The sequence below is a fragment of the Equus asinus genome, chromosome 29, assembly GCF_041296235.1.
Source record: "Equus asinus isolate D_3611 breed Donkey chromosome 29, EquAss-T2T_v2, whole genome shotgun sequence".
Classification (NCBI taxonomy): Eukaryota; Metazoa; Chordata; class Mammalia; order Perissodactyla; family Equidae; genus Equus; species Equus asinus.
In genome coordinates, this window is record NC_091818.1 from 22,376,348 (window position 1) to 22,953,063 (window position 576,716).

General features: G+C 38.8%; 7 protein-coding genes, 1 long non-coding RNA gene and 1 pseudogene across 53 annotated transcripts; 4 read left to right on the forward strand and 5 right to left on the reverse strand.

The window, feature by feature from the left end:
* Nucleotides 1–268: 268 nt before the first annotated feature.
* YME1L1 (YME1 like 1 ATPase) lies at nucleotides 269–46,495 on the reverse strand. The gene is made up of 19 exons (XM_014868241.3): nucleotides 45,480–46,495; nucleotides 36,438–36,569; nucleotides 31,027–31,189; nucleotides 26,174–26,272; nucleotides 21,647–21,756; nucleotides 19,916–20,066; nucleotides 19,427–19,510; nucleotides 17,084–17,166; nucleotides 13,407–13,497; nucleotides 10,173–10,325; nucleotides 9,483–9,615; nucleotides 8,616–8,678; nucleotides 7,298–7,410; nucleotides 5,983–6,138; nucleotides 5,251–5,402; nucleotides 4,464–4,590; nucleotides 4,090–4,163; nucleotides 3,359–3,445; nucleotides 269–1,393 (listed from the first exon to the last, which is right to left on the reverse strand). Exons 1-19 carry the CDS (start codon nucleotides 45,510–45,512, stop codon nucleotides 1,250–1,252), a joined length of 2,148 nt encoding a protein of 715 aa, XP_014723727.2. The 5' UTR covers nucleotides 45,513–46,495; the 3' UTR covers nucleotides 269–1,249.
* LOC123282172 (U2 spliceosomal RNA) lies at nucleotides 43,368–43,536 on the reverse strand (annotated as a pseudogene).
* On the forward strand, nucleotides 46,294–88,999 carry MASTL (microtubule associated serine/threonine kinase like). 5 transcript variants are annotated; one of them, XM_070501063.1, is made up of 13 exons: nucleotides 46,294–46,821; nucleotides 49,710–49,847; nucleotides 58,011–58,150; nucleotides 58,844–58,932; nucleotides 62,682–62,788; nucleotides 63,018–63,168; nucleotides 65,827–65,999; nucleotides 67,967–69,115; nucleotides 70,164–70,305; nucleotides 73,707–73,721; nucleotides 75,523–75,636; nucleotides 75,726–75,827; nucleotides 88,805–88,999. In XM_070501063.1, exons 1-13 carry the CDS (start codon nucleotides 46,294–46,296, stop codon nucleotides 88,864–88,866), a joined length of 2,910 nt encoding a protein of 969 aa, XP_070357164.1. In that variant the 3' UTR covers nucleotides 88,867–88,999. The 5 variants fall into 5 exon arrangements, with proteins under 5 accessions (XP_070357164.1, XP_070357161.1, XP_070357162.1 ...); XM_070501060.1 differs by lacking the exon at nucleotides 88,805–88,999 and adding an exon at nucleotides 78,940–79,407; XM_070501061.1 differs by lacking the exon at nucleotides 88,805–88,999 and adding an exon at nucleotides 78,940–79,393 and having other exon boundaries at nucleotides 70,167–70,305.
* Nucleotides 86,403–127,020, reverse strand: ACBD5 (acyl-CoA binding domain containing 5). Of its 8 annotated transcripts, none has more exons than XM_070501064.1 (14): nucleotides 126,882–126,958; nucleotides 125,410–125,575; nucleotides 121,416–121,536; nucleotides 119,859–119,931; nucleotides 114,006–114,120; nucleotides 113,876–113,908; nucleotides 108,918–109,052; nucleotides 107,804–108,007; nucleotides 106,934–107,040; nucleotides 102,057–102,324; nucleotides 98,684–98,883; nucleotides 93,451–93,495; nucleotides 93,013–93,122; nucleotides 86,403–88,358 (listed from the first exon to the last, which is right to left on the reverse strand). In XM_070501064.1, the coding sequence occupies exons 2-14, from the start codon at nucleotides 125,483–125,485 to the stop codon at nucleotides 88,346–88,348; spliced, it is 1,500 nt and encodes a 499-aa protein (XP_070357165.1). In that variant the 5' UTR covers nucleotides 125,486–125,575; nucleotides 126,882–126,958; the 3' UTR covers nucleotides 86,403–88,345. The 8 variants fall into 8 exon arrangements, with proteins under 8 accessions (XP_070357165.1, XP_070357167.1, XP_070357169.1 ...); XM_070501066.1 differs by having other exon boundaries at nucleotides 125,410–125,565; nucleotides 126,882–126,936; XM_070501068.1 differs by lacking the exon at nucleotides 126,882–126,958 and adding an exon at nucleotides 125,762–126,146.
* Nucleotides 127,021–167,335: 40,315 nt separating this feature from the next.
* On the forward strand, nucleotides 167,336–285,292 carry ABI1 (abl interactor 1). 19 transcript variants are annotated; one of them, XM_070501347.1, is made up of 12 exons: nucleotides 167,428–167,680; nucleotides 217,509–217,676; nucleotides 256,041–256,217; nucleotides 261,599–261,613; nucleotides 262,341–262,441; nucleotides 264,122–264,262; nucleotides 266,853–266,953; nucleotides 267,866–267,946; nucleotides 271,526–271,702; nucleotides 275,036–275,122; nucleotides 278,822–279,007; nucleotides 283,481–285,292. In XM_070501347.1, the coding sequence occupies exons 1-12, from the start codon at nucleotides 167,564–167,566 to the stop codon at nucleotides 283,654–283,656; spliced, it is 1,527 nt and encodes a 508-aa protein (XP_070357448.1). In that variant the 5' UTR covers nucleotides 167,428–167,563; the 3' UTR covers nucleotides 283,657–285,292. The 19 variants fall into 19 exon arrangements, with proteins under 19 accessions (XP_014723723.1, XP_014723715.1, XP_070357449.1 ...); XM_014868222.3 differs by having other exon boundaries at nucleotides 271,529–271,702; XM_070501348.1 differs by lacking the exon at nucleotides 261,599–261,613 and having other exon boundaries at nucleotides 167,376–167,680.
* Nucleotides 285,293–285,332: 40 nt separating this feature from the next.
* PDSS1 (decaprenyl diphosphate synthase subunit 1) lies at nucleotides 285,333–323,124 on the reverse strand. 3 transcript variants are annotated; one of them, XM_044761909.2, is made up of 11 exons: nucleotides 322,826–323,124; nucleotides 318,759–318,823; nucleotides 318,148–318,268; nucleotides 315,035–315,165; nucleotides 305,664–305,805; nucleotides 302,843–302,954; nucleotides 302,640–302,749; nucleotides 295,153–295,233; nucleotides 294,937–295,050; nucleotides 289,401–289,481; nucleotides 285,333–285,841 (listed from the first exon to the last, which is right to left on the reverse strand). In XM_044761909.2, the coding sequence occupies exons 1-11, from the start codon at nucleotides 322,952–322,954 to the stop codon at nucleotides 285,701–285,703; spliced, it is 1,227 nt and encodes a 408-aa protein (XP_044617844.2). In that variant the 5' UTR covers nucleotides 322,955–323,124; the 3' UTR covers nucleotides 285,333–285,700. The 3 variants fall into 3 exon arrangements, with proteins under 3 accessions (XP_044617844.2, XP_044617845.2, XP_044617846.1); XM_044761910.2 differs by lacking the exon at nucleotides 322,826–323,124 and adding an exon at nucleotides 321,313–321,527; XM_044761911.2 differs by lacking the exons at nucleotides 318,759–318,823; nucleotides 322,826–323,124 and having other exon boundaries at nucleotides 305,664–305,890.
* Nucleotides 323,125–323,273: 149 nt separating this feature from the next.
* Nucleotides 323,274–388,874, forward strand: LOC106848393 (protein adenylyltransferase SelO-like). 12 transcript variants are annotated; one of them, XR_011499330.1, is made up of 22 exons: nucleotides 323,274–323,633; nucleotides 327,238–327,356; nucleotides 328,193–328,321; nucleotides 331,463–331,527; nucleotides 331,607–331,663; nucleotides 331,755–331,853; nucleotides 332,045–332,112; nucleotides 334,718–334,805; nucleotides 336,793–336,861; nucleotides 337,128–337,197; nucleotides 337,961–338,033; nucleotides 339,490–339,573; nucleotides 340,314–340,443; nucleotides 345,571–345,615; nucleotides 345,724–345,805; nucleotides 345,908–346,000; nucleotides 350,682–350,761; nucleotides 351,567–351,610; nucleotides 352,711–352,790; nucleotides 377,970–378,131; nucleotides 388,232–388,452; nucleotides 388,555–388,874. XR_011499330.1 is itself a non-coding variant. In XM_070501339.1 (20 exons), the coding sequence occupies exons 1-20, from the start codon at nucleotides 323,387–323,389 to the stop codon at nucleotides 377,982–377,984; spliced, it is 1,737 nt and encodes a 578-aa protein (XP_070357440.1). In that variant the 5' UTR covers nucleotides 323,274–323,386; the 3' UTR covers nucleotides 377,985–378,459. The 12 variants fall into 12 exon arrangements, 10 of the variants coding, with proteins under 10 accessions (XP_070357440.1, XP_070357442.1, XP_070357439.1 ...); XR_011499329.1 differs by lacking the exons at nucleotides 388,232–388,452; nucleotides 388,555–388,874 and adding an exon at nucleotides 356,559–356,742 and having other exon boundaries at nucleotides 377,970–378,459; XM_070501339.1 differs by lacking the exons at nucleotides 388,232–388,452; nucleotides 388,555–388,874 and having other exon boundaries at nucleotides 377,970–378,459.
* APBB1IP (amyloid beta precursor protein binding family B member 1 interacting protein) lies at nucleotides 372,699–474,973 on the reverse strand. Of its 4 annotated transcripts, XM_070501336.1 has the most exons (16): nucleotides 474,639–474,973; nucleotides 474,218–474,450; nucleotides 438,317–438,388; nucleotides 435,314–435,401; nucleotides 431,955–432,247; nucleotides 429,384–429,461; nucleotides 423,032–423,191; nucleotides 421,548–421,669; nucleotides 402,744–402,830; nucleotides 399,771–399,914; nucleotides 395,909–396,019; nucleotides 384,285–384,383; nucleotides 383,584–383,698; nucleotides 376,656–376,759; nucleotides 373,669–373,829; nucleotides 372,699–373,399 (listed from the first exon to the last, which is right to left on the reverse strand). In XM_070501336.1, the coding sequence occupies exons 3-16, from the start codon at nucleotides 438,386–438,388 to the stop codon at nucleotides 373,306–373,308; spliced, it is 1,728 nt and encodes a 575-aa protein (XP_070357437.1). In that variant the 5' UTR covers nucleotides 474,218–474,450; nucleotides 474,639–474,973; the 3' UTR covers nucleotides 372,699–373,305. The 4 variants fall into 4 exon arrangements, with proteins under 4 accessions (XP_070357437.1, XP_070357435.1, XP_070357438.1 ...); XM_070501334.1 differs by having other exon boundaries at nucleotides 372,699–373,829; XM_070501337.1 differs by lacking the exon at nucleotides 474,639–474,973 and having other exon boundaries at nucleotides 474,218–474,489.
* On the forward strand, nucleotides 474,829–480,841 carry LOC106848396 (uncharacterized). Its single transcript, XR_006521761.2, has 4 exons — nucleotides 474,829–474,961; nucleotides 479,496–479,574; nucleotides 479,815–480,050; nucleotides 480,334–480,841. It is a non-coding gene; the product is annotated as an uncharacterized lncRNA (long non-coding RNA).
* Nucleotides 480,842–576,716: the final 95,875 nt, after the last annotated feature.

The following is a 576,716-nucleotide window of genomic DNA, read 5'->3' on the forward strand; positions in this document are numbered from 1 at the left end:
CATATGCATACATATACACAGAAAGAGGGAGAGGGAAGGAGGGAGCAGAAGAGAAAGGAAGGGCCACAATTTAAAAGAATGGGGCAAATGAAAATAATTCGTGGATCTGGATCAAAGGTATAGGGGAGTGCCTTGTATTATTCTGGTAACGCTTCTCTAAGTTTCAAAGTACATAAGAAATTTAAATTACCAAAAAAGGGGGCAAGAATATTGCATAGCAAGCTCCCTCTAGCAACTTCTTCAATGAAGACCATATCAGGCATAAAAATTATTAGAAAACTGTAGGTAATTTTAATAAAATCACTTCAAGAATAAATTTGGTTGTAAAGCCAATACAATGTGCTCTAAAATAATTATTTTACTGAGTTAAATAAATTCACCTGTAAATCCTGCAACAACACATTCATATTCACAAAATCTGAACGAAAAGCACACACAACTTTCCATTTCTAACACAGGGTAATTTAAAAGTTCACTTTGAAGTGGACTGACTTTTTGGTTTTATTTTGCTTTCAATACCAAGCATAATTATATAATTCAGAATTTGAAGTGTGTCACTCATTTATTTAACATAATACTACTACTATAAAATAAATGTCATTAGTCAGAGTGATAGTGATGTTTAAAAGAAATACTGTGAAAATACAAGCTGCATTTTTAAAAGGTTATAATCATTTAAATCCTGATTGTATCTGTACGTTTACAATTTTCTACTCTTAGATTTTTAAAAACCATTTTATATATGGTCAATGTGGAGCATGAGTAACTGCATTTTAATGAAGTTTCCACTGATGTATGTAGAAATACGGTTTACCAACAGCCACATAGCATGACTTTGTTATCAAAGATGAATGGTACGATCTGGAAATAAGGACAATCCTTCAACAATTTTACTCTGCTAACTAAAAATACTTCCCAGGAGCTAAAGGCACAATTTTTATTCACATCCAGTACAATAACCAAGCACAAAGTCATTACTTATTTTCAAGTTAATAACTGATTGACATTTCTCAAACAAGTTGTTCTCAATCCTCATAGCTCTTTATTTTCTTTATTTGCTCTTTGCAGTAGGTGTCCATCATGAGAATAACCAAAATTAGATAAGTGTGACAAAAGACTGACAAAGTATTTCACACCCTTGAGTGATGTCAAGTCAAGAATGGAGGGAAAGCATTGCAAAAGGAGATTCCTGCAATGCTACTTATCTTCTTGCAATAAACCCAGGAATGCCTCCATTTCAAGAGAGCTATCATCTCACTTCCAATTTCTTCCCCTCAAGAACAATCTGAATCTCCTTGGCATCCAAAGTCTCATAGGTCAACAAAGCTTCTGCTAGATTCTTATGCTCTTTTGCATGAGTCTTCAAGATATGTTTCGCTCGTTCATATGAGTCCTGAAATAGTAGATATGTAAGAGGCAGAAAATTTAGGAGAAGCAAAAACCATAAATGAGAAAAGAACTTTTACATATCCTAAAAAATGTGAAATCTACTGATTCCTATTTACAAAAGATAAAAACATTTAAAAGCTTGGTTCCCAAAGAAGATACTTTCATACTTTCAGATGCTCTGTTTTTTTTTTTTGAGGAAGATTAGCCCTGAGCTAACATCCGCCACCAATCCTCCTCTTTTTGTTGAGGAAGACTGGCCCTGAGCTAATATCCATCTTCCTCTACTTTATATATGCCCATCTTCCTCTACTTTATATGTGGGACACCTGCCACAGTGTGGCTTGAAGAATGGTGTGTAGGTCTGCACTCAGGATCCGAACCAGCGAACCCCAGGCCACTGAAGCGGAACGTGTGAACTTAACCACTGTGCCACCAGGCAGGCCCCCCAAATGCTCTATTTTTAACCTCACAATCTGTCAGCTAGATAACTGAAGACTATTTAGACAAAAAGGTACTCACAAAAATAGAAATATACACTGCTTTTTAAATAAGGTCTGTGATCACAGAAATCTATTTTTCTATTCAACATACATGTTAAAAAGGAAAGAAAGTTGGCTACTTTTGCCTCTCGAGATTTTACCTATTTACTGAATCTAAAATGGCCAGAAAGGATATATTTTTACACTCTTTTACTTCCTAACACTCACTTGTCAATTTGTGACAAGTATAACACAGTATTATTAGATGATCCTTCATTTTCATACATTTGATTTTTTTTTTTAATTCTTCAATTGTCTTTCCAAAGGTGAGTTTGGATTATCAGCTCATGAATAATGGCACTGATAACAGTTCACTTTCAGCACTGTCACAACATTTGCCTGTACAATGTCTATGCCAATATTTTAATATTTAATCACATTTTTGCCCTTATAAAACTGAGTGGAAAATGTAAAAATTAATTGATCAACACCAAGAATCATAGGTCATATAAACACAACATAATCATTAGACATTCTAAACATAATCTTTATGTTCTAGTGAAATAAATTAAAGAAAATATATAAAACATTAGAAATATATTACGGAAATCTGTAGCTAAAAATCAAGGATAAATTAGTAATAAATTTTAAAACTCTCCTGGAATGAAGCCCGAACTTTCTAACACGTAAGACTACTTGGCTGTTATGCTACTAGTAATCATTTCCCCTTAATAACAATGTAAGTTTGCCATCTAGTGGAAAGAGTACCTACTGTCTTTCCAAAATCTATCTTGTTTCAGAAGGAAAGAATTCAATTTTGCTCTTCTGTTTTCTCAGAAATTTTGCATGAGGCAGAAATCTACCAACTTTATATTAGCTGCTCCCTCAGCCAAAACATCACAAAAGCATGTTGATTTCATTACATCAGTACTTCTTGAACCAACCCACATTTTTCAATTTCTACTTTCACCACCTTAATCCAAGTGTCCATTATACCACAACTAGATTACCACAGTACTAACTGACCTCACTGATTTTACTCTATCACGTTCCTTTACCCTCATCTCTCCTGGACACTGAAGTCAAAAAGACCTGTGTTTGGCTTATTCTGCATTCTCAGCACTTGGACACCGCTAGGCACAAAGCAATACTATTTTTTGAATAAATATGTCAGAGTGGGAAAGCAATAGAGAGTCAATAATCAATATCCCCCATTCTAATACTTACTACAGTTCTACAGCTAAAGTAGAATGGAATATTTATAATCACAGATATAAACTGTTCTTAGACTACAGCCAGAATAAAATAAAGATCCAGTCTATGACCAGAGGTTCCCTAACAACATATTTAAATCATGGCTGCAGTGGTGCGCCTGTTATCTTTATTACATATAGTGACATTTGGACCTTTCAGTTATTTTCTAAGTACCTAACAGTTTAAGCATATTATGACTAAAGAGATAAATAAGCATAGAAAAATATGTTCATTACCCTTAGAAGGATTCTGATTTCTTGTTCAATAGCAGATTGAGTTTCTGGACTCAGTTTCCCTGTATCACTGTAGGTCATAACTCCAAGCTAAAACCAATGGGAAGAAAGAAATTGAGCAGAAAAACCCCAACTAATAAATGTAACAGAGGAAGTACTATCCCATAGACAAGGAAATAAATATTATGGGAGGCAAAGAAGCAATCATGTAAAAACGCCTTTGAGGGCAAAGAAATTTCATCATTCTTCTCAAAGTATAGTACTGAAATTAAAAGTGTGAGCAAGAGAGAAAATTTTACATCCTTAAGTATGGTTATGAGTACCTTCCTAAAAATGTCGGCAGCTTTCCAAATTCAGAAATCTACAATTCAGTGTTAGAACTGCTTCATGGAGCCACAGTCACAACGTAGCAAGGTGAGATACTTAGAGAGGGCAAAGTAAGCATGCTCAACAAGGAAGCCTTTTATGTCATAGGAACAGAAAAGGTTCAAGAATTTATCTTATCATTTGGTTAATTGACAGAGTAATAACTGTTACTGTTCAAGCAGCTAGAATGCAAAGAGAATACTACATTTATTTCAGAAGATAACATTCAGTTTAGAATAAGCTGTGTCAAATCTATTTGGAATGAGAGAGGGATAATAATGTTATTAATTTATAAAGAGACCCCTCTCTCACAGACACTTGGCACATCATCATGTGATATATAAAGAAGGATTAAAATTAGCTATTACCTTTTCACTCATTCCAAATCTGGTAACCATTCGCTTTGCTATTTTGGTTGCATTATCAAAATCACTGGAAGCACCTAAGATTTTCAAATACACGCAGAATGTAATGTACAGCACAGGGAATAGAGTCAACAATATTGCAATAACTGTAGAACAACAGATGATAACTAGTATTATCAGGGTGATCATTTTGTAATGTAAATAAACGTCCAATCACTATGTCATATACCTGAAACTAACACAGTACTGTATGCCAACTACACTTCAATCATAAAAATAATAATAAATAAAATAAAAATATACATAGAACTCAATTTTTAAAAATATCTTTAAACCAGCCAATGCAATTTGAATGAAAGCCATGCTTTACAGCCAACCTGTTGTAATATGATCAGTTCCAAATATAAGCTCCTCGGCCACTCTTCCTCCCATACTAACATCCATTTGTGCAAGCAGCTGAGCTCTAGTCTCATTCCACCTGTCATTCTCAGGCAGCAGGGACACCTAGACAATTGAAAAACAGAGAAAAACCTCAGACACAGGTTTGAAACATGTATATTAATAACCAGAATGATCACTGTTCTCTCACAACCTTACTTAACACCATGACGCTGAAAGCTCAAGGACATTTAGTAGAGACGGTCATCAGTGACTGATGACAAAACCAGCAACTGATAAAATAAGAAAAATTTTTTATACAGAAAAAGTGCATTTTATAAACAAGAGGTAGATAATATTACGATAGGACTGCTTTATCTTTAGTTGCACAAAAATGTTTAAAATGTTTATAAGTAGAAAGATACGAGAATGAAACTTGTACTCATTGAGAAAAATCTTAGAACTACTGAACCAGTCACTGTAAAACATAATTTCTTTTTAGCAGGAAAAGAACAATTACATATTTAAGAAATAGACTGCTGTCATTCCTGAATTAAATTTCATAATATAAATATACAATATCTGAAATATTAAGAAAATATTCTTTATTAGCAGACAAATTTCACAAGTATCTCTGATTTCAAGATGGTTCAGGAAGTTAAAGAAAGTATTAATATACTTAGGAAGTAGCCGAATTTTCTTTTTCTAATGTTTCAATGGCCATTTCCTACTTAAGCTTCTGGGGAGTGCTGTCTAAGGGAAAAGAAAAAACTACAAGACGCTTACATGTCCAAGTGTTGGCCCTCGTGGCATGATTGTAGCCTTGTTGATAGGCATCGCGTCTTTAGTGTAATATGCAATAATAGCATGACCAGACTCGTGATACGCTGTGATGGTTTTGTTTTTGTTATCAATTTCCACACTTCTACGTTCAGGCCCTAAGGACACAAGTTTAATTAAGTAAAAGTCCCCAACAGGAAGGTACATTTAAATGAATGAAACATATTTGCCTTAAAGTCATTCTTAGAGTAACATATATCATGATTTAATATTTTAAACAGAGTAAAAGTTTAAAAAGTTAGAATTCACCCTATGACACGTAAACCATGATGATTTGTCAACTGAAAACCAAAACTGTAAGAACTATCATCTGAATTCTTATAAAGAGGGAAAGCTTAATTCTATTTCTAGAAAATAAACTTCCAATCTAACAAGAACGTCATAACTAACCTGTTTTTAGAAGTCAATTCAAGATTTCAAATCAAAATTAAATACAGAGACTAAGTAAAATTAACTATTCTTTTATCAGCAATATCAGACAAAAGGAAACGTGGGCTGCCTTGCCTCCAAATGATGTAATCATATGAGCTACATATATTTGTTCTGGAAGAGGCCAAACTGTGTTGCTCATTTCGAGTATATATTTTCATGTTCCTATACCTTTCTTGTTCATAACCTTTCTCTTAAAAAGAAGTACTCTCTAACATAACGAATAGCATAAGATAGAAAAAAACCTACCCATGAGAATTTTATCTTTGGAAAACTCTAGCTCCTTCATGGTAACCATTTCTTTTCCATCAACGGCTGCTTTTAACGCAGCTTGGTTCACAAGATTCTCCAACTCTGCCCCGGAAAAGCCAACAGTGCCTCGAGCTATGATTTCAGGATCAACAGCTGTGTAGACAGAACACGATACTGAAATTCTAAAACCAGCTCTTCACAAAGAAATCACATTCCCCCCCCCCCAAAAAAAAGAAAAAAGAAAACTGAGGTCCTAAACTATAATTTAAAATATTTATCTTAATGAAACTATAAATTAAACTTACATTAGTAAATTGTAAGGGAAAAACGCCAAAACTGCCATTAATATTGCCAGTGGGACAAATCACAAAAGTCCTTAAACCTAGGCAACTATGAAAAACAAAGAAATGCAGCATTGCCAGACAAGATTTATAAACTTTCAATTATGACCTCTATCGTTATGAGCCTAAGCACGAATTTAAAAAGCAGACTCAGAGATAACAATAGATACTTTGTTTTCTGAATCTCACCTTGAAATACTTTGGACACAAAAGCTCCCCTTACTATAGGAATTATATTTGGTTTTATAAACTGATTCAGCCATCTTTGAAAATATGGCAGCTTAAACAGCTGCTTTTATTACTCATGTGGGTCCATAATATTTCCATGTGTTTTGTTTTACAGTTTGCTTTCTCCTCTTTTGGCCCCAAAGTGACTATATCATGAAGTACAGTGCTCACGATATACAGATGCTTTTTCTATTATTTTCTATTTTACGTTCATCTCAAAAAACATTTATACATATATTCATCTTCAAATAGCATCTATCTGAATACTCTAAAGAAAACTTTGTTTAGAATCACAACTCAAAATGACAGAATCTCCTGGATACATAGTAATTAAGGAATAGACTTTTTAAAAAGTATAAATGAAGATTAAAAAAGACACATAAAGGAACTGGTCTTGGGGCCAGCCCAGTGTCACAGCAGTTAAGTTCGCATGTTCTGCTTCAGCAGCCAGGGGTTCGCCAGTTTGGATGCCAGGTGGGGACCTACGCACCCCTTGTCAAGCCATGCTATGGCAGGTGTCCCACATATAAAGTAGAGGAAGATGGGATAGATGTTAGCTCAGGGCCAGTCTTCCTCAGCAAAAAGAGGAGGATTGGTGGCGGATGTTAGCACAGGGCTAATATTCCTCAAAAAAAAAAAAGGAACTGGTCTTTTACAACATTTATCAAGTAAGGACCACAAACAACATAGATTGATATAATTTTATAAAGATAATGATGTTTGTTTTATGGAATTAGACTTACACTGATCAAACTTTATTTTATTGAGATACCATTTTAAAATTTCTGTTCGACCTTTTACATCCGGCCTTGGAACTGTAACTTGCATGTCAAAACGACCAGGACGTATTAAGGCGCTGAAAGGAGAACACAAAAAGAACATATAAATGAACAAGCTGACTATGCTGAACATCAAGTTAAATAGGACTGACACACTAAGGAGGGGACGGAAAGACAATGGGAACCAGAGGTTAGATGGAGTGTTGATCATACATGATCAGATAGGTGCTTGTAAAATATGGCTCAAATGACAGTTTCAGTACCCAGAAGGCAGGACAAAGGTTCATATAGATACACATGTGCACCTAGAGGGCACACATCCCTCAGCAACAAACGCACCAGTAAGTCCAGAACAAATAATCCTACAGCAGTCTATTACAAGAGCTACACACCCATCTTAACTGCTGAAATACAGAATGTGACAGTCTCAGGCAAAGAAAAACTATTAGACCAAATGAAAATATGAATAACTTCTATAATAAAATGAACAAACTTTAGTACTACAGTAAATTTTACTTTAAAATGCTCTCCACAGCAACCCAAGTGCCCATCAACTGATGACTGGATAAAGATGATGTGGTGTATATATACACAATGGAATACTACTCAGCCACAAAAAACCAAAATCGTCCCACTCACAACAACACAGATGGACCCTGAGAGTATTATGTTAAGTGAAATAAGCCAGACAGAAAAGACAAACACCATATGATTTCACTCATATGTGGAAGACAAATTAACACATGGACAAAGAGAACAGATTAATAGTTACCAGAGGGGAAAGAGGCTGGAGGTGTGGGTATAATGGGTAAAGGGGCAAATAATGTACAAGTGAAATGTCACAATGTTATAAACTAGTATAGCCTCAATAAAATTAAAAAAAAAAACATTCTCCATCACCCAAAATTTTATAAGCAAAGATTCTTTTAAGAACTTTATTGAGACAGAATTCACAGATCACAGAATTTAAACTGAATAATTCAGGGATTTTTAATATTCAAAGTTATACAACCATCACCACAATCTAATTTTAGAATATGTTCATCCCCCAAAAAAGGAACCTCATATCCACTAGCAGTCATTCTCCATTCTCCCCAGCCTTCGGCAATCACTAATTACTTTCCACTGTTATGGATTTGCTTATTCTGCACATTCCAGATAAATGGAGTAACATAATATGTGATGTTTTGTGATGGACTTTTCTTTCAGCATAATGTTTTTAAAGTTCATCCATGTTCTAACATGTATCAGTACTTCACAAAAATTTTCTTTTAATACTTACTTGTCTAATGCCTCTGGGAAGTTTGTGGCCCCTATGATGATAACTCCTTCATTGGGTTTAAACCTATTTTTTTAAAAAAGCAGTTTTTCACTGAAAATTAAAACAGCACATATATACAAACATTCTACACAAAACTGTTTATATCATTAATCTTAACAATAGCAAAGAAAAGGGATCTTTTTCATGCCCAAAATGATAATGAAAATGATAAAACAATCCCTAATTGTTTTTTAAAAGGAACAGATGTTCAGCCAGTACACTTTAATAAAACTGCTAATAATAAATCCCCAAATCATCTGTGATTACACACCTTCACAATATTTGCTCTACTTAGGAAGAGATGACTTGACACAGAAAGCTTGGTTACCTGACTAATTTTTGAAAAATTATTTTCAAATTTACCAATTCAAATTATTTGCTTCTAGACTTCCTATTTGTTTCCAGAATGTCTTGTATGACTTTGAGACATTTTTACTTCTCTTAAAGCAAAGCCACCTCTTGCTTTTTATATTATGAAAATTGATGCAAGTTTTTTAATCTCCCACAACGCTTCAAGCTATCATGGATTCTGTGGGAACCAGCATGCTCTCCCCTTTCCATCTCCAACAGACCACTAGTCACAGCTGGAGTCACTGCTTTCCTGTAGGAAGCAGGATACATTAAATGAGAAAAGGCGTAAGCATCACAACGAAGAGGAGCTGATACATGAATGATCCCATTAGTAACGGAAACAACACAACACTTAGAAAAGCTTGTCTTAACTTCTTGCACAAGGGACCATTCTGTTGCTTTAAATATGCTTTTCCTATCTCTAGAATGTTACCAAAAACATCACCATATCCCACAGACAGAGGAGGATTCCATTACCCATCCATTTCAGCAAGAAGTTGATTTATGGTCTGCCTTGAATATGGATGCATTGGAGATTCAATTCGCTTGCCACCAACAGAATCTAATTCATCAATGAATATAACACAAGGAGCATTTGCTTTTGCTTCCCCTACAAAAACAGAAAAGATTCACGTAAGTTTAAAGATATCAACAGTTTTTGAACAAAGTCAAACATATTAAAACCTTGTAAGATTGTCAAAAGTCAACAAAAGACACTCATTTTGTGTACTCAAAATACACAAAAGCCCTTTTTTTAAACCTATTTTTAAGAACAACAGCCTCAGAACAAAAACAACTATACAACATAGAATGATCTAAAATAAAAAATAATTGAGTATTCATTCTTCCTAGCTGTACAGATATCATATACAATCAAGTTTGAGGCTAAATACTCTTTAATTACATACTGCAGCATTGATGAATAAAATGAAAACACAGCTTTTCAGCAGCCCTAAACCTCATCTACACTTCCGCTAACTCTTCGGACTATTTAAGAAAGAAGTCAAGTTCCGTTTTAGCTCACACGTTAAAGTTACCTGAACCCAGAACCCGACAAGGGCTATTTCAGCTATCAATCATATTCAAGAAGCAAAGAAAGGGTAAGAAACCCTCTTTCCCTAAAATTAAGACAATTTCATATTGTATGAAAGATACATTAAAACGTACTAAAAAGATTTCTTATACGGCTGGCTCCCACACCCACAAACATCTCATCAAATTCTGATCCAGAAGCATAATAAAAAGGAACATCGGCTTCTCCCGCCACAGCTCGGGCAAGAAGTGTCTTTCCTGTCCCTGGTGGTCCAACCAAAAGAATTCCTAAGAGAAAATGTAAAGAATGATTCAAATTAAAAAAACTCTGATATGAACCTATAAAACAAATAATTATTAATTTACATAGCTTTGAGGTTGAAGACACATCAATGGCCAATATTGTGAAAGAGCATAACGTATCTGTCTTTGCTAGTGACTGACTTCAGGATCTTCTCCATAATTGGCTTTCCCATATCATCTAAATACTCTTTACACATCAGCCACAGACAAGAGAGAATCTTGGGGGAAAGGAATATGAACATTTATCACTAAACAGATAAAAAAAATTCACATAAAAACAAATTGAGAGAGTAAACAACCAAATGACTTGATGTTCTTCCATTAAAAAAAGTTGAAAAAAAATCTAGGGACATTTGGTGAAAAATTGAAAACAGACGGGAGAGCACTGATATTAAGGAAACAGTGTTTAATTATTATTTGGTAGGATAAATTATTGTGTTTATTTAAGACAATGTCCTTATCCTTAGGTGATGCATAACAAAATATTCAGATGTAAAGTAGTTAATATCTACAGCTCTCTTCCTAACTTTTCCATACATTTCAAAAATGTCAAAATAACAGTAAGTTTTTCATAAAACCCCTCCTAAATATCCTTAATATTCTCCTAGTATTGCCACATTATTGATTCCGAACTGCTTTAAATCAGAACCCTAAATTAACAAAGGTTCTTGCAAACATTTTTATATATTGCTGAACACTGTAAGCAGAGATACTGGGCAGTATAAAAACAAGCGTTAAATAGGAGTGCCCCTTTAACTCAGCAATTCCATTTCTAGAATTAGAACGTAGAATAATATATAAATACACCTAAAATTTATTCTAAGGAAATAAGTAGGCATGTAGGCAAAGCTTTGAGATATTAAGGTGATCATCACAGAGCTAATTTTAGTAGCAAAACTTCAGAAACAATTTAAAAGTTCAATATAAATGGTTAAAGTACAGTAAAACATATAGTGGCAGGACACCATAACATCATTAACCAGCTGAGTGTCCTACAATTCCACTCAATTCTGACACTATCTGCCTGGAGATAGCATCAGATCTCACAGCTTAAAGGCTGGGTCCCACAAGACTGCCCCAGCCCCCCACCTCAGCCACCAGGTGCAAGTCCAGGTTATTACCTGTCCATCTGACCAACAGGCTATAGATCAGAGGACAATTAATTTGCTAGAGCAGCTAACAGAATTCAGAGAAACATTTTACTTACTAGATTAGCAGTTTATTATAAAAGAATGTTTCTGGCACAGCCAGATGTAAGAGATACACAGAGCAAGGCAGGGAAAAGGGACGAGCAGCTTCCATGCCCTCTCCAGGGGCACCACTCCATCTACATCTCCACGTGTTTACCAACCCTGAAGCTCTCTGAATCCCATCCTTCTGGGGTTTAATGGAGGCTTCACTACTTAGGAATGATTAATCAAAACACTGGCCATTTGGCGATTAAGCTCAATCTCCAGCCCCTCTCCCCTAGGCAGGGCTGAAAGTTCCAACCCTCCTATCACACGGTTGGTTCTCCTGTCAACCAGCCCCCACCCTTAGGTGTGTTCCAAAAGTCACCTCATTAACATAAAAAGACATCTTCAGCACTCTCATCATTTATGAAATTCCAAGAGTTTTAGGAGTTCTGTGCCAGAAAATGGGAAAAAAGACCAAATACATATTTCTTACTATAAAGCACAATATCACAGTCATTAAAAATCACATTGAGTAACTGAGAAAACATTAGACAAAGCCAAACTGAGAAACATTCTACAAGTAGTGCATACTCTACACAACTATTAAGATCATAAAAGATCCCCTAAAAAAGGCTGAGGAATTTTTTTCATACCAAAGAAAAAACTAAATATTGTGTGTGAACCTAGACTGGGTCCTGAACCTGGGGTGGGTGGGGGAGATGGAAAGACCTCACTACAAAGGATTTTATTGGGACAATTGCTGATACAGTAGCCCTCCCTTATTCGATGGGAAAATGTTCCAAGACCCCAGTGGGTGTCTGAAACCATGGATACTACCGAACCCTATATATACTATGTTTTTCCCATACCAAACACTTGTCATGCTGTATGGCCATAACTTTTGTAGTCTGAGCTGCGACAGCAAAACTAGCATGAATTTCCTTTTCCTTCTTCACATTTTCAAAGATAGAAAATTCATTCTCATCACAGATCTTAGAAACCTCAGCATACGAATTTTTTTCTTTCCTTAAGTCAATAACTTTAACCGTTTCACTTAAAGGAAGCACTTTACGTCTTCCCTTCGGCATATCTGAACCGCCAGGATCACTACTCTTGCGCTTTGGGGCCACAATTAAGTAAAACAAGGGTTACTTGAATACAAGCACTACGATACTAACAGCCGATCTGAGATGGTTATTAAGTGACTAACTGGCAGGTGGCATGTACAGCGTGGGTATGCCAGGCAACGGGATGATTCACATCTCAGCCAGATGGAGCGAGATGGCGCAGGATTTCATCACACTACTCAGAACACCATTCAATTTGAAACTTATAAACTGTTTATTTCTGAAATGTTGCATTTAATGTTTTCAGACCGTCGGTAACAGAAACTGCAGATAAGGGGTCACTAGTGTATTTGAATATGACTGTGAATTTGATAATAGTTCTGGATCCATGTTAAATCTACTGATTTTAATAATTGTACTGGAGTTATTTAAAGAGACTATCCTTATTTTTAGGAAATACACAATGAGGTATTTTGGGGTGAGGGAGCAAAATATCTACAATTTATTCTCAGTTAAAAAATTAGATGCATGTAAAGAAAGTGAAATAATAAATGAGAGAAAATGTTAAAAAAACTGTCGAGTCTGAGTTAACAGCACAGTGACATGTCACTGTACTATTCTTGCAACTTAAAGTTTGAAATTATAGCAAAGCTTTAAGCTATCAAAAAGAAAAAGGTTATAGAATGCTATGTTCAAAATGAGAACTTACTTGTAAAACAGCAATTAAGAACTAAACTTTAATCATTAAATCTGACAAACATTAAATTAGTAATATATTACAGTACTTTTTGATGTCAAGTCATGGTAAAAGGAAGATATCTTACCTTTTGGAAGTTTACCTCCAAGCACAGTAAATTTTTGTGGATTTTTCAAGAATTCAACAACTTCCTGTAATTCTTGTTTAGCTTCCTCCACCTAAAGTGACACAATTTACAAAATAATTTAAAATAATGATGAGATTATCATGGCACCCTCTTTGAAAATCGTAAATTTAATTGGAAATTAACTTGGCTTTCTCTTTGTTTCAGTAAACGAAGAAGAGAAAAATGCACACACAAAGGGCTTTCTCCTAACCCTTATTTTCAATTAGGCAAAATCTTCTTACAAATGCCAACAAAAGCCATTTTTAACTCCTTATATTTTCAAGAAATAGTGCTTCCTCCAATTAACATGGGCTATTACATTTAAAATTCTAGTTAATTTATGTCAGTGGTATTTGATACAAACACAGAGTTGAAACTAAGTTTCAAATCCCTAACTTTTTGGACCTGGTAATAAGTTTCAAGGGCAAATTATGTGGACTTAGCATATATTAATAATAAGGGAGTCTGTGTTTAACTTATAACTTTAATTTGTGATTAATTATGGTAATTATGAGGTTGTTTTCATTATAAGGAATTACTAGTAGGTTATAAATGATTCAGTTCCTAACAGATGCCAAAGGATAATGACTAAAATTAAGCTATGGTATACTGATACTGTTTTGTAAATGATTGTGGTAAAAAAAAGTTCATAAGATTTAATTCCCAAAATATAAAATTTTGCAGAATTGCAATCCTTAGCAAGAATAAAGCCCAATCTGGCCAACAAAGATGGCAAGCAGAACACTAGCTAAAAACTCTGATACTTATATATATAGCAAGCTGCCTATGAGAAATGGTGAGCAATTTTCCTAGTTTGATTACAACTAGAAGTCACAAATGAAACCAAAAATTGAGTGCAGAAGGCCAGATGTAAAACAACAGTGGTGTCAATAAGCTGAACGGAAAAGCCATAGCCCCTTCAAGAGGGCAACACCACAACTTGGCTCTACCAAGGAACAGAGACTTAGTGTGCCAGAGTTTAATTTTCCAAGGAAAAAAACAGAAATCTTTATGTGCGTGAAATCTTCCCAATTTAAAAATGTTGGCTACCAATTTAAAGTGTCTGCGTATGTACTTATTTACATTCATTTATCTTAAATTACTCTGGCCAACAAATACATTTGTTAACCCAATTTAGCTCACTGGCAGTCAATTTGCAACCTCACATTACACAACTTTAAATAGCTCTCAGTGACAAAAAAGAACTGAAGTACATTGGGCAGCGTTAAAAAAACTACCTGGGAAGGAGTGCAGTAAAACATGAAACAGATCTCTGGGCCAAAGGGCATTCTGATAATCTAAAATTAAACTCATGACTATCTTAGATTTCCCAGGACTATTTCTAGGAAATGTACAATTGGTAAAGAGTAAACAAGTTTTTTTAGGCTTGAAACGGTTTTCAGAGTTATTCTGATTATTAAAATTTACTAAAATGTTTACAAAGTCAATGGTTAAAAGCAAAGCTTTGTCCACTCCCAGGCACAAGAGAAGTGTGTTCATATGCTCACCAAGAGATCTGTACAACAACATTCACAGCAGGACTATCTGAGCCAAACCTAGACACAACCACACGTCCACCTAACGTGGAATAAACACACAGTATCGTGGTTTTCGTGGAATAGAACACTATGCAATGAGGATGAATGAACTACCGCTCCGTGTAACACCACGGACGGAGCTCACAAACATCATGTTGACGAAACAAGTCATACATACTACATGCGTCACATTTATATAAAATTCAAAAACCGCCCAAACTAACCTACGGTATTAGACAGGGCAGTGCTCACCCTCGGGGTGGGGAGAGACGGTGACTGGAAAGAGGCACTAGGCAGGCCCTGGCGTTCTGTTTCCTGAGCTGGGTGCTGACAACATAGATGTGTTCAAAGCCGTGTGCGAAAATTTATTGAGGTGTACATTTACGATTTGTGCGTTTTTGTGTGAGTTTGTGCATAAAATTTATGTTTAAAAAAGATCTGGCTAAATTATCAAAAGAATTTCTTGAAATATTCAAAGAGATTTATATACTACAAGAAGACCAACATATATTTAGTCAAGGTAATGGCTAACTTTAAATTGTAGGAAAAATGGAAAACAGTAAACATCATCTACTATTCAAAATACACTTTCTCTCCCCAACCTCTGTGGTAACAGAAATCCTTGAGGAAGATGAGATCTATGGAGGAAAATAGGGTTGGGGGATCAAGGCAGCGAATGAAGGTACGAAAGCCCTTATGAGTGTTTTCCCTTTATGTTCAGGAATTCTGGGCAAGGAAATGACATTCCTATACAAGCTCTTTAAGACCTGGTGAAATTGATCACAGCTACTTCTAGTGGCATACTATTATGGTAAATGCTACTGAAATACTCTGCTCTACATAAACTTAGATTTTACAGCAATTATAACATTTATTCATATTATCACGGGAAACTGTGAGGATCCACCTTGTGATGTCCCCCTTGCCTAACGTTTGGGTGTCAACACATCTTCTCACATTTTGCACTCCAAATGGCCTCATCCGAAAAGAAATGTGGTGTACTGAGTAATGAAGTACATACACCGCAGGGAGAGAGTAGGACGCCTCGCTGACCACGGCCTTAGTGCAAGCTCAACGTAAGCAGGCTCCCTGACTGCAGCCCTCACACAGAACGAGAAGGGCCCTCTGCACTGACGCGTCTAGCTTTCAAATAGTCACTGCACCAGCCTCTTCCTCTACTGCTCACTTTTCACAATCCCAGCAGGGTTCACAGCTACTTCAACTGCAAAGGAACAAAAGGACCGCTTGGTGTAAAAACTACCGTAATGACTCCCAACGCCGTATTCCCCAACAGCCAAGGCTGAAAACAAATGTTCCCTCATCAACAGAAAACAGAGTGTGCAAAGAGGAGGGGCAGAAACAACCTAAGCAGCCTCTTCGGAGTTGGAAGAGTCCTCAAAGTCATGGCTTTCAAGCCTCTCCTGCAGGAAGAATTTCTTCCAAAACCTTCCTCAAAGACGATGCCCAGCCTCTGCTCGAACACGTTCATTAGCGACACGTCTTTAAGTTACAAGACAATCTGTTCAAACGGTAAAACACTATCATTACGCTTTCCTTCCTGCTCAGTCAGAGGAAAACGCTCCTGTTGATACAACTCAGGAACAGCCCGATAGAACAGATGCACAAGGCAAGGTATACGGGAAGGGGTGTAGGGCTCCCAGGCCTTCTCTGGGGGCGCCACTCTCCCAGCACCTCCACACGTGCACCACCCCGGAAGCACCCTGAACCCCCACTATTGGGATTTTTATGAGGCTTCCTCGCATAGTCATGACCAGTTATTAACTCCATTTCCAGTCCCTCTGCCCTCTCTGGAGAATGGGAAATGGAGATGAAAGTTCTAAGCTTTTAACCTTGCCTTGGCCTTTCTGGTGAGCAGCCCTCATCCTGAAGCCATCCAGGAGCCCACTCAGAGTCCCCTCATTAGAACAAAAGACACTCTAAACACCCAGGAAACTCCAAGGGATTTAGAAGCTCTGTGTCAGGAACCAGAGGCAGAGACCAATGTACCTATTTTCTATTATTTCACACCTTTACAATCAAATATTGATCTTATACAAGTATACAATGTTTGAAGAGGGGAATGTAAACTTTTTAACTTACTCCTTTAACATGTTCAAAGGTGACATTTTTCATCTGGACAGGATCAACTGCAGAATCAAGCCCTGTTGTTGTCCGGAAGCGAACTAACAGGAAGAAAAGAAATGTTTATATGTTTCATAGAATCAGAAAATTCTAACCACCTGATTTTTCAGACACAAGAAAGGAAAACTCAGAAAAATTAAATATCTGAGTTCACATACATTCAATCAGGGTAAGGAGTAGAAACTAGGTCTTCTGGATTGCTAGCCAATGTCCAAGGGAGAGATGATTCACATTAGAACAGCATCTTTGTACTTGCCTGTTAAAACTAAGAATTATTTTCCTCTGCTCCTTCTAATATTTAACGACAGAAATCTTAATCCAATGGTTTTCAAACTCCAGTATGCAGAAAAATCACTTGAGAAATGTATTAATGCAGGTTTCCAAGCCACATGGCCCAGACCTTCTGGTTTGTAAATTTAGGAAAAGAGCCCAGGAGAGTTTGCATTTTTGATAATCATCCTTAATTATCCTGATTCAACTAATCGTGGATCTACACTTTGAAATACATCCCCTTGAACCTAGCATAAAAAAGTGGTTCTGGCATTAAAAAAAAGAAAGAGTGAAGCTTAACAGACTATTTCACTGCTCATGTAGGCTTCTCCCTTTGACAACTGATAATACTTGCCCTTAGATGATACAGCAGTAATGACATCATTCAGTACAAGACAGGCAGTAAGAGTTTGGTAGGATAATAAAATATTTGAGATCAACTGTGGGGAAACTATTAGAAAGCTTTCTTAAACCTCTCCCCCCTCAGTAAACTTCCACAGTAGAAGGAGCTATAAATGAGTAAACTGTGCAATTTCTAATTTCCTCAGAAGAAGCCAAAAATATTGTCTTTAAGATAAACTGAAATTTAGGGCTGGCCCGGTGGTGCAGTGGTTAGGTTCACATGGTCTGCTTTAGCAGCCTGGGGCTTTGAGGGTTCAGATCCTGGGTACGGACCTATACCATGCTTGTCAGGGCATGCTGTGGCAGGTGTCCCAGATAAAATACAGGGAGATGGGCATGGATGTTAGCTCAGCGTCAGTCTTCCTCAGCAAAAAGAGGAGGATTGGCAGCAAGTGTTAGCTCAGGGCTAATCTTCCTCCAAAAAAGAAAAAAAAAAGATACACTGAAATTTAGAATGATGTAGGAAAAAGTACAGGGTTAACAAGAAATGCTTAACATAGTAAGAACATACAAGTTAGGCGACCAAATTTAAAACAGTAATTTTAGAATGGAAACTAACAGTTTTAGCCTACTAAATTATTTAAATACCTACATAGTTATTGGAATGTGAATAAATTTGCAGGAGAACCAGTTGGACGTAACAAACACAGTAATTACCCAAAGGTATATTTTGCTTAATATAGCAATTAAGAAACATAAAAGAATAATCAGAACTCATCCCACCCTCCTACTACCCCACCAATCTCACCCTATTGTCCTGATACTGGTTCTTTTTGGGAAAAAAGGAGACAAGAGAAGGTGAATCTAGGTATAAAAAGGCTATTCCTGGATGTCAAAACCTAATCTCAGGTTTGATGCCACAAAAAACTTTAAAAACATATGGGGCTACATGCAAGTTCTGGGATGAAGTCCCGATCCAGGTCAATCGATGTTCTTAACTGGACATTAGTTTTTGCTCTCAAGGTAATCAATCACAAAGAGTAGGGAACACAGGGCGAAAACTGAGTAGCAGTTGAAAAGGCAAGTGGAACCACTTACACCTGACATGAGTACTTTATATTAAACTGGCAAACTAAAAAATAATGGGACTCATTTAAAGTCTTATTCTTAATATATTTTTAAAACAAATTCAACTTATTAATTTGTCTTTGAAACAGATGACTATTTCATCTTATATTGCTATTATAAAATTCTTCAACATTTTAAAAAATTTTCTAATTGGACAGGGATCATTTTCTAAAAATCTGGGACACTAACCATTACTCGAAGTTGACATAACATTTTCACTCTAACATAATCCTGGGAACTTTAACAAAATATTAATCATCTATCTCGAAAACTTGAACTTGTACAGTGTCTGAAGGAACTTTGTCATCCACAAAGCGATGTGAATAAGCCCTCAGACAATGCAGACAATATACAATCACAACAGATTAAAACTTTTCTACTTCCAAGTGAAAAACAATCTCAGTGACCCAATCTGAGAAATCCTGACTCAGGAATTGAAGGCCTAGACCTATAAACATTAATGTTTTCTTTCTCTAAGTCTTAGGTAGACTAACTATGAAAAATAGATGAGTATTTAAAAGATTTTTTTAAATAAGTCAGATAAATAAAAAGAGCCTTTACCAGATAAAAATGGGTTTTTTAGGAGTCCATAAATGCCAAATAGCAGCAGAACAAAGAGAATCAGACGGGTTCGTCTTAGAGAATCTGGAGGAGAAAGAAAAAGCCTTAAATCAAATGACATCAACGAGAAATGACAGCTCAATGAGACGCAAACATCAGGTTAAACTGATGATGATCCCATTTCATCACATGCAATCTTGGAACATGGCATCCTTCTGCAGAAGTGCCAGGATTTCCTTTCAGCACCCTCTTACCATAAACTTCATGGAGTCACTCATGCTTCTGTCCTTGACTTTGGTTTCTCACTTGATAAAGTGAAAGTGCCAGTAGGTATTTCCATTTTTACACAGCTTCAGTTACAAACATGGTAGAATATAACCAACAGAAAGTTGGATGATTGTTAGAAAAGTTATTTACAATCACTTGAAGGTAGGGCTACAACTTCCTTTCCAACATTCTTCTCAAACACATGGTGTCAAATCAACGTACCATTGGTTTTTTGTGTTAGTGCTTGAGCTTTCAGAAAACCCTCTGCAAAACCAGTTTTAAAAGCATCTTGATGAGCTTCAGGTATGTTTTTGGTTTTCATGAGTTTGTCCAAACTCTCAACATCTGTTCCTCTGTCCCGCAAAAGAAATCCCTAAATACACAAACAACACATCAGTATTGGCTGACTATATAGATAACGACACTCCCCAGAAATATTGTGACTTGTGACCACTCACAAAATAATTCATTAAAATTCTAGTATTTCCCATTTTTATTATCAATGTGAGGAATTAGATTAAAATTCAGCAATAAATCTCTTAATCAATGGCTAGGAAACTAACACTGGACCCTAGACCTCCATCGATCATTTAATATAAAGAAACTCTCTGAAAGAACACTACTGAAACAGTTGACGTCACACTCCTTTATCTCTGCCAGAAGAAAATCCTCATTCCTATATTAAATGTTTATTGAACACATTTCATCTATTTGGCCCTTTGTAAGTTCTGAAGACACAAGTAAATAACTAATGATCTGAATGTTTTCAGTCTATAGGGGAGAGATGCACAAATAACTAAAAAATCATTTTGATATTTTGTTAGAAATGCTAGGTATGGTGGTAAAATAAATGCTACTTAAGGAAGTCAGGAAAAGCCTTAAAGAGATTGGATATCTAAACCACAGGGAACAAACAACGTGAACAATGTGACAGAGGCATGAAACAGCAGCCTTTAGTGCTCAAGAACTGCAAGCAATCTTCTGTGACAGGACTTCAAAATGCCAAGTGAGGAGGAGGGTAGGGGTACAAAGGGGGTGGCACACTGAAAGATGGGAACAGAAAAATGGTAGGCAGGGGCCAAATGATGAAATGGCCTGTGCACCACAGCAGGAGTCTGACAATAAAGCAGAGGAGTATAATTATTACATTAATACATGTTAGACAGACTGGTGGTAGCAGTCTGGAAGCTAGACTGAGGGTAGCAAAACGAAAGGCAAGGAGACTAAATGAATGTTTATTAGAGTAATCCAGGCAAGAAATGGTTATAGTCTAGCTATGCAGTGGAACTGGAGATGATGAGACAGAGACTTAAGAAATACTGGGGCTGGCCCGGTGGTGTAGTGGGTTTGCTCTCTGCTTCAGCGGCCCAGGGTTCATGGGTTTGGATCCCAAGTGCAGACGTATATACTGTTCATCAAGCCATGCTGTCGTGGCATCCCATATACAAAATAGAGGAAGATTGGCACAGATACTAGCTCAGCAACAATCTTCCTCAAGCAAAAAGAGAAAGATTGGCAACAGATGTTAGCTCAGGGCCAATCTTCTTCAAAAAAGAAAAGAAAGAAAGATATATTTAAGAGGCTGAATCAACAGGGCTTTAGCAATTAATTAATTAACGGATGTGGGAGGTGGGAGAAGATGGACAAATCAAGGTTGGTCCCCATGTTTCTAGCTAAAGTGGATGCTACTCATTAACACAGAGAACACACATGCAGGTATAGGCTGGCAGGGAAAAAAAATCAGGAGGGAGACATCTAATACGCAAGTGGAGAGAAAAGCCTGGCACCCAGAAGAGCTGTAGGTGTAAAGATCACACAGGTTATTCGTCCTTTTTCGTAAGTGGAAAGATGGGAGAAAACCAATCAGCCAACAAAAGAAATCAGATATTGAAGGTTCTCATTTTAATAACTCGAAAATTACTGCTTTTTCGAACCAAAAAAAGGTCTAATTACCTTCACAAATGATGGTGCTATATGCTGTGTTTCTGCTAATCTTTCAGAGGTAGACTGCAGACGTCGTGTCCTTGATTTCAAAGTTTTAAAACTCCGAGCCTGTATGAAAACTGAATAAAACAGGAGCACATTTACCTCTCATTCTAAGTTTCTATAAGAAAAGAAAATTGCCTAAGATTCAACACTCTGCCACCATACTTGTACTTCCTACTTTATCATCTTATTTTTTAACACTTCGTTGCCTGACACATCAACACACTTATCATTAAAGTCATCAAAATGGATTGAATCTATACAAATAACTTTACATTTTCTTGGTAATTTAAAACGTTAAAAAAAAAAAAAAGAGTAAATGAGTATCAAATAAAAGTCAGCATCTCCTAATTCCTCCAACCCTCATCCTGCTCCCCAGAAGTAACCCTGTTAACCATTCTGTGACTAAACTTCTATGCACTGAAACACATGCTCTTTCTATAAAAATAGCACGTTAACTTTTTGCAATTGTCTTCCTTTACTTAACAACACATCATGGACATTTTCCAGAACAGGTCAGATAGTGCATTCGGTTTAACGGCTGTTCATAGTTTTCCAATTTATCAGAGTACGGCAATTTATTCAACTTCTTCTCTACTATGGACATTAGTTGCTTCCTGTGTTTAAATGCTAAAAATAATACTGCAGTAAACATTCCTGTACATATTATCTTTCGGCACATGTGAACTAATTCTTAAAAGTGAAACTGTGAGGTTCAAATTATTAGACACTGAGAAATTGCCGTCTAAAAGGCTATTATCGATTTTTACAAACACCAATGAATATGAATGTCCTTTTCTCCATACTGTTGCAAACACCGGATGTTACAAATACAAATTTGTACAAATCTGATAGGTAAAACTGAGGCCTTGTTTTAACACGCATTTCAGATTAGAAGGAAAAATTTTGAAAAAATTTTTTATTTTTATTGACTTTTTATTCTTTAGTGAAGTGACTACTCATGACCCTTGCCCATTTTTCCATTCTCATTTGTAGAAGAATATGGATGTCGTACATACTAACCTTTAGTTACGTACATTTCAAACATTTATTTTGATGTTTATAATACTTAATATGGCTTTTTAATTACATGATACAGTAATTTACAAGGTTAACATAGCCCTATCTTTTAATCTTTAGTGTTTTCTGCGTTGTGTTTTGATTACAGAGTCTCATCCCTAAATTAAGATTTTAAACACAATCTACTCACTTCATCTAATACTTTTAACTTTTTTTTTCAGACCTTCATCTTTATCTATTTTTTTTTCTTAACAAGCCTTTAGGGTTTCTATTGGAACTGCAGTGAATTAATAAATTTGGGCATAAATTGACACTATTAGAATGCTGAGTCCTTCTAAAGAGCAGTACAGCATTCCCTCATTTTATTTCAGTCAGGTCTTCTTTTATTTCCTTCAGTAAAGTTTCACGCACGTACACACGTGTGTCTGGGTATATATCCTGTTATAGATTTCTTGTCAGGATAAAAGATTTAATGGGTTTTGAAGAAATTCTAAATAAAATCTATTGCTACAATCTAAGAAAACTATTGATTTTTATGCATTTATCTTATATGGTACCAATGTAATGAATTCTTACTACCTGAGCAATCTTTCTATTGATTTTCTTGAATTTTCTGGTAAATAATCATACCCCTGCTAATTATAATTCTGCCCCTTCCACTAATTTATAGATAAATTTTTAAAAATTCATATTAATTTATATATAAATTTTTTTAAAGAACAAGAAAAATTAATGTGGATAAAACAGACATTAAGTGAATTTAAGAACAAAAAATAGTTTTATTTAATTAAACCAAGAATAAGTTTAATTTGAAAAAAACAATAAAGGAAGAACCTATTTTAGAAAATTCATTTAATCACATTGTTCAAATTACTGAACAAAAAGGATACTAGACATCTTACTTTTCGTATTAATGAGATCATAATAGATGTTCTTAAGAAATTCTATTCTACTCTATTCCAGCTTTCTAAGAGTTTTTAGGAAGCATACCAATTAAAATATATCACATGCTTTTTAATCACATATTGCAACAATACTGTTTTTCTTGTCATCAATTAATACGATAAATTAATATACTACCTAATGTTAAATCACTCCTATATTCCTTAATCATATTTTTTAGCACATTTCTACACTTTTCAGACTTTATTTACAATTTCTGTATCTGTATCATAAAGTGAAATTGATGTATTGCACTTTTTTTTAAAGACTGTTTGTTTTTTTTAAAGATTGGCACCTGAGCTAACATCTGTTGCCAATCTTCTTTTTCTTCTTCTTCTCCCCAAAGCCCCCTTAGTACATAGTTGTATATTCTAGTTGTGAGTGCTTCTGGTTGTGCCATGTGGGACGCCGCCTCAGCATGGCCTGATGAGCAGTGCCATGTCCACGTCTGGGATCTGAACCAGCAAAACTCTGGGCCGCCAAAGCCAAGCTCGTGAACTTAACCACTCAGCCATGAGGCCAGCCCCCTGCATTCTTTTTTTGTGTTAATATTTTATTATCAGTAATCTCATGGAATAAACAGGGAAGCCTATTCTATCTTTTTCTTTATGAAAAATGTTTGAAATAGCAGGAAACTTCTGCTCTTTGGAAACAGAACACAACGATGAAACCATCTGAGCCTAGCGCCTCTGGGGCAAAGGGATTACACTGGGAAAATATTATCTTTCAAATTTTATGATTGTCTTATCTCTTCTTGGGTCAAGTTTGCAAATTTATAGCTTGGATCACTGTCTGTTTTCAATACATTTTTACTCACAATATAAAATTATACACACTATTTTATAATTTCAAAATTTTCATCATCTGTGGCAGTTCCCACTTTTCACTTGTAACATCATATTGTCTTACTGTTTCTTAATCAGACTTGTTTGTATTTTCTCATTGTTTCTTAATCAGACTTGTTCTATTTTATTGGTTTTTTCCAAATTAAACTTATTCTTGGTTTAATTAAGTAAAACTGTTTCTTGCTTTTATATTCATTTAATGTCTATTCTATCCATATTACTTTCTCCCATTCTTTAAAAAAAATTCTCAAAGCTAACGTCTAATCAATTTATTTCCCCTTTTTCTTGTTTTCTAATTATACAATGCCCTCAGCATCACTTTGTCCTAAAACCAAAGATTTTGATATGCAGATTTTCATTGTGGTTCGTGACTGTAATTTCAGTTTTGATCTCCCTTCAGCCACAGGACACTTAGAAAAGTACCTCAAATTTCCAAATTTTAAGCTATCTTTTCTGTTAATGTGATTTTAGTTTTATTGTGTGATCACAGAACCTAACCTCTTAGTTATTATTACATTTTGAATATTAAGATATTCTTCATACCCTAATACATGCTCAATTTTTACAAATCTTCCATGAACATTTAAAAATAGATCACCCTTCTTAAGCATTCTTATGTCTTCTGCATTAACCATTTCTTCAGAGGATTACGATTTCTTTGCTCAACTTCGTGCTTCTCTTTCACACTACAAGTTTTCCTCAAATACGTGGAGATTCTTGCTAATCTATTCATATTTGTAAAGAACACCACAGTGATCAGTACTAACTGAAGATAGGTTTCCTCTAAACTACTAAGGCAGTAAATGTGTTTGGACTACAAACATGGGCTTACGGTGAAGGAGCAGGAGACCTTTGGTGTATGAGTCAAGTCCAAAGGAAGCTGGGGTACTGTCTTGCTCTCTTTGTCATCAGTGCTCAAACCAGGAGCCTTCAAAGACAGAACCCTCTCATCACACACACACCTTATTACAAAGGTGTTTTCTGCCCATCGTATCCTAAGAGTTACAAGCCGTAACTGTTCTGTGATTGGCCCACTTTTGGCAATCTTTCAACTGTTTACTATGAGCCCACTATTACTGACTTGGTACTCGGGGTTTTTCTGACGTTCTACTGGAAACAGCAGTACTCATCTCCTTCATGTCACACTACTATAAGTCCTATAAGGACACCTGTCTTTTTCATTTATAATATCAGTATCACCTAACACCTATCATTAGTGCCTGGTATTAAATAAATATGAATGAATGCATATTTGATTTTGCTGTCAATTTGATGTCACTGACTCTATGGAATTTATGGAAAGTCCTCAAATTTCTAGTCCATTGATAAAGCACCTCTGCTACTGCTCTGCCTTCTTTATCATTTTTATGTCATTGCAATGAGATTCTGAAAATGAGAAGTAAGCAAATGTGCTTAGTTAACTATTTTGAAGCACGTGTAGATACGCTCCCTAGAGTCTGATTTACTGTGGCACTTATCACTCACACTCAAAATTCAGCTCCTATTTTATAGTTTCCCGATTAAAAATTACACAATACCCAAACTAATGGGTTCCTAATATTCTATAAGTCCTACTATAAGCTACAAATGAATATTTATAATCATTAATATCAGTAAGAAAGACAAACCAGAACATATTAAATAAATCTATTATTTTTTTTGAAAATAAACAGTTTTTGTTTCTTACCTGGCCAGTACTGAAGATCTGAACAAATGCTTTTAAGAGTTCTTGAATGTTGTCTATACAAGCAAGAGGAACGTAAAGTACCAAACATATCTAAGTAACCTGGAGAGAAATTGCACAAAGTGAATTTCGCAATGGCCAAACCAAATGTGGGGTGGGTGAAGTCATATGGAATATAACAATTTTACCAAATATTAAAAAGACACAAAATACAAGTTTTGCCTCTTATTTGTCCATATATGACTCTGCTTTTAGAAATATCTAAAAACACTGCTAATCTAATTACAGTTCTTCATCACTTTACTGTCTATCACTTGTTTGTGAGATTCTCTCTTTTATCTGATATACGAATATAGCTGACAAGGAAATGAAATTCAAATTAAGAGGTAAAAGATATATATGTTTAGCTAAAGTTACTTTTAGTTAAGAGCATAAAGAGACAAAAGAATTGCTATTTCCTAGAAACAATTTCAAAAACTCTAATGAACAATGTGATAAAACACTGCAAACCAGAGGTCTTCCATAGTCATTGGGTACAAAGAAAGTTCCTTCCGTAGCTAGAGGCCATGAATAGTTCAGTAATCCTTCCTAATTCCCACTCTTGACTAATAGGCCCCATTTTAGGTTACATCCGTGACCCCAGGGAAAAGGTAGGCAACAAAAATAGACACTGGTTCTCATCTATCCTTATATTACAGTTAGGATTCAGGGATTTTTCTAAGAACCCTTACGGTCAAGTCAAGAAGCTCCTTCTTAATATCTCTGTCTGCCTAAGCCAAGAAAACGGCTGGCAGTAAGAGGAACAACCTTAAAAGAAAATGTAATGTGCAGCCCAGAAGAGCAATAGTAATAATAACACTATAATAATAATGATAGTAACAAAAATTTTACTCTCCTGAATACTTACTATGCACCACGTACTTTACTTAGACTATTTCATTTGATCCTCCAACGTGAGATAAGGAGTTACTCCCCACACTTCACATGAGAAAACAACCATTTAGAGAAAGAAAGTGAATCCCATAGTCACTGGGGGCAGGACTGAGTTTGATCCTAGTCTCCTCCTCACTCTAAACCACTAACGGCTCCCCTCAGGAAGGAGGGAGCATAGCATAAAAAATAATAAAATGAAAGCAGGTTTTAAAATTAGAAATGAGAGAGGAGAAATCACAACAGATACTGAAGAAATACAAAGGATCATAAAAGAATACTATGAAAAACTATATGCCAACAAATCGAACAACCTAGAAGAAATGGATAAATTCCTAGACTCATACAACCTCCCAAAACTGAATCAGAAGAAATAGAGAATCTGAATAGACCAATCACAAGTAAAGAAATAGAAACAGTAATCAAAAACCTCTCCCAAAATAAGAGTCCAGGACCAGACGGCTTCTCTAGAGAATTCTACCAAACATTCAAAGAAGATTTAATACCTATCCTTCTCAAACTATTCCAGAAAATAGAGGAAGATGGGCACTCCCTAATACATTCTATGAAGCCAACATCACCCTGATCCCCAAACCTGACAAGGACAGCACAAAGAAGGAAAACTACAGGCCAATATCACTGATGAACATAGATGCAAAAATCCTCAACAAAATTTTGGCAAACCGAATACAGCAATACATCAAAAAGAGTATACACCATGATCAAGTTGGATTTATACCAGGGACACAGGGATGGTTCAACATCCGCAAGTCAATCAACGTGATACACTACATTAACAAAATGAGAAACAAAAACCACATGATCATCTCAATAGATGCAGAGAAAGCATTCGACAAGATCCAACATCCATTTATGATAAAAACCCTCAATAAAATAGGTATAGAAGGAAAGTACCTCAACATAATAAAGGCCATATATGGCAAACCCACAGCCAACATCATACTCAACGGACAAAAACTGAAACCCATCCCTCTCAGAACAGGAACAAGACAAGGGTGCCCACTTTCACCACTCTTATGCAACATAGTACTGGAGGTTTTGGCCAGAGCAATTCGGCAGGAAAAAGAAGTAAAAGGAATCCAAATAGGCAACGAAGAAGTAAAACTCTCGCTGTTTGCAGACGACATGATCTTATATATAGAAAACCCCAAAGAATCCTTAGGAAAACTATTAGAAACAATCAACAGCTACAGCAAAGTTGCAGGGTACAAAATCAACATACATAAATCAGTAGCATTTCTATACGCTAACAATGAACTAACAGAAAAAGATCTCAAGAACTCAATCCCATTCACAATTGCAACGAAAAGGATAAAATACCTTGGGATAAATTTAACCAAGGAAGTGAAAGATCTATATGATGAAAACTACAAGACTTTCTTGAAACACATCGATGACGACATAAAGAGATGGAAAGACATTCCATGCACATGGATTGGAAGAATAAACATAGTTAAAATGTCCACACTACCTAAAGCAATCTACAGATTCAACGCTATCCCAATCAGAATTCCAACGTCATTCTTTACAGAAATGGAACAAAGAATCCTAAAATTCATATGGGGCAACAAAAGACCCCAAATTGCTAAAGCAATCCTGAGAAAGAAGAACAAAGCTGGAGGCATCACAATCCCTGACTTCAAAACATACTACAAAGCTACAGTAATCAAAACAGCATGGTACTGGTACAAAAACAGATGCACAGATCAATGGAACAGAACTGAAAGCCCAGAAATAAAACCACACATCTATGCACAGCTAATCTTCGAGAAAGGAGCTGAGGGCCTACAATGGAGAAAAGAAAGTCTCTTCAACAAGTGGTGCTGGGAAAACTGGACAGCCACATGTAAAAGAATGAAAATCAACCATTCTTTTTCACCATTCAGTAAAATAAACTCAAAATGGATCAAAGACCTAAAGATTAGGCCTGAAACAATAAGTCTTTCTAGAAGAGAATACAGGCAGTACACTCTTTGACATCAGCTTCAAAAGAATCTTTTCAGACACCATAACCCCTCAGATGAGGGAAACAATAGAAAGAATAAACAAATGGGACTTCATCAGACTAAAGAGCTTCTTCAAGGCAAGAGAAAACAGGATTCAAACAAAAATTGGGAAAAAATATTTACAAGTTATTTATCTGACAAAGGGTTAATCTCCATAATATATAAAGAACTCACACAGCTCAACAACAAAAAAATCAAACCAAACAAAAAAATCAAACAAAATGGGCAGGGGACATGAACAGATATTTCTCCAAAGAAGATATACGATGGCCAATAGACACATGAAAAGATGCTCATCATCACTAATCATGAGGGAAATGCAAATCAAAAACTACACTAAGATATCACCTTACACCTGTTAGAATGGCAAAAATATCCAAAACCAAGAGTGACAAACGTTGGAGAGGCTGTGCAGAAAAAGGAACCCTCATACACTGTTGGTGGGAATGCAAACTGGTGCAGCCACTATGGAAAACAGTATGGAGATTTCTCAAAAAGTTAAAAATAGAAATACCTTATGACCCAGCCATCCCACTACTGGGTATCTACTCTAAGAACCTGAAATCAGCAATTCCAAAAGTCCCATGCACCCCTATGTTCATTGCAGCATTATTCACAATAGCCAAGTCATGGAACAAACCTAAGTGCCCAGCAACTGATGATTGGATAAAGAAGATAGGGTACATATATACAATGGAATACTACTCAGCCATAAAAAAGGACAAAGTCGTCCCATTCACAACAACATGGATAGACCTTGAGGGTATTATGTTGAGTGAAATAAGCCAGACCGAGAAAGACGAACTCTGTATGACTCCACTCATAGGTGGTAGTTAACATATAGACAAAGAGAACTGATCAGTGGTTACCAGGGTTGGGGGAGGGCACTAGGGGTGAAGTGGTGTACCTACAACATGACTAATAATGATGTACAACTGTAATTTCACAAGGTTGTTAACTATCATAATCTTAATAAAAAAAAAATGAAAGCAGACTTTTAATCCAAGCTCAAAAACTTTTTTCTCACTCTTGAATTCTTTATTTATCCTACAGCCCTTATATGAAATGAAGGCAAAAGAAGAATGAAGAATTAGTAAATGAATTAAGTTTATACAAAGTACAGCTTCAAATCAAACCTTTGTCACAAAACTATTCAAACTTGCTCTATTATTCCCGGGCTTCTACAGCTTACATTGATTTAAAAAATCTCTCCTTTCATCAGCATAAAACAAGTATTTTGATAAGCCTCTAAAATTCCTTAAGTACCACCCAAAAAGAAACTCACGCAGCTGACGTTCCTTTCAAACAAACTGCCTACTTATTATAATACTAGATCATTATAAGATTCAAATAAGAAAATTCAAATAAGAAAAGACATTCTATAAAATAAGGGACTATGACTGTTTCTTCAATGTATTCCTAGAGATTAGTATGTTACCTGGAATCCAATAAATGTTTGTCAAAACAACCCATAACACTCCCTATTCTAAACACTATGTAGTATCCTGTACTAGATCCTGGAACAGAAAATGGACCCTAGCGGAAAAACTAGTGATTTGGAGAAATTAACTTTTATTTTGTAAAATCTAGATAAAGTCTATAGTTTAGTTAAAAGTACTATACCGATGTTAATTTCTTAGTTTTGACAAATGTACCACGGTTCTGTAAGTAGTTAACATTAGGGGAGGCCAGACGAAGAGTATACAGGAACTCTCTGTACTACCTTTGCAACTTCTCTGTAAATCTACAATTCTTCCAATATGAACAGTGACCCCAAAAACAAAAAGAACTCAGAAAAGAACCCGGCACATAGTAGATGTTAATAAACGGTATTATTAGAATTATTAATAGCATTAAAATGGCTTATTTTTAATTGGAAGAAGAAATATATTGACTTACCATATTTATTTTCAAAGAAGGACTGTGCAGAGACATGAGACGTATGCCAATGGGAAGAAACGTTTTTGCCTTTGCAAAATCCAGGAAGTAGACTGTCTACCAGTTGATCAATCTGTCCAACTTTTAACTCAGATAATCCAAGGTCTCTCAAGTTCACTACAGCCTGTAAAAGAATCCGCCCAAGTAAGCAGTTTTATCAAGGTATTTAACTTAAAGAGTTATCATCAGTTGAAACAATATGGATTTTTAAAAATCCAACAAATGTACTGATTTCCGTTTTCTTTCTAATATTTAAAAAATAAGTTGGTACAAATATTTTTATAATTCTAGTTTTTCTGAGGTTGGTAATATGAGGTTTGACAAAGGTGAAAAAATCCTATTCCCAATGGTATCACCAGTCCACGGAGCTTTAAAGCTTCCTCCAGTCCCTACTGCCCATAGGCAGAAGCCCATTTGATAGAGAAAGGGTATGCTCTGTCACCACAGGACATCTCACTCTTCGGGCCTCAGTGCTGAGATCCTTCTTTGAACTGAGAGGCTCGATAGTTACCTATCTCTAACTTCAACTAAGGAGGGAAACTGAACAAGGTCAAAATGTGTGCAAACCAGGCAAGAAAATGCGCTCACCTTGAAACAGTTCTAAAGTAACTAAAATTGGATTGAGGTGAGTTATTTTCTTGTCCACATGAGCTGATAGGAAAACACTAAAGACCAGTAACAATTACAAGCCCCAAACAGCTAGAACTTGAAGCAAGGAGAACAAAAACAGAGTAAGTAATGTAACAACTTCTTACGATGGATGTAAAGTTACATCCACAGATTTTATAGCTGTGGATTGACATTCAGGGGTTTTGTCACTTCCTAGCTTTGTGAGAAGTCATTCATATTCTTAGAATCCATTTCCTCACCAGTAAAATGAGGACGAAATACACCCTGCCTATTTCACAATGAGATAGTATGGGTCAACGGAAGACATCATGCCTTCCTCACCCGTGTATCCTAACATATGTAGTGAGACAGTTAGAGGCATGATGAAAGCAAATACTTAAAAGTGCTTTGTAAACTTCTAAAAATTATTCAGTGTAAAGGATATTATTATAATGGAAACAGAAGGACTGAAATATTCAAGAGCAACTTTTCAACAGTTATCTTTTAAAATGGGAAACCTAAAAGTCTGTTTACAATACACAGACTTCAAAAGGGAAATACAGAGTCTTAACTAAGAAAGAGAATGACTCCCCTTACTGATTGGGTGTCAGGTCCTCGGACCATAAAAACATGGTAAATACACTACATGGTAACCACCATTACAGAGACATAAAAACAAGTGGTGAGAGAACACGGAACACAGAGCAACTAATTTCCTAAATAGGATGAGGCTTCACTGAGGTAACAACCAATTAGCAAAATGCTGGGGGAGGAAGCCTTGTGGAAGGGGGCAAAGAAGAAGTCATCAAAGGGCCGGGAATGTTTGAGATGTAGTAAAAAGTTTAGTGACGGAAGAAGGGACTAGGAAGACAGGCTATGGCCAAATTGTGAAGAGTACTGTTTGAATTTAATTCTAGAGCTAATAAGATTAGTTTTGTTTGATAGAAAATAGAAGATAAAGAAGACACACTGGATGGAAGAAGAGAAAAATGGTCTGAGGCTGAACTAAACCCTAACTAAGAAGGATGGAAATAACAAATCACAGACAGCAGACATTTGAAGAAACGGGCAGAGTAAGAGAGATGGGAGGGAGAAGGGTGCTGGATGGATGTGCTGGTTTTCGATTGTTGTCTCTCAGCTCCTATTCATCCCTCTTGTTGCCATGAACACGGATGTGGGCCCTTTAAGTATTTTTCCTTTGCCAGATGGCACGATGTCAAGCTGTGTCAGTAGAGGGCACTTGAGAGACACTGCAGGAGGAAAGAGGGTTTGTTCCTGGTTCTAGAGTGCTCACTCAGCGAGCTCCTGTCTGCAGCACCCAGGGTTTCTCCAGCATCTGGCTCCTGCAGCTTGTGCAGCTTCTCCAAAGCCTGGCTCCTGCAGCGCAGTGGCTGGCAGTACCCAGCAGCTTCCCATGGCACCACTCCTTCACCGGGCAGTTTTGGAGCAGTTTTTCCAGTAAGACACATGCCCGTGAACAGCTTTCCCTGGTACCCGAGGGGGCAGATCTCCATCAAGTTCAGCTGGCGTGGCACCAGTGACTTCCCTGCCATTCAGTGAGCCAAGGCCCTGCCCTCCCCCACAAGGTCAGGACCTCAGCTCGAGGGAGGAGAACTCTTCCTGGGATGCTCCATCTCAGTCTGAGGAGGATTAGCTGTTTCTGGAATCTGCTCGTCTTATATGAATTTTAGAGTTTTCTTTACTTATTACTAGCCAATCTATACTTATTCCAATCCTCTGTAAAAATATAGTTTTTTAAATAATAAACTAAAAAGTTATACTAGTTTTTTACATTAAATTTTCACTGTTCAAATAACCATGCGGTTTCTTTCTCCCAGTTAGACCCAGACCAATAAAAAGGGGCTGAAACCGCTTTAAGATTAAATATACTGGAATCTGGGGGAGTAGCTCAGTTTCAGACATCTTAATTTTGAGGTCCCCGGAGCCTGTCTAGAGGGACATTTTAACAAGCCACTAGATAAATTACTTTAAAACTTTAGAGAGACTTTAGGTTTGAGATATATTTGGGAGTTAGCAGAACAAAGATATATAAACGTTATGTGAAGATATGAAAATGGGATATAACCTGGGAGACTGTGCATAACGAATATTAGATTAAGGATAAATGCACAGTACACTCAATATTTAAGGGGTTGGCCACAAAAAAGGCCAGCAAAACAGAAAGAGAAAAAAATCAGCAATATAACTTCACTCAACTTAAGAGTAATTTGAAAGTAGTGGATGTTCAGCAAGATCAAATGCTAAGGAAAAGTTGAAAAAGATGTGAATTTTTTAAAAGGCCTATAATTAGTATTAAGGAAATCAACAAAAATATAGCAAAATAAGTCTGTAAAATGGTAAAAGTAGTAGCCAAACTACAATGGGATGTAGTGTGAATGAAAGTTTTGCAGGTACAGTTCTAAGTTCAGAGTATCTTTTTCAAGCACTCTGAAAGCAAAGGGAAAAGAAGCCTGAAGGAAGTTGAAAGGAAGATTTTTTACTTGCACTGTGGAGCGGATGTTTGAATGAGCAAGACCTGATGAGAGCAAAGTCGCCACACAGCAAAGGGAGTGAGAGGAGAGATGAGGTAGGATGCTTAAGGAGAGTGAAATGTTTGTGAAGCAATAACGAGCAGTCAGTGAAGACAAAAGTAAGGCTAATGAGGGTACATCAGAGGTAAAGAACACCACTTCTGTCTTTGAGACCATTACTCTTATGCTCCACACAGGCTTCTAGAATTTAGCTACTTTTCAAGCCCCAAAATGTACTTCACTACTGACCCAGCAATTTTAAAGATTTAGCAACACAAACGGTAAAAGTGGTGCTCTCTATAGCAACAAAAAATTGAAACAATATCCAAGAAAGGGACATCATACCCAACACTTTGAAGTCATTAAAAACATAGAAAACGACATAAGTTCACAAGACTTTTAAATGAACAAAGCAGAATCTAAATCAGCTTATAGAGCATGATCCAATTATTATAAAATATAAAACTACAAGAGAAAAAAGAGAAATGAAATATAAATACAAAGGTTAATAGCATTATCCCTGAGAAACAGGATCACAGGTGAATTTCTTCTACCTACATAATACTTGCCAAAATTTCTAACATGTACATAGTTTTGCTGCATGTAGCAATCTTGATACATGTAGCATTTTCATGAGGAAAGCTCTCTTCATGAGGAAAGCTCTCTTAGATCGTAACTTGTAACTTCGGAGAAAGGTGTCACGACAGCAGAAAGACAATGGCTACAGAAAGAGGCAACAGGAACTGGGCAGAAAGTATAAATAGGAAGCATAAAAATGACAAAGACAAACCTTTCAGCTAGTTAAAATTTTATCCTAAGACAGCCCCCACAAACCCGCCCCCAAAGTGAACTTTTATCCAACTCCTCCACTCTCCTTTGCTATAGCCCCTGATGTCAGGACTAACAATATAAACTACTTATGGGCTAAAGAGGCTTGGGGAAACTTAACTATAGATTATAATGTTTTCTATGAAAAATGTCTTCTGAGCTACAAGCAACTATCTTATTAAGGAACTGTATAAACACAAAGGCTCCTAGGCTGGGAATTCCCTATTATCCTAGGCAACACTGATTTTAGAATTCTCTGAGTACTGAAAGTATATTTTCATAGCTTAGACATTTCACTTTCCGGTTCCTATGTGCTAATTGTTCAGCTACAGTGAAAGCTCCTATAAGGTGGTAGATGACAACTTCTTACTTTTCTATCTTCCCTGAGACTGGAAAGGCAATCTTGGTCATTAACTGCGGGTTCACTGCTACTGTGAGATGAACACGAAAGAGTATCTAAGTGGTATCATTCGAGTAGTAATCTAGGAAGTGAATACCAAATATACCACCACATGAAAATTTTTATAGATTAAAAGTTAAAGAATAAAACCAACTTTTATCACCTTACCCCCATCAGAATGGCTATAATCAACAAGACAAAAAAAGTAACAAATGTTGGAGAGGATGTGGAGAAAAGGGAACCCTCATACACTACTGGTGGGAATGAAACTGGTGGAGCCACTACTGGAAACAGTATGGAGATGTCTCAAAAAATTAAACATAGAAATACCATACAACCAAGCTATCTTATTACTGGGTATTTATCCAAAGAACTTGAAATCAACAATTCAAAGAGACTTATGCACTCCTACGCCCATTGCAGCATTATTCACAACAGCCAAGACGTGGAAGCAACCCAAGTGCCCACTGACTGATGAATGGATAAAGAAGATGTGGTATATATATACAACGGAATACTATCCAGCCATAAAAAAAAGATGAAATGGTCCCATTCACAACCACATGGCTGGACTCTGAGGGGACTGTGTTAAGCAACATAACCCAGACAGAGAAAGACAAACACTGTATGATTTCATTCATACGTAGAAGATAAACTAACACATGCACAAAGAGAATAGTCTCGTGGTTACCAGAGGGGAAGGGGGTTAGGGGGTGGGCATAAGGGGTAAAGGGACACATTTATATGATGACTGGCAAATAATAATGTACAACTGAAATTTCACAATGTTATAAACCAGTATGACCTCAATAAAAATTTTTTTTAAAAACTTTTCTATATGTAAAATAAAGCCAGAATTAGACATCTTTAATAATGTAACAAACTAAGCTAAAGACCGAAATCACCTTGTTCCAAATAGCTAAACACAGAAAGATCTTTCAAACATGTCTATAATGTACTAAATCAAAAAGGCTTTGTCACACAACCAGGGGAAAAGCTATTACCTCACTGCTGGGAGCCTCACGCTCAGGAACTGCATCTCGATGATGGTTTTGTGAAACGGATGCACTGAGAGAAATAAACGTGGTTTTAGGTGACTGAAAGGCATTGATGAGATGACTCAGAGGAACTGTAACCTAGAAGAAGATCAAAGTCGAAATTAAGAGTGTATTTAAAAAAAAACAACAGAAAAAAATTTTTTTGTCAGGATTTGGGATGTTTAAAAAGTTACATACACTGTATATCAAAACTATATATTAAAAATTGTAAATACTCAGATTTATTGCTGGCAGGAAGACAACCGGGTATATTCTTTCAGGATAGTATTCTGGCTATATGAATCAAAAGTATTAAGAATACAGTCATGCGCTGAATGATGACGTTTCGTGGAGGATGGACCACATATACCATGGTAGTCCCAGAAGATTAGTACCATAGAGCCTAGGTGTGTAGCAGGCTGTACCATCTAGGTTTGTGTAAGTCACTCTATGATGTTTGCACAATGACGAAATCACCTAACAATGCATTTCTCAGACAGTATCCTTGTTAAGTGACACATGACTGTATACACATTTCGTTGTCCCAGCAATCTAATTTCTAGGAATTTATTCTAAGGAAGTAATCTGATTAAGTGCTTGCCTACACGTAGATGACAATTTTTATCAAAACATTTTACAATTAGTGGAAAGCTAGAAATGTCCACCGTTAGAGGAGTGGCTAAATAAATGATACCACCACAAAATGAAATATCTCACAGACTTTTTAAACAAGTAAGCATATATCCAGAACCTTAGACTTAGCCTCCCCACTGCACCATCCTGTTCTAAGTCACCGCCATCTAATCTATATGTGGATTTTTGCAACAGCCTCCTGACTATTCTCCCTGCGCCTGCGCCATTAAAACCAAAGTCCGATGACATCACTCCTCTGCTCAAAACCCTTCAACGGCTTCTCTTCCCACTCACAGTAAAAGCCGAAGTCCTAACAACCAGGACAGAGAAAGCCCTCCGTGGCTCTTTACTCCACCTCCTAATCTATCCACCACTACACTCCCCTTCATTCTCTCCGCTCTGGCCCCACTGATCTCCTTGCTGCTCCTGGAACACACCTGGCAGGCCCTCACCTCAAGGCCTTGGGACTGCCGTTGATTCCCTCTCGCCCAGTTAGTAACACAGCCTGCTTTCAAACTCCCTTCAGTTCTTAACTTAAAAGTCATCTTTTCATGAGTCTTTTCCCTAGCCACCCTATTTCATTTTTCAACAACCCTCCTCTAAAAAATATTCCTTATCCCCCTTTTCTGCTCTATTTTCTTAAAGATTGGCACGTAAGCTAACAACTGTTGCCAATTTTTTTTAATTATTATTATTCCCAAATCCCCCCAGTACATAGTTGTATATTCCAGTTGGGGCATGTGGGACGCCACCCCAGCATGGCCCGACAAGCGGTGCCACGTCCATGCCCAGGATCCAAACCCGTGAAACCCTGGGCAGCCAAAGTGGAGCATGCAAACTCAACCACTTGGCCACCGGGCTGGCCCCTCTGCTCTATTTTTTTTCTTGACACTTTGACTATCTAACACACTTTATATATTTACTTATTTATCTATATATTGTCATCTGTCTCTCTCATCCCATTTTCTGACGCCAACTGGGTGTCCAAAAGTTCAATTCAATTGACACCAAGTACCCAGAGGCTAAAAGCTCAGTCTCACAAGCCTGATCCCATTTCAGATGCCATACAAAAGTCCCAGGCCACCCATACTTCTAATCTACCAGACAGATATAAATCAGGGTTTCCTACAACCTCCTCCTAAGGTTCAATAATTTGCTATAACAGCTAAAAGAATTAAGGAAAATACTTTACTTAAGGGAACATATGCCTCAGCATAATAAGGCCATATACGACACAGCAAACATCATACTCAGTGGTGAAAAGCTAAAAAGCCAAAAGCTTTTCCTCTAAGATCAGGAACAAGGCAATCTTGACACTTTCATTCAACACAGTATTTGAAGTCCTAACCAGAGCAATTAGGTAAGAAAAAAAATAAAACGCATCCATATTGGAAAGGAAAAAGTAAAACTGTCACTATTTGTAGATGACATGATATTATATATAGAACACCCTGAAGAAGCCATCAAAAACTGTAAGAACTAACAAACAAATTCAGTAAAGCTGTAGATACAAAATCAATACACAAAAATCTGTTGTGTTTCTATATGCTAATGACAAAATATCAGAAAGAGAAATAAAAGAAAACCCCATTTACAATTGCATCAAAAAGAATAAAATACCTAGGAGTCAATTTAAGACAGGAGATGAAAGACCTGTGTACTAAAAACTACAAGACATTAATGAAAGAAATTGAAGACACAAATAATTGGAAAGATATTCCGTGCTCATAGATTAGAAGAATCACTATTGTTCAAATATCCATACTACTCAAAGCCATTATCGCTTCAATGCAATCCCTATCTAAATTCCAACAGCATTTTTCAAAGAAATAGAACAAATAATCCTAAAATTTGTGTGGAATCACAAAAGACCGCAAATAGCCAAAGCAACCTTGAGAAAGAAGAACAAAACTGAAAGCATCACACTCCCTGATTTCAAACTCTACTACAAAGCTACAGTAATTAAAACATATGGCAATGGAACAGAATAGAGAGCCCAGAAATAAACCCACACATATATGGTCAATTCATTTACAACAAAAGAGCCAAGAATATACACCGGGGAAAGGACAGTCTCTGTCCTTAAATGACATTGAGAAAACTGGACAGCCACATGCAAAAGAATGAAACTCAACCACTATTCTAGACCATACACAAAAATTAACTCAAAATGGATTAAAGATGAGGCCGGCCCCATGGCCTAGTGGTTAAGTTCAGCATGATCCACTTCCCTAGCCCAGGTTCAGTTCCTGGGCCGGACCTATACTACTAGTAGCAGCCATGCTGTGGCGGCAACCCACATACAAAAGAGAGGAAGAGTGGCACAGATGTTACTGCAGGGACAATCTTCCTCAAGTAAAAAGAGGAAGATTGGCAGCTCACGGCAAAATCTTCCTCAGCAAAAAAAACAACAACAAAAAAGGATTAAAGACTTGAACATAAGACCTAAAACCATAAAACTCCTAGAAGAAAACAGAGGCAGTAAGCTCCTTGACATAGGTCTCGGCAAGATTTTTTGAATCTTGACACCAAAAGCAAAAGCAACAAAAGTAAAAATAAAGACGTGGGATTATACAATACTAAAAAGCTTCTGCACAGCAAAGGCCACCACCAACAAAACGAAAAGGCAACTTACTAAATGGGAGAAAATATTTGTAGATCATATATCTGATAACAGGCTCACATCCAGAATATATAAAGAACTCATACAACTCAATGACAAAAAAAAAAAAGTCTCATTAAAAAATAGGCAGAAAATCTGAACAGATAATTTTCCAAAGACATACAAAATGGCCAAAATGTTCATGAAAAGATGCTCAACATCATTAATTATCAGGGAAATGTGAATCAAAACCCAAAATGAGCTATCATCTTACATGTGTTAGACTGGCTATTACCAAAAAGATGAGAAATAATAAGTGTTAGCAAGGATGTTAAGAAAACGGAACCCTAGTGTACTGTTGGTGGGAAGGTAAACTGGTGTAGTCACTATGGAAAACAGTATGGAGATTCCTCAAAAAATTAAAAATAGAACTGTCATATGATTCAGGAATTCCACTTCTAGGTCTTTACCCAAAAAAAACCCCAAAAACATTAACTTGAAAAGATATATGCATCCCCATGTTCGTTGCAGCATTATTTACAATAGCCAAGATATGGAAACAACCTAAGCATCAATCGATGGATGAATGGATAAAGAAAATCTGGTATACACACACAATGGAATATTGTCCAGCCATAAAAAAGTATGAAACCTTGCCATGTGCAACAACATGGATGGACCTCAAGAACATTATGCTAAGTGAAATATATCAGACAGAGAAACACTAATACCATATGTTCTCTCTTATACATGAAATCTCAAAAAACAATAACAAAAAAGCTCATAGACACAGCAAACAGATTAGTGGTTGCCAGAGGCAGGGGGCAGGGGAGAGTGGGAGAAATAAGGGGGTCAAAAGGTAAAAAATAAATAAAATTTTAAAAAATAAATAAAACACTTCAACTTGTGCATTAAAGTTTAGTCCCCTCTTAAAAAAAAAGATGCCACACAGTAGGTGCTAAAAAATAAATATGCTATATAAGATGATTATTTTGGCATCGAGCACTGGATGAGACACTGTGTTAACTAGTTTCTACTCATCTATTATTCCCTACAGTACTTTGAAGTAGTTTATTATTATTATTATTATTTTATTACAGATGAGAAGACTAAGAAGGCTCTGAGAGGTTTAGTGACTTGCCATGGTCACACAACTAATAATCAGTGGAGTCAGGATGCAAAATCAGGGATGCCTGATTCTCAAATTCGTAATCTCAACCAGTCTTCTAAACCGACTCAATAACATGAATTGGGAGTAGAAAAAAACAAAAACAAACAAACAAAAAGTAGTATATCCTTTCTAAAGGGCAATATGGTAACACCTATCAAAATTACAAATGTATTTCCCCTTTGACCCAGGAGTCTCACTCACAAGAATTCATCCTACAGAAATTCATGTAAACATAAAAAATGACACACTATTAAAATCAATAAAAATAAAATTATAGTAACTAGTAGTAAGCACTGAACACATTAAATGCCAAGCATGTGCTGAGCAATGCAAGTGGGGGGAAAAAAAACTTGATCTACATTTACCAGTCTATCATAAAAGAAAGAAATGAACAGCGAGATGAAGAGAGAGGTAGGGCAAGGCCCAGAAGGGTCCCAAGCACAGGAGCTCATATTCCCCCTGGATGTGGAGTGTACCATCCTCCTGCACTGTGAATGTCTGCACTGAATCTCACCGTTTAGGAGTTTTTACAGAGCTCCATCTCCAGGCAGCTCCCCAGCCCACGAGGCTGGGGGGGTCGGTGCTGAGAATTCCCACGTTCTAACCACCAGGTCTTTCTGGTGACCAGCTCAATCCTGAGACCCTACTTAAGTCATCCCATTCACATAAATTTAGGCGTAATCCAAAGGGATGCCTTGTAAATAACAAGACTCTCATCACTCAGGAAATTCCAAGGGTTTTAGAAGCTCTGTGCCAAGAACTGGAAACACAGACCAAATACTTATTTTTTATTATACCTCACTCTCCCACTCAAATATAAGTTCCATGTGGCAAGGGATTTTTTTCTTTATTTATTTTATTTTTCTCTATTTTATTTTATATTACTTATATAATTAATACAAAATGTTTTTACATAATGCTTACGTAATTTACATATTTTGTATTATTTTATTTTTTCTCCTTTTCTCTATTTTATTCAATACTGTATCCCAGTGCAACAACAATGCACACAGTAGATACTAAATAAACATCTGTTCAGTAAATGAACAAATTAATGGCTTCCTCCTATATGCTGGATTTTGTACTATGTGCCTTACTTATATTATCTCATTTAATACTCATAACAGTTATAAAAATGAGTTACTATAATCCTCCTATTTAACTGATGAGGACAACAAAGATTTAGATAGGTTTAGTGGCATGTTCAAAGTCACACAGCTAGTAAGAATAGGAGCAAGGATTCCAACCCAGATAACTTAAGATTCCAGTTGAAGACTTTTCATCCTATAGTTATTGATACAGAAGTAAATTCATGATATGTTGTTAAATGAAAAAAAGCAGTCTATAAAATTATCTATAACATCTTTTTTTAAAGTATGCATACACATATTTGTGTAGAGATAAAATGTATGAAAGAATTTATTCTAAAATGTGATCTCTCTAGGTAATGAGATTATAGGTAACTTAATTATTTATATTTTCCTTTTCAGCATTTTTGGCAATGAGTATGTATTACTTTTAGAGTCAGAAACAATAAGCTCTTTTAAAACTATAGGAGTGAATTTTTTTTATTGAGATCCAACTAATATAACATATAAGTTTCAGGTGTACAACATAATGATTGGATATTTGCTTATTGGGAAATGATCACAATCAGTCTACTTAACATCCATCACCACAGTTACATAATTTCTTTTTCCTGTGATGAGAATTTTTAGATCTACTCTCTTGGCAAATTTCAAATATACAATACAGTCAAGCACCGCATAATGTTTTAGTCAACAATGGACTCCATCTAGGAAGGTGGTTCTATAAGATTAGCACCATATAGCCTAGGTGTGCAGTGGACTATACCATCTAGGTTGTGTAAATAACACTCTGTGATGTTCACAGAACGACCAAATTGCCTAACAATGCATTTCTCAGAAGTGTCCCCGTCGTTAAGCAATGAGTGACGGTTACTAATTATAGTCACCATGCTGTACATTACATCCCCATGACCTATTTATTTATTTAATTTTTATTTATTTATTTTTTTAAAGATTTTATTTTTTCCTTTTTCTCCCCAAAGCCCCCTGGTACATAGTTGTATATTCTTCATTGTGAGTCCTTCTAGTTGTGGCATGTGGGACACTGCCTCAGGGTGGTTTGATGAGCAGTGCCACGTCTGCGCCCAGGATTCGAACCAAGGAAACACTGGGCCACCTGCAGCGGAGCGCGCGAACTTAACCACTCGGCCACGGGGCCAGTCCCCCCATGACCTATTTATTTTATAACTAGAAGTTTGTACCTTTTGACCCTCTTCACCTATTTCACCAACCCCTCACAGTAACCTCTGGCAATCACCAATCTGTTCTCTGTATCTATGAGCTCAGTTTTTAAATTTAATATATTGTCCTGGGGGTTGAGGGGCAGCCAATGGTGTAGTGGCTATGTTCGCCGGTTCGATCCCGGGCTGGGACCTACAAACTGCTCAACAAGCCATGCTGTGGTGGTGTCCTCCATACAAAATAAAAGGAAGACTGGCACAGATGTTAGCTCAGGGCCAATCTTCCTCACCAAAAAAAAATAAATTGTCCTAGGATAGGCGACATATCAGATATTAAACTGATAAGAACAGATACTATCCTTGATCTTAAGCCGAAAGGTGGAGAAGTAATTCAAATTTATTTTAAGATACATATTTTCTGTCTATTCCTTTGAAAAGTTTTATTCTAATCAGTTATCTCTTTTCATTCAAAAAAGTATTTAAATGCTAAAAGATAGTTTAATCTCCTCTCAATGAAAATATTCAACTTTTGTCTTTCCTAATTTTACAATTTAAACACCTGTATTCAACCAATTAAGCAACCAGGAATAACAAATGTGTTTACCATGTTTCACAGCATAAAATGCATAAGGATCCTATATGAGCCCAGTTAAGACTGCCTGTACTACACGAAACCCCTTCACCATCTCTACCAAAATCATCTACCACTAACTCTCCACCCAGTTGATAATACAGTCTCCTAAAATGAGGTTTTCTTGATGTGAACTTCCAGAAGTTCAGTTTCAAAAGGTTTGATACTATACTCAACAGGCCAAGTCAGACTTCTTTTCAAACACTTGCTAGGACTCCTCCAGACACTCATTTTGGTAACGCCTTCATGCAACCAGCTGGTCAAACCAGAAACATCTCTTTCCATCATCCTTCATATCCAATCTCTTATGAAATTCCAAATCTTTCTTCAAAATAAATCTCATCCTCTTCTTTCCATAACCATTGCCACCACTTTAGCGGTGCATTACCTCTCTCCTGAACGTGCAATAGCAACCTTAACTGAAAACACTTCCACTCTTACTTACCCTTCCACATTCTCTACACAGCAAGAAGCCAGAGTGATCTTTAAAAAATGTAAATCTGGTCATGTTACTCCATGCTTAAAAGGAATTCAGCGGTTCCCAACATACTTAAAATTAAGACCAAAATCCCTTACGATAACTCCCTATAAGATCCGTGTCAAGGCTTCTCCCCAACCTCATTTCTGTCATTGCGCCCTGTAATCACTACCCTCTCGCCACACTGGCCTTATTTTTGTTCCTCCAATCGGCTAACCTCTTCCCTATGCTGGAACTCCAGATATCCTTCCGTCTGCCTAGGATACTTGTTCACTTCCCTTCACTCCTCACTTGGCTCTTACTCATCTTTGTCTTCATGTCACCATTAAGATTTCACCAAATCACCAAAGATTTGCTTTATTCACCTGGCATATTACTGATGTCCAATAAATGACTAACCTTTTTATTTTCTACTATCTAGCCAGTACTAGAAGGGGAAAAAAACCAAGTGAGAGGGGATTACACAAAGGAACATAATTATATGTTTAAACTACAAAACTGTGTCAAAACACTTTTAAGTCTGAATGTTTTCAAAAACCTTTTACATGCAAAACTGAGAACTCTCCCTCCAAAAAACTATCAAAAGGTTACCATGAAAAAAGATTTTTTGTCACAGCGATTACTCCTGAAACATAATTAAAAACCCTTGGAAACATTTTTCTCCGCCCTCTTTTTGCTTTATAAACAGATGGGGAGGAAGCCGACTCAAAATTTTAACTACAAGTACTCAATAACTTGAAATATATATATGTATCAGTCACTTATGGTCAATAAAAAGAAAAGATTCGTGGTAGATTATTGAAATTATTATAGCAAGTTTGGGTTAAATGCCCTTTAAAGGCAAAGAGATTAGGGCATCGGCGTTATGAATACTAAAGTCTTTGAAGAGGCAAAAAGGAGGAAAGGGAACATTACCCGCTGCCTTTACATCTACAGCAACGATCTCCCCGCGCCCACCCCAGAATGTCCGGCGTTGAACAATGCCTGGTGGACTCTCTAGCAAAAAATTGCACGCAATCAACTCGAAAAGCCAAGGTCTCCATCACGCTCACATCATGCCTCTGCTTCATCGTCGGCGCTTTAATAAGTCTCAGGCCCGACCCTCAGCGTTGCCCCTGATCCACTAAACCTGCGGACGCACGTCGGGTTAACCGCTTCCACCCAACGCAAACGGCAAACAGCCGCGGGCCGCGGGGGAGAAAAATGGACTGGACGGCGGACTCACCTGGGGCTGCACCGTGCTCGACAGGGAAAACATCTCCTCCGGGCCCTCAGCCACCTCACCCGCCTGCCGAAACTGCCCCACTGTCCACGGCCCGGCGGGGAGGCGCTGAGCCCTTTCTTCCTTTTCTTTCTCTTCTTCCCCTTACCCCCTACTCTTGCTAGAAACAGAAAATGGCCTCCCTTTCCTACAGCTGCTGCGACAGACAACCTGCCCCGGAAGGCAAGCCTCTAAAGCAACAGTACTTCCGGGGCAAGTGAGTGCCACCTTCCGGGGACAGACGTCAGGGCTCCGCCCTTTTGGGGCCACTGCCCGCCCCCCACCCCCCCGAAGTATTTGATGTTCACGTGAAATAATACACGCCCTGGCTCCCCAAAGCTCTCTGGCTGTAGGTTTCCTTTTCTTAAGGGGGACCGGCGTCCCCACTGTGAAACCTGACTTTCTACAGCTTCCTTGTCAAATCGTCCAACGCATTCGGTTCCGACTGGGCCTCGAGTTGTAAGGCCTTTCGCTATGGTTTAGTGCCATCGCCCCCACAATCAACCAGAAAATTCTTCCTGTTGGTTCTAATCTGTTTCAGTCAGGTACGTTACATCGTGTTAAAATGTCAGATTACAGGGCCAGCCAGCGCTTCCTGCTCATCCAGATTCTCCACATTCTGTGGCTTCACTGGCCATCGCTTTCCTGAACAGACCAAACTGGTTTACATTCCTCCCGGGGGTGAGAGGTCGCGAAGGAGTAATTTAAAAACAAAAAATAGTGGAAGCAGGGTGCCAGCAGCCACGATAGGAGGTCGGGAGAAAACTCAAATCCCGCCATGCAGATTCAAGTCCCGTCGTTCCTTTTCCCGTCAGGCATGAACTGTTTGCACCTCCCCGGTCGTGACAAACGAAGCAAGCGGGCCGCGGGCACTGCCCCCGAAGAGCCTGTCGCCGGCTCGACGATTGCCCAGCGCCCCGCCTCCACGCCCCATGCTTCTTTCCGCGTCGACGACAGGGGGTGGCGGGGCGGGGCTGCGCGGGGCTCCGCGCGGCGACGGCGTGACGTCACGGCCGGCGTGCGGCGTGGGCGGAGCCTTACTTTGAACCCGGTTGGCGGGACTGGCGGCTCGGAAAGGGACCTTGGCGCCGGCCGCGGGTTCGGTCCGGGCTGGCCTGCGATGGAGGCCGCTGCGGGCAGCGAGGAGGATGGTGGAGCAGGCGCGGCGACGGTGGAGTGCGTGTATAGGATCCCGCTGCCGAGACCTCCCTCCATTGAGGAATTCACGATAGTGAAGCCCATTAGCCGGGGCGCCTTCGGGAAGGTGTATCTGGGGCAGAAAGGCGACAAGTTGTATGCGGTGAAGGTAAGAGGTCAAGGAGTAAAGAAAGGCAAAGAGCCCGGCCCTTCGGCCCCCCTTCCTGCCCGCTGAATTGGGCAGGCCGCTGGAGCACCTAGGCGGTGGCCCGGCTTACTAAGGCCCCAGAGCCCCGCGAGCTGACTTCCCCTTGGGGTGACATCAGCCGGGCTCTCCGGAGTCCCGCCGCTGCCCCGCCCTTCTGCTCGCACCGCGAGTGCTTGAGAGACACCAGAACTTCTGAATCCTTTCTACTGACTTGGCCTTTACCACGATTAAGTTTGAAACTTTAAATTTGAAATAGCTATTTCCAAATTATATTTTAATTCTGTCAGTTTGATAATAGATTAGTTTCCTCTTTTATTGGGATAGAATGGACAATAACATGAGTTTCAGGTGTACGACATAATGATCACAGTAAGTCCAGTCAACATCCATCAGGACACAGTTAGAAATATTTTTTGTTGTGGTGAGAACTTTTAAGATCTACTCTCTTAGCAACTTCCAAATATACAATGTGGTATTATTAACTGTAGTCACCACGCAATGATATAGATTAATTCCGGACCTACTATATAACCGAAAGATCTCATTAAACAAACCCCATTTTTTTCTCTTCAAACCTTTCATTATAAATCTAGAATGTACTTTTATTTAAAGACTAAGCTGAAAGATGTCCTAAATCACTCCTTTAGCCCTGGAGCAGTATATATCATTCCACAAGCATTCAAGAGCTTCCAATGTATTTGAAGCTGTTCTGGCCTCTCTTGCTTCTCATCCACTCGCATAGTTTCAGGTGACTCACATTCCAGCCCTGAGCGAACTTGATGAAGAAAAGAAACCAGTCTGAGTGCCGATGCAGTTTCACTTTCCTGAGGGACATTACTATGTGAATCTCTAGCAGGCACCTCAAAGTTGTACTTGCCTAACTTTAAACGGTCCTTTCCACCTAACTGCCTAAACTCCGAACCTCCCGTGTTCCCTCTCTCCATTTAATGACACCACCTTTGTCCTGGCCATTCAGGCTAGACACTTGAGTCATTTTAACTTTCCTCTGCTTCCTCTGTATATCCTCTCAACTAATCCTGTCAATTCTGTCTCATATTCATTCTTATTACCTCCTCCATTCTATTCCAAAATCTGCCCAAGTATGGGACTTTGTTTTTTCTCCCTTCCTTCCTTCTTTCCTTCCTTGCCTCCTTCCCTCCTTCCCCCTTCCCTCCCTCCCTTCCTTCCTTCTTTCTTTTACAGTTCAGTTTTTAGTAAATTAAAGATTGAGTAACCATCACCACAAGCCAGCCTTTCCATCACCCTGAGAAGACCTCTCCTGCCCATCTGCAGTGCCTCATCCCTTAACACCTCTAGCCCCGAGTAACCACCAATCTACTTTTTATCTCTAGGTTTTCCTTTTCTGGACATTGCATATAGATAGAATCATGCAATATGTGGTCTTTTGCATCTGGCTTTTTTCACTTGACATGATGTTTTTGACATTCATTATGCCTTCATTTCCATACCTAGTCTATTGGAATAGGCCCCTAAATGGAATCGCTACATATTTTTCCATCCATTCCTTAGACTGTGATATGCAAACTAAAGTCCAGACTCCTTGGAAAAGCGGTCATTCTCCAAGGTCTGGTTCTAAACTTCCACTCTCTCTTCCACATGTCCTATGTTCTAGCCACTCCAGACAATTGGCTAATCCAATGCCACGTATTGTCTTGCTTCTGAGCTTATGTTTATGCTGGTTCCTCCTTAAGTGCTTTTCTTCTGCCCTTCTCTGCTCTTCTCCACCTATGCTGTTTATGTATTAAGGTTCATCTTAGCTCGCCTTCACACCTTCCCTGACATTTCAGACCTACCCCACTGAAATTAATTCTGCCTTGCTTCATATGTTCCCAAGATTTTTTGCTTTTTCTTCTACTGTACTTACTAATGTCATTATCAGTTGTTGAAATGAAAACACCAATTCATTTTTTCGATAAATATTTGTTGAGCATCCCCTTTGTGTGTAGGATCTCAAGTACAGTGGTGAACAAAACAAACATGGCCTCATAAAGCTTTCAGTCTGGTGGAATACGGGTGACATCAGGCTCCAGACTGGCTTTGTCAATTTCCCTCGGTTTTCTTATGGAAAGGATGTAAGGCTAGAATTTACAGTGCATTAACGATTCTATTAAATACTCTAATGAATCTTTGGAAAAAATATGACTTTTTTTTTCTTGTAATCATCCTGAGAATTGATCTCAGTGTTACTGGCTATTCGGTTTAGTGCTCCAGTTTTGCTGTAGATTGTAGTTCTGCTTCCATACCGATTACCTTGAACCTTGAAAAGAGTGATTAGTTATTATTTTCTATAGGACAGCATTTGAGACTGTTAAGTTTCAGTAGTTCTAACCATTCTTAAGATTTTTTTTTCTAGGCAAACTTCCTACAGCCTTCTCTTTCTGAATCTATTCCCATGCATCAAAGAATCAGAAGTGAAAAAAATTTACCAGCTGCTATTTCCCTGGGCTGACGTTGCTGATGATCTGGGGGCTGATTAGGAACATTGCTATCTTTTGTCTTGGTTATAAGGACAGCAGAACAGAATTTTTTTTATACGAATATGTAGGGCAGTCAGGGAGCATTTGTTTACTTCTTTTTCCTTCTCAAAAGGGATGTGATACTTTTGCTGCTTGATACCAAGATAAGTAGTTCTATGTTGAAGAAAGTTTGTTTTTGTCTTCACCATATTAGCTGTTTTTCTGGCAGTTTCCTGATGGCAATGTGAAATCCAAATGACCTTTATCTTTTCTCTCTCTGGTTGTCTTCATGATGGCAACTTTGAAACCTGAGAACCTTTAGTAATAAAAAATGAATGTGTCATGTTATCACGTTCTGTGTTTCTACTACAGGTTGTCAAGAAAGCAGACATGATCAACAAAAATATGACTCATCAGGTGCAGGCGGAGAGGGATGCCCTGGCACTAAGCAAAAGTCCTTTCATTGTCCATTTGTACTATTCACTGCAGTCAACAAACAATGTCTACTTGGTGAGTAAATAATTTCACATGTTTTTCTTCATTCAGCCATCGCTGAACCCAGTGGCTTAAGAATACAGTCTCTGGGTTCAGAGTACATGGGTTTGAATTCCAGCTCTTGCACTTACTTGCTGTATGACCTTGGCCAAATTACCTTGCCTGTTTTATTAGTCAGGGTTCTCCAGAGAAAAATAACTAATAGGGTGTGTGTGTGTAGAGAGAGTGGGATTTATTTTTAAGGAGTTGCCCTATATGATTGTGGGGGCTGGCAAGTCTGGACTTTGCAGGGTAGGCCAGTTGGCTGTCGACCCAGGAAAGAGTTGATGTTGCAGCTCAAGTCCAAAGGCAGAGTAGAGGCAGAAATCCCTCTTCTTGGTGGGGGAGGTGGTGGGGGCACAGAGGGCAACACCTCAATCTTTTTTCTATTAAGGCCTTCAACTGATTGGATAAGACCCACCTACATTATGGAGGATAATCAGCTTTTAGCCAAAGTCTACTAATTTAAATGTTAATCTCATCTGAAAAATAGCTTCGTGCAACATTTAGATTGATGTTTCACCAAATATCTAGGTACCATTGCTTAGCCAAGTTGAGACAAAATTAACCATCACACCTCAGTTTCTTCATCTGCAAAATGGAGATAATATTACCTATCTCAAAGGTTGTTACAAAATTTCAGTAGGTTAATATAAAGCATGTACAACAGTGTCTGGCACATAGTGCTAAAAATATTTGGTAAGTAAAGGACATATGATAGAAATATTATGTAAAGTTTGGTGTATAATAAGGAAAGATATTAGAAAGTGGTGGATTTGGGGTGTGTGGACTTTGAGAGTTGCTTGATTTTCATTTAAAGCAGCAGCTTACACTCTTAATTCTAATGAGCAATTTGAGGGGGCCAGGAATAGGTGAGGATATTTTACCTGTAAATTCTAGAGAGTCTTCTGATTTCAGAGATGGTCTGTGGGTTAAATGTTTGTAACTCCAATAGCTTCTGTTTAGTATGTACAAAGGGTTTTCTGTGAATGAATCGGTCTTTAGGATGTTGATTTTAGATGTGAGATTTGTGTGTTTATCAGCAGGAGCCTCACTCCTTTCATAATTTGACTACCTTCAGGAGTGCAACCTTTTATTCTCCATATGCTAAAGCTATCTTGCAACTCTGGAACATAACTGTGCCACACTTCAACTTTTTGCTACACCAAAAGCTTGAAACTGAATAGACTTCTAATATGGAAGAATATGATATCCAGCTTCAAGCTAAAGACCTAAAAATTCAGGATAGTTTATAAAAATAGAGTCTAGTCTAAGAGTCTTTTGGCACCTGATGGTGAAATCCATTTCTAGTCTTTCAGTAAATCTGTGAGTATTCTTAGACTGATGTTAAAAGTGGTTGCAAAGATTTAATGGGAAGGCCAGAAAACTTTGGAGAGTAAAAAGTTTCTTTAGGACAATGGTGACTACCTTTTTTGCATTAGGACTAATTTAGGATAAATAGTTTCTTACAAACCACAGTTGTTTAAAGGAATGCATGAAATGTGATCATATTGTAAATATTATTCTTCTATCTATTTTTTCCCACTTAGTGGTGACTTCATCCTTTTTAATGACTGCAGAGAATTACGTAGATTTATTTGTGAATTTTATAATTTCTCTAACATGAACTCTTTTGATGAGTTGGTTTGGGGTGTTTTTAACTGCTTAGTTTTGTTACTGTTCTAAACTACACTCCAATGAAGACCTTAGCATGAATTGCAGTACCTTGTTGTAATGACCTTCTCTATGGGAGATAAGACCTGGTAATGCTAGGAGGAAAGATGTTGGAGTAAAGATAGAAATTTGTATCAGAGCGGATTTAAAGACAGCCCCTCAGGAGACCCCTAGGTTCTGAGCAAGCACAAGATAGGGTTCTACTTTTTAGGATGATTCGCTGTCTGAGTGAGTCAAAAAAATATATATAGTATCAGTAAGAAGATAAAAACCAAATACTATAAGAATAACTGACTTTCCATCTCTTAAGCCAGTGATTGGCAAACTGGCCCATGAGCCACATCTGGCCCACTGTTTCTGTACAGCCTGTGAGCTCAGAATAGTTTTTGCAGTTTGAAAACATTGGACAAACCAAAAGAAGAATAATATTTTGCGATACATGAAAATTGTATGAAATTTGAATTTCAGTGAATAAATAAAGTTCTAGTGGAACACAGCCACATCCTTTTGTTTATATATTATCTATGGCTGCTCTTGAGCTACAACAGAAGAGTGAAGTCATTGCAACACAGATCATATGGCTCACGAAGCCTAGAATGTTTACTGTCTGGCTCTTTACAGAAAAAGAAGGAAACATTCTTTTATCTCATTTCCAAAGAAGTGGGGGGACTGTTTAATCCTTCACTTCTGCCTGGCATCTCTAATGCCTTTACCACATACTGTTTCGTATGCAGGGTGTTGCCTTCCCCAATGCCATGACTGGCTCTGGCATCAACCCTGACTTAGCCTTGTGGCAGCAGGAGTTTCCCCAACCCTGGTCTAACAGTGGTGGTTGAAGGGCTGAGTCAAAATGCTCAACTTGGTAGTTTTTTTCAGTGCTTCTGTCCCAGAATTAGTGGAATAAGTAAACAGCTATAGTATTTTTGATTTCCTTTTCCTGAAATTGGGTAGGGGACCATATCTTATCTTCCAACTTCATCACTGGTCTACATCCTTGACACTCAAAGTGTAGTCCACAGCTAGGTAGTGTCAGCATCATCTGCAAGCTTATTAGAAATGCAGAATCTCAGACCCCACACCAAATCTGCTGAACCGGAATCAGAATTTTCATGAGATCCCAGGCACGTTAAAGTGTTAGAAGCACTGCTTTAGACAAAACAAATATTTCCTAGAAATAGGAAGCTAGTTTGAGGCAGAGAGAGAAGGTATGACTGAACGCAGCCACAATAACAACAAATAATTGGCTACTATGTGCCAGGTACCATGCTAGGTACAAGGAGCATAAAGATGAAAATGTTTATTATGGAAACGTTCAAACATACACGAAAATTGAAAGATTAATGTAATGAACCCACATGTGTCTATCACCTAAGTTCAACAGTTACCAATATTTTGCCAAATTTGTTTCATCTATTTCCTACCCCCCATCAACCTTTCATGTAATGGTTTTGGCATCCTTTAATTCATTGCCTGGATTCTTTTATTAAAGTTTGCAAAATGATGAGTTTTCAAATCCTGTTATTCCTTTAGCTTTTATTAACTAGAATTCTTCTGTAAAGAACTTTCCCTTATCGTGTAATTCATCACTCTGAAATACAGCTTGGATGAGGAAGGCAGAATAAATAATGGTTGATTCTTTTCCTTTCGTCACCAGTTTTCAGAAGAGCAACCTCCAAATAAGTGTGTTTTTTTAGTGTCTTTATGAATCCATGGAATTTTATAGGTTTGATGTGTTTTAATCCACTGCAGTCATTATTTTCTGTGTTTAAATTGTCCCATCTTTAGTGATTGGGAGCCCCTTCAGTTCATATCTTTGTCTTTTTCTACTATCCTAGTATTCTGATAGCTTTCTTGCTTTCTGGAATGACCAGATATTTAAGGCTCATTTTGTAAATGTACTAGGCCTGGGCAAGGAGGTGTAGCTTCTCATTTTATTGGGAAATAGTGTTTAGAGACCACAATCTAGGTGGTAGTGATTAGTAAAGTTCATTGCTTTTAGCAGTGAACTTTAGGTTCATTGGGTTGTCATTCCTTTTAGTGGACAGACTAGGAAATACATATTTTTATAGAAAGTACATGATTTATCATGAGTTCACGCTGATGATAGAATTTTTACTTAATATCTTTGAAAAATGTATAAAATATAAAAATATTTTGAAAAAAACATTTGTATTTTTTTTAATGCGGGTGATTGGCCCTGAGCTAACATCTGTTGCCAATCTTCCTCTTTTTGCTTGAGGAAGATTGTCGCTGAGCTAACATCTGTACCAGTTTTCTATTTTTTGTGCGATGCCATGGCTTGACGAGCTGTGCTGGGTCCATGCCTGGCATCCGAACCTGTGAACCCCAGGCCGCTGAAGTGGAGCACACAAACTTAACCACTACGCCAGCGGGCTGGCCCCCATTTGTATTCTTTTACCCTGAGAATCTGGGTTCCTAAAAACATTGACATAACTACTTATTTGCTTTAACTTACAGCATATGTATATCTAATATTTTCAAAATAACAATACCAATATTGTTTTACTAACACTAAAATAACTGGATTCAATTTAGGATTTTTTTGCAGTTCTTTTTGTCCTTGGGATGTACTGTCAGGATTCTGTTTTTTGAAGTCACTTGAAATAATTCTCTGTGTGGTTATGAAACTTGATCTAGTGCTAGGTTTATTTGTTCCCCTTTAATATCAGAAATTTCTACATGAAAAAGGGAATTCATGCTAGTACCAGAAGAAAACTTATGTGAATATTTTTATAATCATAGAATGGTGCGGGTCTTACTAAGTAGAAAATAAAGCCTATGTTGACACAAAATACTATATACATAGTCACATGACAAGTTTGGGGAAATATTGTCCAGAAGACAGACAAAGGGCTAATTTTACTACTGTGTAAATAGATTTTACCAATCAGTAAGAAAGGATAAACACCCCAGTAGAAAAATGGGCAAAAAATAGAATAAGTTGTTCACAGAAGAAATATAAAAAACAGAAACAGTGTAAAGATGCTAAATCTCCGTAAATGTAAGTAACGTAAGTATTTGAACAACTCCATTTTTTCTTCTTTAGTTTGGCAAAGATAAAAAAGATTGATAATCGTTGATGAGGATGTAAAGAAAATAAGTATTCTCATAAGCTCAAATACAGTATCTGTTTACTTATTTCCCTGCACTGGATTATAAACTCTTTAAGTACAGTGACTACATTTTATTCATGCTTGTTTTCCCAGTGCTAGCACAGTATGAAGCACAGATTTTCTGTTTAGTAAATATTTAATGATTGACCTCATCAACAAATATTAACTAATCTCTATGTACCAGGGAAACTACTGACCTAAACAGGAAAGAAATGACTTTGTTAAGTTCTTAGGCTGTATTTCACTAAATGGTATTAAGACTATAGAAAATTTTGAGAATAATGTCTAGCTTTGCAACCACATAGCAATAATGGATTCGGGCAAGAATCGTCTATAGTCACGTGATGCTAAAGTCATTGCTTGAAAGTTTGTGGGACAGGTCATTTACATAGTTCCTTTTTTGTTTGTTTGTTTTTGTTTTTTATTTTTATTTATTATTTATTTATTTTTACGTTATAACACATTTTTAATTAAAAATAGCTATATTGTCCAAAAAATAGTGAGAATAATGTCATATTTTGTATTTTTGTAAATATCTTGAATGTTCTGACTTAAGAGAAGACAGATTTTTTTTTTTTTTGAGGAAGTTGAGCCCTGAGCTAACATCTGCTGCCAAACCTTTTTTTGCTGAGGAAGACTGGCCCTGAGCTAATATCCGTGCCCATCTTCCTCTACTTTTGTTTTATTTAATTAATTTTTTAATTGAAGTAGCATTGGGTTATAACATTATTTAGCTTTCAGATGTACATCATAATATATTTCGAATTCTGTGTAGATTACATCATGTTCACCACCCAAAAACTAATTATAGTCCATCCCCTCACATGTGAGCCCAATCACCCCTTTTGCCCTCCCCCCCTTTCCCCTATGGTAACCACCAATCCAATCTCCATTGCTATGTGTTTGTTGTTGTTTTTATCTTTTACTTATGAGTGAGATCATACGTATTTGACTTTCTCCCTCTGACTAATTTCACTCAGCATAATACCCTCTAGGACCATCCATGTCACAAATGGCTGGATTTCCTCATTTCTTATGGCTGAGTAGTATTACACTGTGTATAAATACCACATCTTCTTTTTTTTTTTTTTTTTTTTTTTTTTTACAATTTATGCTTTTTTTTTTTTTTATTAATGTTATGATGGATTACAGGCTTGTGAAATTTCAGTTGTACATTTTTGTTAGTCATGTTGTGGGTACACCACTACCCCCTCCGTGCCCTCCCCCCACCCCCCCTTTTCCCTGGTAACCACCGATCAGATCTCCTTCTCAATATACTAATTTCCACCTATGAGTGGAGTCATATAGAGTTCGTCTTTCTCTGACTGACTTATTTCGCTTAACATAATGCCCTCGAGGTCCATCCACATTGTTGTGAATGGGCCAATTTCGTCTTTTTTTATGGCTGAGTAGTATTCCATTGTGTATATATACCACATCTTCTTTATCCAATCATCAGTTTCTGGGCATGTAGGCTGGTTCCACGTCTTGGCTATTGTAAATAATGCTGCGATGAACATAGGGGTGCAACGGACTCTTGAGATATCTGATATCAGGTTCTTAGGATAGATACCCAGTAATGGGATGGCTGGGTCATAGGGTATTTCTATTTTTAACTTTTTGAGAAATCTCCATACTGTTTTCCATAGTGGCTGTACCAGTTTGCATTCCCACCAACAGTGTATGAGGGTTCCTCTTTCTCCACAACCTCTCCAACATTTGTCGTTCTTGGTTTTGGATGTTTTTGCCAATACCACATCTTCTTTATCCATTCGTCCCTTGATGGGCACCTAGGTTGCTTCCAAGTCTTGTCTATTGTGTATACTGCTGCAATGAACATAGGAGTGCGTGTATCTTTATGCCTTTGTGTTTTCAAATTCTTTGGATAAATACCCGGCAGTAGAATAGCTGGATCATATGGTAGATCTATTCTTAATTTTCTGAGGATACTCCATACTGCTTTCCATAGTAGCTGCACCAGTTTGCACTCCCACCAGCAGTGAACAAGGGTTCCCTTCTCTCCACACCCTCTCCAACACTTGTTGTTTCCTGTCTTTTAATTATAGCCATTCTGACCGGAGTGAGGTGATACCTCATTGTAGTTTTGATTTGCATTTCCCTGATAGCTAATGATGTTGAGCATTTTTTCATATGCCTGTTGGCCATCTGTATATCTTCTTTGGAGAAATCTCTGTTCAGATCTCTTTCCCATTTTTTAATTGGGTTGTTGGTTTTTTTGTTGTTGTTCACATAGTTTCAAGGTATCTTCCCCCAGATTACTTATTAATTACAAATGGGGAAAAAAAGCACTTCTTCAATGAAGAGATCTGAAAGTCACCACCTTAACTAAGTGATCAAAGTTAACATCACCAGTAATGGAACACACTGATGTTAGGTGTCTCATCTGGGGGAATCACTAAGAAGGACTCAACATCACGTATGTAGTGTCCTGCCAAAAATTCATAACCTGAATTGAACCCTGAGGAAACAATCAGATGTCAAGACTGGGTCATGAAAGACTGCTCCCACTGCACCCCCCCCAAAAAAGGCAAAATACTATTCCAGGTTGAAGAAGACTTAAGAGACGTGACAGCTAAATGCCGTGTGTGATCCATGCGTGGGGAATGAGTAGGGATGCTATCAGGGACAATATTGAGATTTTCAGAGAAATTGGAATGTGGACTGTACTTTAGATGGTAATGTGATATTTGCTTTAAAATCCTTGAGTTTTATTATGCTGTAGTTATGTAAGAATGTCCTTGTTAGGCGACACATGATGAAGAATTTAGTGATGATAGGTCGTGATCTCTCCAACTTTATTCTCAAATTACTCAGCAAAAATTTGAAAGTTATACAATACCAGTTACTAATGTTGGCCTATTTTTTAAATTACACTGTGTAGTCTGAACAGAAATGCATGTGTATAAGATATTTATATTAATGATTTTAATAACTGTGTTACGTTATTATGTAACAATTATGCTAACGATTAACAAATATTATTTATTTTTTATTCATATTTGTGGAGAGGAAAGCAAATGTGGCAAAATGCTAACAATCGGTGAATCTACTGAAGATTATATGGGAAATCATTCCATTATTCTTACACTGTTTCTGTAAGTCTGGATTTTTGTTCAGACTAAACAGTTTAATTTAAATTTAAAAAACTATATGGCAACATGAGCAAACCTGGTATTAATGTGTACTGAATGATACCAAGAAAACGTACCTGTTACAGAACCATGCTAAAAATGTATAACTGTAACGCTCAAATAGTGTATTTTTAAAGTAATCATATTAGTTTATTTTGCACCATTTGTATTTTTGATAGGTAATGGAATATCTCATTGGTGGGGATGTCAAGTCTCTCCTACATATGTATGGTTATTTTGATGAAGAGATGGCTGTGAAATATATTTCTGAAGTAGCATTGGCTCTAGACTATCTTCACAGACATAGAATCATCCACAGGTAAAGACTGACTTTTCTCCAAACTATTACTTAAAAGTATAAATAATCAAATTATGTATTAAATATTTGAGTCTTAAATATTTCCATAACCACTTGCCCATATATCCAGGTTATCCAAAATTTAGTAGTAACCTGTGTGAGTTTAGAAATTCCATCAACTCTTCTTTTGTCTCCCTGTGTGTTTTGAATATGTTGCTTTGACCGTGGGTATACCATTTTATTGTGAAGAATATTAATCTTTTTTCTACTCTTTTACCATCATACAAAAGTGCTGAATTGTATAATCCCAGCTGATTTCTAACATTTTGCTCTGTGCAAAGAAAGTCAGGTTAAGGGGATCTTCTCTATTAAAGGCTTAATCTTACCCTCCTTGTAAAAGAGAAATATGATTTGACCTGGTTTGAGGTTTATTTTATGTAATAAGATTTGTTTATTTTAGTGGAATATCTAATAAATAATGTCAAAGATAATCTAGCGTTAAACCAATTAACTTTCTTGTAAATTCTATATATAAAAGATGGTTTTCTCTTAAAAGTTGTTTTCTGCACTTTCAAAGCCAGCAATGAGTGCCTTATTTTACAGAAAATAAATAGGATTTGATTCTTCTGTAACTTTCTGGTTTTTGCCCCTGGTAATTCTAACATCAACACTAGCTCCTTTTTGGTTATCAGCTATTTGTCTTTGTATATGCAGGGATTTGAAACCAGACAATATGCTTATTTCCAATGAAGGTCATATTAAACTAACAGATTTTGGCCTTTCCAAAGTTACTTTGAATAGAGGTAAGAAAAATAGCGGGTAAGTACCTTTTTAAATATCCAACAAATTTTAGAGACTACATTTCATTAACTTATACCGGTTTTTTTGTTAGTTTATAATGAAGAAAATTTGATGATCCTGTGTTCCAAAATAGACTAGAAAGGTATAATGGTATTTTCTTTCCATTAAAGATGAAAAATGGGAATAATTATTCTTAAATCCTCAAAGATCCTTGAAGATCTTTGGATCTTCAAAGAACTCACAGTTTCCATTCTTCTGGCTTTTTTTCCCTACTGAAACTTGTTCTGACCAATTAAACTCAGTAAAATAACTAAAATAACTATAATTTGATAAACAATTAATACCTAAAGCACTTATTCAAATGTACGTGACCGCCACCAAGACCTTGATAAATAAGGGGCAAAGAAAATGAACACATACTTCACACATACATATATATGGAAGTATGTTATTTCACTAGTAGTAATGAAAGAAATGCTAATTTAAAAATAATATATGAATCATTTTTACACTACTAAGCTAGCCAAAAAGAGAGAGAGAGAACAAAGATCCAGTATTGATAAGACTGCAAAAAGCATGGTCAGTTTTTCTGGGGACTCTGTACATTAGCACAGTGCTTTCCAAACAAAATCTACCGATGTATTTAAGAAACAAAAGGTTTTAATTCTCTTTGACTTAGTGACTTGTGTCTTGGAATTTATTCTAAAGGAATGGTTCAAAAGAACAAAATATATGAATAAAATTATTTGTAGCAGCATTGTTTCTAATAGGGAGAAATTAGAAATTAGTTGTGTTTGTCATAGAAACATGGGTAAATGATATCTTAGTGACTTGGTAGCATATTGTATTATCTATTAAAATGGTAGAGGATGGAAATAAATGAACAGTAGAACCCAAAATTTGGCTTATAAGTTATAAACCATGGGATTATAATTATTTGAAAATGAATACAAGTTTCAGAAAGTTTTGAATACTTAAAGGTTTTTCATATGTTTGGTAAAATCTGACCTGAGCTGATGTGTGCTGTTTATAGTTTTTATTAATCCTACTTCACATAACTACTCATACTTTTCACAGCTGTAATAATATTTGAGTACAGGTTGCTGGATGAGATGCTACTAGAGATGTTCCATGCTATTTATCACATAACCTTTCTAAAATCTAAACTGGTTTTTTGTTTTTGTGGGTTTTTTTTTTTTTGGTGAGGAAGATTGGCCCTGAGCTAACATCTGTTGCCACTCCTCTTCTTTTTGCTTGAAGAAGATTATCGCTGAGTTAACATCTGTGCCAATCTTCCTCTATTTTATGTGAGATGCTGCCACAGCATGGCTTGATGAGTGGTGCTAGGTCTGTGCCTGTGATCCGAACCTACGAACCCAGGGCCACTAAAGCAGAGCATGCAAATTTAACCACTATGCCACCAGGCCAGACCCTAAAATCGAAACATTTTTTTAATTGTGAGGCAAATCTATCTCCAGATAAGATATTGGAAAAAATCACAAATGAGAAACATTTTGTATTAGGGTGATATTATTGATGAATTTAAATTATTTTTATAACAGTTTAATAGTTTTTATTTTTTTCATATCTCATGATTAAGTTTAGAGATGACTCCCAAAAATTGTACACTTAGGTTAATATAAATAATATTATGATAAACATCTTTGAGCATACAGCTCTTTCTGAATTTGGTTTCTTTCTTTCTTCTTTGATTCTGGTAAAAACATAACTTTCTATGAGTCATAAAAAACTCATAAAATTTACCTTCTTAACCGTTTTTAAGTGTACAGTGCAGTAGTGTTACCCACATTCACATTGTTGTGCAACAGATGTCTAGAACTTTTTCACCATGTGCAACTGAATCTCTGTATCCCATCTTTCCCTCCCCCTAGCCCTGGCATTGACAATGCTACTTTCTGTGTCTGTGAGTTTGATTACTTTAGATACTTCATATAAGTAGAATCATACAATATTTGTCTTTCTGTGACTGACATATCCTTAGCATAATGTCCTCAAGATTCATCCATATTGTAGCATATGACAAGATTTCCTACTTTTTTAAGGCCAAATAATATTCTATTATGTATACATGCAACATTTCCTTTATCCATTCACCTGTCAATAGACATTTGGGTTGCTTATACTTCTTGGCTATTGTGAATGATGCTGCAATGAACATGAGTGTGTAAATCTCTCTAAGAAACCCTGCTTTCAATTCCACCTCGCAGTGGAATTGCTAGATCATACAGTAATTCTGTTTTTAATTTTTTGAGGAAACTTCCTTGTTTTTTCCGTAGTGGCTACACTATCTCACATTCCTACCAGCAATGCACGAGGGTTCCAATTTCTCTACATCCTTGCCAACACTTCTTATTTTCTGTTTTTTGATAGTGGCCATCCTAATGGATGTAAGGTAATATTTCATTGTAGTTTTGATTTGTATTTTTCTATTGATTACTAATATTGAGCATCTTTTCATAAGCATGTTGATCATTTGTATATCTTCTTTGGAGAAATGTCTATCCAAGTCCTTTTTAATTAGATTATCTGGTTTTTGTTGTTGTTGAATTGTGGTTCTTTATATAGTCTGTATATTAATACCTTATCAGATAAACCACTTGCCAACATTTTCTCCCGTTCTGTAGGTCGTCTTTTCATTCTGTTGATTGTTTCTTTTGGTGTGCAGAAGTTTTTAAGTTTGATATAGTCCCATTTGTCTATTTTTGCTTTTGCCTGTGCTTTTGGAGTCAAATCCAAGGAATCATTGCCATAGTATTTTTTAACATTTAAATTGTAAAATATTCTTTAAGATGTTTACTGTATCCTATTGGTCCTTATTGCTTCATCAATGTGAGGTAGGTATAAATGAAATTTGTTACATTCAAACTTTCAGTCTGCCTTTAAAAGGTACTCTTATAAGGGTGAAAGTCTTATACCATGTACAAAGTACTCCACTTCTCTTACCATTTTTGATATCTGACGACAATAGTATGATATTACTATTGTTGAATTATTTGACAATGTTATGCACTGAAACCTGGTAAAAATCTGTGTCAGTTTCTATCTTGACCTACACTTGCACAAGTTAATTAACATGAGGGGCCTATAATTTGTATTAATTTCTTAAATAGATTCAGATATTGAAGTTTAATTTCTGTGCCCAATATCTTGATTCCTTTCTTAGTTTTTCTTACCACCTCCTTTTCTGATATTTGATTTGCCAAGAATTATCTCGTTGCCAGTCAGATAACAGTCTTGTTTAGTGACTGAGTACTCCATAAAAAGCTAAGACTTTGGGTCATTATACTGTGTTCTATTCATTCCAGAGCAAGACTCAGTTCTATCAAGCTTTAATGATTTCAATCATTGCTTTTTTTTTTATAGGGAAATTTTTTTTTAATTTTAACTTTTTTACTTTTTGACCCTTTTCACCCATTTCCCACCGTCCACCCTCACCTCTGGCATCCACCAATCTGTTCTTTGTATCTATGAGCTTGGCTTTGTTTTGCTTTGTTTTGTTTTTTAGAGTCCATATATGAGAGAGATCATACAGTATTTGTCATTCTCTGTCTACTTGGTTGTATTTGTTTACTCTGTGGCATGGTGGCTTCCCTCAGTTTATTCGTCTTACACAAGCTAATTTTGTAGATAATGTGGAAAGAGGGGCCAAGTTCAGAACAGATCATTATTGACTTAGTCAATGACTGTTGGAGTTTTTAAAGGATTTCATCTACTTTTCTTTCATACATAGATATCAATATGATGGATATCCTTACAACACCATCAATGGCTAAACCTAGACAAGATTATTCAAGAACCCCAGGACAAGTATTATCTCTCATCAGCTCTTTGGGATTTGTAAGTACTTGATAAGGAAAGACTCACATAACATGCCCTTTCCTGATTGCCATTTAAAACTTAAAATTCTTTTCTTTTTCAATAAATGAACAAAATAAATTTACGTGTCAAGCATGTTGAGTTACTTTAACAGTTTATCTACTCAGGTGGTATAGCACTCTGTGCACTTAGGTGGTATTTTTGTGAAGGTAAATCTTAGCGTTTGTGTTTGTCTTTCTCTTTTTAATAGTACACACCAGTTGCAGAAAAAAATCAAGACTCTGCAAATATTTTTTCAACCCATGTATCTGAAACATTGCAGCTTTCTCAAGGACTGACTTGTCCTATGTCGATAGATCAAGAGGACACTACTCCTTATTCTAGCAAACTATTAAAATCATGTGAGTATAAAAGAAAAGGTAGCTTATTCCATTAAGTGTGTCTTTTGAGGAACAAAATGTTTTTGAATTTTTAAATCTCTAATATCAAGTTAATAATTTTGAAATGCAGCTATTTGAACGGTCTATGGCGTTCCTATATTTCATCACGTGAGTGCCATTCTGACTGGAGTTGTTGCAGATCTTGAAGTCAACAGAAAAAAATGCCTAACTAAGGAGACATTCTCCAATTAGCTATAATATTGGAATGATCATTGGGTAAATTTCACTATACTGGTAGTGTATGTCAAAATACACTATATTTTTCTATGGAATTCTTATATAGAGAAGATGTAGTACCCATAATATTGTGTACCTTTATAAAATTACTTCCGAAAGATTTTCAAAGAAAATAGTTGAAGTAAAGATACGGTTTTTTAAATTAGCACACAATAAAAGACAGAAACGAAGTAGAGGAGGAGAGTGGAAGATTCGTGCAGCGCTTCACTTCACCCTTTATCAGTTAACAGCAGCGGACAAATTCGTTCTCTGCACTCAGGTTCTTCCTCTTGGGAATGTGAATAATGATGCTGTAAAGAATAATTGGTGTTAGTTTTCAGAGATGTTACCTCATTTTGAATTTGGTCCTCAAATCTATACATATTTAGGAGATATCTATCTATAGATAGATAGATAGATCCCTTTTACAAATGAGAAAACCAATATTTGAAAATGTTTAGTTAAACTATTAGTGGGTAAGTCAAGTAGAGATTGCAGATACAATGTCTATCCACTGACCCTTTCCTCCTAATTCAATGAGTCTTGTTTCTTCTGCCAAAATCACTTCTGTGAAAATCAAAATGACTGAAAAAATATATATAGCTGTGATAAAGAGAAAACTGTTAAAATATGGAATATGCAGATGTTATGTATAGCCTTATTGTATCACCTCAGTCATTTTTTAGTCTAGTCAGAACTAGATGGGTGCAGGGCACAGTGCTGGTCGCTTGAGTGAATATGAAAATGATTAAGAGAGGTTCTTGCCTCAGAAGAGCTTGTAATTTTGTGCTGATTACAGGTATGAAGGGAGAAGAACAAGAATCCTATAAAATACATGCCACAAAAGGGATATTATGATACAAAGTGATAAATGCTAAATGGGAAAATCAGGAATGGTTCTAAATAAAGATATGGCAACAGCCAAGCTGGGCCTAGAAAGAGAAGGAGGAATTTAACAGCTCCAAGTATATTGGAAAAGGGCGTTTCAGATAGAGGCATAAGCAAAGGCGTGGACACATGAAGTATATTCCATCTTCAGACGTAGGGACTAAACGTGTTATGTGAGGCTGGGAAGCACGTGCAATAGAAGAGGCAGCCTAGCAGGTAGATGGAGAAAGATCAAGTGTCATGACAGGGAGCTTGAATTTAAGTGTAGAGAAAGGGGAGCCATCAAAAGTCCAAAGTAGGGCATGGTCTGATCATATCAGTGATCCAGAAAGAACTCATTAGCAAATATACAGCATCACATGGTGTTAGATTAGACACAAGTGCCCATATTACTGGGAAAAGGCAGCTGAGCAATTTAGTCAAGTGGCCAGTGAGTTTCAGGAATTCCATTGAGAGGATTTGTGTACCAAAAAGAAAGTTGATTTAGGGCCAGCCCTAGTGGTCTAGTGATTAAGTTTGGCACACTCTGCTTTGGCTGCCCAGGTTCAGTTCCTGGGTACAGACCTACATCGCTCGTCTGCTAGTGGCCATACTGTGACGGCAGCTCACGTACAAAAAAAGGAAGATTGGCAGTGGATGTTAGCTCAGGGCAAATCTTCCTCAGCAAAAAAGAAAGAAAGAAAGTTGTTTTAGATGGACTTTGAAATTCCCCTTCCAGTTTTAAAGTTCTAAGATTTATTAAATTAAAAAACTGTAAGACTAAGAATTTACTTGGGATTAAAGTTATCTTCACCCTTTTTGGGAAAGAGAAAAAAATATACATATCTTTTTATATATGTACAAACTCTTTCTATGCACATATTATGATCTTTAGTAAAAGTATGATTGTTGTGTTTTAAGTTCAGGAGAAACAATATTTAGCATCATTTATTTTTATGATAAAGGAAAATGTATCATGTCGATGATGCTGCTTTCTTGTACTGACTGGCTCTTAGCCAGTTCACTCATTTGCTTTACTCAATAGTATTAAAAAAATCCCTTATGGGTGTGTATAATTCACACTTGTACGCATGTAAACCTCAATATTAAAATAAAGCTGTAGTTTTGATTAAATACAAATTGAACTCAGTAAATTTAGTCACATTCCAACCTTACATCACATCTGGATATAGCACATCAATAATGCTCCTTTATCAAGAAGAGTTTCAAATTGAATAAAAGATATTCAAAATGGATTTCCTCCTAATTATTAATTAGTTCCCTTGTCCTGGTTTTTGCTTTACAAATGTTGAGAGTTGTGGGTTTTTTTTTAACTTTCACAGCAGTACTTGTATGCCAAAACAGCTGACGCCCTCCTTGTGGATTGGATAATGTTTACATAGGGAAAAAAACATACACAGAAATAGTTCTCAGATGCAATACTTAATACTTCGCCTAACTATCTGTAAAGATTCAGGTTCAGTGAGGAACTAAGAAAGATGTGACATAAGCCTCGATATTTTCTGCTGCCTACAGGCCTTGAAACAGTTGCCTCCAACCCCGGGATGCCCGTGAAGTGTCTGACTTCGAATCTCCTCCAGTCTAGGAAGAGGCTGGCCACGTCCAGTGCCAGCAGTCAGTCCCACACCTTCGCGTCCAGTGTGGAGTCTGAATGCCACAGCAGTCCCAGGTGGGAAAAGGATTGCCAGGTGAGAGTGAAAGTTTTCTTCATTAAAACCAATTACTATGTCAAATTAATGACAGAAACACTTTATACCTTTTCATATATATTCTGTAAGGAAATGAAACTGTTACACGAATGGCAGTCAAGATGTTCTTCATTTTCCTGTATATTCTGTCAAATTCTTTTGAAATATTTTATTTCTCATTCAAGAGTGAAATTATTCTTGCTTGATATATAATGAGATTCCAAATTTTTTAATTTTTGCAGTAAATTGATGGTAAACATTTGGCTTGTAGGCATCTAGATGGACATTTTTTTCTAATTCCCTACCATGACACAGACATTAGCTTGTTGAGTGTTTTTTACCTATATCTTATTTTAAAATTTATACTACCTCCTTCTATACTGTTTTCTGCCAGTTTCTCATTTAATGAAATGGTAACTCTTCTGGGTCAGAAATAACTTTTAGACCTCAAAGGTAATGTAAGTGTACCTTTAAAAGTATCTAGTCTAGGAAGATTGCTTGCTAAGTGAATGGGTTTACCTAAAATTATTTAATGTATATATTCTGTTTTTGCCTTTTAAAAAAGCTACAGAAGCGAATAAATATTAAAACTGAGAGGAACTAAAATTTTACATTATAATAAACTTTCAGAGAATGCTGATAAAATAATGTTAGATTAGAATATGGTAATGCACAAAGAATAAACTTTCATTTTGATAAAATAGTTTGGATTGTATTTGCTCTTATTGTTAGTAATATGATTTTCTTCGCTGTTGTTGGATATTTGTATTTTAGGAGTAAGGTCACATTATTGTTCAGTTCAGGCAGGGTTTCTCAGTCTTTTTTCCTCTTCTCCTTGTAGGCTGCTCTATGGGCAATATATACTGCAGGATAAACCGGCATTGCACTCCTAGTCCTATTATTTCACTTTCATTTTCATCAAGAAAGCATATTGTATAACATTTCAAACTATGCACAGCTTTACCGTCTCCCTCCCACTCTGTACCCCTGACGAATGCAATGATTGGACTGTAGTAGTGCTTCTCAAGTATGATGAGAGGAGTGACAGTGGACCACAAGGGACCCCTGATAAACCTTATGCTAACTCCCAAAGGCACAGTTTTCTGTGCTTGCAGATCAGTGAGTTGTGACTTAGGAATTTTCTTTTTGTTCATGACTAAGCACCCCTTTCTATTACTAAGTAAGTTGATAAAGTTTTATTTTTTCACATATCAAAAATAGTCACTATTAGCATTTACTGAAGATTCACTCTAATTGACTCATCTTGTAAAATTCCTGATTACCATGCACCAAGTTGTGATGTTATGTACGATGCTCTGATCACATGAGCACCTGCAGATAGTTAGCATTCAAACAGTTTTCAAGAAAAGCATTTTGTTATCAATGCATCATCAGTTCATCTTGTGGACAATGGATTTTAATTCTTGTTATTTTTGGTTTTTAATTATAAATTACCATTAGTTTAGCTTCATTCCTCATCAGTTTGGTTTTATTATACTTGTGTGAAGTGATAGACAATTACTTCAACAATATTTTTGTTGTCTATAACTTTCCATTAACTATATTTCAAGCCTTGTGCATTTTGCAATTCAAAATAGAATTGTCCATACCCCTGTTGCATAGCAGATATCTACATATGTAGCATTACCCCCAGTTTTCCCTGAATATGTTGAATGTTATTTGTCTTATTTAAATAACATGTAATACACTATCAAATACGTATTATAGAATAGTTGATTTACATTTTAGACCAGTGTTTCACTCAATGTATATAAACATATACTATAATTGTTTATATTGCTTTTTGATTCTCTGTCATCGTTGTTCTTTTGTTCCATTGGAAAGTGGGAATAGGGAGCATAGTAGTTTCTGGGCTCATTTATCCTACCTAAGTGGACAGAGGTTTAAAAGGTTAAAGGGTCTCAGCTTTGTATAACTAAAAAAAAAGGTTTTTTCCCCCCTCTTAGGAAAGTGACGAAGCACTGGGCTCTGCAATGATGAGCTGGAATACAATTGAAAAGCCCTTATGTACAAAGTCTACAAATGCCATCGAGACCAAAAGTTGCAATAACAAGGATCTTGAGTTAGCCCTTTCTCCCATTCATAACAGCGGGGCCGTTCCTGCCACTGGAAGCTCTTGTGTAAACCTTGGTAAAAAATGCTTCTCTGGGGAAGTTTCTTGGGAAGCAAGAGAACTGGATATAAATAATATTAATACGGCCACTGACACCAGACGGTCTGGTTTACATCAGTCAAATCAGTGCGCTGTGGATTCTGGTGGTAAGACTGAAGAGCACCTTGGGAAAAGAAGTTTTAAAAGAAATTTTGAGTTGGTTGACTCCAGTCCTTGTCAGGAAATTATACAGAATAAAAAAAGTTGTATAGAGTATAGGCATAGTAATGAAACGAGAGATTGTTGTACAAATCAAAGTACAGGCTTAACAGCTGAAGTCCAGGACCTTAAGCTGTCAGTAGATAGAAGTCAGCAAAATGACGGTGCTAATAAGGAGAACGTGGTCAGTTCTCTTATTGATAAACAACAAACACCAGAAACATCACCTATCCCGATGATAGCAAAAAACCTCATGTGTGAACTGGATGAAGATTGTGACAAGAATAACAAGAAAGACTACTTAAGTTCTAGTTTTCTATGTTCTGATGATGATAGAGCTTCTAAAAGTATTTGTATGGACTCTGATTCATCTTTTCCTGGACTTTCTATAATGGAAAGTCCATTAGAAAGGCAGTCCTTAGATCCAGATAAAAGCATCAAAAAATCCTTTTTGGAAGGATCAAATATTGAAGACCTGCTTACTGTATCACCCAGCTGCCAAGAAAATACCTTGCCCAAAGGCGATGAGAATCCTGCTGTCCAAGACCGTAACCAGAACATGTTAGCTCCCTCTTTGGAGGTGTTGAAAACATCAACCTTCTCCAAAAGAAACGCTGTAGCTTTTCGAAGCTTTAACAGTCATATTAATGCATCCAATAACTCAGAACCATCCAAAATGAGCATTACTTCTTTAGATGCAATGGATATTTCGTGCACTTATAGTGGTTCATATCCCATGGCTGTCACTCCCACTCAAAAAAGAAGATCCCATATGCCGTATGAGGTATGTGATAATTTCTAACACTTTGTTCTTTAGATTTTGGAAAAATAAACTGTTAAGGCCAGAACTACTTGGTCTCTCAGCTAGACGATATGATATAAATCATATAGTTTTGTTCTGCTTGTCGGGAACCTGTGCATCGTTGGAGGTTTTAATGCAGGAAGGCAAAGCTGGTAGTAATGTTGATTATTCTGAACTCCAATACCTCCTTCATTGGTGTTGCTCTATATACTTCCACACATTTTCAATCATGTTTACATATTTACAGTCACATATTTTCACTTGATCATGGCAACCCTGTGAGATACAAAATTAAAGTCTACGCCACCTTCCTGCCTTCTAAGGACATATTTAGATGATCTCTTTTCTTTACCGAAAAAAGTTGAAAAATATATATTTCAAATCTTATTTTGTTTTTATTTTCCAAACCTTTCTGAACTCAAAGTTTCATTTTTTTCTTTCTTTGGAGAGACACCCTAATATAGAAAGTGTAAACCCTTGATTTAGGGTTATACAAGACCTGGGTTCTCTCTGCAGACCTCACTAAGTGACTCAGAAGGTGCTGAGCCTCCGAGCCTCTGTCCCGTCAGTCTGAAAAACATAAAGATACCCGTCCTGCTGGTCTCGCGGAGTCGTGTGAGACGAGAATATCTTAAACACTCGAATGCCAGTCGGCACAAGAGGTTATTTATATTTAGTTCTGTCTTAGGTATTGTCCCAATAGTTCAATCATTTGTCAGTGACAGCCTCCCTCAGTGACGGTTCTTGAGCTTGTATTAATCTATGCCATCAAGAAGTTTTCCTTGTGGATTTTTTCATTGTTTCTGGTATATCCAGATCTTACTGAAATAATTGTTGTTATCTAAGCTATTGAATTTCACTAAATATCAGGACTTCTCATAGTTATCATTAGTTATGAGGCCATTTTCAAAACTGATCAAGAACTTGTGTATGTCTTTTATGCCCAGCAGCCTAGCTTTTGTTTTAGCATTTCTGTTCACTGTAAAAGGAATTAAGATATTTATTGTCTCTTAAACTCTTTGTAAATCAGCAGACCCCAAATCACATCAAGTCAGGAACTCCATTCCGAACTCCAAAGAGTGTGAGAAGAGGGGCAGCCCCAGTGGATGATGGGCGAATTCTTGGAACCCCAGACTACCTCGCACCTGAGCTGTTGTTAGGCAGGGCCCACGGTAAGGCATACATGTCTGGAGTTTTTGAAGTGTTATCTATCACTACATTTTCTTCCGTGGTAAATTGTTTTAAATTTCTTTGGTTCTTAGATTACTTAAAGTAAAAGAAATGAACTCATCCAATCCTGTTTTCTCATCTATATGCATTTATTGTAGGCAAAGAAGACATGCAGCCATCTGTTCTTTGCCTTCTGGTTCATTCTCAGTGATCCAGACAAGCCCCACCTCCACCCCCTCTGTTATCTTTGTTCTGCCTCCTCAGGTCTGTTCTAGTTTGGGCTCAGGAATACAAAGCTGGGCCTACACTTCTGTTCAGTCTGCAGAAGCCTATTTCGGTTCAGAGCTTACCGTCACTTATTTCCTCACCAGAAGGGTCAGGCCAGAAACAAGCCTTCACAGTGCAACGAGGAATAAAAGGATGGCGTTTTCACCCGTCTCGTTTTTTTTTCCCTTTTGCTCTCTGAAGTGTTTTCCCTTCCTACATTCTGAAGTGAACTGCATCAATTTGCTAGGGCTGCTGTAACAACGTACCACAAACTGGGTGGTTGAAAACCACGGAAATGTATTGCTGAGGTCTGGAAGCTGGACGTCTGAAATCAAGGTGTGGACAGGACCGTGCTCCCTCTGAAACCTGTAGGGGCACCATTCCTTGCCTCTTCGCAGCTTCCAGTGGGATGCTGGCAGTCTGGTCTTGGCTTGCAGACACCTCACTCCGATCCTTCCTCTTCGTATAGTGTTCTCCCTGTGTCTCTGTGGTCACATGGCTGTGTGCTTATGAGGATACCAGTCATATTGGACTAGGGGTCCTACCCTACTCCAGTATAACCTCATCTTAACCTAACTAATTCCAACTGCAAGGACCCGACTTCCAAATGTCACATTCGAGAGACCTCAAGGGTTAGGACCTCACCGTATCTTTGTTCAGGGGGACATAATTCAGCCCATAACGTGAACCCCTTCTACATGTTGCTGTTAATGATTTCCCTTTTCTTTGGGCTCCTTTGATGATCATCTGTCTCCTCTTCCCCACCCTGCCACCCCCCACCCCCCCACACACCACACACACCTCCTTCTATTTTTATGTCTTTGCTGACTTTTCTCCTTGGCCTGAAAATAAGTTTCCACCCTTGTCTTCGCCTCACCACGTATTCTCAAAGGTTGCCTCTTTTCTTTGCCTGATTGTTTCTGCTCTGGCAATTGGATTGTTATCCCTACCATTTAACTGAAACTTTTTTATTAAATAACCAGTTATGTCATTATTGTCAAATCTACCAGCCCTCAGTTCTTTCCTTCTCTCTTTCAAAGATATGGAAGTTCTTCAAGATTCTGCCCTTTCCCCTTTTTTCCCTAGACCTGCTCCCTGTTATTCTTATCACTCCCATCCATGACTTCAGCCATCACATCTATGTTGATGTTCCCCAAATACCCATCTCTAATCCTGACTTTCTCTAGGCAGCAGACACATGGCCAGAGTACCTGTTCAGTATTCTACTGGTCATTCAAATGCTGTGTGTTGTCCAGCTTGCTCTTCCTCTCCTCCCCATCTCAATTTCACCATCTTTGTAGTGACACAGACATTGTCCCTGCATTTAGGCATTTCACCGGTTAATTCTGTCTCTGCAGTATTCTCCTCACCTTTTCACCTCTGCCACTATTCTGTGTAAGAACCTCATCTTTCCCTTTCATTAATAGCTTTCTTTCTGGTCTCCTCGACTTCATTCTGTTGTCTGTGATCATTGCCACCGGATTTTCCCTCTTAAAACATAACGTGGCTCACACTGCAAGAATTTCTTTGTAGGCTTTATGTTCTTATTCCACTTCTTAGACACATTTAGTTTCAAGTTTTCCTTATTTTGCATAAGTATTTTGCCTTTGTTTAGAAAAGCCAGTTCCAGTCATCCTCCTGTCAAATTGCTTCTCATGTCATCACCACTTGAAATGTCATCTCTTCCATAAAGCATCCTGGGTCAGTTAAGGGGATTAGTTATTAACTCCAATATCACTTTATTAGAAACTGTTTAAAGCTTATGTCATTCTACCTATGTTATCATTAGTTATTATGTTTGTCTCCACTACAGAAGCTTAAGAAAATTTCTTAAGGCTAGAGTCTGAGTTTCCCTTCTCCGTCGCACTCCGGGATAATTCCTTGGCAGCACTCACTAACCGTTGTCAATAATGTCTACAGTGTTGAAAGTGGACACACTTAATGTTCCCCTTCCTTATGAGCCGAAGCGGCTGACTTCCTCTGGGCACGTCACAGATTTGTGTACAGTGCCTATCTCGCTAAGTCACAGATTTGCTAGCTTATTTCCTAAGTTATAGTTTACCATTTTACGAACTTAGGATACAGGGTGAAAGCTTCCAATTTAAAGACTGACTTTATGAGCTCCTGCCACTGTTGTAGCGGGGCATCTCGTTACTGCAGCCGTCTAGTGATATATCTTTAAATTTGTGTTTTCTATAAAAGTAATTGGATACATAGTTTTTTTTTTTTTTTTTTAAAGATTTTATTTTTTCCTTTTTCTCACCAAAGCCCCCCGGTACATAGTTGTGTATTCTTCGTTGTGGGTTCCTCTAGTTGTGGCATGTGGGACGCCACCCCAGCGTGGTCCGACGAGCAGTGCCATGTCCACGCCCAGGATTCGAACCGATGAAACACTGGGCCGCCTGCAGCAGAGCGCGCGAACCCAACCACTCGGCCACGGGGCCAGCCCCGGATACATAGTTTTTAAAACAACAAATAGTACAAAGCAATTTATAATTTTTAAAAAGCCCCAACAATTCCCTGCTTTCTACCTCTTCCCCTGAATCCCAGGACCCAGGGGCAGTGACTTCAGCTCTTTGTTTCTTCCTGCATTGACCTCTCTGTTTCTAAACATCACGCTGTGGCACAGCTAAGACTCCTGGGGCCCCCTCCATGGTCTTCCCCCTCAGCAGAGGGACTTAGAAACTCTGGCCTGAGTTTCCCATAGCTTCTTGTGCATATTTTTGTTTCAGTTCTCTTGACATTGTGTTAAAATTATCTGTATTGTCTCTCCCAGCTAGGCTGTTTTCTCCTTAGACAAAGCTCTTTTTTTTTTTTTTTGAGGAAGATTGGCCCTGAGCTAACATCTGTGCCCATCTTCCTCTATTTTCTCTGTGGGACTCCTGCCACAGCATGGCTTGACAAGCGGTGGGTAGGTCCACACCCGGGATCTGAACTGGCAAACCCCATGCCACCGAAGCCGAGCACGCAAACTTAACCGCTGTGCCACCGGGCTGGCCCCGCAAAGCCCTTTTTCTTATTCGTCTTTGTATCCCATATATCTGGCACAATACCTGGTATCTAGTTCCATGGATGAGATGAGGATGAACTCATAATCTTAATACAATGTACCTAACTACTGTTTTCTTACATGCAGGATTTCTGACTTCGGGTGAGTGAGTTTCTCTGTAAAGTAATATAGCAAAGCACATTAAACTGAACAGTCAAAGTATAATTAGATCACATCGCATTAAAAAATCTTTTTTCCTTTCAGCTCACTTAAGAAATACACGAATGAGTTGTCTCTGTCTTCTGAGCAGGAAGACATCCAGAGAAGTTGCTCTTCTCTGTGAAAACGAATGTACGCTGGTGGCATTTTTAATAACTTTTAAAAGTAGCAGAGTGTGAAGATACAGCCATTTTTATTGCAACTGAGGAAAGAGGCTTGATAAAAATATTAAAAGCAGCAGCCACAGAAAGCTTGAATTTTCTAAACCATTTAATTCTATTATTATTAGAAACTAGAAAGGTATAACAGGACCAATTTATCTCTATAAATTACAGAAGGATGTTTTGAATTAGAAAGCCGGTGGTAGAAAACAAATTTGTCCTATTTCTCTGGCTAATAATATATGTTATAATTGCTGAGATTTATCACAATATGTGATCTTATTAGACTTTGACTCAACTATATGGATATGTGTAACATATCCATGGGGAAATCCTGTACGTTGTTGACATGAGTTCATTTTGGCTGAGCTGGGAAAAGGGTCCTAATTTCTAACCTAAGTAAAATAAGTAAAAATGTATGTTTTTTTCCTGATTTCCCCCTACTTTTCTGTTACTTGGTTATATTGTCTAATTTGTTGGAATAAGTCTTTCTCAGTGCTGCTTGAAAGTTCTACTAACTGAGGTGGTTTTACCTTTTTACAGTGATTACTGTAGAAATAGAAGCTTCTCAACTGTCTGCATCCTGTGCTCCTGGGGAGATGGGATTGCGGGGCTCGCGGATGAGAAGGCCCTCTAATGCATGCGATTATTCCTCATGGCACATTCCACAGTGCTTTCCTACTTGTTTTAAAATGGAATGGTGGCAGTTGCTTAACCACAGTAATGAATTTTGTGAAATTGATTTTAATGAGTAATTTTCAGGCAAATTTAGTACAGACTAGAATTCCTCTTCTAAACGTATATCGCAGTTAACCATTTTTAGACTGAAATTAACCTTTGCTTAGGAAACACTTTATTCATAGACAGAACTAAACAAAACTATAAACCAGATTATAGGGTCATGTTTAAGATAATCGCGTAAAACATTTTTGTATATAAATGATGCTTCCAATAGAGATTTTATTTAGAAATCAGTTTGACCTATTTATTAAGACTTATCTCCTAATTACCTCCTCAAGCCATAGTTTAAGTGAATATTTTTTGTTCATCTAATTTGTCCCTCTGTGTTCCTAAAAGGAATAAAGCCACATTAAAACCCTCTGTCAGGTTTCCCCCACTTACCAGGCTATCCTCGGTTAGTTTAAATGTTGCCACCTCATCTCTTATCTTTATGAGACGAGTGGGATACAGAATCATCTGAATGTTATTGTTGCCAGATTTGAAATTGAGAATATTCTATTTTAGAGAATAATCTTTAGATTAAATGCATTCCTTGATTGTCTTTTAGGATTTAGAACAAATAAGAATCCAGAATATCAGAGGTTATCAGTAAGAGACAAAAGATAGCTTTAACTTTTCTTTAACTAGCTGTGTTAATTGCTAAACTAAACTTCTTGGAAAACAGAGAAGAAAAGTAATTGCCACATTGCGTAAATGAAGGTAATTTGGGTTTTTACACCTCACGACTAGAAGGAAGCCTTGAATGCCTCGATTGTGCCCAAACACCCATGTACTAATGTTTCAGTTGATCAAGCATTTGCACAAAATGCCTGCAAGTTCAGCTACTTCCTCTTAAATTCCAGGTCCTGCAGTAGACTGGTGGGCCCTTGGAGTTTGCTTGTTTGAGTTTCTAACAGGAATTCCCCCCTTCAATGATGAAACACCGCAACAAGTATTTCAGAATATTCTGAAAAGAGGTGACTCTTTTTCTGCTATTAAGATAGTTCATTTATCTCTGCATATTATTATCTTGAGCAACGATTAACAAGCTTATCTGTATATGTAGATATCCCTTGGCCTGAAGGTGAAGAAAAGTTATCTGATAATGCTCAAAGTGCAGTAGAAATACTTTTAACCATTGATGATACAAAGAGAGCTGGAATGAAAGGTAAGGTTTTGTGCTAATAAATTCTTTACTCTTGGTTTGTTTCAGGTGGTGCATGTTAATAATGATATCAAGTTCTTGTACAATACTACAGATGATCTGACTGCTAAATTGGTTTAAAAAAATTTATTTCTGCTCTCTGGTTTTGCATTGATGTATTTGTCCTTATTCCACATTAAAATTTAATGTGGTCAGTTTGCTATATTCACTTACTGAATTTTATTATTCACTCACTGAATTCTATTAATCTCAAGACGATACCTGAAACAATCTTATCTTGTCAGTGTCTTACATTTTTCAAAGCCTAATAAAGTTAACCATCAATGTACCGGAAGTTTTTTATCAAAATTTTCTATTCTGTAATTTCTTCTGCTTCATTTCTGAAACCATTATTGAGAAATGTATCAGGTGCTGGGTTGCCTCAAATAAGACAAATTTGGTACCTTGTGACCCATTCGGTGATTTTTTTTTCCAGTGCAAGGGATATGTTAATCTCCAGTTTTGAGTCTAGTAAATCTCATTAGCAGCTGCCTTAAAATCTTTTTCGTAACAAGGTATATAAAGAGACAAATGGAGCAGACCCCACGGCCTAGTGGTTAAGTTCAGAATGCTCTGCTTCGGTGGCGCAGGTTCAGTTCCCCAGGCACAGACCTGTACCACTCATCAGTGGCCATGCTGTGGCAGCGACCAACATATAAAATAGAGGAAGATTCGCATAGATGTTAGCTCAGGGTGAATCTTCCTCAGCAAAAAAAAAGGAGAGAGAGGGAGAGAAATAAGCATTATGTCCTAAAATGCATTTCCATGTGAAGTAGGGTATAGTTAGAAAAATGAGCTTTAGTAATGTGTCATTTGCATCAGCTTCTAGGTATTCTCTCTAGTAAGATCAACAGTTTATGTATTTATTTAACAGATCCTATAGAGTGACTTCTAGGTGCCAGGCAGTGTTGCTGCGGGCACTGGAGGAATGTGCAGGACGAACCAGGCTGAAATCCCTATGCTGGTAGAACTTAGGTTCTAGTGGAAAGACAGAAAGTAAATGAATACAGCCCTAACACAGTGCCCTCTAGCGGTGAGCACTATGAAACAACGATACAGCAGGGTGAGCCATACAAGTGATGGCAGGAGATTTTCTTTTCATAGAGCAGGAAGGACTCTGTGAATAGTGGAATTTGAGCAAAGACCTGTGTAAAGCGAGTGCACAGACATTTGAAAACTCAGCTCTAAAATTTACTTGGGGGCCGGCCCAGTGGCATAGCAGTTAAGTTTGTGCACTCTGCTTTGGCAGCCTGGGCTTCACCAGTTTGGATCCCAGGCGTGGACCTAGCCACGCTCGTCAGGCCAAGCTGTGGAGGCATCCCATATAAAATAGAGGAAAACTGGCACAGATGTTAGCTCAGTGACAATCTTCCTCAAACCAAAAGAGGAAGATTGGCAATGGATGTTAGCTCAGGGCCAATCTTCCTCACAAAAATAAAATAAAATAAAATAATTACTTAGGGCAGCAGATCTCAACAAGGATAATTTTGCTCCCCAAAGGACATTTGGCCTTGTCTAGAGACATCTCTGGTTGTCACAGCTGTGAGGGCATCTAGTAGAGGCCAGGGATTCTGCTCAACATCCTACACTGCACAGGACAGTCCCCACAACAAAGTATTATCCAGTCCCAAATGTCAGTTGTGCTCAAGTTGAGAAACTGTTGTTTAGAAAATGGCTATAATGTACTGTAATTTGCTCAAAATAAGTGGAGACAGAAGAAAAGCATTCTTACCAGTGACTTCACACTTCTGTTCTTTTGTTTAATGAACAGTTTACATAGTGAACTAGATGATCGGGGTATTCTTCAGTTAAAAAACAGTTGCTTCAACAGCTGTTTGTTTAGTTAATCTTAACCTAGGTCAGAATTCCTTTGTGGATTCAGTGTAAATAAATAGTTATGATGAGAGGGTCATAAAGCACCACATCACATCCAGATATCCCAGTTTAAGAGTTACTGCTACAGGTAACTAAAGCAATCCATGCTCAGCTAATTATTTTGAACAATTGAGAGACAAATTCTCTAAATGTGAATTATTTTTGCTATTTTATCCCTCTTCCTCCCAGTCTTTTAGTTTAGGGAAAGCTACTTGTAGACACATTAATTTCCCAACACATCACTCCCAATACAGACACATGATTCTTTCCTGTCTGTGTCCTCTTCTCCCAATATTTTCCTTAAATTTGAATGGGCTTTTTTAACTGTTTACTACCTTAATTGTCACTTCATTTTTGCCAACATCTTTATTGTTGCCTTATGAAGTAAATAGTTGAGAGGGGAGGTTATGCCTAGCAACCAAATAGCAGAGTGTGGTCAAAAGAGCATATTTTCATTTTAGTAGGTAGAAGAAATAGGAAAGATGACAGGTACTGAAAATGTAGTTAAAAAGCTAAGCAAAGTTGAGATTTTGTGGAAGCAGTAAGTGGAGGTGGAAGCAGTCAAGATTCAGGATGTGGCTGTAGTGCTAGATGGTTGCGTGTGGAGATGCAAGTCAGTGAAACTAAAGAAGTCAAAGAACCAGGAAGAGAATGTGTCATCCATGTATATTTTGAAATCACCATGAAGCGTAAGGATGAAGCACAGGGAAGGAAGCACAGGAGCAGAGGATGAGCTTCTTGCCAAAGATATCCAGGGCAATAGACAGTGCTAAGGACTGCAGAGACACAAACAGGTGGCAAGGACTTGGAATGAGAAATGGGGCAGAAGATCAGTGGTGCAGAAGCTGCACAGGGTAGCAGCACGTAGGCCAGCCTCTCATCTCTCACTGAGTCAGGGATTATGTGATAAGATGCAGGCAGTAAGAAAGACAGGCTTCTGTTAAGGCAAATCATTCACTCATTTGACAAATACAGACCAGGCATCTGTCATATGTCAAGTGATAAACAGATTGACACAGGGTGTGGCGTCGTGAAGTACGTGGTTGAATAGAGAGACAAACATTAAACAAAAGTCCATGAAATTGGCATAATAAAGTAGGGCAAGATGTATGTGACACATTCTCTTCATAATTCCTGTAAAACAGTGCTTTACTTAGGTAATGGTGTCGTAATATTCTGTCTGTGTGATATTTTTCCTAAGAGCTGAAACATCATCCTCTCTTCAGCGATGTGGACTGGGAAAATCTCCAGCATCAAACGATGCCTTTCATACCTCAACCAGATGATGAAACAGATACATCTTATTTTGAAGCCAGAAATAATGCTCAGCACCTGACGGTCTCTGGATTTAGTCTATAGCACATACATTTTCTCTTTAACCTTGTCTTATGGAATAAGGTAGCGTAATTATGTACTCCTAAATGCCAGATTGATCTAAGGGGAAAAAAAATCATTATTTTACCTGGATCAATGAGCTTTTAATGTATGTTACAGCTTCCACAGAGTTAAAAGGCTGACAAGAATATACTCAGTAACTTTTCTTAATCTCAGAGTTGTATATAGATCCTCAACGCTTTTTTCATCCTATTTATTTTGTTACTGCACTTTATGAAAATTAATGCATCAATAAAACTAAAAGACACTAACACTCTAGAGAAAGAGTGAGCCTCGAGCTTGATTTTCTTTCTCATCTCTTATTTCCGTCCACCATTCAGTTTGGTATTAAAATATCACAAACATCATACAGTTTTATTTTAATGTAATGTTTTATACATGATTGCCTGCAAAAGCTGTGGTCTCAAGGGCAATCATTCAAGCCTGCAATTGTGACTCCAAAAATGCAGCTGGAAAATTCCTTGACTCAGTAGTGTGACTCCTTTGGACAATGAGGAATAAACAAAAGGACTGAGGTTTAGCTTACTTCAATGTGAATACAGTTTTGCTGCCTTGACTGCTTTGGTGCTTTCTCTACAATATATGTTTGTTTAAAATAGGACTGGAAAGCTTAGGGGTGCTTGATACCCTGCAGCAATTTTAACAACTTGTTCAACCTTAATAAAACACGTGATGGTTTACGTCTTAAAATAATTTAAAACGTATGCAGCATTATCAGCAACAGCCTGATCCTTAAAAAAGAACAAAAAATAATTTGCTTAATAAATGTAATTGTAACATACTTCAATACATCAATATCATTCTTTTAAATATATATATATATATGCGCTAAGATTCAGCTTCACAAGTCATATCTTAAATTCATTGAGGCTTTCAGCATACTTACCCCCCAAAAGAGCAAAGTTCAAATTTAAACATACCATATGTAAATTTTCTGCTAATCTATTAAACACTGTTGTTCCTTTTGCACACTGGCTTTAGTGTTTTTACTTTGCATTACTATCCCAGTAAGAGCCCTGTTATTAATGTAGTTGATAAAGATAATATGAGTTTAAAACTGTTACCATGAAAGACCATTATAACCAGAGCTCTATAATTGAATCCATGGTTTAATGGTTTTCCTGAGTTTGTCTTAGTATTGACTACTTAGATTTAATGCTCCTAATAGTCACCTCTTCTAGTAAAATGTTCGAAATACAGTTGTTCGAACTTTTTCAATATAAATTACATCCTTCCCTTAAATTAGGGAAAAGCACAGGAATATTGATCACCCTTTTATGGTTTTTTCAAGTAATGGAAAAGAACAGTGGGCTTTGGAATCGAGTACAAATGGTTAAAGCCATTGTTCTGCCACATTAAAAGACCCTGGGCAGCTTAACCTCTGCGCTGCTGACTGTCCACCTGTACAGTGCAGGTTAATAATAAGGAACAAGCCAGTTCCTTAATGGGACTGCCAGTATAGAATAAAGAAAAGAATACTCAAAAAAATTTCAAGAGTTCTCAAGAATATGATAGTAGAAATGAAAACTAAATAGAAAGATTCAAAGTTGAAGAAATTTCCCACAAAGCAGAATAAAAAGACAAAGATGGAAAACAGGAGAGAAAAGATCAATTTCAAGGATATGTTCGGGTGGTTCAATATCCAAATAACAGGAGCTCCAGACAGAAGGAAAGGAGAAATGGAAAAGAAATTATGAGTAAAATCAATCAAGAACATGTTCAGCACTGAAGGACATACATTTGCAGACTGCAAGAGCCAAATGCTCAGCATGAAAAGAACAATACTGGGGTAGATTGGATTCTTGTTCCCAATCCACTCCACACCCTTGTCATGGAACAGTGCAGCATTTCCAACAGACTAGTAGTTGGAATGTTTCCCCATCCCATTGATCTTGAACTTGGTCACATGACTAGCTTTGGTCAATGGAAGGTTAGTAGACACTAAGCATGCTGGTCCAAGGAGGAAGAGGAGGCATGTGGAGCAGAACTGAACTTAAACTACAGCCTACCTTTGCCAAACGTAGCTGAGTCCAGCATAAGCACAGCTTACCCAGAGACCCAGGAGCAAGGGACAAATGCTTCTGAACTATTGCATTTTGAGGTCATTTGTTACATAGCATCCATCATTGCAGCAAATATCTTTTCTATACATACCAAGTTATAACACAGTGAAATTTTAGACATTGGGGCGAAGAGAAGATCCTTCCTACAAGCATTCAAAGAGGAAGAAAAAAGACTGGTGTGCGATAATAGAAAATATATATATATATTGCCTCCCTGGTTCGTGGCACAGAGTTCCTAAAACCCTTATAATTTTCTAAGTGGTAAGAGCATCGTTTGTTCTAATATTTGCTCTTTGACCCCACTTCTTGCTCCTAAATCCCTTGGAATTTCCTGGGTGACAGAAGTGTCTTTTGTTCTAATGGGGCGACTCTTGGTGGGCTCCTGGATGGAGGCTGGGCACCAGAGAGACCAAGCCATGATTAGACGTTTGGAATTTCCAGTCCCACGCCCCATTCTCCAGAGAGGGGAGAGGGGCTGGAAATGGAGTTAATGATCGATCATGCCTATGTGATGAAGCTTCCATAAAAATCCCACAAGTACTGGGTTTGAAGAGCTTCTGGGCTGGTGCACCTGTGGAGGTACTGGGAGAGCAGCTGTGCCCAGAGGGCGTGGAAGCCCTGCGCCCCTTCCCACGTACCTTGTGCTGCGCATGTCTTCCATCTCAACGCTCATCTGTATCCGTTACCATGTCCTTTATAATAAACTGGTAAACAGTAAGTAAACTGTTTTCCTGAGTTCTGTGAGCCATTCTAGTAAACTAATTGACCCCAAGGAGGGGGCTATGGGAACCTCTGACTTACAGCTGAATGGTCAGAAGCACAGGTAACAAACTGGGCTCGTGACTGAAGTCTGAAGTGGGGACGGGGCACAGTCTTGTGGGACTGAACCCTTAACCTCTGGGATCTGACACCATCTCCAGGTAGCTAGTGTCAGAATTAAGATAAATTGTAGGACACCCACCTGGTGTTGCAGAATTGCTTGGTGTGGGGGAAAAACCCACATCTGGTGTCTGAAGTGTGAATGTGAACAGTGTGAGAGTAAAGGAAAAACAAGCGAGTTTTTTCTATACAACCAAGCATCTGACATGTCTTCAAACCTCTTAACAGTTATAACTACAAAAAAATAAGCAACAGGGTGACGTCTTCAAACTTACGAGAGGAAGAATAAAGACATTTTCACACATGCCAAGTCCCAAAATATTTACTTCCTACACACTCTCTCTCTGAAAGACCCTGGAAATCATCTTCCTTCAAAATAAGAGAGTAAACCAAAGGAAGAAGAATACATTGAATAAACGAAGCAGACTACTTAACAGGAGGGAGGTAAAAAGAACCCCAAGGCTGATGGTCAAGTTGGAACTTAGGATAAGGACTATGTGCCAGGCATCAAGGGCAGCAAGTTCAGAGCAGGTCAAAAACCTCCAGGACACCTCATCAGATATCTGAAATTGACAGAGAATCTGGCGTATCTGAATGTCTTGATAGGTTATTTAGACAACTGAGGGAGAATTAAGGATTGAATTATTGATAAGTATAAAGAAAGCTAAGCAAATGAAAAATAAGACAGTTAACTCCAGCAATAATAAAAAGCTGTGTGGGAAAGAGAAAACAATCATAGGTTAGGAATTGCTCAGTTGTGAACAGTGTTTTCATGGTCCTAATAATGTGAACCCTGAATACTGATCTAACCATAATTATAATACGGATGTGTTGGGAGAAAATTCTCGAAGGCTCTCTTGCATTTCTGCATGTCCTGCAAGTGAGGCACTGACTGCCCTTCATCCTGGACCATCTTTTCAAAGATGTGTGTACAGTGAACAGCCATGGAAGATAGAGATTGCAGTAAATGGTAGGATACTTACCAAGAGAATAAAGATTAAGGTCTCTCTCTGGAGTAGAGTTCAGGCCTGCTTCCTACCCACTATAAAAGATTCAGGTTCCCTAAGGTCAGAGTCCCTGTCCTGTAATGCACCCCGCTGCATGTGCGGGGGTCATCTGGCCTCTCTGCACCATCCTTGGGAACTGGAGCTTGGAGCATGAGTATAAAAATGCTGATCCTCTGGCTCCTAATATTGCTATGTGTAACAAACTCTTCACAGTTCTTGACAAACTGTATTTCAAAGTGGGGAAATGAAAGGGATACACATGAGCAGCAAACGTAAAGGAAGGAAAAACAATGAAACCTTCCATTCCAGTAAGAGGAAGTAAACAGATAATTCCTAAAACAGAAATACCAAAAAGTAGCAGTTCAAACATATTATTTAGGACCTTGGAGGTAAAGTACCAAAATAATCAGCCAAAAGTGATAAAAGTATTTGAATCTGGGGAAGAAAATTGCAGCAAAATCCTTGAGAAAAGAGATAATATCCAGAAGATATGTGAAAGAGACTGGCTCTTGTTTAAAAAAAAAAAGATATCTGTACCGTTGCACCAGTTCCCAGTATCTGTCTCTTCATAGCACTTTCAAAACCTGCAAAAGGGAGCTGGATTTTATGTCTTCTTGTCCTGCTTCTGTAAAAGTACTGAGTGTGAAATAATAAAATGATTATTACCATCACAAAGAGCTATCAGTTACTAAGTACTTACTGTATCCTGAGCACTGTTGTATGCATTTTACAAGTATTAACCCTATGAGATATTTCTATCCAAATTTTATAGATGAGGAAACTGAAACACAAGTTAAGTGGCTTTCCCATGATTGCACAGAATTCGAACCTAGACAGTCTGGCTCCAGAACCCGCAGTCGGTCCTGAGAATCAAGAGCTACCTCTACTAGTCAGGACACCAGTGGCAAGTGTCAGAAACCTAATTTAAACTAAGTAAGAACGGAAACTTATTAACTCATGTAAATAAGTTGTATGAAGAGAGGGGTAGTGTTTTCAGAGATAACAGGATTAAGGGACTTGAATTCACTGTTTCTGACTCTTGTCTAAGTTCCCAGGTCTAGATGTTGGCCTTATTATCAAAGCTCCTCCAAGTGGCAAGATATACGGCCCCAGAAACGCTAGGGTAAAAACCCTACATGCTATAATTCAAAGAGAAGGAGCGTGTAACAACAACGAGATACCACTAAACACCTATGAGAATGGCTAAGAGCCACAACATTGACAACCATCAAATGCTGGCACAGATGTGGAACAAGAACTCTCATTCACTACTGGTGGGAATGCAAAATAGTACAGCCATTTGGGAAGACCGTTTGGCAGTTTCTTATAAAACTAAACATACCTTTACCATATGACCCAGCAATCACATCCCTTGGTATTTACTCAAATGAGTTGAAAACATGACCACACAAAAACCTGCACACACGTTTATAGCAGCTGTATTCATAATTGCTAAAATTTGGAAGCAACCAAGATGTCCTTCAATAGGTGAATGGATAAATAAACTGTGGTATATCCATACAATTAAATACTATTCAGTGCTAAAAAGAAATGAGCTATCTAAATCAACAGTCAGCAAACTACAGCCCACGGGCCAAATCTGGCCCCCTGCTTGTTTTGCAAATAAAGTTTTATTGAAACAGAGCCATAAAAAATATAAAAAGAAATGAGCTATGAAACCAGAAATTATATGGAGGAAACTTAAATGCATACTGCTAAGTGAAAGAAGCCAATCTGAAATGGCTGCATTCTGTATGATTCCAACTACGTAACGTTCTGGAAAAGGCAAAATGCTCTCTCTCCTAGCTTCGTGAAATAAATCCAGAGAATAACTCTGACTGCCTCACTGATGGTCATATGCCCACCCCTGGGACTGGGACTGTGTTCAGGAGAATGGGATATACACTGGCCAGGTTTGAGTCACATGTCCATTACTGTGGCTTGCGGTGGTGCAAGAATGGGCAGAGTTGGGTGTTCCATTTAGCAGTGTCACCGGAATCACCTGATTTAGAGTGGAGGAAGAAGCACTCTCCAAAGGGAGGGACAGAGAGTGGTGCCGTTATCAAAAGGAGGAGGAAAGGGTGCTAGGCAGAATAAAAATGTAACAATGGCTACATCCTCACCTGTATTATGTATGTATTTAAGAGTTCTAAGGGGCACATATGTATGGTGATGTGTAAAAACTAGACTGTTGGCAGTGAACACGATGCAGTCTATACTGTAACGGAAATAGAGTGATGTACACCTGAAATTTACACAACGTTGTAATCTAAAATGACCTCAACAAAATAATTTTTTTAAAGTTCTCTTTTGTTTTAAAAAGAAAAAGGACATTTATCACTTTCCAGCTTATAAAGTGTGGTACCACTGGGAAAGAAGATTGATGGAGAGAAAGTCAGCAGGAAAATAAAGGTTGAGAACAGAAAGGAAAAAGAAATAGAGAAAGGAGAACTGAAGAGGGGGCATTACAGGCCAAAAGACATGGCCTTTACTATCATGTATGGGCAAAATTAAATATATAAATTAAATCTCTATAAACCGGAATAATTTTATTCTTTAAACAATATTTTTTATAGACAAAGACATAACTCTGAGACCCAGTTTTAGCCAATGAGATGGAGAGGGAATGACCTGTGTGAGACTTCCAAGAAAGTGACTGATGCCTGATCAGCTAAATCTTGCCTGCCTGCAAGGGAGACATTAGACCTAGATGCACAGCAGCCATCTGGCAAGCGTGAAGACAAAACCCACACACTAAAGATGGCAGAACAGAAAGACGGAAGGAAGCTGTGTCCCTAATGGCATCGTAGAAGCAAGCTTACCCGCCCTGGACTTCCTACCTCCGGACTTCTCGTATGAGAAAAAAGCCCAAAACCTATTTGGCCAAGCCACTGTAGTTAGGTTTCTATTACACTGACATCTTAAATGATCCAAACAGCTAACGTCACTTTGTCACTATCTGTAGAAGTACAAGGTGTAGATTTGTATTAAAAACACAAAACCCTCTTACCGTTTTCCACCTAAGACCAACTGTATGTATTTAAGATGGCTGATTAAGGGGGCACTGAGTGGCTGTGGGAAGCTATCTATTTGGTATAAGAACTGAAACTAAGATTTTGACTAAATCAAAAACATTCTCAACCAAATGACTAAATGAGTTAAACTTTATCCCAGCTTCTGATTTTTATAAAATTATATGTAATAGCACAGCTTTATTTCGAAAGAGGCATGACTGCTTTCCATGAATTCCTATTTATTCTCATTTAATCCTTAATATATAGTCAGTGAACTTTTAGCAGTAACAAGTAATACATACCATATCTTTCTCATTAACCTTTTATTTTTAACTTAGTTTTACAACAAAGAAACAGAAAAGAAGTAGATCATTAAAAAAATACCATTGCTGTCAATTTAAAATTTTAAATGAGGTTCTTATTAAACAAAGCATTAACACTATATCTTATAATTACATCTTTACTTCTATATACAAGAACGGTGTGCAAAGTGCTTTTCAAACTATAAAATAAGACTTTGGAACAGGATACAAATGGTTATTCCCAGGAATTAGTTAACCCCGACTGCTTGTAATGAATCATAAATGCTTACATTCTTAATTTGCATTTTATTTACATCCTAAGAGAAAAGCCACCATTTCCTGATACCAGAGTGATATCTAATTTTTGAAAATAATCCCTGATCCACAGGTCTAAACTTTACTTTTATGAATAATTCAGTTACTTGCTTCATTTTTTTCCTAAATAAATAGAGGACAGTTTTTTAAAAGCAAATATTAGTAGACCCCTTTAGACAGATTTTAATCAAGATGGGATTAAAAAATAAAAAACATCACGTTACATGAAAGGAAAAAAATACAGAAAAAAGAGTCTTGGGAAAAGCCAATTGTATTCTTACACTTTGTTCTTCAGCCAAAGAAAGATCCATGCTCTATACTAGGAATAGATTACCTTCTCTCTTCTTGAAAACTCTGAACACATGATGCTAAAACCCAACATCATACATACCAAGAATGCTTAAAAATTATTTGCTACTAAGCCTTTGAATCAGAAAAATCTTTAAAGTACAAGGTACATCTAAATAAGCAGGGAGTTTTGGAAGATATACAGGAAGAATAATCCCAAACGAAGCCTTCAAGGATCTAAATTACAGTCGTCGTCTTCATCTAAACACAGGAGGTGGGGCAGAGAGACACACACTGACATTAGCTGGGGATGCCCTCTTCATACAGAAGCATATGGCCTGCTGGCTTGCAAACCCTTCCAATCCCCCTGTGAAACAGCTTCATCTCAGATATTATACACCGAAGGAGAAACTGAGGCACTAAGAGGTTAAGAGTCCAGGCTGTGTAGTTTACCAGTTGCAGAAAAGTGATTTTCATGTGTTTCCTTTTTGCCGTTTGTAAAAACAGTATAAATAAGTTTTCATTTTATATTTCAAAGCACCCTATGAAGCAGAAACAAGATATCCTCAGTTAAAGAGAAATGATTACAAAGGAATAAATGGATATGACTGAATAAAAATCTTATTAATGATCTGCAGGCTCAGAATACATTTCAAACCTACTCTAAGCCCATGTGTCATCATTTCCATCAGCAGGTTACGTCTATTCTGTGAATCACCTGTAAAAACTAAGCCTAGTACACAGGACTCTGCTTTGTAACGAAGATGCCTGAACAGTACATCTGCGCTGTGCGTGTCCAAGATCACGGACCGCCCACCAAGAGCACGTGGAGACTTTTCTTCCCGCAGTCTTCTACTCCTTGGCATGGCAATGCAGTGACTAAGATATAAAGTCCATTTAACCTCATTTGAAATTCACTCCTGGTTTGCATTCTTGCTCATATTTAATTTAGAAAATTAAAAATACCCGGTTATAAATCTGATCTCATTATTACAACAGTAGCTTGGAAAAGCTGCTTATATTTCTCTATGGGAGATAATCAGGTAAACAGGTTACCAAACAATAATTAATAATTTAATGTCCTTCGAGTTCAAGGGTAAATCTATGTATGCCATTTATAACCTAGTTGAGATTGATTATTCAAGTATTAACAATATTAGTCCTTAAAATGTTATCATTTGTGTAGTGCAAAATATATATATGTATATATGTACACAAACCAAACTACTAGACAACAGAAAGAAGTGTAATCATCACAAACTAAGATTTTCTCGTGAGCTCCACAATCCATTCCATTCCGAGGTCATCAGGCCCAGAAGTCTTCTTGAGTAAAACACCATTTCTTCAGTTCAGTTTTCTTTAAAAAGAAAGTAAAAACCAATTTCCTATGAATATAAATGCAACCTGAATATGAAACACATCCATACCAAGAATTCCCTGAAGGATAACATAACGATAATATTTAAATTCAAAATAAAACCATAAAATTACAAATGATCCTTCTCTGAACTTACTTCATGTGACTTACAGCTTGACACAAAAGATCCAATTGTGAGTGTTCACATTACCAAACAGTTTCCAATAAATAATTTAAGTGTACATTTCTCCTCTCCTAGCTTCTAGATTCTCATCCTTTTCTAGTTGGCTATTATACCATTCAGATTCTTGCAAATTATTTCACAATTTTATCAAAATGGAAACGTTGTGAAACAAAAACCTTAATAAAACTACAAAAGGCTGATAGATATACAACCAGGACTATTCATTTAATCAACAAATATTATGTTATCTGTTACTTTCCAGGCACTGGGGATTCAAACATAAACGAGGCAGGCGCTCAGCCCTCAAAAGAGCTCTCAGTGTAGTGGAGGCAGGGTGGGCCGACATACAAACCAACAACCCAGGTATGTATAATGTGTCTGTTTTAACGACAGCAGAGTGAATTAGCTATTAGAGAAGGGTGGGTTTGTCAGCCAAGACACAACAATCACATCTGATCTGAGTTCTGGCAGAGGTCTTACAGCTGTAAAATCTCCACCCTCCCCAGCACTCAAGATGCCACAATGCCTGAAACTCTCTCGTTACAGGTTCATGCCTCTCCTCTGTAGAAATGCTCTTATGCAACTCCCTCGGCAGGAGTGACATTTTACGTAATCTGATCAATTTTCACATTACAGAAGATCCGTCATGGCATGAAGAAAAGAGGCCCCTGGAGGAACAGAATTGTGGGTGGTTCTAAAGACCAAGTGCCAGCCAGGTTTAGCAGAAATGTTAGCTGGGAGGTGCTGAACAGTTAGCAACACTTACCAAGGACCCACGTGACACAGATTACTATACAAGGTCCTTGGCAGATTTACCAAAAAAGCCCACAACTTGGTTTATGAACTCCCAATCTTCTAGCTACTGTAACAGGGAAACACAGTAGACATAAATGACTATCACTATCTTCAGAACTTCAGAATGTTTTTCAGGCTCTTAATGAGATCTTTTTCTCCTTTTTTTTTTTAAATTAACTTGCAAAATGTAGGGTGTGGTGTGATAAGACGAGAAAAGTTACAAGAAACAGCAGATAAAGGACCAGGAATAAACATTCTGCCTTTCCCCTGCCTAGCCATTGAACTCTCTGCTCTGGCTGCACTGCTCAGAATTTTCCCCTCCTCAGAAGCCTGGGCCTGACATTTTGGGCCAGTGCCATCTTCCCCAGTCTCCATCTGAAGAATGTTTCTCCCAAGATCCTCCCCACCCTACCCAGTTTTTTTTTTTTTTTTTTTGAGGAAGATTAGCCCTGAGCTAACTGCTGCCAATCTTCCTCTTTTTTCTGAGGAAGACTGGCCCTGAGCTAACCTCCATGCCCATCTCCCTCTACTTTATATGTGGGACACCTACCATAGCATAGCTTCATGAGCGGTGCCAGGATCTGAATCGGCGAACCCCGGGCCGCCAAAGCGGAACGTGCGAACTTAACTGCTGTGTCACCGGGCCCGCCCCCCTACCCAGTTTTTATTGATTACTCTCTAATGAAAGCTCAGTGTTTCCAAGGAAACTATGTGACAGCAAATTTATGAATCTGGGCAGGGTGATAAAGAAAAGTGGTTTGGGACATCCTTTCCTTCAAAGTGACAGATTAAGAGTAGTCTTTTAGACTGAACGGGTCTGCTCCAGCATTGAACTCCTGGATCACTCTAATAGTAGAATTATCAGGGTAAGTAATGGGAGAGGTGGTACCACCGGAGGCTGTTCAGGCCTATTTTTGAACAGGTCTGCAGGTGTTGCTCTCCATATCACACAAAGAATGTTCTTCTTATCCACTACAGAGCAATGTGAGAAATCTCTTGTTACTTTTATATTTATACTCTTCTATACTAGAAAAAAAAAAAATCAAGCAGTGGACCTTAAGTACTACTTTTAATGTTAAAAAAAATTTTTTTTAAGCTTACCACAGATGGCCACTTATTTTACCTATATATAAGACTATCTCAGTGTGTCTGTTTCCAGATTGTATTTATTAAATAAAATAGAGGCTTTTCCAAGTCATATGGTACCTCAGTCTGCCATCCTGCCAAGAGTGGGCATTCAGTCATAAACTCAGCACATATTTACTGAAATCCTATGACATGCCAGACACTGTAGGAGGGGGTGAGGTATAGGATGGTCCCTATTGTAAGAAGGGTACACCCTCTCCAGCCCACACTTTTCCCATCCCAATAGATTTCTTTATCTTTCTCTTCATCTCTAACACAGATCTGTCTCCCCTACACCACACACTGCTTTCTAAATCTTCATTCCTGTAACTGTCAGATTAAGAACTGTTAAACACGGCCAGATTAAAAGAGGCCTAAATCCCCTCAGGGCCAAACATGGCTCTATCGCCAATCCCAGTTAATTTGTTACATATATAAATAAAAACACTGTATCTCATCAAAATGCAGTTGTGCAGTGCTAAATAATTTGCCATTTGGAAGGACTAACATACAGTGGAAAACCTGACAAAGGGTCCATAATAACAAAGTAGAAAATTAAAATAGGGAAGAGTTTCTCTATTCAGAGACACCTGGGAACAAGTGAAAGGGGCACTTAGGAGAAACGGTGTGTACTTCTACTAGTAAGGAACACTTTTTTTTTTTTAAAGATTTTTTTTTTTTCCTTTTTCTCCCCAAAGCCCCCCGGTACATAGTTGTATATTCTTCGTTGTGGGTCCTTCTAGTTGTGGTATGTGGGATGCTGCTTCAGCATGGCCTGATAAGCAGTGCCATGTCCGCGCCCAGGATTCGAACCAATGAAACACTGGGCCGATTGCAGCAGAGCGCGCGAACCTAACCACTCGGCCACAGGGCCAGCCCCAGTAGTAAGGAACACTTTTAAAAACCATTTTAGAAAACTGCAATTTTCAGTGACTGCTAAAGCAAAGTGTAGTTTGTTTTTTCAGTCTTTACTGAAGTGACAAGCTGCTTCAACCTTAAGTAGAAAATAAATTATTAACCAAAGTAAGCTTTAGCCTTTTTGCCCTAGGCCAAATTTGTCTACTCTCCAACCCCCAACTTCCTACAAGTAAACACGAGAAGAAACTTTGAAATGCACTGCAACATGTGTCAACACCTACCTTGGGTGCCACTGTTCCCTTGGCTTAAATCTAGCATTACTACGTATTAAAAAAAGGTTTGGTTGTTTTTCCCTCCTGTTATCAGGGAAACCTGAATTGAAACCACTGTACAGCACTAAACCCAACCATCATAGGAGAAAAGTAAGACGTGTGAAAGAAGAAAAGAAAGGACTTAAAGTCCGTATCTTAAAAGCTGAAACGATACACAAATGGATTAGAAAGGGGGTAAATAATGCTAAGAAAGCAATTTATGATTCTGAAATCCTACTGAAGTGTTTTCAAGTGGGAAGGTGTATTCCAAGAACATTAATGTACCAGAAAACTTATTTAGTTCACTATGAACGTAAATCAAACTGTCTTAACATAATCGGAGAACAAGGAAGACTGAAACATTCACCCAGTGTCGCCAGCATTTCAGTTTCTCTCCTGTAAAGTATTCTAATTGGAGCACTTACACTAATGTGCTTTGTATCCCTTTTATACGAGAAAAGGGGACATGTTTGGTTTTGCTTTTGTTATCAAGTGTAGTAAGTAGAAACTTGGGTTCTTTGGTACTGGAACAACATACCCATAATTATTTAAACTTCTAGATTTTTAAACATGTGTCTTACTGCACATATTTAAGAGAGTGCTCAAAGTCTTCTTATCAACTACCCTATTTCTTTTCTCCATATGTCAGAACTTAATGGGAAATGGTGACTAAATACAGAAAACATAATCATGAGGCCACCGGTGAGGTAAACAACTGTCTATCTGTCCATCCATGGAAAGTCAGTCAGTTTACATAGTGTCCAAAACAATGCTTTACGGATTTTCTTGAACCCAAGAGTTTTGGCCTCAGGCTATTCCTAACCTAGTCAATCTCAGAGCACTTTCAAGGATTCCAATCTATTATTTTCAGACTTACTCGAGTTATGTCCTGCCATCCCAAATTGAAATTCTGGCCCCCAAATTAGAATAGCCCCTATTTCTAGAGACAGTCAACCACTAGAGTGAAAATGTCCTAAACGTCCATACCTATATTTCAAAGGTATAGGGAGCACACAGGCACTGTTTACCTACCCGTTGTCCTTTACTACTAGCAAAGGGCCTAAAATAAACACTGGACTTTAAGAACACTGTTTCCTCAGAAGCCACAAAACTTAAGCCTGTAATCATTTTCTTTTTGTTGCCCAAATCAAAGGTGTACGAATCCATCAGATGCTCTCAAGTAAAAATGTTTTAAGTCTAACAAGTACCTAGAAATCCACCAGATATCATTTCCAAGGCAGTTTCAGTCTCAGGATCAGTACAGAACGTTCAGCGTGACGATCTATCTATAAAACAATCGGTCCCCTTAACTGCTGCGGAAGGCTCTGTCTGCTCAGATCACGAGTCTAAACACCACTCCAACCTGTAAAGCCAGCGTTACCTTCTCCTTCTTTGATAATAGAGATGCACCAACCACTGGGCAATGAACGGCCAGATGATAGCAAAAGCCAGTGTACCCGGAGACATCTCAAAGGGCCACCAAGATGGTCTCTGAGAAAATAAAATACGCTGGTCATCTATTACAAATTGCATGTATAAACTTAAAAACACACCTAATTCATAACTTTGAAAATATCTAACTAATAACACATCTCACTCCTGGCTAAAGGGAGGGAGAGAGTCTATATTGCAAAGCATAATTCAGTAAGTAGATTCTGAGGAGTACTTCAGACTTAAACAAACACAAAACAAATATATTTTTAACTTCAAAGTTCTAAAGGGTATATTTCATTTGGAATACTTTAAAGACCTCATATTCTAAATTTACTGTAACTTATTTGAAACCCTGGCACTTAGATTTAAGAAAAGAATTTCTTACCTGTGAAGGGGGCTGTTTCCTAGTTTGTAATGTTGAAGATTTTGCCTAGAAATATAAATGAAAGCAATTTAGCTCGACAAAATGAAAAAATACATATAGTAATTTTTCTATTTCCTATTTTTTAAAAAAGCTGAAATTAATATTAGTTTATTCTGTATTTTTCTACTAACTATACTTTGACTATACTGAAATATATATATAATATACAGTATGAAATATATATAATATACAGTATGAAATATATATAATGTACAGTATAATATACAATAATATACAGTATGGACTGACCAAATGACAAGGTTCCTAAAACTTCCAGCCAAATAAGTATCTTTGACAGTTTATATTTTAGAGTTCAAATAGTAAAAAATTATCAAAATAAAACCTCAAATTGATCTGAACCATTACTTCTTTTATATTCCTATTAAATTGCCTACTCAACTTTTCTTATTAACTCCTTATTTCCATACAAACTAACAATTTACAAACACATTTAAGAACTGCAGCCTTGATTATTAAAATTGTAACAATTATGTAAACAATATCCAAAGATCTGTTTTGGAAATTCATGGTAAGACAGAGCAGAGGAGGTATACAATAGCTATGAGAAATGAACCACGACTGCTGTAGGTTTTTGTTTTTTTATTTTACTTTTTTCCAGCTTTACTGAGGTATAACTGACAAAATTGATATATGCGAAGTGTACAACATGATCTGTATACATTGTCAAATGATGGCCATCATCAAGTTAACACATCCCTCACTTCACACAGTTACCTCTGTGTTTTGCTTTTTCTGTGGTGAGTACTGTGAGTTTTTAAATGAAAAGTATAAACTAAGCAGAAAAATTTCAAACTAATTAAGGAAACTTACATTCTTATTTGGCTCATCCCACACACAAGTTTACTTAGGCTAGTTGTTAGAAACTTATTACTCCAGTTTCTCCATTTATTATAACTTTAGAGAAATGGTGTGAAGATTAATGAGATCATTCATTCACTTATTCAACAAACATTTATTGAGCGTCTATTCCGTACTAGTCACCATTCTAGGCATTAGAGATAAAGCTGGGAGCAAATGATAAAAATTGCTGCCCTAATACAGCTTACACTCTAGTGGAGGGATTCAGATAACAAATAGGCCGATAAAATATACAGTATGTCAGGTGGTGATAAATGCAAATAAAACAGAAGGGAGATGGGACATGTTGGATGAGGGGAGACTTGGGAGTAATTTTAAATAGTGGTCAGGGAAGGCTCTGCTGACATTTGAGCAAAGATCGAAACAAAAGAAAATAGTAAGCTCTGTGGCTAAGTGGAGGAACAGCCTTCTGTACAGAGGGACTGGCAAGTGCAAAGACCAGGGTGGGAGGGATCCTGCTGCAAGATCAAGGACAGCCAGGCGGCCAGTGTGCTGAAGTAGAGTGGGAACAGCAGGAAGTGTGCATGTGAGTGGGGTGGGGGAGGGTGAGGAGGCAGGCTTTTAAATGTCCTGGTTAGGGGTAATATGATTTCAAGGACTCTGGTATGACTATACCTTACAGGGAAAACTAAATTAGTTGCCTCTGGATGTTGCATTAGTCCTTACAGACCATTAGGTGTTAAATAGTTCCAATTCCAGTATACTCAAGTTGCAAATGCTCAAAGAATCTTGAGAAGGTAATCATTTTTATGGTATTAGTTGTAATAGTACCTTGTAGGCGTAACAATATTTAACTAAGAGATTCTCCAGACTTCAAGGAATAAAGCGTAGAATTACAAAACTGGGCTCCGAGGTATCTGATGACTTACCCAAGGTCACACTCGTCAGTGTGATTTAGAACAGATCTCGAGGTGATGGAATCCCAATGTGACGACACAACTACTCTCCATTAAAGCTACAACTACTGATACATACTAAGCGTGAATCAGAACTATTCAATGGAACTACGAATGGATTTTTTTCTCAGTAATAAATGGCTTGAAAAGGCAAAGGAAGATTCCTAAAGACCCCTGCTTACAGCTAAGAAGTGACAAGCACTACCTGTAAAATAAGCGTTGTGACTTGTTGCTTTAACGATATTTATGCTTACAGATTGTGAAAAAAATTTCAATGACACTTGTTAAAGCACAATTAGGAAGACTTTATTCAAGGGAGAAGGGGCTATTATTATAGGTGTAGGGACCACTGCAGTGGGCGAGAGAGATGGGGATCAATTCCCAATAGAGCACAGGCAAGTGGGAACATACAGGAGGAGCAGGGTGGGGATCAGCAGAAGGGAAATTGCTCAGAGGAACCATCAAGGGGGAGGGAGATTCTGGCTGCACCGACCCAAGAGGATTCATGGCGGAAGACAGGCCAGGGTGATCACATACTATCTGGAGGACGTGGAGCATGAGGAGCCCCATCAGACATCAAGGGTGGGCAGTTCTGGATAAACTGACTTAGCAGGGCTCCTAAAGCTGGATTTCATAAGGAAGAAGTGAACAGATGGGCCTCAGAGAAGGTTCAGCTGAAGTCTGGTCAAGCAACAAATCTTTGTCAATATCAAGTAGCTTTTATGTAGCTTTTACATATTTAGAAATTCTATCTATCATTTTATAGCTAGGTTAAAATAAGGACTACTAAATTTTTTTGAAAATAATTTTGAAAGGAAAAATCTCACACAATAGTAACTGTTGCAAAGAAAATACAAAATATAAAGAAAATATAAGTTAGGTCCTCTGTAAGGCTGTGAACTTCCTGAGAGGAGAAACCAAGCTGTCTTACTATTGTTGTTGTCATCATCTTCATCTCATGTGACAATACTTAAGAGCTTAATAGGTTCCAGGCACTCTACCAAGCATCCTATTTCATCCTCTGAATGCCTATGAGGTAGGCATTATTAATACTTCCATTTTATAGATAAGGAAACTGAGGCACAGAGTAGTGAAGTAACCTGACCCAATATCACACAGTAAGTGGTAGAGCCAGGAGTTGAACCCAGTAGTTTGCTTCAGGGTCTGAGACACTGTGCTCTCTCTCTTTTCATTTTTGAGTCCATTGCCTAGAAAAGTATCTGGAACACGGCCATTCAACAAATATTTATTGAGTGAATGAATCTAGGGAACTATTTTACAAAAAAAATAATATATCTCAGGCAGTTTATTGAGGTGAAAAGTACATCACGTGAGAAATCAGGAAACTAGTTACAGATCTGGCTCTGCCACTCAGCTTCCTTGTCTGCTGAACTAAGGGAACTGAACTAACTTTCTTTCAGTTCTACAGTCTACTACTATTCTACCATCAATTTATTTCTTTTCTTCATCCAAACGAATTATGCAAACTTTAAGGGGAAAAGTCCTTAACATGTCAGAATCTTTAAGTTTGCTTTTATGGAAGACATGAATGAAAAAGAACACTTCTGAAAAGAAACAGCAAAAGAATTTTTAGCAGAATCTCAATACCATTGAAGACATTAAACAAATACAAAATATTCTTTTAAAAAATCACAGAACAAGAAAATAGACTACTGTAAAAATAATGCTCAATAGTACTAAATTAACAAATGAGGTTTCCTACCCATGTTAGCTCTTTTTTGCTTCCTTTAAGGTAGTTCTGTACTAACCTAGGGATAGTTTGATGGGATTCTTAGGCCTTAAATACATTTTATTTCTCAAGCTAATATAGAAAAGTAGAAATTTTTTTTTTTCCGCTAAGTAAGATTCACACTGAGCTAACATCTGTTGCCAATCTTCCTCTTCTTTTGCTTGAGGGAGATCAGCCCTGAGCTAACATCTGTGCCACTCTTCCCCTCTTTTGCATGTGGGTCACTGCCACAGCATGGCTGACGAGTGGTGTATGTCCACACCCAGGATCGGAACCTGCAAACCTAGGCTGCTGAAGTGGAGCATGCTGAACTTAACCACTACGTCATGGGGCCAGCCCCAGTAGAGTTTTCTTATTAATGAAAGATACAAATCAAATGGTTTGATGTCAACAACCTACACTTACCTCCACAAACGAGATGTCACTTATTTAAGGCACTATTCTTTTTTATCATCATAGACCCTGCTGAGAATCTGATGGAAGGCAATAAACCCTCTCTCCTCAAAAATGCAAAATCAAACAAAAATTTGCATATTATTTTAGGATGTTCATAGACTAAGAAAAGTCTACAGATTCATAATCTATGTAAGATAAAATGTAATCGAGGATCATTGAGGTACATATAATTGAGAAACCTTGTGAGAATTTGAGTAAGTCACTTATTAGGTAAAGGGTAAGATATTCACAAAGGTTGTTTAGAAAGCCTATAGTATTAGTTTCTTTACATAGATCTACATTTAATGTGTTCATCTTGCAATGGAAGCACATTTTGTTTGATTAATCCCTACAAATTCTTCTTAACATCTGTTACAATATGATGCTTCAACGTTGTGTAATGTTTGAAGCTAGGTCAGACAGCCAGGCTAGTTGCCTCTTTCTTTTCTCCAACCAATGTTACTAAAGGAGGAACTAGTCAGGGGACACCTACTAGGGGCAGAACACTAGCAGCCGTGTGAAAGTGCTGCATCTGAGTCCAGGGATTATCACAGCCCGGTCAAGACTAAGAACCAAGTCCAACTGTCCCTGCCTATGATCCATATTCCCTTCTTTTAGTAACTCCTCCATATTCAGCAGCCTAGCTTTATTCAGCACAGGACAGCAATCTGCCATAGCAGAAACAGCACTGCCCTGGGAAACCAGATGTCTGGGTTCTGCTTGAGTTTCTGCAACTGAACAGCAGTACTGCCTTTTCAAAGGTCTAACACCCTTGATTTTCACGGTCAAAACAACAGTGGAGGTCAAATTATAACTCTACCTTCCTCTCTGGCTTTGAAGTTTTGATCCTAAAACTAATTTACACTAAAGAATTAATAACAATATATTATCTCTACAACATTTTAAAAAGACGTCAAGATAGAGGACAATGCTTACTACAAAGGAATGACTCTTCAATGATGAACTCCAGGGCATTAGTTATGTCTCTTTGTTAGTTCCTCAAACTGCACTACTTACCAGCTCTTTTTCTTTTAATACCAAGCACCCTACTCCTGCCTCCAAAATGGTACAACTAACTTTACTCTAAAAATTTTCTGAAAGATCTTCCTTTATTTTTTAAAAAATCACTAAATTACATTGATTTGTGTAAATCTGATCAAGACAGAAGACAATTACATGCTGTTTCACAGGATCACTAGCGGAAGGAGGAGATAAGACAAATTCAGAAGCTTACTTGCGAAGCCGTCAGTGTTTCCAGTTTATGAAGTCTCTGAAGGACATTCTGCATGTCCTCCTGCAGTCGCATGAGCACGAGAGCGATCTGCTCATTGAGGGTGCCTCTTGACCCTCTGTCTGAACCCCAGCGCTCTCCATCACCTCCACTTCCCACTTGCCGACCCTTGGCTCCTTCGCTCAAATGTTGCATCCTATGCCCTATTTTAAGAGAGCAAAATAAGTTAGTTTTAAATAATTCTTATAAAAGCAGAAACAGCGTGCTTTATTCATTTCCCTCTGTTATTTCTTTGCTATCTAAATCGCCAAAGTGGAGTGGAAGCAATCAGGAAATACAAAAATTATTGGGATCAAAGAAGCAGATATATAAGCTATTTATATTGATATATTCTAAATTTTTTCTTGCTAAGGTTTTATAATGCACTTAATATACTAGTACAGAACTAAATGCATATAATTCACAAATAATATAGATATTTGCGGTGCATTCTCAAAAATTCTTTACCAATGAGGTAACAAGATTGAAAACATTTGAAGACTGCTTCTTTAGAGTACTAAAAGCTACACTAAATAGCTATGTTTTCCTTTTTGGTCATTTTTGGTTTCATCACATTGTAAGCCTCCTAAAATGTTTTTAAATGTGCTTTTTAATTATAAATTCCATTATAGCATAAAGATACTGAAATCTCACTACTACTAAGATTTTGTTATATCCATCCATTCTTTTTTCTATGCGTATATTTACAGAATTGGCCTTACCCCTTGTACATGATTTTGTATTCTACTTTTAAAAAATATTATATTTCTCTGTCTCATTAAATTTTATTCCAAAAACACTGAAATGGCTACATAAATTCCCTATTAAGACCATGAAGTAATAATTTACTCAATTATTCTCCACCTTCGGATAGTTAAGACAATTCCAAATAACATTGCAATGAATGTTTTTGTATATAAAGTCTTGTCCAAATTTCTGCTTATTTCTTTAGAACAGACCAATTCAAAGAGAAGAATTACTGGGTTAAAGGATAACAACTTTGTAGAGGTTCTTACTGAGTGTTGCCAAGTTATTTTTCAGAAAGGCTGAAACAGCTTTATGTTGCAGTGTATAAAAAGTACTACCATGTTACCCTACCCTTGCAGAAATGGAAGATTACAAGTTTTTACATGCTTGCTAATATAACGGGTAAGTGGTGTTTGTTTTGTTTTAAATAATAAACAGGAAATTTTATACCTCATTGCCCTTTGGCGTCCTGGAACCCTAGAGCAGTAGCATTCCCAAAGCTGAACTTGCATCAGACAGAGTTTGGGTTGTAAGAGCAATGGAATTGGAGCTGTTTGCCAAGTTAGACCCCAGAGGCTACAGTGAAGGGCTTGATGCTGTTTCCAAGATGACTTCTACTCTTGCACCAGAAGGAAGTAAACTCTGAAGTGATCCTTCACGAAGGGATCTTCATGCTAAAGAAGTACTCGCACCTCTGCTCACTTTACTATATCCTGTGTAATATTCAGCTTTCAAACCAGCCTTCACAAAGACAGGATTAAGCAGTCATGGCATGGTAATCCCACCTCCAGTCACTCCATCCAATTACCCTAGTTTTTTCCTTCGGAGCACACATCACCATTTGCAACATAGCCGAATGATTTCCTTGTTCACTGTCAGCTTCCCTTCCCTAGAACGTACGCTCCAGGGAAGGAGGGACTTTGTCTCATTCTCTACAGCATACCTGGACCCCAAACAGAGCCCGACAAACAACAGATGCTTCCTAATATTTGTACGATGCTGCGGCAGATTTACTATGAAGCTTGGGAAGCCTGACTTCAGAGTCTGCCACGTGGACAGGCTCCTGTGACTGCTGGCAGCTGCAGCACGGTGCAGGTGGGGTGAAGCCAGGTTGTAAATACGAAGGCTTTTTTATAAACCATTTTGGTAAATTGCCTCGAGAAAGGGAGCTGAATCGAAGGCTCTAGTAATATGCTGTGATCCTTCTTTTCTTAGGTGAATATTCACAATTTTGTATGTATTCAAATGGCTATTTTTTAAATAATAATATTTTTTAAATAATTTTAATACGATTGATTCTTTTTTTTTCCTGCCACATCTTCATTTGTTTTATTTTATGTAGATTTTTTTCAACCAGATATACAGATAATCCTTTAACTTTTTATGACCTCATGAAATTATATGGGGACTTTCCTTTTTTTTTTCCAGCTGTACAACGTAATGATTCAATAGTTGTATATATTGAGAAATAATCACCAAAATAAGACTAGTTAAGATCCATCACCATACAGTTACAGATTTTTATTTCTTGTGATGAGAACTTTTAAGATTCACTGTCTTAGCAACTTTCAAATATGCAAAACAGTATAAATAACTATAGTCGCCATGCTGTACATCACATGACTTATTTTATAACTGAAAGTCTGTACCTTTTGACCCCCTTTACCCATTTTGCGCCCCCTCGCCCCATACCCAACTCCACTTTTGCCTCTGGCAACCACCAATCTGTATCTATGAGCTTGTCTGTTTTTTTTTTTTTTTCAGATTCCACATATAAGTGAGATCATATGGTATTTGTCTTTCTATTAATTCTCCTTTTTGACAGTATCTATTCATTCCTTACTGTGAACAGTCATAAATTAATATATTTACTTTCCTTCCCCACTCAACTCTCTATTACTCGATCACATTACTATTCTTAACATTTACTTTTTATTGTTAAATATTCTTTTATCTCTATTACTTGACTTGTCAGCTTTAAATGATGTCTTTTGACTTAAGTAGGGAAATGTGGAAAAGACAAAGAATTCAAATTTTTACCTATAGTAGGAAAAAGAAGTAGCAGCCCAGTTGGAGCAACCAGTAAGCGACTGTTCAGGGGGGTGACAGAATATAAATTAAGCTACTTGAAAAAATTGCATAAAAGATGTAGAAATAGAAATGTTGGGGCTGGCCCTGTGGCCGAGTGGTTAAGTTCGCGCACGCTCCGCTTCAGCGGCCCAGGGGTCTGGATCCTGGGTGTGGACATGGCACTGCTCATCAGGCCATGCTGAGGGGACATCCCACATGCCACAACTAGAAGGACCCACAACTAAAATATACAACTATGTACTGGGGCGATTTGGGGAGAAAAAGCAGAAAAAGAAAAAAAAAATGTGTTCCCCCATACCTTCAGAGAACACTATTATGTCTGTGGAGTCAAAGGAGAGAACTAGACAAAAAGAAAAATGGTCAGATGTTATGGAAGGATAACTTTTAACATTCCCTTTGCAGAATGATAGTTCTAATGCTGCTTCTATCTAGAACCTTCCCATTTCACTAATTAGTTTAGACAGATAGTCAGTGAGAACAAAAAAGAAGTAATACACACCTCTCCCTCTTCTGACATTAGAGAATTCTTCATTTTCTCCACCCCGTTTCTCACGGTGTGGTGCCCCAGTGTTACTTCCGCCATCTTCTCCTCCATGCTTTACTTCACCTTTTCCTTCGACTGCTGCCACCTGCACATCCCCAACGTTGCCATTTCCAGGAGATATTTGAACAGCTTCCGGAAAACCAGAATTTTCCAAGGGATGATTGGGATCACCACCCAAGTAATACCGAAATGGTCCATTGTTTGATGTAATGCTATCTAAAGACTACAAATTGAAAACAACATTTAGTTAAAAGCCATAAACATAAATTATACACCATGTATTTTTATGATAATAGAAGAATTACTGTTTTTCTAAAGTGTTTTTCATGTTATTATAGGAAATATTCTTCTTCTAAAAAATTTTTTCAATGCATATTCTGCATCCTATATGTAGGGAAGAAATGGGATAGGAATGATTCATCCATGAGCAAAGAATTGAGAAGTTCTGGCAGTGAATTGTTCTTGTGAGTCAGTCATTCATCCAACAAACATTCAAATGTCCACTCTTTTCCTGGTTACTATGCTTACCTCTAGGGATACTATGAAGAAAGAGATAGAATCCTTGCCTGCAAGAAGCTTCAAGTCTTAGTAAGGGAGTCAAGAGAAGTAAGATTATAACATAGATAAGAGGTACAAAGATGTACAAACAGTGCTGCAGGAGCTCACAGGAGGGGTGACTAACTCACCCTGGGGTTGGATGGAGGCTTGGTCAGAACATGCTTCCTGGAAGAAATGATATGAACTAAGTCTTGAACAAATGAGTATAAGCCAAGTGAAAGTTCTGGTAATGATAACAGCATGAACCAATAGAGTAGGAGCAGGATAGAGGATGATTTGAGAACTTTGAGATTACAGAATCAACAGGACTTAAAGACTGAATGTGGGGAGTAAAGGAAAGGAAAGCCTAGATGGGTTTGTAACACTCACGAAGATAAGAAATACAGAGGATAAGGAGGTTTCAGGGAGACAGAGACAATGGTATAGTTACAGGTAAGTGAAAACTGAGGTTCCTAGGCAAGATGTCTAACAGGGCAGTTAGAACTCAGAAGAGAGATCTAGGTTGGAGACATCACCTTGAGAGTCATTAGCATGTGAGTGGTGGTTGAAACCACGGGAGTAGTAACCAGGATATATGCCTGAAGAACACCAAATTTAAGCGGTCAACAGAGGAAGAAAAACTCACAGAGGAAGCCCACAAGGGGCCTAAGAGGTCCATGTAAGAGTTTAGGAAACTCTTAAAAGAATGGTGTGATGGAAGCCAAAGGAATATTTTCAAGGAGAGAGTAGCTAATATTATTTAATGATATTCAAGTGAGATAGTAAAGCATCCATTCACGTTAGAAACAAAGGCATGTTGGCACGTATCTGAAGGGAACAAATACAATGAATGAACACAACCAAGAGAAAGCCTGGCCATGAAGGGAAGGAGAGAGACACGTTAGGGGGTATCACAAGGCTGAGGGAGCATTTTCTTTCAAAGATGGAAGGGACATGTATATGTGTACAGCTAAGAAGAAAGAACTAGAAAAGGGACAATGGGTGGCAACGGTCTAGAGGGTATGAAAGACGAATGTCTCCAAAGAGGTGGGAGGAATCTGCTACAAAGGAGAGAAAGTGGCCTTGGATGGGGGAACATGTCTTTCTCTGAGGGGGGAAGAAAGGTGGCAAGGACTGAATGGGTGCAGCTTACAGTCAGGAAGGTAAAGAAGCAAGTGGCAAGGCACAAGGTTGAAGGAGTAACAACCTAATGGCTTCTATCTTCTCAGTGAAGCAGAAAACAAAATTATTTGATGAAAGCAAGGAAAAGGTGGGATGGGACGAATGAGTATCAATGCCCTACCCACATCACCAGTCTGGTAGAACCCTAGCTTCTTATGCTTTAGGTGCTGCTCAAAGTGTGGTCTGCAGACAAGCAGCACTGGCATCAACTGGGAGCTTGTTAGAAATGCAAATTCATGGGGCCTACCGCAGACCTGCTAAATTGGCAACTCTGGCATTGAGGCCCAAGAATCTGCTATAACAAGCTCCCAATTAAAGTTTGAGAAGTGCTGCTTAAGAGATAAGAAGAATGTGTAAGACAAAGGGGGAAAAAAAGCTAAAATGTTTCTTTCTCTTATTCTCTTATCTTAGAAATCTAACACACCTGACAAAATTCCAAGTGCACCAGTACGCTTTGGTAAACGGGCATCAGATATATATGTGTATATATAAACAACCTCCAAGTCTCTATTTCAGTTTCAGAACGGTACTTCCAAACCATTATCTATTCCACTAAATGATTATTCTAGAACATGGTTTGTTTTTAGCTTCTGCAAAGCAGTAATAGCTAATAATTCAATCTTTCAAAATTTCAACTTTTTAGAAAGGGATCTATAAGCTACTCAACTTTATTTAAAGTGGACTTAAAACAAAAAGTGTGAAATAAAGAAAACTGACTTTCTTTTCAACAATAATTGTTTAAGTGAGATGAGGCCCTTGAAAGCAGGAGCTCCTCCATGAACTCAGAGATTTAGCAAAACCAATGGGACGCAGTGCTTTCAGACCATAAACCCTAAGGAAAGGACAGAAACCAAGAAAGTATTGTATACAGCAAGGTAAAACCATTACTGTATTCAAAAAGCATTACTGAAATCCTGAAAATAAAATTCCAATACTTACACTTTAAAAAAAAATGATTTGTTACAGATCATCTGTCATGGATAAAGAAGTTGAAAGTAATATTATTTAAGACTGAGCTTAGATTAACAATAGGTCAGGTAACAATAAAACAAGATTTTAATTATACTAGCAGACTGGCTAATACCTCAATGGATAAGATCCAGAGATGAAGCTTGGGGACAAAGTACATAGTGGCTATTTAGAACAGGTAATAAAAGAAGTCATAAGGCAGGAGACGGTGCAATTGTACGGAGAACATAATTAAATTCAACATTCTCATGGAAGAAGAAAAAAGAAAAGAAAACTATTACACAGGCAACATTAGTTAGAACATAAAATACAAGTAAAAAGAAATATTCCAGACAACTATAATGCTCATTTTAAAATGTATTATGGACAATTTCAAACCTACTAGAGTAGAACATCAATCCCCCAGCCTCAGCAATCACCACTGCAGGGCCACTCCTGTTTCATCCATTACTCCCACGCCCATCCCCAGTGAATTACTCTGAAGCAAATCCTAGACATCATATTATCAGGCTAAACACTTCACTGCAACAAGATAAATAAATCAAAGATTAAAAAAATATTGCTTACTCCGTGTGTGTATGTGTATGGGGGTGTGGTGCTATGCTTAACTGATACCTTCAAGAGGCTATTATAAATTTTTAAAAATACTTTTATAAGTGAAAATTAAGAAGAAAAGGAAAATGTTCAAATCACAATAGACAAACAATAAATGTGACATCAGCTGTCCACAAAAAGAACTTGAAAAGCACCTTGATTCTCAAGGAATTCAAAATTGATAGTAGAGATTAAATACATTTTTAAAAGAACCCACCTAGGAAATTTGTGGATGACAATCTATAATTAACCTAGATTTGGTGAGCGTGGTGATGAGGTGAGGCTGTATCATATTTAAGGATTCCTTCAGGAAGGGACATCTGAATCAGGGTTTAAAGGATGTGCAGAAGTTCACTCGGTGAAAGGGGAGGAGGTGCATTCCAGCAAAATGAATGCAAAGATGCTGATGCTGGAGGAGAAAAGGGGAAGGGACGTGACATATTAGAGGAACAGAGAAGGCAACCAGGGTGGGTGCCGAGCAAAGCCCAAACAGGAGGGTGGTGTTAGAGACCGAGAAGGAAAGCAGGAGTCAGATCAGGCAGGGCCCCAGGAGGCATTTTAGTCCATGAACTGATTTAGAGAGAAAATAGGAGCAAACCTAGAATTTAGTAGCCAGATATTTACTAAGATCAGTCCTCATCTGGTCTTTTTTTCACTAACCTTCCTTAAACAATCTTTTTAAGAGAAAATAAAAGGGCATCTGGATTTTTATCACTTTTCATTTTTCACTAATTCCAGCTCATTCTCAGTTTGACCTCCTTACCATTGAAGACCATCTCTGCTACTCATTTGTGTTTGACCTTAGTTAAAAAGTATTTTGTGCATGTGTTTTTAAAATTTGAGAAAGCCAAGAGGTAAGTTTAATTGCATTATGAAATGGAAAAAAAAGGGAAAACACAAAGAGAAACAGTTAAAATCATTACTTTAGGGAGGCGAAAGATAAATGGTTTTCTATAAGACTCACTTGACCTGTGTTAGAACAGGAGTGGGGAGAGAGCGGGGGAGGATGCAAAAACACGAACATAAATACAGCTGTCAAAACCACCGTAGTCATTATCAGAAAGAGGTGTCACAGAGAACAAAAATATTCATATATTTTTAATAATTTTTTTCAAATGTTAGCTTCCAATACTAAGTCTTAATTAACTGAAATTTGAAAAGTATTTCCACTCAAAATTTCAGTTCAACACATTACAGTCAATGTGAAGAACTGATTTGTTTGAAAACTATTCAATTTTCTTGAATGTGAATCAATGTTTCAAACATAGGAACTAGTGTAAGTTTATCCTAAGCCTCTCCATCCCACCTCTCTCAGAATATTTACAAATATATTATAAATTATAATGTTTAAATATTATTATTTTGAATATACAAGAATTGTATATACTTTTAAGTTCACAATAAATAATTTAAAATATAAATGTTTAAACATTTTAGAGGTATGTTTTCAAAGTGATGAAGAGCACGTACATCTCCTATAAACAGAAATTATATACTCAATTCTGATATACCACTTTGAAAACTTACCAATCAAAAAATATCATTTTTACCTCTTCTTGTCCAAATTGCTCCATCGAATCACAGTAAACCTCACTGTCTGAATCACTCGTCAAATGCTGAATCCCTGAAACATCTTCAATGTGCTCATCGTTTATATCTAAACATGAAGAAACATCCAGGTAGAGTAATTATTCTCTAATTGAAGAAAAATGCATTTATTCCATTTTCAAAATGTATCAGCTCTATATTATTTTCATACTAGGAGACAAATTTGATTTACTGAGCCACACTTTTTTCTTTTAACTTACTGAAACTTCAAATTTAACTGATAATTTTTACTGGAAAAGATTAAAAAGTATCTCATCAAGGATTTATACAAACACACTGTCCAGATCAAACCTTAACAGAACTTAATAACCTTATAAGAGAAAACTAATTATCAGCTACGAGGACTCAATTTGGATGCAATGATGCAAGTGTGTTGCTACATTAAGAAATGGTATTTCTTGGTTTCTCGACTGAATTGCATCAGTGTTAATAATTCACCAAATACACACCATAGGCTTACCCCTAAAGCCCTAGGATATGAAAAGACTATAACTTATCTTTCCGATTGGAGAACAAAGTATTATATAATCAGAGGTTTCACTTAAAAGTCAGGAATAAAAGTAAAATTTTCAAAATTTTATTTTAAAATGCCATGCAAAAACACAATAAAAAAAGACTTAAAAGTATAAAAGCCCTGGCCCTAATTCACTGTCTTTCAAAGATATAAAGAATTATAATATTAAAAAGCCCTAAGATATTACTGAATAAGAGGTTTCTTAAATTCTAAATTGCTCCTAAATATTCTAAAATTATTACAAGAATATTTTATTCCTCGGAAAGAGACTGGAGAAATCACTATCATGGGACCATACCTTGATGAACGCAGACAGTGGTTTCCCCCGTTGGCTCCAAGTTTGGATCTACAGGTTGCACTTCTTCAGCGCTTCTGCCGTTCAGGGAAGAAGGGGCATGAATATCATTCTGTACGTCCTGAACAAGGTTGTCTTTCTCATAGCCGTTAGTGACGACAATTTCCAAATTCTTATGGTCTGAGGATTTCTTCATCATTTTCTTATCTTTTAGGTGAAAATGGAGAGATTCATAAAAGTTCACAGTAGGTCAACTTCTGTATACTGTGTTCTAACACCAAGTAGTCATTTCCCCAACCCACCATAATCCCTTTGAAGGGTTTCCTACTTGGATCAGAGAGATGGGGTGCTCCCTGAAAAGGGGTTTATTACACGCTGAGAGCTCACCCAAACTGTGTTGGTTTCAAAACTGCTGCAGTTCCCTGTGAATTTTCTAGAACCCCTTCTAAGAGATAATCTCTCAAGGTCTTCACACTCCCTCAGCATAGGCAAATTGTTCTATGTACCCAGCAGTACAAAGGGGTCCAAATAGCCAAAAAAAGATCTTTCAAAGAAGGTTCTATTCACCATACCTTACTGGAAAGTGAAGGTAAAGTTAAGCTGTGTGGTTTGTTTTAGTGTCTTTCTTCCTCCCCTTTCTAAGACAGTCTTCCCAAGAATTACTGGTATTCTTACTAACAAGGCCCTCTAATGCAGTACCCCATGATTCCAATGTTCCCTCTTTATCAAAACTTCTGCCTATATCCTATTCTCTGGATTCCATTTTATTCTTGACAAGATATGGAAAGTTTAACTTGTCTCCTCTCCTTGGTAACACATGCATATTCATATAGGAAATAATACCTTAAATGAATATATTTCTAATGCAGCATTTCAGGTATGACATTGGGAGGATGGCCTATTCTCGCTGGCCATCAACAGACATCTGTTCCATCTGAGCATAAGGCTGGCTAACCCTACACTCTGCAGCAGAGCTTCTGGTCCACAGCAAACCTGCTTGTAGGGTCAACAGCCCATTTCCCACCATACGCATAACACACGTCAAATCAGCCCAAACTTCTCCACGTCCTTTTATCTTATCTAATGTAAAATTATTAGCCCATCGTTCAAAGATTACCATTATCACTTTGTTCTGCTCCTTTTACTTCTTCTTGGGCCTCTTCTTCCTCAGACTCAGCTCCACTATCACTGCTTTCAGCTTTACCATTAATAGTTTTGGCATTTGGAGTAGAAGTTAGAACATTACCAAGATCTAAAATACAAAAATGACCACTTAATCTCTAATGCTGTAACATGACACTGCTGCAATTTACAAATAATACTGTAACTTACAAATAACTAAAAAAATGATTTTGAAGTAAAAAGTTAGAATTTTGATATGTAATTAATAGTATTCTTTTGACTATAAATATACACACATTACATAAATAGACAAATTCCTTCAATTATCAGTTTACAACAAAAATGATAAAGCTGTCTTAAATCATTCCTGAACAAGGCAGAGGATAAATTATTTTTAAGTTAACATCAATCAAAATGGTAAAGTTAGAGATGAATGATCTTCTTTATAGATGGTACATGAAGAGACAGTCAGTACATGCTAGCATGCTGAAAACATAAATATAATATTATTGGGCCTAACAACAATATTATCAATATTATAGTTGGACTACATCTAAAAAATTTTTTATCCTTTTATTACCTCTAGGGTTTCAGGTGCACAACTTACATTATTATGTCTTTATACTTAAACTCTTTTTTTAAAGCATCAATAAATGTGATCAATCACTTAAAAAGGCAAATTGTCGGGGCTGGCCCCGTGGCCGAGTGGTTAAGTTCGCGCGCTCCGCTGCAGGCGGCCCAGTGTTTCGTTGGTTCGAATCCTGGGCGTGAACGTGGCACTGCTCGTCGGACCACGCTGAGGCGGCGTCCCACATGCCACAACTAGAAGAACCCACAACGAAGAATACACAACTATGTACCGGGGGGCTTTGGGGAGAAAAAGAAAAAAATAAAATCTTAAAAAAAAAAAAAAAAAAGGCAAATTGTCCTACTGCCCTAAGTCATATCTTAGAGTAAATAGAACAGGGTTTCTCAAACGTAAATGTGCACAGGAATCACTTGAGAGCTAGTTACCACGCAGACTCTGAATCAGTAAGTCTGGGGTGACCTAAGGTTCTGCATTTCCATAAAGCTCCCCTATGATGCCAATGCGGCTGGTTACTGTACCACATCTTGAGATACAGGGTATTACATTTCCACCAATTCTTTAAGACAAAAAAGCCTCCCAAGTGGCTACTGGCCAAAACAGTGGTCTTCCTCCATAAACTTTTGGGCTTTATTTTCACTTATACAAAATGCATTTTGGATGCTTCCCTGCATCCCAAATAATATATTAAATTTCAAAATCTCCGCACACCTTAAACAGTCAAGCCTATGTTCTTATTTAAGTCTACCGAAGCAACAGAACAAATGAGTAAAAATTCAGCTCTATCATAGGCATTGTGTTCTATTCTCTCTTAGAGAATCATGGTAGCAGCATAGTTTTGAATCTCCCTTACTCTCCCAGACAACCAGAAAAAGCAAGAACAACAACAATTAACAAAAAGACAAAAACACCCACCACCCACGGACATCTTCAACAAAACTAAGTACAGGGAAACCCCAAAACCCCTATCAGATGGATGGTTGTAGCAAAACTAATTGACAGCAGCAAAAGCAGCATCATAGCAGTTCTGTGATGAGAGTTACAGAAAGCACAGAGAATTACTAATGAGCTCTACTCAATATCTAAAAATCAATGAATGTAATACATCCTATTAACAGACGAAAGACAAAAGCCACGTGATTATCACAATAGATGCAGAAAAAGTACTTAACAAAACCCAACATTCTCGGGGCCAGCCCCATGGCCAAAAGGTTAAGGTCATGTGCTGGGCTGCCATGGCCCAGGGTTTCCCCAGTTCGGATCCTGGGCACGGACCTAGCACCACTCATCAAGCCATGCTGAGGCGGCATCCCACATGCCACCACTAGAAGGACCCACAACTAAAATATACAACTATGGACTGGGAGGCTTGGAGGAGAAGGAAAAATAAAAAATAATTAATATCTTTTTTAAAAAAACCAACATTCTTTCATGATAATAATGCTGAAGAAATTAAGAATACAAAAGAATTTCCTCAAACTGATAAAGGGCATCTAAGAAAACTCACAACAAGCATCATTCTTTATGTAAAAAGACTGAATGCTGTGCTCCTAAAATAAGGAACAAGATAAAGATGTCTGTTTTTGCCATCTCTATTAAATACTGTACTAGAAGTTCCAGCCAGGGCAGTTACGCAAGAAAAACAAATAAAATGCATCCAGAGTGGAAATAAAGAAATAAAATGATCTCTGTTTGCAGATGACATGCTCTTACATGTAGAAAATCCTAAGGAATCTACAAAAAACCTTCAGAACTAATAAACAGAGTAGTGAGGCTGCAGGATACAAGATAATTATACAAAAATCAATTGTATTTCTATAAGCTAATGATAAACAACTTAAAAATGAAATTAGAAAACAATTCAATTTACATAGCCCCCAAAAGAATGAAATACTTAAGAATACATTTGACAAAAGAAGGTGGAGGAATTACACACTGCAAAAGACAAAATACTGTCGAAAGAAATTAAAGATCTAAATAAACGGATTGGAAGACAATATTGTTGAGATGACAATATTCCCCAAAATGATCTATGATTCTTCGCAATCCCTATCAAAATCTCAATTGGCTTTTTTGGCAAAAATTGACAAGCTGATTTCTAAAATGTATATGGAAATGTGAGGGATCCAGAATAGTCAAAACAATCTTGAAAAAGAACAAAGTTGGATAGCTCATACTTCCTGATTTCGAAACTTACTATGTATGTATATGATGAAAAAGCCCATGCGACACAGATACATCTGTTCTACTGGACCTAAATGGCTACTTTTAACAAGATTCTTTGTTAAAACAAAAAAAAGTCAAGATTGCAAACTGTCTTGCAATCTGGCAATATCTTATAAAATTGCAAACACCCATCAAATACCCATATCCTTTGATCCAGCAATTACACTTCTAACATTATTTCTTACAGATAGACTTCCACATACATAAAATGACATTTGTACATGGTTACTTTCAGCAGCATTTTTTAAAGATCAGAAGAGGAAGCAATCTAAATGTCCGTTAGAATGGTACACATTAAATAAATTACGGTGGCGGTCCACGTTCCTTACCACCCTTAGATCCAGATATGATTCGAAATCTAGACTTTTCTAATTTTGCAAAGGTCATACACCATATATACTGTATATTACACAACACCTTCAACAGAGTCTAGGCAGCTTTCACGAAAAATAATTAAGATTTTTGCATATACTAAATATACTGTATATTATGTAACACCTTCGACAGGGTCTAGGCTGCTCTTACTAAAAAAAGATTAAGATTTTCGCAGTAAGGGGCTGGCCCCGTGGCCGAGTGGTTAAGTTCGCGCGCTCCCCTGCAGGCGGCCCAGTGTTTCGTTGGTTCGAATCCTGGGCGCGGACATGGCACTGCTCATCAGACCACGCTGAGGCAGCGTCCCACATGCCACAACTAGAAGAACCCACAACGAAGAATACACAACTATGTACCGGGGGGCGTTGGGGAGAAAAATGAAAAAGTAAAAAAAATCTTTAAAAATATAAAAAAAAAAAAAAAAAGATTTTCGCAGTAAAACATATGAATAGTCTCACTAAATAGGATAAATAAAGACTTAAAATAGGCTCATGTCATTTTAGGTCAGGGTTTGCTCCTCCATTAGTTCATGTCAGCATAGGTTTTGCTGCCAAATGAACAACAAAAAAACCTTTATCAAACTTTTTGAATTATTAAATTATAGCTAACGGATTGTGGACCTCAGCCTTCATTATTACTATTATTATTATTATTATCTCTTCTTTGTTTTTATAATTAGTTGTTTAAACATCTCTGCCTCTGGCCAGCATACTGGACACTATTAGCAGGTCCAGATTTACTCCCTTCTGCATCCTAACAACATGCTTTACACAGAGAAAATGCTTACTATTTTTTCTGAATTGAATAAGCATAGATAAGGAAGATTGTCTGTTAATATTTGACTCCTCTAGGCAAATCAGATATAGAGGGTGTGGTACAAGGTTATGCCCAGGAAGCAGTCACGATGAGTTACTACAGTCCACACAGGCTCTAGGCCTTATGACTGGATGAGATGATGACTGTTCTGAAACACTGTAATTTCCATCAATTAGTAAAAGATGCCTTGTAAATAGGGATGCCAGGAAAAAAACGGATACCATATATAGGATTTTCATCTAAAATGACTCTAATGGGCTCAGTCCATTCTGCTTTCTAAAAAACTTTAAAGAGCAAATGTTTACAGTCAACACCAGTATATCTGCATACTATTCAACTCCTGCTAGTAAGTAAAACCTAAGCCTTTCAATTCTTCACTGAGAATTTTAGCTTGCTACGCTTTAGTTAAACCATACTGTAAACATATCTACTTTAAAGTTAGCTAGAAATCATTTCAGCGACGGTATTGCTAATATAATTCATAAAGCAAAATAGAAAATATGATCGTCAAAATAAAACTATGAATTGTGTTACAATTTTGTATATACTAAGTGAACCACCTGTCATCTTTTAATAACTTAAGAGTTAAAACTCAAGGGTTTATGGAGCTGGCCCCAGGGTATAGTGGTTAAGTCCAACACGCTCTGCATCTGTGGCCCAGGTTTGCAGGTTCGGATCTTGGGCATGGACCTATACCACTTGTCAAGCCATGCTGTGGCAGCGACCCACATACAAAACAGAGGAAGACTGGCACAGATGTTAGCTCAGGGCTAATCTTCCTCATGCAAAAAAAAAAAAACTTAAAGGTTTATAGTATTTTCAAACTTTATGTAATGTGTTTGCTTGGAATGAAAACTCTTGAGCAAGAAGCTTATAAATTACATAAATTTGTGCAGAATTCTTTGGCATGTAAATTTTAAAGAAAATTTTTACATGGATTTCATTATTCCTACCTTCTAAGTATTTAGAGATTTTCTCCAGTCGGACTGGCATGTGAAAGTAAAAAAACAATTAGACATATAAATATTAATGCATGCATAATGTGTCAGTTACGGAATTAAAAACTAGGTAAAACAGTCCAACCTGAGGTTAAATCAGAACTTCTGCCACTCTTTTTGTCCTCTACAATTTCATAAAATGGACCTATAACTTGTAGCAATTCTTCAACTTTCTCAGTCATGGGCATAGTTTCAAGAATCTGTAATTGAAAGAAACAAATCGTGTGAAACAACAAACAATCTGACCTACACTAGCATCAAATAATATGATATTTACAATTTACTGATTGATAATTTTGAGACTTTAATTTCATTTATAGACTCCCAAAGTATCTATATTAATTACATACTTAATATATATACCCACCTAGAAAAGTTTCAAGAATATTAAAGATTTAAAAGTGTTCTCATTTTGAAGGCTACTTTACATAAGCTTCATGTAAAGTTTTACACAATAATCAATAAATTATGCATTATGTTAAATAAAATACAAAACTGGGGTTAGTATAAAATTTTTATATCTGTTCTTTAACACTAAGGTAAATTTCTAAAAGGGCACAAAAGTAAAGTAGGAAATGATAACCACTTTCAGACACCTTCATAACTATGGGCCAATTTAGAATCATCAAATCTAAAGAGCAGGGTAAATTAACTGAAAAGGCATTCAAATAAATAGCTATCAACTGGTGACTGGTAAAAGAAATGACAGTATTTCCACATATGGAATATTGTGCAGATATTAATAAGACTAACGTTAGCTTCGTGTGTGCTAATTGGAAAAATATCTATAATTTCTTTTTACATGCAAAAAGCCAGTGGCCACACAGTGTTTAATATGATACCATTATTAGTTTTGTCTCTCTTTAATAATAAAAGATATGCAAATTAAAAAACCCAAACATCAAAAGAAGTATAAACTGAAAAATAAGTCTTCCTCATTCCCTCCATTTTAACTCTTTAGTTGTAATTACTTTTAACTGTATTTTGTAGATTGATTCAGAAGACATATATGTCATTCTTGCATATTTTTCAGCTTATATGCAGTTTTAAAGTGGCCATTTATATCTTTAAAATTAACAACCTTGGACTCATTCTCCCAGATTTACTGTTCATTCACTGCCTATCATTTTTTAAAAATTATTTTACTGAGGTCATATTGGTTTATAACATTGTGTAATTTCAGGTGTAAATTATTATATATCAGTTTCTGTATAGAACGCATCGTGCTCACCACCAATAGTCTAGTTTTCGTCTGTCATCATATATCTGTGCCCCTCTACCCCTTTTGCCCACCTCCCCACCCCTTTCCCCTCTAATAACCACTAATCTGTTCTCCCTTTATCCATGTGTTTGTTTATGTTCCACATACAAGTGCGTTCACTGCCCATCTTTCACAATAGAATGTAAGCTCAGTGAAAAAGGGCCTTCGTCTGTTTTTGATCACTCCTGTATTTCCAGTTAGAATTCTCAATTTCTGTTCAAACAACATGCTTTTATTTTTAAACTAGATACAGGAAAGACCATAAGTAGTCTACAGTAATCAGCAACTCTGATATGATTTTGAGCTGAGATACCCCCATCAACAGCACCATCCTGTGTGGCGGTGGGGGGAGTAGGACGGGGCGGTTTGTTGAGAGAGATTATATAGAATGAACTATGTTAACAATATCTGGTTTTACTGATTATAATTTAATTTCACAGCTCTTAGTAAATTATCGTGCTCTTTCCTATGCTGTTTATCACGCTAATTGCTGCTTCTACCAACCAATGGGAGTGAAAAGAATGCTTTAATCATTAAATATCTTTTTGCTAAAGAAAATATTTGTTATTGTAAGGTTGGGGCCATTAGGGAGAGCATTTTTATAGCTTATGTCAGATATATGATTTATAATATATTTGGATTATAATAATAATTCCAAGAATTAGATTCAAACCAAAAACTGAAACTATAAGGTAATGTTTACTTTGACATGACCAAAGACACAGCTAATAAACGGCAGAGAGAGGATTCAAACACAAGTCAAACACATACACTGGAATAGTGTATATAAAGACTTGACTGAGCAGTATCTGGTAAGCCCACCACAGACCCCATCCTGACCTCCACCCAATACCTCCTTTGATCCTCCTCCAAACCAGATCTCTTTTGGTTCTCTCTCAATTAAAGACTAAAGTAGGCCAACTGATTCAGTGTTGAGTTTCTCATACCCCCTAAGGTAAGACAGTGAATTATGGACTTGAAATGCCAGAACTAAATAAATGGAGTATGTGCTGGTGCTAAGCAAAAATAAGCAGAGTAATTTTTCTTTCAGTAACCTAGAATTTCAGTGGTCAAGACAGTCAGGACAAATGGCCACAGCAAGATACGCCAGAATTTAAGAGGTTATTCTCTGAAGAAGAAACTTTCAAAACATAAAACCAAGAATGATCTTAGCCCTTTGCAAAATTCTCTCCCACACTCCAATGGTGAAATGAAAGAAATGGCACACACGCAAACACACATACACACACACACAAGATGTAGGCAGAGGTAGAGAGAGACACAGACAGACAAGCTGACAGAGGAAGATCTCAGTCTAGCTAACTACTACTTATCCTCAGAGAAGATTTTATTTAAAGTGTAAGGTAATTAACTTAACTCAATTGGATTGTAACATCCTAATGAGGAATGTTTTAACAGAAAAATCTGGTAAGCTGCATGGACTCTAGAAAAGCAGCATCCACAGCACAGTAATTTTTCTAGGTTTATCAAACACTTTTCCCCAGTGAGAGACATCATTTCCGTAAGATGAAAACATACTGGAAAGGTGGAGGTACACCGCACTGTAATGCAAAGACTACACGCCTCGGGCTGTTTTGCCAGATGAACATATCTCTTAAAGCCATCCAAATCCCAGCGCTCTACTCCCTGTTCAACAGACAATCTTAGCAACACTAATCCAGTTTCTCAAGTGCCTCTGACACTTTGAGGAGTGTCCTATATCTCAATCCTGAGTATGCTGATCACTAGAAAAGTGTATCGCTCACTGTAAGTTAAGAAATCAGAATTCTGGTTTTTCCCTAATCTCCAAAAGATGGTTATCATGAGTCAAGCCTTAAAAAGCAAATCAGGGGCTGGCCCCGTGGCCGAGTGGTTAAGTTCGCGCGCTCCCCTGCAGGCGGCCCAGTGTTTCGTTAGTTCGAATCCTGGGCGCGGACATGGCACTGCTCATCAGACCACGCTGAGGCAGCGTCCCACATGCCACAACTAGAAGAACCCACAACGAAGAATACACAACTATGTACCGGGGGGCTTTGGGGAGAAAAAGGAAAAAATAAAATCTTTAAAAAAAAAAAAAAAGCAAATCAACCTTCACTACTCAGAGAAGGCTGATGTTCTAGACTTGTAGGGCTACAGACCAGACCCTTGGCCACGATAACTTCCAGGCCCCATCCCTGGAGACTCTGTTCTGATCCTCCATCTTACTACAGTGATTACCCCATCCTCTCAGAAATCCTGAAGTAGAAGTAGTCAGTCTGGGGTGTGCTGGGGCATTTGTAGTCCTCTTTTACAAGGTCCCCAGGTGACTCTAATGTGCAGTCACAGAGTCGAGTACACTGATCTCTCTTTAAATTCAACAGACATAATGCACATTATTCAAGTACTGGCTGAATTTTCTGGAAATCCCCATAACATAGCCTATACAATTTGTACAGAAAATAGAATTTTACATTTTCTGCTGATTATGAATCAAAATAAACTTTATTTAAAGAAACATGTATTACATCCCAAACCACATTAGTTACTCTATTCCCTCAAAGCTAAAATCCTATTAAATTATTTTAAAAGAATTTTTGATTCCAGCAACTTTTTCAGTGATATTTCACTGGACAGTTTACAAATTATGAAAAGTGATTTTCTATAAAACATTGTTGTAACATATAAATTTAATAAGGTTCCTTAAACCCTTGACTGCAAAGCCACAGAATGAGATTTATAATACAAGAGTAATTCTAAAGAGCAATAGTATGGTGATTTGTGAACTATATTTGTGAACAAATTATGTGTAAAAACATAATTTGATGGCTGCTTCAGCTAGTAAATTATTTCAATTAGAAAAAGTCCCTTGGGCCAGCCCCGTGGCCAAGTGGTTAAGCTCCCACGCTCGGCTTCCAAGGCCCACGGTTTCACTGGTTTGGATCCTGGGCGTGGACGTGGCACCACTCATCAAGCGACACTGAGGTGGTGTCCCACATGCCACAACTAGAAGGACCCACAACTAAAAAAAAAAAAAAAATATATATATATATACACACACAACTATGTACCAGGGGGCTTTGGGGAGAAAAAGGAAAAATAAAATCTTTTAAAAAAAAAAGCTTAATAAAGAAAAAGTCCCAAATTGAGTAATCAAGTCTTTGGGATGATGTACTATCCCACATGATTATCTAGAAATACAGAATTTTATCTATCCATATCCACAAAGCTAAACTCTAAAAATAAAAGACTAATCAAATTTTCAATCTACAAATACCCTAATTTTAGATGTATCTCTAAAAGTTTACCATAAACTTATTATAGTCACAGTGATTAAAAGAAATTTTAAAAGTCTGAATGAAAATAGTTGGTGGATTCTTTTAATTAGAGTAGTTACAGAAATTTACAGGCACAGCAGAAGTATTTTAAAACAGCTAAAAGGCAGAAGCATAGTTTTAATCTCTCCTGAGGAAAAATAAAAAAGAACACACATTGTTTCCTTCCCTTCTCACTTTAAACTGTGGCTACATCATTAATTAACAAAATTGGATAGGAAAAATGGGTAAATTTTATTTAATGTGTCACTTCAACTTTACATTACACAAGTGTATCCTAAAAGAGATGACGATATTTAAGGTAAAGAAAAAGGAACAGATATCAAACCAAAAAGGCTTTAGACTGTCTCTCTCTCTCTCTGCTTTAGAAAGGTTCCTTTGTTGCTGTTACTGACATAGTTAACAGCCAAAAGAACTAAACTCTGCCCTCTGTTGTAAATAAACAAGGTCCACTAAAAAAAATCGGGAGAATGTAACAAAGGGCACAACTTTGAGCAGTATAGAAGAGATTAGAGTCAAAAAAAAAAAAAACCTAGGTTGAATCTACCGAATAAAAATTACTACAGAGACTAATATTGTCAAACCGTCCAGCATAAAAACTATCCCTTTTTATAGATTTTCTTTATGTTCAAAGATAATTTATTTAAGATTATCAAACAGACCTAGAGCTCACAACTTCTGACCCATCTCCAACATAAAAATGGTCCTTTATAAAAAGGCACTAAAATAATCTTTAAAATTTATGATTTCTTCATAAATTTGCTCCTCTAAACGACCCCTTGAAAAGACTTAAAAGACCTAATTAATAAGGAATGCACTCCTTAGTAGTTCCCACAGAAACTAACAGTATCCTTATCACGTTCTGCTTCTGAAGGATCTTCACACTCACAGAAAAAGGCTTGTTACTGAGAAGCCCAGGGATGGGACTATCTCAGTTTAGGAGTCAAAACTTGTGTGAGAACATTGTTCGGCATTCTTGTTAACTATTTCTCCTCAATAAAAAGTTCCAAAGCAGAAATACTATCAAGACAGCCCAGGTAATTCCCAGACTCCTGAGTAAGGGACATCAATCTTTTAAAAGATTCTTATTTCTACACTTTTGCAGAAGTTGACTATAGAGAAAGACAGGGAAGATGAAAAACAAAAAAAATCAAGATATTACCACAATGTGATATATCCTAAGGAAAAAACACCTTAAGATGAACTTTGACGAGACAGATAAAGCCCTAATACATTGAATAATCTAGATTCTCTAACATATTACAATCTCCCTGTTCCTTAAAACAAAGCAGCTAATTTGCCTGACAAAATTAAATCAGAGCGGCTCTGAATATTTTTATTTTCTACTGTGAATTATTTTCCCTACCTTTTTCATTTCTTCAACATATGCAATCATGGCTTCCTCTTTGGTCATATCCCCCAATGCACTCCAAGCATCCCTAGAAACGAAAATACCCAAATAACAACAAAAGACATTTGATTGTCAATTGCTAAGAATACAATTTATAGTTGATGCTATAGTGTCATTAACTTAAAACAGGCTCTACTTAAAGCCATATTATGTTTCCAAAGGACCTCTTTAAATGTACCACCTCGAAGAAAAATATTACAGTGAATAAACTGGCAAATTTAATAGTATTTAAAACTAAGTATATAACCCACCTACAGACGATAAACTATAGTCTGGTGAGTATAGAGACTATATTATATAGACTATAGACCGTTCATAAATATTTGCTAAGAACTCTTTAAAAGTTTTGATAGCATTATAGAGAACAGTGACAGAAATGAGCATTTTAGAAGACTGCATGAACTGTCACAGCCATGTTTTAAACGAAGAGAAGTTTTGGTTAGTAGTTTCCATTAATTTAAACAAGAGTCCAACTTATACCCCTGAAAAATGGAAGGAGTTTCTTACTTCTAAAAAAAATGAAAATGTGAGGGACAAAAAAATTTTAACCCCTAGATAGCAAGAATAATCTCTTGAAATTTTTGCCTAACATGAAAATCTCTCTTTTTATACTTTTCCAGAAGCAGTTTAACTCCGCCAAAGGTCAATACTGAGAAAAATCATAAATAAACAAATTTTCTTAAAATAGATTAAATAACATATTGCTATTATGTTTAACCTATTATTTTATGAGCATTCACAAAGATTTTAGAGGAAACTACAGTACTAAGAAATCCTCAAAGGAGTCAAAGGACTTTCAAGTCAAGGTAAAGAAATTTAGCCATCAAAATGCGTGGCTCTTGAGACATGCTTCACCAGTTACCAAATCCTGCTCGGAATGTATAGTCTACATTAGGCTACATTAGACGTTTTGTTACATGTCTGTAAAGTCTTCAATAATATTTAAGAACATTAAATGTTAGTCAACTGGAAAAATTCTAGAGCTATCTCTGGATATTTTATGATTCTTTTAAGTATATTAAAAATCAAATTTCTATTGAAATACAGTGGGACAGGAGTGAGGCCTAGATAAAAAGTTAGCATGGCAGCATCTGAGTCATGTTCCTAGTTACTTATTATCTTAAAGGCTCAAAGCAAACACTGTCACTCGACAAGCAAAAGTCATTATTTTTCTTTGCAGGTAAAACAGGCAGAAGAGTTTGTTTATTTATTTAACTTAGTCTGGGAGTTGGTCTTGGCATGATAAAAAGAAAAAACTACATAAAAAGGAAGCCTAACTAAGAATGCTTTTTTATCTTTGAGACACCTATCCTTTTTGGTTTTATTGTTTTCCTCTCTTGCCCAAGTTTCTATTTGAGTGAAATTGTGTTAAGAGCACCTGGAGGATAAAAATTGTATCCAGTACCCAGAATCCTTTATGCACAGAATAATGCATAACCACATATACAACAGTCAGATGATAATTATGTCATTAAACTAAAAATTCTTTCATAGCTTTCTATACAAAATTACCATTTATATCTTCCAACAGGGTCCCAGAATCCAGGCCTCGAAAGTGTGCAGGGTCCTTCAGTCGCCTGCTTATAGAAGCTGTAGAACTTGAGCATCATTTCATGCGTTGGCTGAAACGAACCTATGAGAAACATACATTACACACAGATCTCCTGGAGAATACAATTCGTACGCTAAGGCTACAAATTAGCTGAGCTATACTAATAATGATTTTTAAATATTTCATTAATACTTCAGACAACTATTTATTTACTTCTATTTTATAGAAACAAAAATTATGGCTCTATTAGTTGCTTTACTCCTTTAATATAAAAAAACCCCTCTGATTTTACACTTTAATAGCAACACCTAAAAAAGATCAATAAATTAAAAAATAAATGAACAACCTGCTGTAGGTGTAACCAAAATATCTGGCAAATATCATTTAAAAACTAAATTTATTAAAATATAGACTATTATGCAACTGTAATAAAGTATTTTTATTCAAAGATTGTGACAAACTAAAACTGACTAGCATAAATGAAAAAGTTAAATGTATACTCTGTTTAATAAAACTCCAATATTAAGAAATTGAACTCCTCTTGGCCAAATTTCAATTTCTCAACGGATAAGGAACTTTCGCTAAAGCCAACCAGTGTGTATTGTGGTAGAAAAATAATCCAAGATAAAATAGATTTCTCAATTCCTACCTCTATAATTTTGGACACATCAGTTTTTTTGAAGATCAGTCTTCATATACATTTCTAGCACATCTACAACCTTTTTTCTTAATTTTTTTAATTTTTTTATTTTTTGAGGAAGATTAGCCCTGAGCTAACTGCTGCCAATCCTCCTCTTTTTCGCTGAGGAAGACTGGCCCTGAGCTAACATCCATGCCCATCTTCCTCGACTTTACACATGGGATGCCTACCGCAGCATGGCTTGCCAAGCAGTATCACGTCTGCACCCAGGATCAGAACCGGTGAACCCTGGGCCACCAAAGCGGAACGTGTACACTTAACCGCTGCGACACCCGGCCGGCCCCTCTACAACCTTTTTAATGTTTAAAAATTTCAAGCTGTATGAACAAGTGCTATAAGTTGCAATACTCTTAATAACAGGGAAAATTTGGAATGTAAGTGTTTTATAATAAATAAGTGGCTAAATAATTATGATACACATATACAACTGGATAATTTATAACTACAGCCCTTAAAAATTAGATTGTAGAAAAATATAATGACATGAGAAAACTTTCATGATCTACTATAAAATGAGAAAAAAATAGCAGTTTAAAAACAGCATATCCAGCATAATCCATTTTTGCAAAATAAGTATTCATGTACATAAAGAGTAGAGTGGAAGGAAACACATCAAAACGTTAAGAAAAGGATATCTCTGGATAGCAGGCATACAAATTATTTTTATTGTCCTTTTTGCTTATTTGTGTTTAAAACATTTTACATTCAGTGTGTATTACTTTTATACCAAAAATTATTATAAAAATAAAAATTAAAACTGTAAAAAGATATTTTAAAAACTTTAAACAGATAACATGTAGTAATCAAAAGCTAACAGTTTCTAAATGCGGTGAAAATTACAATACAGCCAAGCTGAGAGCTGGTATTTCAGGTTTGGCCAAGAGTACGTAATTAATTTCAAAATCACAATAATAATTATCTACATTAGTTCATATAGGAGTATCTATTACATATGGTGTTTCAATGATATAGTTAGTCCTCCTTTATATAGCAGAGGGAAAAAAATGGAGAAACTACAGTTAAAAACTGTTGCCTATTTAAATAACACAAACCTAAATTTAAAACATCAAAAGCCTCATCTCATAATATCTTCATAAGTCAATCAAGTAAGATTTAGAAGTCTATTGGTTAAGGTGAATGATACATACATTAAAGTAGGTTATAGCAAAAACTGCTAACATATATTGAGTGTACTCTGTGTGTAAGACACTGGATAAAGTATGATCTCTGTCCTCAAGGTGATATATTGATAAATCACATGATATATTTGATATATGTGTTTACAAGATTATCTACGAATTTAAAATTCTAAAGGCCAAAGGTATACCAAACATAGTTGCCACAAGACTCATTATAACCTTAGGCCTTACATAAAGATTAAGTAACAAGGAACAGAAAGATTAAGTAACAAGGAACAAAAAACTGTAAGATCTTACTCTCTGCAAAATAGCCCAGGCAGATCAAACAATTTTAAAGTATTATTATACAAACATTGAATAATTCATTATAACAATATTTGTGCTTCAATTAACATCAACATAGTTTCTGAAAGTAACAGTATACTGAATACTGTCCACCACAGGTGCCCTTTGGTATCTTAACTTTGCAATATCTTCTTAAATGTCATGTAAATACAAACTGTATTTACACTTACAAGGGTTTCTTAATAAGTGATATAGAACGTCAAAGATAGTACACTGGAGACACCAAGTCTAACTTTATCAATTTCCAAAAAGATATTAAAATGTGTGTAGAAAGGATAAAGGTAGGACTTACATGAAACTCTCAGAATCATGCCTTTCTACAAACCCTCTTAATCAGGCATTTAAAAAAATCAATATCTAAATAAGTTCCTATATTATTTCTTTACATTTTGTTCAGGTGCTCTTATCTTTCAACCCTCGATATGTCTTCCTCCAATTTGACGTTTGAGATTACAAAAGGAATACTATTTTGTGTACTGCATATTTCTTTTTTAAAACCTTTTGAATCTGCACTTAATTAATTTTTATTGAATGGTATTGAATATTCGTTACTTAGCTAAATGATGATTAATGAAAACAGACATGATTAAAAACTATAGTAATGTATTAATGTTACATTTAGTTTTACACTCTTGCACAATAAAAGTACTAAAATGCATCATTAAAAAATACGTTTTGTTTTTGTTTTGAGGAAGATTAGGCCTGAGCTAACATCGGCTGCCAATCCTCCTCTTTTTCCTGAGGAAGACTGGCCCTGAGCTAACATCCGTGCCCATCTTCCTGTATTTTACGGGTGGGACGCCTACCACAGCATGGCTTGCCAAGCAGTGCCATGTCCACACCCAGGATCCGAACTGGTGTACCCCGGGCGGCCGAAGCGGAACATGCGCACTTAACCGCTGTGCCACCCGGCCGGCCCCCCGAAATACACGTTTATTGTGAAAAATAATTCATCTAATGCAAAAGGATATGAAGTGAAAAGCAGAAGTCCCCCTCTCCAACCTTCCCAACAGAAAAAAGTATGTGAACAACGGCCTTAAACTTCCCAATATTGGTCAAAGACATAAAATCACAAATTCAAAAAGCTCTACAAACCCCAACGAGCATAAATATGAAGAAAACCACACCTAGATACATCATACTCAAATTGCTGAAAACCAACGACAAAGAGAAGAGAAAAATCTTGAAAACAGCCAGAGAAGTGACACATTAAATACAAGAGAACAGCAACTCGAACGACTTTTCTCCCAAGCTGCAAAGAAGGTCCAATATGAGTATAAAAAGGCGAACACTGTTACAATAAAATAGCAAAAAAAAAAAAAAGGGGTATAGTATATATATTTATTAAAATAAAAGAAATCGTTTTACCAAAGAACATAATTGTTCTTTCCTTTCTCTCTTTTCATATTGAAAGTTTCCAAAAAGGCTTAAATAGTAGACTTTATGAGTATGCGGTACCAACCATCTCCATGCCATTTTTTTTTTAAACATACCCAAATCCGCAGTCATTACGAGACAAGACTTCTGTTTTCAACAACATAAACTACTTAAAATCTGGATAATATACTTGTCTCTGGCTTGAAAGATCAGCAGGTAATTAATTCACATTCGCTACGTCCCCTTCAATTACATTCCTTTTAAACGCAGAAAAGAAGTAGGTTAAATAAGCAAGACTGGAAGCAGAAGGGAGGTTTAAAGGAGCTGAGGTTCAGGGACGGGGGCCTCAGGCCTCTGCAAGAGGCTTCTGCAGCGGGGACCCGGTGCACGTACCATTTTTCGGCAAACTCTGGATCACCTTCACCGCCGCCTCAAACCTGGTTTCATGCACGGATCTCGTGTCCGCCATCTCCAGCCGCCAGCGCCGGCCCCGGTCCCCAGGTGTGTCGGCTGGAATCAGGCAGCAGCAGCACCAGCTTTCCCAGGAGCCTGCATGAAACTGGAACATGGAGCGCAGCCGCGGATCAACATGCCCAGAGGGAGGAGGCCGGGAGCGCAGCTGGTCAGTTCCCCGTTGCCCTGCCCTATCCAGGCCACACCGACCGTCGTGGCCCGGCTCCTTCCTCCTCCCCGGGGCGTGACCAAGGGCGAGAAGCAGGCCCGCGAAGACAGAAAAACAACTCACCGAGAGGAAGAGCATCTCTAGCAGAAGGCGAAGGGGCTCCCGCCACTGGTGGTCGCGGAGCCGCTCACCCACCCGTAGGACCCTGGCGGAGCAGCCACACCCCCCATCCCGGCGGGGTCGGTCTGTCGGTCCGCGCCCTCCCCACAGCCACGCCCCGGAGCCACCCCAGGACCCACTAGCTCGCGCCGCCGGCGCGCAGCAAACTCCACCCACCCGCCGCGCGGAGGCGGCGGCGACGCGCGCTGTCCGTCGGCGCCCCGAGAAGGGCCCGGGAAGGAGGAAAAGAAGAGGAGTGCGATGGGTCCGCCGAGGACCCGCTGCCCGCTGTTTGAGCGGGGTGGACCCACGTGTCCGCCCGCGCAGCTGCACCGGCGGAGCGCGCCCGGGCCCAAAGTTGCGCGCGTCGGCACCGCTGGGCGGAAAAATGCCTCTGCGGTGCCCAGAGCCTGCCCTCTCTGGTTAAGATTTCAGGAACGTGATGGGACTAAGCAAAGGGCTTTAGCTCCGGAAGGCTCGGTGAAACCTTAAGTTCTGCCATTGACGTTCTGTGACCTAGAGCAAGTTACTTTAGCCTCTCCGGTGGCAGTCTTTGTACCACCCTAAAGGGCAGATGAAAGGATTAGGGATGTTGGATAGGGGTGCTTAGCAGTGCTTGGCTCGCAGCTCTCTGAGACAGGGACGTCCGAGCAACACCGAAAGGACAGGGGAGGTCGCCCGCTACTAGACTGGGCCGGGGGAGAGAGGGCACCTTCCCGGGCACCACCCCTAACACCGAGCCCTGGGAGCCGGGCCCGGCCCAGCCCAGCTCCAGCCCGATTTAATAGGCGACAGGGCGTGGGGGAGGGGCGAACGATGAACCAGCATGGATCAACCCTAAAAATGGGTACCCTGGGCCTGAACCTTTCTAGCACAACGCCCCGCGTCCTCAGGCCTCTAGGAAACGCCCCAGGCCCATCGAGGGGGGACTGACATGGTTGTTGGGGTGGAGTCCTGCAGCCGGAAATCCCAAAGTCGCCAGGTCGCTTTTGTCAGTTCGGGATGGGTTAGGAGGGTTACTAGTACAAAGCTAGACGCAGACTATAAGTTACTTTTCTCTCCGAGCCGCAGTGCCGGCATTTACCTTGGTACTGCCGGGCAAGGCCTGTCCGGTAATGTCCCCGACGCCCGCCCCTCGCCCTGCCTCGCGGACTTGTGGGAAATGTAGTCCCCCCTCCGCGGCGCTTCCGGACACCTCCCTTGGGCGGGAGCTTCCTCCCACCCGTTCCGGTTCGGTTGCTCGGCCCCGCAGACGCTTGAGCCTGGCGGCAGAAATCCGTCTTTTCTACTGCGTCGCTCTGTACCAATTCAAAATACCTACCACATCAGCTTCCAGCAAAAGGGACGCACTTGAATCGGAGAACTGGGCTCCAATTTCTTGCTCTTGATCCTTACTGACTTTGAGGTTGCGTATATGAAAGCAAAGAGGGCCATTCAGGTAATGAAGGCTACTGCTTACTGAGTGCCGGGTTTCTGCCAAGCAGATGACACGTATTCCAGAAACTTTGTAGGGTCTTTGGGGATGAGGACTTTAAGACTCATCTTATCTGATTTGCCCGAGGTCCTACAATTTAGTAAGTAGGAGAACCAGGAGTCAGTCAATCCAAAAAAACTCTTACTTAAGTCTTAGCCTTTTACCATGATACCAAATTGTAAGAGACTAACAATTTTTCTAATTTACTCAAACTAGGAAGACTTTGTGTGTTTAATATCTACTGCTTCCTCTACTCTTTTTTCTTGCTCTTTGATGATATGCTTTTCAGTTCCAGTCTACTCGGTCACGCATACTTATAAAAGGACTTGGGTATTTTTTCCCTAATCCAGGACTTCATTTTGACAACTGTTCGTTGAGCTTATGTAATAAACTAATTTACAGTATGTTGATCTTTAGATAATGATGAGTAAGAGTTTTGTGCCAATAATTTCTGTTGAATTTCCATTTGCTGGTAGTCTGGATTTCCAATAAAGGAGAATAGCATAAGGAGAAAGGAACTTGAGGTTATTCAGGTAAAAGTATTTAAAAAGTAGCTCTTTCACATCGCTGGGCTCGTTTAGGTGTGGTAACTCCTGCTGAAACGTAGTGATGAATATGATGGATTGAATCAGTTCCCAAGGTGCCTTCCAATTTTGTGAAACTGTAATTTTACCTAAAATGTGTGTCTTGGAACACTAGTTAATGTCTTTCAGTACTTACAGTACAGTGCCCAATATGAAGCTTTTTTTTAATTGAAATATAATTGACCTATAACTTCATATTAGCTCAGGTGTACAACATAATGATTCAATATTTGTATATATTGTGGAATGATCACCATAATAAGCATTCTTGATCATGTATTTCTAGAGATGTTTTAATTAATAAGGGGCCCATTCTTACACATGACTATAAGAAAGATAAAATAATTAGCTTATGGATCTTAAGAAACATAAAGGAATATATATTGAAATAACTAAAAAAGGCTTCTTCAAGATGCTCTTTCCTTTACAAACATTTTTAAACCCCTACTGTGTCCCATGTGATGTAATTGACACTGAGGTTTACAAAGCCCCTCGGGGAACTCAGTCTAGTGTGGTCACCAGGTATGTAATATAGGAATTGCAACACAATGCAAAAGTGTTGAAATTAAAGGATGTAAAAAATGCTACATTATGTGCGTCAAAAGACAACTACAAAAATGTTAATAACAACGCTATTTGGTAATAGCCCAACCTGGAAACGACTCAGTGACCATCAGCAGTAGACTGGATAAATAGGGACTACTGAAGAGCAGTGAGAACAAATGAACTACACCTATTCAACATCTTCTATGACTCTCAGACATAATGTGGAGAAAAAGAATATAGATTCAAAAGAGAACATATTGTATGATTCCATTTATATAAAGTTCAAAAACAGGCAAAACCAGCCTATGTTCAAATTCAGGCTGGAGATAGAGTGTCTGGAAATGGAATGTGGGAATTATGGGGTTATGGTAATGTTCTATTTCTTGAATTTGGTGCTTGTTACATGAGTATGTTCACTTTGTGAAACTCAATTGAATGTGTAACTAAGATTTGTTCATTTTTGTTTATGTCATACTTCAATTGAAATTTACGTTAATATTTTTTTAAGTGCCATGGGAACAAGAGAGTAATTAAATGTATGTAACACAGATGAGGAAGATGTCATAGAGGAAGCAACATTTCACCTGATTCTTCTGGGATGAGATGTTATTTACAAGCAGAGATGATGAGAGAGAGTCATTCTGGGAAAGATGTAAAAGCTAAAACATTATACCATATGTGATAAGCAGGAAATTTGTTCATGTGTTGGGATCAAAGATGTGAGGGAAGGTGGGACAAGGTATTGGATGAAAAGCTGATTGAGGCCGACTTAAGGTCATATATGCCCTGCAAAGGAGTTTGTACTTTATTTATAAATCCATAAAGATGAAATATTTTGATTCAGCTAGAATTTGATCAGGAAAGTAGAACCACTGTGATTGGTGTGGCATGAGATTAATTACAGGGATTAGACTTTATAGAATTATGGGAGCTGGTCAAGAGGCCTGTGGAAGACTATTGCCTCTGTGTCTGGAGGCAGGCCTAAAATTACTCTAAGTCAGCATGTCCTATAGTCAGGAACTGGTGTGAAGTAGGGAAGAGCAAAGACAAATCGAAACCCCTACGGACAAAGCGGAACCAATGAGGACAAATTGAATCCTGTATTTTCTCTCACTGCCTCTAAACTCAATGACGTAGATGACCTTCAGAACAAAAAGGAACCAGTCTCCATGGAGCTGAACTCATGCCTGAGCTAAGACTCAAGAGAAACTGTGGGTCAAGCTGCTACTCCATGCCTGGCACCTTTCAGAGCTGCTTCACTTCTACCTCCCAAATCTCACATAAATTCTTATGGCAACCCAAAGTTGGAACAATACAGGGAAGGGAATTCTGGGAGATATAGGTCCAGCTTCTCTAAGAATAATTCTCAATGCAAATTTACCACAATTATTCTAATTGTTACTTTTAGAGTGGCCAAACAAAGTTTATTCCAGGAATACACAGAAAGGTAAACTTCTTTAAAAATCTACTAACATAGATAAAAAGAGAAAATGGGGGGAGGGGGAAAAACCCTTGGCGGTTATTCAGAAATACCATCTCTTATGGACTGAATATTTGTGTGTCCAAAATTCACATGTTGAAGCTCTAACCCCAAGTGTGACTATATTTGGAGACTGGGCCTGTTGATCAAGGTTAAATGAGGTCATAAGGGCGAGACTCTAATCCAGTAGGGCTGGTCCACTCAGAAGAAGGGGAAGAGAGACCAGAGCTCTTTCTCTCCACTATATGAGGACACACCAAGAAGGCAGCAAGCCAGGAAAACAGCTCTCACCAGAAACCAAATCAGCTGGCACCTTGATCATGGACTTCCAAGCCTCCAGAAGCATGAGATATAAATTTCTGTTGTTTAAGCCACTCAGTTTGTAGTATTTTGTTATGGAAACAGACACCAGTCATACTTCTGGCAGTCATAGCCAATGAAATGAAAGAGGAAAAAGAAATGAGGCACAAACATAAGAAAGGAAGAGTCAAAATGATTATTTTTAGATAATATTGTCTATCTAGAAAAAATAACGTTGAATAAACTAAAATACTATTAAAATTAATATGAGTCCAAAAAGGTGAATAACTTAAGGTAAACATACAAAATCTATAGTTTCCTATTAGAATATTGAAATACAAAAATCAAACCTAGATAGATTAAAAACTTAAATGTAAAAAACAAAAGTACAAACTTGTAGAACATAAGAAAGCCTTAGCTAATGCAAGCAAGACAAAAGAATATGAATGAAATGTAAGAATCAGGAAAGAAAAAGTAAACATTTCATTATTTGCAGATGTTGTCCACATAGAAAATTTAAGGGAAGCTACAATTATTACAACTAAGAAAGGTTTTAGCAAGGTTGTTGAACATAAGCTCAATCAATAGTGATCCTTCAAACCAACAGTAATCAATTAGAAAATGTAACAGAAAAAATCATATTCACAGTAACAATAACTTCCAAAGTACTAGAAACAAATAAAAAATGTGTAATACTTTCGTGGAGAAAAATTGTAAAATTTACCAATGGACATGAAAGACCTGAATAAATGGACATATAATAGTTATGTCCAAAGATATAAAGGGGAAAATTTTTCCCAAATTAACTCATAAATGCAATATAACTCCACTTATAATCCCTACAGGACTCTGAGGAACTTTATAAGCTGACTAAAAACCTTACAGAAAGACTCAGAGCAGGCAAGATGACTCCAGGAAGAACATTTTATGTTAGTCAGGGTGGGGTAGCTGCTACCATCAACAACTGCAGTATCTCGGAGACTTAACACAATAAAATTCATCTGTTACACATGTCACAGTCCAATGCTAGTCAGTAGAAGAAGAGCAAGGGATGGGTGAGCTCTGCTCCATTTAGTCATCGGAATGCAATATGCTTCTGTCTAGTGGCTCCATCATCCTGGAGGACCTCACAGTCCTCTACTGGATCTGCTGCGTCCAGCCAGAAGAGGAGGTCAGAGAGAAGGCATAGAGAATCTCAATGGAAATTTTAAGGAGCCGCATCTGGAAGTGGCAAATATCACTTTCCACCAACATTTCATTGGTCCCACTTAACTTCAAGCAAGACTGAAAAATTTTAGTCTAGCTAAATTTCTAGAGAAAAAGAAAACTGGACTTGGTGAACAAGTAGCAATCTCTACCACAAAGGATTGGCCCTGCCAAGTAGCATACTTAGGGACCATTGGTAATTAATGAGTGTGATAGCGACTGAAGAAAAGCTACTTAGTTTAATGGGACAGAGGAGAGAACCTAGAGATAGGCATTAAAAATTAGTGGAGAAAGGATGAACTATTTAATGAATAGCAATGGACCAATTCCACATAGAAAACAAAGATAATAAGATCCTTACCTCAGACATACACATAATAAATTCCACACAGATTAAGGATCTACTGTGTAAAATATGTCTTTAAAATCATTACAAGAAAAATAGAATAGCGGCTTCATTGCACAACACTGGGGGACACCATTTGTGTTATAATCTATGTTAATTGGTGCTCCCTGAAGTTGTGCAGCCCAGTGGTCTTGTTTATGGTTAAGTGTTAATGAAAGGTTTACTTAACAAGCCCCAAAAATAGAATTACAAAAAGAAAATATGGATGAATGTCTTAGTCAGCTTAGGCTGCAATAAATAAACACAGACTGGGTGACTTAAACAACAGACATTTGTTTCTCACAATTCTGGAGCCTGTGAAGTCCAAGATCAGGGTCCTAGTTGGATGGGGTTCTTAGTGGGGGTCCCCTCCCTGGCTTGCAAGTGGCTGCCTTGCTGTATCCTCACATACCCTTTCCCCAGTACCATATGTACTCATTGAGAGGGAAAGATCTCTTTCTCTTCATCTTCTTATAAGGACACTGATCCCGTCATGAGAGTCCTACCCTCCTGAACTAATCTAACCCTAATTACCTCCCCAAGGCCCCACCTCCAAAAAGCATCACATTGAGGATTAGAGTTTCAGGAGATGAATTTGGAGTAGACACAAATGTTCAGTCCATAACAATACATTTGACTACATCCAAATTAAAAACTTTAGTATGAAAGAAGATACATAATATGAAATGAAAAGCATGCCACAGATTTGGAAAAAATACTTTCAACACATATATTGATTGATACAGTCTCCAATTACAACTCCTTTCTCCCTTGTCTCTACAGAGATTATGAAAAGCTAAAACCTCAATTTCCGAGCCCCTCTTACAGCTAAAGGTAGCCATGTGTCCCTGTTCTGGTTTATGATTAGAGTGGAAGTTGCTGGATAGTGCTTATGTGAAGGATTTTTACATGTAAAGATTTAGCTGGCACACCCCTTTGCCCTTTTTGGCTTTCGCCTTTTACCCTCATCCTTCTTCTTCCTGAAAGGTTGTTAAAATGGATAGAGGTATAGCAGCTGTCTTGCCCTATAATGACAAAAACATATACCAGGGGGGTGAAAACAGAAAGAGAAGAGGAGCCTGGGTTCTTGATGACATCATGAACATCTGCACAAGCCTCATACAGTGCATGTCCAAATCTCTTGATCCAAGAAAAACATAAACATCTGTCTTTCTCAAGGTTTTTTGTTGCTTGAAGAAAAATGGAATTTATAACTGAAACAATCTGTAACAGACAAAAGATTTTTGCACAGAAGAAATAAAGAGCTCTTTAACTAAAACTAAAAGACAAAAATTCAATGGAAAAATGGCTAAAGGAAAAGCACTGGCACGTAACAGAAGAGGAAAAATAAATGGCCAAAAACACAAATGAGAAGATACTCAATCTCAGTAGTAATCAGAGAAACACAAATTAAAACAAGGATATACCATTTTTTCTTCATCAGTCTTGGTAGTAGTTTTATGTCTGACAGTATAAGATGCTAGTGATAATATGAACATATGGAACTCTCATAAATTGATACAACCTACTAGAGATAAATTTGGTATTTTCTACCAAAAATGAAAGTATACAGACCCACTAATGAAGCAATCTCCTTTTCTAGCATGTATTCTGTAAAACTCTCACCCATGTGTACATGGAGACAGGTATAAAGATGTCCATCAGAGAGCTTTGTGTAATAGTAAGCAGTTTGAAATAACCAAAACATCTTCAAATGGAGAATAGATAATAAAATGTGGAACATTTGAACAATGAAATACTATACAGCAATGAAAAGGAATAGACTATACTACGCTATATGAATCTAAAGAATATATGTTAAGTGAAAAAATCAATTTGTAGCATATATAAAGCACAAAACAGAACTATAAGTTGTTTATACAAACACTATAGAAAATTATTTTTCAATAGATAGAACGATAAACACTAAATTCATGCTAGAGATTGCCTTGGGTGAAGGGACTGCTTATGGTGCATAAATGGTCTACGTTTTTATCTGAATATTTTATTTCCCTTTAAAAAGAAAATATGAAAAAGTAACAGTTTTCAATTTTTTATAGAACTTTACCCAATTGCCCCACATTGCTTATTGAATTCTCCCCTGATTTGAAATGCTACCTTTTAAATACTAGTTCCCACAACTCAGTAAAACAAACAAACAAACAAAAACCTGGATTTTTAAATGGGCAAAGAATTTGAATAGATATTTCTGCAAAGATGATATGCAAATGGCCAATAATCACATGAAATGATGCTCAACATGACTAATCAATAGAGAAATGCAAATCAAAACCACAGTCAAATGCCACTTCACATTCATTAGGATGGCTGCTTTGAAAAAAACAGAAAATCACAGTGTTGGCAAGGATGCAGAGAAATTGAAACCATTATTCATTGCTGGTGGGAACATAAAATGGTACAGCTGCTCTGGAAAGCAGAATGGCAGTTCTTCAACATATTTTAGAAATAGAATTATCATATGACCCAGCAATTTCCTCCCTAATATATATCCAAAAACATTGAGAGCAGAGGCTCAGACATATGTTTGTACGACCATGTTCATAGCAGCAATATTCACAATAGCTGAAAGGTGGAAGTAACCCAAGTGTCCATGAACAGCTGAATGGATAAACTAGATGTGGTATATAAATACAATGGAATATGATTCAGCCTTAAAAATGAAGGAAATTCTGACACATGCTGCAACATGGATAAACCTTGAAGATATTATGCTAAGTGAGATAAGCCAGTGACAAAGGAGAAATATCGCAAGATTCCATGACGTATCTAGAGTAGTTAAATTCGTACAGACAGAAAGTGGAATGGTGGTTGCCAGGGGCTGGGTGGAGGGGTGAATGGGGAATTATTTAATGGGTATGAAATTTCACTTTGGGAAGAAGAAAAAGTTCTGGAGATGGAGGATGGTGATGATTGCATATCATTATGAAAGTATTTAACAGTACTGAACTGTACACTTAAAAATGGTTAAAATGGTAACATTTTTGTTATGTATATTTTATCACCATTAGAAAGTCAAGTTTATAAATTATATGCCTTTGGAAAATCTGGAAGCAGTAGGAAAATGGAGAAATCTTATTACACAAAAATTAACTTTGCAATGGAAATCTTTATTTTTTTTGATAACTCACGCCTTTATATTTATTTCACTAAAGCCAAATCCATCAACTATTTTCATCCAAGATTAATCGGAACTAAAAGGTTGGACTGTTTTTCTTCAGAGAGTGAATATCTTTCCTGCCTGCAATAGGCTAGTGTGTTCCAAACAGAGTAAATGGAACTGCCTTAAAAACAATACTGGAGTGATGTCAGCAGCATGGTGGAGTGAACTGTTCCCTTTGTCTCTCCCCCTTCAAACTACGACTAAATGGACATTCATTGATCAGCAGAGGATGCCCACAGAGAGCATCAGGTCACCTGAGAGACCACACAGCTATACGTCTGAAGGTGGAGGCACTACCCCTGAGGAGGTGGTGGAGATAGGTGAACACTCTCTGACCCCCAGGCAGCCCAGTACACTTGCGCAACTGCTCTCCCAGCTAGAGCACTCAGAGCACCACTGCAGCTCCAAAGGTGGGAGCGCTCCCCAGTGCAAATGTGGAAACAGTTAATGGCAGACTTGACCCCCATTTGATTGCTTCCCTGTGTGGTGGGAGAATCCACAGGACTGCACAGTCCACAGGGAATGGCTCAGGCTTGGACCCAGTGGGGAGGTCCTACCCACCAAGCACAAAGGCTGGAGCAACCTAGGAGCAGATGGTGGTGGGCCTGCGAGCCAAGGCAAACAAGCTCCCAGCTGCCTCGAACTCCCATAGTACCACTGTGGCCCTGAAGGAGGGGGCACAACTTGACAGTACTGTGGGAGCAGGCAGCAGCAGCCCTGAGCCCATGCATGATCATTCTCTGGTCCAGTCGGAGAGCCCACAGTCCTGCCCCAGTCCCAGGGAGTGGCTCTTGCTCTAACTCAGTGGGGAGGTGAAACTCACCAAACACAAGAGCTGGTGTGACCTAGGAGCAGATGGTGGCATGTCTGTGGCCCAGGCGAATGAGCTCCTGGCTGACATGAACACCCATACTAAGAGTGTAGCCCCAAAGCAGGAAGCACATCTTGGTAGGACTGTAAGAGCAGGGGGCAGCAGCCCTGAGGCCCTGCATGATTGCTTTCCCATTCAGTGGGAGACCCTACAGCGCCACTGCAATCCCAAGAAGTGGCCCAGGCTCAGACAGGCACAGCTGAAAAGGATCATGGTGGGCTCAGATTACACAGCTCTTGCCCTGCTCCACAGTTGCAGCAGGTGGAACCTGCAACCAAATACTATCACTATGCAATGACACAAATCCACTCCATCAAAGGGTATGAAGAAATATATTAATATTCCAGGCCAGAAGGGAAAAGATAAACACCCAGAAATAAATACTGAAAGCAAAGAAATCTACTATCTAAATGACAGAGAATTCAAAATAGCCATCATAGAAAAACTCAATGAGTTACAAGAGAATTCAGAAAGGCAGTTGAATGAAATCAGGAACAAAATTAATGAACAGAGGAAATTCTTCACAAAGGAGATCAAAACTATAAAGAAAAACCAGTCAGAAAGGTTGGAGATGAAAAACACAATGAGTGAGATAAAGAAAAATCTGGAGTCCTTAAATAACTGAGCTGATATTATGGAGGGTAGAATTAGCAGTCTAGAGGTTAGGAACCCAGAAATGCTCCACATGGATGAGGAGAGAAAAATGACACTAAAAAGAAATGAAGAAATTCTCCAAGAAATATCTGACTCAATTAGAAAATGCAACATAAGGATTATAGGTATTCCAGAAGGGGAAGAGAGGGAGAGCTCAGCAGAGAGCTTGTTCAAAGAAATAATAACTGAGAACTTCCCTAGCCTGGAGAAGGAGCTGGAACTACATGTAAATGAAGCCAATAGGACACCTAATTACAACAATGTAAAAAGACCTCCAAGACGTATATTAGCAAAGCTGGCAAAAGTCAATGACAAAAAATATTAAGGGCAGTAAGGCAGAAGAGAATAACCTACAAAGGAACTCTTATCAGGCTCTCAGCAGAAATTTTCAGCCAATAATACTTTATCCAGTGAAAATATCCTTCAGATATGATGGAGAAATAAAAACTTCATCAGATAAACAAAAGCTGAGGAAGTCCATCACCACAAGACCCCCCCCCCCACACACACACACACAAGAAATGATCAAGAAGGCCCTCATACCAGAAAGAAGAAAGGGTTTACAAAGCCTTGAGCAAGGAGATAAATAGGCAGACAAAATCAGAAAATTGCAATTTTATCAGAACAAAGCAGCAAACAGTCAATTATAACTCTAAAGATACAGGGAAGGAAAACATCAAAAATAAAAATAATCACTTCACTTTAACCACAAATGTTCAACACATAATGAAATAAGCTATGAAAACAATTTAGAAGGGGAAGAGGAGAGGGATGAAAGCTGCTTAGACCAAAATAAAAAGAGGCTATCAGAGAATGGACTATCTCATCTACAAGATCTTTTATACAAACCTCATGGTAACCACTAAACAAATAATCCAAAAGAGAAAACCATCAGAGAGAGCCAGCAAACTGAATTTGCAGTCAAAATACACAGGATAACAAACAAGGGAAATACAGAAAAACTGGAAAACAAGTGATAAAATGGCAGCATTAAGTCCTCATATATCAATAATCATTCTAAATGTAAATGGGTTGAATTCTCCAATCAAAATACACAGAGGGTCTGGATGGATTAAAAAACAGTACCCACCAATATGCTTCCTCCAGGAAACATATCTCACCTCTAAAGACAAACACAGGCTCAGAGTGAAGGGGTGGAAGATGATACTCCAAGCAAATGGCAAACAAAAGAAAGCAGGTGTTGCCATATTTACATCACACAAAGTGGTCTTCAAGATAAAAAAGTCAGTGAGAGACAAAGAGGGCAGTATATAATGATAAAGGGGACACTCCACCAAGAGAATATAACACACATATATATAAGCACCCAAAACAGGAGCACCAAATTACATAAAGCAACTATCAACAGACCTAAAGGGAGAAATAAGCAACGCAATAATAGTAGGGGACCTCAACAACCCTCCTATACCAATGGATAGATCATCCGGACAGAAAGTCAACAAGGAAACAGTGGCCTTAAATCAAACACTAGACCAGATGGACTTACTAGATACATGTAGAACATTCCATCCCAAATCAGCAGAATACACATTCTTCTCAAGTGTACATGGAACATTATCAAAGATAGACCATACATTAGGAAACAAGGCAAGCCTCAATAAATTTAAGAAGACTGAAATCATATCAAGCATTTTCTGAACATAATGCCATGAAACTAGAAATCAGCTACAAGAAAAAAGCTGAGAAAGGGACAAATATGTGGAGACTAAACAACATGCTCCTGAACAAACAATGTATCATTTAAGAAATTAAAGGAAAAATCAAAGAATATCTGGAGAAGAATGAAAATGAAAATACACCATACTAACTCATATGGGATGCAGCAAAATTGGTCCTAAGAGGGAAATTCATAGCAATACAGACCGACCTTAACAAACAAGAAAAATCTCAAATAACCAATCTTAAACTACACCTAGTAGAATTTGAAAAAGAAGAACAAACAAAGCCCAAAGTCAGCACAAGGAGGGAAATAATAAAAATTAGAGCAGAAATAAATGAACTAGAAACCAAAAAAACAGTAGAAAAGATTAATGAAACAAAGAGCTGATCCTTTGAGAAGATAAACAAAATTCACAAACACTTAGAATCACTAGAAGAAAAAGAAAGAAGCCTCAATAAAATAAAATTAGAAATTTAAAGGGAGAAATTACAATGGACATCATAGAAATATGAAGGATCATAAGAGAATACTATGAAAAACTATTTGCCAAAAAATTGGACAATCTAGAAGAAATGGATAAATTCTTAGACTCATACAACCTCCAAAAACTGAGCCAAGAAGAAATACAGAATTGGAATAGACCCATCACAAGTAAAGAGATTGAAACAGTAATTAAAAACCTCCCAAAAAATAAAAGTTGAGGACCAGATGGCTTCTCTGGAAAATTCTACCAAACATTCAAAGATGATTGAATACCTATCCTTTTCAAACTATTCCAAAAGATTGAAGAAGATGGAACACTTCCTACCACATTTTATGAGTTGAACATCACCCTGATCCCAAAGCCAAAAAAGGACAATACAAAGAAGGAAAACCACAGGCCAATATTGCTGATGAATGTAGATGCAAAAGTCCTCAACTAAGTATTGGCAAACTAAATACAGCAATACATCAAAAGGATCATACACCATGATCAAGTGGGATTTAAACCAGAGGCACAGGGATGTTTCAACATCCACACATCAAACCAGGTGATACACCACATTAACAAAATGAGGAATAAAAACCACATGATCATCTCACTAGATGCTGAGAAAGAATTTGACAAGATCTAACATCCACTTATGATTTTAAAAACTCTCAATGAAATGGGTATGGAATAAACTTACCTCAACATAATAAAGGCCATATATGACAAACCCTCAGCCAACATAAATATTCAACAGGGAAAAACTGTATGCCATCCCTCTGAGAACAGGAGCAAGCCAAAGTGCCCACTCTTGCCACTCTTATTCAACATAGCACTGGAGGTTTTAGCCAGAGCAATTAGGTAAGGAAAAGAAATGAAAGGTGTCCAAATTGGCAATGAAGAAGTGAAACTCTCTGTTTGCAAAAGACATCTTTTTATATATAGAAAATCCTAAAAAATGCATTGGAAACCTATTAGAAATAATCAACAACTACAGCAAAGTTGAAGGGTACAAAATCAACTCACAATATTCAATTGCCTTTCTATACTGTAATAACAAACTAACAGAAAGAGAACTCAAGAATACAATCACATTTACAATCACAAGAAAAAGAATAAAATACTTAGGAATAAATTTAACCAAGGAGGTGAAAGACCTATACAATGAAAACTATAAGATATTATTGAAAGAAATTATATAAGACATAAAGAAATGGAAAGAGATTCCATGCACATGGATTGGAAGAATAAACGTAGTTAAAATGTCCATACTACGTACAGCAATCTACAGATTCAATGCAATCCCAATCAGAATCCCAATGACATTCTTTATGGAAATAGAAACAAAGAATTCTAAAATTCATATGGGGCAACAAAAGACCCCGAATAGCTAAAGCAATCCTGAGAAAAATGAACAAAGCTGGAGGTATCACAATCCCTGACTTCAAAATATACTACAAAGCTATAGTAATCAAAACAGCATGGCACAGGGACAAAAACAGACACACAGATCAAGGGAACAGAATTGAAAGCCCAGAAATAAAACCGCACATCTACAGACAGCTAATCTTTGACAAAGGAGCCAAGAACATACAAAAGCAGAAAGGAAAGTCTCTTCAATGAATGTTGGAGAAACTGGACAGCCACATGCAAAAGAATGAAATTAGAGCATTATCTTTCACCATACACAAAAATTAACTCAAAATAGATCAGGGACTTGAAGGTAGACGTGAAAGCATAAAACTTCTAGAAGAAATTATAGGCAGTACACTCTTTGACATCAGTCTTTGAAGGATATTTTTGAATACCATATCTACTCAAGCGAGGGAGACAAAAGAAAAAATAAACAAATAGGACTTTATCAGACTAAAGAGCTGCTGCAAGGCAAAGGAAACCAGGAACAAAACAGACAACTACCAACTGGGAGAAAATATTTGCAAATCATATATCCAACAAGAGGTTAATCTCCAAAGTATGTAAAGAATTCACACAACTTAACAACCAAAAAACATACAACCTCATCAAAAAATGGGCAGAGGACCTGAACAGATACTTTTCCAAAGAAGATATACAGATGGCCAATAGGCAAATGAAAAGATGTTCAACATCACTAATCATCAGGGAAATGCAAATCAAAACTACAGTGAGGTGTCATCTTACTCCCATTAGAATGGCTATAATTACCAAGACAAAAAATAACGAATGTTGGAGAGGATGTGGAGAAAAGGGTACCCTCATACACTGCTTGTGGGAAGACAAACTGTTGCAGCCACTATGGCAAACAGTATGGAGATTTTTCCAAAAATTAAAAATCGAAATACCATGCGACCCAGGTATTCCACTACTGGGTATTTATCCAAAGAACTTGAAATCAACAATTCAAAGAGACTTATACACCCCTTACAGCCAAGAAATGGAAGCAACCCACGTGCCCATTAACTGGTGACTGGGTAAAGAAGATGTGGTATATATGTACAATGGAGTACTACTCAGCCATAAAAAAACCCAGAAAATCGTCCCATTTGCAACAATGTGGATGGAAATTGTGGGTGTTATGTTAAGTGAGATAAGCCAGACAGAGAAAGACAAACACTATATGGTTTCACTCCTATGTGAAAGGTAAACAAATATACAGACAAAGAGAACAATTAGTGGTTACCAGAGGGGAAGCAGTTGCGGGTTGGGTATCAGGAGTAAAGGGGCTCATATAGGGTGGCTGACAAGTAATAATGTACAACTGAAATTTCACAATGTTTTTAACTGTTACAACATCAATAAAAAGAATACTAGTTCCGACTATATTTTGGAGCTTCTTTCTGGGCTTTCTTTTTCTTTTACTTCTTTATTCATGTGCTATTACCAAATCTTTTAAATTATAGTAGCATTTAGCATATAAGGCTAGATTTCCTTACGTAAAATAAAAACTACTGCGGTACTGATGTGAGAGCCAAAGTTTGAAAACAATTTAAATGTCCTTCCACCTGGGATTGAGTGAATAATTTAGGACCCATCCATTCAGTGGGACACCATAAAGAACAATAGGGAAGTTTTAATGTATGATGCGGAATGATCTCCGAGTTATGGTTAAACAAACAAAAAACCAAGAAGGCAGAACACTATGTATGATTTACGTAAAAGACGTTTTTATGTGCGTAGAGTATTGACAGGGCCTATGAGAAAGTGTAACATTTATTGCCTCTGGGGTTGCTAGGAATTAAATGTGATTCTCAATGCATACCTTTTTGAACCTTTTGAATATTGAAACATGTGAATGTGCTACAAATTAAAAATAAATAAAATCTGAAAAAAGATCTTGTTTGCTCAAAACACTTCTATGATCTATTGGGACTACATTCCTACTGACCCTGACCCTGGAGGTGTTATCAAAGTGCTGCTGTTATATGGACATTTATATTGACTAAATCTTGTGTGGTCCAAGTGTTTCAAAGTAAGAAGTATTATTTCCATCAACACCAAATAGTCTTACACATATATTATTTAAAACAGAAATTTCATTAAATAACTTATGCATTATATACTCTAATATCATTTCTTCTTTTTTATTTTTAAAAATTCTGGTCATGACCCATTTTATTGATTTATGGTATGGTTAGAGATATTCATATTAGAAAAGCACTGGTGTTCTTTAGGATTATAGGATTATGCTTGAATCCTTGCACACATTTTTAGTGTTCCTCATTGATTCTCTATGAAAATAAAAAGAGTATAATGTTGGTGAATAGTGGAATAGTTGAGTCTAAAGTTCTTCTGCATGATGTGTAGAATATTGGCCTAAGATACCCACACTTGCAATTTGCCAAAAGAAAACAGACATACAATCTAGTAGCAAAGTCCAGTAAATTTATGACTGTCTTTTTTTTGTGGGATTCATATCTGTCAAGAAAACAAATTAAACAGCCCGGCAAAGGTTGAATTTTATCCTTGAATTCTCACCCACTATAGTGGACTTTTTGAATAGTTTTGGCAGTAGAAAGTCTTCAGTGGACAGTTTATTTAATTTCAGCTTGTAAAGAACACAACTGTCCATAAAGGAGTTTAAATGTGCCCAGTGTAAAAGGCCTGGGTTCCGTTGTTGCATGTACAACCAGTGGTAAGGAAAGCAGGGAGGCGAGCCCAGAGCTGTATCATTTGAACGAATGAGTCAGAATTTCACATACCCCTTCCCTTCAATTCCATTGGTGAGAACTTCATCCTGCAGCCACATCTAGCCTCGAAGGGAAGTTGAGAAATGTGGTTTATCTGGGTAGCTTAGTGGCCAAGTAGGAAAAGAAGAACAGATCTGTGAGGACAAACAACAGTTTTGATCAGAAGTGCTTATGTTTATTGAACACTCAGGTTTTTTTCTTCGTTTTTATGTTTTGTTTTTGAATGGCAACATACCATAAGCAAAGACTAAAGTCAAAAAAAGCATAAAGTCATATAAGGAGAAAAGTATTTGCAACCCATTTTATATCCCTAACATATAAGAAGAGTCTACAAATCAATAAGAGGAAGTAAACAACTTAGTAAGAAAGAAGCAATGGATTTGAACAGGCAATTTTCAGAACAGGATATCTAAGTAATCAATATTACAAGCATATGAAGAGAGACTCAAACATGCAAATTAAAACAATGAAATATCATTTCCCATCCAGTATACTGGCCAAAAGTATAAACACCAAAAACATTCACGGCATGCAAGGGTGCAGATAAATGGGCGATCTTGTTGGGTTGAGTATAAATGATTGTAACATTTTTTGTCCCTCAGATATTTTTATTTCCTTCCTTCTGCTTGCTGTGGGTTTAGTTTGCTTGTCTTTTTCCAGTATCTTAACATGAAGAGTTAGATTATTGATTTGAGATCTTCCCCTTTTCTTTTTTTTATTGCAGCGAGATACACATCACATAAAGTTTACCATGTTAACCATTTTTAAGTGCACGGTTCAGTGGTATTAAATACGTTCATATAGTGAAGCCATCGCTACCATCCATCCTCATAACTCTTCATCTGGTAAAACTGAAACTCTATACCCATTAAACAATAACTCCCCATTTTTCCTTCTCCCCAGCCCCTCATAACCGCCATTCCACTTTCTGTCCTTATGATTCGACTACTCTAATCCCTCCTATAAGTGGAATCATACAGTATTTGTCTTTTTGTTCCTGACATTTCATTTAGCATGATGTTCTCAAGGTTCATCCAATTTGTAGCATATTGGAGAATTTCTTTCCCTTTTATGGCTGAATAATACTCCATTGTATGTATATACCACATTTTGCTTATGCTTTCCTCCATCGGTGGACACTTAGGTTGCTTCCACATTTTAGCTATTGTGAATAATGCTGCTATAAATATGGATATAGAAATAGCTCTTCAAGACCTTCCCTTTAATTCTTTTGGATATATACCCAGAAGTGGAATTACTGAAGTCACATGATAATTTTATGTTTAATTTTTTGAAGAACCACCATATTGTTTTCCACAGCAACTGCACAATTTCACATTCGCACCAACAGTGCACAAGGGTTGCAATTTGTCCACATCCCTGCCTACATTTGCTATTTTCTAGTTGTGTTATAGTAGCCATCCTAATGGGCGTGAAGTGGTAGATCACTGTGGTTTTGATTAGTGATGTTGAGCACCTTTTCATGTACTTGTTGGCCATTGATAGATCTTCTTTGGAGAGATGTTTCTTCAAATTCTTTGCCCATTTTTGAATTGAGTTGTTTTTTGTTGTTGATATTTAGGAGTTTTCTATATATTCTGAATATTAATTCCTTCTCAAATATGTGACTTGGAAATATTTTCTCCCATTCTGTAGGTTTCCTTCTTACTCTGTAGAAGTATGTTTTGATTCACGAAATTTTGAAATCTTGATGAAATTCAATTTGTGTATTTTTTCATTTGTTACCTGTGCCTTTGCTGTCATATCCAAAAAAATCGTTGCCAAATCCAAAGTTGTGAAGCTTTGTCCTATGTTTTCTTCTATGAATTTTATTGTTTTACATCTTACATTTAGGTCCTTGATCCACTTTGAGTTAGTAAGGGTCCAACTTTGTTCTTTTGCATGTGGATATCCTGTTTTCCCAGCACCATTTGTTGAAAAGACTGTCCTTTCCCCCATTGAACAGTTTTGGTGTCCTTGTCAAAAATCGTTTGACTATATATGCAAGGGATTATTTCTGGGCTCTCTAGTCTATTCCATTGTTCTATATGTCTGTCTTTCTGCCAATACCACAGTTTTGAAATCCAGAAGTTTAAGTCCTCCAGTTTTGTTCTTTTCCAAGATAATTTTGGGTATGTAGGTTCCTTTGAGATTCCATATGAATTTTAGGATGAGTTTTTCTATTTCTGCAAAAAAATATCATTGCGATTTTTTTTTTTTGAGGAAGACTAGCCCAGAGCTAACATCTGCCAGTCCTCCTCTTTTTGCTGAGGAAGACTTGCCCTGAGCTAACATCCGTGCCCATCTTCCTCTGCTTTATACGTGGGACGCCCCCCACAGCATGGCTTGCCAAGCAGTGCCATGTCCGTACCTTGGATCCAAACTGGCAAACCCCGGGCCGCCAAAGCAGAACGTGCGCACTTAACTATTGCACCACCGGGCCGGCCCTATCATTGGGATTTTGATAGGGATTGCATTGAATTTGTAGATCGCCTTGGGTAGTATTGACATTTTAACAATATTAAGTCTTCCAATTCATGAACATGGGATGTTTCAATTCATTTATGTCTTTAATTTCTTCCAGCAGTGTTTTCTCATTGTAAAAGTCTTTCACCTCCTTAGTTAATTCCTATGTATTTTATTCTTTTTGATGCTATTGTCAATGGAGTTATTTTTGTAATTTACTTTTCAGATTATTAATTGTGTATGGAAATGCAGCTGATGTTTGTACATTGACTTTCTATCTTATTACTTTGCTGAATTCATTTATTTATTCTAACAGATTTTTGTGTGTATGGAAGCTTTAGGGTTTTCCACATACAAGATCATATTATCTGTGAAGATAATTTTTTTTTTTACTTCTTCCTTTCCAATTTCTGTGCCTTTTATTTCTTTTTCTTGTCTAATTGCTCTGGCTAGAATATCCAGTACTTGCTGAATAGAAGTGGTGAAAGTAGGCATCCTTGTCTTGTTCCTGATCTTAGAGAAAACGTTTTCACGCTTTTCCATTGAGTATCATGTTCACTGTGAATTTTTCATATATGGCTTTTATTATGTTGAGAGAATTTCCTTCTATTCCTACTTTATTAAGCATTTTTATCTTGAACGGGTATTGAATTTTATCAAATGATTTTTCTGCATCAATTGAGATGATCGCAAGTGTTTTTTTTCTTCTTTCTGTTGATGTGGCATATTACACTGATTGATTTTTGTATGTTGAAAAATCCTTGCATTCCAAGAATAAATCTCACTTGTTCATGGTGCATCATCCTTTTAATATGCTGCTGAATTCTGTTTCCTAGTATTTTGCTGAGAATTTTTGCATTATTGTTCATAAGGGATATTGTTCTGTTGTTTTCTTTTCTTGTTGTGTCTTTTTCTGGCCTTGGTATCAGGGTAATGCTGACCTCATAGAATAAGGTAGGAAGTGTTCCTTCCTCTTCAATTTTCTGGGAAAGTTTCAGGAGGATTGATATTAGCTCTCATTCAATGTTTTGTAGAATGCACCACAGGTCCAAGTTTTTTCTTTGTCAAGAGATTTTTGATTACTGATTCAATCTCTACTGGTTGTAGGTCTATTCAGATTTTCTATTTCCTCCTGACTCAGTCTTGGTAGGTTTTGTGTTTCTAGGAATTTTCCATTTCACTTAGGTTATCCATTTTGTCAGTGTACAATTAATTGTTCACAGTACTCTCTTATAATCCTTTTTATTTCAGTAGAATAAGTAGTAATGTTCCCACTTTCATTTCTGATTTTAGTAATTTGAGTCTTCTCTCTTTTTTCCTTAGTCTGTCTAGATAAAGGTTTGTCAATTTTGTTGATCTTTTCGAAAAACCAAAACCAACGTTTTTTATTGAGATCATAATAGTTTACAAAATTGTGAAATTTCAGTTGTATATTATTATTTGTCAGTCACCATATAAATGTACCACTTTACCCCTTATGCCCACACTCCAACCCCCTTCCTGTCTGGTAACTACCAATCTGTTGTCTTTGTCCATGTGTTAATTTATCGTCCACATATGAGTGAAATCATAAGGTGTTTGTCTTTGTCTGGCTTATTTTGCTCAACATAATACCCTGAAGGTCCATCCGTATTGTTGCAGATGGGACGATTTTGTCTTTTTTATGGCTGAGTAGTATTCCATTGTATATATTTACCAAATCTTCATCCAATCATCAGTTAATGGGCACTTGTGTTGCTGCCATTTCTTAGCTATTGTGAATAATGCTGCAGTGAACACAGGGGTGCAGAAGTCTCTTCGAATTGTTGATTTCAAGTTCTTTGGATAAATACCCAGTAGTGGAATACCTGGGTTGCATGGTATTTCAATTTTTAATTTTTTGAGAAATCTCCGTACTGTTTTCCATAGTGGCTGCACCAGTTTACATTGCCACCAGCAATGTATGAGGGTTCTCTTTTCTCCACATCCTCTCCAACGTTCATTATTTTTTGTCTTGGTAATTATAGCCATTCTAGTGGGAGTAAGATGATATCTCATTGTAGCTTTGACTTTCATTTCACTGATGATTAGTGATGTTGAACATCTTTTCAAGTACCTGCTGGCCATCTGTATATCTTCTTTGGAAAAATATCTGTTCAGATCCTCTGCCCATTTTTTGATTGGGTTGTTTGTTTTTTGGTTGTTGAGTTGTGTGAGTTCTTTATATATTTTGGAGGTTAACCTCTTGTTGGATATATGATTTGCAAATATTTTCTCCCAGTTGGTAGGTTGCCTCTTTGTTTTATTCCTGGTTTCCTTTACCTTTCAGAAGCTCTTCAGTCTGATGAAGTTCCACTTGTTTATTTTTTCTTTTGTTTCCCTTGTTCGAATAGGCGTGGCATTTGAAAATATCCTTCAAAGACTGATGTCAAAGAGTGTACTGCCTATATTTTCTTCTAGGAATTTTATGGCTTGACGTCCTACCTTCACGTCTTTGATCCATTTTGAGTTAATTTTTGTGTGTGGTGAAAGATATTGTTCTACCTTCCTTCTTTTGCATGTGGCTGTCCAGTTTTCCCAACAATATTCATTGGAGAGACTTTCATTTTTCCGTTGTATGTTCTTAGCTCCTTTGTTGAAGATTAGCTTCTGTAGATATATGGTTTTATTACTGGGCTTCCACTTCTGTTCCCTTGATCCGTGTGTCTGTTTTTGTACCTGTACCATGCTGTTTTGATTACTATAGCTTTGTAGTATATTTTGAAGTCAGGGATGTCATGCCTCCAGCTTTGTTCTTTTTTCTCAGGATTGCTTTAGCTATTTGGGATCTTTTCTTGCTGCATATGAATTTTAGGATTCTTTTCTCCATTTCCGAGAAGAGTGTCATTGGCATTCTGATTGCAATTGCATTGAATCTGTAAATTGCTTTAGGTAGTATGGACACTTTAACTATATTTGTTTTTCCAACCCATTTTCATGGATTATCTTTCCATTTCTTTATGTCATCATGGATTTCACTCAATAATGTCTTATAGTTTTCATTGTATAAGTCTTTCACCTCCTTGGTTAAATTTGTCCCTAGATAGTTTATTATTTTTGTTGCGATTGTACATCAGATTATATTCCTGAGTTCTCTTTCTCTTACTTATTAAAGTATAGAAATGCAACTGGACTTTGTAAGTTGATTTTGTACCCTACAGCTTTGCTGTAGTTGTTGATTATTTCTAATGTTTTTCTCTTTTCTTTTTTTTAAAGACATTATTATTCCTTTATCTCCCAAAGCCCCCTGGTACATAGTTGTGTATTTTTAGTTGTGGATCCTTCTAGTTGTGGCATGTGGGACGCTGCCTCAGCATGGCTTGATGAGCAGTGCCATGTCCGCCCCCAGGATTTGAACTGGTGAAACCCTGGGCAGCTGAAGCAGAGCAAATGAACCTAACCACTTGGCCATGGTCCCGGCCCCTCTAATTGTTTTCTGATGGATTTTTTTTAGGATTTTTTGTATATAAAATGATGTTGTCTGCAATCAGTGAGAGTTTCACCTCTTCATTGCCAATTTGGATACCTTTTATTTCTTTTCCTTGCCTAATTGCTCTGGCTAAAACCTCAAGTACTATATTGAATAAGAGTGGTGAGAGTGGGCACCCTTGTCTTGTTCCTGTTCTCAGAAGGGTGGCATTCAGTTTTTCCCTGTTGAGTATGATGTTGGCTATGGGTTTGTCATGTGCGGCCTTTATTATGTTCAGGTACTTTCCTTCTATACCCATTTTATTGAGACTTTTTATCATCAATGCATATTGGATCTTGTCAAGTGCTTCTCAGCATCTAGTGAGATGATCATGTGGTTTTTATTCCTCATTTTGTTAATGTGGTATATCACATGGATTCATTTGTGGATGTTGAACCATCCCTGCATCTCTAGTTTAAATCCCACTTGATCATGGTGTATGATCCTTTTGATGTATTGCTGTATTTAGTTTGCCAATATTTAGTTGAGGATTTTTGCAGTGTGTCCATCAGCAATATTGGCCTGTAGTTTTCCTTCTTTGTGTTGTCCTTGTCTGGTTTGAGGATCAGGGTGATATTCAACTTGTAAAATGTGGTAGGAAGTGTTCCATCTTCTTCAATTTTTTTGAATAGTTTGAGGAGGATAGGTATTAAATCTTCTTGGAATGTTTGGTAGAATTTTCCAGAGAAGCCATCTGGTCCTCAACTTTTATTTTTTGGGAGGTTTTTGATTACTGTTTCAACCTGTTTACTGGTGATGGATCTATTCCAATTCTGTATTTCTTCTTGGTTCAGTTTTTGGAGGTTGTATGAGTCTAAGAATTTATCTGTTCCTTCTAGATTGTCCAGTTTGTTGGCATATAGTTTTTCATAGTATTCTCTTTTATTCCTTTGTATTTCTGTGATATCTGTTGTAACTTCTCCTCTTTCATTTTTGATTTTATTTATTTGATCCTTTGATCCTTTTTTTTTTTCTTGGTGAGTCTGGCTAAGAGTTTGTCAGTTTTATTTATCTTCACAAAGAAACAGCTCTTTGTTTCATTGATCCTTTCTACTGTTTTTTGTTTGTTTGTTTCCATTTCATTTATTTCTGCTCTAATATGGGCTTTTATTCATTCTTTTTCAAATTCTATTAGATGTAGTTTAAGATTCCTTATTTGAGAGTTTTTTTGTTTGTTAAGGTGGGCCTGAATTGCTATGAATTTTCCTCTTGCGATCACTTTTGCTGCATCCCATATGAGTTTGTGTGGTGGTTTTTAATTTTCATTTGACTCCAGATATTTTTTATTTCTCCTTCAGTTTCTCCAATGATTCATTCATTGTTCAGCAACATGTTGTTTAGTCTCCACGTATTTGTCACTTTCCCAGCTTTTTCCTTGTCATTGATTTCTAGTTTCATAGCATTATGATCAGAAAAGATGCCAGATATGATTTCAATCTTCTCAAGTTTAGTAAGTCTTGCCTTCTTTCCCTCCATATGGTCTGTGCTTGAGAATGTTCCATGTGCGCTTGAGAAGAATGTGTATTTTGCTCTTTTTGTATGGAGTGTTCTATATATATCTAATAAGTCCATCTGGTCTAGTTTTTCATTTAAATCTGCTATTTCCTTGTTGACTTTCTGTCTGGATGACGTATCCATTCTTGTAAATGGGCTGTTAAGGTCCCCTACTATTATTGTGTTGTTATTAATATATCCTTTTAGATTTCTTAATAATTGCTTTGTGAATTTGGTGCTCCTGTGTTGGGTGCATATATATTTATAAGTGTTATGTATTCTTGGTGGTGTGTCTCTTTTATCATTATTTACTGCCCCTCTTTGTCTGTCATTGCCTTTTTTATCTTGAAGACTACTTTGTGTGATGTATGACAACACCTGCTTTCTTTTGTTTGCCATTAGCTTGGAATATTGTCTTCCACCCCTTCACTCTGAACCTATGTTTGTCTTTAGAGCTGAGATGTGTTTCCTGGATGCAGCATATTGTTGCCTACTGTTTTTTAATCCATCCCTCCACTCTGTGTCTTTGATTGGACCATTCAATCCATTTACATTTAGAGTAATTATTGATATATGAAGACTGAATGCTGCCATTTTATCACTTTCTTTCCAGTTCTATATTTCCCTTGTTTCTCCCCCCTTGAATTTTGGACTGCCAGTTCAGTTGGGCAGTTCTCTGTGATGGTTTTCTCAGTTTTCTCTTTGTTTATCATTTGTTTCTCTGTTGAGATTATTTGTTTAGTGGTTACCATGAGCTTTTTATAAAATATCTCGTAGATGTGATAGTCTATTTTCTGATAGCCTCTTACTTCTTTAGTCTAAGCAGGTTCCATCTCTTTCCTCTTCCACTTCTAGGTTATTGTTATCACAACTTATTCCATTTTGTGTTGTGAATTTGTGGTTAAAATGATGAGATTATAGTTATTTTTATGTCTTCCTTCCCTTTATCTTAATGTTATAATTAAGTATTTGCTAACCAGTTGTGATAGCTGCAATTTTCTGATTTTGTCTATTTATCTCCTTGCTCAAGGCTTTGTAAACCCTTTCTTTTTTTTTTTTTCAGATGTGAGGGCCTTCTTGATCATTTCCTGTAGGGGGCTTCTTGTCATGATGAATCTCTCAGCTTTTGTTTATCTGGGGAAGTTTTTATTTCTCCTTCATATCTGAAGGATATTTTCATGGAATAGAGTATTCTTCACTGAAAGTTTTTGTCTTTCAGAATTTTGAATTTATCATTCCACTCTCTCCTAACCTGTAAGGTTTCTGTTGAGAAATCCCTGAAAGCCTGATAGAGGTTCCTTTCTAAATTATTTTTTCTCCCTTGCTGCTCTTAATATTTTTTCCTTGTCATTGACTTCTGCCCTTTTAGTACTATACACCTTGGAGAAGGTCTTTTTACATTGATGTAATTAGGAGTTATATTAGCTTATTTTACTTGTACTTCCAGCTTTTCCCCCAGGTTTGGGAACTTCTCAGCTATTATTTCTTTGAACAAGCTTTCTGTTCCTTTCTCCCTTTCCTCTCCCTCCAGAATACCCATAATCATTATGTTGCATTTCCTAATTTAGTCAGATATTTCTTGGAGAATTTCTTCATTTCTTTTTTTTTTTTTTAAGATTGGTACCTGAGCTAACAACTGTTGCCAATCTTCTTTTTTTTTCTACTTTTTCTCCCCAAACCCCCCCAGTACATAGTTGTATATTTTAGTCATGGGTCCTTCTAGTTGTGGCATGTGTGAGGCCACCTCAACGTGGCCTGATGAGCAGTGCCATATCTGCGCCCGGATTCGAACTGGTGAAACCCTGGGCCACCGAAGCGGAGCATGTGAATTTGACTACTCAGCCATCGGGCTGGCCCCCCTTCATTTCTTTTTGGTCTTAGTCTTCTCTCCTCCTCTATCTGAAGCATTTCTATATTTCTGTCCTCCAGATTGCTAATTATGTCCTCTATAGTTCAAAGACTCCAGATTTTTCTTTATCTCATTCATTGTCTTTTTCATCTCTAACATTTCTGATTGGTTTTTCTTTATAGTTTAAATCTCTTTGTGAAGAATTCCCTCTGGTTATTAATTTTATTCCTCATTTCATTGAACTGTCTGTCTGAATCTTCTTGTATCTCCTTAACTTTTTTAATGATAGCTATTTTGAATTCTGTGTCATATATTTTTAAATAATTTTTAACTTTTTTTCCTCCCCAAAGCCCCAGTACATAGTTGTATATCCTAGTTGTAGGTCATTCTACTTCTACTATGTGAAATCCACCACAGTATGGCCTGATGAGCAGTGTGTGGTTTTGGGCCCAGGATCTGAACTGGTCAACCCAAGGCCACTGAAGTGGAGTCTGCTAACTTTACCACTCAGCCATGGGAACTGCCCCTCTCTGTATTTTAGATTGTAAATTTTTTTGCCTTCAGGATTTATTTTTGGGTGGTTGTCATTTTCCTTCTTGTCTGGAGTATTAATTTACCTCTTCATATTATTTGATGGGGTGGATTTGTACCTTCGCATATTGGTAGTATCTGGTCACAGATTCCACCTGCTGCCACTGGGAGGGGGGCAGGAGCTGTGTATTCTGAGCCCCCCATGATCTCTGGAGTCTGCATCTGTCTTTTGGAATATAAGCTGACAGGGCCCATCTGCAACTGCCTGCTTGCAGCTACTTCTTTACTAACATATTCACAGGTGCTCTGGTGGGGGTCCCTTGCTCTGGCTGACTGGCCAAGCTGATGCACCAGGCAGGGGGTGTGGCACTTTCTTTCACATGTGTTATCCCAGGGCCATTCTAGCTCTACCCTCACTATCTGCTGTCCTGGGTTGCTGGCTTGATGAAGTCACCCCCGCAATAGCTTAGCATCCTCTTTGTGGAGCTTTTCCATGGCTGTGAGGCAATTCAGAACACGAAGGTATTCCTATAGAGAGCTGCCCCTCCCCCCTCTGCTCTTAGGGCCGCACTCAGTCCTGTGCCCTAGGTTGCTGCTGGCAAAGGAAAGGAGATCCCCTTACTTCCTTCCACTTCCTCCTGGGGAGTCCAGCACCTTCAGGTCTGGACGTGACTGCATTGGTCTCTCAGATCTCTTTTGTGTTGTGTGATTGTCTTCCTTTGGTTCATGAATGTCCTTTTCATTGTATCTTAGTGGGGAGAGTCTAACGTCACTCCTCCCAAAACCAACTTTTGGTTTTGTTGATGTTTTCTATTGTTTCTCTATATTTCATTTATCTCTGCTCTAATCTTTATTATTTCTTTCCTTCTGCTATCTTTGGGTTTAGTTTGTTCTTCTCTTTATAGTTCCTTAAGTGTTTTTTTTTTTAAGAGAAGATTCGCCCTAAGCTAACATCTGTTTCAAAGTTTCCTCCTTTTTACTTCTTTTCCCCCATGAAATCCCAGGATGTAGTTGTGTATAGTTTTAAGTTCTTCTGGTTCGTCTATGTGAGTCACCACCACAGTGTGGCTACTGACAGACAAGTGGTGTGGTTCTGTGCCCGGGAACTGAACCCAGGCTGCCAAAGTGGAGCACATTGAAATTTAACTGCTATGCCATCAGTGTTGGCTCAAGGTTCCTTAAGTTTTAAAGTTAGGTTCTTGTTTGATATTTTTCTTGTTTTTTAATGTAAGCATTTACAGCTATAAATTTCCCCATTAATACTGCTTTACTTGCATCCCATATGTTTTGGTATGTAGTGTTTTTTATTTTCATTTGTCTCTAATTATTTTCTAATTTCCCTTGTGATTTTTTCTTTGATCTATTGGTTGTTTAGCTGTCTTTTTTTCCCCACTATTTTTCGAATTTTCCAGTTTTCTTTTTCTTTGTGATTTCTAACTTCATCTTGTTGTGGTCAGAGAAGATACTTTACGTGATATCTACCTTTTTAAATCTGTTGAGATTTAATTTATGACCTAACACATGGTATATCCCAGAACATGCCCCATCTTCACTTGAGAAGAATGTGTTTTCTATTGTTTGTGGGTAGAGTGTTCTATATATTGTCTCTTAATTTATTGTGTTAAGTCCTCTATTTCCTTACTTATCTTCTGTTTGGTTTTTCTATCCATTATTGTGAGTAGAGTATTGAATTCTCCACTATTATTGTAGAACAGTCTATTTTTCCTTTCAATTCTGTCCGTTTTTGCTCCATATATTTTGATTATCTGTCATTAGGTGTGTAAATGTTTATAATTGTTATATCTTACCACTGTAGTGAACTTTTTATTAATATATGCTTTCCTTCTTTTCTCTTGTAATCTTTTTTGATTTAACATCTATTTTGTCTGATATTTGTATACCCCTCCCTGTTCTCTTTTGGTTACTATTTGCATGGAACATGTTTTTCCATCCTTCCACTTTCAACTTGTTTGTATCTTTGGATCTTAAGTGAGTGTCTTGTAGACAGCATATTTGGATTGTGTGTTTTTTTTTTTTAAAGATTTTATTTTTTTCCTTTTTCTCCCCAAAGCCCCCCAGTACATAGTTGTGTATTCTTCGTTGTGGGTCCTTCTAGTTGTGGCATGTGGGATGCTACTGCAGTGTGGTTTGATGAGCAGTGCCATGTCTGCACCCAGGATTCGAACCAATGAAACACTGGGCCGCCTGCAGCGGAGCACGTGAACTTAATCACTCGGCCATGGGGCCAGGCCCTGGATTGTGTGTTTTCATCCTTTCTGCCAATCATGTCTTTTTTTTTCAGCTTTACTGTGGTACACTTGATACACAAAATTGAAAGATATTATTGTAATATATGTTGTAAGCATACAACGTGATGATTTGGTATAGTAATGATTTGATATACATATACATTGTGAAAGGATTCCTCCCATTGAATTGATTAACACGTCAACCTATGTCTTTTGATTAGAGATTAAACCACTTACATTTGAAGTAATAATTGATAAGGAAGATCTTACTTATGTTGTTGTGCTATTCGTTTTCTATATGCCTTGTAGTTTTTTTGTCCCCCATTTCCTGCATTACTATTTTCTTTTGTGTTTAGTTGATTTTTTTGGTAGTGAAATGTTTAAATTTCTTTCTCATTTCCTTTTGTGGATATTCTATAACTATTTTCCTTGTGGTTATCATGAGGATTTCATTTAACATCTTAAAGTTATTACACTCTAATTTGAATTTATACTAGTTTAACTTCAATAACTTACAAAAACTCTCCTCCTTTATGGCTCCCCTTTCAGTTGCTGATGTTACAAAATTACATCTTTATTCATTGTCTGCCCCAAAACATAAACTAATAATTCTTTTAGGTGCATTAGCCTCAATGTCAGCCCCATGGCCAAATGGTTAAGTTTGTGCACTCTGCGTCAGTGACCTGGAGTTTCTCCGGTTTGTATCCTGGGCATGGACCTAGTGTGGCTCATCAAGCCGTGCTGAAGCAGCATCTCACATAGCACAACCAGAAGGACCTACAGCTAGAATATACCACTATGTACTGGAAGGCTTTGAAGAGAAGAAAAAAAGAAGAAGAAGATTAGCAACAGACGTTAGCTCAGGTGCTAATCTTTAAAAAAAATAATAAGAAGGAGTAAATAAATGCTTTAGTCTCAAATTATGTAGAAAGCAAGATTTAGAGTTATAATTCAAAGTTACAATAATACTAGATTGAACACTAATAATTACTTTTTTTTCTGTAAATACATTAGTGTCTTAAATCATGTAGAAAACAAAAATTACAGGTACAAACCATTGTTACAATAATATTAGATTTGATAACTGCCATGGATTTCCTTTTATTGAGATCTTTATTTCTCTATGCAGCCTTGATTTACTGTCTGGTGTCTTTTCATTTCACCTTACAGGACTCCCTTGAGCATTTCTTGCAGGGCAGGTCTGGTAGTCTTGACTCCCTCACCTTTTGTTTACCTGGGAATATCTTAATTTCTCCCTCACTTTTGAAAGATGATTTTGCCAGATATATGATTCTTGGTTGATAAGTTTCTTCTTTTAGCACTTTAAATATTTTGGCCCACTGTCTGTTATCTTCAAAGTTTCTAATGAGAAATCTGCTTATGGTTTTATTGAGGATCCCTTGTATGTGATGATTTCCTTCTCTCTTGCTGCTTTCAAGATTCTCTTTGTCTTTGTCTTTTAAAAATTGGCTATGATGTGTCTTAGTATGGGTCTCTTTTAGTTTACCTTACTTGGAATTCATTAAGTTTCTTGGATATTCATGTCTTCCATCAAATTTGGGAATTTTTCAGGCATTATATCTTCAAATATTCTCTTTCTACTCCTTCTGGGTCTTCCATGATGTGTATATATGTCCACTTGATGGTGTTCCACAGGTCCTTTAAGCTCTGTTCACTTTTCTTCAATCTTTTTTCTTTCTATTCCTCAGGCTCAATAATTTCCATTGTCTTATCTTTAAGTTTGCTGATTCTTTCTTCTGCCTGCTCAAATCTGCCTTTGAATCTCTCTAGTGAACTATTCATTTCAATTATTGTAGTTTTCAGTTTCCAGAATTTCTTTGTGGTTTCTTTTTAGATTTTCTCTTTATTGATATTTCCATTTTTGTTCAACATTGTTTCCTTGACTTTTTCCATATCTTCCTTTAGTTCTTTGAGGATCTTTAAGACAGTTGTTTTAAAGTCTTTGTCTAGTACATCCGACATTAGGTCTTTATGAGCAACATTTTCTATTGACTTGTTTTTTTCTTTTTTGTATGCCTTGTGATTTTTTTTTGTTGTTGAACACTGGGCATTTGAATAAAATATTGTGGTAACTCTGAATATCAGATTCTTCCCCTTCCCCAGGGTTTCCTGGTTTTTGTTATTGTTTTTTGATTGCTGTAGGCTGTCTCTTCACTGATGTAAGCGTAAGACTAAACACCTAAGGTGTAAACTAAACATCTTCTCAGGTCTCTTCTGAGCCTTTCCATGGGCATGTGCAGTCACTTCTAATGTTCTCTGTGTTTGTAGTGTTTTTGAATGTCCTAGTCTTTAATGTCTGGCCCTCAAAAGGGGAGAAAAACAAACATGAAGGAGGGGCGGGGGAAAGGATGCTGGCCCTTCAAATGCCCTGGAAATTACTTCAGCCAGAGGGGGAGGGGCTTGCAGCAGAAGAGAGAGATGCAACAATGACTGCTTGCTTTTTTGTTGACACCTCTGTAATCAGAAGCAGCAATCAGCGATCAGATCCCAGATCCCCAATATTTGGAGGACAGCATTCTTTTTGCCCACCCAAGCACCTGCAAGCTGTGTTCAAGCTGCTCTAGGAACACATACACACCTGCCTGCCACGTGGCTGAGAGTGGCAGATGGGTATCTGCTAATGTGCTAAGACCTGAAATTGACCAAAATTATGCAATTTTCCTTCTTCATCTTTTCCAGGAAGTTGCAAGCTATCAACAGATTCCAAAGTTTCAAAACAGTTACATCAGGCAGATCCATCTAGTGCAATTTTTGTCCAGGTGGGAAGACAGATTCCTGGTGCTTCCCACGCCACCATCCTCCTAGAATCCTCTCCTGAACACTCACTTTTAAACTGGCGTTGTGCTAAGTAGTTTATGGTTAATCTCATTTATTATTCTCAAGACATAGGAATTAGCAAGTTTTATATAACTTGCCCAGCATCTCACAGCTGGTAGACGGTCAAAAAAAGGACAAAGAGCAATAAAGAAAGTACAGAAAAAAAGAGCAATCAGTAGAAACTGTCCCCAAGGAAGTCCAGACATTGGACTTATGGGATTTTAGCCCCTATTTAACATTCAGCCAGATGCCCTTGTGTGTGAGTAACTTGCACAATTGGACATGGTAGTCCTGGATAGCGCCCAAGCCACCTGTATATGTATTGCAAAATTTTTCTGAGTTGTAGTAGATAGCTGACACTATTGTTTTCTTTGATTATCTACTCTCTCTGGAACATTGCCACACCAACCTTAGGGTGGTTCAAGTAACAGTGCTACTGCTGTTTGAACATATCTCCATTGCCAAAGTCGACGCTTGGAAAGAAGATCCAATTCAAAGTGGACTAATCATATTTTCTTTTTGAGAAATACTGGTTTGGAACTGAGGGATTTCGAACTCAGGTTGGGCTTCTTGAATGGAGGAGATGAAAAACTTGGGAGCCAAATTTGTTGTGCTCCCCACCATTTAGAAAGGGCAGCAAAAAAAAAAAAAAAACCGTTGGCAAAGAAACAAGACACCAAATAAGAATATTGCCTGGATTCCTGCCACCCTTCCAAATGACTTGCACTAGAACTTTCTCAGGATGATTGCATTTGTATTTTTGAATTCTGTGAGTAAGCCTGAATTTTCATAATTTTTTACTTTTTCTTTTTTTTCTTTTTCTTTTTTATGCCACTTTGTTTTCTGTAACTTCCAGCTAAAGAAATACTAACTCTACATGGATTGTCATTTGTCTTTAGAACTTTTAGATGTTATTTTGTTCAGTTGTATTAGTCAAGAAAATTCTAGATATTTCCAGCAGCAAGGGATTTATAAAGCTGTTGGAGGGACAAAGTTCAGGGAGGGGCCATCTCCAGCACCCAGTTTACCACTAGGTTCAGAGAATGAGATACTCATTATTGCTGGCGAGGTCATCTGCTCCAGAAACTGCTCCAATTGTCACCTACGCCTGAAGCATCTTGCTGAAGTTGAGAAAGGGAGGTGGAGGAGGATGTGTTGATTCAGCAGCTTCCAAAATTAACAAGTGCTTAACTCACTCAAACCATACTGGAGATATTGCAGCTTCTGGAAAGAAGAAAAAACCACATGAGATTTCACTTAATTCCTATATTTTTCCCTCCAGGACTCCAGGCACCTTGTGTTTTTAGCCATTGCTAATTTTTAATTATTTCATAATAACAGCTTGCTCCAGACTAAAATAATGCTGGCATTCTGCAGTGGCTTGTCTTAACGTGTCTAAGAAAGATCTTTTCTCCCCTGTTAAATGAATAACCAGACTTGTCTGAAAGCTGGTCTTTGGGTCTTGGCCTGCTACAAATATCATGACGCTGCATAAAAGGACTTCCATGATCAATTATAATAAAATTTGAAGGAGAGTTCACAATTCATTCTGTCTCCTGAAATCCTCTTATCTTGTGTGGGCCTTGCTAAACCATTCGAACAGTGTTCCATCAACTCTCCCTCCTTTCTGGGGATTCCTGGATGCTATTGTTAATTTGAAAAGAAGCAAATAGAGGAAATAATTGAGGGTTGTAGAATCCTAGAATGTCAGTTAACTCCCTGTAATGGACTGAATTGTGTGCCCCTCCTCCCCCTGGCAAATTCATATGCTCAAGTCCTAACCCCAAGTACTTAAAATGTAATGTATTTGGATATAGGACTTGTAAATAGGTTATTAAGGTTAAATGAGGTCATATCCAGTATGACTGGAGTCCTTACCCAAAGACAAGATTAGGACACACAGAGACACCACGGAAAAGGCCACACAAAGACACAGTGAGAAGATAGCCATCTTCAAGCCAAGGAGAGAAGCCTCAAGAGAAACCAAACCAGCTGACACCTTGATCTTGGACTACCAGCCTCCAGGACTGTGAGAAAACAAATTTCTGTTGTTTTTAAGCCACCCAGTCTGTGGTATTTTTGTTATGGCAGCCTGAGCAGACTAATACACTCACCCCTCTCTCCCTTTTTTTGGTAGAGAACATGACCATGTCGCATAGTAGTGGCGGATGGAGAACCCTGGTTACCTGACTCCTGGTAACCACTCCACTCCACTCTACCACATTGCTACTCTCCATCCTGGTTTGTTGACCATCTACTTCCAATTTAGTGTCCTGTGATGCAATATTGTGAACGACCTTTGCAGAAGTCTGAGGTCCACTAAGTGTGGAGTCTCACTCCTTGTGTGCCAGATAACAAGATAAGCAATTACGTTCCAAGATGGTCCAAATTATGATTTTGCCCAGCACAGCTCTTAACCCCCGAAATAAGTTCTTTATGATTGTTAGCCATCTGCTATTTCAAAGCAGAATACATGAAATTTCAATTTCTCTCCATGCACACGTGCAGAATTTGCAGTTACAAACTGTTTTTCATGATCCAATTGTTTAGCTTGACTAGACATCCATGAAATGAAATATACAGGGTCTAATTCCCAGCTTGAGCCCAAGGAATACATCGAGTTTAATACAAACACTTATTATTCTTTATTCTTTTTGGATTTCTTTTAAAGGCATTTCATTATAATTTGTTTGCACAAAACCCACAGAAAAATATTAAATGAATAAATAGTATAGAAGTGCACAGTATGGGAAAGAAATTGGACTCTGAAAGTTAGCCTGATGCATATAATTTAATGTCACAATGTCTACCTGCAATTCTTAATGTTAACTCTTGACCATTTAGTCACCTTTATTACTCGGAAGAGCAAGTTGTCTCCTATCTTTTTGGATTGTACGACTTTTCATCATATGTCAAAGGTACGGAAAATGTGTAATTTTTTCCCTATTCTTTAATATTTGAAGCAAGAGATTTTTCTCTTGCATGTACTTTTTTGGGTCAGCTTCAGTTAGATCTAATTTAGTTACAATAAAACTCACAGATTTTAAGTGTACAATTCTATGAGGTTGAGAAATGCATATAGTCACGTAACCCCCACTACAATAATGATCTAGAATATTTCTGTCACCTCCTAAAGTTTACTTGTGTCTCTTTGGAGTCACTCCCGCCTTCCCCAGTTCAGGTCTCTGGCAAAGTCTGATCTGATCTCTATCACTGTAGTTTTGCCTTTTCTAAAATTTCATACAAATGTAATCATACAGTGTGTAGTCTTTTATGTGTCTAACTTCTTTCACTTAGCATCATGCTTTTGAGATTCATCCATGTTGTTTTGTGTATCAGTTTGTTCCACTTTTAGTGCTCAGTAATATTCCATTATATAGATATATTATAATTAGTTTATCCACAAGGACATAAATCGTTTTTTTCTGATTTGGGCTGTTTCTAACATTTACTTATAAATTTTCTTGTGGACATATGTTTTCCCTTTTTTTAGTAAATACCTGGGAGTGGAATTGCAGGGTCATAAGATAAGTGTGTTTTACCTTTTTGAGAAACGACATAGCTTTTTTCCAAACTGGTCTTACCATTTTTCATTCTCATCAGTAGTGTATGAGAGTTGCACTTGCTCCACATTCTCAACAACACTGGTATTATCAATCATCTAAATTTTAGTCATCCTATTGGTTGTGTAGTCGTATCTCTCTCCTCTTTTTTTAGAAGATTGTCCCTGAGCTAACATCTATTGCCAATCTTTTTTTTTCTTCTCCCCAAAGCCCCCCATTACGTAGTTGCATATTCTTGCTGTAGGTCCTTCTAGTTCTGCTATGTGGGACGCTGCCTCAGCATGGCTTGATGAGCAGTGCTAGGTCCGTGCCCAGGATCCAAACCAAACCAGCAAAACCCTGGGCCGCCAAAGCTGAGTGTGCCAACTTAACCTCGGCCATGGGGCCGGCCCCATGTAGTGGTACATTATTGTGGTTTAAATTTTCGTTTACTTAATGACTAATAGTATTGAACATCTTTTTTTGTATTTATTCACCATCGTATATTTTCTTTGATAAAGCATCTCTTCAAATCTTTTGGTCTTGAAAAGAAATTGGTTTATTTCTCACCCTATTATTGAGTTGTAAGAGTTCTTTACATATTATTGATACAAGTTCTTTATTAGATATTTGTTTTGCAAATATTTTCTCCCAGTTTGTGGTTTGACTTTTCATGTTCTTATTTATTTATTTAGGTACAATTGACATATGAGATATTAGTTTCAGGTGTACAACATAATGATTCAGTATTTGTAGATATTGTAAAATGATCACCACAATGTCTAGTTAACATCTGTCACCATACATAGTCACAAAATTTTTTTCTTGTGATAAGGACTTTTAGTTTCTTACCAACTTTCAAATATGCAACACAGTATTATTAACTAGAGTTAATGCTGTGCTTCATTTTCTTAATGATGTCTTTTGAGGAGTAAATGTTTTTAATTTTATGAAATACAATTTTCCATTTTTTATTTCATATTTCATGTTTTAATGTCCTTTTTAGTTTTTGCTTAAAAGATGGCACTAAGATTTTCTCCTAAATTTTATTACAGAAAATTTATAGTTTTATCCCTTCCATTTAGGTCTGTGACCCATTTCAGTGAAGCAAGGGATTTTGAATCTCAAACTGAAATATCTTTTAGAAAATAATTTGAAACCCACATCTCTGCACAAACAAAGAATAATAACTGGTTCACACAATTTGTCTCTACCCTCTTCCTCCCAACCAGTTAAACTGAAGGAGATACAGGTAGAATTGCTGCTAAGAAGTTACGGTTACTATATCTTCTTGATGAATTGTTCCTTTTGTTATTATCCAATAGCCTCTTTATCCTTTGCAATATTTTTTGGCCTCGATTGTAATTACTTTGACGTTATTATTGCTATAACAGTTTTCTTTAAGTAAATATTTACCTGGTAAATATTTTTCCATCCCTTTATTTCGATATGGCTTCGTTTTTTAGATGTCTCTTGTAAGCAATATATAGCTGGACTTTTTTCTTTTAAAATACCATATGAAAAATCTCAGTTAACTTTTTTAACTTGAAAAAATGTGTTATTTTCTTAAGCTGCAGGTAATCAAGTTCATCAATGCATTTCACTTTCATCGTTTCTTTTAATCCATACTTTGCCTCTGCTTGAAGGTTTCTGGGTGGTAAACTCTCCTCTATGTCTGAACCATATCGTCCTGTAATGACATTTAGTTGGGTTTAAATTCTATTTTGAGAGTTATTTTCCTTCAGTGCTCTCAAAATATGACTTCCTTATCTTTGGTATCTCTTACTGTTGATAAGATCTCTACTAATTATCATTCCTTGGTAGAAAAATCCATTTTCTCTGATAGTTTTTAAGATTTTTCATTCTATCCTTGATATTCTAATAACCAGTTTTTTATATTAATTCACTTCAGACTTACTTCTATGTTTAACTATATTTAATTTTGCATTTAGATGTTTTCATCTTCCACTCTGGGTAAAGAATAATTGAATCACATTAATTTCATTTCAGGATTTTATAAACTTTCTTCTATTGTTTTTTGACATCTTTTGCAAAGGAAAACACTGGCTTGATATTTTTTCTGTTGAAGATAACCTGCTTTTTCTATGGAAGATTCCTTTATTTTTTATCTTTAAAGTTCATTAAATTTTCCAAGATGTATAAGTTTATTCTTGCTATTGTCTTTTGTTCTTTTCCTTTTTATAGGTGAACTTCTAAAAAATATTATTTTTTCTTTATTACTTTTTAAATTGAATAAATGTATATATGGCCTACATAGAGTAAATTGGGTAAAGTACACTACTTTTAAGTGTACAATTTGACGATTTTTTATTTACATAACACCTTTGTAACCACCAACATATAAAGATATAGAATATTTCTAGTGCCCCAGAAGATTCTCTTATGTTGTTTCCCAATTTATCCCTTACAGTAGTTAACCTCTATTCTGGATTTTGTCACCCTTGATTACTTTAGCCTGTTTTTTTTTTTTTTTTTTATTTTTTTTAAAAGATTTTATTTTTTCCTTTTTCTCCCCAAAGCCCCCCGGTACATAGTTGTGTATTCTTCGTTGTGGGTTCTTCTAGTTGTGGCATGTGGGACACTGCCTCAGCGTGGTCTGATGAGCAGTGCCATGTCCGCGCCCAGGATTCGAACTAACGAAACACTGGGCCGCCTGCAGGGGAGCGCGCGAACTTAACCACTCGGCCACGGGGCCAGCCCCACTTTAGCCTGTTTTTTAACTTCATAGAAATGGAATGATATAGTACGTACTTTTTCATTTCTGACTAATTTCACTCAGTAAAACATCTTTTATCCATGAAAGTGCTTTTAGCAATGGATTCGTTCATGTCGTTGCATCTATCAGTAGTCCGTTCTTTTTACGGTTGTGTGGTATCCCATCATATGAATATATCACAGTTTATTTATCCTTTCTCTTGTTGACAGGCTTTCAGGTAGTTCCCATTTTTTGGCTATTATGAATAAAGATGCTAAGAACATTCTTGTACATACCCTTTAGTGGACACATACGTTTATTTTTCTTGAACAAATACCTAGGCACAAATTGTTAGGCTGTAAGGAGGTGTATATTCGGCTTTAACAGGTATTGCCAAACAGTTTTCCAAGGTGATTGTGCCCTTTTATAATTGCATACTCATATATATACACACTCATGTGTGTGTGCGTGCCAGATGCACTACATTTTTTCCAACACTAGGTATTTTTGGTCTTTTGGGAGGAGGGGTCTGGCTGGCTTCTTTCACTTAGCAAAATGCATTTGAGATTCAGCCATGACTTTGTGTTTGTATAGAGTTCATTAATTTTATTGCTGAATAGTACTCTATTGTTTGGATGTACCAGTTTATTCATCCAGTAACTGGCTGAAGGACATTTGAGTTGCTCCCAGCTTTTAGTGGTTATGAATAAAGCTACTATAAACGTTCACATAGTGGTTTTTGTGTGACCATAAATTTTCATTTCTCCTGGGTAAGTATCTAGGAGTAGGATTGCTAGGTTTTATATTAAGTATATGTTTGGTTTTATAAGAAACTACTAAACTATTTTCCAATGTGGCTGTAGCAGTTTGCAGCCAGACAAGTATGAGAGTCCAGTTACTCCACATTCTCACTGCCACTTGCTATTGTCAGGATTTTTTTATTTTAGCCATTCTAGTGGGTGTGTGGTGGAGTCTTTTTAATTTTATACTATATCCTGGTAGAGTGTAGTGTTATCTTATTATGGCTTTAATTTGCATTTCCTTGATGAAGAGTGAATTGAGTGCCTTTTTATATATTTATTGGCCTTTTGTGAAGTGCAGTTGTCTTCTTTTGTCTGTTTTTTTATTGGATTGTCTGTCTTTTTTTTTAATGACTTGGAGTAGTTTTTAAAAATATATATATTCTGGACCTGAGTCCTTTGTCAAATGTATGTGTTGTGGCTTATCTTTTCACTTTCTTAATAGTGTCTTTTAACGAACAGAGTGTTTTAATTTTAATGATGGCTACAGTAGGCTGACTAATGGCCCCCCCAAAGATGTCCACGTCCTAATCCCTGGAAACTATGAATATATTACCTTACATGGCAAAAGGGACTTTGCAGATGTAACCAAGTGAAGGATCTTGAGATGGGGAGATTATCCTGGATTATCCAGGTGGGACCTATGTAGTCACATGATCCTTATAAGAGAGAGTGATGGTGGTCAGAGTCAGAGAGAAGGAGGTGTGATGGCAGAAGCAGAGTCAGAGAGAGATTTGAAGATGCTCTGCTGCTGACTTAAGATGGAGGAAGGGCCCATGAGCCAAAGGATGCAGGTGGCTTCTACAGACTGGAAAAATCAAGGAAACATTTGCCGTTAGAATCTCCAGAAGGAACAAAGCCTGTGGACACCTTAATTTTAGCCAGCGAGACTTCTGATCTCCAGAGCTGTCACATAAATAAATTAGTGTTGTTTTAAGTCACTAAATTTGTTGTAATCTCTTACAGCAGCACAGGAAACAAGTAAAATAGCTTACTTTTCATTTTATTAAAAAGCAAATCTTTTTTTTCCTTTTTGTTAGTGTTTATTGTATCTTGGTTAAGAAATCTTTGTCTACCACAAGCTTATGAAATTATTCTATATTTTCTTGCAGAAGCTTTATTGCTTTACCTTTTACATTTGGAAAGACCATTGATTTAGAAGTCAGAGAACTTTACTACTATTTTCAGTGCCCTTAGCTAACCTGTCTTAACTTGTCTAAGCTTAAATTTTCATATTTGGTAAAGTAGAAAAGAATCTTTAGGTCATTTATCTCTCAGAGTTGTGAGCATTAAAGAAATTTGATATGACTTTGAAAATGGTAAAGCAGCATCACCTGTCTGATCACTCCCTCAGTGTTGTTGAAAAGTATCAACATATGGATATAAACGGGTTTAGTGATATACATAGTTAAATCTGGCTCATGTAGGGACCAAGTTGAAGAGTACATCAAATTTCAATAACTTGGATTAAATCATCATAGGATTAATGATAAATATTAAAGAAAGACTATTGTGTATATTCCAGATAATTATTGAACGCAAGTCCTTTATTGATTTAGGGAGCTTAGATTCCTTGACTGGGAATCTGTTGGCTGGGGGTGATTATCTCTTTCAGGTAGGAGTGTTAAGTTTTTCCCTGTAGAGGTTGAACATTTTATGGCCCCTAGTAAAGGCAATATTCAATAAATACTTATTGATGGATCAACTTTTAAAATTTGGTTGAGTCATGTTATTATTCCTATACCTGTGATTCTAAATGACTTCATGGACAGATGAAAATATGGACATTTAAATGATCTTTAAATTAGTTTCCTTTTCGACCTTTGGACAACACTTCCGTAGCCCACTATATCAAAAGCATTTAATGTTTCTGTTGAAACGAAATGCTTGAAATACAGGGCCTTTTAGACTATTCCAAAGCAGTTGATGATAAAAGAAAAAACAATTTTGCACAACATAGATAAACAACGTATACATAACTTCAAAAATGCAGGTGGAAACATGCAAAGAAGGCTCAAAGAAAGATTGACAGGATAGCACTAAAAATTGTGTGTTTATTTTTAAATTGTGAGTCTTTAAGAGTACAGAGTATCCTTACTTAACTTATACCCCCAATGTTTACTGCATTACTTGGTACAGAGCTGGCAATAATAAATATTTGTTAAATTTTATATGAATTGAGGGTGGCGGAAGTTTAGAAAGTAAAGCCTGCGTGGCGCTATCTCTAAGAAGCTTGAGGAAGTAAAAATTTGAAGTTTTCCATATTCTAGCCCTTTTTAATTCTTATCAGAGTTGATATCTCTGATTCACTGACATTTCCTAATAAGTTTCACAGCCTTCTTGGTGCGGGGAAACGGTTTTATTCTTTAGAATCACCCTGTGGCGCCATCTCCCGGAGCTGTCGGGAAACTCCAGACTTAAACCCGCATCCTCGGTCGACGTTCTTTTTTCGGACTCTCCCTACACGCATGCGCTTTTGGTGGCAAGCCTAGCCTTGTGAGAGACTACAATTCCCAGAAGACCATGCCGGGGGCGGAGGGGCGGAATCTTGTGGTCGAGGGGAGGGGGAGGGAAAGACCTGAAGGCTCGCGAGAGAACGGGATTGAGGCGGCTGCGCGCAGCGGGTGGAGGCGGGGTGGAGAGAGCGAGGAGGAAGAGGAGGAGGTGCCGTCCCACAATACCAGGCGGGAGGGCGGGTAGGCGGTTTGTATCCGGGCTGTGAGGTGCTCCGAGGCTCCGCGGACCTTGCTGCCTCTGTCTCTTTAACGCGAGAGGAAGCGATGCGGAGGGGTGGAAAATGGCAGAGCTGCAGATGTTACTAGAGGAGGAGATCCCGTCTGGCAAGAGGGCGCTGATAGAGAGTTACCAGAACCTGACCCGGGTGGCCGACTACTGTGAGAACAACTACATACAGGTGAGGCGCGGGCGGGCGGGCGCGGGCCGGGCCGAGGACCCCGCCGCCGGCCGCCGAGCGACAGCCCACTGGGCGGGGTGGGGAGCTGCCCTAACCTCAGCGGCCGCCTCAGCCCCAACCCAACCCCAGCGCAACCCCAAAGCGCAGCCGGGGAGAGAGCGAGCGGCCGGGCGAGGGTTTCGGGCTGCGATACAGGAAGTGGCTGTGGTGGGGGAAGCCGACCGAAGGGGAGCGAGGAAACGGGCGAGGGAGCCCCGCGCCCCCCTGCCGGCCGCCTCCCCTCGCCGGGCTTCTGTCCCGGAGAGCCGCCCGCCGCCTCTCCCGGGACGCGGCTCTGGGACGGGGAGCGAGGGGAGCGGGAAGCGCGGGGAGGAGCGGCCGAAGGGAGACGAGCGGCGGGCTGTGTGTCGGCGAGCCTGGGGTGGGGGCGATTATGTCAGTTCGCCCCAGAGGGTGTGTCTCTGATTTATTTATTTTTTAAAAAATTTGTCATGAGTCACATTACCGAGACCTCCCCGAGGAGAGGAGGAAGCGGGTGGGGAGCGAGGGAGGGCGTAGAAGAGAAGTTAATCGCGAAATTTCTTTAATTGAAGGTTTGTAAATCTGCCTGCCTGTCGGGTGGCAAGTCGGGTTTTTTCCCTCCCATCATTTTCACTTCCGCCCCACCGTAATGTGCTCTGAAGGTTGTTAGGGCTGTCGCTAGTATGAAACACAGATTCTTCTTCACCGCCTGGAAGAAGGTCTTCAACACGTCCTCTCCCCCAAAAGTTCTTGAACTGTGGGCTTCCTAAGTAACTTAAAATAGAATGGTGTAATCGCCGGTTGCTTATTTTCTTAGGTTTCCCTCTTTCCAACCTAAGTAAATGTGTAGAATATGAATCCAAGTAGATTGCCGAGCACATTTAGCGTGAGAACCAGAACGTGCGGCGTGTTATTGTAAATTTATTAGAAAATTCTTGGGGCCTTATCTATGACAGATGCTTGCTTGTTGGTTTGTATTTTAAAGATTGAAAGTGACTTATGTTGCAGTTTGGTTGGGAGATCTTTGTGTAAACCAACAGTTTGCAGTAGAAGCAAATTAGCAGAGTCCTTTGTATCAATATAATGGCACCAAAAAGTCGCTTGTTAGTGGTAAGGCATGACCAAAACGTACTTTGAAAGGTTAGGGTTATTGCAATTCACAACTAAAGTATTTATAGAAGTGACTCCCATGTGATTATCATTTTTAAGAACCAATAGTTTCTGTGTTGGCAAATGCTTTTCCGCTTTATTTTTAGAAGGAGATACTGTTTTCAGAATATTTTGAATATTTCTCAATTTCCATATTAGTAACATTGTCTCTCCAGTAGCACTACTAGGAATTTATCGCATAAATTTTTTCAAGCTTTTACTTTAGGAATTCTAGTGATAAATAAACTTGTTGAATGCCTGCCATGTCTACTGTATTATTTGTTTTTGCAAACTTTATATTTAGCCTTGTAAAAGTATTCTCAATTCTGGCAAAAATGTGGATATGGTTTTCAAATAGAAAAGCGATCTTGTAGTTTGTCAATATTAAAGATATACAACTTTTATTTAACTTAACATGGAAAGCCTTAAAATTGAGGCGAATCTCAATTTGCTGAAGGTTTAAAGATTTTGAAAGTCAAAGTCCCAGGAAGTTAAATTGCCCCCATTCTAGAAAAGTAATTTCTTTGTAGAAGTCAGCAGATAGGTGCTTCATAAAGCGGTGGCTGCCTTTTGTTTTGCGCGTTGGGAAATCTGACAAATATATGGTGTGGTAACTGCTACGTGTTGGCAAATGCAAACGTGTTTTAACCTGTCTGTTGACTGTTTCTTTTTCAGGTGGTTGTGTGACGTAGGGCTTTTTTTTTTCCCTGATAGCTTTCTTTTTCCCCTCCTGCCACCATCATGTAACGATGAAGCACTTTTAAACTTCATTGGTGATATCCTGATTAAGATAAGTCGCGTTATTTCTCATGTAGTCTCTTACTTTTAAACATGTTAGTACCTTGGTACCAAGAGCCACTGTCAGGGGCCCCTAATTTTTTTTGGTGGTCCTAAACTCGACTCCAGTGAAGCATTCTCATCTTACTGGGGGGGAAAAAGATGAAATTCACACATAGCAGTGTCTATCTTAGTAGCCTTTAAACTTTGGGCTGCGTGATGCAGGCCACTAGCTGCCTTTCTGAGAGGCTCAGACAGGGTCAGGCTCAGACAGGCTCAGAAGATGATGAAGACTTGTGGAAGCTGATGTGGTCGCTGACTTCATGATGTGCTGTGCTGCTAGCTTTGGTGCTGTGAATAGGGAACCAGTAGTACTAGAAATAACCATTTAGATGTCTTTTGAGATCTTTCTGTATCCCTTCTGTGATCCTGATTGGGTTAGAACCAAGACTTCGCATACACATAACTCTTCTCGGGGAAAGTACACGGTCACTTGGTGTTTTGAGAATTTTTTATACCCGGGGTGAGTCAAGTTATTGCTTGGGTGATTTTTATCCTGAGAATTCAATTTGCATTTTGTTATTTTCCTACAGTTTGGAAGTTCAGTCCTGTTCAGGTAAGGTGTTTAGCCAACAGATTCTTTTGGCTATAATACAGTTGAGTCCTTGGGCACTTTATTAGTTCTTTGGGTCCTTGACTTTAATTATTAAATTGTGTTATTAATAACGAAATTGTTATGGGGAAATAATATTCAAAATAGAAAGTGTTTATATAGACATTTATATAGACGTAAAGAAAAATCTTTGCCTTTTCCATCTTTCATTTGAATTTTTCTGGTGGATTTTGTTAAGGACTGTCACTCCCCAACTTGAACACATTTATTCATCTGACCAGTTCTCTTTGCTCTCCTTTGGGGTCCGTACTGCCTTTGTCTTGGGAACTATTTTGGGGAATAAGAAGGGGTGAAAAGGAGTAGAAATGGCTTAAGAAAGGTTTCTCAGCGTGCAGATTGCTGGGTTGGGTAAGGACAGAAAAGTCTTCCATACAACTCAACTTTTAAATTCAGTCTAATCTTTCTATCTGGAATTCCCTCAACAACAGCTTCATTTGGATTAACAAGTATATTCTAAAATCTGAGAGTGTGAAGGGCATATCCTCAGTGAGCCATGTACTTTAGGTCGCTTTCCCCCTCCCCTGGTAGCGCGAGATTATGCTCATTTCCTCCTTATACACATTTGATCTTGGAGGGCAGGTAATTTTCGAGCAGGAACGTTTGGAGTAGGTAAAGGCTAACGTTTCTGGTACTGTACAGTTTATCCCATTTTATAAACCGTGTCACTTAATTATTACAAGAAGTACAATTATAATATTTCTATGATTTTTTCTTTTTCTTTTTTTTTTTTTAAGACAGATGAACAATCTGAGGTTCGGAGACATTAAATGCATAGCCTAGAGTTCCATGTCTTGTATGCGATAGTGCTTTGAATCAAAGCCAGATTTTTCTGATTCCGTATCCTGTTCCTAAATTCCCTTTAATGAGTACTGAATGGGGTGCTTATTGCAGCAAAAGGGATAAAAAGAGTGTGCAAAGAGGGTAACAGAAAAGGGAAGCGAGCAATATAATTGCTTCTGTTTATTGAGTACCTACTCTGTCACAGTCTCGGCTGATTGATTTGTATTATCTTTAATCCTTACAAAAACTCTCTGTGACTGGCAGTATCCTCTTGCAGATGAGGAAATCAGGACTGAGGAAAGTTAAATGAATTTTGTTTGATCCTACAGTTAGTAATTGGCAGTCAGGATTTCTGCCTGACTCTGACAGGCCCCACAGGCTATGCTGTTTCCATATGGCACTGTCTCCAGACACGAATGAGTCTAGAGCTCAGACCAGTTTGGAAATGTCATGGGATAAATAGACTCTTGTTGGGCATGTCTGGGAACCTGACAGCTCTTTTACCATTGTTTCTTCTGGGTGTCAAGTTGTAAATATAAGAACAGGTATGTTTGTAATTTGGGGACTTGCCTGGATTGCCTAAAGATGGCAGCTTTGGCACTTGAAGTGTTGAATTATGGGAATCATAGGCTAGTTTTTCACCGAGCTCAGTGGATTCTTTTCCTTTCCTATGCATCCTTGACTGTTTTTTTCTAGTCTGATTCAGCTTTGCAGTTGTGATAAGAAAAGTTGTGGAAGAATTAGTAGAAGTTAACAAAACAAAAAATGTCCTGAAATATTTTGAATAGTTCTGATTTCCACACAAATCACATTCAGGAAGAAATAGTCAGAATGATTGAGGAGACTAGGACAGATTGGAAATAGTAGAATTGTTAGAGTTACACTTTGAGGTTTGAGTGAAAGAGTGGCTATCATAATTAGAGAGATTAGGGGCCATCCCAGTGGCGTAGTGGTGAAGTTCTCACACTCTGCTTTGGCAGCTTGGAGTTCACTGGTTTGGATCCTGGGTGCAGATCTATACACTGCTCATTAAGCCGTGCTGTGGTGGCGTGCCACATAGAAGAACTAGAATGACTTATAGCTGGAATATACAACTATGTACTTGGGGGGATTTAGGGAGAAGAAGAAAAGGAAAAAAAAGAAGAGGAAGATTGGCAACAGATGTTAACTCAGGGCCAGTCTTCCTCACCACACACAAAAAAAGCATACCTTAAAAAAAATTAGAGCTATAGGTTGGAAATGTAAATGAATTAAACAGGGTTTTAGTAATGTACAGCATGGTAACTATAGTTAATATTGTACTGTATATTCGAAAGTTGCTAAGGGTAGATCTTAAAAGTTCTCACCACATGAAAGAAAAAGAAAAAAGTTTGTAACTGTGTGGTGATGGATGTTTACTATTAACTAGACGTATTGTGTTGATCATTTTGCAATACATACAAATACTGAATCATGTTGTACACCTGAAACTAATATAATATTATATGTAAAGTATATCTCAATTTAAAAACCAAATAAAACAGGATTTTAGAGAGAGAGATTTTTTTGGTGATGAAGAATGTCGCTGAGCTAACATCTGTGCCAGTCTTCCTCTAGTTTGTATGTGGGATGCCGCCACAATGTGGCTTGATGAGCAGTGTGTAGGTCTGCGCTTGGGATCCAAACTCTCAAACCCCAGACTGCCAAAGTGGAGAGCATGAACCCAACCACTACGCCACCAGGCCAGCCCCCTAGATTATTTTATTTTATTTTATTTTTGAGGAAGATTAGCCCTGAGCTAACTGCTGCCAATCCTCCTCTTTTTGCTGAGGAAGACTGGCCCTGAGCTAACATCCGTGCCCATCTTCCTCCACTTTATATGTGGGACGCCTACCACAGCCTGGCTTGCCAGGCGGTGCCATGTCTGCACCTGGGATCTGAACTGGCGAACCCCAGGCTGCCGAAGTGGAACGTGTGCACTTAAGTGCTGCGCCGCTGGGCTGGCCCCACCTAGATAATTTTATTAAAGATCATCAGTTGTTTGTTAGACTGACCCATACCGTGTCACATGTTTGTTTGTTTATTTATTTTTGCTGAGGAAGATTTGCCCTGAGCTAACATCCACTGCCAATCTTCCTCTTATTCTATATGAGCTGCCACCACAGCATGGCCACTGACAGACGGCTGATGCAGGTCTGTGCTTGGGAACTGAACCCGGGCCACAGAAGCAGAGCATGCTGAACTTAACCGCTAGACCATGGGGGCTGGCCTGCAACATGATTATTAATGCTGCTGTCAAGCAGGCAGGATCTGACCTGGCATATTAGGTCTTAGGAAAGTCCATTCATAAGGATGGAACATCATATCACTTCTTATTAATAATACTGTCAAGAATACTGAGTATTCTTTAGGGCTGTATGTTATTTGAAAGTTTGTATTAAAACTAATGTCCTCTTTCTTTTTTCCTTTTGTAACTTTAATACCAATAAGAACTTTATATGCTATACTTTGGTCTAGTCCTGGTCTGTTTTGATCTTCAGGTTTAGCATGTTTGTGACTTTTGGAGAGGATTTTTTAGAAAGTTGCTGAAATAATCCCTCAGGATAAGGACATTTTTGTAAATCTTCCTGCGTGCTTCTGCTTTCTCTGGTTGGGTCTGATATGAAGAATCTTTTTTTTTTTTTTTTTTTTTTGAGGAAGATTAGCCCTGAGCTAACTGCTGCCAATCCTGCTCTTTTTGCTGAGGAAGCCTGGCCCTGAGCTAACATCCGTGCCCGTCTTCCTCTACTTTATACGTGTGATGCCTACTATAGCATGGCGTGCCAAGCAGTGCCACGTCCGCAACCAGGATCCCAATCGGTGAACCGTGGGCCGCCGAGAAGCGGAACGTGCGAACTTAACCACTGCGCCACCGGGCCGGCCTCTGATATGAAGAATCTTAATACTCCTTATAGTGGAAAAGAGGTTTTTGGTAATTGGAGGTCTGGTCTGTGGCTGTTTAGAATAACTCTGTTTACCTTGGGTAAAATTATGTCCTAGGAATTAGACATTTGTGAATTAACAGACAAGAGTATATTAGCCAGAAAGGAAGGAATATTGGGAGAAGAGGTGGGATCAAGAGTATATTAGCCAGAAAGGAAGGAATATTGGGAGAAGAGGTGGGATCAAGCATTATGTAGATGTAATTCCATAAAAATAGTGTTGCTATGAAAAGTAAGGTAAAAATAATAGTTAAATGCTAATTTGGGGGCATTTAAACAGTGTGAATTTTGCGGGAGCTGTATATTTTTTCCAATATCTTTTTGTGTTGATTGTAATTTTTATTGAAGTTATGGTTGGAGTTTAGAAAAAATAATAGTCAAACCCCAGAACTACAAACTTTTTAGACCTTGATATTTAATAAAACACCAAGCTAAAAAATGAGATTTTTTTTGAAAGTACAACATTGAGAAGATGAGACTCTTGGAAAATGACAGTTATAGGACTTTGTTTTTAAAGGAAATAGCTGACCTGATCATTTTAACAGTAAACATTAATTCCTTAGTAAGGAGACTTGAAGTTTTTTAGTGTTACCACTGTGTCAATCCAGATAATTACAGTTAACCCTGGATTTACTAATTTTCTCCATTTTACAAAATTTTTTCTCAGAAGTAGTTGGTACTGAACTAATAATGTTTGTGAAGAAATTCTGAAAGCAAAACGAAACGTCCTAGGGAAAATAATGTGTGTTTGTTATCAAGTAGATTCTGATTTTCATCTGCATCTGTGCTTAGCAAGTTCAGCAGATGTCTGTGGAGTTGTGATTTATGTTGACTAAAGAATATTGGTAGGACCATCTCAAGTATAGCTTAAAATATAAGGAAATGAATTATGAGTCTTATTTTTAGTAATTATTAGCATAGTAATTAAAAACTCATTACGGAAAATTTCGAACATACTCAGAAATGGAGAGAATAGTATAATGAACCCCCATATGTTCACCACCTAGCTTTAACAGTATCAACTCATGGCCAGTCTCCTTTCATCTGTTTTCCTCTCGTATCTCCCCGCCATTGTTGTAAAGCTCATCTTTGACGTATCATTTCATCATTAAATATTTTAATATGTATCTCTAAAGATGAAGCCTTATTAGATCTATTGCATTACTTCTGTATATGGGAAAAAAGCTAATGGATATTATGATTCATTTGTGACAAAAAAGAGTAGAGAGCTTTCAAATAGTTAATGTGTTTTTAATTTACAGCTAATTTTGTTAGTGATTCCTGTTGCAGGTTGATTGGAATTTAATTATATTATGTGCTTCATAATGAATTTTTTATCGAAGTGTAATTCGTATAATATAAAACCATTTTAAAGTGTACAGTTCAGTGATATTTAGTACAGTCACAGTGTTATCCAAACACTACCTTAATCTAGTTCCAGAACATTTTCATCACCCCTCAAGAAAACCCCATACCCATTAAGCAGTTCAGCCCCTTTTCTACTCCTCTAGCACCTGGCAGCCACCAATTTGCTTTTGTCCCTGTGAATTTCTCTCTTCTATGTATTTCATATCAATGGAATTATACAATATGTGGCCTTTGCGTCTGGCTTCTTTTGCTTACATTAGCTAGTGTTTTTGAGGTTAATTCCCTTTGTAGTGTGTATTAGTACTTCATTCCTTTTTATGGCTGAGTAATATTCTACTGTATGGATATACCACAATTGTTCATCCATTCATCTGTTGATGGACCTTTGTGTTGTTTCTACCTTTTCGCTATTGTAGTAGCTAAATAGTGCAACTGTGACTATTCATGTGCAGTATTTGTTTGAGTGCCTGTTTTCACTTCTTCTGCATGTATACCTAGGAGTGGTTTGTAGTGGTATTTTGTAGTGAAATATATAATTATCTAAGTTTGCACTTAGATAATTTTGAGTTTATACTACACTGTACTGCAGTGTAATGAGGGAATCCTAGGCATGGACATATACTCAGAGTTTCAGTGTGAATTGCCAGAAATTAAGACTTGGAGCCTAATTTTTCACGTTATATATAAGCTTTATTTTTCCCCTTATTACCAAAGTAAGATTAAATAAAGTAATTGTACAAGTGTTAAACTTTCTAGAAATATGTATGATTTAGACAGGACAAGTCCCTTGTAATATCACTCCTTATGTACAGCCTTTAAAGAATGTATCTAAACTTTATGCTGTACAATTGATAAACTCATATTGTTTATACATGCTGTTTTAAGGCAGAAAGTATTTCAATCATAGTATATTTTAAAAACCAAAAAAATTTTAACAGTTCTGTGAGATTATCTAATTATCAAGTGACATGTGAATTATGCTCTTATTCAGAGCTTAGATGAAGTGTAGTGTGCAAGATGTGCAGTTGGATATTCTCAGCTGCTTTTAATTGGAGCAAATTTTTATTATTTATCTCCTTGAAACTTAAAGGGAACAAAAATACTATGTTAATGAAAAAGGATATTACTGAAAAACTTCAGTTTACCTTTAAGTCATTTGTTTCCTGAATGCTTTATATTTCGTTCCTATTAGTCATTTCTACATGGTGTGATAAAACTACATTTGGTAAGTTTTATTTTTTCGTTTTGTGGAAAGGCAAGTGTGGTACTTTTTGAGAACTATTTCTGTTTGGGCCATGGGGAATTAATGCCCTCCACTGAAACAACAGAAATGCATATAATGCATCATAAGGAAAAAGATACTTTGTAGTTCAAATATTGGCAACGTAAGACTTATAATGACAAATATTAAAGACGGCTGTGTAGTGGAAAGTGTTCATGAGTGCCATTTTATTTTTTAAAATTTTTTGGTAAGGAAGATTGTCTCTGAGGTAACATCTGTGGCAGTCTTCCTGTATTTTGTATGTGGGATGCCGCCACAACATGTGTTGATCAGTGGTATGTAGGTCCATGTCCAGGACCCGAACTGGCGAACCCCAGGCCCCCGAAGCAGAGCACACAAACTTAACTACTACACCACCAGGCTGGCCCCTCTAAGTGCCATTTGAAAATCATGGTTACCACTCAAAATGCACCCTCAACATAGCCCAGCAATCCCACTGTATTTTCCGTGTTAGTTTATTCTTCTGCCTACCATAAATTGTTTTAAATTTTCTCTTTCCTTGTAAAATCTCTTTCTTTTCTCATCTTTTATTTCACAGAGAAAATAGACCTTATTATACGAGACATATAATTTCTTACCACTACATCTCCAGGCCTCCTGGCATCCTCCTCCATCCTACTCCCTTCTTGTTATAATGGAGGTGAAGTGTCCTCCTACCTAGCTGAGGTCAGTCGTTATCTTTGCTCTGGGTCCCATCCTCTCTTGCCTTTTCAGAAACCGTACCCTTCTTATATCTTTATTCCTTCTCTCTCTCCTGAAATTGTGTAGTCAGAATTGAAATATCTCAAGTCTCTCCCATATTAGAAAATTCCCCTTTGACTTCATCCATTATTCCTTCCTGCCCCCCAACCACCACTGATTTATCTGTAACAGGTCCTGTTGATGCTTCTTCCCAAATATCTCTTTAATTTGTCTGTTCCGTCTCCACTGTACCACCCCAGTGTAAAGCTTGGGCAGCTGCCTACAGCTTCTAACTGTCTTCTTTACGTCACCACATATCCCTCTCTGACCACATCCCCATTATCCACACGGGTTCTTGAGTGGTACTTTGAAAATAGAAATCTGATCATGTCACTCCCCTGCTTAAAAATCCTTCAATGATTCCCCATAAATAGACAGTCTCACAGTGAGACCTCAGAGGCCCTGTATAGAACAGTTCCTGCCTTTCTATCTTGCTGCATTCTGCCCGTTGCCCGTTGTCGCTCATACTGGCCTTTCAGGTTTTGAAATTGCATTCTTTTCTGCCTTTGCAAATGTTATTCTCTTTGACAAGAACTCATTCCTCTCAGCCTGAATATTACTCGTTTGTCTAGTCTTGTAGTTCAGATGAAGAATAACTATATTCTTTCATTCATTCTTCATTTAATAAAAATACTTTGAGTACCTACTATGTGTCAGGTACTATCCTAGGTCCCAGAAATAAAATCAAAGTCTCTACTCTAAGGAAGTTATTATAGAGAGGAAAGGACGGGTAGAAACACCAAAAAATAGGACTGTTTTCGATAGGGAGAAGTACTGTTTAGAAAATTAAATGAGGTGACAGAATACAAAAGATTAGGCTTGGGAAGGAGGTCTTCTTTAGCTAGGAAAGTTAGGAAGTGGTACTCTGTGGAAGTGACATCAGAGCCAAGACCTGGAAGGTGGATAGGGCATCTTCCATGTGAAGATCTAAGGAAAAGGGAAGTGCAAGACTCTGAGATGGGAAAAAGTTTTCTAGGGGTAATGTGGCTGTGGAGGGTAGTTAGTGAGAGGGAAGCTGGTGGGAAAGAGGTCAGAGAGCTGGTCAGGGGCCAGATTACATAGGGCCTTGAAAGCCTTAAAAAGAGGCTGGATTTTATTCTAAATGTATCATTAGAGTACTTGATTTACTTTTTAAAAGAATCATTCAGACTGCTGAGTGGTGAACATACTGAAGGGAAGGCAAGAGAATAATCAGCCAGCAGGGGAGGGTATTGTAGTAGTCCAGGCAGGAAATGACAATCGCTTGTACTTAGCAGTGGGGTGAGGAATTGAGGGAAGAGGTTGGTTTTTTTTAAGGCAGAACTGAACAGGACTTATTGGTGGGTTGGCTGTGGGGTGTGGAGGAAAGAGAAGAACCTAAGGATGACTCCTAGTTTAAATTTCTTTCCTGAGCCTGTCAGTGGATGTGGCAGCCCATGGGCAGGAGAACATCCAGAGGACTGTTGTGGACGTGTTAGTATGAGATACCTATTAGACAACCAAATAGACAAGCCAGATAGTCTTCTGGAGCTTAGGGAAGAGTCGGAGTTGGAGATCAACGTTTAGGAGTCATCACAGAATAGATCAGCACTGTCCAACAGAAATATAACGTGAGCCACATAGATAATTTAAAATTTTTCTAATGGCCACACTAAAATAAGTATGAAGAAACAAGTTGAAATTAATTTTCTTAACGTATTTTATTTAACCCAGTGCCTCCAAAATTATTTGTTTCAATAAGCAGTCAACATAAATAGTTTATTAATGAAATATTTTGCATTCTTGTTTTGGTACTAGGCCTTTGGAATCTGATGTGTATTTTATGCTTATAGCACATCTTAGTTGGGACATGGATAGTGAAAAACTGGTAGGATTAGTGGGTAGGAAGTCCTGTGATAGCAAAGGATAGTTGAAATTGAGGTGCTAGAGTAAACTGCAGAGATAGAAGTTGGGTGTTTAGAAATCTAGATTTTTGGAAGTGGTATAATTATTAGTGATGACCATGGGAGTTTTTGACGGTGGTGAAGAAAAAAATTGAGTTCAGGAGGTCAAGTGGCTGAGAGGCAAGGGTTTTTGCTGGATTATCTGAGTGAATGTTGCCATCACGAGAATAATGATAGAAAGAGTGGTGAATTAGTGAGCTAGAAGCTAGTGTCCTTAGTGAAGGAGGGGGAGAGATGAGGATTGGTGGGTGACCATAATAAGGAGGTTACTTCCTTAGAGACCTCTTCCCTATCCCACCAGGTGAGTTTATACCCTGTTACGTGCTCCCATAGAATTCTATCTGTTTCCTCTGTAGTGCTCATTATACCTGTGTGACACTTGATGCTGGTCTCCAAGAAAGCAGGACCAAGTTTGTCCTGTCTATTTCCACATATTCGGTGCCTCCCCAGTGCCTGGCATGTAAGCTCTCAAAAGTTTACATGAACTGTACAAGGAATCTGGAAGCTTGGGTCTGGTTCTCTTTCTATCATGAATTAGTTGTATTTTAACCAGCCTTTACTCTTTTATCTTCTATAAGATGAGTTTGGACTAGATTATGTCCAAAGTGACAATTCTAATGGTTTTTAGTAGAGTTTGTTTCTATGACTTCCAGCCATACAATTCTGATATTTCTATTAGGGTTTGTTTCTGAGTTCTTCAATTTCCTCTAAAAAAATCTCTGATTTACTTATACTTATTCCTTCTGTTTTGTTGTTAGCAAATGTTACATTTAATTGTTTACTTTGTTGTAAGTAATATACCAAAACAATGAATTGGTTGTTCAGGAAATGATTTAAATCAAGTAGTTATGAACTATGATTCCTCCTAAACATTCTTAAAAGCTTTTTATTCAAATCCATTTTTCTAAGTCTTACTGAAGAGAGGAAATATAGGTGAGGATCTGTTTAATTAGAATATCTTTGTCTTTATCCTTTCGGTAATTTTCTATAGTGTAGATCAACAGTACTGAAACTGAAGGTCTCAGGCTCCTTTATGCTCTTGAAAAGTATTGAGGACCCCAAAGAACTTTCAGGTGTGTTATATTCGTCGGTATTTACTGTATCAGAATTAAAACAGAAGTTTAAAAAATTTATTAATTCATTTAAAATAACACGAATGGGTTTATTATTGTTAACATAAATAATATATTTTCTGAAAAATAACCGTAGTTGGGGGCTGGCCCTGTGGCCGAGTGGTTAAGTTCACGCGCTCCGCTGTAGGCGGCCCAGTGTTTTGTTGGTTCGAATCCTGGGCGCGGACATGGCACTGCTCATCAAACCATGCTGGGGCAGCGTCCCACATGCCAGAACTGGAAGGACCCACAACGAAGAATATACAACTATGTACCGGGGGGCTTTGGGGATAACAAAGAAAAAAAAAATCTAAAAAAAAAATAATAACCGTAGTTGTCCAAAACAAAAAAGTTGACTGAAAAAAGTGGCGTTGTTTTATATTGTTCAAATCTGTTTAGTGACTGGCTAATAGAGGACAGCTAAATTCTCCTATCCGCTTCTGCATTCAACCTGTTGTAATATTTTATTTTGAAATATATGAGAGAATCTGACTTCACACAGTTATGTAGTTGGAAAGGGAGGAAGATTTTAATAGACTGTGCATATAATTGTGGGTAATTTTCTTTGATACTACATCAAAACTCGGCAGATAGTGGTTTCTTAAAGGTAGGTTGCAATGTAGACGCTGAAACCGTATCAGTGAATGTTAAAAATTGTTGTGTGGGTCATTTGGAAAATATTTCTTCACTGAGTTATGTAAATCTTCTGAATGTTGACACATTTCATTTTACAATATGAAAACAGTCACATTCATTAATATCACTACAGGTTTTATCAGAAGAGTCTGTAAGTATTGAAAAGCTTCCAACCTAATATTGATGGATACAAGTTTTCCAAAATTCTAATTATTGCTTGAAAGCTCAAGTTTTGCTATTGGCAACAAATACTGCCACTTATTTTTCTTGAAGTGATAGGCTCTCTTCGTTCATTTTTAGGTAAATGTCTACCAAATACCCGAGCTGAATAACCATAGTTTGTCAGTTGTCTTTTGAAGTTGTGATGAAGTAATTTTTGAAGTTCCATGGAAAAGTGGGTTATTCAGCTTGCAAATAAATTGCACAAGTGCTTTTTCCTACAGGCAACCATCATACTTAGTATGCAGCAGAAGTGCTTTTTGTATACTTCCCATTTTGACACACAGAATATTAAAAGACATCTTAAGAGCCAAGATTTAGTAAAATTAGTATTTTTTCCTGCTTCATCAAGAACATTTTTAAGTGAAACTGGCTTTGTTTTTCTTCCTGTGGGTGGTTGGCAGTAAAGAACTCAGTGACTACTAGCTGCTGGTACAGTTGGTGACACTGCCTTGATTCATGCTCAAAGGGTAGGAGTTTACTCAGTTTTGCTTTTGCACCATCAGTGCAAATGTCAACACAGAAAAGAAGGCAAATAACGTTAGTAGTAGTATGAAAATAGTTTTGGCCTTGTGAACTCCTGAAAGGGTGTTAGGTATAAGAGTCTGAATTTTATTTTATTTATTTGTGTATTTATTTTTAAAGATTAGCACCTGAGCTAATAACTGTTGCCAATCTTTTTTTTCTTTTCTTCTCCCCAAAGCCCCCTAGTATATAGTTGTTGTATATTCTAGTTGTGAGTGCCTCTGGTTGTGCCATGTGGGACGCTGCCCCAGCATGGCCTGATGACTGGCGCCGTGTCTGCACCCAGGATCCGAACCAGCAAAACCCTGGGCTGCCAGAGCGGACTGTGGGAACCCAATCACTTACTTGGCCACGGGGCCGGCCCCAAGAGTCTGAATTTTAAATATCACTGTATAGCACAAAGTCTTTTGGGCATCTCTGACGAAAATAGCCTGAGTAATACTTTATAAAAATTTAAAACTCCTTGTGTAGGAATTCTCTTAGCATAGCATATACTATGTTAATTGTTTTGGATAGTTTTTTATATTCTGGGTCTTACTATTGCTCTACTTATTTCACTTCTCAGTAACACTGATTTTGAAATAGTTTGAAAAGTTTCATCTATCTGTTGTCTCCCAGTTTTACCCGTGCTAATAATTTAGTAATTTGCTTGAATAAATTTATTTGATTAATAGGAAGTTGTTCAAATTAGATCATTTTTACAAAGAGTATGAAATACTGATTTTAATTTTAAAATGATGTGGTAATCATTTAATTTGTGTGTGTGTGGAGGATTGGCCCTGAGCTAACATCTGTTGCCAATCTTTCTCTTTTTGCTTGAGGAAGATTGTTGCTGAGCTAACATCCGTGCCAATCTTCCTCTGTTTTATTTGGGATGCCGCCATAGCGTGGCTTAATGAGCGGTGCTAGGGCCACGCCCAGGATCCGAACTCAGAGGGGAGCACGCAAACTCAACCACTATGCCGCCAGGCCGGCCTTCATTTAATTTATTTTTAATTTGAATATGTTCCACATTTGAATTGAAGAAATCTGTTGTTGATATTATCCCTAGTACATATCTTGCTTTTCTGTGCTAATTTATGTCTTAAAATAATAAAAATAACCCAACTAAAGTGGGAGAAAGGGACAAAAAAGTGGAGGATATGTTTTTGTTTTAACTGTTTCTCTGGCATTTTCCTCCTCATTTTATATATTTTTATGCTTTTTATGAAAAAAGTCTTTGGATTAATTCAGCTCCATGTTTCATTAAAATTAATATTTAATTAATAGTTAATAATACTTAAATTTTACTTGGAATTGTGGGAAGACAAGCTAGTGATACTCCCCTTCTTTCTGAATAATCAGAGAATATCATAAAGATCCCAAAGAAAACTGGCAAAATTTTATGGGATCCCTTTGGAGCCATAGGAGTTCCAAAGGAAATGCTCAGTAAAATGAAATATGCATAGTTGTATGTAACATACTTCACAGTATGTCAGAAGATATTAGTTTGTCACCTATTCAGCAACTTTTTCCTGCTTATTATATGCCAGGGTGTGTTTTGTGAATCAGATGTAATCTCTGCCCTTAAGAGATTTACAGTCTGCCTTTCCCACTAATCAAATAAATCACATACTATAATAAATTTTATCTAGGGAAGTACATGTTGACATGAGAGTGTATATCAGGTGCCACCACCTAGCCTGGCATGTTGAAGTAATGTTGGAGTTGAGATCTGGAGATCTGAAGGGGAAATATATTTTAACCAAGAAATTTTGAGAGAAAGAAGAAGAGTGTCCCTACCAGAGGGAACAGAGGAACATTACATGTACAGACCCAAAGGTGAGTGAAAGCAGAGTGACTTTGAACAAGTTATAGACCTGTGTGCTTTAGAGTATGGTGAGCGCAGAGGGGAGCGTGATCGTGAGGAGTTAGGTAGGGACCAGATCAGATAAGGCTTTATAGGCGGTGTTAAGGATATTGGTCTTTGGGCTGGCCCGGTGACGCAGTGATTAAGTTCACACGTTATGCTTCTCAGCAGCCTGGGGTTTGTGGACATGACACCGCTTGGCAAAAGCCATGCTGTGGTGGGCGTCCCAAGTATAAAGTAGAGGAAGATGGGCATGGATGTTAGCTCTTCCTCAGCAAAAAGAGGAGGATTGGCAGTAGTTAGCTCAGGGCTAATCTCCCTCAAAAAAAAAAAAAAAAGGATGTTGGTCTTTTAAGACATTGAAAGTTTTAAGCAATGGAATGACATTATCATTTTTACTTTTTAAAAAGGTTATTTGTGTTGTGGATTGAAGAACAGATTGGAAGGAGGCTTGAGTACAGACTGGAAGGAGCTCCAGAGGAGATGGGGGGAGGCTAGTCTAGAGGTGGTGGTGAATTATTGAAACTCTCTAGCATGCGGAACCATTGTAGTAAGCTGTGACTCCTTGTCTTTCTTTTCCAGAAAGAGGAGTGTTCGTGGATGTAGGGATGTGTTAGACAGAAGTAGTTCAACAAATAATTATTTGACACTCAACAAAAGTTATTAATTGCCTACTCTGTGAAAGACTATGCTGGGAACTGTGATGCCTGTATGATATGTAATATAGTTATGTAAAAAATCATTGAATGATAGAAGATTATAAAGCCTTAAATATAAGGAAGAAAAAGGAAGAAAAAATCTATTTATAGTACTTATATTTAAATGAGGAAATGTTCTGTATAGAAGAAAATAATTGTTATTTTTGAAAGGGTTTTAATTTTAGTTTTGGCAGTCAGTATTTTGCTTACAGAAGGAAAAAATAAGCAGCATTTTTTTTTAACTTTTTAGTAAGATTATGATAGTTCACAACCTTGTGAAATTTTGGTTGTACATTATTGTTAGTCATGTTATAGGTGCACCACTTCACCCTTTGTGCCCCCACACCCCCTTTCCCCTGGTAACCACCAATCAGTTCTCTTTGTCTGTATGTTTAACTTCCACCTATGAGTGGAGTCATACAGAGTTCGTCTTTCTCTATCTGGCTTATTTCACTTAACATAGTACCCTCAAGGTCCATCCATGTTGTTGTGAATGGGACGATTTTATCCTATTTTATGGCTGAATAGTATTCCATCATATGTATATACCATATCTTCTTTATCCAATCATCAGTTGATGGGCACTTAGGTTGCTTCCATGTCTTGGCTATTGTAAATAATGCTGCGGTGAACATAGGGGTGCATGGGGCTTTTGGAATTGCTGATTTCAAGTTCTTTGGGTAGATACCCAGTAGTGGGATGGCTGGGTCATAAGGTATTTCTATTTTTAACTTTTTGAGAAATCTTCCATACTGTTTTCCATAGTGGCTACACCAGTTTGCATTCCCACCCACAGTGTATGAGGGTTCCTTTTTCTTCACAACCTCTCCAACATTTGTCACTTATTGTTTGGGTTATTTTTGCCATTCTAAGAGGTGTAAGGTGATATCTTAGTGTAGTTTTGATTTGCATTTCCCTGATGACTAGTGATGATGAGCATCTTTTCATGTGTCTATTGGCCATCCGTATATCTTCTTTGGAGAAGTGTCTGTTCATGTCCCCTGCCCATTTTTTGATTGGGTTGTTTGATTTTTTGTTGTTGAGCTGTGTGAGTTCTCTGAGTGTTTCCCTCGTCTGAGGAGTTACGGTGTCTGAAAAGATCCTTTTGATACTGATGTCAAAGAGTGTACTGCCTATATTCTCTTCTGGAAGCTTATTGTTTCAGGTCTAATCTTTAGGGCTTTGATCCATTTTGAATTTATTTTTGTGAATGGTGAAAAAGAATGGTCAATTTTCATTCTTTTACATGTGGCTGTCCAGTTTTCCCAGCACCATTTGTTGAAGACTTTCTTCTCTCCATTGTATGCCCTCAGCTCCTTTGTTGAAGATCAGCTGTCCATAGATGTGTGGTTTTATTTCTGGGCTTTCAGTTCTTTTCCATTGATCTGTGACCTGTTTTTGTACCAGTGCCATGCTGTTTTGGTTGGTAGTAGCTTTGTAGCTTTTGTAGCTTTGTAGTATGACAAGCAGCATTTTTTAAAAAAGAGCATCTAAGTAATTAGTACGTTCCTATGAAAGATTCAAGTAGTCTAATTATATTAAATGCAAAACCTAAAATTCCCCTTTTTTCATCTTCTGCCCATACTCCTGCTCATCTTCTCCCCTAAAGTTTGTTTTATATTATTCCACTTTTTGCACAAAGGTTTGGGAAGATTCGTCTGGCATTGGTGCAGGATGGATTACTGAAAGGACAGACTGGATGCCGAGTGACCAGTTAGAGAACTGTTATATTGGTCCGGATGTAAAGAGTATTTCTTGAATTGAGATAGCTCCGGTTTAGATTGACAAGGAAGGAATAGATGCAAGAGAAGTAAGAATCAGAAGCCTTGGTGAAGGAGATGTTGGTGATTAGGGAGAGGGAGAACTCAAAGTTGGCTTATTTTACCTGCATCCGTGCTCCTCCAGCATAAGCTAATACACCTACAGAAGTAATTTGCAGTCACAGAAGTGACTCTGTAGACCCTCTCTTTTTCAGCCCATAGAGCACAGTTGGTTCCGACACTTTCCAGCTTTTACTCCTCCACAAGTGAAGTGATTGGCAGAGCAGTGGGTTGGAAAATAGGAGTAAGGCTTGACTGTTAGCTGGCTGTGTGGGCAGAAGCCTGGAGAGGGAGGAAGGAGAGGAAAGGAACTCCAAGGTCTCTGACTGTATACTATTATGGCATGAGGTTGAGGTGCAGTTTTCTCCTTCTAATGTTCATTTTGATGTTCTGTCCTAATCTTCTGTATTAGAGGTTGTTGGCATTTTTATAAATACTTTCAAAATGTATGTGACTTATATGTGGATTGAGAACTGTCCCTTTAAAAAGGGACTGTTGGAGAGAAATCTAAGAAGAGTGCAGTGTTTGGGGGTTTCAGGGAAGGCTTCTCATAAAGGGTGAGTTTAGCTGAGTGATACGTTTAAAGAGTTAAGGGGAAGGGGAGGTTGGGCAGCAAGGGATCCAGGCAGTAGGAACAGCGTGTATAGCAAAGCATGTTTGAGAGAGCTGCAAGTTGTTTGCTTTTGATAGTGTCCTATGTAAGGAGGGTAGAGGAGGAGCTGAGGTCTCAGTCAAAAATATGCCTGAACCGCTGTCGTTAAACTGTAGTAAACCAGTTCAGTGTTTCCCACATCACAAACAGAGAAACCATGTTTTACGTTTAAGACTGGTAAGATGAAATTGTGCTTTTGCTATGTCCTGATATATATTCTCTTCCTTTGTCTAGACACATTTGGCATAATCAACAGAAAGTATTGACTAAGTAGGTAAATGCAGGAGAAATGAGTTATAGAGCTGAATAAATCATTTTTATATGAACTAAGTGTCATAACTTGGGAACTGCTTGCATTAGTGGATTTATTATTAGTGTTTATTAATAATGTCGTGGAATATAGAGCCACTTATCTCCGATTCAGTTGTGCATTTCTTCTACCCATCCTTACTCCCCTCCCATTACGCATCTCCCCAAAAAAGAAAGACAGCATGGTACTATGTATATGAAAATCTTGCCACTCTTGGGGTTTTTGTTTTGTTTTTGAGTGGAGAGGTGAGGCGATGTAAGGCCAGAGGAGTAAATGATATATTTACATCACTGAGAAGAACTGCAATAAAACATTCCTTTCACAGTCAGACAGAAGTCTTAGAAAAAGTTTGCTTCCATCACGATATTCTGGGGCCGGCTGGGTGGAGCAGCAGTTAAATGCACACGTTCCGCTTCGGTGGCCCGGGGTTCGCTGGTTCAGATACTGGGTGTGGACGTGGCACTGCTTGGCACGCCATGCTGTGGTAGGCATCCCACATGTAAAGTAGAGGAAGATGGGCATGGATGTTAGCTCAGGGCCAGTCTTCTTCAGCAAAAAGAGGAGGATTGGCAATAGTTAGCTCAGGGCTAATCTTCCTCAAAAAAAACATGTTTTGACCTCATGGATACTATAAATCATACAAGAATCTTGTTTATCTTTGTGGATTTGTGGAGATCAGAGCCAGGCTTAAGGCTCCAATTTGTTATGTAGTTCTCTGTGGTCTCTGTGGTCTGTGTATTAATGTCCTGCCTTTATCTTTGGTATTATTGGATATCCTGATTTTTATCTTGTATATTTTCCTGTTTTTTTTAATGAAATCTTTTCTATTTTTATTTATTTATTTATTTTTTGGTGAGGAAGATTGTCCCTGAGCTAACATTTGTCGCCAGTCTTCCTTGTTTTGCTTGAGGAAGATTGTCCCTGAGCTAACATCTGTGCCAGTCTTTTTCTATTTCATATGTGGGACGCCACCACAGTGTGGCTTGATGAGCAGTGTGTAGGTCTGTGCCCTGGATCCAAACCTGGAAACCCTGGGCCGCTGAAGTGTAGTGCATGAACTTAACCACTACACCACTGCCCTGGCCTCTATTTTCCTCTCTTATTGTACACATTTTTGTACTGACATAGTAGTAGCTAGTGGCCCTACCCTAGACCAATGAAATTGTAATCTTTTTAGGTGAAGGTGAGAGTTAGGTGGGGTCCAGGGCTCTAGAAAATTTTTTAAAAGCTCACCAGGTAGTGTTGATGTCCACCAAGGCTTGGGAATCACTGTTCTGGAACAGGAGGAGGTGGTATTTTCAGCAAAGGGCCAGATAGTAAATATTTTAGGCTTTGCAGACACTGTAGTCTGTCACAACTACTCAACTCTGCCATCGTAGTAAGAAAGCTATAGATGATATGTAAATTTAACAAGTGTGACTGAGTTCTAATAAAACTTTGTCTGCAAAAATGAGGCAAGTGTTTGGCCTGAAGGTCATAGTTTGTTGAGCCCTGATTTACAGCCTGAAAATTAGTTAACTGTGGTTTACTGCTGATGGACCCAAACTGTGTTTGAGCTAACATACCAAGCTGAATGCACTTCTTTCTTTCTTTTGTTTTGTTTTGTTTATAGACCATTTTTTAGAGCAGTTTTAGGATCACAGCAAAATTGAGTGGAAGGTACAGAGATTTCCCATCTGCCCTCTGCCCCTGCATATGTATAGCCTCTCACCTTATCAACATCCCCCACCGGGCTGGTGCATTTGTTACAATTGATGAACCTACATTGACACATGATTATCACCCAGTGTCCATAGTTTACTAGTTTACATAGTTTAGGGTTCACTCTTGGTGTCCTGTGTTTTCTGGGTTTTGACAAAGGTGTAGTGACGTGTATCCACCATCGTAGTATCATACAGAGTAGTTTCACTGTCTTAAAAATCCTCTGTGCTCCACTTATTCATCCCTCCTTCTCTCCTAGCTCCTGGCAACCTGTGATCTTTTTACTGTCTCCATAGGTTTGCTTTTTCAAGAATGTTGTATACTTGGAGTCATATGGTCTGTAGCCATTTCGTATTGGTTTGTTTCACTTAGTAATATGCATCTGAGGTTTCTCTGTGTCTTTCATGGCTTGTGATAGCTCATTATATTTATATTTATATATATATCTATTGTGTGGATGTACCACAGTTTATTTATCCATTCACTGACTAAAGGACATCTTGGTTGTTTCCAAGTTTTGGCAATTATGAGTAAAAGCTGCTGTAAACGTTCCTGTTTAGGTTTTTGTGTGGATGTAAGTTTTCATCTCCTTTGGGTAAATGAAAGGAGCGTCATTTCTGGTCTTTTGTATGGTAAGAGGTTGTTTAGTTTTGTAAGAAATTGCCAAGCTGTCTTCCAAACTGGTTGTACCATTTTGCCTTCCCACCATTAATGAATGAGAATTCTAGTTGCTCCATATCCTTGCCAGAATTTCGTATTGTCAGTGTTCCAGCTTTCGGCCATTCTAATAGGTGTGTAGTGATATCTCATTGTTGTTTTAATTTGCATTCCCCTGATGACATAGATGTGGAACATCTTTTTGTATGCGTCTCTGCTATCTTTGTATCTTTGGTGAGGTGTCTGTATGGTCTTTGGCTCACTTTTTAATTGCCTCGTTTGTTTTCTTCTTCTTGTGTTTTAGGAGTTCTTTGTATATTTTGGATAACAGTCCTTTATCAAGTATGTTTTGCAAATATTTTCTCCCAGTCTTCGTCTTTTCATTCTCTTGACGGTGCCTTTTGCACTGCAGAAATTTTTATTGTTAATGAAGTCCAGTTTATCAGTTCATTCTTTCGTGGATTATGCCTTTGGTGTTCTATCTAGAGTCATCACCAAAGCCGGCATCATCCAGATTTTCTCCTGTGTTATCTTCTAGGAGTTTAATAGTTTTGTGTTTTACGTTTAGGCAGGTCTGTATTCCATTTTAGGTTCATTGTTGAGAAGGCTGTAAGGTCTGTGTTTACGTTAAGTTTCTGCATGTGGATGTCCAGTTGTTTCAGCACCATTTGTTGAAAAGATGTTCTTTGCTCTTTCTATTGCCTTTGCTCCCTTGTGGGACAATTGACTATATTTTTGTGGGCCCATTTCTGGCTTCTCTGTTCTGTTCCATTGATCTATTTGTCTATTCTTTTGCAAATACCACAATGTCTTGATTACTGTGGATTTATAGTAAGTCTTGAAGTTGGGTAGTGTCAGTCCTCTAACTTTGTTCTCAAAGTTGTGTTCAGTATTGTATTGTCTATTCTGGATCTTTTGCCTCTCCATATAAACTTTATTAATTTTTTCCAGCTTTATTGAGTTATAATTGACATATAACATTGTGTAAGTTTAATGGGTACAACATGATGATTTGATGAAGTGTATACATTATAGAATTAACCCCTCTATCACCTCACATAATTACTGTTTTGTTTTGTGGTGAGAACATTTAAGATCTATTCTCTCAGCAACTTTCAAAAATATAATACAGTATTGTTAACTGTTGTCACCATGCTGTATATTAGATGCCCAGAAGTTATTCATTTTGTAACTGGAAGTTTGTACCCTTTGGGACCAGCCCCTCGGAACTACCATTCTACTCTCTGTTTCTATGAGTTCAGCTTTTTAAGTTCCACATATAAGTGATATCATATAGTATTTATCTTTCTCTGTCTGACTTAGCATAATGCCCTCAGAGTCCATCCATGTTGTCGCAAATGGCAAGATTTCCTCTTTCTCATGTCTGGAACAGATAATCCATTGTGTGTGTGTGTGTGTGTGTGTGTGTTTATCACATCTGCTTTATCCATTCATCTGTAGACTGACACTTAAGTTTCTTTCCCTGTCTTTGCTATTGTGAATAATGCTGTGGTGAACATGGAGTGTGTATATCTCTTTGAGATCCTGATTTCACTTTCTTTGGATGTATACCCAGAAATGGGGTTTTTGGATCATATGGTAGTTCTATTGTAAATTTTTTTGGAAACCTCCATACTGTTTCCTGTAGTGGCTATACCAGTTTACATCTTACCACCAGTGCACAAGGGTTCTTTGTTCTCCACATCCTTACCAATGTTTGTTATCTTTTGTCTTTTTGATGATAGCCATTCTAAGATGTGTGTGAGGTGTGGTTTTGATTTGCATTTCCTTGGTGATTAGTGATGCTGAGCATCTTTTCATGTACTTGTCAGCCATTTGTATGTCTTCTTTGGAAGAATGTCTATTCAGGTCCTCTGCCCATTTTGACATAGCAATTTTTTTTTTTGCTACTGAGTTGTGAGAGTTCCTTATGTATTTTGGATGTAACCACTTGTCTGATAGATGGTTTACAAATATTTTTTCCTACTCTGAAGGTTGTCTTTTCAGGTTGTTGATTGTTTCTTTTGCTGTACTGTAATTTTTTGGTTTGATGTAGTCCGACTTAGTTTCACTTTTGTTGCTTGTGTTTTGGTTGTCATATCCAGAAAATCATTGCCAAGATCAATGTCAGGGAGCTTTCCCCCTATGTTTTCTTATAGGAATTTTATGGTTTCGGGCCCTAACATGTAAATCTTTAATTGTTTTTTAGTTAAATTTTTTTTTTCCCTGAGGAAGATTCACCCTGAGCTAACATCCTCTGCCAATCTTCTTTTTCTGTGTGAGCTCCCACCGCGGCATAGCCACTGACAGATGAGTGATGTAGGTCCGTACCTGGGAACTGAACCTGGGCCGCCAAAGTGGAGCGTGCCAAACTTAACCCGTGGGCCACTGGGACTGGCCCCTTTTTGAGTTCATTTTTGTGAGTGCTGTAAGATAGGAGTCTAATTTCATTCTTTTACATGTGAATATCCAGTTTTCCCAATAGCATTTGTTGAAGAGAATATCCTTTCCCAATTGAATATTCTTGGCTCCTGTGTCAAATATTACTTGGTCATATATGCGAGGGTTTATTTCTGGGTTCTGAATCCTACTTTGTTGGTCTATGTGTCTGTTTTTATGCCAGTATCATACTTCTTTGATTAGTATAGCTTTGTGATGTAGTTTAAAATCAGAAAGTGTGATACCTCTAGCTCTGTTCTTCTTGGTCAAGATTGCTTTGGCTATTCAGGATATATTATAATCTATAGAAAATTCAGGATTGGTTTTTCTATCTGTGAAAAATGCCATTGGAATTTTGATAGAGATTGCATTGAACCTGTAGATGACATTGGGTAATGTGGACATTTTAACAATATTAATTTTTCCAATCCGTGAACACAGGATATCTTTCCATTTATTTGTGTCTTTAATTTCTTTCATCAAAACCTTATATTTTTCACAGTACAGATAGCTCTCACCTCCTTGGTTAAATTTATTCCTGTGTATTTTATTTTATTTTTTTGACGTTATTATATAGCATCAATACAAATGCAATACAAAAAAATTGTATTTTATTGTTTTTGATGTTTTGTATGCTCTTTATGGGATTTAAGAAAATTTTTTTCAGGTATTTTATTGTTACTGTACTGAATTGCAACTGATTTCTGTGTGCTGATTTTGTTTCCTGCAAGTTTACTGAGTTGTCTTATTAGTTACATTTTTTTGGTGCAGTCTTTAGGATTTTGTGTATATATATAGAGAGAGAGACAGCATATCATCTGCAAACAGAGAGAATTTTACTCTTTCCTTTTCAATTTGGATGCCATTTATTTCTTTTTCTTGCCTGATTGCTCTCGCTAGGACGTTGAGTACAGTGTAGAATGAGGGTAATGAGAGTGGGCACCTTTGTCTTGTTCCTGATCTTAGAGGAAAAGCTTTCAACCTTTCATCTTAGACCATTATGTTAGCAGTGGGCTTGTCATATATGGCCTTCATTATGTTAAGGTAAGTTCCTTCTATATCCAATTTGTTGAGAGTTTTTTATCATGAAAGGATTTTGAATTTTGTCAAATACTTTTTCTGCATCTATTGAGATGATCATATGATTTTTATCTTTCATTCTATTAATGTGTATCACACTTACTGATTTGCACTTCTTGAACCATCCTTGCATCTTAGGGGTAAATCCTGCTTGATCAAGGTGTATGAGCCTTTTAATGTGCTGTTGAATTCTATTTGCTAGTATTTGTTGAGATTTTTGGCATGTATATTCATCAGGGATATTGGCCTGTAGTTTTCTTTTCTTGTGGTGTCCTTATCTGGTTTTGGTATCAGGATAACACTGGCGATGTAAAATGAGTTTGGGAGTGTTCCTCTTCAGTTTTTTGGAAGAGTCTGAGAAAGATTGATGTTAATTTTTCTTTAAATGTTCAGTAGAATTCACCAGGGAAACCATATGATAATGGGCTTTTCTTTTTTGGGAGATTTTTCATTATTGATTAAATCTCCTTACTTGTTATTGGTCTGTTCAGATTTTTGTGATTCACTCTTGGTAGTTTGTATATTTCTAGGAATTTATCCATTTCTTTTAGGTTATCCATCTTGTTGGTGTATAATTGTTTATCAGAATCTCATGATTTTTTATGTTTCTGTGGTTTGAGTTGTAATGTCTCCTCTTTCATTCCTGATTTATTTATTCAAGTTTTTTTCTTAGTCTTGCTCAAAGTTTGTCAATTTAGTTTGTCTCTTCAAAAAGCCAGGTCTTAGTATTGTTGATCTTTGCTCTTGTTTTTCTGTTTCTGTTTCATTTGTTTCCTCTCTGATCTTTGCTCTTTCCTTCTTCCTGCTAACTTTGGGCTTAGTTTGTTCTTTTTTTCCCCAGCTCCTTGAGGTGTAAAGTTAGGTTATCTGAGATCTTTTTTTTCTTCATGTAGATGTTACTGCCCTCTTAGAACTGCTTTTGCTGCATCCCATAAATTTTGGTAAGTTACATGTCCAGTTTGTTTCAAGATATCTTTTGATTTCTCTTTTGGTTTCTTCTTTGACCTATTGGTTGTTAAGGCCTGTGTTATTTAATTTCTACATATTTGTGAACTTTCCAGTTTTCTTCCTGTTATTGATACCTAGTTTCATACCATTGTGGTTAGAAAAGATATGTGGTGTGATTTCAGTCTTCTTAAATTTGATAAGACTTATTTCATGACTTAACATATGATCCATCCTGGAGAATGATCTCTGAGTGCTTGAGAGGAATGTGTATTCTGCTGCTGTTGGATAGAATATACTTACTTTTACCAGTGTATTGTATATTTTCATTTTACTAATTAGCATCCTTTTGTTTCATCTTGAAGAACTCTTTCTTTCAGCATTTCTTGTAAAGCAGGTCTAGTGGTGATGAACTCCCTCAGCTTTTTCTTGTCTGGAAAAGTCTTTCCTTAATGTCTAAGGACAACTTTGGTGGATAAAAAGTATTTGTAGTTGGTAGTTTTTTCTTTCACCGCTTTGAATATATCATCCCACTCTCTCCTGACCAGTAAGGTTTCTGCTGAGAAATCTATTGATAGCCGTATGGGGATTCTCTTGTAGGCGACAGCTTCTTTTTCCCTTTTTGCTTTTCATTCTCTCTGTCTTTGATTTTTGACAAATTCGTTATAATGTGTCTTAGAGAATATCTCTTTGGGGTGAATTTGTTTGGGGACCTGTGAGTTTCATGAAGTTGGATGTCCAGATCTCTCCCTAGATTTGGGAAATTCTATTATTTCTTTAAATAAGTTTCTTCCCCTCTTTTCCCTCTCGTCTCCTTACAGGACTTCAATTATCTGGAAAAAAATTTTTATGGTATCCTAAAAATCACGTAGGCTTATTTTCATTTCTTTGTTCTCCTGTGACTGGATAATTTCAAAGTTCCTGTCTTATATTTCACAGATTCTTTCTTCCAGTTGATCCAAGCTAATATTGATGCTCTCTGTTGCATTTTTAAATTTCATTCATTGTATTCTTCAGCTCTGGAATTTCTGTTTCTTCTTATAATTTCTATCTCTTTGTTAAACTTCTTACTTTTTTCTTGTATTGTTTTTACTGATTTCATTAAATTATCTTTCTGTTTTCTTGTTGTCCATTGGGCTTCCTTGAAACAGCTATTTTGAGTTCTTTAACAGGTAAATTGTGGATCTCTGTGTCTTTGGGGTTGCTTACTGGAAAATTATTGTGAACCTTTGATGGTGTCATTTTTTCTTGAATTGTTCTTTGAATTCTTGCATTGCAGTCTTCACATTTGAAATAGCAGTCACCTCCTCCAGTCTTTGCTGAATGACTTGAGGAGAGAAATATTTTCTGTCAGCTCTCCTAGGGATTCTGAGGCTTTCAGAGATCCTCTCTGGATATACCTGCTCCACATTTCTTTCTCCTCCTTGTAGCAGAATTCTTAAGTTTGTGTTCCTTCTCTTGATCCTGCAAAGCACCAGGCTCAGTACTCACAGCCTCCTCTGCTTCCCTATGGCTGGTGCTACATGCTCAAGTTGATGGTGTCTCCCAGGCCTGCTGTTTCTGGCTGACTTTCTGCACCTGCTCACTAGCCTTTTGCAAAAGCTCACTCTCGCCAGTGTCAGGCACACCCACAGGGAGGCAGCCATGAGGTGAGGGTGTGTGTAGGTCAGGCACGCAGGGTGCTAATGGTGCCTGTGGAGCAGCTCGGGGGGATCCACAGACAAAGCCTCCCTGGCAGTTTGTGGCCAGGTCTCATGATGGAGTCCATGACGTGCTTAGTGGGATCCACATCCCTTTGATAATGTTCTGTTCTGAGCTCTGTCTGCTGGTCCCAGCTGCTCACCAATCCCTAGTCATGCAGCTCATGAGTCAGAGTGTTCTGGATGGGCAAGAGAGAAATGGGCTTCTTTGGCAGTGTGTTGCACAGGTAGGGAAGCTACGTGCTGCATCACACACTCTCGCTTTACCTCATGTGAGAAATCATTGGCTCAGAAGGGCTCTTTTGCCACTGGGAGGGCCTAAGGTGGGAGGGATGAGGTGGGTAAAGTCGAACTGTTCCTCTTACCCTTTGCAGTGCATCTTATCTGATATTTTTCTTTTTTGCTCTAGTGCTATGCTGGAACTTCTCCACTGGACTCCTGGACTTCCACAGATGTTCTCCTTTCTGTGGGTGATTGTCTAAATTAGTGTTCTCCAGGAGCTCCTGGACTGTGGCTGTGAGGGGCTGGAGCCAGTTCACAGGCTACTTGAGGGTCCATATCCAGGACCAATGTCTGTATGTCTGTTTCCTGATGCCTTGATGGATGAGAGTCTTCTCAAGTCCCTTGGCATTTGGCGCTGGTGTCAGAACCAAAGCCAAATGGGGCTGTAGCCGAGTCCTCTGGTACAAAGCTATCTCCAAGTCTATAACTGATACCATGGTGGAGTTGGCTGCCTGGGTGCGGACCTGTCTTCTTAAAGGCTCTCCTAGACCCTGGAGTGCCCTGGGGTTTCACAGTCTCCTCTCTGGATCCCACAGCTCCCACAAAAGCACTTTTGTCCATGCATGGATGCCACATTGTTGTTGAAGGTGGATATGATGAGGGACATCTTATTTGGCTGTCTTGCTGACATGACGTTCCCATGTAAACCTGATCACTTTGTTGATGTTCACAGAATAACTTGCTGGGATTTTGATTGGGATTGTACTGAATCTATAGATCAAGTTGGGAAGAAGTGATATCTTGGCAGTATCGAGTCTTTCTATCCATGACCATGGAATATCTCTGCATTTACTTAATTCTTTGATTTCTTTCATCAGAATTTTGTAGTTTTCCTCATATAGATCTTGTACATATTTTGTTAGATGGCTTTCTTTTTAATGCTATTGCATCCCCTTAATTGGTATTTAGAGCTTTAATTAATTAAATTATTTGGTTTGGATTCAGTGTCTGATAATTTATTAATAAAGTATTTTTCCCTCTTTTGAGTCTCTTCCTATTTTATAACCAGTGAGTGTGAATTCTGTTCACATCTCACATTTTTTGGAATAGCTATAAGAATGATCCTACATCTCAGATTTTTTTGAAATAGCTATAATTCAGAAAACTTGGTTGATTTTAATAATTGGTTCATTTTTATAGTTTTGTAAATCTTATACTTTTATATACAGATTAAGAAATTAGAGTAAACATAGTTTGTCACCTAGAGTCATACTGGTCCTGATTTTTAATTTGGAAAATGTGGTTAATGAATCACTGGGATGGAGACAGCCAAGACTGATTCTGTGAGACTGTATTGTGAGCTGGTCTAAGTGAGAAAATAAGCAGAGTCAGTGGTAGGACAAGGTACTTTTGTTGGAATTTATAGAACCTTGACTTTTTTTTTTTTTTAAAGATTTTATTTTTTCCTTTTTCTCCCCAAAGCCCCCCAGCACATAGTTGCATATTTTCCGTTGTGGGTCCTTCCAGCTGTGGCATATGGGACGCCGCCCCAGCGTGGCTTGATGAGCAGTGCCATGTCTGCGCCCAGGATTCGAACCAACGAATCACTGGGCCGCCTGCAGCAGAGCGCGCGAACCCAACCACTCGGCCACGGGGCCAGCCCCCCTAGAACCTTGACTTTTTAAGCAGAAATACTTAGTTTTCCTCAAGTCAGTTAATTAAGGGTGGTGCTGATTGTGACAGTATTAATTTCTACCCTACCTAGTAGTTTGTAAAGTGGTGCATTAAGTCATTTCCTAGTGAAGTCACATTTATTTGGGTATGAATTAAAGATGTGAATTTGTTACTTTAGTAAGGAGTAACTTAGAAAAGTGTTAAATGTTTAATTTTTGTTTCTTTCATTTATGGAACCCCTATATAGAGCGTTAATTGTTTCATAGATCAAAAACATTCTCAGCTCTCCTGAGGAAGTCAGCTTTCTCATTCTGTTCTCTTTTCCCTTCCAGTTAATTAAAATTCATGTGGTATACAAATTAGTTAATGATGACCTGGAGTGGTTCATCGTAGAAGAAATACTTTAGTAGTCTCACTCTGACACGCTGACCTATACTTTGTTCACTCTTGAATTAGAGACTGGGAGGCAGTGTGGCATCGTGGAAGACCATGGCCTTTGGAGACTCTGTCCCTTCCTAGCAGTGCTACTTTGGGGCAAGTTACTTAACCTCACCATGTTTCTTTTTCCTCATTGTTAGTTAGTCTAAGTGGGGTATTTAACATAAAGACGCCTTTCTTTTCTGTGGTACAGAGCGCATGTTGCAACAGAATTCCTGTCTTCATTCTTATGTTCTCCACATTTTCTCAATCCACTTTATAAAACCAACTGAAGTGATCTTTCAAAAGCCAAAATTAGTCATATCTTTTCGTCCTGAAAATCCTTCAGTAGTTCCCCGTTTAGCCTCAGGATAAAGTCCAAATTCCTCTGGGGCCTGTAGGATTTCTCTAACTTTGTGGTATTTCCCCCTTGGGCCTGCTGACTACTTAAGCTCGATCACCTCCAAGCTAAGACTCTTGTTCATTTCATTCTGCTTGGAACCTGATCTTTCTGCTCTTTGCCCTTCCCCTTCCAGACCCCCAAGCTGCTTCTGTTGGTCGAAACATTAGGTGACATAAAATTCCTATCCCTTAAGTGCATATGACAAGATTAAGAGCTATGTAAAGACCGTTGGACTAGGATTCAGACCCAGATTCTAGTACTTGCTCCTCCTTTTACTAGTTAGGGGATCCTTGGACAAATTAATATTTCTGACCTTTATCTAGTGCTTTCATCTGTGAAACCAGGATACCTGCTTAGTTTACTGTATGAAAATGCTTTGAAAACTAAATAGTTACACATAACTGTCAAAAGTATTACTATCAAGAGTATATTTTGGGTATTTGTAAGAAGGCTATATTTCCTAATGTTTGAGGAGAAAAATGATGCTATGGATTGAATTGTCTGTCTTCCTCCACCGCAAATTTATATGTTGAAGCCCTAACCCCCCATGTGATTATAGTGGATATAGGGCTTTTACAGAGGTGATTAAGGTTAAATGAGGTAATAGGGTGGAGCTCTGATCCAACAGAACTGGGGTCCTTATAAAAGGAGAAGAGACACCAGAGAGTGGTTTCTCTCCACTGCGTGAGGACACAGCAAGAAGGTGGCCGTCTGCAAGCCAGAAAGAGAGCTCTCACCAGAAACAGAATCCTTATCTTGGATTTTCTATCCTCTAGAACTATGAGAAAATAAATTTCTGTTGTTTAAGTCACTCAGTCTGTAGTATGTTGTCATGGCAGCCTGAGCAGAGTAAAACAGCTTATAGTCGGCCCTCCATATCCTTGGATGTGGATTCAGCCAAACATGAATTGAAAGGCCTGTGATGCTTGTGTCTGTACTAAACATGTAAAGACTTTTTTTGCTTGTTGTGATTCCCTAAATGATACAGTATAACAGCTATTTACATTGTATTAAGAATTATAAGTAATCTGGAGATGATTTAAAGTATATGGGAGGATCTGTGTAGGTTATATGAAAATATTATGCCATTTTATATAAGGAACTTGAGCATTCTACGATTTGATATCCGATGGGGGTCCTGAAACCAATCCCCTGTGGATATGGAGGGATGACTTTAATTGCCTCGTGGGCAGGGCAAACTAGACTGATTTCTCAGATTAACATTTTAATGAGTAACACAGTCAGCTGTAAATTAGTGGACTGGTTTAGAAAATAGCCTTGGTAATTTGGGAGTTACCCTAATAGATTTTTTGTCTATATGACTAGGAGTATTACTATAAATTGTTACTTTCAAGTTTAACCAAGACCCTTTTTTTGAAACTTATTCTTCCCCTCCCCTGTATAAAAGTTAACTATTTAGGGGCTGGCCCCGTGGCCGAGTGGTTAAGCTCGCGCGCTCCGCTGCAGGCGGCCCAGTGTTTCGTCGGTTCAAATCCTGGGCGCGGACATGGCACTGCTCGTCAGACCACGCTGAGGCAGCGTCCCACATGCCACAACTAGAGGAACCCACAACGAAGAATACACAACTGTGTACCGGGGGGCTTTGGGGAGAAAAAGGAAAAAAATAAAATCTTTAAAAAAAAAAAGTTAACTATTTAGGATGCGTTTGGTGATAAAGTTAGGCTTAAACAGTAAGGAACATTTATTATTTTATATCACAAGAAATTCCAAGTTAAGATTGTCCCAGGGTTGGTTAATTCTTTATCTCAGTGTCATCAAGGATTCAAATTCTTTCTGTTTTCCCCCTCATGCTTAGTGGGGTGATAGTGAGGTATTGTTAGCCTTATTCTCAGTCTCCTGATACCTGCAAGATGGTTGCAGTAAAAATGTTTCATGGCTATTGTAGAACATTTGGAGATGTCACAAAAGGATAAGGGTAAAAACACAAATGATTTATAATCCAACTGTTAACATGCTGATATATCTCCTTTCATTTTCTAGTGAGTTAGTTTGTATCAGTATTAATTATACCAAACAAAATTGATCACATTAGATACAGATGTATATTTTGGGTTTTTTTCCATTAAGATTATATCCTTAGAATTCTCTTAGTAAAAATAATCATTTTTTTTCCTGATTATTGAAGTAATATTACGATCATTGAAAAAATTGGATACAGAAAAATATAAGGAATATTAAAAACTACCCATATCTCACCACCCAGAGATATTATCCCTAATATATTCATATATTTTCTTTTAGACATTTTCTGTTTGTATGTGTACACATTTCTTTAAAAAATACGTAATCATTTTATAACCTGCTTTTCTTACTGGATATTTTATATACCTTCCCTTGTGGTTCATGCTCCTTCTTCTTTGCTTCTTCACTCTCAGCCCACACCTATAGCCTCATGAGGAGTTCCAGTTGACCGAGGAGAAAAAACTTAGTTTACATATAGTTCTACATCCTATGCTGGTACCACCTGAAGATGGATATCCGTAGCACTGTGGCCACACTCAGTGGTGACCCAGAAGGGCCGTGGTGAATGGAAATTCTCCCAGTGGGTGGAACTTTGAGCAGCGCACCTGGTTGTTCATTTTCCCTGGAAAGAGAGATGGTTAGAGATGTGGATCCACTCTTTCATGGCAGTAGCTAATAGTTTGGCTAATTCATTGTGGACTTGGAAGGAACATAATTAGGAATATGGGGAATGGATGTGTAGATATGCTTCTGAATAGACACAGAGTAATATTTGTGTTCATTGCGCATGCCCATCAAAGAGCAATCTTAGCAGGGAAGGATCTTAATAACCAGGTGGACAAGACATCACTTCTGGATTTCAACCTCTTTTCCTATCCACCTGTATCCTTGCCCAGTGGGCTCATGAAAAAGACGCCATGGGAGCGGGCGTGGAGGTTACGCATGTGCTCAGCATCATGGAGACCAGTCTGGCTATCTCTACAGCTGAATGACTGTCTTGCCACTAGCAGAGAGACGATCGTGACCCCTGAGATAGAACCATTCCTCTAGAGGGACCAGCCAGACATCTAGTGGCAGGTGGCTTGCCTTGGACTGCTTCCATGGTAGAAAGGATACCACTTTGTTCTCCCTGATATAATTACTTACTCTGGGTATGGATTTGCCATCCTTCCTTGCGTTATTTCTGCCAAAACTATTTGTGACTTGTAGAATACCTTAATTATCTCTTGATATTTCACATCACATTGCCTCTGACCAAGCAATTCATTTCACAGCAAGTGAAAAGTGGCATTCATGGAATTCCTGGTCTTACCATGTTCCTGATTACCCTGAAGCCGCTGAATTGATAGAATAGTGGAATGTCCTTTTGAAGACTCACTGCACTAGCTGGTGGCAGTTCTTTGCAGTGCTAGGGTAATGGTCTCTAAGATGTGGTCTAGTCTCTGAATCAGCCACCAGTGTGTGGTGGTGTTTCTCTTGTAGCCAGCATTTGTACGTCAGAGAATCAAGGGCTTGAAGTGGAGTGAACTCCTTTTACTGTTACCCCTAATGATCCGCTAGCAAAATTTTTGCTGCTTTTCTCCACAACTCTTGGATATGCTAGTTTAGAGTTCTTAGTTCTAAAGATAGGAACACTTTTATTGAGGAACACAGCATTGATTCTCTTAAACTGAAAGTTGAGCACCTGGCCACTTTGGCCTTCTCATGCCAGTGAAACAGGCAAAGCAGGAGGAGATTACTCTATTGGTTAGGGTGATTGATCCTGACTCTCAAGTGGAAATTGGATTGCTACTACACAATGTCCTATGATAAAAGTTAAAGGAAAACTAAAACAGCCCAATACAGGCAGGGCTGCTAATAACAGAGAAGGTTTGAGTCAACCCACCAGGCAAGGAACAATACCCTGATGAGATGATTGCTGAGGACAAATGGAATATGTAGTGGATAGTAGGAGAAGAAAATTATAAACACCAGCTATGATGACCTTATGACTAGAGAATGAAAACTCTAGCAGTTATGAATATTTCTTCGGTACCGTAATATTTGCGTATATATTAACCAATTCTTTTTCTCTTACTCGCCCCTCCCCCCCAAGTTCTCTTAAGACATGTTAATAGTGGTTAACCTTGTGAAAAAAAATAGTGGTTAACCTTGTATTTTGGTATTTAAGTAACAGGATGTCAGAGGGGAAGTACAACTCAGCTAGCTAGAAAAGGAATAAACATTACTCAAAGAGAAAGTAGACTTTGTATTCTCTTGGGGAGATAGCATCTTTTTAGTTGTTTGAGGGATGGGTCGTATCCTGTTAGACTGAATCCTGATTTTGCTGTTGTCTTTATTCAAGAGTTCGTGAGTAAAGAGGGGTGTATGTGTACCATATTGACAGAGGGTACTTGGTCGTTTGCCCTATGTCATTTGACTTAAGCTGGAACTTTGTGTCTGCTCGTTCCGTAGTATGGTTCCATCTTTGCATGGTTGTGGGCTAGAATTGCACAAAAGAGAATTTGTGTAAGCAGCACTCACTAACCTCTGAAAGTTTTTGTGGTTAGATGAAGTGAGAGATGCAAAGGTTGGTTTCAGTGTGACCTTGGTCTCCTTTGCTTTGCATCCAACTGTTTTTCCTGGTTGCTGACAATTTGGTCAACAGCAGCCTCAGGCCCACTCCCCTGGTGGGAGACCTACAGAGGCACAGCTTCCCAGATCTCCCCATGAGACTTTCCTTTGCAGTCCCATTTCTTTTAATTCCTCTGTTTCCTTGTTGACTTTCTGTCTGGATGATCCATCCGTTGATGTGAGTGGAGCGTTGAGGTCCCCTACTATTATTGTTTTGTTGTTAATGTCTCCTTTTAGATTTGCTAATAGTTGCTTTGTGTACTTTGGTGCTCCTGTGTTGCGTGCATAGATATTTATAAGCGTTATGTCTTCTTGGTGGAATGTCCCTTTTATCATTATATACTGCCTCTCTTTGTCTTTCTTTACCTGTTTTATCTTGAAGTCTACTTTGTCTGATATAAGTATGGCAACACCTGCTGTCTTTTGTTTGCCATTAGCTTGGAGTATTGTCTTCCATCCCTTCACTTTGAGGCTTTGTTTGTTGTTGGAGCTGAGATGTGTTTCCTGGAGGCAGCATATTGTTGGGTCATGTTTTTTAATTCATTGCTCCACTCTGTGTCTATTGATTGGAGAATTCAATCTATTTACATTTAGAGTGATTATTGATATATAAGGGCCTAATGCTGCCATTTTATCAGTCATTATCCAGTTCTCCATTTCCTTTGTTTCTCGTCCTGTGTATTTCGGACTACCAATTTGGTTAAGTAGTTTTCTGTGCTGCTTTTCTTAGTTTTCTCTTTATTTATTATTTGTATCTCTGTTCTACTTATTTGTTTAGTGGTCACCATGAGGTTTGTATGAAAAATCTCATAGATGAGAGAGTCTGTTTTCTGATAACCTCTTGTTTCCTTAGACAAAGCTGATTCAGTCCCTTTCCTCTTCCCCTCCTAAGTTGTTTTTGTCATATCTTATTCCATCTTGTGTTGTGAGTTGATGGTTAAAATGACAAGATTATATTTGTTTATGGTATTTTCCTTCCCTTTATCTTTAATGTTATACGTGAGTGTTTGCTAACCTGTTCTGATGGATAGCTGTAATTTTCTGATTTTGTCTACCTATTTATCTACTTACTCAGGGCTTTGTAACCCGTTTCTTCTTTTTTTTTCCAGGTATGAGGGCTTTCTTGAGGATTGCTTGTAGGAGGAGTCTTGTGATGAACTCCCTTAGCTTTTGTTTATCTGGGAACGTTTTTATGTCTCCATTGTATCTGAAGGATATTATCACTGGGTAGAGTATTCTTGGCTGAAAGTTTTTGTCTTTCAAAGATTTGAATAGATCATTCCATTCTCTCCTAGCCAGTAAAGTTTCTGCTGAGAAATCAGCTGAAAGTCTGAAAGGGGTTCCTTTGTAAGTTATTTTTTTCTGCCTTGCTGCCCTTAATATTTTTCTTTATTATTGACTTTTGCCAGCTTCACTACTTTATGCCTTGCAGTAGGTCTTTTTACATTGATATAGTTAGGAGATTTGTTGGCCTTTTTCACTTGCATTTCCATCTCCTTCCCCAGGTTTGGGAAATTCTCTGCTATTATTTCTTTGAACAAGCTTTCTGCTCCATTCTCCTTCTCTTCTCCCTCTGGAATACCTATAATCCTTATGTTGCATTTCCTGATTGAGTCAGGTATTTCTTGGAGAATTTCTTCATTTCTTTTTTAGTCTTAGTTCTCCTCCTCCATCTGAAGCATTTCTATATTTCTGTCCTCAATAGTGCTGATTCAGTCCTCCATAATATCAGCTCTATTTTTCAGAGAATCCATATTCTTTATCTCATCCATTGTGTTTTTCATCTCCAGTTTTTCTGATTGGTTCTTTATAGTTTCAATCTCTTTTATGAAGAAGGTCCTGAATTCATTGAACTGTCTGCATGTTCTTGTAATTCATTGATTTTTTTTTATGATAGCTATTTTTAATTCTGTGTCCTTTAGATTATAGATTTCTGTGCCTTCAGGATTGATTTCTGGGTACTTGTCATTTTCCTTCTGGTCTGGGGATTTAATATCTTTTTTTTCTCATGCTTCTACATGGCGTGGCTTTGTGTTTCCTCATCGTGGTAGTGTTTGATTGCTGCTTCCACCTGTCGCCACGAGGCAGGGTTCAAGAGCTGCGTATTCCGAGCCTGCTGCAATCTGCGGCACAGCTCCCAGGTACTGAACTGGGGCACTGGGTTGGGGGGAGGGGCGCTTTCTTCCTCCTGTGTCATCTTGGGGGCTTCTCACTCTGCCGTCGCTATCTACTCTCCTGGGGTGTTAGCTTGATGAAGACACCCCCATGATAGCTAGTCACTTTTGTGTGAAACTTTCCCCTGGGCTGTGAGGGACCTCAGAGATTGATAGTGTTCCCATGGAGGGCTGCTGCCCCCTCCCCACTTTGCTCTTGGATTTGCATGCAGTCGCTGGGTCGCTGCCCTTTGGCAAGGAAGAGAAGCTTTCTCTTACTTCGTTCCACTTTCTTGAGGAGGCTCCAGCACCTCCACCTTTTGATGTATGGCTTTGTGGGGATCTCAGACATCTTTTGTGTTGTGTGGATGTCCTTTGTTGGAGTATGAATGTCCTTTTTGCTGTGTCTTAGACAGGAGAGTTTACAGGGAGAGCTCACTCTACCATGATGCTCATGTCACAAGCTGCAGTCCCATTTCTGCAGCTGGATGTTTTTGGCTTCTTAGATTGACTGACTGATGACTCTCTGATCCTCCCTTCCCTCTTGGACCTTCACAGCTTTCTCAGTTGTTCCTATAATTGTGTAAGGTAAAATTCTATAAGAAATTTCTTATTTTGAAACTCATACTGGTTCTGCTTCCTATTTTGAGTCCTGACTTAATGCACTTTGCTTGTGGGTAAATAATCTGTATCACTTTTATTGACTACATGGTATTCCAATATATGAATTTTTTTTATCAGCTGTCTTTTGCCATTTAGAATTTTTTCTAGTTTTTTCTTCCTGTTGTAAACAAAGGTATTGTGGACATCCTTGAACATACAGGTTTCTTTGCACTTGGTCTTTTATTTCTTTTGGGTAAATTTCTAGAAGTGAAGCATATATATGCATTTTAAAGAACTGTGATAAATATTGTCTAAATTGCACTTTCCAGCAGTATGTGAAAGTGCTTGCTCAAGGTACACTCTTGATCATCATGGCTCTTTCAATTCAATTTAAGGAGAAATTAGATTATATGAGAAGATAATTAGTTAAAATGGAAGGAGTTAATGGAAGGAAGGAAGTGTCTTGTACTAAGTATGAGATATATTCTGTCAGTAATATTTAAACGTAATTAATTTTGTGTTTAAATGTAGTTGCTCTTTCTAAAACTTCAGTTATTACAGGTTTTGCATTAAGCCTGTTTTTAGAAATATAAGTTTTGCAGTATGGTAAGGGATGGTAAAGGAATTAGTCTGGGATAAGTGTCATTGACTTAGGCTAGAATTATGGTAAAACTTAAAATTTCAGAATCTAGGCCTCTAGTTCTTAGAAATGCCCTGGGGATATAAATTGACTTGTAAAGGTTTAAAAACATATTTTACATAAGGGTTGAACTTGGAATTTTATGTAATAAGTATACTAGCTGTTTATTGTTCTGTGTTAGCTCTTCAATTAAAGAAGAGAGTGTGCCACCACTGCCATTCCAGTCCATGAAAATTGTGTGTCACAATAGGCAGCAGGGGCTTCCCCTAGATTTCGCTGGGAATGGAAGGGCTCATAGGTCTGTTAGCAGTTGCTTAAGTGGGAGGTGGTAGGGAGGAGCTGTGCTAAAGGCTTATGACGACTAGGTTTCAGCCTGAACTGTTAATGCAAAAATTTATTCTTTTTGCTGAATATTTGCTGTAACCTGGAGAGTTTCTTTTTATTTAGTTTTCAATTTTATTGGAATGGGAATTGTGTTGGAGAAAATTAGATCCTTTCAGTGTTAGCTGTATTGAGTATATGGATACAGTAATCCCCATGACTCCATGCTTAACAGGTTTATTTGTCAGTAGTGAACCACTGTTTGGCTGGTGTGCTCTCTTTTTTTCCTAATCCTCTCATCCCTCTCCACAAAGTGATTATTTCCTCCTGGAAAGTTTCTCAGGTCTCAAACCAAACAAACCCTTAGGTTGGCCTTCAGCAAAGTAGATGTTTTGTTTTATGTACTTTATGGTATAGAAAACTCTTCCTATTACAGGTATGAAAACTTGAAGTTTTAAATCCTTCCCATTAGCACTAATGTCTTTTTTTTAAAAGAAGACCCTTAAACCAAGAAGTGTTCCTTATATGCTGTATTTTATCAGTTCTAAGAAAGTTCCTTGTCACCTCCCACATTTTAAACATTTCTGAAATTGGGATACATTTTGCAATTAATGATGTCCTTTAAATTAAAGCTGTCAGCCAGGCAGCAGTTGTCATCGTTAGTACTTGTGCACAATTGGTTGTTTCTTCTGGTGCCTTACCTGGATTATTGCAACCTGTCAGCAAACCTTTTAAGAACTATTTGAGGAAAGAATAAAGTCCTGAGTCCTGGGTTTTGTTATTAAAGCGTTTTTTTGACACCATCTGGTAAGATTAAGATAGCACTGGCACCAGAATTTGCAGAAATGGTGTCAGAGCTTTGAAGGAGATCCTAGAAATAGTGGTGGAGTGTAGTTTTAAAAGATGTATCACCTACAGTGGGAAGTTCACCCCATCTCCTGTGTAGTATTCTTGCCACTCTGTTTAATCTGAATCTAATCCTGAGGAACCAATCAGACAAATCCAGATTGTAGGACTTTCTATGAGACAACTGGCCTGGATTTTAAAAATAATGTCTATATTTTGAAAGGAAAAAAGGTCAGGTTTGGTTGGGGGTGTTCTAGATTTAAGGAAACTAAATAGACGTTATTGTCAACAACTGTGAGCAATCTTTGGCTCTTGGGTCATACAAAATAAAAGATATAAAGGACATTTTTGGAAGTTGGGTAAATTTGAATAGGAACTCTGTAGCAGGTACTATTCTTTATGATTAAGAGTAACAAAGTTCAACATCTAAATAAATCTGAAAAAGCATTTTGTATAAGTATAGAATAAAAATTCTTCATAAAAAAGTGTTTTGACACAATTGGGTTGGTGGGTTTTTTCCTAAGTGTTACATAAAAATGCTGCTGGTTTTAACAGTAGCGAGTTTGTTGGAGTCATTGAAATATGGTATCTTTTTGTAGATTTAGATTATTTTTTAATGGATTGTGAATGAAATTGCTCCTATTATATGTATAATTGGGAAAACCTTATTTAAACATTTAAACTGTGGGAAAAATACTGACTTTGGAAAAATTTCTGGGAGGTTTGGATTAGAGGTAGGTTAAAAGTTATTAAAAAGATACGATGTAGTGACAGTTCTAGAAAGAGTGGGAGGAAAGTAAAGACAGAGAAGCAAAATGGTGGAAAACTTTGTTTTTTTAAAAAAATGTACATAGAACTCCAATTATGTTACTTAAGCAGAGTGATTAAACCACTTGTAGTTAGGACAGAGAGAAATTGTTGTTCCTCAAATAAAGCAAATTATTTTCACGTCCTCTTGGCAGACTTTAAGAAAGGGGTCAAAGTGAGTAAGAAAGAGAACATTTTAAGTTGTACTGTTATTCCGAAATGTTAATGTACAGGCCAGTGCTATAGGATATGTGCTAGACATAGGCTCTGTTTTCTATATAGGACATCTTTCAATATAATAGGGCTCTAACTTAGAAATGGTACTCTTAAAGTTAGCTTGTAGGTTAGTGTTTGGAACTTAATTATATAGTTAAAATGTTACAGTGAAGAGTTGGAAGAAAATCATTAGTTTTATTAAATTTGTAAAATGAATAGATAAGTACTTGTAATAACAGTGCTAGAGTTTGAGAGAAACAGATTTCAGGTAGAGCTAGAGCAAAATGACACTATCGATGTTTTGGTATTTATTTCATATGATAAAATATCTATACTAAAATGGATATTTTAAAGATATTTTCTAAGAAAAGGATTTTGAGTTCATTAAAAAATCAGTGAAACTTAATTTTTAATGTATTTTAGATATAAAACTTTGTAAGCATTATGAAACCAAGTAAAATAGGAATTTGTAAAACTAAATATGACACTTACTGAAGTTAAGACAGATACATGAGGTTATCTATTGTTCTTTCTACTTTTGTATATATTAGACTCTATACTAATTAGGGGAACAGTAGGAGATATTTATAATTAGTTGTACATGTTTTCCTCTGAATTCCTACAACTACTAAATAATACCATCTCGTTTGATCATTTAGAGGAAGTTGGATTTGAATTGTTTTTTTTTTTTACAGGGGAAGATTCACCGTAAGCTAAGATCTGTTGCCAGTCTTCCTCCCACAAGCCCCAGTACATAGTTGTGTATAGTTGTAAATTCTTCTGGTTCTTCTATGTGAGCGGCTGCCACAGCATGGCTACTACTGATAGACAAGTGATATGGTTCTGCACCTGGGAACCAAACCCAGGCCGCTGAAGCAGAGCACGCCAAACTTTAACCACTAGGCCATCAGGGCTGGCTCCAAACTTGTTTTTTAATAGGGCGTGAAACATTGGTGCCCTGATTAAGAATAAGGTAGTAATAATATTAGAGGAATTAAAACGAGGAGAGTAGGCAACTAACAGGTACTACCATAATCATTAAGCTTTTGAAAACTGTTGTTTTGAAAAAGATGGTAGGAAAGAGTAGCACATAGGGAAATATTCATGGTACATTGTTAGATGAAAAAAGAGGATATATAACTATATGGTATGATATCCATGTTTTCATTTCTGTATACATACATGTACTGGAGAAACTTGAAGAAAATACACTGAAATGTTAACATGGCTTATTTGAATGGTATGACCATGATACATTTTTTTATTTGCCTTTATATTTTTCCCTTTTTCTGTCAAAAAATGGGCGAAAATTTAAAAACCATAGCGTATATGTTTTCATTTAGAATGCATTGCATTTTTTGTTTCGAGGAAGATTAGCCCTGAGCTAACTACTGCCAGTCCTCCTCTTTTCGCTGAGGAAGCCTGGCCCTGAGCTAACATCGTCCCCATCTTCCTCTACTTTATATGTGGGACGCCTACCACAGCATGGTGTGCCAAGCAGTGCCATGTCGCACCCGGGATCCGAACCGGCGAACCCCAGGCTGCCGAGAAGCAGAACGTGCGAACTTAACTGCTGCGCCGGCCCCTGGAATGCATTGCTTTTTAAGCATAGTCATGACACAGATGTTCTCTCTCTCTTTTTGGGAGTTCAAGTATTTACATGTAATAAAGAGAGGAAGAAAGATTTTTCCTGAGGTTATAGGTAAAGGCTGAGAGAATGAGGGAGAGGAAATGTGGTTAAAGATAAAGGTATGCGAGAGATTGCTTATGGCTAGTAATTTCTCCTCTAGGCAGTGAAAGAAGAGATTTCTCTCCTGTGTAGTCATCTTGAGGGTCAAGAGAAGGACTTTAATTAGAGTAGATATTACTTGGAAAGGTTCTTTACTCCAGCTAGCAGATCCTGACTCAGTATAGCTTGGTTTCCATAGGTAGATTAAGGGAGGAAGAAGAGAACTAGTTTTATGTATGGGGTGTTTGTGTTCAGAAAGTTCAGTTATCTAAGGAATTTCCTGTTTAGTTCTTGGCTACGTTGTTTGAGTTTAGCTCTTTTAAATAATTAGCTTTTTATTTTAAAGCTGGATATGTTTATTTCCATTTTAAGCAAACTTCATCAATGGCGTAAGACAGGGATGGGGCAAATGGGTTTCATATCACATGTAAACTCCTAGAGTAATTAGTTAAGAGTATTTAGACTTTGCAGGGAAGACTTCTCTAATTGATTAATAATGTCTATTTTACTCCTTGGAGAAATGCTGGCTGTTGGTGGTCTAGTTTATAATCCATTTTGTATGATGCCTGGAACATACTAAGGCTGTTTGGTTGTTATACGGTAAAAGCATCAAAGAATGAGAGAGACCAGCTATTGGATACTAAACTTATAAACCTGAAATAAGTGACAACCACAATTCTTGTGCACATTGAAACTCATGGTCTGTAGAGGAAATTGTCTGTGGCTAAGAACTGAACTCTCCAGTAGGGTAGCCACAGTCCACACATGGCTGTTGAGCACTTTAAAATGTGTCTAGTTTGACTGAGAAAATGAATGTTTAAATTTTAATTAATTTTAATTTTTTAAAATTTAACTTTAAAAGGGAAGCATTGTATTATTTTCTGTTAACTTTATTTTCTTGATAGGACTACATTTTACTTTATTGCGTTGGAAGTGCTTGGGAGGTTTTTATGTCTAGGCTTGGAAGTGGCACCCATTTCTGCTATCATTCCACTGACAATGCTTAATTATATGGCCATGCTATCCAGGATGCTGGGAAATAAATTGTAATTCTATGTCCTGGAGGAAAGGAGAATATATTTTAGCACAGGACTGACAGTCTCCCTCGAGAACGGAAAAAAAAGTGTGCAACCTGTACAGTGAAAACAAACAGGCAGGTGAAACTCCAGAATACAGTGGATGACTGAAAATAACCCAAGTCTCACTCAAGATTACATCTGCCTGGTTTGGTAAACTAAGACTAGAAGTACTTCCTTAATCTCCTAAAGGTCATCTGCAGAAAAACCTGCATTCGATGTTTTAATGATAAGAGACTGAATGTTTTCTTTCTAAGGCTGGGAACACTTACTTCTATTCAACAGTGTACTGGAGTATCTAGTCAGTGCAGTAGAGCAAGAAAAAGAAACAGAAGACATACAGATTGGAAAGGAAGACGTAAAATTGTCTTTATTCACAAGCAACATGATTATGTAGAGTAACCTAAGGAGTCTACAAAAAGCAACTATAATAAGCGAATTTAGCAGTGTTGTGGGATTACAAGTTCAGTACTCAAAAATCAATTGTGTTTCTATTATCTTGCAATGAATAATTGACAGTTGAAATCATAAAAACAATACCCTGCATGATAGCATCAAAAAGTGTGAAATGGTGGGGCTAGCCTGGTGGTGTAGAAGTTAAGTTTACATGCTCTGCTTTGGCAGCCCAGGGTTTGCGGGTTTGGATTCCAGCCACCGACCTACACACCGCTCATCAAGCCATGCTGTGGTGGTGTCCCAAATACAAAATAGAGGAAGATTGGCACAGATGTTAGTGCAGGGACAAACTTCCTCAAGCAAAAAGACAAGGATTGATGACACATGTTAGCTCAGGGCCAATCTTCCTCACCACCCCCCAAAAAAGTATGAAACACTTAGGGATAAATTTAATAAAATGTCTGCAACTAGTGCACAGAAACTAAAAAACTTTGCTGAGAGAATTTAAAGAAGACCTAAATAATAGGAGAGAGATATTGTGTACATGGATTGGAAGATCCAGTATTGTTAAGATGGCACTTTTCCCCAAATTGATCAATAGGTTCAATACAATCCCAGTTAAAATTTCAGGAGGCTCCTTTGTGGAAATTGACATGCTGATTCTAAAATTTTTATGAAGGTGCAAAAGACAGAATATCCAAAACAATCTTGAAAAAGAAAAATAAATTTGGGGGGCTTACAGTACCTAATTTCAAGACTTACAGGAGCTATAGTAATCAGTACAGTATAGTACTAGATGAAGATCAACAGATTTATCAGTGGAACCCTAAAGAGAGCCCAGAAATGGACTCACACCTATGCAATTGATTTTTTCTGAGTAAAATGCCAAAACAATTAATTGAAGAAGGAGTAATTTTTTCAACAAATGATGCTAGAACAGTTGGATATCTATATGCAAGAAAAGAATTTTGACCATCCCTGACTCACACTATATGCAAAAGGTTAACAGGAACTAGGTCATAGATCTACATGTAAGAGCAAAAATTACAAAACTTTTAGAAGAAAACATGAGAGAAAATCTTAGTCACCTTGGGTTTACCAAAGATTTTTTTTAAATAGGACACGAAAGTCATGAAATATAAAATAAAAAATTGGTAAATTGGACTTCATCAAAATAACATTGTCTCTTCAAAAGACTGTTAAAATAATGTAGAGGTAAGCTACAGATTGGGAGAAATATTTGCAAAACGTTACTGACAAAAGACTGTATTCAGAATATACGTTTAAGGAACTAAATAATAAGAAGGCAAACAACCCAGTTAAAAAATGGGCAAAAGATTTGAACAGACACTTTATCAAAGAAGAAATGGATGGTACATAAACACTTGAATAGATGCCCAACATCATGATTTGGTAGGGAAATGGAAATTAAAATCACAATGAGATAGGACTATGTACCTACTTGAATGGTAAAATTAAAAAGACTGACCATACCAACTGTTGGCAAGGTTGTGGAGAAACTAGAACTCGCATACATTTCTGGTGGGAATACCAAATAATACCACTACTTTGGAAAATAGTTTGGCAGTTTCTATAATGTTAAACATACACTTAACTTACCACAGACTCAGCAGTTCTACTCTTAGATGTTTGTGTAGGTATTAACCAAGAGAAATGAAAACTTATGTCTACACAGGACTTGTACTCAGATATTCATAGCAGCTTTATTCATCGTGGCCCAAACTGGAAACAACGCAAATGTCTACAGCTGATGAGTGGATTAGCAAATTGTGGGAAATCCACACAGTGGAATACTACTTAACAAGGATGAATTTCAAGAGCAATATGCTAAGTGACAGAAGCCAGGCACAAAAGACTATGTACTTTTGATGCCATTTATTTGAAACTCTAGAAAAGGCCAAACCTGCAGTGACAGAAAGGAAATCACTGATTTCCAGGGTCCAGAGGATGGGGAGGGAGCTGACTGTAAAGGGCATGAGGGAAATCTTCTTCCTTTCTTCTTCTTTTTTTTTTTACTGAGTTCATAATAGTTTACATCAATGTGAGATTTCAGTTGTACATTATTTCTTGACTGTCACCACATAAGTGCTCTCCTTCAACCCCTGTGCCCACCCCCAACCCCCATTCCCCTGAACTGTTTTCTTAGTCCATGTATTTGTTTATATTCCACATATGAGTGAAATCATCTGGTGTTTATCTTTCTCAGACTGGCTTATTTCGCTTAGCATAATTCCCTCTAGGTCCTTCCATGTTACTGCAAATGGGATGAATTCATCTTTTTTGTGGCTGAGTAGTATTCCATGGTGTATATATTTATATACCACATCTTCTTAATTCAATCATCAGTTAGTGGGCACTTGGATTGCTTCCATGTCTTGGCTATTGTGAATAGTGCTACAGTGAACATAGGGGTGCATATGTTACTTTGGATTGTTGATTTCAAATCGTTTGGGTAGATTCCCAGTATTGGGATAGGTGGCTCATATGATAGTTCTATTTTTAGTTTTTTGAGGAATCTCCATACTGTTTTTCATAGTGGCTGCACCAGTTTGCATTCCTACCAGCAGTGTGTGAGGGTTCCCTTCTCTCCACACCCTCTCCAACATTTTCTATTTTTAGTCTTAGTGATTATAGCCATTTTAACAGGCGTGAGGAGGTATCTTAGTGTAGTTTTGATTTACATTTCCCTGATGATTAGCAATGTTGAACATCTTTTAATGTGTTTATTGGCCATCTGTATATCTTCTATGGAAAAATGTCTTTTCATCTCCTCTGCCAATTTTTTGATCGGATTGTTTGGTTTTTTTATTGTTCAGTTGTGTGAATTCCTTATATGTTATGGAGATTAACCCCTTGTCAGATATATGATTTGCAAATATTTTGTCCCAGTCGGTGGATTCTCTCTGTTTTGATTCTAATTTCTTTTGCTTTGATGAGGGAAATGTTCTTTATTGTGATTATGATCTTGGTTACACTACTGTATACATTTGTCAAAACACATTGAATTGTATACTTTTTAAAATTTTACTGTATGTATTTCATACTTTAATAAAGCTGACACCCCTTCCCTCCCTCTCCCCTGTCAATAAGACGATCCCTAGCATCCTCCAGAACTGGCCAGTGACTTTTTTGTTTGTTTTTTTATTTTTTAATGTTGTTATGAGCTCTTAACATTTAAACATTTTCTGTGTTTTGTTTTGTGTAGTTGTTATCCTCATTGATGTTTGCATTCTCCCATCTTGGGCCTGTGGCAGCTTATTCCAGTTGATTCCTGAGTCCTTTTGACCTGACCCTAGAGTGGTCTTTCGTGGCTTCCATTTGCTTTCTGATGTACATGTTCCAAATGGATCTTGTACATTTCCTATCCTAGACCTATTGCCTGGACCTAGGAGTCCTGGTTCCCCGAAGTCACAAGTGAGGTAGAGGTCACAGTCTGGATAATAAGTGGTGCTTTCATGGCTGCTAGACAGTCATTATTTTTAGGCCTTTTCTTTTTTTCCTCCTCCCTGCCACCTTTACTGAGGTATAATTGACAAGTAAAATTATAATATATTTAAAGTGTACATCTTGATGATTTGATATACGTATACATTGTGAAAGGATTCCTCCCATCTAATTAACACTTCTATCACTTCACATTTTGAAAAAAATTTTTTCCTACTCTCTTAGCAAATTTCACTTGTACAATCCAGTGTTACCAACTATAGTCACATGTTTTACATTTAGGCCTTTTCATTGGACAGAGCTAGGATATTGATGTATATATGATATGATAAGATACATCTTGGGTTCAAACTGATGCTTTCAGCTTAAATCCAGAACTACAGGTTTTTTTCTTAACCTCATTCTTCTTACATCAGAATCTCTTTTGAACCCTGCCAAAAATCTCAGTTCTCAATGACATAAATGTAATTAATAGCTTGCTTTATCCCACACTACACAAACAGCAGTCTCAGGATAATAACTACAGAACTCCTGTTAGCAATAAAGTGATTGAAAACAGTTTGGGTTTTTTTTTCTTTCAGTTGTTTTTGTCCTAAGGATAAATGCCACTAAGAATGTACAATCAAATTACTGTGCTTTGAAGTCACTTTTAGACTATTTCCTCTCTCGTTAAGCCACTAATTGGATGTACAGTTAGGCTCATTTGATTAATTTTGCATTTAATTTTGGGGAATTGCCTTTTCAAGTTTAATTTTGTTTCATAATTTGTAAAGTATTTACATAGTTGCATAAACAAATCTACAAAACAATCTACATTCACAATTTTGTGCAGCCACTACCTCCATCTAGTTCCAAAACATTTTTAAATGTTTTAAGAATTCTATCCATGTTGCCCTCTAACCTGTTTACTCCTGTCCCCATGCGAAATTATTTTTTTTAAATGTTATGGTTGTTTCTTCTTAAAAATTATAAGCATTTCCTTGTTTCTTAGTTAAATAGTAACATACTGTAAACATTTTTTTCCATTTTTCTAGCAATTCTTGGCCTTTTGCTTCACGTTTAGATTGTATGTGAATGATGTTTACCCTTTATGATGTAAGTTGTGTTATGGTGATCATTATGTGTCGTGCCACAGGACCCGCCCTGCCCCAGAGTTTATCACTTGTCTTTTAACTTTGCTCCTCTTTTAACTTTGTTTAACCACCTGACTCTTGAGTTCCTTCAGGAGTTTCGGAACAATGAGGGGTAAGGGATTGGGTCATAGATTCTCAGTCGATTTTGTGGGGCTGAGAGGCTTGGTCATAATGGATAACAGGGAGGTTGGATTTCTGATGCTGATAATGTAAACAGGAAAGTAAGGTGAATTTAGTCCCTGTCACTGTTAGTGGGTATTGTGATTGTTTGTTAAATTAACATTTGTTTAGTAGAGCTTCTGGGTGTCAGATGGTGAGCCAAAGTTCAACAAAAGATGACAAGGGAAAGTGAAGTCAAGTTTCTTACTCACAAATCCGAGGAGATACACAAGCATGCCTTGAGGGACCACGTGGGGAGGTCGGTGCAGAGTGCAGGCGCAGAGTGAGCAGCAGGACGTGGGGCGCATGCCTTTATTAAGGCGGAGTGCTTTGAGGTTCCTAGGGTAAGACTGGATAGGTCAATTCAAACCAAAAAGAGCGAGGTTTTCTTTTATAAGCTCCGTGGGGTGGAGTCTTATCTGTTTATCACAAGGAGCGTTGGGGGAGTCATATCAGGAACTTAGCTTTACTTGACCCTTCTGGGCTTGCAGGAGCGGCTAGTGTCGTTCAAGCCTCCTGCAGGCCACTTAGCCATTCAAAATGGATGCTGAGGAGCAATGTTATGGAGTAGTTTAGCTAAACTCTCAACAGTGGTTTGGGAGCTTGGGGCTGACATAAGATCCTAAGGATGTAATGCAATGAATTGGTGGTTGAGGAGTTTTAGGCAATTTAAAACTGACTGTTACAGTGTGCCTCTGGTGACAGTCACTTGGTGGCTCCTATAGTGGACCTCAGTGGATGGACTACTCAGGAGGGCATGGTTCCCACCTGGCAGATAGGGATTTCTGCCATGCCTTCACCAGTGTCCTGAGACTGTCTTCAGATTGGTTTAATAAGTTTTTGATTCAATTGGGTTTTTCTATTAAAAACTATAATATGACTCTGCCTTTCAATAGAATATATGTTTAATGAATGTTAATCTAAGTAAGTATTTGTTGTTTTTGTTCTTATTTCAGGCTACAGACAAGAGAAAAGCTTTAGAAGAGACCAAAGCCTACACAACCCAATCCCTAGCTAGTGTTGCTTATCAAATAAATGCGTTGGCCAACAATGTCCTCCAGTTGCTGGATATCCAGGCCTCTCAGCTTCGGAGAATGGAGTCTTCCATCAATCATATCTCACAGGTAACAGCTGTAAAAGGCTTTAAATTCATAGTTTTTAACTGGCAGCTTATGTCAAAGGAGTAGAAAGCCTGGAAATAACAGATTCTTTGCTCCTCTTCTTACTGACTAACCACAGTCATCATTTTCGGTCTCAGCTTTGAGTTCAGTAAACGTCCTCTTCCTTTTTTTGTTGTTTTGTTGTTGCTGTTGTTGTGGCAAAATATATATAACAAAATTTACCATTGTAACCATTTTTTAGTGTGTAATTCAGTGGCATTATGGATATTCACGTTGTTGTGCAGTCATCGCCACTTTTCCTGTTCTTCTTTTAAGATCTTTTTTGAGGTAAAATAGCACATAATTAAGGCATTCAGTTTTATAAATTATGATACACAGATTACCCATGAGCCCATCAACACATTCAAGATAATGAACGTCCCCTAAAATTTCATCATATTCCTTTGTTATCCCTCCTTTCCATCCCCTCTCCTCAGGCTTTCTGTCACTATGGATTAATTTACATTTTCTAGATTTTTATGTAAAAGGAATCATATGGTTTATACCATTTTTTTGTCTGGCTTCTTTCATTCACCCTGATTATTTTGAGATTCAACCATGTTGTGGTGTATAAAAATAGTTCATTCCTTTTTATTGCTGAGTACTGTGCCATTGTTCCACGTTTTGTTTATCCATTCACATGTTGATGGACATCTGGGTTGTTTTCAGGTTTTGCCTATTACAAATAAAAACTTCTATGAACATTTGTGTGTGAGTCTTTATGTGGTCATATGCTTTATTTCCTATTACTTTAATGCCTCTGGGTAGAATGGATAGGTCACATGGTAGATGTCTGTTTAATTTTATAACCAAATTTCTAGCCAAATTGTTTTTCAAAATGCTTATACTCTTTTACCTTCCCACCAGCACAGTATGAGAGTTCTAGTTGCTCCACGTCCTCACCAGCACTTGCTGTATCAGTCTTTTTAATTTTAGCCATTGCAGTAGGTGTGTAGTTATATCTTACTGTGGTTTTAATCTTCATTTCCCTAGTGATTGTCCATGTTGAACATCTTTTCATGTGGTTTCTATAGATTTCAGTATTTAAGCCTTGCACATCTTTTGTGAGATTTATTCCAAATTATATCATATTTTTGATGCTATTGTAAATGGTACTATGTTTGTAATCTCAACTTGATTGTTCATTTCTTGCTTGTGTGTACAGAAATACAGTTGATATTTGTATACTTAATTTTGTATCCATGTTAATGTCACTTAATAGTTATAGTAGCTATTGTATGGATTCCATTGGATTTTCTACATGGAAGATCATTTTGTGTGTAAATAAAGACAGTTTGACTTCTTTCCTTTGTATTTTTCTTCCTTTTTCTTTTCTTTTTTGCCTAACTGCACTAGTTTGAAGCTTTAAGACAATGTTGAATAGGAGTAGTGAAAATGGACATTGTTGTCTTGTTCCTATCTTAATGGAAAAGCATTCAGTCTTTCACTATTATGTAAGATCATAGTCTGTTGGTTTTTCAAAGATATGCTTTATGAGTTTGAGAAAGTTAAGTTCCAGTTATAGTTTGCTGAGTTCTTATCAGGAATGGATGATGGATTTCGTCAAATCTTTTTCTGTGTCTGTTGAAATGATCTTTATTTTTTGGGGGAGCAGTCCTCTCAATATGGTGAATTGCTTTTTTTTTTTTTTTTTGAATGTTAAACTAGCCTTGCTTTCCTGGGATAAACTCCACTTGATTGTGATGTATTATCTATTTCATAGATTGTTTGACTTAATTTGCTAAAATTTTGTTAAGGACTTCTATGCTTCTGAGAATTATTGTTCTTTTGTTTTCTTGTAATGTCTTTTTCTGGTTTTGATGTCAGTGTAATGCTGATCTTACAGAATGTATTGGGCAGTATTCCCTCCTCTTCAATTTTATGGAAAAGTGTATGTTGAATTGATACTTGTTCTCCCTTAAATGTTTGGTAGAATTCACCAGTGAAGCCATCTGGATCTGGAGTTTTCTTGGTTGGAAAGTTTTTAACTATATATTTAATTTCTTTAGTAGATATAGGGGCTATTCTGTTAATCTGTTCTTCTTGAATGAGCTTTGTGTTTTTCCGGGAATTTGACCGTTTCACTTTAGTTGTCATATTTGTTTGCATAAAGCTGTTAATAATATTCTCTTCTTTTAAATCTGTAGAATCTGTAGTGATGTCACATTACTCATTGTTGATATTGGTAATTGGTGTCTTCCCTGTTTTTTTTTGAACTGATCAGTATGGCTAGTTTATCAATTTTATTGTCTCTTAAAAAGAAAACCTTAGCTTTTGGTTTCATTAATTTTCTATATTGTTTTTCTGTTGCATTAATTTTCACCCTCATGTTAATTGACTCTTTTACTTATCTTGGGATTAATTTACTCTTATTTTGTACTTAAAGTAAAAGCTGAGGTCATTCAGGGCCTTTATCTTTTCTAATATAGGTGCTTTAGGTCTATAAATTTTTCTCTAAATAGTGTGTTATCTGTATCTCATAAATTTAGGTATGTTGTGCTTTGATTTTCATTCAGCTCAAAGTAATTTCTAATTCTGACTTTTGATTTCTTCTCTAGCCCAGGGGTTATTTGGAAGTGTGTTAGTTTTCAAATATTTCAAAATTTTGAAGGATGTTTTTGCTGTTGATTTCAAATTTAATCCCATAGAAGTCAGAAAATATTCTTTGTATGATTCAAGTCCCTTCATATTTATTAGGAATTGTTTTATAACCCAGAATATAGTCTATCTTGGTAAATATTTTGTGTGTACTTGAGAAGAATGTATATTTTATTGCAGTTTGGTGGAATGTTCTGTAAATCTCATTAGGTCAAGTTGGTTGATAATATTGTTCAATTCCTCTATATCTTTACTAATTATTCTGTATACTTGTTTTATTATTGAGGAAGGTATATTGTAATCTCTGACTGTGATTTTGGATTAGTCTTATTTCTCTTTGTATTTTAATCATTTTTTGTTTTATGTATTTTTGAAGCTATGTTATTAGGTGTGTAAATGCTTTGGCTTATAATGTCCTGTTGATGAATTGACTCCTTTATCATTATGAAAAGACTCCTTTTTTGTGTGTGTGTGTGAGGAAGATTGCCCTGAGCTAACATCCATTGCTGATCCTCGTTTTTTTGCTTGAGGAAGACAAACCCTGAACTAACATCTGTGCCAGTCGTCTTCTACTTTGTGTGTGGGATGACTCCACCGCATGGCTGATGAGTGGAGTAGGTCCACACCCAGGATCCAAACCTGTGAACCCCAGGCCGCCAAAGTGGAGCATGAGGAACTTTAACCACTTGTTCACAGGGCTGGCCCAGAAAAGGCTTTTTTTTTTTTTATCATGGGTAAACTTAGCTTTGACTAGGCAAACCTAATTGGTACAAGGACTGGGGAGATAGAGTGGGTTCCTACAATGGAAACCTTAACTGAGTCAATGCTCTGGGTTCTCGAACTTTTTCTTCTGAAGGTCCCTTTATATCTTAAATTATTGAGGATCCAAAAGGCCTTTGGTTTATATGGGTAGATCTTCCAATATTTATCATATCAGAAATTAAAACTGAGAAATTAAAACATTTATTAACTCATTTAACAATAAAATAAACTCATTACATGTTAATACAAAAAACATTTTAATGAAAAATAACTGTTATCCAAAACAAAAACAATTTTGAGAAGAGTGGCATTGTTTTTACATTTCTGCACATTTTTTTAATGTCTTGTTCATTAGAAGATAGCTGGATTCTCATGTCTATTTTTGCATTCAATCTTGTGATTTGTTGTTTTGATTGAAGTATATGAAGAAAGTCGGGCTTCACACAGATATATAGTTAGAAAAGACAGGATCTTCAGGACCCCAGTTGGAGAACCATTGCTTTTTGGGCTTATTACAGTTTAATCACTGTGGATATGTATCCCCAGTATCATATACTGGCCATCATGCTTTTATTTTTGAAAGTTTTCAAAATTGATAATATGTTTTCACTTATAGTTTCTTCTCGCTGTTTGTTATACAATTCTTGGTTGATCCTTACTGACTTTAGTGATATTTTTGATGCCCTTATCCATAATATCAAGGGACTTCTGCTGATCCCAGTGGCCTATTGATATTTGTTTTAGGTTTCCTCATCAGTTTCTTAAAGATAGTTCATGAATTTAAAGATTAAGCATGCTGCTGTTCTTTGCCGCTTGTAATAGGCTGTTGTGTCCCTCAGAATGCATATGTTAAAGTCTTAACTCCTGGTACCTCGGAATGTGACTGTATATGGTGATAAGGTCTTTAAAGAGGTCACTAAGTTAGAATGAGGTCACTAGGTGGGCCCTCATCCAATATGATTGGTGTCCTTATAAGAGGAGAAGATTGGGACGTAGACGCACTCAGAGGGAAGACCATGTGAAGACACAGAGAGAAGAGGGCCTTTTTCAAGCCAAGGGGAGAGTGTCTCGGAAGAAACCAACCTGCTGACATGTTGATCTTGCACTTCTAGCCTCTAGAATTGTGAGAAAATAAATTTCTGTTGTTTAAATCACCCAGTCTGCAGTACTTTGTTATGGTAGCCTGTTGTGATGTTCTTGGCTAGGAATGCTTGAGGCACTCAGCTGGGCTGTATTCACTCATAGCAAGCCCCACAGACGTTCCCTGACACTGCCACTGGGGCCATGTTTTGGCTGAATCAGCTCTCGTGGTTCTTATTACGATTCAAGTCACACTTTAGCAAAACCATGAAGAACAGGATTTATTACTCACATGTCCTGGAGGCATGGCCAAGGATCATGTAAGGGAAGGGAGTGTGGACCTTGGGCTCTGCCTTTATTAGAGTCTGAGGGTGGGGCGCCTAGGGTTTTGTAGATTCACTTTTTATTGGCAGGTTTAAAGCATAAGAGTGGAAATTACGGCACAGGAAGGGAAAAGCAGGGTCACTTAAGTGGTCACTTACTGAGGTCGCCCAGGGATTTCTAAGGGAACTTCATGGGTGGGGGCAGCTTGGTTCCTTATATAGTTGTTTTGTTAGTAGCTGTGTAATACAGCTGGCAAGTGTTTATTCAAGATGGACGTCTTTGAAATGGGTGCCTCAGCAATCAAAAGCTTAATGTCATTTACTTACACTACACAGACCTGGCAAACTTACCTAATACTGTTAGATCATCTTTAGCACTATCACTTGGTTACTTATTTTGTTTTATTTTTCTTTTTCTTGCTGAGAAAGATTCATCCTGAGCTAACATCTATTGCCAGTCTTCCTCATTTTGCTTGAGGAAGATTCACCCTGAGCTAACATCTGTGCCAGTCTTCCTCTATTGTGTATGTAGGTCGTTTCCACAGCATGGCCGCTGACCAGTGGTCTAGGTGTGTGCCTGAGTACTGAACCAAAAGCAGAGCAGGCTGAACTTAACCACTAGGCTACAGGGCCAGAGCCAGCACTATCACTTTTATACTTTTTGTCAGCTGTAATGGATATAAACTGTTCACCAGAACCTTAAATAATGGCAGAAAGATATAATATGGATTGTTCATTGTCATTCCAAATGAGAAAGCATGGTATCTTTAGTTAGTACCCAGTAGCTAGGAGCATTCACCAGCATTTACTTCATTGGCTGACTTACCATGAGAAACATACATTAACTGCACTATTCAGTATTCTAATGGGTTTATATATACATCTAATATTTCTAAGATGAACCATATGGTGCTAGGCTGAGCAATGGCCCCCACAGATAACCAGGTGCTAATCCCTGGAAATCTGAATGTTGCTTTATATGACAAAAGGGATTTGAAGATGTAAGTTAAAGATCTTGAGACAGGATTATCCAGGTGCACTGTAAATGGGATCACAAATGTCCTTGTAAGAGGGAGGCAGAAGAGGATGTGACACAAAAAGCAGAAAGTGAAATGACAATGAGAGAGAGATTAGAACGATAGGGTGATAAGCCAAGGAATGCCAGTAGCCGCCAGGAGCTGGAAGAAGCAAGGAACAAATGCTCCCCTGAAACCTTCCAAGGGCGTGTGACCCTTTGGGCACCTTGCTTTAGTCCTGTAAACCTCAGTCTGGATTTCCGGTCTCCAGAACTGAAATACAATAAATTTCTGTTCTTTTTAAGCCACTAAGTTTGTAAATTTGTTACAGCAGCATTAGGAAACTAATACACGTGCTATCACAAATCAGTCGTAAATGTGGTTTGACTTTATATTTTGTGTAAATCTTTGGTAGAGGTTGGTTCTTGTTATTTTCATGATGTGGATTAAAATTGTATTTTTTGAAGGATACAAAATTGTGTAATATCCTTAAAATTGTGAGGAAAACATGAAAAATTCCCTAACTTTCCTGTCAAAGTCTTATTATAAAATAGTATTTTTTATCTTCAACCTTGTTATTTTAAGACTGATATCTGACCTAAATAGTTGCTAACTTTCCCCTATTTTTTTAATTAATGTTAAGGCCCAACAATCAAATGGTGTAGGGCAAATTTCCTCACGCCTTTTTGGGAGTGGGAATACCTTTTTTTCAGATTAATGAAGCATTCTAGCTTTAATTGTAGTTATTAGCAAGGGTAAGTTTATACAGGAACGAGCTATAGTAAAGGTATACTAATACAGAGTATAGATGCTTCTCTGAATGTGAAATACATGCTACAAGAGCATATAAATGTATATTTGGGGGAGTTGAAGGACTAAACCTTGTCTTGGCACTAAACCTTATTTTACTATTATCTGAAAATAAAATTCTCTTAATTACTGTATGGATAAACATTTGTTTCAAAATTAGTTATCCTACCAGGGACTCTTATAGCACCTAGCACGGTGCCTGGTACGTAATATGTGCCTTCATGTTAGTTGAGGGAATTTTTTTTTTTTTTTGCTTTTATTTTTATTTATTTATTTTTTTTATTGAGTTATTGATAGGTTACAATCTTGTGAAATTTCAGTTGTACATTAATGTTTGTCAGTCATGTTGTAGGTGCACCATTTCACCCTTTGTGCCCACCCCCCACCCCACCTTTCCCCTGGTATCCACTAAACTGTTCTTAGTCCATAATTTTAAATTCCTCATATGAGTGGAGTCATACACAGATTGTCCTTCTTTCACTGGCTTATTTCACTTAACATAATTCTCTCAAGGTCCATCCATGTTGTTGCAAATGGAATGATTTTGTTCTGTTTTGCAGCTGAGTAGTATTCCATTGTATATATGTACCACATCTTCTTTATCCATTCGTCTGTTGCTGGACACTTAGGTTGCTTCCACGTCTTGGCTATTGTAAACAGTGCTGCAATAAACATTGGGGTGCACAGGACTTTTGGGATTGCTGACTTCAAGCTCTTTGGATAAATACCCAGTAGTAGGATGGCTGGATCGTATGGTCGTTCTATTTTTAATTTTTTGAGGAATCTCCATACTGTTTTCCATAGTGGCTGCACCAGTTTGCATTCCCACCAGCAGTGTATGAGGGTTCCTTTTTCTCCGCAACCTCTCCAACGTTTGTTGCTATTAGTTTTAGATATTTTTGTCATTCTAACGGGTGTAAGGTGATATCTTAGTGTAGTTTTGATTTGCATTTCCCTCATGATCAGCGATGATGAGCATCTTTTCATGTGCCTATTGGCCATCAATATATCTTCTTTGGAGAAATGTCTGTTCATGTCTCCAGCCCATTTTTTGATTGGGTTGTTTGATGTTTTGTTGTTGAGTTGCAAGAGTTCTTTATATATTATGGATATTAAGCCTTTGTCAGATAGATGACTTGCAAATATTTTTTCCCAGTTAGTGGGTTGTTTTTTTGTTTCAATCCTGTTTTCATTTGCCTTGAAGAAGCTCTTTAATCTGATGAAGTCCCATTTGTTTATTCTTTCTATTGTTTCCCTTCTCTGAGAAGGCATGGTGTCCGAAAAGATCCTTTTAATACTGATGTCAAAGAGTGTACTGCCTACGTTTTCTTCCAGAAGCCTTATGGTTTCAGGCCTCACCTTTAGGTCTTTGATCCATTTTGAGTTTATTTTGGTGAATGGTGAAAAAGAATGGTCAATTTTCATTCTTTTACATGTGGCTTTCCAGTTTTCCCAGCACCATTTGTTGAAAAGACTTTCTTTTCTCCATTGTATGCCCTCAGCTCCTTTGTCAAAGATAAGCTATCCATAGATGTGTGGTTTTATTTCTGGGCTTTCAATTCTGTTCCATTGATCTGTGCACCTGCTTTTGTACCAGTACCATGCTGTTTTGATTACTGTAGCTTTGTAGTATGTTTTGAAGTCAGGGATTGTGATGCCTCCCGTTTTGTTCTTTTTTCTCAGGATTGCTTTAGAAATTCGGGGTCTTTTGTTGCCGCATATGAATTTTAGGATTCTTTGTTCTAATTCTGTAAAGAATGTCATTGGGATTCTGATTGGGATGGCGTTGAATCTGTAGATTGCTTTAGGTAGAACGGACATTTTAACTATGTTTATTCTTCCAATCCATGTACATGGAATATCTTTCCATCTCCTTATGTTGTCATCCAATTCTCTCAGAAAGGCCTTGTAATTTTCATTATATAGGTCCTTCACTTCCTTGGTTAAATTTACCCCAAGGTATTTTATTCTTTTTGTTGCGATTGTGAATGGTATTGTATTCTTGAGTTCTTTTTCTGTTGGTTCATTACTGGAGTATAGAAATGCTACTGATTTATGCAAATTGATTTTATACCCTGCAACTTTGCTGTAGTTGTTGATTACTTCTAACAGTTTTCCAGTGGATTCTTTGGGGTTTTCTATATATACGATCATGTCGTCTGCAAACAGTGAGAGTTTCACTTCTTCCCTCCCTATTTGGATTTCTTTTCTTCCTTTTTCTTGCCTGATTGCTCTGGCCAGGACCTCCAGTACTATGTTAAATGAGAGTGGTGATAGAGGGCATCCTTGTCTTGTTCCTGTTTTCAGGGGGATGGTGTTCAGTTTTTGCCCATTGAATATGATGTTGGCTATGGGTTTGTCGTATATGGCCTTTATTATGTTGAGGTAGTTTCCTTCTATGCCCATTTTGTTCAGAGTTTTTATCATAAATGGCTGTTGGATCTTGTCAAATGCCTTCTCTGCATCTATTGAGATGATCATGTGGTTTTTATTCCTCAGTTTGTTGATGTGGTGTATCACGTTGATTGATTTGTGGATGTTGAACCATCCCTGTGTCCCTGGTATGAATCCCACCTGATCCTGATGTATGATTCTTTTGATGAATTGCTGAATTCTGGTTGCCAAAATTTTGTTTAGAATTTTTGCGTCTATGTTTATCAGTGATATTGGCCTGTAGTTCTCTTTTTTCGTGGTGTCCTTGTCAGGTTTTGGTATCAGCGTGATGCTGGCCTCATAGAATGTGTTAGGAAGTGTTCCATCTTCCCTAATTTTTTGGAATAGCTTGAAAAGGATAGGTATTAAATCCTCTCTGAAAGTTTGGTAGAATTCCCTAGGAAAGCCATCTGGTCCTGGGGTTTTATTCTTTGGGATGTTTTTGATTGCTGTTTCAATCTCTTTCCTTGTGATTGGTCTGTTCAAATTGTCTGCCTCTTCTTGAGTGAGCTTTGGGAGTTGAGGGAATTTTTGAATTTTAATGTGTTTTAGACATTATCTGAAAATTTTGAGGTTAAATAAAAATACTATAAAATGTAGCAAAAATTTCTGCTATAGCTTTGGTCCTCTCCCCTTCCCTGCCCACAATTTATATATATGTACATATATAGATATATGCTAACATGATTTGTATCATTAAAAATATATATATGTTTACTTTAAGGGGCTGGCCCCATGGCCAAATGGTTAAGTTCGCGCACTCTGCTGTAGGTGGCCCAGTGTTTCGTTGGTTCGAATCCTGGGCGCGGACATGACGCTGCTCATCAAGCCACACTGAGGCAGCGTCCCACTTGCCACAACTCGAAGGACCCACAACGAAGAATATACAACTATGTAGCGGGGGGCTTTGGGGAGAAAAAGGAAAAATAAAATAAAATCTTAAAAAAATATATATATATATTTACTTTAAATTTTTTTTTTTTTTAAAGAAAATGTACTAATCTTGTCCCTCAGGCTGTTAGTTATTGGAATGGTTCTAAAGCTTCATGCCATCAGATGACTTACATATTTTTATGTTTATGTGAGTAAATAATCTAGTGCAGGGATCAGTAAACTATGGACTAAATCCAGTGCACCCCTCCCCATTTTTGTAAATAAAGTTTTATTGGAACATAACAGCATTCCTTTGTTTACATATTGCTATGGCTGCTTTCACCACTACAGGGACATAATTGAGTAGTTATGACAGAGACCATATGGCCTGCAAAGCCTAAAATATTTACTCTCTGGCTCTGCCCAGAAAAGGTTTGCTGACCCCTTGTGTAGTGTTATACAAGCATTTGTTTAAAAAAATTTAAAGAATGTTCTTGGGATCTGACAACAGTTTCTCCAACTACTTGTGAGTAGTTGGTTATACGTGCTTATAAATTACTTTATTAACTTTTTTTAAAGGTTGATATGCTGACATTTCTGAAGGATCCAGAAATTGTAAGAAATGGAGGCTCCTGCAGATTGCGTGATGGCACAAATTCCATAAGTTCATGGTTTCATAATTTCTAGATTCTCAGCGTATGAAGCTTAGCTTGTATGAGAAATGATGGAAGTTCGTTCGAGGTTTGTTTTTATTCTGACACCAGCTGGTATACTGCAGCTCTATTCTGACACTAACCGCTCAGACTCGAGGCTGCCCCCATTTCAGACACCAGTGGCAGGTTGGCTCCCCATTCTACCTGCACTTCTGACCAGCTGGTTATAGATCTGGAGGGGTTTCCTACAACTCCCCTCAGGTTTGATGATTTACTAGATGACTCACAGAATTTAGGAAAGCACTGTCCTTATGATTACAGTTTTAAAGGGTAGAGATCAGGAACAGCCAAATGAAGAGACATGTAGGGCAAAGTCTGGGATTGTCCTGAACACAGAGCTTCCATGCCCTCTTCCTGTGGAATCAGTGTATTCACTAGCATATCAGTGTGTTCACCAACCAGGATGCTCCAGGAAGCTTTGGATGTTCAGAGTTTTTATCACATATAGACAGGATTGATCGAATCATTGGCCACTGGATTGAATTTAATCTCTAGCCTCCCCCTCCTCTACCCAGAGGTTGGGCTGACTCAAAGCCCCAACCCTCTAATCACATGGTTGGTCTTTCTGATGACTAGCCCCTAACCTGAGCCTTCTTGTTAGCGTAAACAGACATCCCTGTCACTGGGGAAATTCCAGGGGTTGGAATCTCCTTCCCAGGAACCAGGGACAAGGCCAGTCAAATTCTTTATTATACAGCAGATATCAAATTTGAAGTTTTATGGCCTGAAATAAATCAGTAAGAACGAAGGGATAATAATGGATTTGTTTTGTGGTTGAATCTGCGAGAAAATTCTGTTCTTATTGAAGTTTTTATAAAAGTCATGTTGGAGGAGGGCGTTGTCAATTTGTTTCATAAACAGTTGTTGCTGCCATACAACACTAGATCAAAAGATATCAATTGTGAGGAAGTTTCTCAAAACTGTTTTTCATATAATGATACTTGAAGTATGGTGTATTTATATAAGTAGATTGTCAAGTTGATAATTCTATAGGAGAATATTTAGTGTTTTAGATAACTGAAATTTCCTATGTTAATCACATTAAAGGAAATCTTTCTGATATATGTGCCTTTTTTTATATTTACAGGTAGGCTATAGGCAGTCCCACTCCTCCCTGCCTTGCATTTGATAGAATTTGCAGGTTTTCTGTGCGTAAAAGAATCTCCGGGAAGTGCAGATTTGGGTGAATAATCCCCAAACATTTTTTCGTCTCATGATTTTATTCTCACTTCGTAGGGCAGATCAGATTGAGGTCTGCAGTGACACGATTGATTTGGAAATGACGGGTATCAAAACTTTGAAGTGTCTATATTTCCTTTTCTTCCTTTCTGAATCTACATCTGGCACCACTGCTACCCGAGAATGGTCTTATTTGTAGATTGTTTGTGCTAGATGTAGTTCCGGGACAAGTATCGTTTTCTTACAGTTGTTTCTGGTTTGTGAAGAAAGAAAGGGAGAGTAAATGTAGTGTTCAGGTGTAAGTTGGTGAAATGTCTTGTATTCAAAGATTTTCATTTTTATTTTTTAAGTGACAGTTGATGGCAGTCTTTTTTGTTTTTTAAATGTTGTTACTGGCCAATAAAATTGGTAAAAATACTTTTTCTTCCTCCCTCCCTCCCTCCCTTTTTGTATGTCTTTCTTTCTCTTCTCTCCTGTCTCTTCTCCCTTCTTCTCAACAATTTACTGATATGTGAAATTCATAGTTACAGTAACCAAAGCTGTTCCATATTGCAGTCACCTTCTAACACGTGCATACACACCAGCCCACTGGCCCACCTCTGAATGAACAACGAAGAAAGAGACTTGGACCATCGACCTTAGAGCACCAGATTCTTTTAAGACTAATGAGAACAGGGGCCAAGCTGTGAGTTTAGTTTCTTTTCCACAGTAAGGCAGCCAAGCTTTCCTCCTGTGTGGTAATGACAGAGTAGTTCCTATTAACCTTCCCACGGGTAATTTAAACTCCTAACAAAGTGTAAAAGACGAAGTCTCCCTGAAGAGCAAACGGTAACAGGCAGAACCAGGGGGGAGGGAGTGTTAGTCTACGCTTGGAAAAAGGAAACAGCCTGGTGGGTTTGCTGTTTTTATAGCCACTTGACACCATGCTAGGCAACTAAAACTCAGTAGAAAACTGCATTCTGCTTGATGAACCAGAGAGCAGAGTTCACGGTGACCGCAACAGCTGGAAAGTGAGGAAAAAGAGATCTGAAGAGAGGGAGCCCCCACTTCTGCAGTAGAAGTTTGCCCATATCACAGGCTCACCCTGATCTGTGCATGTGTGGAACAGACTGCAAGCAACCTAGCCAAGGCTACAAGAACTGAACACAGCTTTCAGCTGCTGCCCATCCTAGAGGAGACAGTTTGGAGTTTAAGGCCAGCTAAGTTTCCTGTCAACACTTTTCAGAGGACTATAACAGGATTTAGAGTTTCTACAAGGTATCATATACCGTGTACAGGATATCTATAATTACTAGACCTATGGAGAAACGGGTAAACATGACCAAAACTCAAGATAAAAGGCAATCAATAGAGATCAACCTTTAGATGATATATATGTCGGACAAATAACTCTTTATTTGACTAATCCTGAATTCAGGAGATTGGAACTTTTTCTGGTTAAAGGGAATTTCAAGACACTGATTCTAGTTTCATTCTTCAGTATTTTTTCTCATGTATCCTGAGGTCTAACCTACAGTTAACAGGTTGTTAGTCTCTTGCACTAGTGTTACTCACTTTCCCTTTTCCTTGGTGTGCTTCTTCCCTGTAAGGCATTATTTACTTGGTTAATATATGAATCAAGGTCCAGGAAACAGAAACCACTCTAGGTATTTGGAGTAGGAGTTAGGTCTCCATGAATGATTCCCGTGATGCAAAGAACTGACCCACTAGGGCTGTAACCTCTGAAGATGCCATTGGATTTTTTTTTCCTTGAGGGAGATTGGCCCTGACCTAACATCTCTGCCCATCTTCCTCTATTTTATATGTGGGATGCCTGCCACAGCACGACTTGATAAGCGGTGTGTTGGTCTGCTCTCAGGATCCCAACCGGCGAACTTTGGGCTGCTGAAGCAGAGCACGTGAACTTAACCGCTATGCCACTGGGCACCTACGACTGGAATTTTTGAGTTTAAGAACCTGATTCAAAGATTTCAAACTAAGGATTAGAAAGCTTCTGCCACTGTTGTTACTACCTTGCCTGCCTCTTGACACTCACACAGCTGGTAACTGGGCACTGGAACTTGGAGGCCAGCTGTTGCCCCCACTGTAGTTGCCTCTCAACAACAAAAGAATTAGAGAATGGATACTGGAACAGCACTTTGAAAAAAATCTCATTTCTCAACTTGCTTGCCAATAGAAAGTAATGTAAAAGGGTAATAAGAGATCTCTAGCTCACTTTCAATTTCCATATCCCATAAAAATGTATTTCATTGGCAGATCTGAAATCGTATCCAGAAGCCTAGCTGTGAGAACAACTGGACAATGTTGTTTTTAGCTTTCTAGCTTCTGCAGTGTAAGAAAGTACTCTGGGGGTGGGGGTGGCGGGGGAGAGTGAAATGAAGATTGAGTGCGCTAATTGCAGCATGCATTAAACTTATCTACCCTGCCTTAGCACATTAAACACATACCAAATGCCACATTTACTGTGTGGCATTGCTTTTTCATTGTGGGGAGCTTTTGAAAGGCAACAGATTGTATTATTCAACTTTTAAAATTCTAGAGCCTAGCACTATACCTGCCATTAGACTAAGCATTCATTAAGTGTTTGTTAAAATTTTCATTGGGGGGGGAGTTGGCATGTATACTATTAAATACAATCCATGGAAGTATTTAATAAACACTTTAATGGAGAAAAAGTCCTGTGGGCGTATAGTTTGGGTGGCGTTGAAGGAGTGACGTTTAAGTTGGGCTTTGAAGGAAGCATGTGCGTTTATCATGTTGACATGGAGTGCAAATGCATTCCTGTGTGAGGTAATGGCATTAGACAAAGATACAGTGGGTTGTTCAAGGTGACTAGAATGTAGGGTGTCATGTTTGGAATGGAGAATGTACCTGGAAGTTAGTTTTGAAAAATAAATCTCAAGTTCTAAATTTCAATTCCTTTCCCTTTGATTTGGTTTCATTGATGTAGCTGAATGCTGACTTATGTTGGGGGGGAGGTAGTATCCTTTTGCTTCTCTGCTTCTCGTATCTGCTTGATGCTGGGACTATACAGCCCCTGAATCAGAGCAACATGTTTAGCAGAAAGAGAATCATTCTTCTTAACCATCATCAGATGGCAGACTGACGTGATTAAGCCCTGAAAGCAAAGGAAAGATGGTATCCTCTGAAACTTGGAGACTCTCTTCTTTACTTTCAAGGTAAACAGCACGCTATCCTGCCTCTGTTCAATATGCTTTTTTGGAGAAATGAATCACCCAAGCCCAGATTCTGCCTCAAATAGTCTGTTTGTGGTGTTGAGGAGGCAAACCTCCAGTCCCCTCTCTGTTGATCACAAAGTTTGTGCTAAACCATTTTTCAGTTCTGTCCTAATTAAATAATACAGCGAGAGACTGTTCTCATTTCACTTAGAGTAAGGACTGCCTTTTTCAAAAAGGAACTTTGGAATCTTCCTTCTTAAAGCCTGATTATAAATAGCTAGTTTGGTAGTCTCATTCCACATCTTTTGAGCTTTTGGTTGTCTCTAAGCCATTCACTAGGCTACAGCTTGAACCTCCTAATCCATTTCTGAGGCTTCACAGCAGCCTAATCTTGTTTCAAAGCGTGGAAATGTTTTTTCCCTTTCTTTAGTTTAAACTTCAGGTATCTTAGCATGGCATAAAAGGCTTTTTGATGTAATCTCTTCCAACTCTCATTGCATTCCTGCCATGCTCAACTTCTAGAAGTGTTCCAAACTATCATGTAAATTTGTTCCTCTCTGCTTTTCCGTAATCTGTCTGTCTTACTTGGAGTTAACTGTGTCCTGTCTCTGTTCTGCTTAACACAAGCACCATCTGAAGTCTTCACCGATCGGCTCAGGTAGAGTTGCTGGCTCTCTTTGTGCTGTGCTGTCTACTTGTTCATCTGACTTTATCAGTGACTTGAGGTATATGTCTGTCTCCCCTTCCTTAATCTTTAAAGATAAAGACCATGTTTTATTCGTCTCTGTATCCTCAGTGCATACTAACTGGCACTTAAGAAGTGGTTTGAAAAGTATTTGTTGTCTGCTTTGGAGTCATAAAGATCTGGGTTTAAATGCTAGTTCTGCCATCATGTGATTTGTTCAGATTATGTAACTTCTTTATTTTTCTCATATGCAGAATTGGGACAGTAGTGCTGACCTTAGAGATTAAATAAAGAATTGCATGTAAAGCATTTAGCCTAACACTTGGATATAAAATGTTGGCATTATTAGTCACTATATCTACATCTGTTCTTTCTCCTGTATTCAGTCTCTCTTGCACTCCCCCTTCCAATCAACACGTAAGCGTATTTGTTTTTTCCTGTCTTAAAAAACACTTTCCTTACCATACCCTTTGAGATGTTACCTTTTCTCTTGACAGTTCACAACCCAAGTTCTTGAATCTGTCATCTTGTGGCATCTTCTTTCTCCAGACATATGTATGCCTCAATCCCTTGTGATTCTACTCCATGGATGTTGCTTTTGCAAAAAGCAGCGATGATATCTTTTTCTAAATCTAATAGCGTATATTTTTTTCACTTCATCTTTATTGCTTTTATTTGTAGCACATGACAAATTTGTAACTATGTTTATTTGTATATTTACTTACTTAATGCTTGTTCCTTCTATTAAAAGTAAGTTTAACGATGATAGAAACGTCATCTGTTTTGTTCATTACTATATCACTAGTGTCTCCTGTAGGGCCTGGACAGGAGTAGATCCTCGAATCTTTGAATTATCAGTGTAGCACTTCAGAAAATCTATAGTCCTTTGCAAATAGGATGAAAGGTGTCAATGCTGTCTTTAGAAAGTTTTCCATTTCAAAGCAAAATGGAATGTACCCTCGTGTAAATTTTGAGTTATCAATGGTTTGGTTCAGAATCTTAAATGGATTACTTAATGTTGTCACTAAAAATGTTTTTGCCTGCCTGGTCCCTGAAAAAGTCAAAGTATAGAGAATTTTTTTAGAAAAGTTGAAGTAGCTTAGAACTTGTAATTAGGTATTACCAGTTTTGCATTCTTCTCCACACTCCCGCTCTGCCTTGTAGTCCTTGTGAAATGACCCAGGCAAGAGCTGTTCAACCAACAAATAAGAGAGAGAATTGACTTCTACCATTAAAAAAAATCTCTGTGCCTATTACTTTTATTAAAAACCTACACCCACCTCCATCAGGTGATATCATGTCAATTCTTAAACTTTGCCTTCAGGATAATGGCTAGATTGTTACCGTGGTATTGATGCCAGCATGATCTTGTCTCCCTTTGCCTCTCTAGCTTCTTTCCTTTCTCTTTCTTGCTTCAAACGTCCTCATTCATTTACTGTTGTAGATGGTACCTTTGGAATGTCCGTCTCCCCTATTTCCTCTGCCTGAGTAACCCCTGCTCATTATTTAGGCTTTAGTTGAATTGTCTCTGCCTTATGGAAACCTTTTCCTTGGTTTCCAGAAGGCTAGGTTTGATTTTCGTAGTACTTCTGTGCAAGCCCCTGACGGATATCTGAGCTTCCTAGTCCACTCTCTGTCCCTCTGGTCTTTGCCCTGCCAGGCTTACCTGTGTGGATTTTGTCAGTGGGCATCTGTGACTTCTGGTTTCAGATGGAGTGCAGCCAGTGTGGAACACAGGTAGGTCAGAGGCAGTGAGGAAGGTAAGCTCAGAAGATTATTTCCCAAGTTTCTTCCCTGTGAGTTGGCTGTGTCCCGAGACAAATCATTGCTCCCTTATGGTGGCTTCCTCTATGTGACTTTCTCTTCCAAGTTTCGGTAATCTCTACTGCCCCTTATCCTTTTGGACTTAAGGGTACTGCTTCTGCTGCTAACACTAGTTCCTGTACCTTCCATTTTCTTTCCTTCTCCCTCACCATTCCTTTGTGTTTAGATCCTCTGTACCTAAATGCTCTTTGAATTATTCTAACTGGAAGTCTGGTTAATAGAACCCATCATGTGGTATTTCTGATACCGCCTTCTCACTCTTCAACAGTTGCCTGCTTTTTCCTTGCCCTCTCTTAGGTAAATAGGAGGCTCAGTTGAAGTTCTAAGCGCCGTCTTTCCACTTTAGACAGGATAGTGCTACTTTTGTTTATGTTATATATTGAGATTCCATGTAGATTGACTTGAAATTAGAATTGCACAATGAAAAAGATTTGAAAATCAGTAATGGCAAGGAAAAAAATCTTAAAATCTTTTTAATGGCATTTAAGGCTCTTTAAAGGCTGATGCCTGCCTTTATTTTCAGCCTCATCCCTTACTACCAACCCTTCTTGGACTTTTACGTTCCAGGATAATAAATGCTCTCTGCCATGTCGCTGTCCTGGCACATATTGTTACAGACCTGTTTCACCTAGCCAGCTCCTACTCATCCTTGAGGTCTTACCCTAAATTTTATTAAAGGGTGTTTTTTCTCTAATGCTCCTTTCTGTCCTGCCTCCCACTTGCACACATATTATTAGGATTCTTTAACTGTTTTCATAGCATCCTATGCTTTCCCTTCATAGCGTTTATTATTAGAATTATATAGTTATTTGTCCTGTTACTCAATATCTGCCTTCCATAGGGGTCTGCTGTGATCAGTGCTTTATTCCCAGTGCCTAGCATGCATGCATCCATTTATTCAACAAATAAAGAGAAGGAAGTTGCAATGGAAGGTCACAGAATCTCTTTGGAGCAGTGTGATGCAGAGAACGTAAGACCATTAGAATTTGTCACAGTTTTGAATGGGGCCATCCCCTTTTAATTTTAATTGAAAAAAAAATCAATGTATCCTCTTTTTAGAGAAGTCTTATTTGGTTGTGTTCCTCCATAGACTAGTGGAACATTGATCACTAAATACCTCTGAATCAGTGAACTGAAAAAGACAGTCCTATTCTCATTTTTATGACTATGTAATAAAGATGTCTTAAAACATTTTTAGGGGAACAGTTTTAAGCTTACAGAAAAGTTGCAAATACAGGACAAAGAACTTTTTATTTTGAACCATTTGAGAATAACTTGCTGTTATGATGCCCTATCACTCCTGAATGCTTTGGTGTATGTTACATTCTACTGCATAACCATAACACAATCATCAAAATCAGGTAATTAGTACATAGAACATTGCTACCATCTAATCCTCAGTTCTATTTTTCAATTTGCCAGTCATTCCTATAAGCTTATAGGAAAAGGATCCAGTTCAGGAGCATTTAGTTATCACGTCTCCCTAGTCGTCTTCAGTCTGGAACAGTTCCTCACTCTTCCCTTGACTTTACCTCACTTTGATACTTTTGAAGATTATAGGCCAGTTAATCTATAGAACGTCTGTCAATATGGGTCTGTTTAATGTTTCCTCATCATTAGATTCAGGTGATAAAGTTAGGTGACATTTTGGAGGCAATAGCTTCCTATTTGAAAACCATTCCCGTGGTCGTAATTTTTTAAAGAAACTTTTTGTCGTTTACATTTTAAGTCTTTTTCTAAGTGTTTTTAGTTTTGGGGTTGGTAAATTCATAACAGTCTTTAAATATAGAGGAAACCTATAAAGAACCTGGCATTGTACATCAAGGCATAACATCCCTAAGGATATTTTGTTAAGAGACCGACAAAATTTACTGTCATAAGAATTTTTATTTAAACTAGTCAGGAATAATTTATTCTGCTATATTTTGACATTAAGATCATTTCCAATTTAAAAATTCTTTGGCTTCTGAATTGCAGTCGGTACTTGAGAGCTTCTAAGACTTAAATAAGTATGTTTAATTATGGCAGAACTTACTTCTAGAATAACCCTTTTGGTTAAAAACAAATTGTACACATTTTAGCTCTCAGCTTTAGTTCTGAAATAATTTGAAAATCCAAATGCAGGCAGTGAGAATCACTGTTCTAAGCCTATTTTTAGAGTTTTTCCTTTTAGCTGGTTTCCTTTTTGGCCACCTGCAGTTTGTGTGCAGTTGCACGTGTTCATTTTTTCTGAAACTGTCCACCCACCAAGCTTTGCATGTAAGTAGTTTCTGTAATGCTTTTGGTTTGTTCTTTTTGAAGAGCGAAGTATAAATTATAAAACCTTCATTGAGTATTTAAATTCATTTAAAAATATTTTTGATAAAATCCAGCAATATTACAGAATGAAGGACTTTCTCCCTCTAGGAATCCTCTTCACTTGTAGTTTATTTTGTCTCGATATTATTAATATGTTACATATTAACATATAGAATAATATCTTTTCTATTCTTTTAATTTCAACTTTTTCCTGCCTTTTTTTTTTTGAGGAAGTTTAGCCCTGAGCTAACATCTGCCAGTCCTCCTCTTTTTGCTGAGGAAGACTGGCCCTGAGCTAACATCTGTGCCCATCTTCCTCTACTTTTTATATATAGGACGGCTGCCACAGCATGGCTTGCCACGTGGTGCCATGTCCACACCTGGGATCCGAACTGACGAACCCCGGGCCGCTAAAGTGGAACATGCGCACTTAACCGCTCTGCCACTCGGCTGGCCCTTTCCTGTTTTTTAAGATTTGTCTCTTCTAAGCATCACTGGATTTAAAAAAAATACAGTGTGATGTTTCTTTTAACTGGGGCATTTATTGCATTTACACTTAATGTAGTTATTGATATATTTGGATTCAAATGAACCACCTTTATGTTGTACTTTTTATTTGTGTCATCTATTTCTTTTCTCTCCTTTCTTACTTTCTTCTGGGTTAATATTCTCTTTTGGATTTACATTCTTTGGAGTTCTTATGGTGCGTATGGAGGCTGCATGTGTGTGTGCATGTGAATGCATGCTGCCTCTTGCTTGTGGTGAATTATTTCCTTATGTGTTTTATAAATTTTGATTGTGAGCTCATCTTAAGATCTCATCTTTGAGCTCTCTGTCCAGTCTGAGGGGAATACCATTCATAAGATAAATTGGACGTATATTCCTGGTCAGTTTTGTTCTGCCAAGTGTTCGAGGGGTATCATCAGTCCAGGACTACTTAGCGTTTGTTCGTGGGAACATGTTACACTCTCCAGGACAACCCAACCCGCCCCCTGTGTGTGTAAAAGTTTCCTATAGCAGCTGTACTAAATTACCACAGACTTAGTGGCTTAAAACAACACAGCTTTACTATCCTATAGTTCCAAAGATCAGAAGTCTGAAATAGGTTTCCCTGGGCCAAAGTTAAGATGTGGGTAGGGCTGTGTTCCTTCTGGACGTTCTATGGGAGAATCTGTTCTTTTGCCTTTTGTCAACTTCTAGAGGCCTCCTGCATTCTTGGCTGGTGGCCTCTTCCTCCATCTTCAAGCCAGAACACTCTGATTGGCACTAACCCTCCTTCCTCCCTCTTCCCTTTTGAAGACCCTGCTGATTACATGAGCCCACCTCAGTAATCTCAGATAATCTTCCTATCCCAAGATCCTGAACCTGATCACATCTGCAAAGTCCCTTTGTCACGTCAGTTCTACCTGCCCATCTTCAGCAAGCCGAAGCCTTGTGTTTTGTTCCCATTTGGCGTAAAAGTGCAAGCCCCTTTGTGAGTGGCCAGCAAACCCCTATAGGGTAGCTTCTTTCATGTTTTCTCTTCTGGGTTTTCGTCCTCCCTTCTTCCTGCTCTCCCTAGATTTTCTTTACTTTCTTTAGCGTTGGATTATGAAGTTTTGGAAGATGCTGTCACCATCTACCAAACATGTTTAGGTAGTTTGTAGTGGGAGAGTTCTCAGGTTATCTGCTCTGCTGTATTGCCTGACTTGGCATTCCTTACATTAGCAAGGCATTAGTGAGTTTTGATGAGATATAAAGTCTGTCACTTCTATTTTCCTATTTTTAAATTTAAAATGCTTTTAATTTAGCTGCAATAAAAAAAAACAACAATGAATCTTGTCTTTGAAAAAGCTTTTCAGTTAACTGCGATTAAAATCAGTTTCTCTATTTGAACACTCTGTTTTACTCTTATCAACAAACTGCATCTTTTTTCTTTCATCTGACCCAGGCTGTCCTGGTTTGCTCTGATTCTGTTACTCAAGCAGACCAAGAATCTCTCTTATCACGTCTACCTCCCTTCTTGACTGTCTGGTCAGGGGGTTCTTTTTCAAAGAAAATTTTTATTTTCTGTTTTTCAGTCTCATTTGAGCTAAAGGCATATAGATATTGTTCTGTGTCCAGTGCTTATCACTGGGCTTCACTTCACAGTTTCCTCCTTCCTTCCCTCCCTTTGATGATGTATGAATGTGGTTAAAGCCAGTCAGATACTACCTAAGGGATATAATGAAAAGCCAGGTTCTGTATCACCCCTTTCTATACCCAGTCTTGCTCCCTCATGCACTTATATGGTGAGTACTGTGTATCAGACGTTTTACACACATAAACACCTATGAATTAATTCATCTTCATAGTAGTCCCATCTTACAGATGAAGATACTGATACACAAAAAGGTTATGTGACTTATTCAGGATCATACAGCTATTAAATGGCATTATTTGAACCAGGCAGTCTTGTTTTAAAATCTGGTTGTTATCACTGTGCTGCACTGCCCTTAGCTTTAGACTGAAAATTGTTTTCCCTCAGACTCTTAAAGGCATTGGTTCATTTCTTCTAGCTTCCAGTATTGTTGAGATGTCTGATGTGTGTCTGATTCTAGATCTTTTGTATGTAACTTAATCTTTTTCTTTCTGGAAACCTTTGGAATGTTGAATCTCTTTAGTTGTGGTATTTTGACATTTCACAGTGATATAACTTGGTATTGGTCTTTTAAAAAGTACACTGTGCTGGCATGTGGTAGACCCTTTTGGTCTGGAGATATGCCACTATATTTTTGGGATATGGTATTATTTATTTGATAATTTCTGTTCTACTATGTTCTCTGTTCTTTTTTTCTAGATGTGCTATTCAGATATTAGACCTTCTGTGTTCATATTTTAGTACTGTTTTTCTTCCTAATTTCTGTCTCTTCTTCAACTATAAATTCCAGTGTATCTGTTTTAATTTTTACGATTCTTTTTAATTTTCAAGAGTTTTCTTGTTCTTCCTTTTTCACAAGCTGACTTCTTGTTTATTAATGGGTCATCTTTTATTCTTCTGCATATAATATAAATACTTTTTTTAAAGAATTCCTCTGGGGGCCAGCCCAGTGGTGTAGTGACTTGAGTTCGCGCACTCTACTTCAGTGGCCAGGGGTTCATGCATTTGGATCCTGGGTGCTGACCTACACACTGCTTATCAAGCCATGCTGTGGTGGCATCCCACATATAAAATAGAGGAAGATTGGGGCTGGCCCCGTGGCCAAGTGGTTAAGTTCGCGCGCTCCACTGCAGGCGGCCCAGTGTTTCGTCGGTTCGAATCCTGGGCGCGGACATGGCACTGCTCGTCAGACCACGCTGAGGCAGCGTCCCACATGCCACAACTAGAGGAACCCACAACGAAGAATACACAACTATGTACCGGGGGGCTTTGGGGAGAAAAAGGAAAAAATAAAATCTTTAAAAAAAAAAAATAAAAAAAAATAAAATAAAATAGAGGAAGATTGGCATAGGTGTTAGTTCAGTGACAATCTTCCTCAAGCTAAAAGAGGAAGATTGGCAACAGATGTTAGCTCTGGGCCATTCTTTCTCACCAAAAATAAATAAATAAATAAATGTATTCCTGTAGTTTCTGCAAAATCTTTTTTCTAGTTTTGTTTGTTTTAGGGTCCCCCTCCTCCGTTATGAAATGTTCCCCCATAATCTGGTGATCCTTGGCTGTCTGCTTCTATTTAAGAATGAGGAACTAAAATTCTTCTGTAGAAACTCAATAATTATATGACAGAGACTGTCACTTGGTGGGGTGATTGGACTTTGAGCAGGGTGCCCCAAATTTTCAATATGTAGAAGTCTTTTCTTGTGCCCTTCTATTTCTGCAGTGGAGAATTTTCTGATTTCTTTCATGAGAGTTGCATTCATGAGGGCAGTGCTGGTGTTCTGAGAACATGGTGCGTGGAAGGACTGGGAACTCCACTGTTCATTATTGAGACACTCAATTTTCTAGCTTTTAGCACTGTTCCTCACTTTAAAAAAAAGTTTTATTGACAGATAATCCACATACCGTATAATTCACCACTTAAAGTGTACAATTCAGTGACTTTTGATGTATTCACAGAGTTATACATTCATTACTACAGGCAATTTCAGAACATTGTCATTACCCCAGAAAGAACTCCCCTGTACTCCTTAGCTGTCACTCTCCAGTCCCTGCATCCTCTCTCCACCCAGCCCAAAGCAACTGGTAATCTACTTTTTATCTCTATAGATTTGCCTATTCTGGATACTTCATATAAATAGAATCATGCAATGTGTGGTCCTTTGTTATGGCTGCTTTCACTTAGCGTGATGTTTTCAAGGTACCTCCATGTTGTAGCATGTGTCAGTACTTATTCCTTTTTACTGCCGAATAATCTATTCTGTGGACATATCACATTTATCCATTTATCAGTTAATGAACATTTGGATTATTCCCACTTTTGGCTATTATGCATAAAGCTGCTATGAACATTTGTGTACAAGTTTCTGGGTAGACATGTGTTTTCGTTATATTGGTTATATACCTAGGAGTGAGTGGAATTGCTGGATCGTATGGTAACTCTGTGTTTTACCGTTCAAGGAAGTGCCAATGTGGCTGTACTATTTTACATTCCCAGCAGCAAAGTGTGAGGTTCAGTTTGTCCACATCATCACAAACACTGTTTTATCTTTTTTTTTTTAAAGCCATCTTAGTGGGTGTCAAGTGACAGCTCATTGTGGTTTTGATTCTGTTCCTTGGTTTTATAGTCTGTAGGACCTGTCACTTCCAAATTCTGAGCCTCTCAAGGGTTATTTTTTTCTTTCAGGATAAATTGTCTTGCTGTTTGCAGGCATTCTGGTTCTAGCTTCCTCTATTCTGATCAGTAATCTTCCCTCCATTTGCTTTCTGATACCAAAGATTTATTGAAAGTTCCTGTCCACTGATTTTTCTCTTTTTATTTCCCCTTATCCTTCTAGGGAGGAAAAAGCTTTACATTTTACATATTTAATAATATATTGCATTATATTATTGGTTAATTTGTGTATATAAATTAATTGGTTGGCAGTCATTTTGGTGAAGTCTATGGAGGGAGAGACATTAACATGTAATCATTTCTCTAAATTTAATATGAAGTACCGATTTGTACCTTTAAATGTCTTCTCTGTATAAATATCCCTAAATGTAGTCATTACTTGTAAGAAGTATTATAGGACCAAAAATAGTCTTCTGATGAATATGAAAGAAATGAGGAGGCTCAGAAAAGGCTACTATTGAGTATAATCCAAATCCTTTCAAAGTGTTGGATTTGACTCTTCTGTTCTGATAATACTGATTTGCATTCCTTGTTATATGTTTAATATAGCTGGGACATCTTAAATGAACTAAGTAACAATATTTAACTTCTTTTTTTTTTTCCTGCTTTTTCTCCCCAAATACCCCCAGTACGTAGTTGTATATTTTTTAGTTGTGGGTCCTTAGAGTTGTGGCATGTGGGATGCCTCCTTATCGTGGCCTGATGAATGGTGCCATTTCCATGCCCAGGATTGGAACTGGTGAAACCCCAGGCTGCTGAACTGGAGTGCACGAACGGTTCTCGGCCATGGGGCCGGCCCCGAATTTCTAAGATTCCTTATAAGAGTTGTATTTATTATTGGCTATAAACTTTAATGATTTAGTATCATCTAGTAAACTCAGAGTTAAACACTTGGATATGGATTGAGAAACAGAATGACAATAATAGTAACAGTAAAAGCTAACATTTATTTAGTTCTTTCTGCATGCCAGGCACTGTTGAAAATCCTTTATATATATTAGCTCATTTAATCCTCATAATCACTTTGTGAAGTTGATAAAATTTTTTGTTTTTAAATCTCACCCATATGGTAAGAAAACTGAGGGCAAAGCGTGGTTAAGTAACTTGCCCAAGGTCACATAGCTAGTAAATGGTAGAATCTAGTTTTAAATCTGTGGAATCTGGTTTCTGAGCCTGTCCTGTTAGTCTTAGACTATAATGCCTGACATTCCTACAGCATTTGAAATGTATTATCTTCTTAAGAAGGGAGAGACTCTCATGAAATACTCAAACAAATGTTAATTCTTAGTAAGAAGTAGTAGATTGGGGGAATAAGTACAAGTTTGTGACCTGATATTTAGAAGATAAACTGTGATCTAGTGTTCTCTTAAATGTTCATATTTATTTTAGGTCTTAGTTTGGATCAAAAATGGTTATAACTAAATTAACAAAAGTAACAAAATGTTAAACTATAACAAATTTTTTTTTTGAGATGGATGTATAATTACCATGTGGAGTGTTCTCTGGTGTGTCTTAAAGTCTTAAGCAGGAGGGGCGGAGAGAGAAAAATGTCATTGGGTGGTACTAAAAAATTGGGTATGGGCCAAAGTCTTAGTGACAGATCCAGTTTTTCCCAGAATAAAATATTTCAAAATAATTCTGATCCAAGTGTTTTATATTATGTTTTTCCACCAGAGTCTTATTTTGCAGCTCATCTTTTCTAAATAGATCTATTTTATAGTGTGTATATATGGGTCATTCTGAATCAAGTTAACTTCGCAGTTGATTGGGACCTTGTTTCCAGCTTATTGAACAAAGCTCTGTAAGACAGAATTTTGGGCAGAGGGCCATTTCCAGAGTCTGGTCCAAATAAGCAGTAACAGACAAAGATTGTCTCTTTCTTGGCTGAAGGCTGTCTCTGTGTGGCTCGTCTCAGGACTCTCTCACACTTCTTCTGCCCCTTTCATACTCCTCTCCTTGTTCTATTCAGGGCAAAAGTGTTTCGATTTTCATCCTGTGGTTATTCTTTCAGCAAACGTTTATTGTGCTTTTACTTATATACAAGGTTCTTTGCTTGAAACCTATAATGCCCACCCTGTGTTGGCAGTGGCAGTTGAGGATAGTAGGCCTTCCAGTATGAAATTGTAGAAGATAGTGAAATATTAAGTAGTTCTGCCCTATCATACCTCTTTCCCGCCTGCCTTTCTGTCTTTTGATTATTAGAAAGGATTTTTCTGGAGGATCTTTAAAAGATGTAGATGCTTCCACACCCCTCTCCCCAAAGTGGTAAGGAAAAGGAAAGGAACATAATTAAAACAACATATTTCTATATAATAGTTTTAATTAATCATATCTTAAAACATAATTGAAAAATCTTGTCTACTTATGAAATTCATTGTTTTATTTAAACATTCATTTCAGAAAATAATGTTTTCCTTTCTAAATAGAATCACTTTGGAATATTTTAATCATTCCTTTAGAACTTTTGCTTTCCATGCAATTAATTTTGCCTGTTCAACTCCCAATCTGCTCATATTATAAAGGGCCTGCTCGACACTTTGAAAAGAAATTGTCAAGTTTGGTTTTCTAATTTCCTTAGTCTTTCTTTATTAACTCTTAATAAGAGTAGTGCTCAACTTATTTATTTATTTATTTTTTCATTTATTTATTTTTGATGAGGAAGATTGACCCTGAGTGAGCATCTGTTGCCCATCTTCCTCTTTTTGCTTGAAGAAGATTGTCACTGAGCTAACATCTGTGCCCATCTTCCTCTATTCTATGTGGGACGCTGCCACAGTGTGGCTTGATGAGCAGTGCTAGGTCTGCACCCAGAGTCTGAACCCATGAACCTCAGGCCGCCAAAGTTGAGCACATGAACTTAACCACTACACCACTAAGGCCAGCCCCAACTTATTTTTATTCATGCTATTTTAAATTCTCCCTAATCTCTGAGCAGGTGTTGTATTTTCCTGTCCCTTTGCCTTTGCTGATGCTGCTCTCTCTGCCTGAATTTTCCTCTGCCTCCATTCTCCTTTCTTCTCTTTAGCCTGCCAAATATGGCTGGCTAAAGTGAGTTTTTTCAAGGAGTCTTTTGATGCTGCTCCAGGAATATTAATCATCTTTTTCTCTGTGCTAACCTGTATTATAGGTTCTAATATTATCCCATCCCCCATTTTGTGTAAGCAAAATGGGATCTTAGTGAGTTAAAGCTTGTATAAAATTTCACAACTGGTAAGTGAAAGACCTATGTTTGAACCTAGGTTTTCTTTTTTCTTTTCTTTTTTGGCTGAGGAAGATTTGCCCTGAGCTGACATCTGCTGCCAATCTTCCTCTGTTTTTTTGCACGTGAGCCACCACCATAGCATGGCCACTGACAGACGAGTGGTGTAGGTCCTCACCCAAGAACCGAGCCTGGGCCACTGAAGCGGAATGTGCCGAACTTAACCACGAGGCCACCAGGGCTGGCCTCAGACCTAGGTTTTCTGATTTCGCATTTGTGTGCCTTTTTTTTAAACTAGTGTTTCTCGGCTGTGCTTCATGGTCTAGGGATGGCTGCAGAGTGGTCACCTGAGCCTTCTAGTCCCTCTCAACTCCCGTTACTGTTAAATTTTATCTTTAGTATATTTGACTTGAAAACTGATTTTCTTTATATCAGACTGCTGCTTTTGCTATCTAAAGATGAAGAAAAAAATGTGAAAGTAAGGAAATTCAAGTATGAAAAGGAATTAGTCTCCCTGGAAAAGCTCGCTTTGGCTTGGTGAACATGTGCATGCTGCTGTTACACAAATGTTGCAAGCCTGCTCCCCTCCTCCTGCTTGCTTTATTCACTCACCCTGCCATATGGAGGGTTTGGCATTGCTGGACGGGTTGTGATTTGGACTTGTGTGACTCTGAATTAGGAGACTGGGGTGAGAGTAGACTCAGAGGAAAAATTTTCAATTAATTTGAAATAGTGTCTTGAATGGTTCTACAGTGTGTGAGGGAAGTAGGAAGGGGGAAAATAGATGATTTTCAGGATAGTTGTGGACGTGATGATGTTTGAGAAAAATATCGAAAAAATTTGGACCATTTTGAATTTGTTTTTCCCATGAAGACTGGGAGCATGTAGGGTGTTCTTTTAACAGGATTTAAGCAGGTGAGATATCTTCAAATTTTTTCATTTTGTTTTCTGAAGTTTCCTTTTTTTTCTTTTTTTTGCTGAGGAAGATTTGCCGTGAGCTAACATCTGTGCCTGTCTTCCTCTATTTTGTATGTGGGTTGCTGCCACAGCATGGCCACTGATGAGTGGTGTAGGTCCACACCCAGGAACCAAACCTGGGCTGCTTAAGTGGAGCATGCTGAACTTAACCACTCTGCCACGGGTCTGGCCCCAAGTTTACTTTTTTTGTAAAGATCATCATCGTTGCACCATGGAGAGCAAGTTAGAAAGAGGCTAGATGGACACAAGTGGACCAGTTAGAAGGCTATTGCAATAGCCAAGGTGAGAGACGATTTAGTAGATAGACTAGGATTAAAGTGTTGGAAACAGTTTCTGGTATTTGAAGGTATAAGTGACAAGATTTACTGATGTTGGATATGAAGTAAGTGCTAGATGTCTGACTTAATGTAACTTGATAGAGAACTAAAGTAGGAACATTGAAATAGAGTGGAGTAGACTATGTGTTTGATTTTAGACACATCCATTTTGAGGTACCATTGAAATATACAAGTGGAACCTCACGCAGTTTGATGTATGACTCTGCGCTGCAGAGGGGAGGTCTAGAATAGATAAAGGAGAGTTTATGTGTGATAAATGGTCATTCAAACCTGAATGTGGATGAGTTTGCCAAGGAGGGGTTCTAGAGAGGAAAGAGCCTGGGACAAGCTGGAGGCCCTGTATCTGTCAGGTGACCTTGCCAGGGAGACAGAGAATGAGTGTTCAGGGAATTGGGAGCAAACCAGCATGAGTATTGGTCCATCATTTTTACTGTCCAATGAAATCTCAGTATTTTCCCTTTTATGGAGTTAAGAATACCCAAACTTAATTCCATGTTAAGCGGAATTTATTTATAATTTATATTAGCTAATCTTGTGCTTGACCTGTTAGAAAAAGGAGTTTAAAAGGTATATGGAAGCATTCAAAATAAAAATGTAGCTTGAACTACAGTTTGTAACATCAATGACTGTATATCAGATAATCTTCAGAATTACTAGGGCAAAGGGTATGGTCAGAGAAGTGAATTGTTTCACCATAAAAACAGATTTTCTTTGTTTTAAGAACTGTGAAGGGTCTGAGATTTTACCGTCTGCACAAGCTAACAATTAGCCTGCCATGGTTTCATGATGCTGATAGAAGACACAAGACTTCTGGGTCAGAGATGTGGGACTTTCTTAGTCATGATAATAGCAGGAGCCAGAGTGTTAGCATTTGTGCTGGTTCCCATCTCCAGGCTCCATAGAGGCACGTGAAGAGGGCTGTGGCGCCTCTCCTGTATTGCAGTACAGTCTGTTACCAGAGTGGAACCTACAGGTTAGAGAACCCAAACTTTTATATTGGGCAGTAAGCTTGCCTGGCCTTTATCCTCAAGAGAAATGACATCTTTATTATACTAGGCAGTAAATGAACCTCCTCTTTGCTCCTGAGGGAGACATTTCTATCCTTCATGGCTATTAGTTACACAAACATACTTCACAAGATAGTAAGGAACAAAGAAAGGCAGTGCCTCTGCTTACAAGATCTACAGAAATGTGATGGATCCAAGCATAATTTTCCTTCCAACAAAATTTGCACCTCATTTCTAAATACCTTCTTGGCTTCTGGTAAAATTTCCCATTGGGCCTGGCCTGGTGGCATAGCGGTTAAGTTCGCACTCTGCTTTTGCAGCTGGGGTTTGTTGGTTTGGATCCCGGGCGCGGACCTATGCACAACTTATCAAGCCATGCTGTGGTAGGCCTCCCACATATAAAATAGAGGAAGATGGGCACAGTTGTTAGCTCAGGGCCAGTCTTCCTCAGCAAAAAGAGGAGGATTGGTGGCGGATGTTAGCTCAGGTCTAATCTTCCTCAAAAAAAAAAAAAAATTCCCATGATTATGCTCTTCACTGGTCACTCTGATTAATCTGTCCAACAGAGCTGGGACCAGAGCCAGTCTGTTTGTCTTACTGTGAACAGGGTAGCAGGATGAGGCCAAACTGCCTTGTCCTCAGCTGTGCTCCCTGCTGAACAAATGCCGTATACCTTTGGGGTCTGCCTTAGAGAACCACATGGCTTTCTCTTTAAGTTTCTGTACTGACTTTGTACTTGACCCAAGGCATTGGTCTAAGTACTGCAGAGTGTTAGGGAACGCACAGATTTGGCCCTGGCCTGCAAGCAGGAAGTCTAGGGCTATTTTGTCCTTCATAACAATCCTGGCCAGTGAGTTGAGACTAACCTGAATAGCTCCAGGGCTGAGGTGATGTCACTGATCACCTCAAAGTCAGGAAGAAATTTCAAACTTTTGAAATTGGATGATTCTCATTTTCGGGATAATTACCTCAGACTGTGCATAATTAACAAGTCAGTCATCCTTCTAGGAGGGCCCTCCTACCCCCATAATCAAGAATATCCTTACTTTGGAGCTGTCACAGTTGTCTGCGGACTACACGATGGTGTAGCATGTTTAAGCATGGTGGTTGCTTGCTTAAAAACTTGAAAACCTTCTAAGGTACAAATCACTATATTGTCTGAAGAGAGGTAAGTTAGTGCCTATGAGGAACGTATTATTTACAGTTGTTGTGCCTTTCTCCCCCAAATGAGACCTACTTAAGTCAGGGAGCACAGGCTGGTGGTTTCTCCCATGTTGCCTCCTGGACAGCTGGTAGGCCTTAGGGCTCCCAGTTCAGTACAAATAATTGAGCCTAGTCCTTGTTTTGGAGAGATTACCTGAAGGCAATCAGTCTAGTCTGTCCTATTTATTATCTGTGCCACCAGCCAGGTGGCATTCATCTGTCTCTTGGAATGACTGAAGGATAGCTACAGGAATGGCGGGGGACGAGGCGAGGGAGGGCAGCCTGGGAAAGACACCGGAGGTATTGACCAGTGTTTTGTGCGAGAGAGAGGTGCCGCTGCTGAGACAGTCCTCTGCTGCTCCCTGAAGCCTTCGCAGTGAGGTTAGGGTGTGGTCAGAGCCCTCCGGCAGAGTCTGGCAGACCCCGCAGGCAGCTCAGTTTAAGGTGCTTGCACGGTGTGGGAGAGCTGCACAGGGCATTTTCCATTGTGAGGAATGCTCCAGGGCTGGTTCTGATGGACACAGATGACTTCGTCCCTCCTTGTTACCTTCTCGGGTCTCCAGTGTTTCTTCCACAGGCACCAGGGTGGTGGTTCTCCTTCCACTGCCACAAAATCAGCGTGTCCCCTTCCAGCAGCTGATTTTTCTCTTTTTCACAGTCGTCCCTGACTCTCTCCCAAACCTTTTGTCTGAAAGGGTCAGGTGTAAGAGAGGCAAGGGCATTTTTATTAAACTTACAAAGACTTTATTATGTCTCCCACTTTGGCATACATGGTCCACTGTAAGGGAACTTGGTGAGCAATATACTTACTTACCAAGTGGTCAGTATCTGTATTATCTAAGACCACAGAAATCCAACAGGAAAATTCAAGTGGCTGAACTAGAATTAAGTTGGAATTCCCAGGGCCTGCTTTTGGCTGGGCTGCCACCCAGAGGGTGGACCAGTCAGGCCAACCCAGGGGTCCCATTGGGGGAAAGAAAGGAGCATCGTACTCAGGAATGGTCAGGGCAGAACGCAGGTGGCCAAGAGGAGATGATCTCTTCCCCGGGGACAGCTGCATTCAGCAACCAGACTGCTTTACTGATGTGTGTGAACCAGGAAGAGGAAAAGTATTAGAGTCAGAAACCAGGAAAGTATTATAGTCAGGAACCTTTTCTGGTTGATAAAAAAATTTTTGTTTAATTATGGTAAAATACATACAATTTCCCATCCTAAGCATTTTTCAGCATACAGTTCAGTAGTGTTAAGTGCATTTGCGGTATTCTGCAGCCAATCTTCGGAACTCTCTTCATATTGCAAAACTGAAACTCTGACCCCCTGGAACAGCACTCCCCGTTGCCCTCTCCCTCCAGCCCCTAGCAACCACTGTCCTACCTTCTGTCTCTGTGAATATGACTACTCTAGATACCTCATATTAAGTGGAATCATATAATATTTGTCCTTTTGTGACTGGCTTCACTCTGCATGATAGTCTCAAGCTTCCTCCATGTCATAACCTGTATCTGAATTTCCTTCCTTTTTAAGGCTGAATAATATTCCAGTGTATGTATATACTGCACATTGTTTATCCATTCTTCCATCGGTGGATTCTTGGATTACCTCCACCTTTTAGCTCTTGTGAATAATACCGCTATGAACATGAATGTACAGATATCTCTTGGAGACCCTGGTTTCAATTCTTTTGGGTATATACCCAGCAGTGGAATTGCTGGATCAAGTGGTAATTCAATTTTTAATTTTTTGAGGAACCACTGTACTGTTTTCCACAGCAGCTGTACCATTTCACATTCCCCACTGCAATGCACAGGTGTTCCAATTTCGCCATATCCTTGTCAACACTTATTTTCTGCTTTTAAAAATTTTAAATAGTAGCCATTCCTAATGGATGTGATATCTAACTGTGGTTTTTTTTTTTTTTAAAGATTTTATTTTTTCCTTTTTCTCCCCAAAGTCCCCCCGGTACATAGTTGTGTATTCTTCGTTGTGGGTTCTTCTAGCTGTGGCATGTGGGACACTGCCTCAGCGTGGTCTGATGAGCAGTGCCATGTCCGCGCCCAGGATTCGAACTAACGAAACACTGGGCCGCCTGCAGCGGAGCGCGCGAACTTAACCACTCAGCCACGGGGCCAGCCCCTATCTAACTGTGGTTTTGATTTACATTTCTCTATTGGTTAGTGATATTGAGCATCTTTTCATGTACTTATTGGCCGTTTGTATATTTTCTTTGGAGAAATGTCTAATCAAGTCCTTTGTCCATTTTTGAATCTGGTTGTTTTTTGTTTTTGAGTTTTTTGCGTTGATTTTTGGGGAGGCTGTTCCAGCACTCAGCAATACAAGATGCCTGTGATAGGGAGTCTGGAAGGCCATCACATACTTTAATTGTTAGTGACTTTTGGGATAAAAACATATTGTCAGACTGCAGATGATTTGGAAAATGAAAAAACATGATACAGATTAGTGTCAAGGGCAACAGTGGTATGGCGAGAGTCAGTTGATTGGACTGGAATAGCAATACCGTAACCTGAAAAAGTGTCATCAGCGGTGAGGCCTCACTGATAGTCTGAAGACGGGCTCAAAGGTCTGATGTAGCCAATTTGCCAGTAGTGGGTAATGTGGCCCCTCTCACCCTGAGACACAAGGGTCTTTTACTGGGAGTCACAAGTCTGAGATGGAGTGGTTGCCTCTGCCTCAGGAACATAGAGTCCTTTACGTTGTGTCTGTTCTCTGCTGGTGCACGTGTTGACACATCTGGCATGATTTTGGATCAGGCAGCACTGAGGGCAGTGTGGGCTGGATCAGTAACTTGATTCCAGGTGATCTCATCAGACAGTGGGCCCTTACCATGGACATCTATATTAGTGACCCAGATGGTCTGATCAGCAACTGCAATTAGTTTCCACACTTTATGGCCAAGTTTTAGTATGTTAGTCTGTAGTTTTCCAAGTGGCATATTGAACAGCTAGACCATTGGTAACAGCCGCAGAGTCAGTGAAAATAAAACAAGGTGTATCAAGGGGAATTTGACTGTATCTATGAGAACGTCCTTGAGTTCTGCCCATGGAGCAAAGCAGCCACACCCATTTTCAGTTCTGTCTAGCTGGCACTGAGGTTGAACACCACAGCAGCCCACTGGGCACCGTAGGGTTTCAACTTAATCACTGGTGAGTCAGGCGCAGAAATTCAGGGGATCCTCTGTGAATCAAGGGCCCCAGTGAGTCAGCAGCGTTGGTTTAGGTGGCAGAATGGAGGATAAAATTTCCCCAGAGAGATAGCTGCCACTTTTTCATGTAAGGCTGAGATGCTATAGGGGCTAGGCTGGCTGCATTCTTTAATATACCGTGTCCACGTGATAAGAGAGGCTTGTTAGGTCCTTCCTACCTTGTTTGTCTTTGAGTTTGAGTTGATCCATCCCCAAATGGGAAACTTTTCAAAAGAAATAAATCTGGTGGCTGTGTTAGGGAGGCATTGAATCCATACCCAAGGGGCATCTCCAGTGGAGGCTGCTCCTCTCGCCGCAGGCTCCAGTCAGTAAAATCATCTGTGAACGGAGACTTGTGCTCAAAGGAATCATAAGGATTGTGGGGCGCTAAAGCTCCCAGTGCTTTTCTACACATGGCTCTTCACAGTTGGCACAACCCCCTCTGGCACTGAGGAGCATTCACAGTGCAGGCATGTAAAAGATCAGTACCGAGTATACATTCAATGGTGAAAGCCACAAATAGTAATACGTTGAATTGGTCCAAAGAGCCCCACCCAAAAGGACAGGTTAGCTTGTCTTCCCCACTGTGAACCCTACCCAAACCTCCGTAACTGAAACAGGCACCCTCTCCCTCCCCAGAACAGGTGTGAAGGTGATGTGGGCTCCTGGATCTAACAGCCGTAAAATTTTGATTCCCTCCCCTCCCCAGAGTGATCTAGCACACCCTAGGTATGTTTAGTCTTCTTCCATTTCCCTTGGGGACTTGGGGAACTAAACTCTACCCCTAATCACCTTTCCCTTTAAAGCAGCTTAGGTTGGGATGTAGGGGGAGGTGGGGAGAGTGCAGCAGCTCTGCCCCAAACAAGGTGCATTTACTTTCAGTTTTGAGCGGTGCTGTAGCTGCATGCTGGTCAACCAAATAAATCGGTGGTGTTTTTGGTACAAAGCCCTGTATTCTGAGGCAAGGTCATCATTACTGATATCATCTGTTTCTGTTTGGGAACACCTTGGATACAGCAACTACAGCCACATTGCTTTCTTACAGGGGCCATGTGTTTGTACCCTTTGGCTAACTTGGGCTTGATCTGCACAGTGGCATCATTGTTTTTAGGAGTCCACATAATGCAGGCTATTTGCTGCTCCATTGTCAAGATAACAGCTCTTAAAACCTTGCTTGATTTCAGCATAAGGACTAGGAGTTTGCTGAGGCTGGCAGGACTAACAGCAAGAATTGATGTAGATTCTTTGGACGAGTTTCTCATTCTGCACTGAATCACCTTCATCATCATTTTAAACCCAATTCAATACAGTAAGAGCTGGAAGACTAGTCAGTGCCCATGGGAGTTTGTCTCAGGGGAATTCACCCAAGAGGACCAGAGCTCGCTTATAGCAAACAGCATCCACTACCAAAAGATGCTGAGGCCTTTTAGTCATCTTGAATGGATTGACTATTGACAAGATGGACTGCGGGAGGGGCTGAGCAGTAAGAGCCAGCTCTTGCCACTCTTCTTTAACAAGCATTATGTGCCCTGCCCCCACATCTCCCAAGCACACCAGCCAAGGTTCTAAAGATTCTCCTGATTCTGCCCACAGTGGTTGCATTTTCCTCTTTTCATGCTCAGTGTAGACACATTTCTCTGTAATGTCTGAAAGGGGATAGAACCTTATGTGCTCCCAACTCCCTCCGCCAGACAAATCTTAGTACTAGTTGTTCACCGGGCTGACCTGCTGAGGCTGACTGTCAGCTTGGTGGAAGTTGACAGTAACCAGAGCATCATTCAGGCTGCTATCTTTGAACCTGCTTCCTGATACTCAACCTGAAACTACCTCCTCAATTCAGCCTCATTAATGGGCAGTAAAGTGGAGGACCATTCATTGGCTGGTTGACCAAACAATTTGACCAGCATGTTCACTCATAAAATTCCCGTGGACTTCTCTCAGTTCCTGTTAACTGGCTTTTCATTCCATTTCTAGAAAGGTTTATCTCTGTTAGCATTCCATCCTCATTGCCAAAACTGTCAAAAATTGTGAAGGGCTTAAGATTTTACTCTTCATGCAAGCTAACAAGTTAGCTTGCCACAATTTCATGGATACTATTAGAAGCTATGAGATTCTTGGGTCAGTCCAAGGATGTCATTACTCATGGCAATAGCAGTAGCTAGAGTGTCAGCATTTGTGCCAGATAACCAGCCCCAGTGTCCATAGGATACTGCAGAGAGCCGAGTGATGCCTGCACGCAGAGTTCGGTGCATTACAGCAAAGGAACTCTCGGTCTACTGGACCAGATATTTTATAATGGGCAGTAAGCCTTCCTGACCTTTCCTCTGGGGGGTGACATTATCTTTATTTTACTGGACAGTAAACAAACCTGCATTTTGCTCTCCCAGGAGGAGCTCTATCTTCTAAGGTTATTTACTATATAAATGTCCAGCACAAAGGGAGTCAGTACCTTTTCTTGCAAGATGTGTAAATGTGCTAGACACCCAAGGAGAGTTGTTTCCCTGTACCTTGTTTTGGAGTTGGGAGAGCATTTTTTTTGTGTGTGTATGAGGAAGATTGGTCCTGAGCTAACATCTGTTGCCAATCTTCCTCTTTTTGCTTGAGGAAGGTTGTCCCTGAGCTAACATCTGTGCCACTCTTCTTCTATTTTATGTGGGATGCTGCCACAGCGTGGGTTGACAAGCGGTGCTAGGTCCGTGCCCAGGATCGGAACCTGTGAACCCTGAGCCGCCGAAGCGAAGTGTGCAAACTTAACCATTACACCACTGGGCTGGCCCCCATGGGACAGCATTTTTGATTACAGGTTCTTTCCCAAACAGTTTTTTAAATTCTGGTGAAATAGAATCTTAAACAAGCATTAACATTAAACTTGTTTTTTTCTGACAATATCTTTTCTTCCCCCCTCTGCTTCAGTTCAATTCACAGCCTTGCCTCTTCTCACTTAGACTACCGTAATTGCCTCCTAGCTGGTCTCACTGCAGTAGTCTTGTTCTGTCTGTCCTCAACACCTCTGCCAGAGGCATCTTAAAATGCAGGTCTGATTATGTCGCTCAAATTTGTTATTGGGTCCCCATTACTATTAGGACAAAGTCTAAATTGTTGAACAGTTGTATAATCATTTCTCATGTCTGTCTACTACCCAGTTATTTTAAATGTTGGCAACTGAACTACAAAAAATTTATTTTAAACCATAAAGGTGAGTACTAGGGAGGCTGCGTGCTGCCAGTTTGTAACCTCTGCTCTTATTTATCATCTTTTCTCTTACATCTTTGTCTGCAACATGCAGTTCTTTCTGCCTTGAATAATTTCCACATTTGCCTCTTATACTTCTGTTCATCCTGAAAAACCTACTTACTCTATAGCCTTTAAGCGAACCTTTCTCAACCTAGATAGGTATCTTGCTCAGAACACCTTTAGAGTAATTTCAGGTCAAGTTTTCATGTGTGGCTACAGCCCTTGTGTCATTGTGTTGTAACTACTGATTATTTTTTCCTTGTTTGCATGCCCACTAAATCAAGTGTAAGCTACTCAGAGCAGGACCCCGCTCCTTTTCCGTACACACCAAGTCTTTGGAAAGAAAATTGCTCTCCTGAGAATTGTTTTGGAATCAAATCCATTAAATTAGTTGGTGCTTTTAACCACTTTTCGATGTTCCCTGTTGTGAGCCTCGAGGATATTAATTTGCTTAATTTTGAAGGGAAAGATATAATATTCACTGGAAATAGACATGTGATTCAGTCTTATGGTCCAACCTATATAGTATGGTCTAAGATATGTGGACATTATATATCTTATTTACTATGTCTAATAATATTTTCTTGCTTTGTTTAAATTTAAAATATAGACTGTGGACATTCATAAAGAGAAAGTGGCTCGAAGAGAGATTGGTATTTTGACAACAAACAAGAATACATCAAGAACTCACAAAATAATAGCACCCGCAAATATGGAGCGCCCTGTAAGGTATATTCGGAAACCTATTGACTATACAGTGCTGGATGATGTGGGCCATGGCGTCAAGGTAAACACTTTTACATTGCGTTAACTTGAAACAGTTTATCCAGTAAATGTTTTGGATAGGAAATATGGTGATAAAGATAATTTTCTTAAAGAATTAATAGAGTCTCTTAGCTAGTAACTACCATTCCAATTTTCAAAGAACATTTATTTAATATTAGTTATGTATAATACTAAGCTTGAGGCAGAATTTTACCTCTGGAATAAGTTGTATTCGAGAAGGTAATAAAAGTTGAAATGACTATTCATTAATTAAGCCTTTTGAATCCTAGACTAATATCATAAATTTGTGTTGTGAATACCATGTCTTGCTTTCACTACTGAATGTTTAAAAATAAAAACATCTGTGTTCTCTAGAATTGGTTTAGAAAGTAATTATAAATACTTTAAACCTTTTATTCCTAAATATGTGTATATATTAATGCATCTGTGTGGATGTGAATGTAATTCCAGCAATCTATGAAAAGTAAAAATTGTATATAATTTTGTTCCATGCGCCACCCCCCACTCCCCCACCCCCTACCCCAACAGCCTTTTAGGAAAGAGGTTGTTGCCCATGTTCATTTCTTAGAATGGCAGAACTAGCTACTCTTGAAGGATACCTGTAGCCTGTCTACTTTTTGGGTATTCATGGGTCATTTTGCAAGCATCTGGAATGACCTGGATTCTTTAGCCATCTCTGCTCAGGATAAACTATTCCTCTGAAATTTGGTGGTCCCTTTCCTAGAGGACCATTATTTGATTTTGTTCCTTGTCTTTAAAATATTTATAATAGTTATTTAGGAGTCAGCTAGAATCTTGAAACTTTTCTTAGCTGGTTGATCTGACTCGTGCTGTTGCTGGATCTGTTGCATTCTGAATTATCTGGGGTTCCTCATCCAGAGAGGAGTATAGCTGATGACACTGACTTTTGTTTTATTCTTCTCTGGGATTATTGGAATCTCCCCGTCACTGTCATGATGGAAATTATAGGTAAAGTTGGAACACTTTGCAAATGTAGAGGAGGAGACTACTGGTTTGTTTCTTGTATTTTTACCCAAGGATATGGCTAGGGCTGTATAAGAGCTTAAATTCAATTTTAATTTAAGATATTTTAGACTAGATTGATCTACAGGATTTGAATTTTGAGAGTCTGGAAGAACTTCTTTTGTATTATTGCCTGCCTTGGGATTAAAAATTTTATATATATACACACATATACATATGCACGTGCACACACACACTTAATGTTAGTCACTTCCGCTTTTGCCTAATATTGATTTTTATTCCTACTGAAGCAATACACACTCATAAAAAAAATTCTGTCATCATTTTAGAAGTGACTATCTTCTATTATCCCTAATAATTGTATTTAACAGTTCAATACATAGCACTTAGCAGAGTATAACATGAAACCAAATTTGACAAGGAAATTTTGTATGAGAAAATTCAACTGTTTCATCATATACTTATAAATGGCAAGTGTAAACACAGCATAATGTATACTGGAAGTATACAGATGTGAATTTTGGCAATCTCCTTTTTGTAATATAGATATTTTAGACACAGTTTTGTTTTTTAACTTTTTATTGTGGTAAAAGATGCATAACATAAAATTTACCATTTAACCATTTTAAGTGTATAGTTCTGTGGCAGTTACATTCATATTGTGTGGGCTATTTTTTAATACAACATTTTTGACTGGGGGTAGGAAAGTGGGTATATCGTAGAAAGTGTTATGTGGCCTATTTGTCCATTTTTTGTTTCTGTGATATACAAATGCAACATATAGTTGTTTTTTTCTCCAGTAGTCTCATTGCTACTTTATTTATCCATTTTTCTGACTTTCTAAAAGATCATTGCAGCCTTACTTATTTCTGAAGAATTGTAGAGCTGTGTGAAGGTTAGCAATTTGGTTAGTAGTTAATGAACAATGCCAGGGCCAAAATTATCAGGAGGAAAAGTTTAAATTTGTTTTAAAATCAGTATTTTAAGTATAAGGAGAGGCTGTCCTTACAGATCTAGAATTATTTTCTTATCTTTCGCCTACTTTTCTATTTAGAAATTTGTTTTCTTACTGATTTGTAAGAGTTCTTTTTTCTGTTAAGGAAATCAGCTCCTTATATATTGGCAAATATTTCTTCCTACTGTTTGGCTTTTGACTTTGATGTTTTGGTATTTTAAAAAATATATACAGAATTTTAAAAAATTGTATCCAAATATATTAATATTTCTTCTTATTCCAAGTTTTTTGTTAAGCTTTCCACACTCAAAGATTAATATTCCATCATATTTTCTTCTTTTGTGATGTAAATTTTAGTGTTTGGGTATTCCTATTTGTATTATCTCATTTAAATAATATTTATTATTAATGTATTTTATGCTATGAAATAAATGGTACACATAAGTTTAGTAGGAATTAAAAATATGGAAAAATATCTTAAAGTAAGTCCTGTTTGACTTTTGGAAATAATGTAAGAGATGGATAAGAGAATCCTATCTTAGAGAAACTACCAGAATCTATGCATAAAGGAGAAGGAAAAGGCCCTACCTAATAAGGGAGCACAGATTTCAGAATAAGCTAGAGTAGAGAAGGCTTGAATACTTAGCAGAGACATTTAGATTTATTTTTATAATGATTAACAACTGTATAGCATGGTTCATAATTTACGAAGGACTTTCCATATATGTGTGTGTTTGTTTTTAAGCCTCAAAAAGACTATGGGGCTGGGGCAGCCTGGTGGCATGGTGGTTAAGTTCACGTGCTCTGCTTTGGCGGCCCAGGGTTCTCAGGTTTGGATCCTAGGCATGGACCTACCCACTGCTCGTCAAGCCATGCTGAAACAGCATCCCACATACAAAATAGAGGAAGATTGGCATAGATATTGGTTCAGCGACAATCTTCCTCAAGCAAAAAGAGGAAGATTGGCAACAGATGTTAGCTCAGGGCCAATCTTCCTCACCGAAAAAAAAAAAAGGAGAGAGAGAGAGACCATGGAATCTAGGAGTTGTTACGTTTTATTAATGGAGACACTAAAGCTTTCTAATATGTACCTAGGAGTGATATTTTTTAAAAATTTGAATTTTATTAAACAGAAGAATAAGCTAATGAATCATATGAAAGGAAGGATTGGCTGGCTTTAGAGGCTTTTAGTACCTGTGGTATGCAAAAGCTTATGAGTTAGTTAGGGCCAGAAGATAGGAAGGAATCGAAGAGAATTCCATTGTTTTTGTCAACCATAAAAATAAAATGACCAGTTATCTTACCAGCAAAACAAATTTATTCAGGAATAGCCAAAGGATTGTAATTTCAGATGAGCATGCTATGGCAGACCATAAGCAAATCCGACAAACGAGAGAGGAACATTATTTTATAGAGAAAAAGGAGGAAATTGGGAGGGGTCATTTTGAACAAAAGTCCATTGGAGAGAGGCAGGAGTTCAGGGTAGTGATGTTTTTTCATTGGGTGAGTTGTTGGGGGAGTCACTTTCTGTTTGGGATACAACTCCTGTAATTAAGGACAGTATCCTGTTGATGACTTCGTTTAGGGTCCATAATTGACTGTCTTTCTGTTGAGGACTTCTTTCTCTTGGGGTCTGTAACTGACACTGTCTTTCTTGTAATTGACTTCAAGTGGTACTGCATGGGAGCTCCCCCTTCTGGCCTTCGGACTCCATTTTAAATGAAGTTTCCCTTTATTAATTTTCACATTTTCAACCTAAGATTCCAGGGAAATGGTAAAATGGCTTACCCATAAATGTAAATGTTAAGGAAATGCAGTGAAATCTTAAGGAAATAAAAAGTCTAGTTTTGCATGTATTTTGGGGACATTTAAGTGGAAAAATTTTGTAGATTGCCAGCTATAATATTTTGAGCTGTAAGATATAGAGATTATTTCCTTCTAATACTCCCCAACCCATATGTATATATAAACACACTCTTAATAGAGGAGGCTGAGCTCCATACAAGGTTGAAGTTTACACCATTGCATAGTCGCAGAGTTCAGCTAGAATTTTCATTCCCAATCAAATTCTCCTTTCGTTCTTTCATTTGGGACCAGTTTATACTTGAATGTGAACTTTTTTTTTGCTTTTTGTTCACTTAAAGCATCAAATGAGGGAAGATAGGTGGTCATATTTAGAATATTTCTCAGTTACTTTAGAATAGTATTTAGTGCATTGTAATGCTGTCACATTAGTATATCTCCTCTTCAAGGATAATATTATTATTCAAGTTTAATTTCTAAATCCAGATATGAAATGTAGCAGCTAAATGGGATTCCAGAATTGTTTTCAGATAAAAATGAGCAATATCATTCTAAAGAAGCAAAGAATACCAAAATTCTGGCACAGTTTCTAGAAATGAGACTATATCTAAGACCAAGTACATTCCTCCTTTGGATAATTTCCTTGATGTTGCCTTAATGGTCACTTGAAAAATGATAGATACATATTTAGAATGGCAGATGTTATAGAAAGAACTGGAAACCCAAAAAATCTATAAAAAGTTATATTTTACGATCTAAAGATAGTTTTTCTGAAGCGGCCTAGTACATGTAGTGATGCTTTAGGACTGTGTGCATTATTTCATGTTATTCATATATACATATGTTCATATTATTTCATGTGTACATATTTCATAGAAGTAACCTTTACGATCAAAGCAGCTGTTGTTCAGTTTTGAATCTTGGCTAAACTGGGTCCAGAAGAAAACTTAGAACGAGAGCAACCTGGAACTTCCCACTAATGTTGGCCGTCTCAGATTTGGATTCATAAGTTATAAATGAGAGAGTTTCCAGACCTTGTTTGTTTATTCCTTAGTTAGAATCTGGCTAAGCTATTACTGTGCATCGTGATGTTGTTTTTAAACACTGAGGTACTAGGCCCTTTTGTGAATTGGGAGGCAACCTGTGATTTTGAATTTTAACATTTGCAATTTGTCACCTTTATGATACTCTACTACCATTCAAATAATAAATATTCGTACTTGGGCATTCATTATCCAGTAAGTCTTAGGTCTTGTATGCTGATGTATTAAAGTAGCCTTACATTTAATGGGTTACGGTATTTGTGTTTAAATCAAAGTTAGTTTTTTTAATCATCCGTGATTCAGTTGGATTAGTTCCTTAGGATAAAGTACTGACCTAAGAACTTATTGGACCTGCATGAGATTGGTGTAATTAAGTGGTGGTTTCCTTTTGAACATATTCTTTTGAAGAAGATATGGTACACGTGAATATTTCCTTACTGCTTATGGATATCTTTTTCTTACAAAATATTTGAAATATGGCTGGGTAAAAGCTTATTAACATGAATTGCATAACTGTAAATGTAAACCTGTCCTACCAGATATAACTTATTTAGAATTAATTTCTACTTTTTCCCCCCTTTTTTTGCCAACGTAAAGTGGCTAAAAGCCAAGGTAAGAGATATTACTTATCACTTGATCCACAGTATACCCTCTATATTGATAGAGGCTGCAGAGCCACTAAAATTTGAGAACTCTTCCTATGTCTGTCTGCTTTTTCCCCATAGGATTTATGTAGATTAAATATACTCAAACTCAGTTCAAATCAGCAATGTTTAGCTTGAATGTGTTAATATATCAAAGATATATTGACATCTGCATTTATATAGGAACATTAATTTTGCTAACATTTATTGCTTTGCTCATTTTTTGATAGTTGCCTTGCTTTTATTGACTTACAATTAGGAGGTTTCCCAGACATCATGTATGACTTTGTTACTAAATTGTTAGGATAAAGATGATTTTTCAGATGCATATTTCAGCAAATTGACACTGAGATCTGTAGTTTATATTCATGTACACATTTCAGAAATTTTGAGGAACCCAGTATTTGAATGTAGATAAGTTTGATCTTAGTGAACATGTTTGACAATAATATAAAATCCACTAATCTCACCTGTATTTGGCTATAAATTGGTATGAATAGCACAAAATAATAGGAAAAGCCAAGTGCAAGTGGTTTCTTGACTTTTGAAAATGTGGTGAGTACCAAAGTCTATTATTTAAACTGTCTGGGAATCCTTACTTCACATTCTGATATTAAAAAAAAATAATACATGGTGTCAAAACACCAAGAGAACAATTTGATATAAAAATAAAGGCTTTTCTTTCCACATTTCAGCATGGAAATAACCAGCCTGCAAGAACTGGCACACTGTCGAGAACAAATCCTCCTACTCAGAAGCCGCCGAGTCCTCCCATGTCAGGCCGGGGAACGCTGGGGTAAGAATTCAACTACATTTTACAAGAAAATTCGTACGCTAAAGGGAAAGGTGTTTCTGGGACTTAAGTAAATATATGGATCCTTACTAAGGGCCCCTCTCCATGTGACGCTACTTTTTATAGATTGATTTTGGTTCTTATTTCCATAAACAGAATCCAAAATGAATCTGCCTGTTTTATAATATTCTCTATAGAAGTCTGTACTGACCTAGGAAGGTTCTTTTGTGTATGTGTAAATGAGCATTATTTATTTTTTATCTTCTAATTCGTTTTTTTTTTTAAATATAAGTCTTAAGTTTATTTCATGATAAATCCTCTTATGGTGACTTCACCTGTATTTACAGTATTTGTATTATGGAACTTTGAGTAAGCGGTCTGTTTTGTGTAGTTCAGCTTGGCAGCCTGCAGCTCTGCCGTTTCCCCTATTACTTGGTGCCTGAGACTCAGGGACTCTTTACCTGAGGTGTTTCTGACTGTGCTTCCGCTGGTGATCTTAGGGCCCTTGACACTTGCATAGCTTTGTGGGAAGGCCAGTAGGAGAAGTAGAAAAGATAGCACTTGGTGGCTCTTCCTTCTCAATTGTCCATGCAATAAAAATATTGAATAATTGGTAAGACATTTCTGAAAGATTGTTCACCTTGACATAGGAAATAATATATTAGATTCCTTCTTTTTTGGTGGAGGGGTGGGGAATCATTATTTTATAGTAACAGTTAACTTTTGTAGAGAATCTTAGTTTCCATTTTCATTCTGTAAACAAACCTCTTGTCCCTGGAAAAAACATATGAAATTATTAAATAGAAAAGTTAAAATCATTTATTGAGAAATTAATGGTGTTACATTTAGGATCAGAATGTACTTGTCCGTATCTTTCCATATTGAGGTAGGAATAAATTGCAGAGGAGATATTTACCTTCCATAGTGTGTAAGGACAGTGGCTTGTGGGTGACTAAGCTGCGAATCATGTATATTTCAAAGTTTGATATTGAGCATTTAAAAAATTATAGCCATTATTTTTAGAAATAAGGTCAGAAAGAAAAGGTCAGGGGCTGGCCCTGTGGCCGAGTGGTTAAGTTCACGCGCTCCGCTGCAGGCGGCCCAGTGTTTCGTTGGTTCGAATCCTGGGCGCGGACATGGCACTGCTTATCAAACCACGCTGAGGCAGTGTCCCACATGCCACAACTAGAAGGACCCACAACTAAGAATATACAACTATGTACTGGGGGGCTTTGGGGAGAAAAAGGAAAAAAAAAATTTTAAAAAAAAGAAAGAAAAGGTCAAAGAAAAGGTAACATTTTAGTTTTTGTGTTAAAGTAACATAATTCATATACCCCAATTAAGAATTTCTTTTTCAACTTTGTTATTAAAAATTTTTTTAAAAAGGGCCCAGCTTGGGTGGCCTAGTTGTGAAGTTCAGCGTGCTCTGGTTTGGTGGCCTGGGTTCAGTTCCTGGGCATGGACCTACACCTCTCTGTTAGTGGCCATGCTGTGCTGGCAGCCCACATACTAAAAAATAGAGGAAGATTGGCACGGATGTTAGCTCAGGGTGAATATTCCTCCCCACCTCAAAAAAAATTAACTGGTGTTATACTTGGTTACAATGGGACAATCACAGATTTGGGAGAAAATACCATTTATTCTTTCTTATTCGTTATTCCTTTTTCTATTACAATTCTTTAGACGGAACACTCCTTACAAAACCCTGGAACCTGTTAAACCCCCAACAGTTCCTAATGACTACATGACAAGTCCTGCTAGGCTCGGAAGTCAGCATAGTCCAGGCAGGACAGCTTCTTTAAATCAGAGACCGAGGACACACAGGTAAACCTTCAGGTTGAGCCTTTGAACAGCTGAGAGTGGGGGTTATTGACTGGTGGCAAACTTCTTTAAAGTTACTAAGTAAAGGTAAGGTACTCCTCTAATGTTAATAGAATGTAAAAGTTGAGGGTAATAATATTATATATGTTCCTGTAAATTTGTGTCATAGCTTCTGTTTTTTAGATTTTTAAATATCTGTTTATACTATTAGCAGATTGATACTATGTCCTCCTTTTGACAGAGGTTCAGATGTATATTTGGGTCAAGGCTAAAGAATATTTTTTAAAATAGTCTTAAAAAAGATCACGGCAACCACTTTTAAATATTTTGGATAATAGGTTAAATATCAGAAATTATGCAATGTGATTTAAACTTTAAGAGGTTGGAGGAAAGAAGACTTAGCTTAAATCCAAGGAAGAATTTCTTAAGAGGGTTGATAGACTAGAATATGTTATTGTATAGATTGTTAAAAAAAAAGTTTTAGGAATCAACTACCTAGTGGATTTTTACAAACTTGATTATGGAATGTAGCATCAGAAAACTATATGCTTTATTAAATATACAACTTGAGAAGATTAATACAAATTGAACACACTCATGTAACCATCACCCAGATCACAAAGTGGAGCATTACCAGCAACCCAGAAGTCTCCCCTCAGGCCCTTTCCCAATTATTGCTTCTAAAAATAGCCCCAAAAGTAGCCACTCCATTTTTGGCCACTTTTTAAAAGCTGGACGAATTCATTATATAGCTTAATTTATTTTTTCTTCAATTTTACCTCTCACTTAATAACTTGGGCAAGGAACCTTTCTTTACCTTGACTTTTAGGTTGATGTGTTGGAGATACAACTTAGCAAAATCGTTTTTGGGGATTCAATTAAAGAGAGTACATCAAGTTCTTAGGTGCTATGTAATTAATATCTGTGGTATTGCTACTGTTAGTAAATAAATTGATATGGCATATCTGCAATTACTGTATCAGGTCAAGTTCATTGAGGACCAAAATTCTTCTTTTGTTTGTTTGTTATTGAATTATTATATCAAAGCATGGTTTTTCTCTATAGTGGAAGTAGTAATAGTTTAATCATATTCAGCAGCCAGTTATTAAGAGTCACTTCATTAGATGCTAGGGATATACCAATAAGATATAGTTCTCTTTTTCAGAAGCTCATTCTGTTAGAAAAGGGATCAACAAACTTTTCTATAAAGGGCCAGATTGTCAATATTTTAGGATTTGTGGGCCATCTGGTCTCTGTTGCAGTTACTCAGCTCTGTCATTGTAGCATGAAGGCAGCCATGGACACAAGTGAATGAGCATGGCTGTCTTCCAATAAAACTTTATATATGGCACCAAAACTTAAATTTCGTGTAATATTAAGGTGTCACAAAATAATATTCCTCTTTAGATTTCTTCTCAACTGTTTAAAAATGTAAAAAACGTTCTTAGCTTACAGGTCGTAAAAATTGACCATGGGCCAGATTTGGCCCATGGCCTGTGATTTGCCAACCTCCATGATAGAAAAAAGGCCCTTAGGTCAATAATTGTAGTGCAAAATATTCAAAGATAAGTGCGAAAATATTCAAAGGTCTCTGATGCGATGGTGGCACAAAGCAGAGTATTGATCATTTGGCTTCAGGGAGTAGGGAGGCCTTCACATCAAAGCTATTTTTATTATATGAGCAGCTTTCTTTTTTCTTTTCTTCCATTAACATGTGATAATACAATTATAGAATGATCATATTGGAGAAAAAAATAAAAATTTTACCTGGGCAGTGCAACTCTTTGCCCTGTTGAGTTTCTGGTCCTATTGAGCCAATGATTTTGATTTTAAAGCATAAAACGGAACCTAAGGCTACATGTGCACACACACACATTTCCATACATACACATGTGCACACACACATTACTGAAAACAACTGGGTAGTGCAAGGCCATATACCTAAAGGGACAGTAAATCTATAGGAATTAGAATAGTAGGGAATTGGTTAGAGTTTAACAGTATCGATTATTCTAGAATGCCCCATGCTGAAACTTCACTACTGTCTTTTTTTGTCATTTTGCTCATTTTCCAGAAAATTTCTGTTTTATCGCCCTTCTTTGAGTTGCGTGGAAGTTTTCATACTAATTCCAGATTAAAACTGATTAACCTTTTTATTAATTTCCATAGCAGCTCTTTTGTGGCATCCGTCACAGTATTTTTTAATGTTTTCCCATTCTCAACTATGAGCTCCATGGCAACATGGCTTATGTCTGCTTTGTTCACTGCTATTCATAATAGGTACTAAGTAAACCCTTGTTGACTCATTGTATTATAAGATTTTATTGGTCATCCATTTCTGAATAGGATGATCTGTTCTGATAGTTCTCAGTACTATGTTATGATTACATTGGTTTCCGATAGATTGATAAGTAGAGTAAAACTCAAGACAAGTTTTAGGGTTAAAATTTGTATTGAACAGTTTAAAAATTTGTTTTATATGTGTATATATACACACATACCATAAAAGGAGTGTTTATTGGCTTTGACTTGATTATTACAATTTTTTTTATAAATCTCTAGAATTTCTTTTTTCACAATTTTTTCATTGCAGTGGAAGCAGTGGAGGAAGTGGAAGTCGAGAAAACAGTGGAAGCAGCAGTATTGGCATTCCCATTGCCGTGCCTACACCCTCGCCACCCACTATTGGACCAGGTATGTTATTTATTAATATGTTATAATATGTGATTGTATTTATGAGCTTTATTATAGAAGTGTGAAATAATTTAGTTATATTAGATAAAATATTAAATTTATGTGATTGTTGCTAGAATAAACGCTAACAACAAATTTAAAACCATTTTTAGATTGGTTTTCACAGTCTTCAGGGTTTTACCAGCTGTTTCTCCTTTTACATAAAGCATACTGAATAACTTTACTAAATAATTTTTTGGCTGTTTTGCTTTAGAAATACTTGCTTTGGGCACTAGTCAAAATGATATTTATTATTTCAAGAGCAAACCAATTTATTGTTGATACCCCAATCAAAGGATCAGTGTATATAATATGAATTACATATCAGTGAGTTTTGATGCTGCCTTATAAGCTAGTATCTCAACTCTGGCGTTAGCTTGTTCTGTGACTTTACTACACTTATGTGTGATATTCAATACATATTTCAGTAAAATGCCATAAATATAAAATGGGATTAAAATAGGAAAAATTTTTTACTTTTTAGATTATATAAAAATTTAAGAAATCACTATAGAGCATTAAATTAGTCCTTTGATTTTTGGTAAATAAAATGAAGACTTTATAGTGTTAAAAATATACATTTTTCAAAGTAAGTATGATAAAACTGTTAGGAAAAAATCTTTAGCTTCTCAAGGATGTTGTTAAAAAAGGAGAAAAAGCTACTTATAAAAACAGGCATATTTTATAGTTAATGCAGGGTTGAACTCAATAGCCTTTTTACCTAGTAAAATTCATACTCATTTGAACATGCTTTACATATGGGTATCTCTCTCTTTTTTTTTCTTCTTTCCAAAACATTGTACTTTCTTACTGTTTCAGAATGTTTAGTTCTCTTTCTTGCACTCTGACCTGAATTATAAACTATTTTATTAGAAAGCATTTCTGTCCCTCCTCCTTCTGGAGCTCCACCAGCACCACCTCTTCCACCACTTCTCCCAGTGAACACTGTGATAGGTGAGACTGCATACCCGTTGGAGTGATGTAACTTACTTTGCATAATTCATAATAAACTCCTCAGACTGCTGGCTTTCATAGTATTAGGTTATAGGCAGTAATACAGAGATTAAAGTAGTAAATCTAATTTACACTAATTTCCTCTGGTTGAAAGGCCTCTGAAGTTACACAGAAAATAAATGTAAAGTAACTTTCTCTGTAATGTGAAATGTTTCTATGCTTAGTTTATAAGTAATTTAATGTGGTTTGTATTTGTTATTTGTTTAGATTTTTCTAGGAAAATTATAGCAGTGATTGTTCAAGAAACTTTTTTTAATTAGTAATGTAATTTTTTTTAAGTTAAACTTGATTTGGAACTCCCTGGTATATATAGCAGTCAAAGGATTGGGGTGAATGTGGGGGACAGGAGTAAGAAAAATGGAAAAGAAAAAGATGCGTGGTGTGGGGTGCCCTGAGGCTTTCCTGTGCATCGCAGTTTGAAAAACTCTGATATAGCCCAGTACTTATGGCATCTGAGGATGTCATGAAACATTTTTTCCAATAAGATGCATTTAAATTGTTTCCAACTTGGGGGTGACTGGATTGAGCATATAAGAAATTCCAAATATAGACTCAGTGAAAACGGTTCATCCTAGAAATACACAATAGCGACAATCTGGGTAAAAGTGGATAATGAGATGTTTCAAATGATGAGAACTGAGTTTCATTTTAGGTGCAATAAAGCTGTCTTGCAACATCTTTTCAAAACATTGGCACTTGTAGTCAAAGGAAAAGGGCAAAAGGAGGTGATTTTAAAATTTCTAATAGTAGAAATTGTTGGCAGAAAGTCCATGTGAAAAAAAATGTCCTCAACCTAATTAATAACCAGGAAAATGAAAATTAAAACCACAGTGAGATACTATTTTCTATCCACCAGATAGGTAAAAATGTAGAAGTGCGCTAGTACCGAATGCTGATGAGGATACGCGGTAACAGGAAAGTACATTGCTGGTTGGAGTTTCTTAGTTGATACACTCACTTTGGAAAGTAATTTGTTGTTACCTCGTCAAGTTGAACAGGTTTCTACCTTAGATTTAACAGCTTCATTTCTAGATATTTACCCTAGAGTACTGGTTCTCAAAATATGGTTATGGGACCCCTACGTGTTGCCAAGGTCCCTTCATGGATTTTTTGAGGTCAGAGCTGTATTTATCAGAATACTAAGACTTATTTGCCTTTTTCATTCTCATTCTGGCACAGTATACAGTGTATACAGTGGAATTTTCCAGAGGCTACGTGACATATGATAAAATCATTGCTTTGACAGCTAATGGAATGTGTATTTGTGTACTCGTGTGTTTTAAAGATATATCAGTTTTAATTTTTAATATGGTAATTACCTATTGCTATATAGCTACCACCTCAACAAAAGCCTTTTGAGGTTCTCTCATTTTGAAGATTGGACCCTCAGACCTTAAAGTTTAAAAACCACTGCCCTAGAGCAGTGGCTTTCCGAGTGTGATCCCCAGACTGACAGCATCATCATCATGGGGGTACTAGGTAGAAATGTAAGGTCCCATTCCAGACCTGCTCAGTCAGAAACTGAGGACTGGAGCCCAGCAATCTGTACTATCACAAGCCCTCAAAGTGAACTTCTGATCAGCACTGAAGTTTGAGAACCACTGTTCTACAGAAATTCGGGAACCGTATTTAGGAATGTTCATAGTAGTAGTATTACTATCAAAGGAAAAGAGCAAGCCAACAGAATACATAACCATCCATTGTAAAAGTTTATAAATTTGCAAAATCTCTCTGTGTATTGTTTAAGGTTATACATATCTGTGATAAAAAAATTCTATGTAGTAAAGCAAGAGAATGTTTAATTACATACCTTTTGGGGTTTGGAATCCAGAAGGGGCAAACAGGAAGCTTCAGTGATACTGGTAATATTCTATTTCTTGGAGCTGGGTATTCATCCTATCTTATTTTTCTTTAAATTTATATATATATGTATATAAAATTACATTAGTATATATAAAACCATATGTATATGTATTATTTGTATGACATAATTATGTATATATATCAGTCATATACCCTTTGATATTATGACTTATTTCATAATAAAATATTAAAGTAAACTCTAAAATAGGCATAGTTTGAAACTGCTAAATAGTTGGGTTTTGATTTTAAAATCCCCAAAATAAAACTTGGATTTCATACACTTTTTATACGTCAGAGAAATATGAAAATCATTTTACAGAGATTTCTGTTAAAAATAGTTAAATGCTTACTTCTTAGCTCTCTTGAAAACTTAGCTGTCCACAATTACTCATTCATGAAGGCTTTGGAATAGACTTTAAAAAAAAATGTGTTTCTATTTAGAAAATGAATGTGTGGATGATTCAGATAATTATTAGTGACTGCCTATGGCTTGGGAGCTCCAAAATGGTAAATATTAGCACTTCTTTCAGTGAACAAGCTCTGCTGTATGGTTTCATCTAATAACTTGTATGACCTCTAGGAGAAGTTAAATTGGACGATTGAATGAAAATAAACTATGATGCTGTCTTTTTGCCTCCTCAGTCATGGTTAGATGTTTGGCTGGGGCAAAGAGGGTGATATTAATCCTGAAGTTACCTTTGGAAAGTGTAGTTAACTTTAGAGGCTTTGAACTGTATTAACCTTTTAAATATTAAACTTTGGAAATGTTGGTAAAGATGATATTGAATAAAATTTTAAGTGTTATTAATATTTTAGTCAGATATGCATGATGATGATTAAAAAAAGGATTGCTGTGGGTGTAGGGTGGAAAAAAAGCCCTCCATGTAGGGAGAAAGCTAATGGATTTTCTACATAAAGCTGCCTTAAAATGTCCATATTTTACACAGTCTCAAATTTTTTCTAGTTTTGTCAGGTACAGAAATTTAAGTGATAGAGAAAAGTATGTTACTCTTAAAAGTTTGGAGATGAACAACAAATCTGATGTTTTGAAACTGGAAATTGTACTTCTAAAAATTATTCTACTATAATATGTATTAATAATAACTGCTAATATAATATTCAAATAAATATAGTAGTATATGTGGAAAATATGCATAACTTTACATTTTATAATTTAACTTGGGTTTGGCTACATAGCTTCTTACACTGTGCTTCTGAAGATTTGGCACTGGGAAGGAAGAAGTTTGTACACCAGATATTAATACATTCACATCTAGAAACTGACACTTTCCTCCTCAGACTATCTTTTGGTACTTATTTTGTTGGAGAGACAGTTTACATATAAAAGCTATATATTCTAAAATTATACAGAAAAAACTTATGCGTAATATTTGCAAAATACTGTTTGGGATTATGCTAAGTTAAAGGCTTAAGCATATTATTGATTTACTTTTGCAGCTTTCCACATAGTATCTGTTTTCCCTTCTGTGTAGCTTCAGAGATAGGGCTGTTTGTGTTTTTTCTTTATTTTGCGCTGTGGGCTTTAAAAAGTAATAAATTCTTCTTACTGAGAGTCCCCCCCTCTTTGTTCTGTCATCGGACGTGACGTGCAATGCTCAAGTCCTTTGTTGGTTGCCTTTGACTAATGCTTTTCAGCAGCCCCGGGCTCAGCTCCTGGTTCCCAGTATGGCACAATGAGCAGGCAGATCTCTCGACACAACTCGACCACTTCCTCGACATCTTCTGGTGGATACAGACGGACTCCCTCTGTGACTGCTCAGTTTTCCGCTCAGCCTCATGTTAATGGAGGTCCACTTTATTCTCAAAATTCAAGTAAGCTTGTGCTTTGCAGGCGTACAGCAACAGTGGAGCTCCTTTTGAAGGAAATTATTTGAAACCATTATTCTTGCCAGTGATAGACAACAATTGAAACCATGCTATTTCGTGTTTATTTTTGCTTTAGGAAGTTTGTCCTTCAGTCATACCATTTTAAGAATAATTGCTTATCACTTTCTCTCAAAACATTCAAACTTACCGAGTATACTTGTCTATTAAAATTTAACTGGTGGTTTGAGATGATGTTTTCATTACTATAAATAGAACTAGAGAAGAAAAACACTGAAAGTAATTAAGCGGAATTTATTTTTATCAGCTTCTTTGAGACAGTTCAGTAGCAGTAAAATTAAAAACATTGTGAAAAGTTTTCTTTAAAACAATATGACAAAATTGCTGGCTATCACTTTTAAGCTTGTTAACCTGTACTGAATTGAGTTCCAAACCATTAAGAAACATTTGTGATGCTTGCTTATTCTGTCTCTAATAATTGTAACCGTGGGGAGGATTTTCTTTTGATTTCTTTCTGTTCACCTCAAATTGCACATCTCAACACTAACTGCAATCAGTGTTTAAAGGCTGAAAAGATTAGAAAATATTACAAGTTTGAATTGCTTAGGGTAGTCATTAATTTCACTTTCCTTATTAAAATGTTTAATCCAAGAAAAGAAAAAAGATATAAAGAAATCTGAAATGAGCCTCTTGTCCAGTGTTTATTATTGGCTTGAAGCAGTGATTGCTGGGCGTAGACTGACACACACCTTCCCATGTGGCTTTTGTAGCTACTTTCTAGAGCTGCATGGTTTATTAGTTTACCTAAAAAACACTGAATACTCATGTTTACGGAGGATGTTGGCTTGAAGTTTTTTTAAATTTATAATGCATGTTCTGAACATGTATTTTAAAGCAGAGCTGGGGGAAGTTCTCTTACTTGTTTTTTGTTTAAATTTTAGAGTTAAAGATTAATTGTTATGGCAAAAAACTCCTAAGAATTGAAAACCAGTTTAGAAGAAATGTCAAAATTCATAGGTAATCCCAAAATTTATACAACCCTTTTCTAGACTAAAATTTTCATCCAAGCTACCAGGAAACTTCACCAGTTAGAATTTTACCTCACATTTTCCCTGGTCTTCTTTTGGGAATGAAAGGTAGCTAGCGTCTGAATAGTCACAGATTATCTGATTTTTAGCCTCACTAGTTTTGTGAATTTTTAATTTTTTTTCACATTATGTTACTTTGTTAGACCCCATCTTTATGTTCATTATTTTTCGTTTCTTAGACATTTAGTTTACTCTGCAAATAGGGTTTTTCATAGCTCTTCATCTAATAGATGTTTATATAGCTTTATTTTAAGAGTACTGGGGGGGGGGCGTTGCTGACTCTCAAACAAGACATAATTTCATTACTGAATGTCTATACCTTTTGGATATTGTACAGCAAATTTGGCCTCAGTGTTTAAATATATTATTCTGTGTTGTCAAATTATCCTTCGATCTGAGTCACTGTTGGTGTTGTGGTAGTAGTAGTATGTGAATGTTTTTAGTGTTTTGATGTGCATATTTCCCCCGTCTAAATGTGGTGGTGTAATGGTTAGTAACTTTACAGCGTAGCTTTCATTTTCATCACATACTAACCAGCATGGCTAGTTACTAAGGGTTGATTCTACAAAAACTTTTTTAGGTTTGTGGGGATTTTTTTTTAAGTCAAAAACTGTAACATTTAATTTATTTAGAGCCTTCCGTATACAGAGTATCAGATTGAGTGAGGACCAGTTTCATAGTGAATTGAACGTTATTTTTAGCCATACAATGAATATTAATACACATATATTGCTTTGTTAAGTTATTGCTTCTTTGAACACTGAAGCTCTTTCAAATTTTTATGCGTACCAACAAAATTTGTAGATTGGATTAGTTGAAACAGCCTTTTGATTAAATGATCCTTGACAACCAGTAAATTGTTTTTTTCTGTCAATTTAGTGTCACTTCTTGGTGACTACCAGTAAACTGAATTTTGGAATCTAGTCCTTATTGACTTTTTCTTTCTTTTTTTTCCTTTTTGGTGAGTAAGATTGGCCCTGAGCTAACATTCATTGCCAGTCTTCCTCTTTTTCATTGAGGAAGATTGTTCCTGAGCTCTAACATCTGTGCCAATCTTCTTTTATTTTGTCTGTGGGATGCCACCACAGCATGGCTTGATAAGCGGTGTATATAGGTCCACGCACAGGATACGAACCTGCGAACTCCAGGCCACAAAAGCAGAGCATGTGAACCTAACCACTACACCACTGGGCTGGCCCCTTGCTGACTTTTTCTAAGCAATCTTTGGGAATTACTGTCTTGTTAAAATGAGACAAAGTGATCAACATGAATGTTTACTTCTAGTTTGTTACAATTTTTAATACATTTGCTGCCCACATGAGCATTTGGTTATGAATTTCCTATAAATTATGTCCTCTCCAGAAAGAAGTTAGAATATGTTTCCCGCTACCCAAGGATTTGTTGGATATAGAAATTACTTTGATGCAAGTAATTGCGTATTTTAACCTATTGTTAGATCAGGTTTCATTTTTTAGAACAGTGATAAAAGGAAGGTCATTTTTGAAATGTCTTATCCCATGAAACTCAGTGAACAGTTAACACGGTGTGTGGAGCACTCTTACTCCCCAGTAAATTTAGGAGTGATGTCTTTAAAAACAAAATTATCAACTTAAAAAATAATAATAACCTTGTTTTATAAACAAGAGTTTTTCCTGGAGAGATGTGTGTACATTCTCATATATAATAACTGTTTTTAAAGGAAACCTGTGATTAATGTATTTATTTCTATATGGAATAAACAGCTATTCCGTAACATATTTGTTTTATTGATTTGGGTTCTAATTTACAACATTACCCTAAAGCTAGACATACCTGTTAGGTTATAGAGAGATGGCAAAGACATAATATCCTGGAAACCTCTATTGGTATTTCACCATTTTTTTAGTCTTTCCTTAGAATTTGAAAATTTCATTGCATGAGAGTGAATGTGGTAGTGAATTTAAATCTCCCCCCAAACAATACAACTTTAGAATTAAATTAAATGTTTTTTTTTTTTTTTTTAATAAAATTAACCAGTTGGCTAGGCACAACTCAGCTTTAGGTTTGTCATGGGAAATGAACTTGAAGAAGGTTCTGCAGGTTTTTGTTTTGTTTTTTGTTTTGTTTTGTTTCATTTGCAAACTGTTCTTTGCATACTTATGTTTGTGGTCCTTGTAACTGACTTCTGCTTTTTGTTTGTTTCCTTTTCTTTCCTTTATGTTTTACTTCCCCCATACTGTGTTGTTGCTGCCAGTTTCTATTGCTCCACCCCCTCCCCCTATGCCTCAGTTGACTCCACAGATACCTCTCACAGGCTTCGTGGCCAGGGTGCAGGAAAACAGTAAGTTTGGAAAAACTGAGCTATCCAAAGAGTAGAGGCTGTCTCCTTATAGCATGCATGGCTGACGAGTCATCGTTTTCCTTACTTTTATTGAGAAGCTAATCTTATCTTGAAAATAGGTGCAGATAATGTAATTGAAACTGAAGAGCACGGTCTTCAGTTTTTTCTCTTGTGTGCATGATTACTGACCCATAAAAATTTCCAAACTGCAACTTTCTTATGTATTTACATGATCTAAAACATGAAATGTGATCTTTGCAGATTCTTGTTGTGTAATCACAAAAATTCGAAATGTGTGGAAAGGACTAGCTTCCAGTAGTTATTAGGAGACTTAGTTAGAAACCATTTTGTATTCTCTTGCCAGCAAATTCATCAAGATAGAGGTAGTTACACTGAGATTAAATTTATTATGCAATTGGGACAGGTGTGTTTGTTTTTCCTTTAGTTACAAAAAGATTTCTGGAGAAAGCTTTGTAGCCTCAGATTTTTATATATAGATAATTCTGAACCTAAATAAAGATTCATTGTTAGGATGAGAATGAATCTGCAAGAAGTAAATGACTTCCATGCTATCCATGTAAGAGTGGTCCTCAACGTGGAACCCTCTTCATGTTTTGGCTACATGCAGCCCCATGAGGATTATTTCTGAGTATGCAAATCTGTCAGCTTTTTAAGATCTTCTCTGAAGGAAGATCAGGTTTACTGATTTTTGGAAATTCTTTTGAATATATGGATTTAATTAGGATAGAGTAGTTCATGTTACTACCTGATTACTTTGAGGTTCCAGAAGATATATAATCCTAACACATGATCATAGTGAATGTTGTTTGGCAGAATGAAAAATGCCCCTATTACTGAATTATATTATGCCAGAATAGCTGTTGAGATTAAAATGGTAAGGTGGCCTAGTGGTAATTTACTTCACTTGGGACCATCACTGTGCAAATGTTTCTCAGAATGGTCTGAACAAATATATAAGCCGCTTGACCAGCCCATCTTCCAGGAGAATACATTGTGGCAAATTACATTGTTAAGATTTGCTGACCTTGTGTTATTCTCCACATTTCCTCCCTTCCTCCAGTCAAATATTTTTATTCAGTGTTATGTGCTAGGCTCTGGGAAGAATACAAGTAGTCTAAGAGGAAGTCCCTATGTATGATTTAATGGGCTTTTTATAAAACATGGTAGTTTCCAAATGTTGAAATTTCTGAGTGTAAACCAACCTTGTTAACATTTGTTTGAAAACTCTAATGTGTTTAAACATGTAAAAATAAATGAATCTTATTTTTTTTTTAAAGTGAATAAGGATAAATTACTGGTCCTTAATGCTGTGAGAATTTAAAAACTAAGCCAGTTTAACCTTTTGAACTTCTTTACAAACGGGAATTTTTAGGAAATATTTTTAAATAGTCATAATAAACATACATTTATTGGGTCCAAAGCTCATTGACTAGCTTTTTGGAAACTTTTAAAAATAGAATGTCAGTGTTACTTATTCAGTACTTTATTTTAGTCATACATGGCCTTGCTAAAGAGGCCCATGGTACTATCTTAGTTCTTTCTAGCAAACATATGAAAGTGAGTCAGTTATTCTCCTTGTGCTGCAGAACGCCCCACTTTATTTGGCATCTATTTTCTTTGAAAGCATATTAGAAAGATTGGTGATAAACTGTGTATCCATGTCTTAACTGTTTTATGAAGTGCAAATTTTCTGTGTTTTTTCTTTTAAATATTCAGTTTCTTAGGCCCCTCAACGTTGGTGATAATGCACGTTAGCAGTTAACCTATTATTAAATGTTTCCGTTTAAGATATGAACCTCTAAAAAACTCAGCAGTGTGTTTATGTCTATTTATGATTAACATCAGAAAGCATTTTTTAACTAATTACGCATGGCACTAGACAAAGTATTATACACAGAGAATGATTGACTAGCCTCCTGCCCATTGTATGTAATTTGAAGATAATTCACAGCAGTTGAACATGAAGACAATTGAGTGAAAATATTAAGCTAGTAAGTACTATATCAGTCAAGAGTAAATGCAATTTAGGGGTTCAGGCAAATTTATATAATTTACACATTAAGCCAAATTAAGGATATGAGAGCTATGACTGATGTCAGGATGATTTATCTCCATTTTCTTCTCCTCTCAATATTAGAAAGCTTTATGGAGAAGGTATGGGCAAAAATAAAATAGATCCAAGCATTCAATGGAAAAATTGTAGACCTGTTTGATAGCTATCAGAATGAGCATCGCCACATCAGATTTGTTTTCTAACAGTCTTTTTCATCCCCCAACAGGATAAAGTAGAAATCACGGAATTGAAGTGGTTATGGAAGTAGGGCTGTTGTCTGCAAATGTTTTAGATATGGATCCCTTGGTTATATTCTCAGCACGTTATTCCAAATAGGGTAGAGGAACTTTAAAACCTGTGTTACAAATAGATTATGATTGCTTTCTTTGATCACATAAATAGCCCAAGAAAGTGGCATTTGAGTTTAGTATGTTGGTATTCTGAATTTCTCCCCTGAAGATATTATATAATTCCTGTATCAATTTGTATCAAAGCATTTTCATGTCTTTTACTTTTAAAGAAATTTGTGGATCAGAAATTTGAATTAAGAATTAGTTATGTTCTAGCTTTGAATTCCTTAATATTGGGAGCATTTGTTGCCGTGTATCATAATAGTTGGGTGAACACAGTTCTAGCCTGGCATTTTCCCATTTCACTGTTTACGCCTTTAATTATTTAAATCACACACACATATCACAGCCATCTAGAATTTGAGGTATGACTCATTTTTATTGTTTTGCATGATACAAGTTCCTTTCTGTTTGTTTGTTTGTTTTTTTAAATTACATCTTCCTAAAATACTTTGTTTTTAAAATCTTTATTGTGGATATATTCTTAGAAAATTGGATTTTTAGGATTCTTTCCCTCATCCTATGTTTATGTTTTACTAGCAGTAATGCAAAAATCTTAGCTTGCTTTTTCTACATTAAAAAAGTTGATTATGAATACAAACTTTTTTCAGAATATTCAATGAAATTTTCTACTAGCTTGGAATTATTTACTTTTAGTTTGGTTTAATTTTCTCCTGTTAAATTTTAAATAAAAGAATAGAAAACCTATACATAGAAGCGGACCTAATACCTAAACTTTTCTTTTTTTCTCCATTAAAACAAAAACAAGTATTCACCCACCGGAGACTTATTTCTGGGGAACTAACGATAATTAAAAGCCAAAATCAGAGACATGAATGTGCACAATGAATGGTTATCAAACCATTAATGTGTTATTATTCATAACGTTTACTGTAGTCCAAATGACAAATGTGACATAGGGCTTATTTAAGGAGGTAGGCTAACTGAAGAGTGACATTTGTTCTGACCTAGGCCTTAGAGCTTAGAAACATCTTTACTCCTGTGATCTTTGTAAAAAGAGTCTTTGTCTCCTAACTTCCTGCATTCATTAATCTGTAGTTTTTCCTAATTCCCTTATTTTTAGCTCATTGTATTTTTGTAAAATTGTTCTTAAGAGTAGTAGAAGCTTTAACACACCAAGCTTTTATTTCTAATCATTGCATGTTTTATTATAGTGCATGCTGTATATGAAGTAGTGCTTTCTTAAATTCTGTTAACTTATCAATTTCCATTTAGTCTATTTCTCATTCCAATTAATTATCTGAATTTTTTTAGTTGCTGATAGTCCAACTCCACCACCCCCACCTCCGCCAGATGACATTCCCATGTTTGATGACTCTCCACCTCCGCCACCACCACCTCCCGTGGATTATGAAGACGAGGAGGCTGCAGTGGTTCAGTATAATGATCCATATGCAGATGGGGATCCTGCTTGGGCCCCCAAGAATTATATTGAGAAAGGTAAGGTACAATCATCATTGAATTGAGGTAAAGGAAAATAACCTCATAATGGAATTGTAGAGCTATAAAGAATGTCTAGGCTAGTGTTTCTCAGACTTTGGAATAGCTTTACCAGCCAAGATGATTTAGTTAAACCTTATTTCCTATACATTCCCAGTATAAAGGGAGGATTGTTTTTTTGTTTCTAAAATTAAAAGTATAATATTAGGTGTGCTTTTTCAAATGACATAAGCTTCCGCTGGATATTAACTTGTCTGTCAGCATTTTATAGATGAAGCAACTCAGGCCACAAGAAAGAAGTTTAATAACTTACTAAAGTCATAATTAGGAAATATTTAGAACAAAATTTCTTGTGTGGTGATGGATGGCAACTAGACTTTTAGTGGTGAACATGATATAGTCTATACAGAAGTCAGAATATAATGATGTACACCTGAAATTTATATAATGTTATGAACCAGTATTACCTCAATAAAAAAATAAAACAATTTCTAAGCTCTTATACTAAAAATAGAAACCTTTCATATCTAAATATTTAAAAATATATTGGGACTATCATGAGAAAAAGCCTCAATTAAATTGGTTTTCAGTTAGTTGACTTTGTAAAAGAGAAGATAACTAAAATTTCATTTCATGAAATTAGGTATAACTCTAATGCGCAAATCATTCACAGTAATTATCTATTAAGAAATAGTGGGGCTGGCCCTGTGGCTGAATGGTTAAGTTCATGTGCTCCGCTGCAGGCGGCCCAGGGTTTCGTTGGTTTGAATCCTGGGCGCGGACATGGCACTGCTCATCAAACCACGCTGAGGCAGCATCCCACATGCCACAACTAGAAGGACCCACAACAAAGGATATACAACTATGTACCGGGGGGCTTTGGGGAGAAAAAGGAAAAAAATAAAATCTTAAAAAAAAAAAAAAGAAATAGTGTGTAGGGGGGCCCGCCCAGTGGCGCAGTGGTTAAGTTTGCACGTTCTGCTTCCGTGGCCCAGGGTTCGCTGGTTCAGATCCTGGGTGCGGACATGGCACTGCTTGGCAAAAGCCATGCTGTGGTGGGCATCCCACGTGTAAAGTAGAGGAAGATGGGCACGGATGTTAGCTCAGGGCCAGTCTTCCTCAGCAAAAAGAGGAGGATTGGCAATAGTTAGCTCAGGGCTAATCTTCCTCAAAAAAAAAAAGTCTGTGGGAAGAAACAAATTCTGTTTTTAGAGAGTTTGTTTGCTTTTTTCCATCCAATTCTATGCTATTTTAAAATCTATTTCTGGGGCCGGCCCTGTGGCAGAGTGGTTAAGTTTGTGTGCTCTGCTTCAGCAGCCTGGGGTTTGTCAGTTGGCAACCTGGATGTGGGCCTACACATTGCTCATCAAGCCATGCTGTGGCAGCATCCCACATAGAAGAGCTAGAATGACCTACAACTAGGATACACAACTACATACTGGGGCTTTGGGGAGGGGGAAAAGAAAAGAGGAAGATTGGCAACAGAGCTTAGCTCACCAAAAAAAATACTTTAAAAAAAAAAATTTCTATAGAGATCTGAAAAATGCTTGTAATTTAGTGGATCACATTTGATTACCTTTGAAATGTATTCCCTTCTGTTAGCTTTGTTGGATTAACTGACCTTAAGCAAGTAGCTGTCGCCCTTGAGACCTGTGACATTCTCTCCTGCCTAGGTTTTGAATATGTGGCTAAAAGTAAATTCGCTGTTTTCCTTTTTTATATTTTTAAACAGTAGATATTCCACATACTGTTCAGGAAGATGTGAATATTCTACTTTACATTTAAATTCTACTTTACGTTTAAAACATAGAGATATGTCATTATGAGAGTGAGAAACTTGAGTAGTCTTGAATTGTGTTTTTACCCCTATTTTCTGGCTTGGAAAAGCAAATTTAACTTTAAATAACTGTGAAGATGAGACTATTATATAAGTTGACAAACTTGGAATGATACAGTAGGCAATAGAGCAGGATTAAAAAATATCTTCACAAGTTGGAATAATGAGTCTTAACATCACACACTTTTAGTAAAAGACTAGGTCATAAATATTTTTCGCTTTTAAAAAAATTGAGGTATAATTGACATAACATTAATTTCAGGTGTACAGCATAATGATTTGATGTTTGTATATATTGTGAAATGAAATATTTTTAACTTTACAAGACATAGAGTTGTCACAGCTCCTCAGCACGACTGTTGTAGCACAAAAGGGGGCATAGACAGTACGCGAGTGAGTGGATGTGGCCGTGTTCCGATGAACTGTTACTTACACAAAAGGCAGTGGCTTGGATTTGGCCCTGGGTTTGGTGACCCCTAGTCTAAATTAAAAAGTTGAGATTTAGTAGGATTATATTTAAAGCCTTTAATAGTCACCTTTATAATCCCCAATGAATAAAACCTGTTTTAATAGGATTTCAGTTGACTATATTAACCAACAGTTTGACATGACTGTTCTGGAAGCCAGACTCTTAGGGTATTTTAGCTAAATTTCAACCTAATATCTACCAATATGATCACATTCATTTATATTAGACTAGTGCTATGTCTAATTTTGAGTACCACATACATTTCAAGATCTTGCAAACAGGAATGCCTTCAGAGGAGAATATTTATAAGGCTGAAATATCTAGAAAGTGTATCTATAATGAGAAAAAGTTGAAAGCATTGTTTCCAAGTTGAGGAAGAGAAGATTTCAGAGGGGCTAGATAGCTATCTTCAAATTTTTATCATGTGGGGGTAGGATTAGCGTGTTAGACTTCGAGTTCCAGAGAACCCTAAAGTACATACCGGAGGGAGAGTTCAGCTCTCTATATGGATTGGAATCCTGGAGAGTAGAATGGACGTCAAATTATAAACGGTTAAATATACTGAGCAGTAAGAGTTATATGAGAGAATATGTACACTGGGGAAGGGAGGTTCAGCGTGACTCAGTTTCATTTACAAAGGCAACTTGGAAAATAGGAATATAATTAATTGAGCCTCAGTACTTTGACAAGCTTTGTATAGGTGGAACTAAACTTGAGGAAGTAAGAATTTTCATTTTGCTGAATCACTTTGAGGGTACCAGGCCTTTGTCACCATCTGTTTAAAAATCATCTGTACCACTCAAAATCTAACCCATGGTGACTCAGAATTCAAAGAAATTAACGTTACAAAAGTTAAACAATAAATAATTATTAATAAGTAATTGACAAATTAATAATAATTAACTGACTTTTTATTATTACACTATTTTCTTTATTAATGTTTATCTCTAGCAGTCACTCAACTTTCTTGAGTGGTTATTTAGCCAAAAGTAATACCAGGACAATAATTTAATATTATTTATTATGTATGTTTTGGGTTTTTTTGAAACTGGTTATGTCAGTGAGCTTGTAATCACAATACTATGATTCTGCTGCAGGATTGAAATGGAGGGGAATGGACTTGTTCAGTTTACTTAATCGAGTAGTTTGTAAGAGGAACAAAGATTGCCTATCTTAATTTAGCAAGTGTTGGTACAGATTAGTACTGAAGGTCTGCTCCTTATTATAATTCACTAATTCAGAATAATTATGGGGAGAAGCCATCTTTCGTAGGGGGAAAATGAGTTCCAGAATATCTCAAACGTTTTTAAAACTCTTCTATTTTAAGACAAACTACACAAGGTAAATCAATGAAAAAAATCTATATCACATACAATTTTACATATACTAGGCAATTACATGTAATTTCAGAATTATTATGGTAAAAAGGCAGAAGGAAGGAATAATTAAATTCATAAACCTGTAGTTTGGAAAACTAGTAACTTTCTGATGCCTTTCCTTTCCACAACACTGTTTATAAAGGATGTAAATATTTTTAACTCAAAATAATGATATATGCCACAGAATTGCAGACAGTTCTCTAAGTCTTCATTAATGTGTCCTCACTCACAATATTTCTCCCTTTAAAAAAAAAATTTTATTGCCTTGAAAGTGTGTAAATATTTTTTAAAAAAATCTAGGTATAGCCCCATAAATTACATGAATATTTTCCTTGGAGTAGGATGAGATTTACCTCCCAGTATATGTGTATCTTCAGAGTAGCTTGGATTGTCACCTGGTTTACTAACTGATTGGCTGTGCAGCTTTACTTTGCCCAATAGTCATTTTGAAAAATGGTGCTTTGCATATGGTTGGCGTTTAGTAGATTTTTGAACAAATGAATTGAAACATCTAACAAATCCTAAAGTTTCGATATCTTTCCTAAATAGGTTGGTAGAAACTATTGACTTCTCTAGTCTAATCGAATTGTCAGTTTGGCCCTAAGATCAAACCAGTGATTTAGGCACATGGTTGGCCACTGGCCTACCTATGAATATAGATGTAAGAATTAAGAATATTCATAAACTAGTTGGTTTTGCTATACTATAGAATTGGCATTACATTTTAAAATTCAATTAAATGTTGGAAATAGTGCACTCACGTGATATTTCAACTCTTTTCTCCATAGTTGTGGCAATATATGATTATACAAAAGACAAGGATGATGAGCTATCATTTATGGAGGGTGCAATCATTTATGTAATAAAGAAGAATGACGACGGCTGGTATGAAGGAGTCTGCAATCGAGTGACTGGTCTGTTCCCTGGGAACTATGTCGAATCAATCATGCACTATACTGATTAAATTCTTTTGGCTTTTAAAGTAGGTTCTTACTACTCAGTCATACTGTGGGACTATTATGGTTAACAGAATTGTCTTAAAATGTTTAAAAATGTGCCCATATTTTCAGGACATGCTGTTTTATTGGTATAATTGAATGTCTACCTGTAAGCATAAATCTTGGAGGCAGTTCGTGATTGCTAAATAGCAGTTCATACAGGAGGCTGTCCATAACTGATTATGCTTATGTACTTACACATTGTTAACTTGATGACCAGCCTAAATATTCTGGGGGTGTGGGGTATAATATTTAACAAATCATGGTTCAGATTGTACCATTACATGTTTCAGTGCAGCATGGTTACTAACGCTATGTCAGACTAATATTAAAATCAGAAAACTTAAATTCTGGTGCTGGTCATACTTTTTGTTTAAACTCTCTCATTCTTGAAATATACTATTTGTTTAAAGCATGCATTCAAATTTATGTATTGAAATATACTTAAAAAAATCCAAGATGCTTCCAATTTGTATAGTATTTACTTGGAGTACTTGTATTTAGGTCTCTTGAAATGAGTTGAGTCTCTAAGGTCTCCATGTGAAACAAAACAAAAAAAGGTTATCTGTAATGTTGTTATTTGTACCTAAGTTTTTTAATGAGTGAATTTGCATTATAAATTTTTCCATTCATAAATATATAAGTGAACCAAAGGTTTTTGTCCTTTCCTTCACTGGTTTGCTTTTAAAAAAAGAAAGAAATAAAAGATACTGATTTATTGCAGAATTATGGTTCTATTTTCTCAATATATTAACTGGGAAAAAAAGTTTAGCCTTATCTCAATCTGTCCCAACAGGAATGTGACTGATTTTTACAGATTTGAAATCTGAGATGGTTATTTACCAGTCAATCTACTGAATTCCTTTTCTAAAGTAACTTTTTCAGAGCTAAGAAAATGTGTCCAAGTGTGCACATTCAGTCCTTCAGTTTCCGGTGCACTGTTGTATACCGCCGGTTCAATGAAAGGAAATGATCTTTTCTGTATTGTTTTTGTAGAGGTGGATGCAGTTGATTTTTGAATAGGCACTCTTTAATCCATTACCTGGCACTAGCAACATAGAAAGATGTAAAAATAATTGGGGGAAAAAGGTGGGTCATGTATTAACCAGTGAACAGGGATATACCTGACCAACAGATTTACATTATCTTTTGACATAATTGAAATGCAACACATGCACTTTGTGTGTCTCCTCTTAATTTAAGGGAGGGTTGGAGGGGTTTTTCTTATTTTGTGTATAATTCTCTCCTGCCTAGGGTATATTAAAGTAGAGCACTCAAGTGTGGGTTTCTGTGTACTGAGGATTTGTTTGGGTTTCAGATTACAGTTATGTACTGGGCATTACAGACTTATAACAGCATAGCAAATGGTAAGACTAGTGCAAAACATTTATTCCCGAAAATTAAAGACCATTATTGCTGCCAAATCAATGTGACTGTTGCATATGCATTTTGCCTTTGTTAACATGATTTTAGTATCACTAGTGATCAGCTAGCTACCTTCTTCACATTTTTTCAAGTGGAATGTTCTCTTAATTTTGTATATAACCTATTGTCTAAATTTTATGTACAGTCTTTTATAATAAACCATTCTCCTATATGAAACTTTGGATACTGTTAAAACCTAACCAGTGTGGACTGAAATGTAGACTTCACATTTTCTGACCTTTACTTCTGTGATGAGACAAGATAAACCATTTGAATTTTAACATTGATTATTTATTTGTGTAATGGCTTTACATGTGGATATTAACAGTGTAAACAATACCACATATAACCATCAAGATACCTCGATTAGAATTTACAGCACTAGAATGATAGAATCAGATGGTTTAATTACATTTAAAAAGTTTTCTGAAAAACTTTGCCAATAAAAAATAATTGCCCATCGATAAGGTTGAAATGATTTTTTAGAATGATTTTTGGTTATCTGCACATGAAGCAAAGTATATTCGACAAAATTCTTTAGGCACAGTCTGGTAAAATAGCTGCCAGAAATAACAGAAAGAGCTGTCATTTATCTCTTGTGAGGACAATTTCTGAAAGTTGTATGAGGGCATCTCTTTCCGGGGATGGTCGAAGTTTACTGATCTCTCTTACTGCCTCATGGCAGTACCGCTGGGCGAGGTAGGTTGTTTGTTGCACACCATCACTCTATGGGATACAGAACAAAACAGAACAGATGCATGTCACCCATTGCATCAGCTCTTAAACACCTGCTACAATGAATTAAAACACAGTTTTAAGATCATATAGGTCAACAGCCAAACTATGTTTCTAATGTTCTCTCTCCAACTCATAGTTCTAGCTTTCTCTGCCGACTTTTAGGCCCTTTTCTCAGATTGAAGCAAATTTTTATTCTATTAGCATACAAAGCAACTAACTCATTAATATTAAGTAGCCATCTATTTCCCCTATTTTTAATTTAAGTATAGTTATGCACCTCATGACGCTGTTTCAGTCGGTGATGTACCACGTATACAATGGTGTTCCCGTAAGATTAGTACCATATAGACTCTGTATGAAGTAGGCCATACCATCTAGGTTGGTGAAGTACACTCTATATTGTTAACACAACAACGAAATCACCTAAACAAGCATTTCTCAGAATGTATCCCTATCATTAAGCAACACATGACTGTATTAGAGTTTTTTTAAAAGCTCTATATATAAAAAATATCTATACAATAAGTTTTTAAATGAAAAAATCTAAAGTGAAAGTTTAAAAAAACTACATATACAATAAAAGTACAGAAGAGCTTATGATGAAAATCAGCAGTTCCCGTCTTCCAAAGGCATCAGCTTTATCAGTGGTTTTTATTTCTTAATTAGCAATTTTAGTTATTTATTGCCTTTCTACTAAGAAAAATGAGGATTTAGTCCACCCACACTATGCCTCCTAATTTGATCATTATATTGCTGTCTTCAGTTCTACTAGATTACCTTTGTCATCATGTTCCATCAGCTTCTGACTTCATCGTGTATAAGACGAGGGTAAGAATGGGGAGCACTTGTAGAAGTGCTCCTGTGTTTTCTTCTCACTGTACCTTTGCACTATAGACATTTGCACCGTATTCTCTAACTATGTTTTTATGTTGGTTCTTTCTAAAAGTGTAAAAATGTGTACTGCAGAATCAAGTATAGTTGTGCATAGCCTAATGACGGAGATATGTTCTGAGAAATGTCTCATTAGGTGATTTCGTTGTTGTGTGAACATCATAGTGTGTGCCTAACACAAACCTAAACAGTGCAGCCTACTACACACCTTGGCTATGTGGTTCTGATCTCGAGAGACCACTGTTGTATAGGACCATCACTGACTGAAACGTCATTATGCAGCACATGACTGTAATATACTATAATTTTATTTCCTTCCCCATGGTTCCAAGTTCATGATCTCTCTGTATTCAGAGGAGAATATTCCTCACAAAATGACTCGAGGGCCTCTTACCAATTGACACAAGATATGACTCAAATATGATACATTTTAGTTTGCTCTGCCTTACTGTACAGAAGCCCACTTCTGGATGTAACTCCCTCCTTTTCTTCCTCTTTGGGAAAGGAGCTCCTGATTTCTAATATTTCCAATGCCTTAATCATCCTCTCTATTATTTGACTTCCTTCTAGCTCTAATGTCCAGCTGCCTTCTCAGTATGACTTTTCATTGAACTCTTTTGGTCCATTCCACTGCTTTTAATACTTCTATCGTTCTCTTTCTTGGCGTTTCCACATTTTTGCTGAAATACATCCACAAGTAAATTACCCAGAATATGTGTATTGGAAGTCAGCTTTTTAGCTCTTAAGTGTGATAATGACTTTTGCCATCATATTTAGTGGATGGTTCAACTAGACGTAGAATTCTAGGTTAAAATGTTCCTCATCATTTGGAAGCTCTTGCTCACTGCCTTCTAGCATCCATTGTATTTGCTATACACTGAGCCAGTTTTGATCCTTCTTCCTTTTGTATGTGACCACTTTTTTCTTGGATTTCGTTTTTTGACTCTCTTCCTGAAACATCTGTTACATGATTGTACTGATCCTCTTCAAAGCTTCTCTCATTTTCTTCCCTTGCTGTTTATATTTTGGAAGATTTCCTCAATTTCATATTCTAACCTTTCTTTGGAGTTTTTCACAATCATCAAAAATTTCTTAGAGCTTGTTCTTATTTGTTTTTTAAAAATTATTATCCTGTTCTTGTTTTATGAATGCAGTATTTTTTAACTGTCCTATTTATATTTTTCCTGAGTCTTTAATTCTGTTTTTCCTAGTCTTACTCTTTCATTTAGTAAGCTTTAATCAACCACTTAGTAATCCTATTAAATAAATCTTAGTTGTCCATTCACATTTAATGAGGCAATAGGGACTAGGAGTTCTGTGGTTCGTGAACAGGGAGCTAGAATTTATAGGTCTTTAGAGAATTTGTTTAGAGAACATTCCTGTGAATTTTTTTTCTAAGTGCATTTCTGTCTAGGCTTGTTGGGCCTTCACTGTTCTACATAAGAGCCACAATTAATTTCCCTCTTTTCAGTCCCACTTCTCACTTCAGCCTTCAGTAGTACTGTTATTTCTGAAGCCAGAACCTGTCCCAGGCATATCGACTTCTTTTATCACCTATGGCCCCCTCTTATACTGAGTTTTTCATAGTACTTGCCAAACTACCCTCCAAAAAGGTGGTAACCCATAGCATACTATGATGCTTAACAGTATAGAGAATGAAAAGAGAAACTTATCCTTTGGAGGGGTTTTGCTTTTTGGAAATTTAAAAAATCTGAAGATAATCATTTGGAATTCTTTCAAGTATTGGACTTACTATAGATTTCAGATCACATTTACTTACTAAAAATTGTTTGCTCACTCCATCTTATTCACTAGATCTACTGGCTCCAAATGACTTTGGATTTGGATCTTAGAAAGAGCTCATTCTCAAAAGTCACAGAAACTGAAAATACGCACGAGGATCTGGCTTCAACAGGAATTCTGAGGATATGTGGCAATATATTTGAAATAAGCTATAGCCCTGAAGTTCAGCTTCGTTTGCCTTTGTTGGTTTAAATTTTTTTTAGGTTACCACTTCTTTAGTCACACCTTTATCACTGTTATATAGGATGGACTAGGAGAGACCAATTGTGAGTAGTCTAGCTGCAGCAAGGATGAGGACTTGGATTAGGCTGGAGGCCAGTCTGGGCGATGGGGAGAATAGTGATGCTACTGATGGATATGGGGAAGGCTGGTTCCACACCAACGGACCTCAACACTGACTGCCCATTGGAATCAACTGGGTAGCTTTTAAGAAATACTAATATCCAAGCCCTGTCCAAGACCAATTAATTGGGATCTTTGGGAAGAATTCTACAAGAAAAATGAATTATACAAGTTTTTCTTTCTCAGTTTTTGTCAAATCAAGAATTGGCCAAACTTCATCTTGTATCTAAAATTTAATGTTATGTTACTTGATTTGTTAAAAGAACTTTGCCACATTGTACCTGCTGTTGCTTTGTTCCTTTTTATAATCTTGAGCCGGTCCTAATGGCCTAGTGGTAAAATTTGGCACACTCTCCTTCGGCAGCCCGGGTTTGGTTCCCGGTTGTGTAACCACACAACCTGTCAGTAGCCGTGCTGTGGCAGTGGCTCACATAGAAGAACTAGAAGGACTTACAACCAGAATATACAACTATGTACTGGGGCTTTGGGGAGGGGAAAAAAAACCCCTTACCTGTAATACGTATTGTCGAGCTCTGTCCACATCTCCTGGCAAACTGAACCGTCTCATTATCATCGCATTCATTTCTGGGAACTAAACCATAAAGAAAGAAAATCTATTTATTGCTCTTGGGAGAATCAAACCACTAGTTTGTAACAAGAGGAAATAATAATAGGTAAAAAAAAAAGTGATTAAATGTTTAGATGACATGGGGGAGCAGTAAATTGTAGCAATTAAAGAAGCAGGGCTAAGAGAGACATCCATTTTCCATGCACAGGGACTGAGCTGGTGCACAGGAGAGGCAGCTGTTGATTCTTGTTCATTCTGATGTTCTGTTCTGTCCTTGGTCCAACACTGAATAAGGAAGAGAGAAGGAACCAAGTACATCTCTAAAATCTCCTTAGTGGCTTCTCTTATGGTTTTCAAACGTTAGACTGCACCAGAATCACCAGAGACCTATTGGGCCTCTCCCCTAGAGTTTCTAATTCTGTAGGCATGGGGCGTGAGTGTGCATTTCAAACACGTTCTCCGGTGATGCTGATTCTGCTGGTCTCTGCTGACATTTTGAGAACCACTGGCATAGGATAAGGGTGGGGATTAGAAATTCTTCTTTTGGTACTAAATTGAGTGACTCTTAAAGCTGCTGAGGTTTCTGAGCAGAGGGTATTATGAGCAGAGCTCTGCCTTAGCAGCTTGTAGAGTGGATGAGGGCAGCGGTACTCAACGTTGACTGCACACTGGAGTCACTTGGGGGGGTTTATAATACAGTTGCCTGGATCTGCTTCCGAAGATTCTGATTATATAATAGGCTTGGCCCAGGGAGCAGGATTTTTCAAACTCTCCAGGTGTTTTTAATGTGCAGCGAAGGTTGAGAACCACTGAATTAGAAGAGAGGGAGAGAAACTGGTCACGTTACTGTAGTAAATTATAAAGAATACTAGAGTTAAGCTGATGGAAAAAGGAGGAAAAAAAAACAGATACAAAAGGCATTGAAGATAAATCTACATTCTACAATACTTAGTAGCTACAGAATCAGAAGCCAGGACACCAAATCACTTCATTTTCTAGATCCCAGCTCTAGTCGTGGTGCTGCCACAGCTTTGTGAGTTCCTTAACCTCCCAGGTCCTAGCGCCATCTCACCAGTGTCATGAGGGAGCTGAACAGCGTGATCTGAAATCTATTAGCTCTAACAGCTGAAGGTCCATGAAATAAGAGGTGAGATGACATGTTTGGTTTGGGACACGTCAGTGCTTCCAGCAGTTGCCAGTTTTTCCCTGGCAATAAGCCTGAAGGATGAAATAAGTTGTTGTCCTGTAACCACTGTCATGGTATTAGTAATCCCAGAAGAAAAAATAGGGCACACAGAGAAAAACCTCACCCAGATGATGGCAGATAAGGAATTAAGAACGTTCCTTTCAGAGCAAAGGAGGTGTCAGAACAAAGTTCTAAACACCTAGAGGCTGCTGGAGCCAGCAACTGGTTAGTTCCTAAATGAAAACCAGTAATTTGCTTTAGTTGCTGGTCTTTTAAGAGTAAAATAATTTAAGTTACAGGAAACAAATCAGGAAGGCTCAAATCAATTTTAGTGGTAAAAAAAAAATCAAGTAGGCATTTGTCTTGGTTTCTTAATATGACATTCCAAAATTGGATATCTGGAAGGCTGTGTCCTCAGAACTGAAGTGACACGTCCTGGGCATCTGGTAAAGTTCCCTGTCTATGCTATTGTCTATGGTATATGAGCTTTTTCTGCAACACCATCAAGCATGGTAGAATGTGCTGACTGGGGGGTTTCTCTGATTCCTTTGACAAACGCATTGAGAAGGGAAAGCTTAAAAGAGATATTTGCATCGAGTGTGAGTACACCCTTCCTTTGAAACATATAGTGTGTGCAATTTTAACACGCAAATATTAAACTCTTCCCCTTGGCACTCCCGTCCCCTTAACGTGTATGTGGAGAAGAAATGAGAAACATAACAGGAAGAACAGTTGCCTGCCTGCAGATTTAGTGGGAAATGAGAAAATTTTTTTTGCTCAGGCTCGGTTTTTAAGATCAGGAAAACCACCTGTGGACGAATCAGATTCTAACTGTGCGATCTGTCCATAAACTAAACGACAGAGGTGATCAATAAATCGGAGTGAGCTTCCACAAACAAAACTTGGGTAACTCTTAAGATCTAACTAGTGACAACAGCAGAAGCCTGCGCAGCTGGTGCAGGGGCTGGCGAGGGTGAGGGCAGCTGGAAGGACGGCTGACATTTAGGTCTGGTGACTTGTCAAACAACGAAGAGAAGCAGGAGAAGAAAGGAAAAGATCTCTTAAAGGATATTTGAGAACTAATGTAGTCTCACCAAAAAAAGAGCGAAGGCTTCCATTTTGTTTCTGAAGAATTTTGAAATCCAGCCTATGTACTCTTCACAGATTTAATGTGAGGTCTTTTTCTTAAGTGCATATATAGGAAGGACACTGTCATCACTGGGACCTCTCTAGAAATCCTGAAACTTTTCTTAAATCCCCTGTACCAAATGCTGTCAAAAAACCCCTTCAGAGAGAAGGCAAAAATAGTGAATTCCAAAGAGAGGGAGTTTCTGTCAAGTTCTGGGTCCAATGAATTTCAATTTCAAGACAACTCAACCAAGCTGAGTTAAAAAGGAAAAGTGGTGTCCCAGGGTTGCTTGTCTGGGTCCAGTGAGACTCAATGTTCACAAATGGAAAAGTTCAAAGACTAACTTATCTAATCTGCAAACAGAACTCACCTACCTACGGAAAAAGATTACAAACATCTTACAACCACTCCACTAACTGGGTAGGTTAGTCACAGTAATGGAAGCTGACACCGAGACTCTGCTTTGAGCTATCAGTGCATTTTCAGTGCCAGGCACACCAACTGTGTGCTCTGTGGGAAGACCTACTGGGGACCGGACAAGCTCAACTGCTAGCTTTTATCCACATCATCAGTGGCAAGAACATTCCACTGTATACTAAAATGTATATTGGTCTTAGACTTGGAGTGTTTGCCTGCTGTGCCATTTACCTGATGTGTAATTTTGCCCAAGTTTGAGCATCACTTTCTTTTTTGTAGAATGGACATAATACCTACCTCAAAAAGGAGTTGTGAGATTAATGTAGAAAAGAATCCTTTGTAAACTACATGGAGATAGCTGCACGTTTTCATGTTATTTTTGGAACTTGTTTCACCCCAAATCAGTTTGAGCCCCATAAATCTTTTTGACAAATTACTGGCCAAGAATCCCTTTTTTGACAGTGTAACCCATAGTAGAGCCTCAACTTGATGTTTTCTTTGAAAACTTATAAATACGTATTTGACTGACTTTGGGCCCGTGTGCCACAAGACAGAACAATCAGTCTACTTAAGAAACAAGTCCTGTCCAGTCACTTCCTGCTTGGCCTCGTTCTGTGTTCCCCTTTCTAAGGCTGCAGTGTGCCTCTCTCACTCCTCTTCCTACTGCCTGATGAGAGGGCAGCGGGGAAAAGCGCTGTCTGCTGAGGATGAGTGTGTGTCTCATGATACTGTTTTGCGGCACTGTAAGCTTTTGTCTCTTCCTTTTCCTTGTCCCCTTTTTTCTTTAAACCAGCATTTTTAAGTCTCTTGTAGATTACTTATAGATTTAAGAGATTTTCAACAGAGTGGTCCATTTCTCCCCTGACTTTGCCCCACTATATCTCAAGGCAGAATTATTCACACTCATTTGTGTAGAGAGGGAAGCAAATTAGTTTCTTTTGCAGTACGTTCATAGTGAAACACGATCAGAAGAGACATCTGTTCTCAGTCAATCATCTTAAGGTTTAAGTAGGACTCAGTTGTTAACTTAGTATCACGGGGCTCATACAGTTATTTATAATTGTTAAGATTTCTGAAAGTATAGCATCCAGAGGTTGTTAGTAGACTGTAAGCTTCTTAGGGAAAGGCTTGTTCTGTAGTCGTCTTGATAACCTCAGAGTGCAGCTAACGGAGTCTTTCCCAAGCTGGCAGAATCCCAGGGCTCTAGGTCCATCTTGTTCTTCATTCACATTTACCAATCACGGCTGAGGAGTGGATGGATGTTTGTCGTTGTACAGATGGTAACCAGTGACTAATCTTTCTAATCTCAGGCATGCTTTTACATTTACATGGCTCGTGAATTCTTGCCTTTTTGTGGGTTAATGGCAAAAAAGGAAATGTTCCTCACTCCTGCTTTAATGTATACAAGGGGATTTTATAAATTGTCAGAAGCTGGCACACGTATTAGTATTCTTCTTGAGTTTTGTGCTGGCAGTTAGTCTCAATAGGAGAAAGGACCTATTTAGAGCACACTTTTCACTTCTCTCCTCAAAATTTTGAGAGGATGGAGCCTGGGAATGGGGACAGAAATTTCCACAAAGTGGCCAGGCCTCTCCGGTCCCAGCCCTCAGTCTGCAGGTGACTGCTGTCCACTCGTGTGCTGCCCAGAGTAAGCTGGCCCAGCCCCCCGGGCCATCAGCCTCCCCTGAGAAGTCACCCTGGTGATGGCGCTGCTAAATCGTGGGGAAAGATGACCTCTCCTTTCTGGGATCAGAAACCGATCAAAAGCAACATCTGGTTTTTATAATATCAAAATGGAATCACTGAGTTCTATGGAAGACATGATTTATCTTTGTAAATTTTGAGAAAGAATAGAGGCACAATCTCTGAAAGACTAAAAGTTTACAAAAATTTTAGACAAAAGAGCTAATTTTTAATTTCCTGGCATGGTGATGAACATCTTTGCTTTGCTAAATCACACATACTAACATGAAAATCTATTAAAAAGACGTCCAAGTACCAGCCAACATCCCAGTTATTTCAGATAACATATGGCACAGCCAGAAGCAGTGTGGCCGGGGTCCAGGGCAGGCTCTGAAAGTGTCTGCCTTGCAAGTCCCTGCAGCATCTTTGAGGCTTCCTAAGCTTTCATCCATATTAAGGAGAATAAGAAGGCAGCTTTACTTACTTCCTTAACTGACAGCCCTTTAATCTGGAGAAAGAAGGAACTATGTGGTTCTAGTAGGGCATTCCACTGACTTCTTGACATTTTGAGGCAATGGCCGAGGCTCTCTGAGAGCAGCAGACAGTCCCATTAAACTTCTAGAACTGGAGAATTTCTCACAATTTCTTATGCTTGGCGGCCCTTCCTGGGCCTTTTTAAGGGGCTCTGAGGCACACCCAAAGTCCAGTCCTATAATCAAGATGCGGACACCATTCACCTAGTCAGTGCTCCAGATATGAGGAAATTGTCATGCCTAGAGAATTTACAAATTATCTCCATGAATGTTCTCTCAGTTACTCCTCACAACTCTGGGAGGAAGGTTGTAATCTTCTCCATTCTACAGATCAGGAGACAAAGCTTACAGGTGAAGTGACTGGCTCTAGCATCTCAGGCATGGAGCTGGGATCCAGTCTAGATCTGTGGTCCCTTGTCAGAATGCTTTCCCGTCTGTTCCTCATCTGAACCTTCCCATCAGCTGTGCCTGGAAGATACTGGTTCTGTGGGACTACACAGCAATGGGTCACAGGGGGTTTGTAAAACCTACCTGCTGACAAGCAAATAAGACAGGGCCGGTGGCTAACCCGAGCTTCAGATCGGCTGATGTCGGTTTGCCCATCTGGTCAGAGCACGAGGTGAAGTCCAGTACATCATCTATCAGCTAGCAAAAGGGAAAAAGCAATGTCAAGGCATCACCAGCCCAGCCTCACCGCCGTCCTTCCCACTGTACCAACAGGCCACGTTAACAAAGCAGCGGACCAACCTGAAAAGCTATTCCCACATTTTTTCCGTACTGATAGGCAATCTCATGCACCACTGGGTCAGGGCATCCCAGGACCGAGACCTGCAACAGAGGAGAATTCTGAGATAAGCCACTGGGGGCAGAAGCAAGGCAGCCAACCCCGGCACGGAAGGATTCATACGCCTGTTCCCTTAAGGAGGAGTGAGGCCAGATTACGTACAATCAGGAAATGCTGATACCAGAAGGAGAGCAAACGTCTACAAAGTACCTGTGTTTGTAATGAACGATTTCAGCCTCAGATTGTTTTCTTAAATTCTAAGGAAACTATGCTTTTCTCCCCCTTTCACAGGATAAACCATCTTTCCCACTGCTTAAGAAAAACCGAGAAATGCTGGCTTCTAGCTCTCAGCAAACTCAGCCCAATGGTCAACTCTATTTTATTTTCTATTGATTTAGCTCTATTTTAGGGCTAGATATGTAATCTGATCTAATCGCACACGTGATGTTGCCATATATATACTTCCCTATCTGTAGTCTTTTAATAATCGTGGCGCTCCCACTTATTTCTGAGATGCAGTTACTTCTTGCTGTGTGTGACAGCCTGCAGCCTCATGCTTCTGACATAGATGGACTTATTTTACTATCAAAGGATCCTAACCAGTGCTGTTTCCATATTTCTTTCACAAGAAGTAATGTAACTGTTTAAAAACTATATTTTCCCCTTTCAGTGGGGGAGAAACAGTTCTTCTAAGTCTTTTTTAAAACTCCAAAAAAACTAGCTGGCACTGGCTGCTTGCGTGCATTTCCCACTGCTCTGCTGAGCATGCTAAGCAGGCCCTGCCACATTTTCAGAAAACAAAGACTGGGTAAAAACCAAAAGGGGGAAGGGAGAGACCTTCTGCTCTACTGGAGAGGAAATGTCTCCAGGAGAAAGCCAGATGGAGCATGTCATCTCCATTCTGTAATGGGCCCTGTCCCCTGACTTCAGCCCTGAGCTCTGTGGTCCTCTGGTGGGGCCCCCACTTTGCTCGGGCATCAGTGTGGAACAGTGCCGTGGGCTCTGCACTTCGTCTGCAGGGTGCACTTATGCCCCTTACAATTACCACGTGACCTCAGCGTGTCCCTTAATCTTTCTGTGCTTCAGTTGCCTCGTCTTTAAACCCCAGGACCAACAGCTCTTCCCTTAGAGGGCTGCTGTGAGGGAGACAGGTGATGCTACTCATAAACTCTGGTCATGACTCAGTCTGTTTGCTGCTATTGTTAATAATCCTCCTCCTCCTCCTCCACTGGATATAGAGACAGGAGCCTGGGAGTGCCCATGCACCTCCGCTAATTACAGCCAGATCCCATAACTTGCTCAGCCCTGAGAATGTTTCTGACGACGTAATGAAGCCTGCGACTGTGTGATGTTTGGCCATTCCTCCTCGACAAAAATGCACACAGCATAAAAAGTTCAGCGGCCACTTACTGGAGTGAATAACAAACTCATACCTGCTTTCAACAGCAGAGACCTCACCACTGGCAGGCACTGACCCGTGGGCCACAGGGAGGGAGCCCTCCTCTTTTCAACTGAACTAAGGAAGCTTTGAGACCACATGGGAGACGATTTAGAAACTTGGAAAGAAGGCAAGATATCCATCAACTTGGCTAAAAGAATGAGAGTGTGGCAAGATTAGGGCAGCCTGGGATATGCTGAGCTCACAACACAATGACCCCCCTTTTCTAGGCAGAAGTCGCCCATCAAGCAGTCCCTGGAGAGGTGATTGCCGTTCCTCAACGTTCCTCAGCAAAGCAGCACAGAAATACAAACTTCCTTCCTGAAAAGTACAAGATTCTTAAACACTACATTCTATTTCTAAACTTAATGACTTAAAATTTATGGAGGACATATGATAAGCACTTTACATGATCTTAGTTAAACCTCACAGCATCCCATAAATATCCTTTTGTGGTTGATGATGCTAAGAGCTAACAATTCCTGAGCTCTCAGGGTGTGCCAGGTACTATTCCGAGCTCTCTCTCAGATAACTCACTGATGAGGAGGACCTGAGGCACAGTGGGTACCAGGTGATCCAGAGCCAGGAAATGGAGGAAGCAGAATCTGAACCCCAACAATCTGGCTCCAGAGAGCATTCTTTTCATCACTTTGCTATGCCACTTCTAACGGGCAACAAAATGGAAGCTCAGAGGTCAAGGACTGTGCCCAAGTAAGCATAAAGCCATGAGGTCTGTCTGCACTGCCCACTTCTAGCTCACATGTGCTAACACAGAGATGAGCTACTTTTTAGTGGGCGGCTTCTGCCTTGCAGGCTGTGAAGGGACATTTCTGCTCAGACTTCAACTAGTACAGTGTAAAGACCATTGCTCACTCCCCCCAGAGAATCCTGCTCCCCCAGCCCAGGCACAGGCTGTCTGGATCTGTTATCACAACCAGGAAAATCAGAAGCAATGCAACGCAAAGACCCAAAAGGAGGTATGCTGACGTGAAATGAACACTGCTTGTTCTTAGCCTCAGAGCAGAGACGCCTCATATCTTTCTGGAAGTGGGTGGAGTGCAAAGAAATGATTAAGTAAAAGTGGAGCTCAGCTAACTGTTCTGTTTGAAGCAGGTCCACAGCCAGGCCATCTGCATCTTTCAGGAGAAGGTCCACACCTCTCATGAGGTTCTCATGAGCCTTGTCTCAAAAAGATTAGGAAATGCTGTTGGCATCGGTAGGGGCAGAGGACTTGATATTTATCAAGCATCTCTATGTCTGAAGTGCATGTTTGCACCACTGTGGAGAGAGATTCTGATGAACACATATATGCATCATGGTCGTCTTTATCAAAAACAGTGGAGATTACTGGAGCTCCACCATTACATAAAAAATATCAAAACAGGTTGTTGTCAAAAACCAACTGAAAATATTGGGAGAAAACATATACGACACACTATCACACATAAACAGTGAACATTCTTAATCTACAAAGAGCTCTTAAAACTGAGCAGAAAAAAGACAAAACACCCCCTAGAAAAATGGCCAAAAGACACGAACAGACAATTCACAAAAACTCAAGATATAAAAGGTCCTTAAGCATCTGAAGAGATGTTTAACTTCAGCCAGAAATATACTACTACAATATACTACTTCTTGTTGTAAGACAGGAGGGGAAATAGCATACACACGTCTGCTCATTTGTGTGAAAAGAAACAGGAAGGAGGAATGAGAAACTAACGAGACAGTTAGTTAGGGGGTGGGTGAGGAGGCCAGGGACTGGGAACCGGCTGAAGGCATGCGAGGCAGTTACCTTTTTGTACAGTTTGTAATGTGTCATCCACTCAAAACAATAACCTCAAAGCTAAAACACAAATTAGTAAGAACGGAACCCCTAAAATGGAATAAAAGAGAACCTAACTATATTTCAAATAATAACATGACCACACTGAGCTGGGGAGAAAGGTAACTTCTGAACACAGAACTTTAACTATATTATCCTCAGGCTAAAGGTAAAAGGAACTGCAAACCAACCCTGAACTGCTAGGTTTTTCACAGAGATGGGGGGTACCCATTTTTAAACCCCTATGGTATATTCGAGGATTGGGCAAACATACGGTGGAGAATGGGAGCCAAGTTTCTTACTGTTGGGGAAGGGAGTTACAAATGTGGGAAGCCCAAATGCTAGAATAAATCATGAATCCTGTGGTATGAGCTATCAGTATGCTAACTTAGGGTTTTAAATAAACAAAAATGGATACAGAAAGACATAGAAATATACATAACCCACACACATAAATTCCCTATCTCTGTCCATTGGGAGGGCCTGGAAGCAATGATACCTGGTGCCCAGATCTTGGTTTCTAAATACCATTCTCCAGCAGAAAGAACCAGGGCTCCTTGGAGAAATGATGGTTCTCAGCGCAGGGAAGGACAACATGAGCCTGGAACATCTCCTGCCAGAAATTAAGGAAGTGTGACAGAATGACAGGGATACGTTACAAAGGCACAAGAGCCAGGTTAAAGGGCCTTCCTCACTGGCCAACTACAGGACAACTGAGCATTAAAATACATAACAATAAAGGGTTATAATCCATAGAGTAAAACAGCAATCCAAGAGTCCATATAGATAAGGTCTTCCTTAAAAGAGAATACCAACTCTATTGTAGAAGCGAGACGTAGAAGGAATGATGGATTAAGAAAACTGTCACGTGGCAAAAAATCAGGGTGACTACCGCCTCAGTAAAGTTATCATAAACAGATGCTAAACCCAGAGAGGGAGAATTTGATAAGAAACAGAATTACTGATGTGATTTCAAAATGCCTCCCCCAAATAGGGAAAAATAGGAACTTTAAATAAAGTGAAGAAACCTGGCAGACACCACCCTAATCACGGGATCAAAGTGAATCTCATCAGTAATAGGATAAAGGGACACCAGGCACCCCCTGATGTGATGAACTGACAAGACAGCATCGCTCCTGTTGTATTCCTGCCCAAAATTCATAACCTGTGTCTAATCTCAAGAAATATCAGACAAACCCAACTCGAGAGGCTCAACAACATAACTGGCCTGTACTCTTCAAAATATCAAGGTAATATAAGAACAAAGAAAGACTGAGGACCCAGATGAAAAGATTCATGACAACATGAGATCCTGGACCAGAAAAATTTTTTCCCTTTTGTTATTAACAATATTATGACAACTGACAAAATTTGAATAAGGTCTATCAGTAGATTAGATAAGAATATCATAACCCCAAAATAAGAGTATTCTGCAAATATGACCCACAAAACAAAGTTCCATGACGCACTCTGTAGCTTTGAAAATAAAGTAAATAGGAAGACAGCCCATTGATTCCAGGCCACATGCAGCACTAGAGAGAACAGACATTTAGAGAAAAACAAATGAACGCAAGATTACCATACCCAGTTCTGGTTTCAAATGCCAGCACAGCCACTGTCTGACTGACTGACACTAGATGGGCCCCCGGGCCTCTCAGGTCTCATTCCCATCAGATTTTCCGGGGAACAAGTGACAGCCATCATTGGTAAGCTACAGAATGTACTCTGCATGACTATGTATAAATAAATAGCCAATTATCTTTGAAGCTTACTTCTATTTTAATATCAGTGTCACAAAACAATCCTAGACAGTCCTTAGATTTTAATATTATTTCCACTAAAAATACAAAGAGTCATTTAAAAGGGGGAGGGGGAAGAAATGGTGTCCTTAGACACCATTAGAACGAATTAAAAGCTGCTACATTTCCTTCAAATTCCTGTAACACCATAGAATTCCACTAGTTCTTCTGTAATAATTCTGAAGTTTAAATTCCCCCTTATCCTCTCTTTTTGGCATCTCTAACTTGCTTTGCATGCATTCTTTTGGAGCCCACATGTCTTTGCATTTTAGACACCAGGACTACACAAAAATAGCAATTTTGAATATATAACACCTCTGGAATATTTCTACCCATAGGCACCTAAATATAGAAACTTTTATTCAGAGAGCTCATGATTTTGTTTTATTATTCTAACAGCTCTGGAGTTTAGGAATAAATCACATGAAAAGTGGCTAGTTCCGGGATGATGCCAGCATGCCTCCTAGTGGACAGCATAAAGTATTTCATTTTTAATAAGGGCCATGCCATGTTAACATACATGTCCATTGCTAACTTGCTAATCTGTGAGGACCGAGGTGCTCTTTATAAACAAATAGACGTGCTATAATATCTTTGGCATCTTAAGCACAGGACAGGGACTGCACTAAGCCTTTCCTTGATTACTCAGGTCCGTCTCCTTGGCCCCTTCATAGGATCTGATCACTAAGTACATCAGCTCCTGTTCTGGCTCCAACATGGTGCTGCTGCCTGTCTGTGGGGGGTCCACTTTGTGTGGACAATGACTCCCTGTCGTTCAACTTCGAACAGCCCCACTACCTGCTAGTGCTTCGAAGTGCAATCTCAAGCTTGTGAAATCATCAGCGAGCTTCGCTTAACACACCAGTGTGCCTTATAAGGATGGATCTCGAACTCCATGGAGATTCTGGCCATCAAGGATCTGATGACCAATGAAGGATTAATGTCACAGCTTTACGACACCCATTTTAGGTAGGTCATTCTTTTAATTAGCATTCTAGTGTCTATCATATTTTTAGCCATCTCTCTTTTTTAAAAAAGCAAACTAGCAATTTCTTGGAAATAAAAAAATAATAATCCTTTCAATAAACACAAAAATGGCTGAGATCGTGGCCAGCATATTCTACATAATTCACATTCCTTAGGGTTTCAGTTAGGTCATTTTAGGAAGAAAATGTTGTCCTGGTTCCCTTCTGGCTCACAATTATACATTTCTTGACACTCTTCAAAACAGACACACTACTGGCAAGGGACTTCTTCACCTGAGAAAAAGCTCTCTGTAACTGTAATGCTCTTAAGAGTGTATCATGACAGCAACCGACACGTGCCCCAGAGAGAGCTTCCTTGCTTGTTGCTACAAGACTTTATGCCCGGGTGTCATCTCTGTTACCACTGTTAGGCCGGGACACGGTCAGATGAACAAGTCTACGGAGGGAACTGTCTCTCATTCTTGGGCTAGCGCTGAATACCCTATTTTAGTCTACAGATTATGGATGATAATACTGACTTTTAAAGAAAGAAAACTAGAGCCAGCCCTGATGGCTTAGTGGTTAAAGCTTGGTGCTCTCACGGCTTCAGCGGCCAAGGTTGGTTTCCCGGTCACAGAACCTCACCACCTGTCAGGAGCCATGCTGTGGTGGTGGCTCACATAGAAGAAATAGAAGGACTTACAATTAGGATATGCAACCATGCGCTGGGGCTTCGGGAAGGAAAAATAAAAAAGGAAGATTGGGAACAGATGTTAGCTCAGGGCGAATCTTTCCCTGCAAAAATAAATAAATAAATAAATAAAATTTAAAAAAGAAAACTATGTGGGGAGTGCAGAGAAGGCCAGGGAGAAAGCAAGGGAAAAACAAGTTATGGTTCACACTCGATTTATACCCTGAAGAAAATTGGCTTGTTTATATTTCCTGTAAAAATATTGGGAGGATCTACCACTCATAAAAAAGGACAAAGAACACTAGACTAGTACAGTCTAATAGATGTTTTCTCCTGGGTAAATATTATATTTAAGAACACAGCGCTTCACAACTTTTAAAATGTAAGACGTCAGAAATAGTGTGTGGGACAACAATCATGAGAGAAATCATTTATGATAAATTGTTCAAAATTTTACACAGTTTGGAAATGAGATTGGGGAATACATTATAAAGCTTCACTCTTGGGAGGAAAAATAAAAGTTAATGCCTGCGTTAGCAAAAGACGACGGCAAAAATGGAAACCACAGCAGAAGTTCTCTCTTTGTTTAGGGATGTACTTCTTTTCTCAATGACCTCTTGGGATTTTGGTGACTATTTTAAGATTCTCCAGTGAAATTTTTCTAGAATTAGCTCCCAAGAAGAAGGTATAAGGCTTTTTTTTTTTTTAACTTCAAGGAAGACAGAACGTACATACTGCTTTACAGCTGTTGGCTATCAGACTGGCAGTCTTCTTGAAGGTCTTCTCCAAGTAGTGTGCAAATCTTTCATTCTCATTTTCTTTCGACCCTAGCTGAAGAAACTCACCTAGAAAGAAGGAAAGGGGTCATTGGAGATACAGTTTTATACTGCTAAATACTAAGACTGAATAAAAAAGAAGAAAATGCAGAATTAACCTACCACGCACCAAATCTTCAATAACCTGGGTTAAAATAGATATAACAGTTGTATTTCCAATTCGTGCCAGAGCTATAGATGCTGCAGAAAGAATTAAATCTCCAGCAAGAACAGCCTAGAAAAGGAGAAAAAAAAAAAAACTCTCAGAGAAAACTATCAGAGCAATGGAGCCAACAATGAGGTTGTCGTCTTAGAAGATAAATACAGAATGGGAGGGAGGGGTCATCTTGGATGTAAGCTTTTTCCCTGCCTCAGCGGGATTATATAATAATTAGTTACAGACTTGGGACATCGTTTGCACTGGACTGGCTCTCAGCAATTATGCAGTCTCTCTCCAGTTCAGAGCTGAAGAAATGAATGTCTTGAGATGAAAAGTACCTCACTCTCTCGCTTCATCTGCAGGCCCCACCAAAACACGGCCGCCTTCAGTTTAGTTACGCTGGACCACTCACTCTTTCCTCAAACTACGTTGTTGTGGTTTTCTTTTCACTTGTGTGTGGTCTTTTCACTTACTGTTTCTTCTGCTCAAAAACTCCTTCCCCTTCATTTAGCAGACTCACTTGCATAAATAGCTCAGCTGGCACCTCCAGGAAGTCCACTCAGATCCCTCTCTGCTGTGTGAGCATAACATGCCTTGCAGCCTGCTGTCCTTGCACTTTCCATCCCAATCAGTGATTTCCTGTTTACCAGCCTCCTTGAGGGCACGGACTGCCCATTAGCTCGGCCAGTACTTAGCCCACCCCAGCAGATGGCACAATGCATGCTTTTCTCAGTGAACACTAAACCAAGGGATCTTGGCTCCAAGTTCACTGCCCTTTGCACTAGATTAGACTGCCCCTTCTTCCTTCCCAGAAAAAAATATTTTTTTCACTGAACATTAGATAATCAATATTTTTCCAATCTTCTTTAGATTGTGAGTCAATGTCCATACTGTAGTTGCAACTAATTATAAATATACATAACTGAATTATATGCTGTAATCGAATATACTAATCTACATATTTCAAGATATGCATAAGCATTGTTATAGAGTAATTAGTTATAAATGCTAGAGTTCATAGCAATTTTAATTCATAGAATTTCAACATAACCACATTTTAAGTTTTTATTGTGCCTGTCAGTTCTCTAGTATTCAAAATTAGTGATGTTCAGTATGTTTACCAATTAATCATCATTTTATAGCATAAGCTATCTCGATAGAAATAGAAATATACATTTATCAAGTCCCTTACATATGGTGACTGACATGCACACAGATGTCTGCCCATTGGCCCCTGCGACATTAGCAGGTCAGGTCTAGGGATCTCTAGGCCTTCACCTCTTTCCTTTCCTGGCCCCGAGGTTCCTAGAGGCCACAAGATTGCGGCATATGGAACTGAAGCATCCAAACTGGGGACGGCTGGGGTGAGGGGTGACAGGGAGGGAGGGCTGGGAACTCAGGCAGGGTCACGAGGGCTCAGGGAGGAGGCGCTGTGTGAATGGAGTTTTGATCCGTGACACAGGAGTCTGGGTTCAGAGGCAGGAGAGGGGAGGGGAGCGGCATGTGGACGTGTGCTGGGCAGGCCAGCTTCACAGCTCACACAGGTGACAGTGGTGAACACATTCTTCCCCGCATCAGGGAGATCCCACAGCAGAGGCAGTCACGAGGTCACGGGAGCCCAGGAAAAGACCTTAATTTATTCTTCGAATCCTCCTCCCCTGCCAAGGAAGGCTTGAGGATGGGCTCTGAAAATGGGCACAGCCCACCACAGGAACACATCATAATGTTACCCATGACCTCTCCAAAACAAAGCTCCACTCTCTTTTTACCAATGTTCTGATGTACGGGATTCTGTCAATAGGACACAGAACCTTTTAATCCAAAATTCGAAATAAAAGGCTTACAAACAAAATCGCAGGACTTGATGACACAACAAAGTCATAAGGAAAACCAGCATGTGAAGACGACAGTTAACATCTATTTCTCCTTTTAATAAGGGCAATTAAAAAACAGGGGTAACCAGGTACTGTGAATACCGTGCAAGGGAGGGGAAGGCGAAGAGGGGAACCTCATCTGCACTATTGTTCTGTTTGTGCTTCACGCAGGCAGGGCGGCCAACGGGGGCGCGTGTGTGGAGAAGCCGCTCCTGAGAGCTCTGCACCTCTTCGCTTTTCTCTCTTCAACCGCATTCCCATCCCACAACCCATGGTTTAAGCATCCTCAAAGAAAATTCCCGATTTCGCACACTCCCTTTGAGAAATGCTAATAAAATACCATGGAAATATGCTTTTAAAATACAGATAGATGAGCCAAACCCAATTAGAGAGACTCTATTTAAAAAGGTAAAATTTTCATGGCAGAACAGTAATCCCCTGATATACTGATATCAGGGGATATATATATAAAAAGCTATATTTAACATATATAAAAACCATAACATAGATATCTTTTTGTTTTATTTATTTATTTGCTTTGACACTCTAGCACATGGCACTCAATAAATGGTTAAGAAATTGAACGAATTCTGAGTAATCTGAACCCAAAAGTAAAATGTATGATCCCTCATGAAATAAATGGTTTTGGATAACTACAAAATCCCTTTTCTTATAACCAAAAGGAATTCTATATGTAACTGTGAATAACCAGAAATTCTGTTTACATTTCTATGGCATTATCGATTATCAAATACCTGAACACAGACAAGACATGAATCCTATTCTGAAAGTTGGAAGACCACATTTGAAGGAGGCTATTTAACTTTTTAAGGCGAGAAAGGTGAACAGTAAATGCAATCCACAGAGTGTGGGACTGGGTAAGCAAGATTCAAAAAGCAAAACACCGTACCTTCTTTTCACCCCAGATCTTATTAACTGTGTGTTTTCCTCTCCGAGAACGTGCATCGTCAATAACGTCGTCGTGAACCAGACTAGCAGTGTGGATCATTTCTGCAATTAAGGCTATGGAGCGCTGGCTGGCTTGCACATCTCTAGTTAACAGAAAGCAAGGCTTTTTAACACAGACGCCGCCTAGAACCTTCTCAGCAATCATCTTGTGAAAACTGGACATCGGATCTAGGACAAAGAATTTTATTTCTCTAAGAGAAACTGTGTAAAAACTGGGCTTCCCTACAAAGCCACTTCTATCACTTGGAGAACATTTTAAAAACGCGTGAGACACCCTGCCACGATGAGGTTTTATGGACACCACATTAAGAAGTAGAATTTGTATGATTAAGCACAAAAACGGGATTAACATCTCAGTAGTCTGGCCATCAGGCTGAAGGATCATCTTTATGTCCTAGAATAGCGGTCAGGGTCAGGGGACCAAGTTTACAATTAGGTCACAATTAAATTTCAGGGATGGATGGGGAAGAGAGGTGAGAAGCATTCTAAAAAATTCTATTGAAGAACCGATGATCATGATGGTCAAAGCTTTTAATACCGTCTTAAACGTTCAGTAAGAAGACCTCAATGACCAAGGCAGAATTTTTGTAAAAACTTTCTTCCAATTCATATTTAACCTTTGCATTAGAAATTTAAACTTTTATATCCCAGACTTAACATAAAATATAGGCTAAGCACTCTCAAGAAGATACATGGATGTGAGTTTTATAGTTAAGTGAGAATGTCCCCCAGTTTCTTTTTAATCATCATGATTATCATCCTCATTGCCTAGAGGAATTTTTAAAAAGCGAATTCCAAGAAAATCAAACTGGGGAAATAACCAACTGAATTTTCCGAACATAAAACATATCCTGACTTAGACACATGCTAACCAAATGTTTCACTTATTCCAAGAGCTTACTTTTCAAATATCATCATGTTATCTCTTAGAGGGGAGAAAAGTGAGGGACACTGAAATATGACTTTTTCTTTAAAAATCTAATCTGAACATCTGCAAAAAATAGTGCTCATTCTAATTCCTCTGATCTAGCAGAAAGCAATGAAAAATGAAGTTAAACTACATGAAAGATGCTGGAATTTAACTACAAATGCTAAATCAGCATGAAGAACATCTTCCGATCTTGCTTTAAATGTAATTGTAAAATATGGTGCTTTGCCGGCAACTCTTAGCTAAGATTTTTGAACTATACCTCAGAACCTTCCAACTGCTTTTAGCCCGGAAATCAACTGTAAAGTGCTGCTCATTATTTATTAATATGTCAAAGTTATAAGAGTTCTAAATAGTTCCCAATCACAACACATTCTTCCTAAGGGGAAGACATAATGCAATGGAGGGTAGGGACAAATGGTCCCATACAACCACTTTAGCAAATGAGAAAATGCAGGCCCAGATGGCTTCTAAGAGCTTGCTCTGAATCCCTCAGAGAGATGCTCACAGACTCGACAGCAGGAAGCTTGGACCTTAACTACTTTTCAGGTAAATTTATTGGACCCTATCTTATTTGAGTTGAATGCACAGGAAAAGATGTAGACTTTACAGTTGTTTTTTTAATATAAAGCCTTTTTAGAATATCTTCTCAACAGAATTTCGGTCTAATAAAGTACATACTTCCTACTGGTTAGTAACAGAACTTACCTTAAAACAACTGATAGGCCTCTAGCCTGTCTCATGCATTCATAACTTGGGCACCACTTCCATTATCACCAACTATGTCAGCAGACAGGGGTTCCTGCTGGGAAGTTGCAGTAAAATGGCAGCACTCACTGAGAGACTGGAGTTTTGTGTAATTTGAAGATATTAAACCAAAGACAAAGGTTTCTTAAAATATTTTGAAATTTCATAGCTTCTCTATCTATATGAAAATGCCGTTTGGCATAGCTAAATTATCGACTGATGAAATCGGGATTCTTTCTTAGAACGTTATTTGGCTTTGTGACAGAGCTCCTACGTAGGATAAGCATCTAATTCTGGATGCTTTATAATTTTATCTGATGTACTTTTTCCTATACAATTGGGCTCTACTGTGTGTAGCTTATATCTGGAAAATACTGCCACTGCTTATCCATAGCATGGCATAATGGGTTGGAACTAGAACTTAGAGGTGACAGAAAAATCTCACGCTATCTTTAACATGAAATCGCCCAAGTGCCAAAAACTTAAGTCACGCCTTCAAAAAGCTGGGTACCATCTCCACTTCCTGCTGTGAAATAGCTGCCATACTTCCCAGTTTCTGGGAGAGGTGCTAAGAAAAGCTAGACAAGCAAGACAGCGTGAGAAGAGGCCCTTGGCCTTGAAAGCTGGCTACCTCTGTACTTCCCACCTGCAGGAGGATGCGAGATGAGTCAGCCAGCCCCTCAGGACATTTGAGGGGTTTTGCCCTTTCATTGGATTTTGAAATGTTTGTAATGAAGATTTCAAGTATAGACAAAAATAGATGGAGCAACATAATGATCCCCCCACATACCTTTCATGCAGCTTACATGTGATTTAAATAAAATACTTTTTCCCCTATTCATGCTAATTCATTGTTTAAAGGCTTAAACAAATTACAGTCATGTGCTGCGTAACAATGTTTTTCTGTCAAAGACAGACAGCATATATGACGCTGGTCCTATAAGATTAGTACCGTACAGCCGAGGCAGGCTCTACCATCTAGGTTTGAGTGAGCGCGCTCTATGACGTTCCCACAAAGACAAAATCGCCTAACGATGCATTTCTCAGAACGTATCCCCGTCATTAAGCGACGCCTGACTGTACAAGTAAACCCTCAGTGTGGGAAAACCGTCTCGAAAACAAAAATCAAACCTTGTCAATTAGATTACTTTGGTTTGGAACAAATGAGGGAAGCAAATAAAATTAAATAGTAAATGTGGCTTCACTTTAACAAAGAGAAGCTTCTACTCTCAAATCTACAGGTTGTATAAAGAACAGAGTTCTCGTGTGGGATACAGAAGGCTCTAGTTCTATTTCAGAATGTTCTTCTGTTTGTTTCTTCAGACAACACTAAAAATAAATGCTTCACTTTGCTTGTTCGAACTTTGAAAAGCTTAGCGTTTCTTAAATCTATGTCCCTCATTCACCATGTCAGAATCAGTACTCTTGAAAATGCAGACTGAGGCCTCAGTGAATCAGAATCTCTAAGGATGGGGCTCAGGAATCTGCATTTTTAAAGAGCCTGCTGGGTGATTCTGATGCACAAAGTTTGGGAGACACTGCTCTATCAAGTGGCGGGTATCCACTTGACTTAGGCCACACATGGAAGCTTTTCCGAAGAAGGGTTTTCGTACCAGCTCGACCCTTGCTGGTCCATGGTGGCACGGCCTCTAAACAATGGGCAAATGGAACGAGAGGCCACTCTCCTATCCTAAAGGTGACCTGAAACTTGGGGGGTCAGTTCAAAGGTCTTGTGCTAATGACCCCCCAAGTCTCTTCACAGCCCAAGAACAGAAACGCTCAGCCGCTCTGAAGCGCACATTCACGGGAGGGGCCCTTCCTCTCCTCTTTCACGCTGCATCATTGAGTTTTCTGGGACATGAATGGATGCTGCATCAGTTTGGTACCCAAGCAGCTCACTACTTAACTTGCAAATGAAGTCTCCGTCTCTCTCTATAAAATTCTTCAGGATGCGAATTGCATTTCCTAGTTGCTACCTGAGCACAGTACCACATTCAAGTTCTCGGTCTGATGAGCAATCTATCCATACTGACTCAAGGAAGATTTTATCTTTATCTACCACTGAATCGACGTGCAAGTTTGGGTCCTTCAACTATTGAGACCGTGGAGTGTGTTCTGCTTTCCTCTCTGGTCTGCTCGGTCAGAGCAGGGGGATCCAGAAGAGGCGCCTCCAGAGGAAGGAAGAAGCCCATCCAGGCTCGCTCTCTGCACTGATGCGATACAATGCCATGATGGGGTTTGTATTAGTTTCCTGTGGCCACTCTGACAAATTACCAAACCTGATGGTTTAAATCAACAGAAATTCTCTCACATTCTGGAGGCCAGAAGTCCAAACAATTTCACTGAGCTGAACTCAAGGTGTCGGCAGGGCCATGCTCCCCCTACAGGCTCTAGGGGAGAACTCTTTCCTCACCCCTCCAGCTTCTGTGGCTGTCAGCAGGCCTTGGCTTGTGGCCACATCACCCCAGTCATTGAGGCAGCCCTGCTCCATCTCCACATCGCCCTCTGCCTCCCTCTTCCAGGGATGCCTGTGATTGTATCGAGGGCGCATCAGACAATCCAGGATGATCCCCCTATTTCAACAATCTTAACTTAATCACGTCTGCAAAGACCCTTTTTTGCTGTATAACACAATACAGGTTGCAAGGATTGGGCCGTGGGTAACTTTTATGGGGCCATTTTTCAGCCTAACCCAGTTTCTCACTCCACTAGCCTCTTCTGTTGATGCTCGAATGTATCCTTCTCAGTGATCTGATTCTTGAAGTTACTTGATTTTATGGCATTTGTCTAAAATCAAGTTTGTCCTCATTACTGAAACTACCTTGAAGTGTCACCTTCCACAGCAGCATTCAGGCTGAACGCGTGGGACTGAAGGAGCTCCTGAACGGCTCTTGCTCTCTGCCACTGATCTTTGGCCTCATATTTCCGTTTCCTGGGCTTTTTCTCTGGCCAGTGCAATTCTGTTCCCTTTTCTTGTATTCCTTACTGGCACACCGAGGATGCTACTAGCACAAACATCAAAGGTGCCTTCCATCGAAGGAATGGCAGAGTGCAGGGGGGATGCCTATCAACTCAAACTTGCTAAGCAAGTCACCATCCTCAGCCACTGGCCATTTGCCTTCATAAACCCAAAGGAGCACACCAGGCTCAGAGTGACGTCTGCCTCTCTTTGGTGGGAATGGCGGTTTCAAACTTGATCATTACAGTCCTGAATTCATTAGCAATTTTAATATCAAGAAAAAAGAAGCGACATCCATGGGGCTGGCCCCGTGGCCGAGTGGTTAAGTTCACGCGCTCTACCTTGGTGGCCTGGGGTTTTGCCAGTTCGGATCCCAGGTGCGAACATGGCACCACTCATCAGGCCATGCTGGGGCGGCGTCCCACATAGCACAACCAGAGGCACTCACAACTGGAGTATACAGCTATATTCTGGGGGACTTCGGGGAGAAGAAGAAGAAAAAGAATCGACATCCAAGAGCGGCTGCTCCTAAGTATTTCAGATTTATCTCCAGATAAAATTGAAGCCTGCAAAGTTGCATCATAAATGACGCAGGGTTCGTGCTACTGTTTATTTACTTGTCGCTGAAGAAGCACTGCGGAAGTTTCAGAATCTTTGAAAATGTGGAGAGCTACCCACCGTGATGACATCTTAGACCTGCAACTTATCTAGGCTGGCTTGGTACAGGGCTTTCTCTGCAGGATCGAGGGTGCTGCAAAATAATGCAGCATTTGATTTTTTCAAATTGGGCGCAGTTTAATGAAAGTGTGGAAGTCGATTCCCTCAGTGATGAAACCAGCCTCATCCTGGCATGGTGGGGGGTGGAAGATGGTGCTCACAGCTCATTCAAAAGCCCTACAGCCCTCTTGTTCTCACGGATGTCCTCCTTGGCCTTGACCTCACCAATGAAATGGACAACCATCTGGTTATCAAAATCTCCTCCACCTTAGCAGGTAGCCCTCATTAGAGTCTTTACTTCAAGATCCACTTTAATAATGAGTATGGATACATTAAAAGTGCCTTCTCCTAGGATAAAAACAAAACATTTCTTTTGGCACCAGCCTTCCTGCCCATCCCATAAAGAGCTGCCACAGTAGCTGGCTCAATGATTTGGAACACACAGAAACCAGGAATGGTTCCACAATGATTAGTGGCCTGCTTCTAGGAATCATTCAAGTGAGCTGGTGCTGTAATGACAGTTTTGTTACAGGTTTCCCAGGGTAGGCTTTTGTAACTTCCTTTGCCTTTCTGAGAATCATAAAAGGCACCTCCTCAGATTTTTATCACACTTGGACCCTTGACCTAGTAACTAATGTGAAAACTGCATCTTATAATTTGTACCATCTGATCAGTTTGGCTTTGTAAACTGGCCTAGAGGGATTCAATGCCACTGGACTGTTTGCACAATCAAGTTCAACAGACCTGGGCCAAATACACCTTGAGTAGTCCTGTCATCCCCATCAATGGCAATGACATCCACTTTCCAGTGCTGGAAGATTTCCACACAGGAATGGATGGTGCCAAGATCAAAAAGTGCAGGTCCCTCCTATGAGGTTACTGAGCGGGATAGGCTTGACTTGTTTAAGAAAGATTAGACACTACAGCTGTGCTGTATGCTATGAGTAGAGCAATTTTATAGAAATCTATTTATTATAAAAGTTGTTTTTGGTCTGGATTCTTTGACAGAGTCAGTCCTGACCTACAGTCAGTTTGGGTTTTGCTCTGCTGCAACCTCTGTTGCAGGCTGGGTTCTCTGGGAAGCAGACTCAGAAGTTTAAAGTACAAGATGTCTACTGAGGAGTGCCCTTGGGATCAACACCTGAGGGAGGGAGCAGAGGAAACCGGACTGGGCAAATGGAGAAGTTTCTGGAAGCAGGCTCATCCACAGCTGTGGCTACCCCATAGTGCGCCCTAGAGCTAGAATGGCCCTTCACCTATCAGTCCCTGGATATGGGCTGCCTCAAAGAGCAAGGCCTCAGGTGAGAGGATTCTTTGCCTCAAAGGGGCTGAGGCAACAATACGTGGTTCAGCAGGCAGGGCAGGGTCCTTGGTTGAAGGGGGATCCGGGCGGGCAGCACATCTCAGAATCCACCACAGCTCTGTTTCCTGGGCCTTTCAAATCTCAGTCATCTGTGGTGTGCATTCCTACTTTACCTGCCCAGGCACTGTGGTTATCTGGATACAGAGAGCACAAATAAACATTGGGTCTTAAGCTTTGGGTGGGGCGCCACATTACCCTTTGAGAAGACATTATAAGCTATAGATACCGTTCCCCAGATATGTGCAAATACACAAAAAATTGTGCCTACAATTCTAAGGGGCTCACAGACCGCATAACTCCCATGGAGCCCAGGTGAAGAAGTCCCAGCACAGTAATCTAGTAGGGAGCATTTCATGGACAGCTGAAAAGCTTACTAAAGGACAAAGAGAAAAGTCAGTAAAGGTAGTCGCCCTCTCCCCCTGCCATTTCTTAAGGGACCTGTTCTATTCTGTTTTCTAAAATCTCCTCCAGGATTACCGTTAACCTATTTAAAACACATCTCGGAAGCAAGAAGATGATGTCTGCGAAGCCTCATAGGAGTTGTGGAACTTTGATTAAAGCAGATGAAGTGCTGGAATGGTTCTGGCGCCTCTGGAGTCTGAGGACGCCTCTGGTGGCACAGGCTAAAAACAGAGACTGTGTGTGTGGTCCTGCCCCTGAATGCTGAGCCACTTTTTTCCATATTCTAAGTCTTCCTCAGCAAGCAAAATCACAATGGCCCAAGTCTCCAGAATCTTCTCCTACCCATCTTCTTGCTTTGAGTAGCATGGAAGTAACAGCTAGATAGTCAGCCCATTAAGAGCCTGATCCGAAAGAGTCCTCATGAGGTAAGTACTCTCAACAACTTGGGGCTTGGAGAGTAACATTGCTAGGATGCTGCAGCGCCCCAAATGTGCGCCACAATCGCGACTCACACCCCAAGGCCAGACGCTGCCTCTGCCCGGGCCTTTAGTAAGGAGGCCCCGCTCTGATTCCTTACAGGAGAGTGAAGCTGCAGCTAGAACATCCCTGGAGAGGGCAGAACAGTTAAACTAGTGATGCCTTTTCTGTGCTATAGTCTCCCAGGTGCTCTGCAACCAACAATCTATACAGTTTCAATAAGGCAAACTGAGAGAATTTCCAACCACAGGGCTAACAGCCGACAGGATTTAAAGCAGTGCAGAGTATTTTCCTTCCCATGTCATCTCTGAGGGTAATGAACTGTATTATGTGTTAATCTGAGAAATTAAGAATATAAATACACTCTCTGCCTAGAACCGTGGTTCTCAACCAGGAACGATTTTGCTGCCCGGGGGACATTTGGCAATGTCTGGCTACATTTTTGGTTGTCGTCAACTGGGCTGAGGGTTGGGGATACCACTGGCATATAGTGGATAGAGGCCAGGATGCTGCTACATCCTATAATGCACTCAACAACCCACAACAAAGAATTCTCTGGCCCAAAATGCCAGTCGTGCCAACACTGAGAAACTGTGCTCTGGAACACGTGAGATAAATTTCAACTTTGGTTCAGAAGGAGCATTTCTGCTCTCTGCCTCCAGGCGAAGTGAAAGTGGTCCTGATTATGATTAAAAGGTCACTGCTCCTTCAATCTACACTGCAAGCTTTTCCAAAGTCTGGGGGTAAGTGGCAGGCAGCCCTGAGCATGGTGTCGCGTGCCGAGGGGCTCAGCCGCAGGGCACAAAGGGCTGCGGTGGGCTGAGGCAAACATCTGCTCAGGAGCCACATCTGATGCTCATTCTTACAGCATCCTTAAAGTTAGTGCTGGCAAACCTGAGGCTTTCCTTAAAGTATTCTTCATTGAGAAGAGGAAATATAATACAAATGTTCAACCCTAGGGAAATGTATTAGTACATTATGGTCTACTGGAATTTCCATCAATAGATTACGTGATGCAAAAATAACAACTATCAAGACACTCCTGCAATGTGGTAGAGTTTAAAAAACAAGCGTAAACAAAGCAGAACACAAAATTATACATCTAGTCTAACTGAACCCAAGAGTGGAAGGACAGAGGATGACAAAGATGGCTGCATGACATAAACGGTAAATTCTTTTTCCTTTTAAGATTTCCTGTAATATTAAAATGTTGCTGTTGCTTTAGTATTTTAAAATTTTATATAGATTCAAAATACAAAAGTTGAGGCCCAATGGTGAAAATGCCTTCTTTTAACAAGATTTTTCTGGCACCTTTCTGAAGGTCCCAGGAAGGCAGGCACTGTGGCGGGTGTGGTGGCCAGAACCAGGCCAGGCTCACGACTTTACGACAATCAACCTTTGGACTAACCGCCCTGTGTATATAATGATTACACACGTCCTGGTATTCTTTACTTCTGAAGGAGAAAACTTAATTTGGCTTTCAAAATTTTTTCTAGAATGTTCATTTGCAGCTGAAGTTGTTCTTCCACGGACATTAAAAAGTGCAGAAAAGGAAGATGCCCAGACCAGATTCCAGAGCGACCTTAGCGACTCAGCGCCAGAAACTCCCCCTCACAACAGAATTCTTAAATAGATGCCACTTCTTAAACAGGAAACTCAATGGCACCCTTGGGAAGGAAAATTTGCCAAACGACAGAGGGCTGAAAGCAAGTAACTCACCGGGAGTTATCATGATGGCTATTACAGGCTCGGGCCATTAGCACCACAATAATTGGTCGAAAGGCTTTTCCTTTTCCATCAAAGTAATATTCAGACATTTCCTTAAGTTCTGTTGTAGATATGAGAAGTTCCTGAAATAAAGTTTCTGTGTGTCAATATGGCATCATAACTTGCACAAAAAGTCAACAGGATTTCTTTCAGGAAACTTTGTTTCTCCCCAAAACGCCCCCAGTACATAGCTGTGTATTCCAGTTGTAGGTCCCTCTGGTTGTGCTACACGGGATGCTACTTCAGCAGGGCCTGATGAGCAATGCCATGTCCGTGCCCAGGATCCGAACCGGTGAAACCTTGGGCCACTGAAGCGGAGCATGTGAACTTAACCACTCGGCCACAGGCTGGCCCCTTACAAAACTTTGATTTGATCTCAGTGTACTCATTTCAGTTGAGAAATTCAGCACTCATGCTGGGAAAGGTTTCAACACTGTATGGCCACAAACCTGGCTGCCCAGTGGCTCAGCCCCAAGTCGCTTAAGTGCTAAGGCAGCCACTGCCACCTGCCCCAATGACTCCAAGAGACAGGAAGGGGAGGATGGCACTAGGTGGCTAGGGACTCTGGGCCAGTGACAGCTGGAGAGAGAAAGGAACTGGGGCTGGTAGCAGCTTGGAAGATGGAGGGGAGAGGACAGAGATGGGGAGTGTGGGAGCCAGTGGCTGTCAGGAGCCAATGAAGCAGGAGGTCAGAGGGTGTCTGGGCTAGGGAGGCAAAGCTATGTATTAGGCGCAAGAAGACATAAGATGGAGGCCAGGGAGAAGCAGCCGAGGTCAGTAAGTCTGGCTCAGCCGTTATTTAGCAACAGGCATGTCAAAAGTTCACAGAGAAAGTTTAAGACCTGGTTTGCCTGACTGCAAGGAGCTTACAATTGAGTTGGGGAGACACAATTTTTAAAAATATGAAATATTCAGTGAATAATACAGTGGTAACTTGAACTATGCTGTACATTGAATGCATTAGTTCAAGAAGGGAGAGCTCAGTGTGGGCTAGGAAAACTGAACATTTCACGGAGAGATAAGTTTTGACCTGCGATGATTAAAGCATAAGTAGGATTTTGATTTCTGAGGAGGAGGCAGAGCCCTCCAGGTGATGAGTGTGTGTCCATAGTGCCTGCCACTCAAGGACTTGCTGGAATGGATCAGAGCTGATCCCCCGGAAGCAGCAGGAGCTAATGGACCTGGAGGTCCCTCAGCCAGGCTCAGGTGAACATGACACAGCGTCCAGTCATTAACTCACTGAATGATCAACTCAGTGCCAAGCACAGCAATAAACTCAACGGTTACAAAGATAAATGAGACTGCTCCCTGCCTACAACGAGCTCAGCATGTAGATGGGGAGAAGTAAAACAATAATTGCAATATAACACAATACGGTGCGATGGGTGCTGTCCCTGAGGTAAGCGCAGTCACTCTGGAGCACAAAGGAGGGACCTGCGGCTCAGGCCGAGATGAGGAGGACAAGAGAGGAAGGACAGGGCAACAGCAATGGGGTGGCTGACCTAAGGCTATGGAGGCTGAAGGCAGGAGGCAGCCTAGGAGGATGGGGAGGGGAAGGAGACAGATGAACGGAAGATCCCTCCAGGTTCCGGGGCGGTGCCTTCAATGAATATGAAAAACAGGAGAAAAAACAGTAAGGGAAAGCAGAGTTTCAGATATGTTGCTTTGAGACAGTTGTGGACGCTCCACAGAGTTGCCCGGTGAGGAGTTAGATGTGTGGGTTTAGGAGAGCAAATTCAAACTGGAATTGAGATCTTCTTTGGGAGTCATAAGTAAGGCAAAGGGGATACAGAGAGAGGAGGGGGCCGAGAGAACTCCAGGGAACAGCAAAATTAAAGGGAGTAGGGTGGAGGGGACAGAGAGGACCCAGGAAGCAGACTGAAGGACGGCCCACGAACGAGGAGAACGGGGAAGTGCAGACGCCCGGGGAAGAGTTTCACAGAGTGGGGAGTGGTCAACAGTGTCCAATGTTCAAAAAAGTCAAGGAAGATAAAAACCAAAAGGGCCCACGGGATTTAGCGGAAGGAAGTAATGGGTGACCTGGGCAAAGGCAGTTTCAGAGGAGAGGCTAGAAAGGAAGGCACAGTGTGATGGTGGAGTAAATATGAAGGGGCAAAACAGAGAGAGAGGGTAGAGGACACTGTAGTGGGACGGGAAAGGCTGGGACACAGGGTCAAGGGACCGTCATTTACACGAGGAACATGAAGAAACCAGAGCACCTAAAATATAAATGTGAAAGAGACATGAAGAGGGAGAGTTTGCAGACAAAGGGGAGAGAACAGGCCACTGCAGGAGCAGTTCCTAAGGAACTGAGGAAGAGGCAGAGGGGCTGGGTCTTTACTGGAGGTAAAGGGACTATTCTGGAAAGGAAGGGAACATTGACTTCACCGAGACAGGAGGGAAGGGGCAAGCACGGAGACAGGTGCAGACGAGCTTGTCAATGGTGACAGAGCAGGGGGAGGTCATGCTCCATGGCCTGGACTTGGCCCATCAAACAGGAGGTGGTGCTGCTGTGAAACAGGACAGTGGCGGGGGGTGGGGTGCTGGCGGCGGAAAGGGGAGAACCTCGACAAGACAAGGAAGCTGACGAGGGGCCTGTGGACATTTCTGGGCAACATTTGAGAATCCACGCGAGGTTGGGAGCCACTAAAAATTTTTTGGGAAAAAGGTGTTTAAGGCTTTCTGCCCTATTTGGGGCAGTCCAGCACCGATATTCAGAATTGGATAAGGAAGAGGGTAGCAGGAATCACCAGAGGCTTCAGTGTGTTAACAGGCCTGGAGTAGGTAAGCAATCGGAGAGAAAGATTAGATAACTCATTGGACAAGTAAGTATGTGCCGCGTGTACGGTTTTTTGCAGTTTCCCAACTTGGCAATAACCTCTTTCTGGATGGTAACACGTATTGCATCCTCCATATTGCCCCACAGTTGTTGCTCAAGAAACATCTGAAACTTGATAGTCGTGTGTCAAGTTTGCAATAGCATCATACGTATCTGAAAATTTGCACTGTTTCTCATAATTCTAAGAAATCAGCAGTACTTCGTAGCATCATCAGAACTATCTTACCTTTCTAATGTCCTCATACAGACCTTTCAAGTCCCTCCAACCAAGTTTAAAAGGATCAGTGTATTTCTCACCACTCCGGGTCTTACTACAACAGCACGCGGCCGACGTTGTGTGCTGGAACCTGGGACAAGCACAAATGCACACAATGTAAGTCTGAGTGCTATTTTATTAAGTGAGATAATTTCATTTTTAAGTAAAAATTATATACACATGTGCATATAGTTATATATATAGTTGAGTGAGATGATGGAAAACTTAAGCCCAGATACTTGCTGGAAATTAAGCTCGAATCCAAAACAGTCATTAAATTTAGAAAGGCATACAGAATTATGTTCTTGCTAAACACTACATCAGTAGTACATTTTTATAACCAGGGCCTTGAGAATCCACAAAATCAAAGAAAGACTTAACTATGTTCATTGTGTTCTGGGTTGAGTTTAAATTTTATTAAATTCTCATTTTTTGAAGAGACAGACCACACAGGGTAGATATTGTAACATTTAGCTAAACAACATTAAATTTGTGGGACTAGCCCACTACATTTTAGAATAGAAATTCACTGGCCATATGGTTAATAATTTTAGTAGTTACAACATAGATTGTAAACTTACCTTGATATACTATACATATTTGGAAAGGCAGATGTTAAACTCTTCACAAGATTAAAATAGGTTACCTATAAAACAAAAGTATCAAGAAACTTGTAAGAATATGCATGAAAAACTTGTTTCTAATACTAGATGCTCTCATAATTCATAATAATCTTTACCTTTTAATGTCCATTTCTAAGTAGATTGCAAACTTTCAAAAAATGACAATGTCTCCTGCTTACAAAAGCAACATTTGTCACTACAGAAAATATAAATAAGAAAAAAGCAGAAAATAAGAAACATCTATAACCCCTCCCCCCAAAGAAAGCCGGTTTTCACACTCATATCTATCTTTCCAGATCTGAAAGTAGTTTAAAGACAATTATTTCCATTTAACTAGGATTGGTCAGAGAATAGTGAAGATCGGTGTTACTTACACGCTTTCAAATTCTTAAATTGATTTAAAACAAAGAATCATCAAGATTCCAAAGGCGTCAGCCCAGATGGTGAAAAGGAAAAGATTTCAACGCTAAGGAAGGAATTTATATTTGAATTTTTTTTTTTTTTGAGGAAGATTAGCCCTGAGTTAACTGCTGCCAATCCTCCTCTTTTTGCTGAGGAAGACTGGCCCTGTGCTAACATCCATGCCCATCTTCCTCTCCTTTATATGTGGGACACCTACCACAGCATGGCTTGCCCAGTGGTGCCATGTCTGCACCCAGGATCTGAACCAGCGAACCCCAGGCCGCCAAGAATCGGAATGTGTGAACTTAACTGCTGTGCCACCGGGCCGGCCCCTATATTTGAAGTTTTGAAGTGTGGCTAGGACAGTACTGAACTGCCTATTATAACTTATTGTTCCTAAACACACTCGGAACTGGTGCCTCTTAATAAGCAATGTTAAGAAGCAAACAAGTCCTGCAACACATTTTGATGATATGAACTTAATCAGAGATCAACGAACAGGACACTACTTCTAAAAGATTCAGAGCTGGTGACAATAAATTTTAGTTTCAAAAATTATGGAGCACTATCATGGGCCAGGAATGTGACAGGTACTGGGGACCCAAGTCTGCCAGGCATTTCAAAAATAACTAACTTATTAATTTAATCTAACATTAAGATTAGATCAATCTTAACAAGGGCTTTTATAGAGTATTTGAGGCAAGCATTTTGACAAAAAAGACGAATTTAGCACAAGAAAAATAAAACTCATCTACTCTATTAGTAATAAAGTCTTGCAACATGCTTTTACACTATTATTTTATCCTCACAACTACTTGCTTTATTACAGTTGGGAACTTGAAGTTCAGAAAAGTCAAAGTCTGAAAAACTGATACACAGATATGTTTACACTACATCAAAGGAAAAAAGCACCTACAGGACTGTGTGCATTATGTGATCCTGCTAAAAATGTACACATCACACAAATAAAATACATAGAGAATAGGGTTTGCAAGCATATAAAACGGGATATTAAACATTGTTATTTTGGAATAAATAGATTTGTGGGAATTTTTGTTTTATTCCTTTTTTTAATATTTTCTTGTTTTTCTCTAGTGAACATATTGCTTTATACATAGTAAAAAAAAAACCATACGTGGGCTGGCCCGGTGGCATAGTGGTTAAGTTCACGCGCTCTGCTTTGGCAGCCCAGCGTTCACGGGTTTGGATCCTGGGCGTGGACCTGCACACTGCTCATCAAGCCACGCTGTGGCAGCGTCCCATGTACAAAATAGAGGAAGACTGGCACAGATGTTAGCTCAGGGCCGATCTGCCTCTTAAAACAAAAACAAAAACAAAACCCATAAAGGTTGACTTTGCCAGGCATGCAGTGGCCCAGGAAGCCAATTTGAGTTCTATTCTTTCCACTGTAACATTACGTATTCATTAAGCCACTAAGAACATTTATGATAGCCCAGGCAATTACAATGTCCCAAGAAAACAACGTGATAATCTACACTTTTGATTTTACCATTATATGACACTTTACCTACTTCTTTCAACCATCATGGGTAATTAATTCATACGAATTCACTATTTTATTAGAATACTTATTCAGTTTGAGATGTAACCTCTAACCAGGGCTGAAGAGTTAAAATTATCCAGCAAATAGAGTGCTCTTAACCACTAGGCAGTGTAGGTTGGTAAAAGCATCATCTTTGGAAGATGGATCTTGGTTCAAATTCCAACATGTCCTGGCTGTGTTACCTTGTGACATCTTTCTGATCATGGAGAGATGCTGAGATTAATTTAGAGGGTATATGTAAAACTCTTAGAGCCAAACACATTGTATACATTTAATATAGTATCTATTCGGTCAAGCTATTTTCTGCTTTAAGAGTAGCTAAGGGCAATGTTTTCCAAAGTGAGGTGGGAGGTATTGAAAGAGCAGTTAAGTTTAAAAGGCAGTGGTGAAACTGGAGCTGTACCACTCCCTGCAGGAGCGACAATCATTTTCCAATTCCGATTTTGTTCCCTACCTTTCCATCACATACCCTCCCTGAAAGTCAACCTTGCCTTTCATGCATTTTTTTTAAAAAGAGAAAATGCTGAGCAAGAAGCAAAGACATACCGACAGGTGATTTGGCACGATCCAACATGCACTGGTTCTCATCCCATTACAAGATTTGTTAACACTACCATGGAGCAGATGGCAGCGGTACATACATCAGCAAGTAGGAGAGCTGTGTTGCAGAGCCCGACGTGGCTTTATTATTGTTGCTTTTTGTCCCCACGGACTATCCGGCCCTAAGAGACTTGAACTAATCAAAACACACACGCCTGAGGCAGACACCAGAAGGCTAACATACTAATTTATACTAATATTTATAATAATATTTGAGGTCTGGCTAGGACAGGACTGAACTGGATCCCGGCAAAGCCCTGAGACTCTTTCCCCATCTTCTCTTTACTGTCTAGTCTGTCTACCAGCCCAGCTGCCAGTCTCTCTCCAAAGGTCTATTTTGGATAAGTTGTGATATGTATCCACTTTGATACAAAGTACACACTTATAAAGGCTACATAATTCATATCAATAAATGGTGTTTGATGGGAATACGAAGTGTACCCAATCTAACCCAAACGGAGTCCTAAATTCAAACAAACTTTTAAAAAACGACGCTTGCAGATGAGAGGTGAATACATACAACTACTGTGTGACTGGAGAAGTCTCTAAAAAGGACCGTGAGTCCAGATTTTGCGTAATTACACTAAACAGTATGGGCCTACCCTAGGGCACGTTGAAAATGAGTCACTAGGAAGCGCAGAAAGGACTCACAGAGCCACAGAAACATGTCAATTTACAGAGGCAGAAGTGACCGGAGAGGGAGAAAAATGAGCTTGGGTCCGCAGGCAACAGGGGAGAGCTGTCCAGGAGTCCTGGTTTGTGCGGAGATTCTGATTCTACTTCAAGAAGTCATGGGTCAAATCAAAGATGATCCGAGGTTTCTCTACTCGGACATCCTCAGGCCTCTTCTCCTTCCGGTGCTTTCCTCCTACTCCAGGTATGCTCTCCCTCCGAAGCAACTACCGTCGACAGAAATCCTGTCCTCCGGAGCATCAGCCCTCCTTTCTCCACAAGACCTTTTCTGCCTATTCCGAGGCCACTGGATCCTCCGCATCTCTGAGCGCCCAGAGCACCTTTTGCTCTAAAATCCCAGTTATCTGTCCTCCCGAAGCCCTGGCTGTAACTCGAAAGGAAATAGCTGCAGACGGTCTCCCGGCTTTACTTTGTCGGCGCTCCAGGAGGCAATCTGACCACTCCCGCGGCGTTTCCTCGGGACCTGGTTCCTCACCGCTCCCTCCCCAGACCTCAAATGCCCCCTTGGTCCCCAGGACGCCGCTCTGCAGTCCGAGCGGGGCGCCCCGACTTCAGGCCGACGCTCAGCGCCCACCCTCCGAGGCCCCCGCGCGCCTCGCTCTCGTCCCCGGCGCCCGGCTGGCCCCGCTCCCCTCCCGCCGCCGCCGCCGCGCCGCCCTCCGCCCGGGCGCACGTGCAGAGCGCTCCCATTCATTCCGCCGCGCGCATGTCATTGGCGCCGTGACCTCTGCGCCCGGCCGCGGCGCGCTCCATCCCCCGGCCTCACCTGCGCGCCCGCGTCCGCACAGGCGCGCGCCCCGCACGGCCCCGCGCGGCCGGGGGAGCCGGGCCCGGGGCTCCGCGCCGGCGGCCTCCAGGAGCAGCAGCGCCGCCACCGCCACCAGCGCGAGGCCATGGTCCGAGTCTGAAAGTCGCGGCAGGCCCGCAGCTCCGCCTCTGGCCCGGCGGCCCTCCTCCCGGGACCCGGAGCCGGAAACCTGGCACAGGAAGAGCTTCGGCCCCGCCTCGGCCGGCCGCGCGGGGCCTCGGGCGCCTCCCCGCCCCGGAGCCCGGGGACGGCCCGGCCCTGCCCGGCAGCGGCCGGGGAAGGCGCGCGGCGGGGAGCTGGGCCCCTTCGCCCCCTGCCGGCCTCTCGGCCCCGAAGAAACCAGCCGCGACCTCCCACGCGGGCGAGCGGTCTCCCCGATCCCCTCCCCGCGCTCGCGGGAGCTGGTAGCTCCAGCAGTCAGAGCAGAAATGTACTTTTCGGAACCTGGCTGTTAGCAGAGTGTGCTACGGCGCACCCGACTTCCGGTCACTAACTCTTTCTGCGTATTTATGTAGAAATATGACTCAAAGAACCGGGTTCCTGTTTTGCTGGCTAATCCAGAGGCTACAGTTTCCGCAGCTGCTGCTTTTGGATGTTACCTGCCACGCCATTGTCTGCTGCTTGTTGCAACCTGGCCGTGAAAGAAGTGACAGCGTTTTCTATCTTTCCAGTAACAAGTCAAGCCACGAGCAGGGTTCTTGTGAAAAAGAAGTTAGATTAGCCTCGTCTCTCGACTTTTGGACTCTCTCCTCTGAAAACTTTATAGGTACATTGTGACATCGTTTGGCAGTCTTGCTCACATCTGGATATGTGAGTCCCACTCGTGGGTGTACTAGGCTGTGTGAAATTGTTTACTGTTTGGTAATGTTGAACGTACTTGTAGCCAGCCCGGAGAATAATGGAGAATGTACAGGATTAGCATCTAATACGGGTTAGAGAGACTTTTTGTTAATTCTGTAGCCGGATCTACTCTTCTCATGGTAGTGAGAGAGCGTATTTATTACAGAAATCGGTGATATAATTATTCACTCAAAACATGCACACAAACAGCCAATGAGAGAAAGTGTAAGCATTAGGAATACAGAAATACAAGTAACATACTCTGTCCTCAAAAATTCACTCTTATAAGGAAATAGATCAGCAAATAGGCAGCTGCACCTCTCTGATCTTTTTTCTTGTTCTTCTGAACCATGCTTTTTGCATTAAAGAATGCAAGTACCCATATGGCTGAGCACATTGTATTTATCTTCAAAGTATTATTTTTTATTGAATGAAAGCATAGAATAAAGAAGTTTATTACAATAAACCAATTTTGTGAGGTTTTTTCCCCCCAATCTTGAAGAACATTATGTAAAAACATGACAGGTGCTTTACAAATAAAAGTTAATATGCACCTGTGGCTTATCTTGATACAGGTTTACATATTTAGAAACATCTAGCAGGCAGAATTTACCAAGTAGAGTGTACTGATAAACAGGTGGACTTGCAACAATCCTATGACCTGGATGTTACCATCTGCTCCTTTTCAGATAGGGAAACAGAAATGGAGGAATTGAGCATTGTCCCCAGGCTCATCTAGTAGGTAGATATAGCACTATACAATTCTAGCAGGCCATTTTCATTTAGAAATTGTTTACCCAGATTAAAACCAAATATTTGGCTCTTGAAAGGGTGTCATATGGCAAGACTAACCTGGGAAGCAGATGGAATTCTTGAAGGCTTCCAGTATTACAGTGGAGCTAAACTCTTGATGAACAAGAACCCACCAATAGGACATGCAGAATACACAGGGGTTCTTTTGACTCAACGAGGCCAAGCTTGAGTCCAAGAAATTAAAAACATTGTCTGAGCTGTGCAAGTAATTGCCAAAGAACAGAGGCCTCTTGTGCACAGGCTAGAAATGACTTTGGTCTTTTTTTTTGTTTTTTAAAGATTGGCACTTGAGCTAACATCTGTTGCCAATCTTTTTTTTCTACTTCTCTCCAAAGCCCCCCAGTACATAGTTGTATATTGTAGCTGTAGGTCCTTCTAGTGTGGCATGTGGGACGCCACCTCAGCGTGGCCTGATGAGCAGTGCCATGTCTGTGCCCGGGATCCAAACCGGTGAAACCCTGGGTTGCCAAAGTGGAGCGCGTGACCTTAACCACTTGGCCACGGGGCCAGTTCCACTTTGGTCTTTTTGACTGTACTTGTACAAATGAAACAGCCAGTCTTGACTAATAAAAATGGAATAAGTGTGTAATTGAAAGCATTTTCAAAGTTGTTATTTCGATGTTGGAAAGTTGGTTACACTTTAAGACATTTTCTTTCTATTAATGATGGTACTATTCAAAACATTTTCTACAGTAGGGCCAGACTTTACAATCAGGAGAGATAGCCGTAATACTGAATACATATTAACCATGTCTTGGTTCATGGCACCACGTAAAAACATCTCATCCTGAGGTTACTCAGTGAATTATGAATGAATAATCAAGGCAACCGGGGTAAGGCCCTCTACGGAGAGAAGAGTTCAAACACAGTTGCACTGAAAGGTCAGCAGTTCTTGTAGATTTTGTATTCTTAGGCAAAACTGAACTCTAAAGAATTTGGTTTTGGAATTACTGATTTCTCTGAGATGTGAAGATAAAGGGTCATACATTTGGAATTTTCTCTGGGGCTTTGAGTCACTGACTAATTAGTTTGTTAAAGTGGCACAAGGTGAGGGGTGGGGACGTCTGAAGCAGTTAGCCGTTGTGGTTCCATGGCCAGTGATCACACGCGTACTGACCCATCACCTACGGTGCCAAAATGTGAATCGATCAGTACAAAATCATAAGTCCTAGTGGAACGTTATATACTGCCCATGCTCTGCTGAAATATTAGCGCATCATAAAAGAAAATGCATTAATTATATAGTTTAATCTGTGTCCACACAAGCTTTCCTAAAAGAGAAGAAAATACATGGTTGGATTTTCTACTCCTAATCATAATGTCAGGTTTTCTGTGGTGGATACTAAAATCATCTATTTTTTGGTTGACTACCCATTTGTTCCACATGATGCTGCCTTATTCACCATGCCCTTAGGGGAAAGTATAAAGGGTTAAATCTGTACCACATTTGCCATATCATATGGGGAAGATGCAAGATTACTCTTGTTTCTGTTATAATTGATGTTTAGTTCACCTAGACTTGGATGGAATAAATACTCTAAACAGTTGAGCAAATTGTTCTGATGGCACCTTTCTCCACTGATTCGACATATCATTTTCTCTAATTATATAGAGAATTTTTACGTTACTTTGGGCTGTTTCTGTGCTTTTTATTGAGTCCCATTGATCTTTGCATCTATTTTTGGGATAACAATATTTTTAGTTATTGCATCCTTATAACTTTTAATATGATAGGGAAACTCTCATTTCTCTTATTTAAAAAAAATTAGTCTTTATTTTTCCAATTTATACTTTAAGTTTGTCTGTTTTTTTTGAAAAAGAATCCTACTAGGATTTTGATGGATTTCCATTATGTTTATTAAATAATTTGGTGACACTGACATTTTGACAATGTAATCTCTATCCAGAAACATAAGTTTTTATGTCTCTGTCTTGTAGTGTTCGTAATACAGCTAGCCTCTTCTGTTTTTTGTTTTAATTGCATTGGATTAAGAAAACAGATTAAGATTTTAAGAATTGTGCTTAAAATACAAGTACATATGTTCTGAGTGTCTAAAGCATGTTCAAAGCTCTCTTTTTCCTCTACAGCTTGTTAAATTAAATACATATGCTTTGGTGCCTGGACTTTATAAAACATAATTTATCTCTTTAGAGGTAATTTTGAAACTTCTAGCCTTGTGAACAGGCGTGTATCAAATGTTTTGAAGTTTCTGGTGGGTTTGGAAGCAGGTTTGTACATTTAGTAAAACATCTGATATTAGATGTTATTTGTGTATTTATCTGTTTCCTTTGGTTAATCATGATTTTCTGAAGGGAAGAAAGGATGTGATTAAGTGCCTAATATTTTTTGGTTGGATTCCGTTACTACTGTAATTCTAATACTGTAATGCAGCTTACCTCCATTTTATTTATAGATTCTTATTGATAAATATATTGCACATCCTATTGGTCTCCCATGAGTGAAAATCTTTGAAGACAGGGTATGTGTCTTGTTTTAAACTTTCTTCATCTCCCATCTTCTGGGACAGCTCCATCTTCTATGCTGTCTGAATACGGTTGAAAATGATAAAATAGCCTGTAAATAACAAAGTATGAAGAAAATAGTGGTTTAAGTTGATTTTCTGGAAGAACTGTTGCCTTTCTAAGGAATATTAATGCTGTATATGCAACAAATGGGAACATTAAAAAGAGGGTTTTGTTTTGTTTTTTTTTGTCAGCTATGTTGCCAGTTGATCCTGTTAAAGAAAATTATGTTCGTAAAGTGAAAAACTGTGTTTTTTCAATTGCCTTCCCTACTCCTTTCAAATCAAGAGTACGTCTTGTAGCAGTTTCAAAGGTTAGGCTTTATTTTTTCACAATACAAATATTAACTCCCTATAATTTTTGCCTAAAAAGATGATAATTTTTTTTTCAGAGTTAAATTGTTAGTCTGTTGATAAATGACTGTGTTTAAAATTCAGACCCTTGGAGAAAGTCATTCTTAGAAATCACTTTTTGATGCTTAGTCCTGGAGCCTAGTATTTACTTTCTTCTTACACTTATCTTACAAGGAAGATACACTTTTGTGAAAAATAGGGGTAAGAGATTTAAATTCTTAGAAATGCGCTCTAATAAGAAATTCTAAATTGTCTTCTATGATTTAAATGAATTTGGGATAAACATAGAACTTAATTTTAAGTTATATAAAAATAGAATTTACTTTTTTCTAGTTCCCTTAGAGCATAGGTGCTAGGAAAAATATTATTTTACCGTGTATTACAAGAAATACATGAAAATTTTAGAACTATCTAGGGACCAGCCCTGTGGCGCAGTGGCTAGGTTTGACACACTCTGCTTCAGTGGCTGGGTTTACGGGTTCGGATCCCAGGCACGGACCTATGCCACGCAGTGGCAGCAACCTGCAAATAAAGCAGAGGAAGATTGGCACAGATGTTAGCTCAGGGTTAATCTTCCTCAAGCAAAAGAAAATTTAGAACTATCTAATAGAAGTAATTTTCCCAAATAGCACAAATAATCATAGAAAGCCTGGTACATCTCTTAAGAAAAAATATTAATGTATTTTTGGAAGAGGTTTATTTTTTAAATTTTCTTTCTTCCATTAAGTCTCTTTTCTCAAAATTTTTAAAGGGATTACTTAAGTTTGTAAGAAGAGTTTTTTTTTTCCTGCTTCAGGAAGTTCTAGAAGATATTTTGGACCTTGATTTATCTGTTTCGGAAACAGATGATTTTATCCAGCTTGTAAGTGGAGAAAAGATACTATTTGGATCCGTTCCATTGGCTCACAGATACGGTGGCCACCAGGTAAGAGCAGCATTAACATCACTTCTGTTATGCAAATACACACCATTGGTGGAAGTGCCGTCCTATTAAAGAAGTTATTTTGCATTAATTTCTCTAATATTAGCATACTGAGACTTCAACGAGATGTTCCTAGAAGAACGTGTCATTATAAGATCTTTATAGATTACCTGATGTGATTTCTTGCTGTCATAAAGCTAGAGCCTGTTTCTTTAATGGAGTTGAGAAAACTGAGGCAGCACAAATACAAAATTTCTGTGAATTATTGCTAGAGAACTCATTCAGTGAAGTTTTGGCTGCAGATTTAGACAAAGGCAAGTAGCACAAAGGATCAACATGAAAGCCTCAGAAGGACAGACAGATTACAGTTTTGCCAGGATTGCTGTAGAGCTAAGTTTTAGAGCTGCTAGAAACTTCTAGAAATTAAATCAGGGTTAACTGAAAGTGTTATATAGTCATGTGCCACATGACGACATTTCGGTCAATGATGGACCACATATACACAGGGGTCCCATAAGATTAGTACCATACAGCTTAGGTGTGTAGTAGGCTATACCATCTAGGTTTGTGTAAGTCGCTCTATGATGTTCACACAACCACAAAATCGCCTAACAACCCGTTTCTCAGAACACATCCCTGTCATTCACGACACATGACTGTATGTGCAAAAGCAATTAAGAAGGCAACTTCTAGAAATAAAGCATGATGTTGAAGCAAGTTCAAGCTGTGGTATCTGACTAATTAAAAAGAAATAAAGAGAAGGAACACAGGACCAATTGTTGAAATTGCTGTGACTTTCCTGTGAGCTGGATAGGATTAATTTAACCCTCTCTGGTTGTTTGGGGGTCTGGTTTACTCAGGAATAATTTTTAGGACAAGTAGCAAAGTTTAATAGGATTGGAGGAAGGATTAAGTTAGGAAATATATGAAAAGTAATTTCGTGATAGCTATTATAATAATGATAATATCAGGCGTGTTGGGGTAGTTAATTACTATCAGATTTCTCTTGCTTTCATTCTTCACCATCCTAAGAAGCAAGAGTAACATAGAAGCTAAGAAGCTGAGCTAACATAAGCTAAGAAGCAAAGGGACATCGATGATTAGAATTGAGAAGGATTTTAGGGGTCATCTATGACAAACTTGAACCTCAGTGTCTTGAACTATAATGAGCGAGGGTTGACCAAGATCATTCCAGGAGTTGTGAGAAGTGCTATGGCAAAGAAATCTGCTGAATTTTATTTAACACACCATTTTCCAGACACATCTGACTACATGATTTTGTTGTTTTGTTTTTAAGGAATAACTATTAACATTTTGCTGAACTATATTTCTCAGTTTAGAAACTTCTGGACTGAATGATCCTTATGGTTTTTTCTAGCTCCTAAATACATGGTTCAGAGAACCATTCCCCACGTTGGTTAAATTTATTAGATAGCATTTTATACCAGTACTCACATGTACTGTGAAAGTGCGAATATAAATGTTAAGCCCTGCAGAAGTTTGCTAAGGTACTCTTTTTTTGTAGCTTTTTTTTTTTTTGTAGTATGGTAAATTGGATTAAGCTTTTATCACTTTCACATTTCATTTCCTCCCCCTGATTTGAAATTATATTATAAATATTTATTGATAAGGATGGCACTACCATTTTGAACTTACAGTCATAAATGAATTCTCTTTTATTAATGGAGACCTACCTCCCTGTTTCCCCTGATTTCACTCCCAGCTCTGGATTCAGCATTCTTTCTACTTCCCTTTTGTGGTGTGCGATATACCTAATGTACTGTCGACTTTAGAACTTTCCAGAGTTTGCTGAGCGCAGCTCTCAGACTTCAGTTCTTAGAATCCATAGCCAAAATCAATTAATGGTGGTCTGTTCCTGGTTAAAATGAAAAGTTAAAATATTGGATAGATTTTTGTCAATTTCATGTATTTCTTCCAGAACTATAAACATTGTTTAAATATTCCACCACTGTTTACAAAACTCCTTTTATGTGCCCGGAGCTATTGTGGTGAATGAGACCTGCCCCTTTTTCTCAAATTGCTAATACTCTAGGGGAGGGGATAGATAAATAAACAAATTCCAGTAACATCAGGGTTGTAACAGGGTAAATGTCGGAGTTGTGGGAATTTACAGAACATTCCTCCTAGCCCTGGAAAGTCAGAGAAAACTTTCTGGTGGAAGTATCACCTGTGTGGAGAATGGAGCGATGTCTAAATTAACAAATAATTGTTGGCAATAAAGAATAATTACCATCTTTTGAGTATTTGCATATGTCAGACATAGTACAAAGCATTTTGCATGGATTAGCATTCATTCTTACAACAACCTGGCAGGGGTTGTCCCCTTTTATGGAAATGAAAGGTCAGTCTCAGAGAGATGAAGTAACTCAGACAAATTTCCACAGCTAGTAAGTGGCCGAGCTGGGAATTGAACTGCAAACAGGTTTTTGTTTTTTTTTTTTTTTAAAGATTGGCACCTGAGCTAACAACTGTTGCCAATGTGTTTTTTTTTTTTTTTTGCTTTTTCTCCCCAAATCCCCCCAGTACATAGTTGTATATTTTAGTTGTGAGTGCCTCTGGTTGTGGCATATGGGATGCCGCCTCAACACGGCCTGAGTGGTGCCATGTCTGCACCCAGGATCCGAACAGGTGAAACCCCAGGCTGCCAAAACAGAGCGTGCGAACTTAACCACTCGGCTGCAGGACCAGCCCCGCTAAAAGGTTTTAATAGAAAAATTTGACAGCAGTTAATCATGCAAGTTCGAAAGCAGCTTTTTCAGGTACAAGTATGTTCCTGATTTTATATGGCATACATATAATATAGGCAAATTTTCTACAAACAGATTGTCCCTAGTTCATGTTCTAGAATGAAATAGATCAGTTCTAAGTATCCTATACCTTACAAATGTGAGATTGGCTATAAGATGATGAAGAAATTGATTATATATCTTAAATTTATATTTTTACAATGAATCTCAATTGTTTTATTGATTGAATTTTATTTTCACCTGTATTGTTGATTATTATAATCCTAAAAATGGAATACCCCATTCTTAATTTTAATAAAATAACTTTGGCTATAAAATGACTATAAAAGCTTTAAGGGTAAATAAATATGAGTAACTTTCCTTTTTTCCCCTTTAGTTTGGGATATGGGCAGATCAGCTTGGGGATGGAAGAGCCCATCTTATTGGAATTTACATGAACAGGTACCACGTTTTCTTGTATAGTAGCTTTTCTGCTAAAGATTGACATGAATCTTCTAATACTTAGCTTTTTTTTTTGAAGAAAAGGTGAAAAGTGGGAGCTCCAATTAAAAGGCTCAGGAAAGACCCCATATTCTCGGTACAGTTTGATATTTTTTTTTAGGTGTCTAAATAAAAGTTGATGTTGTCTTAATCACAACTGAAAATCTTTTGGATCTTCTCATCCACAGTCACGGTGATGGCCGAGCTGTGCTTCGCTCCTCAGTGAGAGAATTTTTGGGTAGTGAGGCTGTGCACCATCTTGGAATTCCAACCAGCAGAGCTGCGAGGTAATTCCTCTTTCCTTGAAGCTGACTTTCAGGACTGCAGCATGTTGTCTCCAGAAATGTGTCAGGAAATGGAGCAGATAAATCTCTGAAAGCACGATTTCTCATCGTTTCTTCTAGTTTTAGGTACTTCTTGATAGCCTGCCAGCAGTTAAATAAGGGTAACTTTAATTGTTTGATTCTGTATGTTTCAGTCTGGTTGTAAGTGATGATGAAGTATGGCGGGATCAGTTCTACGATGGAAACGTTGTGAAAGAACGAGGTAATAACTGTTTCTGGAACGCTTTCATAAAATTAGGTTAAGTTCTTCAAGAATAACAGATATTAGACGTCTTTGCAAGCATCTTAACCAATGACCTAGGTTCTTCAAGGTGTAATTTCAGCATTAGGACGTTACAGAATATCCTTTCCCACATCCTTACATCACTAATCCATCCATTTTTAACAGCAGACATCTGGGAAGTGAACAAAAAGTGTTTATGGACGGCCCACAAAGTGTTACAAAGCCAGAACATGAACATTCATCCCCTTTTTTCCCTGGAGAGCCCCCGAGACCTTTGCTCAGAGCCTGATCGCTCTTACTGCATGTTACTTCCGCGGAGTTCAGCTAGCTTTTTCCTCAGCCTTCAGTAGGTTAGAAATAAAAAATTAGGAGGATGAGAAAGCGTGCTCTGGAGCAGCAAACAGAGAAAGAGTGAGAGAAACTTGACTCTGAATCTCTGGGGAGAGAGAAGACCTGAAAATCAACAATAAACATTTTTAACTGCTTAAAAAGTGGAGCTATTGACAGCTGCTGACATCCCTACAGGCTTTATTGGGTCCTGTGGACATCGCTGTATCACAGGGCAGCATTTTTACTGATGTTCACAGTTGTTCACCAACCACACATTTTATACTCTTTATGCTTAGTGAATAATATGTTTTGATAAGATTTTAATAAAAAACAATCACCCCAAAGCATTCATGCATAAAAGAATTAAGGGTTACTTATCTTGATGGCATCTCTCTTTCCCTTTTAATTTAATTTGGATAAAATGGATGCTATTGCACATGGGCCTGTAACAACTATTTAGGTCTTTTTGTTTGTGGTGATTGGAAATGAGATTGCAATCACTGACCGTCAATGTGTTGGGTACAACACTACTTACTTTTGTGGCTATGGCTGATATACTGTATATTGTTAATCTGAATTCCGAACCACAAGCTTAGTGGTTTCAAATCGTCCCAATTATTTCTCCTTTTTAGGCCATTAGTAGAATTTCCACATTTAAGTCTTCACCTATATACAGATATTTCAGTTGTACTTTTACCTTGATATTTGCCCAGCAGCCGCGGTGGTACAGTGAGAAATGTGCTGGACGGGCAGAAAGACCATGTGACACCTTGAACTGGCTCTTCGGGAGCTGGTTTGTGACTTTGGGCAAGTCACGTCCTGGCCCTCAGTTTCACCACCTAAAATGGAGGTTAGATTAGTTGATACCTCCCGTGTCTTGCAGTGCTAACATTCTGCGTTTCAATGCCTATTCACTAAGTAAACACTTAGAGTCATTTATTGAGCTCTTATATTTTTTCTAAGTGATTACATTTTTATTGCTCAAAAAAACCCCACATGAAAATAAATATTCAGATTACTATTTTTTTTTTCTTTTTTTTCCCCAAAGCCCCCCGGTACATAGTTGTGTATTCTTCGTTGTGGGTCCTTCTAGTTGTGGCATGTGGGACGCTGCCTCAGCGTGGTTTGATGAGCAGTGCCATGTCCGCGCCCAGGATTTGAACCAACAAAACACTGGGCCGCCTGCAGCGGAGCGCACAAACCTAACCACTCGGCCCGGGGCCAGCCCCTCAGATTAGTATTTTGAATAAATCCTGACTATATGGATAATTTAGTTAACCCAGAAAATACTAATTGGCCTTTTTCTGTGCCTACTGTTGGATAATCACTAAAGGGTCCGGGAGTAGTAAGTGTATATCGTAGTCCCTGGTCTTGAGAAACTCAAACTTCATGGAGAAAAGGCTTAAACATATGGAACAAATGAGTGATACAAAGTCAGAGGTCAGTAAAAGGGGATCAGTTTAGCTTTATGGAGGTGGTGGAACTGATTCTGAGCACAAGATTAGAAAGGATTTCGGTATGGGGAGAGAGAGAGTGGGGCATGTGGAGAGGGGAGAATAGCGCGAAGGCCCGGACGTGGCAGTGAGTGTGATATCTCGTTGAAGGACATCACCAGCAGAGCAGGAGCTTTCGTCCCCTGGGATGCACTTCATCGTGACGTCAACACATATGTAGGTACAGCATTCCTTATGAGAAAGAAACATGAATTCTATTTACTAATTGTAATCTATAGTAATGTCTATAATCAAAACAGAAGGCGACAATAGAAGGCGGCAAACCCAAAATACAAATTCACTTTGTTTCTTCAGTGTATTCATAAGTTAGAACACATGCACACATTTATTTATTAAAGTTAATTTTCAGTTAGTTACACAAGTGGAAGGTGCTTGCAGGGACTATGCCATAGAAATAATTCACTAATTCCTGATTTCAGGACAAGGCACATGGAAAAGGTCACAATTGGGAAAATAGTGGGAATCTAGTGTTTGGAGCCTAACAGTTTAACTGAGCAGCCTTTAGCCAGGTTGGAGCCTCGGTATTTCTGAAAGTGTCGTGGTTCCTAACCTTCCAACTGATTCAGGCTTCAAGACATAGAGAAAAATCCTGGATCCTTTCTAAAGCGTAAGTTAGTTGTTTTTCTGGTCAATTCAGTTACTGTGTTTTTTAGTTAAAATTTCCTTTTAAAGAAAAGCATGTTATGCTGTATTTGCATAGTTTAAAATAGGTTATGCTAAAATAAATGTTTCTTTTTCAGCTGCAGTAGTGCTGCGCGTGGCGAAATCTTGGTTTAGAATTGGATCGTTAGAAATTTTGGCTCATTATGGTGAACTGGATTTACTACGGTTAGAAAATGACTTTTTTTAAAATGGTAGAAGGCAGTTGAAAAAAAATGCTTGTATATGTGCTGTGAAGTTAAAATATTTTTACTTTTCTTATAAGTAAAATAAAAAATTGCAATTAGTAAATATTTTTAACGCTTGTTGTGTGCCTGACATCACGTGGGTTTACTAGGAAGCTAAAAAAAGAAGTGTAACATCCAGTAGACCCTTTTGTCAAGGAATTTTTTATCTAGTACGCAACCCGGTTGCAGCTGAGGGCCTCTGTGCCACTCAGAGACCTGGGTGGAAGTGACTCAAGCTCCCCAATTCTGCAGCCTCGAGAGGTCCAAAGCTCTCCTTCCAATTCCTGGGGTTCCCAGGGTGCGTCCTCTGTCTCATGTCTCTTTTTTCCTGGACTCCGGTTTTGACATGTGTGTGATGCCCATTTCATACTGGCTTGGCCCAGACTTGAAACTCAGCCCCTTCAACAGGATGAAAACAAACAACAGACTAAATTTATACAAAGCATTTAAGAACCGAGTGCATCTTCCCAAAGATTTCTGCAGAGAAGACAGAGGAAGGGCTGCTTCGAAAGAGCAAGGGCGATAAATGCTTCCCCTTGTGTCCTGCTGCCCCCATCCTCTGATGTCTTGGGGCCTGCGGTCTCTGTGCTCACAAAATTCCATCTTCCTCAAAGCAGGCTTAGTAGGATGTTTCTTGAAACAAAAACATTTCCTCCTTAAGAGGAATTCTGTGTCCATTTGTTAAGATAATAGAGTTTTAAAAAGTATTAGAAATATATAAGAAAAAAATTCTCTTAGACAAACTAGAATCATTTGGAATATGGATCCTATATTGTAGTTATCCACTTAGTAAATCCAGACACCTGGGCCGCAAAGAATACAGAAAGGAGAGAAGAGACGGAAAGGAAGAAGCAGAGCAGGGAAGTCATCACATTGTCATGACCTTCTCTGAGTCTCTTTCTTCAGCAAATGTTTACTGAGCTCACCGCCTTCCTGGCTTGTTGAGGGACTTGTCTACTCTCACTGGGCATTGTTCCTAACTTCCCATGTGTTTTTCGGGTCACTTGTGCTTGCATTCATCACCTCACTGAAATGGTTCTATCTGGTGGTCATCCTTCAGTTATATTTCACTTCCCTCTGACATTTGATGTATCTTGGTGACCACTTCATCCTTGAAATGCCTCCACTGGCTAACATCACTGTATCTACATTCCTTTTTGTTTCCCGAATGTCTGAAACAGTTCTTCACACATAGGCACTTATTCAAGTTATTAAATGATTAAGTGTTTGAAAAAATGTGTATATATATATATATATACATTCTCATCCACTCCTATTTGTTTGACTGGGTTTCAATAATTCCCAAATCATATCTACAACCCCCATTTTTTTCTGGATTCTCTATTATCCAATGCAATAAACACTAGTAGTTATTTAACTAACTAGAATAGTCAGTTCAAATAGGGAATAAAAATGTGATACATACAGGGGCCAGCCTGGTGACATAGCAGTAAGTTTGTGTGCTCTGCTTCAGCGGCCTGGGGTTCACGGATTCAGGTCCTGGGCATGGACCTACACACCCCTCATGAAGCCACGCTGTGCTGGCATCCCACATATAGAGTAGAGGCAGATGGGCACAGATGTTAGCTCAGGGCCAATCTTCCTCAGCAAAAAGAGGTGGCAAGTGTTAGCTCAGGGCTAATCATCCCCCCTAAAAAATATATATATATATATGTATGATACATACACAACTTAAATATTTTAACTAGAAACACTGGCCAATTTTTTGTCACCTCATTTGTGAAGCCGTATGTGACCCTTCACACATAAATAATCATTCCCTGCTCTGTTATCTTTATACTTTTTATATTTTTCTGTTATTGCATGTATTATACTGTAATGTCATGATTTCCTCATATGTTCTTCTGCTCTAGTAGACTATGTGCCCTTTGAGGTCTGGGTTTGGCTCTTGTCATTCTTCTTTCTAGCCCTTGCACAGGGTGCAGTGCATACAGCAGGTCCAGTATGTACTCAGTGGCATTCAGCAGGTGCAGTAGGTACGCAATGGATGTTTATTGAACCAATCTGAATTTGTAATGTAATAAGATGGGATGTAATATGATCTTAGAGACACGTTTCCAGTTTTGATTGGTATTGAGGAAACATTTCTCTCTGGCTGTTTTGGGAGTAAAATCTTATTTTAATTTTTAAAATTTTAAGCATGAATCTAATGAATTCACGAATGTCAAGGGTGAATTTAGAGGACTGGATGTTTGATACTGTATTCTGAGGAACACTGATGCTATCTCCTTTTTATTTCCAGGACATTATTAGACTTTATCATACAGGAACATTTCCCTTCAGTGGATGTCGGAGAACCTAACAGATATGTGGTAAGTTTTTAAAGAGAAAGGGCAGGACTATTTTCTCTCATTGGCCTGCCAACATTAGCAGTCACAGCTTAGAACTGAAAAATCTACCGTTAGTAAAGGAAATGTAGAGCACTTTGAACGTTTTGTTAGATGAAAGTAAGATGAACCATTTCATACACAAGACATAGATAAGACAATGGTTTTATTTGAAAAAATCTAGAAAAAAATAACAGGTGCTACTCCATCCTGACTACATATGTTATTTTTTGAGCAGCATTTATAACTTGGTCACATATATTCTTCTCTCACACATTAGATATCTAGATCTTTCTATAGTAGTCGTTCTAAAATAAACACAATACATAATAGGAAAATGTAATTTTCTATTTTTGTGGAAATTTTTTGATCTTCATAACCCTTTTTCATTCTTTCAACAGTCACAGAGAAGGGAATTCCATTATTTTTCTTGGTGACTCATTTTTAAAGTTTAATAACTCTCTTTGCTTATATTTTACTCCCTGGTGCTAAATTCTAATGCTTTTCTTTTTCTTACTGGACAAGGAGAAAGCCTGGTCATAATACTGTGTCTGAGCCTTTTAGGTATTATTTCTGGATGAATAATTCTCCGTTCTTCCATTTTTTTCTTACATATGCTAATTCCCTTCCTTTAGTCATCTTTCAGCTCACCTTTGAATTCTTTCCATGTTCTCCTTTTGACTTATCAGAAGATCCTAAAAGAGTACACATTAGTGAAAATCTGAAAAATTTCTAAATTTCATTTTAGGATTTTTTTTCTGTTGTGGTATCTGAGACAGCGCAACTTATTGCCTTGTGGACATCGGTTGGTTTTGCTCATGGTAAGTTGTGTACTGGTGCTTCATTCTCCTGATGAGAAAGTAGAATTAATTTGTTGAAGCAGAAGACTCCTTTTTTGTGTATTTCAAAATAGTCCTGCTGATGAGCTTCTTAACATTTATAATATATGAATTTTTTTAGCGACAGAGACACAATTTTCTCATGTTTAAAATGGTTTTGAATGGAACAGTATAGACGAAAATAGAATAAGTGTCCTCAGTTTCATGAGGATATTGTTACCTGTAAAGCTTTTCAACCTTGTGAGTATATAGTATATTTAGATCTCTTTAAAGGTGTTTTTAAAATCTTAATTATAAAAGCACTACATGCTTATGGTAAAGAATTTAAAATACACAGAAGTGAGTGTGAGTTCCGTTCTGCAGGATATTCATTATTAACCGTTTCATATCAGTTCTTCGAGACTTTTTTTTGATGCTGTTCATACGTCTCCTGCAAAAGCAGCAGGGCTGGCTTGCGGGTGTTGGAAGCCATTCACTGGGGGGTTGCATTGGAAGAAATATCTGCCTGAGCAAAGAATGACTGGAAAGCAAGTTGTACATGTACTAAGGTCTCTAGATGAATACCAGAGGGGGATCCCACATTGCAGAACTCTTGAAATCCTTTAATTGTCACACGCAGACTCTCTGGGTCTCACCTGGGGTGGGGTAGGGTAGGGAGCAGGGGAGGTGTTTTAGAGTTCTTGTTATTGTGAACTGTGCTGCGGTGACCACCGTGTACCCGTACCTTTGTATTCTTGAAGATGAGTTTTTGAGGATAAATTCCTAAAAGTGGAATGGCTGGGTTAGAGAGTCTGGACATTTAACATTTTGATAAACTGGGCTATCTTGCTCTGAAAAAAGGTTGAAACTCTTTATTTTGGATGCTGTTGCCACTTTGTCCAAATATCCTATATTAGGCTGATGTGTCCATCCCATGGCTTCTTCCTACCCCACTCTCTGTCCCCATCCCTAAGCCCCCTCCCCGAGAAGGTCACACTCCCTGCTCACACTGTTAGTGGTCCACAGCTAATGACTGTTATGGGGGTACACATCTATATTTTACCCTTTCCACAACCCTTCGAAAATCAATTAATCTTTTTCCTTTACTAGTCTCAATTCCGTTCCAAATAACTTACGTTTTTTAAACAAATGCTAGACATTGAGGATAAATAAGAGGAAGTTTCATTTGGGGGGGGGGGCTTTTGTTCCTATAGTATTTGAAATCTTTTGGGGAGGGGGTATAAAACAGAAAGCTAAATTTAATTTTTAAATATAGTTTTAATATATATTAAGCTATTTGACTTCACTCATTGAACTTTCAATTGATAATCTAGTTTTGTTTCATTCCTAAAACAAATGCATTTCCATGACGTTTCCTATACTGCATAATTTTATATAGTTAAAAAGAAGCTTTATTATTTTATTATCATGTTTTTGGAATTTTTTGTTGTGATTTTAGGTGTTTGTAATACTGATAACTGCAGTTTGTTATCCATTACAATTGACTATGGTCCATTTGGTTTTATGGAGGCCTATAATCCAGGTATGTATGATTTATATGTATATATGTATGTGTGTATGTGTGTATGTGTATAAATGCATGTTTGTGTATATATAGGGAGAGATATATACTTTATTTCACAAAAAATTATCACAGGTTTATTTTAGATTATCTGCTATAGCTAATATAGCAATGGGGTAGTAGAAACAATTGGGTTCATTCATAAAATGGTCATTTTATGTGGTACTCAATCTGCCAGGTGCCATAGGGATACAAAAATGAGTCCTTTGTGGTCTCTGCCCTCAAGGAATTACATATTAGAGAAGATGACATGAAGGGTAGTAGGGAATATATTGTCAGACACACATGGGTTTGAGTTCTGACGTCTGACCCTTAATGGCTCTGTGCCCTTGAACGAGTTACTGAATCTCTCACTTTACGAATCTGTGAAATGGAGGTCACAGTGATAAGGACTCCACTGGAGGGATCAGAGCAGGCTTTGTGGACGATGGGCTGTGTGAGCTGAACTACATGTGATGCCCCGGAAATCCTTGCAGGTTAGAAATGTCCTCTTCCATTAGGCAAATAATTCATATTTTCAAAGACTTTTATGTGTACGGGTATTAGGTGTTTATGTTACTTTTGGGTTAAATGTCTAATATCAGAAAGATTCTTACCTAGTAAATATCAATTGAGCTTAAAGATAAACTTAAAAATGAAGAAAGAAACTCTTTAGAATGATTCTCCCCAATGTCAAATGATAGTATTTTTGTTTTAAACAGATTTTGTACCAAACACATCTGATGATGAAAGAAGATATAAAATAGGAAATCAGGCCAATGTTGGGATGTTTAATTTAAACAAGTTGTTACAAGCTCTAAACCCGTTACTGGATCCTAGGCAAAAGCAGCTGTGAGTAAATCCTAAATCTACTAATTAAATCTGTGTGAAAATATGTTGGTATAATGATAATTTTTTGAAAAGCAAGAAACTAACATTTTTAAAGCCATCTTATTATTTAATCTTTAATAATGAAGGCATTTCAAACTATTTTTCTCTAGTACAATTTTGGCTTCTTTTCCATAGTTATCAAGATAAAGTGTTTTCCTCTTTACTGCTTTGTAGGTGTTGTGAAATTTTAGTTTCTTTCTTTTTTGATCTGAGGGTTATTTATCTCTGTGTTTCTTTATATCTAAGTAGTTGGGCTTATTTTATGCATATTTTTATCATCAAAGAACATGTTTGGTAAAATCTGTTCAAAATGTGTTAGGGTTTCTTTATGGCCCAAATAATACATTTTTTTACATTTTATGGTGATATAAAAAAATGTATACTCCGTACTCAAAGGTTTCAATATGAAATTGAGTGTATTGAGTGTATCAGTCAAGTCCTTTATTGCCCTATTCATTTTTTATCTGTTAGATAAGTTTGATTCATAGGAAATATGTATTACAGTTTCCCATTTTGTGCTTTTATCAAATAATTTTTCTAATTGTTTAACATGTACATATTTTGCTGCTGTATTATTTGTACATACAGGTTTTTTACTTATGTTTTCTTCAAAAAACGTGCCTTTTATCCTAACATAATGACCTCCTTTATCCTGATTAATACTTTTAACTCTCAATTGCCACTTATCTGATATTAATATTGCCATTCATGCTTTCTTTTTGTTGGATTTGCCTTGAATCTCACTTTACTTTTTACTTTATTACTTTCTTTTAAATTGTGTTTCTTATAAAAACAAGCAAAACATATAGCCCGATTTTAATGCAATGAGAGGGTTTCTGTCTTAATAGAAGTATGTCGGCTGTTCATTTATTATAATTGATTTTATTCCTTCTGTCTTATGTTGTGCTTTATTTTATATGTTAGCTTCCCCCCCACTTTCCTTATCTTTTTATGGTTTGAGCAATTCATTCATTCTGCCCCCCCCCCCCCCAATTTGGAAACTGTTTAACTCTCTCGCTCCCCCCACTGGTAATTATCTTTCTTTTTCTGCCTCTTTGCTGTTATATGAAAACAAGTTTCTAAATATCTTCCTTCACTAAGATTCTATTTGCCTGTTGTTTTTCCCTCCATCCCAGTAAGATGAGACCTTTCAAAGGCTTTTATGTTTTACCTCAAATTACCCAACTGCTAGATTTTGCTAAGACGGTTTACAGTTACACACTGATAGTAGGTTTTCCCTTGAAGTGTATCCTTCTATGTAAAGTCTTTGCCATTAGCACTCCGTTCCCCCCACCCCCCATTTCTACTCATTTCACCGCTTACCACCATTGTTTTTTGCATGGTCCCATCTTGAAGTCTCTGTCTGGATTACTTCCTGAAGTATTTCATTCCCACATGTAGGTGATATATTTCCTGAATCTTTGCATAACTGTTAGTGTTTTTATTTACTCTGAGAGGTAATTGAGATGTAGGGTTTTAGATTGAGTATGGATTCAGTTGCGTGTACCAGAAACGCAAAATAATGGTAGCTTGAACAAGATGGACATGTATTTTTCTCTCCTGTGAAAGTATGTGGGTTGGGGTGCCATCTATAACATCCTTATTCTATGTAGCAGCATGGAGAAGGAAAGAAGCAAGTCCTCAACATTTCAGAATTTGTACACATCACTTCCCTCATTTCACATCAGCCGAAACTTCATCATATAGCCATATATAGTGTATTGGCCTTATATTGTATCAACTTGGCTAAACTGGTCCAAAAATGCCTTTCTCTGTCTACTTATGGGTAAGGTTGGCCACAAGAGAAATCTGCAAGATCTGGAAGGCAGAAGTGAACAGCAGGACATATACGTCCCGAAGGCTGGTGGAGGGTGAGGCACTCCTGCAGCTCACGCATGTTGTCAGTCTGCTGGCTCCTCTCGTTGGCAGGGGGAGATAGCCAAGGCTGCAGCTCCTCGGCTCCCTCTGGATAGCCTCCTTCAGCATCTTGAATCCTGGAGCCAGGACGTGTGCCACTCTCTGATGAAGGGCACCACCTTATCCTGCAGGTTCCCTGCACCCCTGAGCTTGGAGGCTTGAGATACAGACACGGGTTCCAGTTTGTCTTCACTGTCTCCATCTGATTTTCTTTCCTGTCTTCTCTGCTCACTTTGAGCCCCAATGCCAGATGCAGAAGAAACAGCGTTCTCCATCCTTCTTAACCAGCTCCCACAATCACGTAAGGTCAAACTCCTAAACTAAACCGCTTGTTCTATAGCACCGCTACTGGTTCTGCGTCTCTGACTGTAGCTGATGAGAGAAAGCTCTGCTGTTGTTTATTTAAGTCTTGCCTTTCTTCCCTTCATTTCTTTTTGTGCTGCTGGCACCCTATTATTTGTTATGAATCCTCAATATATTTCCAGTTCTCCTATTTTTTCGATATGCTTTCTGTCCCTTTGTGTTTTTGCTTAGTGTTTTGTGGTGTTTCTTCTACTTGATTTTCTGAGCCACTGAATTGGAGTCTCAAGAGAAATTGTCTTCTCTCTCGTCTACTGAATTTCTTAGCCTGAAATCATGTTTTGTAGTTCCAGAAGGTCTGGTGAGGTATAGTTGATTCCTCTTAAGTGTTCTTATTTTTTGGGATTGTTATCTGTCTCCATGGCAGCTCCTTTGCCTCTTTTGGGGGGTTCAGCCCCAGCTAGGTGGGGGCACACCTTTAACGGGCTGGCAGGGTCCTGCAGGCAAGTTTTGAGCTTCCTGTTGGGCCTGTAGGAGGCAGCCTCTTGCTCCCAGCTCCCCTCAGCAGCTGGGGCTGGTTCTCTCCCACCTTCTGGGCTAGAGGGGTTTTAGTAGCTCCCCTGTAGGCTCTTGGAAGCCAGCGAACCCCCTAGCTCTTTCCAGTAACAGTTATACAGGTGGGGCCCTTAATGTCTTTGCTCAGTCGTGCAGTACCTCAAGAGTGAGGGCCCACAGCCCTGCTCGGACCCGCCAGGCCCCAGCAGCTCCTGGGCCTGGGAGAGGATTTGAGTCAGAGCAGGCAAGGGCAGGCACCAGGAGGTCTTTTAAGCTGCCTTCTTTTTGACATCCCTGGGTTAGTCTTTGGCCTTTCATACTTTTACAGGAAGTCGGTTACTTCCCTTCTGGTGGTTCATTGTGGTGGGGGGACCTTCAGTAGAGTGTGCAGTCCTTCTCTGGCCCCCACTCACTGCTCCCTGAGGGAAGAAGGGTTCATTATCAGTTTGATGAATTCGGGAGAAGAAACTAAGCATGTGTGGCTCATCCTATTATCCCTCTCTTTTCGTACATTTTCTGCTTCTTTATGTATCCGTTTTACAGGAGTGTGCCCAAGTGGGGGAGGCCCATAGTCATAACTGCTGTTCTGTTAACAGAGTGAATAAACTTTTCCAAATTAGGCACAGTGTATTATCATGCCGATTTATCTGCAAACCTAAGCCATTTTCTCCGGGCTAGCTTTTATCAGTAATAAAGCTGAAATTTTAATCTCTGTCTGTTGTATGTTCTTTCATTCAGAATTTAGAAAAAGGATACATGGCTGCATTTTTAAACAACAGAGTAAATAATAAATAGACAACTTCGCAATGTTTATAATTAGTTACTCAAAATGAAATATCTTATGTATGCGTATGAATAAGCATGAAGGATAATCTGAGTACATTAATAATTACAAAGAATGTTAAGATATTTGTTGATCTAATCACTAGACATTGAACTCCTAGAGGGCAGAAACCACATTTTAATCATTTCTGTGTCTCCAGTGTATTTAGTAGAAGATAAAATATATTTCTCTTCACACTCCCCACTACCAAAAAAAATCTGAAATTTACCATTTCTAGTATAACAAGATCCCAAATGGAAGACAAGGCACATAGTGATTTTATTAACCCCAGGTAGCAAAAAAATTGCTACAATAAAGATAAAAGTTTTACATACCATCAATGGTTTCTTAATTAGATTTATAAATATATTGGTAATGTAGTCACACAGTTTAAAATGAAAGCAATATAAAATGGTATTTATTAAGCAGTCTTCATCTCACCCTTGTCTCCATTAATTTTTTATCCCTTTTGCCTTGCAGAGTTCATTCATTCATTCAACAAAAACTTATTGTGGTGCTTAGCATGTGTCAGACACTGTTCTAAGTGCTAAGGGGACAGCAACAAATAAAACAGCAGAATAATTGTGCCCTCATGGTGCAGCCCTCCGGTGGGAGAGACAGTCAGTAGACAGAATCAATACGTTTATAGCATATTAGAAGGAGATCACTATGGAGAGAAGTAAAGCAGGGGATAAGGAGTACGGGGAGGGGGCGGGATTTGCAGTTTAAAGGGTGGTCAGCACCTCACTTGAGCAAAGACGTGAAGGAGTCCCAGGAGCAAGCCACACAGATGTCTGAGGGAACAGGGCTGCGGGCAAGGGAACAGCCTGTGCAAAGGCCCTGAGGGGGGAATGGATGCGGGGTGTTTAAGGAACAGCAAGAAGGCCAGTGCAGTTGCAGAAGAATGACCAAGGGGAAGAGCTGTAGGAGACGAGGTCAGGAAGGTAAAGGGCGTGGAGCTTCAGAATGGCTTAAGCTTTTGTGTGATTTAAAATGCATTAAGAATGTTAAGAAATAGAAAGTTTATTTGTTTAAAAATGTGTTTAAGGTTAAGAACCCTTTAATTTTTATGAAATATTTCACTATATTTTCATATATTCAGGCAAATAAAATGTTATTGCATTGAACGGGGTATTTGTAATGCGTTATTTTGGGTCTAAGATGATTTTTAAAACACACCCAAAAACCCTATTTATATATCTCTTTTGGTGTTAGAGACATATCAACATTTATCCTACAGGCTAATTGTACATTGTAATGTTTCAGGAGTGACATGATTTGATCTGTTCTCTAGCCAAATCTTTGAGACAGTAAATTTACATTGACAATTTTCTCGAAGATATGATATGTAATTAAATCACTCATCTAGAATCAATAGCATGTAATCTAAGGTTATTTAATCTAGGAGAAGTTTCACTTTGTTCTTATAAAATGTAATTCAGGAATGTTAATTTTAAAACAAGGTTTAACTGTCCTTTTTCTCCCTCCCGCAGTGCTGCTCTGATTCTTGAGGGGTATCCTGACCTTTATTATACAAGGTTTGTCCTTTTTGAATACAGAGTTTAAAGCATCCTCGTTGATTTGAGGACAGTTCTTAAAATAGTGAGAATTTTAATAACAAATTGAATTGAAATTTCTCCTTTTAGATTTAGAGAACTATTCAAAGCCAAACTGGGGTTACTTGGAGAAAGGAAGGGTGATGAGGATTTGATTGCATTTCTCTTACATGTGAGTTTATCATTTTATCTTTTTTTTCTGATTACCATTTGAATTGCTATTCAGGATTTTTTTTGAAGAATTGAGATTGATAAATCTTATTACTTTCATTAGCTCATGGAAAAGACAGCAGCTGATTTTACCATGACGTTTCGGCAGCTCAGTGAGATTACTCAAAGCCAGTTACAGGAGCTCAACATTCCTCAGGTATTAATTTGTGACATTTGGTGCTTTTTTCTTCTTTTTTTTTTTGGTGAGGAAGATTGGCCCTGAGCTAACATCTCTTGGCAATCTTCCTCTTTTGTTTTTCTCCCCAAAGCCCCAGTATATAGTGGTATATCATAGTCATAAATTATTCTAGTTCTTCTATGTGGGATGCCACCTCAGCATGGCTTGATGAGCAGTGCATAGGTCCATGCCCAGGATCCGAACCAGCAAACCCTGGACCGCCAAACCAAAGGAGAGTACATGAACTTAACCACTTGGCCATGGGGCTGGCTCCTGGCTTTTTTCTTAATTCAGTTTTCTTTAACAGGTTTATTGAGGTATAATTTATATACCGTAAAATTCCACTTGCCTTCCAATTCAACGGTTTCTCATAATTTACAGATGGTGCACTTGTCACCACAATTCAATTTGAGAACAATTCCATCACTCTAAAAAGATCCTTTGTGCCCATTTGTCGTCAATCCATGTTTCCACTCCTAGCCCCAAGCAATTACTAATTTACTTTCTCTCTCTCAAAGTTTTCACTTTCTAGACATTTCCTATAAATGGAGTCATATAATATGTGGTTTTTTTGCCTCTGGCTTCTTCACTTAGCCTGCTTTTTGGGGTTCATCCATATTGTAACCTATCAGTAGTTCTCTCCTCTTTATGACTTAGTAGTACTCCATCATATGGATATACCACATTTTGCGGATCATTTACCAGCTGATGGACATTTGGATCGTTTCCAGTTTTGGGCCATTGTGAATAAATATCGCTCTGAACATTCATGTCCAAGTTTTTGTGTGAACGTATGTTTTCATTTCTCTTGGGTAGATACTAAGAGCAGAATTGCTCGATTGTTTAGTAAATATATGTTTAATTTTTTAAGAAACTGCCAAACTGTTTCCAAAGTGGCTGGACTTAATTCAGTTTTAAGAATGTGTGTTGCCTTTTAATTTCAGAGCTCATACATTGCATTCGTGGAGTAATATGAGTATTTCCAGAAGACTCCTACTTAGATTTTTAGCAGTATGGATCTATTTAAGGTCTTTTATATGACAATCATTGTTTTATTATTTTGAGATTAAAATTTAGCCTTACTTTTTTCAATTTAAATTTCTTCATCATCTTTCATGACATTCTCTCTATAGTTAGTTATCTTTTCATAAATTTTTTTCTGAAGTCAACCTCACTTATGCATTTGTTCATCAAGTGCTTATTGAGAACCCACTATTATTGAGAGCTCATTCTGGGACAGGCATGATAGTAAATGCTTTACAAAGTAATGAAAAATTAATACTAATATAATGACAATAATAGCTAACATTTACTGAGTGCTTATTACATTTTGGGCGTTATATCTAAGTGTTTTATATGTATAATCTGTGCTCCAACATAAGAGGTAGGTAGTATTGTTATCTCTATTTTACTGGTAAAGAATCTGAGGCACAGAGAGGTTGTAACTAATGCTGGGTCACACAGCTAGTAAAGTCTGGCTGGATTCAACCCTGGCAGCTTTCTCCAAGGTCCATGCCCTTAATCCCTGGGTTCTACTCCTTTCTCCTGTAAGCCCTCAGTAGCAGCAGCTCAATAGTAAATTTTTATGAGCTTTTAATTCGTTTTCTATTAATAGGAAAACAGCAAGATCTGGCTCTCATGCTTACAAAGGCCTGATGAGGTTCCTTCTAAAGGCATTTTCATGCTAATGGACACTTAGCCTGTGATTCTGGTGGTAAAATTTCCTGATAGAGGAGCCCTTAGCAGTGAGTAAGCCCTTCCTGGGCCTCCTAAGTCACCAGCACTGCCAGTTCCTTCCCCACCGTAGATCACTTTGCCTTGAGTAAAACAGAGACGTGGGATCCAGGGAGGAAGCAAAGGGTGGACAGCTTCCTCCCTCGGTCCCTCCATCCAGTCAGTCACAAGTGAGAGGCCGCATGGGCTAAGTCATAACGCTTAGAATCAGAGTCCTGTGGAAGTTGAGTCTAGACGTGATCATCCAGTAGCTGAATAACCTTGAGCACGGGGTTTGACTTCTCTCAGTCTCGGTTCTCTCATCAGTAACACGGGCAATCCCACGCTCGGCCTAATTTTTTTGTAATGTTTAAATACAGTCGTGGGGTTAAAAACCCTTGTCCTCATCCACTGCATTCCCCTCTCACTCCTGGAGAAAGCCATTTTTATTAATTTCTTACATGTCCTTCCTGTGTTTCTTGAGGCAAATACAAGCAGATATTGAGAGAGAGATATACATATTTTAAGTATTTTTTCACATAAAAGATAGCCTACTTTATGTAATGTTTGCATCTTGTTTAATAGTGTGTCCTGAAGATCTTTCTATATCAATACGTAGAAAGAATCCTCATTCTTTTTAGGGTTGCAGACATCCCGTGTGTAGGTCTACCATGTCTTATTTAACGAGTTGCCTACTGTGGCACTTATGTTGTTTCCCAACTCTTGCTGTTAAAGTGAACATAGATTATTTCATTTGGTACAGATGTATCTGTAGGGAATTTCCTAGAATGCATTTCTGGGTTAAAGGATATACGCATTTGTAATTTTGCTACATCTTGCCAAACTACCTTAGGCTTCGACATTTTGTATTTTTATCAGCAATATATTTCTTTTTAAGAGGGGAAAAAGTCATTAAAGAAAAATGTCAAAACAAATGCTCGAGACGAAAATATTGTAGTCTTTTTGACGGTTTAGTTCCCTGACATTGTTGATCCATTTGTTAGAGTAATCTCAGGCTTAGAATCATAAAATTTTCCATTAAGAAAGGACCTTAAATCTCCATTCATTTTACGATATGGAGACCGAGGCCAAAAGCGGTTAAACGACTTGCTGAATTCACATAGTAGTTTTTTCAAAATCAGAACTGGAACAAAAACTTCCTGCTGTCCAGTGTCCTTTCCATTATGCCTGGTCTGTCCGCTCTTCCTTTGTGAATTCTTACTACTTTGATATTTCAAGCAGCATTGTTTTACTAAAAGTTGGTCCTCGTTTTCACACATAGTGAAGCTGAGGCAAGAAAGGTGGATTTTTCACAGTGTATGTGCAAGAGGAAGTACACTGTGACGATTGAGGAGGCCGAGCTCCAGAGGCAGACAGGGTGCTTCACATGCGGCGTCCCCTTCGACAGGCGCTGTGAACTGGCACAGGGTACTCAGTTTCTCTAACCCTCACGTGCTTCATGGGGGGCGGGGGGGGCACTAAATCGTGGTTAGCAATCAGTAGTGACCTCCAGCATAGAGTCCACTTAGGGTTTGAAGGAAAGGGTGTCAGCAAGACTCCTCAGCTCTTACCGTTTATTTCACAACGACTTTTGAACCAAAATCGTTATTGTCAGTGTAGGAAATGAGTTAAACTATTGTTGTTGGAAAAAGAAGCATAGCCGATGTTATTACTGAGGCAGGTATGGGTCCTAGTAATTCTAAGGAAAATTATTGTTCTCACAGGTATGGGATAGCCATAAATTACATTTTAGGAGTGATTTGAATAAAAGAATGTCTACCTGTTCAGTAGGAAATACAGAAAAATGTTAACCGATACGCATCGTTGATGTAATTAAAAAATTATCAATGATTCATCTATCAGAACTAATCAATTAGTGATAATCACTAATTGTCATTTGATGTGTGGCAAACTGAGACAAAAAGTAATGTTAAAGTGACTTGTTCCAGTTTTTGACAGGGTACTGATATTTAAATCACTAAGAGTTGGGAAAATTTAAGAATAGATCATTACACTTTTAATCATTTCAATCGTTGATTTCTGTGTCTTCTGATTCTGAAACTTTTTCAACTCCCTAACTCTTAGGTAGAGCTAATTGCTTATTCCTTTGTGTTCCATTGGCCTTTTATATATATTTCTATAAAACTTCTAAAACGGTATTGAATTATCTGTTTATACACTTTCCTTCTTAAAGGGAGGGGTCATGTCTTATTAATTTTTATATCCTTCCCACCTAATTACTTCCTAGCACGTAGTTGACATTCATAAATATTTGTTAAGTGAATTAATAGATGACTAAATAAAACACAGTTGTAAATTAAGCTTTTAAAAGTAAATTATACATTAGGGGAGCTCCTTATTTAAAAGGAAGCTTTGGGGCCGGACCCGTGACCAAGTGGTTAAGTTCTCGTGCTCTGCTTTGGCAGCCCGGGGTTTCCCCGATTCAGATCCCAGGCACAGACATGGCACTGCTCATCAGGCCACGTTGAGGTGGTGTCCCACATGCCACAACTAGAAGGACCTACGGCAAGAATATACAAATATGTAGTGGGGGGCTTTGGGGAGAAGAGGAAGAAGGAAAAAAAAGATTGGCAACAGATGTTAGCTCAGGTGCCACACTTTAAAATAAATAAATAAATAAAAGGAAGGCTTTTGATAATATAAGTATTCACGTATAATCTCTAGTTATAAGAACTTTGTATATTTTTTATTTCTCTTAAATCATGCCATTACATGAATTTCCATGAATTAGAATTTTAGAGTTGAATGTTATATGAAGAAAAGGAAACTATTATTCATTTTTAGTACTACTTCTGCTTGTTCTACCTTAAAAAAATCTGGATAGTATAAATTATTATTAAAGAACATAATTTAAAGAAACATGAAGTTAAAATAGACTGAACAAATATTAATAAAATAAGGCATGTATCACTGTATTTTCGTTTAGCAATTCTGGGCACTGCAGACGATTTCAAAGCACGAACTCTTTCCTGCCTGGGTGTCCCAGTACCTGCTGAGACTGAAGAGGTGAGATCATCTCATCACTTCGGAAAGAGCATGTAATGTGTTCCTTTAGCACAGTCAACCCATCATCTTCCTCCCTTCCTTTCATTTTTCAACATTTCCTTTGTCCTCCCGGGTCCTTTGCACCAGCTGAGGCGTCCACAGTAACCCCTCACCATGCAGAGAGCCCCCATATGTTCCCCTCAGCTCTGAGAACACAGGTCCCCGGCTCCCGAGCCCATGCCCTGAAGCTCTAGAGGAGAGCACCTCGGGCTTTCATCCCTGTCCGCTATCGTTACATCTTACACAGTTGTAAGAAGGTACTTTGTTTCATAACTCACAATGAATTAGAAGCTACAGACATGAAAGAGGAAAGAAGTTGCAGGTAGTGGCAGCCAGCCGAAGGGAGAAGGAAGAGACAGGAGAGCACAGGATGCGCTGGAGCAGATAGCCCTTCCCAGCCCGATGCCCGCTGAGGACTGTTTATAAAGGGGACCCTGAGCAATCAACAAAACGTTAAATCATTTTCAGAAAGTCGTGTTTAAGATAACAAAAGGTATCGGACAGTTTAGGTTTTTTTTAAGACAAAAATAAATTTTTAATTGGTGAAAATAAAATAAAGTTTGGTATTATCTAAAACAAGGTAGTATTTTATGTATTGTTTAATCAAACTCACTATTTTCTATCTTCCCTTCAAATACTAATTCAATGTGATTTTTTAATGTTTTTTCTTAATATTTGTCTTGTGAAATAATTCCCACCCTGTTGAAAAATGATATAATTTCAGGAGATGGTGGTTAATTTTGTCCTTTGGTTTATTCATTTTTAGTAACATGAATGATTCAGATTCTGAAAGAAGAAAAAGAATGATGAGTGAGTAATCAATATTTAAGTTGCTTCTAGTTTTCCTTAATACAAGTAATACTTTTTTATGTTTAAATCTGTTTCCATAGACTATATTCCTAGAGAAAGCAGAAGTACAAGGCACTTATATTTTTAGGTTTTCTGTCACATCTTGGCAGATCTTTAAAGCCAGGTTGAAATGGAGTTTGCATGTTCCCTCCATCCAGGTAACTCAGAAAACTGCTGTTGAGAATCACAAAATGGTGGTTTCTGGAGACCTCTCAGAATTTCCCTGATGCCGGTGGGGATGAGCCTCCTCCTTCTCCACCCAGTTGATAAGTTATTTTGGAAAAGGTTCATCTCAAATAAAGACATAGTTTTCAGATTTTTTTCTAAATGTGCCATTATTATAATACTTTTTTTTTCTTTTTGTGAGGAAGATTCTCCCTGAACTAACATCTTTGCCAGTCTTCCTCTGTTTTTTATGTGGGTCACTGCCACAGCATGGCTGCTGACTGATGTCGGTCCATGCCCAGGAGCCGAACCCCGGCCGCCGAAGCAGAGCTCACCAAACTTAACCACTAGGCCACAGGGCCGGCCCCCATTGTAATACTTTTTATTGTGAAAAAATGCATGGTTACTATCAAAAATATAAACCTGTAAAGAGTTCTGCCTGCACATAAGCTTTCCTGTTTGCTCTTGGCAGCATCAACATTAAGCAGTCCTACTGAGTCAGACCTTAATTCTGTGCTTGAGATGTGAAAAGCAGCAACTTTTCCCCTCAACTTAGGGCACAGGGCCTAATTCAGATGAATTCATTGCTTTCTCCATGCTCTATAAAATGCTTGGTGAACTGAACCTGGTGAAAAAACCAAATTAATGATAAAACACTGAAAAGAAAAACAAAACATAATATTGCTCATAATCCTCAAAAAAGTTTTTTCTGTACCATAAAATGATAAATACTGTACCTTGTCTATAAACAATTAAAGTTGACTGAAGCTGATCATTTCTTCTCATTTGAGCCTTCCAGCAGAGTTCTTAAAGGTTGTCTAAAGTGGTAATTGAATAGGGCCTGTGTCAATTTAGTAAGTTGTTGTTCCCAGATGTACTTCTCCCTCTTGTTTAAGCTGTTAATCCCAGATATGTGCTGAAGAACTGGATGGCAGAGTCTGCAGTGCGAAAAGCAGAAAGGAATGATTTCTCAGAGGTAAGGGGCTTGAATTTTCTGGGTTTATTTTCATTAATTTTAAATGTATTGTATTTTAAACACACATTTTATTTGCAAACATGCTAAACTATGCCATTGCCAGCACCAGCTTCCCCAAATTCTTGTTGCTTAGTCTCTCTGTTTGTGTTTATCAGTGAATCATTTTCTCCTATTTTCTAATTTATTCTCTAATGTATTTAAAATTTTCGAGGCTGGCCCAGTGGCACAGCGGTTAAGTTCGTGCATTCCACTTTGGCGGCCTGGGGTTTGCTGGTTCCGATCCCGGGTGTGGACATGTCACCTCTTGGCAAGCCATGCTGTGGTAGGCGTCCCACATATAAAGTAGAGGAAGATGGGCATGGATGTTAACTCAGGGCCAGGCTTCCACAGCAAAAAGAGGGGGATTGGTGGCAGATGTTAGCTCAGGGCTAATCTTCCTCAAAAAAAATTTAAACATTCATTTTATATCATATATCTACATTCTTTGAACTTCCGAGGGTTGATTCTGTTGTTTCTTGTTCCTGTTTTGGAATTCTGGGTTTCATCTCTGAAATGCAGTGAAGCCTGATTTGAAGGTGCGTCTCTCCACAGGGAGTAAGCTTTTGCTTCTGCCGAGGTCCATGGCACTAGCAACCTGGGTCCACTTACATTCATCTTGACAGCAGTGAACTGAATGAACTGGGTCTACGTGCATCAGCGTGGACGAATCTCACATATGGTGTTAGGCAAAACAAGCGAGTGGCCAGGAATACAAACAATGTGTTACCACTCAAATACGGTGTAAAACATGCACAACCATATGTTACTTATGGGTCCATGCATATATGACAAAAGTAACAAAATGAATAAAGGTGATAACATCATCTTTGGACAGAGGTTACTTTGCAGTGAGGAGGAAATTTGAGTTAGGGGAGGATCTCAGGGCTTCACGCATATTCGAAGTGTTTTGTTTCTGAAGCTGGGTGGAGGATGGATACTCAGGAGTTCATTACGTTATTCTGCATACCTTCTTCTGTGCCTCAAGTATTTCAGAATCAATTGTTTACAATGCATTTCACATAGTACATTTTTTAGAAGAGGAATGGCCCTGGCACTCGTGCTGTCACCTTCTGCACTGGAGCAGACATTGTTGATGACCGTGGCCCTCTTTCTCTCTAAAACTGCTCACAGCCTCAGAATCATTCTCATCCACAGCAGGCTCTGTGGTCACTGTCAGCTGATCAGAGTTGGCACGAGAGAGAGACTCTTGGCTATTTCAAATTTGGAACTTGCATTAACTTGTTATGTCAGTAGTTTAATTAGCCTGACAAATCTAGGTTTTCCTATTAGAAAATAAAATATTTTTAAATGTAATCTTTTTATGATATTAAGGAAAACCAAAGAGAAGGAAGATAACTCAGTATTTATCTTTAGATAAATTGGTCTAACCTGGGGAGACTAAACTATTTAATAAGTTGTTTTGTTGGCTTATTTCTCCTTCCTTCTGTATCTTTTGTTCCTTCCCTGCTTTCTTGCCTTCCTCAAAATTATTTATTTTATTTTTTATGCTTTTTGGTGAGGAAGATTGGCCCTGAGCTAACATCTGTTGCGAACCTTCTTTTTTTCCCTCCCCAAAGCCCCAGTACATAGTTGTAATATCCTAGTTGTAAGTCATTCCAGTTCTTCTATGTGGGATGCGGCCACAGCATGGCTTGATGAGCAATGCGTAGGTCCACACCCAGGATCTGAACCAGTGAACCCCAGGCCACCAAAGCAGAGCACGCGAACTTAACCACCCAGCAGTGGGGCTGGTCCCTCAAAATTATTATTTTTATGTTTATTTGGTTTTTTTTGAGGAAGATTTTCCCTGAGCTAACATCTGCCGCCAGTCCTCCCCTTTTTGCTGAGGAAGACTGGCCCTGAGCTAAGATCCATGTTCATCTTCCTCCACTTTATATGTGGGATGCCTGCTGCAGCATGGCTTGATGAGCAGTGCTTAGGTCCATGCCAGGGATCCGAACTGGTGAACCCCAGGCCGCTGAAGCAGAGTGTGTGAACTTAACCACTATGCCACCGGCTGGCTCCCTAAAAATTATTTTTGACTGAGGATGCAGTGCTCACCTTGAGTGGGGAGGTGTCTTACTAGCTTCAAGTAAATATTCAGATTCATGAGACTGTTGCAGGTTGCTGTTGACCCCAGTTGAGTCTGGAAGATACAGGACAGAAACGTAGCTTACCACCAGGGCAACATCAGGCTTGTTCGCAGGAGTTCTTGAGTGCTCCACACTAGCAGGAAGGCACAGCAGTAAAGCTCAGGTGTGAGGAGAGGAGAGCCACACCCGGAAGATGCACGGGCAGCCCTGGCTTCAAAGCTTCATGTTCCACAGAAACCAGCATCTCTTGTAACAACTCCATGGGCATAGTTTCCAGTGTCCCCAAAAGAGACCTGCCTTATACCGAGAGTCACCACACTAACGAAAGCCCAGAGCATTCTATCAGGTCTTCATGGTTCTCAGTCCAAATGCTATTTGTCAGTCCTAAGCAATGTCGTGTGGTGATACAGTTGACATACCACATTATCAGGTTACCAGGGCAACAGACCTAGAAAGTTAGCTAAGGGTTAAATTCTCATGCAGGAAAGGAAAAAGATTTTGTTAAACCTTTATACATGTAACCCTTTACACACACGACTTGTGTTTATGTTCTTGCACCAAACATTTCTTGAGAATCTACTCTGCAAGGCACTGTAGAGAAGTATCAAAATCTGTTCAGGGAGCTTTTAAACTAGTAGGTGAGATTAGACAGGTGTAGTGACCTCAATGAATGCATATGTATAGAAAGTGCCCGGGGAGAAGTTACAAGGGGCTCTAAGAACACTATATTGGTGATGATACAGTCTTCCTACTTAAAATATTAATAATACAGTAGTACGCTCTATCGGATTTCTTGACCTTACTTTCTTATTAGATCATCATCCACCTTTTTCTATCAGAATGAGGCATTTCCTTAGTAATACCAGAGGAAGTGACAAAACCACTGGAAAAGATATTTTTAATTGAGGTGTAGTTGACATGTAACATTATATTAGTTTCTACTGTACAACATAATGATTTGATATTTGTGTATACGGCGAAGCGATCACCACTCTAAGTCTACTTAACATCCATCACCACACACAGTTACAAATTGTTTTTTCTTGTGATGAGGACTTTTAAGATCTCTCTTAGCAACTTTCAAATATGCAATACAGTATTATTAACTGTCGTCACCATGCGGTATGTTACATTGCCATGACTTACTTATTTTATAACTGGATGAAAATATACGTGATCCTAGAATTATTGTTGAAAGAAGTGTCTCCTTTGATGCCTCAGTTTATTACCGTGGGGCAAATTGAAAATGAGGAAGCAGCATGAGTTGGATGAGCAGCATGCCCTTGATTTGGAAAGATTACAAACCACTGACATCCTTATATTTTTGTAAATATTGTAGAAAATTATAATTTTCTTGATGCTGTGAAGGAATTTAAAAATTATCAGGATATATATGTAGTCTTCGTGACACTGTATATTCACTCTCTTGTTTTAGCACAAATCTAGTACTTAAGGAACTTTCTGTGGAACAATACAAATTTTAAGTAACAACTCTAGTCTTAAGTTTTAATAGAACACAAAATGTTTAAACAGTTTCAAGCAAATTTAAAATTTACCCTGTCATTTTAGAAATTTAGAAACTTATAAAGGCCCTGAGGAAGAGCATCTATATTTATCTCCTTAAATTGTTTACCAGGTGCGTCTTCTTCAGCAAGTTCTTCAGCATCCTTTCCAGAAGCATTCCACCGCTGAGAAAGCTGGCTACGCCTCACCTACTCCTTCTTGGGCTAAAAATCTCAGAGTCAGCTGCTCATCTTAATTTGGGGAAAATCAAATAAGGAAGACTCTGACACTGAACACAACATAGAATAATCTATTTGGTAAATTCTTAATGACCATATACATGATGACAATCCTGCATTTTTTTATAGTGATTATATACAAAAATATTTTTTAATCAAATGAACTAGACCTATTCTTCAGAACATCTTTGTGGTCATTTTTGTTCTAATCAATAACTTTAATGGAATAGGAAGTTGTTTTTGGTAAACCACAAGTTATTCTCAATAACTAAAAAATCTTGTGACAATCTTTTAATGAATTTGTAAGCATTCATCTAATTCTTGCTATGTACCCAGCACTTTGTGGCACATCAAATAAGTATATAGTTTAATTGTATTCCTGGAGCTTTTTTGTCTATTATGGAAATTTTCAAACATTTATCAAAGTAAAAGCAATAGTTTAATCAATCTGATTTACCATTCAACCAACTTATTAATTATCAATGCATGATCAATATTGCTTCATCCACGTTCCTACACACTTCCCCCATGTTCCTAGTTATTGTTTTAATTGAAGTATAGTTTATATATCCCCAAGTATGTTTAAGAAATTCCCTGACGTTGTTTCATTTAATCTACAGATATTTCTTCATGCATCTCCAAACATCAGTGACTTAAAACATATTCACACAACCATTATCACCTTAAGATAAATTAACTGCTCCCTAATGCATCAAATCAAATAACCAGCTTTCAAATTTTTCCTATTGTTTTATAAGTTGTTATCACCGTCATTGCTATTTTATAGTTGTTTATTTCGATTGGGATCCAAATAAGGACTATACACTAAAATTAGATAACAAAATCTCTTAAGTTTCTTTTGATGTCTTTGGGTACAACCACCTACATCTTTTTTTTTCCCTTGCAACTTTTCATTTTGTTTCGGCTGAAGAAAGTAGGTCGTTTGTCCCGTGGTGTTCCCCAAGTCTCTATTTTGCTAGTTGCATGTCTGTGGTATTGGTAACATGTTGCTCTGTCCCCTGTAACTCTGTAAATCTAGAGCTTGATTCAGATTCAGGTTCTGTTTATTTGGCAGAAATACTTGCTATCGGAGGGCGAGTGTCGTGTACTTCCACCAGGAGGTGCATACTTGGTTGTCTCTTTTTGTGATATCAATAGCCATTGACAATCATCACCTTGACCCATTGATTCAATAGGGTTACAAAATGATGACAATCTGGTCCTATCCTTCACTTATTAGCTGGAAACCTTCTATAAAGGAAAACTTACTATCATTAATTATTTGGTTATCCTGAGATACAGAAAGGCAAGGTGACGAGTTGGTTCCCAAGAGTGCTCCAAAGACAGCCAGTGGGCTTGTTTGATGATTTGTGTTAGTATCATTATGAGTTCTTGAATTTAAGCATAATTTATGTTTTATATTTTTGCAGTTATTATCCTTACTGATGTACAAATTTTCCCATATTTAGCCAGTGAGGTGTTATTCATATTGCCTCCTTTTGGACATGATCCTAAAAACTTTTGATAACTCCCTTGTTTTCTGGTGTGATAAGATGTTCCAGGTTCATCCTGTATATTTCTTGCTTTCACCCTGGAGTCAGTCATTTTTTTAAGGAGGACCCTTTCAGGGAAATGGTGTTTAGAGACCACAGTTTAGGTGCCTAAAGCTTTGTGAATATTTGAAACACTTTCCAAAGCTTGTCAAATTACAGTGAACATTTTTTGAGTTGTAGACCGTCTTTTCTAAAATTAAATAATATGAACAAACAACAAAAAAATAAAAATAGCAAAAAGATATATTATTAGAACTAAAGATAAGTCCTAACCTCATAAAATTTTATGGTGAGATTTTATTCATTTTTTTCAATTATTAATTAATCCTTGCTTATGTAAAGTAATACATGCTCGTGTAAAAAGTTTTTTAAAGAAGTATATTGAGGAAATGTGGAAGTCTTCCTTCACACTCTCCTCCCATTATAAGTGTTGTGTCCTTTCAAACTTTTGCTGTACGTTTACATGCCTGTATACAAATATACATATATAAATGCACGTTTATGAGAGTAGGGGCATATGTGACACATTGCTTTGTAAATTGGCTTTTATTTATGTTATTAATGTTCAATAGCCATATGTGCTGATCTCCTTCATTCACTTTAATGGTTTAAAAATATTCCATAGTATAGATATACCATATTTTGTGAAATCATTTACATATTTGGTACCCTTTTGGGTTTCCAGGCTTTTTATCCCTTATAAATATAGCATCCTTGTCTGTACATCTTTGTATATAGAAACCTGTATATAGAATTATTTGGGTCAAAAGGTGTGTGAATTAAAAATGTTTATATAGGGTGCCAGCCTGGTGGCATAGCAGTTAAGTTCATGTGCTCTGCTTCGGCGGCCCAGGGTTCGCTGGTTCGGATTCTGGGCGCAGATGTACGCACCACTTATGGAGCCATGCTGTGGCAGGCGTCCCACATATAAAATAGAGGATGATGGGCACAGATGTTAGCTCAGGGCCAATCTTCCTCAAAAAAAATAAAAAAATAAATACATAAAAATAGTTTATATATACTGCCAAATTGAACCCCAGAAAGGTTTTACCAGTTAATATTCCCAACAATGTAACACAATACCAGTTTCCTCACACCTTCAGCACTGGATATGTGTTTAATTTTTTTTCCAGTCAGCTACATCATAATTTGATTTATCATTTTAATATCAATTTTAATTACTCATGTAGCAGTTAATTTTTGTTTTTCATATAACAAATAGTGTTTCTTTTTCTATCACTAGTATTTTATTCTTTAATGGTGTCTCACTAAACAGATTTTTAATTTTCATATATTCAAATTTGGAAATTTTAAAAAAGTCACTTTGGGATTTTATGTCTTGTTTAGTATTGCTCAAAATTCATAAAAAATATTTACTCATATTTTCTTCTAGTATTTTTAGAATGTTTACTTTTAATTCCTTTGAGATTTATTGATTATTTTTTCCAAATTGATGGATAATGTCCAGTACTATTTATCAAATAGCTTATCTTTTACACACATTTGAAATACAACTTTTATCATATACTAAGTTGTCATATATTTGAGCTCATTGCTAGACTTTATTCTAATTTTTTTATTTTCAACTCTTCTAGCAGTGGCATTCTATTTTAATTGTTTTGATTTTATAGTATAGTATATTTCAACAGTTGGTCTGCTGTCATTAAACTTTTTTTTGACGTTTTTTTTATTAAGGTTATGAAAGTTAACATCCTTATGAAATTACAGTTGTACATCATTATTAGTCTTGTTGTAGGTACACCACTTTACCCCTAGTGCCCTCCCCCCACCCCCCTTTCCCCTGGCAACCACCGATCAGTTCTCTTTGTCCATATGTTAACTACCACATATGAGTGGAGTCATACAGAGTTTGTCTTTCTCTGTCTGGCTTATTTCACTCAACATAATACCCTCAAGGTCTATCCATGTTGTTGTGAATGGGACGACTTTGTCCTTTTTTATGGCTGAGTAGTATTCCATTGTATATATATACCACATCTTCTTTATCCAATCATCAGTTGCTGGGCACTTAGGTTGGTTCCATGACTTGGCTATTGTGAATAATGCTGCGATGAACATAGGGGTGCATGGAACTTTGGGAATTACTGATTTCAGGTTCTCAGGATAGATACCCAGTAGTGGGATGGCTGGGTCATAAGGTATTTCTATTCTTAACTTTTTGAGGAATCTCCATACTGTTTTCCATAGTGGCTGCACCAGTTTGCATTCCCACCAACAGTGTATGAGGGTTCCCTTTTCACCACAGCCTCTCCAACATTTGTCACTCTTGGTTTGGATATTTTTGCCATTCTAAGAGGTGTAAGGTGATATCTTAGTGTAGTTTTGATTTGCATTTCCCTGATGACTAGTGATGATGAGCATCTTTTCATGTGTCTATTGGCCATCCGTATATCTTCTTTGGAGAAATGTCTGTTCATGTCTCCTGTCCATTTTGTAATTGGGTTGTTTGATTTTTTATTGTTGAGTTGTGTGAGTTCTTTGTATGTTATGGAGATTAACCCTTTGTCGGATAAATAACTTGTGAATATTTTTTCCCAATTAGTGGGCTGTTTTTTTGTTTCAATCCTGTTTGCCCTTGCCTTGAAGAAGCTCTTTAGTCTGATGAAGTCCCATTTGTTTATTCTTTCTATTGTTTCCCTCGTATGAGGGGTTATGGTGTCTGAAAAGATTCTTTTGAAGCTGATGTCAAAGAGTGTACTGCTGATATTCTCTTCTAGAAGGCTTATTGTTTCAGACCTAATCTTTAGGTCTTTGATCCATTTTGAGTTTATTTTAGTGAATGGTGAAAAAGAATGGTTGATTTTCATTCTTTTACATGTGGCTGTCCAGTTTTCCCAGCACCATTTGTTGAAGAGACTTACTTTCCTCCATTGTAGGCCCTCAGTTCCTTTGTCAAAGATTAGCTGTCCATAGATGTGTGGTTTTATTTCCGGGCTTTCAATTCTGTTCCATTGATCTGTTCACCTGTTTTTGTACCAGTACCATGCTGTTTTGATTACTGTAGCTTTGTAGTATGTTTTGAAGTCAGGGATTGTGATGCCTCCAGCTTTGTTCTTCTTTCTCAGGATTGCTTTAGCAATTTGGGGTCTTTTCTTGCCCCATATGAATTTTAGGGTTCTTTGTTCAATTTCTGTAAAGAATGACATTGGAATTGTGATTGGGATAGCGTTGAATCTGTAGATTGCTTTAGGTAGTATGGACATTTTAACTATGTTTATTCTTCCAGTCCATGTGCATGGAATGTCTTTCCATCTCTTTATGTCGTCGATTTCTTTCAAGAAGGTCTTGTAGTTTTCGTTGTATAGATCTTTCACTTCCTTGGTTAAATTTATCCCAAGGTATTTTATTCTTTTTGTTGCGATGGTGAATGGGATTGAGTTCTTGAGATCTTTTTCTGTTAGTTCATTGTTAGCATATAGAAATGCTACTGATTTATGTATGTTGATTTTGTACCCTGCAACTTTGCTGTAGTTGTTGATTGTTTCTAATAGTTTTTCTATGGATTCTTTGGGGTTTTCTATATATAAGATCATGTCATCTGCAAACAGTGAGAGTTTTACTTCTTCGTTGCCTATTGGATTCCTTTTATTTCTTTTTCCTGCTGAATTGCCCTGGCCAAAACCTCCAGTACTATGTTGAATAAGAGTGGTGAAAGTGGGCACCCTTGTCTTGTTCCTGTTCTGAGAGGGATGGGTTTCAGTTTTTGTCCATTGAGTACGATGTTGGCTGCGGGTTTGTCATATATGGCCTTTATTATGTTGAGGTACGTTCCTTCTAGACCTATTTTATTGAGGGTTTTTATCATAAATGGATGTTGGATCTTGTCAAATGCTTTCTCTGCATCTATTGAGATGATCATGTGGTTTTTGTTTCTCGTTTTGTTAATGTAGTGAATCACGTTGATTGACTTGCGGATGTTGAACCATCCCTGTGTCCCTGGTATAAATCCCACTTGATCATGGTGTATACTCTTTTTGATGTATTGCTGTATTCGGTTTGCCAAAATTTTGTTGAGGATTTTTGCATCTATGTTCATCAGTGATATTGGCCTGTAGTTTTCCTTCTTTGTGTTGTCCTTGTCAGGTTTGGGGATCAGGGTGATGTTGGCTTCATAGAATGTATTAGGGAGTGCTCCATCTTCCTCTATTTTCTGGAATAGTTTGAGAAGGATAGGTATTAAATCTTCTTTGAATGTTTGGTAGAATTCTCCAGAGAAGCCGTCTGGCCCTGGACTCTTATTTTTGGGGAGGTTTTTGATTACTGTTTCTATTTATTTACTTGTGATTGGCCTATTCAGATTCTCTAATTCTTCCTGATTCAGTTTGGGTAGATTGTATGAGTCTAGGAATTTATCCATTTCTTCTAGGTTGTTCAATTTGTTGGCATATAGTTTTTCATAGTATTCTCTTATGATCCTTTGTATTTCTTCGGTATCTGTTGTGATTTCTCCTCTCTCGTTTCTAATTTTATTTATTTAGACGTCTCTCTTTTTTTTTTAGTGAGTCTAGCTAAGGGTTTGTCGATTTTGTTAATTTTTTCGAAGAACCAACTCTTTGTTTCATTGATCCTTTCTACTATCTTTTTTGTTTCAATATCATTTATTTCTGCTCTAATTTTTATTATTTCCCTCCTTCTACTGACTTTTGGCTGTGTTTCTTCTTCTTTTTCTAATTCCGTTAGGTGTCGTTTGAGGTTTTTTATGTAAGAGTTTTCTTGCTATTGAGGTGAGCCTGTATTGCAATGAATTTCCCTCTTAGCACTGCCTTTGCTGCGTCCCAAATAATTTGGTACGGTGTGTTTTCATTTTCATTTGTCTCCAGATAATATTTGATTTCTTCTTTAATTTCTTCAATAATCCATTGTTTGTTCATTAGCATGTTGTTTAGTCTCCACATTTTTGGCCCCTTCCCAGCTTTATTCTTGTAGTTGATTTCTAGTTTCATAGCATTATGATCAGAAAAGATTCTTGATATTATTTCAACCCTCTTGAACTTATTGATGCTTGCTTTGTTTCCCAAGATATGGTCTATCCTTGAGAATGTTCCATGCATGCTTGAGAAGAATGTGTAACCTGCTGTTTTTGGATGAAGTTTCCTATATATATCTATTAGGTCCATCTGATCTAATTTTTCATTTAATTCTATAATTTCCTTGTTGATTTTCTGTCTGGATGATCTGTCCATTGGTGTTAATGGGGTGTTGAGGTCCCCTAGTATTATTGTATTGCTGTTGATGTCTCCTTTTAGTTTTGTTAATAGTTTCTTTACGAATTTTGGTGCTCCTGTGTTAGGTGTGTATATATTTCTAAGTGTTATGTCATCTTGGTGGAGCATCCCTTTTATCATTATATACTGCCCTTCTTTGTCTTTCTTTATCTGTTTTGCTTTGAAGTCTACTTTGTCTGATATAAGTATGGCAACACCTGCTTTCTTTTGTTCATTATTAGCTTGGAGTATTGTCTTCCATCCCTTCACTTTGAGTCTGTGTTTGTTTTGGGGCTGAGGTGTGTTTCCTGGAGGCAGCATATAGTTGGATCTTGTTCTTTGATCCATCCTGCCACTCTGTGCCTTTTGATTGGAGAGTTCAATCCATGCACGTTTAGAGTGATTATTGAAGAGTGGGGGCCTACTGTTGCCATTTTATCACTTGTTTTCCGGTTCTTTTGCATTTTGTCCTGATGGAGAGCTGTTACTTTGTGTTATTGTCCTTCTGCTTCTCTCCTTTGTTCTGGATTTTGTAGCCCCTTTCCTTTTTTTGATTTTTCAGGAATGAGGTTCTTCCTGAGCATTTCTTGAAGAGGAGGTTTTGTGGCGATGAACTCCCTTAACTTTTGTTTATCTGGGAAAGTTTTTATTTCTCCATCGTATTTGAAGGATATTTTTGCTGGGTAGAGTATTCTTGGCTGCAAGTTTTTGTCCTTCAGAGTTTGAATATTTCATTCCAATCTCTTCTAGCCTGTAAGGTCTCTCCTGAGAAATCTGCTGATAGCCTTATGGGGTTTCCTTTGTAAGTTATTTTCTTCTGCCTGGCTGCCCTTTGTATTTTCTCTTTGTCATTGACTTTTGCTAGTTTCACTACTATAAGCCTTTGGGTTGGTCTTCTTGCGTTAATAAAGTTTGGAGATCTATTGGCTTCTGTCACATGAAGTTCCATCTCTCTTCCCAAGTTTGGAAAGTTCTCAGCTATTATTTCTTTGAACAGGCCTTCTGCCCCCTTCTCCTTCTCTTCTCCCTCTAGTATACCTATAATCCTTATGTTGCATCTCCTAATTGAGTCGGATAATTCTCGGAGAGTTTCTTCATTTCTTTTTAGTTTTGGTTCTCTCTCCTCCTCTGTCTGCAGCATTTCTATATTCCTATCCTCCAAATTGCTAATTCTGTCCTCCATATTATCGACCCTACTGTTCAGAGAGTCCAGATTTTTCTTAATCTCCTCCATTGTGTTCTTCATCTCCAGTATTTCTAATTGGTTCTTCTTTATAGTGTCAAGCTCTTTTGTGACATAGCTCCTGAACTCATTGAATTGTCTATCTGAATTCTCTTTTAACTCGTTGAGTTTTTTAATAATGGCAGTTTTGAAATCATCGTCATTTAGGTTATAGATTTCATTGTCTTTGGGATTGTTTTCTGGGTGCTTATCATTTTCCTTCTGTTCTGGAGATTTAATATATTTTTTCATACTGCTTGATGGCATGGATTTGTGCCTTCGCATAGAGATAGAGTTTAGTCGCTGCTTCCACTTGTTGCGACTGGTGTGTGTGGGGGGGTGGGTAGCTGTTTAGACTGCACCAACCAGGAACCCTGTCAGCTGTTACTGACTGGACCTGGACCCCTCCTCGTAGTCACAGTGGTCCTGTGGGGACCCTCAGCGGTTGTGGGGGCAATCGCAAGGGGGCCTCAGGCTGCTGGTGCCTACTATTGCAGCCCACTTGGATGCGCTCCCTCCTTGTGGTCTGCAGTGGTATTGTGGGCTTTCCCATCAGCCAGTAGCAGGATCACCTATAATCTCCGCTTTGTCCCTAACAGAGCCCACAAGATCACACTTGTCCACTATAGGTCCCAGCAGAGCTATGGGTATCTTCTGCAGTCTGTTGTTAGCTCACCTAGCTGTGCTACTTTTGCCCCAGGGCCTTCCCGCCTTGCGATTGCCAGTCAGGACCTCTCCACTAGTGCTGTGCAGAGGCTTTCACTGAGGCTGCTATAGGAACCTGGAGTTCCCCCCTGGGCTATGTAGCTCTTTCACCGGAGCTCCACTCCTCCCCACTCCACTCTCACAGGATCTCTGGGAGCCCCTTCCCTCATCTGGGACACGGCCAGAGTCTGTGGGCCTGGTGGTGGCTTGTAAGCTGCTGCCTTGTGGGGAATTCTGCTCTGGGGAGCTTCCTGGTGTTCCAAATGCTGGGCGGGGGCTCCCTGCTAATGGCGAGCAGAGGCTTCCCCTACAGGGGGGGTGTGGGATCCCGGAGCCTCCCCCCCCTGCCGCAGAGCCGGGTGCTGGACCTCCAACCGTGTCTCCAAGCATGTCTACAGGAAGTCTGGGCACCCTCTGCACCGACCCATGCGCCGGAGACCGTGGGCCCAGCAGCAGCTTGCGGTCTGGTGCTGTGCTGGGGAATCCGCCAGCCGGGAGCTTCCCTTTGTCCTGGATTCTGGGCGTGGCCTCCCTGCTAATGGTGAGCAGAGGCTTTCCCTGCCAGGGAGGTGTGGAACACCAGAGCCTCCCCCTGGGCCACAGAGCCAGGTGCTGGAGCTTCAACCGTGTCCCCAAGCATATCTACGAGAAGTCCGGGTGCCCCCTGCACCGACCCATGCGCCGGAGACCAGGAGCCTGGCAGCAGCTTTCGGTCTGGTGCCGTGCCGGGGAATCCGCCCGCTGGGAGCTTCCCTTTGCCCTGGATTCTGGGCATGGCCTCCCTGCTAATGGCGAGCAGAGGCTTTCCCTGCTGGAGAGGTATGGGACCCCGGAGCCTCCCCCTGGGCCGTAGAGCCGGTGCTGGACCTCCAACCATGTCCCCAAGCACATCTATGGGAAGTCTGGGCACCCCCTGCACTGACCCGTGCGCCAGAGACTGTGAGCCCAGCAGCAGCTTACGGTCTGGTGCCGTGCCGGGGAATCTGCCCGCTGGGAGCTTCCCTTTCTTCTGGATTCTGGGCGGGGCCTTCCTGCTAATGGTGAGCGGAGGCCTTCCCTGCCGGTGGGTGCGGGACCCTGGGGATTCCCCCTGGGCTTAGGTGTAATTGCGGGGGGCTTGGGTAGGGCTGTTGTCACCTGTTTCCACCGTCGCTCCACTGGTGAGCGCACGCTCCCACCCTTGGTGTGTGGCGATGCTATGGGGGCGTCCACTGGAAGAGAGCCTCCTGCAGGAACTAGGCGGTCCGGGGGTCGGGGGTCAGAGACTTTTCACCTATTTCCACCTCCTCCTGGGGGGAAGTCCATTTGCCTTCCATTGTATAGTAGCACGAGACTTAGGCATCTTGAGATGCTATCTGGATATCCTTTGTTAATCGGTGAATGTCCAATTAATGTCCAATTAGTTGTGGATTCGACGGGGAGAGACAAAGAAGACAGCTCACTCTGCCATCTTGGTCCCCCCCCCCCCCGTCATTAAACTTTTAAAATGTATTATTTGCTATTTATTTTAGATGAATTTTCAATTCTAATTGTCAACTTTCACAAAAAACCCTGTTGGAATTTTGATTGGGTTTATGTTAAATTTATAGACTGACTTGGAAAGAACTGACATCTTTACAATATTGAGTCTTCCCATCCAGGGACATAGTACAGGCACTTCTTGCTTTGCATGGTCCTGCGGGACTGTAAAAATGACCGTGCAAGCTAAAACCATGCAAAATGCTATTAATAATCAGTGGGGAAAATTATGATTGTTTTGTGATCTTCAAAAATTTTGGTCAAAATCTTAAAAACTCTTCTATTGTTGGCTATAGATAGATAGGGAAATGAAAAAAATAGTAAAACTAGTATTTATTTAGTACATTGCAATTGAAAACATTAGAAACATTGAGAATTAAAGTGTTTTATTTCTTTGTAAAAAACTTATCAAGAGTAGCTTGAACACTGCTTGCCTTCTTTCGTGTCATATAACTTATAATACAGACCAAGCATCTTTTTCATTAAAACCACAAAAAGCAGGAAAAGAGTGAAAGACAAAAACAGAAACAAAGAATAAGGGCAACCAGTAGAAAACAGTATAATACAGTAGATATTAATCCACCTATATCAATAATCACTTTAAACATCAATGGTCTAAACATACCAGTTAAAAGACAGAGTTAATCAGAGTGAATCAAAAAACAAGAGCCAACTATATGCTATCTAGAGGAAACCCACTTTAAATATAAATATAAGGACACATACAGATTAAAAGTAAAGGGATGGAGAAAAATATACCATGCTAACACTAGGCAAAAGAAAGCTGGAGCAGCTATATTAATTTCAGACAGAGCAAACAACCAAGTGAGGAAAATTATCAGGGATAAAGAAGGGCATTACAGAATGATAAAGAGGCTTACTCTTCAAGAAGACATAATATAATTGGATATAATTATAAAGTAAATATAATTGACATCTATTGGCTATTTTACCCAACAACAACAGAATACACATTCTCCTCAAGCTCACATGGAACATTGAACAAGACAGACCATATTCTGGGCCACAAAACACAAGCAATTTAAAAGAATAGAAGGCATATGTTGTCTGCTCGCAGATCACAGTGTAATTAAACTGGAAATCAATATTTGGAAAATGTCCAAATACTTGGAAATTAAACAACACACTTTTATATAACACACAGGCCAAATAAGGAATCTCAAGAGAAATGAAAAAGTATTTTGAAACAATGAAAATGAAAATACAACTTACCAAAATTTGTAGGATGCAGTGCTTAGAGGGGAAATTTATAGCATTGAGTGCATATAGTAGAAAAGAAGAAAGATCTAAAATCAATAATCTAATCTTCCACCTTAGGAAACTAGAAAAAGAAGAGTAAATTAAATCCAAAGTAAGCAGAAGTAAAGAAATAATAAAAATTAGAGCAGAAATCAATGAAATTGAAAACAGGAAATCAATAGAGAAAATCAACAAAACCAAAAGCTGGTTCTGTGAAAAGAAGTAGTTTATCAATAAATGGATAAGCTTCCAGGCAGTCTAACTAAGAAACAATGAGACTTATTTATTATAAAGCTGTAGTTATTAAGACAGTGTGGTATTGGCAAAAGAATAGACAAACAGATCAATGAAACAGAATGAAGAGCCCAGAAACAGGCTGATATACATACAGTTAGCTAATCTTTGACAAAGGAGCAAAGACAAGACAATGGAGAAAAACAGTCTTCAACAAATGGTAGTGGAACACCTGGATATCCACATGCAAAAAAAGAAAAAAAAAGGTCTAGACACAGACCTTATATCCTTCACAAAAATTAAGTCAAAATGGACACAGACTGAAACATAAAATGCAAAACCATACAACTCCTAGAAGATGACATAAGAGAAAATTTAGAAGACCTTGGGTTTAGCGGTGACTTTTTAGATACAAAACCAATGGCACGATCCATGAAAGAAAATTGATAAGGTAGACTTCATTAAAATTAAAAACTTCTGGTCTGTGAAAGACAATGTCAAGAGAATGAGAAGACAAGCCACAGACGGGGAGAAAATATTTGCAAAAGACATACTGATAAAGGACTGTTATCCAAAATATATAAAGAATTCTTAAAACTAAACAATAAGAAAATGAACAACCTGATTAAAAAATGGGCAAAAGATCTGAACAGTCACCATACCAAAGAAGATATACAGATGGAAAATAGGCATATGAAAATGTGCTCAACATCATGTGTCATTGGAGAATTGCAAATTAAGACAACAATGAAATACCACTACACACCTATTAGAAAGGCCAAAATCCAGAACACTGATAACACCAAATGCTGGTGAGAATGTGGAGCAACAGGAACTCTGCTTTCTGCTCAATTTTGCTGTGAACCTAAAATTGCTTTAAAAAATAAAAGCTATTAAAATAAAGAAAAACCCTCAATGCACAGGGCTTAAACACAGATTAGATTGTGCTGAAGAAAGAATTGGTGGGTGGGGATTAAGTCTGATTAGTTTACCCAGAATAGATAAAGAAATGGAAAATATACAAAATTGAGAGGTATGAAGGATAGTTAGAAGGCTTGACATACAGTTAGAGCTCCAGAGATGAAAAAGGAGAGGCAATATTTGAAAACAAAATATATGAAAATTTTTCAGAATAGCAAAATTGCATATTTCTAGATTTAGGAGCCTCAATAAATTCTCCAGCATCTAAATAAAAAGAAACCCACAGTTAGACCCACCGTGTGAGAGCATCCAAAACAAAGAAAGGTCTTAAAATCATCCAGCGGAGAAACAAAAGATGACCAAAATGAAATGATAATTTGACAGCCAACTTCTCAACAGCAACAGTGGAAGCTAGAAGACAGTGGGGCCAATCTTCTCCAAGAACTAGGAGTATTTACTGTCAACCCAGAATTTTGTATCTAGTGAAACCATTTTTCAAGAATGAGTGTGAAAGACATTCTAGGGGGAAAAAAACACTTGAGATATAACTCAAAGACTGGACAACAATTAGTTGTGTGAGTGTCAATGTGTGTGTGTGTGTGACTGAAATTAAAGTATTCTAAAGTCCTTGTATTGTCCAGGTTAAAGCTGTTTATCTTTAGACTTTATTGAGTATGGATGTCTTCAGTTCTAGGTAGCTAGTAAAATAGAAACAGAGCGTATAACTTTCCAGTAAGAAGATTAAAAGATGGAGGAGAAAAATCCTTGATCACATGAAAAGAAGATCAGAAAGGAAGAAAAAACCAGAAAAATGCAGACGAATAGAAAGTACAAAATAAGATGTTAAAAACACCTACAAATATATAATCACAATAATAATAATAAAAAGGAATAAATTTGCCACTTGAAGGAGAGCAAATGCTGGACTATAAACACAACAAAACCCACTGACGTGCCACCTACGAGTGGCAAACCTAGAATGCAATGACACAGAAAGTTTGAAAGTAAGTGAACAGAAAGATTTTTTAGGCAAATAACTGAAAAAAGATGGCGTATCTGTATGAATATAAACAAGCAAAAAGCATTACACAGGGATATATGGTTCAACTCACCAGGAAAATATATAAATAAATTTGTTCATGCTTAATAAAGTGACAATATGTAAAGCACAAGTTGCCAGAAAAATTAAAAGATATTGACCGATCTCAAAGGAGATTTTTTTTTCTTTTTCTTTTTCTTTTGTTTTGCTGAAGAAGACTCTCCTTGAGCTAACATCTGTGCCAATCTTCCTCTATTTTATCTGTGGGACGCCACCATGGCATGGCTGATGAGTGGCACAGGTGTGAGCCTGGGATCTGAACCGGCAAACCGGGGCTGCCGAAGTGGAATGGCCATACTTAACCACCATGCCACTGGGCTGGCCCCTCGAAAGAGATTTTAACACATCCTTCTTAATAACTGATGACTCAAGCAGACTAGATATTAGATATTAGACTATGGAAGATTTGAGCAACGTGCTTAGCAAGCTTGTTCTAAACAAGTATAGTACATTGTACACAAGCATACATGGGTCGTTTATAAAAACCGACCATGAAACAAGCCATAAAAGAAGTCTCAACAAATGTTAAAGGCTCGATTATCATTGAATTTGATAATTTCAGTATCATAACAGCCATTGTTCCTATGATCAAATAAAATATGTAAAACACATAGTGGAAGCTTAAATGTTCATTTCCCCTTTTGAGATCTGCTGTAAAATCTTCTATCAGATTCCGTCATGTGGCAGGTTAAATGCTGTTTTCTGTAAACTTGATCAGAGCCTGTGGTTTTAATTGCAATTATTCTGTTACCTGGGTCTTTGCCCTGATGGCAACATTATGCAAGAAATTTTGTCGTCTTTATGAATTACAATATAGGATTACTATCTTAATCCCATACTCCTTCTCCCTGACTCCTCCCCAGGGTCTGTACTTCCCCCACATCTGTATTTGTGACTAAAGTTTTCATAAAAGGAGAACAAATTCTGCAGCCTTTTCAGGGCTGACGTAAGTAGTGTCGCTCATGTATAGGCAGTGTGCGTGAAGACCTTTCTGCAAGACACGGAGATTCTGTGCCACTTGAGTGAAAATTGCACAGAGCTCCTGATCTGGTGCCTGGGCCTGTTGAAAGCAAACTCTCCCCCCAAGATTAGGCAAAAGCAGCCCAGATTTGTAAGATTCCTGACCAAAGAGGCCTTAATACTGGATTTCCTCTTGGATATTCGTACAAGAGAGATCAAATTGGACCCATCACATAGGCAAACAAGGAATGGAAACAAAGTGCATTCAACCCTTTGGTCCACACTAAAATGGTATCAGTATTCTGACCACAAAATCAGTTAATTTTCTTCGGTAGCTTCCTTCTCTACATAGGGCCAGGAAGTGCCATTAAGGTTTTATACTCAGAAATAAACTCAGCCAAGGGTTGGCTATACCACTATTTGGATTATAGTGGTACTGGGTTCTAAATTATTCTTCTCAAGTACTTAATGCATTTCCTGATCTGCAAATCAAGTGGTAATTTTGATCAAGGTAAGTAAGATCCAGATAATCCTTGTGAGGGATCTTTTGTCCTGAACCCTATATGATTGGTTCACTATCAGAGGTCAGGTTAGAGCAACCTGGACAACCTCGTGTGGCCCCTTTGTTTTACCTCTCCTCCTCAGCCCTAAATGTCCAAATCAGTCTCTAACAAAATTATGCCATTAACACCTTTCCTGTGTTGTCCCAGAGTTCCGCATAACGACCAGGCTTCGGTCAGGTCTCAGAAAAGCTATGTTTTTACTGCATCCGACATCAAAGAACATCATAAAACACAAACAAATGGGAAAGAGTTCCTATGCATGAGAGATTGAATATAAATCATTTACCTTCTATCCTATTTTAGGCACACGCTTAGGAAAAATTTAGAGCACCTTACCAGTTTTAGTTACTAAATATTTTGGTTTTAAAATCTGAATCGACTTTTTTGTTTTAAATGTCAATTTAGGGCTTACTTTTTTCCAAATATTAAAATATCAGATTAATCATCTTCTTTAAGCAGAAAATAATGCATTAGTTATTTATTTTCTACCCACTTTAAGAAGATTTTGAAGTGTTTTACAATTAAAAAGAAGAAAAAACTATGGAAATAAAACTAAGAAAATCTAAAAGGACTCTCAGAAGCCAACTAGAAAGAGAAGAGAGAAGGGTAACAGGAAATTAAGGTAAATTGATTATTAAAATTGAGCATTAAATTTATCTGAGGGAAAACATTGCAGGTTGAAGAATATGTACAATTGCCTTTTCCTATCTCTGACTTTTTATTTATAGCATACTTAGAGCAGTAAAATAGCAGAGACTCCAAAAACTATCTAAATAACTTCCCCCCCCAATTACTATGTTATTCAACCTTTAGAAAAGCAAAAACAGAGCAGCGTTGTGTCCAGGACCTCAACCAATGGAGCGACCATTTTCAAAAAAACTGAATTCCCTCTGCCTCTCCTGTTTTTTTCTTTTTCCTCTCTTGATTTTTCTGAAAATTGTGAAGGTCGTGGAGGTGGAAATGGAAACTATGTCAAGATCAACAAGACTTTAGACGTCGTTGGATTTTGAAACCTATTTTTAAAACGTCAAGTATATTATGAAATAGTGTTGACATCACACTACATACACCGCTATTTCTAAAAATACCGTCTTCAGGAAATTTTTTTGACTTTTATTAATTTGATGCTTCTGAACATCATAAAATGAACATACATCATTTTAGTTAACTTGGGAGGAAAGATAAATTCCATTAAGAGGAAATACATAGGAAAGATATGTCCGTTTAGGCAAATATTCTAAATTCGGCGCTAGGTTAATGGCTATGAATGTACTGCAGCAACAGTGAGCCGTTTTGCATCATTTCTAGTCTGAACACTTCAATATTTTACCGAGAATGAACAAGACGCCACGAAAATAGAGCCGCGGAGACGCACTTGAGGTTAGAGGGGCGCGCGCCCGTTCCCTAGGCCACGTTGCCCCTCTTTTTCTGCAGAGCTTTCATCAGATCCGACATGAAATCCTGCTCGCCGCCCCCTCCCCCGCTGGCCGGCGCTGGGTTCTCCTGCCTCTTTGGGGGAACCGGAGGCCTTTTGGCGACAACGGGGGACGGCTTCGTGGCTTCGGGGGCGAGGGCGAGGGCGGGCGGGGGCGGCGGCGGCGGCGGCAAGGAAGCCCCCGCATCCCACGGCGGCGGGGGAGGCACGAAGTTCGGGGGCGCGTCGTCAAAATCGGGGGGCGGCGGGGGGAGCTCGTCGTCCTCCAGGGGCGGCGGCGGCGGGGGCGGCGGCAGGGAGTCGTCGAGCAGGGGCGGGAGGCCGCCGGCCGCGCCCTTGGCGGGCATCACCGGGCTGCTGCTGGTGTCTGAGGACCGTCGCACCGGAGGCGGCGGGGGCAGGCTGGACTTCGGGAGGTGCTGGGCCCTGGGCGTTCCTGGGTCGTGGTTACTAAGGGCTGGCTTCTTGTCCTTCAAGAAAGCAACAACAGCATTATTCTTGACAACACAGCCACCTTGGGGGTTGACACTTCCACTGATGCATAAGATCTCACTGCTTTAGGCAGCGCCTGCCCCCGGGGGTGGGGGGAGCCCCAATCCCTCAGTCCCTGAGACTGCAGGTGTTCATGAGCTAGGTCATCTTCGCTCTGGGATAGAACGACTCCACGTGGCCTTTAACATTATTGCCAATAATGACATTATTATTTAACGGTATTACCTGGTGCTAATCTCCGACGTCTTCTGTACATGGAAGACTTTGCCCTATTCAACGAGGTGTTTGGGATGTTTAGATTACACGTCTACCTCCTCGGAACCGCCTTACACAGGCGTTACTGCTGTCGTTGAAAGAGCTTTAGTGGTATAGAGCTTAGCTAGTTGTGGGCTTACCTCAGTCTTCACCTACCCTACAGTCAGCCTAAGGCAACTCAAAATGGAAGCAAAATGGCTCTCCTGGCGGTCCCACTCAGGCCTTGGTTCTCAGGACAAGCCACAGGGTCCAGGGCACATGCAGCCCTAACATTTTTGTTGAGCTGGTTGGGAAGCTCAGTTGTCAGGAGCAGGTGGCCAGTAAAATTGTTATGCTCCTGTACCATACTCTCAGTGGCACAGGGGTGATCCCCAGACCTTCCCCAAATCTCCTGGCTGAAATGTCCTACTTTAACACAAAGAAGATGGAGAGGAAAAAGAAACTGGAAATGGTTTTCTCTAGGCTACAGCTAACCTTTGTGCAAACCTGAGGACAAAGGATCTCTCTCCTGGCAAAGAATCCTCTGCCTTCTCTGGTGTCAGTGCTTCCTTGCTTGCAGGCTGAGAACAAAGGTGCCTTTTCCCAAGACTGTGGGCTCCAGGAAGGCGTAATTATATGCTTCATTCCCTTTGGCTTCACAGGCTTTTAGGGAGGCAGGGGGTGGACCAGGAATCTGCACACCTGGTCTATAGCCTTAGATTTACCTTTGCTTAACTGTGTGAAAGTTGGCTGGCTAATCAGGTATTATACAGACATCATAAGCCCTATTATTATTTATGTCTCAAGGTTATGATGAGATCAAATGAGATAAATGTGTGAGTGGGTTCTGAGGAATAAAATCTGATGCCTGTGTTCTTGGTAGAAACCAGAACGCTAAACTTGGTCAAAGGTTGACAGAAGCACAGTTCTTCTGCCAACAGTGGAACAGATAATAATAAATTATATCTCTATAATGCAACTTCCCCAGGAGTTTCAGGCAGCTGGATTGAATCCCTCTGTTTTAGTGATAATTATCATTGCAATTTACATTTTATCAGGCTTTCATTTTCTTTCTTTCTTTGCTTAATAACCTCTCACCACTAAAGATTAAATTTAGAAGTTTTTTTTCCTAACAAGGTGCCTTATGATTGAGTTTCTATTCTATTTAGTTTATTTGCTTGGCATGATAAGCTAATTAACTGGTGATGTATTTTTTTTTTTTTAATTTCTGAACAGGCAGTTTGGGAATTGGTGTTCACACACAGTTAAGTGATTTCTATTCTGGGATCCTTTTATTGCTTTTAGCATTTTAAAAGGTTTCTTTTCAGTTGGCATTATAGAAATCATGGAAATTATAATAGCTGAAAGTATACTGTGTGAGGAGATCATCAGACTTGAGAAGAAAACGAAAATATTAGAGAAACAACTTTTAAAGGTCTGCAATGGTTGTCAAAGATTATAAGAAGTCCAATAAATACAAGACTAAATTGTTTCCACCACTGGCTGATGGACAAAATGAAGGCATGAATGAAGTAAAAAAATTACTGAAGGTATAGTTATTTAAAGTTGCTTTGAATCACACATGGGAAATATTAAATGGAACTTGTATGGTCATTTAGATGTTACCTATTGGACCACCAACTAAATGATCCTTTTTAGCTGCAATATTTAGATATATTTAAATGACTCTTCATTAATCTCCTCTAGTGAGAAAAAAGTTATGAGGAATATTATACCAGTTTGATTTTTCTTTTCCTTGTTGAGGAAGACTGGCCCTGAGCTAACATCTGTTGCCAATCTTTCTCTTTTTGCTTGAGGAAGATTGTTGCTGAGCTAACATCTGTGCCAGTCTTCCTCTATTTTATAAGTACGATGCCTCCACAGCATGGCTTGATGAGTGGTGTGTAGGTCCATGCCCGGGATCTGAACCTATGAACCCTGGGCAACTGAGGCAGAGCACGCAAACTTAACCACTACAGCACTGAGCCAGCCCCTTGGTTATTATTTTAAAAATGTGTTTTCCTTCCCCTTTCCCTGAGGATGTGTGTAGAACAATAACAGAATAATATAAGATGCACATGTTATAATGGAACCCTTTTAGTATCTTCCAATCTGGTTTGGGGCCCAGTTAGCATTTAACATAGGGCTTCCTACTAACTGATTGCTCTTGTTCAGAAAAAATAAGTAAAAATCCCAAGGGCTTAAAACTCAGGTGCCACTTTCAGAGAGTGCTGAAACCACTTGACTCAACCAAGAAAATCACTCCGTCGAAATAAATGTAGCTAGGTTAAAACTATTTACCAATCCACAGCATTAAAAAAAAATTCCTACATTTTCCTGAAGCAGTGTGGTCATAGTTGATTCTAACTTTCCACTCTAGCCTATGTCACCTTAAGACAGAAAAAAAAAAATAAAACAATTATCTAAATGAAATTACAGTGCCTTCTTAGTTGTTGGAACTGTATTTTCTTCTTTTAAAAGAGCAGTGATTAGCAGTGTTCCAATGGTTTAGAACGTGGGCTCACAGGTGACAGTCTGACAGAGCGGTGTCAGCTGCTCTCTGTTCTTACCTTAGGCGTGTCAACTTGTCTGTCTGCTTCGTTGAGAACAGTGCTCACAGAATGTGCAGCCTGGGGAATCTGACCATTGGCCTGGGCGGTGCCTGTTTTCAGTCCTGAGAGGGAGGAAGAGAGACAAGAAGAGTGGGCAAGGCATGTTTAACGTTCTTGAAAGTTAATCTGAAACTATAGAGCAGTTTATATCTTCAAAGCAAAAGAGGAGGATTCCCAGCTACACAGGCCTTACGGAAAATCTGAGCTTCTATGGCAAATACTTCATGAGATTCAGCAAAACCTTCTGGAAAGGGAATGCCTTATACAGGCTACAAAATCTGCTTTGACGGGGGGGCCTAGAGAGGAGTATGTTCTGCTTTGAAAAACTTTTTGGTAATGGGTGACTACACCTTGAAAACTTCTTCCTAAAAAAAATTTCTCTTGTTGAAGATTTTTCTGAAATGTATGTATGGGGTTTCATACCATGCTGAGTACAGGAACGATTTTTGAACATTATCCTCCACAGAAAGTATTCCAGGCACAAAAATGGCAGAGGGCATTGAGCAAAATGTGCAGACCCCCGATATACCCTAGAATTAGATTTTTTCCCAGAAAGTCCTGATATGCACTTTTTTCTTTTTTTCCCTTTCCAACAAAAGTATGACTAACTAAGGTTTCACAGTTTTAAGAGAATCAGATAGAAGAAGCTGTATATTATCTCTCTGGCTCCTCAGAGAACATTCTGGAGAGGATGGTCAGCTCCACACATGGATGCCATTTCTCCAGCAACTGAACTGTCACCCAGCCTATGACATGAGCTCTTCTCCTCCCCCAGTGGACTCCGAGATTGGTTTGGCTATGCTCAGTCCCAGCTAATATGTCAAATATTTATGAAATGACTGTTACTTGCTTCTTCAAATATTTTCCTAATATTTTGAGAACCCCATTAATCTACATAAAGCTCAAAGAAGGCCGTTAAAGACTTCAAGAGATTGGGAAGACGGTAAAGTTTGATGAGGAATAGAATATTTACAGAGTCTCAGAGTAGCTCTCTACAAATTATTAAGTACAAGATCAAAAATCTGTACAGGAGACAAACTGGACAACACCTTAACCAAGTGGTCAAAATTAATGTTTCCATTGAGGGGGAAACGGACACTGAATGCCTCTGATGGTGACACCCTGAGGAGGACACAACAGCTCTCACGTAGTATTCCTGCCAAAATGCATAACCTGAAATGAATTATGAGGAAACATCAGACACATCCAAATTGAGGGACATTCTATAAAATAAATGGCCCTTATTCTTAAAAACTGTTCATGTCTCGACAGACAAAGAAAGGCTGAGGACACGGTCCAGATGAAAGAGGAATAGAGAGCCATGAAGACTAAATGCAGTATGCATCCTGGATGGAACCCGCGCCAGGAAAAAACATCGCTAGAAAAGGCATTGCTGAGACAACTGGCAAAACTGGGATATGGACTGTGGTTTAGGTAACAATATTCTATTAGTATTAAATATTAAATTTCCTGAATTTGATAACCGTGTTATGCTTAGTAAGAGAATAGAAAGAATAGCTTTGTTTTCAGGAAATACACACTGAAGATGTAAGGGGCACGATATAGTCAATCTACTCTCAAATGCTTCACAGAAAAATATACACACGTAGAAGGGGGAGTAGGGACAGAGAATGACAAGGCACATGTGACAGAGTCACTACTGATGATCTGTGTAAAGGGCACACGGGAGTTCTCTGTACTATTCTCGCAACTTTTCAGTAAGTTTGAAAATATTTCAGAATAAAAAAGATAATTCATATCCATCTATACCGTTAAAAGATTGGAACAGGCTATACCAGCTGTCTCTATTGTCACATTTTTCACTATAAAATCTACGTTCCTCATCCAGCAAGGACAGCTACCTCCTTCTTCAGAGGAGGGCCTCGCTTGACGTCCTCCACACGCCCCATCCGTGCTGTCAGAACGTACGTGATGTGCCACGTAAACACGAGATCACTCTGTGTCTAAGGCTTATTAAATGTCTCTCTGATTAGCCAAATCTTTGCTCTGGAGGTTGGGAGGTAACAGGTGTAAACATCTTAAGGCCTTAAGGCGTTTATATTTACGACTTTTCATAAGGCCTGGGCACCGTCCCATACTGTGCCCGGGAGATTTCAACATCTTAGATTGCAAAGTGCTCAATCTTCTCATTTCCTTTGGTCTGTTCTTTTTCTCCTCCTCCCTCTAGTACGTATTCAGAATCCTTTCTTTATATATAATGTAATCACCTTTGTACAAGGTAGACAGAAACTGAAGCTGAATATTGAAAACTATTGGGGATATTTCTTTAAAGGGTACAAATGATATTTTCTTTTTGCTTCCTTTGCCCAAACACATACACAGGCTGATTTCTCAGCAACATAGTGTACATTTTATGTAACTGGGATGTCCTGGTGTTTACCAGTCTGTGAGAACACCTTTATAGTAATCTCCCAAATGCTCCCAGCTGCCATCCTCCCATTTACCAGGAGGTCCAATCTTTTCCATGGGTTCTCTGCCCCATCCTGAGATAACCCATGGGCACCCACAAAACCCATATATTGTGTAGGTGCCAATGATTAGGGATCTAGGTTGTCATAGGTTCTCTGTATTAGTAGTCCCAGCTGTCAAGCAGCAATACAGCCTCTCCCACAATGATGTCTCACTAGGAGTCCTCAAAGAAATCAGGAGTTGGAGGTTTATTAAACATATATGAGCCCCACATATTTTACAGGACTCAAGTGCATTCTAAGGGGGGACCAACTCCCCCCCATTCTTAACCCACATGGTTTGCGAAGGGCCAATACCACCACTCAACCTGGCAAATAAGAGGATGGCATCCTCTTGGGCGCAGCAAGACGGTTTAGGAATGACCATGAAATGAAGCCCTCTGCTTTTTCAGAAATGGTGCATTCTCTTTATACTAAGATTTCTGACTGTGTGAAAAATGTAAGCCTAGAGAGTCAGTGGCAATCCTTGCCACCTCATTGGGACAGTGCCTAAGAAAGAAACAGTATCTTGAGAACATCACTTAACCCCTGGATCCTACTGTGCGTGAAAGCAGCCTACCCCTAGACTTCCTAGTTTTGTGAGTTAATAAATCTCTCCCGCTCACTTTTTGTTACTTAAACTAGATCGAGTTGGATTTCTGTCAGTTGCCATGTAGGGAGTAGCCAGTAGGTCAGAAGAATGGCCTGGGGCCCCTGAAGTGTGGCTGGCATCTGAAGAAAAGGCAGACTTGTTGGGGACTGTGCCATAACCTGTGGGGTCTGAGCTAACCCTGGTGGTCAGCATCAGAGTTATACCTCAGTACCCCCATTGGTGTCAGAATAGGGGACCAGAGCATGCATGGAAGAGTTGGCCCTTAATAGGCGGTAACATAATGGACACAGGCTAGGATGGGTGTAGATGCAGGTAAGTTGTTGGGTTTGGTGGTGGGAAGCTAAAGGAGTTCCCCTTTGATTGGTCCATTTTCTCTGCTGAGAGTAAAGGGGTTAGGGGTTGAAAGTCTGAGGAGAGTGAAGAACATTGGAAAAAATTAGAGAAACTAGGAGATTACGTTGACTGGAATAGGTTTTCTCAACATTATTGACATTTTGGAATGGAAAATTCTTTGTTGTACGGGGCTGCCCTGTGCACTGTAGGAGAGGCCGCTTCCCTAGCCTCTACCCATTAGATGATGTGAGCACCTCCCAAGGTGTGACAACCAAAAACGTCTTCAGACATTGCCAAATCTTCCCTGGGGGTCAAAGTCACCCTTGGTTGAGAACCTCCGGTCTAGAGAAACATATTAAGATTGATAGGTAGTATTAGGGGCCCAGGTGTGGTTGGTGGCCACAGATCTGTGGTGGAATCAATGTGTCTGTTGTGTGTAGAGCCCTCTGGGAGAAAAGGTTGTCTCAATCCCTTTCTTTACCACTCTCTCCTTTCCTCACTCTCTACATTTACTAGGTTAACAGTGGGCAGAGTCACTGTGGGTAAAGGGCAGGCTCAGTCCTTTTTTTCTCTTCGTTTCTTCCTTCTTCCCTCCCTCCTCTCTTGCTCCCTTTTTCTTCCTCCTTTTATTCAAATCACTGGTGTTACAATTGCATCTGGCTAGTGTTAAGACTGAGACTTAGGCAAGAGAGAGGTCTATTTCAGGCTTCAAGTTTAAACCACATGCTCTAGCATGTTCTTCCGGAGCACCTTGAATTAGCAGTTATGGACACTAGCCCAGCTAATCAAAATGTAGAATTCTGTGTGCCATGGTTCCTTGCATATATATCTCTTTTTCTTGGGAACTTCACAGGAGGTATGCGTGTGGCTGGATATGGGATCTGTGGGTACCCGATCATAATAGCATCTCATAGCATCCCCAAATCCCCAATGACCTCTGACATATATACATAAATGGTAGAGCGAAGGCCCTGGAAGGAGGGTGCTCTGTTTCCACCCCAACTGGGTGGACTGCAGTTCCGTTCTGATGCCGACCTGCCAGAGTTAGCATCAGACTCCACAGTTTTAAGGGCTCAACCTCCGCAAGACTGCCTCGACTTCAGGTGCCAGACCCCCGCCACTTCTCACCAGCCCTCTGCAAATTCAGGAGTTCCCATGCCCCAACTCAAGTTCAATAATTCTCCAGAACAACTCACAGAACTCAGGAAAGTGCTATACTTACGATTACAGTTTTATAATAAAGGATACATACAGGGCAAGTTCTGGGAGGGTCCTGAACCTGGAGCTTCCATGCCCTTTCCCTGTGGAGTCAGAGCACATCAGCCTCCTGGTACATTGATTTGTACACCAACCAGGAAGCTCCCCCAAGCCTCGGTGTCTATTTATTGGGGTTTCATTATGAGGCATGATTGAATAAACCCCTGGCCACGTGGCCAACTCCACTCTCCAGCCCCCCGGAGGTCAGGCAGTAGAAAGTTCCAACTCTCTAATTGCTGGCTTGGTCTTTTTGGTGACCAGTCCCCATCCTAAAGCTCTGCAGCGGCCCACCCTGAGCTACCTCATTAGCGTAACAAAGACATTCCTATCACTTAGGAAATTCCATGGGCTGTTGCAGCTGTGCCAGGAACTGAGGCTAAAGACCAGATATATTTTTTACTGAACCACAGAGGCAGTTTGTGATCTGAATGAATACAACTGAATGCCAAGGAGGAGTCCATTGAGAGCCTGATTGGATATGGCTCTTCCTGGTTGCTGACCACAAGCCAAACACTTCCTGACAGATCCTCAGTCAGGCAAGCCAGGCTATGAAACTTGTCTAGGTGAAGTATGATTGTCCGGGCAATACACCAATTGTGTAAGTCTGGGAAAGGGCTGATATCCCAATCAAGGTATCCCAATTGTTCTAAAACAGTCCAGCTCATAATTAAATAGCTGATGTGTCAGCTTGATAAAAGGGAAGGTGATGCTAGTGAGAAATAACTAGAACAATTACAAGGCTTGGTGAGAAACAACTATTTGCTAAAGCAAGGGATCCCAATTTCAGAGAAAAATGCTCAGAAGAAAAAAATTCTTTGGAAAGGAAAGGGATCTTAGAGTTGCCCCCCAAAAAAGAACTTGGAGCCATATGGGCTCACTCTCATTGAGTGAGACTTGAGGCTACAGTATCTGCTCCAGAAAGAGTCCAGGAGTCTTTACTGGAAAGGAGGCCGATGCCCCTGGGAGAGATGCCCAAGATGGTCTCAGGATGCCTTCCCCATCTTGGGAAGGCAAAACTTGATGGTCCAAGAGCTTCAAGTGGTGTTTCCCTCTCAAGCTGAAGACTGATAGAATTAGGATTCCTTCTACAGTCATTGAAACCCAACCTTCAATCAATTTCAGCAACCCTTTACTTATTAACTCAACAAATATTTATTATATAACAGGCTTGTAAATTCTGGGAATGCAATGTGGAACAAGCAGAAAGGACTTTGTCCTTTTGAGACTTAAGAGTGTAGTGGAGAAACAGGCAATAACCAAGTTAACAAATCCATAAAATAATTACAAATTGTGATAAATGCTCTGCAGAAAACAACCTGGCATAAACACTTCAAGGAAACTCACCTTTCACAGAGCAGCCAGACCGGACACAGCTAAGGAAAATATTTTTAAATGTTGGGTCAAATCTACCTTACTGCAATTTCCACACTTTCAAGCTGGTTTTACACTTTAAAGTAGCAAAGAACACACATCCTGGTCTTTGATATGACCATCCTTTAACACTGGAAAACAATGACCAGGACTCTTCTGCTGTAAATGGTTCCAGGTGTTTCGACCATTATTTATCATAAAGACAATGTGCTTGAATTACAGCTCAGCCACTGAGAAGATACTAGATACTAGCTTCTCCCAGCTTCAGTTTCCTCCATTGTGGAGTGGGAGTAATGATCTGTACTTTGCTGGGCTATTGTAAGAACCAGAAATAACAGTATAGGTAAAGCTGTGCATAGTATCTACTCCATCCCTCAGTGTCCTGTCCTCTGTCTTAAAAATACAAACAAGTAGCTGTTACACTACCTGTAAAATGTGATGCTCAGGATTGGGTACAAGGCTCTAGCCATGATATTATGGAAGCAAAACACCAGGAAATGATCTCATCCTTGGGGTAGGCAGTCTGCTGGGTACCAGGGGAGTTTCGGACAAATACAACATTTGTACTGTGATGAGACACAGCTCCCTACTAGCTAAGCCTAAACTGGTGATCACCATCATATCCACAAGCATATCATGAAAAAAGTGGTTAAAGCTTTGCTAAAAGTCACTAATAAGGAAATAGATACAGGTGTGTGGGGGGAGATGTTGAACCTGACCATCAGAAAAGAAATGTATTCTGTATACTGTCGACAAAGTTCTGTTTCTATAAAATGTGTTGGATACGTCTGAACACAAGCTCTGAGCTTTGAATGGGGGTCAGAATATCTGCTCTGCACAGTACCTGTGGAAGGCGGGGCCGGTGTAGCTGCGTTGCCAGTGCCCACGTTTGTCCACCGGGAGGCGAGCCCAGCCCTTGCCATGGCCCGCTGATAGTTATCATAGAGGGTCTTTCCATACTAGGGAGGGAACACAAGAGAAGCAAGAAAGTAATGCATTTATGCCCAATTCTGCACTCAATTGCAATACAAGTATTGAGAAAAGAAAATACTTCATGACTACTCTTTTTACTATTTCCCCGAGAATTGTTTTTAGTATTTCAATAAAAAATTCACAAAAGTTTTTGCATGTATTAAATAATTTTCCCGATTAGTCAGTTAATACTCTTACCTACCCATTAGAGGGGAGCTTTAGCAATGAAATTCTGATTACACTTCTTTATGAAATTCTACCACAGATTACATCTCATGTTTCTTAATTACACAATACATTTGCAAAGCTCTCTACAGATAAATCTCCGAAAAGTTTCGTGTGAAAGTAAACTCTTGATTCTTAGGTCATTGGAGATGCCCATGTTTGTATCATACTCACCTATTTAAAAAACCCAGTGGGCAAATAAGCGAGATAATATCAGCGGCATTGACCCATTAATGGCATTGACCCAGTAAGAATGGATCAACTGTTTCACAGCAGCACACAGAATGGACACAGGTCAGGAAGTTGGTTAGCAAATTCATGATAGGGTGAGCCCATATGCTCTCTCACCTTGGCAATCCTTATTCCGGTAACCCACTGATTTAGAGTTCTTGCGTCGTCACAGCAAAGATATTTGATATACTGGGACTCCTTCTGAATTTGGGGATGCTAGGAAACAAGTCATTTCAAAAAGACCATTTAGAATCTCTTCAATTATTAGCACCTGTCAAAAAATTTTTAAAACTCTAACAATGCATGAGATTTCCTGAGATGGTGGCAAAAATTACCAGTAGCAATTTTAGGATTAGGAAGATGGGTACTTTTTAAAATGGGCTCAATTTTGAAAAGATTTAAGGCATCTGTGACATGATTGATCATGAGAGCTTTTTACTATATTATCAATAATAATGTTCATTTCTGCTCTTTTAACTCTGAAAACCGTCACACCTGTCATGTCTCTACTCTCACGAGAAATCTGAATCGGTTCATTTATCAGATAAGGGAACTTACCTGATCTAATTCTTATGTCATGGGATTAATGCTTTTGCGACTCCCAGTCAGTCCCAGGGTTATTTCTGTTATCAGGAATGCAGGGTTTCACCTTTTCTTAACTGTCATCTCCTACCCAAATGGGCCATTTTGGCCTCTGGATGGAAGGTTTGTCTATTCTCAGGTGGCAATGAGTTGGAGCACTGCACTAGGAGTCATCCAGGATTTCGAGGAGCTCATAGTCAAAGGGAACAGTGATATGGGCAGGCACAAAGGAGAAAGAGACACAGGTCCCTGGTCACACAGAACACCCTGCGCTCCTCTGTCTCAATCCTCATTGCCCTTGTAATTTCTGCTTTATGTCTCTGTCTCTGATAGACTGTGTGCTCCGTGAGGGTGGGAACTATGTTACTCACTGCTGAAGAGTCCCAGGGCTTAGGTCATGGCCCAGCGCATGGTCGGTATTCCAGGCCAGAGGTGAAAGTAATTGTTGAAGGAAACAAAAATCATAAGATTTCCTGTTCAGCCAGAAGTCTTGGGGCCATAAGATGAGGGGCAGGCAACCAAATCTAGGTTCTAAGATGTGTGCCATGTGAATTTTCATGGGTCATTGTAATTTTTAATAAGCTTTACTATATAGAAAAATAATTACCAACCATAACCATCGTGTGTATGTGTGTGACCACCTCTCTCTTCTTCCTCCAGTTCTCAGAGGAGTTTGTTAATCCTGCTAGGATAAGCATAGATCATGGTGGTGCTGACAGTGACGTGGAATGCCAAGAGAGCTGGAAGCCATCCTCAGTGGGCAGGAGAGGATCAAGCTGTCCAGTTCCTCTCTTATGGGATTGCACAGACCTCTCCACTTTGCTTTTGCTTTCAGCCTAATCACTGACCTTCAAGGAAATGGCTATTTTCAAAGTTGATCTAAGCCAAAGGCATTGTGCCTTTGAACTTCAGTTCGAATCTGAGAAGCAGCATCTGGCCTAGTCACCCTGCTGGTCTTTCTTTCTTTTTTTTTTTTTGAGGAAGATTAGACCTGAGCTAACATCTGCTGCCAATCCTCCTCTTTTTGCTGAGGAAGACTGGCCCTGAGTTAACATCTGTGCCCATCTTCCTCTACTTTATATGTGGGACGCCTGCCACAGCATGGCTTGATGAGTGGTGTGTAGGTCCACGCCTGGGATCCAAAATGGCAAACCCCGGGGCCCCTGAAGTGGAGCGCACAAACTTAACTGCTATACCACGGGGCTGACCCCCTGCTGGTCTTTCTAATGACCCAGCCAGCAGAAGCCAGTGGTATTGCTGTTTTTGCCCAGGGAGGATAAGAAGACCCAGACAGACTAAGAGCTTGATGAGAGGTTAGTAATTTTTGGTTTTACAAATGAGACAACTGAGGCCCAGAGAGGTTACTATATATCTTACCCCATGTTCCTCTAGAACCTTGGAATCTCTTGTTCCATCACCTAGAATTTCTGTATTTATATTAAGCTTTTAAGCCAAAGTTTCAGACTTCAAAGATAACCACAGAAAAATTAAGAAATTATAAAGAATTCCTCGTTTTGGCCATTTGAATCAACTGAGGAAAGTCTACCTTCATACTTTTACCTTTAAATAGACCATTCCCTTTATTTAGGTCCTTCGGCCCCCAGGATTTGCATCATTGTCGCTTGAAGACCAGTCAGTTCCTATTTACTTAGGTACCACATGTTCCCTCGCCTCCCAGGGTGACACCTCCACGGTGGGCTCCCCAATGTTGCCTGTAGTTTTCCATTCTGGCCAGCAGATGGTAGCAAACACTTCTGAATGGCTGCCGCACATTGCCTTGTTACTGGGGTTCAATGCTTCCTCATTAATTCTGAATGTTAGATTTTATTTTTGCAAATGTTATCCCAATGATCATCCTCTTTGGAGGCCCTTACAAATCGAAAATCTCTATCAACTCAGATAATGTGGCCCAACAGCAAAAAAAAGATTTGTTACGTTAATTAACTGGAAGCTCATATTGATGAAAAGTATCCTAAACTGAGGATTTCTTCCCTGGGTGGAATGTGACATTCCACACATGCCTGCAGCATTCTCTTCAACAATAAAATTCCCGAAGCCAAAACAAAGTCCTTGTCTTTCAGCACCAGAAACACAGCTCCCTAACTGACAACAGCATTCCCGGTCTGACTGTCATGTAAGGCGCAAACATGGGTCTCTCCAGCAATTTAATGTTTATAATTGTTCTTAGCAAGCAGTTGTTATTATTTTTTTTCTGAGACATTTAAAAAGTTGACATTGTTGCCTTGGGCTTGGTATATTAAAATTTCTTGTTTGTTTCCTTTTTGGTGCATGTCATGTGAGAGCCAGGTTCCCAGGAACAGACTATAAATCGCACTGTGATTGCAATGAAATGCACAAAGCAACGGTCTGTCAGAGGTGTCCACTTAAACAGCTTAATGAACAATTTCTTAAATAAGTTATTTATTCAAATAGGGTAAAATTTAGTTGTTCCCTTACACATAGTGGCTTTGAGCATAAAACAGAGGCAAGACTTGAGTCCTAACAGTGGCTCCTCCTATGATGATGAGAAACATCTACAGACCTTGGTTCATTCTCTTCAACATTAGTGGAGCGAATCTTATCGATTTCCTTAAACCACATGTGTACTATGAACGCATATGGGAGAGTTAAGCATCAGATGACCTTGAAGGTCTCTTGCAATCCTCAGATTTTATGATTCTAACATGAGCTACCTGGTGGGCAGAAGGCTCCCTTCTGTCTCTCTTGTTAATGCAGAAATCCTCTAAGCTCCCAGGACATCATAGAGCAAGTCACTGTGCTTGTTCTCCTGTCATGTCTTGGGACCTCGCCAAGAGGCTTACGCCCTAGCTGAGCCTTTTGCTGAAAAATTATTTGCAAAGGAGTTTCAGGAAAAATGCTGGTTCAGTGGCATGGCCAGACTCTTCTGCAATTGGTTTGATTGTTCCTGACCATAAAAAGAGAGAAGCTCTCTTAGGACATGCAGCCCAGCACACAAAGGTCAGGGCAATTGCAGAACATTGCTGTGCAAACAGATCTTACAGATGCCCTACACTTACAAATGAGGAAGCTGAGCACCAGGGAAGTGAAGCCATTTGTCCAAGGCCAAAGGCAGTGGTAGAACCACGACTAGAACCAAGGTCCACTTGATTCAACAGATACCTGTGACTGCTAAGAAATATACCAATCCCCAGGTAAATAAAGATGAGTGAGAGAGGCTCACACCATAATCAGGAATTGGTGGCTGGGGGTGTTCCTGGGGGAGACACGTGTAGACAAATATGTGATTACTCTACGACATGGCAAATTTCATGGTAAAAGTTTGAAGACAGCCTGAGAAAGGGTCTTGGGAAGAAGTGGTAGAATGTTGTAATACATTCGAGGAATGTCTAGTTCTGTGTGGCTAAGGCTGGGAGCCGTGGAAAGAAAAGGCAGAAAATAAGCTGGAGAGGAGCCTGAGTTAAGGGCCTTGTGTCAAACTCACATCTGGACTTGTCCTCTAGGCAATGGGGCATCAGCCATTTTAAAACAGCCGAGTAACACAGGCTGCTCTTGGCAGCTGCGTGGAGGGTGGACCTGAGTGAGGAGGAAGAACACACGAAGAGTGGCCGGACGAGAGGCGTCTCTACTGGAAATTCAGAAGAACTTGATGATGGATTAGATGAGAAAAGAGCAGAGGAGGGAAATCAGGGATGATTTCTCTATTTCTAGCTCGAAAAAGTAGGTGAGTATTATATGTTTAATTGTGTCCCCTCGAAAGATATGTCGAAGTTCAAACCCTGGGTCCCTGTAAATGTGACCTTATTTGGAAATGGGATCTTTGTAGATGTAATCAAAGTAAGATGAGATCATACTGGCTGAGGGTGAGCCCTAATCCTGTATGACTGGTGTCCTTGTAAGAAGAGGAGAAGCAGCACAGACACACAGAGCAAAGATGGCCATGTGATGATGGAGGCAGAGACTGGCAAGATGCAGCCGCGATCCAAGGAATGCCAAGGATTGCTGGAAATTGCCAGAAGCTAGGAGAGAGCCCTGGAACAGATTTTCCCTTAGAGCTCTACAGAAGGAACCAACCCTGCTGACACTTGGATTTTGGACTTCCGGCTTCCTGAACTGTGAGAGAATAAATTTCTCTTGTTTTAAACCACCCGGCTTATGGTACTTTGTTATGGCAGCTGCAGGAAACTGAGTGATGGTACCATTCATCTTGAGAGAGAAAGGAGTTTGTGACAGCGGAGAAAGAGTTAAAATCACCGTCTGACAGGTTATGGTGGAAGCGCCCCTTGGATATGTAGTTACCTCACATGTGTGGCACTAGGAGAGAAGGTGAGACCATTCGCTGCAGATTGGGAATTATTAGCATGCAGACGATAGCTGGAGCTGTGGCTGCAAATACGGTCTCTCAGGCAGAGCAGGAGGAGTCTGGTGAGAACCAAATACAGAACCTTGGAGAACATTCCAGTATGTGTGAGAGGAGGAACTAGCATAAATGGAGTAGGCGCAGGTGAAGAGAGAGAAGTGCGGGCTGAGGATGATAAAATGAGGAAGTTGTCACCAATGCAAATAATGCCAGAAGACCAGAAGCCCGAGGACTGGAAAAAGCCATTGTTCATTGGGAAGCTCAGTAGTAACAGTTTCAGCAGAGGCGGGGGAGGGGCCTGCCAGCGTGCAAGCTCCACAAAGCCAGAGGTCTCTGTTTTGTTCACTATGTGTCCCATGGTCTTGAATAGTAGTAGGCTCTAGAGAAATATTTTTAAATGAATGAATTATACTGACAGAATGAAAGCTGAGGACATTCAGGGCATATTGCTTTCTCAAGAAATCTGAGTTGGGGCCGGCCTGGTGGTATAGTGGTTAAGTTTGCATGCTCTGCTTTGGTGGCCTGGGATTTGTGGGTTTGGATCCCTGACACAGACCTAGCAGTGCTTGTCAAGCCACACTGTAATGATGTCCCACATAAAATAGAGGAGGGTGGCACAGATGTTAGCTCAGTGACAATCTTAAGCAAAAAGAGGAAGATTGGCAACAGATATCAACTCAGGGCGAATCTTCCTCAGGAAAAAAAAAAGGAAGTCTGAGTTAAAGGGAAGGCAGAGGCCAAAGGTGTTGCTTGAAGAGGTGGGCAGATCAAACTGAGGAAAATGATTTGGAACCCCAAATCAAGGAACATTTGAACATATTTGTAGCCCAAGGGGAAGAATTCTCTGGAGAGAGGTTGAAGATGCTGAAGCAAAAGGGAGTCCCTGATTGTGTGGTCCCCGGGGAGGGCTGGCTTTAGAGGAGGGAGCCTTTTTCCTCTGACAGACAAAGCTGGAAGGATGATTCCTCTGTTAGATGGGTTTAGAGGTAAAGAGGAAAGAAATTGGGGTGACTCAATCCATTTGTTTTCTATATTCTTTTTTTGTTTTGAGGAAGACTAGCCCTGAGGTAACATCTGCCACCCATCCTTCTCTTTTTGCTGAGGAAGACTGCCCTAAGCTAACATCTGTGCCCATCTTCCTCTACTTTATATGTGAGACTCTTACCACACCATGGCTTGACAAGCAGTGTGTAGGTCCATACCCAGGATTCGAACTGGCAAACCCGGGGCCGCCGAGGTGGAACGTACGAATGTAACCGCTATGCCACCAGGCTAGTCCAGAAGGAGGCAAGCTATGCTGAGTGAGGGGTTTGAATATGAGAGACCCTTTGAGAAGAGTGTAGAAGTTGTCTGGGGATGAGGCAGAGGATTCAGAGGAACAGAAATCAGGGGGAAAGTTGCTGAAATCTTTTGTGAGGGCAGGAGCTGACCTGGAGGTCAACAAAAAGCAGACTGAAGACCCAGAAGGGAATGACTTACTCAAGTGTATAAGCCCAAATGTGACCATTGTTGAGCAGGCTAAAGGGAAGACAAATCTAGTACTAAGAGAATGTGGACCCTAAATCCCAGTTCTAAGAAATTAAAGACACGAAGGGAAGACAGTTTGTTGGCGAGAGAATACACTTGATGTAATGAATAAGTATGAATGACCTTGACCAAGTTCATGAACCTTGGTGAGTTTCTGTTTCCACATCTCCAATACAGGGGTAATAATACCCTCCCTTGAAGGGTTGTTGAAAGATTAAATGAAATAATCTATGAAAAGGACCCAACATGGTGCCTGGAACATGACGGGACACGTTACTATTAATATTAATGATGGAAGCAGGTTTTGAAGGGCACAATGCGGCAGGGGCTTGATGTGCATTTCTGTTCATTGATTCATTCATTGGATGTATATTGAGCATTTACCATGCATCAAATCACTGATCCAGGCTCTAGAACAAAACAGTGGATGCAACAGAAAAAGTCCCTGCACTCAAGACGTTTATATTCTATTAGGAGAGAAAGCCAATAAAAATACAAAACACTAAGTAATGTAATTTCATATTGCGAAAATTCCTATGAAGAAAACACAGCAGATTAAGGGGTAGGGAGCGGGTGAGTGATGGAGCCGAATTCCAGCACTCTTTCCATGATACTCCACCGCCTCGTAGCAGAGCTTGCTAAAAGCGTATTTTCTCCTGGAAGATCTCTTTCACTGCCCCATCACATCTAGCCTCAGAATGGAGTGAGGAAGAATTCACAGGGGCTGGCTCCGTGGCCAAGTGGTTAAGTTTGCGCGCTCCACTGCAGCGGCCCAGGGTTTGGATCCTGGGCGCGGACATGGCACTGCTCGTCAGGCCACATTGAGGTGGCGTCCCACATCCCACAACTAGAAGGACGTGCAGCTAAGATATACAACTGTGTACAGGGAGATAAAGCAGGAGAAAAAAAAAAAAGATTGGCAACAGTTGTTAGCCCAGGTGCCAATCTTTAAAAAGAGAAAAAAAAAAACAAAAGAATTCACAAAGGAGCAACTTCATCACAGTCTCAGAATGAGAGCGTGCATCAAAGAAATAGTGCAAGGAAGGAAAGGATTATTGAGGACTGAGTCCTTTCTTCAGATTCTGGTATCTGGTATCTTTCCTGTGAGTACAGACACCTCTTAGGAACAAGTGATGTCTATATTGCCTTCTGGGAGTGTGGTCTTGAATCGAAGCGTCAGCATCACCTGGGAACTTGTTAGAAGAGCAAATTCCTGGGCCTGATCCCAGACCCCCTGAACTTGAAACTCTGGGGGCCCACCAAGCTGTGTTTCAACAAGCCTCCGGGTGATTCTAATCCAGACTGGAGTTTGAGAACCATAATGGTCAATAGAAATATTCCCCTAATACTAGAGTGCAGTAATACTTACTACCATTTATTGAGTGCTGACCATGTTTCCAAGACATATATTGTTTAACGCACACAAGAAGGGTTGGGTATTCTTATTTCTTCCACTTTGTAGAAGAGGGCAGGGAGACTTAGGGAGTCACAATAGTGTGCCAGGTGACCAGGCCAGGACTCAAACTCTAGTCTTTCTGACAGCACTCCCCATGGACCATCAAAATCTGTAAACTCGTACTGACTAAGAAACTTCTCAGCTGGACTTCTCAGTCAGTGTGTCCATGGAATCATGCAATCTCTTTTTTTTTTTTCTTTTTGGAGGAAGATTAGCCCTGAGCTAACTACTGCCAATCCTCCTCTTTTTGCTGAGGAAGACTGGCCCTGAGCTAATATCCGTGCCCATCTTCCTCTACTTTATACGTGGGACGCCTGCCACAGCATGGCTTTTGCCAAGCGGTGCCATGTCTGCACCTGGGATCCGAACCTGTGAACCCCGGGCCGCTGAGAAGCGGAGCGTGCACACTTAACTGCTGTGCCACTGGGCCGACCCATCATGCAATCTCTTAATGTGCTTCCCCATATCCTGAATTCCTTCGCAATGTAGGTACATATTCTTTGAATTCTGCAAATCTGCTTATCCTAATGAAATATGTGAATATCAAGACTTTTTTTCTTTCATAGTAGAGAGAAAGGGAAGTAAGTGACCAAAATGTTCACAAACAAATTAGGTTCTCCAAACTGTGACAGACCGTTTTGCTCAGCAAATTAATAAATACGCACAACATTTTGGGAAGGAACTGAGAAACATGCTTAAGAGCAAAATGAGCAGAGTGATTGCTCATAAAGAAATTGGCTTGAGAACAGAACTGATCGCCTGAGAAAAAAGGAAATGCACATTCTGCTAGGGCTTGCCCCTGACTCTTGTTCCTTCCCAGATCCATAATGCTGGCTGGCGTCTCCAACGCTGAGCCCTCTTCCCTGGCGGGGTGGCCCCCAACTCTCTCCTGAAGATTAGGTCTTGGAGATGAGGGTTTTAGAAGTTCTAGTCTAATACCCTGGGAGTCAGCCCTGCCATTGGCAGTGCTGCCCAAGATAACCTGAGTCCCAGTCAGATAATTCAGTTCGAGCCATGAGTCTAGGACCTAATCCCAAACTTGTGAGTCAGTGGGACAAACTGAGTTCGTGCCCCGCTCACTGTGTCTAAATCTGCATCCTGGGAACCTCTAGGTCTGACATCTTATCTTTCTCTTGCCAGACATCCCTGCTTCGGCCCCTGGACCCTAGCCTTGGAGTTTGGGCCCTTCATCCCTTCTGCAAACTTTCACCCTATTTGTCCATTCCAAAGGGTATTTCATCACCAGCTGGGCCCTGGCTGTTGATGATTAGAGTTAGAACACGTTCTAATACTCTGAGTGTAAAACTTGACTGTGCCGAGGAAAAACGAAGATTCTTGGGCCCCATCCTTAAACATTTGACTCAGTGGGTCCAGGGCCCTGGAACCTGTATTGCTAACAAGTCTGCAGTTTACTGATCAGCATTTCAGAACCTCTCTCCAAAACCTTCTCCCTACTTAAGAGATGTGGGCAACACTTCAGAGATGAAGTGCACTGGAACGCCTGTATGGAAATAAGGGCCTTCATTTTGGTAATTTCTCAGAGTCTCAGGATTCCAAACAAGGGCCATGGGGTCAGATAGGAACACAAGACACCATTGAAGGGCAGCTAGCAGTGCAGGAGGGGTGGGGCAGAGAAGATATTTCATGTCCTAGCAATCAGTGTCTGAGAGAATGGCCTCCGAGCCACCACCTGGTTTCTCATCCTGACTCGGCCACTCCCTGGCTGGGGAGTCCTGTGCTCAGGTTCCACATAAACTGGAGGGAGTATGGGTCTCACCTCATAAGCTTCATTAAATGAGCTAATATCTGAATTGCATTATAGATGCTGTGTGTTTGCCATTATTCTCATTACCCTTTCAATGCCAGGAACAGACAGGGAGGTGCGGGAACCTGAAGCAGCAGGACGTTCTCCTCATTTCTCTTCCTTCTGACCCGGGCGGGCCCCCACCTCAGGACATCACTTACTGCTCTTGCTCCTGGAATGCTCTTCTCAGGCAATTCTTGCTCCCCCACTTCACTCCCATCTTTTGTCAAATGTCATTCCCTCAGAGAGCCTTTCCCTGACCACCCCATCCAGAGGAGCCCTGGCCCCAGTCCTGGCACACTCTGTCCCCGGCCCTGCTTCATGGTTATCTGCGGCCTTATCATTACCCGCCAGCACATTACACATTTTTCTGTTTATTGCCATCTCCCTCACACTGAATGTAAACTTCACGAGGACAGGGATTACTGTAGGTTTGACTTACTTCTGGATTCCCAGTACCTGGGACAGTGCCTAGCAGACGGCGGGCATCCAATGAATATTGAATAAGTGGATGAATGAATGAATGAATCTAGCTCTCTCCCTTCCCTCCGTCCCTTCACAGCATTATCCTGGGGCTATTCTGTTTACAGCAGGGCTTCTCAATAGCGGCACTGTTGACATTTGTGGGCAGATAATCCTCAGTTGTAGGGGCGGGTGACTACAAAGAAGCGTTGCTAGACGCTGGTCTCCTGGACACCTGCTCCACCAGCTCATCCCCATGGAGAAGGAGGAACCCTGACTCGGCAAGGAGACATTCTGCACGCAGCCTTGCACTGTGCTTTACGGAATTAGATAATCCACACTCTCTGGTGTGAGCCGTGCTGGGGACTGTGAATGGAAAGGAATTTATGGTGTTTGAGACAAGGGCATGTCCAGAACAGCTGGGTAAATTCCTTGAATCCATTTCTAGGAGTCAATTGTCACATCTGGCAGATAAAAGTTAATTCTGCCAAACCTTCCAAAACATGGTGCTAATGTAAACCTTACTGAACACCTGAGAATACATATTGGCCCCCCTCCTTTTTTTTGGTGAGGAAGATTGGCCCTGAGCTAACATCTGTTGCCAATTTTCCTCTTTTTGCTTGAGGAGGATTGTCTATGAGCTAACATCTGTGCCAATCTTCCTCTATTTTGTATGTGGGATGCTGCCACAGCACAGCTTGATGAGTGGTGTAGGTCCACATGTGGGATCCGAACCTGTGAACACTGGGCCACTGAAGTGGAGCATGCTGAACCCAACCACTGTGCCACCAGGCTGGCCTCTACATATTGCCTTATTTAAAAAAAAATTAATTAATTAACTAATTAAGTTTTTTGAGGGAGATTAGCCCTGAGCTAAGTACTGCCAATCCTCCTCTTTTTACTGAGGAAGACTGGCCCTGGGCTAACATCCATGCCCATCTTCCTCTATTTTATACGTGGGCTGCCTACCACAGCATGGCTTTATGCCAAGCGGCGCCATGTCTGCAACTGGGATCTGAACCGGCGAAGCCCGGGCCGCTGAGAAGTGGAATGTGGGAACTTAACCGCTGCACTACCAGGCTGGCCCCTACATATTGCCTTTTGATAATACACACTTTAAAAAGTTTCAACACTACCCAGTAATGTTATTTTTAGAAAAACATATTTTTTCTATTTTCTATATTTTTTTCTAGGAAATTTTGTCAAGTTCCTAATTTCCAAAAACTTCTTACAATGGAATAAGAATCCAATAAATAAAAAACTGAAAAATTTATTGTATTATCAATAAAATTGTAAATAAAATTTGTTCAAAATGTGGAGCTTTATTTTCATAAGTGATGAAGAAGCCTGGATGGAGTCACTTTAAAGTTTGCGCTCAGATAACAGGCATTTGGGGGAAGTGATTTGAAGTGGCATAAATGTTTCCCCCTTTCCTATTTTGGTTTAAAATAAAAAGCTTATGATATTATACTTGTGGTTAACTGTATAATATTTAACATTTTTTTTTTCTTAAAAGGAAATATTAACTCAAATTGCTTACAAACCTCAAGTAAGGACTTCTCCCAACATACCTTCAAAACAAAGCAGTAATCAGTGGGTGCTTTATATCTCATTTTACACTGAGTCCCATAGTAAATGTTGACATTTTCAAACTGTATAAAACATGCCAGATCTCGAGAGGTCTGAAAGAGAAGGATAAAAGAAAAGGACCTTAACCAAGTTGACAGTTAATATTTTTCCAGGGTTGTTCTTGATGGCACAACTAAGGATTACATTTTAGTAGAAAAAATACTGAATTTTAGGTAATTTATTTAAGCATCTACCATGTATAGTTTTCTAGAAGCGAAGCCTGCATTTTAAGAGGTAAAAGAATACATCCAAGGCAAATCAGCAGGCCGCAGGCCCAGAAAGGGAGTGAAGATACACGGCTGTTCTGGCATCTGCAAGTGCACTCCCAGGGTCAGAGACAACTGGTTGACCTGAGACATCATTATCGGTGTAGTCAAGACAAGGTGACTGACCACCTAGTCAGAAATTTCATTTTGGCTTTTGCCATTCTAAGTCAATGATGGATTTCATGATCGAACATTTAAAAAAAAGTCACCCTCCGGATGAACAATGAGAGGTAAATGTGATGCTCAGTAAATCAGCACACACTTCATGCACTTCTTCCTGAGGAAAAGAGAGTCCTTTCATGCTTTCTCTTTAGAGCTGGCAGCGTTGCTATGGAAACAGAAACCTCTCCTCCATGTATAATATGCCTTGCGAAGACTGCACCCTCTAATCTACATATTTGCTTACACTTCAATTACAAATATGTTCTATTATTCTGTTTTTCCCTTCACATTCTGTAATTCTTTACCTAATTAGCGAACAAAGAATAAAAGGCAGAATTGCTACACCTCAGAGCACAGTTATTCCTTTATATACGGCTGTACATTTCTTTCTTGTAAGATATTTTCTTCTGGATTTTCAAAGTTTTAATTTTTTTAATTACAAAAATATACATCATAATTTAAAAAACTACATATATATGTATATATTTATATAATAAAATGAAAATCTTCCTCTATCACCCCTTTTTCTAGTTTCACTCTTTTCTCCATATAAGTCTCTTAGTTGATAGTTTGGTAGTATTTTTTCAAATGTTTTTGGGTAAACATTTATACACATATGTAAGTGCAGATATACACACATACATACACAATTTTTAAAACATGAATGACATTAAAATATGAATGACACTATAAGTACTGTTCTATGAGCTTGTTCTTTTTCCTAACATTTTATCTTGGGATCTTTCTGTGTCAAGACAATGAATGGATATATGACATTCATTTTACGGCTGCATAACATTCCACTGTATAGCTACAATAATTTATCTAACCATTCCGCTATAGGTGACTAGAGGTTATTTCAATATTTTGCTATTACACAAAGTACTGTGCATGTGAACAAATACTTCTGTGGGGCAGACTGCCAAGCGTGGAGCTGACATTTGAAGGGGTATTCCCTTTTATATTTGCATAGATCTTGCTCAACTGTCCCCTGATCTGGCTGGACCAGTTTACATTCCAACCTGCAGGAGAGTCCCCCTTTTTCTTACCCACTCCTGCCGAAATTTGGATATTATCAATATTGTTAATTTCATCAATCTCATGGGAGGAAATATTTCACTAATTCGCATTTCCCTGATTACTAGTAAGATGGAGCAACTTTTAAATTATTCGGTGGCTCCTGATAGTTCTTTTTCTGTGACTTCTCACCTAATAAGCCTTGTTGTTTTTCCATGGTTATCTTTTTCTTGTTGATTTGTTGAAGTCTTTATATTTTATGGCTATTCATAGTAGGATATACATGTTGCAAATATATTCTCTGACTCAAAAGCTAGCCTTTACTTTCTTGTTTGGTATCTTTGGCCATAAGGAATTAAAAACTACTTTATACGGTCAAATTTGTCAATTTTCTCCCTTATAATTTTGAGTTTTTAGTCTTGCTTAAGAAGGGTTCCCCATCTCCAAATTATGAAAATATTAACTTCTAAGATTTTATATATATATTTTCTAAATATATTTAATCAATCTAGGATTTAATTTGGAACGTGGTATGAGGTAGGAAAGCACTCTTCTCAAATGGATAACAATTATCTCAATGCTGTATTGAACACTGCATTCTTTCCCCACCGCTGTAACATGCTCACTTTAATTTCCTTTATACTACAGGCTCTCTGTTGATCTGTTTGTCTCTACCTGTATTGTTGTTACCTAATGTTTTGACATCTGGGAGGAAGAGTTCTCCTCAATGTTCTTCACAATTTTTTTGCTTTATTTTGGAATAATGTCTCTTTCTGATGAATTTTAGAATCAGTCTGTGAACTTCAAGTAAAAAGAATCCTATTGAAATTTTTCTTGGGATTGAATATATAGAAAAAATTGGGTAAGAATTAATATCTTTTCATCTAATAACATGTTACATTTCTATTTATTTAGTTCACTTCCTTTATTAAATTTTATATTTTATGCCATATAAGTCTTGAACATTTCTTCATAAGTCTATTGTTACATATTTTATATTTTTTGTTCCAGTTATGCACAGAATCTTTCCCATTATATTTTAATTTGCATATTGTTTGTGTAAAGGAAAATAGTTTCTTACTTGGCAAATTTATTTGGTCCTAATAATTTTTCAGTTGAGTGTCTTATGTTGTCTGGTAGACAATCATGTCAACTGTGAATAAAGAGAGTTTTTGCCTCTTCTTTTCCAATAATTATACTTCTTATCCTTTTTCTTGACTCACTGGCTAGTTCCTCCATTCCAATGTTAATGGTAGCAGGGAGAGAAAGTACTCTTGTCCAACTCCAATGTGAACACTTCTAATTTTTATCACGAGGTGTGTTGTTTGTGATAGGTTCATTTATATGTAAATGTCAAACACGTAACATTTCTAAAATAAAAAATTATTTGTGTTATGTCCCCAGTGTGGGACTGGACTGAAGATGGCAGACAGGGAAGTATCAGTTCTCAGACTGAGGCTAAGTAGCAGCAGTAGCTGCCCTGGACCAAGCGTTACCCATGATGCCTCTCCTGCACTCCGACAGAGATAGGAGAGCCTTCTAACTGGTGGGAGCAGACATGGATATTCACCAGGACTCCACCTGCACAGGATGTGGGTCAAGAAGAAGAAGCTTGCAATTTGTAAATACACCATTGGGTGCTGCCCTGGATTCAGCAGTGAAGGCAAAAATACTTCAGTGTACCCCAGATCCAGGTAAGAGAGATATCCTAAAGTTTTAAAGGTAAGCAAAAGATGGATATGTCCCAGGCCTCTAAGAAAGGTCTTAGAAAAAGTTAAAGGTCAGAATGAGAGCTCAAATTACATTTCAAAGACGAAGAATTTACTATATGCTTGTAGATTTGTGGCAATAATCCTAAATCACCAAGTAGAAGTTAAATGTCTAAAATACTCTTAAATTAGGCAAGGAAATGCATACAGTATAACTCAGAGAACAACTTAAATGTTCAGAGCATAAGGGTTAAAACCTAAATGAAGATCTGTCACGACTTATACTTCATGATGCCAGATAAAAGAAGTTTGACAATAATGACTATAGAACAAGAGAGTAAAGACAGGGGACAAAAAGTCCTCAGAAATAGATATATAAAGCAACAAATTTATCTCTAGAAAAGCGCTTCTGCCATAATTTTTGAAACCTGACTTTAAAATAGATAAAATTCTTCACTTTCAAGAGAGCTATAGAAAAATTCAGAAGAATTTCCATGATTCTGTCTTAATAGAGTACGTATTTGTATAAACATTAAAGTACCATGACTCTCATAGAGAAAGATTGCATTTAAATTGCCACCTGAGGATTTCTTTAGTTTCACTTTCATGAAATGCCTTTTTGCTAAAATGATTTTTTTTTTCTTTCTGACCTTCGTCTTTCCTTTGGGTACATAATAAATTCCAGAAGCCCGTAGAAGAAAATAGCGCTTTTTCCAGGATTTCTTGCCATCTTCTTTCAAATAAAGAGCTCCTTCAAGTTCTGGTACAATGATGGATGTTCCACAGAAACTTTCCTGAAATTAAGATTCCAATTATTTAAAACATATGAAAGATAAAACACACATTTTGTTCACGTTTAAACAAACTGGCAAACTAGGCTTTAACCTAAAAGTCATTTTGTCTACAGCTCTGATTGAATGCATATATTTACACTGCATACCATTTGCCAAAAAAGAGGAAGAAAACCATGGTGGTTGAGTCTCAGCTCCTGAGTTAGACTTCAAGGCTCCTTGACCACAGAAAGCTTAGTTCTGTGACCGTGGGCAAGTCACTACAGTTCAGTTCCTTTACTTGCAAGATTGGAGTAATAACAGTAGCCCCAACTTCATAAGGAAGTTTGTGAGTAGTCTTGGTATATTGTAAAAGTAAGCTCTAAAGAAAGTCTATTTCTGTTGTTATAAATTGGTAAATAGAAAAATTATTCCTTTTCCTGTACGTAAAAAATTATTCTTTCACTGCTAGTAAGTAGAAAAATTATAATATATAATTCTATACATAAAATATGTGTATGTTAATCTTTTATTCTTGCGATAATTTTCTCTTTTTTAAATTGACATATAATTGACATGTAATATTGTATTAGTTTTCGGTATACAACCTAATGATTTGATACATGTATACATTGCAAAATTTACCACAATAAGTTTGGTTAACATCTATCACCTTACATAGCTACAAATTTTTGTTCTTGTGATGAGAACTTTTAAGATCTAGTCTTTTTGCATCTTTCACATATACAAGACAGTATTGTTCACCACAGTCACCATGCTGTACATTACATCTCCATGACTTATTTATCTTATAACTGGAACTTTATACCTTTTCACTTCCTTCACCCATTTGGCCCCCACCAACACCCCACCTCTGGCACTGATCAATCTGTTCTATGTATCTATAAGTTCAGTTGTTTTTGCTTTTTAGCTTCCACATATAAGTGACATCATACAGTATTTGTCTTTCTCTGTCTGACTTATTTCGCTTAGCATAATGCCCTAAAGGTCCATCCACGTTGTTGCCAATGGCAAGATTTCCTTCTTTTGGGATAGTTTTCCTATCAATGAATGAAGAAGGCAATTATTAATATTATGGTATCAGAAAAAGACAGTGACAAAGTACATTTTCTAGGTGTGGATTTTCAAATGCCAAAACTTGCCTAGAATTATATAGCTCTTAAATTTCTTTTAAAAAGCAATGCAATAAATTCTATATTATTCTATCTTCCAGTTCAAATACTCAAACTTATTTTTTGCTTTATTTTCTGTAACTTTCAACCCCCTTTCATGCAGTCTCATCAATGTAGAATAACTTCTAATTTTGCATCCTTCAAGTAATTTATATGTAGTGGAGCTGTGATACACATTTGTTCACATTTCCCACCAAATTTAGCTAGTATTAGTTGTCTTGTCAATACTCTCTTAAATTCAATCATATTTTTGGGCCAAATTAGCAGCATAACGCTGATTTTTCATAACATAGCATGTTTTATATTTTCTTTCACATCCAGCTTTTAAAGCACAGCTGGAGTCCTATAACAAGAATTATTCAGGCAACTGTGTACATCAAGGCATAACCAGTCCCTGATTCACAGACAGCTGATGCAGAAGCATTGATTAAAAACACATGGCCCTGTCAGGAAACCGTTCACTCCCCTTCCACGTCTGTCAGTCGCCATCCCTGCTAAGAATGCTCAGAACCTGGATCTCCGTGCTGCTGGGGACACCTGGTGCCTCATCTTCCACAACGCAACCTGAAGTCTGTTTCATAAATGCAGACACAATGTCCCCATTCCCCCTGTTGGGCCTCCCTGGGAATTGCCCACTGTGCTCTTGATCCCAGGAACCAGAACTCATAAAATATTTTTGGGACCTTGATGGTGGCAGCAAGCTTGTGGTGCCTGCTCCATCTTGTACAGGGCACGGAGGGCCTGGCGAGGACAGAAACCTGTGGAGGCCCTGGGCAGACTTGGTGAACGGGAGAGGGAGCTCTTCAGTGTCAGTGAACTGGCTCCAGGTGGGAATGGGGGGTAACTAGGTCTTCTGATTTTTTTTTTAAACTTTTCAGGTCATCTGATTTTTATGAGACGCCCCAAATCTACTAACTCGAGAAAAGGTCAACACATTGTCAGGGGCGAAGAAAGCCTGTCTGGTGCTCCAGCATGCCCCTTTGGGTCCTGTGATCCAGCACGCATCTGCATTAGTTACTATGTGAAAAATCATTAGAAGTTTCAAAAAAATCAACCATCAAATGAACTTCTGGAACATGTCCGGATAGTGATCATCACAGACATCTGTACAGTAATTGACACCCTGTACTTTCACTACCTCCCTGGATTTCTGTAATAATTCGTTACAATTCAGGAAACCGAGGTTCTTGGACTTGCCCAACAACATATGATCCTTGACGGGCAAAGGCCATCTTGTATCAGGTCTCTAACTCCACATCTCACCCTGCCTACCACACCTGGCTGCTGGAAGAGCATCTTAGAATTCACTGTAAAGACTCAGAAATCCTTATGTCTGACTTCTGCGGGGCACTCAAGTAATGAAATGCATGCAATGTTAGGAGATGAGTTTTATGCAGATTCCTAAGTCTTTCAGGCAAGAATTACTAACACAACTTCCTGAAAAGCAAAATATACTGTCTAAAGCTATAGTTTTTAACTGACTCAAAGAACCAGTTCAATTATCTAAATAGCTATAATTTAGTAATAATTTGATTTTAAAACCCCAGGTTAAAATTTCAGTGTGTCTCAGAGTCTCCCTTTGTTCTGAGAAGCAAATAATTTAAAAATAGATGCAGTTAACATCCTTCCCTTTTCTTCTGCTCTGCAAAACCAAACTTACCTCAAGTAAGGATTCTTTGTTCTTGGCATTCATTTTCCCATTTGTTTCCTTGCTTTCTTTTTTTCCTTTGTTATCCAAGTAAAAATTCTAAATAAAATATTAAAAGATCAGATCAGTAAGTGTTCATCACCATGCCAGCCACTGCAAGGAGCTCATGGTCTTGCTGGAGAGAGAAGACGTACCTGTATGAAATATACTCGGAACCACAGCATACGCTGTCTGTCAACCAAGGGCTTACCGAGGCCCTTACCGAGTGCTGACTACCACATTACGGGGCAGAAGTAAGACCTTCCCTTCCTCCCATGGTGCACAATCAACCAGGAGACAAATGTAAGACAGAAGGAAGAAGCAATGCATATGACATCGTTTCATTGTTACATTCCATGGTCTAGAACATATGTCAAATGCTGGAAACTGGGAGACCCTGGTGCACTGGGAAGAGCTTGGGACTGGAATGAAGGTGGAGCCCATGTCCCATGCTCCAGCTAGTGGATGCCATGTAGGATCCCAAGGCCCTGTGGACCAGAGATTCTGGTTTATCAAGAGAAGCTAGATATATGGATTTTTATAAATGTTGGCAACTAATTTTAATTTACAAAAACTACATGAGTCAATCACAACACTTTATTACCACAATTTCATGTCTTCTAAGGACAGACAAAAGTAGAAAGGGCATTTCTGGAAAGCGAGCCAGATTAACAAAGGCAAGGAAGACCATGGTTTCAAAGTGCATCATGAATGGGTGCATGGCCTCTAAGTGGGATCTCTATTAATCTACTATGTATTATATCTTGTTAATACCGAATATCAATGAGGTGGCTGAAACTAAATGTTAAATGCATAAATTTCCTCCTGAAATCAGGAGTATACAAGGACCAAGTTTTACATAACCCGTACAGTTGAAGCATCAATATACGAACTGATTATTATGAGTGACCACTGTCATAGGTAAAGTGTTGAGGACTTCTATGTGAAAATGAAGAGTTTTGTTAAATAATGCATAAGAAATGTATTAAAACTAGAACATATACCTCTGGAGCACAGTGAGTAAATTAAGGACCCTCCTGAATATAGTGACAGATGTTTGTTTACACCATGGGTGTGTTTCTACAAGTGAGATCCCCAGGCTACCTTGATGCTCAGTAAAATGCATGGCCCTCGACTCCCAAACTCTTAAACTGGAATCACTGGGGCGGGGCCTGGCAATCTGCATTCTGACATGCTTCCTGGATAATTTTTATTCACGTTGAAGTTTGAGAATAGGGTGTACTGGACAGAGAATTAGGAATTAAACTGCAGGCAAATAAAATTTGCAGAATTAGGATATCTCCTAGAAATATAACGCATAAAAATGGCGATATGCTAATTTAAATAGGGGAAATACGTTAAGTACAATGCCTTTGATAATTCTTATCAAATTATCTTTTAATATGCTTTTCAAGACTTTTAACTTTTACTTGTTATTTGAAAGAACAGTACATTGTGAATTAGTGTGATGATCATGTAGGGTTCAGAAACTATTTTAATTCTACACATTTGGCTTGAAGACTATGATTAACCACAACAGATAACATATACCATCTGCCAGAACTCTACGTTAAGGCCTTAGAGGTACACTTTTCATTTCATCCTTACAAGAACCCCACCACATAGGTGCTATTGCTACTTTACAGATAAAGAAACAGAAGAATTAAGTTATTTGCCAAAGGCCAACGAGTGCCAGAGCTTTGAGTTGTTCATAATTTTTCTCAGCATTAAAACGCTCTAAATACCGTAGGAGAGAACTCAGCACAAGTGTGGATGTACTTAATGCCACTGAACCGTACACTTAAAAAGGATTAAAAATGGTAAATTCTATGTTACGTATATTTTGCCACAATAAAAAAAGGAGATAACCTAGTCATAAGAGTGAATGCAGAGGTGCTGGTAGGAAGCACATCTTGCTTTAGAGTCCTGGAAACTGGGATTACGTATGAGTTGAAAGAATGACAGAGAACACAAGGAAGACTCCACAGCAAGTGCTTTGATCCTCATCTGGGAAAAGGCGAGCACCTGTCACCGTTGCAGGGACACCAGGGGAAGAGCTTTCTAAAGTGTGAAGGGCCTCCTTCTACAAGGATATCCCAAAGGGTCGGGACCTGCAGGCTTTCTCTGTGACCACTCTTCACTTTTTACCCTTCTAAGTGACCGTTCTACACTGTGTTTTTGTTTTTCTTTTAATGAAAACGCAAAAAACACAAAGTAAATCTGAGCTGCAGATGGGGAAGGGCCGTCCTTCGAGGACTAACTGCCCTTGGGTTGAGACTTCCACCGGCTGTGGGGTCAGCCGACGCAATTTGGGCTGCTCTGTGGCAAGCAGCAGAACTCACAGTTAATTGATTATCCGTTGCAAATGGAAACTGTGGACAATCTGAGCTGCTCAATAAGGGAACTTTAAAATGGGAACTGAAACTTTCAGTCACAGCTTGCTCCCTTTTCTCACAGCTTCTGAAAACGCAAGATTTGGAGACAGCTGGCTAGGAAAGAAACAGCAGATGCATTACTTTTCTAATATCACCTTCTTGGAATAAAAAGTCAATCAAGCATAGAGTTATCAGTCCATGAATAAATATTTGTGAGTACCCTTTACGTGCAAAGTATCCATGTTCTTAAGAAGCTTTCTATCACATTGAGAAGATAAATATAAACAGATGGCCATATATCTATAGATGGGGGAGCTATATAAGGCACTGCAAGAATTCAAAATGAGCCGAATTCCATAGGTTTTTCAGAGAGGAAGAAATCACTGTGGGCCGAGATGGTCAAGGGGGACTTTATGAAGGAGGTCAAAGTTTGAACTAGGCCTAGAAAGATGTTCAACCTTCAGATAGGGAAAGAGGAATAAGGAGAATATTCCAGGCAGGAGGAAAAGCATGTACAAAGGCACAGATGTAGTTAAATATTGGGATCTTTCCTTTAAAATAGCAGCCCATAGTGGAGGCCATAAATGTGATTACTGTATGACTTTCCTTCCAGCTGGGCCTGATCCTGGATGGTCAAAGAGGAACTGTGGCGGGCGAGGAGGTTGCAGAAGAATGGAGGACAGATGCCATGGGTAATTTACTCCCACGGCGGCTGGCATCTTTCCACACCCGAGGGGAAGAACGAAGTTGTGTTTCTCTCTCTGTTCCTCACCTGTGCAGCCAACTAAACCACAACCACTGCCAAATTATGGTTAAGAAACAGAACAAACGATGGAATGAAAATTGCCTAAAATATCAACAGTGATTATTGTCGGAGTGCAGGATTATGGATGATTTAAATTTCCTTCCTTCTATTTTTCAATTTTTTCAATAAATTGATATTACTTTTGAAGTCAGAAAAATAACAGATGTTGTTAAAAGAAATAAAAAGCAATTCAGCAAGTAAGCAACCTCATATTAATTGATGTTACCAAACCTCCTCTGAAAAACAGACTCTTCAGGCTCCTAGCAAGAATGGCGCATGTTAATACCAGGGTGTTTCTCCCTCCTCAGACACAGTCCTTAGTCCTTAGACCTCTCTTTTGGTTTCAGGCAATGTCACCGGACTTTGCACAGCGGGGCTACATGTCAGCATAACTTGGAAAACAAACTCCTTCGGTGACAGCTGACTGCCATTTGAACATCTGGCGCTTGTTTAAGAAGAGCAGACCACCCTGTGACTCCAACCAGCTGGGAAGAGGAACTTTCCTAATGACAACCAGACTGAGAAACCAAGCTGCTTTTTAAATAAAGTTGCTTTTATTAGGATAGTAAGGTTCTGGGGCCGGCCTGGTGGCGCAGTGGTTAAGTGCGCATGTTCTGCTTCTCAGCGGCCCAGGGTTCACCGGTTCGGATCCCGGGTGTGGACATGGCACTGCTTGTCAAGCCATGCTGTGGCAGGTATCCCACATATAAAGTAGAGGAAGATGGGCATGGATGTTAGCTCAGGGCCTGTCTTCCTCAGCAAAAAGAGGAGGATTGGCAGCAGATGTTAGCTCAGGGCTAGTCTTCCTCAAAAAAAAGGACAGTAAGGTTCTACTGGCCCAACCCACTCTACGGAGAAGAGGCAGGACCTCCTGGGCAAGAGAGATCCTCGCCCTGACCCCACGATTGAAAGAGTCCCTGCTCTGACCATCACCCAGCCACTCCCTTACTCACAGGGTGATGGGTCTGTCAGGCCACAGGGATGTGCCTATCTGGGGCCAAAGACCGTCACATTCCAGTCCACCCCCCACCAACCCAGGGCTTTGGAATTTCCTGCCTAAATGGTCCTGAGACTGCCCTGCATCCATCCTCTTGAGGGTGGATGGCACTGCTAGTGTAGGCATCCTACGTCAGAGGGAGTGTACAAGGGGCAGCTGTTTGCAGGGGAGTGATGGGTTGCATGGAGTTTGTTGTCTGGGCTGGAGTGGCCACATGCATGCATGCCAGGCCCCCATGGTGCAGGATGGATGGGATGGGTGGAGGGGGCAGTTCGGGGGCAGGTCATGGGCAGCTCCATGATCCCACCTTTTTGCACAGAAATCAAAGAACACTAAATTGAAACTTTTAGGTCATTATAGAGGCATTAAAGTAGGACGATAAAACACATTTCATTTAACTGCTTATTAACTTGAGTTAGAACTTTAAATATATAGATACATGGTATATGCGCCTTCAGTTGTACTCTTGCCCCATGTCCCATGAATGTTGGGGGTGTGCCTGCCCACAGGCCTGTCTTCCATTCCCTGAGGGGATTCCACATTGCCCCCACCCCCAATCCTTTTATTCTCTTCTAGTCTTCAGGCCTCATTGAAACGCAAAATAGAAATATAGAAGAATTTCTTTAGACTCTCTCCTTGAGAAAGTGCTTAATTTTCTAGGCTATTTGAAGCCTTGGGAAGCTTTCTCAACTACAGAGCAGCCAGAACGGTTACTGGATAGAATGTGATGTCTCCCCTTCCTCTTCCTAGATCTTCCTGCCCATCAGCCTACACCCTGGGCCCTGGGCTGTAACAGATCCCTATCTCTGACAACTCTGTCTTGGTGTTTAGGACACAGGGGTGAACACCCCTCCTTAGCCGACAGTACCCTGGCTGCACTCCACTGGCTGTCTGCCCCCATGCCCCCAGGCACCCAGCCTTGCAGAATATCCCCATGTCACTGCATCTGTCCTCTGCAGGACCTCACTTCCTACAGAATGCTGGTTATTGCTTTTAATTTCACACCATCTCCTAGATGCATCTGCTCCCTCCGCTCATTACTTCTAGCAGACAGCTCCTGGCCCTGCATCTTGTCTACAATCTCCTTGGCTGGCTTTATTCCAGCACAGTGTAGGTGCTCAAGAAACGTTTGATTCTTGAGCAAATGCCCGGCATTATGGGGAATGTAGGGATTAAGGGATTTAATTCCTTACCCCTTTAATTTGTCCTATCCACTTCAGATAGCCTGAGGATAGACTCCTATTCACACTTCTTTGACTCCCTGCCTAAAACTTCAGAGACTATACAACACCACTGTTCCAGAGCAGAGTCTGGCATGGCCCCACATATCCCACTAGTGAGCACCCTGGTCCAAGAAGACCGCTGACGCCTTCCCGGAGAGTTGCTAACATCCTCCCACCCTGCCTCATTGCTTCCCTTCTCCAGGCTATTCTCCACACGGAGGCAAACAAAAATAATTATAATTATAATAACAATAGTAATTATTATTAAGTGCTTACCCTACACCAGACATTTTGCGTGGCTGATGGCCTTTAATTCTTACAACACACTTTAAAAATAAATTACCTCCATTTTACAGACAAGAAAATAGAGAGTTGGTGAAGTTAAATAATTTGCTCAGGGGCCCACAGCTAAAGAGCAATGGAGCCAGGCCATGATACGGCTTTCGAGAGACAGGCGTTTTTTTAAAAGGCAAATTTGAGAAGAAAACTCCGCTTTATGAAGCTATAACTCAAAACCCTTGGCACAGCGTGGCAGGTCCTCCACATCTGGCCCTGCCCACTGCTGTTCCCACAGCGCTCTCCATGGCGGCCTCATTGGGCCTTTTCTACTCCTTGAACTTGTCACGCGACCTGGATTCTGAGCCTTGATAATCCTGGACTGTGGCGTGATGTCTCTCCTCCTGCCGCTCCCTCGTCTCAATTCCCTTTGTGAACATCAGAAACATCACTTCCTCAGGGAGGCTGTCCCCGATCCCCAGGACTGACAGACACCCTCCCGCTGTCAGCTCCCAGAGCTACCTGGTCTATCCTTGTTACAATACATACCTCACTGGCTATTACTTGCCGAGAGTCTTTACTGATTGACAGGAAGTTCAATAGCACCCCCCTCACTGAGCTTACCAACTATTAACGATGAAAATGACATAAATCATTATTTCACAATAGTTGTGATAGCTTCAGAAGCAGAGGACAGTTAACTGCAAGGAACTTGAGCCACTTTCCAAGCCAGGGGTCTTTAAGCTGTTCCTCTTGAAGTGTGTATGTGAAGCCTCTGCGAGGGTATGTGGGCATCAGTTTCTACATCCTCACCGTCTGCGTGTATGCTTTTCTGAAATGGATCTGCCTGAGAGTGGAGGGCCCCTTTCCCACTTCACATAGGAAAGGCCCACCTCACAGCCACACAGCATCTCACTGGTCTGGTGTGTAAAGCTCGAAGGCTCTACACAAAGGCACAACTTGAAACAATGGTGTTGAGAAAGAAAAAGACTCACCACTCTAAATAAATCTCTTTGGAAGTTAAGTAGTTTCTAATTCTTTGCTTTCAACACAATGGAAGGGACCTAATCATCTTGTCAGCTGATAGATCAAGAGAACCATCATGAATCCCTCAGCGACAGGTAACTTGGAAGGAGTTCAAAGAATTGAATGGTGCTGTTCTCACAAAGCTCTTCCATTGCCATCTACTAATTTATGTGAACAAGGTTTCTCAGTACTTACACAGTCATGCACTGCATAACAAGGTTTTGCTCGATGACAGACTGCATACACGATGGTGGTCCCATAAGATTAGAACCATATAGCCTAGGTGTGTATTAGGCTACACCACCTAGGTTTGTGTAAGTATACTCTATGATGTTCACATGATGAAATCGCCTAACGACACATCCCTCAGAATGTATCCCCGTCGTTCAGCAACGCATGACTATATCTACAAAAAGTACTTAACATCTCTCAAAATGAAAGACAGGAATGTGAACATTCATCCCTTTAACCCGGAACTAATCAGGGGAGAAAAAAGGCTCCATCTCTTTATCACATTAAGAGATGTTCCCCCCCAATTTTTACTTTTTATGCTTATCAATATTTATAATTTGTAATGTTTTAAAAAATGGTTTACAGTCTTTAAATCAACTGTGCAATTTTTTAACACTTAAGTGCCTTATGACAACAGGAAGTAAAAATTTATGTATCAATTTATAAACATAACTTGTTGAATAGAAGTATGAGAGGGAGATCAATGAAAGACTTTCAAGCATAAAAATATATTAGAATAGAATAAATCTTTGTGGAGAAAATAGAATGGGAATAGTTCAAGGGGGGAGGGGAGAAAAAAAGAACAAAGTAAAATTTCCCAAATGTTCAAAAAGCTTATTGTACAGCACGAAGAGTGAACCCTAATGTAAACCATGGACTTTGGTGATAATGTATCAATGTAGGTTCATGGATCGTAAGAAATATGCCGCTGTGGTGTGGGATGTTGACAGTGGTGGAGGCTGTGCATGTGCAGGGGTAGGAGTATGTGGGAAGCCTTTACTTCCTGCTCAATTTTACAATGAACCTAAAACTGCTCTAAAAATAAAGTCTACTTTAAGAAAAGCTTAATCATGTGTTTCTTAAACGGATGCTGGTGTGAATCAAATTTCCACGGCACTGCATTTAGATTCCACTGGATAACTTTTTAAAATGTCAAAATTTATAATATGCTGGACATTGCATTATTTGCATCTATTTAAACTTGTGTTGAAAAATTTTGGATGTCAACATACAAATGTATGAGGTGATGCATAGGTTTTCCAAGTTCTTCTAGGGGGTATGCAAGCACAAATGTCTAATATCCATTCATAGAGGCAGTTACCATTGGAGGCTGGCCATAAGCGGCTATGTGGGAAGAGAAGAGTGAGCAGAGTAAGGGAGTCTACTGAGAGAGAGAGGAAGGACACAGCTTGTTGAAGAACAGAGTGACAGAGGGAAACAGAGGCCTGAGGGAGGGCTGGGGCCAAGACACTCCGGACTGTGGTCCCCACAACATTGCATTCCCAGCACCAACCCCTGGGAGGTCTGATCATGCTTCTTATCTTTCACTCCATGAGATGCCTCTTCATCCTTTGAATAAACACACTGAAAAAATTCTAGTTAAAGCAATTTCTGTTCTCACGACCAAGTGATCCCCAACACAGTTGTGGGGGATCAGAATTTGCCACCCTAAAATGTGTCTCTTTGGCTTGATTATTTTTAAGAATAAAAGACTCAGGAAGAAATTTTGACCTCCGCCCAACTGCCTTAAAGAATTTAAGATAGAAGCTCTGTTCCAGGAAGGAGCTATAACCATAGACAACTATAATATAATATGAATCAGGTGTGGCAGACAGGGAGGAACCTAGCAAGGCCCATCTAATCAAAGTACTCCCCATGTCCCATTGTCTCTGCAAGGTATGGCAAACATTTGTTTACCAAACATTTGCTTTTTCACCACCATGTGAATTGGCTTCCTCCCCTTTGAAGTCCCAAATCACTACCCCCAACATCCTCTTTTGTCTTTAGCTGAAAATGGTATTTAAGGTGGTGGCTTCAGCCATTTTGGTGAGTTACTCCGTTTTCCTGGGTTTCTCCCATGTATACATGTTATTAAATTTGTTCGATTGTCTCCTGTTATTCTGTCTCATGTCAATTTAGTTCTTAGACCAGCCGGAAGAACCTAGAGAGTAGAGGAACACATCTTCCTCCCCTACACAGTTTATGGCTGTGTGTGTGCACTCAGACTTCAGCAATGGGTCTGAAGAACCACTGATAGTCTTGGATCCTCACCAGGTTTCAATAGTTAGGCTCATATGTAGTTGCTGCCTCTTGGGAGTGAAGCTAAAGCAATGACTGTCCTGAAAAGACAATAAGTCACTCTCAAATGGAATAGGGCATAAGAGCAACCACTGGGATAATTCATTACCCTGTTTTTCCTTGTTTTAACATGGGTGATCTGTTGTTACTTCCCAAAGTACAGACCAGTCATCCTGGTGGAATTCCTTCCTAATTAAGTGTCTTTTGGGTCTACAAATTTGCAGAACATGATTTTTCTCCATAAACTTATTATAGATAAACTTTTGTTAAATTGATTAAACAAGGAGGCCACTAGACTGAGGCGGCTCTAATGCTGTGGCAGCCTATGTAAGCAAACCGAAACCTAAGAATGGAAATGACTCAAGGTTAAGAAGTCAAAACCTAAGGACAACCAACAACACACAACAACTCGGCTTTAAACTATAGCCAATCAGAGAATTTCCTTTCTGTGCTTCCGCACTTTCTCTGTAAAAGCCTCTCTCCTCACTCCTGCCAGAGGAGCACTCCTGACCGCTTCCGGTTTGGTATTGCCCATATAAATTGATTTTTGCTCAAATAAACTCTTAAAATTTCTAATATGCCTCAGTTTATCTTTTAACACTTTATCATAGATGACTGCTGAACTTGAGGTGGGATCAAACCACTTCACTTTTACACATAACTTCCCAATGTGGCAAGTGTTTTTCGTGCTGATTTGACCCGGGAGGTGGGAAGTGCAGCAGTGTCACCACTGTACAAATGCAGGAACTGAATTTAAGTCTTGTCAGAAAGCACGCCAGGCCCAGGTGAGCGACATTGCTTTTCCAGTCATCAGTGGAGCCTTGCATTGTGCCTGCATAAGCACACGACTGACGTCCCCAAATCTTCACTGACTGCTGCTTTTGATATTTGAGCTCAAAGCCTCTCTTTGCATCCAGTTTACTGCCTCCTCCCGAGAACCATCCCCAGAGATAATCCTACTAAGTATTAAAGACTTCAGTATTGGGATTTTAAGCATGAAATTTTACATAGTTTTGCATAGTTTAGTAATTTTCCAGAAGAACTGATGCTCTGAGCCAGATAAGCTCTTTCTCAGTCAAGATTCAAATGCTAATCCATCAAACGGTAGCAAGCCTAGAACAGACTGACCTTGAAGTCATGAATGCAGATTCCAAGGAGAAAGACAGAATCTCAACTCTCAGGCCCTCTAGGGATCTACACCTGCAGACCTAGGAGGATATGCACCAGTTTCCCAAGGGCACAGAGGATGTCACCTACCATTTGAAACAATGTGACTTAGCATACGGTTCTCTAGGAATGGTGGCCTGGGACAGAGAGTAGAATAATAAATTTGGGCTTATTTTGATCTAGGCCTCTTGGAATCATTCTTTTATCTTTGTGAGAAACTGAGCCACTTTAGTAACTTCAGAGGCAACTGATTCCATTTGTGGTATTGTCCTGATAGCTGTATTCAATTTATCTTATCTGAGGACTTCACAGTCATTGTCTACCAATTTCATTCCAGGTTTCTATAGTCTAGACAGCTCTGAACAGAACAATCAATGTATGGAAACACCTCATCAACGTCCTGAATGACAGTCTGAAGATCAAAAAAGGCCTCCTTTCTATCTTTGATCTCAGTATTCTCATCTGTAAAGGAGGAATAGTAATATATCCTTCTTAACCCTCATAGTTGTAAAGATTAAAGATAATATATGCAAGGCATCTATGTAGCATAGAGTAGGTATTAAGTAAACAGCTTCTAGGAATTTCCCTCGATCATCAGTTTATGTTTATTTCCGCTGCCTTTAATAACAAGTAACTTTTGTTAAAAACTTCCATGAAAATAAGTTCTTAGGTTTGATACCTTAAGAACTGGGAACCAATAATATTTAATATAAGCTCCTGTCACTATCCTTGTCTCTGGAAGTTTCACTTTGCAATCACAGATGAAAGTCTCTTAACACAAGGAAAGTTTTGGGGAATAATGGGGACAGTGACAATAATCCAGTCAAATCTTTTCCCTTTGTAAATGCCTTGGAGTCTGAGACCAGGTTAGATGGGAATCTCAGCAATGGAGAGATCCCCACCATCTCAAGAGAAAAAGAAAACAACCCAAGGGAAAATTTGGGAGTATGTCTCCAATGACTCTTATAAATAAAAATATTGCCCATCTACGGAACAGAATTGAAAGCCCAGAAATAAAACCACACATCTATGGACAGCTTATCTTCGACAAAGGAGCTGAGTGCATACAATGGAGAAAAGAAAGTCTTTTCAACAAATGGTGCTGGGAAAACTGGAAAGCCACATGGAAAAGAATGAAAATTGACCATTCTTTTTCACCATTCACCAAAATAAACTCAAAATGGATCAAAGACCTAAAGGTGAGACCTGAAACCATAAGGCTTCTAGAAGAAAACGTAGGCAGTACACTCTTTGACATCAGTATTAAAAGGACCTTTTCGGACACCATGTCTTCTCAGAGAAGGGAAACAATAGAAAGAATAAACAAATGGGACTTCATCAGACTAAAGAGCTTCTTCAAGGCAAATGAAAACAGGATTGAAACAAAAAACCCACTAACTGGGAAAAAATAATTGCAAGTCATATATCTGACAAAGGCTTAATATCCATAATATATAAGGAACTCTCACAACTCAACCACAAAAAATCAAACAACCCGATCAAAAAATGGGCTGGAGACATGAACAGACATTTCTCCAAAGAAGATATACGGATGACTAATAGGCACATGAAAAGATGCTCATCATCACTGATCATTAGGGAAATGCAAATCAAAACTACACTAAGATATCACCTTACACCCATTAGAATGACAAAAATATCTAAAACTAATAGTAACAAATGTTGGAGAGGTTGTGGAGAAAAAGGAACCCTCATACACTGCTGGAGGGAATGCAAACTGGTGCAGCCACTATGGAAAACAGTATGGAGATTCCTCAAAAAATTAAAAATAGAACTACCATACGATCCAGCCATTCCACTACTGGGTATCTATCCAAAGAGCTTGAAGTCAGCAATTCCAAAAGTCCCATGTACCCCAATGTTCATTGCAGCATTATTTACAATAGCCAAGACATGGAAGCAACCTAAGTGCCCATCAACAGACGAATGGATAAAGAAGTTGTAGTACATAATACAATGGAATACTACTCAGCTGCAAAACAGAACAGAATCATTCCATTTGCAACAACATGGATAGACCTTGAGAGAATTATGTTAAGAGAAATAAGCCAGTGAAAGAAGGACAATCTCTGTATGACTCCACTCATATGAGGAATTTAAAACTATGGACCAAGAACAGTTTAGTGGATACCAGGGCAAAGGTGGGGTGGGGGGTGGGCACAAAGGGTGAAATGGTGCACTTACAACACGAATGACAAACATTAATGTACAACTGAAATCACATAAGATTGTAACCTATCATTAACTCAATAAAAAAAAATATTGCCCATCTGATAGAAAATACTTAAGTAAAATGTGTAAATTTCATGCTAAATTTATGGAGGATGAAGTGAGATTCTTTTTGAAGGAGAGGGAGAAAGTCAGCATGCTTAAAATCTAGCTCATCATGTTCCTCTCCCAACCTAGTTCTCTTCTCGTGCTTCCTACCTCAGTGAAGGGCGTCAGAATCTATCCAATTCCTAGCCTGAAACCAGAGTGTCAGCTCTGTCTCCTTCTTTGCCTCCCGGTTATACCAGCATCCAACTGACCACCATAGTATGCAAAATTCTACCTCCGAAATCTCTCCCAACACTTCCAGTCCATCATCATCTCTTTTCTGGGCTACTGTAACCACTTCTCCATCACACGGCAGCTTCCACCAAATCCATTCTCCACTGTGCAGCCACAGGGACCCTTGCCCCTCCCAAAACCCTCCCGCAGCTCCCTGCAGGGCTCAGGACACAGTCCAATGTCTTTTACATTGTTCACAAAGCCATGGTCATCGTGTTCCTGCCTCTCTCCAGTCTAAACGAAATCTTGCTAGGACCATATGATTTCATTAAAAACAATTTAATCAGGAATAAAATTATAGCAGAAACAACAAACGGGTTAAAATTTCTCCTGCCGCATATTTTTCAGGTCTTAGTGATTCTGACGCACTAAGTATACCGACTTAGTTTCTTACGCATCTTTAAGCCTTTTGGGACATTTGTCAAAATTTTTCAAGTTTTTGCTTTTTTATCTCTATTTCATTCTTAGCTAATTTTGCTTGTTTGGCATCTACTCCTAAAGCTTCGGGTTTGTGGTGAGGTACTGCAGAGTGAAGTGGATGTAAACGGACAGCCTGATGCCACTGGTCGTTGCACTGCCACCAGCCAGGAAGACAAGGACCCATTCCAGGAACCGTGAGTCCTAACCAGCATCAGGTCTCTACCAGGTTTGACAGGCCCTGAGAGGGTGGGAATAAACACAGGCTGTAGGCTGAATACAATGAGCACTACCCTTGATTACTATCGTTGGCTTCAGAATCCTCCATCTGTCATAACCTTTTGCAGGTGGTATTTCACTTTCACTCATCATCGCTAGTTCCATAAGTCATTTTTCTGCAAGAACGAAGCCTGAACTTCAGCTTCTCCACTCACAAAGAGGAGGGCACACTCTGTGCGACAGCTGCAATTGTGATGGCAAAGTTGAATGAAACAGTGGCACTTTCACAGAAAAGAAATATATAATATAGTTAAATAAGGAAAGCAGGCATTGGTGCTCTATGCAGGATTTTTTAAAATAACAAAATGTTGGAAACTGAGTAAAACTGCCTGAAAATGCATTTTAGATGAATCTGGTACAATTATGACTGCATGAACTGGTGATTGGAAACATTCGTTACTGGCCTGGTTTTTTTGTTTTACTTTTGCTGAGGAAGATTCACCCTGAGCTAACATCTGTGCCAACCTTCCTCTATTTTTTAGTACGTGAGCCACCAGCACAGCATGGCCCCTAACAGAGCCGGGTAGGTCCTGCCCGGGGAACCAAATCTGGGTTGCCAAAGCAGAGTGCACTGAACTTAACCACTAAGCCACTGGGGCTGGCCCTACTAACCTGTTTTTATTTTAACCAATATGCTATTTTTTTATTGAGGTATAATTGACATAGAACATTATATTAGTTTCAGGCATATGCCATAATGATTCAATATTTGTATATTTTGTGAAATGATCACCACAATAAGTCTAGTTAACATTTGCAATGTCTATTTTGATCAATTTCTTTTCCACCAATTTATCCTAAGGTGCTGTCACCTCCTGTCCCCACCCCACCTCTCCATGGTCCAGCCCTACAACGATTTCCCATGATCTAAATACACTTCCATTTTTTTTCTTAATCTTTGCACACACCTGCTGCCAAGGATGCTCACTTCTACCCTGCCCTTCACCTGGCTATCTCCCACAAGTTTTTCAGGTGAGCGCTGGGACATAATTTCCTCTGAGTGAACTCTCCTGTTCCCATGCACCCCCACAGCAGCTGCTACCTACCCCATCACAGCACTTTCCAGGTCTGATTCTGATTTCTCACTTCCCTCTTTTCCCTCACATCCTCTTTTCTTTTACTCTTATTTTGTTGCCTTTTCTACTCCTGGTTTATTTGGACCATATCTTACTGCCTTCCACCCAAGATAACAACTTCCTATAATTTTGTTCTAAAGCCTGCAGTTCGTTGATTTTATAGATATGCTGTTTGTAAAGTCTTTCAGATGCTATTTCCCATCAAGTCCCACGGCATTTGTCATAAACACCATGTTCGTTTTTCTTCTTCTCTCATCCTAAATCAGGGCAAGATTGTTCTAGTTGGTGTCTGTCAACAGGCGAAGTCTGTGGTTTGCCCTCAGCCCCACCCTCCATGCATCTGTGTGGTAGATATTATTTTTCTTTGGGTTAGGGCTCAGGGGTTTATTGATTGCTCAGTTCATGGTTTCACTGCTCTACTAAACTGACATTTTCCTGATCTTGGACATTATAAGCTAATGTAGTAGTTGAAAAGCTAAAATTCTCAGCATATATCATCACTAAGCCTCTTCTGTCAATAGCATTTTATGCTTTGGTACTTAATCTTAAGACAGTATCATGCCATAATCTCTGTTCTACACCATTCTCATCCTAAACCTGGAAGTTATGCCTTAATGATTTTCACATGACTTTTTTTCCAGCTAGATTATAAATTGCTTGAGGGCAAGGATTTTCTTAATCTTTGTATCCTCCATAGGTAGCACAAGGTTATGCACGTAACAGGTGCTCCGTAAATGTTTGCTAAAGTCAAGAAAATGTCTCTTGGAGTGAATTCCTCTAAAGCCTTCTCATACAAGCCAACATTGGAAAGACATTCAATATGCTGAAACCTTTTATGGAGACCCTACTAAATAAATTATTCAGAGTCTCAGTCTCTTCCTTTTTGATTTCTGATTCTTCATCCACAGTCAGTTTCTAACTAACTCTTCCAACAGCTCCCAGGCAGTCCCATATTCCCAGGAAGATCAGGCCTGTGGGCTCACAGACATAGTGCTGAGTGGGGCATGGAAGCAGGAACCAGCGATGCACTGCTCTATTCTGGGATTTATCACTACAAGGAAATGTTGGCAATTACATTTCAAAAAGAATTAACAACCCAAACGAAACATAAAATGTATTTGGATTTTTGAGTTAACCACTCAAGACGTTGCTTGAGGAGAAACTTTAAGGCAATTAAACAAAAGAATTTCCAGGTTGTGTTTACATAAGAAACTTCCTCTGGAAATACTCTTCTCTAGGGTTTTTTCTTCTTTTGGTGTAAACTCAGCATAAAAAAATCAAAGTTTATGTTAAAAAGTGTCAAAGGGTGTCAGCTTTTACAAAGGGACAGTGGGTACTTCAGGAGCCATGACTTCCACAAGCAAATGGTCACAGTCCACTTCCCTGACCCTAAGGTCAGCATGCTGAAGCCACGATCCACGCAGAGCACTGATCAGACGATGGATTATTCCAGCAAACACTGAGAAAATGGAAATACTTAAAATTGGCAACTTCAAAAATGCTTCCACTTCAATTTTGGTCTTTAAATGTGATTGTAGATTAAGAGAATCCACTTGCTTGGTTTTTAAGAACATATTATTATCTAGATAGAGTAGCTTCCCTCTATGATAGAGTAGCTTACAGTTAGACCAAAGCACCACAAAAACAGCTAGAAAAGCTAGATTAAAAAAAAAATCTGTGTAAAGGCTTTGGAGAGCTGCAGAGGAAGCCAAGACTCAAGGGGCCAAAATCCAAGAGAGAAAGGAACCACCAAGAGGAGCTCAGACATTCTGAGAGCCACCTTTCCCTGCAGGGCACTTGTTGATTCTTGGCCTGAGGTGAGAAGCTGAGGATGGGGCAGAGGACTTGAACCGACACTTAACAAAAATGGGTATTCAAATGGATAATAAACATTTGAGAAGGTACTCAAATCATTGGCAACAGGGAAAGCTGCAAGTAAAACCACGGGAGATACCGCTACACACCTACACAGAATAGCTAAACTTAAAAAAAATGACAACATCAAGGGCTGGCGAGGATCTGGAGCAACAGGAATTCTCATACAACACTAATGGGAGGGCAAATCATAGCATCACTTTGGAAAACTGCTTGGCAGTATCCCCTACAGCTAAATACAGTCATGTGCCACGTGATGATGTTTCAGTCAATGACGGACTGCATATTTGACGGTGGTATCAGAAGGTTAGTACCATAGAGCCTAGGTGTGCAGTAGGCTATACTATCTAGGTCTGTGTAAGGACACTCTGTGATGTTCGCACGACAAAATCACCTAACAATGCATCACCCAGGACGTATCCCAGTCATTAAGTGATGCATGACTGTCTATGGATACCCTGTGATCCAATAACTGCACTTGTAGGTATCTATGCAAGAAAAAAGTCTACATATGTTCAACGAAAGATGTGTATGAGAATGTTCCCAACAGCATTACTTGTTGAAGCCCCAAACTAGGAACAAATCAAACGTCCATCAATAGTATGACGGATACACATATTTTGGTATAGTCGCACAATGGTATACTAAGCTGAAGTGAAAAAGAATAAACTACTGCTGTATGTAACAACATGAATGAAAGTTGGGTGGAAAAAAAGGCTAAACACAAAAGAGTCCTGCAATATGATTCCATTTTATATAAGGTTCAAAAAGAGGAAAAGGCGATAGAAGTCAGAATTGTAATGCAGTTAACGGCTGGAAAGGGGCATGAGGGAGTCTGCTGGAGGACTGCTAATGCTCTATATCTTGATGCAAGAGGTAGTTAAATGGGTATGTTCACTTTGTGAAAATCCATAGAGTGTACAGTTATGTTTTGTGCACTAATTCATTAGATATGGTGGCAAACTGCAGATATCCACTAATACGCACTCTTCTCTTCCTCCTCTTAGTTATATAATAGTATAGCCATGTTGTACAATTCCCGGGCACCATTTTTATAGACTCAGTGTGAAAGCTGCCTTGTGGAGGAGCTGTACAAAGTGCTGACTCGGAATATAACTACCCCATTTTACCTGTGCCTAAGGTTGTTCAGCTAGAGATTGCATTTCTCAGATTCTCTTGCAGCTCAAAACCACTATGTGACTGAGTTCTGGCCAATGGGATGAAAGCAGAAGCAACAGTGCCATTTCCAGGTCTTTCCTTAAGGAGTCTGGCTGTGCACTGCCCTGGCTCTTTCCTCCCTTCCTTAGGACTGGAAAAATCACCAAGTGGAAAAGCTGCCTTGGATCCAGAGATGGAAGTCACGTGTGGAGGATGGCAGAGCCTACCAGACCTGCAGACCTTAGTCTCGATTGGTATGTAAGAAAGAAACAAGCATCTAGCTGGTTTGAGCCACTGATTTAAGGGGTCTCTTTGTTACAGCAGCTTAGATGGTACCCTAACAAATATAGGCATTAAAGCATGATATTGAACGAAGTTATATTTCAAAACTGTACTTTTGTTGCTTGGTATTTGTCACAAACAATAGCATTTAATTGCTTTGTTATCAGTCTGCCACCATACAACCTAGAGAACTCTAGAGAAAAGCACAGTACAGGGGAGAGAGCATTTTCTCATGAGGAGCTGCTCTAGGGTATCCTTCTAATTCTGCCTCAAGTGATACAGGTTTTGGCTTTTTTTACCTGTATAATATAAAGGTGTCTGGATGTCCCCAAGGATCTCATCCGTGTCTAACATTCTGTGACTCTCCTAAAACGATGTAATGACCCTCACACAATTACAGTTGGCTGGAGGCCACAGTGGGAAAAGCTCTACACTTCAGTGCCATCCTTGTACACATGACTTGAAGGAAGCTTTTTCAAATACGGACAGCAATGCCTTTTATTATGTCAACTGTCAGTAAAAGTAAATCACAATAAATTGCACATTTTCCAGGCGCTCCTTTCAGTTGTCCCAGAATCATTAAGCACCCAATGTGAACAGCAAAGAAAAGAGCGTATTTAAAATATGAAGCGTTAGGGACTCACAGTGCATCAAGGTATATTGGCTTAATGTAGCCAAACAGAAATAAGGACTGGATTATTTCAATAGATAGATATGTTTTGGATGCTGAATCAAAAGAAACAACATAGATCCTTTTCTTTCTGAATCCTTCAAGGGGCCCTTAGTTTACATATGGCCTAAGAGTTGAGTTTGTGTTTATTCGAAAGGAATACATTTGTGATATTCTGTGAGATAATAAATAATGTGGTTAGTACCGAAGTGACTTATTAAGACAATCATCCACGCTTTACATGGCTTAACAATATAAAAGTTACCTTACCTGGGGGTTTTTAAATACAGCATATTTTTCCTCTTTCTCCAAAAATACCACTTTATTTTCTGTGTCTCTTGTCCAGTCTGATAAGACTTCAACAACATTTTCATGGTCTTCAAAAAACCTTTCTGATGAAACAAGAAAAAAGCATTCTTTCAGAACCAAGATATCAGGGTTTCCAAAAGAGAAATAGCCTAGTATTGAGTCAAAAACCATGCTTCATACTTCTCATCGGTTTCTAGAAATTCCTAATTCTTATATGATGTCACATTATAACATTCCTATTATGTTGATTCTTCAGTGTCAGGTCTTCAACCTATTTTCCATAAAAAAATATGGCAGATGAACCTACAACATAGTGATAGCGATCAGCCATTGCCCTTTTTTCTTATTGGCTTTTTTTTTTTTTTTTTTTTTGCTGAAGATTTGCCCTGAGCTAACATCTGTGCCAATCTTCCTCTATTTTGTATGTGGGTTGCTGCAAAAGCACGGCTGACAAGTGGTGTAGGTCTGCACCTGGGATCTGAACCCAGGAACCCTGGCCGCTGAAGCAGAGCCCGCTGAACTTACCCACTACGCCATGAGGCCAGCCCTTTTATTAGCATTTTTGACTTCAAATAGTCCCTGGTGGGCATAAACATACTACCTGTAAGGAGAATAACTAAGCAATGGTTGGTTAAACAACTTGGAATGAAATCGTGAGAACTGTGATGAGTAGACTCTAAAAAGCTAAAAACAACATATGAATATCAGAACTAAACCTAAACAGAAAGGAAAGCTTTCATTTCTCTATTTGACTCAGAGAGTTGAAGAAAACTTCAGGAGGTTATTTCATTGTAGATCATTTCCTTTAGAAAAAATTTCCACCGAAAGCTTCTAAAACAGGCAATTCTGTATTCCAGCAAGCTCTCCTGGGAGACAACTGTACTGTGAGAGGTATTAAGAAGGAGATATAACAGAGTACATCTTCAGTTGCTTTTTCTCTTGTTATTTTATTCCATAAATTTCTACCAACTGTCCTCTGCTCTTTGGGACTGAGCCTCCTCAGCTAGACAAAGTGTCAGACATTAGGCGAGTGGGGAGGAAGGACAGGGAAATGAACATTGATGTGAGGCAGAGTTACACTAGAGTTTAAAGAACTAAATTCTAAACAGATATTAGCTGACAGATACCCAGGCCCTTCCACAATCTGCTCAGATTACTGAACGTGCAGTAGGAAGCATCATCCTGTCACTTTCTTTCCCTTAGGGAACCACTAGAGAAGTGGCAATAACAATGCTTACACCCCCAAGGTCTGGCCACCTGCTACCATCTGACCCTGTTCCCCGCAAAGAAATGAAGAGGCAAACACTGAATCTGACAGAGGGAAATGATGTATGGGAAGTCTTGATAGACTTGAGCCAAACTCTTCCTAATAATAGACCAAAACACATAATAAAGCAAATCCACAGGTTTTCGAAGTACAGCCTATTGCTGGGGATGGGACTTACCGATTTGCAGTTCTGGGTATATTTCATAAAGACACCAGTCTATGTTGCAGTCACAATGGGTTTTCTCAAAAAGGTTGTCTAGAATGTCTCGAGCCAACTGCCGCTCATCCACCATCAGTGACTTCGTGCTGTTATCATTCATGTGCACCTTCACAACAAGCTGAGGACAAAGCCATGGGCAACCAGTCAATTTCAGCAACTGGAGAAGGCCACTAAGAGGAAACTTTCAAAGCTGCTATTGCTTTTGCAAATTTAAGCAGGAATGTGCCCTGAAACTTACTCAGTATGAATTCACTCATATGCTGAGCACTTGTTCGAGGTGCTAGGAATACAGAGGTGGAGAAACCAATAAACAAAAATGGAAACATACAATGAGCAAAGTCCTTGCCCAGCTTTCAGAGACTCTGCCTTCTGATGGGGGAGACAGAAAACAAACAAACAGAACCAAAGCAGCTCTGACTTCCTGCTTTCCTGACATCAGTCAGTGACTTGTTCTGGTTCACCCAGGAGCCACACCCATAGAAAGCCATGCCTGCATCTTTCTAAGAAATTTTTCTCTTTTGCTTAGCAGGAGTTGGGTCCCATTTCATGCAACTCAAGAGTTCTAAGACACAGGTCAGACCACGTTGGTTCACCGACAATTCTTTGACGGTCTGGAGTGCACAGCAACACAACGTCATGGAGGCGCCTTACTGAGAGGCAGGTTATGTCACAGCAGAACACGTTTGAGATTAGAGGTGGATTAAGTGACATGAATGTAGACTGAGAAACACGTATTATGGGGGCATGCAGGCAAATTAGTGATTGAACTGACTTTTCACCCTATCTGTAAAAATCCTACTGCACTGAGTTCACAATCAAATTGGTAGTTATTCCAAATCCGGAGCGTTTGATGGGAGCAGAATTGGCTCATATTCAATCAGGCCATAGGATATTGCCGGCTTTTCCCAGATAAACCTGTCAAAGTTATTAAAGCTTCTGATCCCCCAACAGAGATCATGATTCTGATACAATATAACAGAATGAATTCCTGAAGTAATGCAGCGAGGGTTTGGATTTTCCTTGACACCTGTGCATTTGTAGCATATCTTTAATTACAGTAATTGTTATTTGTGAGTGCTACAGGTTATAGTGGTGTCAGGTAATCAGTCTTCAGAAGGAACAGTGGAAATGTGCCCACTAAGCCCCAATTTATTACATATGTATGATCAAGAGAAGATTTCCCACAACTCCTCTGGGAACATGCATGGTACTATTTAATTCTTTACCAAGATCACTGATCCTACCCAATTAAGTAAGAATTAGCTCTAGTCACAGTCAACCAAGTTGACAACCAACAGAGTCACCACACACGAAGGAGGTGCTTAGATGAGAGTGATGCTGCCATTCCCTTTCCAGACAATCACCACCTGACCTCCAGCCCGCAGTACCCACTACACGCAACTACTCTGCACCACCAACAGAGAATTCCTGGAAACCACACTGTCAGCCTGACTACCTGATACTCTTGCTTAAATTTCTATTCTAACTTGAGAAGAGAAGTATGAGATAGCTAAAGACAAGTTCTGCCTATTCTCTTTGCCTAGGGTTGGTCCTGGTTACTAACAAATGAGACTTAATCACTATTTAAAAAGAGATTACAAGGGCTGGTCTGGTGGCATAGAGGTTTGGTTTGCGTGCTCCACTTCAGCGGCTCACGGTTTGTGGGTTCGGATCCTGGGCGTGGACCTCACACTGCTCATCAAGCCATGCTGTGGCCGTGTCCCACATGCAAAATAGGAGAAGATTGACACAAATGTTAGCTGGGGGCCAATCTTCCTCAAGCAAAACGAGGAAGGCTGCCAGCAGATGTTAGCTCAGGGAGAATCTTCCTCATCCAAAGAAAAATAGTGATTACATGGACTCGAGAGAAAGGCCACACAATTGGTAGCATTTCTTCTTTCCCCAAAGTTTGAGTTTGGTTCTGAGCAGCTGGGAAACTGCTGCTCCCACTTCCACCTAATCTGATCTTGAAAACACTCTGTAGTTAGAGTGAAGATGCAGTTCCTGTGGATTGTTATGCAGTTACTGACAGCACCCAGAGGGTGTGGGTGTGATAGAAATCTGGACCACAAGTTGAAGCGCTCGTAGTATCTAGTCTTTTCCAACACAAGCACACTCGAGAGTCAAAATGGAGACATCAGGGCAATAACAGTGCATTTCCTCCTCCTGGGATCATCCAAATTAGACCCTTATTGCAGGCTTGTTTAAAGAATACTTTTTTCCATGAAAACTTGTAGCCTGGAAACCTCTAGTTGGATATTTGCTTTCCTTTTCATGTTTGTCTTTTGATGTATTTAAAATGATAGGCCCAAGTACCACAATGTCAGAGATACGGCCATCTGACCTGAGAAATGAGGCATGGAGGGTTGCATGAAAAAACAGGAATTCCTCAGATAGCAGTCTTCCCTATGACTTATTTTCTGTGGAAGGCTTGCCCGCTGCTCTCTGCTGAGAATTATTGTTATAAAGTAGCTACATGTCCTAAGAAATACTACTAACGTTAGGACCTTGAAAACTTAATTTTCCTGATGGAAAAATTAATGATGTTTGACCACATTTCATTCCTGCTTAGGAATTCTTGAGAAAATAAAACAAACGTTGGTGGTTTCTTTGCTTTCATAGAGGGAATAAAAACCAAACCACATAATTTGACAATCATGAAAGGTTTTTTTGTTTTTGGCAGAAAGTCCAAACTAAATTTAATCCACATGTAGTTATGAGTCTCCACATTTATAACATTTAGAAAATAAAACAACCAAAAGAAGGCTGGTGATTTTTAGCAAGAAGAAATCACATTTACTCGTCTTCACAGTTTCTATCACATTTCCAAGTCGAAGATACTTCTCCACCAACACATAACATGACTAAATTACAGTTATGCGGTTTACCAGTTAAGTACTTTGCATATCTAAACATATGCATAGATTTGCATATCTATATGATATAGGGTAAAAAGATTAAAAAATGAAAAAACTTCCTCTTTCTAATCCATTATAGTAAAGATTTTATAGTTTTTATAGTTCCTTCTTTTTCTTTTGCAAGCTGTTAAATACAAGAATATCCCAGCCCGAAATCATTTATACCGTCTTTTTGCTTCTACAATAAAATTTACAAATGGAATTGCTGTCCTGTGTCACAGAGCTTTAAAACAAGCAAACAAATAAAATTAACAAGTCTAAATCTGTTTTCAGTTCCAAAAGCTTTGTCCTACAATCTGTGTACATCATCCATAATCCAAAATGATGTCCACACCCCATAGAACACTTGAGAGCAAAGGGCATCATCTAGACTTGATTTCCATCTTTTTGAAAAACTTGTTATAGATTACCTATGAGTACTTCTTAGTTACTTTACTAATGTACGGGCATGTCTCAGTTCTTTTCTTAATGTTCTGTGCCACACAGGCTTTTGTTTTAAGAAATAATGTTTGGAGTGTCTGAAATCAGAACAAACAACTTGGCTTCTTCATCTTCTTTCCTTTCCCACTGATCAGAGGGCCTTCTGTTTTGCATCTTCTGTCTTGACTCAAGGCAGGCTGTGCTTTGTGTCTACTGTCAGGATTCACCTCAGCTCAATTACAGCAGAGTGCTCTCACTTTCTGATACGCCACAGGAAACAGTTGTCATCTCCTCCCGGTGCTCATCATCTCCAGTTGAAGCAAAAAGACTGAATATGCTAGTCATTCTACCTTTTTTGTCTAAGAATCACCTTCTCTTTTTATTTTCCCTCTGAAAATATATCCAATGTGGCCCCCATCTTATAAACAATGCAAGGGTTTAAAATAGTTTAATTATGAATTTAATTTTTACTCATTTTCTTTTGCCTTTTTCTCTCCAGAGGTAAAGTCAGTGGCTCAGTGCAGCCCACCTTCACCGGCCATCCATTTGTAACTCAATTCAACACACACAGTGTATCTGCCTCCGGGTATTATGGGAGTGCGGGCTGCAGACCCCGTCACCTTGCTCTCACTCCTTCCCCTACAAGCCATTTTCCACAAAACAGCCAGTATGATCCTTAAAAACCATGAATTACCCCTTGTTAAAAACCATCAAATGGCTTCCCAATGCACTTTGAATATTTTCCAAACTCCTCCTTCAGCCCGTGAGAACTTGTGGCTGGGCCTGCCTCTCTGACCTCAACCCCTCACATTGTTCCTCTTACTCAATGGCTCACTGAGTGTGGGCCACACAGCCTCTGCCCGGCCTCTCCCCGCTACGCCCACAGACAGCCGGCTTCCTCTTGCCGCTGAGGTGTTTGTTCAAAGGGCTGCCTCCTCAGAGAGGCCTCCCCGATCACAGGCTCAATCTGAGAATCGCTTGGGCCTCTTCTATCAGTTCTCCCTGCTTTATTTTCTTCATAGGCCTTATCTCCCTGTCTAGAATTTAATCCTACACAAGCACGGACCTTATCTGACATGTTCACCTCTGTATATCCCTAACACCTGTTCTACAACATGGGGATGCATCAGTGAAGAAAACACAAAAACCCCTGGAGGAGCTGCTGTGGTGTGTGTGTGGGGGGGGGGGGGGTGTAGGTAACAAATACTGTGAACAAGTGAAGTGGACGGTATGTTGGATGGTTACAAAAAGTGAGGAGACAAAGAAAGCAGGGAGGGCTGGGGAGTATCGGGGTGTGTGTGTGTGTACAGTGTCAGATAGGGAAGACTCACCGAGCAGGTGACCAGATCTAGAGGAGGAACAGAGAGAACGCACGGCAATCTGGGGGAAGAGCTTTCAAGGCAGGGGGACTGCAAAACACAAAGGTCCCGAGGCAAGAGCCTGCCTGGAACGGTGGTGAGACCAGGTAGTTAGAGCGGGGTGAGGGAGGGAGGAAGAGCGGGTAGATAGCGGACAGCCAGATCATATAGGGCTTTAGGCCGTTGTGCGGATTTGGGCTTTACTGTGTGAGATGGGGCGCCACTGGGGGCCTCTGAGCAGAGGAGGGACAAGAAGAGAGGATGGGAACTGGAGCATGCGAGGAGATGCAGGTTACGGGAGAGTGATTGGACTCGGGGCGCTTGGGCTGCACCGAGGGTCCAGGCTGAGTAGGGGGAGGGCTGAATTTAACCAGGGTTTGACAGAGTTGAGTACAAGCAGAGAGAGGGCAAGGCAGCCGAGGACATATGATTTCAATAGTTGACCATGGCATTTAATCACATGTAGAGAACAGGGAAGAATAATGGTAAAGAAGTTCATGCATTTTTGGAATGAATGGAACCAGACTGATCTGGGGAGACTCTTATAGGTGAACCTTAAAAGTCTGGTCCAGGGATAGTCAAGGAATATCTATTGAATATCAATCAATAGGTATCAAACATCCTCATCCAAGGGACCATGGGAGGTGCTGTGGGAACATAAAGTCTAATGCCCTGTATGAAAAGAACAATTCTCCCAATTATATATGAAAAGCTCGTAATGAGTATCAGAGATGGTCTACGCTTCAGGAGTTGAAATAACACTGTTTCATCTTTCCCTTAATCTACCAAGCTAACTATTATTAACAAAACTACATTAGTGTGCACTTCTAATGAGGTTAAATACAGGTGTTTCTGTTATAATACAATATATATGTTTCTGAAAAACCTACGCTCTATAAAAAACACACAATAAAATTACAGGCTTATTGGGAAAACAGAGTTGGGGATGGTCACTCGAAACCTATGCAACTTTGAAACCAGAGCACTAGCCAAACACCATTTGGTACCTCGGGAGATAATCAGGCATCCAGGGCAGGCAATGGGGCTAGAGGCTGCCACAGGGGATATGAAAAACGCACAAAAGCAAGAGTGAAAGTGCTGAGACGGAGGTGAGGCCAATGAAGCTGAGCTCTGACACAGTTAAGACAGGAACAGAAGGTGGTGCCACCCGCTATTAGCCAAGAGCTGAGCAGAGAACAGGAGAAGGAACCCTCAAGGCAGGGAGCCCTGGGGGTACAGACTTGTTTTAAAACATCTTAAAATAGAGCTGAAAGGGCCCTGCCTGTGTTGCGGCCAAGCCAGTGGCCTTTTCCTTTGTTGTTGAAGGTTAAAATTCTACTTTCGCTATTCCAGCTCCCAGGAAAAATTATGTGTAAACCAACCAAAAATCATATATAAGCCAAGGAAACTTCCACATTTATACTAACATAGGTCGCCTATTCATCAATCACAAATGAGCTAACTGATGTCACAGAAAGAATAACCACATAATTTATCTTTGTCCTTAAATTTTAAAAAAGTACAACTATTTGGAAAGCATGAGATTTTAATATCCTTAAGTAGAATAAAACGTCATTAATTTAACTTCTCCATGCAAAAGTGATTCCAGTTTACCTTCTTAACCTTGGCCTCCTTCAGTTTTTCCAGCGCTAGCTTAATTTTATCAGCCTTGGCTGCTGCTTCTTGCTCTTCCTGGAAAATGGCAAGACATTCAACACACTCCATTACATATCAGCGAGTAAGTCCTCATGCCATCGCTAGTGTCTTAGTTACTTTGTGTTAACAGAAGGCTCTATTATAGGGCACGAAATTTCACATCGATTTTTCAGAATTTAAGTGACTGTAACAAAAATCTTCAACCCAGAGATAGAGAAGGCGGTCACCCTTTATATTTTTAGCAACAGTAACTTAAAAGATGAAAACGATGATTCTAACAGAGCTTCACATATTTTGTCCACAAAAATCTCTGCTTGGCTCAAAACTGGGGGCTAACCCGAGGAATCTATAGGTGGATCTTAAGGGATTTGAGCACTTCCTGAAATTTTATGCATTCTTTTGGACCAGCATGCATTTTCTGGGATTCCTAGTCTTTATTCAATTCCTAAAGGGGTCTTTAACTCACCCAAAGTTAAGGCTTAGACTTGAACTTAAACTTATAATTCACCATAAGCAGGCAGAAAAGAGAGTGAAACATTTTATGAGCTCTTTGATTTTTGCAAATTAATATTCTGAGAACAGGATGATTAAGGCTCTCCTACCTATTTATATCGATGAGGAAACGAGCTGTTCTAGTTACATTGTGATTACTTGAAAGTGGACATATATCTTCTCATAGCAGTGGTTCTTAAGTTGTTTTTGAGCCACAAACCCTCTAGGAATATGTTGAAGGCGATGAAGCCCATAAAGCTTCACATGGGCGTTCAACTTTCCTTATACTTTCAGGGAATCGTCGCCTCCTTGACATCTCCAAGAACCCTATATTGAGAGCCTCTGCTTGTCAGAATGGCTATCATCCAAAGACAAGAGATAACAAGTGTTGGCATCAAGGGAACCGTGGTGCACTCTTGGTGGGAATGTAAATCGGTGCAGCCACTATGGAAAACAGTATGCAGGTTCTTCAAAAAATTAAAAATAGAATTACCATATGACCCAACAATCCCACTTCTAAGTGTTTATCCAAAGGAAATGAAATCACTATTTTGAAGACATCTGCACTCCTATGTCACTGCAGCATCATTCACAATAGCCAAGATGTGGAACAATCTAAGTGTCCGTTCATGGATGAACGGATAAAGAAAATGTGGTGTATATATAAATATAATGTAATGGAATATTATTTATCTATGAGAAAGAAGGAAATCCTGTCATTGCAACAATATAGATGAACTCTGAGGGTATTATGCTATGTGAGCTAAGTCAGGCAGAGAAGGACAAATACTGTATGATCTCACTTATATGTGGAATCTAAAAAAGCTGAACTCATAGAAATAGAGAGTAGAATGGTGGTTTTCAGGGGTTGAGGGATGGGGCAAATGGGGAGATATTGGTCAAAGGGTACAAGCCTCCAGTTATAAGATGAATAAGTTCCAGGGATCTAATGTACAGCACGGTGACTGCAGTTAACAACACCGTAAGTCGCTAAGAGAGTAGATCCTAAAAGTTCTCACCACACACCTAGACAAAAGGTAATTATGTGAGGTGACGGAAGTGTTAACTAACCTTATTGTGATAATCATTTCACAATATACTTGTATCAAATCATACATTTATACCTGAAACTCACACAATATTATACGTCAATTATATTTCAATAAAGCTGGAAAGAAAGAGAGCCTCTGCTCTATATGGATCACCAATTTTCAAATGATGTTACTAGAATATATACACAACAGAGCAATGAGTGTGACCTAATATTTGATTTATATGTAATATTTATTCACTCAAAAGGCATCATAGGAACTTTCAGGGTTACTAGGGTCATTTTTATAAATCCCGATCATCATCATATACCATAAATGTGGAAGCCACAGGAAATGGAGCTGGGTTCTTACTCTAAAATATTTTTTAAATGGCTCATTCTAAGAAAAATCCTTAAAAGTGCTGTTTTTACTTTTAAGAGAGACATAAGTTAACATCCCAAATATTGACCATATGAACTTTCCAGTTGTTTGTTTTCCCAGTATTCAGAAATGTATTAAGATCAATCACTCATCACCTGCCTGACCCAAAACACCCCTCCCCAGCTAGCCCTACTGAACAGGGCTGCCAAATTCAGCAAAATTCCATGTAGTTGAATTCAGAAATACGTAAGGAATGCCTTCTATTCATTTATGTACCGGGCTAGGACCAGAGACCCAGAAATGTATAAATCAGTTCCCCAGTTCATACCAAATTAATAAAACATTACCCCCAAAAGGTTGAGTATTATCAGAGAGTGCTGCATACAAATACAGATTTCAGCCAAACTATAAAAATTCCTGAAAATGACGTGTTCTTTATACACACTTATGGGCCTTGTTTATGGAGGACTCTGACTTTGCAATGAACATACTTGGTACCCTTGTTTTTTACTATCTCAGAGCTTTGGCTATAAAAACACATGAATATAACTGACCTTTGAAGAAAGTCATAGATCATGGGTAGCAGAGATCAAGGGTCCTGCCTTCTCTGGCCCCACACACTTACCTGAGAGAGAGGTTCAGGAGGCGGTGGTGGCAGAGGCAGGTCTAACATGGGATCAGCTGGTGGAGGCGGTAACTCGTCCCCATATTGGCTAGTACTCATTATAGCCATATCTGCTCCATAACCAAGAGAGGCTGCACCACTGAAATTTGATTTTTCCAGAGATGCCGAATGAAGCTGATCCTGAGAGGACTCTCTCTGTGCCTGGATTGTCCTCTGCTCAGCTTCACTTATGTCAGCTACCAGATCTGCCATGAGAGCATCTAAATCTTGGTCTTCCAGTGCATTTAAGGACTCTGATGGGGAAAATCACATTAATGATCAAAACAATGATTTGTACCTGGAAAAACTGAAAGAAGATCAATTTTAAGAGTAATATTTGAATACTGTTTGCGAGGGGCTAGGGGTTGCAGGAAATAGGGAGGGGTTGGTAAAAGGGTACAAACTTTCAGTTGTAAGATGAATAAGGTCAAAGGATCTAGTGTATAACATGGAGACAATACTTGATAACACTGCATCATATAATTGACATTTGCTGAGAGAGTAGAGCTTAAACATTCTCACACACAAAAAGGTAAATGTGTGAGGGGATGGATGTGCTAAGTAACTTGACAGGGCGGATCCTTTCACAGTGTGTATGCATATCGAATCATCACCTTGTACCATTTAAATATCTTACAATTTTATTTGTCAATTAAATCTCAATAAAGCTGGAAAAAAATTCCCTCTTCTCCCTCAAAAAAAGAAAAGGAGAAAAACGTGTTTCTTCCATTGAGGGACCTCACAGCCCAGCTATAAAGTCAAATCTGAGCACGTAATAAGCTTCCTAAGTAGGGAATTCTTTTAAATTGTGGTGCAAGATCTTAGAGTTTTAGAAAAATAGAGGAAGCGAGATGATGGAAACAGATGGAAAGTTCTCCCCGGGCCTTTGGAGGGCAAAGAGAGTACCACTGATAAATATATTTGGAAGAAAGTGGGTCTCAACCCACTGGGGTTTTCTAGGCCTTGAGACTTTGGGGTGAGGATAGAGCTTCTGTAGGCACGGCACCCAACTACAGGAGCCCTCACATTCAAAGGAAGAGCAATTAAGGATAAATAACAGGAAGTAAAGCACTAAGGGGGTTGAGGAGTAGAAAGTAATTTGTTAAAATTGGGATTAACTGGTGAAGCCTTCATAAGACAATGAGCTGGGAGTTGACTTTATAGGAAAGGGCTGACGTGGATTTTCAGAGTGAGGGTGAGGGAGTGTAGTTCACATGAGAATTTCTTCCATGTCTGAGATTACTGCAGAGATCCGACACGTGGTCCTGAAAGATGATTAGACTGTGTGGCACGAAGGGAGTGGTGTCGGTGAGCAGTGTTAGCAAGGCGCTTGGATGATCAGGCATTCATCAGATGGCGAATGTAATGAACAAAGGATGGGCAGCATGGGCATGACCATGAGGAAGAGAATTCCAGCTGCTATGTGTAGGATGAACTGGATGGAGGAAATGGGAGCAGTGGAAATGGAGCCTATTCAAGTCATAAGCATACAGCTTTGTGAAATATTTTATTGCCAAACATCATCATAATAAACACCACATAGCATATTACATTAATGCTAACAGTCGTAGTGTGTAGCACTTGGACTAAAATTTGGATCTCTTAACTGTTTAAAAAGGGCTTATTTTCTTCTAAGCCATTTTGCATATAATTAATTTAAATTAATCTAAAGTTTTTCAGAAAAAAATGTCTGTAGAACAAATGAAGCATGTTTATAATTTCCTAATGTTATCAATGGCATCATGACTGTTGACATATAAGCAAATGCCTTCAATCCTTTATAAAAAATTTTAGGGACAAAATTTCCATAGTGGTACTTATATTAACAATTTCCAAAGCAAATTATAATCCTAAATATTTCAATATGGAATTGAGTAATATGAAACTGGAGAATAAGATATAAATGGATTCTGTCCTGAAGTTTGTCACTAACTCTCTGAATGACTTCGGGTGAAATATTTTTAACTCATTTCAGCAGTGTTTTAGGTACAGACAGAAAAAATCTATTCCTATTCTAATTCTCCATAAATTTAATTTTCAGTACACATCAGTACTTTTTTATGGTCTTGTCTTATTTGCAAATTGTGCCACATGTATACATCTCGTCTCCTTAATGACATGAGTTTCTTGTTGTACTTTAACATTACTAAGTTCATATATTGCTGGGTTTCTTTGTGTCTGTCATCTTCAGCAATCTTTTGATCCTAGGTACTGAGTGCTTAGAAAGCATTAGTTGAGTTGACTACAACTGAAGTACTGATTACGTTTTAATTTTAATTAAATTGATTAAAGCACTCAGCTGTTACAAGTGTGGTGACGCGAATCTCAGTGTTCATACACACAAGCCTCTATTATCTATTAATGTCATAATTTTACAAAAGTGTATTGCTTTTTCGAAACTTCAAGAATGTTAGCATCATTCAACATTACGATGGAAACGACCGAGAGGAACAATATACGTACACGGCAAATAGAAAAGAGGGTGAGAAAAGAGAAAATCAGAAGAGATGTACTATGACTTATAAAGATAGAGGCATTGGCACCTAAGGATTTATCGAAAAAATTACTGAAAATGACAGAAAAAAGGAGACAGTGAATGACAGAAATAAAACTTGGAACTCTGGATTTCAGTAACTAGCCTTCTCTATTATTTTGTTTTCCATTCTTTTGGTAGGCATTGCAAGTTTTTGGGAAATCTTTTTGAAGAGTTGCAATGCATTCTCATTAATTTGGAAGTAATTCATTCAAGATTCATTGTAATGTGAATAGCACATGGGCTAAAGACTGTCTCTGCACTAAATAGAAAGTGAGATTTTTGTTAATAAAATGATGTGACAATCTCAGGAGAATGAAAACATATAAAAATAGAACAAATACATTATATTATATATTAATTATATGTATATAAATACATTGTATTTGGAAGCATCCATCCATATATTATCAATCACCATGAAATGGACAGTTCATTATCATCCTTGAATGGACATTTCCTTATTAATATTTTCTTATACTACTGTTCGTTATTACTCTAAGGGCTTAGCAATAAGAAGAAATTCCCTTTACTTCTTTAAAAAATAAGATAGTTTTGAGACTTTACGCAAATGCAGGATAGTGTTCCCTCTCATTATAGGTAAAAACACCTTCTTGTCCTCTCAATTCAGTCCAAACACAACACAATCTGAAATCTAGGAGGTTAAAAATTATACTTATCATGCTGTCCGGGTTCCTTTAATTTTGCTTTCAAATTATAGTTCCATACAGAGTATAGTCATCACTATGATTTCAAACGACTGAAGAAGAGAAATGATGATGCTTACCATTTAAATCCTTAAACCCCACACTAAAGTTAAATTCAGCTCTCGGCGGTTTAGGGTCCGGAGGAGGAAGAGTGTCGACTCCTAAACTCTGTGGAAAGAGATCCCCGTCCCCGAATGTTATTGACGATACAAACGCTTTTGCAGTGCATTTTAATGATTAAGTGAAAAATCGTTTATCATTTACACATTTTCACTCTAAATATGCTCTTTAAAAACTATTCTTACTTAAAAATGTTTCACAGGAGTTTTTTCCCCTACAGGAAATTACAACTTAAAAGTTAATCTAGAAGGTATGTTTGAAACAAAACAGTTCAACTGAGAATGATCAGAATGAGATAGCTAAGTTAATTTTTATAAACAATAGGAAAATTTCCTGTAATGATGCATTTGTGACACATACAGCACACACAGTTCTATGAAGACTTAGGCAATGACATCAAAGAAAAGGAAGGTTTAGTAATTTGGAAGACAAACGTTGTTTCAGGATGCAATCCGCCATTACACAGTGAAATGTTATGCTGTTACTCTTATCTAATAAAACTCTTGAGAAAAGAAATTGACAGAATAAGTTACTAATTTTGTAAATGCTACTTTTTAAATTGAAAGAGTGTTGCATCAACTATGAGTTATATTACATATATAATTTAAATTTTCAGAAATATTTTTATGTCTATAGTTTGAGAAGTGATTTCACCTGGTCCTAAACAAGGATGTTTTCATGACAGTGAGTGCATCCTTTTATGTTGATTTGATTTGGTAGAGAATATCCTGGTTCATGTCTTAAATTTATGAAGGAAACCAATCACTATATGTTTGAGAATAAATTAATGAGATATAATCAGTAATAAATACTAGGGAAAAAGAGACCATTCATCAAGAAGAAGTTACAAAAAATTAACGCAAGCAAGTTAGAATCAAGGATAAAATGTAGGGAAAAGTGACTGCAACCCCAGAATTCATTCTAAAAAACAAATGAGCATGCAGAAATTACCAAGAAAAGGGGAAGTGGGTGAATGAAGTATGGGGAAAATACTAGAACAAAAAATTTAGTGAAAGTATGAAGAAATTTCTTAATGACTTCACTTTTTAACATTACATCAAGAAGTCTAACATCACAGTTAGGGTAGCCAACTAACTTTTTCTCAGAAATATAACTTACTATGCTACTTGAAATTAGAAGTAGGTCTGTAACAAAATATTAACACATAAATGTGTGATAAAACAGGCTTCTAGTAAAACATAGAAAGAGGGAAAAAAGAGATAGGAAACTGATTAGAGCTCCTTTAATCATAGAAAAGTCATTCAAAGGCCAACATGGAGTGAAGTACATAGCTCTTTTCTTTATATGCTTGGTGTGGCCTGTGAAATGATTTTAGGTGGTACGCAAAAACACACAAACAATTAAAACTTAAATTATTGTGTATCTGTTTGGGAGTTTATTAAGAAAAAATTGTGAGAACATCTGACCTACCTGAGATTGAGTTTTTCAAAAATCAATTAAAGACAAATATTAAGAAAGTAATAGGATGGGTGGGTTGTAGACATGGCAAAAATCATTATTTCAAAACAAAAAAGTTAAAAGCACATCATTACATTTTAGTTCCCTTTAATTTTTGCCTACTTTGGAAAATTAGGAAGCCTATGGCTAACCCACCCATCTCAACCACGCCTCAGTTTCAAAGAACAGAATAGGCATAAAATTCACAAATGGATATCAAAATGCCAGCTTTTCTAATGGCTGGGAAAATACCCAATAATCTCAAAGTGCAGTTGACAGTGGTGGAATTGAAGAACAGATTTTAGACCCAAGAACAAAGTGGGGCCTTTTCGGTACCCTGAAATCTTGAGACCAGCTTGTTAGGAGAACTGTATTACCAGGCAAGCCCTGAGACTACACCCACTTGAGCACAATAAAAAAAAGCAATACCCAGAAGGGCCTTGAGTGAAGGTGGGTCCTATACACTCTGAAGAGCTCCCTTCTTACTCCTGAGTTAGAATAACAATACCCAACTGTGGTTCTATGAAATGCTAGACTCTGACCAATCAGAACGGTCATTCCTCCTACCAGAGCAGAGGTGAGTGAATGGATGGAGAGACCATAGATGTTCACTCCCCTTCACGGAAGGAAAGAAAATCCTCTCAATTTTAGAGATGTGGTTACCATCTCCACACTGACCTGATCAACGCCCCTTTCATCTAAGCCTATTATCTCATATTTTGTCTCTTCTTTCATAGAATCTAAACTTTCTTGAATTTTATAAGGAATATAGAGCAGATGCTAGCTAAAATTGATTTATTTTTCCTAAAATAAATATTTTTAAAAACACAGATTATTCCTCATTTATTTTAACTTAAAGAAAATTTTAAGATCCTGTCTTATTTAGGAATATTGGATTATTCTTATTTTAATATTTTATGCATAACGTGATGAGCTGACTATGCTCTGAATCAGAGAAGCATTTATGAGAACATGCTAAAGCTCACCTGACTTTGTAACCTGGGTTAGTGGTGCTCAGGTTGGCAGCCCCTGGGCTCACTTGGCCTGACAGCGGGGTGATCTCTGAGTTAATCTGGTCTTGGTGCCAGTGGCTTTTTCGTAGACCTGAAGCCTATGGCTGAGTGGCTTCCAGGCTACTTTGAGAGAACTAAGTTAGCGTGATTTTCTGAATACAAAGGTAACTCCAGGGGAAACTGTTCAGTGGCGGTGGTTGTAGGGGGTTTGTTTGGGGAAAATCCCTCCATTGGCTAAATGTTTGAACACGATGAACATGAGAATTGCTTTAACAGAATGTATGTGGGACAAATGCACTCAATGAACTAAACTCAAGAGTGTATAATCAAGAAAAAAGCTTTCTTTTTTTCCACCCACTATCAAAGTTACATCAGGAATAGATAATGTTGTCAATCTCCAGTCTTTTTTTTAAAGATAGCTCTCTCATCATGTTAAAATCAAATTCTGTAATCCCATTTTTTCTAATTTGAAAGTTAAAAAGGGGGATTTACCTTGGTCAGAAGATCCATCTCTCCCAGCAAATGGCTGAACATTTGGTCTATATCTTCATTTGACTCACCCATCTGAAAAAGGAGGAAATCCAGATATAAACAGTCTAATGAAAACCTGATCCCTGGATAACTGTCCCAGCTCTTTCTTGACCCCAAAAGCCCCATCCATGGGCAAGTAAATCGAGAAGAGAAGGCTGCAAGAGAGTAAGGTCTATTGGAGCCTAAAATTCCATGACTGACCTCCTCCAATTCGCTTGGTCCAAGGTTGAACCAAACCCTAGGAACTATCTCAGAGTGACAATTGGACTCTGGTTTTTCAGACTAAACTAGTCTCTTTGTGGCCGAGTGGACAAAGAGTACATAATTCAGGAATTCACATGACCATAGGACACCTTTATTAGAAAAGGAGAAAGCCCAGTGCCACAGGTGACAGGGAGAAGCAGAACTTCACCTCCCCTTAAAAGCTTCCACAGAAATGGTATCTCAGGAGTGAGTAAGCATATTCCCGAAACGATTCCTTGCTTTACAAAGACATTCTGCAACAGCAGCTTGCGGTACGTTTATTTGAAAGTATTAAGGTGACTAACGCTGAGAACTAAGGTGGCCACACAATCAAGTGATAAGAGATGGAAATAAAACATATGTCACATTATAGCCTTTCTTTGCCTAAACCAAACGAAGAGATTGTCCAAGATGGGAAAAGTGTTTTCATAAAATGGGGCGGGGACGCCTTGTGAGGTGTGACTAGTTGCTCTCTTCATGACATTTTTGGCAAGGCTGGATGAGGAAATCAGGAGACATGGTTACTGGTCCTCCTTCAGCTACTAACCAGCAGTGTGTTGTTTGATAAAGGGAATCGATTGCTTCATCTGTAAGATGACGAGTTTACCGCAGATCATTTCTCAGGGTCCTCAATGCTCTAAAACACTGGAAGATTAATGTTAATTACAGTTCAAGCTAAGCAGTCTGGTGAGTGTATGTATCATTTAAGCCAAACAATATTCACAGGTGTGTATGCATGTATTTGGGTTTTAATAATTTTACATGGAAAATTTTAAATATATACAAAAGTAGAATAATACAGTGATTTTATGTACTCATTATCCAGCTTTAATAATTATCAATTCATGGTTGATCTTTTTTATTTAGATGTCATATCTATATCTTCCCAAAAGATAATTTTGAAGCAAATATTTTTTCATAAATATTTTAGTTTGTAGCTCTAAAAGGTAGGGTTTTTTTAACCATAATTTTGATATTATTATCTCTGTACACACACACACGTGTGTGTGTGTTTGCATTTAAAATAAAATATTTGTCTAAAATAGGCAAAGTCAAGGCAGATTTATCTTTCCCTGCATAAATTATCTTGAAAATATATGGTTGTCCCTTTACCATAACTTCAAGCTAATACTTGAGTAGCAGTACCTTTTCATTTTTAATAGCTTTAGCTAATAAGGCTTTCTCTGTCTCTTTATAAAATATGTATATGAAAAATTTTTGTCATACTGACTCTGCTACTTAAAACTGATCTGAATGATCTTTTTTAAAAAAATCCAATTCTTTTTTTTTGTTTTTAAAGATTGGCACCTGAGCTAACAACTGTTGCCAATCTTTTCCTTCTTTTTTTTTTTAAATTGCTTTTTCTCCCCAAATCCCCCCAGTACATAGTTGTATATTTTAGTTGTGGGTCCTTCTAGTTGTGGCAGGTGGGACACCGCCTCAACATGGCCTGATGAGCGGTGCCATGTCTGCGCCCAGGATCTGAACCTGCGAAACCCTGGGTGCAACTTAACCACTTGCCACGGGGCCGGTCCCCCAATTCTTGAAATTAAAGAAATGTAATGATGATGATGATGATGATCCCGACACTGATCTGGCACTCACCATGTTCCAAGAACTGTTCTATAAGCCGGGTTGATATTAACAGTAAGCACCCAGGATGGCACTGACAGCGAGCAATCAGAAGGAATGATGGCTGTGGAAACCATTCAGAGTGAGTCGGTGCATATCCTCCAAATATCCACCCTGGAAAGCCGGTGCTCAATCTTCCCAAATTATCTTCAGCAATTGTGCTGGGTTTACATCACTTAGGAAACCTTCTTGCTTAAATTCCCCAGGAGACATTTTCCCCTCTCCCAATTTTAAGACGGAAAAATGATTTTTTCCTCACACAACTTTAGCGTCTTCACTGAACAGGGGTGAGAGTATTTTCTAGCTGAATTTCATGCTTCCCACAATAATTCTTTCTTTGCTCTCCTTCTAGGCTCTCCCTCTAGTGAAACACAAAAGCTACTCTGAGTCACAGTTATTGAGCATAGTCAATATTCAAATTTTAAGTTGTGCATGTTTTATATTGGAGGAAGGACATCTCAATTGCTATGACTATTAATCTTCCAGAATACCCTCTCTGGCTTCCAGTGAAGGAGGAGTCTCACAGGAGCATGAGTAGCTACAAAAGTGAGTTGGTCATGAAGGGCCAGGAAGGGGACTTCAGTTAAAACAGGAGAGGACTATGACACCATGGGACAAGTGCATTCCTAAGTAGCAGACACACCTGAAAGAATCAGGCGTACATACGCATAGGACAGGCAGGCACGTGTTGGAATCCAGGGAAGCCCTCCAGTGAATGCTCGGGGTCAGACCACACAAAGCAGGCAGGTTAGCTCTCAGATACAGAAGTGACGGGTTAGGCAGACACTGCAGGTGTGAGTCTGCATGCAGGTCTAAGAGGTCGGGGAGGACTCAAACACAGCATCACTGAAGAAAGATGGAAGACGTTCATCCTGTTTTATGTGGGTTGTTGGGCACAGTGTTTATCACAGTCAGAGAAGGAAAGAGAGCAGCAGGTGGGCCCTGGCTCTGGTTGGGAAGGGGAGTCAGTGCTAGATCCACTCACATGTGGTTCGAATCCCCTCCCAGTTTCTTACAAAGTGTCTGAATCATACCCTCCCTTCTTCAAATTATCTGCAAAATGGAGGAAAGAAAATGTTTAAGTCAACAAAGTACCCACAGCTTCACAAACTGTCCCCTCAAACAATTAACTGGCACTCAAAATCTTGTAATGGATGATGCATTCATTGCTTTAATAAGAGGAAATTAGTAGAATAAACAACAAAATTCCAGAACTGCCCATGAGAATTTATTTTCATTAGAATATTATGCAGTGCACCATGTGACAAAATAAAGGAAATCTTCAGATAATTATTATTAACAGGGGAAGTTAAGAGTAAGTATTAGTGTTAACATATTTCAAATTTTTTATAGAAGTAACCCAGAGGAGAAGGAGGTGGGGGAGGGCGAAAGAGGTAAAGGGGCACATGTGTTTGGTGATGGATGGCAACTAGACTTTTGGTGGTGAACACGATGCAGTCTGTTCAGAAGTTGAAATATAATGATGTTCACCTGAAATTTATGTAATGTTATAAACCAATGCGACCTTAACAAAGAAAAGAAAGTAATCCATTCAGAGTGGAAAAAATAAATTTATTTGCTGATCTCAAAACTGCCAATCAGTGTTGCATTAAACTTATACGATCCAAAGATGATGCTCGTAATAAGAATCCTACCATTGATGCTTTCTCTTAAATCACTAAATTTGGAAAACTGCTAAAATGCTGAAGAATAAAGTCTTGAAAGGAAATGTGGCGTCAATGAACCAGAAAAACCCACTGAGCCCAAAGGCCTTGGTTTCTCTGTACACATCACCAATACAGAATGGGTTGAGGACATGCCAGGGTGAATCACACATCTAAGATGGAAATAACTTGAAACAACAGCACATTCTCGTGACCTCTGCTGAAACTCTCCCTGTGTTCATCTGGTAAAAATCTTTCTCTGCCCTTCCATTCCTTTCCCCCAGAGTCTGTTGATGTTAAATTATTAAAAGGAATCAACATCAAAATTGTGCTGTAAGTCCACAATCATAAGTACATCTGTTACTGAATGCATCACAGCTTAAAATAGAGTTAGGTCCTTGGTAAAAACACTAAGACATTTAAGTTAGGGGCTATTATTGACATAAATTTGGATTCATCTGTAAATCCAATCATCTTCCATATTTACCCTCTCTGCAGGAAAACCTTGTTTTGGGGATGGACAGAACAAGAGTCACACGGATATATACACAACGGGTACACATACACAGACACACAAGCGTGAGAAAACAGGGCTGTGTCTATTTGTACGTGTGGTATTTTCCAAAGGTCAAAATCAAGATTAAAAAGAGAGAGAGAAAGAAAACACTCAGCCCTCAGACAGCTCAGAGTGTTATTGGGTTAACAGTTTAAAAGAGCAGGGTGGAGCAGCCCTAGTGAAGCAATGGATTGCAAAACCAGCAATGTGCACATCACAAATGGGTGGAATTAACATCTTTTTGTGCATATGTCATTTCTGAGTCCCTTTCGTGTCTTGGGAATGACAACAAACTGTTGACTCAAGGAAAACTGGAATAGTACTTAATCAGATAGATTTTGCTGGCTTTTTTTGCGGGGGTTGGGGGGGTGAGGAGTGGATAGAAGAAGGGTTGGGTCGTTGAGGCTGCATATCCAAGCTGAAATCTTGCCTTAGATTCCCTGAAGGACAAGGGAATTTTCTGTAATGCTCAATATTTCCCTAAGGCTCAAATTTCTAAGCCTCAGTTTTTATCCTCAAATAGTTTCTCTTCTCTCTATATATAAATCCCATATACAAACTTCAAATATATGTGTTTAAAAAAGTCTATCCACAAGAAAAAAAGATTGTAACTATGTTAGGTGACGGATGTGTTAACTAAACATATTGTGGTAATCATTTCATAATATTACATATATTGCATCAACTTGTTCACCTTAAACCTATATAGTTATATGTCAATTATATCTCAATAAAGCTGGAAAAAATCCATCCTAAGTACTCTGATATATATATACATATATATGTTTAACAAGACATATATTTATGTCTATGGCAAAGTTAACCTCATACATCTGACTCAGTTTGGATGCAGGTTTCATTGCCATTTGGATTAGCAATTCCAGCCATGACTTTGGACCTAGATCAGGGCAGACCTTATTTTATCTGTCAGAATAGCTTGCCTAAAAGCAGCCCATTCAATATCCCACAGCCATTTCCATCATTATTCCCCCTCTGGTGCATTCTCCTCCCATATGTCCTAATTTGGCTACTGGTCATAATTCACTTATTAGTCCAACTTAGAAAACTTAGCGTAGTCCTTGACTTGTCCCATTTTTCCATCCAATCAATCAAAAAATCCACTGGTTTTCCCCATGGAGTGTTCTCCTTTCTTGCATCCTCACTATCAAGCCATAGCTGAGACCCTGATCAGCTCATCTAGTCTCCAGCCTCCCAGATACCCCATTCAGCCTCAGTACCATCACCGTGAATTTGAAATACAAATTGAACGTGTCACTCTTCTGTTTAAAAGCCTTCTGTGGCTCATCATGAAGAAGTGGAGAGAGTTCAGGTCTCAGCATGTCTTTCCAAGTCCTTTACAATGTGCCCCAACCTACTCTTCAGGTTTCACCTCTTGCCACACAGGGCCCTTGACATCATCTGAACAGGCTTTTAAAAATTCTTTGTTTTTGTATATGCTACTCCCTTTAAATAATATCCTTGTCTGTCCACTTATCCTGCATAAAATTCTACTTATCATTCAAAATCCAGTTTTCATGTCAACACTTCAATGGTGTCTTCACACTCAGTAGAGAGATTTGCTGTCCATTTTACTTGGTAATCATATCAGTAAATCCTGGCCCCAACAACTTTGATAATGTATTTAATCCCCCTCGGTTTGTTTCCTTGTCTGCAAAATGAGGAGAATAACACGTAATTCATAGGACTATTGTGACAATCAAACAAAACAGTATATGGTACTTGGCATAAGCACTCAATAACAGCATTTACCATACTGAATCATGCTCTTTTTGTTATCGTGTTAGAACCTCTTTCCAGCTTGGGGGCTGTTATTAAGTTAGGATCAGATCTTGTTCATCTTTATGTTTAAAAATGCTTTGATGAAAGCCCAGAGAGATGAAGTAATCTCAGACGGATGGGAAGACGTGAGCTGGAGCACAGATCTCAGGCTGCACAGAAAGCTAGCATGCCATCTCCAATGCCCTAGAGGTGGACCCTGCTGCCCTGCACTCAGAGCTATGACATCCCAGGGCTGGACAGGCACCGAGCTTAACAAATCCCGCCCTTTAACTATCAGGGCAAGTAAACAGAAACTCTGTTTCCAGGCTGTTGCCATAGTTACAAGTTTGTCAACCTCACTCACTATAGCAATAGTTGACTTTTTTCAATGCTTTCCAAGTGAGTAAATACTGATACTTATTCAGCTAAGCTTTGTTGGTAAACACAGAGGTTTCCTTGGGGCTCACATTTATTTAGGCCTGAATCAGTTTTCAAAACCAAAATTTTTGTTGCTTTCAGAAAAATCTAACAGCTACCATGCAACTTGAGTAATGGTTATCAATGGCTTTCCTTCTAATCGAATTCAATTTGAAGTCAGTTAATATTTTAAGTAGTACATTAAGTAACCATTACTTAATAAATAAAAACAAGTTACATCTTCTATCTTAATTATTCTTTTATTCACGTCACATTTCTAATTAATTTTAACCCTATAAACATAGATTTATACCTTACTTTAGAACAAAAATGTAGCAGCTTAATTATACAGTAATATATCAGGCTATCTGTATCACTTTAATATATAATTAAAATGTATTTGTATATGTTTTGCTATTTACACAGAATTGTACGCCTCTGGCTTGCACTGGGTTTCAAAATAGAGAATAAATTGTGTGTGTGTGTGTGTGTGTGTGTGTATTTGCCAATGTCACATTTTGGTTTTTCACGTGTTTAAATCTGCTAATCTGTAAGAACAAAAATGAACACACACGGACATGTTCAAATATTCCTCTCTTGTAACGTATATCTTTGTTGCTATGAACTGAATTTTGAGCATAATAGTATTATATTAAGGGGTTATTTGATGCACTTAAAACTAAATGATTTACTCATAAAACATACAATTTTGTATATTAAATACAATAAGAAATAATAAACTTACTTATAAAAATTTTTCATAAAACAGAAAATAGTTAAAAAGATTATTTTCACACAGGTTTCAAAAAGTGAGCCTAGCAACTTCTGCATAAAATCAAAAGGTTAAGATTTTCCCCTTGTGATCATCAATTCTTGGCTTTACAGAAATGACACATTCAGTGGCAGCCAGCATCAATACAATGAAGAACCCTGTGTTATTTAAATTTTCATAAGGAGCTAATTTGTCAAAAGTCTGCTTTCTTGAAGCACCAGATTAAGATATTACAAACTGGTGGGTGGTCTAATTTGAAGGGTTGCAAAGCTAACCTTTTCAGCTGGGGTCTTAGGTACACATAATTTTACCTGGATTGAGGTATTGATACCAATAACCAAATGAAAATTTTACAGTAATAAGAATTAAAAGAAAAGACAGAATATCTGTTAGTAAAATTTTAAGAATGAAACAAAGGATGTATGAAAATGACTTTCTGATCCTTAAAATGAATCAATTAAGCTCAGACAGGTTAGAACTAGTCTTCAAAATTCTACCAGAACAGACGCCACCTATCTACCAAGAAGAAACTGCCCCTCTGTTACTACCGTGCGTGGCTGTGGGTGGAGAGAGACGACTCTCCCCATTCTCTTTACCTTCCTGATAATAATAAAAATAACTACTAATACACGATCAGGTGTCCTCACTCTGTGCCAGGCACTGTCCTTGTGCTTCACGTGTGCTGACTGATTAAATTCACCCTCACAACTCCCTAGATCGGAGACTTATTTTCCCCATTTACAGAGGAGGAAACTAAAGCACCCAGAGATTAAGTAACTCGCCCGAGGTCACACAATTTCAGTCAGTCCACAAATATTTATTGATCCCAGATACTGTTCTAGGCTTAAACAAACTCCGGAAGATTTTCCTCTATGGCTTTTCCACAACTGTATTTCTCCTCATCAATGTGTCAAGGATTAAATATCTAGACTTTATCTACATACTGTACATGTGGACACACTGTACATATGGGAAGCCATTTTGAAGAGAGTTAAAGGAAAATGTTTGCATCCTTGCATTGAGACTGTTATTTTTTAACCTTACATCCTATCATGTATTTCTTCGTGCAGGTGAGGGTGTTTTGAGTCTATAGTAAGATTGCCAGAGCTGAAATATAACTGGAATCAATGAGAAAAAAGGTTGAAAAATCTGAGACTCTGTTCGTATCAATTTGCTTTGGTATTTTTATTACTTTTAAATTTAAAAAAGAGCTGGCTATGTTTACTTTTTCAAGGAAAAAAAAAATCAGCCCACCTATGACACAAAAGAAGAGAAAAATAAAAAAACATCTGTTCGTGACAGGGATCATACCTAGCCTGGAATATATAGTGCAGAATCCAGACGATCATAAATGCTGGCGGAAATTACGAAGCAGCCAGAGTGCAGTACGATTGGAAAATAACTGACCATATTGAATTTTACCTGATTCCTTCAGTGTAGTTTTTTTTCAAAATGCAATGAAAGCACTTATCAAGAGGAAGTGGTTCACGAAACAACACAGCACATGGTTAAAGGTTCTTGCAATGATTGGGGGAGGGGGGAAGCCAAAGCTTCTGTGTAACATGAAACAGGAAACAGAGCATCTCTAAAATTACACACAACATCAAACAATACTCAACAAAGAACTAAGATGAAGAAATCTCTTGGGCCAACTTAACCGGCTTGGTACGGCACACCTGAGAGGGGTGAAAATTTTAAGAAACGGGCTAACAAACAGTTACTAGGTTAATAGGGTCATCGCTATGGTCCTACGAACAATACAGATCAACGTATCAATCACAACGGAAATTCATGTGGACATCACAGATACGCATATGTACGATTGTGCAAAAGGAATGGCCAAAACGATACGGTTCTTTGGTAAGCAGTACTGTGATGGCAAAAGTTAGATGGAAAAAACATTTGTAAATAAAAAAAGTAATCATGAAATGACACATTCCAAAAATTTAAATGCTACTAAGGGGGTGCTTTGAAAAGCCCTAGAATTTGTCACAGTGTAGAAACACATACATGCACGTATAGAACACGAGACGGGCTATCAACATTTTTTAAAAGTCTGATTTTTAAATGCTCTCATTTCCAAATTGCTTTGCTTTTGAGTGAACGCAGGGTGGAGTGGAACAGAGTAGCGCACTCTGCTAAGTCAGGTACCAGGGTAGGTAAAAAGGGAGATGGCTGAAAAAGACCCAAAAATGGTCAGCAGGACTCGGAAGTAAACAGCATGTGACACAGGGAAACAAAGGTCAGATCTTCTGAACACAACAACATTCTCACTTCCATCTGTCCAGACGGCTTTCTACATTTCTGGGAGACAAACTGTAGGTTAGTTTCACTTGGATATATGTGGGCTGAAAAGAGAGTTTAAAATTTCGAGATTTTCTTAAGTTCTCTTTCTACTCCATTTTGAACATCTATATAAGGAATGGGGAACTGCTTTTGTATTTATGATCTACTGTGACATCAAACCAAAATGACAACATAATTTAGGGTTTTTTGAAGAGACAAAAATATCCACTCATTTGTAAATAAAAACCATGGATACTAATTTTCATACAGAAAACTCCTGTGAATGGTTATCTATAGTCACTGTCCCTACTCGTCTTTTTTCTCTCAAATCTCCCCTGCTATGGCTGAATGTCGTGTCCCCCCCAATTCATATGTTGAAACCTAATCCCCAGTGTGATGGTGTTTGGAGGCGGGGCCTTTGGGAGGTGATTAGGTCAGGAGGGTGGAGCCTTCATGCTGGGATTAGTGTCCTTATAAGAAGGGACACAAGAGCTTGTTTTCCCTCTGCTCTCTGCCATGTGAGGACACAACAAGACGGCCATCCACCAACCAGGAAGTGGGCCCTCACCAGACACCGGATCTGCAGGCGCCTTAGTCTTGGATTCCCAGCCTCCGGAACTGTGAGAAATAAATGTCTGTGGTTTAAGCCACCCAGCTGATGGTATTTTTATGGCAGCCCAAACTAACCAAGACCTACCCCAACTGGACTTCTGTTCCCGCCAAACTGTCTGTGTCAAGATTACCAATGACCTCTATGTTGCCAAATCCAATGCTTAATTCTTAGCATCTTAAACAGCATTGAACACTGTTTGCTGATCACTTTCACTCGGAAATACTTTCTTCACTTGGCTTCCATGAAAGCTTTCTCTCCTGCTTTTCCTTCTAACAGAGGCCAACTGACCGTGAAGCTAATGAAGCTTACGCTTCAGGGCTCCTCACTTGCAGGCCCCTTCTAAGACTGCATGTCCCTTCTGGCACCCCAGCAGCGGCATGGAACACTGTTCTCTTGCTGAGAGATCACCCTGGTAAGGATCCCAGGGCTGGGAGTGGAGCTGCTGGGCTGTCAGCACTACTTCTACTTCATCCAGCTAGAGCTGGGTCCATGGTAGATCTCACGGACTGTGGACCCCATCTCCTATTCTGAGGAGAAGAGCTGAAAGGGACACTGGTCTGCTCTGCTTCTTGTATGGAGTCCCCTTGACCCAAGCTTCCTGGCCACCTTACATCACCCCCAGGACCAGCCTAGCAGTTGGGAAGAGGCGGGAACTGATGGCTGCCTGGTCTTGGCTGAGCTGGACCAGCTGCTTCCTGGGCCACTGAGAGCCATGGGGGCCATGCTATAGCTAGTGAGAGCAAATGCCTCAGTTCTCTGAGGCCTTGCTCCTCGGCAAGAAGCGCTGCCAGAGTAAGAAACCACAGAGGAAGTTACAGATGAGGCTTTCCCATAGAGAGCTGTGAGACTAAAGAAAACTTTTTCTAAACTTTCAATAATAAAATTAACTTTGAGCAACTATGCTGAAGGGAAGACTAAATTCTCACTCTATTTCCTCCACAGAAAACTGGATTTCAACTTCATACTCATGTTGAGAGGTGATCAAAGAATATGCAGCCAAAAGTGTAGGAAAAAATATATCAGGCAGTTAATTAGTAAAAAAAATAAGTGTTACTTTTTGGATTTTGTGATGTTGGTGGTATGTGTTTCAAAAAATTAGTAATTCTTGGGGCTGGCCCTGTGGCCTAGTGGTTCGGTTCAGTGCACTCTACTTCAGTAGCTTGGATTAGGATCCTGGGCGCAGACCTGCACCACCCATTGGTGGCCATACTGTGGTGGTGATCCACATACAAAATAGAGGAAGACTGGCACAGATGTTAGCTCAGAGCCAATCTTCCTCAAGCAAAAAGAGGAAGATTAGCAACAGATGTTAGCTCAGGGTGAATCTTCCTAAGCAAAAAGAGGAAGATTGGCAATAGATGTTAGCTCAAGGCAAATCTTCCTCAGCAAAAAAAAAACAAAACCAAAAAAGTAATTCTTTGTGATTTCCTTTCTCACACAGGCATCTCCCAAAACTGTATAAGATTCAGGCCCCAGGAATCCCGGATCTTCCCTGCCTGTCTCACCAGCCTCTCCTTTTAGCCTCCTTTGTTGGCTCCTCCTCATCTCCCTGATCTCCTACTTTCTGTTCGTCTCTGTCTATACTCTCTCGCTAGGTGATCTCACACTGTCTCCGGGCTTTAAATACCACATACGTGCTGCCAACCCCTCAAGTGTATCTCTAGCCCCAGCTTCCCTCTTATTTCACAGATTCAACTACTACTTAGCGCTGCCGCCCTTGCCTCTCTCATTTTATCCCCTTTAGCTGTCTGCTCACACTGCCTCCCAGCTGTTCCTTGAACGCTGGTAGCATGCAGCTGTGCATGCTTACTCTCTCTCTGGAGCACCTGTTCCCCACTTCCCTAAATGGCTTGCTCTCTCACCGCCTTTGGGTCTTTGCTGAAATGATCCTTATTACTGAGGCTTCTCTGACCTATTTCAAAATCAACTCTTTCCCACAAACTGTTTTCCCTGTTTATATTCTCTCCCTGCTTACCAATTACAATTTGACTGTTGTTGTTTACTCCTAGATTCCCACAAGTAGCGCAATGTAGTAGATACATGATAGATATGGAATGAATATTTATTAAATGGATGGATGAATAAAAAATTAAAATGCAATATATTCATTTAAGCTTCATGAGGGTCATGAGGTCAAGGCTGTCTTATTCACCTTTGTATTCCTAGTGCTAAGCGTAGTGCCTGCCTTGGTCGTGGAAAGCCTTCAAAAGCATCTGCTGAATAAATGAATGACTTACGGGAGAGCAGTGGAGGAGAAATGGAGAGAGGGAGAGAGAGATAAAAAAAGGAAATTGATTCCACAACCACCACAGTGGGTGGCAAGAATAAACAACAGATGTTGACACCAATGGGTGAAAGATGGGTGGGGAACACGATATTCCTCAAAGTATCACCCCACTCTGCTAAGTCAAGCTCCAGGGTAGTTGAGAGGTGAGATGGCTGAATAAGACCCCAAAATACTCAACAGAACTCAGAAGAAAAACAGCAAGCGACACAGAGAAACATATTACTTACCACTTTCAAAGGGAATACTGTTAAATAGAAAAATCTGGTGGATACAATTTTAACCAAATGAAGAAATTTAGGATCATCATTGATGGGACAATCTGACATCTCACTGCCCGGAGAAGATGCAGCGAGGACACAGTGTCACCTCATAACACTGCTGCCAAAGTGTTTAGCCTGAGTCTAGTCAAGAGGAATCCACCACACAAGTCCAAATTGAGGGACATTCTGCAAAACCATCAAAACGAGTGGTCTGGACTCTTCACATAAAAAAAGACATTATTGAGATAATTTGGAAAATTTGAATATAAACTATGTATCAGAAAATTCTTAAATTAATTAAATTTCCTCAGTGTGATCATGGTATTGTGGCTATGTAAGAGAATGTCTTTGTTCTTAGGAGATAAATGGTGAATAAAAAAATAGAGCAAATGCCTCTAATGTAAAAAAATAGTGAATCTGGGTGAAGGGTATATGGGTGTCCATTGCACTAGTCTTACTTTTTTGTTGTTGTTGAAGTTTTGAAACTTTTCAAAATAAACAAGTTTGGGGAAAAAAGAGCCAATCTTTTAAGTCAGACAGACCTGAGTTTAAAGGAACAAAACAAAAAAGAAAGAGGAAGAGGAAGAAAATTTAAAGTAGAGGCAGGCAAAGACAATGTGAAAGAAAAAAATATTTAATCTATCCTGTTGTAGTGCTGTTATGTTATCTCATCCAGTTCTCATAAAAACCATGGGGGGTAGATAATATGACTCCCATTTTCATAGATGAGGAGCTTGTGGTGGGAAGTTTGACGGGCCCATGATCACACATCTAATACATGGAAGGATGGATTCAAATTCAAGTCCAGTCTTGTTCATTACACTGCTCCTCTCTTACCCAGAAAATGAGCCATGTAGAGAAAGAGTCACAGCAGGAGAGGTGTGTGAAAGAAAAACACAGGTGGAAAATACACTTAGCCACTCATAATGCATCTGCCTAGAGATGACACATATTCAAACAGGCACAAAGCAGCAGCAATGGGAGGAAAAGGCACACACCAGCAAAGAAAGTCAAACAGAAACAGGCTTTCATGTAGTCACATTCCCATCTCAAAGGGAGGATCTTCCACATCACTACTTCTAAAGGGTCTAAAACTGGGCTGTGTCTTCACAGATATGATCATGGATGTTACATCATAGCAAGCCCCCTCTAGAACAGATAACACTAAGTTCAGGACCATATGTGGCCATGGCATTGAGACCCACCCCTAGTCTAGGTAGAAGAGGAGAGGCCAGCATACGCCTGGGGCTAGACGTCTTGCTTGACAAACAGGTTGAAGCAGAAATTATCTGGTAACCACAGGATTTTGACTGACGATTTTAAAAAAATTCATTTTCTCCTCTCTTCTTCCAACTCCAAATTCAAAGAGGAAAACGATGAAGGGGAGGAGGTTAAAACACTTGGCTTCAATTTTTCATTTTGCTTTGGCAGTAAAGATCAATGGTTTCTAGTGCAGGGAAGATTTCCCCTGTGTGACTGCTAAAATTTTTAAATATGCAAGCACAGGAATATTAATTCCTGTCAAATGCCTTTTTGCCTTCCAAGAGCACAGAAGGGATACTTGCTAAAGATTCCTAAGAAGTAAAAGTCATGATCTTGGCCATCACTGGAGTAATGAGAACCAGGCATGTCCACCAAGGCTTGAGAATCAGCACTAGGCAGAGTACATATTCCAGGCTTTGCTTAGAAAGCAGTATATAGCCACCCAGAAGCAGAATCCACCACGATATACAGCCACTGAAGGGCTGAAACTACCACAAGACTCTAGGACTGATGTTCAGTTTTATGAGTTGTTTCTAATTGCAAAATAAATCTATAGGTTGCTACAGAACATCAAAAAAACCAAAACACTGAAACCAAAAGGAAAAGTAAAGGCAACATAGTTCCTCAATTCAAAAACATATCTTTTTACATTTTAATGCTTCTGAAATCATGATTCATATAGCAGAATGTAAAATTTCGCTACCACCAACAGGAATCAGCTATGATGTAGTTTTCCTCAACTACGTATTTGCAAACTGAATGGAGCAGAAAAGGTGTCTATTCATCTAATCGTCATTTCAGTGGAATTGTCTGCCTCGGTAGTAGAATACACAGTTCAATTCTTAATTTAAATTTGGATCCCAAATCATCATTTAAGAAACTCATAAAGATTCAGAATAACGTGGCACTAAAATGCAATGTTACCATTTGGAGAAGACTGCCGTTCACAGGTCAGACCACGCTATGAAGGCAGCAGAAACTGTCAAGGCTCTCAGATTGTAATTTTCAAAGTCAAGAGAGATTGATGTGGCAGATTTATGCATTAGAAAGGATTATCTTTCAGGTACCAAATGCCTACCTATCAAACGATTCTAATTGGAATTCAAGAGAAGTTTTTTAACTTCCAACAATATTTAAGACAATAAAGAAAAATAAATCTTTGTATTTAAACAAGATATATAAAAAAGTTCATGGCATTCTTTGATAAGCCTAAAAATTATTTTGTGGACTGCAAAAGTTGTAAGGAACAAGATTACACATGGGCTTGGGGAATGAACAGCTGAGTGTCCTGGCATGCTCTGCGTGTCTTAGAATCTTTAATTCTCAATTTGAGGAAGCAAAGACTCACATTTTATTTGTAACACTTAGAAGAAATGGTATATAACTCTGTGAACAATTGTATGCTGTTATCTCCCAAAATGTTTCTGAATATCCCATGCAGCGTCTCTCAACTCCAAAAGGACGTTGATGAATTCATCAATGAAATATGATAACAATGTTGAACATTCTCAAGATGAGAACTGAAAAATGGCCTTTGGCTTTAACAGCATAGAAGTCACTGGCTATCTCCAGGGGGCACTGAGGGTGGAAGCCAAACTGAGCACCTTCAGAAGAGAGTGGGAAATAGAGATAACACAGACAGAGATGGTGCGGTCCACATGGTCCATCGCAATTGTAAAATGCTTTCCTCTCTATCACTCAGGATTCTTCCAAAGTCACTTTCACGGCTCCAAGCATCTTTCATGTGGATGTGCTGCAACATCATTTAATCAGTTCTCTATTGCAGGAAATTTATAGTTTGCTCTTCTTTTCAAGATATGCTATGAGCCAGATGTTTTCATTTGCAGAAAAATTTTATGCAGCACGGCTTAAGGATAAAACTGGAAATAACCAATTCTTGCCTTTCTATGGGGTGAGGAATTTTCTGTTTTTGTATCTTGGTCAATGTTCTGCACCTGGGACCAAAAACCCCAAAGGATTGAGGCTGTTGGTAAAAATAATGCTCATGTGTGGTAAACTTTGCATTGATGAGCTCAAGCAGGGTGTGTCCCAATGTGCTGCTTACTTTTCTCTATTTGGATGTATTTATGGCCATTTCTTTTTTTTTTTTATTCAGGTATAAGTGACATATTAGTTTCAAGTGAACAACAGAATGATTCGATATTTGTATATATTGCAAAATAATCACCATGCTAGGTCTAGTTAACATCTGCCACCACGTAGTTACAAATTTTTTTCTTGTGATGAAGACTTTTAAGATCAACTCTCTTAGCAACTTTCAAATATGCAATACAGTATTATTAACTATAGTCACTATATGTACGTTACACTATGCTGTGTGTTACAACTCCATGACTTATTTATTTTATTTTGGCCCCCTTCACTCATTTCGCCCATCCCTCTACCCCCAACCTCTACCAACCACCGATCTATTCTCTGTATCTATAGCTTGATGGGTTTTTTTTTAGATTCCACATATAAGTAAGATTATTTACAGCCATTTCTGGGACTGCTTGTGTGTCCAAAATACATTAGGATGATACACACCATGGAAAAAATTTATAGCAGAAAAATCTGAAGTACATTTAAGATTTTTCAGTGGCAACCCAGTTTCGATTCTTTTCCTGAGTCTCTTAGTAAGTTTTCTCTCTTCTTCCTCAAAATGCTACTGACGATACTTTTCACTCTCCTATTTTGAAACAAGAAAGGAACTGAATTTTTACTCCTTCACAATCAAGATGATTCACCTCTCAAAATAAAACAAAAAACATCTAGCATTTGTCTCCAAACTCACCTTCCAGAAGGAGCTGGGGTGCAGTGTGCGTGGGGCTTCTATTACGTGCTCATTTTTTTGTGATATGTGGGCCTAGCTGGGTGGGCCTCAGGTTGGGGGATCACTGAGCCACACAAGGCAGACAAGACCCTCCCAAAGAAACAAGAACAGAGTCTAGAATCAGGATGCCCTGGTTCAAAACCTAGCACTGCCACTTATTGGCTGTGTAACCTTGGGCAAGTCACTTAACCTCTCAGTGTTTTAATTTTCTCACCTTTGAAAAAGTGTGATAATAAGTTACTTTATGAGGTCAAAGTGAGAATTCTCTAAATTAACATATGTAAAGTAGGTACAATAGTCCTGGCTAGATCTGAGAGCTCAGTAAATATAGGTCCTAATCCCACGAAGCAACTGGAACGGCAGCCATCTCTCAGCCTCCTGGAAGCCCGGAGGGCCATGTGCACGGACGCAGGCTGAGGAGGAGCATGGTGACTACAACTGTTAGAGTCAACAGTCTCGCATTGTGGATCCTCCCTCTTGCCCATGCCTCCCCACGAGGGAAACCACCTGGCCCCAGGGAGATTCTTGGTTGTGTTTGGTGGAGATGGGGAGGTCACAAGTTGAAAGAAAAGGAAGAAGGTTAAAAGTAAAAAGAACTATATCTTTTGAGATCCTAAAGGAAACCAAGAACACAGGTCTGTTTTGTGCATTATGTTGGAACTGCCTGGAATGACAGCTGGGGCCACGCTAATTGCACAGAGGTCAAGAGAGAAATGCAGAGCTGCCACTGGGGGAAGGGCGAAGGCGAAGCCACCACAGGAACAATGTGCAGCTTGTAGTGACAGCACTAGTGCCACAGCTGGGGATCCACAGATGGTGCAGTAGGAAAGACTGCAGTCCTTTTCACAGGACAGTCACCTCCCAGAGCTCACATAAGACACACCCAGGACGCCAGGAATGAGCCAGGGAGAGCCTATGAGCTGGGGTCAAGAGATGCCATCCAGGGTGGCTAAAGCAGGGTCTATTACTCAGTCACCGTTAGAATAACCGTATTTCCTGATTGCATATTCCCTTAGGTTGGTAAGACCTAGAGAAATAGGTGACACACGAATAGGTACACGTACTGATCACTTATTTTCACATAAACTCATTTACTTATCCAGTGACAGGTTGCAATTTTATACCATGATTTTTCCCTTCTGAATTCATTCATTCATTAGCTCAAGAAACACTTATGGAATGCAAACTCTCTGCCAGACCCTATAGTAATTGCTAGAATCCATACCTTGAATATTTGTTAAACAGATACAGTTCATAGTCTAAAGAGGATGACAGACACGAAAATAACAACACTGCATAACAGTAATTCGTATAAAAGGCATCAATCAAGCCATAAGGGATCAGAGACGAAAGACCATGAGTTCTCTCGGGGTGAGGGGTTGTTCTCGGCAGCCTGAGGTTGATGGGATGTGCAGATGTTATGAGCAGGAGGACGCACTTTGGATTCTGGAGACGTGGGTTCAGCTCTGACCTTACTCGGGTGTGATGTTGGGAAACAGCCTTAATAGCTTCAGTTTCTAAATCTATAAAATGGGAACATTTTGCCAGGTTTCTGTAAGGATTAAATAAGATAATGTGTGCAAAGGGCTTACCAAATGCTCAGCAAGTGGTGAGAGTGGTTCTATCATCACTGTCATTGTCTGGTTAGTACACACATCTTAGGAGAAGACAGCCTGACGCTTGAAAGCACATGGCAGGTTGATATTGCTGAGTCATCTAGCGAGGCCAAAGCTCACCTTTGGATCTGGTTCTGCATTTTCTCTGCTACAGTGGTTCTCAAAGTGTGGGCCCCCACATGAACAGCATCGGCATCACCCAGACATGGAAATGCAAATTCTTGGACCCCACTCCAAAATTACTGAATCAGAAACTTGGGGGTGGGGACCAATAATCTGTGTTTTCACCATCCTTTGGTGTGATTCTATTGCACACTAAAGTTTGAGAACCACTGCTCTACAAGTAGATGGCAAAGTCTAAAAAGAATTTTAAAAAAGGCACAGGCAAGTCCAGACCGTGAAGGGATTATGAGAACCAAAACTTTTAGTTAAGACAAAAATGGCTTGTGTTGGGGCTGGCCCCGTGGCCGAGTGGTTAAGTTCGCGCACTCCACTGCAGGTGGCCCAGTGTTTTGTTGGTTTGAGTCCTGGGCGCAGACATGGCACTGCTCATCAAGCCACACTGAGGCAGCATCCCACATGCCACAACTAGAAGGACCCACAACGAAGAACATACAACTATGTACCAGGGGGCTTTGGGGAGAAAAAGGAAAAAAATAAAATCTTAAAAAAAAAATGGCTTGTGTTTTAGGTCAAATACAAGGAAAGAAGGCACTCCTCACACCCTCCATTGTCTCAATGTTAAAAATGCATTAGAAACGATCACATCTTTCTATCGCTTAAAGGTACGGAATGAAAAAGAATCTGGTGTTTAACCTGCGTATTGGGGAATCAAGCTCACTCTTACCATTAATGTTCCTGCCCTGGGTAATTGCATAACGTCTTGAAGCAAATATTCACTCAATTCCTACGGATTATGAAGCACTTCCTTTCCTTCTTCATAAACAAGAAGCATATTCACACTATAATACTAATGATGGTGACGGCTGGTGGCTCCAACATGGCCTCCAGTTCTTCACACTTCTCCCATCAAGACATGGGGTCTATGTCCCCTCCTCTTGAATCTGAGCAGGCTTGTGACTGCTTTGATGGAAGAATGATGGAAGTGGCACTATGTGGGTTTGGAGGGTAGGCCATTCAAGGCCATCCCCCTGGGCCTCTCAGAACTCCTTCCAGACATTCCTTCTAGGACTCCAGCGCCACACTGTGAGAAGCAAGAGCCACCTGGAGGGGCCGCAAGAGGCACTCAAGTCACCAGTTCCAACCCAGTCCAGCGGCCAGGCAGCTGAGCGAAAAATCCTCCAGATGAAACCAGTTTGCAGCTGTGTGGGGCACCCTCAGCGGTTCAAGTCTTCCTAGCTGAGGTCACAGACATCATGGAGCTGAGAAAAGCTAGCCCTGCTGTGGCCTTTCTGAATTTCTGACCCACAGAACCCATGACCTTAATAAAATTGTCTGTTTTACAGCACTAAGTTTGGCGGTTTGTTACGCAGCTGTAGCTAAGTGGAACAAATGATCATATCACCTACCATTCCAGCACCTTCTATGTGTCAAGCACTATATTACACTTTATATGCTACACCTCTCATCCTTTCAATGGCTCTGCAAAATATATTATCCTTATTTGAAAGTGAAGAAATGCAGGCTTTGAAAAGATAAATGTCACGTAAGGGTGCATATCTGGTAAATGACTAGTTTACGTTACAATTCAGTGAGTTAAAAAATGCCAAAGTGTCAGTCTTTAGCCACGTAAAGATGAGAACTCAGAGAGGGCAAGCATTAAAAATTAATAATGACACAATTATATTATTTTTTTAAAATTTAAAAATGTTAATGCTTTCTTTCTTTCTTTTTTTCTTCTTCTTCTCCCCAAAGCTCCCCAGTACATTGTTGTATATTCCAATTGTAGGTCCTTCTAGTTGTGTTATGTGGGATGCCACCTCAGCATGGCTTGATGAGCGGTGCTAGGTCCGTGCCCAGGATCCAAACTGGTGAAACCCTGGGCCACTGAAGCGGAGTGTGTGAACTTAACCACTCATCCACAGGGCTGGCCCCTAATGCTTTCTCTACGGAGAATTTAAGCATTGTTATCTACTCATCAGGAGGGACAAAAATCATTAATTTATTATTAATTACAACTAGTAATTATTATGCCATTACAATATATAATATATAATAATGTCAGCATAGATTAATAATTTGACAATTTCTTTTGCCGTAATTATGAGATGTTTGTCATGAAAAATACAGAAATTTGTGTCCCCGAATAAGCCAACTAGACGGAAATTAACCTGCCTACAGAGCATCACTAACAGCAAACTAGTCAAGATCCGAGCACGTCTATGAAGCCAAGAAGGGCACCTATTAGTTCAGTGGACATCTGATAATATTTAATGGCTCTATATGAGTTTCTTCAATTTCTTTGTGAAGGACATTTACACATAGTTTCCTATGGGTGTTATTTCTATATATGGCAAATGAGAACCTTTTAATTTAATTATATTTTTCTCCAAACAGTCTACATAGGATCCCACCCAGTCTACAGCTACCGCATTTTAAATTTCTCTCTTCCAGCTGTGAGAAAGAACAAGCACAGAATGGAAATAATGGACTTGAAAACACAGACTGTTCCAATGTTCTGTCAGTTTTATTCAGACCACTCAGCCAATTCTCTACTTAATTCGTCTGTCAAGAAAATAAAAACAGTGAATAAGGAACTTGAAATTACCCTCGATCATCATTCAAAGGGTACGTGTTGGAGGCCTGCTCTATCCCCAAAAACCTTACTAGGTGGGAATGTAATGACCGGGTGAGTCAAACCTGAGTTCAGTGCTAACTACCGCATGACCTTGAGCGACTTCCTTCACCCTGTTGAGCTTCAGTTTTTTCCTCTGTAAAACAGGGATGAGAAAACCTCATTCATAAGATTGCAGTGAGGATTAAACTAGCATAGGCAGGCCCTGGCACAGCAACTGGCACATAGTGCTGCTTGCATGGAGGCAGGAACGTTGAAAATGCACTGACAACTTCTGGTTCCAAATAGTGGGCAGTTAATATACACTCGCTCCTAAACTTCCAATGAAATGACTCTATAACAGTCCGGAAAGGAAGGCAGGATGGCATTACCAGACCAAAATGTTGAAGAATTTCTAGAAGATATTATGAAGAAGGGACTATATAGACTGACCAACCCGAGTTAGGGAAACAGCAGTCCAATATGAGTCTAGAAGATGGCTGCCAAAGACAGAGCCCAGGAAAGTGCCCAAGCTCATGGTCAGCAAGGACAGGAATCCAGGGACAGCCAACTGGAGGAGGACTTATTTAATGGATTGACTGCTATGGGCAATTTGACTTCTCTGTCACAAGGAACAATGAGATGCCTCAATCGCCCCCAGTCTAAAATCAGTAAGAAACTTGCCTTAAATAATGTGGGAGAGTAACGTTTCACTGGTTCTTAAAGTGGGTCTTGAGCCCCCCAAAACAAAGTGCCCAGAAAGTTTGGGCCCCCCTAACAGTCAGATCCACCCAGCCAACTATCAATCAATCAGAAGGGAGTGAAAAGAGCAAGGTCCACATTCAGTGACATGCGCTAAGAATGCTCAGGTGCTCCATCTCCAGCACAAAGCTCTGCAGGCCCTGAGTAAAGGGCACTCAAAGAGGGCTTAAGCTTAGAAGTCTGATTGTCATCCAAACCAAAGGGGTCAGCTGCCTGTCTAGCAATTCCCATATTCATCTAGAGGACCTGGAGTCAGTCTCCTAGTGAAGAAAGAGGCTTATTATAGTTGCCTAGGAAACACCACCACGTTCCTACATTATTCAAGCCCTTCAATTAAGATAACGAAGGTTGTTGATAAATCAACAACCAAGGGCCACGAAATATTTGAGGAAAAACAAGAAGCATGGGAGCATGCAGACTAAAACCCAACATCTTAACCCCTGAGGACACAGAGTTGATGAAAGAAACAGAGGAAAGATTTTTCAAAAATTCCAATTGATGCCTTCAGAGAGACCTATGACATAGTAACAAAAATAAGTTGTTATTAAAAAAAGCAGTCAGAAAATAAGAAAACAACAAATCAACATTATTTACAAATATGGACGCAAAAATCCCAAATAAAATTTGAGAAAACTGAATACAGAAGTATAGTAGAAGTATAATACATAATAACAGGGAATACCAGAACAGCTCAACAGTAAGAAATATATTAGCATAATGCACTAAATTCAAATATTAAATGACAGACCATAGGATCATCTCAATGTATGGTGAACAGGCAGTTGCTAAATTCTAAAACCCATGCCTGAGAGACACCTCTTAGTAAAGTTGAAATGGTCGGCACATTCCTTAACTCAATAAAGGGTATCTACCAGAAACCAATGGCAACCATTATCCTAATTGTAAAACACAGAAAGTCTTCCTATTAAAGTTAGACACAAGTCAAAGAGTCACATCATTATTGTTACTATTTAAATTTGTTTGGGTGGTCTTAGACAATAAAAGTCCGGAAAAAAGATTTCAAATGTCTAGATACTCTGTGGTAGGATTCAGCAAACTTTTTCTATAAAGGGCCAGATAGTAAATGTTTTAGGTTCTGCGGGTCCTATGGTCTCTGTCACACTGCTCAAGCCTGCTGTTGTAGGGAAGAAGTTGCTGGAGACAATAGTAAACAAACAAGCATGGCTAGTATCAATAAAACTTTATTTACAGAAGTACTGCAGTGGATTTGGCACATGGGCAACAGGGAAAGGACAAAATTAGCATAGTAAGTAGGTGATATAACTGCCTACACAGAAAATTCAAGAGAATCAAGTGAAAAGTAGAATTAGGAAGATGGCTGCTGTGAGGTAAATACATACAAAACAATAATATTCCTATCTATGCAGCAATAAATATTAGAAAGTGACACAGAAGACGGATCAAATTTACAACAGGAACAAAAGCTATGACAAATACAGGAGTAAGCAATTTGCCAATTCTAGATAGAGAAAACCATACGGCATAAGAAGACCTGAACAAATGGAGAGAACTACCACGTTACTAGAAGGGAACATTCAATATGGTAAAGATGTCACTTATCCTTAAGTGAATATAAAACTTACTGCAATTCCAATTCAACCCCCAAATGGAATAAAAAACAAAACAAAACAAAAGCTGACAAGCTGATTCTAAACTCCATCTAAGAAAAAAAGATTATTCTTAAATAATAACAAAAAATGTATTTTAAAGAAAAAATCTTTGGTACATCAGGATTTACACAAATAAACCAATGGAAAAGAACAGAGATTACAGAATTCAAATTTAATATCTGAAAAAGTAGGTAGTTAATCAGTAGAAAAATAACAGATTATTTAATAATCGGTATAGAAACAATTGGCTACCCATTTGGACAAAATAAAGTCAGATCCCTACCCTGTCACCACACACAAGATAAATTCAACTTGGATTAAGAATTTAAGTCTAATAGTAAAACTGTAAGAGTCGTAGACGAAAAAAGCTTTTCTTTTTTCCCTCCCTCTGTCTTTCTTTCTCTTCCTTCCTCCCTCTCTTCCTCCTTTATAATTTTGTAGCAGATACCACAAACACACTCTCCAAGTGCCTTTTGTGATGTGTTCCCATAATATTGAAGCAAGAGATCTAGAAATGCCATTTCCCATGCTCTCTAGCAGTCAGGGTTCTACCTGTGATCCAGGCAAGCAGAGACACTGAGGTGAGTCTTCGTAGGCAGAAACGTGCAACATGAAGTTAAAGTAAGAGATGGAGAAAGAATCTTCTGGGGGTGGTTGTTCTGTCCCAGTCAACTCAGACTGACTAGTGGGGCTTGGCAGGAGTGAGGTTTTGCCAGAACAGTCCTGACAGTATGATGGGCACTTCTCCCGGCTGTGTTATTCTTGACCATTAATATCAAACAAACTCCCTGCCCCTTCCAGTTTTGTACACAGTCATACTTGTAATATACTCCCTTCTGTTTAATCTAGGGCGGATACTGTTTTCTGATTATTACAAGTAGTGAGGTATTTTCCAGGCAGGACCTAAAATCCAGGAGCTTTAAAGAAGCTCTTTATATTTACTCATTCGTCCACAAGTATTTATTAAATATCTAGATATCATGGAAATGTTCATTCTCTTTGGTTCACTAATTCAACTTTTAGGAATTTAATTCAAGGAAATTTCACAAACTATGAAAGAATTCTATATGCCTGAAGATGAAACGGCAGCATTATTGGAAATTAAAAACAATCTAAATATCCAACAAATATGGGAAGAGTTAATTAATGTAATGTACTCAATGTTGTTCTTTTTGTTACCATTAAAAATGGCTGTGAAGACTGTGACAATACCATTTACCACTAAGTAAAATAAGTAGACTATAAAATAATTTATATTCTAATATTACAATAATGTAAGAAAACCAGGGCATAGAAAGAACCCCACAAGATAATAAATCCACATGTGAAATGACACTCATATTAGGGTGCTGGTCTGTTTTTTTCTATTTTCCACATTTTCTATAATGTTGTACTCATGTCATAATTTAAAATATATTTAAGAATCACAAATGGTTTCAAGTCCATAGAACTTGACTTAAGGCATGTTAGCAAAGAGGTTAATATATATTTTTTATTGAGATATAGTTGACATATAATTGTGTAAGTTTAAGGTGCACAACATGTTGATTTGATACATTTATATATTGCAACATGATTACCACAGTAACTGTATTAGCTAAGACTTCTATCACGTCATATAATTACCATTTCCTTTTTGTGGTGAGAACAATTAAGATCTCATCTCTTGGTAACTTTGAAGTTTATAACACAGTATTGTTGATTCTAATCTCTATGCTGTGTATTAGATCTCTAGGACTTACTTATCGATTAGTTGTAAGTTCAGACCCTAAAACAACATCTCCCCAATTCTCACACCCCTCAACCCGTGACAATCACTATTTTACTCTATTTTTATGAGTTTGGCTCTTTTCGATTCCACATGTGAGTGAGATCATACAGTATTTGTCTGACTTATCCCACTTAGCATAATGCTTTCAAGGTCCATCCACGCCATCACAAATGGCTGGATTTCCTTCTTTCTCAAGGCTGAATAATATTCCATTGTATATATATATACACCGAATCTTCTTTATCCATTCATCTGTTGATTGACACTTAGGTTGTTTTCCATATCTTGGCTATTGTGAATAACGCTGCAATAAACATGAGAGACCTCTCTCTCTCTCTCTCGTGAAGACATCTCTTTGATATCCTGTTACCATTTCCTTCGGATCCCAGAAGTGGGACTGCTAGATCATATGGTAGATCTACTTTTAATTTTTTTTTTTTTTTCCCCAAAGCCCCCCGGTACATAGCTGTGTATTCTTCGTTGTGGGTTCTTCTAGTTGTGGCATGTGGGACGCTGCCTCAGCGTGGTCTGATGAGCAGTGCCATGTCCGCGCCCAGGATTCGAACCAACGAAACACTGGGCTGCCTGATACGGAGTGCGCGAACTTAACCACTCGGCCACGGGGCCAGCCCCCTACTTTTAATTTTTTGAGGAACCTCCATACTATTTTCTGTAGTGGCTGAACCAACTTACATTCCCACCAACAGTGCAAAACAATTCCCTTTTCTCCACATCTTGGACAACACTTGTTATCTCTTGTCTTCTTGATGATAGCCATTCTAACAGGTGTGAGGTGATATCTCATCGTGGTTTGAGTGCATTTCCCTAACAATTAGTGACACTGAACACTTTTTCATGCAGTTATTGGTCATTTGGATGTCTTCTTTGAAAAAATGTCTATTTACATCCTCTGCCCATTTTTAAAAAATCAGATTATTTATTTTTTTGTTACTGAGTTGGATGAGTTCTTTATATATTTTGGATATTAAGCCCTTATTTGATATATGGTTAAGAAATACTTTCTCCCATTCCACAGGTTGCCTTTTCATTAAATTCCACTGTGAAGATTGCTCACAAAAAGGAGGAGAGGAACGCTTCACCTGCCCGGGTGTGACTTTATTCTCCTAATTATTACTGGGGATCAATTTGAGGAGGACAAGTTGAGGGGAAAGTGCACTGCAAGAGTTTCTTGTCTTTCTTGCCTAGACTCTAAAAATTTTTAGTGAAAAGAATTTAACTAAATTAAAGAATTTAGTTTAGAACTAAAATGCATCCTTCATGTGTTGTTTCTGATTGGTGAATTTTATGATGACTATTTTTTTTTAAGATTTTTATTTTTCCTTTTTCTCCCCAAAGCCCCCCAGTACATAGTTGTATATATATATATTTTCGTTGTGGGTCTTTCTAGTTGTGGCATGTGGGATGCCACCTCAGCATGGCTTGATGAGCGGTGCCATGTCCAGGCCCAGAATTTGAGCCAGCGAAACCCTGGGCCACCGAAGTGGAGTGTGCGAACTTAACCACTCGGCCACGGGGCCGGCCCCTATGATGACTATTTTTAAAAAGGGTATTTTATTTGTTTATTTTTTGTTACTATGCTTAATAACTTTCCAGGGAGTGTTTTTCTTGTCATTAGCTTATTTTTTTTTTCCTCTGGAGGCAACAACTGCAATTAAGAACTCAGCACTGTGGTTCAGAAGTGATTCATCATTAAATTTTCAGCCAAGAATATATTCATTTATTTATACAAATTATTTTGAAGACTAAATCAATGTTTTACCAAAAACAAAACTATACACTTGGCTTGCAAAATTATGACCTTAGCAATAGTAACACATTTCCTCTCTCTATTTGACTAATTAACGGGAAAAGTAAAGATATTATAGAGGATTTGAGTAAACATTAAGTTTAGCTTTTAAGATACTTATTGAAAACTAGTCATATACCAGAAAAATCTCAATTAATTCTCCAAAGAAGAAATTGTGCAGACTACATTCTCTGACCAAAATATAATAAAAATAGAAATTAGTAATAAAAGATTAAATAAATTTAAAAATCCTTAAGGAAAAAAGCATTTTCCTAACAACTTAGGGATCAGAGAAAAAAATTTCAGACGGAGAATTCGTAACTATCTAGAAAATAACCAGAGCAAAAGCTACACACACACACGCACGATGCAATCAGAGTTAAATTCAGAGGAAATTTTGGAGAAAAAATATAATGAAAGACTTCGACAATGACAATAATTAAAGCAGAACAGTTATAGTACAGGAATAAAACAGATAATGTCACATAACAGAATGTAGAAATATTAAGAATATCAAAGAATTTGGTGCTTCATAATCTTAATAGAATCTAAAACATAAAATGAAATACAGTGTTAATTTTTTTGGCTAGTATATTATGGAGTCTTTTTTTTTTATCTATTTCAGCTCTAATAACTTATTTCAGGACAATGTAACTGTCCAGTGTTGTCTTGCTGTAAAAGACAGATAACGTAGTAAGATACAACTTAGGTTCGTTTGATATGGACAGAGAGAAAAATGTGATACTGTGTTGGTTAATTTCTTCAGTCAGGTGTTCATGGACCTTTCCAGATAAGGTCTCAGTGAAACTTCCAAGACTGTCCATCAAGTGTTCCCACCATCCATTCCATTCACCCTCCTGTTGTCCAAGGGGGCTGGCTTGACAAAGGTATTAGTCAGATAGTAAAAATATCCAGATTTCATATATATGAATAAAGATGCAGCTTGCACGACTTTGTGAAATAAAGGTGGCAACAAATTTGCCATTTCAGAAAAATGACCGAGTCGTTTTAGCTCTGCTCAGATTATCTTTGGGGTGTAACCTCCCGGACTTTTGTTTTCTGTTAGTCTTATTATCTAGTCTCTGTAGATATTGCTGCAAAGGGAAGCAGAAACAGCTTACTTACTATCTGTGTCTCCATCTCTCTCCTGCCTTTAAGCCCTGCATTTACACTTCCGGTTGTCTGCAGGGCATTTCCACCAGGCGGTCCCAACAATGGTGCAACCACAACATGGCTCCCTTCTAGCTTGCTCGTCTCCACCCTGCCCCCAATTCTCCTGGCCTGCCAGTATAGGTGGTGGTGCAGCAAGATCCAAGCCAGAGGTGGTCTTGGGAATTGGGGAGAATGTCAGCACAGAGAGGCTCTGGGTGAAAATGAGATCCTGGGGAAGGAATGGGATGATGTGGGGAAGTGAGGCTGGGACTGGGCATCTGGGCATAAGACACCAAAGTCAAGGGAGAGAGCAATCAGAATTGTGGTCCTGAAACAGAAGCCCCACATTACGAAGTGGAAAAGCAGATGAGACAAAGGCAAGATGAAGAGGCTCAGCAAAGAAACACAGGGCGGGCTAACTTAATAGCTGTGGATGTTTGTGAGGACCAGCTTCAGCCTTGCTGTTAAAAGGAGCCACCTACACACGACTGTCCCTCTCCGCAGATAATACCCCCACCCCCAGCAAAAAGACCCAGCCTACATTTATCTTGAGCTACAGCTTGATTATCTCCCCTCAGACATCTTCTCGGGAACTTCAGGGGCATTTGTTAGCCTCCTGTTCCTGAGGTCCCCAATCTGATCAGTCAGTGTGGCTTGTCAGTTCAGCCTTCCTAATGCCCTTGAACTTGTCCTAGTCTCTCCATAACTGTCACTCTAGGTCAGCTCCTGCACAAGTCTTAACAGGACTCTGCCATCTGCTTACTGTTTATCTCCCTGCCTCTAGTCTTTCCCTCTTAAATGCCACCGGAGTTTTCTTCCTAAAACCCAGTTCTGTTCATATCCTCTCAATTAGGAAAACTTTTTAGTGGCTCTCTACTGTCCAGACTCATTAATGTGGCTTTTAAATTCTTCTACAGTCCAATCCCCATTGACCTCGCCAACTTCATCTTTCAGACATCATCCTGTTCTCCCCGTAAAACCTACTTTGCTGCTAGGACTACTGTTTCCTTTATAATCCGCAGGTACACCAAATGCTTTCACTTCATGGACTGAAGCCAGGGCACAGATTGCTTCTGATGCACCTTTTCATCTTCCCAGTGGTGAGGGCAGCACCTTGAACACAGGCCCTGTGCTCCAGATTTAAGAAAATAGCTTCATTAAGTTATAACTCACATACCTTACAACTCACCTTTTAAAGTGTATAATTCAAAGGTTTTTGGTACATTCATAGGGTTCTGCAACCATAACCACAATCTAATTCTAGAACATTTTCTTCTCCCCTAAAAGAAACCCTATACCCATTAGCAGTCACTTGTCATTCACCCCTTCCCTCCCCAGCCCTAAGAAACCACCAGCTTACTTTCTTTCTATATGAATATGCCTATTCTGGACATTTTATAAAAACAGAATCATAAAAAATGGAATCTTTCGTGTCTGGCTTCTTTCACTTAACATTATGCTTTCAAAGTTCATCCACATTGTAATGTGTATCAGCACTTCATTTCTTTTTATTGCTGAATATTTCATTGTACTGAAACATCACATTTTGATAATGCATTCATCAGTTGATGGGCTTTTTGACTTTTCGGCTATTACGAATTATGCCGCTATGAACATTTGTGTACAAGATTTTGAATGGATATATGCTTTCATTTCTCTTGGGATTCCTTAGAGTAGAACTGCTGGGTTATGGTAATAGTCTATCTCAATTTTTGAGGAGCTGCTAGGTTGTTTCTCCAAAGCTGTGGCACGATGTTACATTCCACCAGCAGTATACGAAGGCTTGGATTTCTACACATCCTTGTCAATACCTGTGTCTATCATTTTGATTATAGCCATCCTAGTGACTATGAAGTTCTCATTGTGGTTTTGATTTGCATTTCCCTTCTGTCTAATGATGCTGAGCATGTTTTCATGTATTTATTGGTCATTTCTATATCTTCTTTTGACAAAAGTCTACTCAGATCCTTTTCCCAGTTTTAAAGTGGATTATACGTCTTTTTAATATATTATTATGTTGTCGTAAGAATTCTTTAAATATTCTGGATACAAATCCCTTATTAGATATATGATTTGCAAATCAAATATTTTCTCCCATCCTGTGCATTGTCTTTGTACTTTCTTTCTTTCTTTTTTTTGCTGAGGAAGATCTGCCCTGAGCTAACATCTGTGCCAATCTTCCTCTATTTTGTATGTGGGTTGCTGCCAAAACATGGCCGCCAATGACTGGTGTAGGTCTGTGCCTGGGGAACTGAACCCAGGCCGCCAAAGTGGAGCATGCTGAACTCAACCAGTAGGCCACAGGGCCAGCCCCTGTCTTTATACTTTCTTGATTGTGTTGTTTGCAGCACAAACGTTTTATATTTAGATGTAGTCCAACTTATCTATTTTTTCTTTTTTCAACTGTGCTTTTGGTATTATATCTAGACACCATTTCTTCACCCAAGGTCATAAAAATCTACTCCTATATTTTCTTCTCAGAGTTTTATACTTTTACCTCTTATACTTAGGTCTATGATCCATTTGGAGTTAGTTTTGCATACAGTGTGAGTCATTATTTTTTAACAGATGCTATTGAGAGCAGAGCGTTTGTTGTACCTAAAGAACCAAAAACAAAAGCTCTTTCTCTTTCTCTGTGATTCAATCAAAACATACTCACTGAGTCATTTGCACAAATGTATGTAGCAGTGAACTAGGCTCTATGATAAAAATAAAAAGAAACTGTATCAGCAAGTGCTATACTACTGTAATCCAGGGCCAATCCAAACCAATTTAGGGCAAATTTATGATTGTTTCTGCACAGAACCAAACTCCAGGAAAACTGGTTTAGATTGAGTCCATTCATAGAAAGATTACTGGTTAGCCTGGCTTGAAAATTAATCCTTGACTTAAAACACATGGGCCATCGTGTTCCCGGAATATTCCAGGCATACTCCTGGCTTTACAGCCTTGGCACTGGCTGTTCCCTCTGCTTGGAACACTGTTCCCTCAGACAGCCTCTTTCTTAGTTATCTCCTTCAAACCTTTGCTCAAATCTTATCTTCTCAGTCAGGCCAAGCCTGACCACTTTCTTTCAAACTGCAACTTTACTTTGCTCAACTTGGTCTTTTTATAGCACATTTCACTTACTAATACCTATATTATTTACTTATTTACTGTGCTTATTGATTAGTGTCTGCATCTCTCCACTAGAATATAAGCTCCACACATGCAGAGATCTTTGTCTCTTCCGTTCACCAACAGGTTCCAAGCACCCAGAATAGTGCTTAGGAAACATTTTTTGGGTGACTGAATTGCATTTAAAGGGAAAATCTAAGTAATAGGAGAAAATTAGCAGTTCCTAAGTTACATATTTTTTATTACAGTTAAAAATTATAATTATCCACTGATTGGGGCTGGCCCTGTGGTATAGTGGTTAAGTTTTTATGCTCTGCTTCAGCGGCCCAGAGTTTGCAGTTTTGGATCCTGGGCGTGGACCTAGCACAGCTCGTCAAGCCATGCTGTGGCAGCATCCCACATAAAAAAAAAAAAGAGGAAGTTGAGCACAGATGTTAGCTTCCTCTTTTTGTCTGAGGAAGATTGGCAACAGATGTTAGCTCAGGACCAATCTTCCTCACACACAACACACATACAAAATTATAATTATCCACTGATGAATCTTAGTTACTTGATTAATGACAGACACCACTAACTATTTCTGCGGCACTTACTCTTAAGTAAGGCATCTTGACTTCCTAGCACACTTGCTTAATGACCTTGCCTGGAGTTGGTGGAGACTCTAATTCCAGTTTCCCAACAGCCAATGTCCTCTAAATCCCAGTTTGATATCACTTTGCAAATGCATGCACAAGCTTTCTCAATGTTTTTTTTAAAAAGTAGCACATTCAGAATAACGATTATTGAGAAAAAAGGGGAATGCAATGGGAGGAGGTCAGCAAATGTACTGGTAATATTTTACTGCTTCAGCTGGGAGATTAGGTACCCAGATGTTGGCTTTATTATTATTTGTGTATAACATATATATCATATCATCTTTCTGATATATGAAATATTTCATATATAAAATAGAAAGTGAAAAAAATAAATCCTGCCTAGTATTTACTTGTCCTACTGTCACTCTTCATTTTCTCTCCAGTTTGAAATGATATAGCTCTGTGGACGTGTATCCTCCGGCTGGTTAGTGGAAACATAATTGCTTGGTGTTTAGCATGGATCCCTCCTCCTAGCCCACAGCCATCTCACTCATGAGACTGTGATAGAGACGAAGTCAGAAAGATCTCCAGTAGAATTAGAAAAACACATTATACTCACTGCCTCATTGATTTAATCAACCTAGTAAGCTATTGAGAGGGATCAGAATATAACAAAGATAAAAATGAAAACAGGATTGCTGCCAAAGCAGATTACTTTTTCAAGAGATATATATAAAGATAACAACTTCAACACTGGTGGTAATATCTTGTCGTCCCACTATAACAAGCCCAGCTCTCTGCTTGGTTCCCTTCATTGCATCCTCCCTTCCTTGACCCTAGCGTGGTGTAGGCATCCGATATGGGCTCCCACAGCCCACAACTCTAGGTACTTGGAGAATTCTAGCTGCCTACTTATGTCTCCCTACCAGACTAGGACTTCACTGAGGATAGGCCCCACGAGTTTTCACCATTTGAGCCCTTGGTCCCGGTACAGCACCTTGAGCACTGGTATCAGACTGGCTCGGTCCAAATGTCAGCTCTGCTGCTTACTCCCAGCATAAGTTTCTTAACCTCTCTGTGCTTTCATTTCCTCAATGATAAAAGGGGGATAATAATAATATAAGCCCAGGATGTGAGGATTAAGGAAATGACACATCTAAACTAGTTAGCACAGGGTCTGGTACAAAATATAAACTAAATAAAATAATAATTATTATTTACTATGACCATTTGGTGATAACGAGAAAACTGAGTTGACAGAGAAGAAAGAAAACAGCTCTTACAATGTGACTCTTAATGATTCAAGTCCATAGTCAATGTTCAGACAATGTTTGGAAACTGAGTCATGAATTCAAGTTCCAGACTGCAGACTGAGCGGGTGTGGTGCCTTGGAGTGGAGCTACATCTCTGCGCTCAGGCCCCAGGGTTGGTACCAAGGGGGCCAGCTGGGTCTCAGGGGCTGCAGACATCTTGATGGTACAACCCAGAAGTGGATTTGATATATGCCGTACATTTAGCACTTTTTGATTCCTAACTATGGCGTCAGGAATTTGGCTAGGTAAAGGGGATGAGGCGGTAAATCGCCTCCTCTAGTCCCTGGAAGCCGCCCTCAGCCCCTGCCCTGTCATGCTGCACGGAGCATCTCGCCCTTAGACTGATTACAGGTCCTTTGACGCCATTCCTCAGTGCTGCAATTCTCTCTTCTCAAGAGAAATCTGTTCCTTTTCCACATGTATAGCAGTTTCCTCTAAAACTTAGGGTTCTATGATAATTATAATTGTTAGACATATAAACATCACTATACAACCAGTGTATCAATCTGATGCCTTAAATCCTGGCCTTTATTATGTACTTGAATTTATAATAAATGTTTAAACTTTAAGTTACTTGCCACTTAGGATGACAGAACTGACATAAAACACATACACATTTTCATACTGAAAATATTAATTATGTTAATAATAAGAATTGTATTTTGAGGTGAGAATTCCTAAGACCATTTTATTTTCTGTAAAATAAACTCATAGGATCCAATACAATTGTAAAGATTTTGGTGTGATAGACTATGAAACACAAACCTAATTTATTATAAGATTTGTGGACTCACCAAGAGGTTTTGGGTATAAAAATAATTAAAATAAAATTGAAGAGGATTAGAAATAAATGAAAATAATAATTCCTTTTGAAAGTAGAATGGTTTAAAGAAAATTCAAAGCGGCATATCAAACACAGACATTTATGGCAATGAATTTCATAAACAGCTTACTTAGTAATAATATGAAAATATCTAGAACTTTTTATTTATAAGTGAAAAAAGACAAAAAACTAGTGGGTGGTTGTATATATTCTTAGGATATAAAAATACAAAAAATTTAATGGACACTATGTAATCTAGTAAGTATTGTGTTTAATATTTAAAGTAACTAAATCATAAGGTAATCCATATTATAAAGTTATATTTCTTTGGAAATAGCAGTCGAAGAATGTTGAAATATTGACCTGCTCAAGCTTGGGGCACACCAACTCCCTATCTTAGTTTTTCAATAAAATGGAAATTTGCCATCTTACATATAGGCCAGAAATTGACTCTGTTTTTAGAGGAACTTCTCAGAAACAAAGGGCCTCAAAAGAATTGATAGGTCAGAATCTAAGAAAATCTGTTATCATTATTATTTTCCCCATTCTTTTTTGTTAATGCGCAGGAATTCTAACTTTGCCAGTATTCTAGAAACGACAAATTCAAAGAATTATAGCAAATCCTCAGTTGCTTTTTAATGACAGACATGAGGTAGTCCAATCACCTCGCTCCACCCATGAGTTATCTCAGAATCAGAGAGGTTAGAGCAGCTTAGTCAAGGTCATCCCTGTTTAGTTACAGACAGGTAGGAACTAGAACTCGAGTCTCCCAGATACCTAGAAAGGACACAAATATTGGTTGGTAATAGTGTGAAAACTATGAATAAGATGATAGTAAATTTCTTAGAACTTTCCCAACACATTGAACAGACAGGAAATGCCATCCGGAAGACATTAGAGATTTCTTAGCAGATCCTCTGCTCATTCTGCTAGCCAGCAGTACTGTGAGACTGCCCGCGTGCCCCTCCAGCATTTCAGTGAGGCCAGAGGGACACAGCCCCTGGAGATTTTCAAAGGGACAAAGGCTCTCTTTCTGGTTTCTGTGCAGAGCCCTAAAATTTAAAATTAGTAGTGGCTAGTACACTTGCCTTTGTTTAAACCCCTTTTACCACCAGCAATAATATCCTGGGGAGTAAAAACTCTGTTACTCATTTCTCTTTCTCTAATGATCACAATAAAAGTTCTTTTTGAAACACCTTGCGGTTAGTGGCACTAGGAAACAACACACTTAGCGTTCCACAATGGGAGGAACGATAAGATACCTTCCCTGATGGAAAATTAGAGGTACTCCGGGCAAGATGTTTAGCGAGAGCCGGCGTGAGGTCCTCCTGGGCAGAAGGACATCCTAGTTAGCTGCCTTCATGCTATAAAATGGCATTCGGCACATTCATGTCCAGGCCAACTTACGACACTTTTGCCTGGTGTCTAAATCTTTCCTCTATCTTATTTTAAAATGAAAAGGACAATAATTTGGAGGAAATGTTATTTTTAAAGAGGAAAAAACAGCCGTCTGAAAGTTATAAAGGAAGGAAACACTCTAAGATGCGTCAGAGACACTCTCAAATTCTCACTCGCCTTGCATTTATCTACGGTGCCCTAAAATGCCCCCACTAGTCCCTTCAGAGTGAGTCAGACTGGGGGCTCCTGGACCCGCCGGCCAGGCGAGGGTTCACACTGGTTCCCCGTTTGAACTTGCAGCAACGTTTTGGGCAGGAAATCAGTTAAAGATGATGAAACAATGCCCGCGGGGCTAGGTCAAGCGCGGAGATCGGCGGAGGGGACCCCGGGGACCCGCTCCCCTCGAGGGCCAAGCGGGGGGCGCGCGTTCACTCGGCCAGCGCCGGGAGCTGGGTCTGGCCTTGGACCCGACGGGCCTGACACATGGTCGGTCCGGTTACAGCCCCGAGGGTCCCGGCTGCCGCTCCCAGCGCTCCCGCGCCGGCCGGCGCCGCTTACCTTGACGGATCTGCAGGGCCTTGGCGGGCACTTGGAGGGCACTTGGCGGGCACTTGGCGGGGCGCGGGTCGGCGTCGGGGCGCCAGCGGGGAAGGCGACGCCGTGCACTCGGCTCCACCCGGGCTCAGGTCCACGGCCTCGGGGAGGAAGTGGTGTCAGCCCTGCCCTTCCACGCAGCGCGCAGACGTGTGGCTCTCGCCGCGCTGCTTTGCATCGAGGTGCAAGAGGGGCGCCTGGTGGGAGACACACCCACGGAGAAATAGACACGGTTGAGACTCAAACTCGGGGCTGCTCTTTCTAACTCAGCCAGTTGTGCCTCATTTCGTCTTACTTCCCCCCTCTACACCACAACCTTGAAGAAAAAAATATAAATTTTTAATTCTGGGAAAAGTTGTGCCTTCATCTTTCATCCCTCCACTACCTGCGCCGCGCGCCCCGTTCTCGCAGGAGCGTCCCTCGCGAATGGACCCTTTTTTGTCGCCTCGATATATGAGTGGCTACGGGATTGGGGCCCGATGATGGTTCCACAAGCTGGAAAGCCCGATTTATTTTGCAACGGTCTTCCTAAGCGTTTACTTCAGCCCTTTCTGTGCTTCCTCTTTCGGGCCGGTTATGCAAGGGCCGGTCTTCCCGGGGGCGCGCAGCCCACCCGCAGCGGAAGCGGCGCGGGAGGGGATGAAGAGCGGCCCGCGCGTTCCCCGCCCGCCAGCCCGCAGGCGACCCGCCGCCGGCCGGAGATAAGCGGTGTCTGCTGGAGCTGGGGAGGAGGAGGGGGAGGGGAGGCGAAGGGGAGGGGGGGGAAGGGCGGGCGGGGGTGTGGCGGGGCGCGCTTAGCAGAGGCCTTTTCTCAACTATCAGATTGGCAAACCCCCCAAAGCTTACCGACACTCGGTTGGCAGGCGGGGCTGTGGCCTCTCACACGTGGCTGGTGGAAATCCAAACTGAGATGAACCCTGTGGAAGGGAATTTGGCAAGAGCTATTTAACTTGCGTACGCAATTCCCCTTTGACTCAGTGATCCCCCCTTTGAAGAATGCATTACAGAGATAACAGCGATGAAAAGAAGTAATGCATATGCACAAGGCCATTCTTGGCCGCATGACTTTAATAGCAAAGGACTGACTAGAAATGACCCGTCCTGAAAATACAGAAATTAAAATCAGTTACGATTTGTCCATGTGGTTAAATTAACCCTCTTCCCCAGTACAGCTGTGCCTTCAAGGGTTTACACATGGGGCGGGTGGTGGAGACATAAAGGCATAAATTAATTAGGTAATTTCAGAGAGTTCAGTCATTTATTAAATGAGAAACTTACTCTTCTAAGAACAAGGAAGGCAGTAGTGAAAACAATTCCTGCTTTCATGGGTTGTCCATTCTAGTTGGGAGAAAACAAACAATAAACAAATTAATATTTAACATGTCAAATAATGTAAATATTTTGAGAGAAATTAAAAGGTGAGGGATGGAGAGTGATGAGAGTGGGGATGGAGTTGCTATATTAATTAGGGTCATCCAGAAAGGTCTATCCGATGTGACGCTATCTAAGTGACGCTTGAGCCAGACCTAAATGACACAAGATTAATCTATGTGGATTTTTGGATTAGAATATTCCAGGCAGAAAGAACAGCGCATTCAAAGGCCCCAAGTTAGGAGGGCACCTGAGATGTTGGGAAAACAGCAAGGACGCTAGCTAGTCTGGGTGGAGCAGAGTGAGGGGGTGGCAGACAGGACATGAGATCAAAGAAGAAAGACCCTGATCTTGTGTGGTCTTTCCAGCTATGGCTATGGTAGGGACTTTGCTGTGAGACAGGAAGCCACTGGAAGGTTCTGAAGTCAAGCAATGAAGTGACTTTCATGGGAGAGGAAAAGTGGTCGGGGAATACCTCTTTGCAAAGTAATGAAAAGGGACAGCCATTCAGAAACCTGGAAAAGCATTCTAAGAGAAGGAAGAGCAAGAAAAGTTCTTGAGATAATAACAGAGAATTGTTAGAAAGAAGGCCAGTGTAACTGATAGAAGATGGGGGCAGAGAGGTAGGCAGGGACCAGATCAAGTAGGGCCTTAGGGTCAGCCTGGAGGATTTGGGGTTTTATTCTAATTGCAATGGGGAGCTCTTGGGTGGTTTTTAGCAAGTGACTGCATGATTTGACTTCTGCTATATGCAATCATGCTGGTTGGTGATTAGAAAATGGATTGAATGGGAGAACAGAAAAAGCATGAGAGAATACTCAGCAGGCTGGCACTCGCCCAGGTGAGAGATAATGGTAACTTTGATTAGGAGTCCAATAGTGGGGTTGGTGTGAAAAGTTTGGATTCAAGATACAGTTCCAAAGCAGAACCAACAGCATTTGCTGATGGGCTGCGGTGGGGATTGGGGAGTGGCAGAAGGTATTAGGAACTGAATGTCAAGCAGTGTGGCTGGAGTCCTGGAGCTCTGGTGTGAGGCAAGGCTAGACAGGGAAAGGTCAGTGGAGACAAACTGTGCGGGACTATGTGGACCGTGCCAAGGATTGTTATCTGATCCTAGAAGCAATGAGATTGTGTTAAATAATATTTTAAACTTGCAGGATTTATGTTTTAGAAAAAGCACTCTGGCTATAGTTGGGGAATTGATCAGATGAGGAAAAGAATGGGTGCAGGAAGATTTCTGAGCTAGGCTGGGTGAGAGATGATAGTGGTTTGGACTAGGTTGGTGGCAGTGGAATGGAAAGAAATGGGTAGATAGACCTGAGAGATGTTTGGAAGATAGTTGTCAAGAAATTGTGATGACTGGATATGGAAAGTGAGGCAGAGGGAGGAGCCAAGGATGACACCTAAGAATCAGCCTTGGATGACGATGGATGGCACTGCAGTTCAATGAGATGAGGAACCCTGGAAGAGGACTATTTGGTGGGAGAAGATAATGAGTTTTCTTGTGAGCAAGAAATGCCTTTGAGACGTTCAAGTGGAGACTTCAAGAAGTAGAGAGTTGTGTATAGGGTCTAATGCTCAGAGGAGAATGTGGTTTAGAGTTAGAGACACACAGGTTGAGTAATATACCTATACATGGCCATTGATGTGACTGCTTAGAGAGAAGTGAGTGGGATGAGAAAACAGCCAAAGGCTAAGCCTTGAGGAATGCCATCATGCAAAGTAGAAGCTGAGCCTGCCAAGGAGACAGAGGAAGAGCTCTAATGCATAGGAGGCAAACCAGGAAAAGGTAGTGTTGTGGGAGTCACAAGAGTGGGAGGGAGTGGCCAGCCATGTTGGAAGTTGTTGAGAGGAATACAAGATGAAGACTGAGCCATGCTCATTGCCTTCAGCAATGTAAATAACCTCAGAGAGCTATTTCAATAGCATGATGGGACTGGAGGCCAGAGTGGGTCGAGGAGTGAATAGGGCGTAAAGAAATGAAGATCACAGCAAAATCACGCTTTTGAGTAGTTTGCCTGTGAAGAGAAAAGGGATAGGGAGGTGGTGGGTGGGGTATGTGAAGTTGAGGAAGATTTTATTTATATTTAAAAAATGGTTTTCAAATAGAAAGAATCCAGATGAGTGTGAGTATTGAATATTAAAGAGAGAGTAGAGATAATGGATGGTGAAAACTTCTTGAGACAGAGGAAATGGATAGGGTCCAGGTAAATGAATGGGTCCTTAGATAAGAGAAATGAGACCTTCTCTATTTTACCAGAAAGGAAGAAGGGTGGGCTTAGAGTAGATAAGAATTTTCTTCTCTTTCACTGCCATTAGATAAGGAAGTTCTAATCTAAAGCCTCTATTTTCTTTGTAAAGTAGGAAAAGAAGTAGGATCGTCTGTTGAGAGTGAGATAGGAGGGAGCCAGATCATAGGTTTGGGGAGCTGGAGAAAGTTTGACAAGGTCATTGCAGAAAATGGGAGAGTGAGTTGATCAGGAAAATGTAGTGGGATTTCCAGGCAGCCTGGGAGTCTATTTGAAACTGGTGATGATGGTGGAAGCAATCTTCTCAGTCATGTGACTCTCCTGCGGGGCTGGGTTACTTTTCTTGGGAGAAAGTTTAGCTCTGATGGGAGTGGCTGAACAAGCCAGCTGGAAGGACGGGTTATTGTGGTCAGAAGGTGGGCAGATTGAATTTTGCATCTGGAGATAGCAAGATTATGGGTGCTGACAATGTCCAGGAAGTGACCATGAGCCTGTGTGGCTGAGGGGATCAAGAAAATGAGAGGCCAAGGGGTTATGTGTATCTTCCCAGGTAACTGGTTAAGTCATCTGGGGTTGGGGTGGCTATATAACATTGTTGAGACTCAGACACTTTTGGGAGTACCAAAATGCTAACTGGATGAGAAACCAGGAAACAGGTGTAATTCATGACTCTTCCAGACAAACAGAATGATGACAAGATTTAAGGTCATCTTAAAGGAAGACTGGGTGTCAGATGTCAGTCCTTGAAATGAGAAAGCAAGAGTGACTGGGATTTGGGGAGATGCTAACTATGAAGAGGTGGAGTAGTTTAGCCAAATGGCATGAGTCTCAAGAGAAAAGTTTTTATTTGCTTTTCTTTTTTGTTTTTAATTTTTTTTTTTTTTTGCGGTGGAAGATTTGCCCTAAGCTAAGATCTGTTGCCAATCTTCTCTTTTTTCTTTCTTTTACCCCACCAAAGCCCAGTACATAGTTGTGTATAGTTGGAAGTTCTGGTTCTTCTATGTGAGCGGCTGCCATAGCATGGCAACTGACAGGCAAATGGTATGGCTGTGTGCCCGGGAACTGAACCCAGGCTGCTGAAGTGGAGCACTCTGAACTTTAACTGCTAGGCCATCAGGGCTGGCTCTCATTTTTTTTTTTTTTTTAATAAAAAGAGCCACTAATGGTCTGCAAATAGCAATGGGGAGCATAAAGAAAAGCAAACGTACCTTCTGAACTTAATGTACATGGAGTGTAAGAGAATAAACCACTTTCCTTGGAGAAAACTACAGTGGAAATGGCGTCTTCAGGGTAGAGTTAAAGCCCTAGGGTGGAGAAACACTCCGGAAACAGATTTAAGATACAGGAGCGGCAATGACAGAGTTTGGGAGGTGGGGAAGAGAATGGCCGATTGCATGACAGGCTAGGAAGAACAGAATATCATGGGATGAAGGTGTGGGAAAAGATTCCCCAGGTGGCTTCCTCTTTGTGGAGGGACTAATGCAGCCGTCTTCCTGGAATCTCTCCGCAGAGGGTGGCTAGCGGCTAGAGAACGCGTGCTACGGCACTATAGAGAAACTCAGTTTAAGTTGAGTGGGATTTTAATTATCTTACTACCTCATTCTTTTGGCATGTCCACCAAGTTCTACGTGTATTTTGGCCCGTTTCCTCCTGGCTAAAGAGCACTTTCACCTTCTGGCAAGTGACCTGGGTTGACTTGAAGTAAGAATCCTGATACACTTTTCTTCGGGGTGGATTTTTTTTGGGGGGGGTTTAGCATTTTATTAAGTTTTGCCCATTGATTTGGCTTACCCTTAACTGTAGGGAATATTTGTTTCTGATCAAAATATGTAAGTTTTATGCTGTCTGCTGCAGACTGTGTTTTCCAAAGATGGCCACCACCATATCTCCGTTCCCCACCAAGAAGTCGGGGCCGTTTCTCTCCCTTCTCCTTGAATCTAGGAGAGCTCTGTGACTGCTTTGACCAATACAAGACAGCAGGAGTGAAGGTGGACTCAGCTTTTAACTGGTTCCTGCAGTCCTGACCAGTCATCAAGCAGCTACTCAGACAGGAGGCATCAGTCATGAGGTGAAGACGCCATCTTGGACCCCCAGCCCCGGCTCTTACCCAGATGCAGCTGCACCAGCTGAGCCCAATCAACCCGCAGATCCCTGAGAGAGAATGATAAATAGCTGTGGTAAGGCTCTAAGTTTTGGGTTGTTCACAGCAATAGATACTCAAGACACCATCTTGGGTACCTCTGCGTTTCATTTTTCTGTTGTAGTAAAGCTTCTGTGTTTTAACTTTTAAAATATAAACTGATAGAAAATAACTCTGCTCATGATTTCAGTTTTAATCATAACATGTATATATAATTAGTATACTAGTAATTATGTTTTATTTTTAGTGTGTATATTTCCTCTTGCCTGTTAACAAAGTTCTCCCTCTGCCTGACCTCTCACCCTCTATTTGTCCTCTAGCCTTTGCTCTCAGCCTACCCCTTCGTGCTCCACACCCCAGTGATAGTGAGAGGAGTACCAGAAACGAAGGGATGGAAGAATAGCAGCTGGAGGAGAAGAATGGAGCAGAAAACAGCGAGTTCAAGAAGGATTGGGAGAGAATTTTTGGTGAGGAGCTGAGAGCAAAGCAAGGAGAAAGATGGTTTGAAGACACTCCAGAATATGAGGGAGGTAGAGAGTGAGAGGAAAAGGAGGAAGGGGGTTTTAAGAAACGATCACTTAGGGGCTGGCCCGGTGGCTGGGTGGTTAAATTCTCGCGCTCTGCTGCTGCGGCCCGGGGTTTTGCCGGTTCAGATCCTGGGCGCAGACACGGCACTGCTCATCAAGCTATGCTGAGGCAGCATCCCACATGCCACACTAGAAGGACCCATAACTAAGAATATACAACTATGTACTGGGGGGCTTTGGGGAGAAAAAGGAAAAAAATAAAATCTTAAAAAAAAAAGAAATGGTGACTTAGTTTAAACTTAAATTTGTCTGGTGGTTTCTTTGCACTGACACGGCACAGAGGCTATGCCCATGGGAGCCCAGCGTTAGGTTACTTAATAAGCACTAACGTCTGTGGAGTACCGAGACACATATTCATACGCTGTATCTCCCCAGCACATATTTCTGTAAAGCAGTCATCATTGCTACCTATTATCATTGACTAAAAGTAGGAAACAAATGGGGATTGTTTGATTTGCAAGCAGCAAAATCCACTCAAACTGGCTCAAGCCAAAAGGAGAAGTTCTTGGAGAGAAGCTCTGACAGCTCATTGAACTCAGAGGGGAAGTCCAGCAGGGTCTCTTGAGGGAAGACGCTAAGAACTGGAGGACCAACAGGAAGTCTCTCCAGCTCCCTGTTTCTTTTCTTTTTTACAATTTTTAAAATTATGGTAAAATATATGTGATATAAAATTTATCATCTCAACCATTTTTAATTGTACAGTTCAGTGGTATTAAATACTTTCAAAATGTTGTGCGATCATCACCACTGTCCATCTCCATAGCTCTTTTCATCTTGTAAAACTGAAACTCTATACCCGTTGAACACTAACTCCCCATTCTCCTCTCCCCCACTCCCTGGCAACCACTGTTCTGCTTTCTGTCTCTGATTTTAGCTAAGTATCTCATATAAGTGGAATCGTACGGTATTTGTGTTTTTGAAATTGGCTTATTTCACTTAGCATAATGTCCTTATGGTTCATCCATGTTGTAGTGTAAGTCAGAATTTACTTCCTTTGGAAGACTGAATAATATTGCATTGCATGTTTATACACATTTTGCATATTCACATTTTGCTCATCCGTTCGTTCGTCAGTGCACACCTGGGCTCCTTCCATGTTTTAGCTGTTGTGAGTAATGCTGCCATGAACATGTGTATCCACATATCTCTTTGAGTCCCTGTTTTCAATACTTCTGTGTGTACACCCAGAAGTGAAACTGCTGGATCATATGGTAATTCTATGATTTTTTTGAGAAACCCCCATATACCATTTTCCACAGCAGCTGCACTATTTTATATTCCCACCAGCGGTGCACAAGAGTTCCAATTTCTCCACATTCTCACCAACAATTGTTATTTTCTATTTTCTTTATAATAGCTGTGTTAATGGGTGTGAGGTGATATCTCATTGTGATTTTGATTTGCATTTCACTCATGATTAGTGGTGTTGAACATCATGTCATGTGCTTATTGACTATTTGTATATCTTCTTTGGAGAAATGTCTATTCAAGTTCTTTGCCCATTTTTGAATTGGTTTATTAGCTTTTCGTTGTTGTTGAATTTAGGAGTTTGCTATATATTCTGGATTTTAATCCCTTATCAGATGGATTATTTGCAAATATTTTCTCCCATTCTATGGGTTGCCTTTTTAATCTGTGGATATTGTCTTTTGATGCATAAAAATTTTAAATTTTCATGAAGTTCAATATATCTTTTTTTTTTTTTGGTTGCCTTTGCCTTTGCCTGTGTCAAGCTAAGAAATCATTGCCAAATCTTCAATGTCACAAAGATTTAGCCCTGTATTTTCTTCTAAAGTTTCAGTTTTAGGTCTTACATTTAAGTCTTTGATCCATTTTGACTTAATTTTTGTATATGTTTTAGGCAAGGGTCCAAATTCCTTTGCTTATGGAGATCCAGTTTTCCTAGCACCATTTGTTGAAAAGACTGTCCTTTCCTCATTGTGTGGTGCTGGCACCCTTGTCCAAAATCATTTGACCATATATATGAGGGCTTATTTCTGGGCTCTCAGTTCTATTCTATTGGTCTGTAAGTCTGTATTTATGCCAATACTACACTGTTTTGGTTACTGTAGCTTTGTAGTAAGTTTTGAAACCAGGAAGTGTGAGTCCTCCAGCTTTTTTCTTCTTTTTAAAGATTGTTTGGCTATTCAGGGTCCCTTGAGATTCCATATGAATTTTAGGATGAGATTTTCTATTTCTGCAAAAACGTCATTGGAATTTTGATAGGGATTGCATTGAATTTGTAGCTCACTTTGGGTAGTATCAACATCTTAACAATATTAAGTTTTCCAATCCATGACCATGGGCTATATTTCCATTTACTTACATCTTCTTTAATTTCCTCCAGCAACGTTTTCATTGTACGAGTTTTTTATCTCCTTGGTTAAGTTAATTCCTAAGTACTTTATTCTTTTTGATGTTATTGTAAGTGGCATTGTTTTCATAATTTCCTTTTCAGATTGTTCACTGTTGGTGTGTAGAAATGCACCTGAATTTTGCATGTTGACTTTGTATCCTGCTACTTTGCTGAATTCATTTTTCAGTTCCAATAGTTTTACGTGGAATCTTCAGGGTTTTCTACATATAATATCATCTGAAAACAGAGATAATTTTACTTCTTCCTTTCCCATTTGGATGCCTTTTATTTCTTTTTCTTGCCTAATTGTTCTGGCTAGAACTTCTAGTACTATGTTGAAAAGAAGTGGCAAGAATGCACACTTTTGTCTTGTTCTTGATCTTAGAGGAAAAGCTTTCAGTCTTTCACCATTGAGTGTGATGCATGTTGTGGGTTTTTCATATATGGCTTTTATTATGTTAAGGTAGTTTCCTTCTATTCCTAATTTCTTGAGAGTTTTAATCATGATAGGATGTTGAATTTTGTCAAATACTTTTTCTGCATCAGTTGAGATGATCATGTGATTTTTTTCCTTTCATTTTGTTAATATGGTTATAATACATTGATTGGTTTTCATGTGTTGAACCACTCTTGTATTCCAGGAATAAATCCCACTGGGCATGGTGTTTAATCCTTTTAATATATTGCTAAATTTAGTTTACTAATTTTTTTGGATGAGCTCATGTCTCTTTTTGTGATCATATGATTTATATCTAATATTCCCAGCACAACTGTTATTTTCTTCTTTTGAAAATCAGCTTTCAATGTTCTACCTTAAACACAGCTATTGCCTTGGATCAGATCCCCTCGACTCCAGACTCCAGACTCTGAGATGGAAATTTCCATGTAGAAAGTTTATTGGGGATAATCTCAGGAACAACGCCTGAAAAAGAGTGAGGGAAGAAGGATTTGGAGCGAGAAGTTTAACCAAGACATATTGGCAACAGAGGCCTTAACAGATTCTATAGAGAGCTCTAGGCAGGGGAGGCAGGACCTTTGAACTTCTCATATTGACCAGCCATTGGATGCTGGCTGTCCTTGGGGAAGGAGGGCATACCCTTGACAAAGTGGCTCCCTTTGGTCCAGAGCAGTTCCTGGAGAAGGACTCAGCTATGGGTGGTCAGCAGCTACCTCTCCTGCAGAGGGGACATTGACCCTTGGTCATCTGCTTCAGCTCCCAAGTCCGGACTGACCACATGTCCCATCTCAAACACCTACGGTGTCTGAAGAGAGTCTATCTTCCACTTTTGAATTCCTAGCAATAAGAATCTGACTGGCCATGTTTGATTTAGGTATATTTGTCTTGTTCTGACCAGCTCGGGCTCTGGAAATGAGGTCACAAGGTATGTTATCTCCTTGATATTGTCTTTGATTGCAAATGCAAATCAGTAAAGATTTGATATTGTCTCTAAAGCAGATATTATTTGACTAACATTTTTGTTCACAGTAGCTACAGTTTTGTTGAAATAGTGGCAGACATTCAGATAAACATGATTTCAAAATTCAGAACGTTTGTGCATGTAGAGTTGGGCAGATGGATGTGTGGGTGGAGAGGTCATGTAAAAATAAAAAAGCAAACCCACATTTATCCAGAAGACAGCCTGAATATTTACCTTTTAACAGCATTTTTGTTTACCATCTCTATAGTTTTGCCTTTTCTAGAATGTCATACAAATGGAACCATACAGTATGTAGCCTTTTCAGATTGACTTCATTGACTTAGCAATATACATTTAAGATTCATACACATCTTTCTGTGGTTTCATAACTCATTCTTTTTTTATCACTAAATAGTATTCTGTTGGATAGATAGACTACTGTTTGTTTGTCCATTCACCAAAGACATCTTGGTTGCTCCCAGTTTCTGGTGGTTATGAAGAAAACTGCTATAAACCTTCACATGCAGGATTTTATATGGACATCAAATTTCAAATCAGTTGTTTAAATTCCTAGGAGCATGATTGCTTGATCAGATAACAAGATTATGTTTAGCTTTGTATGATACTACCAAACAGTCCTCCAAAGTCGCTGTACCATTTTGTATTCCCATCAACAATAGATGAGAGCTCCTGCTGCTCTGCATCCTCACCAGTGATTGGGATGGTCAGTTTCTTGCATTTTAACCATTAAAATAGGTACATAGTGGTGTCTCATTGTCATTTTAATTTGCATTTCCCCAATGACAAAATGATGTTGAGCGTCTCTTCATATGCTTATTTACTTTCTGTACATTACTTTTGATGGGTGTTTCTTCAGATCTTTTGCCCATTTTTTCCTTTTTCTTTTTTTTAAATCATAATTCTTGGTTGGCAAATAATAAACCAGTGAAACATATCACCTTAAGTGACCAAACTGACATTTAGAACCTGTAGTTCATCTCAGGAAATAGTGGGTTTCAGATTTGTATAAGCATTTCTGTGGAGTTTTTATTTTTTTTTATTTATTAATTTTTTTTTTTTGAGGAAGATTAGCTCTGAGCTAACTACTGCCAGTCCTCCTCTTTTTGCTGAGGAAGCCTGGCCCTGAGCTAACATCGTGTCCATCTTCCTCTACTTTATACATGGGGCGCCTACCACAGCATCGCGTGCCATGCAGTGCCATGTCTGCACCTGGGATCCGAACCGGCAAACCCTGGGCCACTGAGAAGCGGAACGTGCGAACTTAACCGCTGTGCCACCGGGCCGGCCCCTCTGTGGAGTTTTTAAAAATTATTTTATTGAGTTCATAATGGTTTATAACATTGTGAAATTTCAAGTGTATGTTATTATTCTATAAACTGCACTGTGCTCACCACCAATAGTCTAATTTTTATCTGTCACCATTTATACGTGCCCCTTTAGCCTTTGCCCATCCCCCAACCCCCTTCCCCTCTGGTAGCCACTGTTCTTTGTCCATGTGTTTGTTTATCTTCCACATATGAGTGAAATCATGCAGCGTTTGTCTTAATCTGTATGACTTATTTTGCTTAACATAATATCTTCAAGGTCCATCCATGTTGTTGTGAATGAGATGAATTTGTCTTTTTCTTATGCCGAGTAGTATTCCATTGTATATATATACTACATCTTCATTATCCAGTCGTCAGTCGATGGGCACTTGGGTTTCTTCCACATCTTGGCTGTTGGGAATAATGCTGCAATGAACATAGCAGTGCGTAAATCTCTTTGAATTGTTGATCTCAATTTCTTTAGATAAATACCCAGTAGTAGGATAGCTGGATTGCATGGTATTTCTATTTTTAATTTTTTGATAAATCTCCATACTGTTTTCCATAGTGGTTGCACCAGTTTGCATTCCCACCAGCAGTGTATGAGGGTTCACTTTTCTCTACATGCTCTTTAGCATTTGTTATTTTTTGTCTTGGTAATTACAGTCGTGCTAACAGGTGTAAGGTGATATCTCACTGTAGTTTTGATTTGCATTTCCCTAATGATTAGTGATGTCAAACATCTTTTCATGTGCTTCTTGGTCACCTATTTATCTTCTTTGGAAAAATATCTGTTCATGTCTTCTGCCCACTTTTTGATCGAGTTGTTTTTTGTTGTTGTTGAGTTGTATGAGTTCTTTATATATTTTGGAGATTAACCCCTTGTCAGATATATGATTTGCAAATGTTTTCTCACAGTTGGTGAGTTGTTTTTTCATTTTGTTATTGGTTTCCTTTGACTTGCAGAAGCTCTTTACTCTGATGTAGTCCCATTTGTTTATTTTTACTTTGGCTTCTTGTGCCTGAGTAGATGTGATATTCGAAACGATGCTGCTAAGACTGATGTCAAAGAGTGTGCTACCTATATTTTCGTCTAGGATTTTTATGGTTTCAGGTGTTACCTTCAAGTCTTTAATCCACTTTGAGTGAATTTTTGTGTATGGTATAAGATAATGGTCTACTCGAATTATTTTGCTTGTGGCTGTCCAGTTTTCCCAACACCATTTATTGAAGAGATTTCCTTTCTCCATTGAATGTTCTTGGCTCTTTTGTCAAAGATCAGCTATCTGTAGATGTGTAATTTTATTTCTTGGCTTTCAATTCTGTTTCATCAATCTGTGTGTCTGTTTTTGTCCCAGTACCATGCTGTTTTGATTACTATAGCTTTGCAGTATACTTTGAAGTCGGGGATTGTGATGCCTCCAGCTTTGTTCTTTTTCCCCAGGATTCCTTTAGCTATTCAGGGTCTTGTGTTGTTCCATATACATTTTAGGATTCTTTGATCTGTTTCCATGAAGAATGTCTTTGAGATTCTGATTGGGATTGCATTGAATCTGTAGATCGCTTTAGGTACTGTGGACATTTTAACTATGTTTATTCTTCCAATCCATGTACATGGAATATCTTTCCATTTCTTTATCTCCTCTTTGATTTCTTTCAATGATGTCTTATGGTTTTCATTGTATAGGTCTTTCACCACATTGGTTTAATTTAGTCCTAGATATTTTATTCTTTGTGTCACAGTTGAAATTGGGATTGTATTCTTGAGTTCTCTTTCTGCTAGTTTGTTATTAGAGTATAGACATGCAACTGATTTTTGTAGGTTGATTTTGTACCCTGCATCTTTGTTGTAGTTGTTGATTATTTCTTTTTCTTTTTTTTTTCTGCTTTATCTCCCCAAACTCCCCCTGTACACAGTTGTATATCTTAGTTGCTGGTCCTTCTAGTTGTGGGATGTGGGACACCGCCTCAACGGGGCCTGACGAGCGGTGCCATGTCCGCGCTCAGGATCTGAACCCTGGGCCACTGCAGCAGAGTGCGTGAACTTAACCACTTGGCCACGGAGCCGGCCCCCTGTTGATTATTTCTAATAGTTTACTGATGGATTCTTTAGGGTTTTCTATATGTAGAATTTTGTCATCTGCAAAGAGCAAGAGTTTCACTTCTTCATTTCCTATTTGAATTTCTTTTATTCCTTTTTCTTGCCTAATTGCTTTGGCCAAAACCTCCAGTACAATGTTGAATAAGAGTGGTGAGAGTGGACACCCTTATCTTGTTCCTGTTCTCAGAGGGATGACTTTTAGTTTTTCCCTGTTGAGTATGATGTTGGTTGTGGATTTGTCATATATGGCTTTTATTATGTTGATGTACTTTCCTTCTATACCAATTTTATTGAGAGTTTTTATCTCTCAATAAAGCGCTGTTGGATCTTGTCAAATGCTTTCTCTGCATCTATCGAGATGATCATGTGATTTTTTATTCCTCAATTTGTTAATGTGGTCTATCTCATTGATTGACTTACAGATGTTGAACCATCCCTGCATCCCTGGTATAAATCTCACTTGATCATGGTGTATGATCCTTTTAATGTATTGCTGTATTCTGCTTGCCAATATTTTGTTGAGGATTTTTACATCTTTGTTCATCAGTGATATTGGCCTGTAGTTTTTCTTCTTCGTGTTGTCCTTGTTTGGTTTAAGGATCAGGGTGATGCTGGCCTCATAGGATGAGTTAGAAAGCATTCTGTCTTCCTCATTTTTTTGGAATAGTTTGAGAAGGATAGGTATTAAATCTTCTTTGCATGTTTGGTAGAATTCTCCAGAGAAGCCATCTGGTCCTAGACTTTTGTTTTATTGGGAGGTTTTTGATTGCTGTTTCAATCTCTTGTGATTGGTCTATTCAGATTCTCTATTTCTTCTTGATTCAGTTTTGGGAGGTTGTATGAGTCCGAGAATTTATCCATTTCTTCTAGGTTATCCAATTTGTTGGCATATAGTTTTTCATAGTATTGTCTCATAATCCTTTGTGTTTCTGTGGTATCTGTTGTAATTTATCCTTTTTCATTTCTAATTTTATTTATTTGAGCCTTCTTTCTTTTTTTCGTAGTGAGTCTAGCAAAGGGTTTATCAATTTTGTTTATCTTCTCAGACAACCAGCTCCTTGTTTCATTGATCCTTCCTACAGTCTTTTTTGTTTCAATTTCATTTATTTCTGCTCTAATTTTTATTATTTCCCTCCTTCTGTTGACTTTGGGCTTTGTTTGTTCTTTGTTTTCTAGTTCTTTTAGGTGTAGTTTAACATTACTTATTTGAGACTTTTATTGTTTGTTAAAGTGGGTCTGTATTGCTATGAATTTCCCTCTTAGAACTGCTTTTGCTGTATCCCATAAGAGTTGATATGATGCATTTTCATTTGTCTCTAGATATTTTTTGAATTCTCCCTTAATTTCTACAGTGATCTATTTCTTGTTCAGTAGCTTGTTATTTAGTCTCCATATATTTGTCACTTTCCCAGCTTTTTTCTTGTAGTTGACTTCTAGTTTCATAGCATTATGGTTGGAAAAGATGCTTGATATGATTTCAATCTTAAATTTATTGAGCCTTGCCTTGTTTCCCAACATATGGTCTGTCCGTGAGAATGTTCCATGTGCACTTGAGAAGAATGTGTATTCTACTGTTCTGGATGGAATGTTCTCTATATATCTATTAAATCCATCTTGTCTAGTTTTTCACTTAATTCTACTATTTCCATGTTGGCTTTCTGTCTGGATGACTTAGCCATTGATGTAAATGGACTGTTGAGGTCCCCTACTATTATTGTGTTGCTATTAATTTCTCCCTTTAGGTCTGTTAATAGTGGCTTTATATACTTTAATCCCCCCCTTTTGGGTACATATATAAGTGTTATGTCCTTTTGGTGGAGTGTCTCTTTTATCATTATTTACTGCCCCTCTTTGTCTCTCACTGTCTTTTTTATCTTGAAGTATTCTTTGTCTGATATAAGTATGGCAACACCTGCTTTCTTTTGTTTGCCATTTGCTTGGAGTGTTGTCTTCCATCCCTTCACTCTGAGCCTCTGTTTGTCTTTGTGCCGAGATGTGTTTCCTGGAGGCAGCATGTTGTTGGGTCTTGTTTTTTAACCCATCCAGCCACTCTGTGTCTTTTGGTTGGAGGATTCAATACATTTACATTTAGAGTGATTATTGATATATGAAGGCTTAATACTGCCATTTTATCTCTTGCTTTCAGGTTGTTCTGTATTTCTCTTGTTTCTCTTCCCATGTATTTCTCACTGCCATTTCAGTTTGGTGATTTTCTACGATGGTTTTCTCAGTTTTCTCTTTATAATTTGTGTCTCTGTTCTGACTTTTTGTTTAGTGGTTACGGTGAAGTTTGTATAAAAGAACTCACAGATGAGATAGTCCATTTTTTGGTATCCTCATCTCTATTAGCCTATTCAGGTTCCACCTCTTTCCTCTTCCCTGCCTAAGTTATTATTGTCACAAATTATTCCATTTTGTTTTGTGAGTTTGTGATTAAAATGAAGTGTTTATAGTTAGTTTTTATGCTTCCCTTCCTTTATCGTTAATGTTATAATTAAGTGTTTGTTAACCTGTTCTGATAGGGGGCTGAAATTTTCTGATTTTTTCTATCTATTTATCTCCTTGCTCAAGGCTTTGTAAAACTTTTCCTTTTTGTTTCAGGTACGAAGGCCTTCTTGATCATTTCTTGTATGGGGGATCTTGTGGCGATGAACTCCCTCAGCTTTTGTTTATCTGGGAACATTTTTATTTCTCCATCATATTTGAAGGATAATTTCTTTGGATAAAGTGTTCTTGGCTGACAGTTTTTGTCTTTCAGTATTTTGAATATATCATTCCACTTTCTCCTGGCCTGTAAGTTTGTGCTGAGAAGTCTTGTAGTCTGCTGAAAGCCTTATAGGGGTCCCTTTGTAGATTATTCTCTTCTACCTTGCTGCCCTTAGTATTTTTCTTTGTCATTAAGTTTTGCCAGTTTTACTACAATATTCTTTGGAGAAGGTCTTTTTGCACTGGCATCATTAGGAGTTCTGTTGTCTTCATTTACTTATCATTCCAGTTTCTACCCAAGGTTTGGGAAGTTCTTCAGCTATTATTTCTTTGAATAAGCTCTCTGCACCTTTCTCCCTCCCTTCTTCCTCTTGAATACTTATAATCCTTATGTTGCATTTGCTAATTGAGTTGGGTATTTCTCAGAGAATTTCTTCCTCTTTTTTAGTCTTAGTTCTCTCTCCTCCTCCACCTGAAGCATTTCTATATTTCTGTCCTCTAAACTACCAGTTCTTTCCTCTGTAATGTCAGCTGTTTTTAAGGTTTCTAGATTGCTTTTTATCTCATTCATTGTATTCTGCATCTCCAGAATTTGTTCATTTTTTTAAGAGTTTTGATGTCTTTTGTGAAGAATTCCTTCTGCTCATCATTTTTTTCCCTGAGTTCATTGAACTGTCTTTCTGAGTTATCTTGTAACTCATTGAGTTTCTTTATCATAACTATTTCAAATTCTCTGTCATTTAGATCGCAAATTTCTGTGACTACAGGATTGGTTTCTGTCTTGTCATTTTCCTTGTGATCTGGAATGTTAGTGTATTTATTCATGGTATTTGATGAAGTGGACCTTTGCTGATGCATAGTGGTAGTCTCTGGTCACAGATTCCACTTGCCACCACGGGGGTGGCAGAAGCTGTGTTTTCTAAACCCGCCACATCCACCATAAGCTGTGCCTGTCCACTGGAAGCTGTGCTGACAGGGCTTTTCTGCACCTGCCTGATGGCTGGCACTGCCTGGTAGCTCCCACATGCAGGCGCAGGCACTCTGGTAGAGATCTGCTGCCCTGACTGTCCAGCCGAGCTGGTGTGATAGGCAAAAGGGGAAGGGAGAGGCACTTTCTTTCATGAGCATGAACCCACTCTGAACTCACGGGTGTGGCCTGCCTGGGCTGCTGGACTTGGTGCAGGTGCCCACACGGTGGCTGAGCCACCTTGGTGTGGAGCCTTCCCCTGGTCTGGGATGCAAGTCTGTAAGTGAAAGCATTCCTGTAGAGGCTCACCTACTTCCCCATCTCCTCCCAGAATCAAGCACCAGCTGCTGTGCAAGGTCCTATGCCCTAGATCGCTGCCACCAGGCAAGGGGAGGAGATCTACTCACCTCCTTCCACTGCCTCCTGTGGATCCAGTACCCCCATCTTCACATGTATGGCTGCGTGGATCTCCTAGACATCCTATTGTGTTGTGTGCGTGTCCTGTGTTGGCTAGTGAATGTCCCTTTGGTTGCATCTTAGGGAGGAGAGACTAAGAGAATAGCTCACCTCGCCATGATGCTGACATCACTCCACAGTAATTCTGTAGTTTTAAGTGCTATTTCCATTTGTCCCTTTTGCAACCAGCAGACAAGAAAAACCACCCTTTTCCCCTGCTTTTTGACTTTGTTCTCAATAATACTTAATGGGAAATGCATTGTTAAATAAGGTCGAATAGTAAATAGATTCAGAACTGTTTAAAAGTCAGTACCCATTGTTGCATTTCCCACAACAAATTCACACCAGAAAATAATTAGAATTAGTACCAAAATCACTGATGCTGAGTTTTACTCCACAGATTTCTTTTTTTAATTTTTAATGAGGTATAATTACACATAACATTATATTAGTTTTAGGTGTACAACATAATGATTTGATATATGTATATATTGTGAAGTGATCACCACAAGTCTAGTTAAGATCTGTCACCACACATTGTTACAATTTTTTTTTCATGTGATGAGAACTTTAAGATCTTCTGGTCTCTCCCTAGCAACTTTCAAATATACAATGCAGTATAATTACCTCTAGTCACAATGCTGTACATTTTTTTGCCTTTCCAATTTTTATTTGGCTTTATTGTATTATTGTTGAGTTATGAGGTCTTTGTATATTTTGAGAATATTAAATTCTTACTCATTATTAACGCTAATAAGACCTGAAAAACCTCTTCTCTCACACCCATTTCCTTCCACACAGTGGTGGCAACTGGTGACTATCACCAATTAGCCTTTGTATGAAAATTGGTAAAAAGTGGCTTAGTTTTGTCAATGTAAAATACGCAAATATGCAAGCTCTAGAATTAGTACTTAAAATCTTTCCTGTGTTAACAGAAGTCATCTGTTTTAACCAGTGTGATTCTCAAGCCTAAGTGCACTTTAGAACCATTGGAGGAGGCATAAAAAATACTGATGCCTTAGCCAAAATCTTAAAATGATTACTGATATCAAAACTTCCAACCAACTAAAACCATGAGACACTACTACATACGCACACTAGGATGGCTAAAATTAAAAAGATCACTCATACCAAGTGTTGACAATGGTGTGGAGGAACTGGAACTCTTGTATGCTGCCAGTAGGAATGTAAATGGTACAACAAATTTAAAAAACAGTTTAGTAATTTATTAAAAAGTTAAACATACACTTACCATATGACCTGGCCATTCCACTCCTAGGTAACTACCCAAGAGAAATAAAAGGGTATGTTCACACAAAGACTCATACAAAAATGTTAACAGTAGCTTTATTTGTAACAGTCTTAAATTAGAAACAAACCAAATGTCCATCCTAGGTGAATAGAGAAACAAGTTGTATAATAATCATACCACAGAATACTACTCTGCAATAAAAAGGAATAAACTTCTGATACATACAACAACATAGATGAATGTCAAAATAGTTATGCTGAGTGAAAAAGTCAGGTTAGAAAAAAGAATACATGTTGTATGATCTCATCTATATAGAATTATTGAAAACTCAATTAATCTATAGTGAGAAATGCACTGGAAAGAGGAGGGAGGAAGGAAAATGGGAGGATTATGAAGGGGTACAAGGAAACTTTTAGGAGTGATGATCGTGTCTACTATTGGATTTTGGTGATGGTTTCCATGGGTGTGTACTTATGTCAAAATTGACCACAGAGTACACTTTTAAAATATGCAGTCAATTGTATGTCTAGAGCTCAAAAAGAAGTCTTTGTACCTTGGACTGTTATTCAATCATGATTTCAAAAAACATAATTTAAACAATTTGCATACTAAATTTTTGTTAAAATCTTATTCACTAACAATATGGGAAAATTAATGTCTGTAATATTAATATTTTTCATAAATATCCATAAATAGGAAAGAATCACTGCTTTAGATTTTTCATAACTACACATTTTGTTGTTGGAAGACTTGATCTGAAATATAAACAAGAGAGAGAGAGAGAACTCAAAATTGTATGGGAGGAAATATGAAATCAAATACTACAAATTTTCCAGAAACTCTGTCTAATACCATGGGCTCCATCAAACTATTGGATGTTGCCTTACCACCTTACATGTACTGCAGAAGGTGATGAAATAATGGTAGGTGTGTTTCTACAGCAAAGAGGGTTTGGTACCAGGACTGAAGATACTGAGAAAACCACAGGATTTAAGAATCGCTAGTGTTACATATTTTAAAAGTTTAGAACACAAACTTTATTACAGGTCTTTTTCATCCAAATTAAGTAACTTTATCTCCTTTTTTGCTAGATCCATGTGACTTCTGGTAATAGAGGCCAAAACACATGGACTCCTCAGACTATCTGGTGGAACTAAGAGAGGAACTTCCATTGAGAGGAAGAGAAGAATTCCAACTACTTCTAATTTAAAGAATTAATTTTCTGTATGTGTGTCTGTATGGCAAGATTATAAAAGATTGATTAAAGCAAGAAAAAAATGTGCATGAGAATTTATTGCATTTGACCCTTTTCAATATTTTAGAACCTCAAATTAAGATTTGGCAGCTTTTACTGAGCACAGAGTCACATTTAAATGCTAGCCATAAACATTGCCCAGCTGGATAGAAGATTAGCACAAATTGTTTCCCTAAGGCATTTGGGTTACTGACAAGATCTTATTCAACAGAGCCATTTAAATTATGGTTTGCATTACATTAATAATTTTATTTATCTTTCTTAGAGGTGAGAGAAATCTATTTTGACAGAATTTCTGCACTTTAAAATAAATCTCAATTTCAATGAGAGGCTTGTAAAAGAAGTTATTAGCAGATATGTATTGCCCATTTATGGTATGATAGTTTGGGCCCTGCATATAATAGTAACTACTGTTTGATTATTATTTGTTTTCCTTTTGTGAACATTAGCTTTTATGCACAATGACTAATTTTTTCACCTTTGCAGCAAGACTTTTTCTTAATTGAGGTATAATTGACATCCAGAGAAATGCACAGAATTTAAGTGAACAACTTAGTGAGATTTTTCCCCCTTGATGGTGTTAACTTTGATGTAGTGTAATATATTGATTTTTCTTTTATGATAAGTGTTTTTTTGTGTCCTATCTATGAAATCTTTGCCTACTGCATGATCACAAATATTTTCTCCTAGAAGTTTTATAGTTTTAGTTATAGTTTATTTATGCATATGATCTCCCGGGAATTAATTTTTATGAGTGGTGTGAGGTAGGGGTTGAGATTCATTTTACTTCCATGCATTTATCTAGTTGTTTAAGCATCGTTTATTGAATAGATTTTCCTCATTGAGCTGTGCCATAACTTGGTAGATTGGACTAATTCTCAGGTTCAGTGACAGGAAGCTCATTTGACTTTCATACTAAGCTACATCCCTCAGTCTAGCCTTTGTCATTATGAAAGTATCATTATGAAAGATATTTTTGTCTCTAATAATTACTCACTTGTCTCATGTTCATTACATTCAGCACTCAGGTAGAGAAAAGAGAAGCTATTTATAAGCTCCTTCCAAGCTCCCAATGAAGGGGTCCAGGTTCAAAGCAAGCAGCTGGCTTGTCCCAAGTCCAGGCTGCATGAACGTTACTAATTCCTTCTTCCTCCCTAGATATTGAGTTACATGTAGGCCATAGCCCTAGGTAGTTGTGGGTTGAAGCATTTCTTTTTTCATCTTCTTTTTATTGGAAAATGTCTTGGCTCCTGTAAAAGGATAATTTTTTTAAAAGATAAAAATCATGATTCTCATACAAATATAAAATCAACACTTGTCAAGGATTTTATTTAATTTATTAATTAATGAGGGAACCTGTAAGATGTTACAACTGTTTCAAAGGAAAATTTAAAGAAGTACATGTTTATATGCAATCAAGGAATGCAGAAATGAATTTACGAATAGATAAAAAGCCTTACCTATTCTCAAGGCAATTGTCGATTAGACACTGGTAGTTTGCATTTCTGTGGCCAGGAGTCATTTGTATTATTACAAGTATTCTGCAATTTACAGAGTTGCAAAACAGCTCACAGACAATGAAAGATGGCGATAACCAGGAGTGGTAAGCTAGACAGGATATCCACTAATCTTTCTTGCCCGTTTCAAAGTCTTTCACAATTTTTCCTGACACTTCCCACTTCCACTCTGTTTCACATGATGAGCCTGGTTTTGTCCTCTGCCAAAAGATTCTAACCAGCTTCAGCTACATTTACCTGGTTTTATCTAACTGCCTTCTTGACTTTTCCACTTGAGTATCCAACAGGTACCTTAAGCTCAATATGGATAAAACAGAATTTTTGATTTTCCCTTAAACCAATTCTCTTCCCAGTCTTTCTTATGTCTGTAAAAGGGATTCCTTCCTCCTGATACCTCAATCCAAAACCCAGCAGCCATCATTGATTCTATCTTTTATTTCTCCCCCTCATCTAAAGCATTAGCATGTCCTCTTGGCTCTACTCTCTAAATATATACCCTTCTATTTATCTCTATCCTCACCTATGCAGTTCAAGCCCTATGAACTATTCCTTGGGCCACTTCAATAACTTCTCAACTGGCCTTCTTTTTTACCCTCTTGCCCCCAATCCATTCTCCACAAAGAAGCTATCATTATTATTCTTTAAATAAAACAAGTAACATTTACCAGTGCTTACGGTACACCAGACACCATTCTAAGGGCTTTACAATCAATTGTTTCAAAACAGCCCTATCCTGTGCTATTGTTGTCTTTATTTTATAAGTGACGAAACTGACATATGTGGATATTAAATAACGTGTCTTCATTCATACATTTAATAAACGATAGAAATGTTATTTGATTCTATTGGTCTCCTTCTAGAGCTTAGACTGTTGACCACTATATGTCCTGCCTCCCTAAACACATCAGATTTGTCATTCCTTGTTTATATAAACTTTAAACTTACCTTTACACTTAGGATAAAACTTGAACTCCTTGCCATGACCTCCAAGGCTTTACGAGATCTATGGGTTAGAGGTATAGGGTGAGGGAACTCTGGGAGACTTCATTTCTCTAAGCACATCGTCCTAAGTTGGTGCCTTTTCTAAGAGAAGTAGTGTGAAATATTCAACTTAAACACCCGTGATCAGACTGAAACACAGGAGGTCAGAAGATGGCATTATTTGTGTTCTCACCCTACCCTCAACTGTAAAATGAGGCTAATAATAATGTCTTCCTGCCCAAATCACACAGTTGTTGTGTAGATAACATATGCAAGATTGCTTTGAAAACTGTAAACAGGAACAGATTTTAGTAACTTCAGGCTAATGCAGTCTTCACACTATAGTGGTGCCTTCCCTTGTGAATTCTACTAAGGATGAAGCAGTGAGCTCAACATGCATAAAGCAGAAGCCCTTGGTAGGCATTTCACTGCCTGCTCTGGGGACCTCAAGGGGCTCTGCACTCCATTGCCACTCCTGCAGCAACTTCAGACTCTAAGTTAGTAATAATATGTCTATTTTATTTTTCCCATGAACACAGCAAAGAAATAGATTTTAAGTGGGAAACTTTCCTCTAGTTCATTTTAGTCCAGAATTCCCCCCATTCTTCCCTTCCTTTCTGTCTCAACCTTCCTTCAGCTCTCTCTCCCTTCTTTCCTTCCTCCCCATCTTTGTCAGGACTTAAGAAGGAATCTGGTTAAAGTGGAAAACCCCATACGAACAAATGAATTTCAAGCACAGTAAAGTATGTTGTAGTAGATGTTTTCAATGTTAACTATTAATGATATTAGAGGGGGCTGGTATAATCAAATGACTAAGAGGAGTTGCTAAGACCCCACAAACCTACCTCAACTATCTCTAGTTTGCTTTGCTTTTTTCAGTTTTGTATTTTATGATCTCAGGTAAAAGTATAAAATAATTCATTGCTGGAGATATAAATTTCTAATTAGAACTGTGTCAAAAATATTTTTCCACTTTTTAATTGTAATTTGTTCTCAATGAAGCAAAAAAACATTTAGTCTTTCTTTCCTGGAACCATGCTTACAATCAGCCCGTGAGATCATATTTGGTAAAATCACTGTTTCTATCAACAGTTCTCTTTTATTTCAGTTCCCATCCTTATCTCAACTGACTCTAAGTTATTTTTATTATTATTTTAAAGGGAATCTTTTTCTTATTTTTTTGCTGAGGAAGATTTGCCCTACATCTGTGCCAACCTTCCTCTCTTTTGTTTGTGAGCCACCACCACAGCACAGCCACTGATAGATGACTGGTGTAGGACTGGGCCCGGGAATCGAACCCAGGCTGTCAAAGTGGAGTTAACTGCTGGGCCACTTGGGCTGGCCCTTAAACAGAATCTCATTCAATTTTTTTTTCCCAGAATATGTTTCACGATGATATGATTCTCTTTCACTTCAATGTTGTGAAGCTAATCCCAGCAGACTCCCAAGGGCAGGATCATAAGTCTGGGTCCCTTGGCCGTCTTCTCCTTCAGTCTATGGAACCTCTCCTGGTTGAAAGCTCTGTGCCCTGTCTTCACCATTCTGAGCACACAGGAGAAGCACTTGACCATTCCCCACATTATGCTAGGGCTCGCAACTGTGAGCGGCATTTTTCAGCCCATCTCCTTTAGCTTGCCATGCAGCTGTCTTTATTCTCCCACCTGTGGGTGTGTGGGGGACACTGGCTCCCTCCAAGGGCAACCACATTGGAATAAGGGCATGGATCTATCTGACTGAGACTTGCAGACTTTCGAGGCTTGCAGACTTGGCCAAAAGGATGGACGATCCATTCCAACTCCCCTCTCTGTTCCTCTTCTCTCGGACTTTCTCCTTCAATTCCAAGCTTTGTCTAAATGGAGGCTGGAAGTGCAAGTGGGAAAAATGAATTCTGTTCAATTACATATTTTCTCAAATCTTTTCTTTCTTGTATTTTGTGTTAGAGACCATCACAACCTCCAATATCCAATCTCTTCTATAATACAGAATCTTGGATAACATGTCCAGCTAAAGGGTAAATATTCCAGCTTCCCTTGGAGCTAGTTGCAACTATGTGAATAAATTTTGGCCCATGAGAGATAAGTGAAAGTATTATATGGAACTTTTGGGAAACTCCCTTAAAATGTACCTTTCTTTATATCCTCCTTCCTGCTGCTTGGAATACAAACCTTGGAATGGCCCTCTTAGACCATGAGATGACCTCGAGTATAGAAGCCATGTGCAAAGGAAGGCTGAGCAGCAGAATGGGAGATACCTGGGTGTCTGAAGGTTCTGTGGAGCAGCCACATTAGCCCTAGACTACTACTTCTAGATTGTTTTTATGTGAGGGAATAAATGCTTGTGTGATATAGCCCCTAATTTCAAGCTTTCTGTTACATACTGAATTAGTCTGTGTGGGTCGCCATAACAAAATACCATAAGCTGGGGGGCTTAAACAACAGAAATTTATTTTCTCACAGTTTTGGAGGCAAGAAGACTAAGATCAAGGTGCCAGAAAATTCAGTTTATGGTGAAGCCTCTCTTCCTGGCTTGTAGACTTCCATCTTATTCCTGCATCCTCACCTGGAGAGAGAGAGAGAGAGAGAGAGAGAGAGAGAGAGAGAGAGAGAGAGAGAGAGAGAAATCTGGTGTGTCTTTTTCTTCTTGTAAAGATATCACTTCTATAAGATTAGGGCCCATCTTTGTGACCTCATTTAACCTTTATTACTTCCTTGTAAGCCCTATCTCCAAATATAGGGGGTTAGGGCTTCAAAATGTCAATTTTAGGGGGACACGATTCTGTCCACAACATACACAGACAAACACAGTTCCTATCTAATATGTCCAGGGATCTTTGTTTGTGAAGCTTAAGAGCCAAGACTTTGATGTCTCTATTTTCTGGTTCTTTTTGATTATATATACTTACAGATAATTTCTTTCTGATACTTGGAGCTTGACTTTTGGAATTTCCAAGCTGAGAATGGAACCCTTTGTCCTCCAGATTTCCTGAGACAGCCCTTCCCTACAGCCGCTGTTGCTCATGCCTGGCGATCTGGGTTGAGGAGTGGGTGAGGGTAGGATAGTCTCTAGATACAAGGAAGTACATGTGGAGGGGCAATGATATGGGTCAATTCTGATGGGTATCATCTTGACACACCATCGTGTACTTTTACCTCTCCTCAATGGGACTCCCACATTGCGGGCAGAGTGGCCTCTTTGATACTCTAATCCGACCACACCACTCTTCCTTCAAGATTAGGATACATTTGGCCTCATCTGGATTGACACAGACATTTTGATTTAGGAATATTTTAACATGGCCTAAAAAAGTAACGATTAAAGTTTCAGCCTTTTTATGACTAAGCAATGTATAAAACAGATATTCTCACCCTATCCTTGAATTTTAAAACTTTAAGATTCCCCATCCCAGAACGGGCATTGAGGATAGCATGGAGAGGGAGAGTTGAGAATGAGGTGGAGTCTTGGATTAGAGAACAGGCTGAGTGGGTGTCAGAGAATGGGTGGCGATGGGGGCAGGGGTTAGGTACCACTTGGAAACAGGGAGCCACAGATACTTCCTCACTTGTTTCACTTATAGCGCTAGCAAAGCATTGGCTTGTTCTCTGAGAATTAGATGCTGGAAGGCCAGCAGACTCTGGGGTTTCTCTGTTAATATTCCAGTGGGTGTAAGCAGTTACTTTTTATTGATATTACACTTACTTGTTTACTAGTGGGACTGCACTTAGTCGAATAGTGTCCCCCCCAAATTCATGTCCACTGGAACCTCAGAATGTGATCTTATTTGGAAATAGGGTTTTTCCAGATGTAATCAAGGTAAAACAAAGTCATATGAGGTTGGGTTGAACCTTAAATCCAATGAGTGGTGTCCTTATGAGAAAAGGGAGACTTGGAGACACACAGAGACACAGAGGACACACAGGGGAGATGGCCATGTAATGACAAAGGCAGAAATCAGAGTGAGGCAGCCACAAGCCAAGGTGTGTCAAAGATCGCTGAAGGCCAGCAGTAACTAGGAAGAGGCGAGGAAGGAGTCTTCTCTAGAGCCTTCTCAGGGAGCACGGCCCTGCTGCACCCTGAGCTTAGATTGCTAACTTCCAGAACTGTGTGAGAATAAATTTCTTTTTCCTTTTTTTGAGGAAGATTAGCCCTGAGTTAACATCTGTGACCAATCCTCCTCTTTTTGCTGAGGAAGACTGGCCCTGAACTAACATCTGTGCCCATCTTCCTCTACTTCATTTTTGGGATGCCTGCCACAGCATGGCTTGACAAGCAGTGTGTAGATCCACACCTGGGATCCAAACCGGCAAATCCTGGGCTGCTGAAGTGGAACGTGCACACTTAACTGCTGTGCCACTGGGATGGACCCTACATTTCTATTTTTTTAAGCCACCCAGATTTTGGTCATTTATTACAGCAGCCCTAGGAAGCCAATATGAGCACTTTTTTAAAAAATGTGAAATTCTAGAGAATAAACACTGCCTTTTAAAGTTTTTCTAATTGTGCTAATCTGATTTGACTGGGAATATATTGGACACTAGTCTAATCCATCTGAAACCATCTAACGATAGTTTTGAGAGACCTTGGAGACTAACAAGTCTAATTACAATAGCTTCCCCTTATCTATGGGGGATATGTTCCAAGACCCCCAGTGGATGCCTGAAACCGTGGATGGTACTGAACCCTATATATACTATGTTTTTTCCTACACATATATGCCTGTGATAAAGTTTAATTTATAAATTAGGCACAGTAAGAGATTAGCAACAATAATTAATAATAAAATAGAACAATTATGACAATATACTGTAATGAAAGTTACCATAGATCTTAGAAACCTCAGCATGTGATTTTTTTTCTTTCCTCCTTAAGTTGAAAACTTTTACCTTTTCACTTAAAGGAAGCACTTTCACATCTTCTCTTTGGCATGTCTGGATTGCCAGCATCATTACTCTTGTGCTTTGGGGCCAAGATTAAGTAAAACAGGGTTTACTTGTACACTGCAGTATAGGGTCAGTCAATCTGATAATGGCGACAGCTGTGAAGTTACTAACAGGTAGGTAGCGTATACAATGTGGATACACTGGACAAAGGGGTCATTCACATTCCAGGCAGGTCAGAACAGGAGAGTGAGAGATTTTATCACGCTACTCAGAACAGTGCACAACTTAAAACTGACTAATTGTTTACTTTAGGAATTTTCCATTTAATATTTTTGGACTGCTGTTGACTCAGAGTAACTGAAACTGAGGAAAGTAAAAGTGTGGATCTTTGTTTCACTTGTTATTCATAAAGGTAATACACGCTCATAAAAATTCAAATAATACAAAAATGAAGGAAGAATAAAGTACAAGTGTGTCATAATTGATGTGGGGATTAATGGTGGGATAAAGGGTTGACTTGATTCAATAATTTAAAAAATCAAGGATTTTATGTTTTGGTAGGACAATTTTATAGTGGCTGCATCACAATGCCTGTTTCAAAACTTCTGTATGTGGTTAGTTTTGATTTGCAAAGTCATCACCTGGAGAGCTGAACCTCAATTCCTGGGCAGATGGGATGACCGGATAATGTATGGTCCAACTGGGACACTTTCGAGAGTGGAGGAGAAGCTTTTATCTGGGAAAGCAGAGATGAATAGGGACTGTCGTGGGCAAACTGAACTGTGCAAACCTTTTCACAAAGTGAGTCCCGTCTTAGTGATCTGAAACCCGTAACTACTGGGCAATTTCCAGAACTGTGTGCCTTCATATGCAAAGTCCTCTGCTTCTACTTATGACGTGAATCTTAATGTAAATGCAATCCAGCCCTGGCTTCCAGATATAGGCAGAAATTTATGAACAAAAGTTCATAAATCCCACAGTGTTTTCTACAAACACTATCTTATTGTATTATATTTCTTTATTTGCATGTCACACAGAATGTAATTTCTTTGAGGACAGGCATTTATGTGTCCTGTGTCTAGATTTCCAGTTCTTAGAGTAGTCCTTGGCTCAATAAATCTTTGTTGAACTGAATGAGTAAATTATTTATGAGCTAATCTTTGCCTGTTAGGTTGGTAAAAACAGAGAATAATTCCAGGCATACTATAATATTAATCAGGATTAGGATAGTAAATAATCTTTCTGAATTAATACAATATAGGTGGATGCTATGACAATGAACCAACAATGAGCAACATTCATTTATATCTCATACCAACATCAGGCCTGGTCTGGTGACCCTGCTGGACAAGGCTGTTACAGGCCCACATCTTTTTATTTTGTTGTTCTGCTATGTAACCTTTTTCTAGATGTCCACAAGAAATCTTCAGCAAAGACATATTACTTTCCAAGGCTTTTTGGAGTCAGAGTTGTGTTTCTTTTGAATGTGACCTCGTGCTGGGACTTACCTTGAAGCTAGAAAAAGAAGCTCCCATTTATGCAAATTGGAAGTCTTTTCATGGTGAAGCTCAAAGTCTCACTTATTTGTTTATTATTCACTACATTTCTGTGTTTATATGTGTGCTAAAGAATCTTAATTTTTATATCTAAAATGTGTTCTCTCTTTTTTTGGTAAATGAAATTAATGCTTATAGTTTCTAGGTAAAAAAGGAAAGCATCTTAAAAAAGAGTCATTCTTGTCAATTTTTTCCTCTCGTGTAGGTAAATGATGAAATAAATGTGAAATTACAGCTTCCTGATACATGCTACTTTGTATCTGAGCAGAACTTTCTACGTTATTTCTTACTGGGATACTGTTTCAATTGAAATAATTTAATCTACTTTGGAAACTGAAACTGAAGAAGATGGAAGTACCATGTGGCTTATATTAGAGTGTTATATTGTTATTTACATTTTAAACATGTGGTTACTATGGTGATTAGTTGAGGTAATGCATATTAAAGCACTTCAGAAGTACCCAAATAGTTGCTAAACAATTCACCACCACCCCAACATACAGTTAAGTCTTTTCCAGAAGGAAAACCTCTTAATTCACAAAACAATTTTTTCTATCCTTTTTTCTTTAACACATATTTCTCATCTCGATCTTTCTCTTTCTCTCTCCTGGGAATCCTCGGGTGTTCTTACTCAGTGTTCATAATGACCTAGAGACTGGAGCTGACAGAAGCCACCAAGGGAGCAGGATTTCAGCAGTGGCGTGTCCTAGTGATGATGAGTATGTACGGGCACTAGAGTCCACTAGAGTGGAAGTTATAGCCAGGTTCACTTTCACCAACTTGTAAGAAAGGAGACTATAGATTTGACACTTAAAAAAAATTTATTGAGGTCATAAAAGTTGGTAATATTGTGAAATTTCAGTAGTACGTATTATTTGTCAGTCACGCATATATATGTGCCCCTTTACCCCTTATGCCCAGCCCCCAACCCCCTTCCTCTGTGGTAACCACTAATCTGTTCTCTTTGTCCATGTGTTTATCTTCCACATATGAGTGAAATCATACGGTATTTGTCTTTTTCTGTCTGGCTTATTTCACTTAACATAATACCCTCAAGGTCCATCCGTGTTGTTGCAAATGGGACGATTTTGTCTTGTTTTTGTGGCTGAGTAGTATTCCATCGTGCACACACACACACACACACCAGATCTTCTTTATCCATTCATCAGTCAATGGGCATTTGGGCTGCTTCCACTTCTTGGCTATTGTGAATAATGCTGCAATGAACATAGGGGTGCATGAGTCTTTTTGAATTGTTGATTCCAAGTTCTTTGGATAAATACCCAGTAGTGGGATAGCTGGGTTGTATGACATTTCTATTTTTAATTTTTTGAGAAATATCTATACTGTTTTCCATAGTGGCTGCACCAGTTTGCATTCCCACCAGCGGTGTATGAGGCTTCCCTTTTCTCCACATCTTCTCCAACACTCGTCATTTTTTGTGTTGGTGATTATAGCCATTCTAAGGGGGTGTAAAGTGATATCTTAGTGTTATTTGGATTTGCGTTTCCCTGATGATTAGTGTTGTTGAACATCTTTTCATGTGCCTATTGACCATCTGTATATCTTCTTTGGAAAAATGTCTGTTCATCTCCTCTGCCCATTTTTTGATTTTTTGTTGTTGTTGTTATGTGAATTCATCATCTATTTTGGAAATTAACCCCTTATCAGATGTATGATTTGCAAATATTTTCTCCCAGTTGGTGGGTTGTCTTTTTGTTTTGTTCCTGGTTTCTTTTGCCTTGCAGAAGCTCTTTAGTTTGATAAAGACTCACTTTTTTATTTTTTCTTTTGTTTCCCTTGTCTGAGTAGATATGGTATTAAAAAAAGATCCTTCTAAGACCAATGTCAAAGAGTGTACTGTTTATATTTTATTATAGGAGTTTTATGATTTCAGGTCTTAACTTCAAGTGCTTGATCCATTTTGAGTTAATTTTTGTGTATGGTGTAAGATAATGGTCTACTTTCATTCTTTTGCATGTGGCTGTCCAGTTTTCCCAGCACCATCCATTGAAGAGAGTTTCTTCCCTCCACTGTATGTTCTTAGCTCCTTTGTCAAAGATTAGCTTTCTGTAGATGTGTGGTTTTATTTCTGGGCTTTCAATTCTGTTCCTTGATCTGTGTGTCTGTTTTTGTATCAGTACCATGCTGTTTTGATTACTATAGCTTTGTGGTACATTTTGAAGTCAGGAGTTGTGATGCTTCCAGCTTTGTTCCTTTTTCTCAGGATTGCTTTAGCTATTCGGATCTTTTTTTGCCCCATATGAATTTTAGGATTCTTTGTTCTATTTCCATGAAGAGTGTCATTGGGAATCTGATTGGGATTGCATTGAATCTGTAGATTGCTTTAGGTAGTATGGACATTTTAACCATGTGTGTGTTTCCAATTCATGTGCATAGAATAGCTTTTCGTTTCTTTATGTCATCATTGATTTCTTTCAACAATGTCTTATAGTTTTCATTGTATAGGTCTTTCACCCCTTGGTTAAATTTATTCCTAGATATTTTATTCTTTTGTTGCAATTGTAGATGGGATTGTATTCTAGAGTTCTCTTTCTGTTAGTTCGTTATTAGAGTATAGAAATGCAACTGATTTTTGTAAGTAGATTTTGTATCCTGCAACTTTGCTGTAGTTGTTGATTATTTCTAATAGTTTTCCGATGGATTTTTTAGGGTTTTCTGTATATAAAATCATGCCATCTGCACACAGTGAGAATTTCTCTTCTTCTTTGCCAATTGGAAAAGGTAAAAGTAAAAGGCTTTACTTCTTTTTTTCGCCTAATTGCTCCAGCCAAAACCTCCAGTATTATGGTGAATAAGAGTGCCGAGTGTGGACACCCTTGTCTTGTTCCTGTTCTCAGAGAGATGGTTTTCAGTTTTTCCCTGTTAAGTATGATGTTGACTGTCAGTTTGTCATATATGGCCTTTATTATGTTGAGGTACTTTCCTTCCATACCCATTTTATTGAGAGATTTTATCATAAATGGATATTGGATCTTGTCAAATACTTTCTCTGTGTCTATTGAGTTGATCATGTAGTTTTTATTCCTCATTTGGTTAATGTGGTGCCTCACATTGATTGATTTGTGGATATTGACCCATCCCTGCATCCCTGGTATAAATCCCAATTCTTCATGGTGTAGGATTTTTTTAATGTATTGCTGTATTTGGTTTGCCAATATTTTGTTGAGGATTTTTGCATCTATGTTTGTCAGCGATATTGGCCTGTAATTTGTCTTCTTTGTCTTGTCCTTGTCTGGTTTTGGGATCAGGGTGATGCTGGCCTCTTAGAATGAGTTAGGAAGTGTTCTGCCTTCTTGAATGTTTTAGAATAGTTTGAGAAGGATAGGCATTAAATCTTCTTTGAATGTTTGGTAGAATTCTCCAGAGAGGCCGTCTGGTCCTAGACTTTTGTTTCTTGGGAGATTTTTGATTACTGTTTCAATCTCTTTACTTATGATTGGTCTATTCAGAGTCTCTATTTCTTCTTGATTCAGTTTTGGGGGTTGTATGAGTCTGAGGATTTATTCATTTCTTCTAGGTTATCCAATTTGTTGGCGTATAGCTTTTCCTAGTATTCTCTTCTCATCCTTTGTATTTCTATGGTATCTGTTGTAATTTCTCCTCTTTGGTTTTAATCATTTGAGCCTTCTCTCATTTTTTCCTAGTGAGTCTGGCTAAGGTTTTTTCAATTATGTTTATCTTCTCAAAGAACCAGCTCTTAGTTTCATTGATCCTTTCTACTGTTATTTTGGTTTTGATTTCATTTATTTCTGCTCTAATTTTTATTATTTTCCTTTTTCTTCTGAATTTGGGCTTTGTTTGTTCTTCTTTTACTAATTTTGCTAGGTGTAGTTTAAGATTGTTTATTTGAGATTTTTCTTGTTTGTTAAAGTGGGCCTATATTGCTATGAATTTCCCTCTTAGGACTGCTTTTGCTGCATTCCATATGAGTTGGTATGGTGTATTTTCATTTTCATTTGTTTTCGTATATTGTTTGATATTTCCTTTAATTTCTTCAATGATCCATTGATTGTTCAGTATCATGTTGTTTAGTCTCTACATATTTATCACCTTCCCAGCTTTTTTCTTGTAGTTCATTTCTAGTTTCACAGCATTATGATTGGAAAAGATGCTTGATATGATTTCAGTGTTCTTAAATTTATTGAGGCTTTCCTTGTTTCCCAATGCATGGTCCATCCTTGAGAATGTTCCACATGTACTTGAGAAGAATGCGTATACTGCTGTTTTTAGATGGAGTGTTCTATATATATCTATTAAGTCCATATGGCCTAGGTTTTCATTTAAATCCACTATTTCCTTATGGACTTTCTGTCTGGAAGATCTATCCTTGATGTAAGTGGGGTGTTAAGGTCCCCTAGTATTATTGTTTTGTTGTTAATATCTCCTTTTAAGTTTGTTAATAGCTGCTTTATGTACTTCAGTGCTCCTGTGTTGGGTGCGTGTGTATTCATAAGTGTTATGTCTTCTTGGTGGAGTGTCCCTTTTATCATTATCATTTGATCTGTCCCTCTTTGTCTCTCATTGCCTGTTTTGTCTTGAAGTCTACTTTGTCTGATATAAGTATGGCAACACTTGCTTTCTTTTGTTTGCCATTGGTTTGGAGAATGGTCTTCTATCTCTTCACTCTGAGCCTGTGTTTGTCTTTAGAGCTGAGATGTGATACTGGAGGCAGCATATTGTTGGGTCTTGTTTTTTGTTTTTTTGTTTTGAGGAGGATTGGCCCTGAGCTAACATCTGTGCCCATCTTCCTCTATTTTATATGTGGGAGACCTGCCACAGCATGGCTTGATAAGTGGTGCTAGATCTGTGCCCGGGATCCGAACTGGTGAATCCCTGGCTGCTGAAGCAGAGCATGTGAACTTAACCACTACGCCACTGGGCCAGCCCTGAGTCTTGTGTTTTAATCCATCCCGTCACTCTGTGTCTTTTCATTGGAGGATTCAATCCATTTATATTTAGAGTGATTATTGATATATGATGGCTTAATGCTGCCATTTTATCATTCATTTCCCAGTTGTTCTGTATTTCCCGTGTTTATTGTCCTGTGTATTTTGGACTACCAATTCAGTGCGGTAGTTGTTTATGTAGGTTTCCCCAGTTTTCTCTTTATTTATGATTTATGTCTCTGTTCTGATTATTTGTTTAGTGGTTACTGTGACGTTTGTATAAAAAAACCTCATAGATCTGATAGTCTATTTTCTGATAGCCTCTTATTTCCTTAGTCTGAGCTAATTCTTTCTCTTTCCTCTTCCTCTTCTAAGTTGTTGTTGTCACAACTTATTCCACCTTGTGTTCTGAGTTTGTGGTTAAAATGATGAGATTATAGTTATTTTTGATGTTTTCTTCCCTTTACCTTTAATGTTATAATTAAGTGTTTGCTAACCTGTTCTTATAGAGAGCTGCAATTTTATGATTTTGCCTGCCTATTTATCTGCTTGCTGAAGGCTTTGTAAACCTTTACTTTTTTTTTTTTTTCTGGTATGAGGGTCTTCTTGATCATTTCTTGTGATCATTTCTTGATCATTGTCTTGTGGCAATGAATTCTCTCAGTTTTTGTTTATCTGGGAAATTTCTATTTCTCCATTATATCTGAAGGATATTTTCACTGGATAGAGTATTCTTGACTGAAATTTTTTGTCTTTCAGGATTTTGAGTATATCATTCCACTCTTGCTTAGCCTGTACGATTTCTGCTGAGAAATCCACTGAAAGCTGGATAGGGGTTCCTTTGTAAGCTATTTCCTTCTTCCTTGCTGCCCTTAGTATTTTTTCTTTGTCATTGACTTTTGTCCGTTTTACTACTATACGATTGGAGAAAGTCTTTTTACATTGATTTAATTTGGAGTTCTATTAGCATTTTTTATTTGTATTTCTAGCTTCTTCCCCAGGTTTGGGAAGTCCTCAGTTATTATTTCTTTCAACAAACTTACTACACCATTGTCCGTCTCTTCTCCTTCTGGAATACCCATAATCTTTATGTTGCATTTCCTAATTGAGTCAGATATTTCTTGGAGAAATTCTTCATTTCATTTTAGTCTTAGTTCTCTCTCTTCCTCTGTCTGAAGCATTTCTATATATCTGTCCTCCAGACTGCTAATTCTGTTCTCCATTATATCAGTTCTGTTATTCAAGAAGTCTAGATTTTTCTTTATCTCACACATTGTGTTTTTCATCTCCAATATTTCTGATTCTTTTTCTTTATAGTTTCAATCTCTTTTGTAAAGTATTCGCTCTGTTCATTACTTTTTTCCATATTTCATTCAACTGTCTATCTGTATTTTCTTGTAACTCATCGAGGTTTTTAAAATGATAGTTATTTTGAATTCTCTGTCATTTAAATTGTAAATTTCTGTGTCTTCAGGGTTGATTACTGGGTGCTTGTCATTTTCCTTCTGGTCTGAGGTATAAATATATTTCTTCACACTATTTGATGGCATGGATTTGTGCCTTCTCATAGTGATATTATGTGGTCAGAATTTCCACGTATTCTGAGCCTTCTGTGATCCTTTGTGTTTGTGGCTGTCCTTAGAATCTATGCTAACAGGCCCCATCTGCTATTGCCAGCTAGCTCATTCACAGCTGCTGCTTTTCTAATATATATGTGGGCATTGTGGCTGACCTGCTGAGTCAGGGCACTGGCTGGGGGAGGGGTGCTTTCTTTTGTGTGTGCTATCCTGGGGGCGTTCTTCCTGTGCCCTTGTTATCTGCTCTCCTGTGGTGCTGGCTTGATGAAGACGCTCCCACAATAGCTCAGCCACTTCTGTGTGGGGCTTTACCATGGGCTATGAGGGAATTTGGAGAGCAAAGGTGTTCCTGTGGAGAGTTTCCCCTCCCCCTTCTTTTCTCAGAGCCATGCACAGTCCTGTACCCTGAATTGCTGCCATTGGGGGAGGTAGAGGTGATCCCCTTAGCTCCTTCCACTTCCTTCTTGGGGATCCAGCACTTTTACCTTCAGATGTAAGGCTGTGTCAGTCTCTCCGATGGCTCTTGTGTGAATTTCGTTGGTTTATGAATGTTATTTTCATTGTATCTTAGAGGGGGAGGGTCACTCCACTATGATGCTGATGTCACTTCTCTCTTTCTTTTCTTGAGAAAAATTATCAGTTTCATAATTACAACAATGTAGCATGTGTAGTCAACACCAGGACACTGTCTCTGGCATTTATGTGAAGTGTCCCCACAGCTGTAAATATGGACTCTGCATGTCCTAAAGAAATGAAGAAATGAGGGACATCAGATAGTCCACAGAAAGCCAGGAGATGTTCAATGTCCTGGATGCCCTGGCGCATGTGGACAGGTACACATATCATGGAGCACGATGGGTAGTTTCTAATGCCACATCTCAACAAATTTTTGTGTGTCTGTGATAAGATGACTTGTAATTCAGGCAGTGTACTGCTTGAAACTCATATCTTGATTTCCCATTCCAGTTGCTGCATATGCTATTTGAGGAAGCAAAGAATACACAGATGAAGAGAAAAATAATTAAATATCACTGAGCTAAGCATCAATACTATTGCAAAGAATGTAAATAAATTTATAATATATTGCAAGAGAAGAAGTATTTTTAGTATAATTGCATTTGCATGAAGAAGCTATTTAGCAACAAATATGATTAATATTTGAATATGAAACTTTTTATAAAGAATTAAATATGAAACTTTACTGAGAACAGCCATCTGAAGGCCACATCCTGGTCTGAAGCTATCAAAGGTGTTTCACCGACATGAAAAAAAGGGGATTGTAGATTTTGCTGTCTCTTTTTAGTGATGCCTGAGGCAAGGAAGTCTTCCTTCCCCTCTGCCAGGAGACCACCTCTGTTATCATTCATTTCCTCACTGCTCTTGCTTACTATTTAGCTCGTTTGCCTGCTTTCTGAGGCCATCTTCTGCATTATAAGTTCATTATACTACGTGGGTAATGGTGGTAGGTCTTAGTTCAGTGGTTGTACAGCAGTGCTTTTTGCTTTTTGTCTGGTGGAGTCACCCCTAAAATCTTTCACATAGTTTTACAGCCACTTAGAGTCACTAATCTCCTACCATTGACTTCTTTTTCAGGAAAAACAGGTAAAACTCAATGGAGAGAAACTTAAAGCTTACAGGGACCAATACGAGGACAACTCTGGCGTTTTTACGTGATACTCAGTTGTCCCTCTGTAACTGTTGGGTATTGGTTCCAAGACCTCCCACAGAGTCCAGCATCCACAGATGCTCAAGTCTCTTAGTCTGTCCTTGGTACCTGGGGGTTCTGCATCTGTGCATTCAGCCAACCACGGATCTTGTACTATGTTTCAATCCATGCTTGGTTGAATTGGCAGACACAGAATCTGCTGATATGGAGGGCCAACTGTATTCATAAAGGCCTCAAAACTTTACATATTCTTGAAATTCTGACACATACTAATTAGAATTTTAATCAAAATAAGTAGGCACTGACCCAGACTGAGGACTAAAATGTCAGATTGAATTTAATTCTTCACGTTAAATGAATCAAGATGAAAATCTTTAGCCAACTGATTGTTGGGTTTTGCAGGGCTAATAAGTAACACTCTTCTCTTCTTCTCTTGAATTCTGAGCTGACTGAAGGGTAGGAGTGGGAATCTGACAGATGGAGATAAAAAGGACAGCTTTGTGATTGGTAAGTTTGAACTGGAGAATTTGGCTTGATTTGGGGCAAAACAGCTTCCTAATAGTTCCCTCAGAATTGAACTCACCTGGTACCAGGTTGAGCCACGAGGGGTGGTTCTCCATCCTGGCCACACATTCAAATCACCTGGGGGTCTTTTTTAAAACATCAGCTACTGGGAACCCTGAATCATCATCTCAGGGGTGGAGAAGACTGAGCAGCTGTCTTTTTAAAGCCTCCTCCAAAATATTCTCAGTAGGTATTGAGACACTTTGAGGGCTGAGGACCATTGATAATTACAAAGGCAGGGTGGAGGGGAAGGAGCAGAATGAAGCAGACCTCAGAGCAGACATGCCTGAAAATGGGAAATGGGATGTGACAGTGAGCTAATCCTCCCAGTAATAAAATGAATGGACATGAATCTGTGGTTTGATGTCTTTGGTCAGTTTTGGAAAATTCTCAGCTCTTATCCCATTAAAAGTTGCTTTTGTCCTCCTCTCTTTCTGGGACCCTAATTACATGTTATCTGTTTTTACTGTGTTACACTTATCTCTTATGTTCTTTTCTGTAGTTGTGATTCCTACTGTTTTCTTCCTGTGCTTTAATCTTCTGACCTATCTTCTAGTTCACCTTTTTGAGCTGTGTAATCTACTGTTAAACCCAGTGGATTTTGTTCATAATTTCAGTTCTACCATTTCCATTTGATTCTTTTAAAAAAAGTTTCCAGCTCTCTACTGAGATTTTCCATCTTGTCATCTAATTTCCTGAACATATTAATCATAGCTATTTTTTCCATGTTTATGGAGATAAATCGACATATAGCATTGTATAAGTTTAAGATGTACAATGTGATGATTTGATACATGCATATATTGCAAAATGGTTACCACAGGAAGGTCAGTTAACACATCATTTACCTCACATAATTACCATTCTGTTACTGTTGTCAGGATGAGAAAATTAAAGCTCTATTCTCACAGATTTCAAGTGTATGATACGGTATTGTTAACTATAGTCAACATGCCGTACGTTACATCCCCAGAACTTGTTGATCTGGTAACTGAAAGTTTATACCCTTTGACCAACATCTCCCCATTTCCCTCACCCCTCAGTCCCTGGCAACTACCATTCTATTCTCTGTTTCTGTGAGTTGGATGTATTTAGCTTCCACATATAAGTGAGATCATACAGGATTTGTCTTTCTTTGTCTGACTTACTTCACTTAGTATCACGCCCTCAAGGTCCCTCCATGTTGTTGCAAATAGCAAGATTTCCTTCTTTCTCATGGATGAATAATATTCCATTGTATATATACACCACATTTTCTTTATCCATTCATCTATCAGTGAACACTTAGGTTATTCCCATGTCTGGGCTATTGTGAACAATGCTGCAATGAACATGGGAATATAGGTATCTCAAAGAGATAGTGATTTCAATTCCTCTGGATATATACCCAGAAGTGGAATTGATGGATCACGTGGTAGTTCTATTTTTAACTTTTGAGGAGCCTCCATACTGTTTTCCATAGTGACTGCACCAATTACGTTCCCACCAACAGTGCACAAGGATTCCCTTTTCCCCATATCCTCACTAGCAGTTGTCATCTCTTGTCTTTGTGATAATAGCCATTGTAACTGGTAGGTGATATCTTATTGTGGTTTTGATTTGCATTTCCCTGATTAGCCATGTTGATGTTTTCATGTGCTTCTTGGCCATTTGTATATCTTCTTTGGAAAAATGTCTATTCAAGTCCTCTGCCCATTTAAAAATCTGATTCTTTGTTATTTTGCTATTGAGTTGTTAAAGTTCATTGTATATTTTGGATATTAACCTATTATCAGATACATGGCTTGCAAATATTTTCTCCCATTCCGTAGGTTGCCTTTTCATTTGTTGTTTGTTTCTTTTCCCATGCAGAAGCTTTTCAGTTTGATGTAGTCCCGCTTGTTGGTTTTTGTTTTGTTGCTTGTGCTTTTGGTGTCCATATGCAATACCTATTGCCAAGACTAATGTCAAGGAGGTTTTTCTCTGTTTTCTTCCAGGACTTTTGTGGTTTCAGACCTTACATTTAAGTCCTTAATGCATTTTGAGTTAATTTTTATTAATGGTGTAAGATAGAGGTCCAGTTTCATTCTTTTGCTTGTGAATATCCAGTTTTCTCAACACCGTTTATTTAAGAGACCATCCTTTCCCAATGAGTATTCTTGGCTCCCTTGTCAAATATTGGTTGACCATATATGCTTGAGTTTATTTCTGGGCTCTCTATTCTGTTCCATTGATCTATGAGTCTGTTTTTATGCCAGTATCATACTGTTTTGAATACTATAGCGTTGTAATGTAGTTTGATATCAGGAAATGTGATGCCTCCAGCTTTGTTTTTTCTCACAATTGCCTTGGCTATTTGGAATCTTTTGTGGTTCCAAAGAAAGTTTAGGGTTGTTTTCCTGTATCTGGGAAAATGCCATTAGATTTTTTTTAAATCTTTTTTTTTCTCTGCTTTATCTCCCCAAACTCCCCCTGTACACAGTTGTATATCTTAGTTGCAGGTCCTTCTAGTTGTGGGATGTGGGACGCCGCCTCAACGTGGCCTGATGAGCGGTACCATGTCCGCACCCAGGATCTGAACCCTGGGCCGCCGCAGCGGAGCACGTGAACTTAACCACTCAGCCACGGAGCCGGCCCCGTCATTAGATTTTTGATAGGGGTTGCATTGACTCTGTAGATGGTTTTGGGCAGTATGAACATTTTTACAATATTAATTCTTCTAATACGTGAGTGTGGAATACCTTTCCATTCTTTTGTGTCTTCTTCAATTTCTTTCCTCACTGTCTTATAGTTTTTGGTGTATAGATCTTTAACTTCCTTGGTGAAATTTTTTTCCTATTTTATTCTTTTTGATACTATTGTAAATGGGATTGTTTTCTTTATCTTTTTCAGATAGTTCATTGTTTGTGTATAGAGATACAACTGATTTTTGTATGTTGATTTGTATTCTGAAGCTTTACTGAATTCTTTGATTATATCTAACAGTTTTTTTGTAGAGTTATTAGCATTTTCTTTATATAGGCATACCTCAGAGATATTGTGGTTTTGGTTCCAGACCACTGCAAGAAAGCAAATATTGCAATAAAGCAAGTCATACAAATTTTTTGTTTTCCCAGTGCATATAAAAGTTACATTCACACTATACTGCAGTCTATTAAGTGTGCAATAACATCATGTCTAAAAAACAATGTACACATCCTAATTAAAAAATACTTTATTGCAGGGCTGGCCTGGTGGCGTAGTGGTTAAGTTTGCACGCTCCACTTTGGCAGCCTGGGGTTTGCAGTTTCAGATCCTGGGCACAGACCTAGCACCACTCTTCAAGCCACGCTGTGGTGGCATCCCACATAAAGTAGAGGAAGGTTGACATGGATGTTAACTCAGTGACAATCTTCCTCAAGCAAAAAGAGGGAGATTGGCAACACATGTTAGCTCATGGCCAATCTTCCTCACACAAAAAATAAAAAAATTTAAAAAGTACTTTATTGCTAAAACATGCTAACCATCATCTGAGCCTTCAGAGAGTCATAATCTTTTTGCTGGTAGAGGGTCTTGGTTTGATTTTGATGGCTGTTGACCGATCAGGGTGGTGGTTGCTGAAGAGTGGCATGGCTGTGGCACTTTCTTAAAGTAAGACAACAATGAAGTTTGCTGCTCAATTGACTCTTCTTTTCACAAACGATTTCTCTGTAGTATGTGATGCTGTTTGACAGCATTTTACCCACAGTAGAACTTCTCTCAAAATTGGAGTCAATCCTCTCAAACTCTGCCACTACTTTATCAACTAAGTTTACGTAATATTCTAAATCCTGTCCTCATTTCAACAATCCTCACAGCATCTTCACAGTGTCAAAGATCACTGATCGTGGATCACCATAACAAATATAGTAATAATGAAAAATTTTGAGATATTGTAAGAATTACCAAAATGTGACACAGAGAGATGAAGTGAGCAAATGCTGTTGGAAAAATGGCACCGATAGACTTGCTTGATGCAGGGTTGCCACAAACCTTCAATTTGTAAAACATGCAACGTCTGCAAATGCAATAGAGCAAAACACAACGAAGCGAAGTGTGTCTGTACAAGACCATGTCATCAATAAACAGACATTCTTACCTCTCCCTTGCTGATTTGGATGCCTTTTATTTCTTTTCTTGCCTAATTGCCCAACTAGGACTTCCAATACTATGTTGAATAGAAGTGGTGAGAGTGAGCGCCTTTGTCTGGCTCCTGATATTAAAGGGAAAGCTTTCAACCTTTCACCATTGAGTATGAAGTTTGCTGAGGGCTTGTCATCTATGGCCTTTATTATGTTGAGGTATGTTCCTTCTATACCCAATTTGTTGAGAGTTTTTATCATGGAAGGATGTTGAATTTTGTTAAATGCTTTTTCTGCATCCATTGACATGATCGTGTAATTTTTGTCTTTCATTCTGCTAATGTGGTGTATCACACTGATTTGTCGATGTTGAACCACCCTTGCATCCTGGGAATAAATCCCACTTGATCATGGTGTATGATCCTTTTAATGTGCTGTTGAATTTGGTTTGCTAATATTTTCTTGAGGATTTTTGCATCTATGTTCATCAGGAATATTCACTTGTAAATTTCTTTTCCTATGGTATCCTTATCTGGCTTTGGTATGAAGTTAATGCTGGCCTGGTAAAATGAGTTTGGGAGTGTTGCCTCATTTTCTGTTATTTGGAGAGTTTGAGAAGAATTGGCATGGATTCTTCTTAAATGTTTGGTAGAACTCACCTATGAAACCGTCTGATCCTGAGTTTTTCTTTTTTGGGAGATTTATGATTATTTATTCAATCTCCTTACTTGTTATAGGTCTATTCAAATTTTCTGTTTCTTCATGATTCAGTCTTGGTAGGCTGTATGTTTCCAGGAATTTATCCATTTCTTCTAGGTTGTCCAATTTGTTGGCATATAATGTTCGTTGTGGTCTCTTATGATCCTTTGATTTCTGTGATATCAGTTGTAAGATCTCCTCTTTCATTTTTAATTTCATTTATGTCCTCTCTCTTTTTTTTTCTTGGTGAATCTAGCTAAAGGTTTGTCAGTTTTGTTTATCTTTTCTAAAAACCAACTCTTAGTTTTGTTGATCTTTTCTATTATCTTTCTACTACCTATTTCATTTATTTCTGCTCTAATCTTTATTGTTTTCCTCCTCCTGCTAACTTTGGGCTTCATTTGTTCTTTGTCTAGTTCCTTGAGATGTAAAGTTAGGTTGTTTCTTTGAGATATTTCTTTTTTCTTAATGTAGATATTTATTGCTGTAATCCTCCCTCTTAGAACTGCTTTTGCTGCTTCCCATAAGTTTTGGTATGTTCTCTTTCCATTTTTATTGTCTCAAGATATATTTCCATTTCCCTTTTGATTCCTTCTTTTACCCATTGGCTGTTCAGGAAGAGTGTGTTGTTTAATTTCCACATATTTGTGAATTTTCTGTTTTTCCTCCTGTTATTGATTTCTGGTTCCATACTACTGTGGTTAGAAAAGATACTTGGTATAATTACAATCTCTTTGGCAAGGGAAGACCTTCCTTGTGGATAGGGGGATGCCGAAGCATGCTGTGACTCCAGGTCTAGGGATGCATGTCACCAAGTGCAAGGGCATGTGGTGGCACTGGGTCCGAGGGGGCATGGTGGCTTCTTGGCTCAGGCTGTTGGGCCAACAGCATTGACAACTGTGTGGGGAAGGGAAAGTGGTCCACAGTGGGTGAAAAGGCTGTTAGAGTCCTCAGCAGCACCTCCAGGTCCAGTGGCTAGAGGTCAGGGCAAGCAGTGGCAGCAGCTGGAGCTGGTGGTGTGCACATGCTCAGCTGTGGGGGCCAGCTGCAGGTGCCTGTGGGGTGAAAGCCAGTGAAAGCTGCAAGGGGTCTGTGGTGGTGCTGGCTTTTGGTTTCTTCAGTGGTTGAAAGCTGCTGGGTTTGTCTCCAGAGCAGATCACTGGGAAACCATGATCAGTCCTGCTGTGTGGCTGCTGTTGCTAGCCCCTGCTTTTCTTTCTTCTTCCTAGTTGTCTCTGTACATCTCAGCTTTGCTGGTCTCTGAATAGAGTGGAACTGAAGTGGGACCTTTGTGTGGTGCCCTGAAAGGTTGGGCAAGCTGATTGCTCATCCCACTCTTCCTCTCCTGGTAGGGGAACTCTTTCTAACTGGGGAGTTCCCTCTTGGTGCTCAGCAGTGCCGGCTTGGGGCATTGGATGATGCAGGCCAAATGAAGCTGTTTTCCTTCCCTTTTTATTTGGTTATTCTCAAGTTTTTTGTTCCACTGTGCTACTGAAGTCTTTTAAGTGGACTCCAGAGTGCTCCCAGAGCTGTTTTTGTTCATGGATAACTAATTGTTGATCTTTGTTTGGGGATGGAGGCTGGGGTTTCATACTCTGCCATCTTGGTTACATCACTCTCCCTGCTAGAAATATACGCCATATATATATACACATTTTATGTGTATATATATACTTATTTCCATATATATATATGGAAATAACAAAAACAAAGCTAGACCCTTTTCTCATATTATATACAGAAATAATAAAGACTTAATATTAAGAAACAGTAAACAATTAGAATTAAATTTTAAGGAAGAAATTTTGGAATAGCGAAATCCTCCAAAGAGACCCATAAACCTAGTAATCAGACAGGCAGATATATGTTTCTACACATATATTTTTTAAAGTCCATGGCAAAAAAAATTATATGCTAAATAAAAAGGCAGACTGGACAATATATTTTCAATGGATATGACAGACAAAACTATTAATATCCATAATAATAATTTCTAAAAATTAATAAGAAATAGAAAATACATAAGGAAAGAAAGGGCAAAAGTGATTCACAGAAGATACAATTTAAATGACCAGTAAACCTAGGAAAAGACACTCAACCTTGCCAGAAGTCAAGTTGGTGAAAGTTAAACAAAGAGCGTATATTTTTAAATCATATAGTTGCAGGAAAAAAAAGAGAAAGAAACAAAGAGGAGGGATTGCATTGAGTGCTGTCAGTGGGGCAGGAAAGCAGTGTTTTCTTACTTTGCTTCTGGCAGTAAATTGCTGTGCATTTTCTGAGTATAACCTGACCATATTTATTAAAATAAAAAGCATCCATTCTCTTTGGCATAGGAATTCCAGTTTGGAAATCTATCTTGTGGAGTTATTGGCAGCAGTATTTAAAACCCTGTGAACATGGATATTAACTACAGCTGTGCTTGTAATGGCAAGAAAACTGACAATGATCAGGTGGTCTATCAGTTAGTGAATGATTAATTTGGAATGATGTTGAAAAGCCAAAGATGAATTCATTTATAAGACACTGATATGGAGCCAGGTCAGGTGACCTTGTTCCTATAGCAAAAATTGTTCCAGAGGAAGAAGTTCCCTGAACTTGACTTCAATATTGTACAAGAATTACTTTATTTTTGAGACCTTTCAACATGAAAATGTTGAGGTGTTTGAGTTCATTGTCATCTGTTCATCTTTTCTTTGGTATGGAGTTTGGAAATTCTTTCTGATAGAACTTTGCCCAGATGTGCAGTTAAATAATCCTGGAGCTTTGTACACACTAAACAGAGTGTGGTTTATCTCTACAATATATTTATATGTATCGATATATTATTGTTATATCAATATGTATCATATATATGATATTAGATATGGATATGATATGTATTGACAAAGATAGGGAATGTCCATGATTACTATTGTTAAGTGAGAAAAGCAAGGTGTGAAAAATACCTATAGTATGATCCTGTTTTTGTAAGACCAGATCACTCCCCTATATATGTGTCTCTATATATCCGTACTTATTCATATGAATTTGGAGAAGTTTGCTTAGGAAATACCCGTCTGCTTATTAAAGTCATTTTTTTCCCAAAGCAATGGGAATAGAGCTGCGTTGATGGTATAATATGTCTCTCACTTTATATGTCTTGGACAGTTTCTTCTGTTACAATGAGCATGTATTACTTTAATTTTTATAAATTAATAGTAATATATAAAAATAGAATAAAATATATTTAAAAAAGAAAAAAACATTAAAGGTCAGTTTACTTGTTCAGGATAGGAGGAAGGGGCTTGAGATTTTGAGAAGAGTGGCAAGACTGCAAAGAGCTGGGGAGCAGTTTGACTAGCAACCATGAGGAATTGTGAGGTGGCACTGAGACCCTGTTTTAGGTTGGGGATCATGAATTTATGGGGGTTCCAATATGCCCTGGTGCGTGACTTTCTCTGGCAGTGCTTGCCCGAGCCACAAGAAAGCAGCATCTTGCAAACCGTAAGTGGGGCTGTGAAAAGACATTGGGACATGACAGTTAAAGTTTTTTGCAACATCTTGCTGAAATGAAGGCTCACTAATTCTACGCTAACTGAGCATGGAAATGAAGAGAGGAGAGGCCAACAATTTGGAGAAAACAAAGGGGTCAATAGATTGGTTCCAGTGAAATTTACAAATGGTTTAGTGGGAAAAGTTGAACATGATTTAGCGTGTGCTGATGGTTAGGGGCAATATTGAAAATATTTAACAACTGTAAAACATAGATACTGACCTATCAGATTGATGTCTGGTCAATTAGCACAGAACACCCACTTCACCACACATATGGGTGCATCCTGAGTATCACCTTGATATGGGAATGGGTAGCAGAGGAGTTGAGATAAAGTTCTTCAGGGGTAAGGAGATCAAGGAACTGAGGGATAAGTATTTTGTTTGGATTGTCCTTGTGGACACTAAGGTCACATTATATGATGGCAGGAAATGAGGTGGAAAGAGACTGTGAGCCAGTTGTCCAGTCTTCAATGGTTGACTGGGATTGATGGGAGGGTTGGTTGGTGATGATAGTGACAAGGAGGGGGAGAGGGTGGCAGAGCCAGTGGCATGAGACTCTGAAGAGCAGAGGTTTTGCAAGATGTGAAGGGGAAATGGGGTGCATGGGGAATGCCGACACTGAGTACCTCCCAACACTGAGGGCCATCTCTCTCTACCAAGGGAGGGAATGAGTAGTCACAGTCTGGGCACACTTCAGTATTAGCAAGGTTCTAGGCAGGGCTAGGAGGTGAATGCTTTCAAGGAATTTACACTCTGGGAAGGGAGACAGATGAAAAGGCAATGAAAATATGGTATGTTACATGCTCTGATAAAGCGTAAGGTGCTATGAGGGCATATAAGAAGAACTTTTAAGGTGATCTTAGGGGTTTGTGAATAAATGAGATCTGAGTGGATGAAAATAATACAAAATTATAATAAAATATAACAACAGAATCATTAAAATGACAATTAGAGTTTAGCCTTATTGAGGGCTTACCATGTACCTGACCAGGTACAGTGCTGGGCACTTTACTTGTTTTTTCCTTAATTCTTACAACTCCATCAGATAATACAATTATTCCTCCCCAATTTGCAGACAAACAAACAGAGAAATCAAGTAACTTCCTCAGTGTTGCAGCTAGTGTCATGGTTGCTGTGATGAGCTGCTCAGATTGCCAATAGCTGGCAGTGCTGTCAGCTAATAGACCTCAGCTGTCAGCCTTTCCTGGAAATTGCCCTCATCTAGAGAGCGGTGCTTTGCCCAAGGTCACCACCTTCTTCAGGGGACAGCCTGCACCCAGTGACTGGTCAACGTGGAGCATAAATGTCTGGCCCTTTTGCTGTAACCTGGGCCAACTCTGTAAGGCCATCCCAGTTTCAGAGGGGTTAGTTGAGACTTCCTATCGAGTTGGTTGAGATCTATGTTGAGACTGCATAGTAGGCCAATTTCCCTCCCTGTCCAATCCTGCTTTATTCCTTCCCTTCCAGGTGTTTACCCATAGATCACTCACCAATGAACTTCCTGCACCCAATAGCCATCTCAAAGTCTACTTCCAAGCAACCCAACTTACAACAGTTGGAGCCAGGAAAGGTCTAATAAAGTAGAGGCTGAAATAAGAATGTAGAGCTGGATCATCTGCCAACTGGATTGAAATGGGGACCCCATCACTTGTGATGGGGGGAACAGGTAGTCCTTGACACAAAGTAGCAAAGCAATTGTAAAAAACCCACTCTTAGCAAACTGGGGTAGCATACAGTTGGAAGAAAATGCATTTTTGGGAGGAACATTTCCGGTGCTTGAGAAATGGGGAGAGACCATCTATAAAGGGATTGGAATTGAGTGGCTGTTGCTAAATGCAATTGATACTTTGGAAGGATTTTATGACCGACTGGGATGATAAATGAATCCAGGATAGTGCTTTTCATTGAGATGGAGTGAAGATTCAATTTGCAGGGAGATGAAGGTGCTGCTGTTGCTTTGAACTATCCAAGATGAGGTGGGTGGCTGGATATACAGGTTTGGAGGTCAACAGGGGTATTAGCCCTGGACATATAGATTTGGGAGTTGTCAACATACACATGGTCATTGAAACCATAGCCAGGGGTGAAATCTATGGAAAAGTGTGTAGGGGAAAATGAGCTGTGGGATTGTCATAGACAGTTGTGCGACTCATGTGGCGCAGCGCTGGGGGCCAAGCATGGGACTCTAAGGAATACTGAATACTAATGGATGGGCAGAGGATGATGAGTTCCTGAAGAAGATTTTCCTTCAACCAGAGAAGTCAGAGAAAAATCAGGAGAAAGTGATGTCATTGAAGGTTAGGGAAGAAAATGAATAGAGTAGTAAAGGGTATCGAATGCTGCAGAGGGATCAAGAAAGAGGAGGACTTGAAAGTATCTACTAGTTTTAGGAACAAGAAAGTCATGGATGACTTGGGCAAGAGAAGTTTCTGTGGAGTGATGGGGCAAAATGCAGGGCTTTAGCTAGGTTAAGGAGAGCCCTTTTATTGGTGGTTGTTTAATAAGAGAGAGACCAGAGAGTGTTTGTGAGTTTATAGGAAGGAGCTATTAGAGAGGGAGAGGGGCATGGTACAGGGAGGCAGGTAGGTCCTGAGGAGGCAGGAGGGAATGGATTCCAGAGCTCTGGAGAAAGTTAGCCTTGCCAAGTAGGAAGAAAACAGAGAGGAACATAGGTAGAGATCAATTTATAGCAGCAGAATCCTGAGGCAGTTGAGGCCTGGTGACTTTTAGGTTTTTTTCTCTCCATAAATCAGGAGACAAAATCATCTGCTAAGCATGAGGGGATGCTGAGGGGTCAGAGGTTTCAGACAGCTGCTGTGGAGAACGGGGTAGAGAACTGATAAGGGGAACAGGAAAAGACTTCCAGTGAGCGGAGAGCACCCTGGAGACTGTGAATTATGAGCTGCCCCTGTGTGAGTTGCATTGTGCTTAGCAGCCAGATACTGAGTTTGCCCATGGGTTCACTGAGGGGACAAAGGGCTGAGGGATTTGATAACACTGGGAAGAGAGACGCTAAAGTGATGGCTGATGGGGTCTCCAGAAGGAGACGAACAGAGGAATGGGCTAATAGTTGGAGAGAAAGTTATTGTGCAAACACTTTGTGCATACTATGGGAATATTAGTACATCTAATCAGTGGTAACTTTTCTGTCAGTCTACAAAACTGGAGGGGAAGGATTTATTTTGTGAGAACTAATGGTTTATTAAATGAATAACACTTACCTTAAATGGTTAACATCAAGTTAGGAGAAGAATGCATGCAAGAATATTTGGCTTGCAAGAATAGAGCTCTCACGTAACAGAGGTTACATAAACGTTATTTGAATCAGAATCTGAAAGAGTACTTCTCAGTATCATTCAGAGTTTAGCAATTTTTTTGTGTAGAAAAAAAATCACCATAAATAAGAGGAAATGGTAGTAAGTGATGTCAACGAACAGAGAATTCAAATAAGAAGACCGAGGTTTCAGAGTCTGAAGTCCCGTTTGGAGTCAGCTCTGCTGGTTGTGAGCTGTGTCAAGTCACTTGATCTTGTTGAAGTTCTCAGCATCTTCAAGGGGGTAGTTCATGCTTACATTACAAATTTGTGTGAAAAACTAGATAGCAGTGTCTGTAAACTGGGAAGGGCCACAACTGATTATATGGAAACCCTGATGATATTAAAACTGAGTCTATATTGAACAGCAGTCTACGTTCACCCCATTCCCAATGTGTAGAATGACATGCTTAGCCACCATTATATTGTGTCATTCTGTCCTCAGGGGACAGAACACTGTTTATCACATAATAGCTTCTCAGAAATCTGTCCTTGGGGATAAAACAAATGTAGCATAAGCCAGGTATTGTCTATAAGCGTCTTAACCAAATAAAAATTAGGCCACATTAGGAGGCAGAATGATGTACTAGAAAAAGCCCAGACTTTGGATCCTGACGGAACTGAGTTCAGATTCAGACAGATCAGAGTTTAGATTCCAGAGCTTCCACTTAACAGATGTTTGACCTTGGGCAATTATTAGTTGCAAGTTCATCTTTTATAAAGTGTGGACAATAATGCCTGTCTGGCAGAGTTATTGTGAGGACAAAATCGGAACATACATATAAATTGCTTAGCACGGTGCCCTGTACATGGTATGTATACTCCCTAAGTACTCCATAAGTGGTGGCCATTATTAGCTACATCATAAGGCTGCAGTCTGACTTAAAGGAAACTTATGTAAACTTGGTACATAAATGGAGGAAATTACACAACTATAATTCAAACCAGGGGAAATACTGACTCTTTTTCTTTTCTTTTCTTTTCTTTTTTGTGAGCTAACATCTGTCACTAATCTTCCTCTTTTTGCTTGAGGAAGATTGTCCCTGAGGTAACGTCTGTGCCAATCTTCCTCTATTTTACGTGGGATGCTGCCACAGCATGGCTTGACGAGCTCGGCTAGGTCCACACCCAGAATCTGAACCTGCCAACCTGGGGCCGCTGATGCAGAGCGTGTGAACCTAACCACTCTGCCACCAGGCCAGCCCCCTGACTCTTTTTCTTGTTCCTAACGTTTAGTAATTTCTTATTCCTAGTGTTTGATTTTAAATAAGACACCAAAGATGCTTCCAGCTTGAGTACTACTGATCGCACAATACTGATGGTTAGAGGGAAAATGTATTTAATGAGATTCATTGATTGTGTGTGAGAGAGAGAGTGTGGGTGACAGAGAGAGAGAGAAAGAGAGAGAGAGAGAAGCCAGCTCAGTTATGATCACAAAAATGTAAACTTTTAACTGTCAAAAAATTTGAAAAAGCAGTTGGATTGTTATTCCCTGATATTTGGAGGCAGGATTCTGCCTGTAAATTATTCTTATTTTCATGAAACATGCATATAAAATGTTCTGTTTTAGGTAGCCTACAGTTAGTGTCATGTATTAAGGCAGTTAGAAAGTATATGAATAGTCTTTTTGACATATGTATTTCCCAGGGAGCAGAACGTTACTATCTTGGAGAGCCATAGTATAACTAGATTGATTTTGCCATGACAGAATTGAAAAAAGAAAAATAATGCAGGGAGGACGAGGGGCATCGTTTGTAGGTCTGCACACGGTGGCTCTAAATTCACACTGGACTCTCATTGGAGGTGGGCGCAGGCTGGCTGAGTAGAGCCTGCCCCACGAGCAGGTGGAGCCCAGTCAGCCTTTGCCCTCCAGCCCTGCCCACAATGTGCAGTCCCCAGTCCAGACGCTGGCTGCCCAGGGCTCCCAGGAGCTGAGGGGGCCGTCTGCTTCAGTCACTAATGCTTCTGCATGATCTAAGGGAGGTGCGGGTGAGGTGGACCATGCTGCGGCCCAGCTGGGAGGTGCAGGCCTTGTTGTGCAGCTCCCCCGTGACATTAGGCCAGTGGGTGTTGAACAGGAGAAGTCTACTGGGTGGTTCCCAAACCAGGTATGCAGCATATTCAACTCTAGAGCAGGTTTAAAATATAACTGTCTGGACTCCTTCAGATGGCTGTGGGCCAGCTTGGGAATCTGCATTTTACCGTGAGCTCTAGGTCATTTGAGACATTTGGGGAGTCAACTGCTTTGTGGTGGAAGTTTTAGTTATTTCTTCTGTGCAAAGGAGAATTTTATGTCAGGGCTCCGATAAGCCCAAGAATAGAAAAAAGCTCTAAGTATGACATGGAGCTACTTGAGACAAGGTGGCTTTCATCAACCACAGGGTGGGCCCAGGATAGACAATTTTTAAGGAGCTGAAAATGTCTAAGTGATTAATTTACAGAAACAATTGACTCATCAACAGTTTTTTTATGATCAGATACAATCTAAACAGCATTTAACGTTACACACAGTTCAATTCTTACATATTTAAAATGTGCCTGGCTGCTTTAAAAATATTACTCAATTATTCTTTATTCTTTTGAAATACCATTTTCAATAGAGGTGTAAAGGAACAAGGAGCCTCCCTTGAACTTTGCGGATCTTTGTCTTCCCCGTGGCTTCTGTTACAGCTTCATAGTCTCCTTGCGCTTATTTAATGTCTACAGCTATTGTGTGTAGCCCTCCTGCTCAGGCATTCGTATAATCTAGTTAACTTCTATGGATCAAACTCCCAAGTTCTAGAATGTCTGTATTCACTAAGAAAGTCCCGAGAAGGATAATATGAGCCAGGTATAAAACTTAAACACAGTAGTTTCATTCCGCTGATTCAAAATGAATTGTGATGATACGGGACCAGGTGACAGAAGTTGGTCTCCAGTTAATGTTCTTTATATTTTGTAATGTGAGCTTTGTTAGGGGTTAAGTCTAAAATATATTCTGAGCCTTGTTCCCTCATCCAGGTTGAACACAACTTAGGTGTTTCAGTGACCTCTGGAGTCATCTCAGTGACAAAAGAAATTGGGAGCATTTAAGAATGTTAATCAGGAATTAAATCAAGGTCATCAAGTTGAGAGTTCAGTGCAAGGTGTCAAGATATGTAGCTCTGCTCATAATCCACTGGGCTAGTCATTTCTCTATCGGGGCCTAGTTTTCTCACCTGTAAAATGAGCACTGAACCTGGGATCTGTAAAGACTCTGACACTCTTTGATTCCATATGTCTGTGGTAGAGAGTGTGGATAGATTCCATCACATTTAACACTGAACCCCAGAAAGGAATGGATCAGATTCCATAGCACATCAGACCACCAAGACTGCCAAAAATGATTTGAGCAGTCTATGGGCACTTTTGTTGTTGTTGTTGTCGTTAGCTCAATCATTAGAACAGGGCTGGCTCGATCCTAGGTAGTCATTGCAAAGATCTAAATGGAGTTCTTCACCTTTGGGTCCTTGGGAACGTTGTTAAGAAAGGCAGATCGGGTGTTGTAGATAATTCATTTGATTGAGTATTTGGTGTTATGTAAAGCTAAAATAATTGGGAAATGTTCTTGGCAAGAAGATAATACACACACACACACACACACACAGGGAACTGTTGAAACAAAGAGTCTATAATGATAATAATGTTTAAAAGACATTTTCTCTTCTAAACCTATGTTTCTACTCAATTAGGATGAGACAGTTGGTAAATAACAGCCCTCATACTGAGTGGAAGTGATTAGGAATCTAGGTTAGTGAGTCCACTGGATCATAAGATAATTATTTAGTAGAAAGTGAAATAAAAAGTGGAGGTTTTCACATGAAGAGAGTGTGATGGTGTGAGGAGCCCTCCCTGAAGGAGAATATATTCTCATCATATTCCTAATCTGTTGGCTCTAATACTATAAACAGTACCACTAAGATAAGGGTGTAACTCCCTAGGATGGCTGTTTTTGGTTTCATTTAGCTTTTTTAAAAAATATATGTATTGTGTGCAAACAGTCATTGAATTTCAGCATAAAATAATCATTTTCTTAGTGTAAAAAGAAAATCTTTAAAGAAGATGCCCCAGGCAAACCTCAAAGTATTGCCAGGAGGGGCTTTGGTGTTTTTGATCATCTCATACCATTGAAATGCGTGCCATGCTTTTCGTTTGCTGTCAAAACGGAGGCTTTGAGGATGGAGATTTGTTACTCCGAATGTTATTACGTAACTTCCTTGAATATCTGAGGGCTGGCTAAGTGCTTTCATAAAATGATTTGTAGAACACTTATGTACAGAACTCCTTGAATAGCCTTTTCATTGAAAAAAAAATCTGGGGGCCCACCTGGGGCCGAATGGTTAAGTTCTTGTGCTCTGTTATAGTGGCCCAGGGTTTCACCGGTTCAGATCCTGGGTGCTGACCAAGCACCACTCATCAGGCCATGCTGAGGTGGCATCCCACAGAGAAGAACTAGAAGGACCTACAACTAGAATATGCAGCTATGTACTGGGGAGATTTGGGGAGAACAAGAAGAAGCGAAAAAAAAGATTGGCAACAGATGTTAGCTCAGGGCCAATCTTTTTAAAAAGATCTGTGTGTGGGATGGTGAGACTTTTAACAGGATCCCATATTACTTTTTCTCCTTCCTCTAAAGTCTGTTTGAAACTACAAATGTTAGTTCAGCAGTCAGGCCCACTTAGTTATTGATTTTTCTGTAGAATTGGTTAGTAAGTGCAGTTAACAGTCATTTGACTTGTGCAGGCATTAGATCAAATTTCTTTTTTCCAAAATTGTTTGATTTCTTTTGGTCAGAATTCTCTGAAATGTTAGCAGTCGAATGTCCAGCTGTATAGTTGCACAACCTAATTTTGTGACTGTGAGTGAAAAAACGGAGGGAATGTTAGTATATTGTGGTTATCATGTTAAATTAGTCTTTCTAACTTAACTTCCTAACTCCTTCCTAAGTTGTTTGTTTTTGGCATCCGCTAGCCATGTGTGTTATTCTTTCTTTTCTTATTCCATAAAAACCATTCATTTTTGAATGAAAAATGAACAGAAACTGTGTCTTGTCAGATTGGTCATTGGGAAAGAGCTTAAGAGAAAAAATCAACACACACACACACAAATACACTCACCCCTGCCTACTCACAGGCACATGAATGAGCACACAAAAAAGCTATTGTTACTGAACCAAAGGAGATTACCTCCTGGTGAGTTAAATCAGACTCTCCACCAAAAGTAGGGTGTCTCACAGCAAAGAGGAGACCATGAGGAATTATTTCCAAAGTCATGGTGTCCCCAAACAAAGGGAAGCAGGGACATTTATTTTGAATGGGGAATGAATATTCAAAAGGGAGAGGGGGGTATTCGCTTGCACAGGCTCAGTTGGAAAATGTGCTTCCACGTACACTGCAGGTTACGGTAATAAGGCCTAAGCTCCTCCTGGAGAGATCTTAGCATTAAAAATGAGGCAAAGGTCATAGGCGTAGCTCTTGGACCGAGGCTTGGTCTGGTTCAGGGGGGTTGGTGATTGCATCTCCTTAACATAACAAATGGAAAAAACCAATTTGGAACAACAGTTAACTGCTTTCAAACCCACCCTTGAGTTCCTTGGAGCAACCAGTTGGTGACACTATGGTCCCATCATCCTTCTCCTCTAAAGGCCATGATTAATTGTCAAGTTAGCATTTTCAGCATAATGATGTTCTCTCTTACGGTTAATTCAATTCTGTGCATAGCTTTGGGGAACCATAGGCTAAATGGCATTGTGCTTTGAACTACGGTTGTGTGTGGAATTAAAAAACCACATAGTTTTGGGGCTGGCCCCGTGGCCGAGTGGTTAAGTTCATGCATTCCGCTTTGGTGGCCCCGGGGTTTCGCTGGTTCAAACCCTGGGCGTGGACATGGCACTGCTCATCAGGCCATGCTGGGGCGGCGTCCCACGTGCCATAGCTATAAGGACCCACAACTAAAATGTACAACTATGTACTGGGGGCTTTGGGAGAAAAAGGAACAATAAAATCTTTAAGAAAACCCCAAAACATAGTTTTATATCTAGGTCTAGTACTCTTGATTTTCAGAAGCATCTATTAAATTTTGATGCTCTAAAGCCTTAAGTAATCTGAGATTTTTGTACAGATAAATAACCAAAGAGTCTAAGACTTCACGTTGGTGCATAGGTGGAATGTGGGAGACTCAGGATTTCTTTAAGTCTAAAGTTTCTGAAATAAGTCATATTTTAAAATTGCCACTTTAAACTCAACACATAGCCTTTTCATAGTGCTTGAGCTGGAGTGGACAATGATGAGCAGTTATGCAGGAGACACTGTTGTTCCTACTACACTACAGGAGAAAATTAGATCGCATCTCAGGATGTGCTAGGACTACAGCTAGAGCTCCCAAAGGCACAAGAAAAATTTGTTGAGATGCTAAAGAGCCAGCACATGGTTGTTGCTGATTTGCAGCAGAAAGTCACAGAAAGACAGCAAGTATTGATTTGCCAGCAACAAGCCACTCTAGACCAGCCAAAGAAAATGTATGAGCAAATCAATTTAATGAAAGTTCAATATGGTGTACTTTTTGATACTGTGAAGGAGAGGTCTTTCTGTGGCTAGTGGGAAGATGTCCAGCATTATTTTGAAACTCATCTTCAGGGGCTATAGATCCAGGTCAGAAATAATCTTGAGAAGTCCTACTCTCTGCAGAAAGTTGAAGCTGATGTAGAAGTGATTACTATTGGAGGCAGCTCCCTAGACTGTGACCTTTGTCAAAGTGATGAATTTTGCATTTTTTAAGAGACCATCTCAGTGTGAAAAACACACTTTATGTCCTGCTGGGTTTTTGAAAAATGTCTGAATGTTCTATAAACACAGATTGTACTTGTCAGGTAAATATTATAAGTGTATCTATTATAATTAGTGTATTAAAAATACCCCCGTAAGACAGTGGGCTGCATTCCCTAAAGTCATTGAGGTGATTATGACTTTTAAGTTCAGTTTTACTTGGGTAAATGTAAATATGTTATTGTAAAATATTTCAAATTAATTTTAAATGATACATAAGGAGCAACCTGAAAAATTTTATTTGTCAAAAATATATTGGTAAAAGTAGTATAACCTAAATAAACTCTTATGTGCAGATTTGTAAACAGAATATATCTAAACTTGGTTAGTATTTCCAGTTCCAAGTTTCTTTATCTTCCATAATTTAGTGAGAAAAGTACATGATTTTCTCAAAATAAGATGCCCAAATAAACATTATAGTGACCATAAATTATCTCCGTTTTTGTGACTCACAATGTGATTATTATAGTATTCAGGATAGAGATAAATGCATCAAGGATCCAAATATATGTGGTAAAAGGAGAAAATGTCTGAATATCCCAGGTAATCTATTTATGAAGTGTCTATTTTTCATAACAATGAAAGAAAGGTTAATAACAGGCCCAGATTTGATCACCCGAGCCTTTTAAAAACATATACACATTCTCACAAACTCAAACACACAGGTTGTTAATCCTTGCTCAACTGTATATGGATTAGTAAATTTCTGGACTTTTTGGGAAAATTGTAGTTCTAAATTGCCTTTCTTTTATTTATCAGTATTCTTTTGGGAATTCCTCAACATCTGCCTGTGAGTTCTTAGGAAACACAAAGATATTTTAGAAGTTACAAAATGTAGAATGGAATTTAGAAGGTAAGTTAGATGCAAAGGAATGAAACAATGCATACAATGCATTTAAAAGCCAAAATGACTTGAGTTAGGTTGATTGGGTTTCCTAGATGCCTCCTTTAATTAATACAAGTAACTGACCCAGGTTGAAAAATTTTAGGACTAGTTCTCTGGTTGAGCAGGAATTCCCTCATGGTTGATGGCAGGAATTCATTATCAGGGTTAAAGTCTATTTCATTTTCTCCCTGGGGCAGAGTTCATTTCTCAATGAAAGAAAAGAGGAGTGAAATTGTGTGGTCCAGAGCACCTCCCTTTGTGGGATGAGCTCACTGAGCTGATGGAAGAGAGCCAGGAAGCTTCTGCTTTCCCCTCTTACTTCAGAGCCTTGAGCAAGGGCCTCTGCTTTTTCATCGTTCCTCCCCATCATTAGTTGCCAGGAAGAAAGGAGATGATTCAGGGTGGAAAACTGCAAATGTGAGGGAGGAGTGTATTTTGATCAGAGATGAGAAGGCTGATAAAGGACTTGATTGCCACCTTTAAATTTATGAGAATTTTTAATGAAATATGTATTGGAAAAGTTGTTGACTGTAGATAGAAACCTGAAAATGTGAGTCTAGACTGATTGATGCCTTGAGGTTCTTGCGGTATTTTTCCCACTTATCAACAGGCGACCTGGGAGTTACCAGACCATGCAAGTCCTTTTTGGGAGTGGACAGCTTTATCGTTTAAGCCTTTAGGTTAGGTTTTCCAGTGGGCTGTCTCTGCAATTTCTAGAGTCCTGCCTGAATTCGTAAGTGTATTTACTTTGAATTACAATACATTTAAGAGAGTTCATTGGAATTTACAGTATGATTAGCTCACAAACTTTTGCATTAAAAAATTGGTGTTTGTGGTTCAGAAGTTTTGTTGTTTTTGCTTTTGCTTTTGTTTTTTCCCCCTCCCCTGGGGCTAGTCATCTTTTGGACTAGTTAACAGCTTTAGAATCTTTTGGTTAAAAACTGTAATAACTACAACAAAGAATGAAAAAGACTGAAGATAGCCTAAGAGACTTCTGGGACACCAATCCCAGAAGGATGAAAGAGAGAAGGGAGCAGAAAGCTTATTTGAAGAACTAATGGCTAAATCTTCCATAACCTGGGGAAAGAAACAGATATCTGATCCAGGAAACCCAAAGTGTACCAAAGAAGATGAATCTAAAGAGACCCATAGTGAGGCACATTATAATTAAATTGTCAAAAGTTAAAGACAAGAAGAGAATCTTAAAAGCAACAAGAGGAAAGCAACCTGTTATGGACAAGGAATCTCCATAAGATTGTCAGTGGATTTTTCAGCAGAAACCTTGAAGGGCAGAAGGGAGTAGGATGATAGATTCAAAGTACTGAAAGAATAAGACTGCAATCAAGAATATCCAGCAAAGTTGTCTTTCAGAACTGAAGGAGAGATGAAGAGTTTTCCAGATAAACAAAAGCTGGAGGAATTCATCACCACTAGACTTTCCTTACAAGAAATGTTAAGACGACTTCTTCAGGCTGAAACAAAAGGATGCTAAATAGTAACATGAAAACAAATGAAAGTGTAAAACTCACTGGTGCAAGTAAATATATAGTTAAATTCAGAGAACTCTAATAATGTAATTGTGGTGAGTAAATCCCTACAATTCCAGTATAAGCATTAAAAAGACTACTAGGAGTCCTAGCCAGAGCAATTAGGCAAGAAAAAGAAGTAAAAGACATCCAAACCAGAAAGGAAGAAGTAAAACTGTCTCTATTTGCAGATGATATGATATTGTATACAGAAAAACCTAAAGACACTACCAAAAGACTGTTAAAACTAATAAAGGAAGTCAGTAAAGTTGAGGATACAAAATCACTATATGAAAATCATTCATGGTTATATACACTAATAGCAAACCATCAGAAACAGAAATTAAGAAGACAATCCCATTTACAAATTCATCAAAAAGAATAAAATAGCTAGGAACAAATTTAACCAAGGAGGCGAAAGACCTGTACACTGGCAGGTGTAAGACATTGAAGACAGAAATTGACAAAGACACAAATAAAGGGAAAGATATTCCATGTTCATGGATAGGAAGAATTAATATTGTTAAAATGTCCATACTACCCAAAGTAATCTAACAGATTCAATGCAATCCCTATCAAAATTCCAATGGCATTTTTCACAGAAATAGAACAAACAATCTTAAAATTTGTATGGAACCACAAAAGAACCAAAATAGCCAAAGCAATCTTGAGAAAGAAGAACAAAACTGAAGGCATCACACTTCCTGATTTCAAACTATATTACAAAGTTACAGTAATCAAAACAGTACGGTAGTGGTATAAAAACAGATACATAGATCAATGGAACAGGATAGAGAGCCCAGAAATAGACCCACACATACACGGTCAATTAACTTATGACAAAAGAGCTGAGAACATACAATGGGGAAAGGATAGTCTCTTCAATAAATGGTGTTGGGAAAACTGGACAGCCACATGCAAAAGAATGAAACTGGACCTCTATCTCACGCCATACACAAAAATCAACTCAAAATGGATTAAAGACTTGAATGTAAGACCTGAAACCATAGAACTTCTGGAAGAAAATATAGGGAGTAAGCTCCTTGATATCGATCTTGATGATGATTTTTTGGATTTGACACCCAATGCAAAGGCAACAAAAGCAAAAATAAATAAGAGAGACTACATCAAACTAAAAAGCTTCTGCACAGCAAAGAAAACCATCAACAAAATGAAAAGGCAACCTATGGAGTGGAAGGAAATATTTGCAAGTTATATATCTGATAAGGGTTTAATCTTCAAGATAAAGAACTCTTCATACGACTCGATAGCAAAAAAAAATCTGATTAAAAAATGGGCAGAGGAACTGAATGGACATTTTCCCACAGAAGACAGTAAAGTCATTACCTTTCAAGGTAGCTATGACATTTTATGCATGGTACATCATTAAGCCTAATTTTGAGCTATATTCTGGGTATTATAAAAGTACAATTATTTCTTGAATGTCTGCTCTGACTGGTAGTGAATACCTGGAGAGTTGTGTTAAGAAAGGTTCTTAGATAGTATCTGGGCTCAGAGGAAAAGTGCCTTATTAGTAGTAATAATGACATTCAGGATGAATGTCTGTCAGTTGTGAGCTATCCAGTGGCAACAATTAAAATAGTTTAAGATTAGTCTAGCTGTAGTTAGATATGGAATAACTTCGTCATTTCAGAAAATTAAATATGTTCTTATGTTATTTACTTTCTATTTCCTCTCCCACTATAATGTTAACTCTTGAAGGCAAGTTTTATCTGTTTTTGTCGTGCCCAGTGCCCAGAACAGTATCCAGGACATGGTAAACATTTGTGGAATGTTGCTGAAAGAATTGTTCCTGTTTCCTAAGTCTTCAAGTCTACCTTTATTTTCCTCCCATGGTAGACTACAACTTTAATGTCATTCTAGTGATCCGACCTAGAGGGATGACCTAGGCCCCTCAGGAACTTGTGTTATCCCCAGGAAGGAAGGATGGAGAAAGAGGAGGAGAAAGGAGGGAGATTAACTTAAATTATTGAGTATTGACCCAAAAAAGACAAGAGTCTCAAACTGGAAGTGACTAAGTTTACCTTGAATTGACACTATTTTTTTCCATGACTAAGAAAAGCTTCATGTAATATTTCTCATACAACCTGTATAGCTAACAACAAGCTTTCATGTAGGCCTGGGGATGTTACCCCATCTCTTCCCACAGGATACAGAGTGGTCTTGGTAATTTCCTGCTAAAGCAAAGTGGAACCTGGCATGATATTCTGATTTAGCACCATCAGTCTTCTCAAACATCTTTGTCTTATCAACGACAGAAAGAAATGCAGTGTCTGGGACCTGGTGGGTATCCCTTAACTTTTCTTTTCTTTTCTCTCCCTGGGTTTGATCGCAAAAATATATGCTCCAACTCTTCTAAGTTCTGAGACTTCTTTATTAGACTATTTAGATTTCTTTTTCCCTATGAATTTGCAATGCTTTTTGCAAAAAAAGTTGCATTATAGACCATTTGTTGTTTTATTTTAAATATTTTATTTCCTCTCACATAAATAGTAGTGAATCTCTTAATCTAACTTTGAACTATTACCTTGTAACTCATTTAAAAGTATAGATGCTATGCATGTTATTTCCTTTCTAAATAGGTGTCTTCAGGTCTGGGCATTGCTGAGAGAAATGACATTCTGGGACTGTGTGGTGGCTATTTCTTCAATCAAGAAGTGTAAGAATGTCAGGCTTCTCATGCATGTGAAGAGGCTTCTGCTGCTCTGCTGTTGCTGACCCAGCTGGTTCAGAACCAGGTGGAAACCAGCTTGCCAAGGCCTAGCCTGCAGACATTGAGTTACTCTCAGCCAGGTCTCCTGCTCAAGTCTATCCTGGGCTACCCCTCAAGATGAAAGGAAAGTCACCTCATCTCATAGCATCCACTGAGGACAGTGGACTGGTGTTAAGGCTACATGGTTTGCTGTGGACTGACCTCAATTTTGCTACAAAACACAACTGCAGAAATGTTCTCCACCTCTTCTTAAAATTACTTAACGTTGAGGAGGGGTCTGAGCGCAGTGGAGTTCGGATTGAGCAACCTGAAGAGAAACACTTCCTGAGTACTGGGGTCGGCAGTGGGGCCCAAGTGGAGCAGGCCACACCCTTGATTATGCCTCAGGAATCCCAAGCAACTTTTTCAACCAAAGCAAAGACTTCCGTGTGTGTGATCTTCACATACCACTCAGCATGTTTCGATGTCTCGTGACACAGGCTGGTGGCCATCAATGCACAGATGTCAACAACGACGCACTACTAAAATAATTGTCATCCTAAGTTTAAAATGAACTCTGTGTCTGACCCACGCACAATCAACTTATCCCACAATGGGAAGGCGGGAGAGTTCATCAAAGCTGGTATCATCAAGTTTGTTTTCCACCAGGCCTTATTTTCCATGGGTCCTACTTGTGTCCACAAAGGGTTTTCCTTGGTTTCTTACATCAGCAAGAATGATACCAATGTAAGACTGAGGAATACATGCAAATCTGGTGTAAGTTGCCCAGACACATCACTCTATCTCTGGAGCAGCCAGGGTCCAGGCTGGAGCTCTGCCAAGCTTTGAGATTCTTTCCACTGCTCAGTGCCCCGTGTGGTATTTTGGAGACAGCTCTCATGGGAGCATGTTTAGCTTCATCTGGATCGCATCAGCAATTCCTACTGATCTTTCAGCCACAGTTTCCAAGACAGGATCGCCTACAGGAACTGTCAGGAGCAAATTGTTGTGCTTTAACCTCCTTAAATCTGATGAGAAACAGATACAGCTTGTTTCTTCCAGATAGTTTGTTCAAAGTGTTTTGGATTTACTGCTAAGGGCATTGCTAACTTTACTTTTAATTTAAAGCTGTTCCACTTGTATAATGTAATTTAAATTACTTTAGATCAGTTGGTTCATGGTGACACACAACCAACTGCAATGGCTCAGCAAATTGGTAGTCAGATGCCTGAGGGAAGCCTGTGGGATGGGCTCCATTCTTTCTTTGAGGTTCACAATGGCACCCTGATCTCTGTTTCTCCTGACGTGTGTGGAAGGATGAATCAGATGGCTCAGAAACACAACACCAGTATTTCTCCTTATGGATTGCCTCTTAATGTCCTTGGAGAATAGTAACTCCTGATTGACAGCTTTTGGATTGTGCTGGAAAAATACTGTCCAGTGTTTACATATTGTGAAATCAACATTTAAAACAACTGTGCTTTTGAAATATATTTGAGTCATTGTGGGCTGGCTCAGTACCATGAGAAGAAGACCCAGTCTCTTTTTAATCTATGCAAAACTTAGTCTTATTTCTTGTGGATTGGAGTTAGAGTGGAATTAAATATAAGCTCGAATTTTAACTAGTTATTATAGTGAACTCAGGACTTTCTTACATTTATTGAACAAAAAGGATGTTACTAAATTAATGCCACAGAAATTTTGTGATCTAACTTCAGCTTAAGTGAATATGTACCTGTTTTGGTTTACACAAAGCTCATAAGAACACGTATGACAAATTAAGACACCGAAACAAACTGTTGTATACTTCCACTTGTTGTGTTAACTAAGGTAACAATAAGGCTTTTTATGAACTAAAGTTGGATTTAATGATGAAGTTCAAAATCACACTAGTTCTGTTGACTTTTATTGATTTTTCATGACATTTATACTCTTGGTCTTTTTTTGCTTTTTAAGAGTATTTTGGGCTTTCTTTTAAACGTTGGTTTATACTTCAGTTTCTTCCTTATTCTTAGAACCTTCAAGAATTCTTTCCTGTGTCACTTGCCTTTATCTCTGCTTTGTTCCTTTTGCATTTTGTCTTCCCTGCAAGTCAGTCTTCAGCAGCTTGTGTATAAAGCTGGTTATTATTATCAAGCTTTTTCCTTTCTCCTGACTCTTCCCTGTAAAATTGCACTGCTTCTTATGGAAGTGATAAAAATCACAAATATGTCATAAGGAAAGGAGTATGGACAAAATGCATATCCAGCTTACCCATGTATGGGATCAGGTTGTTTGAACGGTGGTGGTGACTTTATTATTGATGTCTTTTGTAGTGGTTTGGCAGCATTCCTGTTGGCACCTACAGAATCTGACTTGTTTACTGTTGTATTGATACTTAGAAAATCAGCAAAGTGCCTTTTTTATACCTCTAACTCAGTGAATGAGTGAAGAAAGGCAGACTTCTTGTCCAGATAATAATCAAAGAAGCTTTATATGCCAGACCAAAATGGTCAGTACCAAAGCCACATTAAAAATTCTTCGTCGTTCCAGCTGTGAATAACCAAAACCTCAACACTGTTCAGTGACACTGGGCTGAATAACCTGGATACATAAGAGGGAGCCTTGTGTCCTTGATGTGGCTGTGAAATAAAGCTTTGAGATGGAGTTGAAGGGCTGATAAATAAAAGTTCGGGATCTACAAGGCTGTGATTCTTAAGCCTGCTGCAGATGATGCACTTGGCTTTGTGTATGTCTTATTTTCAGGCACGTTAAGTGGCAATGTGCCTGCCAGTCACATTTGACATCAGCTAGCAGGGTAGGAGCACACTCAATCCATGAACATTAAAGTCCACCAAAACTACAAATTTTTTAAAATTCAAAGATAGGCATATAGGGTGTGTCTGAAGTAGTCAACCCTCAGGGAATTTTCATTCAAAAGACATGATTGCTATCTTTATATTGGTTATTTAAATCCTGATGCTCAAATATTTCTTAGTGCTTTTAACTCAATGTTTCCTATTCATATATTTAATCCTGTAAAAGCTAGTGTTCTATCAAGTGGTTTCTGATTGAGTATATTTCGATATTTCTAGCCTTTTAGTACTTGGAGGCATCTATTAGGGGCACAAACTGTAATTGCTTACATGGTAAATTGTTTGTTGAAATGTCAGGGTTGTTAAGTTATGTGTATTATGCATTTAAGTGAGCTCAACTGCTGTACATAAGAATTAAAGTTACTCAAGGAATAAATAATTTTTTTTCTGTGGTTTAGAGTTCTTTCAAGTACACTTCAGTAGTTGACTGGTGCCTTAGCCTGGGCTGTCATAAGAAAATATCAAGGACTGGGTGGCTTAGACAAGAGAAGTTTATTTTCTCACAGTTCTGGAGGCTGGAAGTTCAAGATCAAGGTCTTGGCCAGTCTGGGTTCTGGTGAGATCTATCTTCCCAGCCTTCTTGCTCTGTCCACACGTGGTCTTTCTTGGATGAGTGCAGACAGGTGTGGGGGAGTTGTGGGGGGTCGATTGGGGGGAGAAAGAACTCTCTGGTGTCTCTACTTATAAGGACACTAATCCTATCAGATCAGGGCCCCTCCCTTATGACCTCATTTACCTCAATTACTTCCTTAAAGTCCCCTTCTCCAAATACACCCTCACTGGGGGCTAGGGCTTCAACATAAGAATTTAGGAAGACACAGATTTTCAGTCCATAAGCCACAGTTCCACATACAGAAAGCAAGTTACAGCTGGATAGGGCTTTCACATACAGTTGGGGGAATTGACTTAGGCGGTGTTGTTGTAATTGATATTTGAATGATGGACATAGACATACGACAGATTAACGTAAAGTTACTTTCATTTTTTTCTTTAGTCATTTACATCTAATGGAGTAATATCAATGCCATTCGTGCATTATGTGTGAGTTAATCAACCTTAAAAACTCCACTATGTCATTTATCCCCATCACACTCCTAGTAACCATTTGCTGAATACTTAGCATGTGTCAGATAACGACTAAAAATTTTTTGCTCGTTAATCTGTATGATAACTGTATTAGGTAGTATTTTAATCTCTTTCTGGTCCAGAGAAGTAAATGACTTGCCAAGTTCACAGGGCTTGTTCTAGAAGAGGCCTGATTTTAACCCTGTTTGGCTGTCTCAAAGCTTGAGCCCTTTTCTTACATGACCTTATCTCATCAGAAGTGTTATATGTCCAGGGATATAAAGGAACCGAATGAGGTGCTGCATTGGGATTCCCCTGCCTTGGGATTCTGGGCTGTTTAGCCTTGTTCCTATTAACTGAGCATTATAGCTATAAGACCAGCCTATTCCACATAGCAGAGCCCAGTAGTGGCACTCCTACCTATTCAAATTAAAGAGAAATTTTTAAAAGAAACATTTTCAAGGAACCACCTTGAGAGCTGTAGCCTGTCAGAGTAACTCAGGTCAGGCTATATTTCTGCAGGGCAAGCTGGAGGCTATCCTGAATGCCTTAGTGGCCACATTCAAGTATCCCTGATTGTAAACTTTTGGTGCTTTATTTTTCATTTGTGTAGTACAGGTTAATGGCTTCTCAAAAATTTTTTAGTTCTTTCGGGTATCTGGTGTTGTAGAGATAAAACGTTGCAGCACGGGAATTCACATCAAGATTTATCAACAGTTATCTGTCAAGAAAGAAATGTTCAAATGAGCTTCATGAAAGCATGAAGTCAGCATGCTTCAGAACAAATGCTGGCCACTGGGCATGAATGTAGACTTCCGACGTGATTTTGGACAGCTTTCAGGAAGTGGCAAGATAAAAATAAACTAAAGAAGGTCTAATTGTGTTCCATCCAGTTCTTGACCATGCTGGCCCCAGGCTGGCTGTCTATAAACTTGGCTGCATTAACTGATGACAGTGCAGGATCACTTCCTTGGTTTCCATTAAAATCAACTTGGTCAGAGAAAGGTCTCCTCAGTCCATTTTCTTTTCTTTCATAACTTGGTACTTTCATTTCACCTGCAATTTGAAGACAGATCATAACCTTATAGCTATATGGTAGGAAGTAGTTGCCAAAGGGGTCCATCCATTGCAAATGCTGGAAGCATTCCATTCCCAAATCATTTTATGCTGAGTTGGACATGTTTTTGCATTTATTTCAAATGACAGTTAATTAAAATTTGAAAGTAAACTGTCACATAAAGTTACATTTCTTTCATTGTATGATAGCAATTCAGCAGTTTTAGAACTTCCCTTTGTAGTTTTTTTTTGTGTAATTGCTTACTAGAGATTGTGACATTCCAGAACTGTGTTAAATTTGCAAAGGTGAATCTAGATAGCACTGCAATGGTGGTTTAACACACTTAAGGTTTTAAGAACGATTGAACTCTGTTTGAGAGTGGTGTTGATAGGACTAATTCCAAAAGAAAGTGTTCACTATATCTAATTGCACTAGAAGATGGCAAATCTTGTATCTCTTAGGGTCCAATTAGGAAACAGAAACCGCACCAGTAATTTAAACAAGGAAGATTTAATGTAAAGATTGTCTTAGTCCATTTGGACAGCTATAACAAAACACCACAGCTGGGTAGCTTATGAACAACAGAAATTTATTTCTCACAGTTTTTAGGCTGGAAGTCCCAGATCAGGGTACCAGCATGGTCAAGTGAAGGACCATTTCTGGGTCACAGCCGTCTTGTTTTCTGCCATCCTCACAGGACAGAACGGGGCAAGGGAGTTCTCTGGGGTCTTTATTATAAGGGCAATAATCTCATTCATGAGGGCTCTGCCCTTGTGACCTGATCACCTCCCAAAGGTCCCACCTGCTAATACCATCACATTGGGCATTAGGATTTCAATATATGAATTTGAGAGGACACACACATTCAGACACAGAAATTGTTAACTAGTAAAAGATGAGTAATTACTAAAAGGAGCAACAGGAAAGTGCAAACAATACAGCAATAGCACAGGTGGGGAACAGTTGCTACCTTAAGGGATAAGGAAGAGAATCCAAGGAAGGAACAAACTTGGAAGAGGGCTCCCCGCACCCCAAGATGGATATTCAGACCTCTTCTGAGAGGGTATGGCTGTAGCCTACCACATGCCGAGGAGGTTCCTGAAGTGCCTCAGAGCAGAGCTGGTCTGCAGCTGCTGGACTTGGGCTGGCGAGAAGGAAGTTGCTTGGCCCCTTGGCCGGGGTGCCAGCCAAATTTGTTGAAAGGTGAGCACCAGTGGTTCTCCCACATGCCACTGACAGCCTCATCATACAGGTGAGAAGAAAAGCACACCAGAATCAGGAAAAGAGACTCCGTCTTCTCTTAGCATCCCTTTCACACCCTCTACAGAAAAGCTTGACCTTGTGCCAGCAGGTAAAGAAACAATGTTTATAAGGTCTAGCTCCACCACTACAAAGCACTGCAAAGAAGGGTGAATTCCACAGTGAGGCACCACTTCACACACACTAGGAGGGCTAGCAACGTCAAGAAGATGTCAAAAAGATAATAGCAAGTGTTGGCAAGGATGTGGAGCAACTGGAAGTCTCATACGCTGCTGGTAGGAACGGAAAATGGTGCAGCTGCTTTGCAACAGTGTAGCAGTTACTCAAACGGTTAAACAGAGTTAGCATATGATCCAGCAGTTCTGCTCCTAGGTATATACCCCCCAAAATTACAACTGGTGCCCACACAAACACCTGTACATGAACGTCCATAGCAGCATTATTCATAACAGCCAAAAGTGGAAACAACCCAAATGCTCATCACTTGATAAAAGAATAAATAAAATGTGGTATATCCATACAATAGAATGTATTTCAGCAATAAAAAGGAATAAAGTACCAATATGTGCTACAACGTGGATGAAAGTTGAAAACATTGTGCTAAATGAAGGAAGCCGGTCACAAAAGATCACATATTACATGATTTCATTTATATGAAATGTCCAGAATAGGCAAACTGTAGAGACAGAAAGTAGATTAGCAGTTGCCTAGCAAATGGGTAGAGGATGGAGGGGTGGGAGGTGATGGCTGAAGTGTTTGGGGTTTCTTTTTGGGGAGATGAAAGTGTTCTAAAATAGGTTGTGGTGATGGCTGCATAACTGTGTGAATGTTCTAAAAACTATGGAGCTGTGCACTCTGAGCGAATTGTATGGTATGTGAATTATATCTCAATAAAATGTTATGTTTTTTAAATTAAAAAAGTGGGGACCATTTTATTATGTTAAATTTCAAAGCTTTTTTTTTTTTTTCCACAGGAAACTGATAAAAATATCTGAAGCCTGGGGAGGTGAGGTGAGTTGCTCAGAATGTGGTTTTCCTGACACCCAGTCTGTTGTTTGTTGTATAAAGCAATACTACTTCAAGGGAGTCTTTAAGAAGGGATCCCAACAACTCCAGTCCTTCCCAGAGAGAGACTTTCTCCGAGAAAGGTGTAGCAGAACTTGTTTATCTCTGACTTAGAGGTGTTAAAGGGGGAAAGTATTAAACCGTTCATTAGGGTGAAATAGACAGGTCTGGGTGTGAACATCGCCTCAGGTTCAGCTATGAAAAACAGCTGGCTGGAAAATATGTTACCCACCTGGAAAATATGTTACCAGTCTGAAGATGAAAGGACTTTTGATGGAATGTATGTAGCATTTTGAATTGTTACGAAGAAGTTTTTGAGTTTTGATAAATATAGACTCCTTTCTTAATAGAAAGGAGACTATTTCTGGGAGTTGGCCCAGGGGCCGAGTGGTTAAGTTCGCAGGTTCCGCTTTGGTGGCCCCAGGTTTCACTGGTTCGGATCCTGGGCGTGGATGTGGCACCACTCATCATGCCATGCTGAGGCGGTGTCCCACATAGCACAACCAGAGGCACTTGCAACTAGAATATACAACTATGTACTGGGGGGCTTTGGGGAAAAGAATAAGAAAAAAATTGGCAACAGATGTTAGCTCAGGTGCCAATCTTAAAAAAAAAAAAAAGAGACTACCTCTTAGATGCATTCCTCTCGTAGTGCCTTCCATTTTAAACTTCCAAGACATAAATCAATACAGACACAATTGTGGATCATGCTTAAAATAGCTTTTCTCTGTGTGATAATTCACATGTAAGATTGTTTAGTTTTAAAGTTTATGTTCATCTGTAGATGATTTGTAATGTTTTTCTCATTTTCATTGTATCTTTAGCACTGTCTGTTTCTTCTATCACTTGTTTGACAAACTAGAAAATGGAAGCCATATGGCACATTCTGTAGTAATATTACTCTAAATATATTGATTCTAGTTGTATTTAAAGAGAGCATCTCCTTCCTTGAACAACAAAAGTATCAAAACTAACAAAGTTTTTGTTATATTTTGGAGGTTAAACTTTCTTAAAAGATCAATAATGTAGAAAAGTTTTTACTTTTAAAGGAAGAAAATATATGCATTTCATATTAACTGAAGAAAATATGTATTTTAAAACAATTTTTATGCTTTTCTAGATGGTTTCAAATACACTGACAGTTTCAGTGTATCATCTAATGTTATCGTTTCAAACTGATTATAATTTTAGAGTTTGAATATTCTCCTGCAATGGAAGAATTCTCATGCCATATTAGGAAGGGATTCAGAAATATTAAAACACAAGTTTTAGATAACATCATAGCAAATAAATTAAGAAGTTTTAAAATTCAATAAAAATATTAGGCTGCCTTGTAGTCTTGTCATGTGAGTTGTTTTCTGATCAGGAGAGTTATGTTATAAAAGGCAGGAAGCTCCTAGCTTTGGCAGAAGGATGAAGAAGACAACCAGAGTCTTCATTACATCATTTGAGGCCAACCCTGCATTCTTTAACTAGAACATAAGCTTATTGAACCAAGACTGGGTCAAATTCTATAATGAATGTAGTGAGAGACTCAGGAATAATTTTCCTGAATTAAATTGAATAATTAAGTCCAGTTAATAACTGTTTCCAGATCTTTGGAAAATCTGGAAGAAAGCACTCTAAATAGGTGTTTAAAACTCAAATTACCTGTTTCTGAACAAAAAAGGAAAATCATTAAAATCTTTCATTGAATATAAATGTAGCCGGCAGCACATGTTACTTCTAAATGTAGGAGCTTTCAAGTTTTAATGAAACATACTTAGCATTCACACTTTGATGAGAAATTTTTGCAGCTAGTTCTACAAAGATAACCTGAAAGGTGAAGTTCACTAAAAGAGAGGAAATCAAAAGGTGAAACTTTTTTTCGCATGTCCACTGTGCTGTAGTTGGCATTTCTTTGCTTCCCTAGTTGAAGCAGTGTAGACTTGTCCTCTGCTAGTGGCACCGCCTGGCAGTGAAATGGTTCTGAGTACCGACCGTGTGCTTGTAGGCTGCAGATGGGAAGGAGGGGTCCCTGAAAGAATGACTTGACCTGCACTGTTACACCAGGAGTGAAGGACCAGCAGATGTCAGCAGAAAGACACAATTCCTGCCGATTTCCTTTTCGCCTAGATGAAAAGATTGGGTCTTGTTGCTCCTGTCAACCAGAGCAGCTGGAGCTCCCTCCGCCTCCCAGATGCCTAACTCGCCCTCTAGGGTTAGAGCAGCACTTACAGCTGTATCTGTAGAACTATTTCATCCCCCTGGAAATCACCTGCCTCCACTCCCATACACATGCCACATGCCCACTCTCAGGATTCTTATTCTACATTTTTGGAGTAGCAGCTTGCAGTTTACATTTTTTCAAGGTTTGTTGTTGTTGTTGTTGTTTTTAATTTCATAATAGTTTACAACATTGTGAAATTTCACTTGTACATTATTTCTTGTCTGTCACCACGTATGTGCTCCCCTTCACCCCTTGTGCCCACTCACCCACCCCCTTCCCCTCTGGTAACCATTAGTCTGTTCTTTGTCCATGTGTTTCTGTATCTTCCACATATGAGTGAAATCATGTGGTGTTTGTTTTTCTCTGTCTGGCTTATTTTGCTTAACATGATACCCTCAAGGTCCATCCATGTTGTTTCAAATGGGACGATTTCATCTTTTTTATGGCTGAGTAGTATTCCATTGTATATATATACACTACATCTTCTTTATCCAATCATTAGTTGATGGGTACTTGGGTTGCTTCCACATCTTGGCTATAGTGAATAATGTTGCAATGGACACAGAAGTGCATAAGTCTCTTTGAATTGTTTTCAAGTTCTTTGGATAAATACCCAGTAGCAGGGTAGCTGGATTGTAAGGTATTTCTATTTTTAGTTTTTTGAGAAATCTCCATACGGTTTTCCATAGTGGCTACACCAGTTTGCATTCCCACCAGCAGTTTATGAGGGTTCCGTTTTCTCCACATCCTCTCCAACATTTGTTATTTTTTGTCTTGGTCATTATAGCTATTTTAACTGGTGTAAGGTGGTATCTTAGTGTAGTTTTGATTTGCATTTCTCTGATGATTAGTGATGTTGAGCATCTTTTCATGTGCCTGTTTGCCATCTGTATATCTTCTTTGGAAAAATGTTTGTTCATATCCTCTGCCTATTTTTTGATCGGGTTGTTTGTTTTTTTTGTTGTTGAGTTGTGTGAGTTCTTTACATATAATGAAGATTAACTGCTTATTGGATATATGATTTGGAATTATTTTCTCCCAGTTGGTGGGTTGTTTTTTTCTTTGGTTCCTGGTTTACTTTGCCTTGCAGAAGCCCCTTAGTCTGATGAAGTCTGACTTGTTTATTTTTTCTTTTATCTCCCTTGTCTGAGAAGACATGGTGTTCAATAAGATCCTTTTAAGATCAATGTCAAAAAGTGTACTACCTATATTTTCTTCCAGAAGTGTTATTGTTTCAAGTCTTACCTTCAAGTCTTTGAGCCATTTTGAGTTAATTTTTGTGTATGGCAGAAGATAGGGGTCTACTTTCATTCCTTTGCATGTGGCAGCCCAGTTTCCCCAACACCATTCATTGAAGAGACATTCCTTCCTCCACTGTATGTTCCTAGCTCCTTTGTCGAAGATTAGCTGTCCATAGATGTGTGGTTTTATTTCTTGGCTTTCAATTCTGTTCCATTGATCTATGTGCCTGTTTCTGTACCAGTACCATGCTGTTTTGATTATTATAGCTTTGTAGTACATTTTGAAGTGAAGGATTGTGATGCCTCCAGCTTTATTCTTTTTTCTCAGGATTGCTTTAGCTATCCAGGATCTTTTGTTGGCCCATATGAATTTTAGCATTCTTTCTATTTCTGTGAAGAAAGTCATTGGAATTCTGATTGGGATTTCATTGAATCTGTAGATTGCTTTGGGTAGTCTGGACGTTTTAACTATGTTTATTCTTCTGATCCAAGTGCATGGAATATCTTTCCATTTCTTTATGTCATCATCAGTTTCTTTCAATAATGTCTTACCGTCTTCAGTGTATAGGTCTTTCACCTACTTGGTTAAATCTATTCCTAGATATTTTATTCTTTTTGTTGCAGTTAGAAATGGGATTGTATTCTTGAGTTCTCTTTCTCTTAGTCCATTATGGGAGTATAGAAATGCAACTGATTTTTGCAAGTTGATTTTGTACCCTGCAACTTTACTGTAGTTGTTGATTATTTCTAATAGTGTTCCAATGGATTCTTCAGGGTTCTCTCTGTGTAAGACCTTGTTGTCTGCAAACTGTGAGAGTTTCACATATTCATGTACTATTTGGATTCCTTTTATTCCTTTTTCTCGCCTAATTGCTTTGGCCCAAACCTCCAGTACTATGTTGAATAAGAGTGGTGAGAGTGGGCACCCTTGTCTTGTAACTGTTCTCAGGGGGTTAAGAGACATACTGCCTGTTGAGTATGAGGTTGGCTGTGAGTTTGTCATACATGGCCTTTATTATGTTGAGGTAATTTCCTCCTATCCTGATTTTGTTAAGAGTTTTTATCATGAATGGCTGTTGGATCTTGTCAAATGCTTTCTCTGTGTCTTTTGAGATGATCATGTGGTTTTTATTCCTCATTTTATTAATAAGGTGTATTACATTGATTGATTTGAAGATGTTGACCCATCCCTGCGTCCCTGGGATAAACCCCACTTGATTGTGGTGTTTAATCTTTTTGATGTATTGCTGTATTCAGGTTGCCAATATTTTGTTGAGAATTTTTGCATCTATGTTCATCAGTGATATTGGCCTTTAGTTTTCCTTTTTTGTATTGTCCTTGTCAGGCTTTGGTATCAGGGTGATGTTGGCCTCATAGAATGTGTTAGAGAGTGTTCTGTCTTCCCCAATTTTTTAGAATATTTTGAGAAGGATAGGTATTAAGTCCTCTCTGGAAGTTTGGTAAACTTCTCCGAGAAAGCTGTCTGGTCCTGGGCTTTTGGTTTTTGGCATGTTTTTGATTACTGTTTCAATCTCTTTACTTGTGATCAGTCTATTTAGATTATCTATTTCTTCTTGATTCAGCTTTGGTAGGTTGTAAGAGTCTAAGAATTTATCCATTTCTTCTAGATTGTCCAATTTGTTGGCATATAGCTTTTCATAGTATTCTTTTATAAACATTTGTATTTCTGTGGTATCCGTTGTAATTTCTCCTCTTTCTTTTCTAATGTTATTTATCTGAGCTTTCTCTCTCTTTTTCTTCGTAAGTCTGGCTAGGGATTTGTCGATTTTTTTATCCTCTCAAAGGACTAGCTTTTTGTTTCATTGATCCTTTCTACGTCTTTTTTGTTTCAATTGCATTTATTTCTTCTCTGATTTTTATTATTTCCCTCCTGCTGACTTTGAGCTTTGTTTGTTCTTCTTTTTCTAATTCAGTTAGGTGTAGCTTGAGATTGCTTGTTTGGGATTTTTCTTGTTTGTTAAAGTGGGCTTGTATTGCGATGAATTTCCCTCTTATGACTGCTTTTGCTGCATCCCATATAAGCCTCCCATGTGAGATTTTCATTTTCATTTGTCTCTAGATATTTTTTGATCTCTCCTTTTATTTCTTCAATAATCCATTGCTTGTTCAGTAGCGTGTTATTTAGTCTCCACATCTTTGTCCCTTTCTCAGCTTTTTTCTTATAGTTAATTTCTAGTTTCTTAGCACTGTGGGCAGAAAAGATGGTTGTTATTATTTCAATCTTCTTAAATTTGTTGAGGCTTGCCTCGTTTCCCAACTTATGGTCTATAATTGAGGATGTTCCATGTGCACTTGAGAAGAATGTGTGTTCTGCTGTTTTTGGATGGAGTGTTCTCTATATATCTATTAAGTCATGTGGTCTAGCTTTTCATTTAATTCCACTGTTTCCTTGTTGACTTTTTGTTTGGATGATCTATCCATTGATGTGAGTGGAGTTTTGAGGTCCCCTACTATTATTGTGTTGTTGCTAATATCTCTTTTTAGGTTTGTTAATAGTTGCTTTATGTGCTTTAGTGCTCCTGTGTTGGGTGCACAGATATTTATAAGTGTTATGTCTTCCTGGTGGAGTGTCCCTTTGATCATTATATACTGCCTCTCTTTGTCTCTCTTTACCTGTCTTATCTTGAAGTCTACTGTGTCTGATATAAGTATGACAACACCTGCTTTCTTTTGTATGCCATTAGCTTGGAGTATCAACTTCCATCCCTTCACTTTGAGCCAGTGTTTGTCATTGGAGCTGAGATGTGTTTCGTGGAAGCAGCATATTGTTGGGTCTTGTTTTTTAATTCATCGCTCCACTCTATGTCTGTTGATTGGAGACTTCGATCCATTTACTTTTAGAGTGATTATTGATATATGAGGGCTTAATGCTCTTCATTTCTCTTTAGTCTTAGTTCTTTCTCCTCCTCCATCTGAAGCACTTCTAAATTTCTATCCTCAATCATGCTGACTTGCTCCTCCATTATATATGCTCTACTGTTCAGGGAATCTATATTCTGATTTATCTCATCCAATGTGATTTTCATCTCCAATATTTCTGCTTGGTTCTTCTTTATAGTTTCAATCTCCTCTGTGAAGTAGCTCCTGAACTCGTTGAATTGTCTGTACTCTCTTTTAACTCATTTTTTAAATGTTAGCTATTTTGAATTCTGTGTCATTTAGGTTATAGATTTCTGTGTCTTCAGGATTGATTTCTGCATACTTGTCATTTTCCTTCTGGTCTGGAGATTTAATATAATTTTTCACACTACTAGATAGTGTAGATCTGTGCTTCCACATTGTGGTAGTATTTGATCACAACTTCTACCTTTTGCCACTAGGTAGGGTCAAGAGCTGAGTATCCTGAGCCCACTGTGAACAGAGGGGACAGCTCCAGGCACTGGGCTGTAGCACTGGGGCAGCAGGTGGGGGGGGGGTGGGGTGCTTTCTTCTCCTGTGCAATCTTGAGGGCTTCTCTTTCTGCCCTTGCTATCTGTTCTCCTGGGGTGTTGGCTTGATGCAGACACCCCCGTGATAGCTGGTCCCCTCTGTGAGGGACTTTTCTCAGGGCTATGAGGGGCTTCAAGGATCTATGGTGTTCCCTTGGATGGCTACCGCTCCCTCTCACTTTCCTCCCTGTGGCTGCACTCAATCCCCCAGGTTGCTGTCCTACTGTGAGGAAGAGGAGCTTTCTCTTACCTCCATCCACTTCCTCAGAGGGGCTCCAGCACCTCCACCTTCCAACATGTGGCTTCATTGGTCTCTCAGACATCTTTTGTGTTGTGTGGATATCCTCTGTTGGAATATGTTTGTCTTTTTTGTTGCATCTTCGGGGGGAGAGTTTACTGAAAGAGCTCACTTCATCATGATGCTGACATCACTCCTCCTGGAATCTGCATTTTTAATAGTCTCTTCAGATCATTCTGATGATCAGTCAGGATTGAGAACTGATGTCTGGAGGAGTAGTAACAACTATATGACTTTTGCTTCCTTGCATACTTGTTTTATCTAAGTGTGTCCTTGGATTCTTTTTTCTTTTTTTCTGAAATCTGTTTGTTGATTTATTGAGTCATTGGTTCATTTATTAATTCATCTATAATTTATTGAGTCTACTATGTCCCAGAAATTATTTTAAGTAAGGCTGAGGAGAGTACCCCTGAGTGTGATAAGGGAGATAAATAAGAAAAAAAGTAATTTCAACATAAAGTGACAACTGTGATAGGGATAAACTCAGCAATAAGGACATGTTCTTAACCTAAGGAACACAGTCATGGCATACTGATGGGGAGGCGAGGCCAGGGAAGTGAGCCTGGACAGGCATGGATGCCCCTGTCCTTGGTGCTGAACCATCTCTTCACCTGCGAGGGTTGGGAAGTTTTCCTAACACTTGACTTCCAATGATTTCTCTACTACCATTTCCACTAATTCTGAGCCAGATGAGGAAAGGGGTAGAAAAAATTGAGAAACACAATTTCTCAGATTAAAGCAGATTAAAGATGTTGTTGAAGAGACAGCAGCTGAGTTATTGACTCAGTGATGTGGGAGTTTGGGGGAGTTGGGAGTAGAGATTTCAAATAATTAATTCCCAAGAAGAAAGTTTCTCCTTTGGAAAGGTAAGCTCTCCAGTACTTTCTGCAATGTTACACTTATGAAAGCAGAGGCTTTCCAGAAGAGCTAACAATCTGAAATGAGTCCTGAAATACACATCTAGGTGAAGAGGACCTGAAAGGCATTTAGGAAGAGAGAAAGTATTATTAATTAAAAAAAGAAAATGGACTTGCTCAATGACCTACACATAGTTTAATATAGCAAGAACATACAGTGTGATGATATGATATAATGGTGAAGATATAACTAGGAGTTATATCATGGAAGATCTTGTATGCATATATTGGTCCATTTGATGGTGACTCAGAAGTCCCTTAAATTGTCTTCATTCTTTTTCATTCTTTTTCCTTTTTCACTCCTCTGATCAGATGAATTCTACTGCTCTATCTTTGAATTCAGTGATCCTTTCTCCTGCTTCATCTGGTCTGCTGTTGAACTCCTCTATTAAATTTTTTGGTTCAGTTATTGTATTCTTCAGCTCTATGATTTGTTTGGTACTTTTTAACATTTTCTATCTTTTTGTTGAAACTCTCACTTTGTTCGTGCATTGCTCTCTTGACCTTGGTGAACATCGTTATGACTATTATTTTGAACTCTATATTAGTTAAATCACTTATCTCTATTTCGTTAATATTGGTTTCTGGAGATTTATCTTGTTCTTTTGTTTGGAAAATATTCCTTTGTTTCTTCATTGTCTTTGACTCTTTGTGTTGGTCTCTGAACGTTAGATGGGACAGCCACCTCTTCTAGTCTTGACAAACTGGTCTTGTGTAGGAGGAGAGCCTCACTAATCAGCCTGGCCTGAGCTCCTGGTTGCCTCTCGAACTTGTATGATTGTCCAAGTTTCTTTCTTTCTTAGTGACTTCCAGTAATTGAAGGTATACCTAGAGCTGTCAGTATCCCAAAGGGGAGGATTGCAGTTCTCACTTAGATGCAGACTAATTAGAAGCTGGACCCTCAGATAGAAGATGAGAAAGTACGTAGTTGAGCCCCTTCCAGGGAGAAACTTGGAGATGGGCATTTTTGCCTGTTTCCTCTATGTCTGGGAGTGTAACTTCAAGGGGGTGCCCCTGTACCCATTAAGAACTGTTTCTTTGCTTGCTACAGTCCTGTGGGACTCATTAATGGAAGCCCTCTTGGGTATTAGAGCCAGGTGATTTGGGGGCTTGGCTCTTGGATGACTGCTGCAAATGCTGGGGCATCAGATGTATGTAGCTCCTTACAGGGAGATACTAATGACTTGGAATGGGTTAGAAAGAGAAGGTAAGAGAGGTATCCTCTGGCTTCCCCAGTGTCTGGGGAGGACTGCAGGAATTTATAGTGCCTGCTGAATTAGAAACCTGTCCTTCAGGCAGCATCTTTGAAAGTAGGCAGATAAACCTCTTTTAGGGAAAGACTGTGAGTTGGGTGATTTAACCTGTTCCTTTTGGGCTGAGGCCTGGGGGGATAGCCACAGTGAGTGCTCCTGCATCATTAAGAATAGCTTCTTTGTTTGCTATAGTCTTGTAAGTCTTGTGGACAAAAGCTCTGTGGGCTTTCAGAGCTAGGTTTTTTGGGAGCCCATACCTCCAGTGGGAGTCTTAAAAGTTGAGGTGCTAGAGCTAGGGTCCAAACCCTCCACTCCTCAGGGTGAAGCTCAGAGTTGGGTGTTTCCTTCCAATCATGTGGCACTGTGCTGAGGGTGGAGTTTATGGTGAGAGAGTATCTTAGCTTTTCCTGTCTGTCTTGATGTGCATATTTTCCAATTTGTCTGATATCTAGGAGTCACTCAGTTAGTTTCTGGATTTCTTTCGGAGGCAATTGCTCTGTGTGTAGCTACATATTCAGTGTGTCTTTGGGAGGAGCGGGGCTCAGGAGCCTCCTTTATCACCATCTTGGTCAACTCTTCAGTCCCCAATTGTCTCTTAAATGTTTTGTTAGGTTCACTTGTCAGTTTAAGTTGGTTAAGTTATTTTAGCATCATTATAAATAATAGGTTTTTAATATGGTTTATGTGTTATTATTTTTATATTTGGTCAAACTGCCCCATCTTTTGCCAGTGGGAACCTCTTCACGTTGTCCCATGAGACATTTGATGTATGGTCAAATTACTGTATTTTAAAATCATTTGAAATAATTTATCTCTGTGTGGTTGTCACCAATTTGATACATAGATGACTTTTTGTTTCATTTTGATTTTGATACTTAAGGATTGCCTTATTTTCATTTTTATTTGTTTTAAAGTTATATAAAATATTTACATGATTCCAAAGTCAAGTCTACAGCATGTTGTATTCAGAAGTCTTGTTTCTATCTTTGGCCCTTCCCTCACTCAACAGATAATCCTTTAATGTATTTTATAGTTTATCCTTTAAAAGTATGTGTGTATGTGAGTGAGAGTGAATGTACAAATTTATTTATTTTTATCTTCTCTCTTTTCTTAAATAAATACTATATAAACTCTTCTCCATCTTGCTTTTATTCACTTAAGGTTATATTTTGATGATCACTTCGTAGCAGTGTATAGAGGTAATCCCCATTCTTTTTTGTAGGTGTGTGAGTTTTAATAGGAAGTTTAATTTATAATCTGTTTCATAGTTTGTAATAAATCCTTTTACACTTATGTAAAATAGATTCTGTTCTCTGTAACTGTATGCAAACCAATAAAATACCCTAGAAAAGAATATCTCAAATGTGCACCAAGAGACATTGAAGAATATTCATGGAAGCATTGTTTGTAATGGCAAAACCTGGAAACAATGTAAATATACACTAGTACTAGAAAGGATAAATGTGTGCTGGCATTGTCATACAATAGAATACTCCAGTAGTGAAAATCCATGAATTATAGTCATGGGCATTCAGCGTGAATGAATCTCACAAACATAATATCAAGCCAGAAGAGAAAGTTGCAAGACATGCGTGATTTCATTTATAAAGAGATAAAAAATGGGCAAAACAAAACCGCATTATATACATCATGTACCCAGTTGACCAAAAATCTTTGTAGAATACCTGCCCTGATGCTCTACTCTTTTACTCCTCTCCTCCCACATTTTATGTTTTTAATATCATATCTATAACCTCTTATTTTGTGTGTGTGTATACACTACACTTTTATCATTGAAATAGGTAATTTCAGTAGTTTTGTTTTTTGACCTTCATATTAGCTTCATAGGTGGTTGTGTTGACCTGCTACCTATGGTATATTTGCCTTTATCAGTGATTTTATTACCTTTTTTTTTTTTGATAATTTTCTTATTCCTATTTGTGGTCTTCTTTCTCCCACTTAAATAAGTCCTGTTAGCATTTCTTGGAAAACTGGTTTCTTGGTGATAAACTCCTTTAATTTTTGCTTGTCTGGGAAACTCTTTATCTCTCCTTCCATTCTGAATGATAACCATGCTGGGTAGAATATTCTTGGCTATAGGTTTTTTCCTTTCAGCACTTTAAAAATATTGTGCCACTGCCTTCTAGCTTGTAAAGTTTTGCTGAGAAGTCAGCTGATAGCCTTATAGGGTTTCCTTTGTATGTCACTTGTTGCCTTTCTCTTGAAGCTTTTAGCATCATCTCTTCATCTTTAATTTTGGACATTTTATTTATAAGGTGTCTTGATGTGGACTTCTTTGGGTTTATCTTGTTTGGTGCTCTCTGTGTTTCCTGTACCTGGATGTATGTTTCCTTCCTTAGGGTAGAAAAGTTTTCAGCTATTATTTCTTCATATAGGTTCTCTGCCCCTTTGTCTCTCTCTACTCCTTCTGGGACACCAATCTGTGTGCTAATCTGTGCTTCTATGTCATCTACTCTGCTATTGAGTCCCTTAGGTGAACTTTTCATTTCCAGTATTATATTCTTCATTTATGATTGACTCTTTTTTATATTTTCTAGTTCTTTGTTGATGTTCTCATCGTGTTCATCCATTCTTCTCCCAAGATCAGTGAGAATCCTTATGACTTTTTATTTGAACTGTTTGTCAGGTAGATTGTTTATTTCTGTTTCATTTAGTTCTTTTTCTGGGGTTTTGTCCTGTTCCCTTGCTTGGAACATGTTCCTTTGCCTCCTCATTTTGCTTCTTTCTTTGTGCTTATATCTATGTATTAGGTGGGTCAGCTACATCTCCTGATCTTGGAGAAGTGGCCTTATGTAAGAGACAACTTTTAAGGCCCAGTGGTGTGCTTCCTTCCTGTCACCAGTTCCAAATGTTCCAGGAGTGACCCCTTGTGGGCTATATATGGCCTTCTGTTGCATCAGAGTTGCTCTTGTTGCAGGTGCCGAGGGAGTCTAGGCTTTCCTTCTGACAAGCTGGTTGTAGTGTTCAGCTGTGTGTGGCTGCTATGGACCCTTCAGTCAGTTTATTGGGTTTGGGGAGCCCCAGCACTGTTGGCTGCAAGGTCTAATAGCACATTCCTGTTGCAGTTTTTCTGTTAAGTGAGTTGCCCCCCGCCCCCCCCGCCCGCCATGTGACTGGTTGGTAGACTCAGGGGCTTACAATTACTGTAGGCCTCTGGCCTCCAAACCTGTTGTCAGCTCTCTCAGGATTGCAGCTGAGTGGGGCTGGCCTCAGGTGCAGGAGCACCCAATTTTTTCAGGCTTTGGAAGGCAGGGCCGATCTCCTATGTGGCCCTTTGAGAAGTGCAGGTCTTCTGTCACTGATAAGCCCCCCAGCCCACAGGTCCACACCCACCATCAACACAGTCCTGGCCTGTGCACACTTCCCAACTCCCTAGAGTGGACCCCACTGCAGAGGCTCCCACACACTCCACCAATGCCCCACACTTATCACCTGCTCCTCACACATTCCCTGCCCCACAAATGTGGACCCAGTCACCTGCCTGCTGAGGATCCAGGCACCCAGTCTATGCAGGCTGAAAAGTTGCCTGAGGGCTTGCTGTTGGGTGGGGCCAGTCTCTAGGGTGGGCTGCCTGCCCTGGCTGAGCTGGATTAAATAGGTGCTCCAGTGGGCAGGGCTGACCCTGGGTTAACAGGCCAGGGGAAGAACTCTAATGGTGTCTGCCAGTGTCTGTGTCAACATTGTACTAGGTCACAATAAGGGCTGCCACCAATGTCTCAGTCCCTGGAGAGGTCTCACCTCTCTCCAAGATGCACCCATAGCCTATCGACTGAATCTCTTTTCACCAAAGGACTGTGTACCTTTCTTTCTGGTGACTTTAGGTTGCTTCTTGAAAGGGGTGAATTTGTCCATGGACTCTTTAAGAGCTGGCTTTTTCCTGCTTATGTCCCATAGCTTTTCTGGGGGTATTCCTCATTGTAGTTAAAAGCCAGGAAAAAGAGAGATTATGAGATTCATCTCAGATGTGCTGAGTCCAAAGGATGCTTATAGCAGCAACATTTCCCTGCTCAGGTCCCCCACTCCTCCAGGTTAGTCTGTGTACTTTAGGATTGCTCCTGGCTGGCTGTGAAGTGCTGCAGCTCAGGAAGGTGGATTTTTTTCTCTCCAGATAGGAATTTCTGCCTCTTCTGACTCAGTCAGGACTGTCCCTTGTTGCAAGGGTTCTTTTTATCCAGTTTTCAGTTCCTTATCGGGGCTAATTCTTCCAAAAATAGTTTAAACTTGATTGTGTTTGTGGGAGGAGGTGAATTCAGAGTCTGCCTAGACTGCCATCTTGATGCCCCAGGAAATCCTGCCCTGATGTAAGCATAGCATGGGGTTGCAATTATGAGATGAATTATTTCTTCTCTCTTCCTTCTCCCCTTCCTCTTCCCATGGGGCAAAAGTTACTGTCTTGGTAGTATTGGAATTACTTGGAATTATTTCTAAATGATGTTTCTTGTTTTGTCATCTTATTGTTTGTCATCTGATGTTACCTGAAGACCATAGGCTCTGGAGCTAGCTGAATCCAAGGCTGGCACATGGGTGTGAGTGGTGGAGGAGGGGCCTCAAAATCCACATGCTTCTTGAGCTTGCTGAGGCTCTTGGAGGTCCTGATTGCATGGCTTTTTAGGGGGCAACCTTTATCCTGAACAATATAAGAAGACACTGAAAGGCTTTCTGAGTACTGTTCTTAATCACCTAGGTCACTGCAGTTTCTAGTTTCGTGTTCCCAAACTGTTGGCTGACCTCCCATCCTAGAACTATGCATTTTCACATGGCACATTTTTAGGCTATTTAATTTTCTTAGCTTGTTTTGTCTTTCCCTCTTTTTTTCAACATTTCTATGTTTACTTCCTTTTCTTTGTCTTCTATCCACTGGTATTTTCCACTTTATAGATTTGTTAACTTCCTCTTACTTGTTGTCATTTTCTGTGAGTGCTTAACTGACTTTTTTTTACATTGTCAGATATTGTTGTGAAGCTTCTAAATTACCTAGACAGGTACTCAGAGTGGTCATAGATTTTCAATAAATCTTTGATAAGTATTTGGTGCCAAAAAAAGATATAATGCTAATACCACTATTTTAAATACCTATTATGACTATGCTATTTAGTTACTACATTAGGTACCTTCCACTATGTAGGAAACTCTTCTTGGTAGTTTAATTTATAATTTTAAATTGTACAATTTTACCATTTTAAGTTTCAATTTTAATTTAAGAAATGACGCTTTCTCATTTCAACTTACCCAGAACATTTTTTCCTTTCACTAGCAACAAGAATATTAAAAATACATGCAGGGGCTGGCCCCATGGCCAAGTGGTTAAGTTTGCACACTCCATTTCAGTGGCCTAGGGTTTCACCAGTTTGAATCCTGAGCACGGACCTAGCACCACTCATCAAGCCATGCTGAGGCTGCATTCCACATAGCAGAACTAGAAAGACCTACAACTAGAATATGCAACTATGTACTGGGGGGTTTTGGGGAGAAGAAAAAAAAGATTGGCAACAAATGTTAGCTCAGGGCCAATCTTTAAAAAAAAATAATAAAAAAATACATGCCACACAAAATATTGACATAACTAATCTCTTAGGTTTATTGTTCCATGAGTTTCCAAAACCAGAACTGATGCCAGCAAATACGTGCCAATATGCTATTTGTTCTGATTGGTTGGGCTTCCATTCCAAGGGATCAGTACCCATACTCTACTAGATGTTAAATATTTTGTTTGTTGTTTCTGCCTAAGATGCTATAAACTTGTTCCACATTGGATTTGATATAGAATTGAAACAGAATATGGAACAGTTTAAGCAAATTTTTAGTGACAGGTGATCTTTAGGATGAAACACTCTTCCTTCTAAAGAACTGGTGCCTCCTCAGCAGAAGTGAGTGTCATGGTCTCTCACTCCTTCTTGAATTTCTTAATCAGGTCATTTCTCCTGACTGGCCAAATTTGAAACGCTCAGATTGTGGTGCAAAAAGTACAGAGCCATTTCTCTGTATATTGAAGGATGCTCACATATATATTAAATACCTTAGAAATAGTCCTGCTGCCATGCAAATTGTAAGTTTCACACAGAAAAAGTACCATGAACTTTTTTCTCTCAAAAATTTTCAGAACTGAATTATATACCTTAGCATGTTCTCTCTTTAGAATGCTACCCTGTTTTTGTGATTAAGCTTGGACTTGGCATTTAAAAAGTTCTATGTTTGGAAAAATGGACTTTCCAAGGGTAGCACTATTATAAGTAATAAATGCATAAGAGGAAAATAATCTGCACAATTAAGGAGGTGCAATTCCTCTGCCTGGTAAATTCTAAGTAAATTCAGAGCTATGAGGCCAGGATCTCTGTGCTAGCAGCGAGAGTTAGTGAGATTCTCATGGATAATCAGAATAGAAGTGTGTAAAGGCAAGGAGAGTGACCTAGGACACTAGCGCAGGTCATTTCATAATATTCTGTAGCAAACCTTACTTAATTTGAAACTATTAACTATTGTGAATATCTGGTGTTTTCTCAATTGGTTTCGCAGATAGAAATCTCACATATAGGGGCTATCTGATTCAAAACCGCATATTTGTCAATGCATGCTGCTTGGTATTTATTGGAGTAAAAACATTGGTTGTGGTGGAAAAGGAAATGAGGAGAAAAGAAGAAAAAAAACTAGAAAAGAAAAATGGAAGAGCATAAAGTGGAAAGAATAGACGTAGAAATGGACAGATTAAGAGGAAGAAGGATTAGAAGGCTGAGATGGTGGAGAAGGGGTGAGAAGATGGAATAGGAGCCAAGGACATTATTTTTAAGGAAAAATCTGAAAGAATAGCGGGTTAGAAAGAAAGGAAGACACTAAAAAGAGGTTGCTGCAGTGTGAGTTCAACGGAGCAATTGAGCAGATGTGAGGTAGAGAGAACGAAGAATGTGGGTGAGTTTCCCATCCATGAAGGATGATGTCCCACTATTTCTTGTTTTAGCAGGGAGGCAGATTGTGAGGCTCAACAGAAGCAAGACAGGAAGCTGAGTCCAAGGAAAGCCAAGCCAAAGTTGAAAGAACAGAGGCCAGCTAGGAAATGGGTTAATCTCAGAAAACTACTCGGAGGCAATGGTCAAGGGAGGGTCCTAGAACAAGATGAACAGCTGGGTGGTGAGAAAACATAGACGCAGAGTTCTGCCTCAGCCGGGAAGCCTCACGTGGGGACAGGAACAAAATTCAAGGCATGGCTGCTGAGCTTGCATTTGGAAGCAGCTAACCAGGCAGGAAATATGGGCATAATCAGAGCATATTCAGACCATCTTCCTTCGAGTGCTGTTTCTCCTGGAAATTGGGTATTGATCCCAGTTGAAATAAGTCCATTGGAAACTTCTTAACACTAAAATGAGATTTAAAACTGGTTGTCTCTGAGGATGCAAGTGTAGTAGTTAAGAGTAAACTACTCTAGTGACTTCATTGTATAATTAAAAGATCCATATTTTAAGAAATTTAGGACCAACTAAGGCAGTAAATTTAATGTGAACATTTTAAATTGTGTGAAATTCTGTGTAGAATTCACACTCCATTGAACTCAAGTCTTAAGGAAAAATAGCTCATATTTAGAACTCAGGCTGCATAGGACTAAAGGTAGAAGTTTAAGTGAGCACGTTTTAAAACGGACCAACAGTCATATGTCAGGAGAGCCTTCGCTAGTGTGATCCGGAGTTTTAAAGGAAGCGAAAACTGATGACCATCTTCAAAGACCTTGGATACAAATTGAAACAGAGGTTTAGGTCTCCTGAAAACCCCATGTAAATGTTTACAAGTGTTTCAAAAGGCAAGATAAAGGGAAACTGTGGAGGATTTTTTATGACCTTTCCATCTCATAAATTCTCTGAGAAATATTTCTTGTAGTTAGCTCTGTCTCATGGAGAGCTCACTAAAAAAACCCAGAATGGTAAGGAATGTTTATCATTTCTCCAATTTTCAACATTGATTATGGTGAGATTGACTGTTTATTGTCCATTTTTAGAGCATTCCCTGCTTCATCATACAAAATAGTTTTATTTTATATGTACATTTTAGAGACTTGTTATTAGCCAAGGTCTTCCCCAAAGAAAGAATTGCCGTTTATTGCATTTAAGCGCACACACTCCCATCTAAAGGCCGATGGGAGATCTGAGAGACATGGGGATCTGGGAGAGAGATCTGTGTGAACTAGAAAAGTAGAGGCAAGAAAAACAGGAGAAATTTTTCATTGCAGAACCCTCTCTCCAAAACCATCTCGCTGAAGGACACTTGGCACTTCCTCTCTCAGAGCTCTTGACTCAAACTTGTTTGTCAGCCACTTGGAAATTTCATTTTTTCCATTTCCATTACACTAAACATAGACCCCTGGATGTTCTTTCTCTCCCATCCTCCATTCTTCTGAAAGAGATATTGGCACATAACAGACCTCTTGATTTAGGACGTCCACCTTCCCTCCAAAAAACAGAACAATGTATACAAGAGCAACCAATGATAATGTGGGGTTTTTTTTCACTTGAGAGAGAGGATCCCTTTCCTTTCCCAATTAGACATCTGTTCAATCTCTGAGACATCTTAGACTCATCTGTAGAATTCTAACACTCATCTATCATCCCACAAATTTTCACCTAGGGACATTCTGCTTCTTTGTAAATAGAGGCTCTTGTTAAAGCCTAGAGAAATCATAGAATCATTCCATGTAACAATGCTCCAAGTAGATTTTTCTCTGGAGAACACAAAATCTTATGGCAGCTAAATACTCTTTCATCAAATAAGAAAAATAGGGAAGTTGTATCCATGCAAGATATGTATTTACAGGCTAGAATTACATATCCACATCTGCATTCAATTTGTTTTGATATGTTATTGTGATTGAAGCATATAAAGAAAACCTGGCCACACATAGATATGCAGATGGTAAAGGAATATTTTAGTAGCCTTTTCAGATAAAAGTTAGTTGGAATGGTGAATCTGAAACCATACCAATGAAGTTTTAGTACTCTGCTACACTAAAATCCATTGGTCTACCTTTTAGTTTGTACGATTTTGTAGCATCACATATTGGTCATGTGGAAAATACTGATTTATTGAATTATGCAAATATTCCAAATATTGACACATTTCATTACACAATATAAAAAGTCATATTCATTAAAATCACCATTGATCTTGTCTGAAAAGCCTGTAAAAGTTGTCAAGTGCATGGTGGTGGATACAAATTTTCTTTCTTTTTTTTTTGTGAGGCAGATTGTCCCTGAGCTAACATCTATGCCAATCTTGCTGTATTTTGTAGGTGGCATGCTGCCACAGCATGGCTTGATGAGCTGTGTGTAGGTCTACACTTGGGATACAAACATTTGAACCCCAGGCCGTCAAAGCAGAGTGCATGAACTTAACCACTATGCCACCAGGCTAGCCCTACAAATTTTCTAAAACTCCAATTTTTGCTTGAAAGCTTGAATTTTATCTTTGGCCACGAATACTGTCTATCGTTTTCCTTGAAGTGACAAGACTCCTTTTATTCATTAAGAAAAATTTGCTACATACTGAAATCTGAATAGCCAGTTTCTTTATCAGTCATTCTTTGAAGTAAAAATGATGTTCCATGAAAAAAGTGGCCAGTTTAGCTTGTAACTAAATTGCACAAGTAGTTTTCCTTGAGGCAACAATCTTAGTAGTGTATATAAAGCAGAAGTACTTTATGAGTACTTCTTGTTTCATCACCTTGTATTCAAGGGTGGAGATTTAATCATATTTACTGCAGCATCAAGAACAGTCTTCAGTGAAACTAGACTTTTTAAAACTCTAAGTGCATGGTAGTGAAGACTATAATAACTACCAGTATAGTGTGCAGTCTGCTGCCACTGCCTCAATTCATGCTAAAGCACATGCAATTTTACTCATTCTTATTTTTGCACCAAAAGGTCAACATAGCAAAAAAAAGAGACAAATAACGTTTTACAATTATTAAGAAAATAATTTTGACTCCATAGACTTCCTGAAAAGAGATTGAGATCCCTGAGTTTCAAAGGACCACATTTTGAGAACCACTGCCCTAATTACTATGTAATATTGTTTTTCATGTTTTAAAATATGCCCTTTCCTACTCATGATTCTACTTACTGTCCTTTTAGCCATAAATCATGGTGTGCTCCTGACTTTATTCAAGTTTTTACTCAAAATTCATCAGAGCTTAATGAAATGTTATTTTGAAAATATGACGAGTCTAGGGTACTTCAAATATTTAAATACACATAGGACCAAAGTAAATCTGACATGGTATAAAGGAATCCACAAATATGTAGAGAACTGCACTGTGCTTCTTTTGAGGCAAATATCTAGTGAATTCCTCTAACACAATTCAGCTTTTATCATTAGCTATGGATCTGTGCAGTTATTAATAAAAATATGGTAATGCTGGGTATAGTTCTTCATGGCTTCAATTACTATGGACTATAAAAGTTGAAAATACTGTGTCACTTTTGTATAGATACCTTTTATACAAAAAGTCATATAATACACCCACCTAGAGAAAAGCAATTGAAAATATTTCCTTTTGTAAGTTTTATACTTTTTGAGAGTTTTACCTTTTATTTTTAGACAAGAAAACTACCAGGCCCGGCTCAAGCTGTTGATGATCAAAGTCATCTCAAAATCCTATTAGCCTAATTACTCCATTCAGTCATGTTATAATCAAATTTTTGGCATAGGGACCATGCTGATCTTTATAAAGGATACATTGGCATGTATCTAATCTGATCCACTCTATGTTGATTTTATGTATTATGTCTTCAGAGGACAATCTTATTTGTCTTATTTTCAAATTCATGGTATACCAATGACAGACCCTAACCCTGAAGGGAGTGGCCAACTGCTTAGGCTTCTGGTGGCATGCATGCCATTCTTCTGAAATACACATTGACCCTTAATTAGAACAAGGCATGCCCTTTTGGAAGCCTTATCTGAAATTCTCCTCTCTGACATCTTAGTGTAGCCTATGATTACAGATATTTTCAACCCTATTTGGAAGCAACATAATTCAATTCAGTTTGACTGAAAGCAAAAATAAAAAGGCAGTGATGGTAAATTTATTATGTGGGTCTAGGGGTGTCTCTTGGACCCCAGTTGGATTCAGTATGGAACTGGAGCTGGAATTGCAAAGCTGCCAGGTCCCTGTCTGCATACGCACTGCACCCTGCTTTCTAATAGTCTGACTTTTTTTTCCTAACGAATCAACTTCATTCTGGTGGCCAGTTAGAATCCAAAAAGCATGGCCAGGTACTGTGCTAAGCATCTAGACACGATTTCATATCAGCTTGATGTTGATTTTGAAAATGAGAACAAGGTCAAGATGGACTTGCACATGAACTCACACTGGCTATTTGGTTCTCCTTGTGTAGCGAAGGTGGTGGTAATCATTTCATTTAATGTGGCAGAAAAGCCTTTTGGTACAAACATAATCCAAATCAGGGCTATCTGATCAAGATAGTTTTATGATTTAAATATGTCTATCAACAAAGAAACCAAACTTAAAACAATTTTGTTAGTTATTAGAAGTGTTTCACTGAGGAAAGCATCAACTCAGTCACTGAATTCAAGCTGCTCTGACCAACAGCATCCTCTGTGTCCCCACACATCCATTTTCTGCCCCTTCCCCACCTTCTTGTTGTCCTACCCTCTCTGCACAGCTATTTGGTAAACCCATCAGGTGAAGACATCACTGATATTCTATACTAACTCTTTCAGGAGAATCTGCATCTTTAAAGAGGATAGCTGGAAAGGGCAAGGCTTAGTCCAAAGGGTTGCCCCCTAACCGTAAATTTACCTGCCCTGTGAAAGGACAAGGCAGAGAATGAAATAGTTTGGAGTGGGGTGGGCAGAAAAGTCCTTCCTGGCATCCCTTGAAGCTGACTATGTAGGTGGGTGACCAGTATTTAAATTCTAAGTACAAGACATAAAAGAATTTTAATATATAATTGGAGATTAGAGGATTTCCTTTCAAAATGAAGCTTGGGTTTGGAAAGTCTCAAGTTCAGGATCTCTTTTATCCTCTTTGGACAATATATACTGTCCACATTCAACTTGATTATTTACATACCCTCCATCTCATATCCCTTTAACATATTTCATTTTTAATTTTTAGCTGCATGTTTCACCCAGCTGTCATGGGTGGAAGGAGATAATTACCGTCCAACTATTATTAAAATCCCATATATATCTTCTAAAGGAGCCCACGAACCAGAGGGTGAGTTCTGAGTCTTCTTGAATTGGGAGAAATGCAGACTTCTTCATTATGGTGACTTGCATGGAAAATTTTATAGTCAAGTCTCTGAATGTTACTGGAAGCAGAATGCTGATTACTTTGAAATGAACAGAAATAGTGCCTTGTGCACATGCAAATACACAACTTAATTTCAAATGAGTTTTTCTAAGTTGTGATATTTTTTGAGACTTTCTAAAAATATTTCTCCTCAAAAAAGGGCCACTTCCTTTCAAAAAAAGGAAAATACATTTTATTAGGACAATCATATAATTTGCAAAGCTCAATTGAGTAAGGAAATGGAATATTAAAAATCTGTGAACATCTACTTTTGTATTTCACTCTTGAGAAAATTAATACAATATGTAACTCCTGAACAATTAGTATTACCGTTTGTTACTACAGACAGATGTAAGTCAATAAACTTGTGCTTTTTGGCTTCCTGATTTTTAAAAGCATTTTTCCTCTAAACCTACATCTTTCTTTTTGGAGAAGGCCTGAGCCTTCTGTGATGCTACACTAGGAAGCCAAACTTCTATTTAAAAGGTCTTCACAGGTGTTGTGGGTAAAGGAAAACAAGAACTTGCATATCAGATTCACGTACAAGACTGAATCGGTTGAGATTGAAAAATTATGTTCGTACTGATACAGAGAAAGTAGATCTGGAGTGGAGCTGATGGGCAGAAAGAAAAAGATGAGAGATCATCTCTCCCTCCGCTTTATTCCTCCTTCAGTCCTCCATTCATCCATCACTGGTGAGGGGCAGAGTTATGGAGATGAGGTGGAGGGGTATGTTAGGGCTTGAAGGTAAAGGTTGTCGAGGGCCACGTTAAGGATTTTTAAATTTTTCCTCAGGGAGTTAGGAGTGGCCTGATTCGACTTGTTCTGGGAAGATGAGTCTGGCTGCAGCGTGGAAATGTATCAGAGTGAGTGGGCAGTGGATGTAAGTGGCCCAAAAGACTGAGAGTGTTAAGAGGCAGGTAACAGGAAGAATGACTTCCTGATGGCTTTTACTTCCCTTGTGGCTCAACTTCCGGTGTCCTTAAAATAACCTCCCCCTTTCCCTAGATTCTTCAGTTCCTTTTTTGTTCAACAACTAAACAACCCAAATTTCCCAGTGGAACTTCAAGGTAAAAATTTCCACATGGATGTCCCACAGTCACCTCAAAGGTAGGCTGCCCACATTGGAACTCCCAGCCAACTCCTTCCTCATCCTGTGTTCCCTATTTCATTGAGTTTCTTAAAATAGGATTTATCTTTGGCTCCTTTGTCTCTTTCAGTCCCCTGTATATAGTTGGTCTCTAAGTCCTACCAGTTCTTTTTCCTAATACGTCTTAAGTCTGTGCTCCCTCTCCTTCCTCTATGCTTCCTGCCATTGCTTACCCCAAGCCTTCATCAGCTCTCTCCTGGACTGTGATCTCTGGTCTCCTCCCTCTTGTTTTTTCCACTTCTAATACACATTTACCATGGATGCCGGAAGGAGCTTTTCAAAATGTGAACCTGTCCATGTCACTGCTGAAATAAAATCAGCCAGGTTTCCAACTTCTGCATAGTCTGGCCCTAATTTATTGCCCAGCTATATCCCACCAATCTCCAAACCAAACCTTGCAAATGCACTAACTTGCCATTGAACTTCTTTTTGTTTTTCTTCTTCCTCTCTTTACTCATTTTGTCTCCGTTGTGATGAAGTACATTTCCTACCACACTTTTGCTATCCAACTTCTATGCTCCCTTCAAGCTCAGGAAGAAGAAAGCTTTACTAACACCAGAGTATAGAGCAGGAATGGGTATAGATGCAATCTGAAAACATTTTTATTATGGCTAATGTGCATCATTGTTGAGGATTTTATGTGAGATTTGAAAAGGCAGACAAAAACCTAAAGAAAATTAGAAAGTTGTTTTTGGGTTATCAGGTGCATTAGAGAGCTGTTAGAATTGTATGAGACCAGGAGCCCAGCTCAAGAAGATTATGATCTGGCACGTAGGTAATTTTCCAACATAGTAGGCTTTCTTGGAACTACTATCTTTCTCTTTAAGAGAGAGGAGGATACATACACACCCGAGGCTGTTTTAATGGTTGCTGGCATGGTACCCAGATGCTTCCGGAAAAGTGTTCTATGTTCTGGTTCCCAGCACTAAGTTCAGAAATGAACCAGGTGGGAGAGCCTGGGGAGATGGAGAATGGTGTGCTTGTCTTTGAGATTGTGCTGTTGCTTGTATGACTCCCTGATGGATGAGGTGTCCCCATCATGGGTGAGGTGATCTCTAGCCCACTTTCAGATTAGGATTGCCTGGAAGACCTGGAAGAGAGCAGTTGTACCATGAGCAATTGTGCATCTCTTGGGAAGGATTTTTGGAGTCAGAAACTTGCACCTCTGGCTGTCCTGGAGGATGTGGAGGGTCTCTTTGCTGGGTGTCTTGGCTGTACTCTGTGTCCTTTCTGTGGATAACCTTTTTGACTTACCTAAATCCAGTCTATTCCCAAACTATGGAAGTCTGAGCCAACCATTGACATTTGTCAAAATGGTATCGGCTTGATTTATATATTTATTTTTGGTTTGTTCAAGTTTTCTAAAAGCTGTACCTTTAAGAAGTACTGTGATTCAATGTTTTCCTGAGTGAATTCTTTTAAATGTTCAAGAAATGGGTAATGCTGATGCCTTTATAACTGTACCAGAGCATAGAGAAAGAAAAGTTTTTTATAAAACCAGTATATAAATTTTGATGAAAATAGCACAAAAAAGAAAATTATAGGGTAGTCTCATATGTGAATATCTCTGCAAAAATCCTAAATAACAAGGCAAATAGAATCCACTAATAAGTTTAAAAAGTACGCAAAACCAAATGGAGTTTATTCTAGGACTTTAAGAAAGGCTTAATATTAAGATATTTATTAACGTAATTTACCATATTAATAGGTGAAAGATAAAAAGATATAATCATGTTGATAGCTGTAGATGAAGCATGTGATAAAAAGTCCATGTCTATTCCAGACTTTAAAGAAATCATGGCAAAATGAGAATAAATGAGTACTCCTTTAATATGACAAAAATACATGTGTCAAACCAAAATGTAGGATTATACTTATGGCAAAACACTAGAAGCATTCACATTAAAATCACAAATAAGACTAGGATGCCGTTATCCCTACACTACTTAATATTAATACCCAAAAGTTAATGGTTTGTTATATAAGCGATAATCAGTTAGGAAATAGACCACGTCTCTACTTAAAAAACAACAACAACCAATCAGCGAATGAGAAGGGGCCAGTGACCCTCTCTCATCAGCACCGTGAGCCCTGCAGTGGACTGTGCACATGTGCAGAAACATGCAGCCACCTCCTTCACCCTCAGGACCCCATTCTGGATTGTCCAGTCTCCTGACCCCTCCCACTGCTCTTTGTGACCACTTTTTCTATTTATTGTCGTCATTTGAGGGGAAAGGGAAATAGAAAGAGAAAGAACATAGAGCCAAATTCCTTCTCTCTCTCTCCTTCTCCCTCTATGTGTCTGTGTGTATTTTTCCTAATTGTTGTTAGGAATTACTGTTAGGCATCTTTATTGTAGAATCTCACAGAAGCAATTGTTGCCCATTGCAGACTTGGACACTGGGAAGTAATATAACACTTCATATGTGGCATTTAAAGATTATAGACCATTTTACTTTTTAAAAGTACGATTAATTGTGATTTGCCAGCATCAGTGATAGCATTCATCAGTATGCAGGCAATGTGGTTCAGAATACACTTTCTTTTGATCTAAATGTCCTCAGTTCCACTTTCTGCTTGTGAAAGGAAATTGATGGGTCTAATTATATATGAAGAATAGATAAGTGGCAAAAGAAAAGATTCGTTCTTCAAGAACCGCAGTAGAGAATTAGAAATGGAAAGAATATCTAGTAGTTATTTTCCGCCTGTCCTTAGAAATTGAGGTGAAAGGTGTGAACACACCAGAAGTTTACTGATAATGAGAGAGCTCACAGTAACTACTGGCTATTGGGGGGAGATTATCTACTCTCCAAATAAAAATGTCATTGTGTTCCATTTGCCCTGCAGTGTAAAAGGAGCAGGAGAAAATAAAAATGAGGGCTCAGAAAACATATTTTCCTTAGACAGAACGATCTCTGAAACAGCTGAATGAGTCCATTCTTTTTAAGTGAACATTGGAGGGAAATAATGCAAATGTAGATGCTGTCTGAATTAACTGACACTTGGAAGAATTGGGGGAAAACAACATGAATTCCTGAGGAAGATAGTGCTACTGCCTGGCACTGTCATTTTGACAGGTTGAAACTATAGAGGTGACAGTAGGATGCCAGAGTCCAGAACATGTTCCCGAGATGATGATATTGGTATCAGTTTCCAAGCATCGCCTAGGTGCCAGACATGAGCCATAAAAATGCTGATGAAAAAAGTTGACTTCAGATGACTTTGGCTCGCGTTGGAGGGTGAATGTGTGGGGAGCTCTTGCGACCATTGCATGTGGATGTGGAATGTTTATAAGCTGATTGTGGGGCGGAGGAAAGGGTAAAGGTGAAGAGAATCGGGCAGGAACACTCAGATATTTAGCTGTCCAGTTCAACTCTGGGTTCATGCATCTTCCTTGTATTTCAATTGGTTTCATGTGCGGTCCAAGTACTTCACAATTTTTCACCTTGTGTTACACTGTTCACTAAGGTAAAGTAAGTTCACTGGGATGAACTGAGTAACTAAAGTCCAACTGTGTCAATGTAGTTTTATCTTCCCCTCTTTAATTTCTGAGAAAACGTAGCCATGTATTCTAAGTGCAGCATTATTATATGAATATTGGTAGCCATGTGAGAGGCTCAAGGGAATAATTAAATTATAGTTGAAAATTTAAAAGCCCTGGTGAGAAGCTTTCTAAGAGAAAAAGATGGTACTTTTCTTAAATACCATATTGTGGAAAAAGCTAATGGGGCTATTTGAAATTTTCTTATAGGATTTTAGGAAGATGTCATAACATTTTCTGCAGGGGGGGAAGACAAATACAATTTTAGATGATGCAGGTCTCAAGTTATTAATGATAATTAGAGTGTTTCAGGAACATCTCTAATACTTGAGGTTTGCTTCACATACAGTTTTCCCAGCATAAGCCTCTTGATGTCACTCTCAAAAATACAATCTTGGGAAAAATCAGGTGTCAGTTCTTGCTTCAGTCTGCACATACTGTAGTTTCCCCATGGTTCAGAAACCATCTGGGGTTTAACAAGCCAGATTTAGCAAAGCTGGGGTCACAACAGGGTCAGAAAGGAAATGAGTCACGATTACTTACTGTGAATTTCTTTGCATGTTGGTAGAGCTACCAGGCCTGTTCACTGTTGTAAACGGAGAGACATTTATGGAGCTATAGATTCCTGACTATTTCCCTTGGAAGCCAGGAAAAAATTCTAAGTAAGCGGCACCAGAAAATTTGTGAGAAATTCCCACTGAACAAGCCAATGCTTGGAGCAGGAATCCTGGGTTCTCTTTTCCTTTTCTGAAAAGTTACTTCTCGTTCCTGTGTTAGGTGATCCAGCCTTAGAGCTCTAGATCTCCTGTTCCTTTTTTCTTTGTGTCTGTTTGGAATTTGCTGAAATATGACGCAGCAGTAAAGGCAGCTGCTAACTGTTGGCCACAGTTGAGAATACGCATTAATCAGGTAAGACAGCAACTAGAGAAAAAAATCACATGAATATTATTTCAGAACCTATTAAAATTCAGAATGTCTCAAGAATACTTAAGTAAACGGTAGAAGCTATGTAGGGCAAAATAATATGTTTCAAGATTAAAAGAAAATTTTTTCCAAGATGGAGATTGCAAACTTGAGAGAATGCTTGCTGAAATGTGCCGAATATGTTTTTTGTGCAAGAAAACCTGGGCTTCCAGGTCTTTGAGGCAATAACTGTGCAAAGAAAGGAAATTTAAGGTGAGTGCTAAGGTATTGAGTATTCCCAGCATTTTCTAGACGAGAGAGTTGCAGACAGAGGACTGTGTCCTCCGTCCGGAGAGTTTTCTGTCTGGTATTTTGACCACAGGGGTGCTTTTGCCTAAGTTCCTTCTCCAAGTATTTGATTCTAAAATAGGAGTGTCATGTTTAGTCTCATCCCTGATTTTGACAGGTTCTAAAATATATTTTGTTCACATAAGAGTTGCCTGTGAGATGAAAGGTAATTTAATATAGATTTTGAGTGTAATCAAGCCCCCTTTAATCTAGAATGACTGGAAAGTGACATGAGCAGGAGGATATTTCAGTTCACTGGGTTTCTATAAAGGCAGAACAAAGATCAACACATTTTATTAAAGGCAACGAAATGCATTTGCCACTAATGCTTTAATGTTCGGTTTAGAGATGACGTCACCTCTTTTGAGGTGTTAATTCATAAACATTTGAGGAAACAGGCTACAGGTCATCTTTGCTGACAATAATGTACAATAACAAACAAAATTCCTGTCCCTTGTGAGTTTCTGAATGACTCTATGCTGCACAAATCGTGGTTCTTGGACATTGGTTGGTTATTCTTATTTCTCTCAATTATTCACAAAATATTTGTTGAACATCCATGACACGTCAGGCACAATCCAGGCGCTGTGTTCACAAATATGAACAGAGTAGAATGACAGGTCTCAAGGAGCTCACAACCTGGGGAGGGAAACAGCAAAATAAATTGCTCACATGTTTAGGTGGTTACAACCATCCACGCTGAGGCAAGGAACAGAGCTAGCAAAGAGGAGGCCATGATTTCACCCACAGACGGAAGGCACTAGGAGGCAGCTTATTTGAGGAGATGATGGTAAACTGCTTTCTGAAGGGCAGAGGCTAGGACGACAAAGAGGGGAAGAATGTTCTCTGCAGAGGTGCCCTCTGTGTAGTATGTTGGGGAGTCCAAGGCAGTCAGAATGGCCAGGGTAGGAAGTGCTAGGATCCTCGAAGCGTGGAAAGAAGAAATTGGCAAGATCATAGGCCAGAGAGATAGGAAAGAACTAGAACATGAGGGTTTGTATATCATGCTCAGGAATTTGGACTTAATATTAGAGATGAAAAGGAGTGTGTGAAAAGTTTTAAGAAGGGCAATTACATAACACTTTGGTGAGAGTGTGGAAGATGGTATGAAAAGTGGAAGGGCAGACCAGCAGAATAGCTCTCTGATGACATCATCATCCTTGATGGTTAAAGAAGAGGATGACAGTAAGAAATTTAGTTTTGTATACCTAAAAATATACATTTGATTGAAATATTTATGAGAATTTTGTTCAAATTTGGTTTTGTTAAATTGGATTATGTTTTAAAGTCTCCAATGAAAAACTCTCAGGTAAACCCTCTTAAGGCCAGTTTTGATTCTTTTGTACTATAGTTTATCACTAAGACTAATTATTGTATAAATTTGGATTTTGCATACATTTTCATAAATTTCAATTTTCCTAAAGCAGGGTTCAGATGAGTGAAAACAAAGTTGAAGCAATTTAGGCTTAAAAACTCCAAAACAACTACCATCACAAAAGGCGTATGCTTAGAGTTTAAATATCCTTGCTAAACTAAATAAAGCAAAACTCTGGATTTAATATAATTTTTTAAAATGCCATTGATAGGGTTCAGGACGTACAACCCCAAAATATGGCACGTTGGCATATTGAGTAAATTAAGCTAAAGGAATTTGAGAAAATAGCAGAAGCAGGAAGGTCACTCAGACCTCACCCTCTCGGCCCCTCCTTCTCCCCTGAAAGAGATCATGAAACCCTCAGGTGAGAGGGGTCCTCCCTCTACCCAGAGGAAAGGAGCATCTTTATCTCTGAAGACAAATGGATGCAGAGAAGAATCCTAACAAACAGGCCTTGCTAATTGTCCCCCGGTTTACTGCCCTTACCTCACACTGTCTGACATCACATTTCCACAGGACTGTCCACTCTTCATCAAACTCCGTAGAAAAATACTCAGATCTGTTTCTTTGGGTCATTTCCTTATGAAGGCTCCCATGTCATGTGAAACTTATAGTCAACAAATTTGTATGCTTTTCTCCTATTAATCTGTCTTTGTCAGTTTAATTTCCTGACCCCAGCCAGGAGCCCTAAGAGGGTCCTTTTCTCCCCTACACTGTTTTACAGTTTCCTTCTTAGGGGGAAGTGGTGTTAAAAATTGATGCTGAAAATGCATACAACTCAAAATGGAAGGGCTTCAGCTTTTCGAGCTGATCTTAAGAAGTATACGGTTTATAAATAAAGATGTTAAAAACTAAATTCTCACACTTGAAATCATTAGGAAGGTGGTTATAGGGATAACTTTAAGTTTTGAATTTAAGTTTAATCTCTAAAAACAATGATTTTTGTTACAAGAAGATATTACTTTTCCATAGAAAAGTGTGATTGCTTTGGCCAACAGAATGTTAACAGACGTGACACAAACAGAGGCTTACAAGTGCTTGTATGGTTCAACTTGGCCTTTTGTCCTTCTGCAATCTATCATGAAATGAACATACGGTAACAGCCAATCATAGGATCAGAGATAGTGAAACAAAGCTGAATCCAACCAGTGGCCTGGAGGCAAGCCCAGCCAAGCCACAGCTGACTTGCGGATCCGTGAGCAAGAAATAAATGATCATGCCACATCTAATTTCAATTTTTGCCACTATGGTGTTGACGCTTTAAAACTTTATGAATCTTTAATTGAAGTTCTGGCATTGAGCCAAATTATACAATAAAAGAAATTCCATTTTTGCCTGCAGGTTTTTCCTAAGCCCGCCTTTATGTACAAGTAAGATGGCCAACAATGTGATAATCTGGATTATTATTAATGACTGCAAAACAAAGTCAGTCTAGCCAATCTTCCAAGTCAGATTCTTAACTAGGATTTCACATCAGAATCACCCATGGAGCTTTCGAAAAATGCACTTTCCTGATCTCTATCACCAGAGATTGTGATTCAGTAGTACCCAAGCCCAGTTCTTGAGTCTACTCTTAACAAGAACATAAGTCGTATAAAACAAAATGCATTTTGATACAAGTCCAGTTGGGAGAAATATTTATGGGGCGTTGTCTGAAGGACTATGAATATCCATTCTTCCATATGGCCCAGGTTTCATCCGTGGATCAAGTTGTACCATCAGGGAAGCGTTTTTAAAGACATATTTTCTTAGTTCCCCATTAAAATACCTTCATTAGTTACATTTGGACCCTCTTACAAGACCCAAAACCTTATTGCTGTTTTTTGAATGTGTTATCTACTGCATCTTTCAGTGTCTCCAGTCCATATATGAAATCCCAGATGGGAAGTTTCCAAAGGAGCTCCTGCTAGAAATAACTTTGTTTTCCTTATTTCCTTTCCTTCTCTTTTTGGATAACAAAAGCTATGAAACTGACTGAGTTAGTTTGCCAGGGCCGCCATAGCTAAAGATCACAAACCGGACGGCTTAAACAACAAAATTGGTTGTCTCACATTCTGGAGGCTAGAAATACAAAATTAAGATGTTGTCAGGACTGGGTCCTTCTGAGAGCTTTGAGGAAGAATCTGTTCCATACCTCTCCCTTAGCCTCCGGTGGTTTGCTGGCAACATTTGGTGTTCCTTGTAGATGACATTCTCCCTGTATCTTTGCTTCATCTTCCTGTCTCTGTGTCCAAATTTCTCCTTCTTATCAGGATACCGATTATTGGATTAGGGCCTGCCCTAATGACCTCATCTTAATGTGATCAACTGCAAAGACCCTATTTCCAGATAGGGTCACATTCATAGGTAATGAGAGTTAGGACTTGAATATCTATTGGGAGCACACAATTCAACCCATAACACTGACCATATTTCTCATTTCTCTTTAGTTTCCAGGAAATTCAGCACCCACTTTGAAGCCCAACTATCACAACTATTAGGACCTTACAGCTTAAATAGTTATATTCTGTTTTTCATCTTGTTTTTGTCAATGTGTGCAAATGTATATTTTCACTAATCTTGATTCAAAAAAATTTTTATTTTACTGTTTTATTGAATATATTCCTTGTAAGCCATTTAAATTCCTTTTTGGAAGAAGTTGAGGCAGAGGGAATGGAAAGAATATTTATAATACTGCCCCTGTGCCAGGCATTGGGCTAGGTACTTTTGAGCTCGATTATCTTATTTAAGAGCTTGTGCACATTAGTGGGGAATTACATAAGTTCACAAATGATTTAAACATAAGGTTGAGAGAAATACAGGGAGATCAAAGAAGGAAAATAACACTGGGGTAGGTGTGGTGAGGGTAAGGAAAAGCTTTTGGGAACAGGTGAGCCTCAAATAATTGATAGAATTTTAAAAGCAGGGCAGATGATCAGAGTATTCATTTTAGATGGAAGAAACACTTTTAACAAATGCTTAGAGATAGGAAAGGACAATGAAGATGCTGAGAATAGTTCAAGTTTGGGTGGAGAATATGAAATTGTTAGAGGAAAATGAGCTGGAGAGAATGGTTGGGACCATAACGTGATAGGTGAATTTATCTTTACAAATCCCGTGAACACACTTGGGCTTCAGGGAGAATAAGCTGACATCAATGTGAGAGATGGGTTAGATCATAAGAAAGCAGAAGAGGGGAGGTGGGTATTCTGTTGCACATCTAGTATTGCTTCTCTCCAGCTTCCAGTTACTAAGGGCCTGAAATTCAGGGATGGGGATGGAATGAAAAGCGGGACAGCTGCAGACATATTTGAAAAGTAGGGTTGTCATAACTTCATGATTTGGTATGAGGGAGGAGAGAGAAGGAAGAGGCAAATGGCCCTGACTAAGGGAACGGTGGTTCAGTGTTTGCAAGTTTCGTGTCAAAAGGAGGTGCTGCTGGGGTGAAGGAGCAGGAGAGGGTGGAGGGGGCCCGGTTTGATTTGGAACATGTAAGATGGCATGCTACTTGGAGACGTCAAGCACAAATTTGGGGCTCAAGAAGAAGATCAGGACTAGGAATATAGGATGTGAATTAACTTCATCGAGTTCATCGTCGAACGTCAGTGAGGTTGTAGGAGGAAAGTATTTGGACAAGAAAAAAACCCATGGGAAGAGGAGCCAGCAAAGGAGGCATAGATAGTGAGCTAAGTGGCTGTGGTTTAATCAACATGGTAGTGTATCATGGTCGCCCAGGGAAAAGAGAGTTTAAAGGAAAGCATGTTTAATGTGGTGGATTGAACACAAACATTTATCATTGATGTTCTCTGAGACTCCATTAAAACGGCAGTAAAGAAATACCAAACTTACAAATCCACAAGTATAAAAATAATGGGAGTGGAGAGAAACACAGATGAGAAATGTCAACAATATTTGGGAAAATGAAAAGTGGATAAATGAATGATAACTGACTCAGCAGAGTGGAAAAAGCTAAAATCTGCCTGAAGAGGGGAAAGCCAATAGGAAGTGAGAAATTTTGGATCCCTGGAGACTCTCAGGAATTAGAGGCACCTCAGGTGGCTGGGGTCCGGGGGACTGAAAACAGGGAGATAGTGTGTACAAGGTGCAGGTGGATGCTCAGAGCTTCATCCCCAATGCATGCAGCCAAGGGAGTGTGGTCATCATATGCTCTGTCACCATTGTTATTCTCTCAGAAAGTCTTTTTGACACTCCTTTCCTATCATCTAAGATCCATTCATTTCAGTTTGTCAAGTTTTACATGACCACATATTTTATTTCTGAAACTATACCAACGATATTGGCGGACCTCATGGGAGCACATCTGCTGTATGTAGAAATAGTACCCTCAGTGGCTGTAAATCATAGGAGGCATCACAGCTGGTATACAGACCAGAGAGAGCCAAAGCCCAGGCCCATGTGAGTGGCTAGACCATCAGTAGTCCAGAGTCTTGAACTCATTCTGTGTCCAACATGAGTGAGAGTCACGTCAAATCAAGATCTCAACACCATTCTGATAGCCTGACCTTGTGCAATCCCATGAAAGAAATTCCACAGCGGTCAGCAGGAGCAATCCGCTCCTTAGTCTGCCTTCTGGAATTGGGTCATGGCTGAGGGCCCTTTGACCAGCCCATAGACGTGAGTCTCAGAGCTTCTCAGGGCATTTGGTTGACCCTGTATGAGAAGTAGAGAGTCTGGGAGTGTCCTAAAGGGGGAAATAGGGACTGGGACTCCCATGGTTCTTCGTCTGAGCTTGAGG

Coding starts and splice junctions, on each gene's coding strand:
- PDSS1 (XM_044761909.2), bottom strand. CDS start 322,954: ATGGCCTCGCGCTGGTGGCGGTGGCGGCGCTGCTGCTCCTGGAGGCCG. Junction 318,824..322,825: donor GTGCGGACGCGGGCGCGCAG/GTGAGGCCGGGG, acceptor TTTGTTTTATAG/GTAACCTATTTTAATCTTGT. Junction 295,234..302,639: donor TAGCCAACAGCTGTAAAGCA/GTATGTACGTTC, acceptor CCTCTGTTGCAG/GTCTCGGTCCTGGGATGCCC.
- YME1L1 (XM_014868241.3), bottom strand. CDS start 45,512: ATGTTTTCCCTGTCGAGCACGGTGCAGCCCCAG. Junction 31,190..36,437: donor GTGAGGCTCCCAGCAGTGAG/GTAATAGCTTTT, acceptor ATTCTTTTACAG/GCTGTAGTGAACTTGAGAGA. Junction 8,679..9,482: donor CTTCTTGCTGAAATGGATGG/GTAATGGAATCC, acceptor TTAAAAAAATAG/GTTTAAACCCAATGAAGGAG.
- MASTL (XM_070501060.1), top strand. CDS start 46,294: ATGCAGATTCAAGTCCCGTCGTTCCTTTTCCCGTCAGGCATGAACTGT. Junction 46,822..49,709: donor ACAAGTTGTATGCGGTGAAG/GTAAGAGGTCAA, acceptor TTTCTACTACAG/GTTGTCAAGAAAGCAGACAT. Junction 75,637..75,725: donor TCAGAATATTCTGAAAAGAG/GTGACTCTTTTT, acceptor CTGTATATGTAG/ATATCCCTTGGCCTGAAGGT.
- ACBD5 (XM_070501068.1), bottom strand. Junction 121,537..125,409: donor CCAGAGTTTGCCGAAAAATG/GTACGTGCACCG, acceptor TGTTTCTCATAG/GTTCGTTTCAGCCAACGCAT. Junction 109,053..113,875: donor AATCTCTAAATACTTAGAAG/GTAGGAATAATG, acceptor TTTGTATTTTAG/ATCTTGGTAATGTTCTAACT.
- ABI1 (XM_070501347.1), top strand. CDS start 167,564: ATGGCAGAGCTGCAGATGTTACTAGAGGAGGAGATCCCGTCTGGCAAG. Junction 267,947..271,525: donor CCCAGTGAACACTGTGATAG/GTGAGACTGCAT, acceptor AATGCTTTTCAG/CAGCCCCGGGCTCAGCTCCT. Junction 279,008..283,480: donor CAAGAATTATATTGAGAAAG/GTAAGGTACAAT, acceptor TTTTCTCCATAG/TTGTGGCAATATATGATTAT.
- LOC106848393 (XM_070501338.1), top strand. CDS start 323,387: ATGACTCAAAGAACCGGGTTCCTGTTTTGCTGGCTAATCCAGAGGCTA. Junction 331,664..331,754: donor GGAAAGACCCCATATTCTCG/GTACAGTTTGAT, acceptor TCTCATCCACAG/TCACGGTGATGGCCGAGCTG. Junction 338,034..339,489: donor ATCGGTTGGTTTTGCTCATG/GTAAGTTGTGTA, acceptor TTGTGATTTTAG/GTGTTTGTAATACTGATAAC.
- APBB1IP (XM_070501334.1), bottom strand. CDS start 438,388: ATGGGTGAGTCAAATGAAGATATAGACCAAATGTTCAGCCATTTGCTG. Junction 435,402..438,316: donor AGATGGATCTTCTGACCAAG/GTAAATCCCCCT, acceptor CTCTTTCCACAG/AGTTTAGGAGTCGACACTCT. Junction 429,462..431,954: donor CTCCTGAACCTCTCTCTCAG/GTAAGTGTGTGG, acceptor GCCATTTTCCAG/GAAGAGCAAGAAGCAGCAGC.